We start from the raw sequence: 576,716 nt of genomic DNA on the forward strand, positions 1-576,716 counted from the left end.
GATAATATAGAAATATGTCTGGATAATGTAACACATGCAAACAAACATCAGATTTAATGAACATCAAAATATCACTCATAATAATACCGTAGGAAATTATATTTTCCACAACATTAAAAAGATTCAAATTATTAACTGCAAACCAAACAAGACTCTTTGACAAAATCATGAGGTAATTGAGCGAAATGTCTAAAATGCTTATCCAAATTCTTTCTAAGTTGAATGGGGCTGGTAATTAGCCAGAACTCGAAGAGAGACTTTCTCTAAATATATTAATATTGTGATTTAAATGTACACGACGTGTTTTTCAACATAATGACTCACCAGGAACAATAACAAGGTAGAATCCAGAACTGTCTCCTCCTCTTAAACGCTGGATCATCAGATTGTATTCTCCAGAGTCTGTGACTGTGGTGTTTGTGAGGGTCAGAGATCCATCTCGATTCAGTCTGTCTTTGAGTCTCTTATTATGGTCTTTACACAGGATATCTTTACAGATATCTCTGAAATGTGCATCCCTATATCCCATGCGTTCAGCTACGAAATCTTTCGTTCTCCAAAGAACCCCATCTTCATCGAATGGAGGCCAAATGCCATATTGTAGAGTGACTGAATCTCCATCCATCACAAACATCGTTTTTGTTTCCATATCAGACACAACTGGAGAAAAGATAAATATAGTCTTACCATACACGAGTATACACATGAGCAATAAGAGACAATTGAGCAACTTTGAGACGAACTTCATTTTCACAATTATTGCCTAAAAATGTACAGATTCAGTAAATTAAGAGCGCTCTGTTCTTCCTAGCTGTTTCGCTGAACAAAGTAAAAGTAATTATGGGAGGTTCCTTACCCAGCTAACACAGTTACGTCGTGACGACGTAACTGGACCAGATCATATTCGTCGCAGCGACGTCCCAAATAACGTTCCAGTGACGTAACTTTGTGATTCCCATATCCGTCGTGGCGACGTTATAGTGGAATGTCGCTGGGACGCGAGTAGGCTATGTCCTAACGACCAAACTGGTCACAGTGTGAGGATGTGACATTACCGGATCATATTTGTCGCAGCAATGAATAAATCAATCAACGTATTTTCACCTCACCATTACCTTGAAATACATAAAGAACTAATAAACTCAATCCATCTCCTATTGTAATAAATAAACCTTATGAAATCTAATTGTAATCTAATTATAGGGGATTCATAGTAAATACATTCATTACATACATGAAATGCAAACCAATACAAAAACATTCAATTCGAATATAAAATTGACAAAAGCACACTGCATTCATTCACAAATCAACATTTATTCAGCACTTCTTTCTACAAATACTAAGCCAAAACATTTTGAACATTGGACCTGTTCTTTAACCATGCAAAGTGTTTCTAAGTCATGAGCACAGAAAACTAAACACATCAATTCATAGATTACACAATATAAAGAATAGAAAATGTTTGTCTTATTAAGGATGGGGATAGTTAATTATGTTATCAGTGAAAATTATAAATAATTATCATTACACTTATTGATACAACTCTACATAATTTGGTGCAACAAATAAATAAATGATAAGTAAATATGAAACAATTCAGCAGATACTGAACTTTTTTTCCTGAAACAAAGTAAAACTGTTTCCTAAGCGTCGTGTCTGAGGCTCCTGGTATAAATGTCCGGTGGTGATGTGCTTTAATTACACGCCATGCAGGAAAAAATGTAGGCTAATTCATGCGCACGATTTTCTATTTCATTCCCTCGATTTGATAAATCGTGTACACTACTTATACATCAAGAGAACGAATTAGTAAATTGTGCATACGATTTAGCAAATCGATGGAATGTAAAAGTAATCGTGCACATGATGTCTTTTTTTTTCTTGCATGTCATGAGCGGGGCTATGTGCTCACTATCAGAAGATAAACCTAAACAATAAAGCAATTACCAAAGAACCATAATTCTTGAGCTTCTCAGAAGAAAAACAAAAAAAAAACCATTCATAAAGAGTAAAGAAATTAAAAATTAACAATATAGAAATTTCTAGCATCTCCCCTGTATTATTTGGTAATCAATTTTATGCATCCTTGCTATTATACCCCCCCCCCCCCAAAAAAAAAATTAACTGTAGTGTAGACAAAAATATTGGGCAGCACAACTGTTTTCAACACTGAAAACACAACTTGTAATAAACAATGCACACATTCTCAAAGAACTTACATTCTGGTGATTACTTCCTTCCCTCACTGCTGTCTTCTTCAGTCGTTCCCAGACCTTCTTTCCTTCAAATCTACAGAAACAAACAAATCATTTTATAGACGATTTGGATAAGTCACGAATTGCAATAGCTATATAATCACAATACTCAATTATATATATATATATATATATATATAATTATAAATATATATTGAATCGGCACACAAGTATCGAGTATTGAATCGGCAGATTAGCGTATCATCCCAACATAGTTACTATAGTCAAAACAATGAAACTCTCTTCAAGAGCGCACAATAACTGAGATTTAAAACTGTTAAAAGAAAAGGCTCAAAATATTGCACACATATAATAAACAACATCAATATCTCTTCCCTTGGTGTTTTGAACATTTCTATGAGTAATGCTACACGCTGTGGACTCTGTGTTGCGCATTAATCTGCACACTGGTTGTGTTTACGCGCTGCACGCTGTATAGGAGCCATACCCTTTCGTATTATAATACATTAGTAGCACAATGAAAGATTATTAAGTCTTTCTTGTTCTGTCCCATCTACCACATGTTGTTGCCTTCATTACTGAGCTATACATTTAAAAGAAATGTATTTTACACACACACACACACTAGGGCTGTGACGGTGGCTGATTTTTACCACCGCGGTATGGACCAACAACCGCCGGTGGCGCGGTGTTGAAAAAAATAAATAATTATATATATATATCTTAACGTATAAATATATTAGTGTCAAAATATGCTCTTTAACGAAGGCAATAATTTTTTGAAATATGAAGAACATATTTCACTTTTCTTTTTGCAAATATGTGTTCATTTGAATTTCTGTTGTAATTTTCGTTTGATTTTTTTTGTTTGTTTCACTGCTGATTAGGGGTGTGCCGGTACTAGTACCGGTACCGAACGGTTCCTGGGCAAATTCCAAATGTAAGTGATCATCCCTATCCCCTTGGAGTGGGGACTTTGGAGTGAGTAGGGCATGTGCGTGCCATTAAGTAGTCGTTAGGAATGCACTTTGCTAGGGCTGGGCGATATATCGAACGATATGATCATGCGCATCTAATCAGTAAAACTGCTTCCGTGATCACCGCTAAAATCTCCATCACCTGCTTATAATTGGAGTGGCATTTAATAGACAGAGCCGTAGATCGCTGACAAGCCACGCCATATCGCGTTCATTATCGCAGATGAATCGCCTTCGATAATGAACCCGATATGGCGTGGCTTGTCAGCGATCTACGGCTCTGTCTTTTAGAGGTGGGACTTTCAAGTCACAAGCAAGTCTTCAAGTCATATTCAAGTCCTCAAAGGGTTAAAGCTAAAGAGATAATTAAGTGACTAATTAAATGATGATTGTGCATTAGTGATGAACATCTGCTGTTAACAATGAACATCACTGAAGTAAAGAGAAACACAAGAACTACAACTGAATTTAGCCACAGCCTTCAACTGGAAAAAAAAAAAAAAAAAACCCTATGCCACCATAATTGTGGTCAAGGTTTGCTTTAAGTAGTGTCTTGACCCTTTTACTAATTCAAACCAATTTGATTCAAAACAATTGCAATATTGTTTTCGCAACAAACATGTATGCATTGCTGAGTCGAACCTTGCAATAACAGATGTCCTTATGCTTTTTCTGCTTATAACTCATGATGACTGAACATCATGAAATTGTGTTGATCTTTGGATAGTAGACTGACACTCAGCTATTACTGAACTGAAGTAAATAAAAATCACAATGCTTCAATGTTGAAAGACACAAAAGGAGACAATCAGTTCAGGTTTTTAGACAACCACACTTATCACACGATCCTCAACAGTGGTGACAATTTTTCATACTGCAGTGCATGACGGCATGACATGCATGAGTTTTTACTAAGGTTTTACCCAGCATGCAACATTTTGTTGATTGTCACCACTGTTGAGAGTCATATGCTGGTTCTTGATGTCTGTGTGTGTCTACAAAGTGTAGTTATTCAAATTTTGTATGCACTTAGTAGATTTAAACTTCACTTAATTTTTTTTTTCCATAGTGTACCTTTACTGGGTTGATTATGCCAAACTTAATTAGAGCTAATGTTAATTTGATTGTAATCTGACCACCTATCACATACAGAATAATTTCTTCTCTCTGCTTTACAGCACCTCATGCAATGCCACATGAAGAGATCTAACACGACAGTCAAGGGTCAAGAGCCCCACTAAAGTAAACGCTGATCTCCATTATGGTTGCATCACTTTAACCAATAAAACATCAACATCTGATCCTCTGTAATTCTCAAGAACAGCAGGTGTTCATCATTAATGCACAATCATCACTTAATCACTTAATTATCTCATTAACTTTAACCCTTTGAGGACTTGGGATATGACTTGAAGACTTGCTTGTGACTTGAAAGTCCCAACTCTGGTAAAAGCTGAATGTCAGTCAACAATCCAAAGAAGACTATCTCACGATGTTCTAGTCAACATGAGTTATAAGCAGAAAAAGCATAAGATCATCTGTTACTACAAAGGTTTGATTCAGCAATGCATATATGTTTGTTACGAAAACAATATTGAAATTGTTTTGAATCAAATTGCTTTGAATTAGTAAAAGGGTCAAGACACTACCTAAAGCAAACCCTGACCACAATTATGGTGGCATAGTGTTTTTTTTTTTTTTTTTTTTTCAGTTGAAGGCTGTGGCTAAATTCAGTTGTAGTTCTTGTGTTTCTCTTTACTTCAGTGATGTTGATTGTTAACAGCAGATGTTCATCACTAATGCATAATCATCATTTAATTAGTCACTTAATTATCTCATTAACTTTAACCCTTTGAGGACTTGGATATGACTTGAAGACTTGCTTGTGACTTGAAAGTCCCACCTCTGCTGTCTATTAAATGCCACTCCAATTATGTGATGGCGATTTTAGTGGTGATCACGGAAGCAGCTTTACTGATTAGATTAGATACGCACGATCATATCGTTCGATATATCGCCCAGCCCTACACTTTGCTAAAGGAGCGACATCATTTCCTCATTATCTTTAGCTGGGATGTTCCTGTGACAGCGCAGCATGTGTCCGTCAGCAGATGTCGCTGTTTTACTGTTATAAATGTTTTTTTTTTTTTTTATTGTTGTTGTTAGCATAACCGTTGCAAATAAACATACATTTTATATTTAAATACGTTTTAAAAATATGCTACACTGTAAAACCCGACCAGTAAACTTAACTCAAACCGTTTGAGTAAACAGATTGCCTTGATTTAAACCATGTAAGTTTTTAAACTTTGCATTCAAGTAATTAAGTGATTAACTGAGTGATAATTGTGAATTAGTGATGAACAGCTGCTGTTAACAAACAGAATTACTGAAGAAAAGAGAAACACAAGAACTACTACAACTGACTTCAGACACAGTCTTAGATTAAATCAACTGAATTAAAATACATGAAATCTCTCAAGATCTGATTAAACAACCCCACAAACAGCATCACCAGCTCCACTTATTAATAACCAGACTGACTTTATTTCTGTCAGACGTCTACAGAAGATCTTATTGAGAATGAACTAAGGTTTAGATGTTGATTTATTGTTTCATTTGAAGTAACCATGTTAGAGATCTGTGTTTGTATTACTTGGTCGCTTGACCCGTGACTTCAGTTTTTGTGTTTTCTGTGGCTGTTGTAACCACATGTTTCTGAAATATGTTAGTTCCATCTCAAAAGCCAGAAGAAATGCCATTAACCTTTTTTACTCAACCCGTTGACGATAATCATCAAACATTGACCTGTTTGTACTGTGACCTTTGATGAAAAGGCTGTTGTGTAATTAGTTATATAATATAGTAAAAGTGACTTTAAGCAGTGATTCTGTGATAATCAGTTAATATGACGAACTTTCCAAACACTTTGGTCTTCTGTGTCAATCAGTCACCACAGACATTGACAATCAGCATTTGAACCTCAACAATGGTGACCATAATAAAAATGAAATGCAGCAGAGCATGCTGGGAGCCATACCCAGCAAGCATTGCATGCAGCATGTGTTTTTTTTTTTTTTTTTTTTTGTCACCATTGTTGAGGTTCATATTCTGATTATTGATGTCTGTGTGTGACTAATTGCTACCATTGAAGAGAGATGTATGTGCATAAAGTGTTTCGATAATGTTATGTAAACTGATAACGACAAAGTCATCAGAGACTTCTATTTTAATAAACTAAATTAATTACGCAGCACTCTTTAGTCAAATTTTGAAATATGAATAGCTCCATGATTGATGAATGTCATCACCAGCAAGCTGCATAACAACCAACAACTGTTAGTATTTTTTCTGGGTTTTTGAGTTATAACAAACATGTTTTAGAAACACACGGTTATAACAGCCAGAGAAAAGACTAAGCCAAATGTCAAGGGTCAAGAGCCCAACTAAAGCAAACACTGATCTCTAACATGGTTACTTCAAATGAAACAATAAATCAACATCTAAACCTTAGTTCATTCTCAATAAGATCTTCTGTAGACGTCTGACAGAAATAAAGTAAGTCTGGTTATTAATAAGTGGAGCTGGTGATGCTGTTTGTGGGGTTGTTTAATCAGATCTTGAGAGATTTCATGTATTTTATTTCAGTTGATTTCATCTAAGACTGTGTCTGAAGTCAGTTGTAGTAGTTCTTGTGTTTCTCTTTTCTTCAGTGATTCTGTTTGTTAACAGCAGCTGTTCATCACTAATTCACAATTATCACTCAGTTAATCACTTAATTAATCGCAAAGTTTTAAAACTTACATGGTGTAAATCAAGGCAATCTGTTTACTCAAACGGTTTGAGTTAAGTTTACTTGTCGGGTTTTACAGTGTAGCATATTTTTAAAACGTATTTAAATATAAAATGTATGTTTATTTGCAACGGTTATGCTAACAACAATAAAAAAAACATTTATAACAGTAAAACAGCGACATCTGCTGACTGACACATGCTGCGCTGTCACAGGAACATCCCAGCTGAAGATAATGAGGAAATTATATTGCTCCTTTAGCAAAGTGCATTCCTAACGACTACTTAATGTCACGCACATGTCCTACTCACTCCAAAGTCCCCACTCCAAGTGGATAGGGATGATCACTTACATTTGGAATTTGCCCAGGAACCGTTCGGTACCGGTACTAGTACCGGCACACCCCTACTGCTGATCGATCAAACGGGTGTTCGTGTAGGCTGTTAATTGTAAGACTTGCTTTGTGAAGTCTTCATGTTATTTATGAGAGGCAGTATTGTCATTTTCACTTTCACTTTCACATGTTTCTTCCATCTGCCGACGATGTCGCCATTTCTCATTTCACCCGTTTTTGTGCGTACGCCAGGGTCAGAGCTTGCGTGAAGGACCGCACATTTTCCCGTCAAGTTTGCTTTTTATAAATATCAATTATTGCGTAGAGAGTGGCGTACGCCTTCTTTTGTGCGTACGCAACGTTTATAAATGAGGCCCCAGGAAGTTCATTTTATCACTAGACAAATTCAATTGCACGTGTAACCCGGCGGGCTGGGAGTGACTGCTGTTCTACTGCGCGGTAGGTCTACTGCATGTATATGCGGGCGTGGGATTGGGGTTGCATATGGATGACACGTGAATTCCTCTTTGTGTAGTAAAGGGAAGGAAGGGATGGTTTGCTCTATTTGATGGGAAGTCCTGCTGATTGGTATGTAAACCCACTCATGTTCCCATGTTTATTTTTAAGTAGAAAGGTGTGTGTGGGGGGGGGGGTGCGTAATTCTGTGTTTTGTGTATTTCAGGCCAAAAAAAGTGGGTGCTTCGCCTTGACGCTGCTGTTTTGTTTTGCTTTGTTTTGAGTGATTTGTTTGTGTGTTTCTATAAGTTTGTTTTATTGTTGTGCTTGATCACGGTTCCGGATGGTTGCCTTGGTTACCGCGGGGCCGTGTGTGGCTGTTGTTTGTGGGTTTGTGTTGGGTGTTGGAGATGATTAATGTATTAGTGCGTTTTTATTTTGGGTTTTGTCAATCCACCACCGTATAAGGTGGTTGGATATTTCTTTTGGGGGTAAATTGCGTATCGTAATGTGGTTTGTTTATAGACTGTATGTATTTTCTTGTGTTAATTAGTTTTCTTTCTGTCTTTTGCAGAAGCGGGGGTGGTCCAAAAGTGGGCAGGCTGGGCGCCCTGCGCCTAGATCTTAGCGTTGTTCTTTATAGGGGTGCTGTGGAGGTTTTCTTGTAGTGGTTAGCACTAGGGTGGGTGTGCTTTGAAAGGTTGGGGCACGGGGTACTTTTTTGCTAGCTGACTTAAGGTCTACTGTTAGCCTGTCCCGCTATTGGTACACCCCCCCCCCCCTTTGTCATGAAGGGTTGTATGTCTGTTAATTGACAGAAGTTCATTATTCAGATACCATTTAGCACCTCTGTGATTTAGTTTTATGGTGCTATTGACTTTAGTCGCCTTTTAACATTTATTTATGATTATGGAATAAAGGATTGTATTTTTCTATAAGGACTCACGTCTCAGTGTCTTGTGATTTGGGGGAGGGGGAAACAAAGAATTGTGTGCCCCATTCTTTTAGGGGTATTTCCCCAGCGCTGTTAAGGCTGGGGTGGCGTAGTCGTGATTTATTAAGGGGCTGCGTTCGAGCATTAACTCAAACGCCGCCAGTTCTACACCAAATCGCCACAATTTGGCGTAGTCGGCAGGGTCTCCTTTTCCCTATACACTGACCTGAGACGTGGATATTTGTTTTGTTTTTTAAAAAGCAAAACAGCAGCGTTCTTGTGGGCTTGGAGGGTGTGCTTTGTAGTAATCTGAGGTTCCTCTGGAGGTGTGATTTATTTGAAATTGTGATAAGAATTTTTTTTTCTTGTGGGAATTAACCATGGAAGAGGAACTGCAGGAACTACGAGAATTAGTAGCTCAATTAAGAGCTGACAATCTGAAGTTGCGTCAAGATCAGGCCCTGGCCAGTTTCCCTGGTCTTAGTAGTGATCTTCCGAGAATATCTGGGCCATCAGTGGGTGCATCTCAATCTGTAAATACCAGTGTGATGCCTGAGCGTTTCGTATTAATACAGAGGGACCGAAAGTGTCCAAAGTTTAATGGCAGGTCGGGCATAGGGATCAATGAGTGGGTTGAAGAGATACAGGCTTGCATGAGAGCACGACATTTAGCCGTGGCAGACCAGTCCTTTTTCTTATTTGACCATTTGGAGGGGGAGGCACGGGAAGAAATTAAATACCGACCCGTTTGTGAGCGGGAAGATCCCAGTAAGATCATCTCTGCTCTAAAGGAGCTTTATGGGTGTACACAATCATATGTGGCCTTACAGGAGTCTTTCTTCTCCAGAAGGCAGCAGGAGGGCGAGACTCTGTTGGAGTTTTCCCTTGCCCTCATGGGTCTGCTGGAGAAAGTAAAGCAGCAGTCCCCAGTCGTGTTGCCAAATGCGGAAATACTTTTGCGTGACCAATTTGTCGAGCATGTCTTGGACAGTGCTCTTCGTCGTGAATTAAAACAATTGGTTCGGCGGCAGCCCGCGACTACACTGCTGGATGTTCGTAGCGATGCTCTTAGGTGGGAGAATGAGGGTATGCCTGGAGGGGCAAGGAGTCGGAGCCATTCTGTTCCGTTAGCTCATGGTTTTCAATATGGGGTGCAGGGAAGTGTGCGGCCACGAACCGATTCCCGTTCCCCATCCTCGGAGATGAGTGAGCTTAGGGAAATGTTAAAATTGCAGCAGGGACAGCTAACGCAGCTCGCCCAGAGCGATGCTAAGTTGCAGAATGTACATGGTAACTTCCGGCCGGCGCAAACTGGGTCTGTTATATGTAGGAGATGTCAACAACCAGGCCATTTTGCAAGAGATTGCCATGGAGAACGTATTCCTCCTCGCTCGCCATTACCTGATCGAATAAACACTAATACGTTGGGAGATAGGCAGCCACAACCAAGTGCGACCTCGGGAAAGTAGTGCCCGCCGAGCTGTTGAGCCATAGCTCGGTTGGGGAAAGCGTAGGCTCGGGAGGTGGGACCAGAGAGGGTCATGATTCAGGGTCATACTTGATGTCGTCCTGTCCACATTTGGTGGTGGTTATGGGAGGAATAGCAGTGTCTTGTCTGATAGACACTGGATCCATGGTTTCTACTGTTACGGAGAGTTGTTTTCGAGAACACTTTGAGCCGTGGGATCCGGACCGTCTTAAGACTTGTCAGTGGTTGCAGCTTAGGGCTGCGAATGGGCTGTCCATACCCTATATAGGGTATATGGCGTTGGACGTATAGCTCTGTGGGAAGTTGTTCTCCAAATGTGGAGTGCTGGTAGTCCGGGATCCTCCTGGCAGCACCAGTGTTCAGGCCCCTGGGGTGTTGGGGATGAATGTATTGGGCCGGTGCTACCAAGAGCTCTTTGTACAGCATGGGCCCTCTCTTTTTGAGTCCTTACCAGTTTTGGCTGTGCCCAATGTAATTGTCCAAGCATTGCAACCCTGCCATCAGGCCAACATTCTACCTTCTCCGGAGAGCACCGGTAGGGTGAAGGTACGTGGTCCTCGGGCTGATCGGATTCCAGGGGGCACGATCAAATTCATAGCTGCCACCTGCTCCGAACGGTATTTCAGTGGCATTGCCCTTTTTGAACTGCCGGAATTTGGCCTGCCTGTTGGGCTTTTAATTTCCCCTTCTCTAGTGCAAGTAGTCAAGGGTACAGTTTATGTCCCGATTGTGAATGTGGGAACCACCGATGTGGTATTATTCCCTCGTCGGGTGATTGGATCTCTGACTAACGTGTCTGTGGTTAGTTTACCTCCTGGCCAGGAACTGTTTGTTCGGTCTCTGCTCAAATGGGCGTCTCGTTTGGACCAGGACTTCTGGATACAGTGGATCTATCTCACTTACCGAAAGGAGCTCAGGGGGAGATTGAGGCCCTTCTCTCTAAGTATCAGTCGGTGTTTTCTACTTTTGAGGGAGATGTGGGGTGTACAGATTTGATTTCCCATGACATTCCCCTTCTTGATGATGTCCCCATTCGGCAGAGATATCGGCGTATACCTCCATCTGATTATGAAGCCGTGAGGGTACATATTAACCAGCTATTAGAGACTCAGGTGATACGTGAAAGCTGTAGTCCATATGCCTCGCCAATTGTGCTCGTCAAGAAGAGGGATGGCAGTATGCCAGTATGTGTGTAGATTATCGACATCTGAACTCCAAGACGAGGAAGGATGCATTCCCCTTGCCTCGTATTGAGGAGTCCCTGGATTTATTAACGGGCGCCCATTGGTTTTCTACCTTAGATTTAACCAGCGGGTATAACCATGTGCCCGTTACCGAGCGGGACAAGCATAAGACTGCTTTTTGCACCCCCTTTGGTTTATTTGAGTGGAACAGAATGCCGTTTGGGCTCTGCAACGCTCCTAGTACATTTCAGCGACTCATGGAGTGTTTGTTTGGAGATCAACAGTGTCATTCTTTGCTTTTTTATTTGGATGACATTATTGTATTTTCGTCTTCTGTTGAGCAGCATTTGGAACGACTAGAGGTTGTGCTAGGACGACTAGAGCGGGAGGGTCTTAAAGCCAAGTTGGAAAAGTGTGTATTCCTTCAGTCAGAGGTGAAGTATTTGGGTCATGTAATTTCCTCCGATGGGGTGTCCACCGATCCTAGTAAAATCCAGGCAGTGGCCCAATGGAGGCGCCCCTGTAATGCTATGGAGTTGCGCTCATTCCTTGGCTTTGCTAGCTATTATCGCTGTTTTGTGGAGGGGTTTGCTAAGATTGCAGCCCCTCTGCATAGGTTGGCTGCAGAGTTTTCGGGTGGCAAACCGAGGCCCAAGAAGTTGGTAGGAGCAGGGTTTATGACTAGTTTTGATGAGTTTAAGTTGAAACTCACTACTGCCCCAGTGCTCGCATATGCTGATTTTTCACAGCCATTTATCCTGGAGGTGGATGCGAGTCACGGTGGGTTGGGAGCAGTCATTTCCCAGGAACATGACAGGAAGGATCGTCCAACCGCATACGCCAGTCGCAGTCTTAGGCCCACTGAGCGCAACATGTCCAACTATAGCTCCATGAAGTTGGAGTTTTTTGCGCTCAAGTGGGCCATGACTGAAAAATTCAGAGAATACCTGTTGGGCAGTCAATGTGTGGTCTACACGGACAATATTCCATTATTACGTTATGTGGGAGAGGATCTTGGGCAACTGCAGTTAGCAGACCCAGTCATCTTGGAGATTTTGCCTTTTTGGAAACGAAAGGCCCGTCCGGGGGTGGATGAACGTCAGCAGATGTCGATGGAGGCCCGAAAGTTACTCCATCAGTGGGATCGCCTGGTGGAGCAAGACCAGGTACTATATCGTAGAGTCTATTGCTCTAATGGAGGGGAAGAGGTTTTGCAGTTATTATTGCCTGCCGTGTTGAAGTCAGAGGTGTTGACACAATTACATCAGTGTCATGGACACCAGGGCATTGGGCGAACTACGGATCTGGTCCGACAGAGGTGTTACTGGCCTGGGTTGGCCTCGGATGTTGTCCGTTGGTGCCGGGAGCGTGAAAGGTGCCAAGTGGCTAAAGACACACAGCCAGTACCTCAGAGCTTTATGGGTCACCTTTTGGCATTGCGGCCTAATGAAATTCTGGCCATTGACTTTACTTTACTGGAGCCAGCTAGGTCAGGAGTAGAAAACGTGCTGGTCATGACTGACGTTTTTAGTAAATACACTCTGGCGATTCCTACTCGGGACCAACGGGCCGAAACTGTGGCCCAGGTTCTAGTTAACGAATTGTTTTATAAATTTGGTATCCCAGGGCGTGTGCATTCAGACCAGGGACGTAATTTTGAGTCCCTACTGATTCACCAGCTTTGCGGATTGTATGGTGTGGAAAGATCACGCACGACTCCTTACCATCCAGCTGGAAACGGTCAGTGCGAGCGTTTTAATCGGACCCTGCATGATTTGCTGCGCACTCTGCCGGTATCTAGAAAGAGAGACTGGGTTGCATGTTTGCCCCAAGTTCTCTTCTATTATAACACCACCTAGGGCTGGGCGATATATCGAACGATATGATCATAAGCATCTAATCAGTAAAGCTGCTTCCGTGATCACCGCTAAAATCGCCATCACATAATTGGAGTGGCATTTAATAGACAGCAGAGGTGGGACTTTCAAGTCACAAGCAAGTCTTCAAGTCATATCCAAGTCCTCAAAGGGTTAACGTTAATAAGATAATTAAGTGACTAATTAAATGATGATTTTACATTAGTGATGAACTTCTGCTGTTAACAATCAACATCACTGAAGTAAAGCGAAACACAAGAACTACAACTGAATTTAGCCACAGCCTTCAACTGAAAAAAAAAAAAAACACTATGCCACCATAATTGTGGTCAGGGTTTGCTTTAGGTAGTGTCTTGACCCTTTTACTAATTCAAAGCAATTTGATTCAAAACAATTGCAATATTGTTTTCGCAACAAACATGTATGCATTGCTAAATCAAACCTTGTAGTGACAGATGGTCTTATGCTTTTTCTGCTTATAACTCATGTTGACTTGGACATCGTGAGATAGTCTTCTTTGGATTGTTGACTGACATTCAGCTTTTACCAGAGTTGGGACTTTAAAGTCACAAGCAAGTCTTCAAGTCATATCACAAGTCCTCAAAGGGTTAAAGTTAATGAGATAATTAAGTGATTAAGTGATGATTGTGCATTAATGATAAACACCTGCTGTTCTTGAGAATTACAGAGGATCAGATGTTGATGTTTTATTGGTTAAAGTGATGCAACCATAATGGAGATCAGTGTTTGCTTTAGTGGGGCTCTTGACCCTTGACCAGCATGTTAGATCTCTTTATGTAGCATTGCGTGAGGTGCTGTAAAGCAGAGAGAAGACATCTGTATGTGATAGGTGGTCAGATTACAATCAAATTAACATTAGCTCTATTTAAGTTTGGCATAATCAACCCAGTAAAACTACACTATGGAAAAAAAAAATTAAGTGGATTTAAAATCTACTGAGTGCATACAAAATTTGAAAAACTATACTCTGTAGACACACACAAACATTAAGAACCAGCATATGACTCTCAACAGTGGTGACAATCAACAAAATGTTGCATGCTGGGTAAAACCTTAGTAAAAACTCATGCACGTCATCCCGTCATGCACTGCAGTATGAAAAATTGTCACCACTGTTGAGGATCGTGTGATAAGTGTGGTTGTCTAAAAACCTGAACCGATTGTCTCTTTTTGTGTCTTTCAACATTGAAGCATTGTGATTTTTTTTTACTTCAGTTCAGTAATAGCTGAGTGTCAGTCTACTATCCAAAGATAAACACAATTTCATGATGTTCAGTCATCATGAGTTATAAGCAGAAAAGCAGAAAAAGCATAAGGTCATCTGTTACTGCAAGGTTCGACTCAGCAATGCATACATGTTTGTTGCGAAAACAATATTGCAATTGTTTTGAATCAAATTGGTTTGAATTAGTAAAAGGGTCAAGACACTACTTAAAGCAAACCTTGACCACAAATATTGTGGCATAGTGTTTTTTTCTTTTACCTTTTTTTTTTCATTTGAAGGCTGTGGTTAATTTCAGTTGTAGTTCTTGTGTTTCTCTTTACTTCAGTGATGTTGATTGTTAACAGCAGATGTTCATCACTAATGCACAATCATCATTTAATTATCTCTTTAGCTTTAACCCTTTGAGGACTTGAATATCACTTGAAGACTTTCTTGTGACTTGAAAGTCCCACCTCTGATAGACAGAGCCGTAGATCGCTGACAAGCCACGCCATATCGCATTCATTATCGAAGGCGATTCATCTGCGATAATGAACGCGATATGGCGTGGCTTGTCAGCGATCTACGGCTCTGTCTATTCAATGCCACTCCAATTATAAGCAGGTGATGGAGATTTTAGCGGTGATCACGGAAGCAGCTTTACTGATTAGATGCGCATGATCATATCGTTCGATATATCGCCCAGCCCTAACACCACCCCACACCAAGCCACGGGGGAGACACCTTATTTGTTGATGTTTGGACAGGAACTACGATTGCCTGTGGACTTTCTGTTGGGTAGGATACAGGAACCAGTGGCGGGCAATGTGCACGAGTGGGTTCGGGAACACCAAGCCAGGTTACAAGTGGCTTTTGAGAGTGCACGAGAGCGTTTAAAAGTAGTAACAGGGAGACGTAAAGAGCGACATGACCAGCGGGTCCGACATGTACCCTTGGTGGAGGGGCAGAGGGTTTACCTAAGAGAACAGAGCCATAAGGGCCGCCATAAGATTCAGGATCGGTGGAGCCCGATTGAGTATCAGGTAGTGCGGGCCCCCAAGGATGGCGGCGGGGTCTATTCTATTGCACCGAGGGGTGATTTGAGTAAGGTGAAGAATGTACATTGTGCATTGCTTAAAGGGCGACTCCATGGGGGTGCTTTGGCAGAAACCTCGTTAGGGGAACAGGTAGAGCCCCTAGTGTTAGGACCGGAAGAGGAAGAAGAGGAAGTGGACTTGGTCAGCGTGATACCTGGAGACCCAGTTACATGGAGTGGAGAGCTGGTGGGAGTAGGCCAGCTCATGCAAACTGGGGTTCAGCCCCTAGGGCGCGTTTTAGAAGGGGGCCTGTCTGGACCAGTAAGCTCTTTGGGTGAGCCAGGGAGGGTAGCAGCCGGTTTTATACCAAACGCGGCTCCGTTGGTAGAGGAACAGTTGGAGGACCGAGACCCTCCAGTACGATGAACAGGGCGAGTAACGGCTGGTTATCATTCCAATCGTCATCATCTCCCATGCACTTTGAGGGTTGTACCTCCCGTTGACCCGGTATCTAATTTGATAGTTGCCATTTTTAGACCTTGGACTTGAGGTGGGGAGGAGTTTATCCATCATCGGGTCGGCGATGCAAAAGCGGGGGGGTAGATTGTGGTGAAGTGCTCCTTTTTGTCTCTAATGACCCCGCCCCCATTAGTATTTAGCGAGCTGTGTTTGGACTATATAAATGGTATCCCCAGAGCGTCAGCAGAGCGTGCACCTGAGCGTCATTGTGGTTGGGGTTTGTGTGCTTCAGCGTGTGAGCTGGTGTCAGTTTGAAGGTGCAGAGCGTACTGCTTGGCTTTTGTTTTCCCTTTTACATGATCAGGAAGTTCATTTTATCACTAGACAAATTCAATTGCACGTGTAACCCGGCGGGCTGGGAGTGACTGCTTTTCTACTGTGCGGTAGGTCTACTGCATTATGTATATGCGGGCGTGGGATTGTGTTTGCATATGGATGACGCGTGAATTCCTCTTTGTGTAGTAAAGGGAAGGAAGGGATGGTTTGCTCTATTTGATGGGAAGTCCTGCTGATTGGTATGTAAACCCACTCATGTTCCTATGTTTATTTTTAAGTAGAAAGGTGTGTGTGTGTGTGTGTGTGTGTGTGTGTGTGTGTGTGTGTGTGTGGGTGGGTGCGTAATTCTGTGTTTTGTGTATTTCAGGCCAAAAAAATTGGGTGCTTGATAGTGACGAGACTTCGCCTTGACGCTGCTGTTTTGTTTTGCTTTGTTTTGAGTGATTTGTTTGTGTAAAAAAACTCAGCTCTCAGATTCTGTCAATTTTATTACGAAATTCAAACAATAAATACTCCTCCGCTCGACCAGGAACTCTGTGTAATCCGTATGGCCATAAACATGTGCAGTCAATGTGCAACAAAGGCTTGTGAATTTCGTTTTTATTCCAGGCCTGTAGTTTTGTGCTGTTGTTAAAACAGCCAACCACACAACACGCTCTTCCAGGCATCACTGGGCAGCATACGTACTAAACAAAATAATAAATAAATAACTTTCTGACAGCTTGAGCTAACATCTGCTACAGCTGCCTACGGGACCAACATGCTACTTCTGCTACTTCCTTAGCAGCAAAGGCACGCAGTAATGGTGGCGCTGCTTTACTTCCATGTTTTGCCGGATTTGTCTATAGACACTAGACAGACTAAATCTGTCACAACGCGGTTGTGTTGCGTCCGGTTTACTTTTCCGCCACCAAGCAAGCTCAGTAACTCCTCATCTGCACGCGCTCTCTTTGAAATAGGAATCATTGCCATATTTCTTGTTACCATCTTTTATTTATCGCTGTCTCGTTTGTATTTGGCCAGTTTGGAGAAAGCCTCACCAAACCTGACCAGCCAGCATTTGCGATCACGAGAACTTGTGTAAACGCTGATGGGTGACATGAATGCAGATGACTCCAGATCGGCAATGATTTGCTTTCCCAACAAGATCCATTGCCCAACACTAAATTAATATGCTGAATGCATAAACTGTATTTTCCTGCTCTCAAATCTGCCAATCTAAAGGAAACGCTGTGTTTGAGGTAATTTAATTACCATAGACTTAGAATTTGCAACTATTACAGTTATTACAAAACTTTGTATTATGCTTGGTATAGAGTTTGTGACGTCACATGCACTACCGCCGGTGGCAGTAGACAACAGCGGTAGCAACCGACCACCGCAGTGACGCGGTTGTCATGGCAACCGTCACAGCCCTAACACACACACACAAATATATATATATATATATATACACTTTTGCACATCCTGTCATACTGGTGACTGGATGTTGCTGTAATAGACGCATTTTGCAGCATTAAGGTTAACGATTAATTGATCGTTAATTTAAACGTTGATCTATCATGGAAATGATCGAAAATTGACATCCCTACAAAGAAGTAGAAAGAAATTCTACATTGATTTAAAAAAAATTCAAAAAACGACACTGATATCGGATTGAAATTGGCAGATACTGTCTCTTCTCATAGTGAAAGCCAATGACATTAGTTTTCTGGTAATGAATGCACTTGATTGGCTTGCGTCTGCGCTTGGGTATTTGCATAAGACGTTCTGACTGGAGGACGGCTGCATTGGTGCTTGAAAAGTTTTCAACTTTCAACTGCCACAAGCAACGGACCCACAAATAATTTTTCCATGCTTAAATTTTCCTGCTGCCCAGACTGTCTCTTCCCCTGATGATAAATATATGTGTTCATTTTAAAGCAATAAATAATACATTTAAACTACTACACTGTAAAACCCGACAAGTTAACTTAACTCAAACCGTTTGAGTAAACCGATTGCCTTGATTTAAACCACACTGTAATACTCGACAAGTAAACTTAACTCAAACGGTTTGAGTAAACAGATATCCTTAAGTTATGTTAACTCAAACCGTTTGAGGAAACCGATTGCCTTAAACCAGTTAAGTTGAAAAAACAACAGTTATGAGTACTCTGAACTTAATTCAGTTGAGTTCACTGAAAGAAGATATACATTGCAATTAAGTCATTAAGTGATTAACTGAGAGATAATTGTGAATTAATGATGAACAGCTGCTGTTAACAAACAGAATCACTGAAGAAAAGAGAAACACAAGAACTACTACAACTGACTTCAGACACAGCCTTAGATGAAATCAACTGAAATAAAATACATGAAATCTCTCAAGATCTGATTAAACAACCCCACAAACAGCATCACCAGCTGCACTTATTAATAACCAGACTGACTTTATTTCTGTCAGACATCTACAGAAGATCTTATTGAGAATGAACTAAGGTTTAGATGTTGATTTATTGTTTCATTTGAAGTAACCATGTTAGAGATCAGGGTTTGCTTTAGTTGGGCTCTTGACCCTTGACTTCTGTCTTAGTGTTTTCTCTGGCTGTTATAACCGTGTGTTTCTAAAACACATTTGTTGTAATTCAAAAGCCCAGAAGAAATGCCATCAGGTGTTAACCTGTACCTAAGTGTAGGTTTTTATACTTTATATAGGTCATGATAATCACCAATTATTGAACTGCTAGGAGCCTAATCTCTGATGAAATAGGTGTTGTGTAACTCCATTGATTATAGTAAAAGTGATTCTAAGAGCCAATGGTTCTGTAATAATCAGTAAATACAAAGACTTTCCAAACAGTTTGGACTTCTTTGTTGTCAATTGGTCACACACAGACATCAATAATCAGAATATGAACCTCAACAATGGTGACCATAAAAAAAAAAGGTTCCAGAGCATGCTGGGAGCCATGGATGAGTTTTGTACAACAATAGTGCCCAGCATGCATTGCAGCGTGTTTTTTGTCACCATTGTAGAGGTTCGTATTCTGATTATTGATGTCTGTGTTTGACCAATTACTGGCATACAAGAGAAATGTATGTGTACAAAATGTTTATGAAGTAATTTTTATATTAACTGAATATCACAGAACCACTGACTGTTAGTGCCATTTATACTAGGTCCACTTCTACAAATTACACTACACCTACTTCATCAGAGATTAGACTGCATATGTATCAATAACTGTGAATAATAATGAATAATTATCATTACCAATATAAAGTATAACAACCTACACCTAGATACAGGTTAACACCTGATGGCATTTCTTCTGGGCTTTTGAATTACAACAAATGTGTTTTATAAACACACGGTTATAACAGCCAGAGAAAAGACTAAGACAGAAGTCAAGGGTCAAGAGCACAACTAAAGCAAACACTGATCTCTAACATGGTTACTTCAAATGAAACAATAAATCAACATCTAAACCTTAGTTCATTCTCAATAAGATCTTCTGTAGACGTCTCACAGAAATAAAGTCAGTCTGGTTATTAATAAGTGGAGCTGCTGGGTGAATATCATCATCATATTCAGAATTTTAAAATTCAATTGACTGTGGAAGGAGAAACAAAATATATTAGCTTCTGAACTCATTTACTGAATTTATCCTGAGATGTTGAAAAAAGCTATCCATACAGTATAAGACCAGCATAGCTTTAAATAACATTAAATGTTTTAAGAATAAATTTCAACCAGATTTTGAGATGTTGTGCTATTCACCATTTAGGCCAACAGATGGCTAAATCGTGAACAGTCTTTAAAAAAAAAAGGAAAAAATAAACTCAACTAATATGAACTTTGTTACAGTTGTTTCTTTCGTTTCATACCTCTGCATGATCATACATGTGCTTCTAGAAAACACATGGCCAGTATTGAGTGTTTTAAAACAATCAGGTTACAATCCTGCAAACACAATTCTTGTTACATGTGTTTAACTTGTAAGAAAAGAAGTTACTTAACAACAATGGCTTTACTAAAATAGTTAAAAGCTTATTTGTTAACCGAACAGTTCTATATGTAAAGAAGATCAACTGTGATGTCATATAGCAGGACAGGATGAACCCCTTCACCTACAAACTGAACATACATCAAACAAATAACCACACAAACACTCATGCACAAGCTGTCTGTCCATCAGCAGCTCAAACCCCATTTCTGAAGAAACCCAACCGCAGCAGCTTTCCTTTTGACTCAGCAGACGAGCTGCTAGTCCTACACATCAGTAAGACTTGTGAGTTGTGTGAGCAGTGCACTGTATTGCACTGTATGCAATATACTGCATGCCATATGCAAAAAGTGAATGATTGCAAAACATTTTTAAAACCCATAAGCTTTATTTTACCATGGATTTTAAGTTGACTGTCCAATGTTCACACAATACTCTCTCTACAACTACATAATAAACACAGACAGATCTGTAAAAATGATCAATGTTAAATTATCAACAGTTGAAGTCTTAAAGGAATATATATATATATATATATATATATATATATATATATATATATAGGTTCTCAGGGGAGCGCTTTGAAGAACAAGACAATCCAAGATAATGCTATGTCAACAACAATCAAATCCAGCTAACTGAGTTAGACATGTGCCTTCATTGGTTGAATCTTGTCATGTGACCCCTTAGTGTTTTGTATTAGCAGCCCTCATGTTGCCATGAGTATTGTCCCAGTAACCTCTGTTGGTGAGCTTGTGGTTTTGTTTATGTCAAGTCTGCTCATGCTATGTCTGTTCATGCCAAGCCTAGCCAAGCCTAGGTGTCAAGTCTTTGTTTATTGTTTGGATTATGGTTTTATGTTGGGATCACTTTGCATAAACTGCACTTGGGTTCTCACTACGCTTGCCTCAGTGTACTATTCATTACATAAAGCTCTTTCTGATTCTGAATAAGGATTATAAATAAATGGGCACAAGTAGAGAAAAAGAAGTCATATCACTGATAAGTAACTGTTTTTACATATGGTGTACAACATTACTTATCTTTTTTTTTTCAATACAAAGAATGAGGCCACTGAAATGTTGAAATCAAGATTTAAAATCTTAGAATAAAAAAAAATGCATTAAATTACAGACTTTCTATAGATTTAAAAAGGGACATTACTATTAGTAAAACATATTTAAAAAATCTCAAATGGTGTACATATTGTCCGATATAGGGTGGTAAAATTAAGGCACTCTTTCCTGCATAAAAAGGGCAATTTTAAGGTGGTGGGAAAATGTGTTTTTGAACTTGATAATTCACTGGTCTTATAACAGTTTACTCTAAGAACTACGCCCACTGAAGGAAAATGTAACCAGCGACAAGAAACATTAATTATTTTTACTCATGTCAAAGGATTATTTAATCACCCTATGTAATTTTATTGGTCTATGTAATTGCCCATTTTCCTAACCTTCCTTTTGTTGGAGAAATTATCCAACTGAATGGCCCAACATGAAATACACTGACATCTACAGCTAACAGCATAATTCAATCTATCTAACAAACATCAAAACACATGGCTTAGATGGCTTCAACCCTTAACTTATGTAATAATAATCACAGCACATAGCCTTAGCTTTATGAAAGTTTGAGGAAGCGGTGCAGCTGGTTACTAAAATGATGGGACAAGTGAGCTATTAGAAAGCTTATGTGTTAGCAAGCTGTAGCTTCCCACATAGCAACATTGTGTCGGCCCAGATCCGGCCCACATCTGGCACCCGTGGAAAGATGATCTGGCCCACATGCAGCGTGGAATGATGGCACTTGGGCGGACCGCTCCTCTTTGCCAGATTTGAGCCACAAGCAGGCCATAGCAATGCCACATGTCAGCCAAGTAAAGAGTAAAGAAATTAACCAGAACTGGACCTTATCTGAGCCACAAAATCTGTTTATATATTAAATATGAATTTCAGCCTTAATAAGCCTGTTAACAAGCAGAATCACTGAAGTAAAGAAAATAACAGAGAAAGAGATAAGCAGAAACACAAGAACTACAACTGACTTCAGCCACAACCTTATATGAAATCAATTGAAGATAAAAGAAGACATTAAATCTCTGGAGATCTCACCAGAGGAGGATTAAACAACTCCACAAACTGCATTAACAGTTTCACTTATTACTAACCAGACAGACTTTATTTCTGTTGGACATCTACAAAAGTTTTATTGAGAATTAAGAAAGGTTTAACTCTAATGTGTGTCACCATAACAGTGATTAGCGTTTCCATTAGTTGGACTCTTAACTCTTATTTTATCTTTAGTCTTTTTTAGCTGCTTCGATGGTGTGTTTGTTAAACGCATTTGCAGCATCAAAGAAAGCTAAAGAGAATTGAGGTCAGGTGATGGAGGTTATCTGTTGATTATTTTATAATCCTCATGAAACAGGCTGATTTGCTAATTTTTATTTAAGTCTAACAACTGTTTCATTAATATATTCACATCACAAACCATCTGTTTCTCCAGCATGAGGTCAAGCAATATTACAACAATCAGTTGGAAGTTTTTAACGATTATAAAGAATTCAATCTATGATGCCACACACAGACATCAACAATCAGCACATGAATCTCAACAATGGTGACAATCAAATGTACATTGCTGCAATGCATGCTGGGTATTAGCATAGTACAAAACTCCCAGCATGCATTGCAACATGAATAAATTATGAAGCTGAATTGTCCTATTATTTTGTTTAATTCTAAATATTTGCTTATATTTTGCTGTTGTTTTTGTTGTGACAGTAGCTTTTCAGTGAAGTTTCTGAATTGATCAGTTTATCTAAATATTTTTGGCTGTAACCATTATTGAGATTCATGTGTTGATTGTTTATATCTGTGTGTGTCAGCATAGGTTAAGTTTTTTAAACTCATGTTTGTTAAAAGATCTTAACTGATTGTTATAATACTGCTGGATCTCATGCTGCAGAAACACAGGGTTTGTAATATGAATGTATTACTGGAACAACATAATTGTTCGATTAAAAAAAAAACATCAATGAACCAGTGTACTTCATGATGATTAAAAAACCATCAACAGATAACCGTTGACACCTGATATCATGTCACTAGCTTTTTTTGAAGCTGCAAATGCGTTTAACAAACACACCCGTCACAGCAGCCAAAAAAAACTAACTATATAATAAGAGCCCAATTAAGAGCACAACTAATGGAAACACTAATCACTGTTATGGTGAAACACATTAGAGTTAAACCTCTGTTAATTCTCAATAAAAAAAACTTTTGTAGATGTCTAACATAAATAAAGTCAATCTGGTTAGTAATAAGAGAAGCTGGTAAAGCTGTTTGTGGAGTTTAATCCTCCTATGCTGAGATCTTGAGAGATTTAATGTTTCTTTTATCTTCAGTGGATTTCATCTAAGGTTGTGGCTGAAGTCAGTTGTAGTTCTTGTGTTTCTGCTCTTCTGTTTTTCTGTTCTCTTCTTTCCTTCAGTGATTCTGCTTGTTAACAGGCTTATTAAGGCTGAAATTACTTCATATTTAATACACACAGATTTTGTGGCTCAGATAAGGTCCAGTTCTGGTTAATTTCTTTACTCTTGGCTGACATATGGCATTGCTATGGCCTGCTTGTGGCTCAGTTCTGGCAAACAGGAGCGGTCCGCCCAAGTGCCATCATTCCACGCTACATGTGGGCCAGATCATCTTTCCATGGGTGCCAGATGTGGGCCAGATCTGGGCCGACCCAATGTTGCTATCTGGGTTGGGCCAACTGGTGTTCCTCCTCTTTGATATTTACTACTTAATATAAACTATTGGATAAGAAATGTTGATATTTACAAGTATTTGTTTCTAATCACCTGCTAGGATCATCATTTAACGCAACAAAGATCAAAACCAGGCCTTGCATAGTTTAGTTAGCTTAGCTGTAGCCTCATAGCTTATTTATCAAGTTACATAGCCATTAAAAGATCTACTAAAAGTTTGGGGTGGTGACATAATCCTTTGACAATGTTTCCTGGCGCCAATTACATCACGCTCCAGTGGGCAGTTCTCAGAGTTCAATTCAATTCAATCCAAGTTTATTTGTATAGTGCTTTTTACAATACAAATCGTTACAAAGCAACTTTACAGAAAATTTGTTTCTACAATATTTAGTAGTAGCTAGTAGTTTGTGCACGTTTGACAGGATTTTAGAAAAATAAAAATAATAATAATAATAATACAAGACGTAGTCAGCTAGATGATGAACTATCAATATTATTAATTAATAGTAATTATAGGATGCAATCACACATGTAGCAATAATTGTTAGTTCTGTTTGTTGATTCAAGGTTAGCATCATCTGGGGTCCTCTGAGGGTCAGCATCATCTCTTCTCAGGTGTTCTGGATCCAGACTGGAGCTTGTGTAAATCCTAGTTACCACTAGGGCTGGGCGATATATCGAACGATATGATCGTGCGTATCTAATCTAATCAGTAAAGCTGCTTCCGTAACCACTAAAATCGCCATCACATAATTGGAGTGGCATTTAATAGACAGCAGAGGTGGGACTTTCAAGTCACAAGCAAGTCTTCAAGTCATATCCAAGTCCTCAAAGGGTTAAAGTTAATGAGATAATTAAGTGACTAATTAAATGATGATTATGCATTAGTGATGAACATCTGCTGTTAACAATCAACATCACTGAAGTAAAGAGAAACACAAGAACTACAACTGAATTTAGCCACAGCCTTCAACTGAAAAAAAAAAAAAAAAAAAAAACACTATGCCACCATATTTGTGGTCAGGGTTTGCTTTAGGTAGTGTCTTGACCCTTTTACTAATTCAAAACAATTTGATTCAAAACAATTTCAATATTGTTTTTGCAACAAACATATATGCATTGCTGAATCAAACCTTTGTAGTAACAGATGATCTTATGCTTTTTCTGCTTATAACTCATGTTGACTAGGACATCGTGAGATAGTCTTCTTTGGATTGTTGACTGACATTCAGCTTTTACCAGAGTTGGGACTTTCAAGTCACAAGCAAGTCTTCAAGTCATATCCCAAGTCCTCAAAGGGTTAAAGTTAATGAGATAATTAAGTGATTAAGTGATGATTGTGCATTAATGATGAACACCTGCTGTTCTTGAGAATTACAGAGGATCAGATGTTGATGTTTTATTGGTTAAAGTGATGCAACCATAATGGAGATCAGCGTTTACTTTAGTGGGGCTCTTGACCCTTGACTGTCGTGTTAGATCTCTTCATGTAGCATTGCATGAGGTGCTGTAAAGCAGAGAGAAGAAATTATTCTGTATGTGATAGGTGGTCAGATTACAATCAAATTAACATTAGCTCTATTTAAGTTTGGCATAATCAACCCAGTAAAGGTACACTATGGAAAAAAAAATTAAGTGAAGTTTAAATTTACTAAGTGCATACAAAATTTGAATAACTATACTTTGTAGACACACACAGACATCAAGAACCAGCATATGACTCTCAACAGTGGTGACAATCAACAAAATGTTGCATGCTGGGTAAAACCTTAGTAAAAACTCATGCATGTCATGCCGTCATGCACTGCAGTATGAAAAATTGTCACCACTGTTGAGGATCGTGTGATAAGTGTGGTTGTCTAAAAACCTGAACCGATTGTCTCCTTTTGTGTCTTTCAACATTGAAGCATTGTGATTTTTTTTTACTTCAGTTCAGTAATAGCTGAGTGTCAGTCTACTATCCAAAGATCAACACAATTTCATGATGTTCAGTCATCATGAGTTATAAGCAGAAAAAGCATAAGTACATCTGTTATTGCAAGGTTCGACTCAGCAATGCATACATGTTTGTTGCGAAAACAATATTGCAATTGTTTTGAATCAAATTGTTTTGAATTAGTAAAAGGGTCAAGACACTACTTAAAGCAAACCTTGACCACAATTATGGTGGCATAGGGGTTTTTTTTTTTTTTTTTTCAGTTGAAGGCTGTGGCTAAATTCAGTTGTAGTTCTTGTGTTTCTCTTTACTTCAGTGATGTTGATTGTTAACAGCAGATGTTCATCACTAATGCACAATCATCATTTAATTAGTCACTTAATTATCTCTTTAGCTTTAACCCTTTGAGGACTTGAATATGACTTGAAGACTTGCTTGTGACTTGAAAGTCCCACCTCTAAAAGACAGAGCCGTAGATCGCTGACAAGCCACGCCATATCGCGTTCATTATCGAAGGCGATTCATCTGCGATAATGAACGCGATATGGCGTGGCTTGTCAGCGATCTACGGCTCTGTCTATTAAATGCCACTCCAATTATAAGCAGGTGATGGAGATTTTAGCGGTGATCACGGAAGCAGTTTTACTGATTAGATGCGCATGATCATATCGTTCGATATATCGCCCAGCCCTAGTTACCACGGGATGTAAATCCCGTGGCAAAATATAGAAACAAAATAGAGACATCATTAGCATAGCTGCTGATCCAACAAAGTAAAATTAGTTTAACCCAAGCTAAAGAATAAAAATGCAGATGCAACTACACTCACAATTTAAGAGATACATTATTCAAATGCTTGGCGAAAGAGATGCGTTTTTAATCTAGATTTAAACAGAGAGAGTGTGTCTGAACCCCGAACATTATCAGGAAGGCTATTCCAGAGTTTGGGAGCCAAATGTGAAAAAGCTCTACCTCCTTTAGTGGACTTTGCTATCCTAGGAACTACCAAAAGTCCAGCGTTTTGTGACCTTAGGGTGCGTGATGGGTTGTAGCGTGGTAGAAGGCTAGTTAGGTACGCAGGAGCTAAACCATTTAGGGCCTTATAGGTAAGTAATGATAATTTGTAACTGATACGGAACTTAATAGGTAGCCAGTGCAGAGACTGTAAAATTGGGGTAATATGATCATATTTTCTTGACCTGGTAAGGACTCTAGCTGCTGCATTTTGGACTACCTGTAGCTTGTTTATTGACGAAGCAGGACAACCACCTAGAAGTCCATTACAATAGTCCAGTCTAGAGGTCATGAAAGCATGAACTAGCTTTTCTGCATCAGAAACAGATAACATGTTTCGTAGCTTGGCAATGTTTCTAAGATGGAAGAATGCGGTTTTTGTAACATTGGAAATATGATTTTCAAAAGACAAATTGCTGTCCAATATAACACCCAGATTTCTGACTGTAGAGGAAGTAACAGTACATCCGTCTAGTTGCAGATTGTAATCTACAAGATTCTGTGTGGTGTTTTTTGGTCCAATAATTAATATCTCTGTCTTATCCGAATTTAATTGGAGAAAATTATTTGTCATCCAATCTTTTACATTTTTAACACACTCTGTTAGCTTAGATAATTGGGAAGTTTCATCTGGTCTCGTTGAAATATATAGCTGAGTATCATCAGCATAACAGTGGAAGCTAATTCCGTATTTTCTAATAATATTACCAAGGGGCAACATGTATATTGAAAATAGAAGGGGACCTAGGACGGATCCTTGTGGCACTCCATATTTTACTGATGATAAATGAGATGACACCCCATTTAAGTAAACAAAATGGTAGCGATCGGACAGGTAGGATCTAAACCATCTTAGAGCCTGCCCTTGAATACCTGTATAGTTTTGTAATCGATCTATGAGTATGTCATGATCTATGGTGTCGAACGCAGCACTAAGATCAAGTAAGACTAGAAATGAGATGCAGCCTTGATCTGACGCAAGAAGCAGGTCATTTGTAATTTTAACAAGTGCAGTTTCTGTGCTATGGTGGGGCCTAAAACCTGACTGAAATTCTTCATACAGATCATTTTTATGCAGGAAGGTGCTCAATTGAGCAGACACAACTTTTTCTAAAATTTTAGACATAAATGGAAGATTTGAAATAGGCCTATAATTTGCCAGTACACTAGGATCTAGTTTTGGTTTCTTAATAAGAGGCTTGATAACCGCCAGCTTGAATGGTTTTGGGACGTGACCTAAAGATAACGACGAGTTAATGATATTGAGAAGCAGTTCTTCGGCTACAGGTAACAGCTCTTTTAGTAATTTAGTGGGTACAGGATCTAATAAACATGTTGTTGGTTTAGATACAGTGATAAGTTTATTTAGCTCTTCCTGTCCTATATTTGTAAAGCACTGCAGTTTATCTTTGGGTGCGATGGATGAAACTGAAGTGTTAGACGCTGTAGAATCTACATTCGCTATTGTATTTCTATCTATTTTATCAGTGAAGAAATTCATAAAGTCATTACTATTTAACGTTGGTGGAATATTTGAATCAGGTGGCGTCTGGTAATTTGTTAATTTAGCCACTGTGCTAAATAAAAACCTTGGATTGTTTTGGTTATTTTCAATGAGTTTGTGGATATGCTCTGCCCTAGCAGTTTTTAGAGCCTGTCTATACCTGGACATACTGTTTTTCCATGCAATTTTAAAAACTTCCAAGTTAGTTTTTCTCCATTTGCGTTCAAGACTACGAGTTACTTTCTTGAGAGAGTGAGTATTACTGTTATACCATGGCACAGTACGTTTTTCTCTAACCTTTTTCAATTTGATGGGGGCAACAGCTTCTAATGTATTAGAGAAAATAGTGCCCATGTTGTCAGTAATTTCGTCTAATTCATGTGTATTTTTGGGTACAAATAGCAGTTGAGATATATCAGGCAGGTTATTTGCGAATCTTTCTTTGGTGGCTGGAACAATAGTTCTGCCCAGACGGTAACGCTGAGACATATAGTTAATATCAGTTATACGCAGCATGCACGATACAAGGAAATGGTCTGTAATATCATCACATTGGGGTACAATATCTATAGCAGTAAGATCGATTCCATGCGATATAATTAGATCTAGTGTATGATTAAAACGATGAGTGGGCCCGGTGACATTTTGCTTGACTCCAAAGGAGTTTATTAGGTCAGTAAACGCAAGTCCTAATGTATCATTTGCATTATCAACGTGAATATTACAATCTCCCATGATTAGCGCCTTATCAACTGTAACTAGAAGGTCTGAGAGGAAATCTGCAAATTCTTTTAGGAATTCTGTATACGGCCCTGGTGGTCTATACACAGTAGCCAGAGCAAGAGATACATTAGATTTCTTTTGCATGTCTGACAGTGTAACATTTAGCAGAAGTATTTCAAAAGAGTTAAACCTGTATCCTGTTTTCTGGGTAACATTGAGAATATCACTATATATTGTTGCAACACCTCCTCCACGACCAGTCTGACGGGGCTCATGCTTATAACAGTAGTTTGGTGGAGTAGACTCATTTAGACCAAAATAATCATTTGGTTTTAGCCAGGTTTCAGTCAAGCAGAGTACATCAAAACTATTTTCTGTGATCATTTCATTTACAATAACTGCTTTGGGTGTGAGTGATCTAATATTTATGAGCCTAAACTTTAAAAATTGTTTTCGTTCATTTACTTTACATTTTTCTGGTTTAATTACGATAAGATTTTTTCTAGATCCTACATTATATTTTGACCTCACTATTCGGGGAACAGACACAGTCTTAATAGTTTTTACAGCACAAGTACTTTTATCATTTAAGCGGGTGGAACAAAACTCATCATAATAGTTATTAGAGAATTGTCTTACTAGTCACATGGAGCGAAGTGTCCTGGAGATGTTGTCAGAGAGCAGCTCCGCTCCGATTCTGCTGGGGTGTAATCCATCAGCGCGAAACAGCCTAGGACGCTCCCAGAAAAGATTCCAGTTATTAACAAATAGCAGTTTCTGTTCTTTACACCATGACAACAGCCATTCATTTAAAGCAAAAAGTCTACTGAACCTTTCGTGTCCTCGTCGATACGTGGGCAGTGGTCCTGACACGACGATCGTCGCCGCGGGCGTCGTGCTGCGAACCGTCTCGATCAGGCTGCTGAACTCCCTCTTCAGCGTCTCCGTCTGCCGCAGCGTGGTGTCGTTAACCCCGGCGTGAAGCACGACCGCTCTGGGGCTCTCGTCGGCCTTCAGGATCGCGGGTATCTGCGCAGAAACATCGAGAACACGAGCACCAGGCAAACAATGAGTGTGCACTTTACCTTCGGCTAACGTAGCACTTACGTGTCGGACGATGGAGTCTCCGATGATCACAGCGTCGCGTCCTGTCTCGCGGAGGGGAGCGAAGCGGTTCCGGATGGAGATGTCGAAGGCAGGAGGGGGAGAAGTCGTCGCCCGGGCCCGGCTCGCGTCCTCCGCTGTGGATGCACCCAGGGTCCGTGGTGTCCCGGCGTCGCAGTGAAGGACATCTGGGAAGATCGCGTCCTGGGTGCACCGGGCCTGTGCAGAGAAACACACAGAGTAGACGTGGTGGGACTGTTAGCAGATCGCTGTATACTTACCCCGGACTTGTGAGCGTCAGCCCGGGATGATTCCAGCGCGGTTCTCCGCTCTCTCAGCTGGGCCTGCCTCACCTCCAGGTCGCGAATCTGCTTTCCCACGGCCTCGAGCTCGAGCTGCACAGAGTGGAGACATTCATCCGCCATTAAAGCAAGTAACAGTGAGTACATTAGTGGTAATGTGTGTGAATAGAGTATTAGCAATGTAAGCACAGTTAGCTGCAACCACGCCGCTGATGCTAACGGGCTAAAAGCTAATAGCGGACCCGGGAGATCAAAATAAAACTAGTGATAGCGAGGCGCTCTGATTGTTTTTGTTGTAGAATACAATAGAGGATATATTCACACGTTATATAAATGGAAACGATGATGTATAAAATTGATTTTTGAGTTAAAAATAGTCAATGAAAAGAATATAGTGACGGAGCTCAAACGCAGTACAGCCGCGTAATAATTAGAGTAATAAAACACGTTACGTTCTATTGTGTCCTTACTTCCTTCTTTATTTCCTTCCTTCTTATTCTTGTTGTCAGTGCAGGCTTGTTTTAGTTTGTATCTTATATATTGTAGCTTATATTGACTATTATGAAAAGCGATTAGCGGCCTGCATAGAAAAGGCCTTAATTAAACATAAAACAACAGGACAAAAATATAATTGATGACTAGACATAAATATTTCATGACTCTAGAAACCTCTTTGTGAAGACAGTGGCATAATACAGTGAAATATGTTCTTTAGCCATATAAATACAGTCATGTGCGTGGGTAAAATGTACCTGCTGGCGCTTTTACATCAACCCCTGGCGGTTCTAGTGTTAAAAACTTAAAAGTACATTAGTAGTGCCTAAATGATGCAGTACCTTTATCTTAGAGTAGAGAAGGGGTAAAGGAGGTACAAAAGTGTCCCATTGAGTGTATTGCCCCGCAGTGGCAAGCTGTTGTACCCCTAAAGGTCATTTTTTTTTCTCTTTTTCTTTTTTTTCTTTTTCTGAGTGTTCTTCCAACAGCTCAGATATGCATACTTTTCCCCCATTCCACTGTTGATATTTGAGCTGAGGTTTGTTTCACTGTCAAAAGCTGGTAAGCCAGGTTTATTCTTAAGTGAAATCACACATTTTCATGTATTGTTTTTGTTTTGTTTACTTCATCTGATGAGTTTAAAATCACAAACACATATTCATAATATACATCAGTACTAAAATATACATCAGTAAAAAGGGAGTTCTAATAATTATGTTCCTATGAATAAATTGAAATCTTTCAGGCTTATTATGAGACAAATCTGGCATTGAAAGTGTTAATAAAGTTAGCATTTTGAGACTCATTTGTTGTTCTGTAATGCAGGGCCCCACCCCCATCTGTCTATTTTGCCTCCTTCCTTGGTTTATATCTCTCTTGCTTTATTGGTCTCACTTCCTCTTCAGTTTCTAACTCCATCAGCGTGGACATAACTATGCAAAAATAATGCTGCTCCGTCAGAATTTTATCATCATTCTTGTGTTCTTTGGGATGGTATTGTGTGGGTATGTAATTACTCTTCAACAATATTAGAAGGTTTGCTTTGTGTTTGAGTTGTTAATTGATGTGATAATAATGCAGTTTTATTTCTCAAGTTGATAAAACATTACCACTTCTAGACATGTGGCCAGGAGGAGTACGTGATGTATTTAACATAGTGTTGCAACTCTATTCTGCTTATGCAACTTTTATTAATTACAAAAAGCTTTATAAACTAACCTTGACAAACATATTATACATTTCCGAAACTGCATTTTATGACCCCTTACATTTTTTTTATTCTCGAGATGTATTATATTAAGAGTGGTTTAGTGGTTCAGGTTTTAGGATTTCTAAATGATAGGTTTGGGACAGGAAACTCTATAATATAAAGCAATTATTTACTCTGAATTGTCTGTGTACATGACAAGCAAATAATCTCATGCGGATCTATGTCTTTCTTTACAGGCTCATTTACCTGAACAATAACCAGTGCAGGTGAGTCTAGTGAAGTAAGAAAAACATGGTGCACATGTAGTGCATGTGTTTTTCCCATTCAGAGAACTCGAGCTGCATCAAAAATGTCTCAGGTTACTTATGTAGCCATGGTTGCCTGAGTAGGGAATGAGACATTGCGTCCTCTAGGGTTGCTATGGGGAATGCCTTGTGTGACTCATATCTGAAGCATATATTCAAAAACACCAACAACACGTTGATCCTGCAATAGCCCATAACGTCACTACCAAAGCGACTATAGTATAAATAGGCACCGGGAGAACACATCATTAACTTCTTTGTCTGAAACTTGCATCCGCAGCATGGCAGGAAACCATGGTTACATAAGTAACCTGAGACGTTCCCTTTCAACTGCGTTTCCATTGTTGGGCCAAAAGCGGGCATGCTAGTGCGTCCCAGGGCCAGTCGCGTTTCCACTGTCACTTCCGGTGCTTGATAGTGCCTCAACATTGTGTGTGTGTGTCGTGTTAATCAGATATCACCTTATAGGCTATTTCATTTATTCTATTTTCTAACTCAAAAGGCCTATCTCTCATTGTAGAATCGCTGCTGTCTCTTTATGAATGAATTGAATATTCATGTCAGACAATGGGAATAATATATATCACTGGCGATTCAGACTAGGGGTGTCCTGTCCTTTTTTTTCTCAAAATAAAATAAGAGGACAGTTAAAAAGGGCTTTTAAAAAAAAAAAAAAAAATAGTTATTCCTAAAGGTACCATAAAATAACCAGGTAACTGCAGGATTTTTTAAATAAAATTTAAGAGCTTTAAAGACCTTTTAAGACTTGCACTTCACATTTCAGCCTTTAACCATTTATTTTTTAAATTGAAGAGTCAGAAGTACAGATTATTATATTAAAGCAATTAGGCTATTATTAATCAATTTCTATGTTAAATTACATAAATATATCTTAGTGTCTTAATTGTTTAGATTTTTATAATGTATTAGCTTTTTGTCAATCACTGTAAAAAAAAAAAGTTGCGTCAACAGCGTGGATTTAGGAGCTTCCCAAGCATTTGTTCAAAGAGACCCGGAAATACCAGTACTGAGGACCTACCATAGAAAAGGACAGAAACACACAGGTCCAAAGAAACAGTGCAAAGAAAGCTTGCAGATGGATTATATACACAACCACCAGTGCATTAAATACATATATATATTCAGAAATGGATCGTACTCACCCACCATGGTTACAGCGCAGGAGCCCCGTTCAAGACTTTTTGTGACCCAAAGAAGCCTCTAGTCCGGACCATCAGTAAGGTGGTTACTATGAAGCCATAGAGTCAACCGAAAAATGATAGGTCCAGATAGGAGACTGTAATATAGAAAGTTCCTACCTAACCTCGGTCAGGTGGAGATTCTGGTTATAGTGTAATTATGAAGGGGAAGATAAGGGCATATGTAAAACTCCCAAAGGAAATGAATAGATACTCAAGTATCACTCTGATCTGGATGAAAGCACTGACGCCTTGTCTGGATCACATCCCTTAGGTCTTGCCTACCTTCCTTTGACCAGTGATTCCTCCTACCCCTCAGCCTCAGCTTCCTTGCCCTCCTCTGACAACTGTCTTCCTGGGCTAAATCCAGCAGAGCACTGGCCTTTAGATCAGATAAGTTAATGAATTAACATCATACTCCAACATTTACAGCCGATGAGTGTGAGAGGGAAAGCCCCTCATCATCCAGATCCAACTGCGATCCCCACAAGCTCTTTCTCCTCAGTGCCTCAGCAGTGGTGGGTCCTGAACCTTGGTGAGCAGATGGTTCCCCCTCTTTCCTCGAAAAGAGAGACAAACGAGAGCGGAGCTTCTTCATTGGAAAAAGCTTGCAGTGAATGAGATTTCCCCCTCAAGGTCATTGCGTGCATGCTCTTCGCCCAAACAAAAACACAGAGATCATGTGTGTCATCAAATGTCAAATAAGGATGACATGGATTCACACATACTCTAAATACCTTGCTAGTACACGCCATAATTTGGGAATAGAGATCGCTCTTACCACTGAAATGCACGCTTCAAACAAAACAGTCAAGGTCAAATTCAAGGTCAAATTTATTTGTATAGCACAATTAAAACAACAAGAATGTTGACCAAAGTGCTTTACAAGCAGAGCACGTACACACAAATAAAACAGGGCTGGAAGGTATTCAGTCCAATCATAACAACATAATTTAAACACAATTTTAAAATAAAATAATAATAATAATAATAATAATTACAACCCCTAGCATTTAAGAGATACATAAGATAAACCCAAATTAAGAATAAGCCTGAGAAAAGAGGTATGTTTTAATTGATACTTTAAAAAGGCTTAATGTAGGAGAAGCTCTGATAATTAAGGGTAGTGTTTTCCAAAGTTTTGGAGCATAGACTGAAAAAGACCTGTCGCCTTTTGTTTTCAACCAAGATTTTGGGACATTTAAAAACAGCTGAAGATCTAACTTAGTGATCTCTGAGGGGAATAGAAACTTAAAAGTTCTGATGTATAGTTAGGGGCAAGTCCATGTAGAGCTTTAAACACGTATGTTAAAACCTTGAAATCAATTCTTTGTTTCATGGGAAGCCAATGAAGAGAGGCCTGTATAGGTGATATATGTTCTCTCTTTTTTGTCCCAGTCAAGAAATGAGCTGCAGGATTTTGGACTTACTGTAATCGTGAAAGTGATGACTGGCTAATTCCAGCATACAAGGCATTGCAATAATCAAGCCTTGAGGAAATAAAAGCGTGAATTAAAGTCTCCAAATCCTGAAAGGTGAGGAGGAGCTTTAACTTTCGCAGTCGCTTTAGCTGGAAAAAGCTAGCCCTGACCACTGAATTTGTCGATTTCTCGATAATTCTTTAATATCCTTTAAACATGCTAGTAGAGAAATGACAGATTCACTACCAGAATCTAATGGTAAGTAGAGCTGGGTATAATCTGCATAGATGTGATAGGAGATGTTATGGCGCTCAAAATTAAACACTCAATGGAAGCATATAAAGAGAAAATAAAAACTGGACCCAGAATAGAACCCTGTGGCACCCCACAGGTGATTGGCCTAGGGAATGATGAAAATTCTCCAATTTCTACAGATATGCTCCTATTTGATAGATAAGACTCAAACCAATCTAAAGCAGCTGTCAGTGAATATGAAGAAAAAGATGACGTATTCTCCCGGCACCTATTTATACTATAGTCAGACCAGTAGTGATGTTAGGGGTGTGCCGGTACTAGTACCGGTACCGAACGGTTCCTGGGCAAAATCCAAATGGAAGTGATCATCCCTATCCCCTTGGAGTGGGGACTTTGGAGTGAGTAGGGCATGTGCGTGACATTAAGTAGTCGTTAGGAATGCACTTTGCTAAAGGAGCAATATAATTTCCTCATTATCTTCAGCTGGGATGTTCCTGTGACAGCGCAGCATGTGTCCGTCAGCAGATGTCGCTGTTTTACTGTTATAAATGTTTTTTTGTTTTTTTTTTATTGTTGTTAGCATAACCGTTGCAAATAAACATACATTTTATATTTAAATACGTTTTTAAAATATGCTACACTGTAAAACCCGACCAGTAAACTTAACTCAAACCGTTTGAGTAAACAGATTGCCTTGATTTAAACCATGTAAGTTTTTAAACTTTGCATTCAAGTAATTAAGTGATTAACTGAGTGATAATTGTGAATTAGTGATGAACAGCTGCTGCTAACAAACAGAATCACTGAAGAAAAGAGAAACACAAGAACTACTACAACTGACTTCAGACACAGCCTAAGATGAAATCAACTGAAATAAAATACATGAAATCTCTCAAGATCTGATTAAACAACCCCACAAACAGCATCACCAGCTGCACTTATTAATAACCAGACTGACTTTATTTCTGTCAGACGTCTACAGAAGATCTTATTGAGAATGAACTAAGGTTTAGATGTTGATTTATTGTTTCATTTGAAGTAACCATGTTAGAGATCAGTGTTTGTATTACTTGGTCTCTTGACCCGTGACTTCAGTTTTTGTGTTTTCTCTGGCTGTTGTAACCACATGTTTCTGAAACATGTTAGTTGACACTCATAAGCCCAGAAGAAATGCCATTAACCTTTTTTACTTAACCCGTTGATGATAATCATCAAACATTGACCTGTTTGCACTGTGACCTTTGATGAAAAGGCTGATGTGTAATTAGTTATATAATATAGCTACTACTTCAAATGAAACAATAAATCAACATCTAAACCTTAGTTCATTCTCAATAAGATCTTCTGTAGACGTCTGACAGAAATAAAGTCAGTCTGGTTATTAATAAGTGGAGCTGGTGATGCCGTTTGTGGGGTTGTTTAATCAGATCTTGAGAGATTTCATGTATTTTATTTCAGTTGATTTCATCTAAGACTGTTTTCTGAAGTCAGTTGTAGTAGTTCTTGTGTTTCTCTTTTCTTCTGTGATTCTGTTTGTTAGCAGCAGCTGTTCATCACTAATTCACAATTATCACTCAATTAATCACTTAATTACTTGAATGCAAAGTTTTAAAACTTTCATGGTATAAATCAAGGCAATCTGTTTACTCAAACGGTTTGAGTTAAGTTTACTTGTCGGGTTTTACAGTGTAGCATATTTTTAAAACGTATTTAAATATAAAATGTATGTTTATTTGCAACGGTTATGCTAACAACAATAAAAAAAAAACATTTATAACAGTAAAACAGCGACATCTGCTGACGGACACATGCTGCGCTGTCACAGGAACATCCCAGCTGAAGATAATGAGGAAATTATATTGCTCCTTTAGCAAAGTGCATTCCTAACGACTACTTAATGTCACGCACATGCCCTACTCACTCCAAAGTCCCCACTCCAAGGGGATAGGGATGATCACTTACATTTGGAATTTGCCCAGGAACCGTTCGGTACCGGTACTAGTACCGGCACACCCCTAAGTGATGTCATGGGCTGCTGCCGGCCAACATGTTGTTGCTGTTTTTGAGCGTATGCTTCAGACAAGGGTCACAAGCCGTTCCATATAGTGACCCCTAGAGGATGCAGTTCGAAGTTCCCTTGAAATGGAAATGTTGATTTGAGAAGTTTGTATTACTGAATTATTTATTTCTACTGTTTTAAGATGCAATCAGAAGATAAAAGAACAAGGCATCATTAAGTATGAGGAGCAACTGCGTACACACACATGCTAGTATTTATGTACATGCTCATGTTCAAAAACACAAGCACACCCTGTTTTAGTTTTCATTTTGTTTTCATGTTTTATTGATATTTTGAGTGTACACATAAAAGTAGACCCTTTTCAGATTTAAATGCTGTATTGCTCTTATATGTACGATCAAGTCTGAAGGAGCATTTTAAGTTCTTTTCACTGTTATCATTAAAATCTGCAAGTGGTGGCACCGACGAAACCATCCACCCAAGGAAGTCAAGATGCAATCAGCAGATATCAGAACAAGGCATCACCAAGTACGTAATGATGTAGTACAAACATACACACACACGCTAGTATTTATGAAACATGTTCATGTTCAAAATCACAAACACACACAACATAATCTAATTCATATGTAAGGGTTTGACTTTGTTATTATCAGCCTAGAATGGAAGCAAAATACCTTTGGATTGCGCTCATCACCAGGGTAAGTAAAACTTCATCTTCTTAAAAGTGACTTTATTTATTTATTTATTTATTTTTTATTTTATTTTTTATTTATTTATTAAGTTGATCCATAGTTAAAAAGGACGGATGCTTAGGACAAAAATATTATTGGTTTATGGTTGTTTTTGTTGATCTGATCAGATGACCAGTGAGAACGAGTTAAATGATGATTCTTCAGGTCATAGTTGGAAATAAAAATAAAAAAAAATAGGAAACCCATGTTTTAAATGTGTATCGACTCTTTGAACAAATCAAATGTCTGTTGTTCTTTCTGCTCATTAATTTTTATAACAGGTTGTTGTACAAACAGCAGAGTGCATTGGTAGGGTGAGTATTATGTTATAGTATCAACCTGTTATAGCCCATTTCCACTCCTGAATGGAATGATTTACAGTGTTGTATGTGTGTTTTTAAAGAAGTCGGACAGATGTTGCTTCTGTGACTTCATGGTCAGCTCCAATCATTTGGGAGGGAACATTTGACTCCACACTGATCGACTCTATCTACAAACAACAGAATCTCACCATAGCAACCACTGCCTTCGCTTTGGGAAAGTAAGCCTTCATGATACTTCTTTTCTTGTATTGTATTGTACATTTTGTTTCCCCTCCTCTGTTTTCTTTGTTTCTGGAAATATTAATGAGTAAAGGATAAATTAACCATACACAAAAAAATGCAGAGTTAAATACAACCCTGTGTTGGGTAAAATATAGACAAAACCTGCAATTGGGTCGTTTTGACCCAGCGGTTGGGTTGCTGGGTAAAATATGGACAAACCCTGCAATTGTCTAAACTAGCCGGTTGCCCATTTGTCCATATTTCAACCAGCACTGGGTTGTATTTAACCTAACATTTTTTTAGAGAGTAATATATCTCCCTGTATTTGTTTTCTCTGTTTGTTAGATACGTACGTTTTGTCAAAGATTTTCTGGAGTCAGCTGAGCAGCATTACTTTGTTGGATTTCGAGTGAATTACTACTTGTTTACAGATCAACCAGAATTAGTTCCTGAAGTGAAGATGGGTGAAAACCATAGTTTGACAGTTCTTAAGGTTCAGAGTTTGAACAGATGGCAGGACATCAGTATGAGCAGGATGGAAAAACTGGAGAAACTAATAGAGAGTGAACTGGCCAGTGAGGCCAACTATATTTTCTGCCTTGACATAGATACAAAGTTCTATGGCCATTGGGGTGTGGAGTCTTTGGGTCGTCTGGTAGGTGTGATACATCCTTGGCTCTATGATACTTCAAGGGATCGATTCACATATGAGCGTAGTCCAAAGTCTCAAGCATACATTCCAGCAGGGGAAGGTGATTATTATTATGCTGGTGCTGCATTTGGTGGCTCATTGGAAGATGTACATCATCTCACAAAAACCTGCAGGGAGCAGATGAGCATTGATGCTGCAAACTCCATTGAGGCGGTATGGCAAGAGGAGTCCCACTTGAACAAGTATTTCCTTTTGAACAAACCTAGTAAACTGCTCTCTCCTGAATATATGTGGCGGGACATCAACGCAAGTGCAGCCCAAATAAAAATAGTTCGCTTCACTAATGTACCTAAAAACTATGCTGAAGTTCGTCCAAACCCATAGCAACTGTTAGCTGAGGTCTTCATTTAAGTTGTAACTGTTTATTGGATGTTCTTGTACAAAACAGAAATGAAATAAAGTTTGGTAATAAAAAAAAAAAAAAACTTTTTTTTTTTCCTTCTACTTTAAAACTAAATTTAAAATTAAAAGTGATTAAAGGCAGTACAATAATAAAACAGAGCAAACCATTACAGAATAAACATGGAGGGTGATTTACAAATGTACATATAAATCTAAACACATTAAAGTAATATCTACTCAAGAACTTCTAATTTTTAATAGGCAGGAAAGCCTATTAGAATAAGAGTTTTTTTTAAGTCACAACTCGAACTTCTATTCAACCTACAGTCAGCCAGCTTCTTACAGAAGACATATTTAGGAGATGGGTCGATTTAGTGTGCAGCTTTTCATCTGAAAACACACTGCAAACATTTCCATTAGAGTCAGGCATTGTCTTTTTTTTCAACTGGGGGCACAAGAGTGGCCATAATAAATACAGAGGGGAAAATTTTACGCTTTGTATTTATATGTAGAACTGTAAATATCCAAATCATAGTTCAGTAAGCTTTACATCAGTGGTGGAAAGAGTACTGAAAATTTGTACTTAAGTACAAGTACTGTTACATTGATGAAAAAATACACAAATACAAGTAAAAGTACTGCTGTCAAAACAGTACTTATGTTAAAGTTCTCCTCTCAAAAACTACTCAGAGTTCTAGTTTCTAGTTACTTTTTAGCTGGCGATATTTAATGAATTAAAAGATATATATATTAATTCTTATCAAAGATCTATGTGACAGTCGAGGTTCACAATTATTGAATTTATTCTCACTTGTGAGGTGATGCAGGGCTGCCGGGTTTTAGCAACAAAACCTGCCCAATTGCTGCTTAAAAATAGTACAAAACTAGCTTAATCACGTTTCTAGGAGTAAATTAAATGTCATGTTTTCCCCGGTAAAAATTGCATTCAAGAGGGACACACAGCAAAATCTCATGTACAGTTGTGCATGTACAGTTCTCTCTCCACCCTCAATACCACGACTTAGATGCCCTTGAGCAAGGCACCGAAACCCCAACTGCTCCCCGGGCACTGCAGCATAAATGGCTGCCCACTGCTCCGGGTGTGTGCTCACAGTGTGTGTGTGCACTTCGGATGGGTTAAATGCAGAGCACAAATTCTGAGTATGGGTCACCATACTTGGCCGAATGTCACTTCACTTTCACTTTCAGACATCAAGATTCAGCGTGAGCATCACAACAATGGTGACAATCAAAAATTTTATGTTTGCTGTGTTTATGTGAATTTTTAGTATCTAGTTTTGTGATGTTCAGAGTAGATCTGTTTATCTGGATATGCTGTTTGTCACCGTTGTTGAGATTCATACGCTGATTCTTGTTATCTGTGTGTGCCTAAAATAACGACCCTTTAATTTAAAAAAAAAATTAATTAAAATCAGAGTCACTTGCAAGAGATGGCTTACAAAATGAATAGAAAATGCAGACGCTTTCATTGTGGAATCAAAGCTGTTATAATCAATAATGGAAGCTTATTTAGAGAAAACACTGTAAATTAGTTCAGTAACTCAGGTCAAACAACAATTACATTAAAACATAATCATCACCACCCGATCAAATTAGCTCTTGGCTTGCCAAACAAATATTTTTTTTTTTTTTTTTTTTTTTTTTCATTTTTAATTTCAATTTCTTTATTGTTTTTTTTTTTGCTGGGAACATCAAGTCAACGTATAATAACAATGATTTTACAAAATAATCGTTCCACACAGTAATACCCCAATAAAACCCTCCCTCAAGTAAACAACCCACAGCCTCCAAAAAAAAACAACAGCAAATTACATAAATAATAATAATTAAAAAAATAGTAATAACCAAAAAAATAATGAAAAAAAATAATAATATTGATATCTTAAAGCATTTTAAAAAATAAAATAAATTATCAGGAGATGCTCAGCTTGAGTGTCTTGAGAATTAGCTAGTAAATACTCTAAAAAGGGGCGCCACAGTTTATTAAAGGTCCTTAAAGATCCAGTCTGTGACAGTCTGATCTTTTCCAATTTAATGCAGGTGAACACTTCTTTCAGCCATGAATCAAAAGAAGGGGGTGAGGCATGTTTCCACTTCAGGAGTATAAGACGTCTTGCTAGCAAAGTGGTAAAGGCTAGAGCCTTTTGAACCGTTACAGAAAGGTTAAGTTCAATGGCCATCCCAAAGATGGCTAGAAGAGGATTTAGGTCAAGATCTATGGCAAAGGCTTCTCTCAGAATTTTGAATATTTTAGTCCAATAATCATATAATTTAGGGCATCCCCACAGCATATGAATGAGATCTGCTGGTGATTGCTTGCACCTATTACATGCATCACTGACAGACGGGTATATTTTAGCAAGTTTAGCATTTGTGTAGTAAACCCTATGTAAAATCTTACACTGTATCAGGCCATGTCTTGCACTTATAGATGACGTGTGTATGAGAGCAAGAATGCGCTCCCAATGTTCATCAGAGATTCCAAATCCCAAGTCTCCCTCCCATGCCGCTCTGGTCCTACTTGTAGTGTCTGGATTATTATTGTGAATCAAATTATAAATTACAGAAATACAGTGTTTTGAATGTGGTTCAAGCTTTAAGAAGTCATCCAATGGCGATTCAGGAGGGCGACTCGGAAAGTGAGGGAATAGTTTTTGCACAAAATGCCTGACTTGAAAGAAACGAAATAAGTGGGAATTAGGTAAGTCAAATCTTTTGGAAAGGTTATTAAAGGACGAGAAAACTCCACACTCATAGAGATCATCAATGGTCCTTATGCCTTTATCGGACCATATTCGAAACGCCTCATCCATATTAGAGGGTGCAAAACTGTGGTTTTTAATTATCGGAGAGAGTGTAGAAGACCTATGCAACCCAGTCTGTTTTCTAAATTGAGTCCATATCTTAACTGAGTGAGACACTACTAAATTTGAACTAATGTTGGTAGGCAATGGTAGTTGAGAGTAGGGCTGGGCGATATATCGAACGATATGATCATGCGCATCTAATCAGTAAAGCTGCTTCCGTGATCACCGCTAAAATCGCCATCACATAATTGGAGTGGCATTTAATAGACAGCAGAGGTGGGACTTTCAAGTCACAAGCAAGTCTTTAAGTCATATCCAAGTCCTCAAAGGGTTAAAGTTAATAAGATAATTAAGTGACTAATTAAATGATGATTGTACATTAGTGATGAACTTCTGCTGTTAACAATCAACATCACTGAAGTAAAGCGAAACACAAGAACTACAACTGAATTTAGCCACAGCCTTCAACTGGAAAAAAAAAAAAAAACCACTATGCCACCTAATTGTGGTCATGGTTTGCTTTAGGTAGTGTCTTGACCCTTTTACTAATTCAAAGTAATTTGATTCAAAACAATTTCAATATTGTTTTCGCAACAAACATGTATGCATTGCTGAATCAAACCTTGTAGTAACAGATGATCTTATGCTTTTTCTGCTTATAGCTCATGTTGACTTGGACATCGTGAGATAGTCTTCTTTGGATTGTTGACTGACATTCAGCTTTTACCAGAGTTGGGACTTTAAAGTCACAAGCAAGTCTTCAAGTCATATCACAAGTGAAGTGACATTCAGCCAAGTATGGTGACCCATACTCAGAATTTGTGCTCTGCATTTAACCCATCCGAAATGCACACACACACACTGTGAGCACACACCCGGAGCAGTGGGCAGCCATTTATGCTGCGGCGCCCGGGGAGCAGTTGGGGGTTCGATGCCTTGCTCAAGGGCACCTAAGTCGTGGTATTGAAGGTGGAGAGAGAACTGTACATGCACTCCCCCCACCCACAATTCCTGCCGGCCCAGGACTCGAACCCACAACCTTTCAATTGGGAGTCCGACTCTCTAACCATTAGGCCACGACTTCCCTAAAGGGTTAAAGTTAATGAGATAATCAAGTCCTCAAAGGGTTAAAGTTAATGAGATAATTAAGTGATTAAGTGATGATTGTGCATTAATTATGAAAACCTGCTGTTCTTGAGAATTACAGAGGATCAGATGTTGATGTTTTATTGGTTAAAGTGATGCAACCATAATGGAGATCAGTGTTTGCTTTAGTGGGGCTCTTGACCCTTGACTGTCACGTTAGATCTCTTTATGTAGCATTGCATGAGGTGCTGTAAAGCAGAGAGAAGACATTAATCAGTATGAGATAGGTGGTCAGATTACAATCAAATTAACATTAGCTCTATTTAAGTTTGGCATAATCAACCCAGTAAAACTACACTATGGAAAAAAAATTAAGTGAATTTTAAATCTACTAAGTGCATACAAAATTTGAAAAACTATACTTTGTAGACACACACAGAGATTAAGAACCAGCATATGACTCTCAACAGTGGTGACAATCAACAAAATGTTGCATGCTGGGTAAAACCTTAGTAAAAACGCCCGTCACGCACTGCAGTATGAAAAATTGTCACCACTGTTGAGGATCGTGTGATAAGTGTGGTTGTCTAAAAACCTGAACCGATTGTCTCCTTTTGTGTCTTTCAACATTGAAGCATTGTGATTTTTTTTTTTTTTACTTCAGTTAAGTAATAGCTGAGTGTCAGTCTACTATCCAAAGATAAACACAATCTCATGATGTTCAGTCATCATGAGTTATAAGCAGAAAAAGCATAAGGTCATCTGTTACTGCAAGGTTCGACTCAGCAATGCATACATGTTTGATGCGAAAACAATATTGCAATTGTTTTGAATCAAATTGGTTTGAATTAGTAAAAGGGTCAAGACACTACTTAAAGCAAACCTTGACCACAAATATGGTGGCATAGTGTTTTTTTCTTTTACTTTTTTTTTTCAGTTGAAGGCTGTGGCTAAATTCAGTTGTAGTTCTTGTGTTTCTCTTTACTTCAGTGATGTTGATTGTTAACAGCAGATGTTCATCACTAATGCACAATCATCATTTAATTATCTCTTTAGCTTTAACCCTTTGAGGACTTGAATATCACTTGAAGACTTTCTTGTGACTTGAAAGTCCCACCTCTGATAGACAGAGCCGTAAATCGCTGACAAGCCACGCCATATCGCGTTCATTATCGAAGGTGATTAATCTGCGATAATGAACGCGATATGGCGTGGCTTGTCAGCGATCTACGGCTCTGTCTATTAAATGCCACTCCAATTATAAGCAGGTGATGGAGATTTTAGCGGTGATCACGGAAGCAGCTTTACTGATTAGATGCGCATGATCATATCGTTCGATATATCGCCCAGCCCTATTGAAATCATCATTAGCCAAAAAGAGAGAGGGGAAGCGCCACTGTTTGGGAGAATGTGTGATCTGAGAAATATTAACGTCAACAGAGGTGCGTGCATGATCCGAGATGACAATGCTGTGATATTCACAGCTCGATAAATTTGAAAGTAGTCTATTGTCTAATAGGAAAAAATCTATTCGTGAGTATGACTGATGAATGTGGGAGAAAAACGAATAGGCCCTATTAGTGGGAAATTTTAATCTCCAGGGATCGGACAGGCCCAATGGCCCAGCAAAGGTATTCAAAGTTTTGGCCGAGTTAGTTGATACACAAGGTCTGCTCGAGGATCGATCTAAAACAGTGTCTTGAACAAAGTTAAAATCACCCCCTATTATAATATGTCTTCTGTCAATATCAGGAATGGATGAAAAGAAATTGGATATAACTTGTCATCATCCCAGTTAGGGGCATAAATACTTGCCATAACGATAGGCACAACTCTGAGTTTGCCAGTAATTAGGACATAACGCCCATTAGGATCAGACATAACATTAGCCAACTCGAAAGGGATACTTCTGTGAATAAGAATAGCAGCACCTCTTGCTCGAGCACTAAAATTTGAGTGATATAAATGGCCCACCCATGCTCTTTTAAGCCGTTGAATATCACTTGTCTTAAGATGGGTTTCCTGAAGAAAGAACACATCCCCCCTAAGATGTTGGAGATGAGACATAATGCGGCTAATTTTAATATTATTGTTCACCCCTTTAACATTCCATGATAAGAAACGAATACTGGAACTCTCTTTAGTCTTAGCCATTATCAATCGGCCACATGACAGTTTCAAATCTGAGCCAAGCGCAAGAAAATAAAGGAGAAAAGAAACATTTCAAGGAAAATAAAATAAAATACAATAAAGCAATTTGGAAAGCCATAGCATTCAAAAAAGAAAAAGAAACAAAAACCCATTTCAAAATCCTAAATCCCATTCCCAACATATCAACCCAGAACCACGCAGAGAACCTGCTAACCATCAGCATCTCATGCAATTTTTCAAAATTACAAAATTTACTATCAAATTGCACAAAGGACCCCGGCTCCACAAAAATATGCATTTTAGCCCATGAATGAAAAACAAAATCAAAATCAGACTACCAGTAAACACAAAACAACGTTGTATATGACCCTTAACAGTCAGCATAAAAGTTCTCCTGGGCAGCAGATGTACAAAAATTACGGTCTTGTCAGTCTTATGATCATCCAGGAGCAAGATGAGCGAAAAGAGCGAAAACTACGAATCTTGTATATCATAACAAATAGCTACGAACTTGTAGCGGTGTCCAGATATTGTATACTAGACAATAATATGAATGAAAAAAAAAATACAAATTAAATCCGAAACTCAGCATCGTGTGAGTAGTCGCGAGTAGCGTTAGTCAGAAAAGTTCACGTAGCTTCTGTCGACTTGCGCCGGTGGGTTTTGATAAACTCACCAGCCTCATGAACTGACGATAAACGCCTCTTCTTACCATCGGACGTCGTGATGAAAAGTTTAGATGGGAAATGAAGAGACGGTCTCAGACCAAGCTGGTACAGCTCCTTCATCACTGCTCGGTATTCAGCACGCATCTCCAAAACTTCGGGACTGTAGTCCTCATTGATGAAGACCGGGTTGCCGCGATATTGAAGCTTTCCTCTTAGCTTGCGGGCTTCGCGAATCACCAAATCCTTGGTCTGGAACTTATGGAAACGAATTATCACAGACCTAGGTCTCTCCCCCGACTTTGGCTTCGCTGTGAGGGCGCGATGGGCACGATCCAATTCAGGAGGAGAGGTAAATAGGCTTGAACCAAAAATTTCCACTAAGAGCTCCGAAAAGAAAGTAGTCGGACGAGGGCCCTCAATCGTCTCAGGTAAGCCAAAGATTCGTATGTTATTTCTGCGGCTCCTCCCTTCTAGATCCATAACCTTGGCTTTGAGTTTAGCGTGTTCGTCAGTTAAAGCCGCAAACTTTGACTCTAGGGCTCCGACGCTCAGGCTGCTCGTGTCCGCATTTGCTTCAAGTGAGCAAAGTCTCTGCTCGTGGTCGTTTACCGTTGTATGTAAAATGTCGAGTCTCGATTCCAAGGTGGAAAATGCTGATTTAAATTCCGAAGACAATGCCGCCCGGTGTTCTTCCAACAGCGTCGTCAGGGTAGCAATATCTGCTAAATTCCCGCTAGTCTGTGTTTCGTCTTTCTTAACTTCGTCTTTCTTGGTGTTTTGTCTAGATTTCGAAGCCATTTTCGCCCCGAAAGTTTCAAAGTAGTAAGCTGACTGATTAAATGGATAATAAAGTCGATGATGGGCCAAAAAAATAAACTTTAAATTGTAAACTGTGGGAGCACGGGCGAAATGCTGCTACTCCCCACCCAAGTCAGCCGGAAGTCCCACCAAACAAATTTTAAAAGTAAAAAGCCATAAGCCAAGATCCCAACTAAAGCAAACACTGACCACTATAATGGTGACACACAAATTGTGATTTTCTTGTTTGGTGAGTCTGCTTGTAACATCAGGTGTCTTCAATAATGGTCAATCATAACTCAATTAACTTCTTAATTATCTCATTAACTTCAACTCTGCTTCAGTGTTACTTTTAACACTGCTTCAGTCTTTATACGAGTCCACACTCAGAGTGTTAAATTAACACTGGGGATTTTGCTGTGCATGCACATTTTTTTGTGGGGTTCCTCTGGTAAAAATTTGCTTTCACGTTATTGGGGTTGCTTCAACCCGCAGCAACAGTGTTAAGTAGCCAAGCTCCGCAGGAAGACCACGAACACTGAGGTGATGTAAAAGAGGAAAGCAGGCATTTAGACCAAAGCACTGTGAGTCAAGGGAGGGGGAGACCCAAAATGTTTCTATACTTAAAATGCATTTTTGCCAACTTTATGTAATTTTACTACTCACACAATTATTAAAGTATAATTATATAAGTATTTATAAGTATAAACCATTGTTATTAACAATGAGCAGTGTGGTTTATAATCATATAATCATTTAGAGGGGGGCTTCAGGTGGGGCCTGTTTGCACCTCCACTTTAATCGACAGGAGGCAGATGTGTGTCAAACTCACTGTCAGAGAGGAAAGGGAGACGCAGTTTGTCTCTGTGTATATACGGTAGATACTGTGGAAAATGAGCAATGGAACCATGCCAGATATGTCAGTATCTTTATCAAAATATAGATGATAACACTACCAAGTTTATTTCTCCCAACTTTCAGTCCATAAATTACTCTGAGCTCCCTCACTGTAAGATCAGGGGCAAGTTCAAGCTCAAACCGGTGCAACAACGTTTTGCTACGGTTTTCATAGCAATTTTAAAGTTGGAAGAACCACTTCCAGACCACTTCTGGAAAAGCATTCTTTGGACGGCTGAAATTAAGTTCAACCTGTACCAGAATGATGGGAAGAAAAAAGTATGGAGAAGGCTTGGAACAGCTCATGATCAAAAGCATACAACATCATCTGTGACACATGGTGGAGCAGTGTGATGCATGAGTGTGCATTGCTTCCAGTGGCACTGGGTTACTGGTGTTTATTGATGACATGACTGAAGACAAAAGCAGCCGCAAGAGTTCTGAAGTGTTAGGGATATACTGTCTGCTCAGATTCAGTCAGTTGATTGGGCGGCGCTTTATAATGGACGATGACCCAAAACATACAGTAAAAACAACCCAGGAGTTTTATTTTTGAAATGAAATTTTAAAAATGAAATGAACACTACTGAACTGAAAATAAGTACAGATTATTTTATCTATATAAATTATTAGATTTAATCTGTAAAGTTTAAACTGCTCCATCTTAATTTACATTTTAGAACTGGTGGCGCAGCCATTTTAGAAAAAAAATAGAAAAAATGTTGATGTTTAAAAGTAAAAGAATAGGAGAAAATATGTGTCTGACATTAATTATAGTTCTACATGATATAATATGAAAAATAAGTATGATAGTATAATATGAAGAAAAAAACAGGACAATGTATAGTTTGGTGTTAATAAAGTTACTGCTGAGGCTGTGGAGGCTAGAAAATTTTGTCTGTTAAAAAAAGAAAGATACTCACACCAGGCTAGCTAATATATGATTTATTAGGCCATAAATGCATTTGAATGAAAAAAAATATATATAATAATTATTTGGATGAATTAAATTTTTTTTTTCATTGTAGATGTTTGTTTCAGGCATTGTTGAATACATACTGCAGTAATAGTCAGACTAGGTAGACTAATCAAAGTAATGAAAGCCCCACAAATTAAGTATACAAAGAGCAAAACGCATCAAAGAGTTAAAAAAATATAGGTTAGCATACGTTGTTAGCTTCTTTTTTGTTTTGCTCTGTGCCTGTAATCAATCAGGCAAAGCAGCTAATAGATGATTTATCATACAAACTGTGCATTGTTTTGACACTGTTGCAGTTAATGCTTAAATGCTTCGAAACTTCATTATTTTTCATTTTAATAATCCATTATACAAGTAGCATAGAGGAGATGAGGAGATTTGAGGAGCGTGCACTAATATTTTCAGTTCCATTCGTTTGCACGTTGTCTTAAGGACAAGCCCACAATAGGGGAACTCAGGCATCACCCATTGGAAACAAATATTTCAGGAACCGACTTAAGTGTTCATTTAACGCTGATGGGTTAAAGATGAATAGAAATAAGATGAAAAACCACAAGGCAAAATGTATTTTAACAGTAATTAAATGTTAATTAAATATCATGTTTCCTTTTACATTTTTATTTATGTGACAAAAGCTTTTTTCCAAAATGATTCTGGAAATAATCGGGTGTCTCACTGATTAAAGTATTCCCAATATGATGCCATGTTACTTTTACATGATGATTTTATATTACCTGAGCATTTACAGGGACCACTTAAAATATTTTGCAATCATTTAAGTCAGTGGTTCCCAATCCTGGTCCTGGAGAACCCCCAACACTCCACGTTTTTGGTCTGTCTTATCTGACACACACATATCCGAGGTCTTGGAGTCTTCACTAATGAGAGTTCTTCAGGACCAGGATTGGGAACCACTGATTTATGCCAATAAAATTGATTTGATCTTTGCAGAATTTGAAACCTCTTCGACAGATGTGCTCTTGTCTCATTTGCTCTCAAATCAGCCACCTCCAAGATTAAAGATGGATATATTGTGCATCACAACTGAATAATACTCACTGTTGACAGTAACACTAAAACTCCTCATGATGCTGAATCTGCTGCTGCTGATCTGTAGTGTATAAAGTCCAGAGTCTGTGGTTCTGGTGTTTGTGATGGTCAGAGATCCAGTCTGATGATCCAGCTTCAGTCTGTCTCTGAATCTCTCATTACCTTTATTACACTGAACATCAGTACAGCTTAAACAGGGATATTCACAGATTTTCGCAATGTGAGTGCTATTAAAATACCACTCAATGCTTCTCTCCTGGTTCATTTGTTCACCAGTGTGAAGAGTGACTGAATCTCCCTCCATCACTGACACTCCGTCTGTATCAAAACTGAAAAAACCTGAAAGAGAAACGAACAGTTAATTATAAGCCAAACAACACTGTACAACGAGTGCAAGTGATACAGATAATATAGAAATATGTCTGGATAATGTAACACATGCAAACAAACATCAGATTTAATGAACATCAAAATATCACTCATAATAATACCGTAGGAAATTATATTTTCCACAACATTAAAAAGATTCAAATTCTTAACTGCAAACCAAACAAGACTCTTTGACAAAATCATGAGGTAATTGAGCGAAATGTTTAAAATGCTTTTTAAAATGTTTAAAAAGTTGAATGGGGCTGGTAATTAGCCAGAACTCGAAGAGAGACTTTCTCTAAATATATTAATATTGTGATTTAAATGTACACGACGTGTTTTTCAACATAATGACTCACCAGGAACAATAACTGTCTCCTCCTCTTAAACGCTGGATCATCAGATTGTATTCTCCAGAGTCTGTGACTGTGGTGTTTGTGAGGGTCAGAGATCCATCTCGATTCAGTTTCAGTCTGTCTTTGAGTCTCTTATTATGGTCTTTACACAGGATATCTTTACAGATATCTCTGAAATGTGCATCCCTATATCCCATGCGTTCAGCTACGAAATCTTTCGTTCTCCAAAGAACCCCATCTTCATCGAATGGAGGCCAAATGCCATATTGTAGAGTGACTGAATCTCCATCCATCACAAACATCGTTTTTGTTTCCATATCAGACACAACTGGAGAAAAGATAAATATAGTCTTACCATACACGAGTAGCCTATATACATGAGCACTAAGAGACAAATGAGCAACTTTGAGACGAACTTCATTTTCACAATTATTGCCTAAAAATGTACGGATTCAGTAAATTAAGAGCGCTCTGTTCTTCCTAGCTGTTTCGCTGAACAAAGTAAAAGTAATTAGGCTATGGGAGGCTCCTTACGCACTGGAACGCAATGATGTATGCCTCGCGCCGTTATTTCATATATATACATAGCTATATATATAATATATATAATATTTGTAATAAATCTGGATATGCATTATTATTATTTTTTATTATAATTTTTTTGTTTTTTATTATTATTATTATTATTATTATTATAACTTTAAGATGTGAATGCTTGAAACGGCAAACACAATTTTACTCAAATTAATCAAAATGGATTTATAGCGTTTTGGAACCAAACTCTTCAAATATGAATCCCACCCTGTGCTCTCTTGCTTACTGCTTGTTTTGTTGAACAGAATTTCGAGAGCATGTATTAGACTTACTGTATCACATACATCACGTACAATACGGTATGTTCTGTTGAATATGTTGGCAAGTCATCGCTCTAGTGTCCCAAGGAGAAAATCACAGTTCTAATAATAGCGCTATACTTTTCCCCTGATAGAGAGCGCTATAAAAGGCAAGATACTGCTGTTCTCATAGAGGGAAAGCTAAGGAACCAATAATTATAAACATGGCCGTAGCCAGGCTTTGAAAATTAGTGAGGTCCAGGTGGTTTCTACAATAACCCCCTTATTATAGAATTGTGCTATAATAACCCCTATAAATACAACTAATTATATACACTAACACTTGAAAAGAGACAGATATGTAGATGTTTTTTGAGGTACGCTCATTTTTTAATCATACCCTATTTACTGCATCAAAGTTTGTTAATAATATATTTATGGAGTTCACGCTTCTATATAATTAGCTAAGGTATGGTATGCATATTTGGCGTGCTGTCCGGGGAAGGGCTCCGAGCTCGGGAATGGCCCGAACCTAGAGTACCCCCCCCCCCCTCTATTTATAAAGTGAACTTTTGAAGTGAGGAGATGGGGTGGAGGAGGGATGCTGATTAACCGTCAATAGATAGAGGTAAGTCAGCGATATTTATACTATGGGATTGATTGCTTGATTATGGTCCACCTGTGTTGATTAGGCTAAGTATCTGACATGCTCCTCCCGAATCTTGTTAATAAAACATCATTTATTATTCGTGCAAACGTATTGTCCACCAAACATGTTATTGTCGGATAGTCAAAACTACAAAAGACAACATGTGACAATTAGCTCCAGTGGCGCAGAAGACAAATCATGTGCATTTTTACATGATTGATCCAGGATCGAATCCTCCTATTGGTGAAATTTTTTCTCACTTTTCAAATTTCAAATCACATCAGAAAAGCATTTTTTCAATGAAAATTAAGTAAATAATAAGTAAAGGGTAGGTGTAGGGAGGGCTTTATTGTCCCAGTAATGTGGCATCCAAATAAGTTATTATTGCATACTGATTTATAATGTACTACAATAGTGAGGTGCAGATAATTGCCACTATTTGCAGTAAGTAGTATAAATAGCAGAAAATCCTGCTATATAAACATAGAATAAATATAATCTATAGATATGTGCACTTACTGTAAACAGCTGCTGCCTTTTTTGATTACTGCCAGACTAATGCCGGCAATGCAATGTTGCCAGATGTTATTATTACAATAAACAAAACCTATAAATACATTTTCAAATTTCAAGTATTTTGGAAATTAGATAAGATAAAGTTATCGCTTACCCTAAACCGCAACTTCCTGCTATGAAGGCATCTCGCGCTCTCGCTCACAACACTCTGAAGACTCGTTCACTTCGGAAGCATCTTGTAGCGATCATTTTCATAGCACGGACGCTAAACATTATGAATTATACATGCAGATATTCATATGAGGAGTCTAGCAGCAAACTAGTCAACCAGAGAACAAATTTTTATTTTCGAACATGAAAAATTTACAGAGGGCCGGCCCTCGGTGACCTCATAGCTGGCTACGGCCATGATTATAAATAAAGCGCACAGGCTTAAAAATAAATAAATAACCCACCTGACCTTTCAAACTTGAATTATGAGGAAAAAAGTGCAAGTTTAAATGATGAATGGACCTGACATGAATCTAACATTAAATCAAAACAATACAATAATGCAATGGACAATTTCCTTTAATATTTAACTTACATATAAGATCTGTTCTGCAGTGCAAGGTAAGTCCAGTTTGCAAACATTAGCAATTTAAATGCTCCATTTTGTGTTATGTAAGGAGCTGCTTGCTCTCAAAGAAAAGGTTGAAGGACGAACCCCTGAAATGTTAAAGGTTACATGCGTCGGAGAGTTTTGGAAAGTAAAGGTCACATTCCATCTGTGTGTTAGAGACACACTAGAATCCAAATCTTAACTTTGTCTTCAGTCATTTCTACAATCACTAATGATTTCGCAAACAAACTTATGGAACAAAATCTATTTTTAACGGTCTATCAACAAAGAAACTGTTTTACAGAAAGTAAATGCTTTTGAGGCACTTAGTCATTGGCTGAAAATTACAGAATAGGAAATTTAAAAAAATACTTTAATAAAGGACAACTTTAATAATAAGACTTTAATACAGGACAAGCTTCCTTTACAACGCATTTTATCCTAAATAAATCTTATGTACTGTTAATTTACAACATTTAGACATCGTTCATAATGTGTTAATGAAAAAACAACTAAAACAGCCATAATGATGTTTACATGTGCTCTGGATGGGTCTTTAGGCAGGCGGTGAACTCGTTGACCGGATGACCATGGTAACAGATCTGATAAACTGCATTAAACAGAGGGAACCTGAAGAGAAACAGAGAAAGTTTTACATAATAGAGTTTCCTGCATGTCATGTGACCATTAACTGAAAACTGGAAGACTTTCTGAATATATAGCGGTAGGCTTCCTTAAAAAGGAGAATTTAATAGATAAAAAAGAAGAATTAAGGAGGATCAAGAAATTATGTATAATCTATTCCTACTGTCTGCATAATAATCATGTAATAAATAAAAAAAATGTAGTTGTAGTCTTATTACAAGTATTTTAAACTGTAATATAATCTGATTATAAGTACTTGATTTTTGGAATCGGATTACACAATCCAGATTACATGTTATCAGTTACCACCCAGCACTGATTGCGAAGAACTCAAAAGGTAATTACTTTTCCAGCTGGTTTTTTTGTTTGAGGAGCTGATGAACTTCTGCTGCAGTTGCCGGACCTTGAAGTTTCTGGCCATTCAGCAGTTCCTTCTCAAGCTCCTCGATAGACTGACAACAAACCGAAATATTTAACGCTGCACAAGAACACTGAGAGAAAATGAAGAAACGTTTAAACCTGAGGCCCAGACATACCTTCCCCGTTCTAGCGAACGCTTCTCCGATTTTGCGGTTGCGTCCACTATAGCAGGTGGTGATGAGGTCGGCGACACCGCAGCTCTCCAGAAACGTGGCGGTAGAAACCGGACCGGTCGTGCAGAATATCCGAGTGAAGGCAATCATCTCCATCAAACCCAGACGGATCACGGCAGCCTTGGTGTTGTTACCATAGTCCAGACCATCACAGAAACCAGTGCCCACTGCGACAATATTCTACATTAAAAAAACATCAGTTCTTGACTTTAATGCCACTAAATATGCTTCAGAAATCGAATGAAAATAAATAGATTGTGTGACGCCCAGTGGCCGTTTTCTGCTTTGTGTGTGTTTGTGTTTTGATTGCTTGCAGGTGGAAGTTCATTGGCCCTGTCCCAAATCGCGCACTTCATGTGGACTTTCGGTCTCGTGGACTTGAAATGCGCGTGCTCGCCGAGTCTACGAGTCCGTAGGCCGTCCCATTCAGCATTTTAACGCTCCGAAGTGTGCTCAGCAGCGCCCCCTTTGTACCCTTGAAGCGGTCTTCCGCGAAGCCCGCATAGAAGCAGGCTCCACGCACTTCAACTACCCAGGAATCCTTGCGAAAGACCAATCAGACAACAGATGGGAGGATATTTCGCTCACGGACTGTAAACATGGCTGAGAAGAGAATATTTAAGTGTAAAAGTATCAATGTTTTTTATGACATAGGCGTACATTTTACCAGTTGTTACTTACAGTTATACAAACATTATCGACCAGTTGATATCTCAAACATAATAATAGCACGTTAAATAATACGATCGCATTATGATTCATTACATAAATAGAACCGAATGTCATGGCTTTATGAGTCATATAAACGTAGTATGAATATTGAAACCTATACATTTTTCTTAAACTCATTTTAATTTTGTGTTAAAATTTAACATTATGTATTATTATGTACAAATGTATTTATCATTTAAATAACCATGACATCTATTCTAATGCCCAGGTGGCATTTACAATTATAGAACTGTAAAAGCAGGCTGTGTATTTCACATGGACATATTATTTGGGAAATTAAAATTAATCCTGTTCTCTATGCTAAAGACTGTAATTTGTTTAATGATATTTGTGATATTTTTCTAATAAAGGGACTGTTGAGATGACCTTTAAGTTTATTCAGCTCCGTATGGAGAGGGATAAGTCAACCAGACCTTCTTCCTGTTTCCGGCGTGACGATCGAGTCTGTCCCAAAATACCTCTCAATGCACCCTCGCGGACTCGCGCTAAGGGCCCTATAGGTCTGCACTACATGACGTCACCGAAGTGTGGACTCTGAGGAAGTCCACAAGGCCGGAGTGTGCCATTTGGGACAGGGCCATTGTGGTGTAATTAGAGGCACCGGTTTCTGGGTGTTCGCTCCTGATAAAGACTCTTTCCTGTTGGTGGCAGAGGAGACTGGATTTGGTGGCAGACTGGCAGTTTTAGCACCTTGTCTTAATGTTGGTTAACGGTATGATTGTAAAATAAATTGAGAGGTTTTGGCAATGAATGTATTTCGTCTTCTCCTTATTTGTTGTGATCCTTGGTGTTCGCAACAAATGGGGGCTCGTCCGTAAACGTTTAGTTTTGATTTGGAATTGGGTGTTATCGGAATTGTGTGTTATCGGCTTATTTGTTAGGTTTTTTCAACTGCTCACAGCTGTAGCTTATTTAGTGGGAACCCTTGAGTTTTGGCTTCACTGTTAGGATTTAGCGGCATGTCCTTTTCGGGCATGTTGAATTTTTTTGTTTTAGTTTATTATTTTTGAGCAGATCGGTGGTTAGAGCTAAGTCTCGGGAGCACGCCGAGGTTTGAGGGAATCGCCAATTTAATTGGTTGTTCTTTTCGACTTGCGGTATCAGGTGCATAAAAACCCGCCACTGTATGCTTGAAGATTAGGGTCTACTTAGTTTACTTAGGAAGGGTGTGAAGTTGAATCTCTAGGGTATCCTTTAGTGATGATTTTGCAGTTAGTGAGTATGTAGTAGATGTTAAGTGTATGTTTTTATGGAATTGTGGAGGTATATATATTTTTTTTAAGTATGACATCGATTGAAGTTAGTGAATTCTTTGCAAATCCGTCTGAGCAGGTTCTTAATTTATTAACGAAAGATCAATTGATTGAAGTCGCAGCACATTACGATGTTAACCTTTCTACGAATGATAAAAAGTTAAAAGAGAATATTCGTACCATTGTAAAAATTGCTCTGATAAATCAACATATTATGTCATCTGTAGCAGAGTCAGATTTACAGATACCTGTGTCCCCTTCGGTAACACTGTCATTTGAACAACAAAAAGAGTTAGTTCTTCTTCAAATGGAACAGCGTAAAATGGAGTTTAAAATGGAGATAGAAAAACGAAAGTTAGAGCAGGAGACCGTATTTGCGCAGCAGGATTTGGAAAAAAGGAAATTAGATTTGGAACAACAGCGGCTTAACCTCATGAAAGAAGGTAGGATGCAAATGTTTGGTGACAGTGTTGTGGGGGAAAGTGACCTGTTTTCTGCTAAGTTTAATGTAGCAGCAAATTTGCGATTGATGCCTTCATTTAATGAGGAAGATGTGGATACGTTTTTTGTGTTATTTGAACGGGTTGCTAATAAACAAAAATGGCCTGAATCTGAGCGCACCTTAATGTTGTAATGTGTTTTGACAGGTAAGGCGCAAAGAGTTTATTCTGCATTGAGCGGGGCTGAGAGTCAGAATTATGAGAAGGTTAAAGATGCTGTTCTTAAGGCATATGAAATGATTCCAGAGGCATATCGCCAGAAGTTTCGTGGGCTTAAAAAAACGTTTTACTCAAACACACGTAGAATTCGTGCGTGAAATAGAGTTGTGTTTCACACGTTGGTGTACTGCTTCGTCTGTTGAATCATTCGAGGATTTGATCAATTTACTAGTTTTAGAACAGTTTAAGAATATGCTTCCTAGTCAAACGGCTATGTATATTGCAGAGCGTAAGGTGTTTATCGCAGCTGAGGCAGCAGTTTTGGCTGACGAATATGAGTTAATTCATAAAACCTGTTTTGATGCTGGCCGGTTGGAAAATGAACACGCAGGGCGATTATGGGGGTAAACTTTGAACTTAATTCTTAAAGTTTATTTTATGGGGGAGGGTGTGACGCCCAGTGGCCGTTTTCTGCTTTGTGTGTGTTTGTGTTTTGATTGCTTGCAGGTGGAAGTTCATTGTGGTGTAATTGGAGGCACCGGTTTCTGGGTGTTCGCTCCTGATAAAGACTCTTTCCTGTTGGTGGCAGAGGAGACTGGATTTGGTGGCAGACTGGCAGTTTTAGCACCTTGTCTTAATGTTGGTTAACAGCATGATTGTAAAATAAATTGAGAGGTTTTGGCAATGAATGTATTTCGTCTTCTCCTTATTTGTTGTGATCCTTGGTGTTCGCAACAATTGATATTTACCTTTAACGCCCCACAGATCTCCACAACGTCAGCCTCTTCCACAACGGTCACACGGAAGTTTTTGGTTTGCACCAGTTCCTTTAACATGGCTCCGTGAGCTTTGCTTTTACACCCTGAACACAAAATTATTACTTACATGAAGAAACAGTGGCTGTATATAGCTGTACATAGTGGCACATATAGGCACATTTTTCTTCTCCATCTCTGCTAACCAATTGTAGTTTCACAGAATTTCTCATCAGCGACCTCATTGGCCAGATTGGCTCCCATCAGCACGGTCATGGTGATGCCGAGTTTTTCCCTAATGACATCAGTGATCAGTTTCACTCCATCAGGACCCTTATTCACACCCTTATGGAACACACACAGCGGTATAACAGTGCTGCGGGGCCACATATAAAACCGAAATGCAACTACATATAATAAGACACTCACCTTAATGAGAGACATTCCCAAAGCGTCCGTTTTGATGTGTCCCTTAATGGTGTCACAGACTCGGGACACAAATTGGTGAGGGATAACGAAAATGAGGATATCTGCACCCTTTACTGCATCCAACAGATCCGGAACTGCCACCTGAAGAAAAACTGCCATTTAACCCTGTTTATTTATTTTATCAAACACCACTTTAATGCTCCTTTCCATGAGTTTCTTTACTAACTTTGGTTAAGATAACTTTACTATTTAATATCCAAATTTCCATTGAAGTACTACATTTATCATTGATAACATGTGAAAAGCAATAAAGCTTAAAGAGTTCAAGGATTCTGGAGATGCTATGTGTTCTCACCACATTGGGCGGCAGCTTGTGTCCAGGCAAGTATTTTACATTCTCGTGATCGGTGTTGATGATTTCACTGAGTTTGCGTCCGTTAACCATCTCCTCGAACACCCACATGCTCACAGTGTTTTCAAACGTGATGTATTTTGCTGCATTGGTGCCCACTATCTTGGCAATAGCAGAACCCCTGAGGAAAAGAAAGAACTTTGACAATCTGCAATGGAAAAACAAAAGCCAATACTTCTGCTGTAATGACATAAATGCACATACTGAGGGCTTAGTTAACAAAAGAACCAAATTCATCACTGGGACACGCTCTCTTAAGTACAGCTTGAGTCCTGACTTTGTTAAAACTAGAAACCAGTTATTGCATGTCCAATGGGTATTTTTCAAGATTCAAGAACTTTATTGTCAAATGTACTACAGTACAATGAAATTCTTACTTTGCATACTCCTCTCGAGAATGACAGGGTATAATGGGAACAAATCTAACTTACACAGGCAATATAAGATGTATGTAAAAATATATAGAAAATATACAGATATAAATATACAGATGCGTTATGAGCATATGACGGTCCAGCAGGTAAAGTGCAGAGTGCCATTAAACAGGCTGAGTTTATCCTGATTATTCAGGTGGAAGTGGCAGTGGATTTTGACTATTTATCAGTCTAATGGCTTTGGGGTATAAACTGTTCTGGAGTCTGGATGTTCTGGCCGCAGTGCTCCGGTACCGCTTGCCAGACTTCTTGAGAGTGAAGCAATCGTGGATGGGATGGGTGGTGTCCTTGATGATGTCGCTAGCCCATTTGCAGATCATTTTTGTATATGTCCTCTAGCGAGGGGAGATCAGTCCCTGTGATTTTCTGTGCCAGATTCATCACCCTCTGTAAAGCCTTTCTATCCTGTGTTGTGCTGTTGCCAAACCACACAGCAATGCAGCAAGTTAACACACTCTCCAAAGTGCTTCTGTAGAAATTATAGAGAATCTGTGATGACATGCCAAATTGACAGCCTCTTCAGGAAGTGCATTCTGTGATTGGCCTTACTAACTAGTTTCTTTGTATTTACTGTCCATTTGAGGTCCCCTCAGATGTGTGCACCCAGGAACTTATAGCTGCCAACTCTCTCAGCCTCAGCATCCCCGATCAACAGAGGCTGATAGATACGCTCACTCCTCCTCATGTCCACAACCATCTCCTTGGTCTTGCTGATGTTCAGTGTGAGATTGTTAGCCTCAGACCATGTGACCAGTTCAGACACTTCTTTCCTTTATCCGGTCTCATCACTGTTAGTGATAAGGCCAATGACTGTGCTGCAAATTTTATGATGATGTTGTTAGAATGGCTAGCAAAGTCATGAGTGAAAAGAGTGTACAGCAACGGGCTGAGTACACAGCCTTGAGGACTGCCTGTGTTCATTATGACGGTGCTGGAGGAGTGTTTTCCGAGGCGGACGTGCTGAAGTCTGCTGGTGAGAAACCTCAGTATCCAGTTACACAGTGCACAAAGCAGGCCCTTGGTTATATAACTTGTTTATGAGTTTTGAGGGGATGATAGTGTTGAATGCTGAACTGTAATCCATGAAAAGAAGTCTGGCATAGCTGTCTTTATTTATTTGATAACTATTATGGAATACAATAATTACATTGTAAAACTTTTAAAATTGTGTCTGCAATCATAAATGAATCCTTCTAAATATAAACTTGATAATCCTCGAACACTGGAAGCAAGATTAGGATACTAATTGTGGACGATAATAAAAATTCAGTTCATATCATATTACAGCTTTGCTTCAGTAGGCTATCTGCAAGGCCATAGAAAAAACTTAAGTTTATGGGTCAGAAAGAAAAGACTGCAGCCTATTATTTTTGTTTAATAAGGACCAGTGGACATCTGGGTCAATCATTACTCAGCAAATATTACCCAAGCCACTCCAGCAAGCAAAACAATGCACATATGAACATTAAATGCAATTCATGAATGTAATAAATTATAAATAAAAATAGGCAAATTATTTTAATTAAAAAACTCTGTAATCTATTCTAATGTTATCTGTAATATTCAAAGAGCAGAGAAGTTAGGTATTCCTGGTTCACACCTGAGATCCACAGAGGGAAGCCGTTCAACATACTAGGGTGACAAGACAGCCCCTTTTTCCGGGGACAGTCCCAGTTTTTGGAGTTGTCCCTGGAAATGTCCCCGTTTTACACCACGTTCAAAACAACCCGCAAATACACTGAAAAAGCCCAACCAATTTAGCCAGCTGGCTATAATATGATTGTGATTATTTTCACCATTAGAGGACCCGCCAGCTGATTACTTGGTCGTAACTCGCAAGCCTTTATTGTTGCCATGGAAAGCTTGGACGAGAGCAGAGCACTATTATCATCAGTTATCAAAAGAGATCACGTTATATACATATTAAAACAAAGTAAAACTGTTTGTGTGCAGTGTATAACAAGACATGAAGGTTGCGGGATTGTTTTGCACACAATAGTCCTATGAAACTTTCCTGAAACTCTGCGTCACAAAAAAAAATATATATATATATTTAAAAAAATAAACTTATCAATTACACTTGCACAATAACATTTGCAGAAAGCAGATACTTTCTAGTCAATAAGAGCCTAAAATCTAAAATATTAACCCTGATTTGGGATAGAAAAGATCAATTTCCAGAAGCATATTTTTATAAACAAAATTTGACGATATGTATCGGAATTAAAAGTCTATCATTTCATATAATGCTCTATCGTTTATTTTGTGGTGCTTCAAAAAACATTGTTTACAGTAATACATTTTCATAATTTGAATGACGTTTGTCTTACATGCATTACACGGGGATGCAGACAGAAGCGTGAATAATAGCATGTGTGCGCTTACGTCACGTGGCAGTGGGCGTGGTCACGCAACTTAAAGAGTAACTAAACCCTAAACCAACTTTTTTTAGTTAATGATCTATAAGAATGGGGCTTTATTAGTGCTGTTCATTGATTCGAGTAACTTTTTTGACATTTGAGTATAAAGTGTTTTAATTCTACAATATATGGTGTAAAAACGTCTGAGTGCTGCCCTCTTTAGGTTGAACGGTGGCTACTGCAGTTGATTTTTCCTATTGGATGTTGCAGTGGCAAGTGACGTAAGTGGTGGCAGGTGACATAAGCAGTTTCCAGCTCACCACGCCCTTGGCAGTATAAAATCATCTTGTTCCGTCAAAATCACTGTAGTGAGTCAGGAGCTGGAATTGCGAGTATTGAAGCGATCAGGATAGACTATTATAGCATCTATTTAGCATAGCAATTATATAGTTATTTAGATCTTCAAGTTAGCGTAGATTTATCTGTATTTAGTACAGTGGTCAGGATGGTACGGAGGTGTGTTGCTAGTTGCGACAGCACTTCTGGACTGCATAGTTTACCAGCAGACTTTAAAATTAGGCGCCAGTGATTGCATGCACTTGGCCTGGAAGACCGCAAGTTCCCGCCTAGAGCTGGAGTGTGCAATCTGCATTTTACACGGGATTGCTTCTCCAATGCAATGGGGGTGGAAATGGGCTTCTCCACACAGCTCGCGCTGAAAAGCGACGCGGTGCCGGAGTTAAGACCGCATTTTGAGCCAGCGGCTCGAATTGATATGAACAGACACCTCGACACCCTCCACTTCAGGTGAAAGTGGGGGAGAAAAGTCCTCTACTTCAAATGATCGCTCTGTTGCAAAGCTACTTGCGTCATTACAGTCACTCTCCATTTTAGCGTCTCTGACAGCAGCTGTCAATCAATCCGTCACTGCGGGTCTCAGGTTCACGCCCCACGCACTCAGCCCCACCCTCGGTTCGTCCCCTCTATCTCCGCTGTGATCTGCCCACTTCAGCATTTTTCAAATATTGTCAGTGGGTGGAGTCAGGCTCTGACCAGGGGTTTAGTTACCCTTTAATGTTTGCACACATTTTTATGCACTGCAGTTTAAAACAACTGATTTTAGGCCGTTGAAACACAAACAACATAGCTATATATGCTCACTGTCTCTGTTTCTGTGTCTGTAAGGAGTGCTTAAGACACGGATCAGTTGCTAATAGAGCTTGTGAGCATTTTTTCTTTCGTTTTATTGGCTTTGCACGATTGCATAAACAGTTATATGTGTCCTAATGCCCGGTTTTGCAAGTATCCTCATATAAACACAGTCATTTAGGTCTTAAGGGAATGTAAACAGTTGCGAGAGAAAGCTAGCTACGTCAGACTTCGTACTTCCGCTCAGTTTCAGTTCACTTCTGTTTAAGAAGCAAAAGGAAATAGAGTTTGGTATTACCAGGCTAAGAGAACGCGCATATGTAACAGTATATTGGATCCGAACCTCGGTCTTAAAGGGGAAGCTGTCCAATATTCGTCCTGTCTGCCATTCATGAAAACCTCTCACTGCTCTTGACTAAATCACTTTTGTAACTAGAATGAGAAGAAAATAAATAAATAATGGTAATACTATATATATGGATATAACTTACACAGTGAAGACTAACACAAGGGATTTTTTATGGTAGTTTTTTGTTATAAATAAGTATAAGTATAATTAGTTTCTTGTTCTTATTTCATCACTGACTGTTTATTTATCTCCAGTGAGCTGGAGTTATTTTTTAGTTTTGTTTGTATTATTTTCATGTATTAGTTTGATATCGACTGGACACTGGTGTCAAGGATCATTATTTTTTAAATAATCTTAATATTAAAAAAAAAACGTATTAAAATAAAAATAACTATATCAAGATATCGTTATCGTGATATTTGTTTATATCGTGATTTATGATTTTGGTCATATCGCCCACCCCTAGGTAGTACGTATGTAGCCAACACACAGTTGTACATTTATAAATACAGGTAGAAAATAAAATATTTTTTGTTTTATTTCCGTGTTTTTATAAAGCCATAATTTTGTTAAAATACCAGCCTGTTTTGAGATCTTTGCTATTTGCAGGGGTTAGAAATATTCTACTTGAATAACTTTACTTGATTACGGTACTTAAGAATTATTGTTGGGGTATTTGTACTTTATTCATGTAAAATGTAAACAACTGATTTCTGAAGAAAAAACTGTACTTTTTACTCCATAACATTTTACTTCAACTTAAGAAGTGCTTTTTATTTTATCTCATGCATATTAAATATGGAAAACTGAAACTCAAAAGTGCTTATGATGTGCAAGAACCAATAAGGTTTATTTTCACGCATTAAGCACACACATTTCAGCTTCAGTTATACCTTAACTTTAACCAGGTACATTTCTGGCATCAAAAGTTTGCTGTCAAATCTGAGGAAGCATTTTGAGGTAGCAAAGTTTTTTTTTTTTCATCTAAAAAATATTATATTTATTCTATCTATCTATCTATCTATCTATATTAATGTATATTAATGTATGGAACCCACAATAATAATAATAATAATAATAATAATAATAATAATAATAATAATAATAATAATAATATGGAACTAGGAAATGCCCCCGGTTTTCATTTTAGAAATCTTGTCACCTTAACGTATGCATCATTATTCAATTTCCTAAGATAGAAATAAGTTATATTTCTGTTTGTGCTGTTTCCAAATACCCTACACTTAAGCCAGTAGCTTTGCATTAATAAACATAACCCTGCAAAAACAGTGTAAAACAATCACGCAGTGTAAATGTCACGAACCAGTTGCCAGAGCCGATGATGCAGACTTGCTTAGCCGCCATACTGCGTCTGTCAGCCGGCTGTAAGACTTCCGTGTGCTTCAGACCCGCTGATGGTCCGGAGACAAACCTGTGGACGTGGTTTTAAAGAGCCCTTGGACGCGCCTCACTACCCTGAACGCGCATTGGCTGATTTCTGAATGGTTTGTTTTCCCCCACGGCATAATCCGTTATGACGTTTTTGTGGGCGTTCCAACCAATGCCGAACAAGAGAAAAGCACCCGGATGCAGCCTGACGATCGTGGCGGGGCTGCATCTTGGGCGGAGCTGCACGTGTCGCTCCGCCCCATACCTACTCTGATTGGTTCGATAGGTCATGAATATTAGGTTCAGAGAAATATGATAGGACCTGTGTGCGTAGTTGGTGTAGGACGGAGTATGTTGTTTTAAAAAGCTAAAAACGCTGAGTATTTTTAAAAAGCCTTCATTATAATGCACAGAAGAAAGAAAAAAACACATAAGTCTGTAACTCGCCATGTCCCTGAAATGATTGTCTTACTTAACCAAGCTGATCTTTAGGCTAACAGACGAACAAGCCACTACATTTAATAAATGTCTTCAGATAGAAGAATGAATTATGGATTAAATATTTTTTGAAAATGTGATTATTTCTTATGAGAAAGGAAATGAAAAGGATGGATCAGTATTTTTTTCATTTCTATAGCTTGAAAAGACAATTGTTGTTACATATAGGCTAATTATCTGTCATATAGTTGACAAATGACACCGCATTAGGCTAATGTGTCGGCTGTGTGCCATTTTAATTTGTATTGATTTATTAAGCTTGATAGCACATTAATTTATTTTTGATTAAAAGGTCCTTAAAATAAGTTTGCATCTGGTGAAGTACAGCCAACTTCTAAGTTGAAGCAAGTGGGGTTTAGCTGGGGGTATTTTTACATTTATTTATTCACTTAAGTACTATTGTTGCTACTATTGTACACAAGGTGTACATTTTCAATAATCTTGTTACAAAAATCCAAACGGATCAAACTCAAGCTATGAAAACCAGTTATAGGCCAACACATCTGGAGTCAAAATAATAATTGTTTCCAGGCACACTATTATTGTAATTTGTACTGAGAACATTTGGTTCAATCACTAGAAAGAAAAAACAAAACAAAACAAAAAACAGAACATGCAGAATCAAACGAATTCATTCAAAGAAAAAAATGCAAGGTACTTGTTTCAAATCACCCTTGCTGCTGGAATAGAATATAGTAATAGGGCTAAAGATGATACATTAGAAAATCGACTTACATTATCTAAGGTAATTGACTGTTTTTGTGTGGGTGTGGGTATGTAATTGTTTGTAATAGCATCTATTGTGACGTCAAAAGTTATAAAGCATGACACAGCCTTGAGGTTTTGTACTAGAACATGTAATTAACTGTTGCAGTGCTACAAACCTAATAACGTCTCACCACAAGGACAGCAGTGGAAAGGGAGAGAATTACTTTCACGGATAATAAAAAATTAAACTCAAAATTCTAATATTTTCCTAATAATATTATCAATGCGTAATGCATATAGGCAATATTTTTTCTCCCATCCATTGCTACAGTTATCATTACTCCATTGCAATTTCGAAAGTGAATTGGAACTCAATAGAACACAAGGGCCATTCAGAGGTGTTTACGAAATAATCAGATGTCTGCAGTTAGCTAAATGCTACAAAAACATGCTGTCAATATAAACTTTTGATGCTCTCCAGAGTGCAAACACTATTACGCACTGGAGAGGCTGCCAAATCGGTTTCATCAATATCTTAGAGTTTAAAATAAGACTGCTTAGCTTTTATCTGAGGGTACTTTTCAATGCGTGAGAAAATGGATGTTTGACTTGGCATTTTAATATTAGCATTCATATATTGCATCTGTCGCTTTTGCTTCTATTGAGCAGTTTTGGAAAAAGATTAAAAGATGCATTGATTACACTTTACACCGGCTTCAGCATCGATACAAGATGATCTTTATTATAACACAAGGGCTATCAGAGAAAAACAACATTTGGTCCATTAAAGAAAATAAAGGAAAACAAGTTTGTAAGACATAAAAATCAAAGCAAATGCATGACTTTAGGAAAACAACAAAATATAGGTAAAACTTAAACTACCCAGAATGTTAAAGTCTTTAGCACTTGACTTTGAAACGCTTTGAATTACTTGAGTGGAAGAACCCATGGCCTCTCTGCAGCGCATCTATAAAATATTAAAACACTTGTCTGTCTTCCCAGACATTTTGTGTGTAGCCATGGCTGGTTAGTACTCGCCTTGGCAGGTTTTTCACATTGTCCTCCTTTCAGAGTTACAAGTTGACTTTAATGACAATAATTAATCAAATAATAATCAAGGCGATTCTCTAAATGTATCAATACATATCACAGCAAGGTTAGATTGGAATTACTTTACAGTCGAGGGCGAAGCTTGTGACCAAAAGATCTATAATCAAACAGGTCGATCGGCAATACATCTAATCTTGTGGATCTAAAACCACTATTGAACGGAGGACGTCGGAAAAAAATCTTATTTACTGATAGTTGCAGAAAACGTTAACCAGTAAGCTTGCTTTAAACGCCAACAGACTTGTCTGAGGAACTTCCTCCAAATAATTCATCTTCACAGAGCTGAGGTACTAAACTACGTCATTATCCGCCATCTATGCTTAACTAGACTAGATCTTCATCAAATTCATATTATGAGAACATTAAAATATCAAAGACAATATCAATAACTTTAAAAATAAACAATGACCCCTCCAACTGATTGGTTAATATGGAAAGCAGTGAATGGGCTCAAACATTAGCACGTCCAAGAGCATTCTTGCGACTTGGAATTAAATTATCCAACAAAGCCTGTCAGTTTGGTCGAAAAAAAAAACATTTTCCAAAGAGAGCATAGCAAAATGTTCAGTCACACGGGAACCATGAAATGTGTCAAAATAAGGATGACAGCAGACAATGGGTTGTTTTTCTGGGCAGCTACAGCAGGACAGCACAAGATTAACTGTAATATGACTGTAGTGATCAGCGTCTGGAGCACAAAGCAGTAGGACATTTGCTGCCCAGAGCACCAACTGGTTCTGTGTCGTAACGGCCGGGAGTTTGCTTATGTGTTTCGAATGCCAAGAGCCTGTTCCAGCTCCTGTCTCCTTTGCTGAACCTGAGAGAACGAGATTGAGAGAACCGTCAATAGAAAGACGAGTGATTTTCCATGCAAGCTTAGAGATTTCAAATATTTCACCATGGCTCAATAAGTGTAAAGTATTACCTTTGAATAGAAATATCGGCACACGGCCTCCTGAGCCCAGGGCTGGTAGTAGAACTCGGCTCTCCTCTCCTCCTCCGGGTTTCCAACCACATCGGTCATGGTCTGCAAGGACGCAAAATTCAGACGCCAAAAGAACAAGATGTAACAGTTACTGATTAATGGCTTTTGTCTGGAGCAACACTTTCTCTGCAGCGTGCAATCCCAAGGAAATACATGCAACTGCTTCGCAACAGAAGCTATATTTTTAGCCTGATAAATTCTGAGTGAGCAAATAGTTGCAAGCTTTATTTCCCTAGCGGTTTACAAATTCAGCATCCTATACAACTGCCTGTGAAACATCCTCCCAAACCCTGAAAGTCATTACAAGTCCACTCAGTAACACTCAAACAGACAGATGGAGAAAGACTACAGCTCTGAGCGAAGGTTAAACGACCTCTTCCGACAAGTGAACTAAGAGCTTAGCAGTAGAATTTAGCATTTACCAGCCCAAAAGGTTGTGGGTTCGATTCCCAGCGAACACATGCTAGGTAAAAATGTTAGCCTGAATGCATTGTAAGTTGCTTTGGATAAAATCGTCTGCTAAATGCATAAATTTAATTTGGACTCACCTTCAAGTCTCGGCACTGAGACTGGAGCCAGTCGTTGATGAAGCCCTGCGGGTCTCGTGCGAAGCTCAACATGAACTCCCTTTGAGTCTTCAGGTGGTTAATGGTTTCGATGGTCTCATGAATCTACAAGGATTATACAACATGTTTACTATACAACAGTTAGTTCTGGTTCACTAGTTTGGATGTGTGCTCAATATAAAGTTCTCTATTAAACCGTTGTATAAGAGCAAATCACACTCCATCTTGCTTTACATCATAACAGTTTTAACTGTACTCTGATATTTTATAAACACAAACTGAGACTAAATACAATGGTCAACCACTGACAGTGAAGGACATATTTTGACAGTTGCAAACTGACTAGTGGTTCAACTGGGTCAAAGGGGAACAGAAAAAAATAATCTCAAAATTATGTGAACTGAAAACCATGATTACATCAAGCATGGAGTAACTGTGGCAACAATATATCCACGGTCCGGTTGCCATCCCTGAAGTGGCTACTAGACTACTAAAATTTCTAAGCAGACAGAGAAGGACAAAATTAAACATGTCCAGAGCTGACAGAAAGCAGGATGCTTTTTCCTGGACCACTCTCTGGCTTGGCTTCTATTTGCAAGAAAACCGTTTGAAAACATTCAGACCAGCGTGTTGCCAAGAGCCACTTTGATATGCAGCAGACAAGCACAGGCTGTGCAACAAAACACCAGTCCAAAGGCAAAGGCAGAGCTCTCCCCTGCAGAGATGTGCTGAGCACTTTGAAAGACTTTTTGTCCAGCCAGAACAAGGAGGCTTTTGGCCATATGCAAAACTTTCATACCTTGTTGTCGAGGCCTGCAATCTCTTGCTGACTGGCTGTGGAAAGCAGGAAAGAGTTCATCTGAGTCTTCAGGGTGTCATCTACCTCCACGTCTATATCATAGCATGCAGTCTTCTTCTGGTCATTGGGGTCCACGCTGAGATACAAAAGGATGTTTAGGTGTTTGAATCATATATGGGGCAGAAACAGCAATTCTAAGTGACATCATGTGGGTGATGGTTACCTTATGACATGGTTGATGATGATTGGCTCGGGGGGCATCAGTAGTGCATGCAGCCGTTGAGGAATCTCAGAAAACTTCATCCTCTGGGTTTCAAAAATCTAAAACAATGAGAATCTAATTATTGGGTTTCAAATAGTCTCAGCCTCAGACGTCACACCTACAGACGCTAAACATCAGATGCATATGGGACACAAAAGTGGGACACATCATCAGATTCGTTGAATTATACATTTCATGGGAGACGTGTGTGTCGCGTTCATAAACGTTCTGCATGGAATGAAAGACTTAGTGTTTATAATTGTTACGATAAGTGCTTATCAGGATCAACTAAACGCTGGATATTCAAATGTCAAAATATTAAGTTTGCGGCATATAATCTTTAAAATATGTCCAAGAGTTTTACTCCGCTTTCCAGACCCGAAACATGACACTGAACAAAACAAACTGTGTTTGTTTGTTTAGCCCCTTTCACACTGCGATTCCGACAAATACACGGGTAAAGTGTTCCGGCAATTGCTCCCAGGTCGCTAGATTTTGCACTTTCACACTGCCAGGAAAGTGAGGAACTAACTGATCTCTGCTTCATTACAGTTTGCACAGATTTTTTTGTCACGAACGTTGATCTTTCTTCAAAACAGCCGGTAAAAGAGACACTGCATTAGATCTGGCTTTTTTCTTCACACAGCGCTCGTCCCGGATTGAACCCGGCAATGTTACTAGGTCCCCGACCCGGGTTCAATGCTGGAATCAATCCCGGGACGTGTTTGCTTTCACACAGAAGGCGACCCGGCAATGTTCCGACAATTTGCCAGGTCCGATGTGCAGTGTAGGACTGACAATTGTGGCTTTTAATTACCTCAAAGAAGGCAAACCTAAAATGAACAGGTTTCAGAGGAACAGGTTTCAGAGATCTTGAGCGAGGAGAACCAACAATTACTGTTTTCCAACAATTACTGTTTTCCAAAGATCTTGAATCAGAACAAATCATCATTGCATTTCAAATATATAGAATGAAAAGAACTGGTCCAACTGGTTAATTTTATCCTTGAAAAAATATATATTAATAAGGAGGGCTTACAAGGTCTTGAACGAGGAGAAACGGCAACTAATGGGTTCCAAACATCTTGGAGGCAAATTGTAGATTTTTGGGTTTCATTGATTTAGGACGAGCAAAAATGATTGGCTTTCAAGATCTTAAACGAGGAGAACCATCAATTAATGAGTTTCAAAGATTTAGAAACAAGAACCACCAACAGTTATTGGTTTTCAAACATCAAGAACTAGAAAAAACATCAATTTCTTTAACGGATCTGAAGCCATTAGCATTACAAATACTGTCCTGTATGGCTGGTAGATAAATCTATTTTATCGATTAACTCGAATGTGTAGTTACATCAATTTGTTTGAATGAAATTCAGTTTTTTTTTTTACTTACATCATGTCTACACCGGACATGAGTGGCACAATCCAACAAAAGACAAGAGAACCCATTGATGTTGTCTACACTGGACATGATCCCCATCAGTAAACTGATGCCTCGTTCTATTTATGATGAAATGTACTGACACTACGTTCAGATGATTTGACACTGTAGTGTGGTGACATCAAGTTTAGACAGACATATAGAACAGCGGTGCGCTGCACGGCAACTCTCACGTCCGGTGTAGACACTTACACAGTGTCTGCTCTATTTACAAATAATTTATATAAAAATAAAAAAAATCCCTAAACCAGTGGCATTACAAAATGGAAATATAGAATAGAAAATGATTTACACTTGCTCTGTCCTACATCCATGATACTAATTCACTGCGCAGTTGCCAGTTTTAATCTGAACAGCTCTTAATGCCAAATGTGCACTTGGATGGTTAGATGCATGACTAGTACATATACATATATAAATAAAATAAAAACTTACGATCTTTCCAGCATTACGGTACCACTGCTCTTTTTTTTTTATAAATCATCTTGTATCAGTTATAAATTTGACTGGTAAAGGATAAAGAATGACAGCCCCCTTTGTATTTGCCCCCATTGCATATCAGGGATGACAGATTGATAAAAAGACATGCTATATATATATATATATATATGACTAGATGTAACTTTATACTTTGTGGTAAAAGTGGCTCTCTGATTGACTCTGCCCTTTCAGTGCGGCTCCCATGAAAAACTAAAATAATGAAGACCTCTGACAGTCTAACCAACATTTAGAAACTGTATCCAGTATAAGAATGGTAGATTTTGTTATGTAACATTTTCACTGTTTACAATGGCAGGGCCGGCCATCTTGTATTTTTGGCTTGTTGTTTCGGATTGCCCTTTAACCCCAAGGGAGAAATCCAGATCAAATCCCAGAAGGTAAAATCAAAACAAGATCAAATTAAAACTTGTTTTGAACAATTTCTTTGTTATCTGAATATTGATTTTAAGTGTTACCTGCTGGAGGTATTTATCACAGTTAATGAACTCTCGTTCATGAGGGTCCTGGAGTTTGTGGGTCTTGACGTACTGCCACAGAGCCTGGATGATCACGGGCCGCGTTTGAGTGTGGATCCCCAGCAACCGGGCAAGTCTGGAGTCCAACTTAAACTGAGGAGGCTAGAAAGAGAACAGTTTGTCCCATTAGTCACAGTTCCTCACATTTACTAATAACGTTGAGCGGTGCCACCTGCTGGTAGTTTCTGAAGAACAACAAGGGCTACATTTGGAATAGCATACTTCATGCATTATGTAAACAATGTATATTGGTTCTTTGTCATGTTCATCTTCACCTGGTAGTCCAGCATGAGGAGTACAGTACAGCGGACGCCAACATCTCCAGGCCTCTTCACCTGAAATCCATCAGTCTCCTGAGTCGTGGCTGTTCGGTGCCACTGGAAACAACACAAAGACACTTTAATTAGTGAAAAATGGCACAAAAGTGGCAATACAAGAGATCTAGAGGACAGTACATCAGTGAACTAAGTTTAAAGCACTACAGTTGAGAAATGCACTTTTCTGACCTCCACCAAATGATTGTCAGGTCCATATAAGTCTTTGTCCAACTCGATCACTAAAGACTTGAAAAAAGAAGAAAACTTCCTCTTCTGCTTGGTGGCTTCATACTTGGACACAGCAGTCTGAAACAGAGAAACACAGCTTTCAGAAATAATAAACAATAAAGAGTTTGCCTTTAAGATGACAGAATCTCGTTTACGTCTTCAAGAAGTCGTCCCTCCACACGCAACTCCCAAGATGCAACGGTTCCTTCGCCATCCTCTGCATCTGGTTTGGCAGGGTTGAAGGTGTTGGAGATAAATATCCGTAGTTTTCGTTTTTGCTGCACACAACAAAGTTACATCTTTTGAACTACTGTAGTTCAAGACGGAAACTCAAGACACTTTTTCTTCTAAAGGAGGCAGGACGAGGTTGGTAAAGAATCTGCATGTACCTTGATGGGTCTTTTGAGAGCTTCCTGAATATCGAGTCTTTTACGCATGATGGTCTGGTCCAGCTTTCTCTCAAACGCTAGCAGGTCCATGTACGCCTGAGACTCGGGAACAAGCTCTCGGATCTGAAATAAAGCCATGGAGAAAATCAAGATCTACAGCTTTTTGAACCATATCTGCTGAGCAGTTTTCAATCCAATCCAACATTTTTAGTGTCTATTTGACATCCATTTCTTTTTGAATAATGCATTCAGCAAATATGATTGATGGATGAATCAAGGTTTTTCTTTCTTACATGGATTGAAAAGTATACAGGAAAAAAAAAATCATACCAATTATATTAACATTGAAGAGCTTTAGCAAAAAAGAAAAAAAAAAAAAGAAAAAATTGGGTATAAATAAACCATCAAGGCTATCTATTTGTACTGTACAAATAACACCACCAATTACTCATCTTGAACAATTAAAACTCTTCAGACACATTTGGGGATTTACAGTCTAATAAATTTCATGGCCACTTACTCTCTGAGGTAGTATTTTATCTGCCATTTTCTTCTTCTTGGCACTGAAACGAAAAAGAGCATTGCGTGAGAGAGTGATTCAGGTAAATTCTGTTCCTTAATCGTCAAACGAAGTGTGAACTGGACTTACTGTTGGGTGCGATTCTGTTGCTGGACCTGTTGGATTTGATTTGGCGGCGGTCGCTTGCGGGACGGGTCCATGACTGGCATACCGGGGCGGGATACTGGACTGGCTCCGTAACCTGGGGGTCCCATGGGGGGTCCCTGAGGGGTCATACGATTGGCTGGAGGCATTCCTGGTCTCTGCAAAGGCAGCAATGAAGGACAGTTATCCAACTGGACATAAAGCAGGAGACCAGCTGTTGTGATGTGAATTCTTCTTTTGGCTTTGTATTTATGGAGCAATATGAGATGGCAAAAAGACATCTCATATAGGACAATACAAATCAATATTTGACCAAATAATAATACGTGTAATTTAAATATTTACATATAATAAAGGATTTAATGATAGAAAATTAGATACTTGTTGTTGAAATTAAACATTGTGTTTAGAAAATTATTGGATTTTATATTGCAGTCATAAAATGGGTGACCATTATAACAACCAAAGCATTTGGTGGTTTGTTTTCAGTAATAAGATTGTGTTAAACAGCACAATTCCTCTGGCTGATGGTTCCCTGCTCATTGCAAATGTCAAGAGCCAAATACTGGAGTCTATTCATGCTTGAAAAGGAAAATTAAAAGTGGACAAGTTGTTTTAATTACTTTATCTGAATCATAAATAACAACTGGTCTCAACAACTGGAGAATGCAAATGCGAAGTTGGACGAAAATGCACTGAGAGAAAACTATTGCCTTTCTCCTAAACAAAAGAGTAAATGTGTTCAAGGTTACACTAAGGTTCACGCACTTTTGAGCGCAAAAAAAATAATACATCCTTGAATGCAAGACGTGGCCAGCACAAATTCTCAATTTTTCTATTTTCCTGACACAATAGCCTTTTAGAGGCCCTAAAAGTAACCTTGAATGCTGAGTTCACAAAAAAAAAACGGTTGGTTTCTGAGTCAATAAAAAAATAAATATATAATAATAATAAAAAGCATTGCTGATCATCTGATTCTTGACTAAAGTTCAAGATGCCATTAAGAACATCTTAAATCACGCTGAAGAACACAATCCTTCCCAAATCTCTACTGGTGTTCTGAAGCAGAATTATAACATCTATACAAACACACTGGCCATCAGTGCAACCAAACCCATCCGGATGATGCTCTCGTAGGCCCCAGTATCACACAAATCTCTGTTTTTCTGCTGAAGCACACTTAATTATCATCAACATTAACGGGGGATTATAGTTTTCTTTTATGCAAATTTTAAGTGGAATTCACAGAAATCATCTGTTCGAGATTATTATTTGTAACGTGAATCATCTGGAGTTTGATGCTTTGCAGTGACCGAAGTTCGTCGAGCAGCAGCACTGGAGGCGCGTAAAATAAAGCCAGATATTCTCATCTTAACACTTTTTATTCATTTCAAAACAACCTGAATGTTTGCTGCATTGAATAAACCATAATTCCTGTATGCAGATATTAAAACCAATTCTCTCGGTTTAGGTTAGGCTGCTTCTTTGTTCTCCTCGCGCCTTACCGGGTATCCGGGCATCGGGGATCGATACATATGGTTCTGCGGGCCGCCGGGCCCCATCCTTCCTGATGGCGTACCGGGAACCATTCCGGGCCCTGCACCGGCTACCGGCGGGCCGGGTCCCATCGGTGCTCCGCCGCCTCCGGGTGTCGCAGGCTGAAAACCACCACGCGCCGCCATCTTCTCCGCGAGCCGCAAACAAGACGGAGCGCCACCGGTTAGATGTGAAAGAGTATCGCGAGAGCTGAAGCGCACCAAAGACGAGTTGTTATGGAGTCTCGCGAGATGTGAGGAGATCCCGCTTGCGCAAGTGAAGAATATTTATACGGTATTTTTTTTATTTTTGGAACATGCTTTCTCGGGGGAAATAAATCAGGATACGAACGATATAATAACTTTCAACATGATTCTTGTATTTTATTATATATATATATATATATATATATATATATATATATATATATATATATATATATATATATATATATATATATATATATATATATATATATATATATATATATACACACACACACACGAACACACATCTATTTACATAGTATTTACTAATTTTATGTAATTCATACGTATAATACAAATAAATTAATTATTGAATTATATATTGGTTGTTCTATAATATTGTGTCATTATAAATGTAGATAAAGATGAAAATAAAAAGTTATTTATTCATATAACGGTTATATTTATAAATAATAAGCATGTTGTATTGTATTAATATAGTTGCAATCACTATGGAAAGGCATTAATGTAAATGTACATTTATGGTAAAAAAAAAAAAAAAGTTACAATCACAATTTCTTTAGAAAAAAAATAATAAATCAATTTATGAGTCAATGCACACTATATCCAAAAGAGGGAGACAAACACCCATAAATAGTTATCAGTCTCCTATTTAAGATGGTCTAATATTTCTGATATGAATAAGTATTAACATTACTGAATCACAGTCATTTTTCTTTTTCTCTTTTTGCAAATAAAAACACACTAACATAACATAGGAGAGGACTATAAGAAAAGGTCAAAGGCCATCTATGAGTTAATGGTTAAAATGACTTTCAAAGCTCTGTCCACTGCCTCAGAATCACATCAGATCAATTGGAAGTCAAACATCTCTCTCTGTGTCCTTTATTTCGACATCTGGGTGTGCATCCTAATGCATAGATTTATATGCACACAAAGTGGTTTAAATAAGCACTCTCTGCGGTTGATTAAAAGGGACGATCAGCTTCCTGCCGACTGCGCCAGCGTCCATAAGTCACACTTCAGCGGTCACAAACACTCTGATGCTATCATTAAACTCTTTCCCATTAGCATACTCTAAAATCAATCCCTTAATTCACTGCACAAATAAATGTGTTTGATGTAATCATGGTAAAAAAAAATTCCATTGAGGCTATAGAGAAATAATTAACTTTCAGGCCACAAAAAAACTGTTTTCTATCCACTAATACTTCCAGTTTCTGGCAATCTACAGATTGGTTGAAGTACTGACACTTCTGAAAGTACAGCTCTCAAACACTAATAACATGTTTTCTCAATTGCATTGTGCTGACAGGAATTAACTTTTACTCATTTCGAGCAATTAGTCGCAGCACATTCATTTAAAGCATCATGAAACAAGAACGAGATGATCAGACCCCCTTCCTGCTTCTTCTCATTAGAAAACAAAGAGCTGATTTTAATTTCAGTCCCCTCCATTTATGTTGCAGAAGGCCTCTTCTCCCTTCACTTGTGATTACTTTGATAAAAGATGATGCTTTGTTATCGAGACTTCATAAAAAAGATTTGAAAGAATATGATATTAGAAAACAGCAGGCTTCGCTGGATTTCATTTGTACTATATAACAGGTGGCCTACTTTCCACCCACACTTCTGATCAATAAACACAAATATGAGCATCAGATATACCTTCATATATCCCTTTTCTTGTCAAGACTAAAGTCAAGGTAAAGATTTCCTGCTAAAGCTCAGGGGTTTCATAAGATGATAGGTCGAAGATATCAACACACAAAGAAGACATCCCACAGATATTCATATACTAAATTGTTACAGGTTAAAAAAGTGCTAAAGGTCAAACTATATCAGTTCTGAGTCATTTGAATGTATTCATATCATATACAACTCCTAAACAATGCTGTGTCCAAGATATTGCCCTAGCATGTAAAAAAAATAACAACAAAATATCGTTAGCAGCTGATATAAGATGTTTATAATTTTCTGCATAATAATGACCATAAATCAGACAATGCACTTTAATAAAAATACAGTGACAGATCTATAAACATGTTGTTTAGCCAGGTAATTTACCTGTGCAAATCCTATATGATTATTCATAAATTCAAAATTGACGTAAATGTAACCTGACAAAACTCAATCTCATAGTTGAACATTAGAACGATTAAAAGTGAACAAACTTTAATTTTAATATATATGCACATGTATAATACAATTTATAGTAGAATATTATAATGATCAATTTAACAGTAAAAAGGCGGTATGCGTGACGTCACATTTTCCTCATTTCGCACCCTTTCGAAGCTGCTTTCAGCTGCGTCAGAATTTATTTAGCCATTTAATTTAACCGATTATGTGGATAACATATTAGCCTAGCATTTAAGTTAAAGTATTCATCATGATATCTAGACATGATATGAGATTAACGTGAGTTACATCGAGTTTGTCTCATATTCATATGATTATGACTAAAGGCTAATCATACGCTCTTAACAGATGTTAGTGTGAACAAGCGCGAGCATTTATGTCAAATATTTTATAATCATTGACAGCTGTTGTTCCATCAGTGTTTTCCTTTTAATCTCCATTATTTTAAGCAGTTAATGCTGGCCAGTTTTGCTGGACTGACCTGTTTTTATTTATTGATCTATTTATTTATTTATTTTATTGTTTTTCACATTCACGTGCTTAATCTATAAGAGAGCAAGATTATTATATGCCAGGTTAGTACAAGGTGCTTAAAGTAGGCTTCTTGAATTTGACTATTTATTAGAATTTGAAAGATAATTACAATATAGTTTGACAAGTGAGATCTCTGATTTTAAGCCTTGAAAACCAAAAAAGTAGGCTATAGTGCTTGAAAAGTCCTGAAATTTCATTTAGCCGTTTCTGTACAAACCCTGTTGTTGATTTTTTTCCCCCCGTTAGCCAAATCTGACATGCTACGGTTTTCTTTCTTTCATTTGTTTGCTGCCAGAGACTTATTCTTAGCTTTACAGGCTTGTTGCCAATCATTTCAGTGTCCTCCTGCAAAAAAAATAAGATTATTGATGAACCAAGAGGGCGACTGATGACACAGAGACAGATGCTGGACTTTCTAGATATGATGGATGTATGCAAAACTGGCATGAAAGCAAATTAAGGTCTCTCCAGTCGACCCGGTTAAAAAGCGCCAGTCTCCGGAGTTCTTATTAATCCTCTCAAAGAGCACGACGACACTCTTATCAGTGACAAACGGCTGCAGCTTCTAATTGTGCCACGAGATCTGACAGGATAAATTGGCACAAGGGCAGAAACTCCTGACAGTTGCATTATGGGAAATGAATAGAAACTCATTTTCAATGAGCGAGTACCAGTATGATGAACTCAGAGAGGCTTGTTGGGTACTTCCATTTTCACAGTTTCAGATTATCTGAAAAATTAAGTGACACAGCTAATGGGATAATACTTTATAGGAACGTAACACACATCAGGTGACACGGATGTTCAATTATTTAGATCTGTCTTTTACAAACTATAAAACATGCTTTTACTGTTGTTCAATGTTAGAGAACTCCCATCTTTTTACTCTCATTAGTTCTAAGTAGCTGCACAAGTAAGCACACAAGAATAGGTTTTATTAGCTGAAATAAGTAAATGACAAAAGTAAGTATATCCATTAAGTACACCAGTACAGTACACCATCCAGGTTCCTTTTGCATTGTATTTTTTTTACTATGATTGTAGATGCACAACATCTTTTCATATACTATTTAGGATGGATAGTTTGCAAATTGGGAGAGTCTTATAAGGGTATTGGTTCTAAACCCTAAACAAATTGTGGATTCACTAGAGCAGCAGCTATGCCGAATCAAGACTAAATGCATCTTTCCAAATGCGTTTGGAGGACAAGGGATGTCTCAAAGGCACTAGTGTTGCACTACAAGATCCTCATCAGAATGCACTGACGGTTGGGTTTTGCTGCCTGAAGTGGTTGGCAGTTTTCCCTGCATCTGCCAGAGACGCTCCCACATCAGCACAGAGACGAGAGAAGGAAATGACATTCATCAGTCATTTGTGATGTCCCTTCACTTTCTTTAAACGTGCTGGACCACCCCAAGGCCAGATGCGGTCCAGTTAGATGTGAACTGCTGTTCGTATTTAATCGTGGTTCTGATGCCAGTAAGATACTTTAATATACATTTTCCTGAGGAGAGTCGGGTCGGATGTCATCCTACTATCTTGATGGATGTCTCATGCTTGAATTTTCTCAAATTCCTCTTGGGTTTGATCTTTCAGCTCATGCACTCATGTCCTGTATCCTGATACCGTCTGATGGCCATGAACATCCCCTTCCATCTTTGATCTCCCTCTTCCTACTTTCCATAATGTGGGTTCAAAATAAATTCTACCTGCTGTCTGAATTCATGAATAGTTCTGAGGTAAGCATAGGGATGGGAACCGAGAACCGGTATTTTTTTTTTTTTTAATCTCCATATACTTCAATGTAAATGGCAATTAAGAAGCTGCTGCTTCTCATTTTCCTTCACTGAATGATGTGTCTGACTTTTGCTCAAAGTGTGTCTGATATCCATGCGCTTGTGCGGTGTGAGTTTACATGCAATTAGTAATCGCGGAAAGAGTGAAACGTGCGGGGATCACATTACAAAACTAAGCGACACCAGTGTCAGATGCAATATATGCAATAGTGTAACAGTGAACGAAGGAGGCAACACTAGTAATATAATGAAAAATTGACAAACAAAACACAACATATACCTCAAGCAATGTTTCCTGGCTCCAGCTCCAACTTGTAAGACACATTCACACTTATTCGCAATCACAAAAGTACATTATTTGCATGTGCTTTAAAGCCTTGCTGGATAAAACATTTAATTTGTGTTCTGTTCTGACATTGCTAATTCAGAGCGCGTTTACACTAAAATTTATTTTTTTATGCGTTTAGCAGACTCTTTCATCCAAAGCGACTTACAGTGCATTCAGGCTATCATTTATTTACCTAATGTGTTCCTTGGGAATCGAATCCACAACCTTGTGCTGCTAACGCAATTCTCTACAAATTGAGCCCACAGGAACACTGCCAAACAGCACCTGATTGCTTAGTTATCCTAATCCTGTCTGATTGCGCTAATACTGTCAAAAACACACAAGGTTTACATATAGAAGCAGTTATGTCTAATGTGAAAGTTAACATTTGAGAGAGAAATGGATGCATGCAGCTCTTAAAGGGACAGTACTAAACATGCCCCCGACTGTCATTAAAGGGATCATATACACACAAATCTTCCTTTCTCTTTGGAGTGTTACAAGCTGTTGGTGAATAGATACGATTCCTAAAGTTGCAAAGGCTAAAGTCTCAAAAAAAAAAATTTTTTTTTTAATGGAACATATTGTGACATGCAACAATGCCTAAAAAGACAGTATAAGTCATTATAATCAGTAATTATGTCCCCACTGGATGCAACAAATGACATGTTTGTAATGGGTTTTATTAGTTTTGTTTTGTTTCGTTGTGCGGATGACACGGCCTCACAGTATGGTAAAAAGCATAACATTTCCATAAAAATCAATGCTTTTCAGAAAGCCGGGACACAAAGGAAAAAAAAAAATCTAAATTCTTTGGAAAATAATGTTTTTTAACCTTAAACCGCATAAACACATTGCATTAGAACATAATGTTGTTTTTTTAACAGTCATATGACCCCTTTAAAGAGATAGTACACCCAATATTTTTTATTTAATTAATTTTTATGTCATTATTTACTAAATATCATATTGTACCAAACCTGTAATAACGAAGAACTTTAATACAGTTGTTAAAATTCAGCAATATTTAAATTACTTTTCACATCATATCTTTTTGTACCAAATAGTATTGATAGCGGTATCGGTAAGTATCGGTATCGATAAAATGTAAACAATAACCATTAAGTGAAACTGGAAATCGGGAGCCACTTCTAATTCAGAAGCATTTTTGTCCATTTCTTTAAAGAATACTGCAGCTGAATAATTTCCATGTTGTCCAGTTCTGTTAACAGTTCTTTTGTTGATGGAAATGGAAAATTATACTAAAACACTCGGAAAGTGGTTTTCTGTTTGTGAATCTATAGTGTCATGGCTAAAGAAATCTAATGCAAGCATGCAGTCTAGAATAACTCAATGTAGATAAATCCAGAAGAATTATTATTCCAATCTCTGAAGTTAAACATGAAAGATCTCCTGATGTCCACCGTAAACCTTAATGAAATAACGAGACATTTGTAAAATTATGAACGATATTTATTATACCTTCATAGATAAATAGAACAGCCTATTATCTGCTGACTGCACTATCAGGCAATGATTGTAGTAAAAAAAACAAAGGATAGAAGAGTACTAATGAATCTGTTGATTATTATGATAACACTGATAAGAACATTTTATCATTCTTTAACGTGACCTTTACATATTGGTGTTCTTGTTTGTGCTTTGATATGAAATTCGCGCGATTAAAAGATACATCTCGGCAAGTACAGAATTCAAATAAACAGTAAGCCGTTAAATGCACAGTTCAGTTTTCATTAAGAGAATGGAAATAAAGACAGAATAATAACAGTCTCACACAAACAAACACACATAAGTACGTACAACTACAACAGTTTGCAGTTATGACTGGTGTGCTGTACGGGTGATCGGTCTGGTCCACCCAATAATACAAACTCTTTGGTTTGTTGCATTCCTGATCCTGGAAACACTCTCGTTCAGAAACAGACCAGCAACACCATGCAATTGATGAAAAAACCATCACACACATTCATGTCCAGTCACACTTTCATGCACACATAAACAATCATGTATTCACATATTAGCTAGGGCTTTGATACAAATTTCATGATTCGATTCAATTCTCATTCACAAGCTTTTGATTTGATTCGATGACCAATTTAATTCAATATCGATTCTTTTGAATACATTATAATGTATAGTACATGCCAAATTTTCTCAAGGAAAGAAAAGTCAGTTTGTACTATATTACTATAATGTCGAAAGTTAAAATTGACTGATTTGTTAAGATGACACAATGCTTAAAAGTTTTTAAAATAGATTAAAATAATATTTCTACTTCAATTTATTTATTTTTTTAAATAAAACCTAAACATAGTGGTGGACGTCATTCAAATTTGATGGATTTATTCGCACATAAATGAAACATTGAAGAACAGTAAAATTTATAATGAATATGTTATTTGGTGCATATATTTAGAAAAAAAAATGCTCCTCTCTACAGTTTATTTTTCTCTCTGATTAATATGTTTATGGTCACCAAAATGGAATTTATTGTTTGAATATTATAATACAATAGAAAGAATTTGAAATCTGAGACTTTGTTTCATATTAAAAGTACCAACGCACAACGCATTAATACAATGAACAATCAGATGTGTTTAAGAATCCACTCAACAGTGCTCAAATGTTAGTGGGAAATGGATGTTTTTTTTTTATTTCAGTACCGACTGATATCGTGGTTGGAACTGTGGACAACACTAAGTGGTTTTAAAAACCAGATGCATTTACTCTTGTTTAGCCTTGTCTGGAATGTGGCCCAGAGCACCTCCTGTGGTTTGAGCAATCAGATTTAAATCCATCTCGAAAGCATTTCGGAGGGCAAATTACACCTAGTCTTTTCGAGAAAATGCAGTGACCAGGTGGAAACAGGCCGTTAATGTCACAAAATATCAAATAAAGTGACAAAACATTTAACAAAAAGTTGCAGTAGTCTTATAAATGAAAAACAGATCTCATAGATCCATTAAAACTCCAAAACAACCCTGCAGCATTCTTGATGTGCAATCTAATGCATCAACTTTTGACATATTTGAAAGTGTCCAAATATCTTTTGGGGCCACTGTATACTTTTGGGGACTTCCCATTCACATTTGTGGTTTGCCGGATATGCTAATTATACAACAGACTAATCCTAAATCTTTTTGGCATTTTTAGATATGAATTTATACATTGTTTAGTTTCATTTTGAATCATTGTATCCTTGTAAACAGGTTCTCACAAGGTGCTTTTGTCAGCTTCTTGTTCTTCTGGAGTCACTAAGAAACTTCATCCCCACAAGAACAGCAAAACCTGTGCACGCACACTTATACAGACAAAAAAACTAACTTTACACCGTCTCCCAACACTAGTATATAATTGAGGCAAACTTGGCGAGATTAATAATGAAATCTAAATAAAACTAAAAACATGCACAGAACAACCAGCATGCATTTACAAGATGAGACCTGTAACACAATGCCATATGATGGGACCTGAACCCTACAGTGCCCCGAAACCCCCTTTGATGCTTGTAATGGTCACCTTTGTTTGGGAAGTTACATTCACGTGATATACACTGAGGCTGAATAGATCAAACAGATGGGACTAATGAGGCTACATACAATGAATAAGCGCTATATTTATCTACAGACCTACGTAAGCCACTGATCTTAAGACAGTTTAAAGCCATCACTATGTACATAAAAGGCATCAGGGTCCAGCTGCAGAAAGCTATTCGATGTCCAAGTCACGTAATTCCCTAGGCTTCAAGGAGTTTCGTTTTTGAGGCAGTATTTCCTTGAAATATTCAATAAAACATCAAAAGTTTTCCCATGGAACGTGTCAATACCATTCCTCCGGTCTGGATATATCTCAAGATATGGTTGTTTTCCGGTGTGTGGCAGATCCAGAAGGTTGTTCGGTAATGTCCGGTTATGAACGGGGTCCGTACTGATGTGGTCAGCTTTGGTTGTTCTCTGTCAGACAGGCTGCTCTTGCTTTACGCTCAACAGGTGAAGTCTTCAAAGTTGCCCTGGCCGGGATGGTGAGGTAGCATGTTGGCGGGATAGGTCGATGGGGTACGAAGGTTTTCACAGGGAGCCTGGGAGGAAAGATGGACAATCAGAAACCGCACGGTGGAAAATGAATACTGCCTACAATTAGGCAAAAAGTAGCATGCCAAACATTACACACAGTATGAATCAATATCTATTTCAAACAACATTTTGTGCAATTTTGTGTAAAAATGATTGAACGTTTTTCAGTCTAATCAAATAATAACTCAAGATGATGCTACTAAAAAGGACAGCTGATATAACTACTATTTCTGGCAATGGAAGGTCAAGTTGAGCATATTGCATTGTGGGATACAGCATCTCATGCATCATTCTTTGTTGTATTGGCTTATAATATAGTTGGTCTTCCAGTTAAAACTTTAAAACAGACTTAGAATGAGTATGAGTATTGTGACAATATACTATTCTGAACGCAGTATTTCTTGTCTGTAAGAATAAGTTTCAGCCAGCACAGATACTGGTGTGATAGTTACTGACGTGACGCTTCACATCGTCCAGGCTGAGAACGGCTCCTCGTTCGTTGTTGTTGCTGCGCTGGTGTTTCTTCTTGGCGCAATGGCACAGTTTGTACTTAATCACCTTTGAAGAAAGAAAACATACCCACGCATAAAACCTGCTGCTCAGATGAAACTATGGATGGTCATGGTTTTAATCGAGGAAATTGTACTTAAACATCTGAAGGAAATGAGAAAAAGGAAAAGGATGCATTTCAAATGCATTTGATGGTGGATTAGACTCGATGAAATCCAAATGTGATAACACAAAGCTACCCAAAGAAAACACCCGTTGTGAGATTAGAATGGCAGACATGGATGAACTGAAATCTAGGGGGTTTGTTGAAGTCCTATTTGCCTCTTGGCTCCCAAGTGAAGCCGACATTCAAAACATTTCAAGGAACTCTAAATTTTCTTCTGTCCCCAAACGCTGTTTTACCAGAGATTGACAGAAACAATATGAAGTACTAGATCTGAACTCGTAACTGGGGCATTTCCCCCAATTCCCGTTTGGGCATCCTGACACACAAAACAACATGATGGATGGATGATGTATTGTTTGTTATTGGCTCTCGGCTGTCATGTACCAGAAGTCAGTTTAAACCAGCCAGATTACGCAAACACGAGTCCTGGAACTGACAGTATTCGTGTCTCATTTCCTGCAAATGACTCCAGCTTCCACCTGCCATATCAGACAGTCTGTCTTCCATCTGTGTCCTAATGTCACGGGCGGTGAGTCAGAACCAGACTCTAGAGACTTTTCACGTGGAAAGTCAATTGAACAAAATTGGTGCACGGCTAGATTTACTTATATTTTCAAAAGGAATTGGTTTGGGTATAGAATCCCAAAATGAAAGCATTATTTTGGAAAGATAAATCACTAAAAATGGCTAAATGAACTGTTGGCTTGCCCAGGCCTTGTTCCCTACCTTCAAGTTCTCCTACAAGGTTTGTACAGTACATACAAATTTGAATATCAAGTTTACTACATAATGTGTGATTTTGGTCAGAATAAAACAAGCATACTGGGTGGTTTCATATTCTCTCTTTCTCTTTCTGATAAAGGCCACAAAACTAATCATTTCTAAATTGGGAATGATGAGATTGTGCTGTGCACATCATACATGCAATCATTTTGACAAGGATGCAGAAACTCATTTCATAAACCAGCATGAACATTCTGCTAAACATCTCTTTTGGCATTCTACAAAAAGAAAAGAAAAAATAAATGTCATACGGGTTTTGGAATGACATTAAGTCAGTTATGAACGATTTTTAATTCTTTCACATATCATTATTCGTCTTTTTTTTATCTTTCAGCAGAAATACTTTGAATGCTAGTTTCGAATGCTTTAGTTTTCCAAAGACTCATGTGAGTCTGTTGAGCAGAGGTGCAAGTCAGCACTTCCTGTGAAAGATCATGTGATCTGTTATCAATCACCACCATACAGAGATAGCCAAGGAGCATCCGAGAGAACAGACAAGAAATAAAGCTCTCCTGGCATCGCTCCCCTAATTTTAAAGTCATATGTTTTAATGTAGGATTGGGTGTTTGGCAATATAACATTAAGCAAAATCTCGAGTATTGTGGTGAGTATTTTCTATATTTACAACATTTTCAATCATATACGGTCAAAAGATATATACTGAAAATCATAAAAAAGGGAATAATACTGCAATACTTTCTACACCGAAGTGCGTAATACTTCTGCAGATGAGGCCAATTGTTATCACTCATATTCATCATAAGATCTGAGGACAATATTCTTAGCAGAAGTTATGTTGATTATGATGCTAATGACGGAGTGTGTGCATGCATACCGAAATTATTTCTTCATAATGCCTGAAGCACTGCATCTGCCAACAACATTGAGTCCTCGGCTTGCTTTGAATAAGATTCTAGTAGTTTGTCTCTGCCTTCTGGATTGCCTATTATCACATCCGATGACAATTTTCCCAATCATAAGACAATTCCACCCTTCGCCTTCAGGTATTGATATCTTGAAAGCAATCGCATCCTGAGCCAAGGCTTGAAAAGTAATAATATATTTACACTCTATTCAGAAGCTGAGCGTGGCGAAGGGTCCCATGTGGAAGAAAACTCCAACGTGAAGAGAGCACAGACTTAGTGAAGGTCACACCAAACACAATTACGGGGGAAAGGAGAAATGTGTGCTATTTTGAGTGATAGAAACGTCCACTGCTGCCGAGTTTCAAGGCAATTATCTCTGAAATGTCTTTAATACATTGAGAAAAGAAGAAATAATAAGTGCAGGTTTGGATTTGAAACATGGAGGTCTTACCTCGTACAAGTAGTCAAAGAGCTCCAGGATGGTTAAGATACTGGCCCCGATGAACAGCCCCATCTGTCCCCCAATGTCACCTGAAATAGTTTATCTCAGTTATTAGCCACATGAACAAAAGCAAGCTTTGCAACATTTCATGCATTAATGGATTGTAAAATTGCAAGCTGCTGTAAGTCACTTTTCTGTTCAATATCTTTATGGTCTTTGTGTTCTCAGTTTAGAGTCACTTTGAGTTAGACTTTCTAAAAAATGAAACACTTTGACTTTTTTGGGGAAAAGCTATTAATGGAGTGTCTACAGTTAAAGAGCACCTGGAAATATCAAAGGATAAAATCATTTCAAGGCTTGTGAATTCATCCCGACGTCTCTGAAAATATCAGCGCTCACCTAAGAGTCCAGCTATCTCGTAGGCTTTCTTCTGCTCTATGGTCTCGTAGTTCAGGGCCTCGAAGAAGATGTCCAGCACCAGGATGTTTTCTCTGAAGAGCAGAACAGAAGGGAAAGGTGAGGACACCCCGAGTGCGTTTACTTCCACAAGCCTCCCCATCTTTTGCACCGTCCTCCAAGCATCGATCCACAATCTCTGCCAATTTCACAGCATTTTAGTCTCTAATCTTCCACTGCTGTAAGCAGATGGTTGGAGTCGATCCAGCAGAGTCCTCAGGCCATTTTAGACACAGCTGGAGTTGATTCGGAGACTATCTGTTACGTTTTTCTTATCAAGTAGTGGCACTTTACACTTTATATCATAGTGCTATAATTTACTCAACTTCTTAAAAAAATTGAGTTTTTATTAAGAACTTTCTTACACATTCTACACATGGTGTGAAAGTTAAATTTTTTTGGTCCCCTCTGAATACATATTAAATGTTTAATTAAGCTACAGGCGACAGCTGCAGTTATTTTATGAATTATGTTTGCCAAAGCTATTTCGAAGCCAAAAACAGTTAATGGTTCTTTCGCTGCAGGTTTATCGAAGATTGGTGATGGGGCACTACTTTAAAACCAAGAATTAAAAAAAACAAACACTCTTTCTCCTTTGAAATCTAGACATTACATCATCTGGGTTTAAAACACAAGTATCTCTGCTTTAGATGAATACATAACCCTGTTACTGTCAAAGATGAGGGTTGGGGTCAGTAGATGATGGCAGATTTAAGAATAAATACGATTAATTTCCTAAATATAAGAGACCATGGCAGAGATCTAATTTTGGGCCTTTGCACCGGATAGTCATCAATATCTTTGTGAACAAGCAGAAAGCTAAACAGAGACATTCATCCGTTGCATTCAGAAGATTAAATTCTCTCATGTTCTCCAGTAACTTCTCTTTTCCTGTCCTGAATGTAAAATACCACAAATCATTTACAATTGTTCCACTTGACTTCTTTTCATTTTCTGAATGCAAAATCCTGCAAATAATAGTTCTTCTCCATTTAGTTCATGCAAATATAAGAAAATGCTTTCATGAAATTTTGGTTGTTGCTGTTTTGTGCTTCTAGGCTGCCGCTGTAATTTCACAAATTAAAGTTCAGGTCAACATGGAACGGCACAACCCAGTTCCACTGAAGTAATAGTTAACACCTCTGCTGAAAAGAAGATTTTGTTTTATTTTAATAAATTTAGGAACAATTTTTTTACAGTGTGTGCGTAATAATTAGGCAGGTTGATATTCTGATCATATTTTTTGTTCCAAGCACATATAACCACTTCCAAATCACATCAATCTTAATAACTACTATTCATTTTGCATATAATCCTTTATAAGTGATATATAATTCCCTAAAATGCTTAAAGTGAAAAAAAAAATCCTTATATTCAGGTGTTGAGAATCATTAGGCAGATTTTCTTTTACAGGTAAAATGAGCCAAAAACGAGATTTCACTTGGTTCCACCTTAATTCTTATGCAGTTAACGTGTCTTTTCTTCTCTACCTGACTGTGCTGATCAATGAGCATTTCGCTGTCCAATGGCCAATGTCTTAACGCTGCAAATTCTAGTATTGCATTAGTATTGCAGTCTTCTCTTGGGCATTTAATAATTTTTAAGAATTCTCTTTATCTGTAAAAGAAAACCTGCCTATTAATTATGCACACCTGTATTTCTTACTTTCAGCTTTTATAAACAAGAGTAAATAGATTAAAACATGCTGACTTTAATATTTACCTCTAATTATGTAAATTAACACCCAAGTTAGTGTAAGTGGCTGTAGAATACACAGCAAACTAAGAACAGCTACTTTGTTTTGACCTCCCTCTGTAAACTTAATCAGGATGCATGTTGTTCCAGATGGCTGCGGATGTGGAGACATTTCCTGACATTTCTTAGCGTGTTTGTCAAAGCTGTGATGTGTTACATGTCTCTCATGCTGCTGTCTGGTCTTTAAGCTGTTTAGATGATTGGCTGTCTGGATCTTGCATGAGGGAAGACAAAGATCCTGGTTAATTACTGATGAGGCACTCAACAGCTGCCAATCTGGACAATTAAACAAGTATAGGGCATAACAAACAACCATAAATGACAGTTCTTCAAATTGGAAAACACAATTTTTAGATTCACTGAGGTTTATGCTTCAAAACATAACCTCAAAAAATGCTGCATGAAATATCCTTTGAAAATAAATAATTTTCTCAATTATGTGACCGCACACACTTCAACTTGTTAAGATTCAGTTGCACAGTGTCAGATTAGCAACGGTGTTCAGTGTTTTGGTTTACAGAGATCTCTGATTTAGAGAGATATCGAATGCAACGTGACAGAATTAGAAACCAACAAATGTCTCGTCATGGCCAAAACTCAAGACGACAACATTTAAGTGAAACTCACGCAATGTACTGCTCCGTCTTGTTGAACTTCTTGGCCAGGTATTTAGCAGAGGCTTTGCTGGGGATCTTGACGAAGGACAGCTCTTTGCCGTAGCGCGTCATGTTGCAGGGCGTGTCACAAACGCAGTAGTCATTGTCTCTTTCCACCAGGAAATCTAGAGCCAGAGAAAAAAAGGCAGGATATTTCTCTTAATCTAATAAATCCTGGCTGGAAAACAACGGGACAGATGATGAAGTATAAAAGGCCTGGGGAACTGGGTGGTGAGGTTAGAAGGGGTCGTAAATCGTGCCGTCCCATCATGGCCTGGGGGTCAGACATCAGTAATGAGGAGCGGATGGGTTCAGTGAGGAGAACTGGCCTCTAGACTGAAACCAATTTCTCACCTAGAGCCGGATCTGCACATTCCTTATACTGCTCCGGAGTGCAATATGGAGCATCTCCTAAAGACAGAGAAATACAGCCTATATAAGCAAAGATGACTCCCAGAAACATCTACAGCACAGGGCAATTATATATATATATATACTATGCAAAATAACTGCTTTCTATTTGAATATTTTTAAAATGTAATTTTATTCAATTTATTCAATTGAACATACATTTTCAGAATTATATAACTCGAGTCTTCAGTTACATCATCCTTTAGTAATCATTCTAAAATGCAAGAAACATTTGTTGTTATTATTATTAATATCATCTATATTCAAAAACTGTTTATATATATATATACATATATATATATATATATATTTTTTTTTTTCAGGGTTCTTTGATAAAGATCATTAAAAAGTACATTAAGTACATTACAATCATTATATAGGTTTTTTATGATAGAAATCAATACTTTTTTTAGTTATCAAGGATGTATTACATTGATCAAAAGTGATGATAAAGTCATTTATAATGTTACAAGAGATTTATATTTCAGATAAACGCTGTTCTTCTGAATTGTCTATTCATCAAAGAAACCTAAAAACAAATGATATTCATTTAGCTCTTTAGGATCTAACTTATTTAGGATCATGTGACTGGAGTAATGAAATCACCGGAATAAATTACATTTGAAAATATATTCAAACATAAGCACTTATTTTACATTTATTTTCATTTATGCTAAAGTCAATAAAAATAGACAAAAGAGGATTCTGTGACTTTATTACAGTAATGAGAATCTAATGAGAAACATCATTAAGAATAATGTGAATTACAAACAAACCCTAAGGTGAAATGCCCACAATCATTAAAGTGATGAGAAATGTGCTTAATTGTGATGCAAATAATAGTTTTACTATACAAAACAGGCTCCATTATCTTCATGCATAATGCATTTTATTATGATCTGCTTTTGATTTTGCGGTGGAATAAGAGCTGGATGTATTTCTGTGCGAGTTACCCTTTAAGAAACATGAGGATAAAGAACAAAAGATGTGCGGCGGAGAGACAAGAACACAATGTTTTAGCTAAAGGTGAAATGAAATAGCCCCTGTCTGTCTGTTAATTAAAACGTGTCGCAGTCCATCACGCTGTTGTTATCAGCGCTGAGCATCTCAAAAATCTGATTTCCTCTTTTAATTACTTGGATCTATTCAGGTCTTGAAGTTTCCTCTAATAGCTCAAGGACTCTTGCGGTGAGAGAAAGAGCGCATACAATCAACGAGACACTGAATGGAGAAACATGTCTAGACCGCGAAAGCCAGTGATAATCCAAAATTAGAGAACTTTTGTAATAAAGATGTAGTTTGCTTATCAACAAATCTCTGTTCAAATCAATAAAAGTGGTTACAATTAGTTATAATGAAGAAAAGATGCTGTCTGTGATGTTCCTGTTGGTCACAATGTTGTTTGCATGCAGTGCAGAGCGGTCCAGTTTTGTCCCGGAGTAGAAGATGCAGCAGATCCAAAGTCTTTCCAGATGATCAGAGGGCCGTATTTCAAACAGAACGTACACGACTCAGCGGGGCGCTGGATCCAAACAGGGCTGCGTTCAATCATGCCTTTCTACTCGCTCAGGTTAAAATCCTTTTACTTTCACTAACCCGAAAACGGACAACTAAAATGTAAGCAATACAACATGCCGAACAGATTTTAGGGCTTTAAAATAATCACAGGTTTAAAAAGCAACAGCTTGAAAGCGTTGTTCTGAAAACAAACCACAAGAATGAGCGCTTCATTTGTTCATTTATTAAATAGCGGCTGGCTAGAAGACACATTAGTAGAGACACTGGAAATGTTTAGGGTGTTGTCGGTGCCAATAGCCTCTTGGTTAGTTCATCAAGTACAACTGTGCTCTGTGACCCGAGTTCGAATCCCACCTTAAGGTCCTTTTCTGATCCACCCCAATGCATCCTGTCATCTCTACACTGTCCTCTCAAAATAAAAATCACAAAAAGCTCATAAATATATGTTTCATTGCAAATTAGGCTATAGAATAAAACCCCAAACTATGAACTATAGGAGAAAGATTGCTGCTTCGTCTGTTGGTGTTCAGAACAGAATAGCATAGAGAGATTTTTAACATTGCAGACATCATATAACTGGTTCTATTGATACTTTACTGTGTGTGTGTGTGTGTGTGTTTACCGGGCATGTGCACCATGCGGCAGTTGCAATTCTCCACCAGATATCTCGTCTCGCAGTCGATGCGGCAGGCCGTGATACTGTATGTGCTGAAGAAATCAGAGTCCATGGGGGTTGCCTTACAGTCGCCCCATGGAGGAGGGAGATACGTCAGCTACAAGAGAAAAAGAAATACCAATAGTATCTTGTTTAATCACTTACGTGAATTCATTGCAAATATAATTGTTTAAAACTTATTGCAAAAACAGCTCCTGGCATGGAGTGTATAGGAGACACAAATCACAATGGCTTCCGACAGAGTTTGACATTAACGTGCAAGTGTGGTCTCAAATAAAGAATAAAGAAAAAAATAAGCCACAGTATTTTGAAAAGACCCGGAGACCTGGTTTTGCGTGACTTCTAGTCGTCTTTTTATTTCCTGGAGCAAATCAAAAACAACATGGCCTGGGAAACGATATGTTTGGATAATGTGTTCTTCTGGCGTTCCAAATAAATTAATGTGTGTGGAAAAAACATTAACACCGGTTCTCTGCGGTGCTTCCTCTAGCAACAATAATTGCAGGCATTTCAAGCGTAAAAAAGTATAATACATGCTTTCTAGAGGGCTGAATAACATGGGGAGAATACCAGTAATTTGGCGAGCGCAATATTGTTGTGTGGTTCATTTTAATACTCTCCTCCCATGAATTTTGTGTCCGAAAGGGAAACTCTTACAAATGCAAGGTCAACTGTGTCCATGCCTTTTCAGCGCTAATTCGTCACTGCGCAATTTTGATAAAACCTGACGGTAATATTTGAATGCCAAAAGCTTTTAGTAAAACTGGCCCATAATCTAATAAGCCGAGTTATTTAGTATACATGCAATGCTGCAATCGACCAAACAAAGTATCTTAAAAGACTGCATAATGTTTCTGCATCCAATTTGCAACAGCATTTTAAAAAATGCTATTTGGCACAACGCTAGGTTTTGGACCACGCTATATAATCCCTGAAGACACCTCACTATCAGCTTGAGAAATGCATACACACGTACACCATAAACAAATGCAAAACATGCACTAAAAATACACACACGAGCTAGAAACACAAAAGCTAAAGCAAGCTCATGCTTTACTCAACCTAAATCCACTATCTACAAATGTCCATCATGGAACCTTAGAGGAACGTTCCAGGTTCAAAACACTGCAAGCTTTACCGACAGCATCTGACATGTTGACTTTGCCCTGAAACCTAGCGAGCTGGCAACATGAAGGCTTTTTAAACGGGTCCTTGATGATAAAACTGTTCTGAAAGGCGGACGGCATTATTACGCTGCCTCCTAAGATACTTTGTTTTGGCATGTACCCAATCCCAGAATGCACTGCTACCAGCCCAGTAGGGAAAATAATCATTAAAAAAAGTTCAGCCTAATTAAAAATAGATTTTTTTTTTGCCTAAAATCTGAGCATGGTCCTTGTTTTTCCGCTTGTTAGGCTATTGCCTTTTTAGCTTGGCAGCATGCTAATGTCAAACTCTGGACTGTGTAGCATTACTAATACTCCTTTCCACAAGTGCTAATGCAGCATTAATTACGTGAGGCGGATGTCAGTGACTAATGAATCTGGCATATTCCATAGAAAACCTCATTTACTCAAAGTTGTGTTTGCATTTAAAAGAACAGCGACTTCATTTTAAGAAAATAGCATTGCTCTGTGGCCGTAAAGCATTATTGATAGGCGGATATTCTAAATAATTAATACCTACTGGTATGGTATTACGACTTGTTGTCACATATAAACATTATTCTATCTTCCACACTAGTAGTAAATACAGTTGTCAATCTCGAAAGCTTGCTGTGTGTGAACCATGCTGAGAGCACAGACAGAGATGGATGCTAATCATGTAAAAGCCAGTGACATTGAATCTCGGTGACGCACTTAGAGACAGGGGCTTGATCTTTGTGTAAGAGGAAAATAAATGAGGGGAAATGTTACTGAAATCAATCCACTGCACATGGGAGATGCACTGACCTCCAATTACACGAGCAGAGAGCCGTCTGTGCATATCAACCAGCTTTCTGTCTGTCTTCATCCACTCAGATCATCTGCCTGTCTCTTTGACTCTTATTTATCGATCACACACACCTTGATTTCGCTTGTTTCTTTCTCTCACAGAAAGAAGCTGCTGTTTTTATTTCATGATGCGGCCTTCGTGGAAATTAAACATGGATTCGGAGAATCCTATAAATAAATAATTTTCATTCCAGACAGCAGGGTCGACCTTAGTGTCGGCCGTTCGCTCTCATTTAAAAACCAAATCATGTTTGTGGTTGTGGGAGACCAAGTTTCTTCTTGGGTGAATCCACATGATATCTCAGCCCAAGATCAAACAAAAAACAGGAAATTATATTTCGAGTAGTGAAAATGAAGTCTATCTTGTGACAAAGAGAATTTACTGTTTTTTTTGACATTGTTCATTACTATTAAGCACATTTTCACCACACGTTCTCAATGCTTAAGTGTGAAAGCCCATTTATTCCCAATTATTTACGATTTAAATATTAAAGGCAGTTACTTCTACCATGATGAATGAATATTATATATAAACCCTCTTTTGTGCAGAACTACTTTCTGCCACGGATTCAAATCTTCAAATCTGTTTGACAGTTTTAACAGCGGAGCCCAAGCCTCCGTTAATAATTTGAAAACGTCAATTTAGAATTAGTGACGAAGGAACATTGAGTTGCTTCAATGAAAACTTATTATATTACTGTACTAAAAGCTCACTGTATTATGTAGAGTTTCCTGAGAGAGTCTTATTACCCGCATAACAGCATTCATTCTTCAGCTCATTCTCATATTCACAATAAAACCCAATTTGACTTTGTCATCCTTTCATCTGTTAAGGGTGATTTCCGATGACAGCGGTGCTCAGTGCATTTGTTGGCTGTCTTAGAGGGTGTTGTTGAAAGTAACAATAACTTCCTTGTTTAAAACCCTGTTTCAATCTCTTTCAATATAAAAGTATTTACTGCTGACTCACTCATAAAACACAAATCACCATTACTTACACTTCAATACTAAACACTATTATTAAATACTACTATTATTTATATAAAAATTATTTATTGAATAATAATATTTAATAAACAACAGCGATCATAAAAGTTGTTAGGCCAAGTAAAGGCAGCATTAATGTTACATTAAATATAATGTGATGTGATTTTGCCCCCAAGCCAAAATTCTTTGCTCGCAACAAATATATTTATGAGACCAAAGACCGTCCGTTAGATTTACCCCAAATAAATTAAATCTCATGTTTAATTTCTGTTATTACTGCAATATCACACTCTTATCAGCCAATCAGATTCAAGGACCTGAAAGAACTGTTATAAAAATTACATTACAATGTGATTTTTCTGCATTACACTGATGAGAATTCATGTTGAAAATGTGCTTGATTAGCATCAAAATAATGTTACAGTATTTCAGAAATGTAGTTGTGTTACATCAAATAAAAGCATTTGAAACAATCAAAACCTAGCACTTAGCCTAGCCAACAGACTGACACAATGGCAGTCCTGTACATTTTGAGATGAGTCCAGCACCAAGAAATTGACAAAAAGAACAATGATTTGGTACCCGCTGTTCTTGGCAGGAGACGAACGTCTGGAAGCCCGGAGCCACTCCGAATCCCAGCTGATCGATGAAAGGAGGTTCATCCTGCGTGTGGATCTGGACTTTGATTCCCGCCTCGAAAGACGTCTCATCTGTGAGAGATAAAAAGAGACGTGAAGACTGGGACATGTACTTAATGCAGGAGTCTCAGAGGAACAGATGATATCAGAACATATGGGCTGTGCTTTCAGCTTATATCACAGTATCAACAGTCTCAAGTTGAACCCAAGAGTCTTTTCCAATGACAAAGTAAAAAAAAAGAGCATTACAGTGGATGAAGAAAAAATTTGCTTTTTTACAATGAGTGAACCCCAAAACTAAAAATACTCAACTTGAAATGACTAAGAATAAATCAATGCAATAATGCTACACACAAGGTCAACTTTAAAGAAGAGATGACTAAATATTAGTTTTTCAAATATAACCAAGTCCAAAATAAATTCAACAGTAAAAGTTTCTCCCCCATGACGATAAGATTTGAAGTAAATGTAAATCTTTTGTTGATAATTGTACACCTACTCAAATTCAAGCCTATACCATCACCATATTTTTTTTATGTTACCTTCCTATTTGGCCCCCAAGTCTCAGATAGGAATTAAGAATGTCCCTCCTCGAATATAAATTACAAACGGTGCATTAGAATATGAATACAAATGGTGCATAACCATTAAAACAAGTAACAATTTGTGAATAATGCAACAAATGAGGTCAAGTTCAAACATTTGGTTTTTAACAAGAGACATCTGCAGACGTATTATATGCACAACAGGAAATCAACAATATTCAAAACGAAAAGACATCAGACAATATGAAAACAGAACAGAGCAGAAGCAAACATTAAAACAGTGACACTGACAGGAAGCGAGACCTTCATATACTAGTCCCGAGGCATTTCAAACAGCTTCACGTCTGTAAACAGGAATAATCCTCAGGTTTTGAGACGTGTCTCTATGGACAGCTGAGCAAACATCAGCGTTAGCGCAGATTATAGACTGCGTTTGACGCTACCCAGTGACATTTAAATACTTGAAATCAGTATATTACGGTCTTAAAACTGGCCGTCTTCCACAGCCCGCTGGATTTTCATGTAGTCCACAGAGCGGTCCAAATGTGACACTACTAATGACTATTGTTACAAATGCAGTCCCCAAACACATCCTCTATGAGCACACAGAGGCATTACGGATGTCTCCCATCTGCTTAATCTCCATTTTCACTTTTAAAACATCTGCTTAATGATAATTAACACACAAACAGAACAACATGAGGGAAATGATACAGTAAACGCAAAGATGCCAGTTTCCAGGATTGTATATTGGCAGGTCATCTAGGGCATCATCCAGCACTCAGACTAACTGAAATAACCTTGGCTTATTTGGTAAACTTGTTTTATGACACAAGCCCCAGGTTTATCATTTAATCCCGACTAGTCAGGCTTCTGGATTTTATAGAAAACTCTGGACTATTGTTCTTATTTGCATTGGTACAGAGATGAAAATCTGAGAACATGTTGAAAATGTTGATTTATTTGCCTTTATACCTTTCTTTTAAAGTCTTGCTAAAAATTCCAGCACTCTAGATTCATGTTCTATCACTTTGGTATGTAATTCAGGGTAAGCGGGGTTTATAACCCAGGGTCAAAAGTAACGCTAACCCTCTTTCAAAAGTGTGACACATGGGTTAAAAAGATGTTAACCCAGGGTTAAGCACAGTGTGAAAAGCCTTAGAGAGAAACAGTGCAGAGTTTCTGGAGGAGTCTGGCGTTGTCAAGACTTTGAGACAGCTGCTCTGTAATTACAGCGAAATCCAGTCAGCTGTGGAAGAGATTTAAGGGCCGCGTTCACCCGTGTAACCGGAGCGCAGCTCGGAGGATGTGATTAGATATCAGAGGCCTACGAGAGCACCTGGCGGTTGGAGACATTTGAAGGAGCGTGAGCAGAGCTCTTCTGGAAATCACAGCATTATGAAAACAATCTCGGTAAATGTCGGGCGGTGACACAGGCATGTGCGCAGGGTTTCCCATCCATCCCCTTCTCTCTGTTCAATTACGGAGGCAGAGAGAGGTTAAACTGGTCCCGCTGAGAGACAGTGAGGCGAGTGAGGTTCACTTTCTATTCTGGACGTATCACATCACTTGTAATTGGGATGCAGCTGTGACGTGCGTTTGTGTATTTGTCGTTTTCTGATCAATGGGGGATATGGCCTGATGCCACCTTTCTGCATTTTGAGTGCTAAAAACAGATTGAACTTTACTGGAAAGGTCACAGACGTTTTCTCCTCGCAGCATTGTGACCTTCTGCTGGCAAACATGACCAATGGCTGCTGTTGTTGTTTACTGCAGTGATGTGCTTGTTCAGTTTTTTTGGCTCGGTCTGATAAACTGTTGTGGTGAGTGTTGACCTGCTTTTTATGGTGGTCTACAGCTATGCTCCAAAACCAAGTGAGCTCCCTATTTAGCATTTTAATGCATCGTAGACATAATTGTTGCCTTCTAAAATACCTAATTTTGGCGTATCATGGTTGCAATTCCAGAATAAACTACAATAAGACCGGAGAAAAACCTTCAATGTGGTGGATGAATCAAGACAAAGGGTTTAATCTAATCAAAACATCTTAGTAGCCTATATGTGTGCCAACATCAAATTGTATTAGAATAGATCGAGAGTTGAATTGAGCAGTTGCTATTTCAGTTAAGATGCTACTAAAAAGTGTCTATGCCCGCTAGCCATATTTTTTATGGATTTGAATTCATTCTGTCCGTTGCATTGAGCTTTGTGACATGAATGTTCATTTTACAATTAATTCACAGTCCATTCTGTTTAACCTGTTGATTAATATAAGAGCCAGTCTAGAAAAACTCAGAATAATCCTGAAATAAACCCTCATGAGCAGATTACTGACATTTAGACGACTCGGGTCATTGGTGGAATCCCAAGAGTTTCTGCTGGAATCATTTTAGTGTTGATTCATTTAAGGAACAAGGAGAGTAAAACTAGAGATCTGCTGGATCAGGATCTGAAAAAGATGTGTCATTCCCCAGGAGAGTGAACGAATCCAGCTAAATGCAATGCAAGTATCAGTTCTTTAGGAGAAATAAAAACAGACACAAAGGAACTGTTCATATTCAGGCTGGTTAATAATGTGGGATCTCATCTAAAACTGAGAAGACACATGAGATTACTCGGGTTAATGAGACGTACCAGTCTCTCCCCACACAGGCAGATACTCGTCCTGCTGGATATCCAGCATCAGCTCCAGCCCATTTCCCATCCCTCCCTTCATGGTGATCAGCAGCGGCCGGCCATCCTGTCCAGAGTTGAAGGTGTAGCATTTTCCATAGCGTGTGAAGATCTGGAAAAAAAGAAAAGAAAAAGGGACTTTGAACACTAAATAAAATGTTTTTTTTTTCTGTGGCTCAGTGGTAAAGCATTGCGTTAGCAGTGCAAAAGGTTGTGGGTTCGATTCCCAGGAAACACTTTAGGTAAAACAAAATTATATTCTGAATGCACTGTAAGTCGCTTTGGATAAAAGCGTCTGCTAAATGTATAGAAATTTAAAAACTAAATTAAATCTTAAAATTAAGATAGCTTAAGCAGGTGATAAACATTTAAATAAGGCATGTTTAAAGCTTTTCTATTTATAACAGTAACATTAATACATCAAGTGATTATCTAAGAAATATCTCCTTGTATAAACACAAGCATTTTCCTTAAAGTTCAAAGGTCCTTGAACAGGAATGACCCAGGTGCGCTTCTGGCTGAAATCGAAGTCTTTCAAATCAGGTTTCAGGAAATGGTTTGATTAATTACAGTGCATGACGTGATCTAGACTGGGGCAGGAGGGGCTCATCCAGCCGGTCTTAATTGAAACTGAACTAATGGATGTCTAATCAGATCACAGTCAGCAGGATATGGAGAGCACGGCGCCTCAGAAACACAACTGCTCCTCGCTGCAGGAGAGCCTTATTACCATCATGGACAAATGAGAAAAAATTCAATGTAAAGGAAATGAAAAGGCCACGTCTTTAGAGAGCTTAGTGACGTTATAAAAATGACAGCGCGCTCTCCAGGGAATGGCATCGCGGGAATAAATGCAACATGTGTCTGGATACAGAAAGCCATCTTTACCTCTTTCTCTTTGAGAGAGAAACCTTTCAAAGCCAATGAAGGAGGTGTCAGATATCAGATGGCGTGTGATGAAAGTCTGCAGACAGACAGACGAATGGCTGATTCAGCCAATGCACATGCACTGATTCACAGATGGAGCGCTTGTATATACACACATCCTGGCAAAGACAGCAAAAAAATACAAATAAAAGAGATACAGATTCTGTTCTGAGACTGAGTTTCTTTACGATTCTAGACGTCCATTAGTCAACAACTTCCATTTTTTTAACACTGACGCATTTCAATGAATCACACAGTAAAAGAGTCAAGTCACACGACAGGATCATTATTAATAAGACCTCGTTGTTGTCCATGCCTCAAAACCTTGTTTATTGCTAACCTAAACCACAATTCTGGGGCATTAACGAGTCATTTGCAAAAAGGAACATGCGCTATATTGTTTTTAAAAGCTCTTGCCTCTTCCAGACAAACATTTTTAAAAGCATCAGAATAATTGTTCCCTCTTGCCATTACCAACAATAAGTGCTCCGGCGCTTCTTCTACATCTGAACTGCTCCTGATGAGATAACAGCGTCTAAAGCGTTTAGCAAAGCGAAGCGAGGCTGTTGTCAAGACGAGAGAGTTGCTGTGGTAACACGGCATCGTTGGCTAGGGCTGCGTTGACCTTGGGACACAAGAGAGTCGATGCTAGTAGAGTATTTCTGAGAAACTTCACAAAGACGTCTCCTCAGTGAGGCCATCGGTCCATTGAGCACAGATAACTGCGTGTTATTTTGAAAGAATGGCCCTTCCCGAGAACCTTTGTATGCTAACGGTGCTTTAGAAAGGATTTACAATAGCCAAAAGGCTTTACACGCCGGAAAATTAGCCGGGAACACACTGTACGTGTCTGACTGGAGTATTTTTACAGTTCTTTTGAGGACAGAAATACATGTGTTTATTTGTCTGAATTTATAAAAAGGTGTGCTTGTCTTGAAATACCTTGTGTTTAGGGTTTGAACAGATTACTAACTCATAAATGAGAGACAAATGTCCAAACAACATGTCTAATAATGCATTCAAAAAGAGCACTATGCTGTGTCAAAGCTGGGCCACTGCGTGTCATCAGGCATCTTATGTGAGCCTCTGCTGCTTTAATAGAGAGCTGTCTCCTCTGGGGCTGAAGACATCAATAATACATGATCATTTCTGCCCTTTGAAACAGGACTTTATGAAAAATGAAACGCCTTTAAAACTTTGTGGCCGCTGAGGGTGAGTTTGAAGGAGCGAGGCGCTCTGATCTCCCAGGACGCTGTCAGACTGGGTTCAGAGACGGGATAAGAATCACAGGGGAGGAGCGGAGAACTTACAGCCAACAGCCTTAATCAGTGACTTCTTTAAAAATAAAGCCAGACACGAGAAATGGTCACATCTGATTAAGAACTAGATAAATATTATGCGCACAGCATTAAATTCAAAATATGCATCCAGGGCTTACAATTAACTGATTTCCATATATGCCAACATCAATTGAGAATATCTATTAAATAGCATTTTATGATAACGAAAGAGTATTATTTGTGCAAATGCAATTGATATAAAGGAACAATGAATAATGCAATGTAATAATGTAGATTAAAGTTACTATTACACAGGTTTATATTAAACATTAGTATTTGAATGAATGAATGAAGATGACAAATGCTGCAATAGCTTTCTTCTTCATTAATAGTTTTCTGTTAGTGCATGCATTGTAATGTTTACATACTGATCCTCTTTAAGGATAATTGTCTGGACAGACACATATATCAAAGCTAAGTTTTAAGGGATAAATTATTTGACTACGGGGGACTTTAAGGGAATGAGAACAGATATTAAAAGTGTATGTCATCATATTGGACCTGTGCATCTGGTCTTAAAGGGACAGCAGCCTATAAATACTTGCTGCTGTCACTAATGTTAATCGAACAACAAAACACAGCTTTGACAAAGATTAATCTAGATTTAATTGATTCATTTTATTTGTACCATTGTTCTGTTGTATTCATCTATGCCTGCAATTTGTAATTTTGTTCTTATTTTTTATTGGCAGTTCACTTGTCTTTAATCACATTTGAACTTTCTTAGTCAGGCTAGTAGATTTTCCTGTGGTAGCGCAGAAGTACTTAGCTTTAAGTAATAAATGGAAAACAAAGTTAAATCGAAATCCAACAATGATCTGTAACGAACTGTGATCCATTGAACCACTACTAACCAATTTGTTTACCCTCCAAAATATATATTTGGTACTTGGTGAATTTTGGACATTGGGTGGACCTGCAGTCGGGAAATATCGCTAAAACACTTAATATATATTAGCTCGTCAAACAAAATACATAAGCAATTATTGTAAATAATGAAACATGATCTGTCCCGTTACAGGTGCCAGTTTTTTAATATCTCTTTTTTTTTTACACAGAATGGGGGTATAAATAGATGGATGCGAAAGTCTATCATGAAATATGAAGAGTGCGAAAATGCTGACGGATGATATTGAATTCCACATTGTTCTTTAGTGTGCGATCTGAGACATAAAAAAGCTATTATTTATTTATTTAATGCTTTCTCCTGCATGCCTGCAACTCCACAAAGCAATTTCGCAATCCACCTTACGCAGCAGGGCTAGAAATAGAAGACGATACGTCACTATTAGCTTCCACTCCAGCGTGATAGGATGAAGACTGCTGAAGAAGATGTGGCTCCGGTGTCTCGCAAGCGTGACAGATATACCCATCACTACCGATCAAGATCAGCACACTGACAGTAGCGCCTTCGGAAATGAATAATTTACTGAGACCCAAATGGCACCGTGCCGCCCGCTCGAGGGCTCTCTGCGCACCATGTCCAACTCCTAGCAAGCTGAAGCCCTTTGTCAGAGTTGTCAAAGGACTCTGATTGCAAAGCTTGCGTGTCTAATAAGCTGCACAACTCAGGCCGTTTTGCCGTGACTCCAGATGTATGTAGCTTCGCGCTGTCTTGACGGATCAGATCAAAGCCGCTGAACTGGAAGACGATGAAATTATAGAAGAACACTGAAGCCAAAGTCGAGTCGAACATGTCGCCTGCTTTCATGATCCACATGTGGCTTAATTCGTGAAAATGCATTCTGCTCATGTTGCATAAATGATAGTTGACAGACAGAAATTTAAGCGTAAATGGAATTAAATAATCATTTATGGTTATCATATGGCACAAAACCCCATCTGATGACTTTAAAAGACTAGGAATATAGTGGAAAAGACGTATTGTATGGTGTACATCATTCTGGGGTTTTGGAACCACATGAGAGTCAGTAAACGAAAACAGAATTTTGATTTATGGATGAAATTTTCCTTAAAGCATCCAGACATAAAAAGTTAAGGCTTCAGTAAGAAGAGCCTGTGCTCTCCCGGTAGCTGTGTTTGTGTGTGTGTGTGTGTGTGTGTGTGTGTGTGTGTGTGTGTGTGTGGTTGATCTCAGAGGATAAACCGAGAAATCCACTGGATTTTGTGAGTGAGTGTTTGTCATGTTTGAAAGGTCGTGTTCCCGGTCTGACAGCGATCAATACTGGCACAAAGATGGCCACAGGGTGTGCCTCAACTTGATTCGGTCACAAAAATCAATACCGCTTCCTCTATTGACAGCAAGCCGCACACATCGACAGCAGACTCAGTGATGTAATGGAGAGGTAATGGGGCCAATTTAAGACCACCAGGCCTGCTAAAGGGGTTCATCTGTCAGTGGCCTGCCTGTGGACAGGAACACAGGCTCCAATCTCTCAATGTCGTCTCTGCTCAATCTCTCAAATCGCTCTCCACACTTTTGCTTTGGAGCAAGTAAAGGCTCATTGATTCTCAATATGATCTTATCTACATGCAGCAGACAAGTAACTTTTTCCTTGAGATTTCCATCCTCATTCAAATTCTCTCTCATTTGAGAACACCGTTTTTATATTAAATATTCAACTGAAAACATGTCAGAAATTATAAGGAAGAACAAACACTATAAATGATTCAAGAAATGGACTGTAATAATTTACCATTTCTGTACCATGTTTCATCTCAAGGTAGATACACCAATAAAGGGACAATGAGTAATATTAAATAATACATTGTGCTTTTACTTTGAGAAGAGATGCAGAGTGGTTGAGAACTGGGATAGGATAATTACAGTTTACTTCAAGCTTGACTTACTCTTCTATTTCAAACTCAAGCTGTGTGCTGATAGTACAAGATAGATGTTATTTCAATAAAAGCGGATCTGTATAGACCCTTGAGACTGACTTGGCTTCTTTCCGCTCATGCAAAGCTGCCGCAATTGAATTCGACAAAGTGACTCTGCTCATGTGTGAACGGGGGGATAGAAAAAGTGGAATTACAGAGAAAGAGTTGGGTGTCTAAATGGTAGATGTTTGAAGCGAGGTGTGTGTATTGACTAAACAGAAACAAGCCCACAGGGAAAGTGACCTTCCACCACAGTAGCTGCATTGATGCTAAACTACAAATCAAGTCAAAGTGCTTCGAGCCCAACAGCCAAATGATTCATGCTGAACACCGGCAATTTCCCTAAAAAAATAAATAATGCAAGCCGAAGTGTTAAAAAGAAACGAGTCACATAAATCCAGTCAGAATTTCCCCAACACACACCTTGACGGTCCTCATCGTTTGTTCTTCTAAACTCCCATACCAGCAATGCGATTATTATGCAGAATGAAGAATAAAGACATTCACGGGGCATTGCCTTCGACAAAATGACAGATCATAATTTCTACAGGCAAATGCAACGCAGTGCATACATTTAGTTAAATTACGTGAGACCTGGATGCGGGGAGATTGCAGATAAGGCTCTTGGGATGCCGAGCAACTCCTGATGCAATATATCAAGCTCAATATCCCAGGAGTCACATTGCTGAATCTGTTCAACATGACATTAAACTGTTTGTTTACTGACATAAATGTAATTACACAAAGCATTTGTCATTCTAGATAAATGGGGTCAAGACTAAGGCCATGTTAGTGCAGTAGCATGATAAAGAGTGCAATGATAAATAGATCACATATTGTCACGTGACCTGTTTATTTTATGTAAAATCCAGGCAATGGTTTAAAAAAAGAAAAAGACAAGCAGAAATAGTTCTTTTTGGATTTTGAATCCCTCTGGAGATGTTTAGAATGCAGTCAATGGAGCTTTCCTGTTCATTTGTCTCACTGGAAATTAAAAGGTCAAGTGCATTACAGTGTGTGATCCATTATTCAGTACAGTTTGCTCTTGCATACGGCACATTCTGGACAAATGTAAATTTCACATTTTGTATGAAGTACATATGTCAGCCTAAATACAGCAACAGTTGTAACAACAGTATTAGCGGAACAATCCCAAAGGCTACACTTACTATTTTTAAAAGTAGTGGGCAATATTCAGTGTATACTGTACATAACTGAAGTCAAAAAGAGTCAAAAAGAGAGATTGGTATTGCAGCTGAAATCAATTGCATTTAATTAAGTCCAATTGGAAATGGGTGGTGAAGAAGCAGTGCGTTGTGGGAAATACTGTATAGTAGGGCCTATTCCACACAGTATCAGCATACAAATGCACGTACTTTTAAAGTTGGCTTCAAATTAGACAAAACTCGTTCAAATGTGTGCATGGTGCACCAAGGACACATCTGCATCCTGCAGTAGTGTGGCAGCATGCTGTTGCAAACAAAGAGTAATTAATCATTAAAGAAGTGCAAAAGAGAGATTGTCATCTCGTTCACTGTAACAATTGCTGAATCCTCTGTTAAAGTGCAATTAAATGCACACAAACTTACAGTGCTAAAGTTGCGGGGTCCGCACATCTGGCCTTGAAATCGACAGTAAAGCAGCATCTCCTCGAGCTGATGCCCCAGACGGTCCAGTAACTGCCTCATGGAGGGCTCAGAGTCTCGAGGAGGGGGCAGAAAGTGGTTGAATTCCAGTATGCGAGAGAAAGGGGACCAGGGAGGCTCATTATGCGATGTAAGTGCTTCTCGGACCGCGGGGGACACCTGCCAGTTCTTCCCGAAGAGCCCAAGCCACCGTCCCGCGCTGAAGATGTCCGGTTTCTTCATGCGACGCGGCAGTAAGATGTTCTGGTTGCAAATCGTCACGGCGGGGAATACGAGGCGTTTCGCGTAAACCATCTGCGCCCTGGTGTACACCGGCGACGAGAGCAGGTACCGGACCCGGTTAGAGGACCAGGTGAAGAGCAGCGCTAACGCCGTCAGGAACGCCAGCAGCCACGCGACTCTGCGCGGGTACGAGCCGCTCAGAAAGACGTGTCTCAATCCGTGAAAGGTCGTGTGCTTCAAGAAAAGCTTTCCAGCTTCCTTCAGCGATCCTTCAGCGCGTTGTTTCGGTACGGTGTCGCTTTGGCACATCTTTGAGTAGGTTTGAGTCCTTTAACGCGCAGGTTTATCTCGGAAGAGAACCGTTAAACGCGCCAAAGCTGCCCAGAACGAACAAACATCGCGCGTTTCTGTTCCTGAGGCGTTCTACATGGGGAAACAAATCCGCAGTCTGGCCAAAACAGGTTGAAGTACAGTACTATAGTAAATTAGGACGGTAAAATATTATTTCAAATGCAGGTTTCCCTCAGGGAAGCGAAATATAGCCGGTGTAACAGTCTCAGCTGTTGCCAGAAACGCACGCCTCGCCACATTTTCTTCTCGTCACGCACTCGTTCGCTTCTATGTCATACAGTAAATCTGTTGAGCACCTCAAATTGAATTTCTTAAATTCAGTCGAATTAATTCACAGCTCGTTTCGGCAACCTCATAGCCTCTGCGCGCTCACAGCTCTCTGTTCAGCTCTGTGAGCGCGCTCGTCCTCTGCTGCCTGTTACTTCACTCAACTTTCCTGTTGCTGTGGTTAAAATGTTCTTTTTATTTTACGCCTTGCTGTTATAAACTATTTGATAATCTATAACAGTAGTGATCTAAATTTAGTTTATGCATTCATATAGGCTAGATAAAATGTTATATGAAATATATATATTTCAAATTTATGACTAAGTCATTCTGAAAATTAACATGCATTCAAAATCTGAAATAGCAGCTGGCCATTTTTTTCCCTTTAAATGAGGTTTGTATGTACAGCTTGTCTCTGTTTATGCAAGCAGCAGCCAATCATCAAAAATAGCATCTATCACACAAACACTCCTGTTGATGTCAGCATATTCACACTGCTACAGTGCTTTTTTACATAAATATAAGGTGCAGTTTTTAATTGCTGGTTGTATAATGCATCATTCAGACCAGTAATTACCCTCTCCATCCCTGTTAGTCTCTAAGTGGGCATATCGTGAAGATCGGGCTGTTAGTCAAGCAGGAAAATGGGCATGGTGCCCACAGGTCATGGCCCACTTACCTTAACAATGTGTTCAATGTCAATAACACTTTGCGGGCTCTGAGAAGCCTCACAAAGGCTCTTGTCCAAATGTGTACATAACAGAGGACAGTACTGACCAGAATGCTGTGCCAAAATAAACCTGTAAACACCTGGATGTGTTCAGTCTTATCTGGAGCTAACGCTGGTGGGTGGATCTGTGGACGTTCACTGTGTGTGTGTGTGTGTGTCCTTGTCCTCATCTGTTTTATTGAGAAAAAGATACGCAAGGACCTATGAATGTCACAAATAAATTACAGTGGAGGTGTTACGATTCCCATTTGCCATTTCATTTCAAAGTCGCATCAAATACTTGCCAAGAGCAGCTATTTAATGTTCAAGAGGAATTGAGCCTCACGATACAATTAAAACATAATTTCAGAGGGAAAACAGATCGTGATGTATGCATGCTATCTTGAAAGCTATTTTAACTGTAGTGGCACACAAACTACGGGTACGTTTGATTGGACAAAAAGATTAGTTTTGGCTGCTATATTAAGCATTCAATGGCATTAAAGTAATATTTCTGAATTGTATGTGTACCAATTTGTATTAATTATTTGAATTAGATTCGGAATATACGGTTTTATAATTGAAAATTCTATTTATTGGTTTAAAATTTAGAATTGGTTTTTATAAACACAGGGAAAATACATGTGATGAAGCAAGTATTTTTGTGGCTTTCAGGGCTCAGGCAGAAGGAATAGCAATGATTTTTCAATCTTTTTATATTTTGGAGGAGCGTGATGTTGGCATGGGACCCCAGTGGCTGTTCGTCACTGCACACCCACATGTTCAACAGTCACAGACGCTTTTTTACAAGCGTCTTCATCAAAGCGGATGTGGCTCTGCTGTGGGGACAATCACACGCTGAGCTACATCAACACCCAGATGAAGACGCAAATTAGTCTTTGGCTCAACTTGGTCTGCAGCTCGCTGCCAAAGACCAATTTATTACGAACTCAGAATGAATTCAAGCAATTTTTATTATTATTATTTCTTCTGGAAAATAACTCCAGGTGGTTTGCTGCTGTGGAGGAACAATGTATTATTTTTGATGCTGAAGGAGGCTAAAAGATTGGAAAACATTCCATCATATTGGTGAGGATTGAAAAATATCTTAAAGGGTTGGTGCAATTTTCTAAAGATAAATAAAAAGCAGTGCTTTCAATTGTGTATAAAATGGTTCAGTGCTGTAAGAGGAAAAGTGAACCTTCTATAACGGTTAAAAGGCACCAAATGACCCATAAGAGTTGCATTCTTTACATAACATTACACTGGGATGCAAAGAAAAAAAAATATTTTAACAGTAAAAAACAATAAGAGAAGGTTTGCCTTGGTACTAAACAGAACAGATGTGTTAAAAACTCTACCCCACATTGCAGAAATTGTATGATCAAAGTAAAGCCAATCAAGTTATTAATCTGCTAGCTGAGTCATAGTCAACTCTAGCAGATGGCCAGTTGGTTTAGGAAGAGACTCAAAGAGCAGAACCATGACAGAGCCACAACTGAGATTGCATTTTATGGGGAAAATCGTTTGCAGCCTAAATTACTGTAGTCTTGATGGGGTCTAGAGTGGTTTATTTCACGGTGAACAAAGGGAAAGCAGAAAGCACAACAGCAATACAGCTCCTTCCAATTTGGAATGAAATGGCAAACATTACAACGATAGCTCATTGATTTCTCTGGCGAAAGTACAGTAAGGCACTTCTTGCCTAAATGAAAGACACTCTACTTCTTGAGGGAAATTGAATTTGATGAAGTTTGATTTCTTGGTCTTTTCAAATGCGACTTAAATTTTCCATCCCGCAAAGGAGTCCGTTCAAGTTAGTTTTTGACTGACTACAATCTTTTATTCCTAACAAATACACACAAATGTTTTGAAAGTTGTCGTGCTGCAAGAATAGAGACCTAGAATTTTTTTTGAATGATTGCAGTTTGATTGGAAATAAGAGTTCCTATTGAAATCATTGTTAAATTTTGGCGGAATAGTTGGTCAATCTGATCTCAAATTCAGATGTCTATGAAATCTCATCCTAAACTCTACTTATCCATTATATATTAAATTAAAATGTAAAAATTTTATTTATGCATTTAGCAAACACTTTTATCCAAAGCAACTTACAGTGCATTCAATCTAACATTTTTTACCTAACGTGTTCCCTGGGAATCGAACCCACAACCTTGCACTGCTAAACATATGCTCTACCACTTGAGCCACAGGATCATATATATTGTAAAAACTAGTTTTCATGGAAGTAAGTGCTATGATAAATAATGTGATTTTAAAGAAATCCCATTTACAAATTTCTTTTTTATTTAACCTTTATTTAACCAGGGGATCTCATTGAGATTTAAAACCTCTTTTCCAAGAGAGACCTGGCCAAGATGACAGTGTATTGACAGCGCACAATAACAAATATGAACAACCAACACACATACATAAAAATAAACAGTGTGCATTACACTACTTAAAAATTAGACAACATTAGACTACTTAAAAATACATATTAAAAGCAGTGACAACGATTTATAGCATCTATTTCCAAAGATTTCATGTAGTGTTTAAATTGCCAAAAAAAAGAAAGCAGATTTTGCAACTTCAAATCAATCTGCAATGTGTTCCATGTGGAAGGGACCAAATTAACCAAGTAAATTACATATTTAAATAACAGTTTCTGCCAAACACTGTAAACTAGTATCACAGCTGGCTTGACGGTGCAGCTCTTATTTAACGCTCTGCATACTAAACCCAGTCCTCAGTACCCTACTAGTGTATGCTTTAGTGATCTGGAAAGCTGCCGATATCAGCACCCAGGCCGATGCCAAGTGTCCTCTGCGGAGACTCTGCAGCTGTGGACGGAGACGTCTCTCACATCCAAAAAACAGACAATTTAGTTCAGAGGATGGCAGAGGAGCTTCACTTTTACGGAGAGAACGGTGAACGAGAGGAGAAAGAGAATGAAGGAAAATAAATAAAATGCTAGACAATGCGGCAGTGGATGAGAGGACAGAATAAATCATGGGCAAAGCCAGCAAGAGAGAGAGAGAGAGAGAGTCACTGTTTCTCTAAACGTAATGAGCTGCGCTGTAACGTTAATCAGGAAACCAAAAAATGTGATTCATATCTATATTTATTTAATCAGAGGAAAGGATGGTTATGACATTTGAATCAAGAGAATAAATACAAGAGAAGTGATCGAAACATGCCAGTTCAGATACTGTAAATAAATGTTCAAGATGTTTGATTCAAAAGAGAGCACATTCAAATCAGGAGAAACAATATTTTAAGATGTTAAAATAGAAAAAGATATTGAAAGGAACATTAAAAAAATTTTAAGAAAAAATTATGTTCATGATATTGGAAATAGTAGGTAGTAAACATTCAAAATGAGATCCATTTTTGCTTATTGTTCAGATTGAAAAAAAAAATTTGGAAAAGGCTTTAATAAACCTAGATAATGATCAAATGGCTGAATATAACTTTCAAAACTGCTGAAGAAAGATCTGGAGACTCAAATTATTAGACTAAAGAATGCAAAATTTGAGACACTGAAAATTTTCTAATTGAGGCGAAAGGATCTTACGACTTGAATTCAGAGAAACATTTTTTTTAAGTGCTTGAAACAGGAGAAAAAAAGAGAATGATCAAAACCTTTGTAATGAAAAAGGCAGAATATTCCAATTCTATAACTGAAAGGACATTCAAAACGTCTGATTTACAGAGAAAGGATTTAAAAAAAAACACATTTGAACAGAGAAAGATGAATGTTCAAAACAATGACAGAAATTGCTCGAAACAAGAGAAATAATGTTCAAGAAGAGAATAAAAACTGCACAATGGTGCCTAACTAGGCTGGAACGATTATGGTGATTGCAATATCAAAAAAGAATATCTGGTGAAGTATCCGATTAACTTCTGAAGCAATCTAACATTGTGAAACGAACCCAACCTTAGGGTTGCATTTATGATCCCCAAAACTCATAAAAGCCAGAGTTGGAAAGAAACAAAGATAAAGCATCACTGGGCAAATCCAGTGTTTGTGATGAATTACTCTCAAGACGGCTTGAACTGATTCGCATGGGTCAGCTGCTCTGATATGAATCTTGTTCACATGACCAACCTTAAAAACAAGCAACAATAACTCATGCATGACTATAGAAACATCTCCAGAAACAATCTCTGCAATAAATAACACTGTCACTCTCCCAGAATTCTCCTGAGAGCCTCTTAAAGATAAACAGCTGCTTCTAAGGCACAGATCTGCATCAACCTCGCTACAGGTCAGAATTCCCAGCAGTCTGTGTTGTCAGTTTTTCAGAGCAGCGGGACATCAAAGTCTTGCCCCCAGATGCAATAATCTCTGTCGGTGCCATGCTAACATTTAAACTCCATTTCATTTTCAGTTTTTCACCTCAGGTGACCGCGAACACAAGCAATTTTTGCAGTCTTCTCTTGTGCCCCATGAGGAGTTATTTAAGTTTGTTTGATCTCAAAATTGTCTTTGAATTAAGACTGTGTAATGGGGCCTGATTCATTTCCAAAGTCACGCCGAAGGTTGCTCAGGTCTAACCTCTGTTACAGCGAGGCAAACACTAATAGAAATGAAGCTCAAGTCAGACTTGAAGTTAAAACAAAAAAACATATTCCATCAAAAATGAATGACTAAACGAGAAGGTTCTGTAGACGTCGCTTTATATTATTCACAGTAGATGAACTTGCACGTTGTAATGTCAAATAACGTTAAACTTTAAACGAGCATCAAACACAACACGAATGATCATATTAAAAGGGAATCGTTCACTGTTGTTGCCCACATGGACACAGATGAGCTTTACAAGCGTTATCTCATGACCAATTCGTACGTAATTTACGAGGTGACTAATTCGTACGAATTTGTATGAACGTACTCATACAATTTTATATGATTTGTCTAAACCCCAGTGTTGGGTTGGTTTAGGGGCGGGGTTAGGTGTAGGTCATTCGTACAAATTCATACCAATTGTGCAGTTCGTAAAATACGTACGATTTGTCAAAAATTGTATTAATTTGTACGAGTGTGGCCAGCTAGGTAATTATGTACAAATTGCTGTGAGATCGGGCTGGATTTACAGACGCAGATTCAAAATATAATGGTGAATTAAATAACGTTTTAAGGTTATATTTTAGCACACACACACACACACACACACACACACACAAAAACGAAACAAAAAAAAAACGATATTTTGCATCAAGATTACATTTATTTAGTATTCATATATAGATTAAGTGTTACCTATATAAAATATAATTTCTTGCTTTCCTCTTGATTTTAGGAGAAATATGAGCCAGAAACATTCTGGACAGAGTTTGTGGGATTCACCCATCATCACAAGCCGCCTGAACTCATCTAGGAAGCTGTACTTCTCTTTCCACCTGTCTGCATCACGGACAATCTGTCCAAGGTCTATTAATATGGCTCCAGGTACTATGTGTGTGTGTTTGTGTGTGTGGGCAGGGAAGGCGGATAACAGCAGTTGTCAGACACATACAGAGTCAGAGTAATGAGGCAGGACGTGTCGACTTCACCCTGCAGGAAACACACACTTGTGTGTATTTGTTTGTGTGTGGCTGATAGACTTCAACACCTGCTTGACCTCATATCTGAATCACTCCTGTCACTCATCCTGTTCATTTCCAACCAACATCCACCCTTTGAATATAATTTCACACTAGCATTTTACTGAAACTTTTTTTTCCCTCTAAAATATCGGCTACACTGCTGAGATCAATAAATAGAATCATGGTAACACTTCTGTATAGAGACCAGTTCTCTCTATTAACTATCTGTGTATCATGCCTATTATTAACATGCTGGCTCTGCTTTCGTCACTAATCACGCTACACAACGTCTTGTGTCATCCGCTAGAACGCCTTTTACTTATGACAATTAGATGAAGAGAGAGAGAAGTGCTAATTACATTTGAAATATGAATATTTTTCTTACAAAAACACATTAATTCACTACAGGAGGCCTTTATTCATGCCTGTGTGAGGCACATATTATTAAGGATGTGCAGGCTTTATTTGACGTGTTTTGGACTGTTGAACAGAAACAGCCGCCCACTGCAATGATAACACTTGGAAAAGCCAGAACAATTTTTAATATGACTCTGATTGGATTTTTCTGAGAAAAGAAAGTCATATACACCTAGGATGCTTCAAGGGTGAGTTAAACACTTTTTGGGTGAATTAACCCTTTAACAAATACCTTACTAACTACACTATTAATAAGCAATATAATAAGAAGTTTATTGAGACTTCAGTCGTAGTTAATGGAGAGAACTGGACCTTAAAATAAAGTGTGATCAGAATCATTTTAATACAGTGTTACAAACAGATCAGCCAGTGGTTAATGAGTCAGGCTTGAACTTCTTAAACTACATGTAGTAAAATAAAATAAATAAATAAAATATGAAATGTATATAATTATTCAAGGCCCTTCACAGAGTAAATTACAACAGAGTACATAAAATGAAAAAATAAGTACACAACATAAATGAATAAACATATTACATGAATAATAATAATAATAAACAGCTCAAGTGGTAGAGCATTGCATTAGCAAGCACAATGTTGTAGGTTCGAATCCCAGGGAACAGATGTTAGGTAAAAATGTTAACCTGAATGCACTGTAAGTCGCTTTGGATAAAAACATCTGCTAAATGCGAAAATGTAAAAAATAAATTTTCAAATCAACATACACTCTCTAATAAATGATACACTAGTTCTTAAAAGTCTAATTCAGCACAAAAAAAGTACATTTCAATGAGAAAAAGTGACAAGCTCCAGTTATTTCACAGACACAGAATAAAGTTTCTTTAGTACTCAAAAAAACACCTGCAAAAATGTCTCAAAAGAGCTATAAAAACTATAAAATCAATAAACTTTGTCAAATGACTTGTTGTTCTTCAAGTGCTTATTACATCGCTTTGGTTCCTCTCAAGTCTCCTAGCGGATTCATATCTTGTAACTTGTGCACTGAGATCTCAGAACGGCAATCTTGTGAGTGCTTTCCATTTCTGTGGAAAGCAATACACATCAGAAAACATTACTTAAACACACCCCTTAAGCAAGTATATAAATAAAAACAAGCTAGAAAAACATGTCTATACATGAACACACACTCCTCTGGCCTTTAACATATAATCAGACTCCTGCAACCACTATGATACTACAATTCAAGCCTCTCTGGCTCTCTACAATTGATGTGAGCTGCAGATCTTAGTTTATCCGTCTCAGTTAGAAGCGGCTGAACTGTCTGTCACACAGCCAAGTGTGAATCTCTTTAAAAGTGAGTCTACAAACATGAAAGCTTTCACATCCTCAAACCAAACCAACGCAAATCCTACCTTTTCAGACGGCTGCTGGATATTCTTTACTCAATATGAGGAATGAAAACATCAAGAAGCCATTAGTGATTAAGTAACAGGCCAATTAGCCATGATAAGTGCTTACTGGGGTGTCAGTTCTGGACCATGTGTCACGCTCCTCCTAATTAAAGACATTTATGGGATATTCATCCTCTTTACCCCATTTCCATTTTTTATTTTTAGAGCCCATTTTTTACATTTCCATATTTTCTCCCACATTTAACCTCTATGATGACATACAGGTTCCAATTAAGGCAAAAACAATGTTTTTCTGGTCCATCTTGAGATGTTGGACTATTTTGCTCACATAACATGTCATCCGTCAGACTAATGGAAAAAAAAACAACAAAAATAGACATTTAAGTGTTTGTTTTGTTCAACTTTGTCCGTTTGCATCATTGGGTTTCATATACAACACAAATCACCATCTTCACACTATTTCACTTCTCATTTTTAGAGCCCATTTTCAACTGTTTTTACTACTTTTTAATTTTGGGGATTATCAGTTATCAATGCTCTTTAAATATTGTTCACAGAAAGATTTGTGTTCTGAAAATGTATGCAAATTAGGGCATATTTAATTAGACATTGGGTCATTTGCATATTTCAATCTTGGGGGTTACAAATTACAAGTAACGCAAGTTACGCAATCAGATTAGCTTTTTTTTTAAGTAACCCATTACTTTTTAATTTAGAGGAAATATTTGAGTTACTTTTTCAAATATTTAACTCCAGTTACCTTTTATATTTTTTCAGCCTGAGGCGTATTCACTCACTTTTGGTGATAAAAGGGCTTTTACATTTGTAAAATAACTTTTTTATATTAAAAACAAACAAGCGAGTCCTGCCCAGATGTAAAAAGTAACTAAAAAGTAACATACTGTAACACATTACTTTCCATAAAAAGTAACTAAGTAACGTAATAAGTAACGTTTTTTAGAGAGTAACGCAATATTGTAATGCATTACTTTTAACACTGGCATAATTACACATAATATTTTAGAAGCCTTATAAGATTTATAACAGTTGTAAAAGGCAAAACATCATATAAAAAGTGAAAGTGACATGACATTCAGCAGAGTATGGTGACCCATACTCAGAAATCATGCACTACATTTAACCCATCCAAAGTGTAAACACACACACTGTGAACACACACCCGGAGCAGTGGGCAGCCATCCATGCTGCAGCACCCGGGGAGCAGTTGGGGGTTCGGTGCCTTGCTCAAGGGCACCTAAGTCATGTGATTGCCAGCCCAAGACTCGAACTCACAACCCAACTTGCAGGGCTTTACACTTACATTTCTTTTTAGGAGTAATTTTTTTATTTATTTAACCTTAATAAAAATTAAATAAAAAATAAAGTAAAACCCTGCCCTCTATTTAATATTCCGTTTCACGTGGAAATATTTCACAACACTGGAGAAAAGTTGTTTGCAACTTTCTGTTCACTGGGACTTTAATGAGGCTCAGAAGGGGCATGAATGCATTCAAATTCATGATAACAATATGTTATGAGATTAATGTTTTAAATAGAAGGTTTTGAATATAGAAATATTAAATGATTTAAATAACTGAAAAAATACTTTAAAAATTAAACTAAAACTGCCAGTAGGGGACAGCAAGTCACTGTCTTTGTCACTGAATGATTCATTCAGTCAGTTCGTTCAAACGGCAGATTTATTCAGGAACAAAGCAAGCCACTGTCTTTTTGAATGGGTCATTGACTCACTAGATTTGAATCTTTTTCGAGACATTTCGTTCATTTCAGAATAATATAAATAAAATGGCATGTTAAATATCCCAACACATCTAGAACTTACGAAAATGTTGATTACATTTGTAAAAAAGAATAAAAATAAACTATGGGGTAATGCAGCCAAAGCCAAATTATAAGAAACCAAAATGTTTTATTAATTGATTAGTTGTTGGGTCTTAAGTTCAGGCTATTGCAGTCTGACTCTGTTAGTTCACCTCACCTCCTGATCCGAGACGTTCTTTCCTTTGCAACTTCATATTTATCAGGTTTGTTCTAGTTTGTTTAGTTGTCTGCTCGTCAGTGTCTGACTCTGATCTGTCTGCTGGGCTGTGCCGTGTGTGATACAGCAGGGCCAGAAACAGAAACGATTAGTTAATCTTTCGAGTCTCGAGTTCGGGTTCGGGTCCGAGTCTCGAGTTCTTCCTCAGTCCCATAGAGGATTTTGGGTGGTTCTTTGCCTCCATGTCATTAAAATCGATAAATGCACAGAGCCGCTTTTAAAGTTGACTACTGTATGTGTTAATATGAACATTTAAGACCTGTGTTTGTTTTTAGATTCTTTGTCAGGATCAATCCTGAAGAGGGCACAAAGGGCACTGCAAAATTCGGTAAAAGCCGAAAGACAGGTGGAACTGTACAGAGAAAAGTTGCAGCCATCAACTCCCGGGTAGCAACATTCCTGCAGAGGCTTACGGAATTTGAATGGAAGACTGCAAATTAGGTAAGTTTCTAATGCAGGGCTGGTCTGGGACAAAAAATTGGCCCAGACAGGCCACCACAATCAGTCAAACACCAAACACCAGTCCACAATCTTTGCAGTTCCATTAAATATTTGTCTGTACTCAGGGTGTCCGTGGATCCTTTAAAAGTCTTAATGTCTTAAATTTGTTCATGAAAAGATAAGGCCTTAATCAGCGTCAAAATGTCTTAAATCCAGGTTTCAAAGGTCTTAAAATGCAACCACAGAGAAGATTAACATTTTATTTGCACTTGTTGCTTACTGAAATGTTAAATCCATGTCAATGCATTCATTGCGTGTTATGACTGCTTAAAGTTACTGATGCATTTGAGCGATAAAGAAATGTGGGTAAATGAGAAAAAGGCAAAATGCCAAAATGTAAGTTATTAAAATTGCAATAAACCATGCAAAATATCTGAATTTAGCACTCGCATACTGACAGGCAGCACTTTGTGCACACTCATTCGAAGAGTGAGCACACAGTCTGTCAACATTCGAGCACCCATTTCAGTTCTGTGCTTTTACCGATCAAATACACATACGTATGTGTCAAAATACAGTATACTGATGCTGTTTGCCATTGCAATCAAACAACAAAAGACAAAGAGAATCACTCACTGCTCTTGACCCGATAGCTTTACTATCCCCTTAAACCTCTACAAAGCTGAGTAGTAAGTGCTCTGGACAAGTGGACTTGTTGATTCGACTGGCACTCTTGGGATAATAGGTGGCAGTGGACTACTAAATCTCCATAAGTAGAAGTACACGTAATATTTAAAGAAAAAGCTCTGTTAAGAAATTAAATCAAGGTAAAAAGATAACTGTGAACTACACACCAATAGAAAAGCAAATAATATAACCTTTTAGAGTGAAAGGTGGAGACCGATTGAGAAAGGTGAGAATGATAATTAGGTGAAAGGATCACAGTTCTGCTATTTTTAATATAGGAAAATGTAAAGCGATAGTTGCATAGTGTACACTTACTTACTGTCTATTATGTGCATTTAAAAAACTCGACAATCTTTCCAAATTTTTACGAGAATCGTGTAATTCCTTTGCCCAAAAGAAGAGAAATCTTTAAAGAAATAAAAAATATGTAATTTACTCACTCTTATGTTGTTCCAAACCTGAATGAATTTATTTATTCTGTTGAACATAAAAGATTATATTTTGAACAATGTTGGTAACCAAATAGTCCTTTGAATTCTATGGTATGAAAAAATTAAATACTATGGAAGTCAATGGGGACCGGTGCATTTCTTACAGACAAAACATGTAAAATGTATATCACATGTGCGGTAGAGGTCTTCACGGGTCCAAAAATTCGTGCCCGAAACCGAAAGAGACCCGTAAATGTACTACACCGAACCGACCCGGGCCCGTCTAATATTTCAAAAGCTGGACCCGGACCCGTGTAGATTCGAGAAATGCCTACCCGGACCCGACCCGGACCCGTATATTATTTGAAAGCTGGACCCGAACCCGTCGGGAAGACACAGACCCGATCATCACATATTCCACCTTAAATTGCCATTACAAGTCAATAAACATCTTAATTTAAGGAGCCGTAGTCTCTCGTCCTTGTACCTGACTGCCTGTGATGCATTATAATCCTCAGACAAGAAAGTTATCCATGTTATTCCTCTCGTTATTCCAAGTCCAAGCTGAATCCACTCATTATTTCAGATTCAAAGTTGACGGATGACAAATGCAACTGTGCACATGTACATTCTGACTCGAGTTAACTCGCATAATAACTTCGACTGTTTGCCCTTTTGAACTATAATAACGAACGCTCCTTCAGTGCCATGGCCGCTTACGCTATCATCTCTGTGCTCTCTGCTCTGCGTCGAGTCTGAATCTGACCACTAAAACTTTAAGATTAAACGCTTTATTTATATTAGTATAAAAATGGGAGAAAATGTAAAGCGCGGTTTGTACCTCACTGGTTGCCATAGAAACATGACACGCGCTCGAGACTGCACATGCGTGTTAGCTGGATCATCCTAAAATATGATTTAATGCAATTTGAGCGTCATAGAAAACATTCATGTGACAGTTCACCTCCGATTTTGTTGCTGATTTGAAATATATCAAATATGAGTGTGTCAAGTCTGCAATTATTACCGTGCGGGCACTTGCATTCTGCATGCTCTGCTTCTAACGGCAGAGAGAGAGAGAGATCGCTGTTTTTTTTTTTTTGTTGCTTTTTTTTTGCTCACTCTGTTCTTTTCCTAATTTTACAAGTTGCAAGTTACAAAAAACACAAGCAGTGTCTGATCACGGCCAGGTGTTCTCCGAGTCCGATGACTCTGTACGGGTCCCGGGTCGACGGGTCTCGGGTGCACTGTGAAGACCTCTAATGTGCGGTGCTGCCAAATCTGGTGCTGGTGCTACAATCTGTAGAACTTGCTGTGTGAGTGTGTTACTCCAAGGATGTATTTGTTTTGTTTTCTTTATTTATTTATTTTCCCCTTTCTCCCTGTTTCTCTCTCTACTTCCCATATGCAGAAAGGAATTGATGCCACCTGACACCAGTGATCTGCTGTGATTGGAGGAGTGGAAGTTTGGAACTGTTTTGAAGTGTATTTTTATTGTGAATTTTTATTTTATTTGTTTTGTTTTGTAACTTAGTTTTGCTTTAATTAGATGATTTGTTTAAAATAAAATATTTAGTTTGACAAAAAAGCACAATAAACAATATGTTGATGTCATTGGACTCAAGTCACTTTTTTTGGAATTTGTTAAATTCAATAGCATTAATGTAAAATATAAATATTAAAATATTGTAAAATAAATTACAATAAAATGACTAATATACTGTAAAATGAAATCGCGGTAAGGGAATCATACTGTAAAATTAAATCACGGTAAGGGCATCTTACTTTAAAATTAAATCACGGTAAGAGTATCTTACTGTAAAATTAAATTGCAGTAAAGGGCATCTTACCGTAAAACACATTTACAGGCAAGCTACTGTAAAGGGGAACTTACAGTAACTTACTGGCAATAGTGCTGCCAGTAAGTTACCGCAAAAATACGATAAAAAGTCTAACAGTGTAGGTTTAGGAGTCAAACTCTCTAACCACTAGGCCACGACTTATACATATAGTGAATGATCAACTGAGAAAATTCTTAAATTGAAAGAAAAAAATTCCCATCTTTGCACCTGTTGTGTCTTACTTTGAATTACTCTAACTATTTCTAACCAACTCTAATTTATAATCTGACTATTTATAACCTCTTAATTGAGATATGAATGTGAATACAATCTCTGATGAAGATCTGGAAGCATCTGATTGTCACTGGAGAACGATCTCACACATTTACATCCCCCTGAAGGACGTGATAGCAGGCTGTGTGTAGGTTAATTGTTGATAGTCTTGGAGATAATGCGGCACATCCATCTCTGAAATAAGTCACCCGGTGTCTCTGCTTTCCCTCGCGGCAGGTATGAAAACACGCAGTAAATCAAAGCTCTCAGTAACATCTGCACACACACACACACACGTGGGAGTGCCGTCATCAGTTTTCTAAGATCCACATCTCACTCAAGACCCTGAAAACACAATGACGTGCTTTCAGTGCATTGCTGTTAGCGATGGAGATCATCTGTACACCTCTGGCTTTACTGCGGTAAACAAAGCCGAGGTGCATTCATCACAGCACTATTCTGAACAAGAGAAGCGTGGGCATTAAACTCACAGAAAGGTACTTCATACAGATTGTTTTTGTGCTGCAGACTGACTGTATGATTTCTCGACTCATCTGAACCACGTTTTGTTGCACTTGAACTTTCAAACATCTCGTGAAAATATCAAGGAAGAGCACCTGAGAGGACCGAAATCTCTCTTCTATAAACCACGGAGCAGACTTAATTTTCTTTGCCGGTTTTGTCATTTAAAAATGGAAACCATTTTTATTGTACAGTATTTTGGACGGTATAAAGATATTTAAGACGTAACATGGGTGTGATGATATATTCAGGAGGAATTGACTGGATGGTGATATATGTAATATAGAAATATCAATATGTATATTAAACTTACAAGGCATGAACTAGACGTATAAAAATGAAAGTTGTTTTAGAGAGTTACTACAAATTACAGCATATTTTTACAACCAGTATTTTTTTCTTTACAATACAATGCAGTTGGGAATCAGGCAAAATAAAACCAGAAAAAATATTAAGTAAGTAAATAGAGTCATTTCATGTTGTCTTCAATGTGCTGCCAAATTCAAGCACCATCCAAAAATAAAATGTTTTTTTTCTGTGGCAGTCTTGAGCCAATGTGCTGCTTTAAATCCATTTTATTGGGCTGCACAAGCTTATATTCATAAAAAAGTGTACTTGATTCTTTAATTTGTAATGTAACTGTAATGCATGCATTGTTGTGATGAAGTTCAGCACTCAATGGACTGAAAGTCTTTTAGCCTGTTGAGAAAGTGTATTATAATTTTTTTGTGTGTTCTGGCTCCCTCTAGTGTTCAGACAGCCACAGTGAGCTCATGTGCATTGAGAAAAACTCACAGTGAGATCATGTGCATTCAGAAAAACTCACAGTGAGCTCATGTGCATTCAGAAAAACTCACAGTGAGCTCATGTGCATTCAGAAAAACTCACAGTGAGATCATGTGCATTCAGAAAAACTCACAGTGAGCTCACGTGCATTGAGAAAAACTCTCAGTGAGCTCATGTGCATTGAGAAAAACTCACAGTGAGATCATGTGCATTGAGAAAAACTCACAGTGAGCTCACGTGCATTGAGAAAAACTCACAGTGAGCTCACGTGCATTCAGAAAAACTCACAGTGAGCTCATGTGCATTCAGAAAAACTCTGTGAGCTCATGTGCATTCAGAAAAACTCACAGTGAGCTCACGTGCATTCAGAAAAACTCACAGTGAGATCATGTGCATTCAAAAAAAACTCACAGTGAGATCATGTGCATTCAGAAAAACTCACAGTGAGCTCACGTGCATTCAGAAAAACTCACAGTGAGCTCATGTGCATTCAGAAAAACTCACAGTGAGATCATGTGCATTCAGAAAAACTCACAGTGAGCTCATGTGCATTCAGAAAAACTCACAGTGAGCTCATGTGCATTCAGAAAAACTCACACAAATGAACAGAGACTGATGATCATTACATTGTACAATTACAGAAGTCATTTGTGGTTCTCTTAGTCATCAGCGCTGTTTACCGAAGCATCACTATCACTATTGCTCACATAAGGAGAGTGATTTAAAACAAACCAATAATCCTAAATATAAAGGTTTGACATGTAACTTGTCTTACACCTAGCAACCATCTAGAACACCATAGAAATGCATAGCAAAAATCCACCCTAAACACCCGCACCTGGAAACCACCCAGAACATCTCAGCAACCACAAAGCAACAATTGGGAGACACTCTAATAGCTGCATAGCAACATTATAGGCAATACCCTTGCAACCCCTAAATATGATGTATTAAATATGTATAAAAAATGTTTTTCGGCTGCACACAACCTTTTTAAATAATAAAGATGATAAAAAAATGTCTTATTCTAGACATACACACCAACAAAGCCTTCGGTCAAATGCTGTAACCTTTCAGTGCAATCATAGTCACTTGTGTTTAAATGGCTGTGCAGTGAATTAGCATTTCACAGAGCGCTGCGTAAGCGTTTCTGAGGGTTATGAAGGGAAAGGAGCCAGCGTTGGAGAGAAGCTGGTGTGTTATGTGTTTTCTGCCCTTGTTAATATTAGATGAGCTGCTGTCATCAGCACCTATCCTCTGATAAACTATGAAGATCAAGCTGAGATTATACAGTCAAGGTCAAATTAAACACTAGCACACACTTCTAAGACAGCAAATACAGCATTAGATAAAGTCTGGACCCCGCAATGCTTTTTGTCTGCAAGAGTCTTAAATAACAACCCACTTATATTGATTCCACATCTATAATTAACTATATTTCACTCAATAGTGGCCAGGATTTTTTTTTTTTACTAGCCTAATTAAGAAGATTAGACCAGTCAAGATAAGTCTGAAAAAAAATGTTTTCATGCATTTTACTGTTCGTCAGGTGAAAATATTACATCTGATTGCTAAGATAAGATTGCTAAGTGTTGGCACAGCTATTGAGGCCTCTTCACAGCAGGAATGATAACTGTAATGATAACTATATTGACATCCACATCAAAAGACATTGTTGCACAGCATGCATTCTGCTGTTTTAAATGCACAAACTCTTATCTCAGGTGGATTCTGATTGGCATGTTTTCTAGCATCATTCATCAGCTGGACAAATCGTTCTGAGAGTGGTTCTAATGATAATGATATCACTCTTCTGTCTCGTTATAATGTGGTCTTCCCTACTGTCAGAAAATTATGATGATTGTTAAAGGGGTCATATGGACGTTGGTAAAAAGAACATTATGTTGTGTATTTGGTGTAATGAAATGTGTTTAAGGTTAAAAAACACACTATTTTCCACATACTGTACATTATTGTTGCTTCTCTATGCCCTGCCTTTCTGAAACTTCTTGATTTTTACAAAGCTCATCATTCTGAAAAGCGAGGTGTGCTCTGATTGGCCAGCTATCCAGTGCGTTGTGATTGGCTGAATACCTCAAGTGTGTGATGGAAATTTTACACCCCTTACAATACTGTGATACCTTGTGTCTGTGTGGTGAAATGAGACAAATTTAATAAAACAAGGCATTTGTCATATCCAGTGTGGACATAATTACTGATCATAACGACTTATACTGTATTTTTATGCATTGCGTATCACACTGCATAAACATAAAACCATGTTTGCATTTGTGATCTGAGAAATGACAAACAACAAGTGCTACTCTACACTGCTCAAAACTCGTGTTTGAATCATCAGTGGAAAATTATTTAAATATGAAAACTTGTTTACAGGCTGTCCTTGCAAAGTTGGAAACAGACAGCGGCATTGTAGGCTCTACTCTCACAAGAAACAGTCCTCCGCAAAATGCACTGCACACATCTGAATATTTGGTTTGAACTGTTCTGGAACAGTGTTGAAAATACAACTTAATCACTGATTAATCACCGTTTTTGACCACAGACTCAGTCCCAAACACACACTTATAGCCAATCAGCAGTAAGGGGGCGTGTCTTGTTATGATAAAGAGAGAAGAGTACTCAATTTGAGTGCTCATGATGGACCTTAGCAGATCGATAATAAATAGAGAGAGATGGCAGAAATATCAGAGAAACAAAACATTAAAAAGAAGGGTTACAATCAGGCAAGAGGTAGACAAAATCACTTGGATCTCCTTTAAGTAAATATGAAAAGATGATCAGGACTTGAACTGAGGAAATACAGTGATATGTCATCACACAATAAAGAGCCCCAAAACTGTATTTACTGTTTGAATTTCTTAAGAAAAATGACTAAATTTGAAAGCTGAGCCCTTGTTTAGTAACAGAAGTAACCTGCACTGTCTAGTCTGTTGGCATGTTGTCAATTTCCTCTTTCCTCTGTGATGTATTTTTCACTGCATGAGAACGTGTAGTGTGAGAGAAGCATGACTTGTCAGACATAGCAACAGTAACTAAGCAGGGAGGGTTTTTGCAAAGGGTCATTTGGGAATGAAAGGTGACAAACCTTAAATTGTAAGCTGCTGATGTTTTAAGAGAATTTTAGTTGGATTGCAATGCTTTTTAATTCAGACAGACTCTGCGATCTCTGACCTCGTTCATTTACTGACTTCCAATGCTGCAAGTAATCAAGTATGTGTATCTTTATTCTAGGTATTATTCATGTCTTGAACACAAACAATTCAAGCTCAAGTATAAGCAATAACACAGAAAGGAGAATCTTGAAACGTCACAAACACAGTCTACTCCACTATCGGACCCTACAATAGATAGCTGAGGGCAAGGCTGGGCGTGCAGAAGGGCAAAGTGTGAGCTTGTGCTCTGCTGGTGAAAAAAGACCCATGTCTAATGGAGCCGGAGGAAGTGGGACTCGAATTCTGCCCCGAGAAGGAAAGATGAGCATCCTGTCTGCTTGGCACAGGACCGCCCTCCCATCGACCCACTCCAGCAGTCTTCTAAATATCTGTCAATCGATGGAGACTCGCACACAGTGAACTCACATTCTTAGTGTCGCAAGAATGATTAGCAAATGAGCACTAACGGTGAGGTCGAGACTAGCAAAGAACGCTAGCATTGACTGGCAGAGCTAGCTGATATGAACTGATTTACTAGCTGAACCCATAAATTTGGATTATATAATACAGCATTTATGGTCGAATGCTTTGTTTGTGTGCATTTGGAAGATTATCCATGCTGCACCTTTTAAGTAGGACTTCCCATCGGAGGCATCGGATTATAAATATCCATTATCAAAATGTGCAACCAGTGGTGTTTAAAACCCCATATGCACTTACCAGGCAAGAGGCTAAATATACTTAAGTGCTCTAAACTGATTCTTCGGTGAGAGCTACCAGATATATTCATGGCCTTTACGGCGAAGCACCACATAATTCACTCAGCTCAATAAGAGCTTGACTCACGGGAGATCTCGACCGGCATGAGCACTGGCTAAGAAACCTTGAGTTCAGCAACAATGACAAACAAAATGCCTATTTCATAGACAGGCAGCCCTCTTTTCATCAGCGTAAAGGGATTAGCTGCAAACTCAGACTTCCTCTTGGGGGAAGAACGCGAGAGCGATACTCTCTGCACAGAAAACTCGCATCCTATATCAGTGGTTTTCAAATGCTTTGATGACAAGCAGCACCAAATATGATGATCACACTGCAAGGGACCTTCCTATAGTAAAATATAATGCAGCTGTATATTTCAATGCATGAAAACCAATACATTAATACATACGTAGGACCTTTTAAGAAAAAAAGTAAGTTAAAGCAGTTAATTCTGAAGAAACCAGCTGCAAACATAGCAATTGTATTGTTACAATTACACTATCCACAAAGCATGAAGAACAAGGCACAACAACCTTGTCATCATATCTAACAAATCTAGGCAAACACTTGCCAGAGACCAATTTCCACACTGTCAAAACTTCAGCAGCATGCCTAGAGAAAGAGATCCCTCAAGTGGCCTTGAAAGAGGCCAATGTGTTACACCAAAGCAAGCTACACCGTATAATTATCAATCACAAGCAGTCAAAGGGTAATAATGGGGGTCTGAAATGCCATTTTCATTTGCAACGCTGAACACGCAGAATAAATGGCTTCTGATTCCTGTTAGATACAGTGAGAACACCTATTCATCTTCCCTAATGCCTCAAGTGCGCCGAGTTCATTTCTCTTCTCACAAATAAAGTCAGCCAGCCAGCCTCCCTCACAATAACACGCTGAGAATGGATTGAGCGCCTGAGGGGCAAAACTCGACTCCTACTTACCATTCGGATGCCAGTCCTACCTCTCTCCAGTGTTCCGGGCCGCACTCCTTCCCTGCAAATTTGCACTCCAGAAGCATGTCCTCCATGCTGTGACGGGTGCGATTGAAGAACTCGGCGAGGCTGAATCGAGACCCTTGTCTGTCCGGCTCTGGCGCCAGAGGGATTCCCGGCGCCATGTTGTCCTCGTATCCCAACAGTGGCCCCATGAAAAGCAAGTCGCTGTAGCTCAGCTGTGAGCGCCGGAACTTGTTGTAGTTGCAGAGTGTGATGGTGGGGAACGTCATGTTCCTGGCGTTACGCTCGTCCAGCGTGGTGATGTAGTCATACTGCAGGTAGTAGATGACACGGTCCACCACCTGCATGAGGAACATGGAAATCGCCAACAGGAAGACCACCGCCCACAAGCCCCGGCGGATGCTGAACTTTTTGTCCTCCACGAAGACGTGGTTGGCGCCATGGAGGGAGCAGCCACCAAAAAATGTGGCAAGGCTGGTATCGGGCACTTCTTCTTCTTCGGTCTCGTATGTGTCCAGATCGTCACCCTCTTCCTGGTACTTTCCGTATTCGCCGTCTCTTGACCACACTACGCGCTTGTAGTGATCATCGAAGCTGTCTTGGCGCGACCGACCAACTGGCTCGTCGTCGGTGCTGAAGGAGATGGTGCATGTGATCCGTACCATGACGTTAAATCAAAAACTGGTCAAAAGTGAAATGAAGAACTCACTTCTCAGCTTGCTTGATTACATTAAGATGCAATTTTGAAGTATTGTAGATGCCTCCAACCACCCTCAAAAAATGAATGGCCCCAAATAAGCCAACCCAGACTTGATCTTCTGGTTACTAGAGATGGAAAAGCATCAACGGTCTCTTCAGAAATGGTGTGGAGCACTATGACATCCCCAGTAACCTGTCTCTCCATTCATATCGGGACATCTGAAGAGCAATGGCGCTGTTGGGATGTTATGCACTTCCCGGCCCAAAACTCCCTCCCTCGGACAAGGGATAGTCCCAGTGCAACCTGCATCTGATGTCAGCACCAGATCGCCTTTCATTGCACTTTTCAGCACTTAGGATAATAATCCGGGCAGTTTAGATGCACACACTCATGGGATTTTTCAATAGGTGATAAAAGGCATAGCAGCCATTATGCTTTGATAAACACTACATACCGAATGCGTCACTGTTGTTGGTTTATCAGCTCATGATTAAACACTGAAAAGTTTCGAGCAAAGCCAGGATATCAAACATGCATGCTTGTGTGTGGCTGTGCAGTGAAGCGATACTCTAAAGTATCATGCATGAAATACTAAAGTACACAAACGTAAAACCAACATCTTCGTGATATATCTGTGCTTATCTAGCATGCAATTGCTTTACTAAACTCCTGTTGAATGCAGCTCATAAACGGAAAGGAATTTCAGCACTTCATCAAAATTTGATCACCTCAATTCATAGAACACGAGCAGAATCCATTTCGGGAGTAAATTACATGTAAAACCTTCTTGTATAAAGTATTGTGTTCATTTCAAAGGGACTATTTGCAATAAGAATGGATTTATCAATTCAAATTAAGTCATTTTCATAGTATTTTCATGAATAAGACCCGTTGAAGGTGATTCGCTGCACGTTTTCTGTGTGATTGATTCTGGCAAGATCAAAGATTCAAGGATTTATTATCAAAGCACTGTGATTGGAAGCAAGCCTTGGGCATTGATTTTAAGACAAGCTGTCTGTCTTTAAAATATTTACAATTTATAGTTTCTCATTGCACAGCTGCTCTATCGATTGATCTCTATTGACGACTATGACAGCCAGAGTTTTTATTTCTTTTCTTTGACAGGATGGAAATGACAGAAATTGAGCAGAGTTAAGCTGAACTATGTAGGGGTGAAATGAACAGAGGTTTGGATGCAGTAGAGGAAGAAAAACTCTAGTTGGCAATAGTTAATACTTAAATACATTTCACAGAAGCATGACACTGAAATGTTACATTTCTAATGACAAGGTATTTGTTCCAGCAAGAATGTTTAGCATGACAGAGCACTTTTTCATTAGCCATTCCTACCGAGATCCAGATAAAACTGATTTGAATAAAAATAAGTTTAATAGCAACATTAATCTAATAATCTTCCACAAACTACCTACTCAAAGTAGTTAAACTACAGTAAACTGCCACTTTAGAAATTTTCTTAGTTTTCAAAAAAAGATGAAGAAAAATTGTAAGTAGCTAGCAGTGTAATCTTTGCTGTAGTTAGCTACTTTAAATCATGAACAGCTTCTAGCATGAGAAAATAAATGTTAAAAGTAGCTTCAACACTGGATGGTTATAGGGCGTCAATCCATTTAAATGCCCTCGTAAAATGACCATTTCAAAATTGGAGATTGTTTTAACCAACATGCAATAAAACGAAAAGCTGGCAAATGTAAGCAGTGCCCAACAGATGGCGGCAGAACTCAGCGTGTGAACCGTCCAGACCTCCTGCAAAATCCTTTCCCGTGTCGACCCACAACACTTGAAAACGCAATCAGTCTGATTGCCTGAAGCTGCCAGGGAAAATGAATTCTCAACACGCTGGGATGTATTTCCCAGGTCTGCTCCAGTGCTCCTCAACAGGTTTCTCCGTGTTCCATTCAATCTCCCTTCACTCTTGAGGGAGAGTTCGGAATCCTTAAAGGAACAGTACACTAAAAAACCAAACCAAAACAGTGAATACTTTTTTTACTTTACTTTCTTGCTATTTACCAAGTTGTTCTGGCTAAGTCAAGCGTCACTATTGTTATTTCTCATACTTGTGGTCATCCACATATTTCGTCAAGCAGGTGATGTCATCTATAGACACTAGGGGGCAGTAGATGCGCTGCTGTGTGGTGGCTCTGTGCCTTGAGGGCGGGTGTCATTTGAAGCACATGGAGATGGTCCATCATTTCCACTCAAGACCCTCTCAACCGACAGCGATGATAGACCTGTCGTTACCATGGATACTGGCAGCCAGGGAAAACACATAAAGACCCATTACCATGGAAGTGTGGACATGCACACACACACACACACACTGACACATATGTAATTTGATTCAATGACTGCTGTGAGAAAAATGACGTCCACTCTGTGGCTAACATCTGAATTGGCCTACTGGGCACTAATCGCATTATTTAACACCAGGAAACCTGGGAATGTTTACGGAAACTGAATTAATGAGACCGGCTGGTCTCGAGTGGCACAGATCCAGAATAAAACATGAAACCAGCTGGCACAAGCACAAGTGCTGGAATTAACGAGCACTAAATTACAAGAACCACAAACAAAACGACGAACCTGTTGGTTGTTGCAGCCTGATACCTGAGAAATTGTAGCATATTAATAAATGTCATTCTCTAGTTTACATCATAATGTTGTTATTTAAAAGCATTTACATATATATTAAGCCAAAGTCTAAAATCATCGTGAAAGAACAAATTCATTTTAAAATGTGTTTTTTGGAAAGATCGATTAGATAGAAAATGGAAAATTAAACAACTTACTGTATATATGTTACAGACATTATAGCATAATTTATATATTAAGTAAATTGTTACTTTCAAGATGAATAAACATTTGTAAAAAATATTTTATAATATATTTGTATTACAAATCATCTTTAAAACTGAATGAAAGAACAATGAATAAATAAGTTATATATATATATATATATATATATATATATATATATATATATATATAATTTTTTCATTTAATTAATAAAATTAATATTTCAATATCTTAATATTGTTATTCATCTTTACATTAAACTTTTTTTTTTACATAAAATCTTATTTATTCTTTGATTATTGCTTGAGGGTTGTTTTCATTTCTCTGTTTCTGTATATTGTATAAAGCACTTTAAATAATCACTGTAAATAAAATGCACTTTATAAATAAACATGATCTCAGTCCGCTGCATTTACAGAAACACCACAGGACATAAGAGGCATTATTACACGCCGCAAAAACAATACCAACACAAACAAGTGTGGACAAGGGACAAGAGGAGCGATATGATAACTAAGACAGCAGCCGTGGGGCCGAAGGGTCCCGCGCTGCAGTAAATGAGTTGTTTTGCTCGTGCATCACGTTCTTCATATGAACCCATGCACTTAGGTAAGACACACAAGACCTCACCTGACTCCACTGCCTCAGAGCCCAGAACGACTCTACTGCGCTGCAAAAACACTGAAATTGAAATGATAAACAGCATGACTCATCCGCCAACCGTTCACCTTCATAACATTTATGAAAACATTATGCTGTTTTTATTATTACAAAATGCTAAATTATTGGAATCGGAGCATTAATTAGTTATATTTTCATACCCGCAATATACACTTGACGCGGTATATTGCTAACATGTATAATTTATTTGTTGTTTGTCCACGAATGCTGAAATTCAAATGACATATTTAAAAATTCATCTGAATCGTCCTCCTCGTCTTTCTAGAAGCAGAGATCCAGAGGATCCGCAGCGCTGACGGCATTTTCAACAGTTAAATTATAGCCTGCATTTACAGATCTATTTATCAAACTCAAGCGGCTGTTGAAGCGCTCACAAACATTTGGAATAAACAGTGCGCTCGTCTAGATCAATAATGCTGGCGTTTGTGTGCGCTGTCTTTAAAGAGCACATGGAGCAATTTCAGCTGACACATACGACAGAGTCATGATGGATTAACAGAAATACCATTCGGCTACCCAGAATCCCGCTGTAGGCACGTCTTGGTCTTCTTGTAAGGTGTGGGATCGATCGCTTCAGAGTTCTGCAGGATCAGTAGGATCTGAATGGAGTTTGCTCGTCGCCATGATGTCACGGTGTTGTGAGTGGTTGCCAGGGTGTTGCGTTGCAGTTGCTAAGGTGTTGTTTTAAGTGGTTACTCACTGTGTTGTGTGAAAAGACTATAGACCTCCTATGTACCTCATTCACTGGAAGTCTAAAGAATTTTTCTGCTTGTTTTTTCGCAAACACCATTAATTACATTACCATTAATTTTTTTTTTTTTTTTTTTACATATAATGGCAATAACGATATGTTCCTAAGCAATTAGCAATAAGAACAGAATAGATGTGTTAAAAGTGTACACTATAGAGACTGTGTCTGTTCCCCGAACTAGAAAATACAAAAAACGTCCAAACCAAGTTAAGATTAACAATTTAATTGAGGTTCAACAAATAAAAAACAGAAGCAATATGGATAAACAAATGATAAAGCTTGGCTTATTAAATATCAGATCCCTTTCTACGAAAACACTTTTTGTAAATAATATGATCACTGATCATAATATAGATGTACTCTGTTTGACAGAAACCTGGCTAAAACCTGATGATTACATTATTTTAAATGAGTCCACCCCCCAAGATTACGGTTATAAACATGAGCCACGTCTAAAAGGCAAAGGTGGAGGTGTTGCTTCAATTTATAACAACGTTTTCAGGATTTCTCAGAGGGCAGGCTACAAGTATAACTCGTTTGAAGAAATGGTACTTCATATAACATTATCCAAAGAAACAAATGTTAATGATAAATCCCCTGTTATGTTTGTACTGGCTACTGTATACAGGCCACCAGGGCACCATACAGACTTTATTAAAGAGTTTGGTGATTTTACATCCGAGTTAGTTCTGGCTGCAGATAAAGTTTTAATAGTTGGTGATTTTAATATCCATGTTGATAATGAAAACGATGCATTGGGATCAGCATTTATAGACATTCTGAACTCTATTGGTGTTAGACAACACGTTTCAGGACCTACTCATTGTCGAAATCATACTCTAGATTTAATACTGTCTCATGGAATTGATGGTGATGGTGTTGAAATTATTCAGCCAAGTGATGATATCTCAGATCATTATTTAGTTCTTTGCAAAATTCATATAGCCAAAATTGTAAATTCTACTTCTTGTTACAAGTATGGAAGAACCATCACTTCTAACACAAAAGACTGCTTTTTAAGTTATCTTCCTGATGTATCCAAATTCCTTAGCATATCCAAAACCTCAGAACAACTTGATGATGTAACAGAAACTATGGACTCTCTCTTTTCTAGCACTTTAAATAAAGTTGCTCCTTTACGCTTAAGGAAGGTTAAGGAAAACAGTTTGACACCATGGTATAATGAGCATACTCGCACCCTAAAGAGAGCAGCCCGAAAAATGGAGCGCAGCTGGAGGAAAACAAAACTAGAGGTATTTCGTATTGCTTGGCGGGAAAGTAACATATCCTACAGAAAAGCATTAAAAACTGCTAGATCCGATTACTTTTCTTCTCTTTTAGAAGAAAACAAACATAACCCCAGGTATTTATTCAATACAGTGGCTAAATTAACGAAAAATAAAGCCTCAACAAGTGTTGACATTTCCCAACACCACAGCAGTAATGACTTTATGAACTACTTTACTTCTAAAATCGATACTATTAGAGATAAAATTGCAACCATTCAGCCGTCAGCTACAGTATCACATCAGACAGTGCACTATAGACCCCCTGAGGAACAGTTCCACTCATTCTCTACCATAGGAGAGGAAGAATTGTATAAACTTGTTAAATCATCTAAACCAACAACATGTATGTTAGACCCTATACCATCTAAGCTCCTGAAAGAGGTGCTTCCAGAAGTCATAGATCCTCTTCTGACTATTATTAATTCCTCATTGTCATTAGGACATGTCCCCAAAACCTTCAAACTGGCTGTTATTAAGCCTCTCATCAAAAAACCACAACTTGACCCCAAAGAACTAGTTAATTATAGACCAATCTCGAATCTCCCTTTTCTGTCCAAGATACTAGAAAAGGTGGTATCCACACAATTATATTCCTTCTTAGAGAAAAATGGTATATGTGAGGATTTCCAGTCAGGATTTAGACCGTATCATAGTACTGAGACTGCTCTTCTTAGAGTTACAAATGATCTGCTCTTATCATCTGATCGTGGGTGTATCTCTCTATTAGTTTTATTGGATCTTAGTGCTGCGTTTGACACAATTGACCACAACATTCTTTTGCATAGACTTGAATACTTTGTTGGCATCAGTGGAAGTGCATTAGCATGGTTTAAATCGTACTTATATGACCGCCATCAGTTCGTAGCAGTGAATGAAGATGTATCCTATCGATCACAAGTGCAGCATGGAGTACCTCAAGGCTCAGTACTAGGGCCGCTACTCTTCACGATTTATATGTTACCCTTGGGAGATATCATCAGGAAACATGGTGTTAGCTTTCACTGTTATGCTGATGATACTCCGCTCTATATTTCTTCGCAGCCCGGTTTAACACACCAATTTGAAAAACTAATGGATTGCATAGTCGATATAAAAAACTGGATGACGAGTAATTTCTTACTGCTAAATTCTGAAAAAACAGAGGTGTTAATTATAGGACCTAAAAACTCTGCTTGTAATAACCTAGAACACTGTCTAAGACTTGATGGTTGCTGTCAATTCTTTTTCATCAGTTAGGAATCTAGGTGTGCTATTTGATCGCAATCTTTCCTTAGAAAGCCACGTTTCTAGCATTTGTAAAACTGCATTTTTCCATCTCAAAAATATATCTAAATTACGGCCTATGCTCTCAATGTCAAATGCAGAAATGTTAATCCATGCATTTATGACCTCAAGGTTAGATTATTGTAATGCTTTATTGGGTGGTTGTTCTGCACGCTTAGTAAACAAACTACAGCTAGTCCAAAATGCAGCAGCAAGAGTTCTTACTAGAACCAGGAAGTATGACCATATTAGCCCGGTCCTGTCAACACTGCACTGGCTCCCTATCAAGCATCGCATAGATTTTAAAATATTGCTTATTACTTATAAAGCCCTGAATGGTTTAGCACCTCAGTATTTGAAAGAGCTCCTTTTACATTATAATCCTCTACGTCCGCTACGTTCTCAAAACTCAGGCAATTTGATAATACCTAGAATATCAAAATCAACTGCAGGCGGCAGATCCTTTTCCTATTTGGCGCCCAAACTCTGGAATAACCTACCTAACATTGTTTGGGAGGCAGACACACTCTTGCAGTTTAAATCTAGATTAAAGACCCATCTCTTTAACCTGGCATACACATAACATACTAATATGCTTTTATTATCCAAATCCGTTAAAGGATTTTTAGGCTGCATTAATTAGGTAAACCGGAACCGGAAACACTTCCCATAACAACCTATGTACTTGCTACATCATGAGAAGAATGGCATCTACGCTAATATTTGTCTGTTTCTCTCTTGTTCCGAGGTCACTGTGGCCACCAGATCCAGTCTGTGTCCAGATCAGAGGGTCACTGCAGTCACCCGGATCCAGTACGTATCCAGACCAGATGGTGGATCAGCACCTAGAAAGGACCTCTACATCCCTGAAAGACAGCGGAGACCAGGACAACTAGAGCCCCAGATACAGATCCCCTGTAAAGACCTTGTCTCAGAGGAGCACCAGGACAAGACCACAGGAAACAGATGATTCTTCTGCACAATCTGACTTTGCTGCAGCTTGGAATTGAACTACTGGTTTCGTCTGGTCAGAGGAGAACTGGCCCCCCAACTGAGCCTGGTTTCTCCCAAGGTTTTTTTCTCCATTCTGTCACCGATGGAGTTTCGGTTCCTTGCCGCTGTCGCCTCTGGCTTGCTTAGTTGGGGACACTTCATCTAGAGCGATATCGTTGACTTGATTGCAAATAAATGCACAGACACTATTTAACTGAACAGAGATGACATAACTGAATCCAATGATGAACTGCCTTTATCATTTTTGCATTATTGACACTGTTTTCCTAATGAATGTTGTTCAGTTGCTTTGACGCAATGTATTTTGTTTAAAGCGCTATATAAATAAAGGTGACATTGACATTGACATTAAAAGCTTTCTGATTCTCTAATATGGAGAAGGTACAATTCTTTCTTGCATCTAATGACAGACTCAGCGACAAGATGAATAGCCTGATGTGAAGAGCCCCATTAAGACTCTTTCTTATCGGGAGAGTTAGCGCTGATGTTTTGAGCTGAGAAGCTGTGACGCAGGAGGAAATGGAGCTGATGATGGGGTTGCGTCCTGCTCAGCGGAGGTTTTGTTGGATTCGACGTCAATGAGGGTTTCATGAAAGTGCTCTATGATAATGTACAAGTTTTGGCATGCAGATAGCTTGAGTTGAGTTTCATGAAAGCAGCTAAAACCTCAAGACTGACAGATGGAAAATTGGTGTGCCAAAGTGTTTTCGTTAGCGCCGGAAGCTAAAAGTAGACTTCATTGATCTGATTGGAGTATATAATATATAAACTAACAGGCTACATCAAATGTTTAAACATGAAGATGAAAAAATAATACAAAAATACAAGGCCCCTGGACAAAATGAGAGAAAAGTCAGTTATTAATAGAGTTTCTGTTTCAAAAGATTTATCCAGTATAAGTGTTTGCCATGTATCTTAATGCAAAATAATCATATTTTGTCTTCATTTCATCTTCCACCAACATTTGAAGTTCTAACAACATGGTACTTGGTACTGAAACATCAATCAAAGTATCAGTGGACGAGATACATGAGGCTAATTCAAATATCTTGCAGCCAATTAGAAACTCTTGAGAATAACATGAGAATGAAAACATGAAACAAGTATGGAACAAGTATGACTGGATGTGGGAATCCCAGTTTTCCCAGAGGCGTGCGCGCATTGATCTCTGCGAACGAGCCATTAGTCTTTCAAACAAATTAGCTGTAGGCGATTCGCTAACTAGCGCTTGATGTGCAGACAGCAGACAGTGAGGCAGCTAACTGCAGCATGTCGCGTTTGATGGCCAAGTGTTTTTGAAGTATAGACTTGGTTCTCAAGTGGGTTCTGTGTGGCACTACTAGTGAGAGAACATGTTCACAAAGGTTTCACATTAGCGCAGATGTCAAGTAGCTCATGGCTATAGTCTATTTGCACACACACATACACAAATCCACACAAACATTAGGTTGTGAACTTAAAATAATGCTCAATGATTTCCAATAGGGCATCTCAAAAGGGCAGTTCGCACGGAGCGACATGAGGGGAAAAAGCAAGAAGGACTAGACACAAAGCGCTCTGGGAAGGGGAGCTAGTTCGATTAGCCTCGCTAAGCACAGCTTAAACTTACTTTCTGCCTGCCTTCGGCTGTGTGGACAAGGATGAAGCCTATTTAACATGGCAGAATGATGGCGATGGTTATTATGCCAAAGTCTGGACGCTTCAAAAGGCTGTTATCTCGTTTGCTAAAGACGATAACCAAGCTGCACCTGAATGTCTTGCTCTTACTTTTATCCTTTATCAGCAAAATGACCCCAATCCAATCCACTTTTTAATATCCATGCTGAGGGGGACACATTCTACAGGTATGTATCATCTTATTTTACCCCTCAAGTCTACTTTCCATCCTTTAGCCCCATAACAGTCATAATTCAATTTTACTCTGCAAAATTCAACCTTAAACTGTACCTCCAGTTTTTCCATAGAGCACTATAAGCCTGATTGTGATCCAGTTTATTTTGTCATGTAACTGCAAAAAACGCACAATAAAGTAGAAATAAAATAAATAAATAAAAATAAACAGACTTCTATTATTTTCCTCCCATGTATTACTAATGTAATCTAGTGTCATTTATAACATGGTAAATGCAAAAAAAAAAAAATCCATGAAATTCTTGAAGTTAAAAAAAATTGGACTCCCACAAAATAAGACATTTTGATCACAGAAAAAAAGAAAAAAAAAGAAAACCCAGCTTAAAAGAAGTACAAAGGCTCATTTTGCTGCTGTGCCTAAGAATGCAAATTACTCTTTTTGCATATCAAATTTGCCCTCCAAATTGCAGAATAGCTGTTTAGATAAATATGGGCGAATAATATGTAGACGTGCTAAAAATGTATGACATCACATCTGTAATGCACTATGCAGTTATGTACATGTTGAAGTTTTTGCGATGAAATGTATCTCAAAAGGACATTGCCTAAAATTTCACACAAAATGACAATTGACTATTGTTGAAGCAATATATGAAACCACCACAAAGAAACCACTTTTAAACAAAACAGGCTAGAGTATCTTGAAAATGATTACAATTTGTGTGTGGAAATCTTTCGCTCTCATGCAAAACTTGCATACTGGAATTTTGAGATTTTGCATGCAATTTTTCGAAAGCTAAGTAAATTTACACCAAAGTTACTGCCATATAAGACGCTTTTACATGGCAACTCAAAGGCCACCTGGTAGAAACTAGTGTTACAAAATCCAGTAATGTGGACGAAAAGAACTTGAACTTTATTTTTTACAAAAAAAAAGGGGGAATTCTGTCATTTACTCATTCTCATGTCTTTTCAAACCTTTATGACTGTCTTTCTTCTTTGGAACACAAAAAGATGATATTTTGCAGTTTTGTCCACACAATAAAAGTCAATGGAGCCCAAAACAACATTGATTGAACCCCACTGATTTTCATTGTATGGCCCAAACAAAAACAGATGCTCAACATTCACACAGTCGTAAGAGATTTAAATGAAGGGCGCCGCACTTGTGGTTAATGCTACACCTCTTCCCCTTCACATCGTCTCAGCAGCGGGGCTGCCAAAACTATGATTATGTCCTGTGTGACTCCATTATATCCTCCTGTCATGTCAAATGCCCCCTGATGGAGGTGTGTTTGCCTATGAGACCTTCACCCACCAGCACACGTCTTCTGAAGGAAGAGGATCTCTCTGGGAGATTTGCTCAGCGCCACATGCTCCAGAAAGGCTGTTTGTCAAAGTCATTTGTCAGTGTTCAGCTGCGCCGCTAATGTCTGCGACTCCACGGGAAGTCGGGGGAGCACATGAAAGCGCCGAATCTTGACTGATAGCTTATATGATGACACTTGGAAAAGAGATGAATGCTACGGACAATAATATCATTTGGAAAATCTTTGAAAGATACTTATTTATACATTACGATTATGCATACACATTATGATCATTTCTGCAGATATGAAAACAATTTAGTGGAATTGCAATAAAATAGTAGTATAAGTAGTATTTCTTTTTCCTACATAATTTGCATATTTACTGAAATTAAATGGGTAATGTCACAGTTCAAAACTCGTAAATAAAAAGAAAGCCTACACTGAGTTCATCCTGCAAACACTTAAGTCTTCATACCCCAAACTTTAGTCTGTTGCGTGTCCTATCAGGAGTCTGCACCTGTTTGGCTGTTTAGGTATTCTGCTGGTGTCTCCGCCTCCTCTGTGACCGCCACTCCTCAGCTCCAGGGACAGTCTGAGTCTAATCTATTTGTCTTGTCTCATAATATGACAAGCGCTTTAGGCGAGAGTTTGGTAACTACATTAGCGCAAGCGGCTAGATTTATCCCGCCGAATGCCAGCCGAGGGACTCCATTCACATGCAGCAAATTAATTTGCTCTCATTTGCTAATGTGTTCCGCCTACTGACATCAGACGGATCATGCTGAATGTGGAGAGCGTTTGATCCCGGTGGTAAATAAAGCCCATTATGGGTTCACGTACATTGTGTGTTGAAATAACCCTTTAGACGGTGTGAATTAGACAGTGACTTTCAGGGGTGGGAAATTTTGTTGATAGCTTTTACGTCTGCAAGACTTTTTTTATGACTAAAAATAAGTAAACTAGATAGTAAAATAAGACTAATTTAAAAAGTAGCTGAAGCAAGTTAATAATGTACTGCATATCAGCTGCTATGGTTATCTCCTCAAACGGACATAATTTGTTCACTAATGTCTATTTATCAACAAGTTAAAAAAAATTCACACCAATCAACCACCAATGAACAATTTAGCAACAACTCATATATATTTATATATACACACACATCATTTAACAGCCACCCAGATTCCCTATAAACAGTCAAAACCAACCACAACCCTCTGGCAGCCAACCAAAACACCCCAACAACCACAAAGCAACCATATACAGCCACCCAGAATACCATACCAACACAGCAACCCCCTAGAACACCATATAGACACTGAAGAACCCCACCCCAAATACCTTATAAACAGCAGAAACACCCCGAAAACCCAAAGAGACCACCGAGAACAGCCCAGCAACTGCGCAGCAACCATCTACAACAACCCAGAATAATCTTTAAACAGAAAAAAACACCCAGGATACCAGAACAACCACCCAGAACACCACATCAACATTATAATGACCCAGAACACCCTAGCAATTGCATAACAACTACTTATTAACCATTAAGAAAAACAAACAAACAAAAAACCCCACACAGAACAGCCCTCAACCACATAGCAGACACCCAGACAACTATATTAACACATCAACCACTCGAATAGCATAAATACAGAATCACCCCACTCAGAACACTCACCCTTACAATGACCCAGATCACCCCATCAACCAAGCAACCAAGCAGAATACCAAACAGAAGAACCCTAGAACAACAACCCAGAGCACTGCAGAATATGCCAGCAACCACATAAGAACCACCCTACAGCCATCCAGAGTACCCTATCAACTTACCGCCAGAACACCCTAGCTGTATCCCAGAAGTCCCAACCCAGTGAGTTTCATAATAGTTCTGCCGAATGTTTATGGGAAACGAGGTGTCATTTTAAAGTACATATCATATTTTTGAATTAGGGGAGACAGGAAATGTGTCGCATCATAAACGGTGGCTAATTTGAACTCATTTTAGCATACCTGGGCTTATTACACAGTCTAATCTATCCTGCAGTGATGGCCGTCTGGCCTGTGCATCCGAGTCTCACGCCATTAAAATCTGTCATTGCACACTAATTTTTACAGCCGATAATCAAATTCTTCTCCACAAACTTTTCCCTCCTTTTCTTTCTCCACCTGGGTCTTTAAAGCAAATCAATTCTCACCATAAGGTGCTCACAGAGGAAAGTGAGGCTTTAATTTACACCTCTGCTGTGTAATGATGAGGTCTCAATGGAACACACTGTAAATACAAATAACAGTGAAGCTCAGGTCAGACAAGTGCAACACTGCTTTACATTACAAGACATACAACGTAAAGTATATAAACAGTTTGGTAGCTTATGAGCTCCTCAGTTCTCAGGTACAGTGATATGAATCACTGAATCAAGGTTCTGAATTGATTCAATCAAACGAATCAAACTGAGTCACTTGTTCTTGAACTGATAAACTCTTACTGAATTCCAACTACAAGATGCTGTTAGTGTTAAACAGCTTAAAATATTATTTTTGTAATATGAAAACTGCATTAAAATCAGTGTGATATTCAGGGTGTGGCTCAAAATAATTTATAATAGCACAAGATGAAAGTGTGTGATGGATTTCACTAATGACTTCCACCTGCTTCTCGTTGTCCCTGTAGATGTGTCCCTTTCTTACAACTCTAAATGAGACTAAATTAATGGCACAGTTGTAATTTACAAAACTGAACAAAAATGATTCTCCATAATCAGAAATAACACCACATGACTCTTCAGAGAGCAGAATGGTTCGCCTCTCTGTCTCTGCTGCCAGAACATCCAGAAACACACAAGAGATGAACAGTGTAAACAATCATGTGCCCCTTAAATGATTAAATAAACTGCAAAACTAGCAATTAGAAGAATCTGGACGGACTCCCACATCTCTCACCACTGACTCAATCTGGACTAGTTCATTCAGAGGCCTACAGCACACGCTGAAGAGTTTGAGCTGTCGGTCAACATCCAGGATACAACAATCTGTAAAGAAGAGATTAGCAGAGATGTGAGCTAGCTTCGGAAAACATCAGTGGACGGGGGAGATCCCATTCAAAAATCAGTTTCCCAGGATCTTGAGAGAGAGAACATACAGGAAACAAGGTCAACACGAGAACATAAAGACAGATGAGAGCAGAAAATGATCACTGATAGAGAATCAAGGCTGCGTAGAAGTTGTTCTGAGGTTATTTGCGCAGGAAACCTCAATGGAAGTCTCACTAATTGGACGTTGATTTGTTTGATGTACACTGAAGAGGTCGTATGACGTTGGTAAAAAGAACATTATGTTGTGTATTTGGTGTAATGAAATACGTTTATGCGGTTTAAGGTTAAAAAAAAATATTTTCCACATAATGTACATTATTGTTGCTTCTCTGTGCCCCGCCTTTCTGAAACTTGTTGATTTTTACAAAGCTCATTGTTCTGAAAAGCGAGGTGTGCTCTGATTGGCCAGCTATCCAGTGCTTGTGATTGGCTGAATACCTCAAGCGTGTGATGGAAAATGTTACAGCCCTTAACATAATGTGTTGCCGTCCAGACAAAACCAATAACACTCATTAAATACGAGGCATTTGTTTCATCCAGTGGGGACATGATAACCGATCATAATGACTTATACTGTTTTTACATGTTGCATATCGTGTCGCGTAAACCTAAAACCATGTCTGCATTTGTGATCGGAGAAATGACAAACAACAAGCCCTACTCTACATTGCTCAAAACTCGTGTTTGAATCATCAGTGGCAAATTCTTTAAATATAAAACATGCACTTGCATGGGTCAGAAGCACCAGACTGTCGTTGCAAAGTTGGAACTGCCCCACTTTATACACTGTGGGTTTGAGTGAGGAACGGCACGGCTGGTGGATTCAATGCAGGACGCGTGACGACCCCGGGCTGGACTCCACTTGGTCCACGTTGAAAGCTGATCCGGTGATCCACAGCACAGATCAGCTCTAGGCATGATGAAGCGGATATTATTCCCTTTTGGAAGGCCAGACAAAGTAGTTTCGCTTAAATATCCTGTTTTTAAATTGCACATTATCTTAGCATTTGAAATAATTGATTTACATTTTTGCATTTATTTAGACAAAACATAGGCCAATTCTTGTTATTTTCCATGAGAATTATGCAACAGATTTTCTATTTATGGATCTCTAGAGAGCACTTCAGTTTTACTCTTAGCAAAAAGCACAATTAACTTAGCCAAACTATTTACTAAACAAACATGCATTGGCTTGCATACATTTTATGAACAAAGTGCATATATATCCTCAATCCAGACACTTGCTGTTCGACTATAGCGTGGACCGTTAAACGCAGACTGTACTGTTAAGTGCGCATCAACATAAAGCAGCTGATGAAATGATAAAGGTGAGCAAATCTCCCCATCAGAAAGTGAGCAGAGAACAATGCTGCCATAAACATATGCCAGTCATTAAACCATGTCCCGGGGAGATCTTTTGACAGATCCAAGTGGAGTCGTGTTTTACTGCCATGCCCAATTTAGGAGAGATGTGACACGACCATGTCATCTCCCCGCGGCCTAAACACAGTTGACACCCCAAACCTTCCCGCTCAGGTAAAAAGTGGTTCACTGATTAAAACAAATCACATGTTCCTCTCATTTAAAGATCATGTACTGACCTGACGAGTTAATGGTCCGATTAGCATGTTAAAATATTGGTATGCAAAGCCTACGAGCACGAATACATCCATTTCACGTAGATAGCATAAAATACACTGCACAAACCACATTTCGTATGATTTATGGCAGTCGCTTTCCATTAAACCAGGAAATGAATCTTTAATGTATAGTTTAAGGCGAAGGTACTAAACACAAGATACTCATGACACTGCCTATTTATAAATGTTCCTTAAGTAAAAAAAAAAAAAAAAAACAGCAGTACACATGTATTTTTGCATCTAATGTGACAGCCCCACAATAGATGATAGGGAAATTTGTGATTTACCACCCAGAACAGAACATTATTTAAATATAGATTTTGGACCAGTTATATTTCACTTTGGCCGAAGCCATGCAACGTGTCTTAGTATGTCACTCAGTTAATATTTAAAGCACATATAATTTGACAACACTATTAAATAATATTTAGCAAACTTCAAAGTGAATATCCATTTTTAAAATGTAATTTTTTTGTGATGCCTAAATTCTTTTAGCATTTTAAATAATTATTGACCATTTACACCATTAACATAAATTAAAGGGGTCATCAGATGCCAATTTTCCACAAGTTGATATGATTATTTAAGGCTGTCCAAAACTGGCCCGCCAGCAATAATATCTGGCAGTCAGATTCTTTTGATTACAGCTGGTTCTGAAATACATCTGTCATGACAGCAACTATTACAATCAAAGTATCTGAATGGAGCATTTTGACTGGAGCGGGGAGCAGATTTTTTATAAGTTAGAGGAGGGTGGTTGTCACTCCACCACTGCTCCATCACGAGTACAATTCATGCCAGTGGCCACTAATATAACTGCAAATTTAGCAACAATTCACATTACACATATTTTAGAAATGCATCTATCCATAGGTAATATAACTGACGAAAAAGTACTGTTATTTTCACCACAAACAAAATTTGCACAGCAAAAAGCAGCAATTATACCTTTTAATGCTGACAACCATGTTATAACCTTGTCAAGTGGGAGAAAAAGTTTGCACACTAGTGTTTGAATAAACCACTTTATATATATATATATATATATATATATATATATATATATATATATATATATATATATATATATATACACACGTTATGAACAGAGATATTTAAAAAAATATATTTAGATGCTGAAGGCACAGTCTGTCACAGGCAATTCACAGGCCAGTCCAGTCTGTGCTGAAGTGCTACTGTCAATCAAACTATCGTGGGAGGAGCTCTGTGACATCACACAGACAGTCATTTAAGATCAGCTCAATCTGAGAAAGAGGAATATCATATCATTATAGGGTGGTTGTGTACACTCACTGCCAACACTCATTTAATTTCAAACAGCTGTAAAAGTGCATGTCGCATCCAATGACCCCTTTAAATACTCATTTACTGCCTTGAAATAATTTTAATTATCCGATTACAATGTTAAAATATTAATTGCTAAGCATACGAGTGCTTATATATCTTATTTTCCCAAACAAACACCATAATATACAATGAACAAATCACATTTTCCATGTTTCATGGCAGGTGTTTTCCATTAAACCTGAAAAAGAATCTAAGTTTAACACAAATGTACTCAGCATATCACACTTGTGGCCAATTAGCCATTACTTTGAGACACTGCCTATTTATATAAATGTATTTTTTGCCTATTAAGTCCAAAATTCAGAAATGCACATTTAATTTTGCATTTAATGTAATAGCACTACAGCAGACGATGATAAAATTAGCAATTCACCACAAATTGTCTCTCACATTTTACGTAATACACTTGCACCCTTCAAAGATGACTAGCTTACTTTTTAATAACCAATTAATCAAATATCTGAGTCTAAGACTTTTAATTATCCTGGCTAAACATCGGCACAAATCACTAGATACTTTCATGCCGTTGCTGACATCTGTTAGTTTTGGTCATTCCTCTGTGAGGGCTCGGAAAACCACGAGTTAAAAGGAACCGGGTAATTGATATTCCTCGGGGAGCGACGTGACACTGCCAGGAGAGCAAGCACAGGAAAAAAACAAAATGGATTACTCAACGTCAGTAATGGCCATAAACACATAAATCACCCACGGCTGGCGAAGGAGCCCGGGAAATAATTCAGGGGAGGCTGAGGGAGGGGAAATGAGCGAAAAAACCAACTGTGTTGTGCCACTGCTAGCCGTGGAGTGCCGTTGGAGGTAGCGGCAGGCAATTAGCGGCTTTAACGGCAAAAACGAACCCTCACTGCTCTTCAGATCCACAGGGACACGCAGCATTAACCCGGTTTAACCCTGTTCTTATATAACGGTTTATTGCCGGGTTATTATAATGGTTTAAAACAGTCCCCTAAAATGTGCACTCATCCCATCAAGCCAACGACGTGCATTGCAAAATACTTCAAATTAGCTAATGCAGTCTGGAGCCATGTGGTAGGGACTTTCGTGTATACAACTGTTCACAAAAAGCTAAGTTTCTTCTTAATTCCCTTTCACATCAGCTTTTTCTAATGTATTGAACACTAAGTGTCAAGCAACTGACGGCATTCAGATGATTTTAGTTTCCTTTCAAAGCGCAGTTGATGACCGGACAGTTAGCAGAAGTAATCTTCATGTGAGTGGATGGACAGCAAATCACAAAGAGAGGGAAGACAGATTGATGATATGCCTATCTTGATTGGATTTTAAAAATGGCATTATCAGAATGAAAAAAGTATGCCATAAAATGACAGACAATATTAAACGTTACAGAAATGTTACTTATTACATGGCTACTTGCCACATAAGTAAATAATTAGACCCAAAATATTGATTTGAGTTGAAATATTTGAACGCAAAGCTTCCGTGAAGACAGCAGTTGCGAGCAAGCGGCAAATTCAAACTAAACTGACATTTAAGGCAAACGGTGCAGGCAAACGACATAATAAACAACATTTCACCACAAAATAATTAAGGCAATAAAAGAATCAAGACGAAAATGTTTTAAAACCTTACCAGTTTGTTAGTTCTCTATCCATTACAGCGTCCAAAACAATCGTAGCAAAATGGCAGCAGTTGGGTTTATATGAAACGAGAGTGAGTCTGTGATACCAGGATGACATAATTAAACAATTTTACACCATTTTGAATCAAGTTTTAATATCTTATTAGCTAAACAAATGAAAAGCTTCCACCAAGAAAAAAAATAGTTCAAGCGAGAGTACAGCGCCGACTGCTGTTACCCGGATGAGCCTGAGTTATTAGCTTTTACAGGTTGTTATCCAGGGATAACATACCTCGGAATGTCATGACTGACCAATCAGAATCAAGTATTCCACAGAGCCATGTAATAAAGAATGTTATCATGACCAATAAACTTGTAATGTTCGTAACGCGTACCAATACTTTTTGCCATTTTTGTAGAGTTCAGGTGTTGACCATAGAGAGTGTAGATGTTCTTTACCAGGATGAACACAGATGTTTCCACTGGGACCAAACAGTGTGATGTTAGTGTATGAGGAAAGAAATATTCCTTAATGTTTCCAAGGGAATTTCATATTTCTACAAAGGGGCAAAAAGCAGAAAGAAGATAATGGAACAAAAAGCAGAAAGAAACAAAATAAAAGAAACAAGTGATATCAGCAGGAAATTATCTGGATTAACACCAGCTGTCTAAACAAAACAGCTTTGAGAAACTGAGGAACTGTAATTGTTCAAATGACCAGAAAGTGTAATACAAAATACTTAAATCCTTCAGTTGATCCATAAATTAAACCACAAATGCTTTCTGCGTTCCGAATCAATTATTTATTTAAAATGCTGTTATCATATTTAAATAAAGTAAAGCTACTTGCGAGTTTCAAGCTAATCAAGTTTCCCTTAAGCGGCATATTCTGAATAACAACAGGCTGCTTATTAAACAAAAGATGGAGACTCTACAATTGTACATTTACAAATTCGTCTGGGATTTGTGCTTCAGGGCTGGACCGGAGACCGTCTGGTTTGAACGCCCACCTCTGTTTCTCGAGCCCCGAGTTCAAGTCTCTCTCCGGACGCGAGTTTCTGTTTCTCTGAATCACAGCTCAATCTTCACAGACAGAATAAAATACATTCTCCAGCTGCAGCTGTGTATTTCTTATCCATGCGTTCAGATCAAAAACAAAACATCGATACCAAGGGCCCCTGGGTACAAAACGACGTGTCAGTTCACCGGAGCAGTCGCATCCATAATCTCTCCCAACCATCAATACAGTTCCCCGAGTGTTTTTGATGGAGATCCCCGCTGCCAGATTGATGAGAATGGAGTCTTATCGGCGTAAACAGACAGGCCCGAGGTAAGGAAAAACAGGATAATGAGCCGATCCCGCTCTCCGACAATGAGGGGAACGTTTGGGCTTATCGGGGCCTGACATCTCTAATGCTTCAAATCTACGGAAAATCAACTTTTATCTTTAAGTCGATTCGACTTCGCACTCGCTCTTCACAGTCACGTCTGGACTGTCAGAGAGCAAGACGCTGCCCCAGGGATGCCCGAGTGAGGAATGATGGGAAGGCAGGTGTCTGTTTACCTCAACCTGCAAAATGCCTTTTTGATTGGATTGCGAGTTTAAATGTGAGAGCGCGTGTCTTACAGCTGTTGTTTCTTAAGCGAACGGCCCCTGTGGAAGCTCATTATTTAACTTAACAGCCTTGATGTTTCTCCATTTGCTTCTCACAGCCACCAGGATTCTCTCGTCAACAACTAGTTGCATATTCACACGGCTTCAAACACACGCAGAGTCACTTCTAGGAAGGAAAACTTGTAAATTAAATCGCCGTTGTTTCTCTATGTCAGAGATAAGATGGAAAACAACACAAAACAACACAATCTGCAAAAGTCAGAGATCTTAATATAAGCTCAAATATTTCTCACAAACTATTCTAAAAGTATTTCAAGGATGGAAATCCACTGTAGGATATGAAGCTAAAATTAAGAACATATAAAGCAATTACGACTAATTAAAGTTGCAATTATATAAGGTGTAATTGTGATTGCTACAAATGCGATAAAGTAAAATTAAGACAAAATTAGCAATTGTGTGATGTAAAATCACAATGAAAAAGCAATTTAATAGCAAATATCGCATTGTGAGCCATAAAGTCAGAATTACTAGAAATAAAGTACCAATTACGAGATAAAGTCGCATTGTGAAATAGTCACAAATCCAAAAAAAAGTAATCTTTTGTAACATATAACCTCATTATGAGTCTTACATCTGAGAAATAAAGTAATAATTATGTAAAAAAGTAACAATTTCAAACTAAAATGTAATTGTTAAATATAGTCAAATGCAAAAAAGTAACAGTTTTTAGAAATTATACAGCAATTAAAATGACATCTGATTCTGAGACTCGCATACAAGAAATTAAGTAGCAATGGTAAGAAAAATATAATTGCCAGATATAGTAAGAAAAGAAAAGGGAACAACTGAGAAATAAAGTAAAGTCGTAATGTAAGATATCAAGTCAAACATTTATTAAAAATATCAATGGTAAGAAATAAAAAAGTAATTGGGAGATATAAAGTAATGGTGAGATATACCGTAAAAAGTCTCACTGCAAGCCAAGTTACATATCTGAGAAGATATGCAAGTAGCAATGAAAAATAAATTAGCCATTGCAAGATAAACTTTCACTGCAAAGTGACAAATCTGAGAAATAAAGAAGCAATTTTTAACATATGAAACCCTTATTGTCAAAATGATAACGAAGTAGCAGTTGGGAGATTCACCGATGCATGGGAAAATGTTCAGATATGAGAAATATAATAGCAATTGTGAGGTACAATATACTGTAACATCTCATGGGAGATATAAAGTTATGAGAAATTATGAGAATTTAATGTAGCAATCCTATAGCAAAACTATCTTCCAATTGTATTACTCCTAGAGAAGTTTAGGAGAAACATCTGAGACTGAGAGTTGATACTTAACTAGCTCTGTTGAGTTATAAAAGATCCACACCTGGATACTTATCTTCCAAGCCTCACCTAACAGTTCAAGCAAAGTGTTATAAAATAAAGGCAGAACATTCTGGGAACGTGGCTGACAGCCGGACTCTGATGATAGCATCAATCTATCTGCGCTCACGGCATGACTTCAGCTATCAAATAATAACAGTGACGAATGGGCTTTCATCACATTTGACGAGATAAACACCAGCATACAGAAAAAAAGAAGAAACTCAATGCATCTGCTAAACGTCCCATGGGAATGATTCTGCATGTTTTGTTTGTTTTGTGTGAGTGGGTGATATTACACAGCCATTAAATCTCTCCTCCAGCTTCTATTGGGCACCGATGAAGCCATCAGTAAACATATTTGTGCGCTTACACCTTTCAGCTTCTCTATAATTCATTACAGTACAGAATTGATTGCCTCCTTCAAGAGAATTCAGATGGGATGTGTAACGTGCCCAAAATATATACTATGACTGTTAAAAATTCAGCAGGGACTGGTCAGGATGGTCAGCGGGTTCAATTTAGAGAAGTGTCGACGGCGTACTGTGCTTTGCCGTGCTTCCTATCAATCTGACAGTTACTCCGAGACGTTATGTGCCTATATTCATTTGCTGTAAACCACAGCCATCAGAAACATTTACTGTTGGACTTCAAATTGGAGTGGCACAAGTTATTTAGCCTGTCAGTAGTGTGATTACGGGACTGCATTTCCGAGGTGAATCAGAAAAACAGCAACACTAAAAACAGATGACAGAAATCAGTATTAAAAACTACAACAAAAATGTGAAATGTAATAAAATAAAAAAAGCTAATTGCAGCACACAACTTCCCAGTATTAGATATATAAAATGCCCTATAAATAAAAGTATTTCAATTTTTTCATGCCACAAGTTCAGGCTCTTTCAAAAGAGTTAGGAAAGGTCTTGTACCAAAAGGGCATTAACACAAGTTGTTACCGCTTGATCTAAACAAGGTCTGATGTTAGTGTGCGAGAAAAAGAAACAGTCCTTCATGTTTCCAAGGAAATTTCGTATTTCAGAGGGGCAAAAAGCAAAACGATGTTCCTGATAATGGAAGCTGAGAAGCTGCATAATGTCTTATCGAGCAGAAACATAAGCAAACAGAGGGGGGAAAAGGTGAAAATGGATGATATCTGCAGGAAATTAAGATGAACACTGACTGTCTGAAACTACACACTTGTAAGAAACCGTGGAATTTTTATATTAGCAGTTTATTTGTCTTTTATTCCATACTTATAAAAACAATTCACTACAGTGGCTCATTAATGTATAATGTTTCTATTGTTTTTTGAAAACCTTTTGAATATCTTGGCAAATTGTTTTTTGGACACAAAACAATTTTTTTTAATGATTAAAAAAAAAAAAAAATCTGTCATAAATTATAAAATTAATTAATCATAAAGCTCAGTTGGTAGAGCAATGCGCTAACAAGCGCAAGGTTGGGGGTTTGATTCCCGGGAACAAATGATTGGTTAAAATTGAAAGCCTGAATGCACTGTAAGTCGCTTTGGATAAAAGTGTCTGCTAAATGCATAAATTTAATTTAATTTGAATTTAAATTATTCACCCACATGTCATTGCAAACCAACCAAGACTTCGTTCATCTTTTAAACATAAAATAAGATATTTTTGATGAAATCCGAGAGCTTTCTGAGCCTCCAAAGACAGTAATGCAACTAAAACCTTTTCAGGGCCAGAAACAGCAAGGATATTGTTAAAATAGTGACATCGTGTAGCTCTCTTGAATGACAGTGGACGGTGACGAGAAAGAGAAAAAATTGTTGAATAAACTAATTATTTTTGTTTTCTTTGCACACAAAAAGAATTCACGTAGGGTCATCAAATTTCTGTTAAGCACTGATTTCACATGGACTATATTAACGATGTCTCTACTACCTTTTTGGGCCTTGACCATGTCAGTTACATTCCTGTCTATGCAGGGTCAGAAAGCAGATTTATCAAACATTTATTTTGTGTTTCAAAGATGAATAAAGGTCTTATGGGTTTGGAACGACAGGAGGGTGAGCAAGTAATGAAATAATTTTTATTTTTGGGTGAACCATCTGTTAGAATAACAGAACTTCAGACACTTTGATCTTCTGAGACAGACAATACACACATTGCATTAACATACAGACATCTGTTTTAATATCTCACTAAGAGAAAATGTGGGAAAACGTCTCTTACATATGCACTGGATCCTTCCTTCCTCTCACCCATCCTATCCTTGCCCCATTTCACTCAGAATTGTCAATAGTAGAATATAATGTTCTATATGAATACTAGTGATATTAACAGTCATGTTTGGGGTCATATGAATTGTCTCAATTGTCGACTGCTACAATGGTATCAATTTTATAAGTCGACTAAAAGGTAACCCAGATCCTTAGAGTTAAGAAATATTTTGTATATTGTAGAGGGTGTGCCATTTCCCAGTGTCTTTCATGCCAAAATGCGTTTTGAGGTGATATCTCTACATAATCAATGCAAATTCCAATTGTTCCTGTCTCCATCTCAGGGGATGTTTGTCTTGGTCAAAAGTACTTAAGAAAATATTGCAAGAGGATCAGGGAGCTTCTGTAGCCAGATGAGCCTATAGTGTGTGGTGTGTGTCTCTGCACTTCATGCTACTCTATGTATTTTCCTGGAGTCAAGTATGCATCCTTTACTCTTAGATTCCTCTTTGAGAATTTGATGTCTTTTATTGATATTGATGTCTCTGAATTGGCTATATAATTGGCATAATACACATTTACCTGACTGGTAATACATTTTTACATTTGATTGTATTCCGCTTTACTCTGTAATTATTGACTAGATTACGTTGTATCCTTGTTACTGCATTTCTTGTGACAGGTTAGTAACGGGCTAAAATTCATTTGAGATGGAGCATTGGGCACACCAACTGTATCTTTAGAGATCCGGCTAACACGTGGTATTAGTTCACGTGTACTTCGATTGTAAGGGCTTATAGGGAATTTCCGTTTAGGTCAACTGGATGTTGTTTGACCAAACTAAACAGGGTGAAATAGGGTTTCCCCTGAAAACTTGAAATTTAGGGGAGTCTCAAAAATTATTGACAATGTGATATTTTCACGTTTAATTTCACAAATATAATTAATGCAAGATGGCGATTTAAACCTAATTCACTGCAATAAAGATAACTATGCATCTTATTCTTGTCATGAGCATCAACATGTGGGTGCGCTGTGGGACAAATTCCACTCATGTTTATTACATGTTAAGTCAAAGATTTGTAGAAAAAATTAAAATGTTGGAGGCATTGATCTGCACATCCACTTCTTGGATTTTTGGACGAACAGCAAAGAAAGCTGACCCCAGGCCTCTGTGGTCGACTCGGTGTTAAGGTACTGTATTTATGGGAGGATGTTTGTTGTTTCACCTATCAATTCGTGTTGTTTAATTACACGTTCATACGGGACACGTCCCAGCCAGGATATAAATATTGCCTAAAATATCCAGGTTTTGGCTATTTGCACTCTGCACACAGCAAAAAAAATCTGAGTGGAATTCACTCTGCTGGGAGTACATTTGAGACCACGCTCAAGAGTGTGAAAGTGTTAAAATAGGAGTGTTAAATTAACACTGAAGCAGAGTTAACGTTAATGAGAAAATTAAGTGATTCATTGAGTGATGATTGACCATTATTGACGAGACCTGATGTTAACATGAAGAATCAACAAAGACGAAAATCACTATTTTAATGGTGTCACCATTATAGTGGTCAGTGTTTGCTTTAGTTGGGCTCTTGACCCCTAAAATGTTATCGCCAGGTTTAAATTGGCTGTTATGACTGAGTTATAAAAACTGATGGACAAGCAAAGTCTATTGTTATCCCTGAATTACTGAGTTAAAGTTACATTGTTGATTATTGCTGCCCTATGATTCTTCAACAATGTATTTCCAGCATTTTAAATACAATCTGAGGAAAGTTCTTAAAAGTTGTTCGCTCAAAAATCTTTCAAAAGAGTCTTTTAGTTAGACATGCAAACATCAAGAATCAACCTGTGAATCTCAACAATGGTGAAAATCCAAAAAGCATGTTGCAGTGCATTCTGGGTGCCACCTATCAAAATTCATCCATGCCTCCCATGATGCATTGCAGCATGGATGAATTATTAGCTGAATTGTTTCAGTAATTTCCTTTATTCTTACTAATCTATTTTTTTTTTTTTTTTTTTTAATGTTACTTTTAGTAGTTTGTTTTCTAATGTTTAGAGTTGTTCTGTTTTTCTGTATATGCTGTTTGTCACCGTTGTTGAGATTCCTACACTAATTTTTGATGTATGTGTGTGTCTAATAAGCTTTTTTTATTATCAGAACAACTTTCAAGAAATCCTTTTAATTAGCGGGTACAGTACAATCACAGGATTGTTATAATCAATGATGTCAATCAAATCTGTTTAGGCTTTAATTGAGTTGGGTGATTAAGGTCACACGCCCATATTTTGATTTTTTTTTCTTGTCTGTTCATTACTATTTGTAACAGCCAAACCAAATCTGACTTTAAAAACGTAAGGTGCAAGAACCCAACTAAAGCAAACACTGACCACTATAATGGTGACATAAAAATAGTGATTTTCATCTTTGTTGATTCTTCATGTTAACATCAGGTCTCGTCAATAGTGGTCAATCATCCCTCAATTAATCACTTAATTATCTCATTAACTTTAACTCACCTTCAGTGTTAATTTAACACTCCTATTTTAACTCTTTCACACTCTTGAGTGTGGTCTCACATGTACTCCCAGCAGAGTTAATTTCACTCTGGATTTTTTGCTGTGCAGGTTGATCGTTGTGTAACAGTCATGAGAGCTATAAAGAGCAGAGCAGACGGCTGCTTATGCTTTCGAATCACTTTCACGTGTTTGTTCGTTCGTTTGACTTGAAGCATTGTGGCGCACTTTGGTTTTTTTTTTGGATTTGTGCGCAGTGACGCTTCAAGTCAATCGAACAAACACGTGCACATATTTGCATCGCTTTGATCGTTCCCTCTAGATCTCACCTTCTCGCACGCAGCCCCACGATTGGTCGATTATGTCCAATACCTGCATGTTATTGGTCAAACTGCTCTGAATGTTCCAGGCATTATTAAAATCCTGCCTGGGACGTGTCCCATATGAACGGCTCATATGGTCACCCTAATGATAGGGTAAATCCTGTATATGGATTTATCCTATATAGTGCTTGCATAAAGCAAGTAGTGCATAGACTTGTAGCTGTTACATATCTTTGTTAGCCTTTGTAAGTCTTCTTTTGAGGCACGTGCAAGTGAACGGTGAGCCTAACCTCTGTTTACTGTAATATTACTCTAGCTAAGTGTACATGGGGAAAACAACAAACATGGCATGACCATATGTGTATAGTATATATCTCATATCTACAGTAGTGGTCATGACCTCTGACTAGAAACAATGTTACTTTATTCAAGTGTGTACAAATCCATGGGGGCTAATTAAAAGTACTTTTAGGATGAGTAAGCATAAGAGCGGCCGTCTAAAGTCTTAGCCAATTACCTCTAATAATAACCAAGACTGACGAGAATGTGACCATAAGGTACGCAATATCTTTGAGGGACATGAGCACCCAAATGAACAAATAGAATAAATAGAATAATCAAATGTCAGAAAAATAATAATGATAAAACAACCAATTTGCAAGGCAAACAAGGCAAGTCAAAACAAGGCAAGTAATAATTTAAATGAATGTTTTCAGCAATGTTTACTACAACCTTGTCTGCCAACACCTTGGTTTATTCCTTAAAAAACAAGAGTCTATCAAAGATTGGGACTGGATTGCTATGTAGACCAAGAGGATTCAAACCTGATCCGTAGTGAAAGCCTTTTTCAAAGATCATTCACATGCTGGCAGGGCTGTAAGGCAGCGTTCGGCCTGAGCGTGAAGGGGCTTATGCCCGCCGAGGATGGAGGCTATGCAAATGAGAGCATAGTGCGAAAGACGGAAGAATTCATTACCTTTACCGTCACGTCTTGTTAGGATGACTTCACAACTCATTTGTGTGTTCAGTCATGCAGAGACGGAGTGGTGCAGAAACTGCAGAAAGTTTTCGGCAGGACGACGGGGGAAACAGGAAGCGGGCAGCATCTGCAGCTCAAGACAAGTGTTTTTTCCAAACAGATGGCTTGCCAGGCAGGTAAAGCAGGAGGTTTCTGAGGAAAATGTCCAACTCCCGCAACATGTCGCACTTCCAGCCCTCCAAGTGCCTGAGGGAATAATGTGACTGTCAAATCCAAAATTGCATTTGTCAGGACGGCAAGCCAGAGAACGTCCTCTTAGCTCACCTTCTGCATCAATAATGCTTTCTTTTCCATCAAAATTTTCCACCACATTTATTTACTAAACCCTCTTTTCTGACACACACAGGGCTCTGGGGATGAATCAGGCTCCCAGGGGACCACCGGAGGGCCGGGTATCTGCTCAGGTGGTAGACAATACATCCCCATGACGGTTTAAAATTGGGACACACCTCGGCGGGCTACTGCCAAGAAAGCACATGGTAGGAGTAAGAACATCAGATGTGAAATAACAAGTGAAAGGTGGAATCTGTAGGGACGGAAGTTTATAAGTAACACATGAAAGAAGTGAGAGACAATGAGGAAGCACTTTAAATAACATCTGAGGTTTTCCTCGGCTCAGGTGGAATCTTGTGTGTTATGACCTCATCAGCTGCTGTGATCACATGACCAGGCGGTGAGAGCAGGTGCAGTGCACTGAATCTGTGCCTGATCTGCTCATCATCCTAATCGGCCAACCGTAGTCCAAAGAACACATCGATCATTCGCCCTCGTACTTTCAACACCTCTCATCCTCTGTAACAGCAGCTGATTTGTAAGTTATATTCTTCCAAGTCCTCTGAAGTTATGGGAGAGCTTAATGGGAGAAACAGACTAAATTGTATAAGGATATCACTGAAAATTCACATTTATGGTCCCATTTTTGTCATTTCAGAAATTGACACCATTTACTTTTATTTTATACATCAAAACAGTTGTTTAAAAAACATTAAAATATTTGTTAACTGAAAAAAATCCAACTAACTAAAAATAAAAAGAGCTACAAATTATGTTTTAGCTTTTATACATGCACATGCACATACAGTGCGATAAAAATAATATTATATATATATATAATATTATATATATATATATATATATATATATATATATATATATATATATATATATATATATATATATATATATATATATATATATATATATATATATATATATATATATGTATATGTTTGTTTTATTTATCACCCTGAACAGAAACTAAAACTAAACTAAGTGGGCAAATTCAATAATTTTTTCTATATAAAATACAAATTTCTAATAAATTAGAAAATAATTATATAAATACAATTAAATAGTAAATAAATTAAAATGACATTAAAACCATAATAACCAATCAAAAACTGTGAAAAGGCATAGTGAAAGTACCTTTAGTTGTCCATATTAGTCATCAACTACATTTCAATTATTATAAAATCATATGATATTTTGAGACAAACTAACCATTCTGACAGTCTACTTTCATACTATGGAAAAAAACAGTGTGATCATTCTGTTAAACATCATCTTGAGTGTTCCACAGGTAAACATAAGCCATACAGAAGTGTACCTTTTAGGTGTACTATTGCTTTACCTCAACAATATGCACCCAGCATCCATGAGCAAACAGGAACATTAGTGTCTGTTAGATTCCAGGCATCCAGCCAGATGTCAGTGTGAGAAAGAGAGAGAGAGTGTGTGTGTGTGTGTGTGTGTGTGTTTGCACCCAGAGGCCTCATTGTGTTTTACCTAAGCGAGACACCATTAAGAAACAAGCTCTTATTGAAGGTTACGTGCTGTATGTTTGTGCGCTGATTTTAGCCAGTGTTTGGAAACATGTCCTGATGGCTGCAGGAGAGCGAGGAATGCTGGAGATCAGGCAGCTGGGTGCAGCATGTGGCCATTGCTACAGGGGAGCTTCGAGGAAAGTGTGTGTGTGTGCTTCATGCCTGAGCATCTCCAACAGCTTGTCCCCTTGACGGAACTGACATTTCTCTCACTTTCTCCATCTTTCCTGCCACGGTTAGTCTCGCTGTGAGTGGGATGTTGGTTTGGTGGGGCTCCCGGAGCCGACCGCTGTGCTCCCGCGGCTGTCAGAGCTCATTATGCAAGTGCCTGTGTGCTTTGGCCCTGAGGGGCCACTGCGGTAATTCTGCGCAGAGAATGTCCACCACTGCTGCTGGTCTCACTGGTGCTACGGGATGTTTGACAACACTGCGAATCGCAGGTCAAGATAAGCCAAATTGGACCAGACACCTTGGCAAACATACACAGAAGCAGTGAGCATATTAACTCTGCTTCAAAACCTAGTGAGCTGCCAACACAGACCGCATTTTTAGATGCAACATCATGCTGCCATCTAAGATGGCTCAGTTTGGTCAGCATAGAAGGCAACAACGCATGTGATCTTTTGTAGAAAGGCAATCCAAGAATGCATTGTGACAACTGCAGTGAAAAAAATAATCCATGATGGCAGACACGTTGACAGAAACGATTTAATTAAATATGAACAAAAATAATAGTTTCAAATGATGCAATTAATAATTACTTATTAAGATTTTATTATTTTATTAAATAAAAGTATATTAAGATTAGCTTTTAATTAACACTTGCAGCCCTAAAATACTAACTGAAATGTAAAATAAATACACAAAAATGAAAAAAACCTCCAAATAAATAATGAACATAAATTGTAACTAAACTGCTCAGCGACTAAACGAATCCAAGTTGGTGGGTAAGAAACTTTCATTCAGTACTAACAAAAAATTAACAATTTCAACTGATCCAATTATCACTAATTAGAATTAACATTATGTATTAATATTGAAAAAATAGAAAATATTTTAAAATGAACTTCGGTGGCCCAAAAATGCTAAAACCTTAATAAAAATTTAACTGAAGCTGCAGCTAAACTGAATTGTAGACTAAATGAAAAATAAAATAAAATAAAATAAAATAAAATAAAATAAAATAAAATAAAATAAAATAAAATAAAATAAATCCAAGTTGGTGGGCAGGCTGAAAGCAGCTTTCATTCAAAAGCAATTAAAAATGGACCACTGCATGTTACTATTTTTTAATTCATTATTTATATAATACACTTTTAAATATACAATAATTACAACTGTATTTTAGAAATGTATACATTATAACAAATTATTTAATTATGAGCTTTGTGTTATGTTGTAATTTATTATTCTATAGAAAACTTTGAGTCAAGTCATTAGCTGGCCAGGTGCATGCAACCACCTCAACTGGGATCAAATGATAGTTTAGTCATTACAGGCAATACGCTAACCTCATAGGTTTTGGAAGTGCTAAAGAGTGGCATATGAACCGACAACAGCACTATAACCTTTTAGTTTACAGTGACATGCTAACCGATTAGAGTAATCATTAAGACACAGGTTATTCATTACACTCCACTGCTAATAAAGTGTTGCTAATTAACTCCAGAGATTATAATGCTATGCTTAGTGACTTAAAAAATTACCAAGCTAAACAGTTCTTTAGCAAACTGTAAATCCTGTGTCTGAACCCACACACATAAACAGTCCTGTAACCTACCTCTTCAAGTAAAGCACAAGCTAAAGGTTAGGTTTGAAAATAAGTTTGTTGCCAACATCAAAGAGCTCATGCATGCAGCTCTCGGGTGAAGATGACTTTCTAAGTGAAAGATACCTTCAACCCAAAACCTCAAATGGCAGTGCAACAGTGTCATTAAAGAGACTTGTGGCTGTTTACGCTAACCCGCTCGCCTTCATTAACTGTCTGCAGGGGATGAATGCTGACATGCTAGCAGAGACATTTGTTTTTCCTGAGATCAGGGTCATAGCCACCTTTATAACACTGTTAGAAATGGCTAGATTTCCCAAAACAGTCCCATTCCAAACTCACTCCATCGACTGTGCCATTTCTAGTAGGATACTAACCCTCACCAATGAGTTATTGCTGGTCTGTCTTTTGGCAAAGGTTTTTTTTTTTTAATCTTCTAAATTATACAATTACGAAAACAATTTTGACAAAAATATGAAGAGAAATAAATAATGTTAAATATTTTTAGAAAAATTTATATACAACTCTTTCTGCATATTACAGGATGCAGTAAGTCATTCGGAGTCATTCGATATGATTATATGAATGAGTCACTGAATCATTTATTCAAAGATTGATTCATTTCAGGAACAAACAAGTCATTGCTTTTATGACTGAATTACTTTAAATTCCACCACACTGATTCATTTTAGAAACAAAACATGACTCACTGAGTTGTTTTATATCCTAAGAATCTCTAAAACAAGGACAATTATTTCTAAAGCTTAAAAAACAGAAGTTAATACTTCATTTCTACATTTTGTAGAGCTAATTGGATTAAAAACTTTACATATGATGAAGTACTGACTACATTTATTTAAACACACTAATTCATTCAGGAACAAACCAGGTGACTTTCTATATGAGTGAATCAATGAATCATTCACTCAACTAATTTGATTATACACCCCAATTAATTCAAAACCAAAATTAGTGGCTTTTTTATGAGACACACAAATAATCAGTCACTTAAATTCATTCAAACATAGGGATTCATTCAAGAACAAAATAAGTGAATGTCTTTATGAGAGAGACAAATAATATGTTCATTCAGTCCAATCGATTCAGTCAAATGATTCATTCAGCAACAAAAGCTACCGTCGTTCAGCATGGTTGACAGGCCACTGTTGTGGTCGTCACAACAGATTATAAATTGCACATGCTTTTAAGCCAATTTAAACAATCAACATTTTTTAGTTTAAAGCATTCAAGGACAAAATGCGAAAAATGACTCAACTAAGTACTCACACGTCATGTCTCAAACGCACAAAAACCGGACCTGAACAAACAAATACTCCATGCCAGTTTAAGTATGCAAACACAAAAAAATACCCACGCAATGTGTTCTTTCTCTTACAGCGACAAATACATACAAAATTGTATTGAAATACCCATATTGCCGAGTATCCTTGAAAAAATCTGTCGGTTTTGAGAAGTGAATGTAAACAGCTGAAGAGACCCAAGAAATCGAATGTGTAATATAATATTGGATGCATTGTGTTTTAAAGTGACCGTGGCTAATTTACTAGCTGCTACCGGTTTACCTAATGTGAATCAATACAATTTTTACTAAATTACTTTGTAGTTTTAACAAGAATTAATAAATACTTCATTTATTCAGTAAAGACACGTCTGTACATGTATGTTTCTGGACACCTACAAACTTGAAAAAATTGGTATCTTGGTTCTATTTATTACTTGTTCCACTTACACAATTTCTAACAGGGCCCATGGCTACAACATGCACTGGGGCCCCGCAAACCCTGCACACTAATAAATGTGACTCGGTTACGACAGTATTATTTCACATTGTGTTATAACCTGAACACAGGTTGAATAACAGAAGAGATGGACGAGACATATGGCGCGGGTCATATTGGAGAGTCTCTAGGATGATAGCGCTCCGAGTTGAGCCAGTATTCATCAAACACAGCCAGCGGGCAGCCAGCTTTGATTGGGTTATTTTCTGCTAACTAATGACCATTAGTCTCCGTGACTGGAATCTGCTGCTCCGCATCCGTCTCTGCAAATATCCGCGGGCCGTCAGAAGTAAAACAAATGACATAATCTGCTGAGTTCAGAGAACGAGAGGGGAATAAAAGCAGCGTGTGGAGATTATGAGAGCGATGCGTGAGAGGCAGTTTATGAGTCGTGTCGCGTGAGAATAATTGGGGCCAAACTGGGTAAAATGGTCAGTGTGCACGGACACCTTCACCTTTCTGAGAAGCGCTCATTACTGAAGCACAGCTAAGCGGGGTCACCTTCTGGAAGAAATTGCTTTCCTTTAGTTTCTTATTAGCGAGTCGCTCCATCTGAGGGCGTTTTATATTCCGCTGAAGTCCCAGTCAGAACACGCGCTAATAATCAGTGCAGCTGCAGATTAAATCACTTCTTGTGTTACAGTGAGGCTGATGACACTTTTTGTAGCTGGTTTATTTAAATGAGCAGTGAGGTGTGATTAGACATTGTGGACAACTCCAATTAAGAGTAAACAACTCAGTGAAACTGGATGATAATTAACTGGATATACGTGTTGGAAGTTTCTGTTTGATCTGAGTAGAACTTGGCACCCATTGAGTCCACCATTCATCCATAAATGGATATCGTTTTAGTTAAAGGAGTACATAGTAAATAAACAAGAAATCTGAAATATATATATATATATATATATTTCATCATCTTAAAACCTAAAACCAAAATGTATTCTCTAATCTTGTCTTTTGACAACTTTTTTTGATCCACTTTAAATTTTGATTATTATATTTATGATTCCAATTATTTTAACTTTTTGCTTAATTTGAGGAATTTTTTTTTTTTTCATATATTACACCAAACCTTTAAACCGAATTACATTTCATGATTTGGTTTTGTTTTATATGCCAACAAATGCAGACATAAGCATTTAAAATGATAAGAATTGAATGAACGAATGAATGAAGAAATAAATAAATAGATATTAAATTAGATATTTAATGGAAAGTGTGAAAATAAATGTTATTTTAATGTCATTTATTCCTTTGATAAAAGCTGAATTTTCGGCATCATTACTGCAGTCTTCAGTGTCACATGATTGTCAGAAATCAGTCTAATATGCTGATTTGCTGACATTTCTGATTATTATCGATGTTTTTTTTAAGGATTCGTTGATGACTAGAAAATTCAAAGGGACAGCATTAACTTGAAACAGAATTTTTTTGCAACATTATAAATGTCGTTACTGTCACTTCTGATCAAATGAATGTGTCCTTGCTGAAAAAAATAAAATAAGAACTTTCTTAAAAGTACATAATATAATGATCACTAGTTACAATAGAGCTGAATTTAAATGTCTTAGTGCAGGTTTACCAGTGATCTATTGCAACTTTCTTCCAATTTAGACTTGATATGTGAAAAACTGCATGTGCATCTTGCTAAAATAATTTGAAATAATTTAAAAAGAAAATTGAGAAGCTTTGCCATGTCATGTTTAAACGAATATACACACACAGAGAGTAATGACAGTAATGCTAAGACTAGAGTTCTGCATCATTTATGAATGTGCACTGAGCACACTGTACACAGTACAAATATGGATTTCCATCCGTCCTGTAATATGCATCTACAGCATCATCTTGTTCTAGCTGCTAACAGGACGAGTCCCTGCAGCTTACCCGTCCCAGCTGCTGCGTCATCTTTCAAACAGACAAACCCTTTCACCCACTAGCTCTCTAAGCACTGAGATATTCACATGGACGCCAGCGACTCGTGGAGATTGTGAGAGAAAGGTCTGGTTTTTGAAGTTGTTTATCGTGTTGCTCTTCTGCTTCTCAAACAGACAAAAAAAAAAAAAAACAGGCACTGCTTAAAAAAAGAGCCAGTGATTCAAAATATCAAGTGGTGTGCCAACACAGTTCAAAATATTATTCAAAACGGTTTAAATTTAACATTAAAATGTTTTAATAATGACATAATTATCATAATTACTATTATTAATTCACACAACAATTATTAATACATGATTCAAAAAAAGTTTCCATTGCCAATAAAATTCAGTTATTAATAAATAATAAATGCATTAATATTTATATAATTAATTAAATTAAAATACGAGAACATTAATTTTTATCTATAAATTCAATGATATTTTAATAAATATATTTTACAGATAAATTGTTCAAATAATTACCATTATAACGAATAAAAAATACAAAGTAGTAAAAAAGTAATAAACAATTCAGATAATAGTACTATTTAAACATTTGTTTATCAATATTTTCTCAATTAAATATGTAATAGATACCTTTTATATATAAATTATTCTTTAATAAATAAAGTTTTTATTTTTCAATGTTCATGACTGGTCAAAAAAAAAAAAAAAAAAAAAAAAAAACTAATCTAATTAAATGCATTATATACTGCATCTATTCAAACTTCCATAATTAAGAATATCATATTATTTTTAATGATAACGTGCAACGTGACAAATGTAGTCAGATTCACTACTAAATGACACTAATAACTGAATCTTTTCAGTGAATCTATCAGAAAGACAATCTTTGACTACCTTGATATACCTACTATGCACATTCTTTAATCCTACTGTTCAAAAGAGAAAGCAAAATTGTGTACTATTAATTTGGTTAAAGTTATGAAGGTTTTTATTTTCATAGGAGATAGAGAGGTAATGATAATGAAAACTACCCCGTTTCACAAATAAATGACTCTTCTGAACTGAATATTTTCAAAGAATCTGTCAAAAAGACTCCCAGTCCTTTAATGCAGCTAATAAAACCAATTATATCATTAGATGCAATTTACCTTACTAAATTCAGTAAACTCTACTCCATAATCAAAACCTAACCGATATTAAAGTCTATAAAGAAAGTTTTCTCTCGGTATCTTCCGTCCTTCATGTTGAGAGTATAACACAAAAATGAAGCCAATGACCTTGTGTCAAGAAAGGGAATCGTCTATTTAAAGTCACATCTCAAAACACAAACTCATATGTACCCTTGAGTAAACGCGCTGTTTGCTTTAAACATCACTATGTTCTGTTCCCAATGGCCGATTGTTTAACAAACCCTGGTAAACACGATTTCTCCTGCAGCGTGTGCTGAAAATAGAGGCGAGCGTGTTTGTGAAATGTGCTTTAGCGTCCTTGACCCATCTAATACTCACAGGCTAATACAAACGACACGGGACCGGATTCCTGTTGACCTTTCAGAAAGAAGAACTTGTAAACAGCTCCTACTTTACTGTGGTCAAAGCGTTTTTCTTCCAGGTTAACATTATCACTGAGTCAGCCACTTGTGTTGGCTAGTTATCTGGCGGTTTGGTTTGTGGAAATAAATCTTCCTCTGTCTCAGGATCACGGGGTGCTTGATGGCAAATGCCGTTTTATCATCCTGAAGAGTGTGGATATTAAACGGACCAACGCTAAATTATTTAGTCTGTTTATCTCCCACTTATTCCATCATTGATTTTTCATTACTTTCTATTGTTCGGCGTACATCAGCCTCTCCGGACCGGCCTGCGAGAGATCTGAGATTTCATTACCATCACTGTTAAAGGGCAGCGTGCGCATACGCAGCTGCTTGATGGCAGATGATCGCAGCAGTGGGAATTGAGAACAAGATTTTAGTCTGTTTCATGAAAGCAAATTAATTGTGACTTTCGGTTTTATTTAATTATAACTGAACATCTGGATTCATCCACTTATTCAAACACTGAAATAATTCAGTACTTCAAAACAATGCAAGAACTGAAATACTCCAATATCGGTTCCTACACCGCTGTTTTGAAAAATGTAAATGAAAAATAATAAATCATTGTAAATATTTATTAAATTATTAATACTTATTTTAAAATATTTTTGATTAAAAAAAATAAAAGTTTTAAATAAGTATATATCTGCGTTACATGAGGCTATCCAAAAAGTGAAATTGGGCAAACTGTTTGGCTGTAGAAACAAAGAAAATGCCATAAGAAATAAAAACCTATAATAAAAACCTATATATATATATATATATATATATATATATATATATATATATATATGTGTGTGTGTGTGTGTGTGTGCGTGTGTGTGTATGTGTATGTGTATGTGTATGTGTATGTGTATGTGTATGTGTATGTGAGAGAGAATCAATAGGCTCAAAATTTTTATTTTTGGCTGTTTTGCAAATCGTAGTTTCATAAAACTGGGTAAATTAATCAAAATTATGAATATTATGATATTGCCTACTAATTTAGGATATATTTTGACGCCCAAAACCAAAAAGTCTGATTTACCCGGCAATTTATATCACGAGCCAGTTCATTAAAATGAATCAGTCAAAAGACTCCCTTATAAGTTATTGGTTTGAATGAAAAAGGGGTTGTCGATTCACCTGAATTTAAATAGTTAGATTTCGTTACATTTGCTCAATATTAATTTAGAAACTGACATTTGATTTTTTTTCGAACACAGTTTCATAAAATTATGTACAATTGCGTAGATCTTTGTGAACAAACAGAGTGCAACAAGTCTGATTCACCAATAAATGTCTCTTATAAGCTGGTCCAGATACTGTAGGTGAAGCAAAAGACTCACATATGAGTTATTGGTTTGAATCACAGCATAGTCCTTGATTTGATTCATCTGAAGCGATAAGCGAATATGAAGAGATATTCTTTATTAAAGGTAAGACTATTACACCCTCCTAAAACGTCTCATTTAAACACGCCCCACATGTCTACTTCCACTGGCGCCATGTCATCGTGACGACGATGTGTGTTTTATTGTGAAAGCGAAACTACTTTGTTTGGTCTTCCAAAAGAGAATGATATCTGCTTCGTCATTCCCAGAGCTGATCCTTGATGGTCACTGAGGTATCACATCAACTTCGCAATATGGATCGCCAAATCGGCTTTCACCGTGGACGAAGCAGAGTTCAGCCCAGGGTCATTACATGTGGTTACCGCAAGCCCCTGGCCACTCCTTCGTCGAATCCGCTGGCCGTTCCTCACTCTAGCCCACAGCTGTTCCTCATTCTAGCCAATTACAAATGCATAAAATACAAATGCAAATGCATAATGGTTTTATTTTTATGCAGTGTAATATGCAATTGGTTTTGTCCTGTGCGCTGAGATTCTGACTGGGACATGCCATAACAAAATGATGAGGGGCGTAACATTTCTGTCACATACTTGAGGCATTCGGCCAATCACAATGCACTGGATAGCTGGCCAATCAGAGCACACATCGCTTTTTAGATCGATGAGCTTTGTAAAAAAAAAAAAAAGGCGTTTCAGAAGGCGGGGCATAGAGGAGAAACAATAAATGTACAGTGTGTAGAAATTTAGTTTTTTGAACCTTAAACCACAAACACATTTCATTACACAAAATAATGTTCTTTTAAGCAACGTCATAAATTGCGAATGCATTTAACACGCGACTGAATTACAGTTACCGCCGCACGTAATCCCCATTTAGGTTGTTCACCTACTGTATGACCCCTTGAAGCACAATTACTAAACATCTTTTCTTGTAAAATAAAAAAAAAAACAGCAAAACATGAACCAAAAATAGTTGACTTTTTATTTAGTATATTATTAGACACCAATGCTTCTAGAAAAAAGACAGAATTGTTAACGAGTCAGAATCATGAGGCGAATCAGATCCAAAGTGCACTACTGTACTCGACTGATGTGTCAATTCACGGACTATAAATCTGCAAGCGCGGCACTAGCAAGGCCTGCTCAGATTAGCATACAGTGCAGTACTTGAGTTTCTGTCACCCAGAGACGTGCGAGTGGTTTCTCTCCTACAGCAGGGACGTGAATGCGGTTCACATCCAGCTCAGGTGTGTCGCAGCAGATGCTCACGAGTCGCTCGAGATTTGACTCCCGCATAACAGCAATCAACATCTGCTGCTCTCATATTGTTCACATTCACAGTTTGCTCTCTAATTGAGAAGTCGTTGTAAATCATGCCGCAGTAATTCACCTCCACGTTCATGCTCAGACGGATGGTAAGTGGCTGTTGGACGTATGTAAATGAGATGGCTGCGTTTGGCGGATGTGACAGGAGACGGTCTGCATTGTCAGATAGAAACTAGAATCTGTTTCGGCGGTTGTGCAGATGTAAGGAGACCGGCGGCCATTAACTGCGCTGACTGATGCCTACCAGAAAACAGATTGACGGATCCGGCGCTCGCGGAGTTCAGCGGCTCTCTGGGGGAAAGTGGGACAGTCAAACACACCGGGAGGATCTTTACTGGTCCTTTTGAAAGCTCACTGCGAAAGAGCTGTATTAATGTGACGGGCTGCTTATTTTAGACTTGTTACTCTCTCGGATTCAATTTTTCAAGAACTACATTGGCATGACTGTTTTGCGACCACATTGTTGGATAAACCTTATTGGGGTGGGGGGGGATCCTAATAAAAATAGTTGGTACTAAATTTACAGGCAATTAAAAGTAAAAAAAAAAATTCTATATAAAAAAAAGATCTATAAATGGAAAGTAATCTAAATATAATAATAATAATAATAATAATAATAATAATAATACAAAAAACAGTTAATTATAAAAAAAATACAAATTATTGAAATGACTATTTAAATGTTAATAAATGTAATAAATGAATCTGTAATATAATAACTTAAATAGAACATTAACAATTAAATATTCAAATATTAAAAAAAGGATTAAAAAGTTAGGGGGGGGGGGCAAAACACAAATGATGAAAATAAACAGTAGTTTTCAGGTACAGAAATTTTATTAAGTCTTAAATAATACTACATTGTGTTCACTGTATGAATTAAATTTAGATTAATCTTTGTTATAGCTGTTTTGTTGTTTGAATAATATTAGTGACATTCAGCAGCATCATATATAATGAAAACAGGGAAAAGATGATGATGATGAAGAAAATAAGAACGCTATCAAAAACTAAATGAAGAGTTACTGCAAACTAGCACTTACATTTACTATCCATAATCGTCTATACACTTTTGACTACAGTTTATCAGTTTTTTCACAGTTTACAATGGTCCACTAATATTCCAACAGCACACTAGACATTTAGTATTTTGACTAGTTTACTCGCTGTTAGACAATGGTTAAAATACCTAACCATCTCAGAAAAGTTTACGTTTAAACACATCTTATGCTATATGTTTGACCGTTCCACCACAAGCATTGTGATTTTAAGGCCACAAGTGAAATTAAAAAGTTACAAACCATTGCTCTGTGCCTCTATTTTTGCAGAAGAATCTGTCAGCACATCCCTAGTCTATTTTCATTTCCAACTCTTCAAGGCACAAATATGCCCACACATACACTTTTCCTTTTCATCTCGACTCTCACATCTTCTTTCACACAATTAGTCTCGCGGGGCTCACTGGAATATCCAGGTTTAGGAGGTTTTGGCTGGTTTCCTCTCGGTGCTGCACATGAAGAATGAAAGTGTGGCTCAAACCTTGTCTGTAGTGAAAGTGACCCGTCTACCGCCTGTTTGTGAACCAATATTAGCATATTAAAATGTATTTTACACACTTCCTGTCTGCATTGGCAGTGGCTATTTGCTCTGTAGCTATAGCCATCAATTAGATGCTATTCACACTAAGTGCAAATATCGAAGGATTCTATTTACACAAGGTAAAAGTAACAGGATTTTTAGTGATATATTCTATTCACACTAGGTGCAAATACATTAGCTATAGACTCCATTTACACTATGTTAAAATAGCATGATTTCCTGCTATTTATACTACTTACTGCAAATGGTGGCTATTATCTGCACCTTGGTATTGTAGTACATTATAAAACAGTATGCAATAATAACATATTGAGTGTAAATGATAATGTTAATACAAATTATTTAATGTATGCCACCTTATTGGGCCAACAAAGCCCTCCCTACACCTACCCTTACTCTACCTGATACTTTATATTCAACTTTTTGATTATTTACTCCATTCTTCTTGAAAATAAATGCCATTGCAATGTGATATGAGCTTTGAAAATGGAGAAAAAGGTGGATTCAAACTCAAAGTGATCGCGCCAAAAAGTCTATGGTACACACTTTAACACCTACACCACTGGAGCTGATGACTGACGGTCGTCTTTTATAGTGTTGACTACACCAATCACATGTTAGTGGGCGGAGTTAGGGTAACAGCCTCAGCCAACCAGGCAGGCTATTCGGACTTAGTGTAAATAGACACTCAGAAAAAAACTCGCTGTCACAGTGGAGCTGATTAAAAATCTAATATAAAACATGATTTTAAAAATAAAAATAAAATCTGACAACAGTTTGCACATTTGCACATTCACTATGAAAATTCAATTACGATGTTGGTGTTAATGGACACATGGCTTACAGGTAAACAAAAAAAAGCCTAGTTAAGTTGTAATTTTTGTGATTTAATTATTTGCTTTTCATTAAACTCACTAATTCCCTGCAGTTGCTTCATAACCCTCAGTTTAAGAAACCTTAATGTAATATTTAATACACTTTATGCTGTTAAAAACAAAAACAAATTAGATATTTTCATTCTCATTTCTGTTTACATCAATATGGTACAGTATTATCTGATTTAAATCAAAGCAACAAACATGTCTTTCTGAACAAATCGAGTCAGATGAGTAAACAAATCAGTGACGTACTTCTAAAGCAGTCAGTTTTTTCCTGAATAAATTTGTGCACATCAGATGAATGAATCAAGAGCAAATTACTCACTGACTCACTCAAAGACTTGTGTATATAAATAATAAAACATATAATATTATAAACCAAATGTTATATTAACTTTTGTTCATATGGCAGTACTTTTAAATGATAAAAGTGCACAAAACACTACTTTTGAATGCATTGTAGAATTTTATGCGTAACGTGATAAATCACGATTAATTACAGAAAATCATGCGATTAATCGGGATTAAAAAAAAATAATTAATCGTTGCCCAGCTCTAATTATTATACTTTCATTCAAATTTTGCATCTGTTCAAGAGTGAGTTTAGCATTAGCATCTTTCCATACGGTCCAGATCGCGAGTCAGTCCTGATTAGCCACGACACAAGCTACTACACTTCTAGAGAGGTTTTAACAACATTCCCTGCTGGTTTACTAAAGGAACAGCTTTCCTCCTTGCTCTGCATTCTCCACTTAATACCTGCGGTTTCTGTTTTCAAACAGACTTGTTTCTAGTGTAACAGTGCTTGAGTGAAAGTTTACTATGTATAGATGTGAGGAGGCGTTTGGGGCAGGAAACTCCAGTATTAGAAAGGCCAGCACATCCTAAATGTTAAGGATCCATGTAATTGACATTTAGTGCTTTAAATACCACATGGGTTTCTCCGCCTCCATTCCACAAATTAAGTGGGTCTTTCATTGGACTTTTTATGCAAACTTCCTGCTGTGATCGCGGTTGTTATGTCTTTATAATTATAAGTGCTTTCCTGGGAGCTCTGAGGATATTTCTTGTTTCAGAAAGTGAGTCAGTCAAATTATTTCAAACATTTGCAGTCATGTTAAACGCTTTGTCACAGATCAGCGATGACGAATTATGCGTGTGCGTCTGAGATGTGTTAATTTCAGCCTCGATATGATGGGAAATTTGTTCCCGAGCGCTTGAGCAGTTTCTCAAACACTTTCGAGGTGTTTGAGCACCTGAATAGAGTGAAATATGTCTTTCCAAACATGTATGACTGATTTTATTCTGTCGAACACAAAAGGAGACATTTTGAAGAATTCTATCGTGACCATATAGCACACAGTGACCGCAATGCACCATCACATTAGACAGGACAGGGGAATAGGGAGTTCATTATAGGCTCCATTAATGGAAAACATCTGGAAAAAATGCAATTCCATTGGTTTCTATTGCTCTCCCTACCTATGAATAAATGAATAATAATTACTGTATATGTAAATGTAATCTGTTGTTAATTTCCATTATATAAGAAATAAATGATGATAATAATAATAATAATAATAATAATAACTTTATTCAAAAGCAAGAAAATGTACAAATAATTTTTACTTTATGTATAAATGTATAAAATGTATAATCTAACTGAAAAAATATTCCAAATTATCTAAAAATAAAATAAAACATTTAAATGTTTTTAAGTATATACATTTTAATAAAAGGCATGATCTAATATAACTTCATTTAATATTAATAATAAAAATAAGCGAAATAGCCATTACACTGCCAAATGAGATTTAAAGGAATGTAATAAATAATAACTAAATAAAATTATTATTTAAATTAATTAATTATTAAATACAATATATTTATTATTTTAATATTTAAAATTAACAAATTGATACTGACAAATCTTTAACTACATGTGGTCATTAACAACCAGTCAGTCATCGAATGTTGGTGCAAAAAATAAAATAATATAATAATAATAATCATATAAATGTATAGATAGATAATGATAGATAGATAATTATTCTTAACTGTATAACAAGAGTAATGTTGATAAATTGGTTCAATTTAAGTTCATATGAATGGTTTGTTGTTTCCATAGCATCTGATGTCATAGGATGCTGTGTGGTAGTCATGTGACTTCATGCTATGCAGCACTACTGACGTCAAAACTGATTCTTGAAGACTTGATACATGGTGCTTGTTTCACACTTTCGCTCTGTGTTTCTGACTAAAGAAAAGGTTAGGGCCAACCTGAGTACCATGAATAAAGAATGAGGGGAAGGGTGGGGTGATGGGGGTAGGGGGTATTCTTTTGAATAACGAGCCTAACGAGCTCTTCCTTTTAATGTGGAAAAAAGAATGCGGTTAATTTCACCTCAAAGCATTAAGGGAAAATCTATGAGGTAAAGGGACAGAGACAAGTGACTGTTTAATCACAAGGTCTTCATGTTCTCTTAATGGTTTGTAGTTGGACGGGGCAGCGAGCAATTAAATCCTAGATTGAGGCTAATCAAGGTCTTGGTGTGGAAACCTCTGGTGAATTCATACGGTGCTCTCCTTAATCTAACTTTGTTTCGCTCGATGGGCGGTTAAAGAATTCGGACATTGACGGAGACTGGAGATAGTGTTAGCAATGGAAGCCGTGACTCTCAGACAAGAGCTGAAGCCGTCCAGTCTCAGGGGTCATTATCCACGGCATGGCACTGTCCAGCATCCCGGGATATCTGATGGGGTTCTGGAGAACGGAGCAAAGCGGCAGCGGAGCGTGAGAGCCTCAGATAAGCTGGCGACACATGCTCTGGGTGGCTGATGGTAATTACTAGACATTTTATCAGGCTGCCTGCCGCCTGCAGATTAAAATGGACCTGACGGACAAATGCGCCACATGAGGGTCTTAAGAGACGGATGGAGAAAAACACGAGAAACATTGAGATGAACTGGATCTTATGAAAGAGCAACAGTTTGGCTGTGGTTGCTAGCTTGCATGTTTATGTCTGATGTGCTACGGTCTAAAACAGGGGCATAATGTGCACCTGTTGAAATTAATATGCACAAATGTCTCTCCAAGACAGCAGTGTGATTAAATGGAGACTTTGTTTACTTTAAGACAAACAAACAAACAAAACCTCACAGGTGGTTCTTTGCAGTTGCTAGGGTGTTCAAGTAATTGTTTGTTTGCGGTGTCGCAGTCTCAGTCTGGGAATGGCATGACCTTGTTAAGACAAAAAAGTCTCAGATGAGATCTCTATGGTCTCAAATGTTTCCCACAAACAGCAGTGAGATTACACGGAGACTAAATAAAGCTTTATTAAAGGTCTTTAAACTTTTACAATACAAACAAAACTGTAATATGTATTCCAGACCATTAGTTGGTGATTTCTTTCATGCGCAAGTCCGAACTCGCACATGCCTCTAGACGGAATTTGCAGGGCTCCAAAAAAAAAATAAATTCAAGTAAGGAGACATTGGCTCCTATAAAAAAATAAAAACTTAGGCACCAAATTATTTTTTTAGGTGCCACAGAATAAACGTGTTTATTTATTTATTCATTTTTACATTTTACCATTTCAATCATACTGTCATGTTTGTGTCCCATCTTTTCTTGACTTTATCAGCATTTTAATCCATCTTGTAGATGACCTGGGGACTAAGGTACACTTAAAGTGGGAACTAAATGTATTTTCTAACTTGAAATATACAGTCATAAAGAATTGTTTATTATCTGTACCAATATCATGGACCATAAGCATCACCACTGAGTGTATTTTGGGCTCCTCCTCAATGTATCCTGTAAATGTTGTCATACATGCTTGAAAATAAAAGGTGCTTCATGATGCCATAGAAGAACCTTGTTTGTCTAAATGGGTCATGAACCTTTAACATCTGAAAAACCTTTACGTTTCACAAAAGGTTCTTTGTGGTGGTGAAAGAAGGTTCTTCAGATTATAAAAGGTTGAGAAAGAGATGATTCTTTATGATGAAGTACTTATGAATGAATGGTTCTGTGAAGAACCTTTTAACCACCTTTATTTTTAAGAGTTTATGTCTTTCACACTTTCAGTCTGTTTTTCTTAATTAGTAAAATGCAATTTTAAAGGCGTTTCAGTAAGTTGCACTGTACGTAGGCTCTCTTATAAAATAGCCTACCGTCTGATGTTAATTCATTTTTATTATGTACTATAGTAGTAAAGAGAAAGATTAAATGGTTTACTTGCTGCTTGAACTGAGACACTAAAGTGACCGTGTCTGCCACATTAAATAATACCAAAACTGATTTTATTGTTTGTATTTCGTTATTAATTTTGAATAATTTTAAAGCTGATATTTTGTTCATTAAAAACTAACAAAGCACAAAGCTATTTGTGATTACTGGATGGCAAGTGCGCTTCAAATAATGACATTCATGCATTAACAGAACACAGCATAGACCTAGGATATTGTTAAGAAGAAACTATATTATTAATGATTAGAAACAGGGATTGTTAATGATATTGCCAATATCCACACAGCTGACAGCTTTACCTGTTGTAGTTTGTGCAAGTTGTTTGAGATGCAGTTTTTTTCTGCACTTTCACTTCACATTTCTCTGTTATTTCGATCTCTCTCTCAGCTGTGTGTCAACGCTACTGCGCGGCAGAAATCAGGTCTGTTTGAAACTCAGTTTTTTATGTGAACATCACAAATGATGCGATCGTGAAACAATCAGGAAAAAAACACATTACATGCAAATTTTTAAGTTATAACATGTAAACACATAGGCCTAGTCGCCAGTGGTGACCTCAGCAAAAACCTAACTCACAATTTATTATTCTTGGTCACAAATGCTACCGTAGTTGCAGTTTGGAGCCCTAATACATAATGTGCATGCACGACATCACCTATTTCACACATTCACATAGTTTACACAGGGATGATAACAATTTCGTACAATAAATTTGCACTTTGAACCCCGTTTACCAAAGTCTGTGTTTTCAGGCTGCCAAAATGTAGCGGTCATGTAAATGAAAGCCAATTTTTTGTTGAAAATTGTGTCCATAAACCCCCTATTTCTGAGTGATCCCATCAGAAAGACAGAAATATCCTGAATGAATGAAACAGAGACTATTAAAAGTTCTCTAATATTTAAAGAATAAAGTCTCGTATGTAGCTCTATCTAGTGATCTAAGCAGATGCTATGCAGTTACTAGGGTGATCTGAAGAGTTTCTATGCAGATATTATGGAGTGCAGGGTAGTTGCTAAGGTTTTCTAATGGCTAGTTTAGTGCTAAAGGTTTGATTGTGAGAACATTTATTTAACCAAACTACCGGTTACATAAACTTACTGTAGAAGTTATTATTTGGTAACAAAACTGTGAGTTTCCCTAAGGGATGAACGAGAAAGAGCTGAGCAATAAAAGTTTCTTGTTGACCTCAGGAGGCAAACACATGCATGTTTGGAAAACGGAATATTAACCATCATCAAAACAGGGAATATTAGCCATCATCTAACCTAACAAGTGCGTCATGAGGCAAATGAGCCACCGTTCAATTCAGACGCTCTACTTTCATCGCCCTGCTGAGCTGTAAGAACTAGACAACACTCACACGCTCATTTCCTGTGATGTTATTGTCATCGACTGCTGTGTTTCCCAGAGCGCATTGATCGGGTAAGCTGGACACCGTTATGTTTTCTTCAAGGTAATACGCTTTCAAGATAGTAGGGAGGTGTTAGTGCTGACGGGACCATTAGATTGTCCTGCCTCGTGGCTTTAATCAGATCTTCGGTAATTTCAACCAATGATCCCGTCCATGTAATCCCGATTGCGAATAAATGAGTTAATTTTATTTGCTGTAGTGCGTTAGCCGCTATGAACTCCTTCCCGAGGGCCAAACAAGAGATATGGAGCAAAACAGTAAAGTGTGGAAAGAGAGTTTGACACAACGTCAGGAAAACCATTAGAACGAAGAACTGAAGATAAACAAGTTTGTCAATTAAATTCTGCCCAAACAGACATAAGCTCTAAATCAACAGTTGTCTGGCAGCTTGATTCGTCAATCCATCAATGCTCCATCACCAGCCCGCCTGACAATGAGGATGGAAAATCTCTTAGATTAGAAACATTGCCGTTTTTTCAAGCAGCCAAGGTAATGACTCGCCATCCCTCTCCCATGTATAATTATAGCTACATGTTCCACTTCTTTATTTGAGGAGCTGCATAATGAGCAAATTTCCAATCGTTTGCCGAGCAGCAGATAAAAGCTGCTTCGCGTCTCGCACTTTCCTTTTTTTAACTCTCATTAGGAGTTGAGCTTAGCAGAGCAATAAAGTCAAATCTCCACCAGCGCTGCATTCTAATACCAATAAAAAACTTTATATCTACCGAACAAGATGTTTGATTTGTAATTTTTTGTTGTCACTTTAGCTGCCTTAAAACCATGATTATAAATAAGCTGGAAAAGTGCACTAAAAATGGACAAGAAGCTTTAAATAACGAAAATGAAAAATGCATTCTCAGTTTAACTGTGAATAACACACAGGGTGTTCTGTGTCAAGAGAGTCAGGATGAGTTCTCACTGCCGATTAACACTCAGATGTTTAATCAACTCACGGTGAACAACAGTACAACCGATGATGGACTTAAACGGATCTAATGACTGATGCTAATTGGATGACCTGATGGAATCCCACAGATGCTGAAGTGCACTTGTGTTTGCATGTGTACTGTAGTGATCTTCAGCCTGTTGAAGTGAATCAGGTAAAAGCAGCATCCATCAGCCGCAACAGCACTGTGCCGCGAGGCGTGATCGCAGGAAAGCTGCGCTTAAACACCGTGGCTCACACACATACACACCTATTCCTTTTATCAAGTTAGTTTCCGGACTCGTTTCCCTCTGCTGTTGTTGTTGTTATTTATCGTGATGATTGTGGGCTGTGCCACTGGCCATCTCGCTCTCCTCGCTGTCATCTGTACACGTTAGGAAACTTAGCCTGTTTTAAACGAGTTTTGCACTGGCCTGCTGGCACTTCTCTCCCCTTCATCTTCCTCTTTTGCTTTCTTTTCACTCCCTCGCTATCTGGAAGAGGATGAGTCAGCAAAGGGCAAATGAACAGAGCGAGCCAAACATGATGAGATGTTTGTTCTTCTATTGACTGACACTATTGTTACTGTAAAGAAGGAATGCAAGAAAAATAAAGAAGGAACTAACAAAAGATGAAAATAATGTGTGGCAGTAGAGATAAAGGAAATAGAGAAAAGGGAATAAAAGAAAGTAGAATAAATGAACAAGCAACTGAAAAAGGAGAGCAAATAAAATAAGCAAAAGTAAGTGCAAAAGAAACAACAAAAACTAATTCAGAAAAAAGTAACAAAAGAAAAAGAAAAGTAGAATTAGAAAAGACAAAGTAAATTAACAGGAATGAAAGGAGCAAAGTAAAACAAAAAGATGAAAGAACTAATTAAAACAAAATAACAAATAAAAAGTACTAAGAATAAAGACAAAACTTAATTAAAATGAAAAAAAATAACAATAAGCTAAATAAGAACTAAAATAAAACATAGATGACCGATCAAAAGAAAGAAAGAAATTAAAGGATGATTGAACAAAGAATGAATGAAAGAAACAAGGATGAATGAACAGAAGCACAAGTGAAAGTAACAGAATAAAACTATGAACACATTTTTACTTGAAGCGTCTTCAAAATGCAGCAACTGTGGCAGAAGAAGCTTAAAAGTAGACAAGGTTCAAAACCATCGGTGTGATGCACAAATTCAGAGCAGCATCTGACGATCTGCTCAGCTGTGTGTGCGTGTTGACTGATGTCTCCAGCTCTGTTTCTCTCACACACTCACTCACTGCTGCAGCTAATGCTATTATGAACGCTAATGAATGAACTCATCTGTCTTCAGAATGACAGCTGGGGCGACGAAGCAATTAGCGTTATTAGCCACGCTGGCATTTCCTGCCTACAAATCCTCCTCTCTGCCCTCTCATCACTGGGCATCCAATTCACTGGTTTGGATCCTCAAACTCACTGTAACATCTTTCAGGATGACCTGGGAAGGGAAGGTATCCAAAGCACATCAGCTGGTCACTGGGGTTCCACAGGGATCAGTTCTTGGACCTCTCCTCTTCTCCATATACACTACTACACTGGGTCCCAGCATACTGGTACATGGCTTCTTCTACCATTGCTATGCTGTTGATCTTTCATTTCAACCAGATGATCCAACGGTAGCTGCACAGATCTCATGCATGATAATATTATTAATAATATCACTTTTTGTCTCAAGCACATTTGATATTAGCTTGAGTTAGGATGCAGAGGTACATTTTTGTTCATTATCAAAATCAGTAAGATCTGTAAAAGAATTTAGCAACCTCAGTTTTATATGGTTAAATTTATTCTGACCAAGGTACTATTTTATACATAGTAGCATACATTTAAGAAGTGAAGTGAAGAAGTGAAGAAGAAGTGAAGTGACATTCAGCCAAGTATGGTGACCCATACTCAGAATTTGTGCTCTGCATTTAACCCATCCGAAATGCACACACACAGAGCAGTGAACACACACACACACATTGTGAGCACACACCCGGAGCAGCGGGCAGCCATTTATGCTGCGGCACCCGGGGAGCAGTTGGGGGTTCGATGCCTTGCTCAAGGGCACCTAAGTCGTGGTATTGAAGGTGGAGAGAGAACTGTACATGCACTCCCCCCACCCACAATTCCTGCCGGCCCGGGACTCGAACTCACAACCTTTCGATTGGGAGTCCGACTCTCTAACCATTAGGCCACGACTTCCCCTAAATAATGAGAAAAAGTTACAACTGCACATATAGCACCCCAATATACCACATTAAAAATATAAATATATGGTTTTTAGGTAGCCTATTTGTATGAAGAACAGTAATCTAAAAACATTTAGTATAAATGCACACATGCTATAGCTTAATCACAAATACCTACTATAATTACCATTACTTCTGTAATAAAATTCAGTATGAATATCCCACATTTCTGCCAGTAAATGTTACTAAAGTTACTACATGTCGATGGTAAATGATGATGATGTGTAGATTGAAAAGCCCTCTGACTGTATCGTTGCACACAGTGCTTCTCCTGTTTGGCTTTAAACTAGTTTTAATCACAGAGTGATTTGTGTTCATTGCTGAATTCAAGCACTGGGTCTCACAGCCCTGCTTAATGCTCAGGTGACAGAGTAAACACATATGATATAGACACTACGCAGCAGTTTGAACTTTGATTCAAGTCTGTGTGGTGCGATTCAAATGAGTTGTGCAAATTTGTTCCAGTTTTGGCGCATAAACATTATATTAAACATTTAACAAACTCTTTATATCATTTTATCGAGGAAAATTATATTGCGATAATTATTGTTACTGAATTATCGCCCAGCCCTACATACAACTCAGCCTGGCAAAGACTGAGCTTCTTGTCTTCCCTGCCACTCCAACTCTACAGCACGATTACACCATCTAGCTGGGATCTTCTACAATCTTCCCCATCGACTTTGGTCAGAAATCTTGTTTTAATCTTTGACGACAAGCTGACCTCCAAAGACTATATTACAAAGACTGCTCAATCTTGCAGGTTTGCACTGCATAACATCAGAAAGATCAGGCTCTGTCTGATGGAACATGCTGTACAACGTCTTGTCCAGGCCCTTGTCATTTCTAGACAGGACTACTGCAATGCTCTTTTAGCTGGACTTCCTTCAACACAAACAAACCTCTACAAATGAGTCAACAAGCCCAAAAGAGCCCACATCTCTTTACCTCCGCGCACTGGCTACAGGTTACAGCTCACATCAAGTTCAAGACATTGATGCTTGCATATAGAACTGCCGCAGGCTCAACATCCACCTCCTTCGACTAACTACTACGAATCTACATCCCCTCCAGAAGTCTGAGGTCCGCTATTGTGGGACGCCTTGTGCTACCATCACAGAGAGGATCAAAATAACTTTCCAGAACATTCTCGTTCACCATTTCTGGCTTGACAATTTGGCAACTTAATGAAAACTCATCTCTTTCGACGCTACTGTACTTCATCCTAAATGTACAAAAACATATTAATTTGTCTTTCTCTTTACTTATTCCTTCCCTTTCTAGCTTGTACTTATTTGAACATTGCCTAAAACTTGCTATTACGAGCACTTTCTGTGTCTGTTTGCCTCTTTAAGAAGGATTGCTTTATGTATTCCCCAATTGTAATAAGCTCTGGATAAAAGCATCTGCAAAATGACTAAATGTTAATGTCTTGTCCTCAGTCTCTCTTTCAGGGTCTCTGGGAATTACTGGACTGGGTTAGATGGACTATGTTGGGGTCAGCATCCCGTTATCGCTTTAACACAGCTGCACGCACTGTCCTGCTAAGACTCCATTAAACACCGGCCTAGCCGCACAGGTCTGTGTGTGTGCGAGTGTGTTAGCACTCTTTCCAGGTGTGATAAGGAAAGGCTGGTGAAGTTGAAAATTAAGGAGCATCTGGACTATTCATCCCACCTTCCCAGCAGTTCATAAAGTTCCCCTCTCTTGGCTGAAAGCAGCAGATCATCAGAGGAGCGCTGAGGTGCAGTGGGCGTGAGAAACTGGTTACAGTCACTGCGCCGCTCTGAAATATGTCCATCTGCAACCATCAAATTAAATTAAAAATACTTCTCTCAGTCATGTGTGTGTGTGTCCCTAACTCTAGCAGCTCAAGCAAGACAGATATGTCACATTAAGGTTGTACACACTGGGACGATTATCATACATGATTATCGTCAACGTTTAATGCCTTGTGACTGAACAAAGGGTGCCAATGTGAGTGTGCAGACCGACGCACACAAAATGCCAGGTGTAAAAGTGTCATTTTTAATTATTTTTGATATATTTTTTGGTTTGACGTGCCGCATATAAAACTGACCCACCAATGAGAATGGCACTTTTGTTCAAGCACACATTGATACTTAAGATGAAAAAGATCCTTTGAGTGACTAAAACTGCAATTCACTGACTAGCTGCTCGAGGCTGGCTCCAAAAGAGAGTCAAAATGCCCAACTTTACAGCAGAAATAACATGTTTACAGCCTGGTACAAAAAAGTTATTATGCTCTATATAGCTAACTTTGCCATTCTGTGAAGTGGTGAATTTCTTTTTTTAGAACTCATCCGTTTAAATTATATTAAGCCTTAAAGTTTTGCATGATTAAGGGCGTAGCCACTTGAGTGACAGGTGGATTGCCGCTGCTGACACAGCCGTCAAACTAAGTGGGTGTGGTTTCAGCAAACAGCTTTTCCCTTTTAGCCCGTTTTTGATTATCTGGGGAGTTGATGATGGCCCGTTCCAAAAAAAAAAAGACACGTCGAAAAGCGCTGGCAATAAATGGGAGGAATAATTGTCCCAGTGTGCACAGGCATTTATGCGTGAAATACTGCATGTATATGAGTTCTGCATGAAAATGGCAACTCCAGTTCATGTTAATTATGAAAAGATTAAAAGTAACAAATGTTTATTAATATTAAAAAATGTGAAACGTAATTTTTAATTAGGAAAATATTATGGGTTCTTAAATATTCCCTATTTTAATTTCATTGGTCTAATGTCCAGTACAGTTATACTGTATTTTAAGCTGGATTTTAGACAGTGAAATCTACATTTTCAAGCTGATCAGAAGAGAAAAACTTTTCATTCATTTTCAAAGAATGTAAAAAGGCTGGAGGGAATAAAGCAGATGATTAGGAAGAAAGGAGAAAGTTTTCTCAAGACACTTGACATCATCTTCAAAGTTTCCCGCACGGAGCAGCGCTCATCCATGTCAAACTGCCTTAAGTGGAAAATGAAGTGGCCGGTTTTTCATCGCATTTCATCAGCCATCTGGTTAAAAATGTACATGACCTGAGCAAGAGATTTTCCAGCGGTCGCTCTGAATTCGATTTTGACAGATATGAAGTCGAAACCTTTTTTCAGTTTCATACAAGTGTTTGTTAAATCAAACATCTCTTCTACTAGCGCTCATTACAGTAGGTGTTTGGTCAGCTCACTATGAACAGCAGTACTAGTGATGCTGACGTTCAGTGTGTAACTTGTCCTGCCGGTTTCATACACTTTAGTTCAACCACAAAAACTAAAACCCTCTGCAACACCCAAGCAACCACCAGAACACTACAGCAACAATACCTTGCAACTACAAAGTAATCATAAAAATGTAAAAAAGCTGTACAACAAAAAACACTCAATTAGTATATACAGCATTTAAAACACATTCAATAATATGTAATTCATATGATACTATTAATATTAAAATATATTATATTAGTTAATTTTACATAATTTATAGTCTATATACAGTATTGTCTTATAGTTATTAGCACAGCATTTAATAATAATAATAATAATGTTCTTCATTTTATTATTATTCATGGTAATAATATGATAGCTTTAATTGTTATATTAAATTAAATAATATCTCCAATTTTATCAGTAATTTTATTAATATTTTATGTTTATGTATTATTATTATTATTTTATATTAGTACATTTTATTATGAATTGGTATTTATAACAGATATCATTTTTTATAAAAGTATATTACATTAAACATGAGTTTTATATGTATAGTATTTCAAAAAGTAAAAATATTATTATAATTTATTATTATTATTATTATTATTATTATTATTATTATTATTATTATTATTATGATTATTATTATTATGATTATTATTATTATGATTATTATTATTATTACTTCAGCAATTAAATATAATAGTTCTTACATTTTTAATTTATATAATAGTTACAAGTTTCTGTAATAATAATAACAACAATTATAAATATATTAGTATATTACATTCCATTTAAGTTATGATCATACAATAATAATATTGATAATGGAGCTTTATTAGATTATATTCAATTTAATAGTTCATAGAATTTTTACTCAATAGAATACATTTATTATAAGTGTATGTGTTAATAACAATAATAATTTATTTGTATATTAGTAAATTTTATTGCATTTATAATAGATATAATAGTTGTATTAGTATATTACATTCTACATTGGTTTATTCATATTGTATTTAATAATATTAATAATAATAACAACAACAATAATATTAAATCTAATAGATCATTTATTTTTTAACTATATAATACAGTTATTATACATTTGTATTATTATCATTAATAATAATAATTAACAATAATACATTATTTTCACATATTAGTACATTTTATGGTATTTATAATATATATAGTAATTATATTAGTTTATATTATAGATATATAATATAATATAATATAATATAATATAATATAATATAATATAATATAATATAATATAATGTGATAAATATCTCAAAACTGTAATATAATATTTAACAGTGTATTTAGAGTGTGAAACATCAGACAGGGTCACTGGATCGTTCAGGTCAACTAAACGATGGCGGATTCAGTTGTTTTCTTCTTCCTGGTTTCTGTAGATGTGAGATGAGCGCTCTGTCAGATCTGTGAAGTTGATGGAGGGAAGCTATGAGAAATAGAGCAAGAAAGAGATTGCATCCATTTTTCTCCAGCGGCCTTGATGGATGAATGGAGCGCGAGAGACACGGAGGCCAGCAGAAGACAAACTGAAAGAGAAAACATCCTGTCATCCACAGCCTCTCTTCCTGCTCACTTCCATTTGTTCAGGCCACAATGTGTTTCCCTGGCCCTCGTCCATCTCTTCAGCGCTCCAGAGGAACTGGAGATAAAGCTGGCAAGAAGCACGGATGGCAAGGATGGAGAGATCTGGCGCATCACTCGTCGAGAGCATCCACCAGGATTCACAGCAGCTCTGTCTGAGGGCTCTTGGGAACAGAAACGTACCTCTCGTTTTCAGCCCTGAGCTGCGAAAGTAGCTAATTAAAACACATCTTCATTCATTAGTGTGCACCTCCTCTTCTCCTTAACGACCCTCTTAAAGTCCTCCAGGCGTCACGTCACTGAGGATTCGAGCCGTTTGAGCACAAACCTGTACTGGGAAGTGCTCAGAGTCTCTTGTTTACTGAGCTCTAAGCTACTCCTAAATTAAAGTAGTTAAAGCACCATCACGATTTTAGAACAGAGAGGACACACTTAGCTGCACTAGAAGACAGTCATATATACACGAGTCAGATGTATTTAGAAAAAAAATATGTAAATATGAATGAAAAAATGTATGATATTAGGAAATTTGTATAGAATAATATTACATAATACTGCAAAATATTTATTAAAATATTTGTATATTAGTAAAATATTTGACATGATATTCAAATATTTTTGTCATATAAAATATTACATATTAAATTATTAAAATTTACAGCATAAAATACTATTTTATACAGCTTCAATGTTACTACCTTGTAGTGCACCCAAAGAAAATGCTAAAGGCTGAAATTTACACCAAATATATATATATATATATATATATATATATATATATATATATATATATATATATATATATATATATATATATATATATAAATTCTTAATGATGACTAATTTTCATTCGCAAGTTGTCTGTATCAACTTAAAAGATCAGAAAATCAATTAAGTGATTCAAGAATCAAGTAATTGAAATTATTTCTATATACAACTTACAAAATGAATGAACGGATTCCCTAAAATGATTCAGATTTCCCACATCTAGTCAACACAAACGTTTTTTTTTTTTTAAGTGTAAATGAGTAACAAAATAATGTAGAAAATAAAACAAATGAACAAATCAGTGCACCATTTATTTGATTTGAAAAGCATTCCTTTGAATCTTGAACCATTCGCTTAAATTGCAAACCATTAACTTGATTCAAATCATTCAAACTGAACGAACCGATTCCCTAAAACGATTCAGATTTTCCAGATCTAGTCAACCCAAACCTTTTAGAAAAGATTGTTTTATTAACAGAAAATACATTTAGAAAAGGAAACCAAATTTGAAATGTATTTATTTGATCCTCAAACCACACATTTAATTTGCAAACCATTCAGTTGTATTAAGTCATTCGAATCATTTATTCAAACGACCTACAAACTGAATGAACTGTTTCCCGAAAATGAACTAGACTTCCCAACAGGAACATTTTAGGAAAATAATACCCAAGTAGTAAACAACAAGTACCATAACAAAATGCTGCAAAATGAGGCAGCTTAAGGGCTCTAGGGTAACTTTATTTTCACATTTGCCCATTACCTTTGTCCATTATAGGAAGAAAAATATTTAGAACTACAGTCATGTGCAGTCACTATTATGATTTCAACTGGTCCTTAAAATAGTCCAGCATATTGAACGAACTACACTTCCGTCCCTCCGCGGTCCTGTTTTCATCTCCTCAAATTAAATACGCTGTCTACTTCCTCTCAGGTCGCTGAAGTCTTTCTTGTTGGCGTTTGATAACGCGAGGCACTGATGACAATATAAGTATGCAATATGAGAGGTGAGGCCTCCGTCTAGACCTCTATTCCCGCACGAAGCCTCATCCCTGCACATTCCTCAATGCTTAAAAAGCAATAAGCCACGGCCACAATCCTTCAGACGAGAGTAATTGCACAGGGATCCAACGGTGAGTGCATAAGCGAGAGCCGAGGACGGGTGAAACTAGCTGGAAGCTGGAAATGAAGATGTATCTGTAGCGGGGAAAGAAGCCGCTGCCGCGTGTAATCCGCTTGTTTGGAGAATATGAGGTTATTGAACAGAGCTTTGACTTCTCGGGGCTCTGAACGAGGACTGTGGTATTGCTCTTGTTGGGAAATGAAAAAGGACCTTGCGAGGTTTTAGATGAGCTCTTGAACAGATCGCTGCGCTCCGGGATATCAGACGCAAAATACAGAGCCATTGTTCGTGGGAAAAACCAAATCCAGATACACTACGGGCCAAATGTCTGAAAAACTACTTTTGATTTTTTTCTTCATGTCTATTATGCTCACCCTGTCTGCATTTACTTGAGTAAAAAAATACTGTCAAATTAAATAATATTACTACAATTTAAAATATCTGTTTTCAGATACTGCAAAATGTAATTTATTATTGTGATGTGAAATCTGAACTTTCAGCATCATTACTTCAGTCTTTAGTGTCACATGATCCTTCAGAAATCAGTCTAATATGATGATTCGCTCCTCAAGAAACATTTATGATTATCGTCAATGATAAAAACAGCTGTGCTTCATGTTTTTTGCATAGACTTTTATTTACGAATTCTGATGAATAGATCTCAAATGAACAGCATTTATTTGAAATAGGAAAAAAATACTGCTCTTCAATGATGCATTAAATCGATCAAAAGGTTTGTATATTTATTCATTTATTTCTTTGTTTGCTTATGTATTTGTTTGTTTAAACAATGATCATTTTTTAGCAGAAAATGAGCATATTAGAAACATTTCTGTTCATATGACACTAAAGACTGTAGCTAAATATTACAACAGAAATTATTAATACTACTGTTTAATAGTAATATTTTATTCTAAATTGTAATATTTTATAGTGATAAAACATTAATTCGTTTGTTCGTTTCAATTTTGATAAAAAATGTTTCTTGAGCTGCAAATCATCATATTAGAATATTGTTTACAATAGAAGATTATAATATAATAGTGATATTTTAATTAAAATTGTAATTGTAAAATAGTTTGAACTGTATTTATCAAATAAATGCAGCCTTGGCAAGCACAAGCTTTTCTTAAAAACACTGAAAATATGAATTACTGATGCTAGATATTTAAAGAAAGATAAAATTATGTATTTATTTAAATAATAATCTTACTCCCACTTGAATATAAGGTATGTCTAATGTGCATTTAGTTTTATACAATATTTCGTTCAGTGGAAGGATTTGAAGAGGAAACGTAAAATGTAACATATGCCACTTTTCCAGGAGTAAAATGTGTCAGAGTCACTGTTTTGTACTTCTTTTAGTTTCACCTCGTCTTGGATCCAGTTTATAATTTCTGGATTTCTGTGTGTAGAAAAGTATTTTGATTTGCAGGTTAGAAGGGCCGGATGTCAGTCTGGACACAATTATCAAGGCTGACCATAATTACAGGCATTCAGGTGGTGATGAGAGTCTGAGACACACAGTGTCTCGATAGAAACAAGTGAAAAGAACAGTTTAGACGTGAACGAGTGATTTCAGGACACTCAGGGACAATTTCGCTTCATAGAGAGGAGAGGCACCTCGCTCGTCCGCTGGTGAATCCTGCCTTCTTGCGTTCCTTGCACGTCTGTATGATTTCTGCTGTTCCGTTTTCTCAGTTTCGTACAGAAATACACGAAAACCAAGCATAATGTTAAAATAAATGTCATCAGAGCGCTTTTACATCCCACTCTGTGAACTTTGACCTCTCTAAAAGGGATTTTGTTGTCACTTCAGGCTGAACAAGCAATTCCAGGTTTAAACACTGACAGTATTCGGATCTCGGGAGGGAATCTGGCGTTTTGTTGAACCGCGGTACTCTCTGATGCTAAACATTTCAAGAGGCCTGAAGCAAAGCAGAGCCATTCTAGGATAATTAAACCAGGAGCCAGTTGCATAAACAACTGCCATAAAATAATACTACTACTAATAATAATAATAAAATATTATAGATTTTTTTATATTATAATTATGTTATTTTTTTACAATTCTGTTTTCATTTGTATACAAATAATATAGTAAGTGCTATTAATAAAAGTAATTTTCTTTTGTTTATTATTATTATTATTATTATTATTATTATTAATGTCTGTACAGATTTTTTTTTTCATTTTTTCAGAACATCAGGTTAATCTGTTGCCTGAAATAAATGTTTATGACTTTATTATTATTCCGCTAACATTTATTTTTATTTCAAGTAACTAAAATGAAAATAAAATAAATAAAATAAAACATTGTAGAGATGAGTAACTTTAAAAACTAATCTTAAGTCATTTCAAGACCAGCCAGAAGTTTATTACCATTGAATAAAACGATTAAAAAAATGTCTTGCTAAATGAAATATAGCTGAAATAAAAGTAAAATAAGCTTCAAATTTGTACCTAGACAAAACTGAGCAAATGTTGCCATTAATGTAGCGTCTAAATAAAATAAGTTTAGGTTGAAGCACCAAAATGACTAAATTAATGTATGTGTATTAAATTATGTTTAGATAATACTAAAATAACACTGAATCAAATGAATCACCTGCCAGGGCTGGATGAATCATGTCTATTTAAAACATTTTTGTCCCTATACCAATTTTTAGCAGCTTTTTTTAGCATATTTGTTAAATATGAGTATTTCACATGTGTTTCTCTGAATGAAGTTCTCAAGATGATCAGTCTAGCCCGGCTGTGAAATTCATTCCAGAATTCAGCGCTTCCCCTCTGTTTCATTTCCCTTTCATGTTTTAATATAATAACTTCTACTATTTCTTTCTCCAGCACAACCTTATTTTTTTCTCAATTATTTCCTCACTCTGTTTAATCTTTCTTTTCTTTTCCCCGTGGGACACTGCGTTTTGACAGGAAGGAGCCAAGGCAAGAAATAGATGATGCAGGGGTGTGCGTGCAGCGGGCTGCTGCAATCTACCGTACTTTAATGTAAAATGCCCACAAGGATTCATCCCAAAGGACACATGCTGAAACACACACACACACACAAGGACTATAGGGAAAGATGATGGAAGCAATGACCAAACCCACACAGCCCCAACAGACCCTCAGAGAACGGAAATACAGATCCAGACTGCTGATCTAGAACCTTCTGCAGATCACTGACCCCCACACTGCAAACAAGCAGACGCTTCAGCGTCATCGATCACTGACAAACACACACCACATGTCCAGAGAGACTGAACAGAACAAAAAAAGAATAGAATAGAACAGAATAGAAGATTAGAAAAGAGGCATAAGACACACCTGTGCAATAATCATGCTGTCTAATCTGCATCTTGATATGCCACACCTGTGAGGTGGATGGATTATCTGGCCAAAGGAGAAGTGCTCACTAACACAGATTTAGACAGATTTGTGAACAATATTTGACAGAAACAGGCCTTTTGTGTACTTAGAAAAAGTCTTAGATCTTTTGAGTTTAGCTCATGAAAAATGGGGGCAAAAACAAGTGTGTTGCGTTTATATTTTTGTTAAGTATGTTTGTAGCTCATAAATGCTGTCTTACATTAAATCAGTTGATTTGTCATCAATAACTAATACATTTATAATGCAATTATAATGAATTTGCAATGCAGTTATAATGCACAAATGTCATTTAACAAAAGAAACTATATAAAATAAAAAAATATTAAATAAAAATCCCATAATGCAAAAGTAATTATAAACATTTAATTATATATTATATTTATTTAATTTTGTATTTTTTTGTGTTAATGCTATTTTTATGATTAATTATAACGGTGACATATTTACAATTAATACAAGTATGAATTAATAACAGTATTTCCTTAATTATTTAATTATTTAAATATAACACACTGTGCAGCAGCTAATATATAATTGATGAATTTGAGCAATGCTAAAATTAACAATTGATTCACAGTGAGTTTTATTTCATAGTTTTTACTTATCCTTCATTATGAATATGACCTTCACTTACAGTCAGAACACCACTAACAACATAGAGGTGTTTGCTTAACAAGTGTGCTGAAACCACCGCGCCATCACTCAGCTGTGGTGTAACGATTATTGCTAGTAAAGGTCAAGCTGACAACTTTCCTTCCCATGGAGAGTCAAACTGCACAAGGATCACAATTAAATCAGAGACAAAGAGCCAGTGCTGCGTTCTGTGCATTGTGTCATCCACACTGGACTTTAGCACTATTGTTCTGCGTCGAGTGTCTCTTCTTGTTTGTAAAGTGTAAATAACATCTGACGGACGGAGAGTGATTGTTCACATCTAATCTGTGGTTTCTAAAGCTCCTCCACTAAAGGGAAGAGTCCTGCGCATGCTAACGAAATCAGCGCACTGTAAAGATGATCGTAAATCTAGTTTAAAGTGCTGTGGTCAGCGCTTAGCGCTCCCACAGGTTATGCCAACTCTGTCCCAGTTGAATCCACCAAACAGACATGGTTTCCTAACCGGTCTGAGCAGAACAGCCACTCTGTCAAATTTCAATATATTAAATATCTGTAAGATCGATATCACTTTAATATGCCTGTGAATAAAAGCACTTACGGTCAGTGTGTCTCAGCAACATGACACTGCACTTCCACAGCCATTTGCGGGTCATTAGCGGCTGATGTCACTTCCTGAAAGGCCTATGATATCATTGGCCTGTGGTCCTGACAGATCAGAGACACACAGGACATATGAGTTTACAGTAAACAAAGACTAATTAAACTAAAATGTTTAGTTCCTGCTACAGGGGAAACTTAACGGCACATACCACCACATAGAAGCCTGACAACCACACAAAACACTCCTAACTAACACCTAGTAACAACAAAAAACACACTGGAAACCACATAACAGCCTGACAACCACCCACAATACCCTAACAACCACCTAGTAACAACACCCTAAAAACCACATAGCAGCCTGATAAACACCCACAATACCCTAACAACCACCTAGTAACAACACCCTAAAGACCACATAGCAGCCTGATAAACACCCACAATACCCTAACAACCAACTAGTAACAACACCCTAAAAACCACATAGCAGCCTGACAACCACCCACAATACCCTAACAACCACCAAGTAACAACACCACAACACCCTAGAAACCACATAGCAGCCTGACAAACACCCACAATACCCTAACAACCACCTAGTAACAACAACACAACACCCTAGAAACCACATAGCAGCCTGACAAACACCCACAATACCCTAACAACCACCTAGTAACAACAACACAACACCCTAAAAACCACATAGCAGCCTGACAAACACCCACAATACCCTAACAACCACCTAGTAACAACAACACAACACCCTAGAAACCACATAGCAGCCTGACAAACACCCACAATACCCTAACAACCACCTAGTAACAACAACACAACACCCTAGAAACCACATAGCAGCCTGACAAACACCCACAATACCCTAACAACCACCTAGTAACAACAACACCCTAAAAACCACATAGCAGCCTGACAACCACCCACAATACCCTAACAACCACCAAGTAACAACACCCACAATACCCTAACAACCACCTAGTAACAACAACACAACACCCTAGAAACCACATAGCAGCCTGACAAACACCCACAATACCCTAACAACCACCTAGTAACAACAACACAACACCCTAAAAACCACATAGCAGCCTGACAACCACCCACAATACCCTAACAACCACCAAGTAACAACACCACAACACCCTAGAAACCACATAGCAGCCTGACAAACACCCACAATACCCTAACAACCACCTAGTAACAACAACACAACACCCTAGAAACCACATAGCAGCCTGACAAACACCCACAATACCCTAACAACCACCTAGTAACAACAACACAACACCCTAGAAACCACATGGCAGCTACTGACTACAAAACAGTCTAGCAAACACATAGTAAACGTAATTAACAGTTTAATATTTAGAGTTGAATAATAAAAATAATAATCAAATATTCAAAATATTTAATTCAATGTTTAGTATTTTAACACTTATAGTTTAGTATATATTTATTAATTTTTAAATTTAAAATGTTTTAAATTAAACTCCATTAAGTTACTAAATATCTGTTGTGAATGAGCAACGGTGAGCACCTACAAGTTGTCATGAACAAACCTCACGTGCCATGTGTTCACTACATGGTAACAGCTGTCGGTTTGACATACTGAATTGAAGACTGATGCTTGTGAGTCATTTATTGTGTCCATATTAAAACCTAATAAAACAAACACATCCATCTGTTCTGGCCGAGCAACAAACCGCCATAAATAAAAACAAAGCTTGGGTAGCAAATCTCTTTGAGGTCCTATAAACACATACATCCAAATTGAAACTTCATATGAGTATTTTATTTATTTATTTTTTAGTCAATTTGGATATGCACAAATGGTCTTGTTCTTCTACAATCATCATCTAGGCAAGTAAAATACAGATGCTATTATGGCAAAGATGGGGGAGTAACTGAAATATTACAGCAGAAATAAGAGCCTGTAGTTATGCGGTCCACCCTCCAGACTAGCACTCGAGAAGATATAACAACAATCTCATCTACACAAACCCTCAGTGAAGAGAGTGCTATCTACATGCCATCATAGGTCACTTCAATTACGGTCAGCAGAGACGAGGAGCTGAACGAGTCGTTATTGTGTTTCTTGAAGACCCTCTGTGATGCCATCATCATCCCGCTCTCTCATTTTAATGAGCCTTTGTGCTCAGATGATAATGACCAATGTTTTTTAGGGCCATTATGAAGATAATATCTTCGCTGATATCAGGGCACTGAAAGTATGGGACAATAAACATAAAACGCACTCTTTATGGTACCATTGAGATGAAATACACCTTTGTTTACTGTACCAGACTTCTGGTTATGAATTTGATTGTCTCAGAGCAAACATTAAAGAATAGCAAAGTGCTAAAATCACCTTAGCAAATTCCTAGAAACCTGGTAACCACCTGGTTTTTAGGAACCAAAAAACAACATGCTAAAAAACACTTTGGAAACATCCAATTTCAGACTGGCAATCACCCAGAAGACCCCAGCAACCATATATTAGCATACTATAAAACCCTTATCAGGCCCATAGCATACCTGCTAACTTCTAAAATCCATTTTAAAACACATTAGCAAACAATTAGAAGCCTGCGACTAGGGCTGTGACAGTAGCAGATGTGTATATATATATATATATATATATATATATATATATATATATATATATATATATACACTGAACAAAATTATAAACGCAACACTTTTGTTTTTGCCCCCATTTTTCATGAGCTAAACTATGTACTATGTACAAAAAAGGCCTGTTTCTCTCAAATATTGTTCACAAATGTGTCTAAATCTGTGTTAGTGAGCACTTCTACTTTGCAGAGATAATCCATCCACAGGTGTGGCATATCAAGATGCTGATTAGACAGCATGATTGTTGCACAGGTGGGGGATCTGGGGGGTCAGTCAGTATCTGGTGTAAACACCATTTGGCTCACGCAGAGCATCACATCTTCTTCGCATTAAGTTGATCAGGTTGTTGATTGTGGCCTGTGGAATGTTTGCCCACTCAAGTCGGTTACAACAATGAACTGCAGTCCGGTTTGAGACCCCGTTGAGGACGACGAGCACGCAGATGAGCTTCCATGAGATGGTTTCTAAGTTTGTGCAATTCTTTGGTTATGCAAACCGATTGTTGCAGCAACTGTCCAGGTGGCTGGTCGCAGACGATCTTGGAGGGGAAGATACTGGATGTGGAGGTCCTGGGCTGGTGTACTGCCAAATTCTCTGTAACACCTTTGGAGGCGGCTTATCAAGAACACAAGAAAACATCAAGAACACCCCATACAGCCTGCTAACAAACGCAATAGCAGCTACATTATATACAAACTTGCTAAAAACACAATGTTAAAAACAACAAGTTGGCCCTGATAGCCTTGTGGGTAGCGTGCCAACATACATCACCACTGTGCTATGGGCATCCTGAGTTTGAGTCCTGGCTTGAGAACCTTTCCCAATCCTGCCCCCCAATTCCTCTCCCACTCCACTCCCTGTCACGTCTACACTGTCCTATACTAAAGTAAAAAAAAAATGCTTAAAACTAATATATATATATATAAACACCACCAACACCTTAGCAACCCCATAGCAGCCTTGCAGCCACACAAAACACCCCAGGCAACTGGATATCAACATGTAAAAAAAAAAAAACACTCACACATATTTGCACAGTGGTGGTGATTTTAAACATAGATATATTTTTTTGCTAAATCTGGCTAACAGTATTGACAATATCGGTCTATCAAAAGATCTCAATTTAAAAAAAAAAATTGTTCTGCCTCCTTTAGAAACGATCAAGAAAATGTGTCGGGACTGGCCATCTGATTGACACATTCAGTCTGATTATGGGTTTGGAAGGATATGAAGCTTTTTACAACTCCCTGAGACGCCGAATCCCCATTTCAGCTGAGCATGTCCTCAGCCAACACACTTTCTCTGGAAATAAGGACTTCAGCCAAACTGAAGCCATCTTCACCCTTCTGTATGTATAACTCATTTTCTCTCACACACACTAGTTACCAGTGTGTATTTCACCAGCGTCCTCTGGGACGGTAGCAATGGCATGTTCACCACATTTTCAGTCGTTTGCAGTTTTTCCTGCTACCGTTTTTCACGTTCACAGGCGATTAGGTGAGTAATTACGCCCCGTGTGCCCCAGTAAAGTCATGTGTGAAATTCAATTCAGTCTCTGCAACATAAATCACACAAGCAGTCTGCAAAACTATCGCACACACACAAAAAAAAGAAAGTGTATTTTTTTAATTAAACCACCCTGGTTTCCCATTGTGAGCTGGAACTACAACACCCATAATGCTTTACTCAATATTTATACAGTCAGTAGTACTCATTCACTCAGAAATATGTCTAATTATGGAAGCTAAAAGTGTTAATGCTAATGATCTAGTGCTATTTTTTGGTGTAATACATTTTTAATTGTATCTCCATATGTCTTTAAACCAGCGCCCCGAGGCTGTAAGACAGAGACAGGCCATCTTCATTTCCTCCTGCAGAGGTCGGCTGTATGGTTTATGAACACAGACTCTCCCGTGATGTTAAGCAGGGCAGAAACCTCTCACATCCACATGACTAGCATGCACTTCAGCAGCCAAGTGGAGTAAATCAGGAACTTTGGGTGACAACGGCCCAGGACTTGGGCATAGAAAAAAAAGAAGAAAAAAAAGAAATGTTTCCTTGGAACAAAAATGCTCCCCTTCTAAACCTAATGCATAAATGCAATTAAAACGACTGATTTCTAAACACCCTAAAGCATACCACAATACTTTGAACACATTAAACCCGGCAACCACCCAAAATATATTAGCAACAACAAGGGGCGCCCTAGCGAAATGCTAAAATATACATTTTATAGCACCATTGTAACCACAAAAAATACCCAATCAACCATCCAAAAGACAAAAGGACACTCTAAAGTAAAACTTGCAGAGCAGCAAAGCAACTAACCCAAATACCCAAGCAACAACAAGTGACATTATGGCAATGTTAAAAAAAAGAAGACGTTGTTATCAGGAATCTCCATATGGCTTTCAGAGCAGGATCCTCCCTGCATTTACAAGGCATGTGCCTACATCGCCAGCATTTCAAACTGAGACAAAAGCTCTCATTGGCCACTAAAAGGCTGACTAAAATGGGAGGAATGCCAGTCGCTTGTGCAAGACACTTGTGCAGATGAAAGTAGAAAGCCAAGCACCTTCTTCTCAACAGGTCGACATGAAAGGAATAAATCATTAGTCTCGCCACCCCGTCCAAGAGGTACCAAGGTGGATGAAGGAGGTTAGCAGTGTCGGCTCGAGCTAAATGAGAAACGAAGGATCTCAACCTGGCGCCGTCCGCCGCATGCCAATCGCGTCCCGATGCATGAATATCAAAGTGCCCGCTTGACGGACAACTAAGATATCAGAGGGCCCTTTGGCAATAATGAGGTCGGCAGTACAAGACTGATAGGCCGGATATTATCACGGATGCATCTCGCGCATGATCAAGCGCCGAAGGTCCTCAGCTGCTCTCTGATTTAGGAGGGGCAAAGCCAGAGGCTTAGCAGGGAGTCAGTGACTCTAATTTATGTACCGCCACACGTTTTATCTCCTTGCGAGCACTCATCAACTCGAGGGCCGTGAAACTTTCTCTAAATCCCTCTATCCATATTAAACAGGGAATTGGGGTGGAGTGAATATGAATGTCGTAAATACATGTGCCACTTTCGGTCATCTCGTTGCTCTGATTAATTAACACCGGGGCAGCAGAGTCTCTATCTCTACGCCCGTCTGGCCCGAGTGACACGAAAGGACATTGTAAGGCCGGTGATGTGCATGCGGAGAGCCGTAGATAGTATCACGCTGGGGGGAAAGAAAGTTGGGTCGGTCTCCGGTTCTTGACGTCTCGGCTGCGTATAATTATAATTCGGAAGTGATAAAAGAAGTCGTAAGGAGGAAAACCAGCATGTTAATTCTCACCTCATCATGACATAGAGTGCTGCGAAGCTAACTGTATTAATACCGCACACTTATGAGCAAGTGCCTGGTATAAAGTCTAAAGTCTTTTTAGTTTAAATATAGCTTGACCTTTAATCGGGACGCTTGAAGAGTAGCACTGCAATGTACACCGTAAAAACCAAAGGATTCAGTCTCCCTGAAATCCATCACACTTAAAGTGGAATGAACTACAGCTCATTGTGAAGAAACCTACTGCTTTGATTGATTAAAAAGAAAAGCTGGCCGCTAACTGAATGTGCTCGGCGTGGTCCTCACAACAGGTGCAGAACGAGTACAAAGAGACTCTGAATGCAAGAGACGAGAGTGCAGATCTGCCGTGATTACACGTCGACCCAGTTTCTCGGGTCTTGTGAATGAAGATTATTAACATCAAAAGCCTTCAGAACAAACAGAGCCGCCCACGTGGGAAATGGTCATACAGAGAAGATGTCATGTAATTTTGCAGTAATGATACACTCTGGTTGATGGAAGCTGCACCTTCTCATCTGGGAGTTCATGGTGCCGGATGGGCTTCAGATACAGTGGTGGAGCTCATTACTAGGAAAAGCAAACCAAAGTGAAGCATGAACCAACTAAACTCAAGCCAACCCTCCATCTACGAGTCCTACTATAGATGGGAGCACCTGAGGCTAGGAAAAACTCTGTAGATATGTTCAGAAATAATTCCATATTATGTAATATAAATAATAGTATTATGCAACAAACACCTAAAGCAGTAGGATGAAACTGCTTAGATTTTTACATATATAGTAAACATATCAGGCTTATACAACCATAGTGTGCATTAGTTTTTGTTTTGTTAATGGAAACTATGATGAAAATTGATCGATGACTAGATTTTTTCCCCTTGACTCAAACGAGACGAAGACAAAATGACACCAAGGTCAATAAATGATAACCGACTTAATCAAAACTCAATTTAGTTGACGAAATAAGACTAGACTTAAATGTATTTAAGAAATTAAAACTTTACCAAAAACCTCAATTTATTTTCGTCAAAAAAGACAAAATGTTACTGCGCACTGCTGTACACCCCTACTACGTGAGCTTTGAAGTGTTCAGTTGCCAGATATGAAGAGTTCAAACCCCTGAACCAGAACTTCACTCGCTGCTACAAGAATACATTTTCTGGATAGTGTTTTGCTTATTTTAAGCAATCTGGCAACCATGCGCACACGCTCGCTCCTCACTGTGGAAGAACCGCTGTCCATGATCTGAAAACAGCAACAAACATGTTGGATTTTAGCGACCAAAATGAAAGTGTCTATCAGCCCACACATCATTTCACTGTTAGAATTTGTTTGTTTTACCAATTTTCATAATCTAGAAAGAGAATAATTCTTTGATAATTTATTTACAAAAAAAGCTATAATTAAATCAGTACACTAGATGAGGTAAAATAGGCCATTATGAGTCTTAATTTCTCAAATGACAACAATCATTACAATTATAATTTTACATTATACAGCATGTTAAAAATCTGATTTCATTGACTAAAATCTGATTAATATGCTCAAACATTTCATTGACTCGACTAAACAAAAACAGGACAAGGTTGACAAATGTACATTCGAGTAAGACCAAGATTACATAAAAAATGGCTGCCAAAATTAATACTGCTGCATGGTTAATTAATAATAATCTTATTGCTAAAACCACAAGTTTTCTTCAACGAAAACTAGACCAGATATTTTGAGTGTCTTAGTTGACAAAAATTTTACTGAAACTAAATAAGATAAGGTTGACTAAATATGATTAAAACTAACAAGGACATTTAACTAAAACTAAAGCCAGTGATCCAACACAACCAAGGGAAAAGAAAATGTTTTAATCTACATGCAAAAGAGAAAACGCCCTCCATCACTAATTATTCACAAACTCTAATGTCAGTGAAGCTTCAGCAGGTGAATGGCTAATCCCTAAGGCTGAGGTTTCGATAATATTATATTTAGCCACAAGACAAGGAGCGGAGAGCAATCTAACAGAAACAGCACCGTAAGCAGTGGATTTGCAGAGCGGCCATTAAGTCATTCATTCTTAAAGAGGGATACCATGATTCCTCTAGCCATCCCCAATCAATAATCAAATGTGTCATGGTAGATCGGTGCGGGTGGCTCTCATAGTGTAACCGCAGTCGACTCCTCACGTGGCCGATCATTAACAGCTACATTCATTGGAAATGCTCTTGTTTTGCCAGCACTATCCAAGGTGTTTAATTGCCTACCATAGCGCGTCTGCCACAAGGAAGGAGTCATGTGTCCCGCGAGTGCTTTCAGGATGTGCTATCGACTCGGGTATTGGGTGCATGATGCTGGCTAGATCGTTCTTTCACTCGATATCTTCAGCAGCTGGCTGTATATTAATGAAACCCTGGTCTGGAGGCTTTTAATAACCACGTCCCATCACTGCTAGAAACAAGACAGTAATATTCCCACTAACTCATCTGCTAAAAATGGGTGAACTGTAGATGAGACTAGTCAACATCAAAGTCAAATATATATGACTGGTTCAGGTGTTTTGGGGTAAATTTCACAAGGATATGGCGCCCAATGTGGGGCGTTTTCCATCATCACTAATTTGACATTTACAGCTTTTAAATGTCTTTTGCCATTGAGCATTAAAAACGTGATTTGGATGCGAGACCGCACAACTTCTCCGCTTCTGGCCTCACTTTTGATGGCCTTTTATTACGCCGTCAAACTTTTATCGCTGTGTCATTTGGCAGGGCTTGAAGAGATGAAGGGAAAAAGGAACACTGACAGAATTTTTAAAAAAGGACTGGAGGCATTGGAAGTAAATAAGCATGAAAAAATGACATTTGGGCTGCCACATTATACAAAACTCTGAATTAACAAATTTTTTTTTAAATTAGCTTAAGGTCAACTTTAACCCAGGTTTGTCAGTTAGAATGCTGGTTAATAACTTAATAATTGTAAAACGTATATATATATATATTGTGTTACAGTGATTTTACCATGGACTTTAAATGCTTACATGTACATACTTTTTTTGGATTATAAACAAATAGGGAAAATTCATCAATGCTCATAAAATAAAGAAAACAGTCTAAATAAATAAGGTTTAAATGACATTGAATAATTGCAAAAATGTGAAAATGAATTATATGAATTAAATGTAAATATGAATTATAACAAATAAATAAAAATGTATCATACAGAAATGGAAACACACAAATAAATAATAATAACAATAATAAAAATACAATAAAAAACCAAAACCAAACAACATTTACTCTCAGAAGTACAACCAAACATTACAATGGCTTAATGCTAAGTGAAGCTAACCACCATTCCAAGTGAAAAACTACAAATGTCACATAAACCTGGATTAAAGTTGGCCTTTGTCTGAAGTTAAAGACATTAATTCCATAACGTTAAGCAATCCCAAAATCATAAGACAAAATGTAAACAAGATTTAATCTCGTTTCATCTTAGTTAGCATCTTGTTGTGTCCTGCAGCATCTCAACCGCTACAGTAGTTTGTCTAAATAATTTTTCACCTGGTATAAATAGAAAAACAAAACAGCATTCTAATTTCCTTGGGGAGCTACTAAATGAAGTTAGCCCAAACAAACTGCAGGCCGTTTATCACGGGTCAGTTCGCCGTTACTGCACTCAGTCAGGCTGTTTCAGTCGCACTACTCTCACGTTTCACTTCAGGCCTTTATGCCTTCACTGCATTTACAGTCATGACATGCACAGAACATTTTTATAACCTCAGCCAGTTAAACCCTCAGATCCCTGCGATATCCATCCAACAACAGCAGTGCTTAATTGCAAACCTTCCCCATCAGTTTAGTGAATTAGTGGCTGATTCAGACCTTGATTCTGATCAAAGACTCCTGTGCTTGATAAATCACCAATCATTTCAACTGATTAATCAAAAAAAAAAACTATTTGGACCACATTTTGTGCTACCTTCATTTTTATGTAACAATATAAAAGTAATGTTGATAAAAAATTGTCATGGTGCCCTTTTCTCTTCAAATACAATTCACAAGCTCACAATTTAAACAGTTTTTCTTTCATAATTCCATCTTGGTTATAAAATAGCAAGTTTATCTGGTTATCTGTGCTCTGTTGTCGGTTTCTCTACAGACGGCTGAATGGCTGATAGGTTGTATATTTCATGCTTGAACCAGAGCAGCAGTAGCTCTGACATGTGTGTGTGCGCGAGAGTTTTTCTAATATAGGAAAGTAATGCTGTATTAAAGTTGGCCTGACAGTCACAATAGATGTTCCTCGGTGAGGTTACAAATCACTGCGAGAGAGTGGGCGGCACAGACCCACGCTCTCAAATAAAATGACTTCTACTTCTCGTTGGTTTCTCACATATCGTTCCGACACCACGTCTAATGACAATATGTGTATTTGTTTATCTATGGAAAGCAGATGATGATGGTCTGACAGGTTTATTTCGGTACGAGCTAATCTCAGAAGTGAGAAATCTGTATTGTTGGCGGGAATTTTTTTTTAAGAAACAAAAGGGGTGGAAATGGAGACGATAGTTAATTTAAGGGAGAAGCAGTGCAGAGTCAGTTTTTGTATCTGTATTACTCTAGAATCAGAATATTTTATGCAAATAAACAGTTTTATTTTATTATGCACTATATATACATACATACACACACACATGCATGCATGGATATTTTTCCAATTTTAGAAAACACTACTGTCATGGCCGAATGATGAGTTTGTCGAGAATCTTGCTGAGCACATTAGTTAACGTTACTTCAGCTGTGTTTTTAGCATACGTTTCTGCTGTAAGCACAAATGTAATTGTCAGTTATGACAACAAGAGTCTGCTCATCATCTCTCGGATGCTCCGTGCTGGAATATAGCCTCTCTGAGAGCAGATCTAAAGCATGTCCTGCAGTGAATGTGTCCCATGGGAGGTGTTAGCGCTTCTGATGCAGAGGGATTGTGGCGAGCTCACTTTATCTGTGTTTACAAAAGTACGACGCCTCAGGAGCGAGTCAGAGTGCCGCAGGAACAGCCTGGATCTGCTCTCTGTGATATTTTCGGATTGAGATGGGGGAAGAAATGGTTTGGTTCAGTTTCACGCAACACATAAGGCTTGCAAATTCTTGTTGACATTACAACTTACTTTTGAGGAACAATGAGTAACGAACCTGAGGAGGAACACAAGGTACACCTCAGTGTTAATCTTAAAATGCAAGTCTTGTCCGCAGGGTTTCTGCTTCTTAAAGTCTTCAATTAGCCTTAAATAGTATAATGAACGTCTTTTAAATGCTTTCCCTGCCAGCATTTTGAAAAAAAGCCAGCCAGCCAGCGCCAGTATTTTTGATGATTTACACAAAAATTTCATGGCACCTGGAATATTTTGTAGTATGAATATCTGAACATGCAATACATCAAAATAAAGAAAGTCTCGTAACCTTAAACAATAAAATGTGTTTAATTCTAGATTCAAAAGTAATTTTCAATCAACACTTGAATGTAGATAAGTTTTTATAAAAAAAAAGCAAAATTCTGAGTAAAACGCTGAGAAAACAGTGTTTTTATCAAATACTGTACTAGTCAAGTAACCTTTATTTATATAGTGCTTTTAAAAATAGATTGTGTAAAGCACTTTACAGTATTAAATAGGAGAATGGTGTTATAGTGGATCATATTCAGTATGATAATCAAAGCAAAGATGCAGTAGATAGCATCCATACCCCCAAAGCTTGGGGTGTCCATTGCCACTTCCTGGATTGAGATTTCACTCAGTAACATTAGACAGTTTTCATTTATATGATGTTCATTTTTGATGGTTGCAAACTTCCAGCACTTAAAGTCAAAAAAGCATATATAGGCAAGACAAAATTAATACCCATTGCTCCTATAAATTGATATAGAGGTCTTATGAAGTGAAATGATTGATCTGTGCAGGAAACTGAACATTATTTAAAGATTATTACCTGTAGTCCAGAGCTTCAGGCAAACATGGTAATCTAATTATTTTACGCAAACTGGTTCTTTCAGTCATTTTGTTTCAATGAACTGGTTCAAATGGTCCGATTCACCAGTTAATTTGCGTAATCATGCAATGATGTAACATACTGTATACACAACTGCATTATCAAAGTACCCAATAATGATATGAAACTTGGCAGTTTTACACGTCTGAAGCATATTAAGCGAATAAACTATCTTCTACTATCAACTATTTTCGTTTTCATCAGCTCAACTTTTTGCAAGAACCATAAAAACTTTTATTTGGCCCGTTCATATACAGTATGTGCATACCAGCGGCTCATCAGAGTTGATCTGAGTTCGAACGGTTTTCTCAGTTCAGTGACTGTTTGAGGAACTGGAGCGCTGGATGAGTTTGTTTATCATAGGATCATATAGGCCGGTATTTTGGCTCCTTTTGAGTCAGAGGGACTGTCAGGCTTCCAAAAGTTTTGTCAGGCATCCAAGAGTTTTCATTGAGTAACTTGTAGATCTGTGCTGTTTGAGCCATGAACTGTTTCACACAGTTCAGTTCAATTTAGTGAACAGATTCAACTAGTTCACCAAAAAGAACCGGTTCAAAAAAACGATTAATTCATAAACTTCTCACCGTTTGGCTGAGGCTCTGGATTACAGGTAATAATGTTGTAAACAATGTTCAGTTTCTTGCACAGACTGATTGTTTCACTTCATAAGAACGCAATATATCGTCAGATGTCACATTAATTAATTTTGTTAATTTTGCTTTGCCTTATATGCCGTTTTTGACTCTAAAAGTGACGGACTTGCATTTTATGAATAAACAAGAACCACACTTTCAGCTTCCTAACTTTTCTACTAAAGAAATAAAAGTCCCCTACATCTTTTTCTGCCTCAAGGTCAGTAAATTAACCGTTCATTTTCAGTTTTTGATTGAACATTCCCTTTAAAATGGTCTTTAAAAGACTTCAATTTGATTTGAAAAACCTGAAGAAAACCTGTGCCAGAGAACACAGATCTGTCATCAATGTGCCCTTGCCTGTCCATTCAAATAGGCCTCATTTCCATCTTTATGCTTGTCATGCAACCCGTCATCCTGCCCCATAAAAACTCTAAACGGCTGCATGACGTGCATATTTAATCTATAAATCCAAGTATTCACTCTGACATCAACGTTCGCATAATATCAAATCAATGTATATTCCTCAACTATGGAGGTTCATTTATCAGATCGTTGTTGGATTTATTAGCCACGTTCGATATATGCAGCTGGATTCTGACTCCTCCAAATGATCATGACTGACTGATTCTGATCATGATCATGATCATGACTGATTCTGATGATCTGAATGTCATATGCAAATATATTCATGATCTTCAAATGAGTCCATGACGCGTTTCCATTATTGCTACTGCAGATAAAGGTCTTGAAAGGCCATGACTCTGATTGTTTGATATACTGTGTGTAAAAACACAGGCGTGTTGGTGAAATTGACTAAATATGTGTCTTGGCATCATTTCGTCTCGTCTTATATGCAGTCTGGGTTCTTATTCTGCTCTGCTGAGGTCAGAGTGCAAATCAACAGTCACGGATGAAGGATATCAATGCAGATTGCTTTGAGGCGAGACGAAATAGAGACGTTCCCTGTAGATCGGAAACTGGATGTTTTGGCCATATTTTGAATCATTTATGGCATGTCACTCAAGTTAGCTCCACCCACAGTGACATTTCATTGGTCCAAGCTCCACTCAACATGTGTTTCTTTACCATTTAAATACATTATATGATTTCTTGCATTGCAGTAATGAGAATTTGAAGGACAAATGTGCTTAATTATGAAAAATAAACCATAAAAGCCTTAGAATATATATTTTATATGACCCAGACATGTTTGTGAATGTTTTTTTTGTCAATTTTACCCTTTAAAACATAAAATACACCCTGTATTTTTTCTGGTTTCATTGCTAATCAAACCTCTAACCCCGTTTCAGTTTTTTTTAAAGTAATATGTTTGAATTACCAATACTCTGGAGCAGCACAAATCCTTTTTCTTTGAGAGTTTTACCAGCAGCGTCCTTCACCTTTAAAAGCAGCTCTTTATAGAATGAGGATGAACTGACAGGGTTTAAAACCTTTGTATGGTTTTAAACAAGAAGCCGCATATTTACTGAACAAACAGCCGCAAGCTTCCCTCAATAGACTCAGAGCTTCGTCCTTGGCTACGGTTGAGTAGTCAGTCCCTCACCGTGAGACGGCCGCCCGCGACCAATTTCACATGTTCGTTTCCGGCTGAAATGCAAATGACGTCGACTGCACCCGCTGTGGAGAGTCAACACTCGTCCTCCTCTCGCAGAGCTGCTGAGAGCACCGAAAGATCAAATATCCGGCATCCATCGCAAACACACAGGGGATGTTCGGTACAACATCTAGGAGTTATGAATAAAAGCCATGTTCAGTCGTGTTTTATTTAGATAAAATGATGAGAAATCAAACTGACTGACATCAATGACTAATAGATTTGATTAAAACTTTTAAAGCACAGCTGTTCAACTAAATATATGTCAGCTATGACTAAATCATCACTCTCTAAATCAAGCAACATTTAGATTAGATTGAACATTATTGCCTTTTTAAAGCAGAAAACAAAATGTCCAAATGCAAGTATTCTTTTAGCCTAAATTTTATTCAGTACAACATACTACAATGATGTATTAACTCGAATATGTTATAATAAATTAATAAATAATAATAATAATAATTTTGCATTATTATTATTACTATCATACAATTCACTACAAAATATTTAGTATAGAATATAATATATGGTTAAAGTAAAAAATATATTTAATATATTTAGAATTATTTTCAGCTTAAAATAATACAACAGACTAAAATGTATAAACTAATTTTATATAAATATAATGTAAACTATAATATATATATACACAATTATATTAAACTATATCTTTATTTATGATTATGTTTGTATTATATTAAATTTAAGCTGGAAATATTACAGTGATGTAAACACTTTTACACGATTATCAAAAAATGATTTATTTATTAATTTATTAATTTATCTATTTACAACCCGAATTCCGGAAAAGTTGGGACGTTTTTTAAATTTTAATAAAATGAAAACTAAAAGACTTTCAAATCACATGAGCCAATATTTTATTCACAATAGAACATAGATAACATAGCAAATGTTTAAACTGAGAAAGTTTACAATTTTATGCACAAAATGAGCTCATTTCAATTTTGATTTCTGCTACAGGTCTCAAAATAGTTGGGACGGGGCATGTTTACCATGGTGTAGCATCTCCTTTTCTTTTCAAAACAGTTTGAAGACGTCTGGGCATTGAGGCTATGAGTTGCTGGAGTTTTGCTGTTGGAATTTGGTCCCTTTCTTGCCTTATATAGATTTCCAGCTGCTGAAGAGTTCGTGGTCGTCTTTGACGTATTTTTCGTTTAATGATGCGCCAAATGTTCTCTATAGGTGAAAGATCTGGACTGCAGGCAGGCCAGGTTAGCACCCGGACTCTTCTACGACGAAGCCATGCTGTTGTTATAGCTGCAGTATGTGGTTTTGCATTGTCCTGCTGAAATAAACAAGGCCTTCCCTGAAATAGACGTTGTTTGGAGGGAAGCATATGTTGCTCTAAAACCTTTATATACCTTTCAGCATTCACAGAGCCTTCCAAAACATGCAAGCTGCCCATACCGTATGCACTTATGCACCCCATACCATCAGAGATGCTGGCTTTTGAACTGAACGCTGATAACATGCTGGAAGGTCTCCCTCCTCTTTAGCCCGGAGGACACGGCGTCCGTGATTTCCAACAAGAATGTCAAATTTGGACTCGTCTGACCATAAAACACTATTCCACTTTGAAATAGTCCATTTTAAATGAGCCTTGGCCCACAGGACACGACGGCGCTTCTGGACCATGTTCACATATGGCTTCCTTTTTGCATGATAGAGCTTTAGTTGGCATCTGCTGATGGCACGGCGGATTGTGTTTACCGACAGTGGTTTCTGAAAGTATTCCTGGGCCCATTTAGTAATGTCATTGACACAATCATGCCGATGAGTGATGCAGTGTCGTCTGAGAGCCCGAAGACCACGGGCATCCAATAAAGGTCTCCGGCCTTGTCCCTTACGCACAGAGATTTCTCCAGTTTCTCTGAATCTTGTGATGATGTTATGCACTGTAGATGATGAGATTTGCAAAGCCTTTGCAATTTGACGTTGAGGAACATTGTTTTTAAAGTTTTCCACAATTTTTTACGCAGTCTTTCACAGATTGGAGAGCCTCTGCCCATCTTTACTTCTGAGAGACTCTGCTTCTCTAAGACAAAGCTTTTATAGCTAATCATGTTACAGACCTGATATCAATTAACTTAATTAATCACTAGATGTTCTCCCAGCTGAATCTTTTCAAAACTGCTTGCTTTTTTAGCCATTTGTTGCCCCCGTGCCAACTTTTTTGAGACCTGTAGCAGGCATTAAATTTTAAATGAGCTAATTAAGTGGATAAAAGTGTAAAATTTCTCAGTTTAAACATTTGCTACGTTATCTATGTTCTATTGTGAATAAAATATTGGCTCATGTGATTTGAAATTCCTTTAGTTTTCATTTTATTAAAATTTAAAAAACGTCCCAACTTTTCCGGAATTCGGGTTGTATTTATTTATTTATCTATTACTTTGTACAACAATAATTTATGACGTATTTTACACTATTAAATTTAATTATAAATAAAACTGTGTTTACTTTTCGAAAACAGTGTAACAAACACCAGGTTACAACAAATAAGGTCAATTATTGTCTGGCTGTTTAGGAATTAAAAATACACAAAGTTTATTAGTTTATTATTATTATTATTATTATTATTATTATTAAAAAGAAAATTTAGAAAAGTTACTATTGTTTTGTTTTTTTGGTGGATAAGCTTACATAATTATATTGAAATATGCATTACTATAAACAACACACTGTGAAATCAGTGTTAGAAATGCTCATTTACATCTTTAATCTGTTTCACTACTTTCTGGTTGTTCATGAGTTAAAGATATGCATACACAGTCTACGAGTTTTACTGCACTACACAGTAGTTTTAATTAAAAAGAAAAACAAGAAAAAGTGAAGTATTGTTTGGTGCAGGCATCTGGACATTTTCCCCCTGCTAATAAAAACAAATGTTTTGCTTCGCTCTACAAACACCATGTGTTCACAACGGAGCACTTCAGGGATGAGAACACACGAAACAACTTATTAGCCGCTCTGAAATTGCTAATTTAGCCTGAACTGAACAGACTAAAAAGGCTATTTACCCTCACAGGCTAGTAAACCTAGAAACCTAGAGAGATAGCAGAAAATGGAGCTTCAGTCCTGGGTTAGCAGCGAGTCAGCGTTTTTCCTCCGGCCCTGCATATTACGCTTTCATTTCTGTCGCCCACAATTGTGCAGACGGTAAATAAAGTCATTTATGTGACTCCAGGACCTGCAAACCGTGTCCCCAAATTAAGAGCGGCTGGTATGAAAGCATGCGCTTAAGTGATTTCTGGGGCCTTTACATTTATGTTCTCGCTCTGTGCTCACAAATATCCGTGGAGAGCAGAGATAAGAGCAGAAGAAAGCCGAAAAGATGCAGACGCTAAGCTTCATGGGGTGAGAGAGTCGAAAAGTAGAGGAGGTTGAATAAAAGACACTTTATCACTACAAACATTAATTTGATTAGCCAGAAATGTGACTTCTGAGAGGACAAAAGAGTGTGGACTGGAGGAGAACAAGTTAGAACCATGTTAGCTGTATAACTCAGGTCATGTACGACAAAATACTGGTTTGCGACTTTTGTTGCCATAATGCAACGTTTTCAATGAAACAATTGAGAAACTACATTTACAAGAAGTTTCAATTTGATGGTTACCATAAAACAAATAAATTGTATGTTTTAAAATAAAAGCTTCAGGTGATTAGCTTTTAGTCTTTGGCTATTTATGTTGTTTATTGGAAGTGTGACACTTAATGTATGGATGTAACGCATCTCATTTATTTAAATTAGTCAAGCAGAAAAGCAATTTTACCACTAGTGGAGTGGGTGACAGGCATCAGAGATGCAATGATGCGGGGATCATTTGTTTAAGGCCACTGTCATTTGTTTCAGGTCTCAAGCACTAGATTGAGTAGCATAACAGGACCGGGATTATGTGGAGGGATCATGGGGCAAAAGAGAAACACAAAAGACAATGCTGACAACTAAGTAAATATAAATAAATAAATTGTTTTTGTAAAATAAAATAAAACAAAATAAATAAATAATAATAAGTAAATAAATAAAAACAATAAAAAAATATATATAAAATACACCTTATTAATTTCCTATACAGAGTACTAAAATTATAAACATTACTAAAACTATTTAACTTGCGATAGTAAAAAAAGAACACATTATACGACCCACCTATAAGCTATAATAATAATAATAATAATAAAATAATACAATACAAAATTTATGAACTTCCTAAGTAGATTAAGTTGAATCAAATAAAATGTACAGCGCTGAGTAAGTAAAAAGTGTTTATTTTCTGAACTTGCAAAGCAAAAAAAAATGATTAATGATTAATGATGTTATCATGTAAAATCTATAGTGTTATCATGTTAAGTCTCGCACTTAAGAAACAATGTTTTGCTACAACTTTGATGTCAAATATAGCTAAAAGTGAAAATACAATATGATGCAAAAAATAGTAGAGTGCATTAAGGTAAATTGGGACACTTATTGCCATTGCGATGACTTATTGTGTGTGTGTGTGTGGGGGGGGGGGGGGGGTTGGGGGGGTTGTCTAATAGCCCAAATTCACTGTTCAGCAAAATTCACAAAAAAATAATGCATGCAAATGAATTTGCGGTCCAACCGCTAATGAAGTTGTACTTCAGAATTGCAATAACTTTAATAACAACAAAAACAAAAGTAGAAGTTGATACAGGAAAGCAGAAAGCACTATTTGCCAGGCTTCCCCATCCTGCGGGACAAAGCAGATCCAGAGCTTCAAAAGGCGACTGCATGAGCTTAATAACTGCCTCTAGTGTCCGCCTCAAGAGCCAATTAGCAGCCGTTTCTTTTATCGGGTGGCACGCAGCTTTTAAGCGGCTGTTTGGTTCAGATCCATTTTGATATTTCCATTGCATCACGGAGCCCTACATCAGAAAGCACTGTCATTACAGAGCCATCCCTCCGTGCCTCCATGGCAACGAGGTGCTATGGCAACTATGTTCGGGCCCTAATTAGTAGCCTGGTGTCTGTTCGGAGCGGAGCCGCTTCAGCGATCCACGAGAGTAAAGCTCCAAGCGCTTTTAACTGCAGGTGCATGGAGTAAAGAGCTAATGTGGAGCGCTAGTGGTGGATTTGAGTTCTAACAAGGCTGCAGAGCTGCACTGTCATACTGACACTACCTACTGAGCTGACTCTCAGACGAGTTAGCTAGCGCCTCTCTTCTGCTTTAGATTTTTTTGTGCGCTTTTTTGACAGAACAGTGGAAAAAAGCTAAAAAATAGACACAGGAAACTGAATTTGAAAACAATCTTAAATATTATAAGAGTAAAAAACATAATAAAAATGTCTATAGCAGATATAAAATATACATATGTATATTATATAAATATAGTGACTTCATTTATTTTGTTAAATACAAATCTGCTTATCTGCAAAATCACTTATATATTAGATGCAATGGGGGTAAGTAGATAAACATTATATTTAAATACAAATATTTTTTGTTGTGCTCAAAATGTTCCAATATACTTATTAAATATGTGTTATTGAATATTTAATAAGCATGGAATTGTTCTTTGAAACTGTAAAGTGTAAAAACAAATCTATAAAATAAAACTTATGCAATTCATATATTGATAAATGTGATTTGATACAAAGATATCAGGGAACGAATTTACTACATTTATATTTGTTTCCGCTGCTAACCCAAGTGTTTTCAGCCTGTAAACTTCAGTTCTACAGCGGTGTGTAATGTAGTTGAGTACAAGTCGAGACTGAATCAAATCCTGCCTGACGTCAGTCATATTCTGTCAGCAGTGGTCGTGCGGTTCTGGATGAGCGAGCACCGTTTCCTCAGACTGAATTCAGAAATCTCTAGCGGCGGCCTGAGCGCTGCAGGCGGTCCGGGGTCACACCACTGGATCAAGGTGTGCAGGACGGATGGGGGGCGATCTATTAGCAGCACTGTCAGCCAGAACCACCACACTGTATCCAGCACAAGCAGCGGCCTGTAGCCGAGAGAAATGTGAGAATACCACTGTGGATGTGAACGTATCATACAGAATCATCCGGCAGAATCATGAAAGTGTTTCAAGCACTGCATCCACTGACCAAACCGACACAACATTACAGCCTTTGCCCTCTGTGACATGTTCAAGGCTGAATTCAATACATTTAATTCTGCTCCATTAGTTTAATATTTCAGAAATATAACGAGGAGACTGTTGTTCACAGACTTTGAGAGAAAACACAATAAAGGTGTTGCACGCTAAATGTACAGCCTTGAGATGTCTTTTCACGGTTGCCAAAAACCGTTCTGGCACAGAGTACTTGAGCAAAGGTTATTCAAACCACCCACCGAGTGCGACGCGTAAAGTTTGCTTTGAGAACAAGAGGAAACGACTGAAAGACATGAGTGTTTTAGATCGGAGGACAGGAAAAATAGAGATGCGAGCCAAACAAACTGAGAGAACAAACTATCACCATCATTAGGAGCAAAGCCAGACTCTTCATGAATCTGTGCAGAACTGAACAACTTGAGATTATATCACTGACTTAAAGAAGATGATAAACGATAAAACACTTAAGAGAAAGATCACTAGATGAGGTTTTTAAAGAATTAAATAGAAATAAAGATCAATTTGGATAGTCACATGATCCTTCTGAAATCATTCTAATATGCTGGTTTGCTGCTCAAAATACATTTATTATTATTATTATTATTATTGAAACAGTTGTGATGCTTCATAGGTTTGTGGAAATCAAAAGTTCAAAATAGAAAGTTTGAAAGAACATTTTAAAATGTCTGTCTTGTCCGTTTTTATCAATTTATTGCACCCTTGCTGAATGAAATTATTACATTTAAAAACTACTGTAACTGCAGTAATAAAATTAAGAAACTATAAAAATAAGAGATTACACACCAATTTTTTAAAAGTATGTTCTAACTAAAAGCATGTTTACTTTAACAAATTACATAAATACATTATAATATTAATTATCATCATTAATAATAGTAAATTATATTCAATAATTGTAATTTATATTAGTGCTGGGCAATGATTATTCACATCCAAAATAAAAGTTTTGTGTTTATTATGTGTGTGTGTGTGTGTGTGTGTGTGTGTGTGTGTGTGTGTGTGTGTGTGTGTGTGTGTGTGTGTGTAGTGTGTATATTCATTATTAGGGCTGTGAATCTTTGGCAAGGCAGCGATTCGATTCGATTACGATTCATAGGTTTTCAATTCGATTCAAGAACGATTTTTGCAAATTTAGAACGATTCAATTCGATTCGATTCACAATTAAATTCGATTATAACGATAAGATTATAACGATTCGATTCTGCATTCTTTAAGTGCATTCACGGGATTATTTAAATGCTTCTACTAAATTCTTTAAATGCTTAGTCAGGGGCAAATTACAGTAGCATTTATGGTTAGAGAACCATAGGTTAGAAAAAAAAAAAAAAAACTTTTGTCCATTGTTAAATGCTAGTTTAATGATGCGACATGGCATACGTAAAAATGTAAAAGTTTTTAAAAAAGAGCTCAAAGAGTATTATGTATAAGCTAACATTTTGTCACACCAGGGGCGTAGCCATAATTTCAGATTCGGTTCATCCGCATTGTTTAAAAACATTTATCATTCAATGGATCTGTGCGTATGATTTAGACACTTACATTTCTGCTCCGTCCATGCAATAAATACAGCTGTCGACGGCTCCGGTAACTCCGTCGGTAAGATGCAGAGAGCCATTGACAAACTACAGAAAAGTTAGCATTACTGGCCACGAGTCCTATAGATCACACGTCAGCTGCTTCAGAGATGAACGGAGCACGAGCGCAATCCTGTGACAGTATCAGGCGGTAAACAGTGGAGCGCGTGAAGGACAGATAAGAGGCACGATTCACGAACACTCTTCAAGGTCTCCATTAATTCGTGCGTGTAGTAATTTAATGTGTATACATTTTGAAAGCATTGAATCGCTATAGAAATCGCGATTCATTCAATTCTTAGCATTTTTAATCGATTACTGTCCAAGATCGGTGATTCACGATTCAAAAATCATGTTTCAAGATCGATGCATATGAATCGTCAGGGTTTGTAATCGATGCATCGAGAAAACAAGTGAATCGTATATACAAATACACACATATGCATATATATTTATGAAACATTTTGAGAATATATTAAATATACCTATACATAATATAAACAATGAATATAAATATATACATATAAATATTTAAAATATATATAGTGTATGTGTGTGGCTTTATATATACATAATAAATACACATAGTACACACACAAATATTATATAAACAGAAACTTATTTTGGATGTGATTAATTGTAATTAATCATTGCCCAGCAGTAATTTAAATATAAATAATTAAGGTGTAATAATATTAAATAACAATAAAAGTAACAATTAGTGAATAACATATATATACACATATATACATATACATATATATATATATATATTTTTTTTTTTTTTTTTTTTTTTTTTTTATATATGTAAAAAAAATCTATCAAAAGCAAATCTTTGAAAGAAATGTCAAATTCAAAGAATATATTGTAGTAAAATCCACCCTTACAAAGTCACTTTTAAAACAACATTTGCAAAATCCTCAAGACAATGTCAAAACCATTCACTTGGAAGCACTTCCCTCAAAGCATCACTTCAGCGTGAACAATAAATGTCAAGAGTTTTCCAGACTTCAGAAATCAGCTGATGTGTCACTGTCTAATCATGAAGACAACCCACTGACTAATCGCTTTTGCACATCACTAATAGATGCAAATATTGTCCAGACTAACGGATAACGCTGGATAATCATCTTCTCGAATGGAAAACAAAAACACCTCTGACCGTCAGACCAGGACGTGAGCGTCTCATCAGAGGAGACCTGGAGTTTTCTAAAAGATTTTGGGTTTGGATGGTGAAGATTATTACTGTTTATCATGCAAGGGATGTTCTGCATAGCTCTCTCCCGACTTCCCCTCTCTTTCTATCTCTCCCTCTCTCTCCTCAAAGCAATGATGATAAGTTCCTGGCACACACATCAGCTTCCTTATTTGAAGCGCACACTTCCTGTCTCTGAAAAGCCGGGCAAGCGCTTCTGATCTTCTCCAAAGCGTTCATAATTGATTATTTAAGGGATAAGCTGCTCACGATCATTTCATATTCTCAAACCCTCTTCGTTTTCATTGAAAAACCAAGAGTTTCGAGGGCCAGCGGGAACTGAAGTCGTTATTTATGGCTTTAATCTGATTCCTAAGATCGAATTTGTCTTTGAATCGGCTGTTTTTTGCTGTATTTAAAAATGTCAGAGAGTTGTAAGTAACACGGGAGGGATCTGGCAACATTTAAAAGGCGAGCGTAGACTGGGTTTATCTCCTTCCCACTGGGGAAAATCATCTAGGAAAAATCGGTCTGACCATATGGATCGTATCAGGGCCTGATACAGGTGGCATCTGGTGATGGCAGATGTACGCTTTATATTGTTTGTTGGTGTGCCAGAAATATGTGAACCATCAGCCTACGAATCACCTCCTACCACAAGCGTGATGGGCGGCCTGAAGAAAATAGGTGTAAATGTGACGCTTTTTTTCTTGATTAGCACTATACAGTTACTAAACTAAATGTTGAAAATAGTTCTTTATTATAGATTATTAAAAAAATAGAGGGATTGATGATTTCAGCTGAGAAAAAAAACTATTTCAGTGGCTGAAATATCTTAATGTTATGCGCTAAACTCTTCATTTTGATTAATTCCTGAATGAGCTGGTTTTTGAACATATTTGAATGACTGATTCAAGGAGTGACTCATAATGACTAATGTTTTAACAAATCAGCTGAACAAAATAAATGAATAATTTATAAAAGACAGTCACTTGCCCCTGAATGAACCAGTGTGTTTGAACAAATCATTTGAATGAATGACTCAATGTCTCACTCATACTGAACCAATTAATAACTTTTTTATTAAAGTACCTGTAAAGGCAATATTTAATATGTGTTCTGAGTTTGTCACACCACAGAAAAATGTATTATTAATCACAAATTTGAATGATGAAATCCGGCAAGTAACTCAAATAAGTGATCAAAATCTTGAAAAAATGGGTGGCATGCTCTGCTCTCAAATGCTGGGGCTATGTCCGCTTTTCGCGCTAAAACCACACATATATACTTGCAGGAAAGCTGTCGCCTCTTAACTGTCAAATGCAGCTTCAGCCTGAATGTATGCTCCTAGTGCAGTGGTTCTCAATCACAGTCCTTGTGCCCCATGCTCTGCTCATTTTGTATGTTTCTCTTATCGCTTCAGATGTTTGTTCTATTCGAACATAAGTGCACTGTGAAGTGGACATCACAGGATATTCCGCCATGACTCCAGTTCAAAGTGAACAAATATGTTCCATTCAAAGAGCATTGAAGTGTGCGAGACATGAAATTACATTTATTTCCTCAAAAGTGAAGCCATAGGGTTCCGATTGCCCCCAGGTGGCTGTTCCCAGTATGGGTCATAAACCCTATCCTCTCCATGTAATCTAATGAGACGTGAAACACATTAAATAATTTGATTTCACTTCAAGTATTTGGTTTTTCAGACATAGTTTTTGTCATTTGATGTAGATTTTATCATGCTGATGTAAGTTAGGGTGTTTGATTTTTAAATAAGTTTGGTTTGAGTTAGTTATTTGATGCTATAAAAATGGGAGAGTGACGTCATAACTGACAACTGAGACTGACAGCTTCTCGGAGCGAAATGAGGTGCTGACAGACTTTTTTGGGATCTTTAGGAAGAGATTGGAGTTGTATTTAGCCTATTTTAACACAAGCCTCTTATAAGGCAATCAGCAGAGAACAATTTGACCATTCAGGCTCATTTTAAAAGGGTCAGGAGTGTGTGTTTGCGATTGACTCTGCGGGAGTGTAAGCGGGACGCGGCTCCACTTTGCTCTCTACTGTGCAGACTCGGGTCCCGAGCTCACTATTGCACAGACTCTAGTCCAAAATTAGTGCAATATGGCCATGCCCTATTGGGAAAATGGTGGCTTAACTTTTTTTAAAATGGAAGTGAATGAAGGTCCGTCGTCCATCTTTTTTACAGTCTATGGTAGAGACCATGTCAATCAGAACACAGTTCATGAACAGACCTCACTTCTAATGAGCTGAGTATCATTCAAATAGACAGTCATTTGATTCGTTTTTGAATGAATCAGTGTTTCTGAACAAACTGAAAGAGTCACTTAGTCAAAGATAATCACTTGATTCATCCCAGAAAGAAACTGAACAAACCAGTTTAATGGTTTATTTAATGACTCACAACTCATAACATATATTAATTTTATTCACTTGATTAATTCCAAAATAAATCATTTTGTTGTCAAATTTCTGAAAACGTTTTTTACTGAGCATAAAATTTGAATAAATACTTCAAAAACTCAGTCACCAAACTTGTTCCTGATTTTTTTTTTACTCAAAGCTGAATGTCTTAGAGTCAGTTGAATTAGTCAGTCACTTTATTTGTCATTAAATTAAAACACTTTTTGAACTAATTAAGTGGATGAATCAAATGACTTATACAGTATACTTTTGCCAGTATGATGCAACCTGCAGAAAGAGTCATGAAATGCATAATTATTTCATCATGATTCAAATGATTCTCATTTTTTTCAACCAATAACTGAGTCATAGTACTTTTAGACTGATTATAAAAATAAAAACTGTATTTTAATGTGGAAAACAGAAAAACGCCTTCTATACAGACCCTTTTTAATCGTACTAATTTACATTCTTGTGACATTTAATTCAGATTGCAATCCCGCTAATTGAGTAAAACATAATATAAATTCAGTGGTGGTACTTCATGCGCCAACAAATCACAGTCTATTAAAAGCGATTACAAAAAGTCAATCAAGCTTCAAGTCATGACAGAACTGCACAGGCTGTAGAGAAAATCTGAAATCACACAGAATATATAATTCAGTCAATATCCCATGGACCTTTGCGTTGACAATTTATCTCTGTTAAGTTGGATCTATTAAGTGATCATGACACATAATTAGATGCTAATAAAATGTTTTGCATCCAGTGGATCTCCAATGCCTTCATAGAGAAATATTGAATCTGCTCCACTCGTTACTTAGCAGATCAATCTCTCAAACCTAACAAGACGCAGCCACTATTAAGAACGAAAAGCCATACATGAGATGGCTTTAATATCTCAATGGTTTTTCTAAAACAGTACATGGAGAAGTTTCTTCTTAGGATAAATCTGTTCAGATTTACACCAAAGTCTCCATTAGAAGTTAAAAATCTCAGTACAAAACTAATTTCTCAATTCCTCATTCAAGCCACTCTCCACTTTTAATTATACATTTCTAAAAGATTTTAAGATCTCAAACTAAAGTGAAACCATTGAACTGGCATATTGTCACAGCGGTCACTCCAGGCTTAGACCCCACAGAGGACCCATATGTAAAACATTAGACCATATTATCCCCTAATGACCCTGTTCTTCATTAGCCCTGCATTTATAATTCACCAGCTGGGATCTAATTGATCACTACAGTAATGGAGAATTGATTGATCTGGCCTGGAAAGGGGTTGTGGGAATCATAACTCCGAGGTCTCGGATGAGCCCTGAATGAGAATGAAGACAACGGAGGGGTTTAAAGACACAGAACACCACGGAGCTTGTAAACTGCAGCTAAAGCGCTTATAGCGACACGGGCCTAAAGCGTGCAAATGTTTCTGGTGCATTCTGGATCCAGTTTCAAGCAGTTAGACAGCCAGACACAATCTGAAGCCCATGTGACAGCAGGTGTCTAGCCAATAGATTTCATTGATTCAAGCCCCATTATCAATGTTCCTGGAGTCCTGTGGAGACAGACATTGAGAAACGATTGGCTGGCTCGATAACAGTAACCTCAGGTGGGAAGTATGAGTGGGCGGGGCCACAAACTGTGAGGGGAGAGCTTAACCAATTAGATGCGTCAAAATGCCTGGTTGTAAAGTAACATTTGAGAACAAATTAGTTGCCGTCCCAGGAGTGCGTTTCCCAAAAGCAACTATGGTCGCAAATTCCATCATTACCAATAGAGTTCACCAGAAATAACATTCATGGTTAGCTAACGATGGTTTTAGGAAATGCACCTCAGCACAGCTCTGTATTATACTTGCTATTTTCAGTCATGTGATTTCCTGCACAAGTCCGATTCTAAAACTGATCTTATAACGTACGTATTTTCTTTGATTTTCAAGCAAACTACTGATCGATTTTAAACCTTATATATTTACAAAGTATATTTCAAAAGGTTTGGACTAAAATCAACTATTTTGATTATTTTGGTGTATAATTAGGGGAATCACATTCATTTCGACAAAACTTAATTTCGACAAAAAATATAAAGCTACAGAACTGTACTTTTTATTATATTATGAAAAAACTAAACTTAAAAAAAATGAAGTATTGTGCATGCGTAATCATAAGAATGTATTTATTAAAAAACACAAAATTACTAAAACTGAAAATAGCTCATTCAAAATTAATACTAAGACAATAGCTAAATATTAAAATACCACTGCTCACTAGGTTTTGAAATGGACCTGATGTCTTCCTATTGGAATAATTAAATTTCACTTAAAGCTAAACGTACGGTACAAATGAACACAAATTATTCACTATAGAAATGGATCTTAATTACAGGCCTCGCTTATAACGTTCAAACATATTGAGTGGTACGAGTCTCAGCGGCTCTAATACATCTGAACTGTTTGCCAATATACATTCATTAATTATAACTGCATATAATTGCGTTCTGATTGAATCTGCTTTGCCCGAAGGAGATCATTATCATAAAAACACAAATTAGCCACAGACTGGCCACTGATATCAATCCTTACCTGCTCAAATCTGTGGTTCAGCCGTGTGTGATGAGTAAAAGCGTGTGTGTGTGTGTGTGTGTGTGTGTGTGTGTGTGTGTTAGCTGCAGGTTATGGGTTTGATGAGCAGCAGGGGTCATGTCTGCACAACATGCACGATCACCATCTGACCTCTTGGACGAGACTCCAGTGTTACCATTCCCCTCTGACATAGTGAAGATGAAATATCACCTCCCATCTACCGCCGCATACAAATGAGAGAAAGAGAGACGCGGCACGATTCTGTGAAATTATAGTCCGATCATTATGAAAAAACATGCCCACCAAGCATGTTGATCCAATGTGCTTTACATGATTTTAAATAGTTTTTTTAATAGATTTTTAAAAAATACCATCAAAAGTAACAAAAACATTCACAAAATATTAGAATAATACAAAATAATTATTTATTATTAAACATGCTATTTGTTTAAAGAAGGGTATATACTGCACGCTATGCCATAAAATGTGGTTTTATTTCCTTTCTGATTTCGTAAAGCAGACAAACGGTCTAAGAACTGCATTCATTGCATTGAATAACAATAAACAAGAATAACTGTGGATCTTTTTTATAACATTACGAGATTATTTAGTGGATCAGGAAATCCAAGAATCTGTGGGATGGTTATGAAAATGCATTGTACTTGAGAGTGGCTCTGATAATACGATGGAATAGGCGACTATGCAAAGCAGGGAATCTTTTAACTCGGTCGTGCATAAAAATGCAAATTTAGGCCGGTCTCAAATGCTGTTTATTTGGAAGTGAAAGTAATCGGCTTTGACTTAAACTCACAAAGGGCCTCCAATTTCCCATCCTACATTTCTGTTTGTGAGGGAGAGTAATCTTTAAAAAAAAAAAAAACACAACTTCCTTAAACTTGAATTACAAAAAAAAGAGTTAATATGGTCAGAGCTGTTTCGTATATTTTCTGTGTGTGGTAGCAGTAACAGAACAATGGAGTTCACATCAAAGTGCTTCGAGAGAGGGAGAGACAAAAGACAAATCAGAGGCCTGAAGAAAGACGGCCCGGTTTGATCGAATGGGAACACACACATATGCATGAAGTGCTGAGCCCTGATGAATTGTCCATCAAACCCATCTCGTATTCATAAGACCAGCATACATCAGTCGGAATGCAACATCTGTAGGGGCGAGAGGAAGCAGAGTCTCTCTATCTAAATTAATCTGCATGTCGATTTTATGAATTCTAAAGAAAACAGAGATTTCGCATGTCAAAAGACCCCACAACGATGCTATGGTGGGAAGTTACACATTGTATACATTCGCTATGGTGTTCCAGGAGGTATAATGCACTCTTATTCAGTTGCTAGTGTGTTTTAGATGTTACTATGCTGCCAGGGGGTTGTGTGATTTAACTAGTGCTTTCAAACTAATTTAATCGCAAATCTTTTTGAGATTATTCGCAATTAATCATGATTAATCCCACCTAACATTAAAGTTTTTAAATATACCTTTAGATCGCAATAATTTCACCTTGAATCTTCATATTTATGTAGAAACAACATAAATACAGTATATTTTTGTATATTTAATGGAATCTTTTTTATGACTGAAGGCGAGTGTCACTGATGCCAAAACTACAGATGTCTCCAGGAAATTGTTATTTTTTTCCCTAATATTTAAAATTTGACTATATGTAATGTTGACTACTAACATTACAGTATAATTGAGAGCTATCAATTTTAACATTTAAAATTAAAAACGAATTTAAGCGAGCTTAAAACAATCTCCACATTAACCCTTTATAATAAATATCACATTTACTTGTGCCCTTCTGCAAGAATTAAATATACAGAATTTTTTTATAAAAGTTATCAAACACTAAATTCTAAATTAAATACAGATGAAGTAACAAAAGGTATTGATTTCCTCTTTTTTCTTTTGTTTCTTTGACATCACAGACAGCTGGGATATTAGGTTATGTGGATGCTGTTACTTTAAGAGCTGCTGCTGCTGAATGTAACGTAGTTCTGACATGCACGCTTGTAGTTTCACTCCTGCAAAAATATGTAATTATACAGTCTACAGTGTGTGCTGCCGTATTTGTGCATGCAATTGAAGAGTGCATGCTACGAGCACAGTATAACGGGCTGACATGACCAGGAGATTCGTTTTTATTGACACATGGCCTGACATCCCATCTGACTGCAGTTCACTGTTGTTATACTGAAGCTGCCTCGTCACCTGTAGCATTTCTGCTATGATATATAACGATAAACTATGGATGACTCATGACAAACACAGCTAAATATGAGATCTTACCCTACAGAAGAAATACTAAAGGTGTTGAGGAGCAGAAAAGACCTCAGTGAATCTACATGACCTAATAATAAACACTGAATTCATGAACACCAAGTTGAAATTCTCTAAAGGGACCGGCACAACATGTCACCTTTACAGCAACACCCACATGAAGTACTCACATTGGGCTGAATACCAAAAAATGAGATCTATTGTGTGTACGAGCAGTAGTGGAATCTATGGTTTAAAGCCATAACGCCGTGAGCCAATACACCCACTCACTCATTCACACATCCTCCTTTCCAAAAAGACGATATAAAAAAAGGAGGATAGTAGCAGACAGCAGCACATTCAAGACCCTCGTAAACACTTCACTCGCGGTGGGAGGAAATTCAAAACAGAAATGCTAATTTCCAGCCTAGACTCGCATTGCAAATGTTCTCGTTATTTTTTTCTGAGCACCACCAACATCTAATACACTCATTACCAGAAAGGAAATTAACCTGTCATATGTAACAATTAAAAAAATAACATGTAATTTGACACAATGTTAATATATTGCACAGGGCTGTCTGTTTTCCATGTTGTGCAATTAATTATATACATGAAAAAAAAGCAATTAATCATGCCTCTGATTCATACTTAAGCTGTGTAAAACTAACAATTACAATATATTGTCATTTGTTAATGTCACTTAATATTTTCTAGTCAGCAGCAACAATGTTGTTAAGTCTTCATTTGGCAGCTTCTCTCAGCACATATTCATATACGTAATTAATCTGAGTAAATAACTGGAATATTAAGTCATTCATTTGATTTGAAAAATGGACAGCCCTTGTAATGCATTAAAAATAACAATCATGCAGTGGACTGTAAAAACCAAGGCTTTTTCAGAAACCCACAACATGAGGTTAAAACACCCACAAGAGACGTTTTAGTGGTGCATTAGAAATCGCTAGAGTAACATTGTAAAACTGCTGGAATCTGTTAATCTAGGATAAAGGTAATGTGTAGCAAAAATACTAAGTATGCACAGGGTGAATATATCCTAGTCAATGAAATGTGTCCTCCTGGGGGACTTTAGCATTAAGTAAAGTTTGTTTTCATGGCAACTACTAGTTTGAAAAGACTTTCCGCTGACGTTCCGCAGGGAATTCTCTCCTCTGGAAGTTCAAACCCTTCATCACAGGAGCAGAGGACTGAGGCATCGGGATGAGACGGATGGATTTATGTGCACAATCATCAACAGACGCTTGAACTCCGACTGAACTCGGGGCTGTTTTTAGGTCGCAGTGTTCTTTTGCTAAAGGAACCTACACTAAACGACCCTTCTGGTGATGTGTGGCCTGATATAATGAGAGTGTAATTAAAGTACACTGGCCATTTTATCCACAAAGGTGCAACATCTACCAAGAGATGCATGACTCGACGGTTTTCGACCGATGCAAAATAAAAGCCAATCTTGCAGACAGAAACAGCTAAATAATAACAGTGATTAATAATAACAGTGGCTTAATGATAATAATAATAACAGAACAGCAATAAAAAAAAAAAACAGATCACAGAACGAATGACGGACAGCTTGAACAAACTAACGGCAGATGGACCGATTGATCAACAGACAAATAGAGAATTAACTAATAAAAGATAAACAACAGACAGAATGCTAGACGGAACAGTAGAACAAACAATAGCTAGAATGCATTAACTTTAGAACAAACAGAGGATAGAAAGAAATGACCGAGGGAATACATTTGTCAAAATGAAATGAACAAAAGAGCACTAGAACAAATGAATGATAGCTAAAAATTAATGACCGGTAGAATGAGAGCTAAATGACCAATTCACACAGAAAAACAGACAACGCTAAAAAAAAAAAACTCACAGAAAGATTGTCAAACAACAGATAATGCTAGATAGAACAAATAGCTAGAACGAACGACTGATCGCAACGATGAGTGCTAGAACAAACAACAATCGATGGACAGCACTAAAAAGGACAACACTAAAAGACAGAAAAACATAGCAGATAGCTAGAATGCTAGCTAAAATCAATGACCAATACCTAGCACAAACGACTAATAGCTAAACACACAACTGATCTTTAGAACAACAAAAACATGGAAAGAAAGAACAAACTAAAATTACAGCTTTCTATCTATCGATAATGATCGACCAACCAAAGAAAGATAAAACAGATAGTAGATAGCTTCAGTGAGATACAGAACAAACAACCGATAGCTAGACAGCTAAAACGACCAAGAGCTTTAACGATTGACAGCTAGATGAGAGCTAGAATGAACAGCCAATGCTAGAATGAACAAGAATGAAGAGCAGATGACAGAATGAGCTAGAACGAACAGCCAGTAGTTAGAATAAGAGCTAGAACAAATGACTTCTCTAAAGAAAGATGGAGCAAACGACAGACAGAGAGAGTGATATATAGCCACAGCAGGCCTCACACGTGTGTCATGTAAAGCTGGTTGAGGTGCTTCACTGCTCACGTGCGTCTCATCATACAGCGCGATTGCTCTCTGCTGAGCTGTTCAACATCAGCACAAACACACACTCAGATCAGCACAATGCCCCTCGTACACGCGTGCGCTCCACCACAGGGAGCTCACAGCAGCTGAGGCTTATGGGTCCACCAGGACACTGAAGGAAATGGCACAGATGCTTGCTTACATCTCAGCATATGCTTTTAAAACTGGGCTTTATACTGTATGCATGACAATGAGCTGATTATTCACGAGCATGAGGTCAGCAGATTAGGTTTAGGTTCCAATAATGACCCCAAAGTTTTCAGACAGTGCACTCTATTGAAAAAGAGTCATTTAAAGGAAGTGTTTTTAATTAGAACATATTTAAATACATTGAAAAAAGCAGTTTTTTTTACAAATATCTCTAGTGCCTAAAACGTGAGATTTTGGCTTGGAATGAAAACGGGTTTCTCAAAGCATTTAATTATGAATGACTGTAAAAGCTGAGTTGGCAAATTTCAGATGTCGAGAGCTGAAATAAATCGAACACAAACTCAGACTTTGCACTGGGAGTAGTTTTAAATCAATCGTAATATCGTTCAGGTCTTCCGCAGCACCAAAAGACGTCAGTGTTCATCTCTCATAAGAGTAACGCTAATTAATCGCATATTATTAATAATCAATATGGTCCTCTCAAACAGCTCTTTAAACTAATCAATGGAGACAGCACACTTTAAAAAGCCTTTCCATCAGAGCCATTTATGTTAACCAGGATGATAATGTCTTAAAGCTTCAATCAAACTAGCAATCTCAGTGCTTGAGCATTCATTGAAATAACTAGTTCAATTAGCTAACTGTCGATTAAAAGTTACTGCAGTTTTGCCAAATACACTCCAGATGTAACCAACTGTACTTGTTTGGAAACAAACATTTGTGCTTTCCAAAAAAAATAAATTTATACAGTATCTATATGGAAAAAAACCTTTGATTCTACAGATGCCATTAAAGATGACGAATAAACCCATTTCATAACCCTTATCCGTGGATCAGCAGGGGAATAAAGGAATCTTTTAAGTGTGGCCTCTTCACGGTATTATCAGAGGATAAGATCGATATGACTCTATGGGTAAAAATAATCTCATACTATCTCACTCGGCAGCAATGCTCGCTTCACTGTACCATCTCAAAACATGACCTAAAGATGACAAGACCACTTCGCTCAGAAACCTTGAGAGTAAAGTCTCTGGTGCACCTATGAATTACATTTGAAAACTTAAAAAAAATAAAAAATAAAATAATAAAAATCTAGTTCCTGAAAAACACAAACCCAATTACCCCATCATTCCAGTCTCCATCGATCAGATGCCGTCCTTCTGCACCTGAAACAAAGTTTGCATTCACGCTCACCACTGAGAAGTCTTCGGGGCTGCATTCGACTCCTCTGAAGTAGCAGGACAGCAGCATTTCCTTGATGTCGTGGCCTGTTCGGTCGTAGAACTCGCGCATGTTGAAGGGACGGGGCTTGAAGGAAGAGAAGTCCGCCTTATCCTTCAGGACCATCATAACGCTCTCCTCTACCAAGTGTGTATCCCGGATCTCATACCTGACAAGATAAGATGTTTGCAATCAGGAAAGCATGTTGAGTCCAGCACACTGAATCTCTTTAAGAAAAAAAAAAGAAAACTGTATTTTATTACCATGGTAAAGCCATCATTGACAATGGACATACACCCATGATTTCCTGACTACCCTCAACAGTAACAATTAAAGGCTAAAAAATGAAAAAGTCCAAACTGCTGACAGACTTATTCTTAAAAACTTGCAGAACTGACAGAACGTGATGTGAATCACAATTAATATACAAGTTTTCCCTCTAGTGCAACATATCTTAAAGTTAACAAATATACAAGCTTTTCTTTTCTTTTCTTTTTTATTGTGGGTTACTAATAAATTATTTCAGTGCTTGACAATGAATATTTACTGCATGCATCAAAGTTTAAATAACACAAATATGAAGACGTTCAGCAAAATACTATATAAATAGCCAAATATTCATTATAAACTGGTTTTAAATCTTGATAATATTGTAACATTCTTTAAATACAATGGTAGTGTTTTAAGTAACCGACAGCACTAAAAATCACCTAATAACTTAACATCAAATCGTTCATACGCAACAAGAATGTTTGTTAATTTAAAGAGCTCTACAAATGTCATAAGAAGCAAATGGACACCGATATGTCACTTCACAGTAGAGTAATGGTCAGAAAAGAAGTCTTTTCTTCAGAGTAAATAGAATATGTAGACAAAGAAACCTGCCAAAAGACTTGATGAAGTTTGGCTGAAACTGGTGGCTGCAGAGTTTTCAAATTTACCTCAGGAGTTGCTTGGCAGCATATGTATAAGTATAATAAAAGTGCATATACCAGACGTGACCGTTATTTAACAGTAATAAAGGCAAATACAAAAGCCTGCCAAATCACAAACTCCGGTGCAAGTTTCTTCTCCATTTTTTTTCATTGTTTTCTGAATGAACGCAAAAGATTTCTAAAAGACGAAGAATGAAAGAAAGCCACACATGTTGCGTCCACAACAACATGAACCAATCGTTCTGAGGCAACCACAACCAATTTTGCTCTTTTATTCTTTCTTTAATAAGTCTAATGCTAACAATCAAGGATGAGGAGGAAAATACTCTTAAATCTTCACTAAAACAACAGCCAAAGATCCCACGGGGCTTTAATACACCCAAGCCATGACTTTCAGTAATTAACATCACAATTAAGACAGTTTGTCAGGCTTCCTTAGCGGCATGACCACAGCGTTACAATAAAATCCACTAGCAGATACAAAGATAGACCTGGGGTTCCATAAATCTCGTCCTGAAAATCACTCTTTCAGGTAACTGACTTACAAGATTGGAAATATCTTGTCATATTTTGAGGAATAGTTCATCAATATTGTATAGTATTACACAATTGGCCAGATTTTTTTATTTTTAGTCTCTGAAACACAGTGTTTTAGCGAGCAAACGGGTGTGAATACGTCCGTTTGAAAGAGCTGGTTTCATTTCCGCCAGACCGTCCGCGTCCTTCTGTTGCTCTTTCCTCGAACCTCTCGCCGCACAGACGAGCTGTCAGGCAGGTTTCCTCTCGCTGCTGCAGCACAAAGTAAAAGATTAATGGAGGTGGTGAGACAGAAGGACGGACGGGCTCGAGAGAGACAGCGAAACGCAGGCATGACAGCACACACACAGAGCGCTGTCCCTGTCTCGCTCACGACCCATTATCCTCTTAGTCTGCGCCGCTGTCAGTTCAGGGAAGTTCGGAGTCCACACTGACCACAACAAGAGCACTTGACAGGCTCCTACTGCAAGCCAGCCCTACTCACAGACCCTATATATATATATATATATATATATATATATTCCTCCAAAGAAATTTAAGGAAAAACATCTGAGATGACGTTTATATAAATCAATATAAAGGCAACATCTTAAATAGAACATTTCTTGTGATTGGTTTAAAAATGCATGCCATTTCCGCAGTGCTCGACCGATGTGGAGTTTGATAATCTGAGGTAGTTGACATATCTCATCTTCAGTGGCGATTAAGCTGGCTAATCTCTACAACAAACAGTCTCATGTGGAGCTGCTGGCAGTCTGAATTAAACACACTGCAGACGGGAACATCTTGAAGTACAACACTAACATTGCCATCTGATTCAACATGGCTCTGTTATTGCCTTGATTTCTTACATTCATCATCTCTATGAAAACTAATTTCACATTAGAAAACCCATTCAGATGTTTACCTTGTCTTTTCTTCTCCTCATCACAGAATCACAGTTTCACATGCTATCGGTTGTGTTTATTGTAGGGAGGGGCATCACATGACAGGGGGAACTTCCTGTTTGAGGCCCCTCACTGTTAATCATCACAAGTCTGAAAAAATAACTTCAATTAGCTGTGGAATCCATCGAGCGTGAAGTAGATCTCATTAGCTGGGATTTCATAAGTGGTTTGTTAATCTTCTCCTTCAGACTAAATCATTTTAATTCAAATCTGACAGACATATTTCAAATCAGCTTGAAACTCCATTCACGTGCCGTTTCACTTCACAACTACCGCAGCTAGAGTTTAGCAAAACAAAAAGGGACTAGGCTTGATTTTTTTATTTTCAGAATTCGGAAAAAGGAGTCCTACATGACATCGTCTGAAAAAGTTGTTTCATTCTGATGAAGACATTACAAAAACAAACTATTTATTTTATGAACTTATTGTTATAAAACCAGAAACCAAGTAAACAGTCAATTGTGATGTTGACTATTATTATACTTATACTACTTTGCATCTTGATATTGCGGTTTAATTTTGATAAAGTGTACATGAAAAATAGAAATCAGCATCATGGTGCCAACCTCTCCAAGCCGGATTGGAGAGGTTTGGATTTGTCAACTCAAAACTAATCCTGTAACTCTGAATTTGTTTAGCTACCATCACGGTACAGGCTCCTGGCGAAACGTACATTTATTTAATAACAAATAAATCGCAATGGATTATGTATAGTAATTGATCATGGTTTCTGCGCTGATGACACCTAATTTATTTACTTCATATCTTCAAGACATAAATCCTTGAATGCACATTATTGCGGTTACTGTATTTGGGTGCGTTGTTGCAAAACTTAATTGTAAACTTTTCATCATTATGAGGTTTTCAACTGACTAAAGTTATGATTACTGACTTTATACATTTCAATCTGTTTTTATACAGTGTATGATTTGAATGTTTGATAGACTTGACGTCATTACGTCGAGCGCAAAAGAACCGGTGAACCACTTTTCCCACCGGTTTATTGAATCAAACTATCTGAAAGAACCGGTTCGCGGAAAAGAACCGAACTTCCCATCACTAATGCTCATATAAGGAGTTTCACTATCATCTACGTCATTAGATCCACAATCGAAAAAAAACAGCCGAAACTTGTACCAACCCGGAAGTAAAATATTCAGCACAGAAATTCTGTCATTCGTCCAAGCTTTATTTTTTTTATTCAAATTAACATTTAAAATAATGTGTTTATGTCTTTCTGTTTGTTAGTTTTACATTTACATTTGTTAGTAACAAATATTAGGTAATTGGTCAATATTGTTTTTAACAATAAAGTTTTGACTTAAATCTTGATTTTGTTCATTTAAAGATTACAAGACTTTTTTTCTTTCACGTTTAATTTTTTCTTCTTCTTTAAAATAAGTGAAACATGAAAAATAAGATTTTGACTATATTAATATAATTTGTGTATATTTTCTAAAAAAGCGTAAGAAAGATGAAGAAAACGGGTAGATAAAACATTTACCAGAAGACCAGAAACATATATTAATTTAACCAAGTAAATGGTCATTTTAATCATGTTTTTTTTTTTAATATGAGAATACACATAATAAGAACAGAAACAGATTATTTTAACCAAGTATATGGTCTTTTTTTTTTGAATAATGTGTTTTGTCTTTAAAATATGAGAATAAACAAGTAAATAGTCAATTATGACTATTTCTATCATGCTATTTTGACTTAAGTCTGGTTATTTCGATTTAATTGCAAAACATTTTTTTAAATAAAAATCTTTAAAACAACTATTATTTTCTTTTAAATAACAGATAAAACACACAATAAGACCAAGGAAATGGTTCATTTAGATTTTGTCTTGATGTAAAAGCCAAAACCGTGACCAGCTCACAATAGTTTCTCGTCCTCTCTCTACTGTCAGAAAAAAAGGAGGCAAATGGCCAGAACTAAATTGAAAAAGCTCCAACTGTTCCTCGGACATGATCCTGTGAGGATTTCTTCCCAAGTACTCCCAGAAACACTGTTAGCACCTCACAAAACCAGGAGGATTTATGTGAGAACAGGTGCTCTGCTTCAGTTAAAGTCCATATCACTATTATTTGTGGCAATATCCTTTCTTTGCCCATCCGGCGAGTGTAGGAGTGACTAACCACTGCTTACCGGAGAACCTGCTAACCTCACCTTTTATATCTCGCTTTGCTAATAATAGCCACACAGAAGAACAACCGTTCTGTGAGGCTGACCACAGCACAAGGTTAACTCAATTTAAGACCACTGGCTTCACCATCTCACCTCCGACGGGTGGATATTTTCAGACTCTAAAGTAAGCCCACATAGAGATCTGGCACGGATTTGCGATTCGTGATTTATTCACCTTTAGAGAATATTGAATTTCGACCGGTGGCCTGTTACGGCTCTCTTATTAAATGCCTGCTGGGAGCAGTTGGCTTAGCGCTTGTACGAGCGAGGTCTACCTGTGAGCGTGAGTGGAGCGCCATTTCTCTCTGTTAGACTGAGAATATGATTATTTACAATAAAATTTACAGCTCAAAGCGAGACTATACGCGTCAATAATGAGAGTTTAGCATTTAAACTGCTTTATTAGATGGTCTTAAAGTGATCCTCAGAGTTTATGTCTTTATTTTCCAGGTCAACTAATGAAAGAGTTCATGCTTCATTGTACTCTTATTTGAGCATTATGGGACTCTGGAGGATTATTGATATTCGTATACCTAAACAAATTTTAAAGTGAGATTTGAACACAAAAGATGTTTCGTCTAAACTAAAAAAGGGAACCTTCATAAAAAGCTAAATAAAAATATTGTAAAGTAGTTAATACGAATTTTGCACTATATTTCAAGCCGTACAATTAGTAATTGATCCAAATATATGTCAGTAACCTCTAAAAATGTAAGATTCAGTACATTCAAACATGATCTGACACAAAACACGAGAACTTACCAGTTTTATACAAAAACAATTACAAATGCTTGCTGTTTTACCAGCTCTAGTGTTCATTTCTGTTGGAAACTTCATTGATATGCACTTATTGGTCACGTACTTCGCATTCTGCGAAAAAGTCCTCACAGGTAGGCCTACGTTTTTGTCATGAGACCGGGTAGGTTTTCACAGAGGAATGTTTAAAAAAAACAGCAAAAAAATTTCATTATTTACCCGCCCTCATGTTGTTTCAAATCCCTCTGTAAAATCCTTCAGAATAAAGCCATGAATAAAACTGCAAAATTTAGTGTGTGAAAGTGCTGCTAACATTTTTTTGAGATACTGCTTTTAATTAAAATACGTATAGTAATTGATATCTGCACATGCAAATAGATAGTCTTAAACACTTAAATTAGTATTTTAAAAGAAAATCTCAAAACTGACACCTGAAAAACTATTGTTTTTTCTTCAGTGTCTTGCCTTTGTGACATGGTTGTTTAAGGCCCCTGCACCTTCTTCTGCTCTTATGAGTCTCTAACTTCGTTCAGACTAACGGTTTGATGATGCCAACAGGAAGCAGATGCTGCCAGGAACTCCACCAACCGAGTTATGATGTTTCTGTATCTACTCCTTCTGCGGTTGCTCTGCTTGTGTATGTGTGTGCAAAGTTTTAATATTGCCCTGCCAGAACTCCCTAAAGTAATCAGTGTGAAGCTCAGTAAGCGGGGTTGGGAAAGGCACAATTGGATTATGGGCCATAAGCACTTTAATTTTCCAAAGATGGAATAACAAACGACAGAGCATCTGCCTCATCGCTCTCTCAGCGCAGAAAAAAAATGGTGGCTTTCCTCGAACAGCCATTTTCAGATTACAGGAGAGGTGACGCGGCTTGATTAAATGCCACGCCGCAACAAATTCTCCGTTATTGCGCATTAACTCCAAGAATGAACTGTTTGGGAAGTCTCAAAAGTCTTCCAAGAGATTTAAAGTTAATCGCAATGTTGCCAATTCTGGAAGCAAACAACTTGTTTTAAATAAAGCAGATAAGGGATTTCTCCCATTATGCAGTTTGGCTGTGCATTAACATAGTAAACACATGCAGAGCATTAAACCTTGTATATTAAAGTGCTTTCCGACCAAACAAATGTACATAATTAGGATCTGCATTTACATAAAAGCCATTTTGAAACCTGAATTTCCATGCAAGTCCTGCATGATTTACGCTTATGATTTTCTTCCCTCCAAACAGGAAAAGCCAAAGGGGTCCAGTGTTTTCCACTGTGGGGCCAGTGCGAGCCAGTGGTTTAAATGGGCCGGGAAAGGCTAATAGCCTCAGAAATGTAGCACCTGATGTGTTTCCACCATCGAGCCAGAAGCTCCACTGGGCTTCACTAAAACCCACCCTTTACACGTCTTTCAGGAACAACATCATGCAACCCCATCATTTCACCAAAGAGAAGTTATCAGAAAACTAATAAGAAATAATTCAATGGAACTAATGTGATCACAAAATGAATATGATAAAAGCAGCCATTAGTTTGCATGTTTGGTTCAAGATTTGAATCCAAAAGTATCTATGTTTTACAATAATAAGTGATGCATTTAAATTGATGCATTATATTAGTCAAACAGAAATAAAGCCATATGAACCATTATTTCACAAACGAAAGATTACACAGACTACTTTCAGTCGAGTCTGTTTCTGTTTATCTGTAGTCACAGTATACATCACATTTAGAAAGAAGGATCATTTATATTTTTTTTCCTTCAAAAATATGACCCGAGTAGCAGTGGGAGCTCCCGAACAAACGCCATTAAATTTTTATGACATATGCACAGCTTAAGTCTTGAGACGAGACTTATGACAGATAAAATAAATATGCGATTGTGATCAGAAACTGATGTCTTATTTCAAGCAGTCGTTTTTTTTTACCATGTTTATTGTGCTAAAGGCTAGTGTGCATAGTCTTTTGTATCGCTCATCAATATTTAAGTCTTTAATACTGGTGTTAAAGCTGTTAGCTTTATGAAATGATCCAAAGCGCTGATGCTCTCCAGACACGGAGAAACTCTGGCTTTGTTCATAAACACTCCTCTAGCCCCATCTGGTCCGCTTTGGCCCAAGATTTTCGTTGGGCCAAAAACACTGGCTGCTGGCCCCGAGGAAGCAGCAATGAGGCATGAACAAGCCCTGGAAGTGACAGTGGAAGTGCAACTGGCCCTCACATGCAATAGCACACTCGCTTTTGGACAACAGTGGAAATGCGGCAATTGACTTTCCCTGATATTCCTCAAAATATCTTCTTTTATGTTTTGTATTAGAAAATGAGTCACAAACAGGTTATAAACTACACAAAAAAAGATTGTTGATCCAAGCTTATTTTGGTGTGAACAATACATTTAAATACTGTTTTGGTGCTGGTAGACCAATTACATCTGGTTTAACCAGGTTAGAAGCTCAAGTTAGTTTAGCTAGTTAAAGTCTGTTTGGAAACCAGCACACCATCATAAAGAAGACTAGCCACCAAAACAAAACCCGGTTAGTTTTTATTTGACTTTATAAGGGATAGTTCACCCCAAAATTCTGTCATTTACTCATCCTCAAGATGTTCCTTATGTGACTTTCTTCTTCTAAACATGAAGATATTTTGAAGAATGTTGAAACTCTTTGATTAGAAACATTTATTCAAATACCTTCTTGTAGTTGGGAAAAACAACTTGTGTGTGTAAACAATGACAGAATTTAGTTTTTTGGGTGAACTGTGCCTTTAACTGCTCTTACCCTCTGATACCATACATTTTCAACAAACTAGAATTGTATTTACAAGTCCATCCTGTTCTGCTCTTCCATCGACTCTGTTAAACTCTTGCAACAATAATGCTACAATTTCCAAGCTGTGAAGTGGCACAAAGAATCACGGAAGCATTTCCCAGACGCAAAGGCGCGAAATGACAGAGCCGGTGAGCACAGCGGGGCCTGTATATCAACACACAACCGGTGCGGTTTCACAAACAGTGCTAATTACATGGGGATAAATCCTTGTTTATCACATGGCTTATGAGACACAAGTTAATTGCTTCCGCTTGTCAGCCCTCCAATCCCTTTGAAGCCCCCTCGGCTCCCGGTCGCCATGCCTCGTGTCTTACCGCAACAGCAACACCTTATGGCAACAGGAAGTTACATTGCGGAGAATTGTGTCACATGTTTGCAAACAAATGGCATGGATATCTGAAATGCCAGGAGTCGGCAACCAATCAAAATAGAGGTATTTGCTAATTAAAAATAATAGAAAAATACTTCTGACTATTTGCATTCTAAGAGAAAAAAATATTTCTGCATAATGAATTAAGTGCGCAGCATCCATATTCGCATTGATTTTTGCAAAAAATAAATACATAAATAAATAAAACTATCTTAAATGTAAAAAATGAAATGACCTGAACATGGCATTCCATTTACAGTGTGACAAACAAATTGGAAGTAGCAGTTTGCATCATCTTGCCTTATTTTCCAAAAGTGAATTATTTTTAATTACAATTTTAAGTCAATTAAAATTTGTTAAATAAAACGGGAATAAAATGGCACAATAAACATTGATGAAATGATAACAACATCCACAACACATTTAACTTATTAATTCAATGCACTTTTGAGTTATTATTTGATGTTAGTTAAATATTTAATGTGAAATAATGGAGGGCGGGACTTGATTTTGGATCTGGAATTTGATTGGATCGAGAAAAGTGGCTGGTTAATATTATTTGTCCTACCTGCATGGCCTTGATTTTATGTTAAATGTAGAAGATGGGAAAGAAATAGCGTACAAAAGCAAATTTTCTGTTAAGCAAACTTTTGATCACTGAGAATAATAACTATATTAGTGTCTATATCATCGATAATATTTTGTTTATTAAAAGTGCTGTTATGTCACCTGCCCCTTTAAATGCTCAAGCTCTTTAAAGCAGGCAAAATTCTGACTGTCAATATTTTCATCGTTGAACAGCTTTAGGAAATCATTCTGAGAGTGATTCTAATGATATCGTTCATCTGTCCTGTTATTGTTATAGTTGTGTTGTGACTGCTATTCTTCAGAGCGATTGTTAAAACAACATCTTTATCATTATAGTTGAATCCTCAGTGGGAACGAACTTTCAGAAATTTGCATATCATATACAATACAGTAAGCTTTATGGAATTAAATAGATTTAATAGTATTTGAATGCAATCTTTAAAACATTGATTCATTCATTCATCAACAGAGCCAGAAAAAAAAATGGTGTAGTATGTTAAAAACAGCAAGGCCACATGTCGACGAGAACATCTCAGGCTATGTTCTTGAAAGCCCCCAGCTGTGTGTAATCGAGAACATGCTGACGGGTCGCGCTTGCGATTCTTGTGCTGGAAAATTGAGATTGTTCTAGTGACATTCTAATATATTGTGCAGCGGTTCTCTCTTACTGAGCTTCAGGCAAAACAGAACACTGGATCGATAGGCCAAAAATATCCCGTCGGAGCAGAATGGGGAATTGCTTTTTTTCTCTGGTGAAGTCAAATTCTGTGTATAGATGGGTTTGTGGGAATGTGTTCAGGTGAATGTGTTCTCGTCACGCAGATCTTTGGCAACACTGATTCACAACTGCAAAGTCATTCTGTAACAGCTCGGACTGCGGGAGGGAATCGATATGCGTCCGGCTGTTGTCCATCAGGTTTTAGACCTGCATCGAAGTACAACTGAGAAACAAATGTTGATGGTATAAAACACTTTTTTTTTTATCCAAATCACACACACACACACAAAGTAATGCATTAGATGCTGCCAAATCAATAAGTGTGCCACATCACAAATTGTTGATACCTATTATTCATAGCATTGCTTTCCCAATGAGATTCTCAGCAGAAGAAACTGTTCCTCTTTCATGACAATAATTGAGCTGAAAGAGAAAACGGACTGTAGAAGACGACAGTTTATGTTAATGTTGCGTACTTCATGGCGGCTCTGACAACACACTTGAGTTGAATTACAAATTGCATTCTAATACATTTCAAAACAAAACATCATGCGCATTTTGAGCTAGCGTAGCTAAAAGCATTCGCGCACTGAAACTGTTTGAGGTCTTAGAGACCACAGACCATCTCTGAAGCTTGAACACGCAATCTGTCCCGTTTCTGCCTCTACACGCTCTAGTCATTTCATATTTTCTCTTTGCCTTTTATTCTCTGAACTTTTCAATATTCAGAGCCGCTCCTTCGAGGCTGCCAGCATTAATCGTTCACCTGTTAAATATTGGCCCAGTGGAAAGAACAGAACTGATTACGCAATGAAATAGGCAGAAGTTAACTTAGGTGCTAGTTGACAGTTTTTCAGCAAACAAATAAATGAATAGACCGAACGCTCCAGGTGTTTAACCTCAACACAAAGACAAATCTGAAATAGAGACAAAATCTGAAAGAAACTCGGCTCAACTGATCTCATTTCACACAGATCCAACGATCTTTGTAGAAGAAGAGCGAAGCTCTTTAAAAGATCTTAACGTGAGATGAGAAGAGAACTGATGATAATCAGATGATCTAAAATGTCAATCACTGACATCCAGACTCTTTCAGGTCACGTCATCTGTGATACTGCACTGCACAGTAGAGAAAGTGTACAATTCCTCCCATTTTAAAAAAAGCAGTATGTAGTATTTAATGACGAGTGTTTCCGAATTGCTGCAATTAGAAGATAATCACAGTAATCACATGACCTCACACTACACTGCTTGATAAATACAGCATCACTACTAGTAGTACCCACATTTACTGCTGTGGCTGTTAAAAACTTATTACACCAAAAAGAAAACTACCATATCTTGAGGGCAGTAAGCATCCAAAAAACATGTAGTGTTGTCAGTCTAATAATGAGTCAAGAAATAGATCTGAAACTAAAGTACTTCATTTTCCGTTGCACATATTCACACAATTCTTATGTAAACTGTATATGGGATCATTAACATATAAAGCTGCTCTGATGTGACAGACTAAAGCGCGGTGGACTGAGGGCATATTAAATTTAAGAGCATCACTTTTGCTTAGCTTATGAATGTGATCGTCAGTGAAGCTTCTTTAATAGACTCAATAGAGCCGTGATGACATCTGCTGATGAATCCCAGAGAGAATAAAGCAGGAAAGGTCTGCCTGTCACGCCACAGTAACTATCGGCCTGAGCTGTCACTGCATCTTACTCAAGGCCATATCACGGGTAGTGTATGATCTTCAAACAGTAACATGAATACTGCAAATTCCTAAGCTGGTTGCATCCCAAACTGCACACTTAACTTCACTATGAACAAAAATGAATGAGAAGCACAAGCACTGCAATGACATTACAATCATATACTTCACATTCCTCACCAAATGTACTGCACTTGCACTAGTTTACGCGACTTTTAATGTGTTTTGTCCATGTATTTATAAGACAACAGCGTTTTGGAGGCCTAGAAACAAAATTTTCAAAATCTGGAAGTTATCGTCTACATGTAAAAAAAAAAAAAAAAAAAAAAAAATCTAATTTGTGGAAATTGAGACATGGATGCGTATTACGTGTTCGTTCTGTAGGTATGTGCGCAGGTGCATAGTGTTTCTTTACAAAATGACATTGCAAACTACTGTTCTGCAATTAATGTTAGTGTTTTTAGTTGTTTTCGCAGTTTTACGTGAACAATATTTTGTTCACATTTGGACCATTTTGACAATATTGTTCTGTATTTAATACATAGTTGTCGTGTAAACAGTAACACTTTAGTATAGCGACCCATTCTCACTATTAAAGTAGCTTTTTAGCATGTTAACATACTGGCTGTTTCTTAGTACTTATAAAGCACATGACATCTTTGCATGACCACATACTAAATCCCTTATCCTACCCAATACCTAACCTTAATAACTGCCTTACCTAACTATTAAAAAGCATCAAATTAGGAGTTTATTAAGGCAAGAGTTAATGGTTTGTTAATAGTGAACTAGAACTGGACTTCTAAATAAAGTGTGACTGTGTAAACCTCAAAAACCAAGGTTTTTTACTATCATCAGTGGTTTTGTGAAGAACATATGACATCTATGGAATCTTTCCATTCCATTTAATTGTCTTCACTTAAAGAAATTGTTTTTTTGTTTTTTTTAAGAACTGTAAAAGGTCATTTTGAACCCAAAAGGGTTCTTCTATGGCAGGGCTTGACAACTTCGGTCCTAGAGGGTCACTGTCATGCAGAGTTTAGCTCCAACCCTAATCAAACACACTTCCCTGTAGCGTTTCTAGTGATCTTGAAGACATCGATTAGCTTGTTTAGGTGTGTTTGATTATGCTTGGAGCTAAACTCTTAAATAGGACTGTAATATTATCCCAAAAATTTACATTTTTAAAATCCAGCAAAAGTACATTAAATTTTGTATTTGACCTACTAACATTTGGATTGCATTAACCCTAATCTTGTGTACTATTCATGAAAGATAGTATGCAAACTGGTTATCTGTTTGGTCATTAAGTAAGATAGTTGGCTGTGTTTGCAAGTGTGGAAACTTTGACTAGATGCTCTTCCAGTTCCCATGGTGACTGGGTTCCAATTGGTTGCTATGTTCTATCTGTAGTCACGTTTCCTTAGCGATGCCTTTATAGAGGAAATGATGTGAATGACTGACTAATGCACTTCTAACTAGAAGTTGTTATATGCTTGATAAGTTACCCAATGAACACTGTAGTTATTTCAGGATGGAAAAAATAACAGATCTAAAATGTTTCTCCTACACAACAGTTAGTCTAAATGGGGAGTAAGTGGAGACGTTGTCCTCTTCCTTTCAGGTGTTTCTTCTAAGAAAAAGATCTCAATGTTTCTCCACAAGACACCCGAATCTAAACTTCTCATTTCAGACCCCTTAATACTTATAATAACAAACCAAAATGTCAGAGAACAGGCATGTAGCTTCGATCTGGAACTGACATATGAGCTGTTAAGAATAAAAAGCACACCAGAAAGCCTTCGAATGCAATAAATGTCTAAAAAGTAATCCAGCAAAGCGTGACTTCTCAACAAAGATTTAAACCCAGCATCAATTATTCGTTCCTGCCAAATGTGTTGTTATTGAAAAGCGATGAGACAGATTGTACTGCCAACAGAGACACTGATGTGTTCGATGAGTTCTGCAGCGTCTCTGACCACAGAGTGACAGTCACACGTCTGAGAGAAGAATCCAAACTCAGAGCTAAGTTTCTGCTTCTCTAATGGCTGTGCTTTCGCCAAGAGCACAACACATGGTGTGATCAGTTACATCGAATCAATGATAATTCACTTCAGCCCTCACCGGGGCTTTCAACACCTGAGGGGATGAAATCATTTTTCATTTACAGACAGGCTAGTCAACACTTTAACTCTCCTCTCATTTTCAACGAGGCAGAATGTTTACAGCTTACGTTTTCAACTCCCATTAAAGCTAAAATACAGATTCGGATTGAATTACAAAGAGTGTCTGATGACAGTCCAATTCTGACAAACAACAGACAGACTCGAGAATCATACAGACATAAACCTTGAGATAAAACTGATGTTATTTACCTCTGTGTCAACAACTAAATATCATTTCTGTTTCATGTGTTCACTAGAAGACAGCTTTACAAAACAATATTTGTAGGCTTATATTAAATTTTGTATTACTCAAAATATAAGCTTTAATCGAATGAATCTTTCACAATGCCATCAACCTCATGAATTAACTAAAATAAAAATCCAGCTCAAATATGGAATGAAACAAATGTAAACAAGAGTAAATAAAAAGTGCTTTATCAGACAGTTATGAAATAATCTTTATTAAAATTTAACAGAACCACAAAGCTAATTCACAAATATAAAATATGTGCTTCCCTAAATGTTGTGTGATGGTAAGTGTGTATAATAATTCAGAATATATATGTATATATTATTCAAATTATAACCTTTTACATCACCAAACAATTGTAATTCAGACTTTGAGCATGCTGTATCTTGGTCTTTATCAAATAATAATAATAATTATAATAATAAAATAAAAAATACATTAACAAAGGAACTGGTGTCAACAAAAATGTATACAGATATGTTCATGGTGCAATAGCATGACAGAATTTAACGAAAGAAAAAGATTAGGATTAGTAAAAATTGTTTACATGTTCCTTGAATTTAATTTACAAACTTTAATTATTAAGTAATTAAAGTAAGGCATTCTAGCACTCCACAGATTTAGCATCGCAAAAAAAAAAAAAAAAAAATGGTGGTCAACCATTAAAAGTGGACAGTGAATTTCTGTTGAAAGTCACCTTTCATTCAAACCAATTAATGTTGCTTGGTGCTCTTTTTGAGTTCCTCAAAGACATAAAAAAGAAATAATAATTAGAAGAAGAAGAATATAATGTAGCTAGTCGTTAAGTAGCCTATTGTTCCGCCATCAACCGATCCAATTTGGCGTCAGGAGCACAAAACAAATGATTTTATAATGCATTTTCAAAGAGGTGAGCAATGTAGCCAATCACAGACATGTTTGATGATTTATAAAACGCAATGGCCAATCAGAGGTGTTTAGGTTGGAGTCCTCACCGCTGCAGTCACCGTGTTTTGTCCAGTGCTAAGTTCTATGCTCTTAACTTCTTTTAACGAAAAGTTTCATCGTTTAATTTGTGTGTGTGTGTGTGTGTGTGTGTGTGTGTTTGGAACCTTGCTAGATTGTGATGAATGAGTGACATGCTTTTAATAAATTTAAAGGGAGCGGCCACATATTACACAGACAAACTACTGCAATAAACAGAAAAATATGATAATTTCAGAAGCACATATGTGGTTCTGCAACCGAGATGTGTCAAAACGCAGGATTTAGGTAAGGAAATAATGCAAATTATTTGCATTGGCTGCACGCTAAATCATGCACATTAGATTGCTTTTCTGTTTAATTTAACATATTTAATTTGTTTTTGTGTAACGCTTTACAATAATGTTCGTTTAGTTAATGTATTAAAGTGTATTCACGTGCTGCAAAGTATCCTAGCTAAATAATGTATTTCGAGCTTTTCACTTGAAAAGTATTAACACAGTCCAGTAACACGTTTGTACTGTTCTTTAAAAAAAAACGTTGTCACTGTCCTTGTCATTTTAAAATGTGTTTTACAGGTTTGCACACAACTCACCTGCCGTTCAACAGCGCGAGCAGCTCTCCCGCGTGGTACAGGTCATTGCGCGTCACGCGGCTGAAGCGGAAAGCGTTCAGGTTGCAGAAGGTGATGGCCGGAAACGCCATCATCGGCGCGCTTACCTCGTCCAGGCTGGTGACATGGGGGTACTGAAAGTAAAACTTGACGCGGTCCACGCAAACGAGCACCAAGAACGAGAACGAGCCCAGGAAAAACATGATCCAGAGACATCGCTTGATGCACTGGCGCTCATAACTGAACATGTGAGAGATGCCATGGAGCGTGGACCTGCTGGCGAACACTTCAATGGACACGGGCCGATCACAGTCCAGGTTATCTTCAGACTCGGTTTTAATATCCATGCTTCTTTAAGTTGAAATGCTCTTTGAATTAAGTAGAAGCTGATATTTGGAAGACTGAAAGAACTTCACGCCCTTAGATGGTCAGCTGATTTTGATGAGGAGGTGCATGGACCTAATGACACGATGTAGACACCAGAAAGCAGTTACAACAATTCATGCAACATCTTCTTGACGCTCCTCCAGCGTTTAAGCAAGTTTCTGAATTTTTCTAACCCTTAATATGATCGATTCAGAATTCAGAACACTGACTTGAATAAAACCTGTTAAGTTATATATGTCCACACGAAACACAATTTGGCTAGTCAAATTAGCATAAAAAAGGACAGTCTGAAGAACTCTATTACAAAAATCGAAATGGTTACTGGCGATATTTGATCTCTTATTCCTCTTTAAGTCCTCAGGATCTCCAGTAAAATAAGTCCGTGGTTGCAAACGCGAGTATCATCAATTCATCTCCGTCTCCTGCAGTCTAATACGCTAAATGTGCATAGAAACAATCAGTGATGATTTATTTACATGCATCCCCTTACAGTGTCAGAGACAACAGAAACGCATCGCTCGATGTAAAGAGAACGTCTTCACATCCAAACACATCGGATTCTGTTCCAAGCTTGTTACAATAAGCGATCCGCAATCCAACTTCACCACGCGCGCTTGAAACGACAACACAGATGCTCTCTGGATGTTGGCATCACTAAAATGTCCCCCTCTTCATTAATGCAGCACGGCACGCGCATCCATCTCAGATAAAGTCGTCGGTCGCAAGTTCTATAGTCCCGCTTGTCCGGTCCTGAGGTGGGTTCAGATGTAGACTGACGCGTCAGGAATGAACGCTGCACACTGCGACGAAGCCTCTGAGTGCTCCACTGTCTGTCTGAGCATCACTGACCCGATCACTTCTTAAAAGAGAGGGAGAGACAGTGAGCCATAGTATTATAATATTGCATATCTTTATGTTGACTTTACTGTCATTTATCGTTATGCATCATACTTTTATTAAGAATTTTATTAGTTTTATTTATTAATAAAATACATTTTTACATTTTTTTCTTTAATGTCAAAATTCTCATTTAATTTTCCTTTTATATAATTTCTGCACTTAATCATTTGCATTAAAACAAAGTTTTTGTTTGGTGTTATTAAAATTAGCCTGCTTTTGTATATTTTATGTAAGTTATTAGCCTATTAGAACAATTTATGTTTTATTTTGTTTTGATATTATTCTTTAGCATTTCTTTGTAAATTACTCTATATTTCATTTTTGGTAGATAATGCAATAATATCATTGAAGGGACCATATACAGTATATGTATGTATGTATGTATGTATGTGTATATATATATACTACAGCTACTAATGTCAGAACAAACTACTTAATGAACATGATGCACAGTTATTATATATAACATAACTGTGCATCCATCACGTTCATTTTGTTGTTTTTTATATATTGTCTATTCATATATATATATATATATGTGTGTGTGTGTGTGTGTGTATATATAATATGAATGGACAGTTCTGCTGACCAGAAGATGCTTACGTGATAAATGAGTATGTACAGAAAGACTGATCAGTATTATTTGAGAAACTCGCAGCCGAGGGGTGAAAGGGAACCCACCCATGAAATTACACCGAGTGCATCTTAAACCAGGTTTGTGACAGTATTGGCTAACGCTGGGTGTCGCTGTCACTGGCTGAATCGATAGCGTTGATGATGTGGCCCACAGCTGATTATCAACTTTCAGAGACACACTTAAAGTGTCAGTCCGTTAATGGACTCGGGCGAACTCCACAAACTGAAGCAGAACCCCTCACAGCTTAACACTCTGGCCAGGTTTGTCCAGGTTTCGCATTGGAGTCTATAAAAGAGGTTTGAATATGATCTGGATGTTTATTGATCCATTATGAAGATGCGGAAAATGAAACCAGACGCCTGAAGTGAGTTGTTCCCATGAGTCACTGAATAATACTGTGGCATATAGGACTGTATATCATATGTGTGCCTAAGGCCGGAAACTTAGGCAAGTATGCATTAAGCTCGATTTTATGACATTCAATTCTATGTCGGGTCACTGGCACATTCCCTATTGACAAAACATGTGTTGTATCCACAAGGCCACTTCTGTGAAGGAAAATCAGAAAGCTAGTAAAGCCTAAAAACGATTCAGTATCATAAAAGAGCATTCTTTCTGAGCAGGTTTTGGTTTATGAGGCAAACCTGCATCTCAAATCGTCAAATCATCTATTTGTTGCGGCTCCCGTCGTGTTTTGCTTGTTCCATAATGCACGTCTACAGATGCTCTGCATGACAAATTAAATGATTCGTGCACCGAAGTGAAGATAGGCAAGTAATGAAGGTGACATAATGCTGATAGCAAAAGGAAAGAGTTTATCAACAGCATCCTGGGAGATTTTACAGGACATCTGCACCGAGAAATGAAGCGGCAGCGACATGAGGAAAGAAGAGCGCCATGGAAGATAGACTCCAGAAATCAACTGAATCATCAGGGGGCAGGAAATGGATTATTAAAAGCATAGTTACTTAGAAATTGTGATCTTTTGCCGCAGGGATGTTATAGAGCATAATCTTCAAGGGGAAAAAAATGTCAGTATGCAAAATAAGCTCAAGCACTTGAACTAAAGTGGAAAAACTAGCAGAGCAGATTAAAGTTGAAGCGAACTTCCAGTAAAGTAGATGTTGGAGCAGCGGCCTAGCACTTAGAATTCGTTAATTGATCAATCAAATATTTATTAGCAGTTATTTATTTAATGAATTACTTTTTTACAGTGTAGGGTTTAATGAAGCAGCTTATAAGAATACAAGCTATAGTTCCCAAAGAGAAAAGTAACTTTTAAAAGGAAATCAGAACACTTCACATTCCGATTGGACCTAATGATGTTGATCTAATGCACAACATTAATATCATAGCATCCGTCTATTATTTACATGTGAAATGGTTCATAACTGAGAAATTATGGTTTCCCACCAAAGCATTGGAAGTTTGTGCAGTTTGGCAGGCTTCCTCATAAAGTGCTATATCAATGCATACCAACTTTTGTGAAGTCTGATTTCATTGCTTTCACAAGATACAGAATGACCAGTCATTATGGACCCCAAGAGATTCAGCCCATATCTGCTAAACAATTATGAATCAAACATTTTTTAAAACAGTTTTTGCAAGGGCACCTGGCAAATTTCATCAAATTTCTGTGTTGAACCATTCCTTTATGTTGACCTAGTAACTAGACTTCTCATCCATTAGTGAGTATTTTATTTACATTGGAACCAGACCTAAAAAACAAAAGCATACACGATTGCTTCTTACCATGCTGAGAATTCAAGCAGATGTGGCCTTTTCACAGCTTGCCAAATCTCAGGGAATGGGATCTGAGATGAATAAACTCGCGTCTGCTCGACCCCCATGTGGCGATTTCAGGAGTCCAAGAAGCAAAAAGGCTGTTGACCTCGCTGTGTTGTAACCTCATGCTCTGACAAACCACAAGCCAGCGAGCATTTCCAAAAAACTGTCTTCTTGGCATTCCGATCAGCCGTAGTTGAGGGAATGTTGGCCGGCCCTTGAGGGATGGACAGATGGACGATTAGCTATAATGAGGTCCTGCAGGGTTCAGCGTGACACGGAGCAAAAACAAGAGGCACATGCAGGAACGTCCAAGGACATACATGTCTCCAGGAAAGTGGAAGTCGTTAGATATCTTTTATTTTGGGGGAAAAGGTTCAAACCGGGGATGTTCTGGATCAACGCTATCAAATTCTTTAAAGGGGCCATATGATGTTACTAAAAAGAACATTATTTGGTCTATTTGGTGTAATGAAATGTTTATGCAGTTTAATGTTAAAAATAATATATTTTCCACATTCTGTACATTATTGTTGCTCCTCTAAGCCCCGCCTTTCAGAAACGCATTGTTCTTTACAAAGCTCATCGTTCTGAAAAGTGAGGTGTGCTCTGATTGGCCAGCTATCCAGTGCTTTGTCAGAAAACCGGTGAGACAACAAAAACAATAAATCCCATTACAAACGAGCCATTGGTTGCATCCAGTAGGGACATAATTACTGATTATAATGACTTGTAATCTCTTTTTACACATTGCGTTGCATTGTGCCGCATAAACATAAAACCATGTCTGCACGTGAGATCAAGAGAAATGACAAGCAACAAGCTCTACTCTGTGGTTCTCAATTCCAGTTCTTGCACCTCCAGCTCTGGACATTTTGCATGTCTTTCTTTGTTAACACACCTGATTCAGATGTCAATGGTCATTGTGTAGGGGAAATCTGTTGAAGTTTATTTTGGAACATTCATTCACGGATTTGCACTGTGCAATGTCTTCAAACACAGACAAGTGTGACATCATATACGTCTGTAAATAATTTAAATTCACAACTAGCACACTTCAATACATTTTGAATAGAACATATATGTTCTCTTCAAAATGGAATCAAGGAGGAATATCCTCCGATGTCCACTTAGCAGGGTACTTATTTTCAAATAGAACACACGTCTGAAGCCATAAGAGAAACATACAAAATGTGCAGAGAAAGGGGTGTGATGACTGGAATTGTGATCTGCTGCACTGCTCGAAATTTGCGTTTGAATCATCAGTGGCAAACCCTTTACATGTGTAAACGTACTTACAGACTGATTCAGAAGCACTGGCACTATAATCTTCTCTCCCAGGATCAGGAAACAGTCCTCCATAAAATGCATTGCATACATCTAAATATATGTTTTGAAATGTTCACGAGTAAATTGTGTTGTAAATTCATCTTAACCACTGATTTCTAGTTTGTTTCCTTTTCACATCAAAGTTACGCTTTCTTTCTTTGAGTGAACATTTGGGCAGTGTTAATCAAATCTTTCCACATCGTGACATAGACATGTGGGGGCGTGTTTAAACGAGGTATTTCTGGAAGGTGTGGACAAGTCTTAAGTTTTATAAAGAATATCTTTTTGGGTTTGAGACTTTAGTCTTTGCAACTTTAGGGATCTTATCTATTCACGAACAGTTTGTAACACTCTGAAATGAAAGGAAACTTGAAATCGCATCATATGAACTGTTTAACGCTACAGCTTTGTTCTGCATACAACTATACTATTCATACAATTTTGGCAGCTGTGCGAAAGAAATAACTGCTTATTGCTTAACTGAAATTAATAATGGCACTATTGTCTTGAATTTTGGATTTGCCTCCTGTTTGCCCTCCTGTATTTTGCATCAGTTCGATTTAGTAACATTACTGTACTGGAAACAATCTCCACTAAATACCGTAAAGTACTATACAAATAAAGGTGATTTGACTTGACAGTATCTGAGAAAGTTTTCTGTATACATCGACCAGAGTTCTTCAACCCTGTTCCTGGGGACCCTGAATGTCCTTGAGTTTAGCTACAACTCTAATCAAACACACCCAAAGCTAATCAGGCTCCTCAGGATTGCTTGAAAGTAGGCAGATGTGCTGAAGCAGGTTGAAAATAAACTGCAAGTCAGTGGGTCCCCAGGAGCAGGGTTAAAAACTCTGGCAAAGATTACCCTGATGTCTGACTACATCTGCCCAAAAGTGATGTATCCAGCAAATAACATTGTGTGAGAGTCTGTATAGGTTTAAAATATCATACTTGTAATAAGAAACTTTCAAAGAAAAAAAAATCACATTAAAACTAGTTTGTCTTGGTAAGTGAACAAAACTGGCTGAAAACTTAAGTAATAAAATGCATTCAGTCCAAACATAGACCAATCAGTCCATAATCTCTAAAGTAAACATCTCGACTTGATTAATAGCTAGATAGGTGATTAATTCTTGAAATGTAGTTTTTAGAATTGATTTTATATATCAGAACATATAAGATCTAATGAAAAACAAAAATACAAACCTTAAATGTTACTTGAATGAATTGAACAATGAACAAAAAGCAATGAACTGAACTTTTGTTTGGTGAGGTTGAACATGTATCGGATGTCCAAAATTATTCGCAAAGACATTTTCCATGTTCAGCTTTTTGACAACTGCATGCTCTGTTCATGCCAGATAAATGAGAGTCATGACAGAGGAATGTTCATCTGGAGGTCATGGAACTTTGTGGGTTTGTTCTGAGGTCACTTTTTGTTTAATGCTGAAACATACCCGATCATTCAACTATTGCTGGTTTTTTTTTTACAGTTGGTTGGGCAGCAATTCAAATTGCCCTGCCACGTGAGTCTGATCAGAGTAATCTAGGGCTTTACCCTATGCCATTTCCAACATCACTTTGAAAAAAAACTTCATATTAGTTTTTCATTAAAGCTGTAGTACAACTTAACAGTCAGAAGTTCACTCACCTTTTCTTTTTCATTATTACTTCATGCTTGTCTTGAGTTTGAAGTGTGGAGAGATGACTTATGAAGGTATTTTAATGAAATTCAGTGCACAACACATTCTGTCCTCTTGAACTGAGCTATCACTTTTTCTTTCAGGTGCAGCTCCATTTCAATTTGCTCTTCAAGGGAGTAATTCCTAACAAATATAATTAAAAGAATATTGTTTTATGTTCTACTAATAAATTAAATGAAATTAAATGTATGCATTTAGCAGATGCTTTTATCCAAAGCGACTTACAGTGCATTCAGTCTATCAATTTTTGCCTATCATGTGTTCCCGGGGAATCGAAACCCCCAACCTTGCGCTTGCTTGCTTACTAACGTAATGCTCTACCACTTGAGCTACAGGAACACAATAATAAAACAAGATGCCTGGTTGCTAAATTATAGCACTTTGGCATGATGTTTGTGTGCAAGACATTTAAAATGTAGGACTCATTTGTTAATCTAATGCAAGGTAAACATGACACCAGGAATATTCAAAAGATTGGTGGTTGTGTAACTCCTGTGAATCATAATTGCTTTTTTTTTGCCAATTGAGGGTGAAATTGTTTAAAATGAGCAACTTCAGCAAAGTGGAGTAGCCTACATGAAGAAACTAAAGACACCACTTAAAAGTACAATAGGTCAAACAAAGAACAGTTGCTTCATTTTATTTAAACCTATTTAGGCTATAGTTATGTCAAGGAAAATCTGAAAATTTCACAACCTAAAATGTATACTCTCCTATAACTATGTTTTTGCCTCGTAAGTATTAAATAGTTAATGAATTATTCAGAGTTATAGCCACTGTTTATTCAAGATGTGATCTTTCTTAAAATGTCTGTGAAATATTACACAACAGTCAGTGAAGGGTTTTCTTCTCTGATTCGAGCTACTTTACCTCTCTTACCCATGCTTCAAATGGAATCAATATGCGGCACAGGCCTCATTCAGTCCAAGTTCACCTTTACTAGAAGCGTTCAATACTCGAAATAATAACAGCCTCTGAAATCATCCACGGGTTTAGCTCAGCGCCAGTCCCCTCAGCTGTGAGCGCGAACGTGAACGCGCTGGCTTAACTTACTCCACCTTCAGTCAAATGCATGTTGATTCCTGGAGACCACGCGGACGAGGCGCTCGCGCCCAAAATGCCAGTGTTTCAATTTGATTGACATAATTCACAGTGGATTCAGAGAACAAAGGTTCCCTAAATGTCAAGATTATGGCGAGGAATACACAAGCCTTTCTCATCTCGGGCCGGACGGGTGAGAAACGTCCTCTATTACAGGATTTAAGCTGCCTGTATTAATTGGTTTTCTTAAATAGCACAGCATGGGTGGGCATTAATATTCTCATTAATATGCTCCTCATTCAGTGCTAAATTATTTAGCTGTACACAGAGCAGAAATGAAAATGGGACATTTTATACGATCTGCTGACATAAAAACAGCAATTAGGGGATGTGTTTGTGTTTTTTAATGATTAAAAATGCTGCTGTTCTGCTGTCGTTCATTTAATGATATGTATAACGACAATAAATAGGATGCTAATAATGTAAAAAAAAAAAACATCTCCGAACATGACAGAATATATGCAAATAGCTAAACAGCGATTAACTCGATGTGCAAACACTTTCTGTGTGGTTTAAATTGTAAACAAGGGGAAATAATTCGAGTTTAAAATGATTTATTATCCCTATCTGCCAGTTTGACAACTTATTCAATTTGACATGTCACGAGTGTCAACCAGCACTGAATAATTACCTCATTTCTACCTCATTGTCAGTATGCCATTAATTTACTTTTGACAGGTTTGGGGCTGAAGAAGAGCAAGAGGATAGGACCTACCAGTCAGAAAGAAAAAAATGCAAATTATTACATCAAATGAAAAGCATTTCTTCTCAGTGTTGACATACAGTACTTCCCCTTGAAACAGGAAGTTGGAGCAGGCCTGTTAAAAGTCAAATCCACTTTCTTCACAAATACCGAACAAAAAATGAATAAATAAAGCAACCAATCAGTGGTAATTTTGGCAGCAAATTTTGATTTAGTTTTAGTCAGTCATTCGACTAAAATATCATTTAATTTAACATTTAACAGACTGAATTGTTTTTAGAGTAAATTTAGTCCGCTAAAATCTAATGGGTTTAGTTAAAGTGTAATGCATTTATTAAGCATTTCTCTAAATTTTCCAAACAGAAGGTTTGATAAAGGTTTTATCATGATGGACAAAGATTTAACTGCGGTGACACAACATGCCTGTATGTTCAAATGAAATAAAACCACTTTTCATAAAGAACAAGAATATAGTCTTCTTTTTAATGAAAAACCAATGGTTATACAGGCTAATTATACATTCTTTATATCAACTTGTTTGCCATATTCCTCATTCTTTCAACCAGACATTTATTTTATAAATAAATTTAGATAAATCTTTAGAGCTACAAGTTTTCCTTTCAAGAACAGTGTGTGATTTTCTGTCTTTTGTTTCTTGATTAAAATCAATGACTAGGACAATAGCAACTAAATTAGACTGCTTTCCCTTTAACAACGAATGCTCAGCTGCAATGGATGCAATGAACTGATACAGTTTTCCATACTGTTTATGTTCACTTAAGACTTAATCAACTGGTTTCGTCAACTGTTAATGTGACATGCGTGCTCTCTTTCACGTCCTCATTCCCAACCCAGCACTGCTGGGGTGTAATCAAGATCAATTTTCAACCCAAAGTGGGATAAATCAACACAGCGTCCTTACCCAGCAGGTTCAACCCAGGACGTGGGTTGAAAAAAAGTTTAGAAAAAGAGTTTAGTATTTAACATATAGTTAAATCACAGCCACAAAACTCTTTGCCATCTCAATAGATAAAAGTAAGAGATAAAAGTAAGCAAATGGGGAATTTGCTTCTTAGATGTTTTTCTGCTGAAAAACCACTAGTTTCAGAAGAGATCTCAGTGATGTTTCAAACTGTGTTCAGATTTGCCAGAAAACCTGTAAAGAAGAGGCAAATATCTCAATGTGAACTTACACATTTATCATTCTATACTTTTACTGTATGGCAACAACTGACTTAATTAATTAATGTATTTATTTTTTTAAAGTTGATACTTGAATTAAACAAAACTGAAAACTTCAGTGAGCTATTAAAGAGCAACCAATGAGCAACAAAACTGTCCTGACACACAGGAAACATCAGCACGAAGCAGGTCGTCACATCAGCAGTGCCTGAATAAATGATGATGTAAAATATCGCCGGTGCTGTTGAGGGTGTGACAACAAATCAGGCCGCAGTCCTCCACGGCCGCTGACACATTCTGACACTGATAGATCCGCATGGAGGGACGCTTTTAATTACCTCTTAGCTTAGCACTGGAGAGAGAGAGTGTGGTTTAGAGGCGGCCATCGGCCGAACGGCAGCGACAGAGATGAATGCACAAGACTTCCCACGATCAATCAGCCACTCCGGCCTCCTCTGGCTCATCTGTCACGTCCCGGAGGAAAAGACTGAAAGAGAAAGCTCTCATTCTCACCCATTTCAAAGAGAAAAGTCACAGAACGAGAAAGACAAGAGATAATAAAGAGAAAGACAGTTTGGAGGTGTTTAACAGGAGACTGTGATGATGAAAATGCTCAAAGTGTGCAAACACAAACAGCTGATATAGTTAGCAGGCTCTCATTGATCGCTTCTGTTGTGGTTTAATTGCAATTAAAGGTTGCAAAATGGCATGTAGATCATTTTCACCAGCTTCAGGATGCATTAAGACATTGATATCACACACACACAAACACACACACACACACACACACAAACACTTAACTTTACTTAACTAATTAAATTAGGAGAAACAAAGCAATGCAAAGTCTAAGACAACAAATTAAACCATACTCCAAACAGACAGACACATCAATAGAAAGATTGAAGGAGAGTAAGACAGATATATAGAAAGACAGACAAAGAGATAGAGGGAGAGGCATACAGGCGACCGACAGATGGATGCAAAAAAAGACAGACAGATGAACTGATAGATGGATGGATGGATGGATAGAAAGAGAGACAGGCTGACAGAAATAGATAGATAGATAGATAGATAGATAGATAGATAGATAGATAGATAGATAGATAGATAGATAGATAGATAGATAGATAGATAGATAGATAGATAGATAGATAGATAGATATACCTCTCAGTTCTTCTGCGTGTGATGCTCTATTTGGTTTTGACGCCTGATCAGTTTCACGGTCACTGATTGCTGCTTGGCCCTGCTCTCGGTCTTGCGTTGGCTGTCAACATGGTCATGTGACCCTGACCTGTGACATCACTCAAGACCACCCGCAGATAGAAGAGGAATGATGAAGTCAATACACTGCGCGTCTGAATATCAGCCAGGGCCAATCAATCAAAACATCATCCAGCGCTTCGCTCAGATCATTTATGGAAATGCAGAGCTGTCTAGCTCACATTTTAAAATCCAAACTGCCGATACACAATCTTCTGATGAAGGGCTGCCTCAAATCCGTGTGATTTTCAGGCTCTGTGCTACAAATAAATTGAATGCGAGTTGAAATCTTGAATATTTGTATGTATAAATAAGTTTTTATGTTTACAAACTCTTACTAAGATAGTAAGTGATTGCTAGAGCATCCCTATGCAGTTGCTAAGCTGTTTTAGTGTGTTGCTATTTGATTGGGAATTCTAATGGTTTACACATACTGGCCCAAGTTTAATACTTGTTTGGGACTGATCAAATCACCCTAAACAAAAAATAAATGCTTTTAAATCAATAACATGCATAGGTGTACCAATAGATAAGGGTTATTATGGTTGTAGGGGATCTGACCCGAATCAGACAAATTAAAGAGTCGATCAGAACTGTGGTTGAAACACGAGCCAAATTCCTCAGAAAGGCAACAGGAAGTCATAAAACATTCTGTTTTATGGGGGGGGGGGCTTTGAACCTCTGGTCTCCACAGAAATCTTTGTCAGTTAATGGCACAGAAAACTGTCTTTTCTACATATATATGGACCAAAATGAACTCAAAAAGACTTATAAATGAATATCAGTCCATCGCTTCACTCCATATTCATTTATATGTAACACACACATTTGACTATCATGTTATAATCACTTATTGTGTATGTCTTTTAATAACTATTGGATAGCTTAAGGATACATATTCATGTTTAATGTGTATGTGTTTGAATCTGTTAGCTTGAAACAGTTCTGACCATCATTTATTTGTCAAACGTATCATATTCTTGTTATAGGAATCATGTCCAAAATTATACCCTTCAAGAGCAGGAAAATTCGGACCACGTGCTTGGTAAGATAACATATGATTTATGATACCCCGAGCAAAGACAATATCTGATTGGTCAAGACAACATTTGAGGTGTGGCCAACAGGCCAGTTTACATACTTAGGACACCATAAAATCTTGCTTTTAGTTTTTTAGCTATGCTCTTAGCTTTTAGCTTTGCTACTAGCCTGCTTTTAGTCATCACTGTTCTTTGAGCGTGGTTCCAGCGTGCTTCAGCCTGCACGCCTGCTGCTACTTAGCCACGATGAGAAGAAACACCACCTAGTCTCGTCAAACTTTACTTCTTTTCTTTTCCGTTTGAGAGTTTTGTGTTCTGAGTTAAGTTTTGTAACGTCGAGTCTCCGACGTCTGACCTCAAGTGCCCTTTCAACTTCAACCAGCCACACAACTCTGCGTCTTCTGCCAACGCCCAACCAAGGCCTTCCCAAGATGTCACTTCAGCGACTACTGAACTTCCAGCCAATCAGCGACATCGGGAAACCCCCTTTCAATGACAACAAAGGAAACTCCCTTTACACAGGAGACACAAGTAACTTTACCTCCAGACTCTGACCTTTACTGGTGTATCTAATATAATTTTAACCTCATTGAGGAACTCAGTGCGAGGGTTAATTAAGTGATTGATGGCTGTTCGTGTCTATGCAATTTAATGTATTGCTGTAAACTTGGGATTCCACATTTCCACTCTCTTAAACTCATCTTTCCCTAACTTTCGATCTTCCTGCAACTTGTGTGAATGTGTGAGTGTGTGCGTTTATATGTTAGATTAGTTTATATGTCTTAGATTTATCTAATAAAGCCTTATTCATATTGAAAAGAGAAGTATCTTGTGTTTTGTGCTTACAAGTTAATGTCTTAAACTGCCGATCTTGTTACTATGCTAATTGATAGTGTTTTCACTATAGTTTGGATATTAATATCCAGCGGAGATTTGATGTTAAACGGCTCGTTCAGTGAATCGCAGGGCATCTCAGTGATCAGCCGTGAAACAGTGATTCTGTTCAAATTCCCTTGAAAAATCTTAAATGATTCCCTTTGAGCTAAATTGACCTGTTTCCCTTACATGGTTAACCAAAACTAAAAGTAAAACCATTAAAAAATAATAATAATAATTAAAAAAATTAAATTAAATAAATGTTAACTGAAATAAAATATAAAAACATTTCTTATTTTAATTTTGATGTACAAAAATAACAAAACCAAAAAGCTAAATAGACGTATAAACAAAAACTATTAAAATAAAAAAAATGACTAAAATAATATAAATTAAATATATAATTAAAATCACATGACATGTTGCATTAAAAATAAAAATGGAAAATAAAAATGGCTTATTCTGGCAAAAAATCTGGCATTAAATAATTATGTTAGACACATATATGCTTGTGGTATGATATTATGATCTACAAAGTTTTACATATTGTATATACTATTTCTAAATAATATCTTTAAATTTCAAATGTGTGCCCTTACCATATTTGATACGGCATTACTATACCTGATTCAAAATTTAAACTTCTTGTATCCCAATATAATGTAAAATTATTATTACAGCCTTAATAACATATGAAGCAATATATTCTAAGGCGGACTATCAAGTATGTATGAATAAAATAAAGCAGCATGAAGTGTGTTTGACCTCTGTGAATGTGACGTGTCTCTGGGGAACACGCGGTTGTTGACAATGACGAGCTCTGAGAGCTTTCACCTGCCCGTGACGTCATGAACCTGCATCAACGCAGCGCGCGCAGGGAGCGTCTGTCCGCGGGGGTCACGGCCAGTGTGTGTGAGATGGAGCGTTCAGAGCGTGTACTCGAACCCCACGGGATCTGCAGCAGTCTTTGCAGACTGCGAGGCGCTCTCCGAAATGGAATAAAATCTCCCGATATGGCGTCGAGTTTCCCGTTATCTGATGGAGTGCTGCTGGATGATGAGCTGGGACACAGCAGCCTCTGCTGACACCCTCATGACGACAGGACACAGCGGAAGAGAGACCTGCAGTGAGTGAGAGAGAGAGAGAGAGGTCACTCATGTATTTCATTCTCTTGCAATGAGAATGAGAAAAGGTGCTAAAATTATTGAAATGTATAGAAATAGAAAAAAATAGAAACTACAACTTAATTTTATATTTAAAAATAAAGCATTTAATTTTAGAAATTTAGAAAAAAATAAGAAGCTTTCATTCTTATTAAAATGCATTATATGTATAGCCTATACATATATGTAAATATCGTTATCAGATATAATTACTGTTTAGTAAGTAAAATATATCAATTATATTTACAAATAATCCATGCATTTATATATACATATCATTTTATAAATAAAAATGATCAGAGGTAAAATACATAAAGAAAGAAATATTATAAAACATATTCATCTTTATATAGTTTTTAAAGAACGCAAATTGAATTATAACTCAAATGTTAAACCACATTTTTACAGCTGGTTTGAGGGTGTTTACAAAGAGGAATTCATTATGTTTATACTGTTGTACTTAACTATTTCTTTCCATCTGAAATTCTGAAACATCTACTGCAATTCAAGTCATCTAAAAAGAGACCTAGCTTTAAAAATGTATCGGCAGATGAACCAGAGAGATTCTAAAAATGCACTTTCACATAGCGTACATGGAAAGTATTATATAGGGTGTGTTTTCTTGTAGACAAGAACATTTACTCCAACTTTTTGGGGTTATCTAACCGTTTTAAAGTTCTGACTTAATGCAGTCTCGTTCCGTGAGAAAAATCTCGGAAATGTTCTGAATGCCCCCCATGAATTTCATCAGCACAAGTCATTAACTTTTAAACCTCACATACTCATTTGTGGGAGCTCAAATCCTCCCTTCATTAAGTGATGACATTCTATCATGAACAAACATCTTTAATTAAAACATCCTCCCCGTCTGATCCACACGTTTGATTCAGATGTGATTCTCAGAGGTGCTGTGAGAGTAAAGGATGAAGCGACTGAAGCCTGTGTGAAGTGGTAGAGCCACAGACGGGCCACTTCTGCTCTCAGCCCAAAGGCCCCGATGTTGGTGTCAGCGCCGGCTCAATTACCAGTCAGGAATACTATCTTTCTAATGGACTCTGATAAGAAAATAATCCAAACGCAGGCGCTTTAATGACTTCCGCTTTAATTAGTGATGGTATTAAAGGTGATTTGGTCTTCCTATTGTGCTCAGATCTTTTGTGCGAGCGATCACAAGTTTTGGATGGCCGCTATTTGCATCGTGAAGCTGTGTGAAAGAAGTTTTTATGAGCTCAGGACTGAAGACTGAGCTGGGAATGAGCCAAATGAAGCTAAAACCAAAGTCAAGGCCAATGTCAAAGAGTTAGACGTGCAAGATACGATTAAAGATGCTCACATGTAGAGTCAGTCTGGTAAATGTGCCACTGCTTAGTATTTTGAGTTATGAGAATCAAACTCATAACCTGTACAGCTATAGAAGGCCTGAAGTTGTTTTTTTTGTTTGTTTTTTTACTTTTCTGAGCAGCAATGCAGAAAAAGGTAAATTATGCAGGGGGGAAACTATGTCAAAGAAAAGTCAATATAATTAAGTCAGGATTTTTTTCACATCATAGTACAGAATCTTCTGCTGTCAGAATCACTAATTACCTACTGATGGCAGAAGATTCTGGTCTTCTGATTCTGGCTCAATCTGAGTGCAGCTTCTAATAAAATTAAATCAAAGATCAATCAAAGCAATCTCAAGTTACCTCTGGTGTTCCTCAAGGTTCAGTTTAGGGCCCGCTTCTGTTCATTATTACTTACTGCCCTTTAGTAATATTTTTTTTTGTAAATGTGGAATTAAAATGTAAATAGTCGTATTTATTCACATTTAAGTATTATAATAACATAATATAGAATATCTATTTGTCAACAGAATTTTTTTTTTTTTTAAAATAGGATAGGATTAAACATTTTGAATATATTACATTTAAAAAATTTAATTAAATGTATGCATTTAGCAGATGCAGACTTACAGTGCATTCAGGCTATCAATTTTCACCTATCATGTGTTCCCGGGGAATCAAACCCCCAACCATGGGCTTGTTAATGCAATGCTTTACCACTTGGGCTACAGGAACACTAATATATTAATAATAGATGAAAAAATGCTACAAAATCCATTGACATTCATCTTGCAAAATCTACAAAAATACGGCAAGAGAAAAATGTGTTCGAGTTAAGACAAATAATTCAGTCAGACCTGCTCAGATTTCCCCCTGATTTAAATGGGATGTGATTTCTTTGAAGGAACCTCAGTGACCAGCATGTGACCTTTGAAAAGATGTGTGAAGAATAAATATTTTTAGTCAAGAGTGAAAGGTCACGTTATCACATTGAGGTCAGCAACTCCTCAAAACACAGTATCAGAGTGTAGCGAATAAATTACCTGTGTACCATAATGATGTTCGCGTCAACAGTGGAAAAGAACAGAAGGTAAAGGAAGGCTGTGAGGAAGTTTCCAGAAGAGAATAAGTTTAGTATGCAGGTTTCAGTATGCTGTGCACTGCCTCCCTCTAGTGTTCAGCTAAAAAACTGTCATTGAAACCCAGTCAAGCAGTTAAAGTTACTTTGACAGTAGTAGTTTAGTCAAAGTAAGAGTTACTCACAGTATCTGTGTTGTCACAGTATAGTAAACATATTTATAGTGGTCTTGTAACATCTTGTAAGATCTCTGTGCTCTGATTCAAATATTAAAGTTTAGGCTTATTTAAATAGTCCATTGCTCTTCAACAGTTGACATTTGTGACTCCTGGAAATGACAAAAATAAGTCTTATCATGCAGAGGCCACCACTTCCTTATCAATATTGGCAGAGAACCTGCAATCACATGCCCTAAAATTCACACAACAAAACCGTCAGCATAAATGGAAACTATAGTAGTTAAGTAATAAAAAGTAATTCACTTAAGCAGGTTATTTAGATTTTATTATTCATATATTTTGAACTGTTCCATGCTACAAAATTACACAATTATGCTATATAACTATTTAGTATATACTATATAGTATACCATTTTAGAATTTTTGTAATCATTTGTAACAAAACTTTTGTTGAAACTTAAAAATATGACATCAAAATGTGCACTTTCAATTATACTTTACAGGAGCTTTATATAAGAAGCAAAAGAGTAATACTGAAAGTTAATACAGGTCAAGTGTTTGTGTCAAGCTGGATAAACAAGTTTATTCCACAAACACAACTGGCACATTGGCCTTGGCAGTGGTGAAATGTGTGAGGTTCACACACCTGTGGGCATCAGCCTTGAGAAAACACCTGTTCTGTCCACTTCTGCGACCACATATATATGGATGACAGAAGTGTTCAGAGTGCAGGAAGTTCAGACAGACTGCAAACATGCTGAGGATCCTGTTGTTGAGCGTGCTGGCCGCCCTGGGTAAGACATCTGTCTGTTTCTATTGAGATTAACAAATGCATGCAATACTCAGAACTTTAAAAATGAAGTCTATATAAACTTAAACTACAATAATACTGTAGTGCTAGCATTTCTAAGTGTGTATTTTGTATCCAGCGCTGGCTGAGCCCAGATATCTGGAGGAGGCCCCCGAGGAGAGGGTCGTTGGTGGAGAGGTAGCACAACCCAACTCTTGGCCCTGGCAGGTAAAACACCTCAACAATAACTCAATAAATATGCAGTTTTGGTGTTTTTTCCATCTCTTAATGGACATGGTGGTATAAGGTGGTCAGTATATTTTTCTTCATATGGTTGAAGGTCTTGACAAAGATGGTCTACAAGGCGGGCTGGCAACAGCTCCACCATAATGATCATTAAAACCCAGCTTGATATTAAGTAAAACCACTTCAAGCTGCATTTTCAGCATGAATTAAGTCCGGTCTATACTTGTTGGGTTATTTTAATCAAGTTTCAAAGAACACTCATATTGAAATCAGGGTGTTTCTATTGCTTTCCCCCTCAGATCTTCTGATTCTCACACATCCATTGCCTCTCTTTCCCAGATCTCTCTCCAGTACCTGTCTGGCGGCAGCTACTATCACACCTGCGGTGGGAGTCTGATCAGAGCTAACTGGGTGATGACTGCCGCCCACTGCGTTGACACGTAATGAAAGCTTTCTGTATCTAGATGGTTGAAAAAATAACAAACACATCTGAGACATCTGTGAGAGATCACACACAGTATAAATGTTGCAGTCTGCCCTCTGGTGGCAGCGATAACTCACTTTCAGTGTTTTCGAAACACTTAAAACATAATCGTGATACACAATTTTGACTTGTTTTCTCACAGTTATAAAGTCAGAATTGCGGGATATAAATGCTATTTTAGAAGTTAATTGATATTCAATTGATGTTGATATTTTTGCAATAACTCGCCATTTGGTTTACACTGTTTGGTGTAAAATGTCACAATTATCCCATTTCATTTATTTATATATTTTTTTTAAATCAGTGGTGGAAGTAAGCTTACATACTGAATTTAAATAGTTTAATAATGAATTAACTTTACATATATTTTTAACTAAATATATTTTCATAACTATAGTTACTGAAATGAACAAAAGTAGACAAAATTAAACAATCTCTATTGTATAAAGCACCATAAAAAAATATATTTTCCTTTCAGGAAAGCGTCAATGCAGACTAAACGTAATAAATCCAGAAGTGTATGCTTGTTTCCTGACTTTACCTTTGTTCACGTGAATGTGTTTCCTGTGCAGCTCGAGAACTTGGCGAGTTGTCCTGGGTGACCACAACTTAAACACCAACGAGGGTCGCGAGCAGTACATGAGCGTCAGCAATGTCTACATCCACCCCAACTGGAACAGCAACAATGTGGCTTCTGGGTGTGTAAAGAATAAACATGATATACACAACATACATGACAGTTATACACAATATATAATTACATGTATAACTTTAACTCAACACACTCAACTATATCAACTATTATACGTAACTTTAACGAACACAAATTTTATTTTATTGGAGTCTTGGTAAATATGTGGCCTATGTGAATGTATTTTCTTGGATTTAAATACATAGACCTAAATATATTTAAAAATGCTTTAAAATGTAATTATTTATATTTATATGCTTTAAAAATTTAATTATATAAAAAAAATGTATTTTCAAAAAGATACAAAATAATATACTGATAGTAAATATATATAAAATAAATTAACATATATTTTTGGACATTTTTGTATAATTTGAAAAATATAAAAAAAAAATGCTGCATGGGAACAATGACCAGCTGAGTAAGTATTCCTAACACATAAAATACAGTAATTTCAACATATCAATCAGAGCAACAATCATGCAATATAACTTTGACCCAGCGTATACAATATATCTACAATTTCAATTTTTCCACTTAATTGACTGTATCAACTTTTAGACCTAATGTTAATGCAACATATCTATCACATCAGCACAACAAACATGATTGTTTCAAAGGTTTTCTAATGTTATTGCGCCCCCTAGCATCATAGCTGTGTGAAATCTAACTTGTAGCCTGTTCATTCTGTGTATTTCAGATATGACATCGCCCTTCTGCGCCTGTCCTCCAGCGCCACTCTGAACTCATATGTGAAGCTGGCCACCCTGCCACCTTCTGGACAGGTTCTGCCCCACAACAACCCCTGCTACATCACCGGCTGGGGCCGCACGTCCAGTCAGTCTAGCTTCAAGTACAACACATCAGCCACGATGATTCCTAAAATCATTTCTGACTCGATCCTGTTTCATTTCATGCAGCTGGTGGGTCACTGTCAGCTCAGCTGAAACAGGCCTATCTGCCCGTGGTGGACTACAGCACCTGCACTCGTAGTGACTGGTGGGGAAGCACCGTGAAGAACACCATGGTCTGCGCTGGTGGCGGAGTTGACTCTGGATGTAATGTAAGAACGCCTCTCAAACAGATCATGAACTATCTCATGAGAGAAGTTATATGATAATGCAGTAAAATGATTTATTTTGGCCTGTTTTTAGGGTGACTCTGGCGGTCCTCTGAACTGTCAGGTCAGCGGTCAGTACGTCGTCCACGGTGTGACCAGCTTTGTGTCTTCATTGGGTTGTAACACCACCAAGAAGCCAACAGTCTTCACCCGTGTGTCTGCCTACTCCAGCTGGATCAGTGGCGTAAGTGCAAGTCATGAGATCTCATCATCATTATTATTATTATAAACACTATATATGTAATTAACAAGCAATAAAGAACTGCATCTTATTATACTATTAAAATATCATGTTTCTTTGCCATTTTTTTTTCAGATCATTGGATAAGCAGGAAAAACTGAGATGATGAGAGAGAAACATCCTCCATTTAGCAAGTTTTAACATCTGCAGTGGATAAAAGTACAATAAAGGTTTCATCTAATATTGAGCTGCTTTGGAATCTTTTTCAAGATTTTGTCCATGTTTAATCCAGTTTGATCAAAAAACATTTAAAAAAAATTCAGTGGTGCACTTAAGTATCCAATGTTTCATTATTTCTTTATCTCACATGAACATGTATTCAACAAGCTGTAACACTTGTTTTACAACCCGAATTCCGGAAAAGTTGGGACGTTTTTTAAATTTTAATAAAATGAAAACTAAAGGAATTTCAAATCACATGAGCCAATATTTTATTCACAATAGAACATAGATAACATAGCAAATGTTTAAACTGAGAAATTTTACACTTTTATCCACTTAATTAGCTCATTTAAAATTTAATGCCTGCTACAGGTCTCAAAAAAGTTGGCACGGGGGCAACAAATGGCTAAAAAAGCAAGCAGTTTTGAAAAGATTCAGCTGGGAGAACATCTAGTGATTAATTAAGTTAATTGATATCAGGTCTGTAACATGATTAGCTATAAAAGCTTTGTCTTAGAGAAGCAGGGTCTCTCAGAAGTAAAGATGGGCAGAGGCTCTCCAATCTGTGAAAGACTGCGTAAAAAAATTGTGGAAAACTTTAAAAACAATGTTCCTCAACGTCAAATTGCAAAGGCTTTGCAGATCTCACCATCTACAGTGCATAACATCATCACAAGATTCAGAGAAACTGGAGGAATCTCTGTGCGTAAGGGACAAGGCCGGAGACCTTTATTGGATGCCCGTGGTCTTCGGGCTCTCAGACGACACTGCATCACTCATCGGCATGATTGTGTCAATGACATTACTAAATGGGCCCAGGAATACTTTCAGAAACCACTGTCGGTAAACACAATCCGCCGTGCCATCAGCAGATGCCAACTAAAGCTCTATCATGCAAAAAGGAAGCCATATGTGAACATGGTCCAGAAGCGCCGTCGTGTCCTGTGGGCCAAGGCTCATTTAAAATGGACTATTTCAAAGTGGAATAGTGTTTTATGGTCAGACGAGTCCAAATTTGACATTCTTGTTGGAAATCACGGACGCCGTGTCCTCCGGGATAAAGAGGAGGGAGACCTTCCAGCATGTTATCAGCGTTCAGTTCAAAAGCCAGCATCTCTGATGGTATGGGGGTGCATAAGTGCATACGGTATGGGCAGCTTGCATGTTTTGGAAGGCTCTGTGAATGCTGAAAGGTATATAAAGGTTTTAGAGCAACATATGCTTCCCTCCAAACAACGTCTATTTCAGGGAAGGCCTTGTTTATTTCAGCAGGACAATGCAAAACCACATACTGCAGCTATAACAACAGCATGGCTTCGTCGTAGAAGAGTCCGGGTGCTAACCTGGCCTGCCTGCAGTCCAGATCTTTCACCTATAGAGAACATTTGGCGCATCATTAAACGAAAAATACGTCAAAGACGACCACGAACTCTTCAGCAGCTGGAAATCTATATAAGGCAAGAACAGTGTTGGGGAGTAACTAGTTACATGTAACGGCGTTACGTAATTTAATTACAAAATAAATGTAACAGTAATCAGTTACAGTTACTAAGAAAAAAATGAGTAATTAAATTACAGTTACTTATGAAAATTGTAACGATTACAAAGAGGATTACATTTGAATATTTACACACATCCACATACAGCTTATTTCTTTCCCAAATTGCACTAAGACATATGGCCCATAATCTCCGAGACGCGGAAAACACATTCGTAGAATCCAGTCATAAAAATGGAATTCAGCCTATAACGCGGACGCAATATGCCACATTTTGGACGAATAAATCAAAAGTAGGTCAGTACACTTGAATCAAAACCCGATATGGACTGATGTCTGTGAATATTAAGCCGCAAAAAGACTGAATATGAATCCTGCACGTTCTGCGTGTCTGTGGAAACCAGGCGCTGACTGGACATCGGGAGAACCGGGACTATTCCCGGTGGCCTGGCAGACGATTTGGCCTTCTACTTTAATATTGTTATTGTATAATTGCAGGCCGAATATACTAAAGCTATTATTTCCGAATCCGCCATTCGATAATTAAATCTCTAATAAATCATGAATCGGTTAGTCGTGACTGGCAATGGTTGGGCTCGCGCGCTCTCCGCGCCTCCGCCGAACGGTTTGGATCAGACTCCGAGTAATCAATGCGAGAGAGAGACCGGAGTGAACTGTAGCGCACAGCTGGAGCAGAGAAGCGACACTTCTGTTCAGGGTTTCAGGTGCAGGTCAGTTTCATCTGTAAATATGCTAATGTAGTTTTGTCTTTGTTTACTTAGTCAAGCAGCAGCAGCACATTGCTAACAATCACTCAAAATACTGTATAAACGACGTCATTATTATCTTTTGTAATGTTACAGTAGTAAGTTAGCAGACAAATCATCATATTTTATCATAGGTTTAGGGGGAGCTAGTGGATACAAAAACACAACCCTTAGGAAAATTAATATAGCCTATGGTATGGCACTAACCGTGGTTTAATTATGGAATTTGTAGTAAAAATAAATACAAGTGGTAATTCATTTGCCAAAAAAACAAAATTGTACTTACAAAACATGGTAAAAGTCAAATAAAAATCTTCAGTATTAAAGTCATGAGAGAGATGTATAATGGAAGTGAAGGTGCAGTTCAGGAGAGAACTCTTAATTACGTTTTAAGTCCCCAACCTAAGGATTCAAATCTTTTTGATTTCAGGTCCAAAAAAAAAATAGGGTTGTCCATGCTTCAGAATGGGTTGTGGGTGTATGAGTGTGAGATTTCCCAGCCTATTTTTTTCCCCAGTCCGCCCCTCATGGAAATTAATCTCTAGAACAGTCACTTCATGAGCATTTTTTACTTATTTTGAGAAACTATCATCATATCATATACAAAGAGACAGCAGTGTTTCAAAAAGACACCAATGTTTCAGGAGTTTCAATAGTTCACGCTTACATATAATTAGCTGAGGTATGGAATGCGTATTTGGCGTGCTGTCCGGGGAAGGGCTCCGAGCTCGGGAATGGCCCGAACCTAGAGTACCCCCCCCTTCCCCGTCTATTTATAAAGTGAACTTGAAGTGAGGAGATGGGGTGGAGGAGGGATGCTGATAAACCGTCAGTGGATAGAGGTAAGTCAGCGATATTTATACTATGGGAATGATTACTTGATTATGGTCCACCTGTGTTGATTAGGCTAAGTATCTGACGCGCTCCTCCCGAATCTTATTAATAAAATTACATTTAGTACACAAAATAGGACACATGCTTATTAGATAACCGTATTTGAGTTGATGTATATGCTTTTATTAAACCATTGTTAGATGCAGTTAAATGCCGGTAGTTATGCAAAGATTTGGATTCAAAAACAGTATCTATAAACTATTTCTTTTGATTTTAAATCTGCTTTGAACTTCAGATCAATCTCTAAGTAAAAGGCAGTACTAAAGTCTGATTGTGTGGTGGATGTGTTCAAATGTGATCATCTTAATTCAGGTGATGAAGAATGATGAAAGTCTGACAGTATTGAGCACTACTGTAAGGTTAAACCTGCATGGTGTAAAATGGTTGAAGATGATTAACAGTTGCAAATTAACATTCATTAGAAATTTATAAAAGTAATCAAAAAGTACTCAAAAGTAATTAGTTACATTACTTTATTAAAGTAATTAAAAAAGTTACACTACTATTACATTTTAAATAGGGTAACTTGTAATCTGTAACCTATTACATTTCCAAAGTAACCTTCCCAACACTGGGCAAGAATGGGACCAAATTCCAACAGCAAAACTCCAGCAACTCATAGCCTCAATGCCCAGACGTCTTCAAACTGTTTTGAAAAGAAAAGGAGATGCTACACCATGGTAAACATGCCCCGTCCCAACTATTTTGAGACCTGTAGCAGAAATCAAAATTGAAATGAGCTCATTTTGTGCATAAAATTGTAAACTTTCTCAGTTTAAACATTTGCTATGTTATCTATGTTCTATTGTGAATAAAATATTGGCTCATGTGATTTGAAAGTCTTTTAGTTTTCATTTTATTAAAATTTAAAAAACGTCCCAACTTTTCCAGAATTCGGGTTGTATTTAAACTGGTCAAATATTGCAAGAGAAAAATAAAACTAAAATAAAGGTACAATCTCTTTTAAAGAAGTTATTACTGAAAACAGAGAATCATTTAAAAGGGAGCATCAACAGCATGAGACATACAATGCTCTCACCATAAACATTTGTACCCTCAATGTACAGCCACTTTCAAAAGAAGACATAAGAAATGTTTAGTTACGATTAATATATTTGCTGTAGTATCAGAATTCATACAGAGGTATTGGTATTGGTACTGACTTTTTTGTAACAAGACAACCCTATTATAGCTATTAAACAAAAAGTGTTCCTGTAGCTCAAATGGTATAGCATTGCCTTTTCAAGCGTTGTTCAAGGTTGTGGGTTCGATTCCCTGGGAACACATGATAGATAAAAAAAATTGATAGCTTGAATGCACTGTAAGTCGCTTTGGATAAAAAAAGCTTACGATGACAGAAAAAAACAAGATATTTGAAAGAAAACAAAAGAAACAACAAAACCTGAAGCAGCCTCATTAGCATATCACTTATAGTGATGATGGAAAATTCCACTTAAATATAGTGTTTTCAAGAAATATACTGTAGTATTTATTGTATAAGGTACATTTGCAAGCAAATTGAGGACTGTAGTTATTTTCTACAAAAATTCATCCATTCACACACATGCATATGTATATTTGTGTGATATACTGTATATAACACTTATGTGTACGTACCATCATACAAAATGTGCAATGCTCTCTAAAACCGTTCAGTTATTCTCAGCTACTATTTCTGTTGCGAGTTTCACTTCTGTACCAGGGGGATCCCTTTCTGCTCAGGCCTAAAGTCTGGGTTTCTTTCACTCTCTGCAAGAAAACAAAGAAATCACAGAAGGTTACAGCTACATTGAAGGCTAGCATGAACAGATAAGTAACACCGATGATAGTGTTTGAAACCCGATAAGGGGTTAAGTGTCACTGAAGCGACACAACCAAACCTGGTGATATTAACAATATGGTGTATGTATGCCTCGATTATATTCATACTAAGTGTTTATACTATTAACTTTGCAAACTCTTAAGATCAATTTGCTTGTACACAGAGGCCAAATAACTTCGATCACCATGTTACTCACCACGGATTGTAAGTCTGAATGCCTTGTATTTGGTCTCTCGGCTGCAGATGACCTGTAGTTTATAAACTCCAGAGTGTTCAGTTCTGGTTTTTGTGATGGTCAGAGATCCAGACTCATAATTCAGACTCAGTTTGCCTCTGAATCTCCCGTCAGCATCATCATATGTGGAGATCTTTTCCTTTGTTTCCCCCTTAGCAATTGGGCAGTCTTCAGGTCCAAACATCCACAGCACAAGGTCATCTTCTTGTATTTCAATATCAGCGTTCAGCGTGACTGAATCTCCCTCCAACCCTGACACGGTCTTCTCTTTATTTTGTCCCAGCACCACATAAAAGAGAAAAACATGGACGGTATAACAGAGAATCTTACTGCTACGGTTAAAAAGCTCATTTTCATTCATTCACTTCCTCACCCAAAACCATTGTGATTGTTAGCATTCATCAAAACATATTAGCTAAACATTTAATTGTTACGGCATCACATAACTCACCATGAGCAATAACCATGAATCTCTTGCATGTGCTCTTTTTGCCGCTGGTGATTTGAAGTGTATAAACGTCTGAATGAGCTCTGCTGATGTTCCTGATGGTCAGATCTCCAGTTCTCTGGTTTAACTGCAGTCGGTCTCTGAATCGACCATCAGGACCTTCATAGAATAAGGTCTGATTGGTGGCTTGATTGTTTCCAGCTATGAAAATGTCTTTTTCGCTAAATTTCCACAGTATCCTGTCTTTATTCCTCAGCTCAGAAACATCAGTTTGTAGAGTGACAGAATCTCCCACTGTATGTTTCAGCATATTCACTGCACAAAGTCACAGAGCAACATAGGACTGTTAATGTCCAGCTGAGTGATACAGTGTATTGAATACTGATTATAATTGTTTTTTTGTTTTGTTTTTTTGTCAATAGTGCAGAACTCATTCACAGTGATCTTAACCTGAAGGGGTTTGAATGACAGCTCAAGTATTAATAAAATAAGCGCTCTTTGGATAATTTGCAGATTGAAGTTTCATTATGCTGCTAGACGCACTGCAAACCGGGATTGAGTTTAAAAAATCAGCGACTGTAATATAACTGTATTATAATTTGTACTTTATAAGATATACATTTTTAGCTATATGGTACAATCAAGCTTATTGGTTATTGTTTGAAAATATATTATTTTGAGTTACTCACGCCAAGCAAGAACGTTGAACTTCTTGTAGGAGACTTTATTTCTGCTCTTGATCTACAGTTCATAAACTCCAGAGTCAGTGCTTTTAGTGTTCATGATGGTGAGATCTCCAGTTCGATCGTCCAGCTCCAATCTGCCTTTGAATTTCTCGTTGTTAACATTGTAGGCACTGTTCTCACTGCTCTTTCTATTAACTGTGGCTATGATGGCATCTTCAAACATCCACTGTATCTCTTCATCTTCCTGTAGTTCAGTGACACCGGTCTGCAGATGGACAGGTTCTCCCTCCGTGATTTTTTGTGTGTCCTCTTCATGTAACAGAAACATGAAAATGATGAACAACTTAACATCTACTAAAGAGCTTAAAAGGAATAAAGTAATATTTGTAGTATAATGGATATTATAATAAAAAAATACTTAGAAAAACATCACCTCGTACAATTTAGTCAGTCTCTTAATTTTATTCAGTTTACTGCTGGTGATCTTCATCTGATAATCTCCAGAGATTGGGATCCTGATGTCGCTGATGGTCAGATCTCCAGTCTGATGGTCCAGCTGTAGCTTGTCTCTGAATCGCTCATCGTCAGCATATGAGATGTTACCAGCCTTTCTGTAGATTTGAGCGATGAATGTATTTTGAGGTCCAAACATCCAGAGCACTTCATCGTCTCTTTGGGTCTCGACTGCACCAGGTTCTAGCGTGACAGAATTTCCCTCCGACACTGACACGGTCTTCTTTTCTGTCTCAACATCAAGTGAATGGAGATGTAAAACGTTTTAACATAGAAGAACTTGAAAAAGTGTTCCTGTAGCTCAATTGGTAGAGCATTGTGCTATCAAGGTTGGGGGTTCGATTCCCCGGGAACACATGATAGGCAAAAATAGTCAGCCTGAATGCACTGTAAGTCGCTTTGGATAAAAGTGTCTGCTAAATGCATAAATTTAATTTTAATTTAATTTTAATTTAAAAAGCTTGTACATAAATGTCCAAAGATAAAAGTGTTAACCATTTAGCAATCCTGTAAAATTTAACTAAACACACTGCAACGCTAACAAGTTCATTTACAACCTATTTTGGCAGTAATGCTGCAGGAGGAAAAACTGCAGTAATGTTAATTTATTTGGAATAGCAGTGGACAGGGATGGATGATGACACAGCGGTGCCCTGGGCACAGACCGACTGAAGGCCCCCCTCAGTTGAAATTTTGTTCCTTTTTTATTTGAAATTTTCCCAACTTGTTTACTATATCATAAAATGTCATGATTCTTAAATAGAAGTAAATACATTTTGCACCATTATAGATCATGTTAGTTTATCTTTAATTGGCTATGGGAAAAGTAGCCTAATATTAGTGTCATTTATTAACTAGGTGAAGTCAGCTAAAATGGGTCATCAGGTAAAATGGGACAAAAAAAGATTGTAGCCTCATATCTCTTTAAATTGTTACAGCCAATCATAATAACCGATCTTGCATCATAGCGTCAACACTTTCACACTAAACGTTCTAATCGTATCAAATATATATGTAAAAAAAATATTATTCAGCCATTTTTGGTCTTTTGGAAGCTGCATCCAAAATCCACTTTGCTTAAAATCCTGAGGTGGCACGGTTGAAATCGCGTTCCTGAAGGAGCAGTATTTTGACTGGGCCCCCCTCTGTTTTTTAATGTGCACATTGTTGCACTTTGCACTCTCATCAGTGCTTTTTGCTCTGTTTAGTAAATATGCCCCTAAGACCATTATATGCCCACCCCTATTGCCATATTAGCTATTGATAACACTTACCTTTCTGTTTAGAGTATCTGAACAGATAAATCACACCCAGAGATACAACACCAAACAGCAGGACACAAATGAACACGATATTACCAGTGGACAGACCCGTTTCTGGAACGGCTGAAGAGAGACGATCATTAGAGTAAGTAAAAAAAACATGTAGGATTCTAGTATGAGGGAAACACTCTTTAAATGTGAACTACGTACCGACAAAAACATTGAATCTCTTGTAGAGTGTTTCTTTACTGTTGGAGATCTGCAGCTGATAAACTCCAGCGTCTGAGGTTCTGATGTCTCTGATGGTGAGAGATCCTGTCTGGTTTTCCAGATGTAGTCTCCCTCTGAATATATCATCCGAATTCAGTGTGATCTCATGAACCTTCATTTTCATTTCAGCTACAAACCTGTCTGGATTTGTAGGTCCAAATGTCCATTGTATTAGATCCTGTTTCTGTGAATCAGTAACACCAGCGTTTAGAGTAACAGAATCTCCTTCTTTCTTGTTTTCTAACCCGGCAAAAATCACATCTGGAAAACAAACAAGAGCAAGAAGTAAGGAATAAAAAACATAAAAAATAGTGTACAAATATCTGAGTTTCTCACCATGGACAGTAACACTGAAAGTCTTGAGGAAAGTCTCGTTGCTGATAATCTTTAGATGATAATCTCCAGAGTGTTTGGTTCTGATGTCACTGATGTTCAGAGATCCAGTCTTATTGTCCAGTTGCAGTCTGTCTTCAAACCTCCCATCATCAACATCGTATAATGAGACTGTCTGCGTTTTCCCATCAATTTTAGCGATAATAGTGTTTTGAGATCCGTACATCCACATCAAGAAAAATATCCTCTGTATTTCAGTGATATCAGTGTGTAGAGTTAGAGAATCTCCCTCCTTCACTGACACTTTTTCCATGTCCCCAAACACACCTGAAAAACAGAAACAACTATATTATTACTGCAATCAATCATTTAGTATGATGCCAACTGATGTTAATACAGCCCACAAAATAATACAGAATAATATGAAATATGCCAGAATTATTACCATCATTTAATGCGTAAGACCTCATGGAACAACCATTTAAATAACGTGCAGAATCAGCTACTTCCGAAAAAGGAATCAAAGGAGTCTTCTTTCTCCCATCTACAATCTTAACATTGACTAATGATCAACTAGTGATCACACACAGTACCCAACTCTCTCAAACGGGCCCAGTCCCTATCAGCCAGCTGCAGGGACCCAGGAAGAGAGTCATTTAAAGAACACCCTTTAAATCTACAAGCTCTGAGGATGTGATAACGTGACTCATGAACAAAGAATGCCTTTTCTGTAATACTCCAGGTCACCACGAGGACTAAACAACTTAACTAATCAGCACTTGCATGTGACGTCAATATCCTGATTTCCTGTCAGCCTGTGTTGTTATCCACTCAAGAGGAGTGATCAAATTAAATTGATCAGTAATAACAAATATCTTTTGTATTAAAAAGCACACAGGATCTATACAAGCATCCCATGACTTGTTGACCCTCTTGCCTGCGTCTGCAACTCTTTCCTTACAGACAAGAGAATACGCAAACTTGCATAAGAAGATTTCAATACATTTTCTAAAAGACAACCCTTCAAGACTTAGAAGTAGCGAAAACTATACTCCCCAAATAATGTGTTGTGTCGTATATATGCTTTATGTGTTTTATGTAATCGATGGAGTTCAATCAATGCTTGATAACCCCTTTTAATAGATAAGGTTATTTACATGTACAGTCGTTGCCAAAAGTTTTGAGAATTACATAAATATTACTTTTCAAAAAGTTTGCTGCTAAACTGCTTTTAGATCTTTGTTTCAGTTGTTTCTGTGATGTACTGAAATATAATTACAAGCACTTCATACGTTTCGAAGGCTTTTATCAACAATTACATGACATTTCTGCAAAGAGTCAGTATTTGCAGTGTTGGCCCTTCTTTTTCAGGACCTCTGCAATTCGACTGGGCATGCTCTCAATCAACTTCTGAGCCAAATCCTGACTGATAGCAACCCATTCTTTCATAATCACTTCTTGGAGTTTGTCAGAATTAGTGGGTTTTTGTTTGTCCACCCGCCTCTTGAGGATTGACCACAAGTTCTCAATGGGATTAAGATTAAGATTAAGTTTCCAGGCCATGGACCCAAAATTTCAACATTCTGGTCACCGAGCCACTTAGTTATCACTTTTGGAAAATGCAAAAAGTGCATTTTTTGGAAAATGCATTGTTCTTCATTGTTCATTGTTCATTGTTCTTCACCAAACTTCAAAAATCTTCAAAGTCTGAAGCCAAGCAAAGAAACTCCTTTCAAGCGCCTCACCATCCATAGTCAAGGCAACTGACTTCTGCAGTCCACAAGGAAATTATCAACATGGGAATCCCAAAGACGTCGTCAAAACGACAAATCGACAGCTCCAGGACTCCTTCAGCCAGGAAAGGAACCCCCGCTTTCAGCACAAAAGCAAATAAACAAGCAAATCTTCTATCAGCTGAAAGCTGGTGCTGAACTGATTTTAAGACATAAAAATAAGACAAGTCTCTGCTTTTGTGATTTTCTTGGTGCAATCTAAGAACTAGTAAAAGAAACTAGTCGGGACTTCAAAGCTCTGTTAATCCTCCGTGTGTGTGTGTATGTGTGTGTGTGTTTTATTAGTTTTTAGATCCATGTAATCTTAGAAGTAGCTCAATAAATTATCGTTTGATTATAAAGGAGTATTGTCTTGTGTTGTGTATTTTAAAGTCAAACTTTGCCCTGATCACGTTACCTTGCCCATAATTAACTAAATACCAGATCCTTTGCTACCTAGCTCGTAGCTTATAAATTATCATTTTGTTTGTATTCTCCTTGGCCACGAGATAATGTAAACTTAATTATTAAGATATACTGATTTGAATGTTCACTGGACGAACCATTGATGAAGCATAAGCTAATCAAATTTGGAATCATTTCAATCAATTTTAATCTTTAGATTCAAGTCCACTCTTAAAGAGCTCAAATTCTTGACAAATGTCAAACACATTTAAGTATACTCCTTTTCATGTCACAGAAATTGTGATGTGCTCAGGGAACAGAGTTTTAACAAATAGCAGAGAATAAATAAAATGGATATAAATGTTTATTTGACGTTTTCAAAATGAGTACATATGACCAAATATGAGAGCCATTCCACTGAATGGGTGCCATTTCTGTCCCCAGGACATTATATGTACAAATATGCATAAAAAAATTAACTATAAATATTATTATTAAGCAAAGTGTCCTGCATATCCCTTTCATGCATGAATTATGATAACCTCAGTCAGGATATTTTTCCTATGTGTTTTTATTGCTCTTAGGGCATGAAAAACAAGAATTGATTTTTATTTTATTTTTTTACAAATTTTTCAACAAGATCTTCAGATGTCCACTTGAGTGGACAGCATGCGGTTGGTTTAAACTGAAGATATACTGTATTAAATATAAGACAATAATCAAACAGATAAAGTATGTGAATTTAACAAACTGATCAATGCAATTATATCAAATAATGTGAAAACTATAAAATATATACAAAAAATATAAATGCAAAATATTGCAATGGCTTCATACAACTTCATACAAGTTGCACTTCGCATATCTATGATATCAGAACATGAGGACGTGATTCCATCAGAATTTTCTACATCCTGTCAAGGTACAACTGTGGAAACCACTCAGATGCTCCTTCCAGTGCACCAGAGTATGGAGATTTACCCCTATTAGCTGATAATTATGATTATGTTCAAGATGGACATGCACATTTCTATCATATCCCTCCTCTGAGAAAACCTAGCGATACGTTTTTTCAATCTCATCTGAAATGATCAATGTTGGGGGTAACGCATTACAAGTAACATGCATAACCCATTCAGATTACTTTTTGATGTTACAAGTAAAGTAATGTGTTACAAGTAACATGCATTACCTAATCAGATTACTTTTTGATCTAACAAGTAATTAACTACAAATAATGTGCATTACCTAATCAGATTACTTTTTGATCTAACAAGTAATTAACTACAAATAATGTGCATTACCTAATCAGATTACTTTTTGATCTAACAAGTAATTAAATACAAGTAATGTGCATTACCTAATCAGATTACTTTTTGATGTAACGAGTAAAGAAACGCATTACAAGTAACATGCATTACGGAATCAGATTACTTTTTGATGTTATGAGTAAAAAAACACATTACAATAACGCACATTACATAATCAGATTACTTTTTGATGTTATTAGTAAAAAAACGCATTACAATAACATGCATTATAAAATCTGATTACTTTTTGATCTAACAAGTAAAGTAATGCATTACAAGTGTCATACATTATGTAATCACATGACTTTTTTTCGATGTCATTGAAAATTACATTCTAATAATACAAATACATTTATTTACAGTAGAAAAAGTCTGCATATTAAGTTTTTAAGTTTTAAATTTCAAAAACAATATTCACATTATAATTATGAATTGTAGAAATATAGCCATTGCATGCATGATGTCCACTACAGTGGACATGTGATTAATCAGAGTTTTCTCTCAATCTAAAATCAAAACTTGGAAAATTTTACTGTGATATGACTCATTAGATATTGTTTTATGCTGCAATATTTTTTTACCTACAAGAGTCTCCTAGGATAGAAGGAATGGGTGGATATTCTGGAGCAACTTGGCATGTCTGACTGACCCTTGGCCATCTTGGTTTGGAGGGGGAAAAAATTTAAACACAAAAGCTTGCCACTTGGTTGCAATTTATAGGGTGATGCACCAGGGTCCAATGAAGAGGCTGATGTGCAACTTTGCCATAAAAACCCGTGCAAATTCAAGAAAATGCTTTTTTAATAGCTGTCCACTGTAGTGACCACTATGCGTGAAAGGGATATTAACCTATAGTAACTGCAAATTTAAAATATATAATTTTAAAAATGTATTAAATTATTGAAAGCCACCTAAAACACCGAAAGTATAGCATTTGTACGTGTCCCCAGGGTCGAACGCTACATTTTAACATGAAATATAATGTTTAAAATAATATTTATTTTGCATTTTTGTGTACCTCCATATCCCACCTGTGCTTTAAATGCATTCATTTCAAAATAAATCTATAATATTTTTGATAAAATACACATTTTAATCGTACCCCCATGTTTTCACTCAGTCCTGTAGTGGTATGCAGAGGAATCACTAAATTAAATATAAATTAAAGTTAAAACACAGCACATTTTAATTTCATTTAATACATTTTTTTTATTGACCTGTTTGTAAGCACAGTGCAGTGTTAATGTTCAAACTGTATTTACAAAGTTAAAGTGGCTGACAACAATGAATATTCTTATTTGGAATAAAACTGCCTCATTTTTAACTGTGCAGAGCTGTATCTGAATAGCTAGGCCTACTACACTACTGTATTTTAATGTTGATAATTATGGTGTTACTTGGAGATCCAAATATTTTCTGAAGTGGTACTCGATGTAAAATTTTGAGAACCACTGACTTAAGGCATGTGGTCTTTTTTTTCTGTATATTTGATGATATTGTAAAAGTGGCTGGGTGCGTCATTATGATATACTGTCCTGTTACCTAAATTATTTCTTAGACGTTACTTGTTTATTTAAAAAAAAAAAAAATTTTGTGAATGACTGTAATTTGCTGAGTATCCTCATAATATCAGCTTGCACTCCATGTATATCATATGTATTTGCTCAATCTTGTTACTTCCAGTCCTGTTACTCAGTTACTCATGTATCCTATAATCATATATAGTAAAAGTAACAGTAATGATTAGTGTCATCTGATTTATTTATGTAAATATTATTACATCTATATTAATCTAGATACATTTGAAAATACATCTTTTTCTCAAAGTTTTGGCCTTCTATCTACAGAGATTTTTTTTTTTTTTTGGAAGAGTTTTGAAGCAAATGGCACCCATTCGGTGGAATGGCCCATGCACTGTCACCTATGCAAATTATGTGATGTGAAACTTCTGTCCCTGGATGTAGGATATATAATAGGTGAATGAGGGGTGATTGGGAGCAAACAATGTTATCTTTTCTGTAAACAGAGCCAAAAAATAAATAAAATAATAATAATTATAATTATTGGGATACAATATTTGGCGAATTGGGACAGCACATTTTTATGGTATTGTAAGAATATTCACTGTATTGCACAAGTTAGTTCATACTTTAATATAATTTTATATGCAATATATAATTTTCTGTTTATCATTATTAAGAGCCCATTTTTATTTATCAATTCATAAACCCATCCAAAAGTTGCACAATACAACACATGAACCTGACCCCCAATTTCCACCAAATGCGTAACGGCTGCGTTACGGCTCCGTCACGGCGGCGGAGTCAATAGGTTCCCTTTCATAGGTCACTTCGATGCTGCGGTGACGTCACCACGTATGGGAACACCTTCGGTGTGACGAATGTCTGAAGCCCTATACCATCCCGCCAATCCTATTGGCCAAATAGCGCGTGGCACCGCCCAGCATGCGTAGGCATATATATACCTGGTGCCGCGCGCCATTTCCTCAGATTTTCATTCCTTCAGTACGAAGCGAATCTTCTGTGCCCTATTATCTCGCGTTCTCAGCGATCATCTACGAGCAGTATACTCCTCTCCGCGGACGCGATGAGTCAACGAAAGGTAGGAGCCGTATGATGGGTTATCACGAGGAGGCACTTATGAGAGGTTCGTTGCAGCCTCTCTACAGGTTCTCTCCTTGATAGCCTATGGCTACAGTAAAATATGCATACACTTCCCCTGTGCACTAACGCCATTAGGAAGTATCCGCGCTCTGGAGTGTATTTCTTAAGTCGCCTCGCATCTAACCCCCACCGTTTCGCTTCTGCGGTCGCCGAGGCCCCGCACGAGGTGTTGGTTAGGGGCGATATGTGCGGCTTGAATATGAATACAGTGATGCACTGGAGTTCCATGTGCTCGCTCTCCCCCACTCGAGCGCGTTAATCAACAGTTTTTGCTCTTCAAATGGTGGATTACGGCTCACACAGCCGCCGCATTTTCGCTAGCGGCTTGGCCCGATGTTATCTTGTTGGATTGAATCCTGCCGTGGATACGCTTCAGGATTATATACAACGAAACGCAGCGAGTTTGACGCACACGCTTTTCTTCATGTTAATATGCCAGGGACTATGCCCTTCACTGAGAGTGCTGTTAGACTGCTAATGCACATCTACCCTCTCACTGCAGTCCCCATACTCTAACTTTGACTGTCTCGCAGCAAGGGCACCTCGAGCGTCATTGAACTGAGCTATCATTCGCGCGCCCCTTCAGACACTCTGCACAATCCAGTCTTCAGAGTTTGAGGGACGGCGCGGAGGCTGGCAAAGATGGCCAGCGTATGACGGTTCACACAGCCACCGCGTTCTCGCTAGCGGCGTGGCCCGATGTTTATCTTGTTGGATTAAATCCTGCCGTGGATACGCTTCAGGATTATACACAACGAAACGCAGCGAATGTGACGCATGCATTTTTCCTTCATGTTTGCTTAGGACTGTGCCCGCCTCCAGAGAGCGCTGTTGGACTGCTAATGCACATCTAAGCCTCTCACTGCAGTTTCCACACTCTAACATTTGACTGTCTCGCAGCAAAGGCTCCTCGAGCGTCATTTAACTGAGCTATCATTCGCGCGCCCCCTCAGACACTCTGCACAATCCAGTCTTCAGAGTTTGAGGGACGGCGCGGAGGCTGGCAAAGATGGCCAGTGTATACGGTTCACACAGCCGCCGCGTTCTCGCTAGCGGCGTGGCCCGATGTTCATCTTGTTGGATTAAATCCTGCCGTGGATACGCTTCAGGATTATACACAACGAAACGCAGCGAGTTTGATGCATGCATTTCCTTCATGTTCTCTAACATTGACTGTCTCGCAGCAAAGGCACCTCGAGCGTCATTGAACGGAGCTATCATTCGCGCGCCCCCTCAGACACTCTGCACAATCCAGCCTTCAGAGTTTGAGGGACGGCGCGGAGGCTGGCAAAGATGGCCAGTGTATGACGGCTCGCACAGCTGCCGCGTTCTCGCTAGCAGCGTGGCCCAATGTTTATCTTGTTGGATTACATCCTGCCGTGGATACGCTTCAGGATTATACACAACGAAACGCAGCGAGTTTGATGCATGCGTTTTCCTTCATGTTCTCTAACATTGACTGTCTCGCAGCAAAGGCACCTCGAGCGTCATTGAACTGAGCTCTCATTCGCGCGCCCCCTCAGACACTCTGCACAATCCAGCCTTCAGAGTTTGAGGGACGGCGCGGAGGCTGGCAAAGATGGCCAGTGTATGACGGCTCACACAGCTGCCGCGTTCTCGCTAGCAGCGTGGCCCAATGTTTATCTTGTTGGATTAAATCCTGCCGTGGATACGCTTCAGGATTATACACAAAAAAAAAAAAAAAAAACGCTAATATTGTTTCGGGCCGCGTGGGAACGCTTGCCCGGCATTTCTCAATGGGTGTTACGCACAATTTGTCACGGATACACCATTCAGTTTCGGAAAGGCCCGCCCCCTTTCCGCGGAATTCTCTCCACGGTGATGAAACCGATGGACATGGCGGTGCTGAGACAGGAAATGTTAGCTCTACTGAGCAAAGGGGCTATAGAAGAAGTACACCCCTCTCAGATGGAGTCAGGGTTTTACAGCCGTTATTTTGTGGTACCAAAAAAGGACGGCGGATTACGACCCATTCTGGATTTACGCCGTCTAAATCTTGCACTCAGGTCGAGCAAATTCAAGATGTTGACGGTAAAATCTATTTTGTCTCAGATTCAACCAAACGACTGGTTTGTCACGATCGATCTGAAGGATGCTTATTTTCATATTCAGATCATCGAGAGACACCGGAAGTTCCTCAGATTCGCTTTGGAGGGCAAAGCGTATCAGTACCGCGTTCTTCCCTTTGGCTTAGCGCTAGCTCCCCGTACATTCTCAAAATGCATGGACGCAGCTCTGGCCCCGTTGCGGCTCCGGGGCGTCCGTGTGTTAAACTATCTGGACGACTGGCTGGTGTTAGCGCAATCTCAGACTCAAGCACACTCTCATCGAGATATTGTGCTAAATCATTTACACAGCCTGGGTTTACGCACAAACTTCCAGAAAAGTGTATTAATCCCCTCTCAACGGATTACCTTTCTGGGAGTAGATTTGGACTCTCGCGCGATGACAGCAAAGCTTTCTGTCCCGCGCGCTCAGTCGATTACGTCATGCGTTCAGCACTTCAGGGCGGGTCACACAGTGACAGTGAGACTGTGCCTCAGACTACTAGGTCTAATGGCGGCGGCGCTTCCCGTGATTCATCTGGGTTTGCTTTACATGCGCCCGTTTCAGTGGTGGACGAAACGACAGAATATTTCACCCCGTTGTTCTCCGCATCGAACGATCTCGGTGACGCGGAGGTGTGTGATGTCGTTAAAACAATGGACATCAGCCGAATTTCTCCTCACCGGGGTTCGGCTGGGAATTTGTGCTTCCCGAGAGACTGTCACGACAGACGCGTCTTTGACCGGGTGGGGAGCTGTTTGTCAGGGGCGCCCAGCCCACGGAGTGTGGACAGCGGCACAACGCAGCTGGCACATAAACAAATTGGAATTACTGGCGGTTTTTCTGGCTCTCCAGTATTTTTCGAGTCTACTGACCGGCCGTCATGTGCTTCTCAGAACGGACAACACTGCGGTCGTGGCTTATCTGAACCATCAGGGAGGATTACGTTCTCGCCCTCTGTGCAGACTGGCGAGGCGGATCCTTCTTTGGTCTCACGACAAATTTCTGTCGATCCGGGCTGTTCACATCCCCGGACGACTGAACTTCGGAGCGGATTTATTATCCAGGCAGACTCTGGAACAAGGGGAATGGAGATTACACCCCCAAACGGTGAATCACCTATGGCATATTTTCGGGGAAGCGGAAGTGGTTTTATTCGCGTCGAGCACGACTACGCATTGCCCGCTATGGTTCTCCCTAAGCCCTCCATCACCCCTGGGTCTGGATGCGCTAGCTCACAGCTGGCCCAGGACCAGCTTGTATGCGTTTCCTCCGATTCGGCTGGTCCCAGCGGTATTATGCAGAATACGGCGGGACAGAGTGGGACAGCTGTTGCTGGTGGCTCCGCGATGGCACACACAGCCGTGGTTTGCGGATCTCATCAATCTGTTAGCGGGCTCTCCGGTGGAGATTCCCCTCAGACGGGATTTATTATCGCAAGCACAGGGACGGATCTGGCATCCCAGGCCAGATCTGTGGAACCTGTGGGCGTGGCCTCTGAGCGGAGTGAGTTGATATGTCCCGGTCTTTCTGCTGAAACTACCGAGACTATACTGAACTCTAGAGCAGTTTCTACGAGACGCTTATATGCTTTCAAGTGGAAACTGTTTATGACATGGTGTGAAACTCATGATGTGGATCCAGTTTACTGCCCTGTGGCTTCAGTACTGGAGTTTCTTCAAGACCGTTTTTCGGAGGGATTGACACCAGCCACCCTGAAGGTTTATGTGGCAGCTATCTCAGCTCACCATGAGCATATAGGTGGTGTTTCAGTGGGTCGTCATCCACTGGTTTCTCGCTTTATACAGGGTGCGCGACGGTTGAGGCCTTTCCGCCCTGTGCGAGTTCCTTCATGGGATTTATCCATTGTGTTACTGGGTTTGTCAGGGCATCCATTTGAGCCCCTGGAAACGGTATCGGATAAGCTCCTGTCTCTGAAGACACTTCTTCTCATGGCTTTATCCTCCCTTAAAAGAGTTGGGGATTTACAGGCTCTCTCTGTCTCACCCTCGTGCATGGAGTTTGCACCAGGCTCTGTGAAAGTGTTGTTGCGACCTAGGCCTAATTATGTTCCTAAGGTCGCGTCTAATCCTTTTCATTTTCAGCAGGTGGTCCTGGAGGCCTTTTCTCCTGCTGCGACAGAGTCTGGAGATCTAAGTCTTTGCCCTGTGAGGGCGTTGAAGACTTATGTGGATCGCACTGCCCCATGGCGTGAGTCTGACCAGCTGTTTGTCTGTTTGGACATAAGAATAAGGGCCATGCAGTTACGAAACAGCGCATGTCCCATTGGCTGGTGGAGGCTATTTCCTTGGCCTATGAGGCGCGCGGGCTCGCTTCGCCCTTAGGAGTAAAAGGTCATTCCACGAGAGCAGTGGCTTCTTCTCAAGCCTTTCTCAGTGGATCTTCTATGGATGATATCTGTGCTGCGGCAGGCTGGTCCTCACCGAGCACTTTTATCAGGTCTTACAGTCTGGATGTGAGGATGGCTCCTGGCTCCCGGGTTCTCTCCGCTTGAGCAGATGCTTCCTTGGATCCAAGCTATCAGGTACGTCAGGCGTGATGGTATAGCGTTCCCATACGTGGTGACGTCACCGCAGCATCGAAGTGACCTATGAAAGGGAACATCTCGGTTACGTATGTAACCTTGGTTCCCTGAATAGGGAACGAGATGCTGCGGTTCTGGCCGTGCCGTACCTTGATAGCTTTCTTCTCTTCTCGTCATGAAATCTGAGGTAAATGGCGCGCGGCACCAGGTATATATATGCCTACGCATGCTGGGCGGTGCCACGCGCTATTTGGCCAATAGGATTGGCGGGATGGTATAGGGCTTCAGACATTCGTCACACCGAAGGTGTTCCCATACGTGGTGACGTCACCGCAGCATCTCGTTCCCTATTCAGGGAACCAAGGTTACATACGTAACCGAGATGTTTCCATTAAAGTCAATGAGTGTATTTCCACTGAATGCGTTACAGCTGCGTTCCGACTCCGGCGATCCGCAGCCCTCCGGACCAGATACGCAGAGCTTCTATTTTTGCTGGATGCCGGAGCGCTCCGCAGCACTACAGAGCAGAGTACGCAGGACAGGAAGTCGAGTGACAAAACAGAACAGCCAGAAACAAAATAAAAGATCCGTTTAATTTTCAAAATAAAATACACCGCGCTCATATTTCCCTACACTACACCTTGAAAGCGTCATAATGGGCGGAGACAGGCTTGTTGAAGTTTTAACCCCGTTGACACGATGGACACTATGCCAAATTAACCTATGGGCGGCAGTGTAGGGAGAAGGATAAAGCCATGCAAGCCAATCAGAATCCTCAAAATCGAGCAACTTCCTGTTCCTTTCAAAACAACACAGACATGGCGCGAGGTTCGTTTGTGTTTGCAAATGCAAGCATAGCAAAAGCGTTTGCACAAACGTAAAAATGAGTACAACCTTAAAGGCCATGGTGCAGGTTAAACACCACTGTCGATTAATGGGTACATAAAGCAGTCAAGATATGTATATAAAGTTAGAAATGTCTCCAAAATGGTGTTAAAGTCCAGTTTTTGTAGTTTTTGGTTAGTAACGGTTATTTTTTACGCAATTCGGCGATGACGTCACATGAGGCAGCCGTGGTGGAACGTAGCCTCCTCAGCCTTGCTCAGCTACTAGAACTAGTTCTAACACTGACTATGGCGTCTAACTGGGATGAGGAAGAGGTGGCAAGACCCACAGTTAACATTTATGATGGCCCACAGCCATATAATTTCGAACCGTTTAGACGTGAGAGGGCGAATGAGGAAATACCGAGAGCCGATGGCCGTCAAAGACAAATAAATGCATGGTTAGAGGAGAATGACTGGAGAGTTGCTACCATTTAGAAACCCAGCAATGACTGCTGGAGATAGTAGTCTATGAACAGCAGTGCATACAACAAACTTCTTTTTGCGTTCAGTGAATAGCATCGAGTGAAAGTCAACGTTCTCTTTATATCTAGTGAGAGTGATTATGTCGTTGGCTCAGATAAGTAAACTTAGTCAGACGATCTATAAATAGAAGGCATATTACATTTAATAATTACATTGAATAATCACCTAGTGTTTATTTATAAGCTTTTACCTCTTTCTCCGGTGAAAATGTTGTTTGCAAACGTATCTGACGCCGAGTAGGCTGGTCATGTCTTCAGTGTGATTATTGTTGATAGTGCTAAGCAGATGTAACGTGCCTTACGCAGCATCCTGGATTTGAGGCATGCTGCCTGAATCCGTTTGTGCTACACATAGCATACTCACACTTCAGGCAGGATCATGGTCCCCTTCAAGCCAGCACGCACGAGTATGTTCATGGTTTATGTTTACTTTACCAATCTTTTTACACTGAGTCCTTTGAACAACAGCTAATTGGTGTCAGGAGATGTGTTGCATACACAATAAACATGCATAAGAGACAGGCTTAAAATGACGTTTACAACTTACTTACAGAGTTTTAAACTTAAAAATCTTTCCTACTTATTCCTAGGCAATACCGGTACACTGCGTACAGACAGGCTATACGCTGGGCTTATGGAGTTTTAGGCAGGAGTATAAGGAAGCCTATACCCTCTTGTGTGGTTTCAACCATCAGACAAAAATTCCAAAGTGGTGACCAGACCTATCAGGGCGTTCAATGGCCTCGTTTGGATGAAAATGAATAAAAATAATTGCTTATTCTGTTGTGATCACCCAATTACCCTTAAAATGTTATAAAGTACACAGAACACACGGATTTTGATAAGAAAAAACTGTTTATTTGGCATTTCTTGTAATGGTTACTGAACATTTAAACATTTACTGAACAAAGACACAGGTTGGAAGTAAACAAATCTATATAAAAAAAAATGGTTAGGCACAAAACCTACAAGGAACACTGATGAAGGGCTAGAACTGAAACGTTTGCACATTGTTTCTTTTGCCTGCAATATTGTGGTCTTACCTGAGGGTCAACTGATCTTTCTCTTTCACACACACACACACACACACACACACACACACACACACACACAGTGATGCATGCAAAAGCACATCAAGCAGACACACAGTGAGCCCCCCACCCCACACACACACACACGCACACACAGTGACGCATGCAAAAGCACATGAAGCAGACACACAGTGAGCCCAGACAACACCGCACACAGAGGTTGACAAGGCACAGGTAAAATGATTGGTAAATTATTTTTAATTACATACAACAAATTCCATGCAAATAACAGACAGAGAAGCAGACATGCAGCATGCAGGACCCCTTGAATGGGGTACAGCGACAATTATTGCCACAAAGACGAAAAAAAGTAATTTTGTGCAAAGTAAAACCAAAGCAACAGCACACAAAGAAAAAACAAAACATGCAGCATGCAGGAAACCACCACCAAATGAGAGGACAGGGACAGAAGGAAAAAAAGATAAATACTTACAGCTAAATCATTGGACTTGTCTGTGAAAAAAAGAAAAGAAAAAAAAAGTGAAATTAGTTTTTTTTTGTAGCGTGACTGCCGGGCTAGGTAGAGGCTGACGACCTCCTCCTTAGGAACCTGTTCGAAGGATTTGGCGATGGGGGCGGGTGCATCGGAGGACAAATTGGCACTAACCTCTCGAAGAGCTGCAGGTGATTTGGTGTAGCTTTCCCGAAGGGCCTTCATCAATGATGTTGCATAACCTGTAGACATAATAATAATAATAATGCTGTATAAAGATCATTGCCACTGTCATTCAAACTACAGTACACACAAAAAAAAAGAGCATTCAAAATGGTATATATTGGTTTTAAATTATCTCACTTGTGGTGGGGGTCACAAGTGTAAGGTGGCTCCTCATCAAACAAGTCCTCCTCATCCTCCTCATGCATCGGCTCTTCGGGCGCCCATGATAATTCACTGATGACAGAGGCATTATCATCTTCATCTGTCTGTTCTGGACTAGCGAGGGGAGTGGAGGTTTGTGGGCTAAATGACGTCTGTGTGCCCACACTGACCATCTTGGGCTTCAGGTTAACCTGCACAGCTGTGGAGAGGCAGTAAACATACCCAGACATGTGACAATTATGGCAAATCTAAGTGGCTATGTTTTAATTTAATCAATGTGTATGGAAATGTCCTGCTTGCATAGATACTGGCAATGTTTTAGACAGAATATCTACCCCTTAAAATACCCAAGATTTATCGTGAGACCATCGGGGGGGCTTCAGATAACACTGTGTCTCAGCGTCAGAAGTGGAGGAGGGCAAGGGCTGATCCCCAGTATCGACACTCTCCACAGTGTCTACACTGTCCACGGTCTCCTGCTGTGAGACGTCTGTCAACATCTTGCGAAAACAAATATAAAAAAAGGGTCAGCGAAATGCAAGGGTGTAGTGGTGAAATAAGAGGTGGGTACACTATGAATACTTAGATCAGTGATTAGCAACCAAGGGTACACAAGCACATTGCAGGGGTACATGGAAACATTTAATCATTTATTTTCAACTTGGAAGTACTAAGAATTATTTACTTATCATCTTTGAAATGCCAAGACGATAAGTAAATATTCCCAGTCATTGCATAAGTTCATCAATAAATTGGGACGTGTGTGCTACAACTAGTTTCCCAGTGGAAACAATAACCTATGGCACAGCTGTACCAAAATCAAAACAGTGTGAGTGGGTGAGAAAAAGGCTAAGAGGGTACACAAGAGAAAAAACTTAGATTACAGTACAGTGGACCCTGATATGCGCTACTCAATGTTTTAAAAAATACATAAAAGACATTCAGAACATATTTGATGATGTTGAAGGTTACTGTTAAATGTTTACACCAATACTAGTGGTAATAGATGTCTAGAGTACATGTGGTCCATAAACTCTATGAGGTAGTGAATTTACTGAGAGGTAGCTAAACTCTGAAGTGAGAAGTGGATAAACTGTTTCTGACATTTCAGCGGTGGGTAAACTGCGTTTACTTGCGTTTAGTCTCCACTACAGCCCTGTCGACACGGTCACGGTCAAATATATGTGAAAGAGAACCGTAGCAGACTAACACAAAACGCAAACACACTATTGTGAAAGCCGCTTGATGATCATCACCACTGATCCAAACACTAGCCATGAAGCTTTCATGACGATATGGACATTTACTACAGGGCAATTTGGTTTTGGCTCATATTCGTGAATCACAAAATATGCTCTTCTAACGTCTGAGTGATCTTGTTTGTAGTGGAGGCTGTGTCAAAGGGAACATACACACAGAGCTAGCTAACACGCAACTTGTAAACATTAACGTTAGCATGATGCTTACCGTGGCAATAGCTCGCTTGCGGCAGACGGTGGTGTCTCTTGACCTCGGGACAGGGCAAGCAGAGAGGTTTGGATTCACAGACGGCACGGCGGTAGGAATTTTCTCATTCTTTAAACCAAGTGCGACCATCTTGGCGTCCCCTGAGTGGTAATCCTCCTCGTTGAAATGCGCGCTGCATATTCTCGAGTAGGCGGTGACAGAGCTAGCTGAAAAATCTGCCCGCCTAATCTTGACAAATTGCACCCAGCTTCGGAAGATCCCTTTGTCCTTAGGGAAACAATGGACCCCATGTCCAGTTTTGCTGGAGTTCTTGCACCCGGCACAAACACAGCGATACACCATTTTATCTATTTATTATCTACTCTTTCTCTAAGCTATCTGTTATGCTATGCTATGCTATCTCTCACTATCTATCTATGTTATGTTATTCTATCTATCTATCTATCTATCTGTCTGTCTGTCTATCTATCTATCTCTATATCTGTCTATTTACTTATATATCTGACACTGTCACTCTTTCACTAGCTGCTACTCTCACTACTCGTCTCACTCTCTCTCAATGGCGGGCTTTCGTCTGCTAGCTAGTGCCTCATGTGACGTCATGGAATGCATGCGGGAGAAATAAGAATCATCGCTAACCGCTAAAATATCACCTACTTTTCCTTATTATATTTCTTTTTTGTAATACTTTACAACATCAAATACAATGGATAACTGTTTAAATGTTTATTACCAACTAGAAAAGTGTAAAAAAAAAAAAAAAAAAAAACCTGCACCATGGCCTTTAACAGCATCCATGATCAAACAGTAACGTTACCCAAACAAACTCTAAACATAGGGCGCTCACGTGACGTTAAGCATTTTCTGGCGCATAATGTGACGTTTGAGAACCTAAAACCCCGTTTCTCCCAGTTGACACGGCAACACATAACCGGCGTTTTCAGAAATCTCCACTTTGGCCGGAGTTTTTAGAAATAACCGTTTTCAGGGATAAAAATGGCGTTTTCGTGTAAATGACAGGCCAAAACGCAGGGAAATATCTGCGTTTTCCCATCGTGTAAACGGGGCCTAAGTTTAAGTAAATAGTTTTCTTCCTCATTTGAATATTTCAGGATCAGTAGCCTATCACAAAGAGGGGCAGCACACATTCCTTCGCGTTCACGCATCTGTTTTGAATCACAGACTTTGCGCTTTTGGTTGAACTTTTTCTGACTTTATAAATACACGATTTGAACTAATATTCGAAATTGTACTTCGCTTCTTCTGCTGGTTATATTCATGCGCAAGATATAAAAACATGAAACCGAAAGGACTGAAGAAATAAACCAAAATCAACTTACCGTCCGAAATGAATACGAAAGAAACAAATAAAAACACTTTCTTCATATTGTTGCAGGGTTCAAGATAACGATCCTGACTCGAGTTCCCGTGCTGTCAGTCTGTCTATTCTTACCAATACTCCCAAACAGTCTGATGTGGGGCCCGAGAGGGATTTTTTTGTCTCATTTTCGGCTCTGGGATTTTATGCCTTAGACCGGCCCAGCTTTGTTTATTGTTTTGTTTTTCAGTATGCATTACTTGCTTTTTAGTTATATTTTTTTTTTAGCAAGATGCCCGTTTCAAGGGAGTCAAACGATAATGACGTCATCTTTAGTGTTGCCAATTAACTTCAGAAATTGAATATAAGGGACAATTGTGATTCTGGTCCTTGAAGAAAAGTGTTTATTCTTGTATAGGCTACGTGTAGAAAATAAGTGTTTATAAAGGGACAGAATAAGAATAATGTTGGCCTACATCTGCCTGCAGTTTAAAAGTTCTCAGAAATAATCACATTTGTTTTGCTTATTACTGCCACCCACTGTAAGCACTGCAGAAACTATCCCTCGAAAATACACAGCTAGGAGTCACTGTGGTCCTGCTAAAACAGAAGTTTGCTGGTTTATGCAAATCTGTCTTTAGTCTAATTTCAGTCTTTGTCATTGTGCAAGGAGTGATAAACAGGTAAAACTTGTTAAAGGACAAAACCTTATCACACACTATTAAGAAAAATGTCTCTTAACGAGATTAGGATTCTGGTAACAACATCAGAGCCTTTTTAAAAATATGAATACTTCTTATTGTTTTACTACTCTCCCTGTCTGGTATTATAATAACTTGTAGCTTCTATTATTAAAAATGCAAGACGTGTTTTATTTTTATTAACATGGCTGTAGCAAAAATGACAGTGCTCTAACAACAGTAGCTTAATACATTAACACATGATAACTGATAACTGAACGAGAATAAACACACAAAATAGAAACACAAAATGAAGATGATGCAATCAAGCTTCAGTGAAATACTATGTTCACAATGTTTTATGATTCCTGTATGATTCTAAAAAAACAAACTAAAGGAAAAAACTATTGCAAAGCATCAGCATCTCTTAGAGATACTTTAGAGTAAAATAATCTTAAAATTAAAATTTAGAAATATATTTATACATTTAGAATTTTATTAGCAAATGAAATGTTCAGAGAAAGTACATTATAAACCTTAACATAATATATTTTACAATGTTAGAAACAATCTCATTATGGCTGCGGGTGTTTCTGCTTAAAAACACACTGTCAATCAGTTCTAGAAAGAAACTGAGTGTGTAATAAGTTGGGGAAAAAACAACAACACTGACCACAATCATGCTCATGTTCATCAAAATAGCTTTTTCTTCAGTTTATATTCCATATGGCTATTAGTTCGATCATTATAACATATAATGGAGGGCAGGAGGGATTGTGGGAAATGTAGTGCAGTGGTGATCATGGGAGTACATTCAAATCTGTTATGCATTACTTGCGAACTGCTTTTGAGCAAAATCAGTGTTTGTCGACTAGAGGACTGACATTATCAGATACTAATACCAGCAGCAGTGTATCTGTATGTGACCGTTTATTTATTGAGCAGATCATTTTATCTTAATGACTTAAGGATGAGAATACAACAATCAAACACAATTCTTCCAAGGCACAATACATTAAAAGTAGTGGAATACCAAAATCATGATGATTTAAAGAGAACAGTCACTCAGGGCTCATTCAGCCAATACTAAATATAGCATTCTCTTATAAAGGACATGCAGTAACAAATAACACAGTACCTCCATATACAATGGTGTAAAGTTAAATCTAGTTAAAAAACAATCACTCTCATTGGGTATGAATTCATAGTGTCTATTACTGTTATGGTGTTGTTATTTGCATTAAGGGGATCCCCTCCTGCACAGGCCCCTCATCTGGACTTCTTTCAATCCCTGAAAGAAAACAAAGAAAACACAAAAGTTGATATTTATGTGCAAAGATAATCACATTTTGAAAAAATCTAAATATTCTGGAAATGAAAATTAAAACCCAATTGAATATTTGAAAATTATTTTAATTGAAGCGGAATAATGTGATTTCCAAATAAAGGCACACTAAATAAGATCACCATGTTACTCACCATGTATTGTAACTTTGAATCTCTTGTATATGGTCTCTCGGCTGCTGATGATCAATAGTTTATAAACTCCAGAGTGTTCAGTTGTGCTGCTTGTGATGGTCAGAGATCCAGACTGATCCAGGTTCAGTCGGTTTCTGAAGTTCCCTTCAGTGCCATCATATGTACAGAAAAGTGCTTTATTTATTTCTCCTCTAGCGATGAGACTGTCTTCAGGTCCAAACATCCACAGCACCAGATCATCTTTTTGTATTTCAATATCATTGTCAAGCGTGACTGAATCTCCCTCCATCCCAGACACAGTCTTCTCTTTAATTTTATCCCATCACCACATAAAAGAGTAAACACATGAATGTTATAACAAAATTAAATCCCGTCTGATAAATTAGAGGGCAAGATAGTGGATTTTTATTTTGCACATAAGAATGAACTGTGTTGCTGTACACATTTTAAAATGTCCCTAATTTCTGGGCACCAATGAAGATTTGACTAACATAATATAATTTGTTTCTGTCTTCTCAAGTTGTTTGCATCTTTATCTTTTAAAGACAGTCATAAATACGATTGAGTTACTCACCATGAGCAATAACCATGAATCTCTTGCATGTGCTCTTTTTGCCGCTGGTGATTTGAAGTGTATAAACGTCTGAATGAGCTCTGCTGATGTTCCTGATGGTCAGATCTCCAGTTCTTTGGTTTAACTGCAGTCGGTCTCTGAATCGACCATCAGGACCTTTGTATAATTTGGTCTGATTGGTGGCTCGGTTGATTTCAGCTATGAAAATATCTTTATCACTAAACTTCCACAGTATCCGGTCATCTTTGTTCAGTGCAGTGACACCAGTTTGTAGAGTGACAGAATCTCCCACTGTATATTTCAGTGTGTTCACTGCCAAAGCAAGAAACATGTAGAAGAAACATGTGACTGTGAACATGAACACGGTTATCGATATTATTTTTGAGTTACTCACGCCAAACAAGAACGTTGAACTTCTTGTAGGAGACTTTATTTCTGCTCTTGATCTGCAGTTCGTAAACTCCAGAGTCACTGCTTTTAGTGTTCATGATGGTAAGATCTCCAGTTCGATCGTCCAGCACCAATCTGTCTCTGAATCCGTCATCATCATCGTAGACACTGCTCTCATTGGTCTGTCCATCGATTTTGGCGATAAGGGCATTTTTAGGTTCAAACTTCCAAAGTATCAGATCATCTTTCTGTATTTCAGTAACACCGGTCTGCAGACGGACAGATTCTCCTTCTGTGAATTTCCGTGTGTCCTCTTCATTTCATAAAGAAACAGACACATAAAACATGTTGATATGAATGTGGAGGTAAACAATTCAAAACCCACTAAGGAGCCCTATATAGGTTAAAAACAAATAAGTATAATATACATATTGTAAAATAACATATTGACAGACAATACTGTAGGATATTTGAAGTATTTCAGTTGTGCACCTCGTACAATAACTCTGAATCTCTTCAGTTTTGTTTCTTTACTGCCGGTGATCTTCATCTGATAATCTCCAGAGATTGGGATCCTGATGTCGCTGATGGTCAGATCTCCAGTCTGATGGTCCAGCTGTAGCTTGTCTCTAAATCGCTCATCGTCAGCATATGAGATGTTACAAGCCTTTTTGTAGATTTGTGCAATAACCATTTCTTGAGGTCCAAACATCCAGAGCACTTCATCGTCTCTCTGGATCTCGACTGCACCACTTTTTAGTGTTATAGAATTTCCCTCCTTCACTGACACAGTCTTCTTTTCTGTCTCAACATCAAGTGAATGGAGAAAATATTAAATATTTCAAAATATGTTTCATTGTTCAACTATTCAAAAATATATGTTTTGGGTGAATTAATACACTAATGTAAAGTGAGTCCCATTAGAAACAGTTGAACTGCTCCAAAACTTTCAATTTGATTCATAAGTGATTTAGTGTTGAGTTTGATTCAATTTACTGAACAGTGATCTGATTGGTTTTTAAGTCACTTTTTAAAATGCATTTCTAGGGTGTTAGAACTTTCTTTATTCTTTCTTCAGTAAGAACAAGAAAAATTCCAAAACTTTTTATCACACAAAAAGCTGATTTTCTTCTGCTAAATTGTTGGCTTCTTAAACAATCCTAGGCTTTGAATTAAACAATCTGTGGTTAAGTCTAGAAGAAAATATGGTAACTAATTACTCTTTTAAACAATTCTACGCGTATATTCCAGGGATTAAATTTCTCCAGCACCATGCTGGATTTCGGCGAGCAGCATTTGGCTGCAGAAAGCATAATCCTGCATAAAAAATAAAAAAAAATCTTGTTTCTCTTTCATCGTTAACATCAATGCTGGAGTGATGTCACCGCATGGGAACGCCTCTTGGTGTGACGAATGTCTGAAGCCCTGTACCATCCCACCAATTTCACTGGCCAAATAGTGCTTGGCACCACCCTACGCATGTGTACGCATAGTATACCTGTGTGCCGCACGCTATTTCACTCAGATTTCGGAACCAGCGGACAATCAAAATGAAACTTTAATGACAAAATAATCAAAAAATAAATCCCAGGCCTGGTCCTCTCTCGTCCTTCACTGTCGTCACTCCTGTTTTATATCCTTCCATCTCCTCTGTGGGACTCGAGACCGGTGGGTCGAGCAGGTATCGCTCATTTCTCAATCACTCCACCGGCCTCGCCCCGTTCCCATGGCTCTTGGCCCCGCCCCACTCGTCACATACCCCCATCGCCCCTTGCAGGCCGGGGGGTGCTCATGAGACTGCGCTCTTTCCCCCCCCTCCCTCCAGGGGGGACTGATCACGGTGACCTGCGGGAACCTGGGGATAGGACAGATGAGGCGAGAGAAAAGGAGATGGAAGGATGAGGAGTGACAGAGACGAGAGATGGGAAAAAAAAAAATTCAGGTTCCCAGACGCACTGCCACTCGGCCCTCCACCAGCTTGGTGATCTCCTCAGCGATGCTTGGCGGTGGCACTGGACAGCTCTCGGCGGACGGCACGACACTCCTCCGCCGCCAGGTGGATGGCGACGGCTCCTCCAGTTTTGGGCAGCCAGCAGGAGTCCCCCGTTCCCTGCTCCTCCCCAACATGGCGGACGGCAGCAGGCTCTGGCTCTCTGGCAAACAGCAGCGACTCCTCCGCTCCCTCACGGACGGCAGCTGCCCATCCACATCACGGGCGGCCAGCAGCGAGCTCGCCCATCCCCGGCAACTCACTCCAGCCCACCGCCTCAAGCGTCCATGGCGGCACACTTCCTTGCCTGCTCGATGGCACCGCGGATTCACCACAGCGGTGAGGGATCTTCAGCAGCGCATCCCTCCTTCTCCCGGGTTTCGGCACCACTGTAACAATAAAAACTCCATGATCACAGGAAGAAGGAGGCGGGAACCGGCGGACAATCAAAATGAAACTTTAATGACAAAATAAACACAAAATAAATCCCAGGCCTGGTCCTCTCTCGTCCTTCACTGTCGTAGCTCCTGTTTTATATCCTTCCATCTCCTCCATGGGACTCGAGACTGGTGGGTCAAGCAGGTGTCGCTCATTTCTCAATCACTCCACCGGCCTCGCCCCGTTCTCACGGCTCTTGCCCCGCCCCACTCGTCACATACCCCCATCGCCCCTCGCAGGCCAACCTTCATCTATGCTGGACAACCATTTTTTAACTAGTCTTACACCTGCAAAGCCCCGTAGGCCTTTGCCTTTTTTCCCAGACCTCCACCAGGAGGTTTTGAGGTCCTGGAAACAGCCATACTCGGTGTGCATTACAAACGCTGTGGCTGCAGATTTCACCAACATTTCTGACATGGTGGACCGTGGCTATATTGCGATTCTGCCAGTAGAAGAGACTCTTGCCGAACATCTCGCGCCTAATTCTTGGACGGCTTGGAAATCTCTCCCCCTTCTTCCTTCAAAGGAAGCTTCTTCACTTCCTGTTTGTTGCTGCCATGTGTATTGCACTTGAGCTCAGTCAAGTTATTTTTTTATCGACTATTTTTATACACCATAATTTTCATTTATATAACGTGTTAATATATCCTCTATCGTATTCTACAACAAAAACAATCAGAGCACCTTGTTATCACTAGTTTTATTTTGATTTCAGCAGCAGCATGGTAGCCCATAATCCTGCTTGCATTGCTACTATTCTATTCACAGACATTACCATTGCTTTACTCACTGTTACTTGCTTTAATGGCTGATGTATGTCTACCTTTGATTGCAGGTGAGGACACTTGCAAGCTGCATTCGGTGCAGTTCGAGCTGGAGGCCATGAAGAGGCAGATTCGTGACCTGGAGGTGAGGCAGGCCCAGCTAGAGTGCGGAGAGCCATGCTGGAAACTTCCCAGATTGATGCTCACAAGTCCGGGGTAAGTATACAGCGTGCTGCTTACAGTCCCACCACATCTACTCCATGTGTTTCTCTGCACAGGCACGATGCACCCAGGACGTGATCCTCCCAGATGTTCTTCACTCCGGCGCCAGGACACCACGGACCCTGGGTGCATCCACAGCGGAGGACGCAAGCCAGGCCCCTGGTGACGACTTCTTCCCCTCTGGTCTTCACCGGGAACCGCTGCGCTCTCCTCCGCGAGACGGAACACGACGCTGTGATTGTCGGAGACTCCATCGTCAGACACGTCCTCGTGCTATGTTAGCCAATGGTAAAATGCACACTCACTGTTTCCCTGGTGCTCGTGGCAGATCTTTTTATCTTCATTGTTTGTTCACTTCACTGGTTTGCACTCTATCTGCCATGTGCCTTGTGCTGCTTTATTTAACTTGATTTTTATTTTTATTATATGTCTTTTTTACATGCCCTTATTGTATAGTTGCATCTTATATTTTATATTTGATCTAGATTTTTAGGCTCTACTGTTAGTGTTTTCTGTATGCACCAAGGGTCTGAGAGTAACATATTTTCGATTCTCTGTATGTATGTACTGTACATGTGGAAGAATTGACAATAAAGCAGATTTGTGTTGACTTTAATTTTTCACACTCATGGCCTGCACCCCAGCAGAGTCGGAGGGGAACTTATTTTGGACAACATCTCCAGGACACTTCGCTCCATATAACTAGTAAGCCAATTCTCAAAAAACTATGATGATGAATTTTGTTCTACCTGCTTCAATGATAAAAGTACTTGCGCTGTCCAATCTATTAAGACTGTGTCTGTTGCCTGAATAGTGGGGTCAAAATATAAATTTAATGTAGGATCTAGAAAAAACTCTTATGATTAAACCAGAAAGATTTAAAATAAATAAACAAAAAAAACATTTTTAAAGTTTGGGCTCATAAACCCACTCTTTCTCTCACACCCAAAGCAGTTATTGTAAATTAAATGATCACAGATAATAGTTTTGATGTACTCTGCTTGACTGAAACCTGGCTAAAACCAAATGATTATATTGGTCTAAATGAGTCTACTCCACCGAATTACTGTCATAAGCATAAGCCCCGTCAGACTGGTCGTGGAGGAGGTGTTGCAACAATATATAGTGATATCCTCAATGCTACCTAGAAAACAGGATGCAGATTTATCTCATTCAAAATACTTCTGCTTAATGTTACACCGTCAGATATGCAAAAGAGTTCTATTGTTTCTATTGAAATCTATCGCTAGCCCTTGCTACTGTGTATAGACCACCAGGGCCGTAAACAGAATTCCTAAAATAATTTGCAGATTTCCTCTCAGAACTTTTGATTATAGTTGATAAAGTGCTAATCATCTGAAATTTTAATATTCACATTCAGGGTGCGATTTGTGGGAAAAAAAAACAGGGGGGGGGGGTGTATTGAAACATTTTAATTCATAAAAATAAATCATGAGAACATGAACTTCATCACTGCATTTGCAGGAATTGTAAAATCTTTTCTCTTATTAACTCATGAAGCAGGCTAACACAATATTCTTACTCTAATAGCTTATCTTTCCCGACACATATGAACTGTGATCATGCCCAATGAAAAAACATGCAAGAATTAAATCCCCCACTCAGTAACATGGATAGTGCCACTTGGCTAGACATGTCAAAACACTTTTATGAATGGTAAAACTAAATGGCACAACGTAGTGTCAACTTAAACATAAATAGGCTATAGTGTAGGCCTATGCATCATACTAGGGAAACAGTCTGCCTTGATGATGAAATTCTGTTGTCTTTTTCTGCTTTCCTGTGGGAGGGTCATCTGTGGCATGCCATCCCTCTTTTACCCACATTTCTGCAAATCTCCGGGCAGGGAAGTAGTCAACCCTGGCCCATTTATGGAAATGAACAGTAGGTTGTTCAGTGTGGAGATGTTTAGTCGGTTTCTTTTGTCTGTGAGAATATGGTTCATGGTGCTGAATCCCCTTTAACACTCAGCTGTTGACACTGGGAGTGTGGAGACAGTGATGAGCAGTGAAACGCAGATTGTCTCCTGTGATGCCATGACGCTTGAATTGGTGGAATTCCTTGAGGAGTACGCTACTGGTTGCAGCAAGAGTCTTCTGAATGGTCAGAAGTTTGTTGTCTCCATATAGCATGCGCTGGTCTAAATCAGATGGCCAATTTGATGGTTTTAGAGGGGCTGCATCATAAATAATTCAGTTGTCATCCAGCCTGCGCTCAATGTTGTCGGCCAGGGAAGAAAGACCTCTGCCTACTGATGATCACTGTCACTTGGCTGAGACACATTTAATCCCTCGAAAGAGTGAAAACTTTCAAATTCCTCCTTCAGGCCACTTGCATTCACACCATCTGCTTGCCGCATAGACCTCAGTGTTCTCAGTGCAACATCAACCTCAGCACTGGCACTGACAGCTGTGGCATCTCTCCTTTGCAGAAACAGGGACAAGGCTTGCAGGGTTTCCAGTGCATCTTTTACCAATGCCATCTCCACCAAAAAAAGTAAGTACTAATATAAAGAAAGGCACATTTACTACAAAAAAATCACGAAACCTCAAATCAGACATTTGGCAGTCTTTTTCGGTTGTGCACGATGGAGAGGGGAATCAACTACCTTTTGCCTGCTGCGATAAATGCCAAAAGGTGTTAACATACAACGGACACAAATGTATCATGTATGCGTCATGTATGTACAGTCTTGAAAGGACAAAGATTGTTGGAGTTTAGAGGAAACACGCCGAAAGTGTCAAGTGCTCTAAAGGCGAAGACAATAGACAAATGTGTGGACTTTGTTTCTGCTGACCTCCGTCCATATGACAGCATTGCTGGTGAGGGATTCATTCAGTTGACACAACATTTGGTAGACACGGCAACCACAATAGGCAGATATGATGTGAGAGATATTCTGCCTCATCCAACAACTGTGTCACGCCATGTAGATGACAGGGCACACAGATTTAGAAGGGCTGTTGTCGATGACATGACTGAGACAATTATTAAATATGGATGTGCTGTGACAACTGATATTTGGACAGAGACATACCGCAAAACCTCTTTCCTGTCAGCCACCATACATTACGTTGATTCAGACTACAATTTAGAATCTCGAGTGCTATTTTCTGCCCCATTTGATGAATGCACTCCAAAGACAGGTGAAAATATTCGTGCTTTATTATTTCAGAACTTAAGAGTCTTTGGAATTGATTGTTCGCTTTTGGGAAAAAAAATTGTTTTTGTCACGGATAGAGGAGCTAACATGGTGGCCTCCTTACGTGGGTTCACTAGACTGAATTGTAGTGCCCATGTACTGAATTCAGTTCTCGCACATGCTCTCTCACCTGCTGTGATGAGCCAAGTCCCCGAAGCGGCCCAGCTTATCACCAACGTGAAGAAACTGGTCAGCTATTTTAAACATTCTGGCCTGCAAGTCAAGCTGGGGAAGTCTCTCAAACAGTCAGTGGAGACACGATGGAATTCGACTGTGGACATGCTGGATTCTGTCTCACAGCAGTATGATGAGGTCACAACAATACTGCTGGAAAATAAGCAGTATGACAAAGTAGGCTGCATCAATAAACACACTCTTGAATCCCTGGTGGCGTTTCTCAAACCCTTCAAAGACGCAACGAATGACCTGGAGTCGAATCACACCAACCCAAAGATATCCTCCCGTGGTGGAAGAAACATTGCTTTGAATTTCCCAAACTTTCCAAACTGGCACGCCATGTACTATGTGTCCCAGCCTCCAACGGGCTTTCAGCATTTGTGGTCGCATACTGGAGCAAAGACGCAGTGTGCTGAAGCCCTCATCAGTAAACAACCTACTTTTCCTTCATGGTTATTCAAAGAACCCGATAGCCTAAGCAGCAGCTGATTCTTTTACCTTTATTTTTATCATTTTCATTTATGCTGGTAGCGACCTGCTGAGTTTTTATTTTTATTATTATTATTAAAAGGTAAGCCCAGGCTATTTTCAGTTTAACACCTGTACTCAAAGCCCAAATAGTTTTTTAGTCTCAATGTTTTTCGAATGTTCATGGCTAGCCTATATTGTGACCAGAACGTTATCTAATATAATTATATATATTAGATAGATAATAATATTTCCTAATCGAACAGATTTTATATTTTTGTTTTTGGTTACGGTTCGCCTAGGCTACTATTGTGAATATTATGCTGTTCGTAATACGGGACCGTTTCGTGTTTTGTATGTTTTTAAATGTTTTTATGTTTAAATGTTTTAAATGTTATTTTGTTTTTCAAATGTTCGTGTAGGCCATGCCTGTTTTTAAGTTAGACTACATAATTAAGCCTATTGGAATCTGGGCCGATTGTGTATCTTTGTTGGCGTTGGTTACTGAGGCCTATTTAATGTTTTGTATGGTCATATGCAGGCTTACCAATAAATATGTTACCAAGGAATTATGTGTGCACGCATTTTTTTTTTTTTTACAAGACCTTTCGTGAGACAGAAAGTGAACATCCATCCTGCCCAGGGGCAGCTCTAAGGTCATTGGATATTCGGGTCTTCAGCCCAAACTAAAATTGGGTATTTTTATTTAAAGGAATTAATTAATATAAACGCGATTTTAAGGGAATTAAGAAAAAGAAAGGCTTAAGTTGTGTTAGTGAAATAATTGTAACTATTTGCAAATAATATTTTATTTTTAATTATAAATGAATCAAGGAAATTATAGCATATTTTCAATTAAAAAAAGCAAAATTTAATAAATAAATTAAAAAGTTGAGTAATTTGCGTCACCGGATAGGCTACTGTCGGTAGTTGATCATTTCTATTGTAAAACAGTCAAATATTACATTTTTATCTACTTGCATTTTACCAGGCATTCGTTCGCTTCTTTAATCATTTTGACATTGATGAGCTAGACCGCTGAACTTTTAGTCATCCTAACAACAAACAGAGCATTGCGTAATGTAGTGCATCAGAGCAGCATCAAGAATATCAAGTGCGCAACGCTGCTCAACGCTGCAAAAAAGCACATCGCTTTAATGCAAAATGGAAAAATATAAATAAAACTGTAATATGCACACAATTTAACAAAATTATTCGGGGCTAAAAACGTCCTAGCGCCGCCCCTGATCCTGCCTGCCGTCTTGCGGGCATTTGCGGGCGGGAGCGGGACATAATATCACAGATGCGAGCGGGAGCGGGACTAAAAATGACAAATCTTTGCGGGAGCGGGACTGAAAATTGTGTCCCGCGCAGGTCTCTACTTCAATCACAGGTAATCAGGCAAATACAAAAGCGGTAAGTTTCACCGTGGCAGCGGTCGTGGCAGCCCTCGTGTGAATCCTCCTCGTGTGAAGACGGGCGAGGGTAAAGACCATCGACTCTACCTGCGCGACTGCACCGAGCAAGAACACCGACAGGGCACTTGAGTATTGCATTTGCCCCTTTCTTTACTTTTTGTATAGCTTGTTCTCAAATATTTCTTACACTTGTAGTCACTATGTGCTGTCTCAATCTCATGGCACTGACTGAGACTTTGATCAAACCTGAAGACAGTGCCACCCCTGCAGCCCTCTCCACTAATTTTACTTGTTCTCACACTCCTCGTACCACTGGGAGGGGTGGAGGTACTGGTCTCCTTATATCAAAAGAATGGAAATTTGATCTTCAGCCATCACCTACAGGTAATGGTTAATTTGAATCACATGCCATTACTGTAACCCACCCTGTTAAAATCCACTTTGTGGTCATTTATCGTCCCCCAGGTCAATTGGGATACTTCTCGGAGGAGTTGGATGTGCTGCTATCAAACTTTCCTGAAGATGGTACTCCTCTGGTACTGCTTGGTGACTTCAACATCCACCTAGATAAACCCCAGGCTGCTGACTTCAAAACTCTGCTCGCCTCATTTGATCTCAAGCAAGTGTCTACTACAGCGACTCACAAATCAGGCAACCAACTGGACCTCATCTACACGCACTGTTGCTCTGTGGACAACTCTTCAGTTGCTCCACTGCACACCTCAGACTACTTCCTCATTACTGCTAACCTAGCACTTACTCTTGAAGCGGCTCACACTCCAACACAGGTCACCTTTTGACGGAACCTACGCTCACTCTCTCCATCTCGCCTATCTTCTGTGGTTTCATCCTTGCTTCCTGCACTCTCTTAGTTTTCAGCTCTGGACACAAACAGCGCTACGGACACTCTTTGCTCCACTTTACCATCTTGCTTGGACAACTTTTGCTCACTGTTGTCTAGACCAGCACGCACCGCCCCATCTGCCCCCTGGCTGCCCGAGGTTCTCCGTGAACATCGCTCTAAACTCAGGGCTGCAGAGAGGAAATGGCAGAAATCAAGAAACTCTACCGACCTCAGTGTGCATCAGTCTCTCCTCTCTTCCTTCTCTGCAAATGTCTTCACGGCTAAAACATCTTACTACCACAACAAAATTAACAGCTGTTGTGACGCTCGGACACTCTTCAAGACTTTCTCTTCTCTTCTTAATCCGCCGCCACCACCTCCTCCATCGACTCTTACAGTGGATGACTTTGCAGTTTTCTTTACAAATAAGACAAGAACCATCAGTGACCAATTCTCCACACCGCAGACTGAGGACAACTTTACAATGACCGATGCACACTCTTTCTCCTCCTTCTCCCCACTCTCAGAGATGGACATTTCCAAACTTCTCCTGTCCAACCATCCTACACTTGATCCGATCCCCACTCACCTCCTTCAAGCGATCTCTTCTTCAGTCATACCTTCGCTTACTCACGTTATCAACTCCTCTCTTCACTCTGGAACATTTCCCTCAGCATTCAAGCAGGCTCGGGTAAGCCCACTGCTCAAGAAACCATCTCTAAATCCGGCGCTTCTTGAAAACTACAGACTTTCTTCCATTCATTGCAAAGACACTTGAGCGAGCTGTGTTCAACCTGCTTTCTAAATTCCTTGTACAGAACAACCTCCTGGACAGCAACCAATCTGGCTTCAAAAGTTGCCACTCAACTGAGACTGCTCTGCTCTCGGTTACTGAAGCCCTACGACTAGCAAGAGCAGCTTCAAAATCCTCAGTACTCATCTTACTGGACCTGTCTGCTGCTTTTGACACTGTTAATCACCAGATTCTCCTGTCCACCCTCAGAAAGATGGGCATCTCTGGAACCGCACTCCTGTGGGTTAAGTCCTACCTCTCTGACAGATCCTTCAGTGTGTCTTGGAGGGGTGATGTTTCTAAGTCACAACACCTTGCTACTGCGGTTCCTCAAGGCTCAGTACTTGGACCACTTCTCTTCTCCATCTACATGACGTCATTAGGATCATGTCATTCAGAAGCATGGCTTTTCTTACCACTGCTACGCTGATGACACCCAACTTTACTTCTCTTTCCAACCAGATGACCCGATGGTAGCTGCTCGCATTTCAGCCTGTCTGAGTGACATTTCTAACTGGATGAATGACCATCACCTTCAGCTTCACCTTCACCTTGTGAAGACAGAACTCCTGGTGATTCCAGCTAACCCATTGCTTCATCACAACTTCTCTATACAGCTGGGTTCGTCAACCATTACTCCTTCGAGGACAGCCAGAAACCTAGGAGTTGTGATGGATCATCAGTTAAGCTTCACAGACCACATTGCTACAACGACCCGGTCCTGCAGGTTTGCCTTATACAACATTAGGAAGATTAGATCCTTCCTGTCAGAGCAAGCCACCCAAGATCTTGTCCAAGCTCTTGTTCCCTCCAGACAGGACTATTGTAATGCTCTCCTGGTGGGCCTTCCTGCATGTACTGTCAAGCCTCTGCAATTGATCCAGAATGCAGCAGCAAGGGTTGTCTTCAATGAGCCAAAAAAAGCTCACGTTACTCCTCTCCTCATCAGGTTACACTTGCTTCCAGTAGCCGCTAGCATCAAATTCAAGGGACTGATGCTAACCTACAAGACGACCACTGGCACGGCACAAAAATACCTAAACTCACTGGTTAAATCTTATGTGCCCTCCAGAAGTTTGCTCTCTGCAAGTGAACAACGCCTTGTGGTGCCATCCCAAAGAAGTTCAAAATCACTCTCACGGACCTTTTCCTGGACTGTGCCCAGCTGGTGGAATGACCTCCCAATCTCAATTCGTACAGCTGAGTCTTTACTCATTTTCAAGAAACATCTAAAGACTCAACTTTTTCGACAGCACTTAACCAACTAATACTAGCACTTTTCCTTTTCTTGTCTTTTCATTTATAAAAAAAAAACCTGGCTATGCGTTCTATACTAGACTAACCAAGACTTGTCATGGCACTTGTATACGGTTGTTGTTCTCTTGTTGACCTGACTGCTTCTATTGTTCTCATTTGTAAGTCGCTTTGGATAAAAGCGTCTGCTAAATGATTAAATGTAATGTAAATCTTCCTATTCTGCGAGTGTGCATGCCCAGATCGGAAGTTGCAGACTCAAACTCTCTCATATGTTTTGGGCTTTGAGAGAAAAATGGATACAGAGAGTCAATGAACATCTAAAAATGGATCGCCTCTGTAATGTGTTTCACAGCATCATGGATTGCAAGTTCTAACTTGTGGTTCATACAGTGATTGTTCACGTTGATAATACTAATGATGCATTAGTACTTGCGTTTACTGACCTAATAAACTCTTTTGGAGTCAAGCAAAATGTCACCGGGCCCACTCATCGTTTTAATCATACACAAGATTTAATAATATCGCATGGAATCGATCTTACTGATATAGATATCGTACTTCAAAGCGTTGATGTTACAAACCATTTCCTTGTATTGTGCATGCTGCGTATCACTGATGTTAACTATATGGCTCAGCGTTTTTGTCTGGGCAGAAATATTGTTCCAGCCACCAAATACAGATTCACAAATAACCTGCCTGATCTATCTCAACTGCTATTTGTACCCATTAATACACATGAACTAGATGAAATGACTGGCAACATGGGCACTATTTTCTCTAATACATTAGAAGCAGTTGCCCCCATCAAATTGAAAAGGGTTGGAGAAAAATTTACTGTGCCATGGTATAACAGTAATACTCACTCTCTCAAGAAAGAAACTTGTAGTCTTGAACGCAAATGGAGAAAAACTAACTTGGAAGTTTTTAGAATTGCATGGAAAAACAGTATGTCCAGCTATAAACAGGCAATAAAAACTGCCAAGGCCGAGCATATCCACAAAATCATTGAAAATAACCAAAACAATCCACGGTTTTTATTAACACAGGGACTGAATTAACAAACAACCAGACGTTATTTACTCGTCGTTATCACTAGGTCACGTCCCAAAACCATTCAAGCTGGCGGTTATTAAGCCTCTTATTAAGAAACCAAAACTAGATCCTCGTGACCTGGCAAATTATAGACCCATTTCAAATCTTTCATTTATGTCTAAAAAAAAAATTGAAAAGTGGTGTCTGCTCCTTCCTGCAAAAGATATTATCTGTATGAAGAATTTCAGTCAGGATTCAGGCCCCACCATAGCACAGAAACTGCACTTGTTAAAATTACAAATGACTTGCTTCTTGCGCAAGATCAAGGCTGCATCTCATTGCTAGTTTTACTTGATCTTAGTGCTGCGTTCGACACCATAGATCATGACATACTCATAGATCGATTACAAAACTATACATGTATTCAAGGGCAGGCTCAAAGATGGTTTAGATCATACCTGTTCGATCACTACCATTTTGTTTATTTAAATGGGGAGTCATGTAATTTATCACCACTAGAATATGGAGTGCCACAAGGATCTGTCCTAGGTCCTCTTCTATTTTCAATATACATATTGCCCCTTGGTAATATTATTAGAAAATACAGGATAAGTTTCCACTGTTATGCTGATGATACTCAACTATATATCTCAACGAGACCAGATGAAACTTCTAAATTATCTAAACTAACAGAGTGTATTAAAAATGTAAAAGATTGGATGACCATTATTTTTTTCCTATTCAATTTGGATAAGACAGAGATAGTACTTATTGGACCAAAAAAAACAGTACACAGAATCTAGTAGACTACAGTTTGCAACTAGACGGATGTACTGTTACTTCCTCTACAGTCAAAAATCTGGGTGCTATATTATACAGTAATGTGTCTTTTGAAACCATATTTTGCATGTTACAAAAACAGCATTTATCCATCTTAGAAACATTACCAAGCTACGAAATATGCTACCCGTTGCTGATGCAGAAAAGCTAGTTCATGCATTCATGACCTCTAGACTGGACTACTGTAATACACTTTTAGGTGGTTGTCCAGCATCTTCAATAAACATGCTACAGTTAGTCCAAAATGCAGTGTGTAGCGTATCTGACCTGAATCAGACAAATTAAAGAGTCGATCAGGACTGTGGTTGAAACGTGAGCCAAATTCCTCAGGAAGGCAACAGGAGGTAATAAATCAGTCCTAGTGCCACAAGTAAGAAACAAGTTAACCAATCAACCAACTCTTTCACAGAACAGCTTTCGACATTAACACCATTAGAACAATTATTAACAATTTCAATTCGGAGAAGAGATTGTCAAATTTGGGGCAAGTAATTGAGATGCAACACCGGACATCACATGTAAAACCATGAGACACAAGATCCTTGGATTGACTTCCCCCCACCAAGCAGAACCAGACTGAAATTCCTAAGGGGGCCTTTTAACCTCTGGTCTTCACAGAAATCTTTATGTCAGAGAATGGCACAGAAACTGTCTTTTCTAGATATAAATGGACCAAAATTAACTAAAAATGACTTATAAATTAATATCAGTCCATCGCTTAACTCCATATTCATTTATATGTAACCCACACATTTGACTATCATGTTATAATCACTTATTGTGTATGTCTTTTGAAGTGACATTCAGCCAAGTATGGTGACCCATACTCAGAATTTGTGCTCTGCATTTAACCCATCCGAAATGCACACACACAGAGCAGTGAACACACACACACACACACACACACACACTGTGAGCACACACCCGGAGCAGTGGGCAGCCATTTATGCTGCGGCGCCCGGGGAGCAGTTGGGGGTTCGATGCCTTGCTCAAGGACACCTAAGTCGTGGTATTGAGGGAGGCATCGTTGTCTTGGTCAAGACAACATTTTAATAACGTATCATATTCTTGTTATAGGAATCATGTCCAAAATTATACCCTGCAAGAGCGGGAAAATTCGGACCACATGCTTGATAAGATAACATATGATTTATGATACCCTGAGCAAAGACAATATCTGATTGGTCAAGACAACATTTGAGGTGTGGCCAACAGGCCAGTTCACATACTTAGGACACCATCAAATTTTGCTTTTAGCTACTAGCTTTGCTTCTGCTATTAGTCATGTTTGCTTTTAGTTTGCTTTTGGCTTTTAGCTTTTAGCATTGCTTCTGCTATTAGTCATGCCTGTTTTTTAGTTTGCTTTTAGATTGTAGCTTTGCTTCCTAGCTTTTGCTTTTAGCCATGCTTTTAGTCATCACTGTTCGTTGAGCGCGGTTCCAGCGTGCTTCGGCCTGCATGCCTGCTGCTACTTAGGCACGATGAGAATAAACACCACCTAGTCTCGTCAAACTTTACTTCTCCGTTTGAGAGTTTCGTGTTCTGAGTTAAGTTTTGTAACGCCGTGTCTCCAAGTCTGACCTCAAGTGCCCGTTCAATTTCAACCAGCCACACAACTCCGCATCGTCAGCCAATGCCCAACCACGGGCTTCCCAAGATGTCACTTCAGCGACTACTGAACTTCCAGCCAATCAGCGACATCGGGAAACCCCCTTTCAACGACAACAAAGGAAACTCCCTTTACACAGGAGACACAAGTAACTTTACCTCCAGACTCTGACCTTTACTGATGTATCTAATATAATTTTAACCTCATTGAGGAACTCAATGCGAGGGCTAATTAAGTGATTGATGGTTGTTCATGTCTATGTAATTTAACGTCTTGCTGTGTAGGATTATCCCTGAACAGTCCTATTTTTTAAAAGAGCCCAACACCGCATTCCACAGTTCAGAACGATTACCCATCGAACCATTAGTGCATCATAAAACACAGTCATGGTGCCAAGATGGCTAAAGGAGATGTCACCCCCTCCTTTCCCTTCTGTGCCTGTCTAATCTCATACCAGCGACGCCAGCACAGCAGGAAAAGATTTCTCTTTGTTCCCCAAACTTAAGACCAAATGGCCAAGACACCCTGTGGTGACCCCAATGCATAAATCCCCAGCCTTATGAAAGGAAGGATGCGAAGGCATTCCTTTAGCCCAGGATCACCAAAAACCTTAAACCAGGGAACACCTCCTTGCTGCAGCTGTAAATTCCAGAGACTTTGTCTTCCAAAACCAATAGAATGAAATTTAACCCACATGTGGTTTAATACAAACAACGGTCTCAAAATTGCTGCCAATAAGTTGAACTGATTACAAGTAGTTTCCTCACATATATCTTAAGTATCATGTATGTTTTATATAACCTGTGGAATTATTTCTGTGTGTTTAACTTTCATTACAGCCTATTCGTAGGGTTTTGTACCTCAGAACTAATCACCAGAAGTTGCCTCATACATGTGTATTCTCTGTATTATGCATGCTTTATATATATTACTCAAGTTAATTTTGTGTGTTAAACACTTATCACGGTTAAATCCTTATTTACTTCCACCTCAACTATGGGAAGTATAGGTATTTTGGTACCTACTTGATGGGTAAATGATTTCTAGAATTTTGATATAAAGTAGATGTGTGTAGGATGCACCATATTTAAAATATCAAGTTTGCTTATTAAAGTGTTTAAACTAAACTCTCAGAAGTTTGGACACACGCGATCATGTGGACATTACGCTAATTACATGCAAGAACAAGAGAACGGGGCATAGGTTCCGCCCAAGACAATATCTGATTGGCTGTCGCACTAAGAAGGACTGGTCAGATGGACACGCTTATAACCCAATGACAAGCTTTTTTTGCCTAGCTTTTTGCCCTGCTCGGAGTGACTTGGGCTCTTGCCTATGGTTTGTGCTGACCTTTCCATCGTCCAGCGTGTACTCTTCAAACCACCAAGAGCTCACTCAAAACTCATCAACTCTTCCGTAAGATCCTTCGTTGAACTTCGTTAAAGAAAAACCCTCTCAGAGAAACTCCGTTGCATAGCAACCCGCAATCCAGGAAGTCTCGCGAACGAAGCGCCACCCGGCAAAGCCAACCAACCACTCACCATCGATCACAAACGCGTCATCGACCGACTGCCAGCCAATCAGCGCCAGAGATTCCCTCTCCAGCAACTTCCAGCAACACGCGACCACGTAATGACGTCACTGGCGATGACGTAATGGCGTCACGTCTATCAAACATTCAAATATATAAAGTCAGTAATCATAACTTTAGTCAGTTAAAAACCTCATAATCATGAAAAGTTTACAAAGTTTTGCAACAACGCACCCAAATACAGTAACAGCAATAATGTGCATATGAGGATTTAAGTCTTGAAGATATAAAGTAAATAAATTAGGTGTCATCAGCGCAGAAACCACTATACATAAACCATTGTGATGTATTTGTTATTAAATGAACTTACGTTTCGCCAGATTGCCCCTTCATTCAAGCCCTCGGTTTACCCGCGCTCATAACATTAGCACAGAATCAGTTCAGAATCAAATACCAAAAGAATCAGTTCGGTTCAGACGCGCTGTGAGTCAGTCGGCTTCACGCTGAATCACGCATGCGCAGTATCATCAGCTCCTCTGTTCTCAAAACGGGCACGTCCGAAAGAAACGGTTTTGGTTCAGTGTACTGATGATCGGAAAAACGATGCAACCGGTTCTTGACTCGAGAACGAGAATCACTCTAACCGGCACGTGCCGCAGTTCAGTATAATCAGCGGCTCTACTCGTGTTCATGTTCCGTTTACTACAAACTCAATTTGTGAATGTGTCATCATTAACTATAAATACAGTAGCCTACACATATTTCATAAATCGTCCCTTATTCCTATTAAACATAGAGTCTTTAGAGTTCTTAATTATTGTCCAACTTCCCTGAAACCCCCTCTGGCCTATACATAATCTACAATATACAGATTAGAAACATTCATCTTAAAAAAAAAATAATAATAATAATAAAAATGTATATAGATCTTTTATCACACTTTCCGAAATACTTTACACGCATGCGCAGTAGCATCAGTTCATCGGTTCTCAAATCAGACGCGTCCGAAAGAAACGGTTTTCGGTTCAGTGTACTGGTGATCCGAAACCGATGCAACCGGTTCTTGACTCGAGAACGAGAAGCGCTCCAGCAGTGGGCGTGTTCGTTCGTCATCTGGCTCGGCTCAGTGTTCATCTTCAGTTCGGTCTACACAGCAGTTCAGTCAGTGTACTGTTTGAGTAAATGAATTACTCCGGGATATTGGTTTATTCTGACTCAGAGGGAGTGTCAGTCACGTTAAAAAAGTTAACATCTTAAGTAATTTGTGGATTAATGCTTATTGGAGACGTGAACCGTTTCAAACGATTCAGTTCGATTTGGTGAACTGGATCAACCGGTTCACTAAGAAGAGCCGGTTAAATTGAACGATTCGTTCACGAATCGGACATCACTACACAGGAGCATCCAAACGCAAGTACACAATATCTCTTAATTCTGACTGAAACTGGTGCAAATCTTATTAAGAAAACGAACTAAGATTAAAGTGATTCTCTCAGGTTGCGGTCAAGAAATAGTGTCTAACGCTAGACACTTGGGACTCCATTCACCCTCCGTTAATAACATCACTTTTCTCTGTCACTGTTTGAATGAATGTTTGTGTGTTTTCGTTAGTTTAGTTTGTGTGTATTAGAGTAGTTCAATAAAGCCTTTTTACATACCAGTGTCTTGTGCTGTGTGCTTACAAGTTACTGCCTTAAACTGTAGAATCTGTTACCTTACTCATAATCATTTATCATAATTTCATGATATTATTACCGTAAGCCACGGGATAATATTTTCTCCAGAATTGATAAAATACCCTAACTTCAACTTATCGGTGGACGAATAGTTGATAAAGTGTTAAATATTAATTCTGAATAATTTGCATACTAATTCGGTTCTTATTTACTGTAATTCAATCCCCTTTGAGTTATAATGATCTTAATTCCCTTATTAATCTTACAGCTGTAAACTTGGGATTCCACATTTCCATTCTCTTAAACTCATCTTTCCCTAACTTTCGATTTTCTTGCAACTTGTGTGAATGTGTGAGTGCGTGCGTTTATGTGTTAGATTAGTTTATATGTCTTAGATTTATCTAATAAAGCCTTATTCATATTGAAAAGAGAAGTATCTTGTGTTTTGTGCTCACAAGTTAATGTCTTAAACTGCCGATCTTTTACTGTGCTTTACTGTGATTCTGTTCAAATTCCCTTGAAAAATCTTAAATGATTCCCTTTGAGCTAAATTGACCTGTTTCTCTTACAAGTGGCTAGAGTCCTTACCAGGTCAAGAAAATATGATCATATTACCCTAATTTTACAGTCTCTGCACTGGCTACCTATTAAGTTCCGTATCAGTTACAAATTATTATTACGTACCTATAAGGCCCATAATGGTTTCACTCCTGCGTACCTAACTAGTCTTATACCACGTTACAATCCATCACGCTCCCTAAGGTCACTAAATGCTGGACTTTTGGTAGTTCCTAGGATAGCAAAGTCCACTAAAGGAGGTAGAGCTTTCTCACATTTGGCTCCCAAACTCTGGAATAGCCTTCCTGATAATGTTCGGTGTTCAGACACACTCTTTCTGTTTAAATCTAGATTAAAAACATCTCTTTCGCCAAGCATTCAAATAACGCATCTCATAATTTGTGACTGCAGTTGTATCTGATCAAATGCGCATTCTTATTCTTTAGCTTTGGTTTAATTAATTTTACTTTGTTGGAACAGCAGCTACGCTAATTATGTCTCTATTTGTTTCTCTGTTTTGCCATGGGATTTACATCCCGTGGTAACTAGGATTTACACAAGCTCCAGTCTGGATCCAGAACACCTCAGATGATGCTAACCCTTAAACAACATACAGAACTAACAAATATTGCTACTTCCTATGCAGTCACATAACAATTGTTGTTAATAATGTTCATCGTCTGGCTGACTATTTCTTGTTTACATTTTTCTGAAAATTTCTGCCATATGCACATAAACTGACAGTCACCACTTTTAAGCTACTACTAAATATTGTAGAAACGTAATTTTCTGTAAAGTTTCTTTGCAATGATTTGAATCATAAAAAGCGCTATACAAATAAACTTGAATTTGTTGGACCGCTAATGCGCATCCAACCCTCTCTCTGCAGTCCCCACGCTCTAACATTGACTGTCTCGCCGCATTATGTACAGTACAGTACAGTAACAGTGTTGTCTAATAAAATCATGTAATTTCTTGGTTCTGTTTTTTTTTTTTGAGCCAATTATAATTGCCTCATCATTAGTTTATATATAAATAGTTTTACCAAAGCCTGGTTATCACTTTGATCTGTTGGTGTTGCTTAAAAATAATCAGATTACCTTATTACCAAAATAATCATTAGTTACAGGCCCTAAATTAGTTAAAATATTTCTAAATACAACTGAAAATTTCTTTAAAAAAGTATTCAATCAAGTATCTATATCTTATTTCATCTCAGCTAAGTGTATTGTCATACCCCTAGTGTCGATCAGCAGTGATATAGCACATAATTTAAAAGTGTATTATATTGTGTATAGCTCTCATTCTTCAAGTCAACCATGTATTCGTGTAAAAGAAAATCAGTTTGAATTAAGAAAGCAATAAGCGATAATTTTTTTTTTTGCTTTGACCCCTGATATTCGCTGTAGATAACACTCACCTTTTCGTTTTTTTGAGTATTTTATGAAGCAAAACACACCCAAAGCTGAAGCCACTAACAGAAGGACACAAAGGCAAATCAGCACAATATAACCAGTGGACAGACCCGGATCTGGAACAGCTGAAGAAAGACAGTCAAACACACAAACAATTTCATTATGAGGGAACATCTAAAGCACACTCTTTTAATGTGATTTGGCATGAACTACGTACCAACAAAAACACTGAATCTCTTGTAGAGTGTTTCTTTACTGTTGGAGATCTGTAGCTGATAAACTCCAGCGTCTGAGGTTCTGATGTCTCTGATGGTGAGAGATCCCGTCTGATTTTCCAGATGTAGTCTCCCTCTGAATATATCATCTGAATTCAGTGTGATCTCATGAATCTTAATGTTCATTTCAGCTATAAGATTGTCTGGATTTGTAGCTCCAAATGTCCATTGTATTAGATCCTGTTTCTGTGAATCAGTAACACCAGCGTTTAGAGTAACAGAATCTCCTTCTTTCTTGTTTTCTAACCCGGCAAAAATCACATCTGGAAAACAAACAGGAACAGGAATGTGACTTATATTCCCATGTAAACATTGTGCAAATAGTGTACAAATATCTGAGCTTCTCACCATGGACAGTAACACTGAAAGTCTTGAGGAAAGTCTCGTTGCTGATAATCTTTAGATGATAATCTCCAGAGTGTTTGGTTCTGATGTCACTGATGTTCAGAGATCCAGTCTTATTGTCCAGTTGCAGTCTGTCTTCAAACCTCCCATCATCAACATCGTATAATGAGACTGCCTGAGTTTTCCCATCAATTTTAGCGATAATATTGTTTTGAGATCCGTACATCCACATCAAGAAAAATATCCTCTGTATTTCAGTGATATCAGTGTGTAGAGTGAGAGAATCTCCCTCCTTCACTGACACTTTTTCCATGTCCCCAAACACACCTGCAGAACAAACCGAAACAGCTACTTTGTTTGTTTATATATATATATATATATATATATATATATATATATATATATATATATATATATATATATATATATATATATATATATCAGTAAACTACATTATTACTGCAATAAATAGTTTAGGATGATGCCAACTGATGTTAATACAGCCCACAAAATAATACAGAATAAATTTCACATGTTTGTTCCGGTTTTCCTTATTTGGTCATGTTTCCTTTTCCTGTCTTCAGTTCTATTAGTTCCTTGTTTAATTAATTTGGTTCCAGCTGTGCATCATTAATTAGTTCATTTGTTCCCAGGTATGTCTCATTGTGTCGTGTGTTTAAATAGTGTTCCCTGTGTTTAGTTCTCTGTCTGTTTTTAAATATCTTTTAGTTCCTTTGTATGTTAATGATTAAAGGCTAATTCTTGAAGAATTCCCTGCGTCTCCTCATTCCTTCCTGAGTGTATGGTGACCGAACAGTAGACTAGGGAATGTAAGCGGCACCCCTTTTCCCCTGTGTTTTTTATTAAGTATTTAGCTTGTTTTCCCCCCCTGTGTGTTCTGCCATGCTTAAATGGAAGAACTGGCGACGTTCATTACACTGGCTCTAGCAAGCCCAGACCCTATCGACTTCATGAGGGTGTTCGTGTCACCAGCTCCCTCGGGGGGAAACCCTCATGATGCGGTTCAGTATCAAGATAACTTCCCATCATCCCATTGAGCTCCCAGACCCCACCAACCTCTACTGGAAGGAGGCAGTCATCCGGCGTCTGGGGCATCTCCGAACCAGTCAGCCGGTAGTTCCAGTTCCCGAGTCAAGCCCCAGGAGAGGCTCCGGCCCTCAGAGCTCACCCCAGTGTCAGCAAGAAATGTTTTGCAGTTTTCTTCACAAATAAGACAAGAACCATCAGTGACCAATTCTCCACACTGCAGACTGAGGACAACTTCACAATGACCGACGCACACTCTTTCTCCTCCTTCTCCCCACTCTCAGAGATGGACGTTTTCCAAACTTCTCCTGTCCAATCATCCTACTACTTGTCCACTTGATCCGATCCCCACTCACCTCCTTTAAGCGATCTCTTCTTTAGTCATACCATCGCTTACTCACTTTATCAACTCCTCTCTTCAATCCCTTCTTCCATTCATTGCAAAGACACTTGACCGAGCTGTGATCAACCAGCTTTCTATGTTCCTTGTTCAGAACAACCTCCTGGACAGCAACCAATCTGGCTTCAAAAGTGGTCACTCAACTGAGACTGCTCTGCTCTCGGTTACCGAAGCCCTGCGACTAGCAAGAGCAGCTTCAAAATCCTCAGTACTCATCTTAATGGACCTGTCTGCTGCTTTTGACACCGTTAATCACCAGATTCTCCTGTTCACCCTTAGAAAGATGGGCATCTCTGGAACCGCACTCCTGTGGGTTAAGTCCTACCTCTCCGACAGATCCTTCAGTGTGTCTTGGAGGGGTGATGTTTCTAAGTCACAACACCTTGCTTCTGGGGTTCCTCAAGGCTCAGTACTTGGACCACTTCTCTTCTCAATCTACATCAGGGATAGGCAACTCCAGTCCTGGAGGGCCACTATCCAGCAGAGTTTAGCTTCAGCCCTCATAAAAACTCACCTGCCTGTATCTATCTAGTAATCCGCAAAACACTGATTCCCTTGTTCAGGTGTGTTTTATTAGGCTTGGAACTAAACTCTGCAGGACAGTGGCCCTCCAGGACCGGAGTTGCCTATCCCTGATCTACATGACGTCATTAGGATCTGTCATTCAGAAGCCTGGCTTTTCTTATCACTGCTATGCTGATGACACCCAACTCTACTTCTCATTCCAACCAGATGACCCGACGGTAACTGCTCGCATTTCAGCCTGTCTGAGTGACATTTCTAGCCGGATGAATGACCATCACCTTCAGCTAAACCTTACAGCTGGGTTCGTCAACCATTACTCCTTCGAGGACTGCCAGAAACCTAGGAGTTGTGATGGATCATCAGTTAAGCTTCACAGACCACATTGCTACAACGACCCGGTCCTGCAGATTTGCCTTATACAACATTAGGAAGATTAGAACTTTCTTGACAGAGCAAGCCACCCAACTTCTTGTCCAAGCTCTTGTTCTTTCCAGACTGGACTATTGTAATGCTCTCCTGTCAGGCCTTCCTGCATGTACTGTCAAGCCTCTGTAATTGATCCAGAATGCAGCAGCGAGGGTTGTCTTCAATGAGCCAAATAAAGCTCACGTTACTCTTCTCCTCATCAGGTTACACTGGCTACCAGTAGCCGCTCGCATCAAATTCAAGGTACTGATGCTTGCCTACAAGATGACCACTAGCACGGCACCAACATACCTAAACTCACTGGTTAAATCTTATGTGCGTGCACTCCAGAAGTTTGTGCTCTGCAAGTGAACAACACTTTGTGGTGCCATCCCAAAGAAGTTCAAAATCACTCTCACAGACCTTTTCCTGGACTGTGCCTAGCTGGTGGAATGACCCCCCAATCTTAATTCGTACAGCTGAGTCTTTACTTATTTTCAAGAAACATCTAAACACTCATCTTTTTCGCCAGCACTTAACCAACTAATACACATAGCACTTTTCCTTCTTTTCTTGTCTTTTCATTTATAAAAAAAAAAAAAAATAACCTGGCAATGGGTTCTGTACTAGACTAACTGAGACTTGTCACGGCACTTGTATACTGTTGTAGTCCCTTGTTGACCTGACTGCTTCTATTGTTCTCATTTGTAAATCGCTTTGGATAAAAGCATCTGCTAAATGATTAAATGTAAATTAAATGTTAATGTAAATATGCTTTTGTCTGAGTAACAGCGAGAATATGGAAGAGTGTGAACCATAGACTTAAAAACATGGACATAGCGTCCATGACGTCACCCATAGGTTCCTGAAGAGCGTTTTTGAAGCTCAAAGTAGCTGGAATAGTTCCTGTATCAAATGAAAGCCCGCCTTCTGAAATACAAAATGTGTTGTGACTGGTTAGCTGGGCCAGTCTGTGTTGTGATTGACAGAACTCTGCACCTGGTCGGGAAATGTCATGCCCCTTACCATAGTCGCTTGCTGTGAGCTTCAGTGTAAATATTGTGTCAAAATCAAATCAACCTGAGTGTTTTTTGCTTTTTTTTTTTTTAAACCCGGATGAATGTAACCACTCTAAGTTCGTCTGTCTTGGGAAAGCTAGCGCGCCTCCAACATGGTGATAACACTCACTGCCTTTTCTAGTGAAGCTCAACCAGGTCTCACCCCATTTGTTGATATTTATGATATCACAAATCCCGGAAAATATGCATTGTAGTCCAAACAAGTTGTTTGTTGTAGTTTTAAAAAAAAAAAAGATTTCTGTTAAATAAAATATCTCCTTTTGAATTTGGCTTTGTAACTTTGCAGATCTTTTTTCTTATGCTCAAACAGCAACATTATACAAACTAACTAAAGTTAAAAAGGTAAACGGATGAGTTGTACAAATAAATAAATACGCTCCCCTCAATGTCATGAAGGGCCAAATCAGCTATATCCAAAACATATTTTGTAAACTTTTTTTCCTGCTGTAAAGTTAGGCATTTTAATATGGGGAGAAATGAGTCCCTTTAGCCGCCAGCCTCAAGTGGCCAGTCAATGAATTATAGTTTTAGTCACTTCCTTGTTGGCTTCACGAGAGAGAGCGCGAGGTTGCCTTGCCCAGGGAGCTGCTGCTTCATCAGATCGCATAAATCAGTGGAAAATGAATATAAATGTTGATTTTATCTGAAGAAATATTAAGTAAACAAGAGTAAATATATCAATCTATCCATGTGTATGCATTTTTAGACTATAATCCCTTATTGACACTGTTCAGTGAATGTAAACACAAACCGCTGCTGACATGCGTGGTGAATTTCTATTCTAAACTAAACATAATACAGAATCATTATTTTGCACTCCTGACGTAAATTACTGTAACTGCAACGATGTTTTATTGAAACAGTGGTCAAATATCGAAGCTAGGGTTTCTAATATTTCTACTGACTGTCAAAATTAAACCAAAGTAATATTGGGCCGTTGTAGCAGTCGATTCTGTTCCCCTCGGAATGTTGCCGAGTTACTATACGTACGATCAGAACTAGCGTGTGCAAGAAGCTCGACTGGATGTATGGCAAGTCAAATAGTTCAAAATACCATCCTAAATATATTTCCTTTTTTTTTTTTTCAATACCGATTTCAATTACTGATTTCAATGTGATGCTTGAGCCTTTGGCTATTCTGTTCTATACTGTCGTATACTTATTAATTTATGCTCATTTATGTTTACTTTTTTATTATATGCTTTGCTGTTGTTGTATTTATGTATGCACTGAAAGCTTAAAAAATACTTGTGTGTGGTGTGTGCAAAACATGCATTAGAATAAGTATACAATGAACCATAAATGTTGTGTACAAATCAGAACCCTATGCACACATGAACATTTTAATTCATAGTGATCTTTTTCCCCTTTATTCAATAAACTACAAACCTGGTTAACCGACTCTGTGCCTTGGTCAGAAAGAATGATCTTTGTTGCCCCAAACCTGTGAAATAAAGTACTGCAGTACACAACTGCTTCATATTTAGTCAGAATAGCATAGGCTATTTTGTGTAATGGTCAATAAATGTACTTATTTACATTGTTGGTCCTGGTGGTGACTTTCCCCACTAAATTCATCCTTGCTGTTAACATAATCAGTTTATGTCTCACAGCAATGTTGAAAAGGAAAATATTTAGTAGCCTTTTTAACCATTTATCAATGTCCACCCCATTCCAGGCCAGTAGAATCTAGCTGAAATGGCAAGCTTGCTTTTTTCTAATTCTAAAATAAAAATTGTCAGGTCTCTTTTTGTCCAGCAACCACTTTTCTTCTAAACTTTACATTGTTTTTTTGAGGAGATGTGATCAAGTTTGCCATCTATTGAAATCGCTTTATTGTTAAAATCTAAACAAATAACCTGCAATGAGGTTCTTAAGGCCCAGTTGAAGGAATACACCATTTAAACTGAAATTAGAAAACAGGTCATTGTCAATGTGCTAGTTGCTTTAAGTCAGTTAAGTATAGTGTCTTGACAAGAACTGACTTTTTGTTATTATCAAGACTTGGTCTATGGTCTATGTTTTTAAGACAAATGGATAAACACCTTAAGTTTTGTAATTTAGAATTTGCTCATATAGGCTTGACATATATGAGGAACTATATTCCACTGTTATCAGTAAGAAGGTAAACAGATTAATCAAATAGAATATTAGTTCAAATGTACTGTTGCTCTATATGGAAACAGTAATATAATACCCTGAGTTTGAACGTCAGCATGGACAGATTACACTAATTTGCAATGGAAAAATTAAACTGCAAAAACTCGGACATAAGACAAAAATAGAGGAACAATTGCAAGATGAATAAAAAAAAATAATAGAACATAAACGTGGGTGTGAGAATCATTTTACTATATGCTACAGTGTTTGTCCATTTTTGCTTTCCTTACATCCAGGAATGTTTGGTGTATTTGCATGCGGCAGTGTTGCCAAATCCGCGGAATTTAGGCTACTTTGGGAAAATGTTTGATTAACTATTTGGTTGGGGTAATTACATGGACCTGGCAACCCGAGGGGAAACAGACATTCCGAGGGGAACAGAATCGACTGCTACACCGTCGTCAATCTTTGACCGCAAAGCCTTGAAGCATTGTTCCAATCAACCAAGATGATGCTGCCCCATCCACCCAAACTTTGTTTCTCGCAGTTATATTCAAATGCGCAAGAAAATCCGTTTTATCAGTTTTATCAATAGCCTATTAAAAAGAGAGGGAGCACTCCTTCGCGTTCAGGCATCTTTCGGTTGAACATTTTCTGACTTTATAAATACACGATTTGAACTAATATTCGAGACTCGTTGTATTTCGCTTCTTCTGCTGGTTCCATTCATGTACAAGATATAAAAACATGAAACCGAAAGTACTGAAGAAATAAACCAAAATCAACTTACCGTCCATAATGAATACGAAAGAAACGAATAAAAACACTTTCTTCATATTGCTGCAAGATCAGGATCCTGATTCCAGTTCGAGTTCCGGGTAGTGATGTGTCGTTCTTGAACGATTCGTTCATTTTGAACGAATCTTTAATGTGACTCGGGAAGAACGAGTCGTCTCGGGGAGTGATTCGTTCAGTCGCGCATGCGCATTATTCTATAGGTTCTGTTCTAGTAGTAGTGATTCACCTGTCAGTCAATGGCCCTGTCCCAAATCGCGCACTTCATGTGGACTTTCGGTCTCGTGGACTTGAAATGCGCGTGCTCGCCGAGTCTACGAGTCCGTAGGCCGTCCCATTCAGCATTTTAACGCTCCGAAGTGTGCTCAGCAGCGCCCCCTTTGGCCCTGTCCCAAATGGCACACTCCGGACTTGTGGACTTCCTCAGAGTCCACACGTCGGTGACGTCATGTAGTGCAGACCTATAGGGCCCTTAGCGCGAGTCCGCGAGGGTGCATTGAGAGGTATTTTGGGACAGACTCGATCGTCACGCCGGAAACAGGAAGAAGGTCTGGTTGACTTATCCCTCTCCATATGGAGCTGAATAAACTTAAAGGTCATCTCATCAGTCCCCTTATTAGAAAAATATCACAAATATCATTAAACAAATTACAGTCTTTAGCATAGAGAACAGGATTAATTTTAATTTCCCAAATAATATGTCCATGTGAAATACACAGCCTGCTTTTACAGTTCTATAATTGTAAATGCCACCTGGGCATTAGAATAGATGTCATGGTTATTTAAATGATAAATACATTTGTACATAATAATACATAATGTTAAATTTTAACACAAAATTAAAATGAGTTTAAGAAAAATGTATAGGTTTCAATATTCATACTACGTTTATATGACTCATAAAGCCATGACATTCGGTTCTATTTATGTAATGAATCATAATGCGATCGTATTATTTAACGCGCTATTATTATGTTTGAGATATCAACTGGTCGATAATGTTTGTATAACTGTAAGTAACAACTGGTAAAATGTACGCCTATTTCATAAAAAACATTGATACTTTTACACTTAAATATTCTCTTCTCAGCCATGTTTACAGTCCGTGAGCGAAATATCCTCCCATCTGTTGTCTGATTGGTCTTTCGCAAGGATTCCTGGGTAGTTGAAGTGCGTGGAGCCTGCTTCTATGCGGGCTTCGCGGAAGACCGCTTCAAGGGTACAAAGGCGCTCAAAGGGTTCAAGGGCGCTGCTGAGCACACTTCGGAGCGTTAAAATGCTGAATGGGACGGCCTACGGACTCGTAGACTCGGCGAGCACGCGCATTTCAAGTCCACGAGACCGAAAGTCCACATGAAGTGCGCGATTTGGGACAGGGCTTTGTACCCTAGAAGCGGTCTTCCGCGAAGCCCGCATAGAAGCAGGCTCCACGCACTTCAACTACCCAGGAATCCTTGCGAAAGACCAATCAGACAACAGATGGGAGGATATTTCGCTCACGGACTGTAAACATGGCTGAGAAGAGAATATTTAAGTGTAAAAGTATCAATGTTTTTTATGAAATAGGCGTACATTTTACCAGTTGTTACTTACAGTTATACAAACATTATCGACCAGTTGATATCTCAAACATAATAATAGCGCGTTAAATAATACGATCGCATTATGATTCATTACATAAATAGAACCGAATGTCATGGCTTTATGAGTCATATAAACGTAGTATGAATATTGAAACCTATACATTTTTCTTAAACTCATTTTAATTTTGTGTTAAAATTTAACATTATGTATTATTATGTACAAATGTATTTATCATTTAAATAACCATGACATCTATTCTAATGCCCAGGTGGCATTTACAATTATAGAACTGTAAAAGCAGGCTGTGTATTTCACATGGACATATTATTTGGGAAATTAAAATTAATCCTGTTCTCTATGCTAAAGACTGTAATTTGTTTAATGATATTTGTGATATTTTTCTAATAAAGGGACTGATGAGATGACCTTTAAGTTTATTCAGCTCCGTATGGAGAGGGATAAGTCAACCAGACCTTCTTCCTGTTTCCGGCGTGAAGATCGAGTCTGTCCCAAAATACCTCTCAATGCACCCTCGCGGACTCGCGCTAAGGGCCCTATAGGTCTGCACTACATGACGTCACCGAAGTGTGGACTCTGAGGAAGTCCACAAGTCCGGAGTGTGCCATTTGGGACAGGGCCAATGCAGTCTTGAGCCGGAAAGAGAATTGATTAGTTCATAGTTCGGGTCTATCGGGTTTTTGACTCGTTCCTTAATCACGTGACAGCCCCATACGCTAAAACCAATGCAATATGAGCCGGAAAGAGAATTGATTAGTTCATAGTTCGGGTCTATCGGGTTTTTGACTCGTTCCTTAATCACGTGACAGCCACATACGCAAAACCAATGCAATATGAGCCAGAAAGAGAATTGATTAGTTCATCTCATGAGTCTTCGGGTCGGGTCGAGTCATTCCTTAATCACGTGACAGCCCCATAAGCTAAAACCATAGACAGTAAAAGAATGCAGTATTGAGCCGGAAAGAGAATTGATTAATTCATCTTTCGGTTCTTCGGGTTGTTCGTTCTTTTGTCCCGTAATGTGACAACATTGGCTAGAGTAATTATTAAATCAGATAAACCATACTTTTGTAACATATGACACTTTATAAACATTAAAAAACACTGTGTACATACTTTTGAATTGTTGTTTATTGTTTATTTTTGTGCCAGAAAAGCTTTGTAACAAAGAGGACAACAATTCCAAAATAAATCAAAATAATAAAAAAGTAAATAATTAAAATTAAAAGATAATAAAGCCACAGGGTCTAATAACCTTAACAAATGAACTTTAAAAGTACAATATAAAAAAAAGAAAAACTAAATATTGCACAACAAGCTTTGCTTTTTTTATATAATAATTTAAAATGAATACATTTTAAAATAAATAACACTTTTGTGCCAAAAAAAAAACTTTTTATCAAAGAGGATAACTATTCCCCAAATAATTTTAAACCATTTAAATAAAAATAAATGAAAATTAAGAGATACTAAAGCTACGGAGCCTTATAACAATAACAAATTACCTTTAAAATCACAACAACAACAACAACAAAAATATTGCACAACAAGCTAGTCTTTTTCTAAATAAATAAAAATAAATAAGCTTTAAAATAAATAACACACTGTGGCTATATTTTTAGGACTTGCTTTAAGGCATGTTTGCATAAAAAAAAAACAAGCTCCCTGACCTTGGATGGGCTGAGTCTGTTTCTTCTATCTGAGATAATCTGCCCAGTTTTAGAAAAAAATTCTTTCAGATGGCACAGATGTGGCCACAATGCAAAGTCTTGTCTTTGTGACTTCAGAAAGGCTTTTGTATACTGGTGAACATCTCCTCCACCAGGCCAGAGGGTCTGATGTGCGGGGTAAGAGTGGCTCTGCAAGGTAGGCCTGCACCTTTATAGCATCTGAGGTCTTAGAAGAGGTAGCAGAAGGCCTCAAGCTTGCTACCCTCTCGTCAAAGTCTTCCCAAAACATGGCCCCTGCACTGGCAGTCGCACCGGGATCTGAAGTATCCTCCTCACTCTTAGCTGGGTTAAAACTGTTAAAGCTGAAGTTATCATAACCTTAATGTTTTAAACTAACATTAATAATTCAAATTCAAAATTTTATTTGCTTTTAATGTATATGTCATTATGTCCTTTTTTGAGCAATCTTCTTATACATATATTACACCAATATGTCAAGTCTGCCTATATAGGAAAAGCAATTATTATACCAGCAAACTCAAAATTGGAGTAAAAATGAACAAACTAGTATAAATACTTTTTATTGTAAGCTTGAATTATTATATTATTATATAGCCTAGTGTTTATTTACCGATAGACAGTCAAAAAGACAAATTAATCAATATTTTATTTATAACAGGCTTTTATTTATTTATAAAATAAACCACAGATACTCAACAAACAGTAACAAAAACACAGTGACAGAAAATGTCAGAAATAGCGTATGGGTCTGTCACGTGATTAAGGAACGAGTCAAACTCGACCCGAGACCCGAAAGACTCATGAGATGAACTAATCAATTCTCTTTCCGGCTCAAGACTGCGTTAGTTTTGCCTATGGGCCTACCACGTGATTAAGGAATGACTTAAACCCGAGGACTTCTTGTCAGATAAGAGGTGAGGTGAGCTAATCACAGACTAAAGACCCAGGTAGACAATTTTTTTTTCTGTATCTTATAGCATTTTAGTTTTGTATTGTTTTTAGTGTGATCAACGTTTGCGTAAGTACTAGCTGTGTTGGGGAAGTAACACATAACATTTTCATTACATTTTGCTAAAATGAACGAAATGACTCGAAAAAAGATTCGTTCATTTTGCTGAACGAGACTCAAAAGTCCGAGTCGGTAAAATGATCCGAACTTCCCATCACTAGTTCCGGGTCATGTCAGTCTGTCTTTTCTTAGCAACACTGCCAAAATGTATGACGCAGGGCTGGAGAGGGACTCGTAATCAGCCCTGGAATTTCATGACTTAGACCGGCCCACCTTCTTTTTTATCTATTATTCGCACGCATATCTCCAACAGCTGAGGCTGTTGTTGTTGTTTTTAGCAAGTTACCGCTATCCGGAGTCAAAAGATAATTATGTCATCTACTGCCAGTTAACTTCAGAAATGGAAATAAGTGAAAATTCTGATTATTTAAAAAACGATTGTTTATACTTGTATATTTTATACTAGAATTGTGACTCCACAACAAGTGTAGTAGGCTAATTTAAGGATGTAAAAATACTGTAAAATTAGAAATGGCATGGAATTTGAATGCATAACAGAAGGTCTATGAAACGTCAGCCTATAAATTATTCATGAATTCATGATTTTTCAGCCATTTCAATTAAAATTATTCTAAAATTGCTTGTATTACTCATTGTTGCATTTGGTCTGATGCTGGAGTACTTGGCCCCATTATTGCTGCTTGCAGCTATATTTTATTGTTTTACTGCTTTCCCTGTCTGGTATTATAATCACTTGTAGCTTCTATTATTAAAAATGCAAGACGTGTTTCATTTTTATTGACATGGAAGCTGTAGCAAAACTGACAGTGCTCTAACAACAGTAGCTTAATACATTAACACATGATAACTGACACTGAACGAGAATAAACACAAAATAGAAACAAAATAAAGATGATGCAATCAAGCTTCAGTGAAATATCTTCACAATCTTCTATGATGGCTGAATCTTCTATGATGTAAAAAAAAAAAAAAACATGATATTTGGTATTAAGGGACAAACTATTGCAATGCATCAGCATCTCTTAGAGATACTTTAGAGTAAAATAATCTAATAAAATAAAAAAAATCAATACATGTATTTAGTAATATATTTATAAATTTAGAATTTTATTAGCAAATGAGATGTTCAGAGAAAGTACATTATAAACCTTAAAATATATTTGACAATGTTAGAATCATTAATCTCGATATGGCTGTGGGGTTTCTGCTCGAAAACACACTGTCAATCAGTTCTAGAAAGAAACACCACTAGAGTGAGGGAGAAAAATCAAACACACTGACCACAATCAAGCTCTTGGTCATAAAAATAAATGTGAACATTAGTCTGTTCTTCAGTTTATATTCCATATGGCTATTAGTTTGATCGTTATAACATATAATGTAGGGCATGTGGATAAGAGTCAGGAGGGATTGTGGGAAATGTAGTGCAGTGGTGATCATGACAGTACATTAAAAACTGTTATGCATTACTTGTGAACAGCTTTTAAGCAAAATCAGTGTTTGTCCACTAGAGGACTGACATGATCAGATACTAATACCAGCGGTGGCCGTGATTTTGCCAAGTATGACATGCTCCTGGATCAACATCTTCTGATGATCCGGGATCAACATTATTGTCCAAAAATATAGACAACCCGATCCCTACCCCTAAACCTAACCCTACCCATAATTTGTTCCTAAAATCAGAGGGAAAGGATAGCTGATTAACAAGGGTGTAGAAGCACCTAACTCTGGTTGTAAGCCAAAAACAAATATTTCCCGAAAAGTTATATCTCAGTTCTGATTGGCTGATTGGAATGTTGTTCCAGGATCAACAAGGATGTTGATCCAGAAACATGTTGTACTTGGTGAAATCACACTCCCGTAATACCAGCAGCAGTGTATCTGTATGTGACCGTTTATTTATCGAGCAGACAGTTTTATCTAAATGACTTATAGGTGAGAATACACCAATCAAACGCAATTATTCCAAGGCACAATACAATAAAAGTAGTGGAATACCAAAATCAAGATGATTTAAAGAGAACAGTCACTCAGGGCTCATTCAGCCAATACTAAATATAGCATTCTCTTATAAAGGACATGCAGTAACAGATAACAACACAGTACCTCTGTATACCAGTTGTATGAAGTTAATTTACTCATGTAAATTCATGTATAACAAAATATATAAGTTAAACCAAATACTGTTATATGTCGCCTTTTTTTCCACAGACACCAAAGTTAAATAGTTACGAAAACAATCACTCTCACTGGGTATGTAATATCATCTAAAATGTGCAATACTATCTGAATTCATGTTTTCGATTACTGTTATGGTGTTGTAATTTGCATTGATGGGGTTCCCACCTGCTCAGGATACGCATCTGGACTTCTTTCACTCCCTGAATGCAAAAATGCAAAAAGTTAAAAAGTTTATATGTACTAAGATAAATCGCATTTAATAAATCTAAGTATTCTGGAAATGGAAATTAAAATCAAAGTATAGATCCCAATTGAATATTTTGAAATATACCACGGATTGTAACTTTGAATCTCTTGTATTTGGTCTCTCGGCTGCTGATGATCAATAGTTTATAAACTCCAGAGTGTTCAGTTGTGCTGTTTGTGATGGTCAGAGATCCAGACTGATCCAGGTTCAGTTGGTTTCTGTAGTTCCCTTCATTGCCATCATATGTACACTGTGGAGGTCCAATTTGACAAAAACAGTGGCTTTTCAGACTTGTACTGAAACTACTGTGATGAGAGGAAGTGGGTATCGAAACTTCACAGTAATCTTGTTGAGGGTAAATTAATTGCAGTAGCCTCCATCGCTCTTTGCCACGAAGGAGAAGCTCCAAGCAGAAGGGGAAGTCAAAAGACAGACGTAGCCTTGTTTTAATGCCTCCTCATTGTACTCCTCCATGGCTTTCTACTCACGAAGTGAAAGAGGGTAAATGTTTGTGTCAGGTTGATAGCCTTTTTGGGCAGCGCCAACATACAGAACTGTTCCAATACAGGTGTCTTGAGTTTAAATCCTGGCTCAAGGGCCTTTCCTGATCCTGCTGCTCTCACACTCTCCCACTTCACTTCCTGTCAACTCTTCATTGTCCTATCATAATAAAGGCAAAGGCACATCTTGAAAAATAATTATCATTCCAAGATGAACGCCTCAGCTGCTGGAAAGCCATTCAAATATTTAGAATTAAACCACAGAGTGAGAAAAATAAAAATCATTTTCATGAGGAAGTGGTTAAAAGTTTTTTTTCTCAGTGTTGTACTCTACATAAGCTTATTTTGCAGCTTTATAGGCCTTGTGCAAAACTGCAACTTTATTTCTGACTTCAGTTTTTAAAATTGTGACTTCATCTGTGGGGTTATAAACTGACAGATTATAACAAAGTAGCTTGTTTACTTAATTTTCTGACTTTATTTTTGTCTCTTTATTTTCTTTTGTTGTTCAGCTCTTCTGCCTGTTCCTGTCAGAAAAAGGCCACAGAATCCTTAATCATCATCAGTGTATGATTGTACACTGGTGTGTTCAGTGGTGAATGTGGGTCATGTGACTCTCTCCTGGTACAAAGGAAACAGTTTATTGTCCAGCATCAGTGTGTCTGATCTCAGCATCAGTCTCTCTCTACCTCTGGAGGTGGAGTATCAGGAGAAAAACAGCAACAGCTGTGTGATCAACAATCCCATCAGAAACCAGACCACACATCTGGACATCAGCAAACTCTGTCATCCATGTCTGGGTATGTTTTTTTGTTTGTTTTTTGTACTGCACAAAGTGAAAATGTATGTTAATTAAGTTAAGGAAATCTGACTGTAAGGTATTACTAGCTAGCAAACTAACCCAGATAGGTAAAATGAATAAGGGGCTATTCTGTGTAAAGACCACCCATTGGCCCAAGTAATGAAATAACTGAGATGTGTGAAGGTTCACTGTGTAGAGCTTTTACTTGTGCTTCTGTTAAGTTCACTTTATTAGATTTTTTGTTTCAGTTTGATTCTAGCACTGTGCTTAATCTGACTACAATTAAAAAATAATACAAAATGTAGACCGATATATTTATCAGTTTAATTTGGACATTCATTGATTTCTATTATTCACTAAGTCTAATTAACTATTGAACTATATTCATTCTTTATCGACTTGATGCATTCATTGCTAAAATTACATTTCATATTAGTGTGCACATGTATTTTTGAACATCAGTAGGATGCGAGTAATTTATAGATGTATATGCACGTGTTTTATGTATGTATTCATAAGGGAAGTTTGATTTAAATCCCACTTGGCGCCTCATAGATGTTGCACAGAGCCTCATGTCAGTCAGGTCATGGATCTCACACTCACAGACTCTCAGCTCTGATCTTTATCAGAGAATGCAGGGCTAACTATAACTATCTGACCTCCACTGCTTGCAGTTTGCTTAGTCATGTTTGCACAACTTGGTAAGTCAATGAATGAATTTTTAAGATATTCTTTAGTATGATTATGCTATTATTGTGATAACAGTTCAGACCCATGAAGAAGAGATTAAAAAAAAACATTTGCACCTTTTTGTTTTAAGCGCAAATTAGGTAAGTTTATCAGTCAAGTGCCCCATAGGCCCTTTAAATTTAGGTCATAAAATTTAAATTACAAAAATAATAGGTAAGACTTTACTTTATTAAAAAAAAAAAAAAAAAAAAAAAAAAAAAACGACATTTAGTCATTGTTTATTCCTGATTTCATGTTCTCTTCAATTCTCTGAAAATGAACAAGTAACATTTAAAAAACGTTAGATGGATTGAATATTCAACTTACCATTCCAAAAAAAAAATAAGTGTAATGAATATTTTTGTGCTAATCTTTTAAGAAAACTTGTCAAGTCCTACTCTTGTTCAGGTTCCAAAGGACACATGGACGACTCATTTCCAGCTCAATCAGTTTTTTTTTTTTTTTTTTTGTTTTTTTTTTGGCTTTGCCAGTTGACTGGTCTGTTCGTTAAATTAGGTTGTAAACTTTTAAAAACAGAACAAATGTTACCATTTCAATTAAACATTTATAATGAATTTTAATAGTTTAAACATTTAATTAAACATTTTATATGAATTTTATGATTAATTACCCATTTAAGCCTTTACATGGAATAAAGAACCCATTTAACAAGTCAATGCTGCAATGTGTTTCAACCAATCTACACATCAATTAAACATTTCTTCAACATGTTATACAGCATTCCAAACACCATGAAAGTAAATAAAACATTTCACTGACCACTGGCGTCTTTGGACTGAACCTACAAGTGAACTTGAAGTGCCTTCTCAGTGAAGTTTGTTTGTCTGAATGACTGAGGAACTCCAGGTTTTTAAACAGGTGCTCCAAATCAGTGAAAATGACAAAACAGGTGATAAGCAGCCAGATTGCTGCTGCTGGTGCACTCTGGGAAGTGTAGTTCTTGGACTCATTCCTGAGATTCAACTCAACAATTTTTAAACACCATAAACTATTATTATCAGAAGAAAGTTTGTTCGTAACTTTAAGAGAACCTTGCCAGAATGTTAGCTAACGTTTTTATAGCATTCACTGACAATAAGGCATGAAGACATTTTAAACATCATGATTTTCTGTAACAATGTGTACTGTGAAAAGCACTATACCAAAAACAAATTGACAAATAAAAAGTAAAGTTTATTTGTATAGCACCTTTCACAGACAAGAAAGGGTAACAAAGTGCTGCACTCTAATATAAAAATAGACAATAAAATAAAATAACAACTGTACAAGTACCTAGTAAAACACTACAACTATAAATTCCAAAAAACTTCAATAACAAACAAATCATATTGTTAATTAAAAGCTTGTCCAAAAAAGATGAGTCTTTAAGTGTTTTTAAAAAGATTCCACAGAACTCATAGTTCTCAGAGCTAAAGGGAGCGAGTCCCAGAGCCTTGGAGCCACAACACAGAAAGCACGGTCACCTCTTGTCTTAAGACTTGTTCTGGGAACAATTAAAAGATCTTGGCCTGAAGACCTCAAAGACCGACATGGAGTATGTATATGTCATAGATCCTGGATGTATGAGGGTGCTTGACCATGCAAAGCTCTGAAAGTATAACCAGAATTTTTAAAATGCACTCTATAATCAAAAGGAAGCCAATGAAGGGCCTTCAGCACAGGAGTAATATGTGATCTCCTGCTGGTTCTAGTCAAAAGCCTAGCAGCTGCATTTTGTACAACTTGCAGTCGATCTATAGATGATTTAATCAAACAAGTGTACAAGAAATAAAAGAAGAAATGAGAAATAAAAGAAGAATAAAAGCATGAACAAGCATCTCCATCTCTTTTTTTCTTAAACCATAGATCTAACCTTAGCAATGTTCCTGAGGTTGAAAAAACAGGTACGAACCACAGACTTAAACGTGCAGTATGGAATTTTTGGCCACCAGGGGTCACTCAATCAAAATAATAACATGAGACATACTTTGATGACGTCGGGAAAGAGCGTAGGCTCATGGGAGTTGTTGTTCATTGGAACACGCGCTCTGTCGCTCCCCACATTCCTCACTCATTTTAACTGAGGCCGGCGACACACTGGATGCGTGGCGCAAGCGTCTCAGCTGCGTGGCATGTCAGTTTTTAATTCCCATGTTCTCCCATGTTAATAGGTTAGAGCTTGCAGACTGCCTGTGTGAGCCGCGCGGAAAACGTGTGCATGCTAGAAATAGAACCGACGCCTATTTTTCACGCGACACACACGCGTGTTGGAAGCGTTTCCAGGCAAAATATAATAGGAAAATATGTTTATATGTAATTTTTTACACAAATACATATTAATTCGTGACATTTTGATGTTTGAAAGTCTATAGGTTTACATAAATTCAGATACAAATGTAATTTAAAAAATAAATAAATAATTATCGATTTTCAAATATTGCACCTGTCAAACATAGTCTATTTTGCCGTCAATACTGTTGACGGTGTCCTTTATCAGTAGGCTTTATATTTATGTTCAACATGAAGTATAGATATTGTTGTCATGAAGACAAGAGCCTGGTCTGTCGGCGGTCTCCCTCTATGTCACCTACAGCAGCAGCAGCAGCGCGCCACGCTTCTGGCACGCAGCAGAGACGCCACGCAGCCAGTGTGTCACCGGCCTTAGTATTTTGACAATCACGTATTTTCGAACGGAGAGATATATGAATTATCAGACCCCTATCAAATCAATATTCCATCTAGCTAGTAATAATATATGTTAAAAAAAAACACGGTTGCCTTTCGTTAATAATTATAATTAGACTACGTTTATACTATGATATCGAATAAGATAAGCTACTTTATCCAGCTAGATATAGAACACATGTAGATTTACATTATACTCTACATGAGAGCTAGTCCGTCTGCGTTTTACACAAGACATCATCGTTTCACAAAATATACGGATAGATATAGTTAGCTGAATGGATGCATACCTGTTTATTAGAATGCAAGCATCTCTCTGTAGTTTCAGCTTGTCACGAAGCTCTCTCTATCTTGGAAATGCAACTCCAATATTTACCCGTGTCTCGTTTCTTCTTCGTCCCAAAACCTTCTCAGGTCATTTATTTCACCCGTACGTTTACGCTTCACAGAACGTGCAGGCAAAGCATAATCATGATCCATAACTAAGTTATTGATTGAGGTATAAATACGAATATAAACAATATAAATATAAAATATAATAGTCTCGATCAAGGCTAGCTACTACTTTTTCTTCTTCGTCTCGTCTTTGCTTCTGTTCACCTTTGTATTTGCCGGTTCCGCAGGAAGTTAGATAAACTAGAGGGGTCAAAGTTTATATGGCGCCATAGACGGGCGACAAAACGGAAATAAAGAAACGTGCCGTGTCTTCTAATTAAACTATAATTTTCTCAGGATTTGAAAGTTCGTGGAAACTGTCGGGATAATGTAAGTACACAACAAAAAAATATATATATAACATAGATATAGTGATATCTGCTATTTTTAAAGCAGAAAAATTACATATTGCGCCTTTAACATGACTGTTAAAACACATCGATCTGTGAAAAATGACACCTAGATTTCTCATGTCACTGCAGTCAGACGATGATAAACCCCCAAGGGCCAGCCTAATCTTAAGGGTAATGTTGTCTGAGGCAAAGATCATCACCTCTGTTTTATCCGTATTAAGTTGCAGACAGTTCTCAGGCATCCATTTATTAATGGAGACTAAACAGTTCAGCAAAAGGGACAGTTGGTCTAGTCTATCTGGGCTAAAGGAAATAAATAACTGGATGTCATCTGCATAACAATGGTAAGATATTGATTTAAAACTACTTATAATCTTTCCAAGCAGGGGCGGACTGGCCATCTGTGTGATCTGAAGAATCACAGAACGGCCGGTACTCCAGGACGGCCGGCGGGCCGGCCCACCACCCGCCACACAAGCAGTCATCACTAATCTGTTCCCCACTAATGTTTCACACTCCAGTACTGTAGGTGGCAGCAATGCACCTTTAAGTTGGATGCCAGCTGCACTGGCCGTGGCTGCCAAGTAAGGAGAAGAAGAAGTGAAAGAGTAGGAAGAAACCAACAGCAAATACATTAACGTTAGAAAGAAGAAGCATAGAAACAAACAAACAAACAATATGCATAACGCGGCATTGGATAAAAAACAGAAAGAAAAGGGTAAGAGCAAAAAAAAATGCGGAATTTAGATACTGAAGCCGATAAATGTCCCAAACTAACTGAAATCTATAGCAATATTTTCCAGCAGCAGCACCTCGCAGTTAAATATTAGCAGCAGTAAAGTGAGCCAGACAGCTATGCAGCAACATGCCACCAGTGATGATGATGAGGGACAGAAAGATGAGCTGGTTCCACAGGCAGATCCAGCTCCCAAGTATGGAACATGAGAGGAGAAAGACAGTTACTTGCTAGGGATGATGTTAGGAAGTGTTATTCATGTCGCTACATTTTAAATGATTACAGTAGTTAAAACAGCTAAATTTCAACATTTTAGCTGTAAAATGCCACATGCTGTAGCTAATATTAAGAAATATGTTGTGCTTTTTCTTTTAAAAATATTGGTAACATTACAGTTAATACTGACAAACTTGAAGATTTTGAATACAGAAGTTACATTTGTAATGGTGTATTTTCATTTAGATGTGGTATTATCTCTGCAGTAAGATTAATTACTGCAGAAATTAAGATTATTAAGTATATATTCATTTTAAGACAGCATGGAATAAAACCTGTTTTTTTTTTAAATGCATCGTTTGTTTATTCAGGTTGAGCTTAGACCAAGAGCAGAGAAAGACACCCACTCCAGCTCAACATCTAGTCAACATCAATGCTATTGCAATAATTTGAACGATATAGTATCATGAGCCACAATTAAAGTCTTGTGACACTCACGCCAGTCGTTATTGTTGTTGTTGTTGAGTTTATGTGCGCCGATTGCTTTGGGCCGGGCCTAGTCAAAGTCCAGGGCTGTTTTTTTAGTCCCAGTCCTTCCCCGTTTCCAAGGGGAAGCATGTACAGACTAAACAGCAGGGGGCCAAGCACAGAACCTTGCGGCACACCACAGGACAAAGGAACAGAATCTGCCATGAAAGATCCTGAGGACACTGAAAAACTCAGAAAGATAGGAGGTAAACCAATCCAGAGCATATCCAGAAATACCCACTAACAACACAGTACCTGAGCCTGAATACTGTGGTATAAAGTTAATACTAACAAATAGATTTACTAATGAAAGTAATTACATTTATAACAATTAAATGGACCAAGTTCTGTTAAATTAATGTTTTATAAGCACCAAGTCAAATGGTTAATAATAAATTCCCTCTCATTGGGTATGTAATGTCATACAAACGTGCAATACTGCCTGAAATTAGACTTAAGAACAGCTTCTATCTTCAAGCCATAAGACTACTTGACAATCAGCTGTCCTCCATCTAAAAAATAAAAAAAAAAAACACCGGAATACATGCTGCTCTTATGTTTACTTTCATTGTACTTGCACTGCCACTTTTTTTTTTTTTTATATTCCTTCATGTTACTCTGTGACACTCCACAATGACTTTTGGACATTGCTCTACTCAGGAATACATCTGAATGATTGCTGCTCTTAAGTTTATTTATTGCATCTGCACTGCCAATTTAATTTTCCTCCATGTAGCTCTACGTCACTCTACAAAGACATTTTAGACACCGTTCTACCCCAGTAATCATAATATTACCTCAGGACTTCTTATGTACACTATAACTCTAAACACTGATTACCTTTATTGTACATGTTACTTCCACTTATTTGTATATAATGCTCTGTCCATGTCTTTCTGTCTATTAGCACTGTAGTCACTCAAGAGCCTCAGTGGTCTCCATGTACGTCTATGTCTTATGTCTTGTTATTGTCACTGTATGTCTGAGCCTCGTCACAAGCATTTCAATGCCCAGTTTTCCCCAGTGCTAACTATGCAAATGACAAATAAATGCCTCTTGAATCTTGTCTCTTGACCTCTTGAAATAGTCTGAATTCTCAGATACAATACTATATTACTGTTGTGAGTTTGATATTTGCATTAAGGGGATCCCTTCCTGCTCAGCCCCAAAGTCTGGGTTTCTTTCACTCCCTGTAAGAAAACAAAGAACCACAGGAGGTTAAAAAGTTGATGTCTCAGCATTATGCAGAGATACTGCTGTTTAAAAATCTAATCAGATTCATCACACTCAAAGTATCTGAATTGTTGAGTTTAAAACCATGAAGAATCCACATTATTAGGAATATGTGACTACTGAGAATTTTTTTTTAATTGGAGACATTACAATTCAGAAATTTAAATAAATAATTAATATTTTGACATGTAATTATTTTAATTAAAGCTGAAGTATGTGATTTCCAGATGAAGCCTAAATATATAAGATCACTATGTTACTCACCACGTATTGTAACTTTGAATCTCTTGTATTTGGTCTCTTGGCTGCTGATGATCAATAGTTTATAAACTCCAGAGTGTTCAGTTGTGCTGCTTGTGATGGTCAGAGATCCAGACTGATCCTGGTTCAGTCGGTTTCTGAATTTCCCTTCAGTGGAGTAAATTGTACTGAAACTTGTACTGAAAATTGCTTTATTTCTTTCTCCTCTAGCGATGAGACTGTCTTCAGGTCCAAACATCCAAAATATATGAAATGCAAAATGTGTGTCTGTTGATCTTATTCTAGTTCATTTATAATTTCTCATGTTCATTGCCAAAATATAATAAAACTAACATTTACCTTTACTTCCATTATGAAAACTGCATTTCTCTTCCTTCATTACTGATGCACCAATGACAATTTGTGAACATAATTTTTAAGTCTTCTTCAGTTTTTTTGCATCTTTAACTATTAATAGTAGCATTAATTATCAAAACAGTCATAAATCCGATTGAGTTACTCACCATGAGCAATAACCATGAATCTCTTGCATGTGCTCTTTTTGCCGCTGGTGATTTGAAGTGTATAAACGTCTGAATGAGCTCTGCTGATGTTCCTGATGGTCAGATCTCCAGTTCTCTGGTTTAACTGCAGTCGGTCTCTGAATCGACCATCAGGACCTTTGTATAATTTGGTCTGATTGGTGGCTCGGTTGATTTCAGCTATGAAAATATCTTTATCACTAAACATCCACAGTATCCGGTCATCTTTGTTCAGTGCAGTGACACCAGTTTGTAGAGTGACAGAATCTCCCACTGTATATTTCAGTGTGTTTACTGCCAAAGCAAGAAACACGTAGAAGAAACATGTGAGTGTGAACATGAACACGGTTATCGATATTATTTTTGAGTTACTCACGCCAAACAAGAATGTTGAATTTCTTGTAGGAGACTTTATTTCTGCTCTTGATCTGCAGTTCGTAAACTCCAGAGTCACTGCTTTTAGTGTTCATGATGGTGAGATCTCCAGTTCGATTGTCCAGCTCCAATCGGTCTCTAAATCCGTAATCATCATCGTAGACACTGCTCTCATTGGTCTGTCCATCGATTTTGGCGATAAGGGCATTTTTAGGTTCAAACTTCCAAAGTATCAGATCATCTTTCAGCATTTCAGTAACACCGGTCTGCAGATGGACAGATTCTCCTTCTGTGAATTTCCATGTATCCTCTTCATTTCATAAAGAAACAGAAATACATAAAACTAGTTGATGTGAATGTGGAGGTCAACAACTCAAAACCCACTAAAGAGCCCAACAAAGGTCAAAAACAAATAAAGTAACATATTGACAGACAATACAGTAGGATATTTGATGTATTTCAGTTGTGTACCTCTTACAATAACTTTGAATGTCTTTGTTTTTGTCGCTTTACTGCCAGTGATCTTCATCTGATAATCTCCAGAGATTGGGATCCTGATGTCGCTGATGGTCAGATCTCCAGTCTGATGGTCCAGCTGTAGCTTGTCTCTGAATTCCTCATCATCTGTGTATGAGATGTTACTGCCATTTTTGTCGACTTGAGCTATGACTATTTCTTGAGGTCCAAACATCCAAAGCACTTCGTCTCTCTGGATCTCGACTGCACCAGTTTCTAGCGTGACAGAATATCCCTCCTTCACGGACACAGTCTTCTTTTCTGTCATCACAGAAAACATCAAGCAAATGGAGAAGATGTAAAATATTTCAAAAGATGTTTCATTGTTCAGCAAGTCAATTTTTTGTGAAAAATTGGTTATGTAAAAATTAATTACTCTTATAAAAAATTCTACTCCTATATTTACTGTATATAACTCTCACCTTTTTGTTTTTTTGATTTTTTTTTGTAGCACATCACACACAAAACTGCAGTCACCAGCAGAAGGACACAAAGACAAATCAGCACAATATAACCAGTGGACAGAGCCGGATCTGGAACAGCTGAAGAGAGACAGTCAAACACACAAACCATTTCATTATGAGGGAACATCTAAAGCACACTCTTTTAATGTGATTTGGCATGAACTACATACCAACAAAAACATTGAATCTCTTGTAGAGTGTTTCTTTACTGTTGGAGATCTGCAGCTGATAAACTCCAGCGTCTGAGGTTCTGATGTCTCTGATGGTGAGAGATCCCGTCTGATTTTCCAGATGTAGTCTCCCTCTGAATATATCATCTGAATTCAGTGTGATCTCATGAACCTTCATTTTCATTTCAGCTATAAGACTGTCTGGATTTGTAGGTCCAAATGTCCATTGTATTAGATCATGTTTCTGTGAATCAATAAAACCAGTGTGTAGAGTAACAGAATCTCCTTCTTTCTTGTTTTCTAACCCGGCAAAAATCACATCTGGAAAACAAACAGGAACAGGTATGTGACTTATATTCCCATGTAAACATTGTGCAAATAATTGTACAAATATCTGAGCTTCTCACCATGGACAGTAACACTGAAAGTCTTGAGGAAAGTCTCGTTGCTGATGATCTTTAGATGATAATCTCCAGAGTGTTTGGTTCTGATGTCACTGATGTTCAGAGATCCAGTCTTATTGTCCAGTTGCAGTCTGTCTTCAAACCTCCCATCATCAACATCGTATAATGAGACTGTCTGCGTTTTCCCATCAATTTTAGCAATTATAGTGTTTTGAAATCCGTACATCCACATCAAGAAAAATGTTCTCTGTATTTCAGTGACATCAGTGTGTAGAGTTAGAGAATCTCCCTCCTTCACAGACACTTTTTCCATGTCCCCAAACAGACCTGAAGAACAAACCGAAACAGCTAGTTTATTTTTTGAAAAGGTGGTTGATTGCAAATGTACTTTTTAAACATTAGTTAGTGTGTAATGTTGCTATTTGAACATAAATGTAATGATCAGTCCACTGAAGGTGAGCATAGATGAACAAAAGTGCAATTTATTTACAAGGTGCAATCTAAAATCCAAATATAATCCAAACAATAAACAAAGACTTGATGAGGTATGAACAGACTTGACTAAAACAGATTTGACTGAAGCAGACTAGACTCACCAACAGCAGGAACATACGTTAATACACAACAAGGCACAATGGCAAAAACATGACTGCTTATAACAAACAATACAGGTCACATGACAAGAACAAACCAATGGGAAAGACACATGAATAAGACAACCAATCAGAACATGACACAATAACCAAGAGGAACCAATTGCATAAAGACAAGAGGGCAAGAGAAGCATGACACTCACAGCATGAAACACACTACACAATAAAGGACAATGAACAAGAAACAAATCCCAAAACAGACTTTGCGTATTCCACCCTCTCATGGCGGCTCCTGACGCCCAAACAAATAAAAACCAAGAAATTCAGAAGAGAGGTGGGGTGGAGGCAGAACAGGGTGAGGGATGGAGGACCAGGCCCGTGAAAAGGAACAGGACCTGGAGCATGGAGCAATGGCGGGCCTGGAGCTAGGAGCAGTGGTCGATCTGGATCAAGAGCAGTATGGAGCCATGGCGGAGCAGGCCTAGCGGGATTGTAGAGAGGCACTGGGAGAGCAGGAAATCAAGGTGGAGCAGAGACATGGACAGACCACTTGTCTGTGGCAGAACAGGTAGAGAGTTTTTGAATGGCCTCCGTGGCCATGACAGGACAGACTGTGGGTTCATGGATGGCCTGCTTGGCTGTGAAAGGACAGACAGAGGGATCATGGATGGACTCATTGGCGTGACAGGACAGGCAGAGATATCGTGGACGGCCTCCTTGTCCATGACAGGGCAGGCAGAGATATCATGGAAGGACTCCTTGGCCATGATAGGATAGGCAGGGAGTTTGTGGAGGGCCTCCGTGGCTGTGACAGGACAGGCGACTCATGCGTGGGACTCTGGAAGATCAGCTGAGACGTGATGAGACTCTGGAAGATCAGCTGAGATGTGATGAGACTCTGGATGTACAGCTGAGATGTGATGAGACTCTGGATGTACAGCTGAGATGTGATGAGACTCTGGAAGATCAGCTGAGATGTGATGAGACTCTGGAAGATCAGCTGAGATGTGATGAGACTGGAAGATCAGCTGAGATGTGATGAGACTCTGGATGTACAGCTGAGATGTGATGAGACTCTGGATGTACAGCTGAGATGTGATGAGACTCTGGATGTACAGCTGAGATGTGATGAGACTCTGGAAGATCAGCTGAGATGTGATGAGACTCTGGAAGATCAGCTGAGATGTGATGAGACTCTGGAAGATCAGCTGAGATGTGATGAGACTCTGGAAGATCAGCTGAGATGTGATGAGACTCTGGATGTACAGCTGAGATGTGATGAGACTCTGGATGTACAGCTGAGATGTGATGAGACTCTGGAAGATCAGCTGAGATGTGATGAGACTCTGGAAGATCAGCTGAGATGTGATGAGACTGGAAGATCAGCTGAGATGTGATGAGACTCTGGATGTACAGCTGAGATGTGATGAGACTCTGGAAGATCAGCTGAGATGTGATGAGACTCTGGAAGATCAGCTGAGATGTGATGAGACTCTGGAAGATCAGCTGAGATGTGATGAGACTCTGGAAGATCAGCTGAGATGTGATGAGACTCTGGAAGATCAGCTGAGATGTGATGAGACTCTGGAAGATCAGCTGAGATGTGATGAGACTCTGGATGTACAGCTGAGATGTGATGAGACTCTGGAAGATCAGCTGAGATGTGATGAGACTCTGGAAGATCAGCTGAGATGTGATGAGACTCTGGATGTACAGCTGAGATGTGATGAGACTCTGGATGTACAGCTGAGATGTGATGAGACTCTGGAAGATCAGCTGAGATGTGATGAGACTCTGGAAGATCAGCTGAGATGTGTTGAGACTCTGGAAGATCAGCTGAGATGTGATTAGACTCTGGAAGATCAGCTGAGATGTGATGAGACTCTGGATGTACAGCTGAGATGTGATGAGACTCTGGATGTACAGCTGAGATGTGATGAGACTCTGGAAGATCAGCTGAGATGTGATGAGACTCTGGAAGATCAGCTGAGATGTGATGAGACTCTGGATGTACAGCTGAGATGTAATGAGACTCTGGAAGATCAGCTGAGATGTGATGAGACTCTGGAAGATCAGCTGAGATGTGATGAGACTCTGGATGTACAGCTGAGATGTGATGAGACTCTGGAAGATCAGCTGAGATGTGATGAGACTCTGGAAGATCAGCTGAGATGTGATGAGACTCTGGATGTACAGCTGAGATGTGATGAGACTCTGGAAGATCAGCTGAGATGTGATGAGACTCTGGAAGATCAGCTGAGATGTGATTAGACTCTGGAAGATCAGCTGAGATGTGATGAGACTCTGGATGTACAGCTGAGATGTGATGAGACTCTGGATGTACAGCTGAGATGTGATGAGACTCTGGAAGATCAGCTGAGATGTGATGAGACTCTGGAAGATCAGCTGAGATGTGATGAGACTCTGGATGTACAGCTGAGATGTGATGAGACTCTGGAAGATCAGCTGAGATGTGATGAGACTCTGGAAGATCAGCTGAGATGTGATGAGACTCTGGAAGATCAGCTGAGATGTGATGAGACTCTGGAAGATCAGCTGAGATGTGATGAGACTCTGGATGTACAGCTGAGATGTGATGAGACTCTGGAAGATCAGCTGAGATGTGATGAGACTCTGGAAGATCAGCTGAGATGTGATGAGACTCTGGAAGATCAGCTGAGATGTGATGAGACTCTGGAAGATCAGCTGAGATGTGATGAGACTCTGGAAGATCAGCTGAGATGTGATGAGACTCTGGAAGATCAGCTGAGATGTGATGAGACTCTGGATGTACAGCTGAGGCATGACAAGATGCTGTAAGTTCAGCTGAGATGTAACAAGTCTCTGGAAGGCCCACGGGGACTTGACGGTGGAACGTCAACAGTGACCTGACTTGACACTGGAAGGTCAATGATGACTTGACTTGACTTGACACTGGTATGTCAACGATGACTTGACTTGCTTGAGGAAGATTGACAGAGACTTTACTGTACTCAGGAAGGTCAGCTGTGGCTGCCATTTCTTGAGGAAGTGGCATGACCCAACCTCCCTCTAGAGGGTGCATGCAAGCATGTTCTGGACTGTGCTTGCGAGGAGCGGGCTCTGGATTGGCGGCCATTTTGTGCAGTGGCTCTGGGCTGGTGGCCATTTTGTGCAGTGGGTCTGGGCTGGCAGCCATTTTGTGCACTGGCTCTGGGCTGGTGGAAACTCTAGGATTACTGGGCTCCTCATCCACAACTCCCACAGTAAGAGGTAAACTAGTCATACGGAGTGTGGATAATAAAGAGAATCATTAAGTCCATGTTGAAAAATGTCCTTTAAAGCCACCTCATTAAAATCCACCAAATAGCTCAGTCCACAAAAGTCAGCAACATAGTCCTCTATGGCCCTGTCGCCTTGACAAAAGCAGAGGAGGCTAACTGCTGGGTTTATGATTAGTTGTGTATTCTGTAATGATCAGTCCAATGAAGGTGAGCATAGATGAATTCAAGTGCAGTTTATTTAAAAGGTGCAATCCAAAATCCAAACAATAAACAAAGATTTGACTTGTCTAAAGCAGACTAAACTCACCAACAGCAGGAACATATGTTAATAAACGACAAGGCACAATGGCAAAAACATGACTACTTATAAAAAAAACAATTCTGGTAACATGACAAGAACAAACCAATGGGAAACAAGACATATGACAAACAACCAATCAGAACATGACACAATAACCAAGAGGAACCAATAGCATGAAGACAAGAGGGCAAGGGAAGCATGACACTAACAGCATGAAACAAACTACAAAATAAAGGACATGAAAACAATGAACAAGAAACAAAACCCAAAACAGAGCTTACAATAAACCGTATCTGCAAAGTTATGACATCAGCTTTAAAAATTCTGTCAGTTCAATGCCTTCAAAAATGGCTGGTAGGGACTACAACAAGTTGCTTCCCGGGTTTGTGACGTAACAAACCCAGATTAACCCTGCCCTCTGGACACTGAACTGAGAACCATTTCTGTCGGACACGTCCGATTTGAGAACCGATTACCTGATTCTCGTTCTCGAGTCAAGAACCGGTTGCATTGGTTTTCGCATAACCAGTACACTGAACCGGAAACAGTTTCTTTCAGACGCGTCCGATTTGAGAACCGATGAACTGATGATACTGCGCATGCGTGTAATCTTTCAAGAAAAACAAAATGCATATTGAAGTATTTTGTTACACATCAGAATTTGTGATAAAATATATTTTATTAAGCTTTTTTCCAAAGATGAAGGTATCTAATCTGTGTATTTTGTTAAATTGTAGATTATGTTAGATTATATGCCAAAGGGGTTTTCAGGGAAGTTGGACAATAATTAAGACTCTAAAGATGTTTAAGAAATGATTTATGAAATGCCTGTTCTGTATTTATATTTAACGATGACACATTCACAAATTGAGTTTGTCGTAAATAGAACATGAACACGAGTAGAGCAGTTTATGATACTGTGCATGTGATTCAGCGTGAAGCCGACTGACTCACAGAGCATCTGAACCGAACTGGTTCTTTTGGTGATTGATTCTGAACTGACTCTGTGCTAATGTTATGAGCACGGGTAAACCGAAGGCTTGAATGAAGGGCAATCTGGCGAAATTTACGTTTATTTAATAACAAATGAATTGCAAAGAATTATGTAGCTATAGTAAGTGGACCATGGTTTCTGCGCTGATGACACCTAATATATTTACTTTATATCTTCAAGACTTAAATCCTCGTATGCACATTATTGCTGTTACTGTATTTGGGTGCATTGTTGCAAAATCATCAGCACGCTTCCCAGAGAAGAGACAGAGCGGTGTGGTAATTAACTGGTGAGGTAAATCATGTGAGAAATAATTTATTTATTTATTTATTTTAACAAAACATTAACACATGTTAGACTGCACCACATAAACACAATCAAGTCTAAAAAAAAAAAAACAGTGATCCACCCCTTTAACATCAGTAAACTATATAAACATATTATTACTGCACTCAGTCATTTAGGATAAATGATTAATAAAATAATACAGAATAATAAATATGACGGAATATATAAACTCTATAAGCAAACAAGTAGGCCTTTATTTTCATTCCATTGTGATGTGCTCACACAACAGAGTTTTAACAAATAGCAGAGAATATTTAATAAAATAGATATAAATTATTCTTTGATGTTTTAATTCCAATGCCAATTTAATTTATAAAGCACCTAATAGTGCACGATTTGTACTAATGATCGAGACTCACTGTATTTCACTTCTTCTGCTGCTTCCATTCATGTACAAGAAATAAAAACATAAAAACCAAACTAAAAGAGATCAACCAAAATCAACTTACCATCCAAAATAAATATGAAAGAAAAAAACAAAAACACTCTCTTCATATTTCTCATGACCTTGACTCTTGTTCCCGTCCCGTCAGTTAGTCTTTTCTTACCAAACAGTCTGAGTCTGACAGAAAACTTTCACTTTTGAAACGTCTGTTTGCCAAATGCATTACTGTGCCACCCACTGAAGGCACTGCAGAAACTATCGAAAATACACAGCAAGAAGTAACTGTGGTCCTGCCATCCTAAATTTGCTGGTTTATGCAAATCTGGCTTCAGTCTAATTTCAACTAGCAATTGAATCTTTGTCATTGTGCTCATGGGGGCAGAAATGAGTTGAAAAGGTTCATTGAAAAACCAAGGAGTGATAAACAGGCATTACTTATTAAAGTCCAAACTTTAACACGCACTCTTAAGAATAATAGCTCTTAACGATAGCAGACTAGGATTCTTGTAACAACAGCAGAACCAATTTTATAAGGTTCGGTAAAAAACATCCTTTTAATTTAAAGTGAAATATATAGTACTATTATGGTGTTATGAATAAGATTAAACCTTCTTAATAACAGTTTTATTAATATTGCTTTCTTAATATCATTTATTATGATTGTTTTACCACTGACAATGACCGCTGTCGCCTCTGGCTTGCTTAGTTGGGGACACTTCATTAACAGCGATATCGTTGACTTGATTGCAAATAAATGCACAGACACTATTTAACTGAACAGAGATGACATCACTGAATTCAATGATGAACTGCCTTTAACTCTCATTTTTGCATTATTGACACTGTTTTCCTAATGAATGTTGTTCAGTTGCTTTGACGCAATGTATTTTGTTTAAAGTGCTATATATATAAAGGTGACTTTGGTATTATAATAACTTGCAGCTTTTATTATTAAAAATGGCAAGCCATGTAAATTATAGTTTTATTTATTTTTTATTGACATGGTAAGCTGTAGCAAAAATGACAGTGCTGTATCAAAAGTTATAGCTGAATAATACATAATAACTGAACATGAATAAATACACAAAATAGAAACACAAAAGGAAAAATTGCAATCAAGTTTCAGTGCAATATCTTCTCAATCCTCTTTGAAGCCTTTATGTCCTTCATTATGTGTGTATTTGGAGTTGTAATTTCTCTCTGCAGATGATCAGAATTGTGGGGTGTGATCTGAGCATGTGTCTGGATATAAAAAAAAGTTATGGTGCTTCTCTTCCATTTGGTTAAAGTTATTTAATTGCTTTTTTTATTTATTTTTTGTTTGTAAAGGCCAAAGCCCTTTAAAAAAAAATCTATAGACATTTTAAGAATGAAATAATTTACCTGCAGAGAAAGTAGCTGGATGGTTGAGCTACAAAAATCTATTATGAGGTGGCTTTGAAAGTTACAGGATTAGGAAAATAAAGGGTGTCCAAGTCTATGGTGAGCACAGCATATGCATATTTATTGCCTCTTTTCATATTCTTATTTTAAATATAGTTAGAAAATTATTATAAGTATTATTTTTAGTTTATATATATATATATATATATATATATATATATATATATATAATTGAGTCATTTTCATTTTTTATTGGTTTATTCAATTCATTTACATGAGCTATCTGCTTTCCCAAGAATGCATTACCTTACATTGGTTGTAAAATCTGTCGTACCTAGGCATTAAACTGTCAACTCAGTCAGTATAAGTGTGTCTGGTAATAAACAACTGAGACACAAGTCATTTGTCTCAGTGGCAGAAGCTTATAGTGCACACAATAATTCACAGAGTATCTAAAATGATAATTTTCATCACTTTAGAGATGAACAGATGTTTATTCCAATTGGCAGACATATGCATGAATGGTGTTTTTTTTTTTTTTTTTGTATTAATTAAGTATGCTCACACTGAAAGTTCCAGGAGGAAAACAATAAGCAAACAATAGGTTTTAAACTGACCTAAAATATATACAGTTTGTAATTAGGACAATAATAATTAGTTCAAAAAATGTAGCAAAAGCAAGTAATCATTTGGGTTTATTGAACAAAACTGTTAAAATACATAATGTATTATAAACAATAGAGCTCATGTACATTACGCATTATAGAAACTGCCTGCAGAGGGCGCCAAAGACCAGACGATTGTTTTACACTTTACTGCGCATCTAATCCTTGTTGACCAAACAACATTTAATTCTTAATGTCAACTTAATCTTTAATATTTGGCCATTTCTTTTTACGACAAAATGCTAGGCCACTGTAATTTGAATATGTGGACATAAAAACGCGTTTCAGGATTTGAGCTTTTATTTTGAAATCACGGTAAACAGTTAACGTTAGCATTGCACTCCTTCCTCAAATCTTGCCCTGGAGGTCACTGCAGTTTAGCTCCGTGTCATGTTCATGCGAACTTTAATGTTGTAGAACAGATTATAATACATTCAACAAATGTTGAGTCCATGAATAATTGCATAACGTTTACACAAATGTGTCATTTGCATCAATGCAGGTCAGTAAACACAAGAAAGTAAACGTAAGTAATGGTCATATCGGAATAGACCCGTATGAACGACATGCAACAACTGAGGCGTGCACACACTAGAGTATTCACTGTCTGCAGAGTTTTACAAACCACAGATGATCATATCACATGCATTTTTCAGCATATGAAATAATGCATGATTTTTCTATATAATAACATAATAATAATGTTTTATTTCAGTAGCACATAGATTAGTCTTGCTGTTTTTTGGAGTGTTTTTATCTCATAATGTTCTTAAAACTCTTGAAGACAATGGCTTATGCATTCATTTTGATATTTTTGTGGCATCTGATTGGTAAGTTATACATTTGTTCTTGTACATAGTCTAAACATTTAAACGTACACTATTCAGTATTATAATTATAGTATTATATAATAGTCTAAACATAGTATTATCACCTGACAACAAATCTTTGTGTAACTGAATCAGTTTTTCTAGACAAGCACCTTTATTTTTCCAGCATTCATGCACATTTTGATTCTCAGAATGCTTCCAGAAACAGTTGTAATTATTTCTTGACAAGGAAATAGTGTGTTGTGGTTGTAGTTTGTGTGTGATGGCTAAGACAACATTCTCTTTAACTCATATTTCTGGAAACAATTCTGCACATAATCTATTTTAACAATGTGCTTTGTTTTGTTTAACTTTCAGTAGTTTACTGATAAACATTAACATTTAATGAAAAGTTGTTGTTGTTTTTTTTAAGTTTTTACAATGTTTATTTTATTTTATTTTTTTACACAGCTATCACAACAATACAAATTTCTTACCACTGAATGTTGTCCTCTCTATTCCTAATAAAATGTCTGTGCAGATATCAGTTTAGGATTAAAGTTAAGCAATGGTATTTTACTACTAGAAAATGTTCAGTATAAGGCTATTAGTTTATCATACAAAAACCTCCCTGCCATATTCTTAGGATATTAGTTCTGAAATAATTAAAAAATAAAGAAAAAAGAAACAGGGATCATACACTAACCTCAGAGAAACTTTCTATAGTTTGCTGGGGTTATGCATCATTTATTAACATGAAGGTCAAATTGCCACAGTTTTCCACTTGAATCAAATTATAATTTATATTAAAACTATATATTTAATACATTTAATTATTTTATTAAGAGCTTGATGTAACCAACCAAATAAGAATTTACAATTCTTAGTTTTAAATTGCTTAAAAATTACAATATGTTGTATTAAGAGCTTTGTTTTAAGCAACCAAATAAGAGTTGAATCTGTGATTGAGTAACAGTGTGTGTTGTTCTGCAGGTGTGTTTGGTGATGAAGTGAAGATTGTGTCTGTGAAGGAGGGAGATTCGGTCACTCTACACACTGATGTCAATCAAATACAGAAATATACTGACATAGAGTGGACATTTGGAGGAGACGTTATAGCTAAAGTCAATATAAAAACTCAACCGATCTTATATAATGATAGTCCTGAGAGATTGAGAGACAGACTGAAGCTGGATCAGACTGGATCTCTGACAATCACAAACACCAGAACCACAGACTCTGGAAATTATATATTACAGATGTATGGAACCCCATATATGAAGAAGACCTTTGGAGTTACTATCTATGGTGAGTAGAGAATTATGTGCAATTAGTTATGTCTGCTTTATATTTGTGTTTACATATTGAATTGTGGTTAAATTTGTTTAGTTTATTTTTTGATATATAAAGATTCATTTATTTACTGAATTTTATCAGCTTATACTTAATTTTTTTATATTTTTTCATATTTTCCAGCTCCTCTGTCCCTACCTGTCATCACCAGTTACTGTCCTTCATCATCATCATCAGTGTATGGATGTGCACTGGTGTGTTCAGTGGTGAATGTGAGTCCTGTGACTCTCTCCTGGTACAAAGGAAACAGTTTATTGTCCAGCATCAGTACATCTAATGTCAGGATCAGTCTCTCTCTACCTCTGGAGGTGAAACATCAGGATAAAAACAGCTACAGCTGTGTGATCAACAATCCCATCAGAAACCAGACCACACATCTGAACATCAGCAAACTCTGTCACACATGTTCAGGTAAAGTAGTGCTGATTTTCACTTTGCTGAGCTGGAAAGCATTTCCTGTATAGTGTCAGCTGATTTCCACCATTACTACAAGAGCGTGATGCATCATTGTAGAAACTAACTAGCTGTCCATGACTGTTAAAAAAAAGTAAAACATAGGACACTGCAAATCAGGACATCTTTTAAGTTTTAGACCAGTGTGATGTAATGGTCTCAAAAGAATACAAAAACTGTTCATTAAATGGGTTTTGATTCAACTTTTGTGTTTAATTAAATGTTTGAAGTAGGGCTGGGACAACGCGTCGAGGTCATCGATGACGTCGACGCAAAAAAATACGTCGACGCAAAATATGCACATCGATTCGTCGACCTGTTTTTATTTCTCCTTCTACCTTATGTGCGCTGAATATACGCGATGGCCGGATCAACATTCTGTCCAACGTTATATAACCAATCCAGGGGTTTTTCTGCATTGATCTTTTTTTTTTGGCGGCTGTCAAGGCCTTATTTGATCGGTGAGTGAAAGTGACAGGGCGCGTACGAGAGAGAGCCCCGGCTGCGCGCGCACTCACAGTCTTCAAACAACACGAGCGCTTCTTGCTCTCTCTCTCCCTTGTGCAAAATCAAAATCATAAACACGATAGAAAAAGGACGAAACACCAAAGTTTCACGCGCAGTTTCACTCACAGTCTTCAAACTACACGAGCGCTCTCTCTCTCTCTTCCCCACCCCCCTCCCCTCGTGAATATTAACCAAAATCATTAGACACGATATGAAAAAGGGCGGAACGCCAAAGTTTCACGTGGAGCATTCGGATATTTTTTTTTCTCCATGACCATGACAGGCTGCTGGCTCCCACTGTTAGATTTTTTATTTTTATTTTTATTTTGGAAAAGCACTCTCTGTATTAGCTTAAAGCCCTAAAGTTTACATTGGTTACTGTATTCTTTCAATTGCTCTAAACAAGTATTTTGGGTGAACTTTTTTATTGAATGCTAGACATCAAGTTGTTGTTATTTTCATCTGAAAGAAGAACTTTTTTTCAGTAAGCTAGGCCCTATGTGTTCAGTAAGCTTGTTTCAGTAAGCTATGTGTTTTCAAGGCTTCAAGGTTTTATTGAATGCTATGCTCTATACAATTGCAAAGTAATGCATTCTTAGTCAGTCTTTTATTTTGTAATTTTAAGAGCAATAAACATATATTGCAATGTTAAGGAATTCATGTTTTTTTCATTCAGATATGTAAATCAACATGTATAAATTGTTAGTAGTCAATTAATGGGGAGATAATCGAAATCGAATCGGCCTGGAAAAATTAATCGTTAGATTAATCGATGCATCGGAAAAAATAATCGCTAGATTAATCGTTTAAAAAATAATCGTTTATCCCAGCCCTAGTTTGAAGTGCATGTTTTTGTAGTTCCCACAGACATTTCCTGCCCCAGAATCTCCTGTTGTGACACTGAAGCTGTGATCCGATTGGTCGTCTCTGTTTTGATGGGTGTGGCTGCTGCTGCTGCTGTGGTTGTGCTCATTTATGACATCAGATCCAGAAAAGTAGAACACAGGAGGAGAGAACAGACAAAATAACCAGACCACGATAAATCATTTTTTGTGCCGTTGTTCTGTTTGCTAAAGTGATGATAGAAAATTCTACCCCATGTAAGAACCACAGTTTATATTTAGTTTTCTGTGATTATTAAAAACATGTTGCTAAAATTAAATGTGTGCTGAGGCCAGTGAAAATAATGTCTGGGCAAGAATGAGAACAAATCTGAACTACGGCCCTAATGGCTTTTTTGTCTTTAAAACTGATTTTCTTTAAGTGTTGAATTTCAGAAAAATAAACTGAAATTGTCTTTAATCCAGTTGCTGTTGCAAGTCATGTTGTAATGTTGCAATCAATACCCATTAAAGATTCCATTAGTGGAAGTCTGGGCCTCTCAAACGTATTTCTTAATGATACTATGATCTAATTTATTTTTATAGTAAACATTATTGCAAAAATGGTAATTAAGAATATAATAATGTACAGTGAATTCTTCTAAATACTGTTTTAGTATGTTACTCACTAAACAGTCATGCTAGTGTTAAGGTCATCTGTGTGTGATGGACATAGCAGTGATGGACGAAGTACAAAAAAATCAAGTTCTTGAGTAAAAGTACAGATATGTATAAAATATATTTACTCCAGTAAAATTCAAAGTACTCCTTTTTCCATTTTAATCGTCGCTCACCTTTCAAGACCAAGGCCATTAGCATACTGATAACCAAAACACAACAAATAAAGCCTCTTTATACACATACACACACACACACACACTTTCAAAATTGGGAAACCAACCTGAAAAAAGGCCTAACTGCTAATACACAACAGGAAGATGCACCCAGCCCTATCCTTTGTTCATAATAATATACTTTCGCAAAAGTCTAGTACCAATGAGGATGCATCCTGAGTAATCTAACCCTTCCCTTTTTATAGTATAAATCCCAACACTGATAGGTTCATGGGATTTAACCAGCCTGTGAAATAGGTTCACAGGTTGGCATGACATCAGCAATCAAACCTGGGCTATACCTTACCCGGCTACATTAGCAATAATCTATGAATATGAATTGGATGATTAACTTATTTGACCTACAGTTTATGATTAAATAGATTGTTCGTATATAGTCTGCATAATTATGGAATTACCATATAATAACTGAAATTAATTTGAATAATTATTTAAAAACAGATTAAAAATCCTGGTTTAAGTCTGTTGTGACAGATGTGAAGGGGAAATGAATTTAATATATAGCACCAGGTGTTTCGATTGCGAATTGTCTTTAAAAATCTACAGACTCTAAATAAAAGCTGCATCAGCATTAAATCCTGTTAAATTATTAAAGGAGCCATTAGAGGAACTGCAGCCAGTCTCATGCTCGTTCTCAGTGCGCACAAGCGTGTACATCTGCAGACTGCAAGACGGGGGCGTAACTTGAAGTGGGCATAACTTGAAGTAGGGGGCGTTACTTGAAGTTGTCCAAATCACACAGAACCACGCGAGACCTAAAAACGATAAGTTGTTGGCGGCACAGAGTACAATATTGATTACGTTTTAAGGGAGGCAGGGGTTTTAGGCAGGTTTTGATGCATGATGTGTGGGTAGATATTAAAGTTAGGGGACAATATGAGAGTGTACGTTTTAGTAGGAAGCCGTATTATCTGACCCACACTCCGGAACAGAAGAGGGCGCTATTGCACCAATAAGCTGGATGCCAACCGCCCTCAAACTGGAAAGAAGACGAAAATGATAGCTTGCTGTGAAAGACAACGGTGAGAATCTTATTTTTTTCCGAGATAATTATTTAAATTGAAGTGTATAAGTCATTTTCATACAGTGGTATTGTTTTTGGAGTTAATAATTTATTAAAACTAAGGCGTAATTTTTTGTGCCTTTGTGATTTTGCTGTAAACATGTTTTATAATGCATAACTAACAGGGGAGCTCCATTAAGTACACGACTCAATAGTGGATTCACATAAACCATATATACTTCTTGAAGACTATTACTAAAATGTCTATTTATCATCTGACTGGATAATGTTTGATAAGTATTGTAGATGAGCACATGAAACAGGCGTCTGAGTGATGTGTGTGTGATATTGTGTAGAATTCACTTTTGTCAACACTGCTTTAGATGAGTGGGAGTCATGTAAACAAACAAATCTACATAAAGTTACTAAACATAAGTTATCTATTTTATTTGTCCATTTGCAATATTGATAATTTAAAGAACATTTGTTTTGGATAAAAAGTGAGTTACATCAGTTATTAACTCAACATGTAAATGCAGTATATCACAGATACATGACAGAGGAGACTGACTCTTGTCTGGATGTTACAGGGACAGATGAGACACATGTGTGTTTATCTGCTGTAGAGTAACTGATGAAGAAATGCTGCCATCAAAAAGGATTTGTGTAAGTACACTACAAAAATAAATTAAACATTTTAAATCTTAATTTTAACTTAATTTTTATTTAAGTTGTATTTTATTTTAATTAATGTAATTTTAAACAACTATTACACCTCCTTTCTTATTCTGGATTTCTGTGCATTTGCTGCAGATCTTTTTTGGTGCAGCAGGACCTGCAAGGAAAGGTGAAAAAGAAGGAAAACCTGAAACAAAAGAATAATGTAATGACTTTTTGTATTGTGTATGTGTATTTTTGTAGGGCATGTAAATGTCTGTAGACTGGTGTGTGCACTGAGGATGGAGAAGACCACAGCATCATCCTGGAAATGATCGAGAGTCACAGATGAGACGCTCCCTCACTCCACCTGCCCTTTACTGTCTCATCAGGACCAGATGCTGCTGTGGTGTCTTCATCCTCAGTGACCCCAGAGCCAGTGAGAGCACTGTAAGTCACTTTGGATAAATGTATAATTTATTTATAAATTTGAACCACTTCAGTGGTTTAGCCCACTACAAAAGTAATAAATCAATGCATGTACTTGTAAACTCTGTGTAAATGTTTTTCAGGTAGTCGTGCTCATGGAGAGCAGGCACACGAAAGTTTGGAGCAGACACAGCAGTCAGATTGTCCGGCACGTGTTCTTCTGCTCTAGCTTCAAGGTTGTGTGGTTCAGAGAGCCGTCATCAAGGTCTTCTTCATCCTGTTGCTCAACGACATCCCCGTTGAGAAGAGTGAGATTGTGAAGTGCAGAAGCAGAACTGTATCAGCTGCGTTCAGATGGCAGGAGGATGTTGGGTTCACCATCTGTAAATACATGTTTGTTAGAACAATAAGTTTGAATGAAGCTTTGTATCATGTGTTGTTGACTTGTACATGTATGCATTTATTGTGATGCTAACTTTTATACATTGTTTTAATCATTTAGACAAGTTTTTTGTTGTCAGTAAATGACATATAAATATTTTATCCATTTATGTATTAATTGCTTGACTGAAAATGGATGTATTCACATCGACTGCATTTATTTAACTAGTATATATTCATGTATAGCGGTGTCACAAAAGAAAATACCGTACATTTGGCTTCTTTTACTAAAATGTCATTTTAAGAAAAAAAATTATATAATTATTGGTTGGCATTTATCGTTATTATTGCATGGTAAGTGTTGGGGTGGGCAAAAGATGCAATTCATTATGGGGTAATGATAATTTTCGAATAGTAATACTTACATTTTTAGAGTGTCAAATCAACAGTCTTCTCCAAAGGTGAGATCTTCGAGCAGCTGATCGAAGTACCCTTTGTGCAGATATATTGAGTCGCTGTGAGGTGTTAGTGCACCTGACCCTGTTTTTTATTATTATTGCCAAATTATTTCATAAAAGATCATGGTAAGACGGTTGTATCTAACAATAAACAATCATAATGCCATAAAACAGTAAAAAAAAAAAATCATGTTTTCATTATAGTATGAGATGCTATAAAAGAAAAACATTTTTCATGTAAAATAATTGAAAAAATATTCAAGAGATGATGAGAAATGATTTGGGGTTTTCAAATTATAAAAAAAATGCTTTAAGGATAACACTTGGTCACATTAGTGGAGTTAAAAATATAAAAAATTAAATCAACAGTATTGGCTACTACAATCACAAAATAAAAAGGCAGCTGTTTCTGAAACGTTCTTCATTATCAAGATAATTACAAATACATTAATTAAACCTGTCACTTATGTCTTTTACGTTTTTGTGCTTGTTTTAACTTTGTAGGTCACATGATCAACATAGCGGATGATGATGTACAATTTGCATTCATACGTCATACATACGCATTTAGGCTGTAGAGTATGTATTCTTTTAGCGCTCGTTAAGTTAGTACTTATTGAAATTAAGTGCCTAATTAAAGGGTATGCGGTTTCGAGCGCATCCCGACAAAGTCTCGTTTTGAGGTCTCGCGTGGTTCTGTGTGATTTGAACAACTTCAAGTTACGCCTCCTACTTCAAGTTACACCCACTTCAAGTTACTCCCCCGTCTTGCAGTCTGCAGACAGACCCTTCTCAGTGCGCACGCTTTTGTTTTTTTTTTAACTTACGAGAAGTGTCCGTGGGTGTCTGAATTGTGCTGGAGGCTGGTCGCTTCTTTCCATCCGCAGAGTCCATTTGAAAACACTATTGCAGCTGCTTACTATAATGGCTGGCGTGCCGTACGGTTGTAAGCCCAAGCAGACGAGAACGCACATGACGTCACATTTTGTGAATTTTCGTGCCAATTCGGGCCCGACTCCTCCACACACAATTGAGCCTACAGGCTGATAGAGGCAACCGTGGTGGACAGTCGAGGTGTCATTCTTTTTTTTTACATCATGGTTGGCTCATACATGTACAAATGAAAAATCTTATCTTAAAGATTTTTTTAAGTAAAAACCTCCACATAGCTCCTTTAAGTATTAAAATGGTCCCTTTCTACATCGCTGCCACCACAAGTTTTCTCAGTCCTCCTGAAGTGTTCATGGCCGTGGGAAGAAAAGGCACAGCAGACACAAAATCTGAATATACCTTCACTTCAAATATTTTATTGTTTTACACTGAGTTTATATAGGATAAAATAAGGGTGGTACAATCTTTTTAACCAATAGGAAATAGATTACATATGTGTTGAGTATAAGGCTAAACAACGCTTTAGCTGAGGTAAGCATATATTCAGCAAACGCTGGTCATTTAAGGAATAATATTGGCACTGAGCATTTCAACGATCTGTAAAGGACAAACTGAACTCAACAACCTGGGCCCAAAAGGATCCTCCACCAATCTTCACCTCTAGGTATCATCTGCACATGCGGTTATACATTTAGTTAAAGAGACATAAGACTAAAGAATAGAGAGAGAAAGCACAGATGGGAGAAGGGAGAAAAACAAGGAAAAAGGAAAGGGAGGGCAGGAGTAAGAGAGAAGACAAAAACACTCACACCCAACAATAACAGGAAACATCTGGAGCGAGTAAGAAGGAAGGAGGATTGCAAAGAGGCAAACTCACAGTAATATCTGACAGAGAACATGATATAATGTAACAGATCCTCGTTTCAAGAACCTTCCTTTCTCATCTGTGGACGACCAGATGTGAAGACGCATTCTTGAGATTGCTACTTGAAGCCTCTCGTCTGGAGAAAACTAAAACATTTAACATAAGTCGTTGATATACAGGGTGACATTTACTGAAAGCTCTATTAGATGCAGCAGAATATTATTATTTAAAATAAAAGTCAGTTGTGCTCCCAGGATCTAATGGTGCTTGAGCTGAAGGCATTTGACCTAAAAATGATGACCTGCTTGCCCCTGGTGATCTGGATGATGCATTTAATCCACCTAAGAGGTATTTATTAAAACATACTAAAACTAAAGGCTCTTAAAATAATGTACTCACACACATACACAACTGCTCTTGTGAAGCAGCAAGGAAGCTGACACAATTTTGCCAAATCTTTTCTTCTTTTTTGTAATGAATATAAAGCATTTCAGTTTTTATTTTAAAATAATAATAATAATAATAAGCTTGAATTAAATAATAGTGTGTTAGTGTGTATTTACATACAGGCAAACCAAAAATTATTCAGACTTATTTTTAATTGCTAATGCAAACTTTTTCCACCACAGACTGAAAAAAAAAGCATTGCTTGGTAATTGGTTGACCTAAATTGGTATTATGTAACTGTGTACTTAAATTTAGCAGTTAACTAATTATGCATATGCACTGTATATGCATTTAAACCTTTATTCAGTGCCTGCATTATTATTTGAAATTTTTGCCTCATAATCACTGCCTGCTACTGTATGACTAACTAACTAAATAACTAACTAATTGATATATTTGTTTGTTTATGGTTGTAACACTTGGTTGATCTGTATTATGGGGAAGTATTTTATATTATATGTTTTAAAAGAAAAACAACAACAACAACAATAAATGTTAAAAGATTACATTAAAAGATGTTCTTTCAGTTCCACGCACATCTTTCAGTTGTTCTAGATCCCAACAGAAAAACTTGAATCAAAACAGACAGCATTTAAATCGTCATTCAAATAAAAATGTTTTATAATGGTTTAGTTTTAAATTGTTTAAAAATTACGACATGTTTTATTAAGACCTTTGTGTAACCAATCAAATAAGAGTTGAATCTGTGATTGAGTAACAGTGTGTGTTGTTCTGCAGGTGTGTTTGGTGATGAAGTGAAGATAGTGTCTGTGAAGGAGGGAGATTCTGTCACTCTACACCCTGATGTCAATCAAATACAGAAATATGATGAGATACGGTGGTCGTTTGGAGATAAAGTTATAACTAGATTCAATGTAACAACTCAACAGATCTCATATAGTGATAGTCCTGAGAGATTGAGAGACAGACTGAAGCTGGATCATCAGACTGGATCTCTGATCGTCACAGACACCAGAACCACAGACTCTGGACGTTATATATTAGAGATGTATGACAAAACATATTTGATGAAGACCTTTGAAGTTACTATCTATGGTGAGTAGAGCATTATGTGTTATTTGTCCTGTCTGCTTTATATTTGGGTTTAAATCAGCCATATTTATACGTATACAACCATATTTATAATTACCCTGTTCACTGGAAAAAAGATAAATGGTTTAAGATAAGTGGTTGAAAACAATTTATTTTAGCTACATTTAAAACAAACAAACAAAAAACATGTTGAAAGTTAGTCAAATCGGGACTTCCGGTTTGGTAATGTGGTGTTGAGACGCACGGTATCGAAGCTCTGCATTATTTCATGTAATCTCTTCAGTATACACCCTATTTTATCAGCACTTCGTATTCATTTAATCTCTTTTGTATGTTTGAAAGATTCCGCCTTCGGAATATTACACTTAAAATGAGCAAGTCTACGAGGACGGGAGGTAAACAACAGTCTCAAGTTCAATATGCACAGGCCTCTCAAGAAAGCAGCAAAATGGCGGAAAACGAGTCCGTATCTGCACAGCTCACAATCGAATCTCTAGTCAAAGAGCTCGAAAGATTCAGAAAAGACATGACCGGGGAGTTCGTTGCACTTCTAAATAGTTCTCTGGAACCAATTCGATCTTCAATTGAATCGATCGGCACGACCCTGACAACACAGGCAGTAACCATAAGCGAGATGGAATCGGGTGTCTCAGACCATACCGACCGAATAGCTCAGCTCGAGCATGATGTAAGCGCCGTTCAATCAAAACTGACGACAATGGAAAAGGAAAACACAGCGCTTAAAGCAAGCGTAGAAGATCTGATTTCTCGCTCGCCATAACATACGAGTGGTGGGCCTTCCTGAGGGCCTTGAGGGAAAAAACCCAAGAGAGTTCATGACCAACTTGCTTTCTGAACTCCTCGGTGACTCCCTTACAGAATCACCTGAGCTGGATCGTGCCCACCGTAGCCTGAGGCCCAGACCTCGCGCAGAGGAATCTCCACGTCCGTTGATTATCAGATTTCACCGATACATCGTGAAGGAAACTATGATGAGTTGGGCTAAATCCCACAAAGACATGTCTTACAAGGGCCACAAAATCAAGATTTACGAGGACTTCAGCATCGAGGTGGCGAAGAAACGAGCGGCTTTCAACAGGGTCAAGAGCCTACTCTATCAGAAAGGAGTGCGTTTTGGAATGCTGTACCCTGCTCGCCTTCGAGTGAGTCGTAACGGCGTGGAACGGATCTTTGATTCCCCTGAGGCAGCGGAGTCGTTTTACCACCAAAACTTTCCTAATTAGGTCGTGGACTAATACCCGTGTCCGAATTGGTTAATACCCGTGCCACTCAGTTATCCCCCTTATTATTAGATCTGTACAACCACTCCCTAGATCAAGGCTTCCTATCATCATCCTTAAACCAAGCTTTGATTTCCTTAATATTAAAGAAAGACAAAGATGCAAAATTTTGTGGCAGTTACAGACCTATTAGCCTAATTAATAATGACATTAAATTACTAGCTAAAATATTGGCCAAACGTTTGGAAGCTCATCTCCATTCAATTATATCAGATGACCAAACTGGTTTTATACTTGGTCGTCAGTTGTCTTCTAATATACGTAGACTCCTAAATGTTGTCTTTACTCCATCTAAGTCATCAAAGCCAGAAATGGTTATTTCGCTAGATGCGGAGAAGGCTTTTGACCGGGTGGAGTGGGATTATTTATTCATGGTTTTACAAAAATTTGGGTTTGGACCTAAAATAATTTCATGGATTCGTCTATTATATTCCACTCCATCAGCTTGTGTGAAAACTAATTCTGAAACGTCCCCTTATTTCTCTCTTTCTCGTGGCACCCGTCAGGGTTACCCACTTTCGCCTCTCCTCTTTGCCTTAGCTATAGTGCCTCTTTCTATAGCATTAAAATCATCTTCAGTGTTTTCAGGTATTTATAGAGGAGGAAGGGAGCATCGTGTATCACTGTATGCAGACGACCTCCTGTTATATGTCTCAGACCCTCTTAACAGCATAGATAGTATAATGCACCTGCTGAATGAGTTCGGTTTAATTTCAGGTTATAAGTTGAATTATGCTAAAAGTGAGTGTTTTCCCATAGGTGATTTGGCGAAACAAATTCATCCAGCTATGCTCCCTTTTCACATGTCCTCTACAGGTTTCCGTTATCTAGGGGTTCATATTTCAAACTCATTCAAGTCATTGCGCAAAGAAAATTTTACTAAATTAGTGGACCGTATTAAAGTAGATCTTCAGCGTTGGAACAATCTTCCACTTTCTTTAGTAGGCAGGATTGAATCAATTAAAATGAATATTCTACCAAGAATACTTTTTTTTATTTCAGACTATTCCTGTTTTTCTTCCTAAATCTTTTTTTAAATCATTCGACTCCATTATATCCTCATATATTTGGGCTGGTAAGCCTCCGCATGTACACAAGTCAACTCTTCAAAGAACTAAACAGGATGGCGGTCTCGCTCTTCCAAATTTTCTTTTCTATTATTGGGCAGCTAATATTCAGAAATTATATGCATGGTGTAATTCTCCGAATATTGATTGGTGTATAATAGAAGCTAACTCCTGCTTATCATCCTCATTATCGGCATTAGTTTTTGACCCCAATTTGAAACGCCCTTCTAAATACACCACCAACCCAATTGTGCTCTCATCACTCAAAATTTGGAAACAATTTTGTCGTCACTTTAAATTAAACTCATTGTCCACCTTAATGCCTATTTGCGGTAACCCTCTTTTTGTTCCTTCTACTTTAGATTCAACTTTTGCACAGCTCAGAGAGAAGGGCCTAGTTCTATTTCATGATTTGTTTCTTGATGATCATGTATTTGCGTCATTCAATGATTTGATGAGTAGATTCAAAATATCTAGATCCAATTTGTTCCGCTACTTTCAATTGTGTGACTTTGCTAAAGCACACTTTAATACCTTCCCTCACCAGCCAATGAAAACTTTAATAGAAGATATAATGTCTCTCCCGAAATCGCATAGTCATATCTCCTCAATTTATGTCTTGTTACGATCTTCGCAATTCCCTCCTCTCTTTGCACTCAAGGGAACCTGGGAGAGAGAGCTGGGACTGGAGCTTGACGAGGGACTGTGGAATAAGGCTCTAGCTAAAATTAACTCTGTCTGCATTTGTGCTAGCTTGAATCTTATTCAGTTTAAAGTTGTTCACAGAATTCACTTCACCAAAGCTAAATTGAAGAAACTTTCTTTAATAGCAGACGATAGGTGCAATAGATGTTCGCTCTCCCCAGCAGATCACACTCATACATTTTATACCTGTCTTAAATTGTATTCATTCTGGTCCTCTGGTCCTCATTCTGGTTTTTTTGATACACTATCAAAGGCTCTCAATGTCTCTGTGAAACCCTGCCCAATAATTGCAATTTTTGGAATAACACCTGTTAATGGCTTGTACAACGAGCGTCAAGCTGATATTATTGCTTTTGCCTCATTGGTAGCCAGAAGACGAATACTGTTGCATTGGAAATCCTCATGCCCCCCTTCTAATTTTTCTTGGCTGAAAGACTTAATGTCCTTCCTACACCTGGAAAAAATTAAACACTCCATCAGGGACTCTGTTAACTCATTTTATAAAGTGTGGAATCCTATTATCTCCTTTGTTGAGACAACACCTTCACTGGAGATTTGAATTATTATTATTATTATTTATTTTTTTTCCTCTTTTTTTATTTTTTATTTTTTTCATTATTATTATTATTATTATTATTATTTATTTTATGTTATTTTATTTTATTTTTTTTGTGTGTTTGGGATGTTTTGGGTTGGGTAGTGTTAAGAGTGTTCTGTATATTTGTATAATTTTTCTTTATTCATTTCTATTGATGTTAAAAAAGCAGATTGTGGTGTTTTTAATTTATGTCATGCACATTGTCATTTAAAATTCTGCTTAATAAAAATATATTATAAAAAGAAAGTTAGTCAACTCAATTTTTTTCTTTAAATGTAGCTAAAAATAAATTGATTGCAACCACTTACCTTCAATGATTTTTAGTAAATTTAATGAATAATTTTTTTTATTATTGTCAATTTGTATAAAGTTATCATGTCACTGCAGCTGCTGCTGAAAGCTTTGGTTGCTGTAGAAACAGTCAGTGTCTCAGGACGTGAGCTTAGTTATGAACATGTGGATTGGCATCGATTCAGATCATCAAACTAATTTTAATATTACACAAAGATAACCCGAGTAAATACAAAATGCAGTTTTTACATAATGATTTCACTTATTTAGGGAAAAAAAGCTGTCCAAACCTGCCTGGACCTCGAATCTAATAATTGTTTGTGCCACCCTTTGCAGCAACAACTGCAATCAAGCGTTTGTGATAACTGGTGATGAGTCTTTCACATCGCTGTGGAGGAATTTTGGCCCACTCTTGTTTGCAGAATTGTTTTAATTCAACCACATTGGAGGGTTTTTGGGCAAGAAAGTACTCTTTAAATGTTAAAGTTACGTTCGAGTTAATATTGTGCACGACTTCTGGAGTGCAACAATAGATTATGTTGATATTAAAATAATTTGTTTGGCCACAGCCCTATAGTGCCTTGTTAGTCTAATTACATTTAAAAAATAAATAAATAATAATAATAATTATATATATATATATAAATATATATTTACATGAAAGATTATGAATACATCTAATAAGGTCAGCAATTTATAATAATCATTATTCATTATAAAGGTTAAACAATTTAAAAAAATTAATTAACCCTCTGGTTGTGTTCGGGTCAAACTGACCTGGAGAAGATTTGCTTTTTCCCAAAAATACTATTTAACTTCATCGCACTGGGCTCAAACTCACTGACATTATTCACACAGGGTTTAAGTCAGAATTTGCGTAATTGTTTTGTGGGTTTTATTTGACCTATTCACACTTGTGGTGTTCCCGGTCTCCAAACAATTGCCTATAAATCTCTCATTATGCTATATTATCACCAAATATTGAATTCATTATTTTTGTCAACTTGTTTCTTTCATTTAGGACTGGTTTTGTGTTTCTTTTGAAGTCAATGCAGGCTAAAGACAAGGCAGTTTGAGCGTGTGTTTGTGTGTGTGTGTGTGTGTGAGAGAGAGAGAGAGAGAGAGAGACTGTAATACGTGTATTTGTGTAATACGCACAATAGTTTGTGTGCATGTGTGTGTCTGTGTGTGTGTTTTATTTGTGTGTGATAGCTTGAGTATACATGCATCCACACACACATGTCTGAGGCCTTTATGTTTGCAAGCACAACATGCTCCTGAACACATTATTTCACTTACCTTTAATCTTCCCCATTCACTTTTAATGGCCGACCATTTTTACAAAATAAAAGCATTTAAAAGCAAAGCACAAAATTTGTATAATGTTTTGTTTAATATTGGGAAAATTAATCATTTTTTTCACTCAATAAATGAGATACCTACCTTCAGATAAATGAGACCTATGATTAATCAGCTGCAAATATAAACACTGGGGACACCACAAGTGTGACAGGAATCTGAACACAACTGTTAAATTAAAATATCTGGAAATCAATATTTTAGGGGTATTGTCCTTTAATGGAAATGTTTATTTTTTTGTCACTGGTTTTTTTGTCACTATCTTCATCCTGTGATAATCAACAATTCAGCCGTGGCTAGTATAGTGTTCATTCATTTCAATTTACTTGCTAATATTTTCCAGCTCCTCTGTCTCCTCCGGTCATCACCAGTTACTGTCCTTCATCATCATCATCATCATCATCAGTGTATGGATGTGCACTGGTGTGTTCAGCGGTGAATGTGAGTCCTGTGACTCTCTCCTGGTACAAAGGAAACAGTTTATTGTCCAGCATCAGTACATCTAATATCAGCATCAGTCTCTCTCTACCTCTGGAGGTGAAACATCAGGATAAAAACAGCTACAGCTGTGTGATCAACAATCCCACCAGCAACCAGACCACACATCTCAACATCACTCAACTCTGTCACACATGTCCAGGTAAAGTAGTGCTGATTTTAGTGATTATTCGCTCAACTATGCCTGAGATTGTCTCCCTCCTTAATGGTCTCAGTAACCAAATATATACAGAAGGTGGATCCCAGTATCAGTACCAGTACCACCGACCCACAGAACAACTGATGTTTAGTTCTCTATTTGACGTGTGTTATTTGAGCAGCAGTTGCTCTTATTGTGCTTGTGCTGAAAATCAAAACAATTTAACTCTGTTTCTGTATTAGCAAAAAAGGTAATGTTCACACAGTATAATGGGAAGTACTGACCAAATCTCACATGCAACTTAAGAACATAAAAAAATGAATGAATAAAAATATTTGCATATAGTAGTTCAAAGTGAATGATTGTGTGACTGTAGCTGCAAAATGTATTGATAACTGTCTATCTATACACCAAACACCCGCTATTTAAACTGTTTAAACAAATGTGTATCTGTATACACCATCTGCTGCTTCATGCTGATGTTTGTTATAGATTAGACTAAAACATTCTTTAACATTAATATCTGTCTGTCTTTATCATTTCAGCACCGAGCTCTGGAACTGAGTCTTGCCAACAACCTCAGAATGTTCGATGGCTGATCATTTCTGGTGCTACTCTAATCTTCCTGATCGTGGCTGCTAATGTGATTTTCTGTATTTACAGGAAACATCAAAAAAGAAGGACAACAAGGCAAGTTCTACACAAGTGTTACATGTTTGACAATTGTTGGTTTGTTAAAAATTGCTGTTCCCTCTCGAAAGTCTGTGTGACTCAGATGTTTGGTAAAGACCAATCACAATGCAGTATGCAAATATATGACATCATTGCTATTTTAGATGTAGGAAATTGTAAAACTCCTAAATATATAGAATTTTTGTAACGATATTAAAGATTAAGTTGTGCCTTCTAATGTGATTATTTTTTAAACAGTTCCGATCCTTGAAGAAGAAATAACTTATGCTGATCCAACATTCATCAAACAAAAAGTCTGCAAAGCGGTAAGTTCATTGTGTGTCCTTTCAGCTAAATCCACAATATTAAATACACTAATACAGCTCTGCAAATAAATAGTTTATTTCTAAGAGGAATAAGCTGTGCGAAGAAAGATGAGTGACGTGACATACAGCCAAGTATGGTGACACATACTCGGAATTCATGCTCTGCTTGTAACCCATCCAAAAATAAATACATATATATATATACATACACACACACACCAGTGTTCATCATTTATGCTACATCGCCCGGGGAGCAGTTGGGGGTTCGGTGCTTTGCTCAACGGCACCTAAGTCGTGGTATTGAAGGTGTGGAGTGAGCACTGTTCATGCACTCCCCCCACCCACAATTCCTGTCGGCCCGAGACTCGAACTCACAACCTTTCAATTGTGAGTCCAACTCTCTAACCATTAGGTCACGACTTCCCCCAGATAATTATTAATTAGATCAACAAAAGACCACAGGCCCCTCAGCCAATAAACATACTAGGACTCAACAAATGACTCCAGACCCCTGGTTACCATGGCCACCACGACACCTCAGCCAGATCAGAAAACTTTTATGGCCCGAGAGTATGTGGTCTCTCTGAAACATACTGCTATAAAAATGGACTCTTCTCTAATTAATTCATAGAAAAACCTTTCTTTGAATGAACACATATACTTAAGGTCATTGTGTATGTTATAAATGTTCTTGTATCCTGTTTTAAAAGCTTTGGAGAATTTTATGATTGCCCATTCAAAGAGAAAGTTTCAGATGGCTGCCGAGTGAAATGACTTGCCTTAAAAGAACTTTGATTCAGATCAGTCCCCAAAATCTACAAGCTATTGGTCGTTCTTTTACACGACAACAGCATTTTGAGGACCTGAACGCATCAAGTGTTTGAAAATTATACTGTTGTCCTCTCTGAGTAAACTACAAACTTGTTAAAATGGTGACATCATGCACATGTGTATTACGTGTTCAATTTATATGAATGTGTGAGTGTCTTAACAAAGTGACATCATCAACTGCTGGTCTGGCACGCATAATACAGAATTTTATACTTAAAAAAAAAAAAACAGCAAAACAACCAAAGTTGAGTTCAAAACAATAATCTGTAGGGTTTTCTGATGATTTTAATTTTTATATAAACAAAACATCTATTTTAGTGCAAACAGAAACAAGTGATCTATTGAGACCAGATGAGAAAAGAAAAACACTTTAGACACTGTGGAGACACGTACTTTAACCGTAAATATCTGCGGTCTAATGTGCTTCTGCTTTATAAATGCTGATAAGAGTCCAAAGTGTTAAAAAAGCTGCAGTTACTTGTTTTTTTTTTTTTTTTTTGCATGCAAATGAGTGTGAGGAAGATAAAGTGTAAAAAACAGAGCAGAAACTGACAAGTGCATCGGAAAGTTTGCTTTTAATACTGAACAATGATATTCAGTTTGGAGATTATAGAACAGATAGATTTAGTTTTTACTTTGTTAATCTTCAGATTCAGTCATTTTAACTCAGTGGTTCTTATCCCGGTCCTGGGAACCCTGCTCTGCACATTTTAGATGTGTCCCTTATTTGATACACCTGAGTCAGATCATCAGTTCATTATAAGAGAGCTCCATGAACTTAACTGAGTGTGTCAGATAATAGAGAAGTAGGAAATGTCCAAAACAGTGGGATTAAGGTTTAATAACCACTGTTTTAACTTGATGTACAGAGAACATGTCTCCTAAAGACCCTGCTGGAGCGCCAACTAGTGACTGAACTAGTGACTGAACATGAAAAAACAAGGCCTTAAGACTTAACTTTGTAAATAATGTCATCATTTTTGTGAACTGTATATTAACTTTTTTTCTAAATTACATATAAACCACAGTTTGATCCTTTTTTTTTACTCAGATTTGATCTGATCATCATCACCTGAAGCTCCTGTGAAAAAAACTTTCAATATATTGTTCATTGATTTGTGTGTTATTGATTTGTGTGTTATTGATTTGTGTGTTTCATCACCAAACTATGATTAAATGTCTTTGTTGCCTTTCATAGTGAAGGGGATTGAATTCATCTTTGTTTCCAGAGACAGTTTTATCATATATGACCCTGACCACAAAACCAGTCAGATGTTGCACGGATACATGTGTACCAATAGCCAAAAACAAACTGTATAGCCTAGGTCAAAATTATAGATTTTTCTTTTATGCCAAAACTCATTAGGATATTAAGTAAAAATCATGTTCCATGAAGATACTTTATACATTTCCCACTGTACATATTTGTGATTTGGACAGAAGAACTTTATTTGGACAACTTTAAAGGCAATTTTCTTAATATTCAGATTTATTATTTATTTTTTTCTAGATTTTCAAATAGATTTATGTCGGCAAAATGTTGTCCTCTCCTAGAAAACCATACATAAATGGAAAGCTTATTATTTAAAATAAATGGGCATTCATAATACTTGCATTTTTGAGCATTTTTCTTGTATATGTATTTTCAGTGGCTCATGTTGTGTGTTGTTTTCTCTCTTCTCTTCTGGTTAGTGTAACCTGTTACCCCTGCTGGTAGATGATATAACTACACTCTGGGGAAAGGAGGCAACCTTCTCATCTCAAAAAGTATTAGTATATTCCGGTAAAATAAAAGAATTTGCAAGCAACATAAGAATCGAAAATGTTTTATTTTGTAATATATGTTGTTTCTTTATTTGGATGTTTTTTGCTGATGATTCACAGCAACATATGACTCTCCAGATGCAGATGATTCTGCTTTAGCTCCCTCTTGTGACCGAATATGAAACACATTCTGTTCAGTACACAGTCCATGTGTAGATTTATTGTCATTTATTTTCACCAGTAGGTGGCGAAAACTGTTTGTATGGGATTAGAAATCCCACCAAATGTATTGCAGGCACAGATCGAAAAATAATAAGCATAAATAAAATATTTTAAAATACGCGTATTTTTTTAAATAACAAACAGCGCAGTGATGGATTACACAAAACTGAAACATGAATTCAAAACTTTCCACATCGCAAACAAAATCAGGTTTCCTGCTAATGTTATTTTTTGTGTGCTTGTGGTCTTTTCCCCTTTGCTCTTTTTTCCACTTTGTGCGCTTGGGTTTCTAAAAGTTGCAGTTTGAGTTTCATGTAAATCAGGGCAGGCTTCAGCGTCACCATTGGCCCACAAGTTCTAGATTGACAGCTGCGCCTCTAGTCAATCAGTCCAAGGGGGAGTTGACGTCACTCCAATGCGACTGTATTAATGTATAATTATTTTATACTATATTTAAAATAAGATTATGAAAAGAGGCAGAAATCTGACGTCACTTCCTGTTTGTTGTTGGCGGCTGTACTGCGTTTGAGCTCCGTCACTATATTCTTTTCATTGACTATTTTTAACTCAAAAATCAATTTTATACATCATCGTTTCCGTTTATATAACGTGTGAATATATCCTCTATTGTATTCTGCAACAAAAACAATCAGAGCGCCTCGCTATCACTAGTTTTATTTTGATCTCCCGGGTCCGCTATTAGCTTTTAGCCCGTTAGCATCAGCAAGCGTGGTTGCTGCTAACTGCGCTTACATTGCTAATACTCTATTCACACACATTACCACTGCTGTACTCACTGTTACTTGCTTTAATGGCGGATGAATGTCTCCACTCTGTGCAGCTCGAGCTCGAGGCCGTGGGAAAGCAGATTCGCGACCTGGAGGTGAGGCAGGCCCAGCTGAGAGAGCGGAGAGCCGCGCTGGAATCATCCCGGGCTGACGCTCACAAGTCCGGGGTAAGTATACAGCGTGCTGCTAACAGTCCCACCACGTCTACTCTGTGTGTTTCTCTGCACAGGCCCGGTGCACCCAGGACGCGATCTTCCCAGATGTCCTTCACTGCGACGCCGGGACACCACGGACCCTGGGTGCATCCACAGCAGAGGACGAGAGCCGGGTCCCGGGCGACGACTTCTCCCCCTCCTGCCTTCGACATCTCCATCCGGAACCGCTTCGCTCCCCTCCGCGAGACAGGACGCGACGCTGTGATCATCGGAGACTCCATCGTCCGACACGTAAGTGCTAAGTTAGCCGAAGGTAAAGTGCACACTCATTGTTTGCCTGGTGCTCGTGTTCTCGATGTTTCTGCGCAGATACCCGCGATCCTGAAGGCCGAGGAGAGCCCCAGAGCGGTCGTGCTTCACGCCGGGGTTAACGACACCACGCTGCGGCAGACGGAGACGCTGAAGAGGGACTTCAGGAGCCTGATCGAGACGGTTCGCAGCACAACGCCCGCGGCGACGATCGTCGTGTCAGGACCACTGCCCACGTATCGACGAGGACACGAAAGGTTCAGTAGACATTTTCCTTTAAATGAATGGTTGTTGTCATGGTGTAAAGAACAGAAACTGCTATTTGTTAATAACTGGAATCTTTTCTGGGAGCGTCCTAGGCTGTTTCGCACTGATGGATTACACCCCAGCAGAATCGGAGCGGAGCTGCTCTCAGACAACATCTCCAGGACACTTCGCTCCATGTGACTAGTAAGACAATTCTCTAATAACTATTATGATGAGTTTTGTTCCACCCGCTTAAATGATAAAAGTACTTGCGCTGTAAAAACTATTAAGACTGTGTCTGTTCCCTGAATAGTGAGGTCAAAATATAATGTAGGATCTAGAAAAAATCTTATCGTAATTAAACCAGAAAAATGTAAAGTAAACGAACAAAAACAATTTTTAAAGTTTGGGCTCATAAATATTAGATCACTCACACCCAAAGCAGTTATTGTAAATGAAATGATCACAGAAAATAGTTTTGATGTACTCTGCTTGACTGAAACCAGGTTAAAACCAAATTATTATTTTGGTCTAAATGAGTCTACTCCACCAAACTACTGTTATAAGCATGAGCCCCGTCAGACTGGTCGTGGCGGAGGTGTTGCAACAATATATAGTGATATTCTCAATGTTACCCAGAAAACAGGATACAGGTTTAACTCTTTTGAAATACTTCTGCTAAATGTTACACTGTCAGACATGCAAAAGAAATCTAATGTATCTCTTGCTCTGGCTACTGTGTATAGACCACCAGGGCCGTATACAGAATTCCTAAAAGAATTTGCAGATTTCCTCTCAGACCTTCTAGTTACAGTTGATAAGGCGCTAATCATGGGAGATTTTAATATTCACGTTGATAATGCAAATGATACATTAGGACTTGCGTTTACTGACCTAATAAACTCCTTTGGAGTCAAGCAAAATGTCACCGGGCCCACTCATCGTTTTAATCATACACTAGATCTAATTATATCGCATGGAATCGATCTTACTGCTATAGATATTGTACCCCAAAGTGATGATATTACAGACCATTTCCTTGTATCGTGCATGCTGCGTATAACTGATATTAACTATATGTCTCAGCGATACCGTCTGGGCAGAACTATTGTTCCAGCCACCAAAGACAGATTCGCAAATAGCCTGCCTGATCTATCTCAACTGCTATTTGTACCCAAAAATACACATGAATTAGACGAAATTACTGACAACATGGGCACTATTTTCTCTAATACATTAGAAGATGTTGCCCCCATCAAATTGAAAAAGGTTAGAGAAAAACGTACTGTGCCATGGTATAACAGTAATACTCACTCTCTCAAGAAAGTAACTCGTAGTCTTGAACACAAATGGAGAAAAACTAACTTGGAAGTTTTTAGAATTGCATGGACAAACAGTATGTCCAGCCATAGACAGGCTCTAAAAACTGCTAGGGGAGTAACAGGGGACTTCCGGTTAGGTGAGCATGTGAACAGTAGGGTGCTCTCGCCTTCCCACACATTTACGCTAAAAGTTTACTTTTACGTTAACCCCAATAGTCTAAAACAACATAGTGTGCTATATTAAGTTAATACAAGCTGGCACGATGTCAAAATCGGGAAAGAATGTTAAAAAGAGCACCGAAGGAGAAGCCTCAGCCGCATGCAACAACACCTGCGTTACTAGCATCGCGAGCTTACTGGAGGACCACAGAGCTAGCTTATCCGCTGATTTCAAAACTGCTTTTGCGGCTTTAGAGGCTAAACTGGACTCTACACAGGCTGTGGTGACGGAGCACGGTCAACGAATTGACTCTTTGGAGTCTGGAGCTGAACTACAGAACCAGAGAATTTAGGCTCTGGAGGACAGGTGTGCAGAATTAGCCGAGAGTAATGCTAGGCTAAGGATGAAGACGTCAGATCTCGAAAGCCGCAGCCGCAGAAATAACATTAGGATAATCGGACTCCCGGAATCTATTGAAGGTCCGCGGCCTACAACCTTTTTTGCAGAACTCCTCGTCGAATTGCTCGGTCAACAGACCCTCTCATCACCGCCTGAACTGGACCGAGCTCACCGGGCGCTCACTGCTAAGCCACAACCGGGGTCGCGGCCGCGGCCGGTAATTATTCGTCTCCATCGGTACCAGATAAAGGAGATGATTGTACGGGAGGCACGCAAGAGAAGGGGCGATCTCCAATATCGAGGGTCGCCGGTACACATCTATGAAGATTACACGCCGGAGGTCCTCGAGCAACGTGCTAAGTACCGTGACGCCATGTCAACGTTATACAACCTGGGCCTCAGACCATCTCTTTTATTCCCGGCCCGCTTGCAGATTACGTTGCCCAATGGAGCTAAGAAGAAGCTAGCTTCATCTGAGGAAGCCGCGACCTTTGTGTCAAACTACCAGCAGAGACCAGACACGGAGGCTAACTAACTGACTCCAGCGGGACTATCAGCTGGCTGCAATAACGTTAACTGTGTTGACTAGCCTTTTTTTGTGACAGATCTACTCCGCCTTAATGCGGGTTATAGACCCCGAGCCTGGACTGACAATGTTGAGCAGGTGAGCTCCCAGTTAGTTTTTGAGTTAAACAGCAGTTATTTAGCAGGCTAAAGGTCTGTGGCCCAGTGGATGACATTCCATAACTCTGGAAGGGTAACGTAAACTCTGAAGATGCTGGACCAGAGGCACAGTAAACTGAGTTTATATTTAATTCGGACACTTTATATGGTCGAGTTTGACTTTTTTTTTTTTTTTTTTTTTTTTTTTTTTTTTTCTTTAAATTATTAATTGAGTTATATAATTATTATTGTTGAGTTGATCTTGTTTGGCGATTATTTATTTATTTACTTTTTTAATTTTTTTAATTTTTAATTTTTTTTTTTTTTTTTTTTTTTTTCAGTTAATAAATCCAATTCAGGCACCTCTTAATTTTTATGACTTAGTCTTATAATCATATTGTATATATTCGTTTACACAGTTATAGGATATTCTTGGAGCAAACTCTGCTGCTTGCTGATATAGTATAAAGTACACAATGGCTGCCATTTTATTTGTATCTTCGATTTTGGTTATTGGGGTTTCAATTAGTAATTAGAGATGTGGGTTTGAGAGGAAAAGAAAAGAAGATCTGATATGGATAGGGAAGTGCCTACGGGTAGAGTAAGTATGGAAGGGACGAGGTGGGTGGGGAGAAGTTTTGGGGTGGGTCAAGGGGGGGACCTAGATTTTTCTTGCACATCGATCTGGGTAAAAGGAATGAAACAATGTAGGATAGCCAGTGTTTTTCATTTTGGGGAACTTTTATTTATATGCTTATTATTTTTGAGGACTGTTTTAATTATTTGTTTTACTCTGAAGTTTGTTTTTGCACAGATAATTATTTGTTTTTTCTCTATTTGTTGCTCACATCCTAGGGTGTCTCTGATACGTTGCAATTGTTCGCTACGCCATGGCTGGAGTGACTAAAAAGGGGGCAAATGGTGGGCAGGCAGTGAGGATTATTTCATTAAATACCGGTGGGTTGAATGCTCCGACGAAACGTACTAAGATCATGACGCATGTTAAAGATTTGAACGCCGATATAATATTTCTGCAGGAAACACACTTGTGTGATTCTGACCACCGAAAATTAAAAAGGCCCTGGATCGGACAGATCTTTCACTCCAAATTTAATCTGAAAACAAGGGGTACAGCAATATTGTTAAGATCTAGGATTGACTTTGTACCCGATACTACAATTACAGATTCGAATGGCCGTTATGTTATCGTCTCGGGCACACTCTACCAAAAACCAATTATCTTAGCATCTGTTTATGCCCCTAATTGGGATGATGACTCTTTCATGAAATCATTTTTGTCTTGTATTCCAAACTTGAATTCTCACTTACTGGTGCTAGGAGGGGATATGAACTGCGTTATAGATCCGGTACTAGACAGATCTAATCCGAAACCTGTCCCGCTCTCAAAAATGGCAGCAACTCTCTCCACCTTCATGGACCGGTATGGCTATGTTGACCCCTGGAGGCTCTCACACCCCTCTACCAGACAATACTCTTTTTTCTCCCATGTGCACCGTACATATTCACGTATAGATTACCTAATAGTAGACAGGACATTTATCCCATCAATTTCCTCCACCCAATATTCACCAATAACGGTTTCTGATCACTCAACTGTTATTTTGGACCTCCTTTTTGACCACAAACCAAAGAGATTCAAATTTTGGTGCCTGGATCCTCTTTTGTTAGCTGAGGCGGACTTTGGCAAGTATATGTTAGAGACTATTAAACTTTTCCTAGACACCAATCAAAATGACGAGACCTCACCTTCCCTTCTCTGGGAAACCCTGAAGGCTTTTGTTAGAGGCAAAATTATATCATTTACTTCTCATACAAATAGAGCTCGTAAGGCTCGACGAGTGGAGCTGGAGAAAGCTATCGCAGACTTGGACATCTCACTCTCTACCAACCAATCACTTGAATTGTATAAAGAGAGGATGGTACTTCATACTGAGCTCGACCTCCTCTTGACAAAGGAAGCTGAACAAAATCTCCTTCGAGCGCGGGGATACATGTATGAGCATGGGGATAAAGCCAGTCGCCTCTTGGCCCATCAACTAAAGGCCAAAATGGCCTCAAATCAAATTTCACAGATAAAAGACGAAGCGGGCTTTCTTACATCTGACCCAGAAACGATCAATGGTATTTTTAGGAAGTTCTACGCCCAGTTATATAAGTCAGAATGTTCTTATGACGAAGCCCAGTTGTCTCAGTTTTTTGAAAAATTTACCATGCCCAAAATATCTGATTGCGATCGTGAGATTTTAAACGCTCCTTTGCATCTTTCAGAAATCAAAGAGGCAATACAGTTAATGAATAATGGTAAATCCCCCGGACCCGATGGGTACCCGGTCGAATTTTATAAGAAATTTTCAGACCAACTAGCTCCATTATTATTAGAAATGTTCAATCACTCATTCAGCCTGGGCTCTCTGACGCCCACCCTTACACAGGCTGCTATTTCTTTGATTTATAAAAAAGGCAAAGACCCCCTGAATTGTACATCATACCGCCCAATCTCGCTCTTATCCGTAGACGTTAAAATACTCGCAAAAGCTCTGGCTCGCAGAATGGAGTCGGTTATGCCCTCGGTTATAGCGGAGGACCAGACGGGATTTATAAGGGGGAGGCACTCGTTCTCTAATGTCAGAAGATTTCTCAGTATCATTCATACACCGCATTCTCCTTCAGAACCGGAGGTTGTTGTATCTCTTGACGCTGAGAAGGCTTTTGATAGGGTGGAGTGGCCCTACCTGTTTTCCACCCTTCAACAGTTTGGTTTTGGGGAAAGTCTTATCTCTTGGATTAGGTTACTCTACTCCTCCCCCTGTGCATCAGTTTGTACTAATACCCAGCGCTCGGGGTACTTTCCTCTCTTCCGTGGGACTCGACAGGGATGTCCGCTTTCTCCACTCCTATTTGCAGCCGCTATTGAGCCACTTTCAATTGCCTTGAAGGCAGAGGAGGGAATTAAGGCGATTCAGAGATGGGGCACAGACCACAAGGTATCGTTATACGCCGACGACCTTCTATTGTATATCCGCGACCCTCAGTCCAGCATCCCATGTGCTCTCTCAGTCCTGAAGTCCTTTAGCGAGTTCTCCGGTTATAAATTAAACATCTCAAAAAGCGAGTGCTATGCTATTAACCAATTAGCTATGGAATTACCCTCGTCTTCAGTCCCTTTTAGAAAATCCAATTCAGGATTCAAATATTTAGGCATTGAAATAACAAGGTCCGTCCGAGCATTGCGAGAACAGAACTTCACTGCCTTAACGGCAACAGTCAAGTCCGATCTTCAGAGGTGGAACCGTCTACCACTATCCCTGGCCGGAAGAGTACAGTCTGTTAAGATGAATATACTTCCCAGATACCTATATTTTTTCCAATGTCTGCCTATCTTCTTACCTAAGTCATTTTTTACTGCCATAGAAAGCATTATCTCCTCATTTATTTGGGCTGGCAAACACGCCAGAGCCAGTAGATTACTATTGCAGAGGAGTAGATCCCTTGGGGGTCTTGGCCTGCCTAGTCTTATTGGGTATTACTGGGCTGCAAATGCTCATAAGATTATGCTTTGGTTTACCTCGGCTCAGAGCAATTGGTGTCAAATCGAGGCCAAGTCATGCTCCTCTTCTTCGCTCCAGGCTCTAGCTTGCAGTAGCCTTCCTTTTTCCCCATCACTTTATACATCTAATCCTGTAGTAACTGGCACTCTGAAAATCTGGGCACAAATTAGACGTAACTCTGGCTGGCTCACCCTCCCTCAGACAACACCTATTTGCAATAACCATCTATTCCTTCCTGCTAAAATTGACCCTAGATTCAAGTTTTTTGTTAGCAGTGGCCTCCGATATTTTAGCGATATGTATGTGAACAATTGTTTTGCTAGCTTTGAGCAATTGCGCATAACTTTTAATTTCAGCGGTTCTGACTTTTTAAGATACTTCCAGTTACGGGATTTCGCTAGGACCCACTCCCCTCAGTTCCCTCAAATCCCACCTCCAAGTGGCATTGATCTAATCATTAAGGCTGAGAAGTTGTCAAAAGGCCATATATCTTACTTCTATAATCTACTTACTCCATCTTTTGATTCTGTTGTAAACAAAATTAAGACCAGCTGGGAGAACGAACTGCAGATTTCCCTGTCTGATGACTTTTGGGGAAAAGCCCTTCGAGCAGTTAATTTCTCCTCCAGTTGTGCTAGGTTCAGTCTCATTCAATTTAAAGTGGTGCATAGGATTCACTTTAGCAAGGCCAGGCTTGCCCAGATTTATCCGGGGGGCTCGGATGAGGGATGTAATAGATGTTCTCAGACCCCTTGTGACTTGACCCATATGTTCTGGTCATGCCCCAAATTATTCAACTTTTGGCAGTCATATTTTGATGCAATCTCAAAGATTCTGGCTTTGAAGATCTGTCCTTCCCCCCATATAGCGATTTTTGGCAGACCTCCGGACGAACTTAATTTGACAACAATTCAAATAAATGTAATAGCTTTTACCTCTCTAATTGCTCGTCGTAAAATTTTGACTCTATGGAAGTCACCCTTACCACCGTCGTTCAAAGCCTGGCTATGTGACACGTTGTTCTTCTTAAAACTTGAGAAGATAAAGTTTACACTCAGAGGCGCTACTGACAAATTTTATTCTCATTGGAAACCACTATTAAATTATGTAAACCAGATTTCCGTTAAGGAAATGTCACTGTAGTGGCATATTTAGTACGTGTCAGCATTGGTTCCTACCTCGTTATGACTCACTGTCTGCCCGCCACACCATAAGCTACACTATATGGGAAATCGATTAATAACCCTCATGATTCCTGCTAATCCATGAACCCTAGCAGCCTGGCACAGCGTCCTAGGTATCGGCAACTAACCTCTAACTTTAATTTTTTTTTTTTTTTTTTTTTTTTATCATTTAATTATTTTAAGTTTACTTAGTCTTTCTATCCTACTTATTTGGTTTTGTTTGTATGTCTGACTGGCTATGATGAGGGTGGGTGCTAGGGAGGGATATGGGATAAAACCATAAAAGGACTGTTATTCTGAACTGTTTATTCTTGAAAATATGGCATGGAGACTTGTGTTGTGTCATGTTGCAGATGTTGTTTAAATGCTTTTTCCAATAAAATATATGGGGAAAAAAAATAAATAAAAAAAAATAAAAAAAAAAATAAAAAAATAAAAACTGCTAGGGCAGAGCATATCCACAAACTCATAGAAAATAACCAAAACAATCCAAGGTTTTTATTTAGCACAGTGGCTAAGTTAACAAATTACCATACGCCACCTGATTCAAATATTCCATCAATGTTAAATAGTAATGACTTTATGAATTTCTTCACTGATAAAATAGATAACATTAGAAATACAATAGCGAATGTAGATTCTACAGTGTCTAACACTTCAGTTTCATCCATCGCACCCAAAGATAAACTGCAGTGCTTTACAAATATAGGACAGGAAGAGCTAAATAAACTTATCACTGTATCTAAACCAACAACATGTTTATTAGATCCTGTACCCACTAAATTACTAAAAGAGCTGTTACCTGTAGCCGAAGAACCGCTTCTCAACATCATTAACTCGTCGTTATCTTTAGGTCACGTCCCAAAACCATTCAAGCTGGCGGTTATCAAGCCTCTTATTAAGAAACCAAAACTAGATCCTAGTGTACTGGCAAATTATAGGCCTATTTCAAATCTTCCATTTATGTCTAAAATTTTAGAAAAAGTTGTGTCTGCTCAATTGAGCACCTTCCTGCATAAAAATGATCTGTATGAAGAATTTCAGTCAGGTTTTAGGCCCCACCATAGCACAGAAACTGCACTTGTTAAAATTACAAATGACCTGCTTCTTGCGTCAGATCAAGGCTGCATCTCATTTCTAGTCTTACTTGATCTTAGTGCTGCGTTCGACACCATAGATCATGACATACTCATAGATCTATTACAAAATTATACAGGTATTCAAGGGCAGGCTCTAAGATGGTTTAGATCCTACCTGTCCGATCGCTACCATTTTTTTTACTTAAATGGGGTGTCATCTCATTTATCATCAGTAAAATATGGAGTGCCACAAGGATCCGTCCTAGGTCCCCTTCTATTTTCAATATACATGTTGCCCCTTGGTAATATTATTAGAAAATACGGAATTAGCTTCCACTGTTATGCTGATGATACTCAGCTATATATCTCAACGAGACCAGATGAAACCTCTAAATTATCTAAGCTAACAGAGTGTGTTAAAAATGTAAAAGATTGGATGACAAATAATTTTCTTCAATTAAATTCGGATAAGACAGAGATATTAATTATTGGACCAAAAAACACCACACAGAATCTTGTAGATTACAATCTGCAGCTAGACGGATGTACTGTTACTTCCTCTACAGTCAGAAATCTGGGTGTTATATTGGACAGCAATTTGTCTTTTGAAAATCATATTTCCAATGTTACAAAAACTGCATTCTTCCATCTTAGAAACATTGCCAAGCTAGGAAACATGTTATCTGTTTCTGATGCAGAAAAGCTAGTTCATGCTTTCATGACCTCTAGACTGGACTATTGTAATGCACTTCTAGGTGGTTATCCTGCTTCGTCAATAAACAAGCTACAGGTCGTCCAAAATGCAGCAGCTAGAGTCCTTACCAGGTCAAGAAAATATGATCATATTACCCCAATTTTACAGTCTCTGCACTGGCTACCTATTAAGTTCCGTATCAGTTACAAATTATCATTACTTACCTATAAGGCCCTAAATGGTTTAGCTCCTGTGTACCTAACTAGCCTTCTACCACGCTACAACCCATCACGCACCCTAAGGTCACAAAACGCTGGACTTTTGGTAGTTCCTAGGATAGCAAAGTCCACTAAAGGAGGTAGAGCTTTTTCACATTTGGCTCCCAAACTCTGCAATAGCCTTCCTGATAATGTTCGGGGTTCAGACACACTCTCTCTGTTTAAATCTAGATTAAAAACGCATCTCTTTCGCCAAGCATTCGAATAATGTATCTCTTAAATTGTGAGTGTAGTTGCATCTGCATTTTTATTCTTTAGCTTGGGTTAAACTAATTTTACTTTGTTGGAACATCAGCTATGCTAATGATGTCTCTATTTTGTTTCTATGTTTTGCCACGGGATTTACATCCCGTGGTAACTAGGATTTACACAAGCTCCAGTCTTGATCCAGAACACCTGAGAAGAGATGATGCTGACCCTCAGAGGACCCCAGATGATCCTAACCTTGAATCAACAACAGAACTAAATAATTATTGCTACATGTGTGACTGCATCATATAATTACTATTAATTCATAATATTGATAGTTCATCGTCTAGCTGACTACGTCTTGTATTATTATTATTATTTTTTTTTTCTAAAATCCTGTCAAACGTGCACAAACTACTAGCTACTACTAAATATTGTAGAAACATAATTTTCTGTAAAGTTGCTTTGTAACGATTTGTATTGTAAAAAGCGCTATACAAATAAACTTGAATTGAATTGAATTGAATTGAAATATGTATAATAAAAACGCTCTGCTTATGAGACCCTATTTTCAATGATGATTTCTACTTTAGTCCCCTGTGTTCTGTGCTAATGGGTGTGATGATAAGAGATACAGTTCAGCTTGAGTCTGTCTCTGAAACTCTCATCAGCACCATTCTGAAACCTCTCATTGTGGACTCTTTCCCAGCAAACATGCCCGCGCGGGCCCACTGCGGGTTTTCTGTGGGACAGTGTGGGCAGAGCAAACCCACACTAAACCCACGTGGGCCCCATGTGGGTTAGCCCATGCGGGGCCCACAGCAGTTTTGCCCACAGGGGGCCCCAAGCGGGTTTGCCCTTTTGGGCCCCCATGATGGTTTTCTGTGGGCAAGCCCACAGTGGGTTGGCCCACACGAAACCCACTTGGGGCCCCCTGTGGGTTAGCCCATGCGGGGCCCATAGCAGTTTGGTCATTTGGGGCCCTATGGGGATTTTCTGTGGGCACCCTGTTTTTTTTTTTTTTTTTTTTTTTAATATATGTGTGTGTTAAGTGTATATTTATTATGTATATATAAATATACACACAAGCATGTATTTAATTTTTTTTTAATGTTTTTATATTAAATATATTTATATATAAATAAATGTTTGTATTTATATACATAATAAATGTAAAAACATTATGTAAACAAAAACATTTAGTTTGGATGTGATTAATAGCGATTAATTGTTTGACAGCACTAATAGCCATTAATTGTATTATTATTATTTTTAATTATATAAATTTTTGTTTATATAATATATGTTTGTGCAGTGTGTATTTTAAATATGTATATATAAATGCACACATATACAATATATATTTATATATTTTTTACTGTAGGCCTATATATTTCCATGTGTATATATGTTTTTATATTTACATTCTTATATTTTATATATAAATATTTAATATATAAACATAACAAAGCGATGTACATATGAGGACAATGGAAGCAATCAAATCTAACAAAACAGCAATGATATATAAGTGCTATAACAAGTCTCAGCTTAAAAGCAGTACTTTTTAGCAGTTTTTTTTTTAATATAATAAAAAGAAAACCGGTAGAATAGAGCAACTGGAATGGGGAGGTCATTCAACCAGGAGGGAACATTTAATTTAAAAGGGTGTAAAAGTGACTATGTGCTTCTTTGGTATGAACAATCAAGCAACGTTCACGTAAGCTTCTATAGGCACATAAGTCTGAAATAATGAATTTAGGTAAAGGGGTGCAGAGCCAGTGTTGGATTTGTATGCAAACATCAATGCCTTGAATTTTATGTGAGCAGCAATTTGTAGCCAGTGCAAATTGATAAACATGTATACTAAATAAATATACACAGTACACACATATTATGTTAAAAAAAAAATATATATATATTTATTATTATTATTATTATTTTTAACATAATATGTGTGTACTGTGTATATTTATTTAGTATACATGTATATATATATATTTTGGATACGATTCATGATCGATCGTTTGATTATTAAATATTTCTGAAAGGAAAAAAAGGAAAAAGTAATATTTAATAATATACCGGTAATACATTAAATTTGCGTTAGCTCTTCAGCACGTGATTAATTCTAACCAATGAGAGCAGGAACTGCCGGAACTCTGCATAGTTAATGAGCTGTCATTCCACCCAGCTCCGCTCAACCAGGTAAGATTTTTAAATTTCCTAGTTAATTTCTTAATTTTTCATTACAATTTGTAAAATTCGTCAAAATAGTTGTGAATTAATTATTTAATAGGAATGAAATTACACATTTTAATTTTGATTAACAATGTTGATAGTGGCGTTTTTAAATGACCAACGGTTTTAACGGCAGACTTCCGATCGTTTTCTGAGGTAACGTAATCTCTGGTAATATATCCTTTCAAATTGCACATGAATTCATTAGATTAAAATTTTTTACGTCCATAGCGGTGTTAATTAGGTTTAATTTCCTTTTCTGTCTTGTTGTTTTACAGCGAGCAGTAACGTTAGGCCTAACGTACATAACGTAACGTTAGTCTAATGGAGTTACGTTAAGTCCGTATAATGTATCTTATAAGTCCTAAATAGCAACATAAACGAAGATTAATATAGCATAATACAAAACCTCAGCTACACACGCTTATCAAATCTCGTTATCATTAATGTATGGCTGTTCATAACTGATAGATTTCGGTAAACTCCACGCTGTCAGGTAACCTTACGTTACGACCGCTTCGCAAACAATATACATTCGCTTAAATATTATTACAAAGATACAGTCATTTTTCTGTCATGTTAATGTTACTTAAAAATAATAGATTATAAATATATTTAGGAAGAGTTGCGCGTCTCACACACGAGCTGCACGACCAAACAGAGAGAGAGAAAGAGAGAGAGAGAGAGAGTAGCGTAGCGTAGCCTACTCTGTATCCATAAAGATGATGACGTGACACTGTCAGATGTAATGAGACATCAATAGTTTAGCAATCAACTATGAAAATTTATAGTGAATGTAGCAATATAGCCTAGAAAATATTAAGGTAACTTATTTGTGTAATTATGTTTTCTCTTGACTGTATAGTTAATTTGTATTTACATTCATTCATACAAAACCTATGTAATATTTAAGTGATAATTTCTTTTTTCTCCCTTTTCCATTCTCAGATATTAAACCATATAACGTACTATTTTTTTATTTTTTACTTTAGTTTTAATCCATTAACATAATGTTTGTCTTCTCTCTTTTGAGTATTGATTGCCATCTAGTCCTGATCGCAGAGTTAAGCTCAAGTCTCAATCCTGTACTGCTGAAGCAGCTGATCGAGGTCTTCAGGATCACCACACACTTCAGACAGGTGTGTGGACAGACCGGAGATAAACTCTTCAGAGTTAAGCTCAAGTCTCAATCCTGTACTGCTGAAGCAGCTGATCGAGGTCTTCAGGATCACCACACACTTCAGACAGGTGTGTGGACAGACCGGAGATAAACTCTTCAGAGTTAAGCTCAAGTCTCAATCCTGTACTGCTGAAGCAGCTGATCGAGGTCTTCAGGATCACCACACACTTCAGACAGGTGTGTGGACAGACCGGAGATAAACTCTGCAGAGTTAAGCTCAAGTCTCAATCCTGTACTGCTGAAGCAGCTGATCGAGGTCTTCAGGATCACCACACACTTCAGACAGGTGTGTGGACAGACTGGAGATAAACTCTGCAGGATGCTGGTCCTCCAGGACATCACTGTTGTAAGTGATCAACCTAGCAGTCATCCTGCGTCTCTTCTCAATGGTGTCAAAATAAAAATACATTTTAATTTGTATTGATATATGCAATATTTCACTGATATTCATTGATGTTTCCTCTTTTTCTCCATTTAGTTTGTGTCAGATGCAGATAAAGAGTCACTAGGAACAGGTCACTGCATCTTTTGTCATGTAAGTACACTTCAATTTATTTAAAGCTGCATATTCATGCATCAAGTTAAAGTCATTAGTTAATTTTTAAAGCGCTCATTTTTCCAAAAATGAAAAGTCTGTCATTTACTTAGACCTGTATTACTTACTGTATTACAATAATAAGCTACACTGTTAGACCTTACCGGGTTTTTTTTTACAGTAAAATACTGTTCCCAGATGATACAGCAAAACACTGGCTATTTTAGAGTTATTTAACCTAGAAAACACAGCAAGGGTTAACAGTGTATTTTTATCTGTGACTCAGACATCCTCTTGGGATAAAGTCTCAAACCCAGCGAACACCGTAACGTTAGTTTATAAAAGTGGTAATATTTAGGGGTGTCCTCGACTTAGGATTTTCATAGTCGAATTGGAATTTTCTAATCTTGCCGATAATCGATACGATACTTTTTTTTAAATAATTGCGCTCTCATTATAACGTTATGTATATGACAGTAGGTATTAATGTTCTGCATGTTTTAATGTTTACTGCAGCGCGACTCAACCGAATGCATCTTATACGAGATAAATAATATATACACTATATATTTAACTGGCTGAAATGTTTTGAAATCACTTGTACCCTACCCGAGTGTAAGAAATCCAGTCTTTTACTCCGTCTGTGTCAATTTGAGTCTTGTTAAAGTTTTAAATCCCTGCCGCCAAGATGCTTCTCTTTTGGTCTCAGATTATAAAAAGTGAAACTGAAATCTATAGGAGTGGTTGGATTTGATCATGCACGTTAAAATATTTAAAGCTTCTTTTTCAGATTTGTATTTACAGCATTATCTTAATAGGCTGAATATAAACTTATTGGGTGAACACCGGTAGTTTTGTGTGAAATCAGACATTTGAGCATTTATAGCCAAAATGGCATGATCATAACAGCCGTGAATATTCAACTGTTAGATTGGTGGTCAAATCGGGCTCCTCCTTGCGAATCATTGAATCGTCGACTATTCAGGGTCACCCCAGTAATATCGCAGTATTTTGCCAGAATATAATTCAACCTTGTGTTAAAACAATTTTTAATTATGTACTCAATAATGCCTTCTGTTGTTTAAGTGGGAAAAAAATTTACATAACACATGCATATTGGATATGGATATGTATGTGAGTCAACGTCTTCAGAACTGAAATTTGAAAATGTTGTAAATTAATTATTTTAGTCTTTCATTGAGTTTTCCCTTAATCTCACTCTCAATCTCAATCAACCACTGCTCTCTCATTGTATCATTTAGTCATTCACACTCTGTCACTCTCTGTGTATCTCTGCTTTCAGTAAAGCATACATTTATTTATTATTAACATTAAAAAATGTTCCACAAAAAAATATAAGTGCCCTGGGAGACTTCCTGAGGAGGAAACTTTGACTTTGTTTGGGGTTATTTATATATATATATATAAAAGCAGCCAGGCTACAGCATCAAAGATGGAGACTTCTATTAAAGTGGCCCTGTAACATAAGAGACTTGGGACGGTGGAAGGAGCAGAAGATCAGAGATCAGGCAGAGCTCTACTGGTGCTCCTTAGGGGATTGATTCATCTATAATTATCTATAATATCTACTTAATGTTCTAATGAAGTTATAATTGGTCATTATTCTGTTTTATAAATCTATTCAATATATTCTAGTGTTCAAAAGTTTGGGGTCTGAAAGTTTTTTTTTTCTTTAAGATATTACTTGTATTCAGCAAGGGCGCGTTAAACTGATAAAAAGCAACAGTAAAAACTTTTACATTGTTGGGCAAAAATCCTATTAAAAAAATGCTGCTCTTTTAAAACCTCTATTCAAAGTAACCTGAAAAAAAGATATTACTGTTTCCAAAAATGAAGCAGCACAACTGTTTTTGAGATGCTAAAAAAAAAAGTTTATTGAGCACCAAAACAGAATATTTTAATAATTTCTTTTGGATTGTATGACACAAAAGACTAGTAATGGCTGCTGAAAATTAAACATCATAGTAAAACAGTATTTTTTTTAGCGGTTATTTAAAATTGTAATGTTTCATAATGTTACTGCTTTAACTGTATTTCTTATCACATAAATGTAGTTTTGGTGAGCATAAGAGACTTGTTTTAAAAACATTTACAAATCTTACCTATCCTAAACTTTTGAACAGTGTTTTTCTGCATTTATTACATGGCCGTGAATAAATCAAAGTATGTGAAATTTATGACTCTAATTTATTACTTCTACTTTCATCTTATAATTATTCTGCATGTGATTTAATAGTAATATTGCAGCATTCTGCCGGTAAAAAGTTTTATTTTTTAAGGCCACAAAGGCCCTACACAGGTTTATGTCCACATTTCCCTCCAAAGTGTGGGCATACTGTGAGGATTGCTGGGGCCCTAGGTCCACATTTTCAGCTAGGATGCTACTTTGGACGAATAGAGGGCATACTCTTGGCCCACAGTATTCCCACACTCTCCCCACTGTGCCCACACCCAGCCCACACTGTACCCACACTCTCCCCACTGTGCCCACATCCAGCCCACACTGTACCCGCACTCTCCCCACTGTGCCCACATCCAGCCCACACTGTCCCCACACTCTCCCCACTGTGCCCACACCCAGCCCACACTGTACCCGCACTCTCCCCACTGTGCCCACACCCAGCCCACACTGTACCCACACTCTCCCCACTGTGCCCACACCCAGCCCACACTGTACCCACACTCTCCCCACTGTGCCCACACCCAGGCCACACTGTCCCCACACTCTCCCCACTGTGTCCACACCCAGCCCACACTGTCCCGACACTCTCCCCACTGTCCCCACACTGTGCCCACACTGTACCCACACTCTTCCCACTGTGCCCACACCCAGCCCACACTGTGCCCACACCCAGCCCACACTGTACCCACACTGTGCCCACACCCAGCCCACACTGTGCCCACACCCAGCCCACACTGTACCCACACTCTTCCCACTGTGCCCACACCCAGCCTACACTGTCCCCACACTGTGCCCACACCCAGCCCACACTGTCCCCACACTCTACACACCGTGCCCACACCCAGCCCACACTGTACCCACACTCTTCCCACTGTGCCCACACCCAGCCCACACTGTCCCCACACTCTCCACACTGTGCCCACACCCAGCCCACACTTTACCCACACTCTCCCCACTGTGTCCACACCCAGCCCACACTGTCCCCACACTCTCCCCACTGTGTCCACACCCAGCCCACACTGTCCCCACACTCTCCCCACTGTGCCCACACCCAGCCCACACTGTCCCCACACTGTGCCCACACCCAGCCCACACTGTCCCCACACTCTTCCCACTGTGCCCACACCCAGCCCACACTGTCCCCACACTCTCCACACTGTGCCCACACCCAGCCCACACTTTACCCACACTCTCCCCACTGTGCCCACACTGTGCCCACACCCAGGCCACACTGTCCTCACACTCTCCCCACTGTGTCCTCACCCAGCCCACACTGTCCCCACACTCTCCCCACTGTGCCCACACCCAGCCCACACTGTCCCCACACTGTGCCCACACCCAGCCCACACTGTACCCACACTCTTCCCACTGTGCCCACACCCAGCCCACACTTTACCCACACTCTCCCCACTGTGCCCACACCCAGCCCACACTTTACCCACACTCTCCCCACTGTGCCCACACTGTCCCTACACTCTTCCCACTGTGCCCACACCCAGCCCACACTTTACCCACACTCTCCCCACTGTGCCCACACCCAGCCCACACTTTACCCACACTCTCCCCACTGTGCCCACACCCAGCCCACACTGTACCCGCACTCTTCCCACTGTGCCCACACCCAGCCCACACTGTACCCACACTCTCCCCACTGTGCCCACACCCAGCCCACACTTTACCCACACTCTCCCCACTGTGCCCACACCCAGCCCACACTGTACCCACATTCTTCCCACTGTGCCCACACCCAGCCCACACTGTACCCACACTCTTCCCACTGTGCCCACACTGTACCCACACTCTTCCCACTGTGCTCACACCTAGCCCACACTGTGTACATACCTGTGGTCATGTTATGGGCACACAATTGGTCCTTATTGGGGGCCCACTCAGATTTGTGTGGGCCAGCCCACACTCAACCCACACTTTTGGGCTGTCCCACTCGGGCCCCACACGGGCCCCGCAGTGTGGGGCCCACACGTGCCCCGCATTTCACGCCGGTATTGGGGCGCACAGTGGGCTGCCCACACGGGCAAGATTTTTTTGCCCACAGTGGGCCCACGCGGGCCCCAAAGGGGCATGTTTGCTGGGTTGTGGTTGATTTTAGTGATATGAGTGTTTTGAGGTCCAAATATCCACATAAACACATTATATCTCTGCAGTTCAGTAACATGAGTGTGTAGAGTGACATAATCTCCCTCCATCACTGATATGGTGTGTATTTCATTGATCTCAACACTAGAGTTGAGCCGGATACTCGGCTGAAACGAGTATCCGGTACGGATAAAGCACTTTTGCCGAGTACAAGTATTATACGAGTAATACGAGTCAATATCTGTGCTCGGATTAAATACAAATTCTCATTGTGTTGCTGACCGTGTCTGCGTGTTATTGTGTTGCTGTGTCACGCTCTGCTCACTCACACACAGAACACTGAGAAGAGAACAGCGCTCGCTCTCTCTCTCTCTCTCTCTCTCTCTCTCCATCAGTCACTCAGGTTCGCGGGTCTTTTCCGTTAACGTTTAGGTGTTCTTCAGCTTCAGGTTTGTTTTTTACTTTGGTTTGTAGCACTTACTTAATAACCAGTAGAGTTTTGGTAAACGTGGGGTTTGTTTAGACGTGGCGCTTGTTAGAATGCGACTCGCGTTGCGTCTCTGCCTGTCGGAGATTTTTTTTTCTTTTTTAAACGTCAGCTGGCTCTAACCAGTGTTTTGACTTCACGCACTGAGTGACACTTATTTCTTGCTGTATTTCATAAAAAATAAATAAAGGTAGTTGTGGTATATAAAACTATATTACAAATTAATTAGCTACACACACACACACAGTCTCTTTCTCCCTCTCTCTGCCGGTCATCTGATTTTTTTTTTTTAAACTGTCTGCTGGCTCTAACCAGTTTTTTGACTTCATGCACTGTGACACTTTCTTGCTCTATTTCATAAAAAAATAAAGGTAGTTGTGGTATAAATAATATTACAAATTAACACACACACACACATACCTGGTGTGGAAATAAAAAAATCACACTGATTATAAAAAAATTACAAGTTAAAAAAAGAAAGTTATGTTGAGATGAAAACTCTTACATAAACTCAATTACATTTAACTTCATAATTGCAACCGCATGTGTTGTATTCATTGTTGCAAAACTTGTTCTGTATATAGTTCGTTTGTTATCGTGATCAAAACCATTGATCTGCAGCTCAATGCTGATGATGTCATGTAAATAGTTTTCTAATCAGCAATAAATATAACAATTTCTGATCAACCCCTATCAATTGCATGCTTAAAATAACATACCGGTTAAAGCCCCGCCCGTTTTAAGTCAACCAGACCCACTTCCGGGTTAAATCCCGCCCACTTCTGGGTTAGGCCCCGCCCAGTCCGAGTACAGATACAGATACAGATACAGATAATTCATATGGTTAACAGATACAGATAATGCTGTACTCGCTCAACACCAAACACAACTGTGGAACAAATATTGAAACTGTTTCAGTCACAACTGAAGCTGGTTTACTAAAACTGTAACTGAAACACATTTGGAACCAGTCAGAGATAATAAAGACAGGCAGGAAAAACGTTACACATTTTGTTTAAGAGGTCACAGACTGCTCAAATAACCCTCCACAAGTCAAAAACAGCAAAGACTTATTTGTATATGAACTCTGAATCTGATTTTTCTGTAGATAGCGCTTATTGTTGTCAAATATCTCTCTTCAGTTCGGCTTATATAATATAATATTTCATTGTTAAAATCTATGGTAAGCAGAGTGTTTTTATTATACATATTTCTGCCTCTTTTCATAATCTTATTTTAAATATAGTATAAAAAAATTACAGTGAATATTCATAATAGCATAACAGTAATTTAAGATATGGTAATATGATTTTTACTAAAGCTGCTTTGGATAAAATGAAAATAAAAATGATTTAATTATAAGATGGTCACTTGTTTTTTTTTTTAAATATGGAGTATTATTTTATTTTTAAATATGGTGTGTTATTTTGAATATTTCCTCATCCTTGACATATCATCTATGGCAAAGTTTCCACTTTGTTATTGTGGTATAATCTACATTCCCAAATGTCATTTAAAAACAAAACCATTTGTGGTTGGTTGCTTTTCATGTTGGTCAGGGTCTTTGGCATATATAAATTCTCAGCCCAGAATGAAGACTTCAACTAAAATACTTTTAGTAGATTGAAACCACCAATGTAACTGAAATGAAATACTTTCGATGATGAAGTAAAGGATGCAAAAGTCATCGCTTCTCTGTTCAGTCAAATGGTGATTCAAATATGGGAACTACCAAACACTGTATCCTATTTCTGTTTCACAAAACTGCAACTTTTTAGTGTATCTCACAAGTGCAATTTTATTTGCATTTGCATCTTTATTTTTTTTTGCATATTTCTGGGTTTATAAACTGTTGTAATAAACCACTGGCATGTTTTCCCTGTATTTATTGTGTTTTTCAGCTCATCTCCCCGTTCCTGTGATCACCTGTCCACAGAATCCTTCATCATCATCATTATAAGATGAAACAAACAAATCATTTTCCTTATGAAAAAAAAAAAACGCGTTAAATGTGTTGTTTTTGACAAAGGTCATAGTTTTGGTGTTGAACTTGAAATCATTATAGACAAAAGTAACACACAAGCTGCTTTCAAAATCTAGCCACAAACGTCACTGTATGTGTTATGGAAATAAATGATAATATACACATTCTAAACTACAATTTAGGGGATTCAGTCACACATTGTCCCACCTTTTTGGCTGAAAACAAACACTCACAAGAGAACTAGTTGTGCATTTGCCTTGTTAAAGCCAATTTTATTACTCATTAGCCTGTCTTAAAATAATTCACAAATTATTTTCCTCTCAATCCTTAGACTATATCCACTCCTATGGGTTTACTGAAGCTGTGATCCGATTGGCTCGCTCTGCTCTGGTGGGCGTGGCTGCTGTTGCTGTGCTGGTTTATGATGTCAGATCCAGACGGGTTTGACAGCGAGGATAGAAAGACATTTTTTTTTCTTCTTCTTCTATTGCAATCAAAACTACTGTAAATGCTGCTTGCACATTTGTTCATTTTGTCAATGACAGAATTTCCTGTGTCTATTTTGTTCACAATATTAAACCTAAAGATGTTTCTAATCATGTAAATAATTATAAGGACAAAAGAGTTGGGCCACTGGCCCTGTGTTGATTTCATCATGCAGACATTTGAGTAAATGTGATTTCACCAAGAAGAACATGTCCCTGGATCGTGATGTTGATGTTCTTGTTAATCCTGGAACATCATTTTTAGTCAACCAATCAATGTCAAGTTTAGGCTTAAAACAAGGGTTAGGGCTTCTATACCATTCTTATTCACTTCTTATTTACTTCTGATTAAGGGATCACTAATGGATAGGGTTAGGTTTAGGAATAAGATCAGGACTATGTTTTTGTACAGGAATGTTATTCAAACAATAAGAAAAGTGAGTTTGTGCTTAGCTGAAAAGTATCTATATCTGAAAGTTTTAAAACAGTTTTACCAGAATAAATCTGAAAGCCAGTAAAAATGTCTGCAATAACTCTCAGAGTGAAACACTGTCAGAATAATTTGATGTTAGAAAGCTTTAACTAGTTATTCAACAGACATTCACAGCATAAAGAGTTATTTTTTGACAATTATGGTAACAAACGTGATTGAATTTCTTTTTCAAAAACCTTTAAACTCACGTAATGACCTGTCACCATTCACAGCAGGAACAGAGATGTTCTCATTTTTACTGAACGTGCACTTTACAGCTGTTATAGGCGTAAAAAAATATAAGATGATCCGTTTTTAAATGAGTCAGAAAAGCTGCAGGTTTCTGTAATGTGTAAAGGGCTTCTTTTCCATTCACTGGTCATATGAAACTTGTAAACCTTACAATTTATAAGCCTCTTTTGTAGAGACCTAAAGGTGCAGTAAGGCTAGTTTTTGAACATGAAATACTGGAGAACATTCAGCTTTTTACATTTAGTTTTCTTTGTGTGGGGCCAAAAGTTCACGTTTAGATGCCTTACTGGTCTTTATGCATTATGCAAATTCACTAGTTATAATTCATAAAATTTGAACTTAGTCCACTGCTGCCATCATGTAGTCGAAAAGTTGAGGTGCATCTACAAAGCTTTATTTAATTTATTTATTTATTTATTTATTTTTTGCAGAGGGGAGAAAACTCCAGCATTTGAATCATGATAAAAAATGGATTCTATAGAGGGCCGCTGTTGGACAAATGGGTGCCCTGTGCAGGATTGTACCCCCCTCCTTAAATATGATGAAAAACAAACAAACAAAAAAACAAACAAACATAAAAAACCCAATGGAGTGAAAACAGAACTTTAACAGAACTTTAATAAAATAAAAATTAATTAATTAATTAATTAACAAATAAATTGTACTATTTACAAATTACAATTGTTACTCTTGACATTTATGGCTATAACTTTATTATGAATCTTGTTTATTTTATAATCTCAAGCATTCAGAAATCATGCAAAAGTAAATGAAGCAGTTTTACTGTGATACAACCATGATTTATTTTTGTAAGGGTTGTGATATGCACGTTTTTTGTTGAAGAAATTATAAAGGCTGTGTCATCTATAGCAAAAAGGGGGCCAAAAATTAAAGATGAATATTTGAATGAAATTTTTGGCCAGTAGCCTAAACAAGGATTTGATTTTCCTGTAAGTGTAACAGCAGCAATTACATGGCATTTGGCTCCATTTGCAGGCATTTGTAATAACATGTTATGTACATAAATAGTTTATTTTGTATTTGCCTACATTATTTACTGTATTTTAACAGTGTTATTATTAACCAATCATTATTACCTCATTGTTTATATATATGTATGTAATGCATTTTATGTCATTTAAAGACCATGGCTAATTTTGTAAGGGAACCTGAAAAGTCAGAGAGAATATTATGTAGAAGATTCATTGGTGTTGGTTAAATTATTTCTGACAATAAAACATTAACTTCAACAGCCAAAAAAAAAAAAAAACACTTCACATGAATGTGCCTGAAAGTGATTCAAGGGTATTGTATTTACCTAAATGATTTACAATTTATTTTAATAAATATTTAAAATGTATATGGTGTGCATTATAGCTGACACCTGAATGAACACATTACAATTGTTTTTATGACTGTAAGTCTTTCTCCTCAAATGCTATTGAGCTTCAAATTTGCGTTTGGCCCAATCGGGTGTGAAAAAGTAGAATAATTTACATATGATTTACAGTTTATTTGAATGAATATCAAAAAATGTAAAAGTTGTGCATTATTGACACCTAGATGAACAATTATGTTTTATGGCTGTAATGCATACACTTTTATGCCCTACACAAACAGCGTATTCTGAATATAGGGTGCAGCAGTACTGAATACAGACCCTGGTCTACAAGAAGTGAGACACTAGACATCATCATCAGACCCAGGGACTGAAATCAGACCAACATTTTGAGTTTACAGTAAGGTTGAGCTCCAGCTCTAAATGTGTGAATCAAGTCTGTTTTATGGTTTATATTCTACTCTGCTCTTAAGCTGCTCTTCATCTCTCTTCATGACTATTTTAGCATATTTTCATACATGTCTGTTGAACTCCATGATCTAGCAAAATAGCAAGATATGAGCTCAGCACAATAATCTGATTGATTGACATTAACAAAATATTTATTTTGTTTGAATATAGTAGCAAGTGATCAGTTGAGAGCAAATGATTGAGAAAAACTTCAAATTTAAATACATTTTATCCGTAAACAGACTGCAGTTTTAAAATAATGATATTTAATGTATTTTATGAGGGGTTTATAATCTGTTTAATGGTGTTCAGACAGTATCTCTCTATAAAGGCCCTGCTAGAGCGCCTCCTAGTGACTGAATATAGAAAAACAAGGCCTTAAAAACATTTTCATTTATTTTAATAATCTGTACTTTAGTTATTAAATATTTCCATAATCTCCTAAAATCTATATTTTCCTAAATTAGTTATGTGAAATAATTATCTTTTTATATTTTTTTTTATACTGATGATGATTGAAAATCTTTTTGTTCATAAAAAGATGGTTCATGACACTTTCAAGAACATTCATGACACTTTATTGTTAAGAATTTACAGTGCATGTATTCTGTAGGTCATTCTGTAGGTGTACTTGGATTTCTCTCTTCTCGTGGTCTGTTAGCTTCCGCTGGTTAGACATAACTACACAGACATCTTTCATTGAAGGCCATTCAAAACAGATGTGTGTATTCTAATTAAATAAAGCCATATACAAAAAACATATAAATTGCTAATATTTTACTATAATATTTTACCAATTGTTACGGCTCAGTTTTGTTTTGGGTTTGTTCTGTTGTTTTCTCGTTTTCCTATAGGTTGCCAGATAAGGATCCACACCTGTGTTGAATTTGGAAAGCAGTATTTAAGATGGCTGTCCTTTGTGAGAAGGAGTTCTGTCCCCTGTCCTGCAGTTGTGCTCAGGAGCTGGACCTTCATATTGATTTTTTCTTTATTGTTTGTTTGTTTGTTTTTTGTCGAACATCTTTTTTTCTTTTTCATATAACCCCTAGATGTAAAATAAATATTTTGTTTAATTTAATTTTTGGACTCTGATCCCTTTATTTTGTTACTTCCTTGAGCCGGAACGTAACAATTGGGGGCTCGTCCTCAAATGTTTGGTAGAATTTGGAAGGTCCAGCTTCTATTTGGTAAGAAAACGGAATGAACAGCGCTAATGAACCGAGGATGTTTTGTTTGTTTCTGGGAAATGTGCGCGAGAGGTTTTTGGTGTCTTTTAAAAAGGTGGAGTTTCTTCATTGTTTTCAACTGAAGAGAAAATAAGTGGTAACCGAAAAAGACCGTATGGTGAGTGTATTGATTTATTGTAAGAGTTTCCCTTGTAAGAACTTTTTTTCTCTCTAGGCTATACAGTGTAACGTTAGCTCTGGCAGGATTTTGTTATGTATGTGTACTCTACTCGGTAAGCTAATATTGTTGAAAGGTAATTTGTCAGCTAACTCTGTCTTTTGTTACACTAATGGTGATGTTCCCCGTTAGGTTTAGCAGCGCATTGCGTTGATTTTTTTTTATTTTAGTTTGTTGTTTTTGTGCTGACGCTGAGTTGAGAGCGCTGCCGCTATTGTATGTCTCACTGGTTTGTCCGTGAGTTTATACATTTGACGTTATTTGAGTGCTTAAAAATACTCTACTCTTGGTGGAGGCATGAAGACTAGGGTTGAGTTATTTTAGGGGGGAGGAGAGAGAGTAGGGTGAATAATCACTTGTTGGTGCTTGTAAATTAAATCACTCGATTGAGTTCTGCTGAATAGAAAAATAGATAATGGCTACTGTTTTAGATGGATTTGAGTCTCCTAGTGAGGGATTGTTTGATCAACTAAAGAAAGAACAGTTGTTGGAGGTGGCCGCTAAGTATGAGATCTGTTTAACCACCAAAGAAAAAAAGTTAAAGGGGTCTGTTGCACTAATTGTTAAAGCTGCTCTAGTTAAGTTATAGGTCTTTGTTCCTGATAAGCCTGTTGGTTTTGATGATACTGCTGCACAATCTTCAGTTATTGCTTCCACATTCTCTTTTGAGCAACGAAAAGAACCAATGCTTTTAGGGATAGAAAAGGCGAAATTGAATCGTGAAATTGAAATTCGCAAATTGGAGTTTGAGGCTTTGCGGTTTCAGTTAATTGGTGAGTGTAAAATGGGGGACAGTACAAGTGGTCTAACCAGTTCGGTCAGAAAAGGGTTGGATGTAGCCAATAATATTAAGCTGATACCCAAATTTAGTGAAACTGATGTAGACCCGTTCTTCAGTTTGTTTGAACGTTTGGCAGATGTTATGAAATGGCCAGATTCTAAACAGTCTTTGTTGCAGTGTGTGTTAACCGGTAAGGCACAAAAAGCTTATTCTTCTTTAAATGCTCGTGATTAGGGGTGTGCCGGTACTAGTACCGGTACCGAACGGTTCCTGGGCAAATTCCAAATGTAAGTGATCATCCCTATCCCCTTGGAGTGGGGACTTTGGAGTGAGTAGGGCATGTGCGTGACATTAAGTAGTCGTTAGGAATGCACTTTGCTAAAGGAGCAATATAATTTCCTCATTATCTTCAGCTGGGATGTTCCTGTGACATCGCAGCATGTGTCCGTCAGCAGATGTCGCTGTTTTACTGTTATAAATGTTTTTTTTTTATTGTTGTTAGCATAACCGTTGCAAATAAACATACATTTTATATTTAAATACGTTTTAAAAATATGCTACACTGTAAAACCCGACCAGTAAACAACTCAAACCATTTGAGTAAACAGATTGCCTTGATTTTAAACCATGTAAGTTTTAAAACTCTGCGATTAAGTAATGAAATGATTAATTGAGTGATAATTGTGAATTAGTGATGAACACGTGATAACCAGACTGACTTTATTTCTGTCAGACGTCTACAGAAGATCTTATTGAGAATGAACTAAGGTTTAGATGTTGATTTATTGTTTCATTTGAAGTAACCATGTTAGAGATCAGTGTTTGCTTTAGTTGTGCTCTGGACCCTTGACTTTAGTCTTTGTTTTTTCTGGCTGTTATAACCACATGTTTCTGAAACATGTTTGTTGTATCTCAAAAGTCCAGTAGAAAAGCCATTGGCATTTTGTACTTAACCTGTTGATGATGATCATCAATTATGGAGCTGATCGGGAAAATAATCCCTGATGTAAATATTCTGTAATTAGTTTAATAACAGTCTAAGAAGCAGTGATTTTGTGATAATCAGATAATATAAAGTATTTTCTAAACTGTTCTGCCTCCTACGGTGTTAAACAGTCAGACACAGACATCAATAATCAGCATATGAACCTCAACAATGGTTACCATAATAAAAATAAATGCAGCAGAGCATGCTGGGAGCCATAGATTAGTTTTGTACTATAATAATACCCAGCATGCATTGCAGCAATTTTTTTTTGTCACCATTGTAGAGGTTCATATTCTGATTATTGATGTGTGTGACGAATTCCTGCCATGAAAGATGTATGTGCATAAAGTGTTCAGTAATTTTATTTAAACAGATTACGATGAAACCACTGGCTCTTTGAATGGTTTCCATTATACTGAGTTGAAGTAATCATGACTCGCGTATTTAGTCAGTTTTTGATTTCTAAACATCTCCATAATTGACATTTGTCATCACCAGGAAGCTACATAACTAAAAATCCCAGAGAAAATATTAACAGGTATTATTTGTTCTAACAAACATATTTTAGAAAAGCATGGTTATAACAGCCAGAGAATACACAAAGACTGAAGTCAAGGGGCAAGAGCACAACTAAAGCAAACACTGATCTCTAACATGGTTTAATTCAAATGAAACAATAAATCAACCTCTAAACCTTAGTTCATTCTCAATAAGATCTTCTGTAGACGTCTGACAGAAATAAAGTCAATCAGGTTATCACGTGTTCATCACTAATTCACAATTACTTAATCGCAAAGTTTTAAAACTTACACGGTTTAAATCAAGGCAATACTGAAAGCTTATGAGCTGGTACTAGAGGCCTATAGGCAGAAATTTAGAAATATGCGAAAACCTGCAGAACAGACGTATTGTGAATTTGTGAGAGATTTAAAAATCCAGTTAGATTGCTGGCGTGCTGCTTCAGGTGTAACCAGTCGTGAAGATCTTCATGAGTTGTTCCTGTTAGAACAGTTTAAAAGCACTTTGTCTGAGCATGTTTCCATCTTTTTGACTGATCGAAATGTTACATCTACAGAAGAGGCTGCTATTCTTACTGATGAGCATGCACTCACTCATAAATGTGAAGTTAAGAAAAGTAGGCTTAAGTTCAGTGATAGTCCAACAGAGAGTGTAACTGCCCGTCATGCCTTGTCTGATAAGAGTGAGAGGAATTTTAAGTTACGCTGATAAAAATGACCGGTGTGCTTATTGTCATTTAAAGGGACACTGGAAAAAGGATTGTTTAGCACTTAAAGGAAAACTGATGCATGTTAAATCTGAACCCAAGCCTGCTCTTGCCATTTCATCTGTTCAGACAGATAATAATTCTGACTGTTTTGATATTTTACAGAGTCTGGAGAAACCAGTGGTACCTTGCAATGTTGGGTATGCTCCCTTCATTACAGAAGGCTATGTGTCATTGCTTGGAAGTACTGAGAAGGTTCCTATTAAGATTCTCAGAGACACGGGTGCATCAGAATCATTCATTTTGCAAACTGTCCTTCCTTTTACTCAGGAGTCCAATACAGGAAACAGTGTGCTGATTCGCGGCATAGGATTGCAAACATTGTCTGTACCCCTACGTAACATGTTTCTCCAATCTGATTTAGTAAATGGAGCAGTGGTGATTGGAGTCCGTCCTTCATTACCAATGGAAGGAGTTTCAGTGATTTTGGGGAATAATCTGGTGGGTGACCGTGTATGGCGTGATGTTCCACCTCCACCTGTGGTTGCTACTTGTCCTGCTCCATTGGGTGACACTGATATCTCCCAGCAGTATCCAGAGGTATTTGTGTCTTGTGCACTTACGCGTGCAATGCATAAACAATCAGCCGAAGCAAAACTAAGTGATGTGAAGGACTTGTTTACCTCTAAGAGGGTAGTGCCTGGTCTCCTTGCTTTGCCTTCTATTCCCCATCAGGTCTGGGTGTCTGCTCAGAAAGCGGATTCATCTCTGAACTCGCTGTTTGATGCTGCTTTATCTCTTAATGTAGCAGAGAGTTCCGTTAATGGGTACTTCGTTGAAAATGGGGTACTATTGCGGAATTGGACTTCTAACACAGAGGGAGGTTTGACCGAACCAATTGTACAAGTCCCAGCCAGCAATGACATGTGGGGCCCAGATGGGTTAACTACGGGTTCCATGGGTACTGTGTGGGCATGGGCTTTAGCTGGGTGAAATCAGCGGGTCCCATGTAGGTTTTGTAGTACGAGTCCCACATAGGAAGCCCATATGAGCTGATTACATGGGCCCCATAAGGGACAAGCATGGGCCAAGTGGGCATGGGTTTGATCTGGGAACACATATATGGGTCTTGAATGGCATATTTATGGGCCAAGTGGGCATGGGTTTGAACTGGGAATGCACATATGGGTCCTGCATATAATTTTTATGGGCCAAGTGGGCATGGGTTTGAACTGGGAACACATATATGGGTCTTGAATGGCATATTTATGGGCCAAGTGGGCATGGGTTTGAACTGGGAATGCACATATGGGTCCTGCATATAATTTTTATGGGCCAAGTGGGCATGGGTTTGATCTGGGAACACATATATGGGTCTTGAATGGCATATTTATGGGCCAAGTGGGCATGGGTTTGATCTGGGAACACCTATATGGGTCTTGAATGGCATATTTATGGGCCAAGTGGGCATGGGTTTGAACTGGGAATGCACATATGGGTCCTGCATAGAAACTTTATGGGCCAAGTGGGCATGGGTTTGAACTGGGAACACATATATGGGTCTTGCATGACATATTTATGGGCCAAGTGGGCATGGGTTTGATCTGGGAACACATATATGGGTCTTGCATGATATATTTATGGGCCAAGTTGGCACGGGTTTGAACTGGGAACACATATATGGGTCTTGAATGGCATATTTATTGGCCATGGGTTTGGGTGATTGGTTCAGGTCCAGCAATATTATGTAATGCTCATCTACAAACAAGCATCAAAAATAAAATAAGCTTAACTTAGGATATCAAGGGGAGCCTTATCATTCAAGCTCCTCTTGGCAAAGCAAAATCTGCTCGTCACAACATGGCAGACAGAGCATCATTCTGCTTGCTTCGATGCTGGACAGGACAAGAGGAAAAAAGAAAAGAAAAAAAAAGGACTTGCAGGAGGCCTCATCATCAGTCTGTCTGCCACTTCTGTGTTGTTAGATGTCCTTGGACCAAGGATTAGCATGTGTTTCTATCAAGGTGTAGCTCATACACCAACAATGACTGTGTTGGCTGTAAAAGGTACAGTAGATCTGTTTGGTTAGGCTATCTGAAGATCTTCAGGATGCATTGACATATACATGGTTTATGGTTTAAGATGGTAAAGGGAGGGGCTGAGGTAGTTAAAGAAGTAGGCCTATAAGGCCAGAGTCCCTTTCAATTTAAGTAAAAGAATGAAGCTGCAGAAAGCCTTCCGACAGTGCATGAAGCATTCACATAAACACTTTCATTGGTGCAGTGACCCAGATTGGGACAGATTCATGGGGATAAGTGTAAAGGAGACAGCATTGCTACTGCTGGCATTTGAATATTTACAATATTTATATTGTATGAATATTTTGCTAACTTAACATAAGTTGCTTATAACATATAGTTGCCTGTAGAATGTTGGGTAAATCCCTCCCTGATGCCTCATAGGACCCATTTAGCTACCCAATTGGCTTTTGGTCAGTTTGCACATTCATCTACCACGCTGGATATCCAGATTCAAGACCCGCCTGGGGAGTGGTTTCTGGTATCAGAGGTGGAAGTCATTAATTACAAATACTCAGATTACTGTAATTAAGTAGTTTTTTGGGGTACTTGTACTTTTATGAGTAGATTTTCAAGCCTGTACTTTTACTTGTAATATTCATTAATCCATGTAATCTACTAAATTACTTTTAAAATTATAGTTGAGTACTGAGTAAAATTTTAATTCATATCCAAACCTTTTATCTGCATTTTTGTAGCCAGTAAGGTGATTTGATAGCAAACAAGCCGATGAAAACCGGGTCATGAGGATGGAAAACGAAACAAAACAAAAAAAGGACGTTAATGATTGATCTTTCATTGATTCTGAAGGAAGAATTTAACCAGTTAAAAATGTATTCATGGATATTTAATCAATAGTCATGGCTCCTCCTCATGTAATTTAGTTTTTTGTCTGCCGGAGGCATTTGCTTAAGGAAATCAATACTTAAATGAGAAAAAAATTAGGTAAAAACACTTTTTTTTGCATCTTATCAGTTATTAATGATTAATAGATTGTTGGCATGTTAACTTCTGGTAAAGGAAAACACAATTTCCAGCCCTTGTCTGGAGAAGTGATGGTGACATCAGTGGTTAAAAGTAACTAATACTCTGAATATTTTCTTTTAATTTTTTAATTTTTATTATTTTAATTTATTTTTACAAACTGTACTTTTATTTGAGTATTTCGCTAACACCGGTTTTACTCGTAATTGAGTAATATTTTAGCAACGCACTTAATTGGACTTGACTACAGATTTTCAGTACTCTCCACAACTGCCTGTTATGCACAACAACACCTAATTAGGGTCATTCATAAGAAGCCAGCGAAGCAGTGAAGTTGTTTGTTAATTCTCTCACATATCCTTTAATTTACGAATTTTACTGTATTAAATTGTTATTTAGTCAGGCAGTTCGGACATCTCTGGGGCCTGAATGCAAAGGCCCTGTTTCGCGCTCAAAACGTTAACAGTCCATTCGGAATCGGAAAGCAAGCTGGCTGTGACTTGGAGGTGAAGTGCATATTTCTTCCGACCAACGCCGAATTTCCATAAAATTAAGGTAAGTTGAAATATTATATTGCCATAAAAATAACACTGCCGATTGTACAGTAGGCTGTATTTTTGGTTTGTGCTGTTTAATCTGATGTAGAATCTAACCAAAAGGAAAAACAGCGGGTTTGGTTTAGCTATAGGGCTGGGCAATAGTTCAGTATATATCACAATATACTTTTATTCAATAACGGTGATATGATATAAAATATATTCATCATTATTTCACTTCAAATTCATCTAATCAATATCAGATTCAGAGTTTGGTTCCGTCCCGAACCCTTCCTCATGCTTTAAACATAAAAACATATTGCACATATTGCATAATAACACATACTTCAACATATTGCACTGTCCCCACCTTTTGCTCTAAGAATAAATTGGAACAAATCAAATCAAACTAAATGTGTAAGCAGACAGTCTCAAAAGTTTTGGGCTTGTAAACATCATAATGTCGGTCTCCCTGTGCATCTTGCTGGCTTCTATCGTTAGTTGTAGTGTTGCAGTTACAACTGCACTAGCAGCTAATACAAAATGAAGGATAAATATTGACTAAGGTTGAATTTTGTTTGCTTGCATAACCCAAAGAGCAAATGTAGCTGCAGATATCTTATAAAAATATAAGAATTATTAAAACTCGTAAAATTCTGACAAAGGAGCTAAATAAATGATAATTGTATAATAATAATATAATTACCTACATTTTAAGTATATGAAAGTAAAACAAGCACAGCCAATTTGATGGAGCTGAATTAATATCAGCCTTATGACTCGGAACATCTGAGTGGTTTGGCATCATGAGCATCAACCGTGATGTTCCTGGGATAAGGCTGATATTAATTCATATACTTAAGTATTCATATACTTAAAATGTAGGTAATTATATTATTATTATACAATTATCATTTATTTAGCTCCTTTGTCAGAATATTTTATGAGTTTTAATAATTATATTTTTATAATAAGATATATATTTGCTCTTTGGGTTATGCAAGCAAACAAAATTCAACCTTAGTCAATATTTATCCTTCATTTTGTATTAGTGCAGTTGTAACTGCAACACTACAACTAATGATAGAAGCCAGCAAGATGCACAGGGAGACCGGGGCTCATACCCCTTTTTATGTAGGTAAAACATGGCCGAGAGGGGAGAGAAGGGAGAGAGAGGCCGATTCATACAAAAAGTAAATAAAAATGTCAATCTAAAACCAATTAGGCACAGTGTTCAGTCAGTATAGACATAAATCCATAAACAAATAAACATCCATTTTTTAAGGACAGGCAAATGTGTTTTATAAAAAAATAAATAATAAATTAAAATCAAGTGAACAACATGTTTCCTGTAAACCAAGGGCAGGCACACAGCAGCAGTTAAACAGTGAACACAACAAATATTAAGTGAATTTTGTGAAGTACATTCAGTGGACAACTGCACAGTCTGTTGCAAAAAAACTTTACAATTCTCGCCAGTCTGAAATTATTTGCTGTATCCAGGCTAAAAAGCTCCCAGACTTTAGCTGCTGTATAGGACACCGCCATTACTGTATGCTACCGCTCGGCAGAGATGCTATTGTGCATGTGCAACTCACGGCAGAGATTATAGTGAGATGCCTCACTCCGTTGGAAAAACATGTCTATCGACAATTGTCCACAATGGAATTCATTGTCGACTATTTCTATTATCGATTTTTGTCGAAAACATTGACGAATCGTTGCAGCCATAATACGCATATTGCTGAGTGACACGTAAGCCTTGCTTATCGTGGACGCTTGCACACACTAATGTCCCTGTGTGCTCTGCACGCATACACATGCACACAGACACACGCACACACACACTTAGTGTCATGTAAGCTGGTTATTTGATGTTAAATGGTTACTTATCTTTTTATTGAAAGCTCCTGTTGAACACTGATTTGCTCAATTTTTGTCTAATTTCATTAAGGTCTTGCCAGCCAGAAGACAGGAGCCTGCCAGACAGGAGGAGGTGTACCCTGTTCATAAATATGGCATAAGTTTCCATACATCGACCTTAAAGTTTCCTTTAAATGCTCCTGATATGTTACAAGACGTTGACAAATTGTTAATTTCAAATGCTTATGACTTATATCACAGTAGTTTAACCAGGATATTCTCATTTCAAAAGCAGAGGTGCAGTCCACAACTGATACTGTTTACATTTGATATTTGATGAAAGTTCCCAATCAGGGAGAGGAGGGCTCTAAAGTATTCAGAATTTGGGTGGATATGTTATTTAACCCATTTTGCCCATTTTTATCAATTTCTTTCATGAAGGGTTTTTCCTCCATAGAGATTTCCGTTATTTCTTAGCCGCCACCGCCTCACGATGAGGAAATCCAAAAATAAATACTTCAAGCGCTGTCTGTCGGGTGCGCTGGTTTTTCTTATTCTGCATGACCCATGCTATTTCTGGATCTTACAGTTACACTAGCACACCCCACCCCCCACCGTCGTAGCTATGATCGCACCATGCCGTGTGCTCCGCGAAGGGTTACCACCACTGTCCTTTTTTGGCCAAGGAAAAACCCTGATATTGCTCAATTAAACATGATTGTAGTATCAGTTCTGGCCACAATCTTACATATGACTCCTTTAAAACAGACCATCACAGATTAGGGATGTGTCACGATCTTTGGATATTGGAATATATTATCTCTGAGCCACAATTAATTTCACACACACATGTGTGTGACAGTCAGCAGGTCTTTAACTTAAACACCTCAATATGTCTGTCGGTTTTATATAGTACAAAAGCTTTGTCTGTTACAGATCAAAAAGAAAAATGGATTATGATGACAGTCGTTGGACTAAACGAAGACGTGTTAAAATGAAAGTACAGGAGCACTTGACGTTTTTGGAAGACTGCCATAATGACGAGGACATTGTGCCAACAAATATGGATTTAACTGCATCAGAGGAAGAGTTGGAGTCTCATGGAAGTAACAATTCAAATGACCGACAGATCTGTGGACATCATAGTGAAGATTTGGGGTCTCAAAGTGATGAATCACATTCTGAAGTTGTTTCCAAACACAGTTTTGAAGCCACAAATGATCAGACTGATTCGGAAAGCACAGGTGACAAGTCAGACCCTTGTAGGAAATTGGGAGACTGGGCAGTAAATCACAATATTTCACATAGTGCGCTGTCAGAGTTGTTGCACTTATTAGTGCAGTGTGGCTTAGAGTTACCAAAAGATCCAAGAACACTTTTGTCAACCTCAACAACCTACGAAATCAAAGACATCGGAGCTGGATGCTACTGCCATATTGGAGTGTCTAACTTAATCATTTCAGCGCTGTCAAAAGAAGCACATTCCTCAGTAGACACTATAACACTGCGCATTAACATTGATGGTATACCCCTCTCAGGCAGCTCTAAACAGGAGTTATGGCCTATTCTGGCTAAGATCAAGGAACTTCCCAGAGCTAATGTTGGTGTCATTGGTCTGTTTGCAGGCCCAACAAAGCCTCAATCGGTTCATGAATACCTGAAGGATTTCATTGAGGAGTTGAAGCTATTAATGCGTGATGGTCTAGAATACAATGAAAGACATTACAATGTTGCTCTTCCAGATGCATTTATTTGTGATGCACCTGCTCGTGCCTACTTGAAATGCATCAAAGGTCACACTGGCTACAGCTCCTGTGAGCGATGTACTGAGTATGGGGTTCATTTAGGTACAGTTGTGTTTCCAGAATTGACTGCACCGCTTCGGACAGACTTGACCTTTGATCAGCAGCTTGATAGTGAACATCACCATAATGATATAGTCTCACCGCTACAGGAGCTTGGCATTACAATGGTCTCAAGCTTTGTCCTTGACTATATGCATTTGGTATGCTTAGGACATGTTAGAAGAATTGTACATCTTTGGACCAAGGGACCTTTAAGTAGTCGTCTTTCTGCTTCCACAATCAACATGATTTCTGATCACTTGGAATCAATCAGAGCAAATCTCCCACAGAATTTTTCACGTAAGCCAAGGTCACTTCGAGAATACAGAAATTGGAAGGCCACTGAATATCGACAGTTTCTGTTGTACACAGGTCCTGTGGTACTGAAAGGACGCCTACCAACAAGGCTGTACAAAAACTTTATGCTACTTTCAGTTGCAATGAGGATACTTCTCAGTCCAGCCTTGTGCTCTAAGCACTGTGAATATGCAGAGAAGCTACTGAAATGTTATGTGACAAATTTTGGACAGATATATGGATCAGAGCAGCTAGTGTATAAGACTCACTCACTCATCCATCTTGCTGATGATGCCAGAAACTTTGGTGCCCTAAACAACGTGTCATGTTTCCCTTTCGAAAACCATCTGGGGACTATGAAGCGGCTAGTGAGACGGCCCCAAGGCGCAGTTCAACAACTCGTAAGACGTCTCAGTGAAAAGCAGCGTTCACTCTCCCTTAAAAGTAGAAAAGAGAGGGCAAATAAGCCTCTACAACCACATTTCTCAGGTCCGACTCTCCCTGATGTTCCTGTCCGCATGCAGTACATAAAGTACAGACATGAGGGCAATATCATTTCTCGTCGTGAAGGCAGCAATTGTTTTAATGTTAAGGGCAAAGTTGCTGTGGTGCGGAACATTGTTGAGTTGGTATCAGGGGGTATGTATGCAGTCTGTCAGTTTTATGAAAAAGGCAGCTTTTACAACTACCCTATTGAGTCAATGTGTGTGGGGATTAGAACAGTGACACGGCTGTCTCACGAGCTGCACGGTGTGTCAGTCACAGATTTAACTGAGAGACTAATACTTCTGCCATTGCAGGATGGAGCTGTTGCATTTGTCCAATTACACAATCAGTAACCATTATGAACTTTGCAGCATGCCCCTGTTCTGTGTTGTCGAGTTTATTGACGAAACCTACGATGGCCAATCTGTGGTGGATATAATTCCAACATGTTGGATGACCGAAGAACAAATGAGTGTTTCTGGCCATCAGGCCGTAATGTAACCAAGGCTGTGAAGGACCGACAGAAGCCAGAGAAATTGTGGCCGAAATACTCCATTAGGGTACTTGGATGGGCAGGTAAGAGGTTCTTTTCTGAATTTTACAAATACTCTGTCATCTATCTAGCTCGATGTCAATAAGGCATCAATTTCTATAAGTGCCAATAATGTACTTTTCAAATTTAGGCTGTAAAATTGTGATTTCTATATTCAATTGCCTTTTTCTGAACCAACATCAGTCATCATAAATGGTAAACAATATTTTTTCATGTTTACTCAACTCCAGGCATTTGAGATTATTTATAGGTGCAAATACCAAAATGATTATTTTTATCACGGTCAGTATAGATTGCATACTAATACCCTTTTTCCTTTTGTTATTAAGACACTTTTGAGGCTGCTCGCAAAAAATGTAAAAAAGCGGAGGCAACGTCTGACTTACAGACAGATGGTGATGATTTGCCTGCAAGGCGAAAAAGGAGGTAATATAATACACAGAATATATAATGTTATATAATTAACGTTGCAGAATTTCTGGCATTAAAGGAAAAGTACTGTTTTTTTTAACCTGTACTGTTTTTTTAAACCTTGTTTCTAGCATGTTTCTTTCATAAACTTACCCGGGGAAGTTTGGAGTGACTTTTTGTCCTTCTGGAGATATTTAGATCCATGTCATTCCTGCAAAACGGTAGAGGTTGGGGCCAGTAAGCCTAAATAAAACATTACCAGTGACAAAACATCTTCTTTTCACCAGTATGTTGTTATGAATTGCTAGTATCCCTCGATGACTTCAGAACAGCTTGTTTGTCATCCAGGCATTTTAAAAAATATTTGTCAATACGAGCCGATGACGTCATTGCCGTTTGCCAACACATGATTATTTTATTTCAGCCTTGTACACTACATCCAATGGCCTGCTAACTTGCTACTGCTAGTACAATATAGCAGAATATCCGATTTTGAGGATATGTTGGACATCTTCATTGTGCACAATTTTGTGGAAGTAACGTCATCGACGTCTTCTGTCAACCCAAAGCTATCAAGAAATAACCTTAGGCTTGTTTGCTGAATTTTTTAAAAAGCCCTGGAAGACAACCAAGCTGCTCCAAAAGTCAACGAGGGATAGCACTAGCAATGTATAACTACATATTGGTGAAAAGAAGACGTGTTGTTACCAATAATGTTTTATTTAGGCTGTAATGTTACTGGCCCTGACCTCTACGGTTTTGCTGGAATAGCACTCACTGAGATGGATGTAAATTTCTCGCGAACAACATCAGGTTACTCCAAACTTCTCTGGCTGAGTTTATGAACTTATTTCGTGCTAGAAATAAGGTCCAGGTTCAAAAAAACTTTTCCTTTCCCTTTAATTTCCATTTTTCATTTACGTCAAATATGGAAGTTGTTAGAAAAATTCCTTGAGCCACATACAGTATAAAAAAACTCCATTCGGTGGGAATATATCATAAAAAGCAATATTGATGCCAATATTTTAGAGTCCAAAACTAGATCAGTATGCTTTTCCACTGCAGCACGGTACAGCGCGGTATGGCATGGTACAGCACCACACGCTTTGGACAACCAGGACGGTTTTTGTTTCCATACAGAAGGTAGTGTCGTTACGACCTGGAAGTGGGTGTAGTTGGCATGGCGACACTGCTGTGACGTTTTTATTAGATGGCATATGTACTGTCACGCCATGGTCAGTAAAGTAAACACAACAATGGAGGCATTAGAGGTGTTACTGCTGCTGTTGTTTGCTCTGTGGCTTGTAGTCAGCGAAAACGGCAAAAGACAGAGCCAGGAATATTTAGAAGAGGCGAGGCTGTTGTTTGTGTGTTTTGTTTTACACACATGGCGCGCTCTCTATAATCACCCTCGATCTGCTGCCCCCCTGTTTACACCATACACGTATTTCTCCGCGACAGTCGACAAGCGCTTCTGATCAGCTGTTGTCCTTGTAGAACATGTGCTGGGGATCATACAACTCCCTGTACTTCTCCACTTCTAAGATTAATTTTACACCGCTCATCTGGACTTGTCATCAACTCCTCTGCCTCTCTCTCACTTCCTTGTTTGTGTGTTTCGTCGCGCTTATTTTCTCTAACCAATCAGTGGACAGCAGCCTGTTACGTCACGTTTTGTGTTGGTTCAGCACGATAGAGCCACCTCTGAAACGGGTGCGAAAAATCGTAACGGGTCCTGGGTCTCCCAGTGAAAACACAAATAAAGCGTGCCGTGCGGAGCCGTTACGAAAATGGGGAAAAGGGGCATAACAAACACCTATAACTGCTTTTTTCAGTGTATTCTATTGTAAAAGTTTAAATGTTTGCTTTTAACTGAATATAGAGCACCAAAACCACTGCTGGCTTCCAGTGAGGAGGAAACGGACATTGAGGGAGATGTCTTGCCACCTACTCCTCCCGAGGCGTTTGTCTAAGAAAATGTTGGGTGCAGGTGAAGCCCGGACAAAAAACAGGGTTAGTGATTAAGTGTGTGAAGTGATTAAGTGTAACAAGACCTACAATAGGTATATTGGTCTACAAAAGGAGAAGTGAAAATGTCCCTCCTTCAATGAGAAATGTAGATAGGCTATATGGTCAGGATTTAATTTATTTTTAATTTAATTGATGCACTGACCCATCCATTGACTTTCGAGTGATTGCCCGCATATCGCCTAGCCAGTGGTTCTTAAAACTTTTTTGTCAGAGAATAGCTTATCCATTCACAAATTAAGGTGAATCTGCAGCATTCTGTCACAGAGGGGAAATATCACATGCTGAAAACGTCGCCTATGATAAGATAAATTCTCTCTTTGCATTCGATTGTTTATAGTGTCAGACAGAAAATTCTGAAATGCCGTTTCATTCATTCAGTAGGCTATATTGTAAGACATTAATATTTTAAGAGACCTTATTCAAATCTTTATTTTCTCTTGCTCTTTTCTCAAAAAATAAACATGGACAGCATCTCGCGACCCATCGGAAACGTCTTGCAACCCCCTTGGGGGTCGCAATCCCTTGGATAAAAACCATTGGCCTAGGCTACGTTTTGTCGCCCAATGATAAAGATCCTTAGCTCTGGTAAAAGGCAAACTCGATTTCAGTAGCCTAATCTTCCAATGAAATCTGATAGTTATTGAAATGTGAATCTGCAGACTTGTATGATTTAATTACAAGCAACCTACATGATGGCTAAATTTCCGCAATTTGTATTTTGACAATGTAGCCTATATTTCTGCAGAATCATAAAGCTCCTTAACTTCTAAAGCGCTGCAACAGCCTTTGGTGACATGTAAAAAAGTAGGCTAGTCTAAGTATCCTAGACGGAACAATGCTCCCTGCAGCACAGAAGTCAGCATCAGTCCGATTAAGCCAATCTAGTCGCAAACCGTGCAAATCACCATTAACCACTGACATTGCGCTACAAGACCACGGTCTTTGACCTATGATGTGTTGGTCTAGTTATTTAATGTTTTAGTGTTGTGTTTTTAATTTGCTGCAGTGTTACTGGTATTTCTTCCTCTTAGGATATTGAAATGGTGTTAATGCTGTACTTCTGCTTTCATATTGTACAGAGGACAAGCCGCAGCCCTCATGTGCCCCAGAGGGCACTCAGCAGCCCTCATGTGTCTCATTGGGGAAGCCGCAGCCCTTGTATGTCCCAGAGGGGAAGCCGCAGCCCTTGTGTGTCCCAGAGAGGACTCAGCAGCCCTCATGTGTCCCAGAGGGGAAGCCGCAGCCCTTGTGTGTCCCAGAGGGGAAGCCGCAGCCCTTGTGTGTCCCAGAGGGGAAGCCGCAGCCCTTGTGTGTCCCAGAGGGGAAGCCGCAGCCCTTGTGTGTCCCAGAGGGGAAGCCGCAGCCCTTGTGTGTCCCAGAGAAGAAGCTGCAGCCCTCGTGTGTCCCAGAGAAGAAGCCGCAGCCCTCGTGTGTCCCAGAGGGGAAGCCGCAGCCCTCGTGTGTCCCAGAGGGGACTCAGCAGCCCTCATGTGTCCCAGAGGGGAAGCCGCAGCCCTTGTGTGTCCCAGAGGGGAAGCCGCAGCCCTTGTGTGTCCCAGAGGGGAAGCCGCAGCCCTTGTGTGTCCCAGAGGGGAAGCCGCAGCCCTTGTGTGTCCCAGAGGGGAAGCCGCAGCCCTCGTGTGTCCCAGAGAAGAAGCCGCAGCCCTCGTGTGTCCCAGAGAAGAAGCCGCAGCCCTCGTGTGTCCCAGAGGGGAAGCCGCAGCCCTCGTGTGTCCCAGAAGGGAAGCCGCAGCCCTCGTGTGTCCCAGAGGGGACTCAGCAGCCCTTGTGTGTCTCATAGGGGAAGCCGTAGCCCTCGTGTATCCCAGAGGGGAAGCCGCAGCCCTCGTGTGTCCCAGAGAAGAAGCCGCAGCCCTCGTGTGTCCCAGAGGGGACTAAGCAGCCCTCACGTTTCCGGGTGGCGGAGCAGGTCCCAGGGATCCCGCAGCCCCAACGTTTCTGGGAGGGTGGGCGAGTTCACAACGCCTTGTTACAATGCATTATGAGCTTGTAGATCTGCCATTTCAGTATTTGTATTAGTTTTTTTGTTTTCGTTTAGAGGTATTGAAATGTTCCTTAAAGTCAAAGTTTCTGCTTCCAAATTGTATAGGTAACCAGGGTCAGCCCAGCAAGACAGAGTCTGACCCCGAGAAACCCCTGTGGGTCTCCCACAAGTGGCCTCAGCATGAGCCTACTTGGCGGCAGCCCCACCCTGTCTCCTGGCCACAGAGCAGCCCAGTTACTGCGTGGCCAAAGTTTAGCCCCCAAAAAAATTGATGGAGCAATGTTCATCACACTAGTGACATTGCTAGAAGAAGTGAAGGACACACTGAAGTTGCATGGGCAGATGCTAAACACACTGCTCAAAAAAGATTCCATGCCAGTCATGGCGATACCAGATGGTGCCGTTTTCCCCCTGGCCAACGTTGAGGACGTTATCGCCATGAATGAGAAGCCCTCAGACCCTGAATTCATGTCTGCAGTGGTAAGTTTTTGGGGGCCAGATCCTATTGTTTTCCTGTGTTTTCTTTTTCTTTCTTCTGACAAAATCCTTCCCATGCATAATGAATCACTAAACTTTGCAGAGTTCAAGACCCATGCCAGGTTGCTTCAAATCAACCATGTCTGCTACAACTTAACATTTTTCGCCTTCATGTAGTCCAAATACGGAAGAGACTTAAGTATACTTGAAAATCAGTTCACTGCTGCATTGACTAATCTTAATTTCAAATCTGATGGTAATTGTCTTCAGCAAAACAGTCCTTAGCTAAATATACAAGTTATTAAGACCATTACACTTGTATAGCTACAGTCGGCAAATTGGATACGCCCCAACAGCCTTGCTCCCGCCCCCGCCACATGCACCATATTGGGGAAAACAATGCTGATTTGCCCATTGACTCCCGTGTTATAATAGGCATTTTTCCGAACGCAGGATTGAGGACCCACGGTTATATTTTCACTCAACAACCCACCCCCTCAATAACCGGATAACCCCAACAACAATATTGTTGTTGCTGACTGGTAATCCTCAGATTTTCACCAATTTGACTGGTGTAAAAGAAGTGTGGTAGGCACTAGGTAGGGATCACAAACAATATAGTCATACAAGACTTCAACATTACATGACTACTGATTGAAATCGCCATAGCGTTTGGCGGGGTGCACAATTTTGACCTAATTGCAGTTTTTCTGACAAATATTGCGATGCAATTTTCATATTCAATACTTTTAAGTGCATAAAACTACAATTATGAATGAAATATTATATCATTACTTACAAAACACAGTCTTGTACAACTTGACACACATGAGAACAATATACAATAACCTAAAAAATATTTGTGGCCAGCACCCTCTTCTGGCTTTTGTCTGCTGTTGAACCTGAAAAATCTCTAATATAAACAACGTAGTGATTGAGGTAATGAGATTGTTGGTTCCACCTGTTATTTTTGCTCTGCGTGTTTGTCATATAGGCTATTCATGGTCGATTATCCAGAGTTTAAGAATCTTAATCGAATTGTCACGTGTCGTATCAAGATCTTTATCGACTTTTTGGCACACCCCTTCTAGAAAGTGCCAAAATAACTTCCAGTCAAAAATATTGAGGGTGGACTTCTACACAAAATTATGCTTGATGGAAAATGTCTTCATTTCCCCATGGACATAATCTTGGTCATTCTGTAGTAGATCACCCCCTTGAGGCAGTTTGGCTGTGAAGCTCTATGCTGAAAAGGGAAGACTGGCATTGTGAATATGGCCTATAGACTACGGTCTACAGGCCATATTCACAATGCCAGTCTTGTAGGTTTTAGGGAACTGGTATTTTATGCTATCAAGCACATAATTGGTTTAACACTTTATTATTATTATTATTATTATTATTATTATTAACATTGACATGCCAAAAATAAGGATGCCAGGTTTAAAGCGGGGTGTTTGGCTATGTAATGGGGACAGAGAATATATTATGATATTTACTGTCTTAATATGGTGTTTTCTGATCCTGTGACTTTAAATGTACTTTGCTCTATTACTGTATACTCTTAAGGTTGCCATGGTTGCAGACATAGGGGGTTCCTAACTTGAAGATGCCACTAGGAGGATGATGAAGTTCCTGATGTTGCCAGAACTGCAATGGCAGTACAACGTGACCGGACGGATGGGCAAGCTGTGCTTCAAAGATCTGCGTCTTTTTGAAGTTTTCTATGGTAAATTCAGTTTTTTCAATGAAATTCAGTTTTTTCTCAATGAAACTTGTCTTTGGCCTTTCTTTTATTTATCCAAAGTTAAATGATACAGTAGTTTGTCAAAACACAATTTAGTTGGAGATTATCAACATTTTAACATAACATTAAGGACAATTTCAGCCTTATAACCACTGGTCTGTTCCACATGCAACTCTCTAACCACTCGCCCAGTCGATCTCAAATTTGGTAGATTTCGTTCTACTGGCATGAATGTAGTGCCCATTTTCGTGTCTTGTCAAAATATGCCAAATTTATGACTTGAATTCTTACATTAATTTGCCTTAATGGCCAAAAAAGCAACTTCAAGAATTGTTCTCCGCAGAACTCCGCAGGATTCTTCTCTGCAAAATCCACACTTTAACAGTTAGTCTTATCTTTGAAGTATACTACAACTTTTCTCCAATACACTGTTTAAAAATTTCAAAAGTGTGTAAGTGAACTGAACTAGTCCAGTGATACTTTAATTGTTTCTAAGGGGGGCCCGTCAACACTTTAGCAACATTGTGTAGGCCTATACTGTGTGCAGGTCTCCTACCTAAATCAATGGCAAATAAAATGTAGGCCTATAGACCCATTTTGGACCTACGTCATTGTGACGTTCCGATGACATTTAGTAATGGAAGTAAGAGCCCCTCCATAGACTCTCGATAAGATTAGTTTAAGACTAAGGCAGTCAAAATCAAAAATGTTAACTTTTTAAAACAACATTCATGGTCTTGGAGAGATAAGATAAGAAAAACTTTATTGTCTGTCACAAGTGACAGAAATTTGTCTTCGACAGGCTCAACAATATATAGATTTGAAAAAAGAGAAAACAAATACACTCACTAAAATAGCCACACAGTGGTACACAGTAACAAACAACAATAACCAGACAACAACAACAATGAACACAGGTCGGAGTTAAGGTGCTGGTTTCAGAATATTCAACTTAGTGATGGCCGTGGGAATGAAGGACTTCTTATAAACATTTTTACGGGCTAGTGGGACCTTGTAACGGCGACCTGATGGCAGTAACTGAAAGGACTGGTGAAGAGGGTGGATGGGGTCTTGTGTGATGGTGGTGGCTTTCCTAAGTACTGAGTGAGTGTAAATATCTGATAGTGGGGTTTAGGGGGAGCCAATTATTTTGCCAGCCTGTGTTATTATTCGTGTGAGGTTTGTTTTGTATTTAGTGGTGAGTGCATTGTACCAAGAAGAGATGTTAAATGTGAGAGTGGATTCTATCAGTGATGTGTAGACTGTGGTTAAAATGTCCTTGCTGACATTAAAAGTCCTGAGCTTTCTCGGGTGGAGGCGCTGCTGGGCCTTCTTGTACACATATTCTGTCTGTTCGGAGAAAGAGAGGGATCCGTCTATTTCTGTTCCGAGTTATCTAAAAGATTTGACCTGTTCTACATGTTGGCCATAAATGCTGATCGGCTGGAAAAGCTGTGTTTGTGTCGTGGTAAGTGTTCCTCTGCTACCACAACACATTTCCTTGGTCTTTCCAATGTTGAGCTCGAGGAAACTTGCCTTAAAAGTCCTGGCCAGATTGCTAATTGCCTGATGGTAGTCAGACAGCGCATTGGCACCTTTCAGATGGGCTATTAAGGCCATGTCGTCTGCATATTTAAAGAGTCATTCCTTCACTGCTGCAAGAGATGGCCAAGAAGAGATTGGGAGATAAAACACAACCTTGTGGGAGTCCTGAGTTTAAAAACAGCTTACTGGATTTAAAACCATTTACTAAAACCTACTATTCTGTAAAAAAACCTTAATCCATAAAATCAGTGCTGGATGGACCTGAAGCTCCACCAGACGGTGCAATAGTGTGTCTGTGTGTACAGTATTAAAAGCAGAGAAAAAGTCCATAAATAAAATCCTGGTGTGAGGGTGCACTGAATCTAGCTGCCTGGTCACCCTGTCCAAAAGAGTACTGAAGAGTAAGAGTACTCACAATCACAGGTCTACTAAAATCTGCGTTTTTGTGAAGTTTCAAAAACCTGAAGTTGTCACCAAATATGAATGTCAAGCAGAATATTTGAAAATATTTCATTTTCAACTGCTACCTATTATGCCTGAACACAGTGGGATTGCATTTAGCCTACACAACAGTGTAATTCTCACATTTGAAACAGTTTCCCTGTATTTGAAATAGCCTAGTCAAGTGTAGGAATGTAAATGCAATAAAGTAACGAGCATTCTATCTTGCGCCGCAGCAGTTTGGAATTTCTTGTGACACATCCGATGAAAAAATGGCTGCAACACGTCCTTTTCTCCCTCGTTGTCATGGTGAATCGCTGTTTCCGAGCTCCATTGATTCTAGCTTTCCTTAGGCTGCGGACACAAGAACAACCTAGGGTTTTTGTTTGCAGGGTAAATCAGCTCAGAGATCAAGGTTGGTTTTACAATTTGTTAAACCTTCTACTTGGAATGGGGCCCAGGACTTTTGACTGATTATGTGTAAGGTTTATATAGATAGTATGTTATTCATTCTGTTTTATTGTTGTGATTCTACAGCAAGGGAATAATAGAATTTAATCAGAACATCAAACGATTTATAACACACAGGAGCCCAACATATGTAAATGGTGAGTTTTACTCGCACACAGACATCAAGAATCAGCATATGAATCTCAACGTGACATGCTTCAATGGTGCAGTGCATTCTGGGAGCCATGGATAAGTTTCGTATGATGCACTCAGAATGCATTGCACCAAGAAGCATGTCACCATTGTTGAGATTCATATACACTCGCAAACAGACATCAAGAATCAGCATATGATCTCTGCTGGTGTTGAACATCTGACAGTGCTTCGCATTTCACTGGCAGCTGTCGTGTCTGTGAATCGACTGGAAGTTATGTGATATGACATCATATATTCATGGAAAACTGTTTCTAATGTCGCTCAAATCTGGTGTGCATTTGAGGCTAAATTTCAACATGTAATGTAAAAAGGGTTATAGGTTGGCATAAAATTACATGGTAAATGTCACCCTAGGGGTAACATTTTAGCTTACCACATGTGGAAATGTGTAACTTGAATGAATGATTTGAAGAGTTGCAAGTTGGAGCAAAAAAGAACCTTGCTAAATTGACTTATGCTCCCTTGTTTTTAGGTGCACTGAAGAGTAACGCTTTAACTCAGAATGTGAACCGAAAGGATGTGGAAATGGCACTGGGGAAATGGTTCACAGGCGCACGTGATCGTGGCGGGGAGAGGGCTGCAAGAGCCCTAAGAGAAAAAAGAACATCGACAACACAAACGCCATGACTGTTTTGGATGTATTTTTTGGAGATGTTTTGTTTTCTTTTTTTCAGACATTTTTGAAAAAAAAAATTATTTATTTATTTACCAGTACGTTGTAAAATTTAAATTGTTAAAGATCATGTTTGTTGTTCAATGTATTATATAATGAGTGTATTTTGTATTGTATTTTTGGAGGGTTTTTTTCAGAGATTTTTTTTTTATATATATTTTTTAGTTTACCGTATGTTGGGACATTGTTTTTTAAAGATAATTTTTGTTGTTCCATTTAATATATTTCTTGCAGTTCAAAGCATCAAGTGTCTTGTATTTATCTTGTACTTGCATTCATTCTTAATTTTTTCTTAGATTGTTTCCTTAAATAAATGGTTGGGCTTACCTTGCATGAATTGCCCAGTTAGGACCAACATAAGATCCTTACAGAGCCCACTTTAAGCCCATATGGGCATTCACGGTTGAATCCTGGTGCAAGCCCACTTTAAACCCCTTTGGGCAGGTGGGGCCAAAATGGGTCTGTCATGAATTGCCCGGTTAAGACCCACATAAGACCCTTACAGATCCCACTTAAAACCCACCTGGGCATCCATGGCTGGCCCCCAAGTGGATCCCGGGTGCAAACCCACTTTAAACCCCTTTGGGCAGGTGGGGCCCAAATAGGTCTGTCATGAATTGCCCGGTTAAGACCCACATAAGACCCTTACAGATCCCACTTAAAACCCACCTGGGCATCCACGGCTGGCCCCCATGTGGATCCCGGGTGCAAGCCCACTTTAAACCCCTTCAGACTGGTGGGGCCCAAATGGGTTTGACATGAATTGCCCAGTTAGGACCCACATAAGACTCTTACAGATCCCATTTAAAGCCCATCTGTGTAGCCATGTTGCAAAGCCCACTTTGGACCCCTTTGGGAAGGTGGGGCCCAAATGGATCTGACATGAATTGCCCAATTAAGACCCATGCGGTACCCTTACAGGTCCCACTTTTAGTACTTCTGGGCTTCCACGGCTTGCCCCAATGTGGATCCCGGGTGCAAGCCCATAATGGGGCCCATGAAGCCCTCATCTGGGCCCCACATGTCATTGCTGGCTGGGGTAGTTGTGCCTGTTTCTTTGCGAAATGCAGTGTTGGATTCTGCTCATGGCGGGGTGTCTGGTCATTTGGGCGTAAATAAGACCTACCAACATTTGCTGCAGTATTTTTACTGGCCTCGTATTAAGAGTGACGTAAGGCAGTATATTAAGACTTGTTCGATCTGTCAGCTGACTGGAAAACCAAACCATAAAATCTGTGCCTTTGTATCCCATACCTGTTATGGAACAGCCTTTTCAGCATCTTCTGGTGGATTGTGTTGGTCCTTTACCACCTTCAAAGTCTGGTAGCATTTACTTATTGACAGTGTGTCAGAGCACTCGATATCCTGCTGCATTTCCTTTGCGTTCAATCACCACACGATCGGTTGTAAAAGCCTTGTCCCAGTTCATTTCTATTTTTGGAATTCCAAAAGTTGTTCAGAGTGATCAGGGGACAAACTTTACATCTAACATGTTTCAAGAGGTTCTGCGGCAGCTTGGTATTAGACACAACAAATCCAGTGCGTACCATCCGGAAAGTCAGGGTGCCCTAGAACGTTTTCACCATACGTTAAAATCTTTGTTGAGGGCATATTGCACTGAGTTAAAAGGTGATTGGGAGGAAGGTCTACCTTGGTTATTGTTGGCTACACGTGAAGTTATTCAGGAGAGTTTGGGATTTAGTCCCAATCAGTTAGTCTTTGGACATTGTGTACGGGGACCCCTGGCGGTACTAAATAATGCTGCTTTACCGGAGGAGCCACCACAGAGTCTGATTCAGTATATACAGGGTTTTCGTCGACGTTTATTTTTGGCTGGGGAATTGGCAAAAGAAAAGTTCGGACAAACTCAGGAAAAGATGAAAAGCTGGTTTGATCGCAAGTCTGAGATTCGCATATTTAGTCCAGGAGATCAGGTGTTAGCATTATTTCCTCTACCAGATTCTCCTTTTGCTGCAAAGTTTTTTGGACCTTACACTGTGCTTCGAAAAGTGTCTGATCAAAATTATATTCTTTCTACCCCTGAGCGCAGGAAACCTACCCAGTTGTGTCATGTGTATTTGTTAAAGCCCTTCTATTCTCGTAATGCTGCTCCTGAATTCATTCCTTCCCCAATTGCCCTAGCTAGTTTGAGTCAAGTAGGTGACGTGCAACAGGATGTGAAATCACCTGATGATGTCATTTCACAACCTCGCCTAAAAAACTCGGAGACCTTGGCTAACTTAGAAGGATGGGTAAAACATTTGTCTTGCAAACAACGCTTTGAGTTAAATTCTATGCTGACTGAATTTTCTGTTCTTTTTTCAGATACTCCTTCTCGTACACACTTGATTAAACACGATATTGATGTAGGCGATGTTAAACCTGTCCGACAATGATTTTATCGTGTATCATTTGACAAACGTCAGAAATTGGAGGCTGAAGTCAATTACATGCTTGAAAACAACATAGCAAAGCCTTCCTTTTCAGATTGGGCTTCGCCTTGTTTGTTAGTAGGAAAATCAGACGGCACTCAGCGTTTTTGCACAGATTATAGACTAGTAAATATCCTAACTAGACCTGACTCATATCCTTTGCCTAGGATGGAAGACTGCGTTGACCAAGTTGGATCGGCTAACTATGTCAGTAAATTTGATTTTGCAAGTGCCTTTGACCGCCCGAGCACAGGAAATTTCCTCTCTTATTACACCATTTGGATTATATTCTTACACCGTAATGAGCTTTGGTCTCAGAAATGCCCCAGTGACATTTCAGCGTTTAATGAACAGAGTGACCGCTGGTTTAGAGGGTTGTGCTATATACCTGGATGACATTGTTGTCTTTAGTGACACATGGGATCAACACCTCATCCGAATTCGTGCGTTGTTTGAGCGTTTGTCTGATGCCAAACTCAGTCAACCTGGCAAAGTGTGAGTTTGCCAGGGTGACTGTGATTTATCTGGGGAAGGTTGTCGGAATGGGCAAAGTGCGACCTGTACGTGCTAAAGTCATAGCGATTGACAAATTTCCTAGCCCTCAGACTAAATGTGAATTGATGAGATTTTTAGGAATGGCTGGGTATTACAGAAGTTTTTGTCCCAACTTTTCTTCTGTTGTTGCCCCACTTACAGATTTGTTGCAAGCTAAGGCAAAATTTGAGTGGACTCCAAAATGTGAAGGCGCCTTTGAGAATGTTAAACGATTGCTCACATCGTCCCCGGTCCTGACGGCTCCTCGACTTGATAAACCATTCAAACTTCAGGTGGATGCTAGTCCGGTTGGAGCGGGAGCTGTTCTGCTGCAGGCTAATGAGAGTGGCATAAATCGCCCTGTTAACTATTTCTCACGAAAATTCAATTCGTATCAGACCAATTATTCTACCATCGAGAAAGAAGCGTTAGCATTGATTTGGTCCCTGCAACATTTTGAGGTGTATTTGTCTTGTGGGACTATGCCAACTGTGGTGTACACAGACCATAACCCCCTTACGTTTCTTCACTCTCTGCGGAATCTGAATCGGCGTCTTATTAGGTGGTCTCTTTTCTTACAGCCTTATGCCTTGGAGATTCGTCATGTGAAAGGCGTAGATAACATCTTAGCTGACGCTTTGTCCCGTGCCCCATGTGGGGGAGAATAAGTTTCTTGACTATTGCTACTTCTCTTCTCTTCCCGTTTGTTTTTTTAATTCCTTAATTTTGCTTTTTCCAGGTGCCTGGAGATTGCTGGTTTTGAAACGAAGAGATGGGTAGAGTTTGGGGAGTTGTAATGGTTAATGATTGATACTAACTTCACCCTAACTCCGGGTAGGTTGTTCTTTTGTACGCATGTTTTGGGGTTGGAACTTGTATAAGGTAGAGTTTCTAATGAGAATCTCTCCCTTTTTAAGGGGGGAGGTGTTACGGCTCAGTTTTGTTTTGGGTTTGTTCTGTTGTTTTCTCGTTTTCCTATAGGTTGCCAGATAAGGATCCACACCTGTGTTGAATTTGGAAAGCAGTATTTAAGATGGCTGTCCTTTGTGGGAAGGAGTTCTGTCCCCTGTCCTGCAGTTGTGCTCAGGAGCTGGACCTTCATATTGATTTTCTTTTTTGTTTGTTTATTTTTTGTCGAACATCTTTTTTTCTTTTTCATATAACCCCTAGATGTAAAATAAATATTTTATTTAATTTTTGGACTCTGATCCCTTTTTGTTACTTCCTTGAGCCGGAGCATAACACAATGAATCATTCTTTCTTGGATGCTTTCAGGATGATGTCGTACAGAAACACGTGACTCTCATAATGCGCCCTCTTCTGACCGAATATGAAAATTGCTCTCTCACTATAATATGTGAAAACTTTAAACTTTTGTATATTAATTGACAGTCATGTTATTAAATTGTTTTTGTTCATTTATTTGCAACAATTCTTCGATGAAAACAGGTGTGCTGCTTATTGAAATATGGTAGGTGTTATTTTTCATCGATTGTTTGAGCAGAAAGATTAAAATAGAAATTCGAAATAGAAAATATAAATGTGATTATTTGAAATTACTTAAAATGGGAATTTGTCTTGCTCGAGAATTCCCAATAAAAGCCTGTCTAGATGATACATTTAAACAACTGAAAAATAATACAATAATAATTTATTAAGTGCGGTTTCATTTGGTAAAATTGTTTCTGGTCATAATCAGTTTACTCTACATGTAGATCTGATTTTGTACATCAATACTAGAACATACAGTCTGCAGCAATACGTTTCACACAATTTTTCTTTTTATTATATTTAGTACATACAAATGTATATATAGGCACATTGTTTGTGTTGCATTCAAAGACAGCTGTTAGGAAACAAATGCTCTATCAGTGTTTGTCCACCAAAGGACTGACATTATCCAACATTAAGATCAGAGATATATCAATAACATGAACATTATTCATCAAACACATGCAGTCGTCAAACTTAATAAAGCAAAACACATGTGGTATTACATCGCTACTAGAATGGAACAAAGCGTTTTATTTTAATTATTTTCATGTTTCTGCTATGAGGCTCATTTCAAGTGCTCAAGCTTTGGAAACAGGCTGCAATCATCAATACTGAACATCAACATTAATCTGGTACTGGTGTTAATGATATAAAACTGAGAATACAATGGTTCGAGAAACACTGCAGTGTTAAAATGTCTTAATAAAAGCACATTTGATACATTCTGACAGTGTCTACAATCACACAAAATCAAACTAATCCAACTAGGATTATGTGTAGCTAAGTGTAACATTAATAAAATGACAAAGAAGCTTTTTACATGCGAGTTTAACATTTCTCACTTTCACTGGACGGATTCTAGAGGCTCTTTTTTTTTTTTTTGAAAATGATAAAAAGAAAAGATATAAGCAAGAATAACTGTATACATAAGGAAAACTAAAACAATAAAAGGGTAGGTAGATTACAATAAGGGGAAACATAAGAAGAAAGAGCAATGAAAGAGTTGTCTGAACTTAGTTACTAGAGTCAATAGAAATTAATTTTTCATATAGTTTAAAACACCTGACACACTTTGAGCATTGAGTCAACCTCAATCAGAAAATGTGAACGAGTACGATTTTTGTTTACGGATAAAAAATTTGCCAAACAAAATAAAGATGAAAATATATTCTTTATATCTGTTGGTAGAGTCAGAGTAATAAGAAATAGCAATGAGCATAAAAATGATTTGTTGTAGATGAATGTTGATGATGTCAGAGTGATTGACACTTGTGGGTGGGTCTTGTTTTATTAAAGTGAACTTGTCCCCTCCTCATTCACTACATTCACATAATCTCCATCCAACAGAGGTATCTCTACAGTCGCTGATTCATTCACTCGGTTTCCTCTGGAATCTGAAGGAAAGTACAGAGACAACGACGTATTAAAAACAGAGATGCAGCACTGACATGGATTTCTTCATATGAGACATCAAAACTAAATTGAAGCTTTTACAATGTACAAACTCATTTAACAGATTGTTGATTAATTAAATCCAAGCACTTTTCTGACAAATAAACATTATATTTGTGTACTTGTTCATCTACTAGAATATGCAAAGTGGAATGTAAAAGTTTACTTGGTTCATTTGGACTTCTACATCTACATCAAGTACCAGTCCTTGTACACAAGCATACTTGGCAATAAAGCGCTTTCTGATTCTGAGGATGTTTGTAGCATTAAAAGATTCAGCAGGTGATTTCTCTGTTTCTTTAACTCACAGTCATTTGTTTGAAATCTGAATAAACTGCATGAAACCAAATCACACAAATCAGATCATGATCCCACTTAACTGTCACCATCCCACCGGTGGGACCCTTGGCACTCTGTTGACCTTTTTCTCTGTCACATCTTTTAGTAATCATCATAAATTATATATCATTTGAAAGCTTAAAACCCCAAGATTCATCCTGTGAAAATGTTTCGCAATTTTAAAAATCAGATATTGCGTTACTATGGAAATGGTACTTTAAAAAAGTATTTCTTTTCACATCAACTGGAACAACTTATTTAGAAATAAGGCTTTGATTTTATACCAATTTTAGAGTTAAACCTGTTATGTAAAACATTTATAATAAAATATAGTGTATTTTATTTACGGTATATTTAAACTTCTATAAAAAAAAATTATACTTTTTTTATTAAATAAATCCACATTTCCAATAATCTGCTGATTTTCTTCTTTTTTAAAAAGAGACCAATCTTAGGTCTATTAAAAAGTGTTCATAAATGACAACCATTTAAGTTTGGATAGTGCACTTTAATGCCCATTTAAAAAAATGGGGGGTGACAGTTAAGGGGTAGGTGTTCAGCACAAACAGCAGATTCTCACCAGTGTTTTCCTTCATCGATGATTTCTCCCTCGCTTCATTTGTGGCAAGAGCATCTAGAACCAGAGAAATACAAAGATATCCATTAGATCAAATGTGTTCAAGTGAACAACAGAGATCAAAATGATCCAGAAACATCATTCAGATGCTGTTTCATCAGATTGAAACAAAGACAGTTTGCTGTGTTTCAGAGGAGAAGAATCTAATACACATTTCTGTGTTATTTACAGAGGGCTGATAGAAATAAAAGCTTAATCATTTTAAATCTTTCAAATCTTTAATATATTTTTAAAGAATTAAATGATCTACAGAACAAACTCTGAATGAAGTCTGAACATTAATCAGTTTGATCTGAATTACCTGCAGAAATAAATCTGAATCTATGAGGAAGACTGTGATCATTATTACACTGACTGGAGAGACTCACCTCTGACAATAACAATGAATGTCTTGTTTATTTTCCCTTTACTGCTGCTGATCTTCAGTTTATAACGTCCAGCATGTTCATCTGAAGAGTTCTTGATGATCAGATCTCCAGTCTTCACGTCCAGCTTCAGTCTGTCTCTGAATCTCTCATCAGGACCATCATGTGTCACTACAGTTCCTCCTTTGATTTCAGCGATGAGAGAGTCTTTATCTCCAAACATCCACTCTATCTCACCTCCTCTCTGTATTTTATTAAGACCAGTGTTTAGATGCACAGATTCTCCCAGATTCACTGTCACATTCCTCGCTTCATGTCACAGCAGCACATAGAAACAGAGAAACACAAAGATATCCATTAGATCAAGTGTGTTCATGTGAACAACAAAGATCAGAATTATATAGAAACATGATTCAGATGCTGTTTCATCAGTTCAAAACAAAGACAGTTGGCAGTGTTTCAAAGAAGAAGAATCTAATACACATTTCTGTGTTATTTACAGAGGGCTGATTGAAATAAAAGCTGAATGAAATACTCACTGATGTGAAGCAGCAACTTAAATCATTTTTAATCTTTAATAATATATATATTAAGAATGAATTTATCTACAGAACAAACTCTGAATGAAGTCTGAACATTAATCAGTTTGATCTGAATTACCTGCAGAAATAAATCTGAATCTATGAGGAAGACTGTGATCATTATTACACTGAATGGAGAGACTCACCTCTGACAATAACAATGTATGTCCTGTTTGTGTTTCCTTCACTGCTGCTGATCTTCAGTTTATAATGTCCAGCATGTTCATATGTAGAGTTCTTGATGGTCAGATTTCCAGTCTTCACGTCCAGCTCCAGTCTGTCTCTGAATCTCTCATCAGGACCATCATGTGTCACTACAGTTCCTCCTTTGATTTCAGCGATGAGAGACTTTTCGTCTCCAAACAGCCACTGTATCTCTTTAAATGTCTGATTTTTAGGATGCTCAGTGTATAGACGGACAGATTCTCCCACAGTCACGGTATCATACCTCACTTCATGTCACAGCACAAAGCACATAGAAAGAGAAATTAGGAGATAATAACAAGTCAGCAAGTTTCAAGGATGTTTGTGTGTGTGTTTTTATGTGTTTGTATATACATGCACATGGAGTAGCGGCTCTGGCTTATTTAGTGCTCTAGTCAAGTAACCTTTATTTATATAGCACTTTTAACAATACAGATTGTGTCAGCAACTGAACAGCATTAATTAGAAAATATTGTGTAAATAATGACATGTCGCCCCCAAAAAGGTATAAAGATGCAACATCACATTCCCTGATACACTTTTATTGTAGAACTATGTAGGCACTCAAATAACTATTAAATAAATTAAAAAATACCCAGAAAACTGTCTGACTAAAATTTAAGATGCAACATCATAAGGATTGGGTACCGAAACCCTGTACCAATATGGCACCGGTACCTATGGAACCGGTATGCACCGAACCGAATCAGAACGCAGATTTCTGTGCCTCTTAAATGCCTGAGCGATCAATTGAAATATTTGTCCCAGTTCTCCAAAATGTACACAAGAAGCATTTAGCTCCATAAACTGTACACAAATTCGCGATCGCCGCAGAGTCAGTCCCCTTAAATTTCATATGAAACCAGCGTCAGATTGGTCTCCTCCTCGTCTTTCAGTGCGCTCTTCAATCCGCAGACTGCGGCGGAGCAGCGCGAGCGGACTCAAACAGAGACAGAGGACACATGGTGTGTGTTTATTGACCGATTAGTACAATATATGTATCTGTGCAGTTCTTTGTCATAAATACAGTTAACAAAAGGTCACGACGGACCAGTTTTCACTCCTTTCACTGCTCATCACAAATTCTGAGTTTGGGTCACCATACTTGGCTGTATGTCACGTCACTTTCTGTACTAATTATGTGACATTAATAACTAATATTATAGAACAAAATTATACATTTTAACGCACATTTAATAATTATAAAAGCAGGTAAATTATTTATTCTTAATTGGTGTATTAATTTCTTGAGTCATCACTTTGAACAAATTGAGAAAAATACTATGAATGTCACATTACTGTTTCACACTTTAATGTGCACCTTTGATTATTAAAATTCAGTTCAGTGTAAAACTGTTCATTCAATGCGTCATCACTCTTACACTTGTGTACATTAAAAAAAAATAATAATAATAATACAATAAAAAACATGTACTTACATTTTATTAAAACCATGAATCTCTTGTACAAGGTCTCTCCTCTGCTGCTGCTGATCTGTAGTTTATAGAGTCCAGTGTGTTCAGCTTCAATCTCTGTGATGGTCAGTGATCCAGTCTCGTCCAGCTTCAGTCTGCCTCTGAATCTCTCATTAACATCATCATCATATATCTCTGGAGTTCCTCCTCTGATCTGAGCGATGAGCTTGTCTTGATCTCCAAACATCCACAGGATCTGATCATCTCTCTGTATTTCAGTATCAGGCTTTAGAGTGACAGAATCTTCTCCTTCAAGAAATTTCTCCTCCACTTTATCGGTCACAGCAGCACACAGAAACAGAAACAGAGAAAAACAAAGAAAAATTTGTCTTTAGATCAAGTGTGTTCATGTGAATATCAGATGTTTTATTAGTTTGAAATGAAGACAGTTTGCTGTTTTCTTAAACAGAAACTTTATATTACTGTCTCGGATTTATAGTTTTGTCTTTGAGTTATCAAATCTGAAGAAATCAAAGTGAACTTTATACACAGTGCTGATATACATAAAAGCTTAAGGAAGGGGGAACATGGGGCAGCAACAGAACAGTGTTTATTTCAGTGTAGTTCAATGGGAAATTTTAAAACATTAATCATAGATTTCCAAAGAATGAAAATCTACCGAACAGACTGAATGGGGTCTGAACTTTAATCAGTTTGAGCTGAATTATCTGCAGAAGAACAGAATTATGTAGAATGAACTGCCAATGGAGATCTGTGATCATTATTATACTGATTGAGCTACTCACCTTTGACAGTGACAATAAATGTCTGTTCTGATAAACCACTGCTGGAGATGATCTGTAGTTTATAGTGTCCAGAGTGTTCAGTTCTGGTGTTCTTGATGGTCAGAGATCCAGTCATCTCGTCCAGCTCCAGTCTGTCTCTGAATATCCCACCAGCAACATAATCATATGGTATGATATCTCCAGTCTTTCCATTGAATTCAGCTATGCCAGTCTTTTGATCTTTATCTCCAAACAGCCAATAAATCCTATCATCTGTCTTTATTTCATAAGCAGGTTTTAGCGTGACAGATTTTCCCTCCATCACTGCAATCTTCATCTCTTCATGTGTGAGAACAGTTCATAGAAGGATAGAAACACACAGATATTATTAGATCAAGTGTGTGTGCATGTGAACATCAGAGTTTGACATTTCTACACACAGATCATGCAGACGCTGTTTTATCGGTGATGATCTTTACACTGCTGTGTGAAAAGTTTGTGCTGAAAATTTAATTCTTTATAAAAATTATTATTCAATACAGCTCTCACTGACATTGGCCTCTAGTGTTAGAGACGATCTGGTATGTGCACAGCAAAGGCACAAGAAAAAAAGCACAGGTCTTGATCTCTGTCTCCTCAATAAGCACTTTATAGAAACATTTATGATGTAATTTCATTTTGGGGGGCTTTTATCACTTTGTCACAAAATGTAGTCATATGACAACACAGGCTAGTGGAGTGATTGTTTTAAAACAATGTTTATAATAACCTAAGACAGAAACACTGAAGACAACTAAAAGGAGTCGAAACATTAAGCAGTTTGAGCTGAATTCTCCTCAGAAAAAATGAATGAATGAGGATGAATGAGATCATTATTACACTGACTGGAGCGACTCACCTTCAACAGAAACCATGAATTTGTTTTTTAAGGTTTTTCTGCCTCTTGTGATCTTCAGAGTGTAGAGTCCAGTGTGTTCAGTCAAGATGTTCTTGATGGTCAGTGAACCTGTCTCGTTCAGCTCCAGTCTGTCTCTGAATCTCTCATCAGGACCGTCATGTGTCTTCATCTCTCTGTTCTCTCCTCTGATTTCAGCGATGAGAGTGTCTTCAAACAGCCACTGTATCTTATCTCCTCTCTGTATTTCAGTTTCAGGGTTTAGAGTGACATCATCTCCCTCAGTCACTCTCCCTGACAGCAGCACACAGAAACACAGAAAAGAAGAGATTATTATTGAGTTTTCAGTGAACATGTCAGAAACATTTATTGACTGAGAGGATACTGCTTGATTCTTCAGATGTGCTTCTAATAATCACTTCATCTCATGAATGACTTTTACTAAAGATCTGTAACAATTTGTAATAACGTTGCATGTGTTAACATGAATTAACTGGTTATTAAATATTTTCCACTCAAAAAAAAACATCAGGTTTTAGTCAAAGGAACAAACTTGTTTTTAAAACAAGTTCATTCAGGTAAATATTAATCTTTTTCATCATTATATAACTAAATATAACAATCTGTTATTTACTCGCCCTCGTTCATCTAATGAATGAGCAGATATTGAAGAATCTTCAAGCAGCTCTTTTCCATGTAATGAGAGTTTATAATGACCTTCACAAATGACATTAAAGACACCAGAAAATGATTTCATATTTTGTAAGTTTTCTGAACTCATACAACAGCTTTGTGCAGTTTAAGTGTTTGTCTGCTGAAACTCTTTGCTGTAATTCTCAAATATTATTATTCATACTCAAACATGTATCAAGTTCATCTATGAAACTAATTCTCTCTGTCATGTTTGTAGCCCAAATACCTTTTGTGTTTAATTTCAGAGCTTCATTGAGAGCTCAAGATGATCAGTGAATAATTACTCATATTTCTGTCTGATCACACACAAACATCACAAGACCTGAGAAGACTCTGAATATAGTAAACAAGTCACATGACACTTTTATGACGGATGACATTTAATAATACTTAAAATAGTTTGACAGACATGATCTCTAAAAACTACTGTTATACAGAAAAGAGCTCCATAATGTTTATCCAAATATCTTATTTTGTATTTGACAGAAGAAATAAAGTCATATGCGTTTGCAATGACATAGAAGTGGGTAAAACATGAATTTATATTTTAGAGTAAACGATCCCTTTATTTTTCTTGGTTTTCAGTTGAGTGTTTCTGTATAAATAGTCTGTGATGTTTAAATGAATAAAGTGAATGAAGCCAAACACGATACAAACACAAACACATCTGTGAGGTGCTATGAAAGACTCATGCAGCCCTGATATAACTCAAAATGAAAGAATAAAGGACAGCAGGACTATACATTTAGGACAGTTTCTACTAAATATCTCAACCCTCAATAGAAGAACAAAACTAAATAAACACAAACATCAAAAACCATCTTAAATTCAGCATTTTAAACAGACAGAGATTTAGTAATTAGTGTATTTATGTAATTCAGCTCAAAACTAGACAATAACACAATTTAATACCGAATCAATTACAGAACTTGTGGTTAAAATAGTAATGCTGACTGAAAAATCATATTATATATTTAAACTCTACTGAAACACAATAAAGCTCAGTGTTTTTCTCTTGCTGTATCAACTGTAATACTTACGTGTTTGGCTTGGTACATTACTGGGGCGAAGGTAGTACATCACACCAACAGCAGCTGCAGCCAGCAGCAGAACACCAACAACAATCCCTGCTACAGCACCTGCAGAGAAACCTGGATCTGGAACAGCTAAAGAGAGACAGTCATTAGTGTGAATGTGTGTCTGATATATAACTAACACTACAAACATCAGCACTAGCAGAGTGTAAATTTGGTAAGTAGATCTCAATGTTAATGATTGTGATAATTACATATAAACATTCAAACAATGCTGAATATAAAACTAATTAAATGTTAACAATGTCATTATAAGCCTGACAATAATCATATTTATTACAGATATATTCAGGTGTCAGTAATGTAAGAGAGAAACAGTTTTAGCTAATAAAATTATTCACAGACAGCTGATAAATAATCATTAAAACCAGTCTTGAGTTACTCACCACTGACAGTAACAGTGAATCTCTTGTATGAAGTCTGATTGTTGCTGCTGATCTTCACTTTATATTCTCCAGAGTCTGTGTTTCTGGTGTTTGTGATGATCAGAGATCCAGTCTGATCCAGCTTTAGTCTGTCTCTGAATCTCTCATCAGTTTTATCATATAATGATGAGCTCTTGGTCTCTATATCAGCTTTAGCTATGAGTTTTCCTTCATCTCCAAACCTCCACACTATCAGCTCATCTCCGGTTAGTTGAGGAACATCAAGAGTGACAGAATCTCCCTCCGTCACTGACATGAGCTTCATTTCAGTTACACCAGCAACAATAACAGATGGAGACTCTACAAGAAACAGATTCACAGATAGAGATTAAACTTGAAACACTGGTACTGTGTTTTACCAAGTTTTGCAGTCAGTTCGTTTATCTTATGGTTACTACATAGGGCATGCAGGAGCTGTACATTTATTTGTTATGGTATTTAATTTAACTTAAGTATTCTATTTAACTTTCAATAAATTAATTTATTTTAATGTATATTCTTTATTTCAAATTTATATTTGTGTTGATTGAGTCGGCTCCCTCTATAGGTAAAAGGGGCGCAAATAATCCACAGGGACATAATAAAGCTAATGAAGGAGCACAGACCAATGAGGTTGAAAGCAGCAAGTGGAAACGCTAACTGACCTGACCGTGCTCACACACGATGCAAACAAACTGATATAATGACTTTATTTTCACACATTATTTTTCCACATTTGCATGTTTTTTGTTGTAAGTAAACTCAAGAGGACCATTAACATTCAGTGATTACATGTGTTGACTGAACACGAGTAAGACAAAGCTCCTGTCTGTCTTCACGGTGGACAAAGGTTTGCCAAAACAAGGCATTTGTAGATTAATAAAAGTACTCCGTTTGAGATATACAACAGTTAATAAAACAGCACAGGAACATTTCACTTTTTCAATCAATGCACTTTTCAGTGTTCCACAGTTAGAATAACTATTCCTAATTTTATGCAATAATTGATGCTGCTTTGAATTTTCAATACTACTGATATCTGGCCACATTTTTCATAGTAATGGGTATTCTGTGTTTGCTTTTCAATTGGTTTTCACTTTTTCTAGATTTTCTTTGTGTTCATTGGTTCCTATGGTTTTGCATCAATTATTTGAGTTGTGTGACCTGTCTCTCATTTCAATTATTGGTTTGGTTGTGGACTTAAGCTCTGTTTGTTCCATGAGCTCTATGTTTAATAAAAACGTTATACTGCTGCGTTTATAACCTTTACCTCATCCCGGCTTCAACCAGTATGTGACATTTATGTGTAAAATATAAGTCACTTAATATGAATTTATTTATAAAACTGTAGTATATAAGCAATATCACACTCCACATCATGCATTTGTTCTGAATATCACTCATGTGATTACATTCGGCCCAATCATAGCTGTGATGATATTCTGTAAGACTGCTGAAAACTTTCAAAATACATTTGCTGGCTGCACTTAAAATCTCAGTTTAATTCAATTTAATTCATAAAACAAGAAAATACATCAAAATGTCTAATTATTCAAATATGTGTATCCTCACCATAGACAGTAACACTGAACTTCTGATCTGAGGCCCCAGTGTCGTGGTCGATCTTTAGTTTGTAAAGTCCAGAGTGATTGGTTCTCATGTTCTTAATGGTCAGAGATCCAGTCTGATTCAGCTGCAGTCTGTCTTTGAATTTCCCATCATACGAGATCCCATTTTTAAATCGGGCAATGGTCAAACCTGGCTCTCCAAACCTCCACATTATCTGAATAATTCCCTGTATTTGAGTGAGATCAGGGTTCAGAGTGACAGAATCTCCCTCCATCACTGACTTCACTTCTTCTGTTTCAGCATAAAACACTCCTGCAGAACAAACAGAAACAGTTTCTCAGAGATTAAACTCATCCAACACTGCTCCTAACCTAAATGAACAGAATTATAGTAGAGATCAGCCTGAGTCTTTCATAGCACCTCACACGTGTTTGTGTTTTTTATCATTATGTGTGGCTTCATACACCTCGTTTATTTAAACATCATAGGTTATTAATACAGAATGAGATCAGTCTCATCTTATAAACACAACTAGACTTATTTCAAGGCCCCTATTATGCTCATTTACAGGTTCATACTTTTGTTTATTGGGTCCACAAGAATAGGTTTACATGATTGTGGCGAGTGGGGCGGGGCAGAGGGACGTGGGAACAAGGAGTGAGGCCGGCAATGATTGGGAAATCAGCGACACCTGCGACCCACCGCCGTTCTCGAGTCCCACGTAGGAGATGGAAGGATATAAAACTGGAGCGACAACAGTGAAGGACGAGAGAGGACCAGGCCTGGGCTTTTAGTTGTGTTTTGGTTTTTATTTTGTGCGCATCAGTCGTCCGTGAGGGGCTGGTGCGCTGTTTAGTGTTTATTTTGTCATTAAAGCTTCGTTTGATTGTCCGCCGGTTCCCACCTCCTTCTTCCCGATGAATACTAAGATTTTATCGTTACAATGATATGTGTAAAAAAAAAAAAAAAATTATATATATATATATATATATATATATATATATATATATATATATACACATATACACATATATATATATATATACATACACACACACAGTTTGTAACTTTGCCGACTGTTTGCATGCACAAACATCTATATTTCACACTGAAGGAAAGGAAAGGTAAAATAAAAAAAGGTCAACTTGATGGCCTTTAAGGTTTAAATAAAGGAAGTAAAGAAACAACATTCTCTGTTAGTGGTTCTAAATCTAAGAATGTGTTACTTTTTCATTCATTAATTTAGCAGATGTTTTTATACAAAGAAGTGACTTGTAATGAGAAATACAACAAACATCATAAGAGGCAGTGACACGAGACGAATCTTAAGTGTACTGACTGGACATTCATTTTTGACATGTTCTTGCATCCTGCATTAACTTCTACAATGAAACTAATGCATTTTATTAAAGGATTAGTTCACGTTCAGAATAAAAATGTCCTGATAATTTACTCTTAATTATCTAGTAATTTACTTATGTCCTTATGTAAGATGTTCATGTCAAAGAAATGTAGGTTTTTGAAGAAAAAATGAGCAGTTTCAATGCTGCTTTAAAGGGCTCTACATGATCCCAGCTGAGGAATAAGGGTGATGATTAGTTCTTTTCTTAAAAAAAAAAAAAAAAAAAGACTTTTTACCCACAAATGTTGGTCTTACACTAGCTCTGTGATGCATATGCGCGACTTAATGTTAAAGCTCATAATCTAAACTTTCTGAATACATGCATACATTTTGCATTTATGTTACATAAAGATAATAAGGTCTGAATTCGACCCCCTCCCACAAACCAGCCACCCCTGTGAAGATCAACGTAATATTCAAAATGCTCAGACACACATAGATGAGTCAAATATCAAACGAAAAATCGTACAAAAATTTTTTTTAGTTAATTTCATTGATCTAACACATTATAGAGAATTATGATCAAAGCATCCGATGATGGAAATTACTTCTGTAAAGAAACATCTACGTCACATTCCTGCTCTGTGTGCTAAAGGTGGCCACAAACACAAACTAGGGAAGTCAAGGCCTAATGGTTAGAGACTTGGACTCGCAATCCAAAGGTTGTGAGTTTGAGTCTCGGACCGGCAGGAATTGTGGGTGGGGGGAGTGAATGTACAGTGCTCTCTCCACCCTCAATACCACCATGACTGAGGTGCCCTTGAGCAAGGCACTGAACCCCCAACTGCTCCCCGGGTGCCGCAGCATAAATGGCTGCCCACTGCTCCGGGTGTGTGTTCACAGTGTGTGTGTGTGTTCACTGCTCTGTGTGTGTGCACTTCAGATGGGTTAATAGCAGAGCACAAATTCCGAGTATGGGTCCCCATACTTGGCTGTATGTCACTTCACTTTCACTTTATGTGAGACTATGCTCACTTTTCTGTGAGCTTGCACAGCTACAAGGCACCTAGGGCTGCAACAACTAATCAATACAATCTCATTATCGATTAGTCGGGTCTGCCCACAGTGCATGTGCATGTCCAACTTGATCCGGTCGCAACAAATTACAGCACTGACTATGGACAAAAATGCATCTAAAAGTAGTGGAGGAAACAGAATGAGCTCCTGCAGGAAAAGTACGTGATCCAGACTGCCCAAAACATGATAAATCTTTATTTTAAGCTTCTGCATTAGTGTAATGGCTTGCCCTGTCAGTCACTTTGACAGATACATGTGTGCATCCTCTGCACAAAAAAAATAAAAATAAAAAATAAACAAAACTTTCAGTTAATAGTCATATCCTTTTTGCATGAAGGCCCATCCTGACCGTCTGCATTAAGTTGAAATCTTAAGTGAAGGAGCGCTGGCGCGGCAGGCGCTCGCGTTAAACAGATGGAACACAGTAGAGAGGGAGACACTATTCAACGCAAAAACATTCACTGTGCTGAAATATTGGTTGTTGAACATTAAATTTATGTCTAAAAGTCAACATGCGGTGCAAGTAATTTATGAGAGTACTAGAAACCGTGAAGGGAAAGCAGCGTGTAATTGTCTAAATATAAATGTCAGATGCTTTTACAGGATAAAGAAATGACAGTAAGAGGCTGACAGTGATGTGCATGTGCATGAAAGTGCATGTGACGCGTGTCCCTGCAAAACATTACTGTGATTTTATTCGTATTATCTTTATTTTAATTTTTGACCTAGAAATTTAAACTACTGCCTAAAGTGATTAACAAATTTATTCAAACAAATGTATGTAAGGTTTTTAACCAATTTTGTAAGATTTGTGCCACTGCTACACTTAACTAACAGTATTGCTAATTACCAAAATCATTTTTTAGCTTTCTGTATTGGTTATAGTTTTTTTATTCAGATACCCAATTAGTCAAAAGTACATAAACAATATATATATATATATATATATATATATTATATATATATATATATATATGACACTCCTATATACTCCTGACACTCCCTCGGAGTTAAAACAAACCAATATCCCGGAGTAATTCAATAGAGATGAACACCGAGCCGAGCCAGATAACAAACAAAAGACTGACTTGTTCTCGAGTCAAAAACCGTTTCTGTCGTAGTTTTTGCTATTTTAACACCAAAATGTATTTCCGATGCTTCAGAAAATTCTAACTGACCCTCTGATGTTACATGGACTACTTTGATGATGTTTTTCTTACCTTTCTGGACATGGACAGTAGACCATACACACAGTTTCAATGGAGGGACTGAGAGCTCTCGGACTAAATCTAAAATATCTTAAACTGACCTCTGTGAAGTTGGCACCCCATAAAAAGAAATAATCACCAGAACTAAATAGTGACGTCACACGGTCAAAAAAAGAATGTTTAATATCCCAAAACACCAAACCAGCACAAATGTTCGTTTCTTCGGCACAAATCAGCACAAACGTAGCACAAACGAATGGCATAGTTTTGGTGATTATTTCTTTTCATGGGGTGCCAACTTCACGGAGGTCTTAAACTGTGTTCCGAAGATGAACTGAGGTCTTACGGGTTTGGAACGACATGAGGGTGAATCATTAAAGACATTATTTTAATATTTGGATGGACTAACCCTTTAAATCTACATCAGTTACGAAAGCTTCCAGACAAGTGGATTCTCTGCAGCTATCTCACCTCCACTCTGTTGCTATGACTCTGTGGTTTGCTGGGATGCAGCTGATTTCATGCACAAGGTAAGCGGTCCACGAAGTGCTCACCCACTCAGAAAAATGTGCTGTTGGTGCCAGGGGCCACATGTATAAAGCCACTCAGAGTAAAATTTTAGTCTTAAGTGTGTCAAAATTCGAAGAATTACATAATTTTACTCTTATTCCTAGACTTAGACAAGATTAAGAGTGATTCATATAGGCTCCTAAGTGTTATTTTGAATGTTCGCCGGTTCCCGCCTCCTTCTTCCTGCCTTTTTCCCTGAGTTTTTGAGAGTGCCTGAACTCTGGCTAGACTGAATGAAAATGTTCTTTGATAATGTAAATGTTCTTTACTCTCTGTAAAATGAAAGTGTTAAAATAAGTAACTTACAATATTGTTATTAAAATTGACATTAAATGCAAATTCAGTTGTATTAAAAATATTTTAAGGCATTACACCCATATATGGCACTTAAGTAAAATGTCCGGTTTTTATGTGTAGTTAATAGATTAGACTACTTTGCCCATCAACATTTATTGATGAAATAACCTATAAAGGTGCAAAACACGTTTACTTACACATATTTGAGAATCAAGATATTTTCTGATATATTAAGCATGTTTGGAATTGTTGTGAATAAAAAGGAAAAATAAATAAAACAAAAGCCTATAACAGTTATACTTTGCTATCATAGCTGCTGTGTCACATGACAATTGAGTCAATTATTAAAGTGTTACATAGGATGATTTATTATTGGAATCCTTTAGGATTTTTTGACAATTATTACTATACTATAAATCATAGGTCTTCAACCCTGCTCCTGGGGACCCACTGTCCTGCAAGTTTACTTCCAACCTGCTTCAGCACACCTGGCCTGTGACTTTACAAGTGATCCTGAAGACCTTGATTATCTGGTTCAGGTGTGTTTGATTAGGGTTGGAGCTGATCTCTGCAGGACAGTGGGTCCCCAGGAGCTGGGTTGAAGACCTATACTATAAATGTTAACTGAGCCAGTTCATTTGACACGTATGTTTGGGTCCGGTGAATGAAAGTTGAACTCATGGTGTGTACACACAGCTACATAATGTATTTTTCCCTTACCAATCATGTAAATGTACAAATTACTTATGTCTCGAAAATGTTTGTTTGTATTACATTGATTTTTTTATTTATTAAATATTTACCTTGTGAGACATGCTGCGATTTATTTAAATATCCATTGTCAAAAAATCCTACAGGATTCCAATAAGAAAACTGTACAGGATTCTAATTGGAATTTCTATCATATTTTGGAACCGTTGGATTCTGATAGGAATAGTCTTACAGGATAAGACATAAATATCCTGTAGGATCATTCCTATAGGATTTTAAATGGGATCTATACTATGCTACTAATTAACTATGCTTCTAAAAATACTAACTACACTAACAACTATGCTAATTAACTACATAGGCTACACGAAATAATCTAAATAACTATATAAATGCTATGCTAAATAGATGCTATAATACTCTATCCTAGTCATTTTCAATACTCACAATTCCAGCTCCTGACTCACTACAGTGATTTTGACGGAACAAGATGATTTTATACTGCCAAGGGCGTGGTAGCTCGTACCAAGGGGCGTGGTGAGCTGGAAACTGCTTACGTCACCTGCCACCCAAAACATCCAACTGCAGTAGCAACTGTTCAACCTGAAGAGGGCAGCACTCAGACGTTTTTACACCATATATTGTAGAATTAAACCACTTTATACTCAAATGTCAAAAAGGTTACTCGAATCAATGAACAGCACTAATAAAGCCCCACTCTTATAGATCATTAACTAAAAAAAGTTGGTTTAGGGTTTAGTTACTCTTTAAACTCACCCTGATGTAGACATTGTTTATTGTATGTTGCACAATCTTCAGTAACATTGTAAACAACATGAGAGGTGATTTGTGCAGCACACAGCATTAGGGCAAAAATTTCTAAGGCACTGATAATGGATTGATCAGACACACACACACACACACACAGTATGTAGCACTTGTGTCCTCCAATGTAAATATCGACTGGACCAGCTCTAGACTCGAAAGGAGTGAGGAGGAACATATAAAGCGTATATAGGAGACCAGAAGTTGAATATAAAAATAACACTTTACTAACAATAATAATAATAATAATACCAAATACAATCACATCACAGAACAATAAAACATCAAACAATATGTAGAATTTGATATTGTAACTCCGTTTAAATTCCCTTTGAGGTGTATAATACTGTTCATAAATGTAATAAAGTTCAGTTTGTGTGTAATGTAAAAAATTATATATATATATAATTGTACCAAATATATTCCAAAGCAATCACTAATGCTCTATCAATTGAACAAATGCACGATTACTTCCTGGCTTTAGATAAGCCAGCTCAGTCATTTCCAGTCAATTGTACTGTGCTTTAAGGGGAGTGCCCTTTGCTCAGTTTCTCTTCAAAATCCTTTCACAATTTGAAGAAAATGTTATATGAATGACAAACTAAATATTAAAGGGACAATAAGTAACTTTTTAGGTATTTTTTATCTAAAATCAATATTTTTATTTATAAATATGCCCTCAATGGTGTACAAATACCTATGCCAATGTTTAAACTAATCCTCGTAAATGAAGAATTTATTATCTTTATATACATGGGACGGGTAGGTCGACGGAGGCTTCCATGTAGTTCCGCCATCTTGCAAAACTATAATAGCAGAGAGGGACAAAAAGTACTAAGCCAACGCGTTTCCACAACGCTTTTTCGGTCAGAGCCAGAAACGCAGGTGCAGAGCAAGCAGCAACATTCTGATCTGAAAAATGAAGCCTACCCGGAAGTGCGAGAAACTGCAATACAATGAAAATCCGCCAGGGGAAGGTCCCAAAAGGGAGCAAATGTCCATAGCCCCCATGTTAAAATGTCCGTTTTCACAGCATAAATTCATGTCTTTACAAGTTGGTCCCATGGACTTTTATTGTATTTTTCGATAGCTTCCGAGTGCCTGACAACTGTGAGGGGGGTGATTTTTTTTCTAACTCGTTAGTTTAGATCGTATTTAGATATAAAATATATGACAATAAGGGTGTGGTTAACTTTGAGTGACAGCGTGATTGACAGCTGACAAGGCAGCGCCACGGAGAATGACAACAAGAAGCGCCATTTTTTAATACAGCTGACATAAAATACTACTGTTTCTGTATCATGAAATGTAGTTTTAAGAGGTTTTCAGGCGAGAATGTAGTTGTTTAAAGCTCAAATCTGTGGTTTATTTAAAGATTTATGAAAATTTTATCCAGTTGATCCAGCGATGACCGGGCGCTCGGCGTTCATGTGCCCCGCCTGAAGCAGTCTTTCCTCGGCTAGACCTTCTAAAGTTTGCCGCCAATGCCGCGGACTCTGGCGTCTCTGTAGTGGTTAAACCTGAGATATAATTCATCTTGTGTATATCTAATGGGCGATTTTTGGTCTCGTAAATCTATAATTTTTTCCCTGGGCAATCGTTTTGGCTGAGGGGAACTTTCATAACTTTATAAGCTATTTAACTTTACCGATGTATGGTTAGACTAGAGCGCTGACTTTGTATGTTTAACTGAATTGTTTGCTTTATTCGTATAGCTTCTTATACCTTTTACTTATACTTTTATAATGGCTAATATTGATAAAACTGAAATTTAACAAAAAGAGACTGGGTTGAGTTTTGTCATTTTAAATTTTAATACAACGAAGATGATCTGTAATGTTGTTTACTGCAAAATCTGTTGTTTAGTACAAATGCACATATTGCCTTGACCATAAAATGTTTAATATTTTTATATTATATTTAAAATGAAAAGAGGCAGGTTTGTGTTTTATATTTTGTTTTGTCATAAATAGGCAAACGTTATGTGTAGTTGAATATAATCAATATGCGTTGCCTGAACCACATTTGTGTGGCTATAATGTTTAAGATTTCTTTTAATGAAAACGAAAATAGTTAGTATGGTTTTTTATAACATATTTCGTTGCCTAAAATATACACAGAGATAACAAAATTTGCAGAGCGAGCTGAGTGAAGCGCGCTGCGTCAGAAGGTGGGCGGGGTTAGGATTTCTCAAGATTTTCCAAGATGGCGCAGCGCATACCCCCCATAAACGGCTTCAAACCCGTTCTTCAGAAAGTCTATGGGCGACGTCACAGACACTTTGTCCATATTTTTTACAGTCTATGGTGCAGAGCAGTGAGAGGCGCTTGAAACTGCACCGGCAAGTTTATTGGATTGCATTCTTATTATGGACCATACATATGCCGCGCCACAGGAGAAGAAAACATCGTCGCCAAAACAAAGTGCTATTAGAAGACATCCTGTCAAAGCTTTTTGGTACATATCGCCTACCGTAGATGCAATACGCATTTGAAAAAGCGAGGCGCTGGAGAGCAAAATTAGTTTGAATGCAAAATACAATTTCACCACTAGATGGGAGTAATTCCTACTTACAGTCCCTTTAAAACTAAATGTTAAATAATACGCAGGTAAATCTGCTAAATTGTTCTGGACTCTTACTACGATTGACAGTAATAACGTAAGACAAGCAAATGTCAAAATAGAGCGGTCCATTAAAGCCCCTTTCACACTGCACATCGGACCCGGCAAATTGACGGAACATTGCTGGGTCACCTTCAAAAGTTGCCTTATCTTCTCTTACAACATGTGACAAGCATTCCACACATGCAGCTGACATATACATAGTTATATAACTTTTAAATAAACAAAAAAAAAAAAACTATTCAGTTATGAAGTGTTTTGTGTGTGTGTTGACAAATCTTTTGTGATGTCCTTACAGCCAGGATTCCCACACAACATGTCCGCGAAGTCCGATTCATGACCTAATGACTCCTTTGAGCCGATTCATTATAATTAATGGTTAAAGGGGTCATATAATGCTACATGCACTCTTACAAGTTGTTTGAACTGAAATGTGTGTTGGCAGTGTGTGTATACAACCACCCTATAATGATAAAAATACACCAAGTGTTTTTTCTGTAATCTCGTTTAATGTTTTCCCCTTTCTCAAATCGAGCCATCTGACCTTGTGACGTCACACGGTCGGAGGTCCCTCCCATGATTGTTTGATTGACAGCAGCGCTTCAGGACAGACTGGACTTGTGTCTTACCTCAGACCCGCCCTGAGTGAGCCATCGTCAGTCAGAGATGCAGACGAGCATGACTCCTAAGTGATTGAGGTGTTTTGTTGTTGGATGTAATAATGAACATAGCAGTAGTCATTTACTCCCGAAATCTGAGCGACTGAAATCACAGAGGATTAACTTACGTTTGGAGAAATGAAAGAAATGCGCCCTACATCTACTGAAATGCATTTATGTTCGCGCGAATCATTCATGATCCAGCCTCACCTACAGAAACAGTGAGTATAATGTATTTTAATGAATCATTGCAAATCGCCTTTCCTAATAAATGTGCTAATAGGGCTTGGGCGCCGCGTTGCATTCTGCATTCTGGGACTTGGCCGCCATGTTGATGGCCTCGCGAATGTAAACATACAGCAAGTCGAACGAGAAGAAGCAGAGTTGGGAGAAAGAAAATTATTATGTTAAAATCGCGAAAAGGTTGTGGGATTTACTGGGATACGCTAAATAGGGATGCCAGGGACCGGTATGTGCACAAAATCTGCACTATTAACGGTTTGGATACATATGAAATTCCCAACAAATAGTGAAGCACCAACGACGACCTGCTGCCGCACTTTTGCATTACAGATATTTTCGGCTACCTTGTTTGTTTCATGAGCGCCTACACTTCAGAACAGTTCCGAAGCTACAAGTCATTGGAGTCTCATGTGCAGTTCACAAATGGATATGTTCAGGATCTGCAGATCATAGAACCAGAACAGTGGCAAACAGTATACAGTAATCCGGTAAGCTGCGCTCCACCTAGCTGCTAGTTTAGTAACCGTTAGTGCTAACAACCATTTACACATGGACTTTTAACTATGTGTTTCAAATGTGTAGTTAGTAGCGGTCAACCCAACCATTTTTTTCCGGGGTTCTCGCGTATTTGAGCGCTTTTCCCGCTGTCTTCCCGTTTTAGTATTTTCCTGTAAAATATCCCGTTAGCCCTTCAATCGGACCTGTCAGTCTCTGTACTGTTGTCCTGTTGCTACCCCTTGCCCTTCCAGCGAAAACAGATGTTTTCAAAGCATCGTTTTGCTTACTTGAAAACAACCTTAGCGTGATGTTGGGGTTTTTAAGATAACAGCATGGTTGTTGTGAGAGCACGATTTCACGTCAATTTGTAAGCAAAGTCACTAATTTTTGCTGTCAGCAGAGGGATAGCAACAGAAAGTTTCCCTTATTTTGTGGACTTAAGCTATATAAATTAATATTCAGATTTTATACTTTACTTGGTCTCCATGGTCGCGCCTCCAAACAGGAAAGCGGTGGAAAGTGAATCCATTAAATAAAAAAAATTCCCCATGGCGATTATGTGTTGCGCTATTACACCCCACAATACAGCAACCATTTACCATGGTTGAAATAGATTTTTAAGTAATCAAATTAAGACACACGGCTGAGAGGGTGTACGTCTAAACTAGGGTTGTAACGGTATGAGATTTTCACAGTATGATAACCGTCTCAGAAAATACCTCAGTTTCATGTTATACGGTATTAAACAAGAAAATGTTACCATTGATTATTTATTAGTTTAATAACTTATATTTATCATTAATAATTCATACAAATTAATAAATTTTGGTTTGACTTAATTTTTCTGGATTCTGTACTTATATGATTTAATACAAATATACTATACAAAATGGTGGTAATGAAAAGCATACAAATTTAACAAATTTAATTGATGTTTTAAAACCTTTATTCTTTTATGTTTTCGCAAAGGGCTGCACAACAGAGATTTACTAAATTAAAATGAGGGAAAAAAATGTATTCCCTAATGTTTATGTAAATTATTATTATTGTTGTTTTAGAAGTAGGCTACATTATAGTACAATCGTAATTTCTGTCAATTTCTTGGAGTTAAAAAGCAGACTTTTATTTGGACAGGTTGTTTTGAAGAGCTTTGAGTGTCAATGTGTTTGTTTTTGATTGGTTTGCTCAAATAAAATGCTGAAATGATTATTAATTGTCCTCTCAGTGAGGTTCTCATTGTTTGTGTTCACGTCCTCAGATAGTGAGACAGCAGGCACTGTTAAACCTGCCACTTTAAGCCGATTAAATCTTTGAAACTCTAAAGAATTAATAAAACGTCCTCATGATTAAACTCAAGTTCTCTCATTATAATCAACAACATTCACACGATGTAAAAAAAAAAAGCATTAGTAATTGACAACTTAAGTGATTTTAGAGGGAACCTTCTTTACTTGCTTTTAAAGTAGGGTAATATCATATGGTCTAAAAAAATCCCATTTTTTTTTATTTTAGAACAAAAAAAAACTCATCTATGATTTAAACCGATTTTTAAATCAATATTCAAATGACTAAGAAATTTTACAAAACAAGTTTTAATATAGTTCTTTATTATTCATTTAGCAGTCTAAAACTGCCAGCTCCGCAGTGAGTCAGTGTCATGGACGGAGGACCTGTTAATATATTTTCTAGTTTATATTAGGGCTGTGCAAAAAATCGAATGCGACTTTCATGCGCATGTCATCAGTAAAGATGCTCCTGTGATTGTAAGTATATCTCCAGCACGTGCGTTCAGATCAGGGTTGCCAGGTTTTCACAACAAATCCTGCCCAGTTGCTTCATAAAACTAGTCCAAAGCTAGCCCAATCGCGTTTCCAGGAGGTTCCCCGATAAAAATTGCTTCCCGGGGTTAACATATACATTTTTTGGAAGGGTTGCCTTGGTAAAATTTGCCTTTTAGGGGCTAAATATCACGTTATTTGTATTGGGGTTGCTTCAAACCATGGACATGGACATCATAAACAGAACGAGCATCAGTTCACTGATGGGGATCGAGTCCAGTGTGTCCATCACTGTGTTCTGTTGTCTTTTGTTGGATCGTTCCACTTGTGTGCGGTGTAGACCTGGCATGCGTTTTTTATTGTTTTATTTTACAGCCCTGCTTGTTTTAATGTTTTTATTAAATATCTGTATTGACTGCATGGTCATATTATTGATTTATTTACTGCCATGCGACCTACAAAAGTAAAGCTTGGCGAGTCGATGAACGAGCATTGCTGCAGGTTGATTTTTGGCGGATGTGTGGTGCTTGTGTTCCCGCGGTCGTCTTCGTTTCATCAGGTGAAACATCTCTCTCACTCGCAGCAGAGTCTGTGAGAAGCAACAACTTCCCCTCCATGCGCTCTGATACCAGAAACACGCTTCACCTTCACTCCGTGAATAAAGGATTTCAGTATGTTTGAAATGTTATGTTCATAACATAGCATATAAAATAATAATAATAATTAAAAAAAATAACAGGAGAGTTTCAAAGTGGCTTAAGGTATGTGTAAACTTTTTTCCCTTTTTTCCGGACGCAGAAAGTTTGACAGAGGCTTTAGGATGCAGGCTTGCATGACCTGACGCGCAACATTTCAGAAAATGTGCGTTCCAAAATGTAGCCTATTTTGATCCAAATATGGAAAGCACTTTTGAATTTAATAATATGAGGTTCTCTTCAGCGATGTTTTGCCACATTTCTTCAGTTAAGGATTGCTAGTGTATGGTGTTTCTATTTGCCTGAACTTCTTCAAGTGAGTTGCGAGGCAAAAAAAAAAACGAAAATCCAGCACTTCTCCTTCAATACTGATAATGTGACTATTCACGGTTTGTAAATGTTAATTCGCTGGCATTTTTTGAATTTCTTTTTTTTCTCCCTTAAAAAACAAATGTGTCCATTCTGATGCGCAATTTTACCATAAAGGCAATTTACCTAATGGCTGTTGATGACTATTTGAATTGAATTCTGCCAAAGTGCACGCTTGTATGTGTTCGTTAAATGCTTATGCCAGTGCTCATGTCTGAAAATAATATATGGAGAAAAAAAATCACATAAAAACATTAGGATATAGCTTATATTTCATTAGTAGCATTTTTTTTTAATTCATGTAAAAAAAAATACAAATTTACAAACTGATAAAGTTTTTTTTTTTTTTTTTTTTTAATTCAGCATGTGGTGCGGGCTGCATTTGAATTCGTGACGGGCCACGGGTTGAGAACCACTGCTTTATATCAAACATTTTTAAATCGTCCACAGCTGAGCATCGAGGGAGGCTGATCTGCACGAGAGCGCGTGAAGTGAATGTAATGAACAAAGTCATTTTCAGATGCAATAAAAAAAAAAAAAAAAACACCCTGGATAGCCTAGATTAGTCCCAGGCTCTGTTCTGAAGTAAAATAATTATAATTACTCTTAACCAAGAGTAACACATTTTAACGGATTAATCGCCTATTTTCATTTGCTGAATGTTTTCTTTATTTTTTAAACACGCTAAAAAATAAATTAAGTTTGTCAGAGGAAAAAAATATATGAGTCTTGTATACGTTTCATTTTAAGGGATTAATCACCTATTTCGGTTTACTGCATGTTTTTTTCTTTTTTAAACACGCTAAAAAATAAATCAGAGTTTGTGAGAGGAAGAAAATAGGCTATAAGAAAATATTTTACAACAAATCCTTTAAATTTTACAAATTTATCAGAACAAAACAATAATTAAAAATATATAATTCTAATGGATAAATATAATTGCAGTATATAATAATATAAGCTTAGTAATAAAAAAAAATAATAATAATAATAATTTAAAGCTAAGCATAAGGTAAGCTTGGGCTCTCAATTGGGAGAAATCCAAACGTTTCCATATTCGTGATGTTGCCCATTTGAAGCTTAACTATTATTCATGAGGTAAATAGGCTGTGTGCGTTTCAGTATCGATGGGAAAAAAATCATAATTAACAATGTCAAAGTGCTCACGCCGAATGTCTGGTGAACGACTGCTGTTTCCAGTGAATATGTGCGCGAGACACCAGCGCGAATAAACAGCTGAAACAAATAATACTTAATTTTTGCTCACACATAAGGCATAATTCAAAAATGCAAAGTGTTGGTAGATTGAAAAATCAAGAATAATAACAGAGTTAATACTTATTATTGCTAAATGCTGGACCGTTCCCATTTCGACCTGAAGATTTTTTTTAAACCAAGAACCGAAATGAAAATGAAATTAAAACATTTAGCTTATATATATATATATATATATATATATATATATATATATATATATATATATACATAGGCCTTATATTTATTTACTGTTTAATAAAAATAGCATGCATATGATCCTTTGTGTTAAGGTCTTCTTTTAATTTTAACAAATTGTAAAAAAATTTATGTTTTTTTTTTTAAATGTTACAATGTTATATCATGATGTTATTGTTGTTTTACTTCCTTCTTTTATCTCATTTTAAAATTACATTCATTTCGCAATCCGTCCCTTTGCGCCACCTGGCGGTAGTTTTGCGAATGATTTTAACATGCGACTGAATTACAGTTACTCCCGCGGCACCGCGTCGGTGGTACGCGCGGCGGTAAGGCCCAGATAGGCTGGCCACCTACTGTAGCTACTGTAAATTCATTGTCATGACTGGATTCACTCCGCATCACAGAAATCATAATGCATTAACCTTAAATAATAAATGGGACATAGCTGTATCTGCACGGGATGATGATGTTCTGCATAGGTAAACATGTTCGATTCGTTTCCTCGTTTTGCGGCCGCTTTCCGACCACAGTTTTTGCAAACTGTGTCTACCTCAAGGACAAATAAGCATTCGTCTTTTCTATACAAAAAGTATTCCCATACCAATGCCAATTTTAACTCATATTTTGACGTGGGATAGAGATTAGAGATAACGGCCTCTGTCTCTGATGTTGTCTCCGCTGTACTTTTGGGTGGAGCAAGAGAACAGTTAGGGGCCATTCACATATCGCATCTATTGCGCGCTCTAGTGCGTTATTTCAAATGTAGGCGCGTGCTCATAATGGAAGCGACGCGCACGCGGTGCGACGCGTTCATTTTTTCAAGGCGCGTCCGCACCGCATCGAGTAAAAAACATCTCAACTTTCAAAATGCCGCAATTGCACCGCGGCTCATGTAGCTTCCTCATCTTTTCCGTAACAATGTTGAAAGCTCAGCCAAGATGAAGGAACAGCTGATCATAAATGGATTGCCATTTTTAAATTAATTTTTTGGCAGAGCTGCTGCAAATCCATTTATCCATTGCTGAAATTTCCACGTCTTCATGGAGAGAGCAGGTCATGGTTGCTTAGCAACGGCAGATGCCTCAGGAGCGCAAGTGCCCGAAGGCTTTGGGAAAAAATCTGAAAGCGGCGCGCCTAGCATTTTCCACACGTTTTTAGGCGCCATATGTGAACGGCCCCTTGGAAAGGTGGAAAGTTGTTGCCTAGGCGCAGGTGAGATTCTGTGTCTGTTATTTTCTCTCAATACCGTAAATAAGCAAATGTACATGGTATGATAATCATACATGTTTATATCACGGTATATCGTTACAACCCTAGTCTAAACACTGCGCAGTAGTCCAAGTAGCAGTAAAGGAGGTCATCAACATGGCGGCCATGCCAGGTAATGACGTCACGACGCTCAAGCCCTATTAGCAAGTTTCACTATGAATGTGGCTAGTGTTGTCACGGTACCAAAATTTCAGTATTCGGTACCGATACCAGTGAAAATCCATGGTTCTCGGTACCAATTTTGGTACCAAAGCAAAACACAAAAATATGCTAATTAAAAAAAAACTTTTTAGCACTAAAAATAAAACCAATGCCATTCTTTATACTTATTTACAATTGTGTTTAAAGTTTTTCTACAAGTTATATAATTATGAAAAACAGTAAACAAATTTCACCCAAATTTAATTTGTCTTTTAATTTATGAAATTTAAACATTTTATTTTTGGTAAATAAAGGGGATATGCTATTAAAATTAAAACATGGAAGAAATATTGTAGTTTATTTCTAAAATAAAGTTTTATAATTTTTTTCAACAGTAGTAGCAGTATCACATACATTTTACTAAATAATAGTAATATTTCTAGCACAATGCCTTTATGTAAAAATTAACTTTTAGGCCTAATGAATGCATATTTGTCATTTTTACTGAACTTAAGACTGGTGGTGATGCTTAAGATATTTTTGGTCAAAGAGGGTTTCTGTAAAAAAAATAGTAATAGATCATATTAATTATTATTAAAAGCTAATACTACTACTAATTCTACTATCATACTAATGTATATACAATGCACTATGAATTGATGAGCTGCTGGGTTCATGAATATTAATCACGTTGTCTGCGTTCAGTCAGAGCCAGCCAATGAAATTGCCATTTGCGCATTAGCTCTGCCCATTACCGGAGAAACCGGTATGTCTTCTGCTTGTTCGAAAATGAATATGAATAATTCTAAATGAACTCCATTATTTTGACAGGAAAAGACAACAAAGAATAGTTTACATATAGCGTGTTGATTCAGCGTGGTAAGACTCTCGCTCTCTCTCTCTTTGCATGTGTGAGAAACAGCGCTATCAGTAAAGCGACGGTGAGTCGTGCGCCTTCACAAAGAGTTTACAGAGCATCAAATACATCCATTGAGATGAACTGAAAAGTTCATATCGCTTGATGGAGAGAGAACTCTGAAGCTCAGATGCTGAAATTAATGCAAGCGTCACGCGCTTCAGTCTATGTAGTAAACAAACCCGCTCGTTTCTGCCATGCATTAATTCACACAGAGACACGCAGAACGGACAGCGCACTCCATCTGCCGGACTTTCAGCTGTTAAGAGCGGATCGCGACGCAGAATCAACGGGGAAATCGCGCGGCGGCGGGACATGCTTTTACATCAATGAACGGTGGTGTACAGATGTAACTGTGTTAAAGAAGATGTGCTGTCCTGATCTAGAAACACAGTTTATCAACTGCAAGCCGTTCTATTCGCCGCGGGAGTTTCACTCGTTCATTCTGGTTAGTGTTTACATCCCTCCTCAAGCGCAAGTAAGTCTGGCTTTACAGAAACTCGCTGATCAGATCACAGACACAGAACAACAACACCCGGACTCTGTTTTAATCATTCTTGGGGACTTTAATAAAGCCAATCTCTCCCGTGAACTGCCAAAATACAGACAGCATGTTACCTGTCCCACCAGAGACAGTAATATACTGGATCACTGTTACACCACAATAAAGGATGCATATCACTCTGTTCCACGAGCAGCTTTGGGACGTTCTGATCACTGTCTGGTTCATCTTATACCGACCTACAAGCAGAAACTTAAATCTGCTAAACCTGTAGTAAAGACTGTGAAGAGATGGACCAGCGAAACAGAGCAGGATTTACAATCTTGTTTTGACATCACAGACTGGAGCGTTTTTGAAGCTGCTACCACCGATCTGGACGAACTCACAGAGACTGTAACATCCTATATTAGTTTCTGTGAGGATATATGCATTCCTACCAGGACTTATTTAACATTCAACAATGATAAGCCATGGTTTACAGTAAAACTCAGACACCTTCGTCAGGCCAAAGAGGATGCCTACAGAAATGGGGACAGGGTCTTGTACAATCAGGCCAGGAACACACTGAACAAAGAGATTAGAGCGGCTAAAAAGACCTATGCTAAAAAGTTGGAAGACCAGTTTACTTCCAACGACTCTACTTCAGTTTGGAGAGGACTGAGAGCCATCACAAACTACAAGACACCATCCCCTTGCACTGAGGCTAATCAACGACTTGCTAACGACCTGAATGAGTTTTATTGTAGATTTGAAACCCCCAACACCCACTCTGACCATCTCCCTACACAACCATTAACACCTCCTGCAATCCCCCTCTCCATACCTCCTGCTCTTCAAATCTGTGAAGATGATGTGCGCCAGGTCTTCAAGAAAAACAAAAGAAGAAAAGCACCAGGCCCAGATGGCGTTACACCAGCCTGTCTGAAAATCTGTGCTGACCAGCTGGCCCCCATCTTTTCACAGATCTTCAACAGATCTCTGGAGTTGTGTGAAGTGCCTTCCTGCTTCAAACGCTCCACCATAATCCCCATTCCAAAGAAACCCAAGATAACAGGACTTGAAAAACTGGTTCTGGCTTATCTGAAGGACATCACTGGACCCTTACTGGACCCCCTGCAGTTTGCGTACCGAGCAAACAGGTCCGTGGATGATGCAATCAACATGGCATTGCACTTCATCCTGCAACATCTGGACAAAACAGGGACTTATGTGAGGATCCTGTTTGTGGACTTTAGTTCGGCTTTCAACACCATCATCCCAACAACCCTCCAGACCAAACTGACCCAGCTCTCTGTTCCTAGCTCTATCTGTCAGTGGATCACCAGCTTTCTGACAGATAGGCAACAGTTAGTGAGACTGGGGAAATTCATGTCAAACAGCTGCTCCACCAACACTGGTGCCCCTCAGGGATGTGTTCTCTCCCCTCTGCTCTTCTCCCTGTACACCAACGACTGCACCTCTAAAGACCCCTCTGTCAAGCTCCTGAAGTTTGCAGACGACACTACAGTCATCGGCCTCATCCAGGACGGTGACGAGTCTGCTTACAGACAGGAGGTTGAGCAGCTGGCTGTCTGGTGCAGTCTTAACAACCTGGAGCTGAACACGCTCAAAACAGTGGAGATGACTGTGGACTTTAGGAGAAACCCCCCTGCACTTTCCCCACTCACCATCATGAACAGCACTGTGGCTGCAGTGGAGTCATTCAGATTCCTGGGAACCACCATCTCTCAGGACCTGAAGTGGGACAATCACATTGGCTCCATTGTGAAAAAAGCCCAACAAAGGTTGTACTTCCTTCGCCAGCTGAGGAAGTTTAACCTGCCACAGGAGCTGCTGAAACAGTTCTACTCAACCGTCATTGAGTCAGTCCTGTGTACTTCAATTACTGTCTGGTTTGGTTCAGCTACAAAATCAAATATCAGAAGACTACAGAGAACTGTTCGGACTGCTGAAAGGATTATTGGTGCTCCCCTGCCCACCCTCCAAGAACTGTACACATCCAGAGTGAGGAAAAGGACTCAGAAAATCACTCTGGATCCCTCACATCCAAGTCACCCCATCTTTGAACTTTTGCCATCTGGCCGGCGCCTCAGAGCCGCAAATACAAGAACAGCAAGGCACAAGAATAGTTTCTTCCCCCAGGCAATCTACCTCATGAACAGTTAAATGTTTCCCACTTAAACTTATGCAAAAATGTGCAATATCCTTATATTTATTTGTTACCCCTCCATCCTAGAACATTCCTGCATCTCACTCAATCCTATTCCATTATCATTTATAGCACAATTGTTTATACACTTATTTATTTGCCAATTTGTAATTCTCCCGTATTTTTTTTTTTTTTTTCTGTGTGTTGTTGTGTGTCTGTTTACTGGAAGCTTATGTCACTAAAACAAATTCCTTGTATGCGCAAGCATACTTGGCAATAAAGCTCTTTCTGATTCTGATTCTGATTCTGAACACGGATTCATATTTCAAACAACTTTTGCGGCTTAAAGGATCACTTCACCCATTTGCATTTAGCTTTGTATTGTTAGAAACATGACTGGATTTTGAGATTCCGTCCTCGTTTTCTGCTTCGCGGAAATCATAGCGCTGAACCGGGTTTGAACGGGACCTCGGTACTACCGGTACTTAAAGAAACCTGGTACCGTCACGTTTACATTTTTTTTAGTACCGACTTGGTACCGAAGTATCGGGTCTTTTGACAACACTAAATGTGGCTAAAGTAAACAGTCTCTCAGAGAGGAGATGGAAGAGAGGGGCAGAGTTCATTAGCATTAAAGGAGAATTCCACAAACCAGCGTGTTTTGAAAAGAGCTGTTTTTGACAGGGTAAAACGTGTTTTTTACACTAACATTGAGAAATTTTAAACAAACTATGTTACAGAATTTTCATTAAGACCCTAAAGAATCATATCAACTTGTGTAAAATGGGCATTATATGACCCATTTAAAGCAAGTGGTCTGCCTGTCAGTGTCTGAATCGGTGTATAACAAATAATTACTTCTTAGAAGAACATACACATCTGAAATGAGAAAGTAAGTGTGCTTACCCCATTAGCAATAGTGTTTAGTCAAATTTAGCCTTAATAATCCACAGTATGTATAGGCCTATGACAATGTCTAGTAAATTACCTATAAAATCATTTAGTTTAAAGTTAGACTGGAGTGAGATGAAACTAGATCAAAGCACAAAGCAAGCTGTTGCTAGCTAGCTGCTAATTTTATTGAATTTTATATGGTAAAAAATTACACCATTACATCTTTTAATGTTTAACATTTTTAATTGATATGATTATACTAAAATAATTATCAGGTCTATCAAAAAAGGATTTTATCTTTCTAAACTATGAAAGCCAGTCATGGAAAAATCACAGCTTTTTTGCAAAGAGGGCAAGAAAGGATGACAGTGATCGTTTCTTCATTAACAAATAGGATAAAAAAAACTGTTTCTTTGTATTTATTTTAAATGTAAAATTTTATTGTCAATATTGGGCTTGCGGATCGTGTGGGTATAAGGTACTCTTTGCTGTGTGTGGATGACCATGTCGGTCAGCCATCACCGAAGACCCAGGAAAAACCCTGTATTGGTATAATAATTTGAGAGCCACTGGCCTATAAACAGTTACTATAGTGTTTAGTTGTCAGCATTTGAATGTAGTTAAGTGTCTTGGTAATCACAGGGATTACCAGGCTTGGCATATAAAATTATTCGTTGTTAAATAACATAAAACTGTATGTTTCCATCATCTATCATTATGGGCTAGGTGCACAAGATGGCGCCGGTGAGCTTCAGCGACGCGAGTGTGTGCATACTTATTTCCGGTCCTGCGACGCTCGCATTTACTATAAGGGAAACTTACGTACGAAACTTGGCTAGATGAGTATAATTAATGTTTTTCAAATTTAACAGCGAATAGTGTTATATCAAAGACACGAGGAAACATCCTCCCTAAATTTTTGCGTACCTCTGTGTGGAAATTAATCAAGAGACAATGCGGAGATTGCTTTATTCTTCTGTTGATTATGAGGATCAGCGTCAGCATCAGGTTAATCAGTCCACAGGGATTTCTTCTTTCAAACACAAACCACTCAAATATGCAATACTTATGGAGAGCTGATTTTGTTCTGATTGTTAAATATAAGATCATAAGGTTTCTGACTGTCAAAACGAGACAGATATTTCTGATAAAGTATGTATGTTTTATTAACTTTATTTGATAACAGTTTATAACTGTGTACAACCTAACGTAATGCTATTATGGTAGGTTTGCATTAATTAAAAGATCGCTGTTTGCATTCATGTGTTTTTATCAATGTTCATCTGTTTTGTAAAATATCTGCAGCATGAATAATTTTGTCTATAAGCAGCGCATGTATTTTGTTACGAATTCTTCAGATAAAACAAATATTAAAATTAGTCATGTGTTAGTTGTATTATTTTACAGCCCGTTTTTTTTTTTCATTTCAAAATGTTTGATGCAAAGTTGACTATGTCAAATAATAAAATATTTTGTGAAAATGATGATGAAACAAACTAATGTATGTGCACAATTGAGAAATGTGAAGATAAATCACAACCCATATCTCACAAGGTGAACATTTCATTAAACAAAAAAATAATAATCAATGTAATACAAACATTTTTGAGAAATAAGTAATTTTTACATTTATGTAATTGGTAAGGTAAAAACAAATTATGTATCTGTGTGTACACACCATGAGTTCAATTTTCATTTCGTGAACAGTAGGGAAGATTAGTGTATTTAATTCATTCACCAGACCCAAACATACACGGTTTCAAATCCACTGGCTCAGTTAACATTTATAGAATAGTAATAATAGCAGTGTAGATCTTATTTGCACTTGAAGTGATATTATAAATCCTTTAAACATATATAGAAGGTAATATTTGGATTTCTCCGGGTTCTCCGCACTGGCGTTTAGCACAACCGGAAATATCTACGCACACACTCGCAAGACCGGAAATCCAAGATGGCAGAGATACGCAACTAGCCCATTGTTATGCTATCATTATTTATCATGTTGCATTTTTTTTTCTCCAATTTCTGACAAGAACTAGGCAGGAGATGTTTCTGTACCTACATAAAGCACAACATTAAATCAGCTTTACCGGAAGTTTACGAGCTGGCTTATTTTTATGCTTAAGTTAAAAAGAGCGCTCCGTGCATATGGTCAATGCGTTACCAGGCAACGTAACAGGTCCTCTCGCTAACAAAGGCTCGTCATCTTATTATCTCGTCGCGTGCGCGCACACACACACACACACACACATATATATCACGGGAGAACTGTTGTCCCATGTCAAACTTTTTAACTGGAACATAAGACCTGACCTGGACAACAGAACATATTACTCCAATACAAATAATTAAAGTAACTTATAGCGCTACACAAAACCGTAAAGCACAATTCAAAACAGCTCAAAGTGGTAGAACAGGCATTTTGTACTCGCTGCTCCAGTGTTTTATACAATTAAATGTTTTTATAAACAGCATACATTAATATTTCATTAATATCAGTTGTTAAACAATTTAGCTTTTGCTATGTAATGGCAGACTCCAGTACTAATCAGAAGACGAGATCAACAACTCACCAACATATATAGTTAATTAACTCAAAATTGTTTGTTTATGATGCAGCTCAGATAAGCATCGTTATTTTTTTTTCCTTTTTAGCATCTTTAAATAAACTTTTAATGAATATAATTAATGTATGAATGCATCGTCACAAATCAAAGAAAGTGGGTTTCATGGGGCTAATCAACGTAAATATAGAATTTATAATTATAAAATAATTATTTCTGCCATAACTATTCTAAAGCACAATTTCACAGAAATTGTGTTTAAAGAATAATGTTAAAGTGAACAACATATAGGTAATTTTGACCTTGCGACGATAGTTTTGGTTAGAATACATCACATCCGGTCGGGCGGTCACATATGGTCTGGCCGCAGAAGTTCAAATATGTGAACGCATCCGAAGCTCAAATCGGATCTAAAATTTCCGCATACGCATATAATCAGAACTCCACGCAGCTCCCGCACTACTTTCCATTGGAAATGAATGACTCCCGGTGTCGCTTGTCGGAGACAGTGGAAAGGCGGCTTTACTGTTCAAAATATGCGCGCAAAAGTTGCATGCGCACTATTTTCTAGGGCTGTCAACTTTAGTCGTTTAGTCGACTAATTGGTCGATGACGTCTTGGTTGACTGACATTCATACTGGTCGACCTGTTGCATATTTTATTTTTATTTTTTTACACCAATGAAGAAATTTTCATTGATTTACTCCTTGATATTTAATCCTTTTATTACCAGTTATATATTACTGCATTCTAAATATAATTAGCCTATGTTTTATCCCAAACTTTAAATGCTTTAATTTAGTTTAATTTAAGTTTAGCGCACCACGTGAACACTCGGGAACCGTACCCTATGGCTGGCTGCACTGCTGCTTCGCGCTCAGTAAGGAATATAGGTAGGTTTGCTGTATTCATTCAGTTAGAACGCTACTTGTTTTGGCTTTTGTCGACAAAATGTCCAAGGAACTTAAATCTTTTGTCTGAAAAAAAAAAAAAAAAAAAAACGACAAGACCGTTACTCCAATCCTCCCTGGCTGTAGGTCTCGCATCTGATTTGTGATCTTCGCTTAGAATGGAGGCATACATGACAGTTAAAGCCCATTTTATCGATGCGGACTGTAAAATGAATAGCGCTGTGTTAGAAACAAAGCAGCGCACACGGGAGAAAATGTCACTCAAGTCGCGGACGCTTACCACATTCCACCAGAGAAGCGGGTGTCAGTGGTAACGGACAACGCTGTCAACATGCTCTCGGTGGAATTACTGAAGGGATCCGGTCAGTGGCCAGATGTGAGCTCCTCACTTTGCAGTTAAAAAAAAATCACTTAATTTTCAAAGAATTGTATTATTATTATTATAGTTTTATGTATTATTGATGTTTTTTCGTTGTTGTTTTATAAATTCTCTATGACAATTGTTTAATAAATGTTCAATCAAAATGCAAAACATTGCGTCTTTTTTTTTTTTAGTCGACTGATCGTTGTGCAGGACAGGACTTTGGTCGACTAAGCATTTCTTTGGTTGACTACAGCCCTACTATTTTCACACACACACACACACACACACACACACACACACACACACACACACACACACAGTGTTACTCTAAAAATGTAAAATTACTCTTAAAAAGTAATTAACAGAATCAAATAAGATCCTAAAGGACAAAGTACATTTCCATTTGAAAATCACAATGTCCAATATGATACAAATCAAAAAACTTTTAATCCAATAGGGCTTGGGCGGCGAGTTGCATTCTGGGACGTGGCGGCCATGTTGCTAGCCTAGCGAATGTAAACATACAGCAAGTTGAACTAGAAGAAGCAGAGTTGGGAGAAAGAAAAAAGATGTTAAAATCACGAAAAGGTTGTGGGATTTACTGGGATACGCTAAATAGGGATGCCAGGGACTGGTATGTGGACAAAATCTGCACTATTAACGGTTTGGATCCATATGAAAATCCCAACAAATAGTGAAGCACCGACGACGACCTGCTGCCGCACTTTTGCATTACAGATATTTTCGGCTACCTTGTTTGTTTCATGAGCGCCTACACTTCAGAACAGTTCCGAAGCTACAAGTCATTGGAGTCTCATGTGCAGTTCACAAATGGATATGTTCAGGATCTGCAGATCATAGAACCAGAACAGTGGCAAACAGTATACAGTAATCCGGTAAGCTGCGCTCCACCTAGCTGCTAGTTTAGTAACCGTTAGTGCTAACAACCATTCACATATGGACTTTTAACTATGTGTTTCAAATGTGTAGTTAGTAGCGATCAACCCTCCCAATTTTTCCGGGGTTCTCACGTATTTGAGCGCTTTTGTCTTCCCGTTTTAGTATTTTCCTGTAAAATATCCCGTTAGCCCTTCAATCGGACCTGTCAGTCTCTGTACTGTTGTCCTGTTGCTACCCCTTGCCCTTCCAGCGAAACATATGTTTTCAAAGCCTCGTTTTGCTTACTTAACCTTAGCGTGATGTTGGGCTTTTTAAGATAGCGTGGTTGTTGTGAGAGCACGATTTCATGTCAATTTGTAACTAAAGTCACGTTGGACTAGGGCTGGGCGATATATCTAATGATATGATCATGCACATCTAATAAGTAAAGCTGCTTCCATGATCACCGCTAAAATCTCCATCACATAATTGGAGTGGCATTTAATAGACAGCAGAGGTGGGACTTTCAAGTCACAAGCAAGTCTTCAAGTCATATCCAAGTCCTCAAAGGGTTAAAGTTAATGAGATAATTAAGTGACTAATTAAGTGATGATTGTGCATTAATGATGAACACCTGCTGTTCTTGAGAATTACAGAGGATCAGATGTTGATGTTTTATTGGTTAAAGTGATGCAACCATAATGGAGATCAGTGTTTGCTTTAGTGGGGCTCTTGACCCTTGACTGTCGTGTTAGATCTCTTTATGTAGCATTGCATGAGGTGCTGTAAAGCAGAGAGAAGAAATTAATCTGTATGTGATAGGTGGTCAGATTACAATCAAATTAACATTAGCTCTATTTAAATTTATCATAATCAACCCAGTAAAACAACACTATGGAAAAAAAATTAAAGTAAGTGAATTTTAAATCTACTAAGTGCATACAAAATTTGAAAAACTATACTCTGTAGACACACACAGAGATCAAGAACCAGCATATGACTCTCATCAGAGGTGACAATCAACAAAATGTTGCATGCTGGGTAAAACCTTAGTAAAAACTCCCATCATGCACTGCAGTACGAAAAATTGTCACCACTGTTGAGGATCGTGTGATAAATGTGTTTGTCTAAAAACCTGAACTGATTGTCTCCTTTTGTGTCTTTCAACATTGAAGCATTGTGATTCTTTTTTTACTTCAGTTCAGTAATAGCTGAGTGTCAGTCTACTATCCAAAGATAATCACAATTTCATGATTTTCAGTCATCATGGGTTATAAGCAGAAAAGGCATAAGATCATCTGTTACTGCAAGGTTCGACTCAGCAATGCATACATGTTTGTTGTGAAAACAATATTGCGATTGTTTTGAATCAAATTGGTTTGAATTAGTAAAAGGGTCAAGACACTACTTAAAGCAAACCTTGACCACAATTATGGTGGCATAGTGTTTTTTTTTTCTTTTACTTTTTTGTTCATTTGAAGGCTGTGGCTAAATTCAGTTGTAGTTCTTGTGTTTCTCTTTACTTCAGTGATGTTGATTGTTAACAGCAGATGTTCATCACTAATGCACAATCATCATTTAATTAGTCACTTAATTATCTCTTTAGCTTTAACCCTTTGAGGACTTGAATATGACTTGAAGACTTGCTTGTGACTTGAAAGTCCCACCTCTAAAAGGCAGAGCCGTAGATCGCTGACAAGCCACGCCATATCGCGTTCATATCGAAGGCGATTCATCTGCGATAATGAACGCGATATGGCGTGGCTTGTCAGCGATTTACGGCTCTGTCTATTAAATGCCACTCCAATTATAAGCAGGTGATGAAGATTTTAGCGGTGATCACGGAAGCAGCTTTACTGATTAGATGCGCATGATCATATCGTTCGATATATCGCCCAGCCCTACGTTGGACCTAGCTTCACAAATCGCTTAATGTTAGATAATGCAGCAGTTTTGTAGTAAGAATTTTTGCTGTCAGCAGAGGGATAGCAACAAAAAGATGAATGTTGAAATTTCCCGTATTTTGGATGAGTAACCCGAGAAATTTCCCTTATTTTCAATGTTGACTTAAGCTATATAAATTAATATTCAGATGTTATGGTCTCCGTGGTCGCGCCTCCAAGCAGGAAAGCAGTGTAAAGTTAATCCATTCTCATTTTATTTTCCCCATGGCGATTATGTTATTATGCTATTACACCCCACAATACAGCAACGGTTTACCATGGTTGAAATAGATTTTTAATTAATCAAATTAAAACACACGGATGAGAGGGAGTATGTCTAAACACTGCGCAGTAGTCCGAGTAGCAGTAAAGGAGGCATTCAACGTGTTCGTGACGCCAAGTAATGACGTCACGACGCCCAAGCCCTATTAAATTAAACACAATGTCCAATCAGATTCTTCTAACCATCAAATTAAATCCTACAGGACACAGTTAAATCCCATTAAAATCAATCAGAATGTCCAATAGGATTCTAAGAATCCAGTAAGATCCAAAAAGATATACTGAAATTCCAATAGGATTTTTTTGACATTGTGCACATAGTTTGTTCCATCATTTTCACCAAATTTTATTATTTTACAGTTAACTTTGCATCAGACATTTTTAAATGAATAAAACGAGCTGTAAAATGATACAACTAATACATGAATAATTTTAATATTTGTTTATCTGATCATTAATGCAAAATAATTCGTAACAATATGCATGAGCTGTTTTAGGGCTGGGCGATATATCTAACGATATGATCATGCGCATCTAATCAGTAAAGCTGCTTCCGTGATCACCGCTAAAATCTCCATCACCTGCTTATAATTGGAGTGGCATTTAATAGACAGAGCCGTAGATCGCTGACAAGCCACGCCATATCGCGTTCATTATCGCAGATGAATCGCCTTCGATAATGAACGCGATATGGCGTGGCCTGTCAGCGATCTACGGCTCTGTCTTTTAGAGGTGGGACTTTCAAGTCACAAGCAAGTCTTCATGTCATATTCAAGCCCTCAAAGGGTTAAAGCTAAAGAGATAATTAAGTGACTACAACCCGAATTCCGGAAAAGTTGGGACGTTTTTTAAATTTTAATAAAATGAAAACTAAAAGACTTTCAAATCACATGAGCCAATATTTTATTCACAATAGAACATAGATAACATAGCAAATGTTTAAACTGAGAAAGTTTACAATTTTATGCACAAAATGAGCTCATTTCAATTTTGATTTCTGCTACAGGTTTCAAAATAGTTGGGACGGGGCATGTTTACCATGGTGTAGCATCTCCTTTTCTTTTCAAAACAGTTTGAAGACGTCTGGGCATTGAGGCTATGAGTTGCTGGAGTTTTGCTGTTGGAATTTGGTCCCATTCTTGCCTTATATAGATTTCCAGCTGCAGAAGAGTTCGTGGTCGTCTTTGACGTATTTTTCGTTTAATGATGCGCCAAATGTTCTCTATAGGTGAAAGATCTGGACTGCAGGCAGGCCAGGTTAGCACCCGGACTCTTCTACGACGAAGCCATGCTGTTGTTATAGCTGCAGTATGTGGTTTTGCATTGTCCTGCTGAAATAAACAAGGCCTTCCCTGAAATAGACGTTGTTTGGAGGGAAGCATATGTTGCTCTAAAACCTTTATATACCTTTCAGCATTCACAGAGCCTTCCAAAACATGCAAGCTGCCCATACCGTATGCACTTATGCACCCCCATACCATCAGAGATGCTGCCTTTTGAACTGAACGCTGATAACATGCTGGAAGGTCTCCCTCCTCTTTATCCCGGAGGACACGGCGTCCGTGATTTCCAACAAGAATGTCAAATTTGGACTCGTCTGACCATAAAACAATATTCCACTTTGAAATAGTCCATTTTAAATGAGCCTTGGCCCACAGGACACGACGGCGCTTCTGGACCATGTTCACATATGGCTTCCTTTTTGCATGATGGAGCTTTAGTTGGCATCTGCTGATGGCACGGCGGATTGTGTTTACCGACAGTGGTTTCTGAAAGTATTCCTGGGCCCATTTAGTAATGTCATTGACACAATCATGCCGATGAGTGATGAAGTGTCGCCTGAGAGCCCGAAGACCACGGGCATCCAATAAAGGTCTCCGGCCTTGTCCCTTACGCACAGAGATTTCTCCAGTTTCTCTGAATCTTTTGATGATGTTATGCACTGTAGATGATGAGATTTGCAAAGCCTTTGCAATTTGACGTTGAGGAACATTGTTTTTAAAGTTTTCCACAATTTTTTTACGCAGTCTTTCACAGATTGGAGAGCCTCTGCCCATATTTACTTCTGAGAGACTCTGCTTCTCTAAGACAAAGCTTTTATAGCTAATCATGTTACAGACCTGATATCAATTAACTTAATCACTAGATGTTCTCCCAGCTGAATCTTTTCAAAACTGCTTGCTTTTTTAGCCATTTGTTGCCCCCGTGCCAACTTTTTTGAGACCTGTAGCAGGCATTAAATTTTAAATGAGCTAATTAAGTGGATAAAAGTGTAAAATGTTGTAAAACATTTGCTACGTTATCTATGTTCTATTGTGAATAAAATATTGGCTCATGTGATTTGAAATTCCTTTAGTTTTCATTTTATTAAAATTTAAAAAACGTCACATCTTTTCCGGAATTCGGGTTGTAATTAAATGATGATTGTGCATTAGTGATGAACATCTGCTGTTAACAATCAACATCACTGAAGTAAAGAGAAACATAAGAACTACAACTGAATTTAGCCACAGCCTTCAACTGAAAAAAAAGTAAAAAAAAAAAAAAACACTATGCCACCATAATTGTGGTCAAGGTTTGCTTTAAGTAGTGTCTTGACCCTTTTACTAATTCAAACAAATTTAAAAATTTGATTCAAAACAATTGCAATATTGTTTTCGCAACAAACATGTATGCATTGCTGAGTCGAACCTTGCAGTAACAGATGACCTTATGCTTTTTCTGCTTATAACTCATGATGACTGAACATCATGAAATTGTGTTTATCTTTGGATAGTAGACTGACACTCAGCTATTACTGAACTGAAGTAAAAAAAAAAGAATCACAATGCTTCAATGTTGAAAGACACAAAAGGAGACAATCAGTTCAGGTTTTTAGACAAACACACTTATCACACGATCCTCAACAGTGGTGACAATTTTTCATACTGCAGTGCATGATGGGAGTTTTTACTAAGGTTTTACCCAGCATGCAACATTTTGTTGATTGTCACCTCGGTTGAGAGTCATATGCTGGTTCTTGATGTCTGTGTGTGTCTACAGAGTATAGTTTTTCACTTACTAAAATTCACTTACTTTAATTTTTTTTCCATACTGTAGTTTTACTGGGTTGATTATGATAAATTTAAATAGAGCTAATGTTAATTTGATTGTAATCTGACCACCTATCACATACTGATTAATGTCTTCTCTCTGCTGTACAGCACCTCATGCAATGCTACATAAAGAGATCTAACATGACAGTCAAGGGTCAAGAGCCCCACTAAAGCAAACACTGATCTCCATTATGGTTGCATCACTTTAACCAATAAAACATAACATCTGATCCTCTGTAATTCTCAAGAACAGCAGGTGTTCATCATTAATGCACAATCATCACTTAATTATCTCATTAACTTTAACCCTTTGAGGACTTGGATATGACTTGAAGACTTGCTTGTGACTTGAAAGTCCCAACTCTGCTGTCTATTAAATGCCACTCCAATTATGTGATGGAGATTTTAGCGGTGATCACGGAAGCAGCTTTACTGATTAGATGCGCATGATCATATCATTAGATATATCGCCCAGCCCTAAGCTGTTTAGACAGATGATTTATGCTGCAGATTTTTTCACAAAACGTCGATAACAACACACATGAACGCAAACACCGATATTTTAATGCAAACCTACCAAAATTACATTACGTTAAATTGTACAGTTACAGTTTATAATTATGTTATCAAATTAAGTTAATAAAACATACATGCTTTATCAGAAATCTCATAGCGTCTCGTTTAACAGGTTTTTTCTGTTTCTTACTAGAAAAAAATCAGAACAAAATCAGCTCTCCGACAATGTAAACCACATTTGAGTGGTTTGTTTCTGAATAAAAAGAGCCCTGTTGACTGATAAACCGCTAACGCTGATCCGCATAACATTAAAATAAAGCAATCTCTGCGCTGTATCTTGATGCTGTATCATTTCCACACAGAGATACGCAAAAATGTAGGGAGTATGTTTCCTCGTGTCTTTGATGTACAACTACCCGTTGTTAAATTTGAAAAACATTACTTGTATACATCTAGCCAATGTTCGTGTGTAAATTTCCCTTACAGTAAATGCGAGCGCAAGACCGGAAGTAAGTAGCCACACCCGCGTCGCCCAAGCTCAACGGCGCCATCTTGAGTAAAGAGATGATAAAACATTGGTCACTGAACACCGCTTTTTCCAGCGTCGACAAAGTGAAACAGAAAGCGTTTACAAATACACAGAAATCGCGCACTTACCGCACATCAGTAGTAAGATCTCAAAGAATGTGAAAGTTTTCTTCATATTGTTTAAGATTCTCGCGAAGTCAGAGTCTAATGATAATAGGAAACTCGTTTTTTGTTTCTGAACCGCACCCACCCCAACGGTCAAGCACGATAATGTTAACAAAACCCACGAAATGCTAAAAAAAAACGATTTTATACCGACGGTGACTGGTTCATTAACATGACGTTTTATGCTGTACTAAAGAATAATTAAGTTTACGTTTTAAAATATGAAATACTGTAACAAAGCGCATAAGACACTAATGGCGGTGACTCATCCTCATCGTCGTATTCTTCTTCTTGGTGTTTAATGGCGGATGGCATTCAATTTTTAGATGCATTACCGCCATCTACCGATTAGGAGTGTGAATCAGGAGCATAGCTTCACTAAGTTGTATCATATATTTATGTGTCCTTTAAATAACGCATTAAGTATTGAAAGTTTTTATCCCGATATGTTCTGTAAAATGTTAATCAAATTAAGTTTTTTTTCCCTTGAGGCCATCAATCAGTGTCTTTCTTTCCTTTCATTTTCCTCCATATTACAATACTAACATTTTCCAGTTTTGTGTCTCCCCATTTTCTTAAAACTGCTATTAAAGCATGTTGAACAAATCTTTTTATTCCCTGATTAAATGACCAATCTAAGTATGACCAAATCTAAGCTTCTAGAAGTCATCGTCTTCTTCTTCTTCTTCTTTGATGTTTAATGGCGGTGGCCAAGCTATGGCGCATATTCAAGTTCAAGTTCATTTTATTTATATAGCACATTTTATAGTAAAAAAAAAAAAAAGAAAACAGAAAATGGCAGAACAGTATCAGTCTCATCAAAAAAAAAAAAAACAGAAATGGCAGTATCAGACTTAGATAAAAGGAAGAACAGCATCAGACTCAATAGATAAATAGTAAAACTAACCATCCTTAATTATAAACCAAGGCAAACAGGTGCGTTTTTAAAAGTGACGTAAAAGAAAACACGGAAGGGGCTATCCTAAATTCTAGGGGCAAATTGTTCCACAGATGAGGCACAACCACAGCATATTCCGCCACCTACTGGGATGGAGTGTGAGGTATTGCTATCAGAAGAGAAACAAAGAGACAAAAAATAATTAATACCACCTACCCTACCTTTATCACTCACAGAAATATTTCACCCAAAGTTTAAGATTTATGTAATTTTATTACATAACAAATTCCCATTTAAATTTTTTTCATAATTTTAACACAAATCTACCAAATAAACTTTATACGATTTATTTCCATTAGGATAATAAAACCTATTTATTTTAAATGCATAATCCTCAGGTTTATGTAATTAGTTTAAAGTGTAATTATTCTTAATTAATAATACAATGTTTATTTATTTAAAATACATATAGTTTATTGTATAAATTGCATAATAATTAAGAGAACTAAATCAGGATAATTAAAAAAGTTAAATAACATTTATTTGAATCATGTTTAATGTATGCTTATATACTAAACCAAATTACATTTATTCACTTAGCTAACGCTTTTATCCAAAGCGACTTACAATTGCCACATATATCAGAGGTCACACACCTCTGGAGCAACTAGGGGTTAAGTGTCTTGCTCAGGGACACATTGGTGTCTCACAGTGGATTCGAACCCGGGTCTCTCACACCAAAGACATGTGTCTTATCCACTGCACTAGCACCACCCCATCTCCAAATTAAACAGTGCATCACATTTATGCAATTGTTTCCCCATCTTATAAAAAAAATAGAATTAGACAAACACAAAAACAACTCTATTAGGTTATTTGTGAACTTACCCACTGTGCAAAGTTACGTCCAGTGGACGTCTTTTTATGTCTTTGCAGACGTTGAAAAGACGTCCACTGAGGAGCCAGAATGAAAGTTTTTATGACGTCTTTTTTTGACGTCTTCTGTATGTCCGATTTAGACGTTCACAGAACCTCCTTACAAGGTTAAAAACTAGTTCAAAAGTGGTCAGTGGAAATATTTCAACATCATTTAAGGTTCATTTAGACATCATTTATACTGTTTCTGGACCAAATCAACACTCTCAGAATGCATTAGATTTAGACTCGTGTTATTTCAATGTAATTTCCAGACACTGTGTTTGTCCTAAAATCAAGAAAATAAAATAATCTTCATGAAATAATGAAATAACTGATGATTGAGCATGTGGTAAAATCAACTGCAAATCAAAGACATTAAATCTCTGAAGATCTCAGCAGAGGAGGATCAAACATCTCCACAAACAGCTTCACTCATTAGATTGACTTTATTTCTGTCAGACATCTAGAGAAGCTCTTATTGAGAATTAACAGGGGTTTAAATGTTGATATTTGATTCATTTGAAGTCACCATTGTGGTGGACAGTGTTTGGTTTAGTTGGGATCTTGGTCCTCATTCTTCTCAAGTGCTAACATCTTTCCTTTAAATTGTGCCATCTGCTGGCGGTTTAATGTTATGACATCATGATTTAGATAAAGATATCTAGATAAACTCATTCTTATTTTCCAGCCTTTTTAGTTTTAATTGTCACCATTGATGTGATGCATATCCACAATCTTGATGTCTGTGTGTGACTACCTGATATGTTTTTTAAAAATAAGTACATTATTTCTACAAAGGGTCTGTCCATGAAAATAAATACATAGTTGCAACAAAACATTAATAACTTATTGTGCTATAGTTTAATCACCATTAAAAGAAAGATGTTAGCACTTGAGCTCACTTCTCTCTACCACAATAAGAGTGTTATATAACACACAGTTATAACAGCCAGAGACAAGCTAACACAAGAAGTATGAGGACCAAGATCCCAACTAAACCAAACACTGTCCACCACAATGGTGACTTCAAATGATGTTGATGTAAATGATGTAAATTGATCCTCCTCTGCTGAGATCTTCAGAGATTTAATGTCTCAATCATCAGTTATTTTATTATTTCATGAAGATTATTTTATTTTCTTGATTTTAGGACAAACACAGTGTCTGGAAATTACATTGAAATAACACGAGTCTAAATCTAATGCATCCTGAGAGTGTTGATTTGGTCCAGAAACAGTATAAATGATGTCTAAATGAACCTTAAATGATGTTGAAATATTTCCACTGACCACTTTTGAACTAGTTTTTAACCTTGTAAGGAGGTTCTGTGAACGTCTAAATCGGACATACAGAAGACGTCAAAAAAACTTTCATTCTGGCTCCTCAGTGGACGTCTTTTCAACGTCTGTAAAAGACATAAAAAGACGTCCACTGGACGTAACTTTGCACAGTGGGTAAGTTCACAAATAACCTAATAGAGTTGTTTTTGTGTTTGTCTGCACAGCTTGCACTTACGGTTCAGAAATTACGATGCATTTAAAAGTCATGTTTACCGTAATCATCAGCAGTTATCTTCTGTGTCACAGGCAGGGACCTTTTCATGTCATTTTACTAGCTGTCAGAAAAATAATTGTGTGTGGTATGTTTTAATATATTTAAAGGAAAACAATTTAATATTTGCAGTAAGTTTATCACAGTGTAACTGATCTCTTCTTTTTCTTATGCATGACAACAGGAAGTTCCCCCTTTGACTGCAGAGAACTTTGTTTTCTGTTGACCAAGTCATAGTTAACGGCCACATCACGATCTTCTACGACGCTCTGAAGCTGATGTTTGCTTCATACTACTGCTCGAACATTTCATACCCAGAAAACCAAGAAGAAACGCAAGAGATTGTGCAAAGGTAAAAAACACACACTCATAAACTCACTCTCACACGTATCACATTCACACGCGTGTCCTCACACACAGTCACTCACTTTTTCAACACACACTGACTTACGCATCCTTACATACACTCACTCTAACACACACTCTCACACACAGTCACACACGCACCCACACACTCACACACAGTCACACATGCATACTCACACACTCTCACACACACAGACACTCACATACATGCAGTCACACACACATCCTCACACTCACATAGACAGACTCACAAAAGCATCCTCAAACTCACACACTATCACATACACATTCTCTCACATGCATTCTCACACACACTCACAGTCACACATGCATCCTCACACTCTCATATACACACTGTCACACACACATACTCAAACTCACACACTCACATACACATACTCAGAAATGCATCCTCACACACACACACACACCTTCACACACACAGTTACACACTTTCACATACTCTTACAAATGCATTCTTACACTCACACACTCTCACATACACATTCTCACACACATCCTCACACACACACACACACATACACACACACAGTTACACACTTTCACATACTCTTATAAATGCATCCTTACACTCACACAATCTCACATACACATTCTCACACACATCCTCACACACACACACACACACACACACACACACACACAGTTACACACTTTCACATACTCTTATAAATGCATCCTTACACTCACACAATCTCACATACACATTCTCACACACGCATTCTCACACACACACACACACACACACACACACACACACACACACACACACACACACACACTCTAATACAAACATCCACATACTCTAACATAGACAGTTACACATGCATCCACACACACACACACACACACACACTCTTACACGCATCTTCACACACAGTTACACACTTTCACATACTCTTAAAAATGCATCCTTACACTCACACACTCTCACATATACATTCTCTCTCACAAGCACACTCTCACATAGACAGTCACACATGCATCCTCACACACACTAACACACTAACACACTCTCACGCGCAATCCTCACACATGCTTCTAAGGCTGCATGATTAATCACATGCGTTTTTCAGGCGTGTCTAAAAAAAAAAAAGTAAAGCCGGTCCTGTGATTAGTAGTAAATATCCATCACCTGTCTTCAAATCAGCAACATTTAATACACAGAGCTGTAGTTCACTGACAAGCTACACAATATCCTGTTCATAATAGAATGTGATTCATCTGCAAACGCATCTGACAACCGCATGTGATTAATCGTGCAGCCCTACATGCATCCTCACACTCTCATCCTCACACAACACACTCTCTTACATTGTCACAACCTTCTCAGTCTGCCTCACACACAACCTCTCACATACTTCTTTATAGCAAACATCCACCACAAGCATGCCCTTTACAAGTTCTTATTGTTCTGCTTTTATTTTAAATATATTCACAGCATATGTTACAGTCCATTTTTTATTACTAAGGATTTTTTTTTTCATTCAACAGATGCCTTTTTAAGATGAACCCCGAGAAGGGACCGGAAGTGGATAAGACCACATCGAGAAAGAAATCGTCAGTCAGTCCAAAGGTTCTTTCACTGATTAACAAGATTGCGGACTATGAAAGGATGGAGTAAAACTTTGAGTGTCAGATCTTCCTACATTGCCTAGCAGAAATTCTTGACAGTGTCACAGACTTAAAATACTTGCTGATTATTTGATTTCATGGTTGAATTATTTTTTTTCATGCATCATCTGTTGTCAAGATAAATTAATCTGTTCACAGGTGGTTCAGTTTTAAGGACAATTTTAATTATAAATTTTTATTTGTTTACCAAACTGCGATATTGTTTCAGTTTTGAACAATTATTTTATTGTGTGTTGTTGCAGTTATGATATTTATATATATATATATATATATATATATATATATATACTTTTTCTTTGTATACTGTTGCAGTTATGAACAAACTGAATTGGTATGTTGTTGCAGTTGTGATCTACAGTAATTTAAACCTTTGGGCTTATTTTTTCCTGGAATATTGTTGCAGTTATGATCGTTTGTAATAATATTTTCTATACTATTGCAGTTATGGACAAATTATTGGAATATTGTTGCAGCTGTGCTATAATCTTTATACTGGTAGCTATAGTGTTCCAGTTTTGAACAAAGAATATTAGTAAATTGCAGTTCTTAAACTATTGGTATATTCTTGCAGCTAGGTCAATAAATTATTAAAACACATTTTCACACTCATGGCTGATTATTTGAAGTTAAAGTGTTCAAACTTTATGATAATTTAATGTTTTTTTTTCTCAACTTTCCACAATATTTATGTAAAACATCTTATTAAACATTAAAAGCTGAAGAAAATACAGAAAATCAAAATCAAAAAACAAAAAACTATATTTTTGAATTACGGAAAATTACCGTTACTTAATGTACGTTAATACCCGTTATTTAACGGTATTTTTCCTGAATTTTACCGTTTTTTTACTGCAGTTTAAGAGTTTTAAGAGCGTGCATCAGTTGCATTTAGGGTCTGTAAGGTCATGAAAATGCCATGCGATTTTAAACCAACAATTTCCAGGCCTAGAAACGTTTTGAAAAAGTTGTGGAATTTTATTTTTCAACTCTCCGTGTAATAGTTATATATTTAATCAGGTCCTACATTTCTGTGGTTTAATAATTCTCGCAGCTTTCAAGTTTATAATGAGGTAAATCCCTGCATTTATGCAATATAGCTTGTAGGTTTGAATAATAAAATAAATCCACAGAAACAAGATTCAATCAGTCATTCGAAACCATAAACTCTCTCGGAGCGCGCTTCACATCAGCGCATCTTGTCTGCACTTCAGCGACCTGCTGCAAGCTGCGATACAAGACTCACTCGCATTTCGATCGGGACAGCTGACAGAACTGTCACTTGACTTGACTAATCGGTTAATTGTTGCATTGTCACAAAAATGTATAATTTGCACACATTTTAAGTATTTTAAGCCATTTGGTACTCGCACGCTCCACAGGCTATGTGCTCGCAGTCCAAAGCTCGCGCGTAAAAAGCCGCCTCGCGAGTATTTTCGTAGTTTGTTGAATTTAAGCAACCAAATACACACAATATGATGTCTGATGGTTGTTGACAATTAAAACCGTTTCACGGCACACTCTACTAAAATACAGGGGGGAAAAGAAAGAAAAGGCGGAAAAATCAATAATTAAAAAACACTGCGTCGTCTGTGTTGTATCAGACACGTGCAATTAACATTAGGCTATGTAAAAAACAAGCTCAAATGGAGTTAACAAGGTCTTTGGCCGGCGAATGATGAGATCTGTTTTTTATCCGCATCTGAGGCAAGTGCTTATGCTATTATCTCCTTTTACAGGCTATATAACGTTTATTGTTGCTATATGGGCGCTTAGTTGTTCTTGTTGTTTAGTAAACTTGGCCAATGTCTCATGATATAAATGATAAAGTGCTTATGCACAAGATATTCAAAACGTACAAAAGTATATTGGCTAGATGGCAAAAAAAGTACTTCTCCAGTCTTCAAACACACAAAAACATTAGCCTTTACAGACATCGTGTTTGAGTAAAGAAAATGCTGTACTATTCAAACAGTTATTTGTTTACCTCTGCTTTGCGAATAAGCAGAGATCTGTCTCCTCCAGGCTGTGCTCGCACGTCATTCTGAGTGGAGGCGCGTGAAGTGACGAGGTTTCGCGAGAGCTTGAGGATCCAATGGCGTAATTAAGTTTTACTGACAAGCTCTTTTAAATTTTTGTGTTTGTGCACCTGACCCACTTTTTTATTATTATTGCCAAATTATTACATGAAAGATCATGGTAAGAGGTTGTATCTAACAATAAACAATCATAATGCCATAAAACAGTAAATAAAAAAATTCATGTGTTCATCATAGTATGAGATACTATACAAGAAAAACATTTTTTCACGTAAAATAATATAAAAAAAATATTCAAGAGATAACGATTTTGGGTTTTCTAATAATAAAAAAAATGCTTTAAGGATAACACTTGATCACATTAGTGGAGTTTAAAATATAAAAAATTAAAATCAACAGTATATACTACAATCACAAAATAAAAAGGCAGCCGTTTCTGCAACAAGACCACAACATGGGCAATGTTCTTCATTATCAAGAGACTAACAAATACTTTAATTAAACCTGTCATATATATCTTTTAAGTTTTTGTGTTTGTTTTAACTTTGTAGGTCACATGATCAACATAGCGGATGATGATATTCAAAATGGATTCATACTTCATACATACGCATTTATGCTGTAGAGTATATGTACTCTTTTTAGCGCTCGTTAAGTTAGTACTTATTGAAATTAAGTGCCTTATTAAAGGGTATGCGGTTTCGAATGCATCCCGACAAAATCTCGTTTTGAGATCTCGCGTGGTTCTGTGTGATTTGAACAACTTCAAAGTTAAGCCTCCTACTTCAAGTTACGCCCACTTCAAGTTACGCCCCCGTCTTGCAGTCTGCAGACAGACCCTTCTCCATAGCAAACGGACTTGGCCCACATGTGGCCTCAAGGTGGCACTGCTGGCCTCCTGTCGGCAATGGCATATACCCTTTCAGCCAGAGCTGGGCCATGTGTGGCAATGACGGCACGGCGGGGATCCGGCAAACAACATGAGGGCCGATTGTTGATGGGAGGAGTGTGGCCCAGATCAGTCAGGTGATATGTGGCCCAAATCAGGCTAAGATCTGGCAGCATATTATGTGACCCATGATAAACAAGATAAATACAATATTGCATGATAATGGTTAAATGATCACATACATTTTAAAGAAGTGTAATATTGTTAAAATGTAGTCTTTGAAATGGCAAGTCAAAACAGAATGATACATTATCATTTAAAAATTAAGCAAATCAGTTAAGTGCATTAAACTGCACTTAATTATAATTTTATTAAATTTTATATTATTATTCTTGGTACAAATAAGAGAGAGAGTATTTAACCGTTATCATGTAATATTTATTTGGTTTACTATGGGACACACACTGATCTATAATAGAGAGTGGGGCACATCATTTTTATTAGTATGCTGTCATGCACAAGCATTAAATAAAATGATCATGAAAGTATTTAATTTTTATTTAAATCCTTTATCCATTTGATACTTGCTGTGAAGAACAGATCCAAATTCAAACCGCATTCATTGGCAATCTGTATCTCCTTCCTCTGTAGCTATAGTAACTATTTAAAAATGTGCTGTTAAGAAGTTTTACAACAAGTTTTACGGCAGCGATATCAAACTCTCGTCGGTTTCGTCAGAGATGGCGACATGCCGTGTTTCCGGTGATGCGTGTTTTGTATGAGAAACACGCGCCTTGAGGGAGTGGATCGGGATAGTATTTTCAGCGTTTAATAACTTAAATTATGCACTGCTCCTCGCACTACTATTATATTCTGCCAGAGTGGACTGCAGCTGCAATGCATCGTCATTTGGACTACTGTGGTACTGCTCTTTGTCACATCTGTAATAAATTATTATGATTAAGTTACATGTGTATATCTGATATGTTTCTCTTATTGACTGTATACTTTATACACTCACTCTTTATTGGTTGATTTGTTCTTTATAAAAATAAATAGAAAAACCAATGCAATACGTTTTTTTTATTGCACAGTTACATGATTTGTGGGTTTTAAGTCTGATTTTCTATTCAGTTTAATGTACTTTATTGGCATACACTGAAAAAAACAATAAGTAAACACTTTAATTTAAGCATTTTTCAAGTAAATTTCACACATTTCGAAATTATAAATCTACTTAACTAAGTTAAGTAAAAATAAAAAAAAACTAATAAGTACATGTAACTTGACCTGTTAAATTTTATTGAGTAAATTTAAATTAAATTATATTAAATTAATGCATTTAGCAGACACTTTTATCCAAAGCGACTTACAGTGCATTCAGGCTAACAATTTTCACCTATCATGTGTTCCCGTTGAATCAAACCCCCAACCTTGGGCTTATTAAAGCAATGCTCTTCACTTGAGCTACAGGAACACTTCAAGATTTTGTGAAAGAAATAAGTGAAAATTTCACTTACAAATCTGATATAATTAAGTAAAATCAGTTGTTCTTGTAAATACATTTTACTTGTTTTATGCATTGCTGGTAATTAATTTTAATTTAATTTAATTTTACTGTTATAATGTCACAATAATACAATGTGTAGTTAACAGTCTTTTATTAGGAGCAAATAATGCAAGAAATAGCCAGCACACAGAAACCTATGATGCTTAAGATCACTTTAAAATAGTTTAAACAGCACTGTAAAAAATGTACTGTAGAATTTACAGGATTTTACTGGGAAAAAAGTTGCCAATAAAATCCTGTAAATACCCCTAAATACAATATGATGTTGTAATAATTTAACAATGAAACTGCTTTAAAGAATAATTTTAACAGTAAACTATAAAATATGTATATAAATGCATTATCATGAGCTCTATCTTAATACATTTACAAATGAATAAAAATGAATAAAGTCAATGATATTGCAAATAAGTATTTATTAAAACTGGCAGAAAGACATTGCAAGGCTTTTACTGGTAAAATAAAAATGTCAGTCTTTCAACAGTTAAAATCTTATCTTAAAAATAACATAGCATTAGGGATGGGCGATATATCGAACGATATGATCATGCGCATCTAATCAGTAAAGCTGCTTCCGTGATCACCGCTAAAATCTCCATCACCTGCTTATAATTGGAGTGGCATTTAATAGACAGAGCCGTAGATCGCTGACAAGCCACGCCATATCGCGTTCATTATCGCAGATGAATCGCCTTCGATAATGAACGCAATATGGAGTGGCTTGTCAGCGATCTACGGCTCTGTCTATCAGAGGTGGGACTTTCAAGTCACAAGCAAGTCTTCAAGTCATATTCAAGTCCTCAAAGGGTTAAAGCTAAAGAGATAATTAAGTGACTAATTAAATGATGATTGTGCATTAGTGATGAACATCTGCTGTTAACAATCAACATCACTGAAGTAAAGAGAAACACAAGAACTACAACTGAATTTAGCCACAGCCTTCAAATGAAAAAAAAAAAAGTAAAAGAAAAAAAAACAAACACTATGCCACCATAATTGTGGTCAAGGTTTGCTTTAAGTAGTGTCTTGACTCTTTTACTAATTCAAACCAATTTGATTCAAAACAATTGCAATATTGTGTTCACAACAAACATGTATGCATTGCTGAGTCAAACCTTGCAGTAACAGATGATCTTATGCCTTTTCTGCTTATAACTCATGATGACTGAACATCATGAAATTGTGTTTATCTTTGGATAGTAGACTGACACTCAGCTATTACTGAACTGAAGTAAAAAAAGAATCACAATGCTTCAATGTTGAAAGACACAAAAGGAGACAATCAGTTCAGGTTTTTAGACAAACACACTTATCACACGATCCTCAACAGTGGTGACAGTTTTTCATACTGCAGTGCATGACGGGAGTTTTTACTAAGGTTTTACCCAGCATGCAACATTTTGTTTATTGTCACCACTGTTGAGAGTCATATGCTGGTTCTTGATGTGTGTGTGTGTGTCTACAGAATACAGTTTTTCTAATTTTGTATGCATTTAGTAGATTTAAAATTCACTTATTTTTTTTTCTATAGTGTAGTTTTACTGGGTTGATTATGCCAAACTTAAATAGAGCTAATGTTAATTTCATTGTAATCTGACCACCTATCACATACAGATTAATGTCTTCTCTCTGCTTTACAGCACCTCATGCAATACTACATAAAGAGATCTAACATGACAGTCAAGGGTCAAGAGCCCCACTAAAGCAAACACTGATCTCCATTATGGTTGCATCACTTTAACCAATAAAACATCAACATCTGATCCTCTGTAATTCTCAAGAACATCAGGTGTTCATCATTAATGCACAATCATCACTTAATCATCTCATTAACTTTAACCCTTTGAGGACTTGGGATATGACTTGAAGACTTGCTTGTGACTTGAAAGTCCTAACTCTGGTAAAAGCTGAATGTCAGTCAACAATCCAAAGAAGACTATCTCACGATGTCTAAGTCAACATGAGTTGTAAGCAGAAAAAGCATAAGATCATCTGTTACTACAAGGTTTGATTCAGCAATGCATACATGTTTGTTGCGAAAACAACATTGAAATTGTTTTGAATCAAATTGCTTTGAATTAGTGAAAGGGTCAAGACACTACCTAAAGCAAACCCTGACCACAATTATGGTGGCATAGTGTTTTTTTTTTTTTTTTTTCAGTTGAAGGCTGTGGCTAAATTCAGTTGTAGTTCTTGTGTTTCTCTTTACTTCAGTGATGTTGATTGTTAACAGCAGATGTTCATCACTAATGCACAATCATCATTTAATCAGTCACTTAATTATCTTATTAACTTTAACCCTTTGAGGACTTGGATATGACTTGAAGACTTGCTTGTGACTTGAAAGTCCCACCTCTGCTGTCTATTAAATGCCACTCCAATTATGTGATGGCGATTTTAGCGGTGATCACGGAAGCAGCTTTACTGATTAGATGCGCATGATCATATCGTTCGATATATCGCCCAGCCCTACATAGCATCACAAATAACTACAAATACATGTAAAAAAAATTAGCCATACTCGGAGCAGAACATTAACTTTCTATAAAAATGAAGGTCAATCAACAGAATTTGTATAATTTTTGTAAAAAAAAATGTTTTAAAGAAAATTATTAAAATAAAATGCTGGAATCAACATTAAATCACAAATTCTGTTGTTTGAGCTTATGTTCTATTAAATTAAGAATATTCCTGCAAAAGACAATTTAATAAATAAATACTGAAAGTCCATCAAACAGGCAAACAGGGGAACTTCCGGGGTGTGAGAGGACGCTGGCTCAGCTGGATGCCACTTCTCAACCCATGTGTTTTAGTTATTTGTTATTTTAAAATTTGTTTTATTTTATTTTGCTACCAACTTTTTAAATGATTTAATAGCCTATTAGGCCTACCTCTCGTCTCGGCATTTGGTTGTGGGGTTCCTGTTGGGCTTGGATTGCTGGTCGCTTCTGGGGTGGTTCCTCGGCGTTCTTCTTGTTTCAGGTGGCGGGTGCCGGGTGCGGCGCCTGGACGGGGCTGGAGGCTGTGTCGTCTCTGGTCTGGGGTCGGTGTGTGTCTGCGTGTGTGGATTCGCCGGCGGTCTGTTGCTCCTGCAGCCTCTGCGTTCTGGTTGCCGGGCAGCTCCCGCGACTCAGAGTGTTGCGATCTTCACAATTTTATCAGGATTGCATTGGATGTGGGCATGCTGTTTCCTTTTGCTGCATTCTTCTCACTGATGGTCTGTGCTGTGACTGGATCCTGTGGAGCACTAGAGTCAGGATTGTGGAGCTCCAACATGATAAGGTACTCACATTCTGAGAATTTTTTTCATTGGATCATCATCTGCCTCCCAGCGCCTGTATTATTAAAACTTTGCGATCATTCAAACTTTTGCATCGGCCAAGATATTTGCATCGTGGCTCCCGCCGATGTCTCTATCCTTCACCTGCTGGAATAAATGTACTTCACTCCTCATTTAGGCGTTCAAGTCTTCTGAACTCTCGTGGCATCTGTTCATCTAACTTACATTTTCCTTAGAAAACGTTGCAGAATCGCGTAAAGAACGCAAGGTCTAAAATTAGACTCGCTCAATTAAATGTGCGTTCAATGAACAAGAAAGCCGCACTGCTTCACGATATAATATTGGACAGAAAACTTGATTTTCTCTGTCTCTGTGAGACATGGCAGCAACCAAATGACTTTTACAATCTTAATTTAGCCAAACCACCTGGATTCACCTACATTGACAGACCTAGACTCACTGGTAAAGGTGGTGGTCTTGCTATTCTATACAGATCTGATTTGTCTATTGCAGAAGTAACGGTTGCACTTTAGTTTACAGTACGTGTACTAACATGTACTTATAGTGTACTTACAGTGTATTTATCTAAGAAAGTTCTGGTAATACAAGGTAACTACATGGGGTAGGGTTAGGTTTAGGGGTAGGTTCAGGGTTAGTACCTAGTTATTACATAGTTATTGTAATTACTATAATAAGTACATAGTATGTACATGAGGAACAGGACTGTAAAATAAAGTGCTACCGAAGTAACAATACCTGCTGTGTCATCTTTTGAATGTTTGACTATCAAAGTTAACTGCACTTCACCAGTACTAGTTGTTTTAATCTATCGCCCACCTAAGGCTGATGCGAGGTTCTTTTCTGAACTTGCAGAATTATTGACTCTGCTAAGTCCTATTTGTCCAGACATGCTGCTAATAGGGGACATGAATATTCATGTTGACAATCCAAACTGTTCCTCTGCAGCGGCCTTCCTGCATGTGTTAGAGTGTTTTAACTTCATTCAACATGTTGACTTTTCAACTCATAAATCGGGACATACATTGGACCTATTATGTTCTGTGGGTGTTGGTAGGGCTGGGCGATATATCGAACGATATGATCATGCGCATCTAATCAGTAAAGCTGCTTCCGTGATCACCGCTAAAATCTCCATCACCTGCTTATAATTGGAGTGGCATTGAATAGACAGAGCCGTAGATCGCTGACAAGCCACGCCATATCGCGTTCATTATCGCAGATGAATCACCTTCTATAATGAACGCGATATGGCGTGGCTTGTCAGCGATTTACGGCTCTGTCTATCAGAGGTGGGACTTTCAAGTCACAAGAAAGTAGGGCTGGGCGATATATCGAACGATATGATCATGCGCATCTAATCAGTAAAGCTGCTTCCGTGATCACCGCTAAAATCGCCATCACATAATTGGAGTGGCATTTAATAGACAGCAGAGGTGGTACTTTCAAGTCACAAGCAAGTCTTCAAGTCATATCCAAGTCCTCAAAGGGTTAAAGTTAATAAGATAATTAAGTGACTAATCAAATGATGATTGTACATTAGTGATGAACTTCTGCTGTTAACAATCAACATCACTGAAGTAAAGCGAAACACAAGAACTACAACTGAATTTAGCCACAGCATTCAACTGAAAAAAAAAACAAAAAAAAAACACTATGCCACCATATTTGTGGTCAGGGTTTGCTTTAGGTAGTGTCTTGACCCTTTTACTAATTCAAAGCAATTTGATTCAAAACAATTTCAATATTGTTTTCGCAACAAACATGTATGCATTGCTGAATCAAACCTTGTAGTAACAGATGATCTTATGCTTTTTCTGCTTACAACTCATGTTGACTTATACATCGTGAGATAGTCTTCTTTGGATTGTTGACTGACATTCAGCTTTTACCAGAGTTAGGACTTTCAAGTCACAAGCAAGTCTTCAAGTCATATCCCAAGTCCTCAAAGGGTTAAAGTTAATGAGATAATTAAGTGATTAAGTGATGATTGTGCATTAATGATGAACACCTGATGTTCTTGAGAATTACAGAGGATCAGATGTTGATGTTTTATTGGTTAAAGTGATGCAACCATAATGGAGATCAGTGTTTGCTTTAGTGGGGCTCTTGACCCTTGACTGTCGTGTTAGATCTCTTTATGTAGCATTGCATGAGGTGCTGTAAAGCAGAGAGAAGACATTAATCTGTATGTGATAGGTGGTCAGATTACAATGAAATTAACATTAGCTCTTAGAGTTGTGACGTTCGCGAACGAACCGATTCTTTTGAACGGCTCATAAACATGAACGATGGGAGCCGAGTCGCGGCTGGAGGGGAGCCGTTCTTTCTGTCGTTCTTTTTTCCTATGCGTGTTTCACACATATGCACACAAATGAGCTCCTCCGCGAGACAGAACAGTTATGGGGGAGGGGCGCACCCAGCGCATGCAAACCCTTTATAGCGTGATGATATTAGTTATTAGTTGTGCACGCATCCTTCACGTGACTACTCCAGTGGAAAAAAAACCCTGCGTGCCTCTGTCATTGTCAGCTGTCACAGACATTCATTGCAGCCCACTTTGTTATTGTTCATTGACTTGAAGGGGCTGATGTCCTATTTGCAAAGTTTACAGTAGTATGTAGACATTTCCATTTTATTTATTAGAATTTTATCTACTTTAAATATTTTTAGTTTTCTATCAAAATGTTCTTGTGTGATAACAATGTTCTTGTGTGGAAGTGTTTGTAGTAAAAGCTGTTTTGCACAGAAATTCATTGCAGCTGGCTTTGTTTTTGATGTTTATTTGTGAGTAGGTATTGTATGAATAACATAAGTCAACGTAGCTTTACACACACACACACACACACACACACTTTGTACTAAAGGTAAATCCAAAATAGTGATGTCACTGTCCAAGCAGAGGGATTTGTGCAAACCTATGGAATATAGTCCACACATGACAAATGAGGTAATAATCAATATTTCAGAATAATTCAAACTCAGATATTGTTGTGTGATATCTGAGTTTTAATTATTTGACTACAAATCTCACCTCATCATTCCTCCCAGTGATTATTTCCAGGATAAACTGAGATGCCCCCAAGCTGGCTTCTTAAAACTGACTAAATATTTAAAAAGAGCCAAAAGAGCCGTTCTTTTGAACGGCTCTTTGAAAGGAACGGATCGCGAAGATCCGGATCCCCTCAAAGAGCCATAAATCCCATCACTATTAGCTCTATTTAAGTTTGGCATAATCAACCCAGTAAAACTACACTATAGAAAAAAAAATTAAGTGAATTTTAAATCTACTAAATGCATACAAAATTAGAAAAACTGTATTCTATAGACACACACAGACATCAAGAACCAGCATATGACTCTCAACAGTGGTGACAATAAACAAAATGTTGCATGCTGGGTAAAACCTTAGTAAAAACTCCCGTCATGCACTGCAGTATGAAAAATTGTCACCACTGTTGAGGATCGTGTGATAAGTGTGTTTGTCTAAAAACCTGAACTGATTCAGGTTTATTAACAACTCCTTAGCCACTGGCCAGGTTCCTCCGGCCCTTAAGGTGGCCGCTATCACACCTGTTCTAAAAAAAACGGGCTGTGATGTTCTAAATTTAGCTAACTACAGGCCTATTGCGAACCTGCCCTTTGTGGCAAAGGTTCTTGAATGAGTTGTTGTTGGTCATTTACGGCAATATCTGTCCAATAACAACTTATTGGAACCATTTCAGTCTGGTTTCAGATCTGGACACAGCACTGAGACTGCACTTGTAAGGGTCACCAACGACCTACTTGTTTCTGCTGACACTCGTGCTTGCAGCATTCTAGTCCTGCTAGACATTAGTGCAGCTTTTTGACACTATATGTCATATTATCCTTCTTAACAGGTTGTGTGTGTTGTTAGGCATCTCTGGTGTTGTGTTCAAATGGTTTGAGTCCTATTTAGCAGGCCGTTTTCAGTATGTTTGCATGGGGAAACATAAATCTGAGGCCACATTAGTTCAGCAGGGTGTCCCGCAGGGGTCAGTGCTTGGGCCGACTTTGTTTCAGCATTTATATGCTCCCACTTGGTGACATTATCAGAAAATACGGTCTGAGGTTTCATTGTTATGCTGATGACACGCAGATCTATGTTAACACTCTCCCTGATCCTAATCTTGCAATCACAGCTCTGAGCGCATGTATGGAAGAAATTAAGTTATGGATGCATGCCAATTATCTTAAACTTAATGAATCAAAAACAGAATTTCTACTTGTTGGTATGCCGGCAGCCTTGCACAAGTTTAACTGTCAAAATCTGATCACTGATTCTGAATTACTGGCCCCAGCATCACAGGTGCGAAATTTAGGTGTTATTTTTGATTCACATTTGTCTTTTGATGCCCATATCAAATTGGTTTTAAAATCAGCTTTTTTTCCATCTAAAAAATATTGCAAGAATTCAACCTTTTATATCCCTGCCAGATGCAGAAAAGCTCATCCATGCATTTATCACGTCGAGACTAGATTACTGCAATGCACTATACTCTGGTCTCCCTGATAAACATATTAAGAAATTACAGTATATCCAAAACTCGGCCGCACGTGTACTAACACACACAACTGTTCAGCAGCATATTTCCCGTTCTTTATGAACTCCATTGGCTTCCAGTAACGGCACGTATCGATTTTAAAATCTTGATTTTAACATATAAAGCCATTCATGGGATAGCACCGGAATACCTTTGTGATCTAGTTGTTCCTTACATTCCAAATCGTTCTCTCCGCTCATCTGACTCTTATGCTCTACAGCAGACCACATTCAAATTTAAGTCGATGGGTGGTCGCTCCTTTACGGTTACCGCTCCGTGGTTGTGGAATAAACTTCCATTTGCGATAAAAAAATTCTACAACTCTGGACTGCTTTAAGAGGTCTCTAAAGACCCATCTTTTAAAAAATGCTTATTGTCTTTGAAGTGTATCTTATTTAGATTTTTTTTTGTCTGATTTTCCTGTTTTTAATGTATTGTTTAATTATCTTATATTATGTTTACTATACTGTGTAGCGCTTTGGGTTGGAGAAAAGCGCATTATAAATAAAATGCATCATCATCATCATCATCAACTTTCTGAGATGAGCACACACATGAGGGTTGTCCCTCTTCTCTGAGACTTTTCCACTTGTTTTGTGTCCGTCTTGTATCCAGTGAGTGTTGTGATTCCAAGAAAACATCTGCACATAAAAACAAGCAAAAGCATCAGGATAAAGTTATGTATCAAATGAAACTAGCTCAATAAAATAAATGTCAAAATGCCACTTATACAATACAATCAGCATTTACCAGTACTTAAAAGGTTACTCCACCCCAAAATGAAAATTTTGCCTTTAGTGACTTACCTCCATGTCGTTCCAAACCCGTAAAAGCTTTGTTCGTCTTCGGAACACAATTTAAGATATTCTGGATGAAAACCGTGAGTTTATGTGTTACGTTAAGCTTGTTTTGATGTTGAATGAAACAATATAATCAGAATCAGTCTCGCGTTTCGATGCTTCCTCAGTCTTTTTTTTCTGTGTTTTTTCTTTCTTTTTTTTAAATCTTTTTTTAAACTTGTCCAGTCGGGGATATAAAGATGTCTTTCACTTATTATAGTAAGGCGTCACGTCAATATGGGACAGCTGAACACATATAAACAAATGAACACATATAAACAAATGAAATTTCACATATTTTGCTGTTCGTCAGTTATTTCGACAGATAGTAGTTACTATGACAATCGTTCGCATTGGGCTTTATGATACAAGTTAGGTAAACACTACTTTAAATCCTCTCAATAAGAAATTGTAACTTCCAAAAATCGAAAATTTAACACTCTGAGTGTGGACTCATATAAACTCTGAAGCAGAGTTGAAGTTAATGAGATAATTAAGAAGTTAATTGAGTTATGATTGACCATTATTGAAGACACCTGATGTTAACAAGCAGACTCACCAAACGAGAAAATCACAATTTGTGTCACCATTATAGTGGTCAGTGTTTGCTTTAGTTGGGATCTTGACCCTTCAGTTATTAACTTTAGATTTTGTGGGGCAAAGTAACAGAATTATAACATACAGACCAGAGCAAAGGCAATCATGTGTGCTATTGATTGTAGTTTGGACTAATTGTCATTGAGATTCATTGTTGTTGAGATTCATATGCTGATTTTTGTTATCTGTGTGTGCCTAAAATTAAAACTCTTCAATAAAAAGAAAACAAAAATCAAAATCACAGTATCACAAGAAATGCTTACAAAATGTATAGAAAATACAGACTCTTGAATCAAATCTGTTACAATCAATAATGAGCGATAGTAAGAGAAGAGCCTGTAAATGAGTTCAGTGATTAAGGTCAAGCAACAATTACATTAAAACATAATTATCACCACCCCATGATTTTTGCTCTTGGCTTGACACACAAATCTGAAAATTAAGAAGTTACAAGCCAAGATCCCAACTAAAGCAAACACCGACCACTATAATGGTGATACACAAATTGTGATTTTCTCGTTTGGTGAGTCTGCTTGTTAACATCAGGTGTCTTCAATAATGGTCAATCATAACTCAATTAACTTCTTAATTATCTCATTAACTTCAACTCTGCTTCAGTGTTACTTTTAACATTGCTTCAGTGTTTATATGAGTTCACACTCAGAGTGTTAAATTAACACTGGGGATTTTGCTGTTTAACTATGCTATGATGGCAATTCCCAGTTTACTGCACAGAAGTTAACAAGGCCACTTGTCTAAATGTCAGGATAGGAGGCTATTGTGACATGATATCCCTTACATTATAAGTATATACTCAAATAAATATAACAAGGATATATTTCTCAAGTATAATTAAGTGAATTTACCAGGAATTATGAATAAAGCCTCTAATCTTCAATCGTTCTCACGCTGCTCCAGTCAGCTGGGTTTCAGATTTGAATGATGCGCGCGCAATCCCATAATGCCACACTACAGTAAGTTAGTGTAAAAAGCAGGAACTACAGTGACAATACCTGCTTCTTGTAAATGAATTACAGTTGATGTGGAAATATACTGTTAACAACTGTAAAACCTTATTTGACCCATAATGCACTGCGAATTACAGCTGCATCTTGTAAAATATTTATACAGTAAAATTCTGTAGAAATTTGCTGTAGAAACTACAGCAATTTTTTACAGTGAGCTTAAGCAATAGTAAAGATCCATGTTCAATGACATATTAAACACATTACAATTCCAACATTAGCAGTTCTGTGCATAGATATGACAGCTTCTTAATCTCACTATCAAAACATGACTAACAGACTGCAGTTACAAATAAAACCTGTTAACCAACCCCCCAAAAACTCCTTGGCCAAGGGAATTTGGAAAGGTTTTTACACTAATAAAAAACCTGAAACAGAGATTCTAGAAATTTCTAAATGTAAAATTATTTTTTCAAAACAGTTTTATCAAATGAGGGTAAATAAGTCTCTCACTTCTGTCCCTTTTAACCAGTTTACAGCAAAGACAGCACGAAGGACTGGATGCACGTGATAAATATTCTGCAATTAAGAAAACAGACAAAATAAATTGCACTGTAAAACCCGACAAGTAACTTAACTCAAACCGTTTGAGTAAACAGATTGCCTTGATTTAAACCATCTAAGTTTTTAAAACTTTGTATTTAAGTAATTAAGTGATTAACTAAGTGCTGATTGAGAATTAGTGATGAACAGATGCTGTTAACAAACAGAATCACTGAAGAAAAGAGAAACACAAGAACTACTACAACTGACTTCAGACACAGCCTTAGATGAAATCAACTGAAATAAAATACATGAAATCTCTCAAGATCTGATTAAACAACCCCACAAACAGCATCACCAGCTCCACTTATTAATAACCAGACTGACTTTATTTCTGTCAGACGTCTACAGAAGATCTTATTGAGAATGAACTAAGGTTTAGATGTTGATTTATTGTTTCATTTGAAGTAACCATGTTAGAGATCAGTGTTTGCTTTAGTTGGGCTCTTAACCCTTTACTTCTGTCTTTGTGTTTTCTCTGGCTGTTATAACCGTGTGTTTCTAAAACACATTTGTTATAATTGAAAAGCCCAGAAGGAATATCATCAGGTGTTAACCTATCAAGGGAAAAGTCATGTGTGGCACGGATCTGGGCCAGAAGACATTTGCTATGTGGGTTGACCCGCGCATCACAAGCCCCCACTCTCTATTATAGATCAGTTTGTGTCCCATAGTAAACCAAATAAATGTTACATGATAACGGTTAAATACTCTCTCTCTTATTTGTACCAAGTTATTAAATTATAATTAAGTGCAGTTTAATGCACTTAACTGATTTGCTTAATTTTTAAATGATAATGTATCATTCTGTTTTGACTTGCCATTTCAAAGACTACATTTTAACAATATTACACTTCTTTAAAATGTATGTGATCATTTAACCATTATCATGCAATATTGTATTTATCTTGTTTATCATGGGTCACATAATATGCTGCCAGATCTTAGCCTGATTTGGGCCACATATCACCTGACTGATCTGGGCCACACTCCTCCCATCAACAATCGGCCCTCATGTTGTTTGCCGGATCCCCGCCGTGCCGTCATTGCCACACATGCTGAAAAAAACAGCTAAAACCAGCCTAAGCTGGTCAGGCTGGTCTCCCAGCCTGGTCATAGCTGGTTTATCAGGCTTGTTTTAGAGGGGTTTTGTCCACTTTTTTAGCTGGTCTTAGCTGGTCAGGCTGGTTTAAGCTGGTTTTAGCTGGTCTTAGCTGGTCAGGCTGGACTTAGCTGGTTTTACATGGTCAGACTGGCTGGTATTAGCTGGTTTTAGCTGGTCAGACTGGCTGGTCTTAGCTGGTCGGGCTGGTCTTAGCTGGTTTTACATGGTCAGACTGGCTGGTATTAGCTGGTTTTAGCTGGTCAGACTGGCTGGTCTTAGCTGGTCGGGCTGGTCTTAGCTGGTTTAAGATGGTTTTAGGCTGGGAGACCACCCAGATAGCAAACTGACATAGAAACAACATAGAATCGATGTTTCTCGTGGCACTGAAACAATGTTGATTTTCTGCTTGTTTTAAAAATTTCACATACTTAATAATAGATATAGTATTAGTCACCGGACCTGAACCCAATCGAGATGGTTTAGGGGTAAGCTGGACCGCAGACGTAGGGCAAAAGGGCCAACAAGTGCTAAGCATCTCTCGGGGAACTCCTTCAAGACTGTTGGAAGACCATTTCAGGTGACTAACTCTTGAAGCTCATCAAGAGAATGCCAAGAGTGTGCAAAGCAGTAATCAAAGCAAAAGGTGGCTACTTTGAAGAACCTACAATATGACATATTTTCAGTTGTTTCACACTTTTTTGTTATGTATATAATTCCACATGTGTTCATTCATAGTTTTGATGCCTTCAGTGTGAATCTACAATTTTCATAGTCATGAAAATAAAGAAAACTCTTTGAATGAGAAGGTGTGTCCAAACTTTTGGTCTGTACTGTATATATATATATATTAGAAAGCTTTAAATTACTGTGTAACAAAATAAAACAAATCAAAAACCAAACAAATGATATCAAACAAATCATTATAATCATAATCATTCTGGCCCGAAGCCCAGGCCGAGGGGCGTAAAAAAGGTCGGGCTGAAATGCAGGGCTCTAGACCAGCCTAAAAGTTTAACTTTTAAAAATGTTGTCATCCTAACAACAAACAGCTTTACTAATTCTTGTACACAGAGTCTTATACTGTCTATCAGCTATGACTATTTTAGTCTGTTAAAGGAAAAAATGGGTGAAAAAACAGTAATAAAAATTAGACATAAAATGCAGGCCAGGAGCGAGGCCCTTTAGAAGCGCGAGGCCCTGTGTGGTCGCACACTTGGCACAGCTCTTGTGACGTTACGGAGTGAGAGAGCAGCATGGCTTCCGGACACAGCAACAGTAACTAAGGAGGGTGGGGTCAATAATAGCAATTTAGGAAGTTACTCAGAACATTTGATCAGATTCACTCCTGTAATTGGGTAAATTTGGTTGTCACTGTTCTCCTAATTGTGAATGGATTATACAGTGAGTGCATAATAGTCGATAGTCAGTGAATATTCTGATCATGTTTTTGTTTTTCCCAAGCACATTTTACGAATTTCAAGCAACAAATATACGCACAGGAGCGTTTGAAAGTAGTCATTTTCAGCAGGTACCAAAATTAAACTACACACATTTTCAAAAACTTTGGATTTACATAAATCATGCAAATGATCTATTTTAGATTCAAAATGACAATTTTCACTTAAAGATGATAAGTTTGCATCCCTGAATATTCGGTTGTTTATGTCCCTTTGTTGTATTTGCATACAGAACATATATTGTATCTAGAATTATTGTAGCAAAAGTGAGCACCTGACAGTAGAATTTGTAGAGAATATTTCAATTATTTTATATATCATCAAGAAAATGTTTTAGGAGTTGCAATCTTGTATTTTGTTTCCTTCTCTCTCTCTCACACAAAAACAACAAAACAGTTACACCTTCTCAAAATATTTATTGCAGGAGTATAAATCCTATTCTACAAATTACAAATTAAAAACTTCACAGGCTGTTATACCAGATTTATGCAGGGATATATTTCATTTTTATCCAGAATAATCTGTAAAATTATATTTCATTTTTATATATTGTAATTTAAATTTTTTCCACATTTTTACAGACTTTCTTAAAATGTAACTTGTGGTATTTGTGGATTCGATCATGGACAGGCAAAACCCATCATCACTATGGCCATATCCTTCTAAAAAAAAATAAAATAAATTATGAAGTTTGTAAAGAAATATCCATAAAAGTTACCTATATCCCTTTAATTTAGCCTAGAATATTGAATATGAAATAGTAGCACTTATTAAAAAATATTTTGCCACTGTACATATCTTGCCAAAACCATATTTCTATAGTGCAAATTAATTCCAGAGTAATGTTGTGTCGACTGATTAATAATGACATGATCATGTCATTATTCTGTGTCAAATAAAATGGGTCAAGAACCACATGCTGTGTTTATCACTAGATAGAGTGCAAGAATGCATTTGTGGTCTCACATATCAGTTCTCATTCTTACAGTCAGGGTCAGAATCATTGGCACCCTTAGCAAATATGATCAAAGAAGCCTGTAAAACATAAATCTGTCTTGTTTACATTTTTATATTTTAATAATAATAATAAATAAATAATAATAATCACAAAAATCAAACTTGTCAATAAATAAAAAAATGAAACAGGTATGTGATCAGCTAGAGAAAAAAAAGCAGGAAAATATGACCACTCCCTGCGCCAGGCACCCTGCCACTTATTTTAACATAAATAAATTATATATATATATATATCTGGCCCGGTTTGCCCCATTCTTCCACAGCACTCACACACACTCAGATTGTGGATGATATTGAAATTTATTTCCCTGCACACAGAGCAGTGGAAAGAAGAGAATTGTGAGTCACGCTAATACAGCTCCATCCACAGCAGTTCTCTCTAGCTCTGCTGTTCTCAGTATAACAGTTTACTCACATTGTTGTACTTAAAACAACAAACAAAAGTAAAGCAATTTTTGAAATGTAATTCCTCCAGGAAATTATACAAACTTTTACCAATACTCTTTCTAAATTTAATGTTTTGTGATCATATAATATACAGAGTACAAAATCATAATCATCCATTTTATGGTAACCGTAGAATAAAATTAAATTGAAAACATTAAGTAAAACAACAAATTGAGAGCTCAACAAAATACAGTTTGCAATAAACATTCTAAATAGGGCTGCAACTAACGATTATTTTGATAATCGATTAATCTGTCGATTATTTTTACGATTAATCGATTAATCGGTTTATGTACTTATACTTTAGTTTTTTTCCATTTTCCCCCCAAGTAAATTATTAATAAAGGGTCTTTATCATTCAGCATAGATTTTTAAGAGATTTTAACCATTGTGCATTGTCATATCCTCATCAAAAATATACCTGGAGTTGTTTTATTATGTGTTAGTGATCCTTTGTCGAACTCTTCTGCAATCAAAACACTGACCCATACTCTAGCAAATTTCACAAGGAGATTTCAAATAATGTTTTCACCATGGCAGTCCTTAGAGCTCCTAAAGTAGTTTAACATCCTGAACAAAGCTTAAGGAATCTTTCAGAACATATTTTCACGAAGAATAAGGATAAAACAAAATAAGATTGCAGTGCGTTGTATTTTATTATTTACTGGGAAACAGCTTTATAGCTTATGCTGTGAAATTGTAAACAATCCTTCGAATAAAGTGCCAATGGCATGAAACATGAATGGAACTCACAATTTAAAGTAAAATCCATCAGAAGGTTGTCCAGAAAAAGAAAAAAAAACCGGACACACAAAAAAACCTGCTGTGTGAAAAAGAGCAGTGAATACTTAGAAAAAAAAGTGCATTTCAAATATCTTTAAACATTTACCTCTCTCGTTCAGTCATAATTAGGCTGCACGACTGAATTATGAACTCGTAAACGACAAACTGATCAAAGAACATGTTTGTAAAGCTTTAAATGTTAACTGTTAAAAAGCAATGTTATCAGCTTTTACAACTAAACATTTGCAAACAACATTGTACTGGAGAATCTGCACAAAAGAAAGTCTTAGGGGCCGTTCACATATCGCGCCTAAAAATGCGTGGAAAACGCTAGGCGCACCGCTTTCTCCTCCTCTCCAAAGCGCTCGTGCAGAATCTAAGCAACCATGACGTGCTCTCGCCTTGAAGACGCGGAAATTTCAGCAAAGGATAAATGGATTTGCAGCTCTAAAAATCGCTTGCAGTAGCTCTGCTACTAAATTTATTTCAAAATGGAAATCCATATACAGCTATGATCAGCTGTTCCTTCATCTTGGCTGAGCTTTTAACGTTGTTACGGGAAAGGATGAAGCTGATTATTTAGTTCTTGTCACATGACCCGCGGTGGGCTTGCCGCATTCTGAAAAGTTGAAATGTTTTTAACTCGATGCTGTGTAGACGCACCTGGAAAAACGGGTGCGTCGCGAACGCGTCGCTTCCATTATGAGCGCGCATACTGCGCGCCTACATAGGAAATAACGAACATGAGCGCGCAAAAGACGCGATATGAAGTGCAGAGTTTACAGGTTAATCTTCTTTTTTGAAGGCTCAAAATAAAGGACTCCCACATCCTGCTGAATGCTGCAGAGACGCTGTTCGGGAAGCACGTGACATAAAACGAGGCCAGCTATTGGCTATTCGCTACTTCTCCTGCTGTACTGGATGAGTACAACTTCCGGTGGCTCATTACTGCCACACTTTGGTCACCGCAGATTTGAAATATGCACGAAATGAGCCGCTTATGGCAAATAAGTTATTTAGCAACGAATCGATGACTAAATTAGTTGACAACTATTTTAATAATCGATTTTAATCGATTAAATCGATTCGTTGTTTCAGCTCTAATTCTAAACAAAATGTAAATTCTTAAATGCCTTATGAAAACAATTACCTGCACACAGAGCAGTGGAAAGAAGAGAAATCTCCATCTGTTCGAGAAATGATTTCAGTTGTTTAGAGAGCACATGGAAAAATGGCGCACATTAAAAGATTGAGTTTGTGCAAACAGAAATAAAACTATCAAACTACCCAGAAATACGAAAAGAAAACACACTCTAAAATCAATTAATGTCCACTGTGTGCAATCCCTGACATACATCTTCTAACATTCGATATGAAAGCAATATTTTTTACTTTTAATGTGGAGCTGCAACAGAAACGACTCACCCACAGCAGTTCTCTCTAGCTCTGCTGCAGTTCATTCGAACTCCGTGCGCTATAGCGCCACCAGCGCAACCAATAGGAAGCGCGATCACATTACAGCAGGGTTTACTCAAGTACACCCGGCTGCAGCCTGCAGATCGGGGCGGGGCTGCACCTTCAATAAATATGTCTGATTCACACACCTACTCTGATTGGTTCAATCGTCTTTCATTGACTTACATGATAGGAAATGTGTGCGTAGTTGGTGTAGGACGGAGAACGCTGTTTAAAAAGCTAAAAACGCTGTACAGTTTTACAAAGCCTTTACTATAATGCAGTTTTTTATTGTTAACTTGACTCACTATGTCTGATTTATTGAATCAAGAGATGTTAGCTGCTGCAAGTTTACTCCTCTTGACCAGATTAATTCACAAATTAATAATTGGGACATTCTAAAAGCACGCTTAACGTGAAAGTACGTGGCTTTATGCATTAAAACAGTGTTTTAAAAAGACCAAACTCAGTAAAAAAATTATTAATAAAGCATTATATTCACAGACAAGCAGATATGAGCACAGAATACGAACACAAAGCGTTTAATTTCCACTCATAACCTGCTTGTCTGTAAATAAAATGTGTTATTAAAAATGTTTACTGAGTTTGGTCTTTTTAAAACACGTTTTAATGCATTACACCACGTTACGCGTTTTCCTTTTAGTCTAATGGTTTTCTATGGGAGGAAAACGCTTAACACGTAATTAAACACATTGTATTCTTATTCTAGACTCATCTGCCTGTCAGTGAATAGAATGCTTTATTATTAATTTGTTTACTGAGTTTGGTCTTTTAAAAACACTGTTTTAATGCATTAAGCCACATTAAACGTATGCTACAATATCCCGAATCATTCCTGCTGATTGAAAAGAATCGGCTCAATGGTCACAAAATGGATATCGGAGAAGATACCAATTTAATATAAATAGATGATACTTTATAAAGTTTATCTCAATATTTGACAGTGGCTGTGAGACTGCACTAAGATAAGAGCACAATTATCATGAAATTGTGTTCGTTACTATAGCAACGGTTTACAGGTAGCCTATGTCCTTTCAGAATCATCACTGGCCGATAGAAATAAAAGTTTATTGATTTCTTCACTTTCAAATAACGAGGAGCAGCATATTTTCCTGAAATAAAGGGGAGAAAAAGTCTATGTTTTGCAATGTAGTAAAGAAAATGTAAAGTTTCATAGAAATTGAATTGACAGACACATTAGAATATTGCAGTCATTTATCAACTGCATGACGGATAATTATATGTAACAATAATTGTCTTTTCATGCTATATAAATTAAAACAGTAATGATATACCCCTTTCATTTTCCTTTCTCATACTCTGATGATATGAAATAATACAATTTTCTAAAATTATTTAATTCATAATTCATTCTTCTATCTGAAGACCTGATCGTCTTACTGTGGATAATCAAGCCAATTAATTTACTATATTCGTATGTTAGCCTAAAGATCAGCTTAATTTAACAAAACAATCATTTCAGGGACATGGCGAGTTATAGGCTAATGTTTTATTTTTCTTCTTTTGTTCATTATGAAGGCTTTGTAGAACTGTACAACGTTTTTAGCTTTTTAAACAGCGTTCTCCGTCCTACACCAACTACGCACACATTTCCTATCATGTAAGTCTATGAAAGACGATCGAACCAATCAGAGTAGGTGTGGGGCGGGGCTGCACGTGCAACCCCACCCCAGGTGCAGCCCCGCCTCGATCTGCAGGTTGCAGCCTAACTAAACCCCTGCTCAGAGCCTGACTCCACCCACTGACAATATTTGAAAAATGCTGAAAAGTGGGCAGATCACAGCGGAGATAGAGGGGATGAACCTAGGGCGGGGCTGAGCGAGTGCAGCGTGAACCTGAGACCCGCAGTGACGGATTGATTGACAGCTGCTGTCAGAGACGCTAAAATGGAGAGTGACTGTAATGACGCAAGTAGCTTTGCAACAGAGCGATCATTTGAAGTAGAGGACTTTTCTCCCCCACTTTCACCTGAAGTGGAGGGTGTCGAGGTGTCTGTTCATATCAATTCGAGCCGCTGGCTCAAACTGCGGTCTTAACTCCCGCACCGCGTCGCTTTTCAGCGCGAGCTGTGTGGAGAAGCCCATTTGGAGAAGCAATCCCGTGTTTGCACACTCGAGCTCTAGGCGGGAACTTGCGGTCTTCCAGGCCAAATGCATCCAACCACTGGCGCTTAATTTTAAAGTCTGCTGGTAAACTATGCAGTCCAGCAGTGCTGTCGCAACCAGCAACACACCACCGTACCATCCTGACCACTGTACTAAATACAGATAAATCTACTCTAACTTGAAGATCTAAATAACTATATAATTGCTATGCTAAATAGATGCTATATTAGTCTATCCTGGTCTTTACCAATATTGAATACTCGCAATTCCAGCTCCTGACTCACTACAGTGATTTTGACGGAACAAGATGATTTTATACTGCCAAGGGCGTGGTAGCTCGTACCAAGGGGCGTGGTGAGCTGGAAACTGCTTACGTCACCTGCCACCCAAAACATCCAACTGCAGTAGCAACTGTTCAACCTGAAGAGGGCAGCACTCAGACGTTTTTACACCATATATTGTAGAATTAAACCACTTTATACTCAAATGTCAAAAAAGTTACTCGAATCAATGAACAGCACTAATAAAGCCCCACTCTTATAGATCATTAACTAAAAAAAGTTGGTTTAGGGTTTAGTTACTCTTTAAAGAACCCTCATCTATAATATTTATCCCGTTATATATATATATATATATATATATATATATATATATATATATATATATATATATATATATATATATATATTAGCACATTAAAATATACATCTTATGCTGTAATAATACATAATATTATCGTGTAAAATAAAAAAACAGCATTTCATAATCATGAAAATAATATAATATAGCAATAATAAAATATAAATGAATTATTATTATAGTACTTGCCAAAAGTTTGGAAACAATTCAATTATTAATGATTTTGAAATAAATCTCTTCTGCTCATCAAGGCTGCATTTATTTGATCAAAATATTGTAAAATATTATACAAATAAAAATAAAAAAGTGGAAATGTGTTAAAGTTTTCTATTTTATTATATTATAAAATGTTATGTTATTCCTGTGATTCAAAGCAGAGTTTTCTGCATCATTAAGCCAGTTTTCAGTGTCACATGGTCCTTTAGAAGCCATTACAATTTAATTTCATGCTCAAGAAATATTTCTGATAATTATCAATGTTTAAAACAGTTCCCTTTCAATAGTTCACTCGTACTGCGTCTAAGATGCTATATATATTGGCCGCTTCGCCACAGGAATTCAGGTTACTTCGACTGAAGCGACGACTGAGTTGTGAAGCCTTTTAGCACGGCAAGGAACGCAGTGCTCCTTCCGTATTTCAGGGAACCGAGGTTACGTTAGTAACCGAGTAGTTTTGCTGCTTCATATTTTGTGTGGAAATGCTGATACATTGTATTTTTAAGGATTCTTTGATAAATAGAAAGTTCATTGAACAGTATTTATTTGCATGTATCAAATATATTTATTAAATTTGTTAAAGCATTTATTAAATATAAATCTTTTGAAACATTTTAAATGTCTTCACTCACTTTTCAGCACTTTAATGTATGATGAATTAAATTATTAATTTCTCTCTTTTTTAAATCTTTCGGTGGTATCATTTAGAGGGGTTTTGTCCACTTTTTTAGCTGGTTTTAGCTGGTCTTAGCTGGTTTTAGCTGGTCTTAGAGTGGTATCATTGTAAAGTTAAGCAGCAAAACTGTTTTTAATATTGCTAATAAATAGTTAATGCTTCTTGAGCAGCAAATCAGCAATTAGAATGATTTCTGAATGATCATGTGACACTGAAACTTCTCTCTGTAAACAACAACAGATTTATAAACGATTCTAATGACGAATGTTGAATTCCCAAATGCAAATTAAAGTGACACTAACACAGCATTTACAGTAAATCGAAACTGAAAACAGTACTTTCAGTAGTTTCAGTAGACATGTAGCGCGTCAGACTATAGCATGTATTTATATAATTACATCACAACGGTTGCAAATTTTCTAATAGTATTAAGCAATCTCAAATTCTCCCCACCATTCATAAAAGTTAACGGGTGAGTAACACGCCTCAGTGGCACTGCGAGTTTGTACAGTGCTCTCAGGAATATTCTGTCCATGATGTTTTAGAAAACAATATTTTTACAGTCTATTTATTTGCTTATTAACAACCTACACCTAGGTACAGGTTAACACCTGATGATATTTCTTCTGGGCTTTTGAGTTACAACAAATGTGTTTTAGAAACACACGGTTATAACAGCCAGAGAAAAGACTAATACAGGAGTCAAGGGTCAAGAGCCCAACTAAAGCAAACACTGATCTCTAACATGGTTACTTCAAATGAAACAATAAATCAACATCTAAACCTTAGTTCATTCTCAATAAGATCTTCTGTAGACGTCTGACAGAAATAAAGTCAGTCTGGTTATTAATAAGTGGAGCTGGTGATGCTTATTGTTTGTGGGGTTGTTTAATCAGATCTTGAGAGATTTCATGTATTTTATTTCAGTTGATTTCATCTAAGGCTGTGTCTGAAGTCAGTTGTAGTAGTTCTTGTGTTTCTCTTTTCTTCAGTGATTCTGTTTGTTAACAGCATCTGTTCATCACTAATTCTCAATCAGCACTTAGTTAATCACTTAATTACTTGAATGCAAAGTTTTAAAACTTACATGGTTTAAATCAAGGCAATCTGTTTACTCAAACGGTTTGAGTTAAGTTACTTGTCGGGTTTTACAGTGTGATTTTAATCATCATGCAGTAACCAGCATCACCTTGACTCTTTTTTCATATTTATCAAGGTAGCCAGTTATTCTGACCACAAGTGTATATACAAATGTGCAAAATATTTTCATGATTTCACATTTTTGATTTCGATGTATAAGTGAGTCTTGCCCCACATTCACTACAGCAGTTCTGTCCAAAATGTGAGCATATGGGTTTCTTTATTTTGTGATTTGTAGAATAGCATTTGTGCACCTCAGAATTTGAAATGGTGTTACTGTTGTTTTGTGTTTATGAGAAAGAACGAGTAAATAAAACATTTGCAACTCCTAAAAAAAACTTTTGTGACTTCAGTTTACTGATATGCATGTGCTACTATTTTTACACCTGCAGATTCCACTGTCCCAGGTGATCAGTTTAGCTATAATAATACCTTCACAGAACATGGTAGTAGTCAGCTATCCATGCAAAAGCAGAGGGGTCAGTGTGATGTACTGTAGGTACAGCTGTCCAGACCAACATCTGATGTTCTGATGTCTTCAACTGGGATCCAAGAAAACCTGCAATAAATATAGTACAGTTCAAAATCAATCATACATAACCAATATAACATGGCTGCCCATTCCTGTTCCTGGAGATCTTCCTTCCTGCAGAATTCAGAGCTGAAATTTGCAGAAAGGTAGAACTCCAGGAACCGGACCCCTGTTTTATGAAGTATCACATCTGGTATTATAAAGTATCAATCCAGGTTTAATTTAAGATTAGCTAAATAGAAAATATTTGTGTTATAATACTGGGATTCTGTGAGAAGTCCAGTGACCTTGTCATGTTTTTTTTTTCATATAATTTTCATACAATATTAATGATGCAAAATACAGTATAAACCCCCCATACATTTAAAAACCTGATATGGATAAACACAAGACTGGAAAACCGTGTTTGTTACATAGGAAAGCCTTCCATTGATGCGCTGTGAAGTGAATTTGTTGAGAAATTCCTCCCTAAAGTAGAGAAAAAGACATCGACAACACAGTAAAACTGTATTTTCATAGTGGGTCATTTAATAAAGTTACTATTATACTTTTTTTTTTTTAGGTAAACATGGTAAAAAGATGCCCCAACTGATTAATAATTAAATAGTTCAGCACGCACGCCCATTTAAACACGTCACAGTCACGCAGAATTTACATGAATAAACATTTAAAATTAGAACATAACTTAAATAACTTAATTAAATAATTATTAAATCATCTATTCTTTTTTACTAATTTATCACATTATGGGGACCAAATGTAAATATAGTAAGTATAATATAGTAAGCCTAATACCTGTTTTTATACAGTCTATGCCTAATACCAGTACATTTTGACCTTGTAGTGACATTTTTTTAGGTCCCCATGAGGAAACAAGCTTATAAATCACATAGAATGGAGTGTATTGAAAATCTGAAATAGCAGAATATTTCCTGTAAGGGTTAGGTTTAGTTGTAGGGCGATAGAAAATATGGTACAAATTAGAGACCAGCTAAAACCAGCTTGACCAGCTAAAACCAGGCTGGCCAAGCTGGGAGACCAGCTAAAACCAGCTATTTCCAGCTAAAACCAGCCAACCAGCTTAGGCTGGTTCAAGCTGGTTTTTTCAGCAGGGATGGCCCAGCTCTGGCTGAATGGTTACATGCCATTGCCGACAGGAGGCCAGCAGTGCCACCTTGAGGCCTCATGTGGGCCAAGTCCGTTTGCTATGTGGGATGGAGCTGGGAATCCAAAGGGTCTGGAGAGATTCTGGATGAAGGAATGGTCTCTGATCTCTTGTCAGGTGTTCTCTAACCTCATCAGGCATTATAGGAGAAAATGTAGAGCTGTTAAACTGGCCAATGTAGGATTAAAAAAAGAATTCCATAAAAGGGTGTCCTTAATTGTGGCCAATGTGTTTTAGAGAAAAACATTTCATAATGATATTTCATTTTAAATTCTTATTATCCAATGAAAGGTTAGATTTTTGTACATTTTTTTTAAATAAAAGATCAAAAGGATTAACTATGCAGATTAATTTTCAAAGCCTTCTTTGATCATATTTTTATCACATTTTTGAGCATGACACTGAATGTTTTTACATTCATGTTCAGTAAAGGACACACTGGTGCTGCAAACACTAAATGGTTTTACATTAATATTCTGTACAAGGCACCCGAAATCCAAACCTTTTGGTTTTCAGACAAACATTTTCTTTATTTGAAAAGAAGGCCGAAACTTGTAGGGCTGCACAATTTGGCCCAATGTTTATATATATATATAGTTACGACTAACTCAGAGCCATAACAAGCAATAGGAGACCATGCCACAAACAAACGGTACAAAACATAAATTTATTATATATCCAACACAGTTTAAACAACAAAATCCAAATATGTGGTGTGTGAATGTCAATATCATTAGTGTAAGGCAAATGCATGGATGTATGATGTGTATGAGTGCAAGTGTTGAGTGTAACAAAAGATAAAAACTTAAACTCAAATGTGCATCAGTGAAGATTGCTGGCGTCCCGAGCGAGGCATGGACCTGAACAGGTCAACCGAGCAGCGTTCAAGCTTTGAGCCACCGGAACCGAGCAGGAAGAGAGAGAGCTGAATCCAGCAGTGAATCTCCTATTTAAACACCATTCTCATGTGACAGCAATCAAGTCTGAAATAGAGGAGGAGGAGCAAGAGAACAAGCAAAAACAGGCCAAGGGCCGTAACACCCCCCCCAACAAGACAGGGACCCATAAAGGTACCCTCGAGCTACCAGTATCTCATGATACAGTTTTCTAGGGTAGGCATATCTTACCTAACACATTGGTGACTGGGACAATGCGTCTGCCACCACATTGTCCCGCCCCTTGATATGCCGAATGTCTAAGGTGTAAGACTGGAGATGAAGAGCCCAGCGCATCAACTGTTTGTTAGGAGTCTGTAAAGTGCTAAGAAAAGTTAGTGGATTATGGTCAGAGAAAACTACCACTGGACCAGAGCCCAGATACACACTAAAATGCTGCAACGCCCAAATAAGCGCAAGCGTTTCTTTTTCTATGACAGAGTAGTTTAACTGATGACGATTAAATTTCTTTGAAAAGAAACATACAGGTTTGTTAATCGCCCCCCCCATCATCCTTCTGCAGTAACACTGCACCAGCCCCCACCATGCTGGCATCCACCTCCCGATGAAATTCACGATCCAATCGAGAAGCCAGTAGAACCGGAGCATTTGAGATTAGAGCTTAAACCCTCTCAAAAGACTGCTGGCATACCAGAGACCACACATACTTGGCTTTTCCTCTCAGAAGATCAGTTAAAGGTGCGACCACTGTAGAGAAATTCCTACAGAAACACCTATAGTAGCCCACCATACTGAGAAATCTCATAAGCTCCTTCTTTGTCATTGGTGATGGAAAGTCATCAATTGCACACACTTTAGCACGCACCGGTCTCACCGAACCCTGACCTACAACACAACCCAAATAGACCACCTTGGCCTTAGCAAATTCACATTTTGCCAAATTCACCGTTAACCTAGCTTGAGCTAGACACACAAACAAAGCTTTAAGACGCTCCAGATGCTGTTCCCAGCAATCTGCATATACCACAACATCATCCAAATACACTGCACATCCTTCCAGGTCACGCACCACCAAGTTCATTAGGCGCTGGAAAGTTGCTGGCGCATTTCTCAAACCAAAAGGCATGACATTATAAGAGTACAGCCCACCTGGTGTAATAAAAGACGCAATCTCCCTTGCCCTTTCTGTCAGTGGCACCTGCCAGTAACCTTTAAGTAAATCCAGCTTAGTCACGAACTTTGCCCCCCCCCCCCCCCCCCCCACTTGATCAACACAATCCTCCATACGAGGTAAAGGAAAGGAGTCCGGCTTAGTGACCGCATTCACTTTACGAAAATCTGTACAAAACCAAGATGTATTGTCTGACTTTGGGACCAAGAGACAGGGTGACGCCCAACTAGAGTCAGAGGGAACTGCCATCTTATTCCGAATCATGTACTTAATCTCAGCCTCCAAAGTTTTTACGCCTCTCTGGGTGAACACGATAAAATCTTTGCCTAATTGGCTTTGCCTCCCCCACATCTATATCATGCTTTAATAGTGTTGTACGTGATGGCGTATCTCCAAATAGGCAAGGAAAACTTCTTATCAGCCTAACTAACTGTGTCTGCTGACATGACTCTAGATTACTCAAAACGCTGTCAAATTTATCCAAGGCTTCCTTATTTTTCAGCTGACCAGACATCATGACCTCATCAGGCTCTGCTAAATCCTCCACCTCCGCTACAACTGAAGAAGAGGACCTAGCCAAACAAACAGGATGAGTTTTGGACAACTTTAACTCCCCCCGATTTCCAAACAACTCACGCGAAACATAAGGCTTCAAAAGATTAACATGACAGAGCCGAGCCTTTGTCCTACGAGCTGGAGTAGAAACTAAATAGTTTTGTTCAGAGAGCTTCTTTAATAAAGAAAATGGTCCCGAAAATTTTGCTTGCTATGGAGAATTATAGGCAAAAGAGCTAAAACCTGGTCACCTGAGAGAAACTCTCTGTGCTCAGTCTGACCATCATAACGTTTCTTCATCTTAGTTTGTGTCCTAGCCAAGTTTTTCCTAGCCACCTCCTGGAACATATAGAGCCTATACCTGAACCCATTCACAAAGTCCAGTAGGTTAGTTGGTGGTTGAGCTTCCTTCCAGTTGTCCTGAAAAAGAGCCAGGTGACCCCGCAGTTTATGACTAAAAATCAAATCATTAGGGCCAAAACCTGTACTTTATTGGATTACCTCTTTAGCAGCCAGCAACATCCACGGTAAAGCCTCTTCCCAATCAACCTGCATCTGAACACACAATGAACGCAACATGGACTTAAGTGTTTGGTGAAACCTCTTCAAAACACCTTGGCTTTGAGCATGATAGGCTGATAGTAGTACTTATTCTACACCTTCTCTCAAGATGATTGACCTTTGACCTTTTGACAGGTTGAACTTCCGGTGACCTTATGATGGATGGGTTGAACTTTCTGAATGAGTTCATGGGTTAACCTATGACCCCTTCCCATGCATCGATCATGTGGTTTTGACAGAAGCTTTTACCCTATTGACCTAGTTAGTGCTAAATCATAGTTTTTGACGGGTAGTTTTACGGTATACGAACCCTCCCCACGCATCGATCATGTGGTTTTGACAGATGTTTTTTGCCGGTTGTTTGAACTTTGTCCCAGTTATATAGTTATGTGTGTGTGTGTGTGTGTGTGGTTATGTGTATGCCTGTGCGGTTATATGGCTTGTCCCACACCCATTACATTCCTGAGCAGTATATAAATGGGGTCGGTGTCAGTTATTTCACATTAATATATAAAACATTATATAATTTATATAATCTAAAACAATTAAAGGTTGAAAAAACATTTTAGTTATTTCACATTTATATATATATAAAACATCCTATCCTTTATATAATCTAAAACAATTAAAGGTTGAAAAAAACATTTAAGTTATTTCATATATAAAACATTCTATAATTTATATAATATAATAATTATCATGCTAAAGTTGAAAAAAAAACATTTTAGTTATTTCACATTTATATATATAAAACATTCTATAATTTATATAAATTATATAATATAATTAATTATCATGCTAAAGTTGAAAAAACATTCTGTTCTTTATATTCTATCCTTTATATAATATACATAATCTAAAGCAATTTAACTAAGGTTGAAAAAACATTCTATTCTTTTAAAAGGTTATAAATGAAACTGTTATAAAAAAAAATATACTGAAACCGACTGTTTCAGATAAACAAAATCCATTCTACATTTTTTTAGAGAGCAGAAAGGAATTGTTTTAAGAGAGCTGAAGGTCCCTGTGTCAGTGTTTGCACGCCACAGTTCACTCTCGTCTGAATTTACTACACAATCATAATATCTTTAAAAGATGTTGTTAATTAAAACCATCGTATCTCATGCAGGAGTAGCATGTTTTTCACAGTTTTCTGACGGTTCCATCTATGAATTACGGTTGGTCAGAGCCTTGCATCTCTCGTGCCCACGAATTTATGATGACACGGGGCGACCCTGCTCACCTTTCCACGTATTGAACAGGTTCATTCGTAGAACAAGGATGACACCTAGCGGTCACTCAACACTGATTTCTTTCACACTGTCACCATTATAAATCCAATTTGACGTGTTTCAAAGCATCACTTGAACCAAAAACTTTCTCGGGCGAGTCTCCAAGACAATTGCTTTCCAAGACAATGGATAAAAGTGAGTATTTTCTTCATGTTATGCTGTTTTATTTTATCTGATGGTAGTGATATTTAAATACTAAATACTAATTAATAATAAAAAGTTTATTTATTTAAAATACATAAAGTTTATTGTATAAATTGCATAATAATTAAGAGCACTAAATCAGGCTAATTAAAAAAGTTAAATAACATTTATTTGAATCATGTTTAATGTATGCTTATATACTAAACCAAATTAAACAAATGCATCACATTTATGCAATTGTTTCCCCATCTTATAAAAAAATTTGAATTAGACAAACACAAAAACAACTCTATTAGGTTATTTGTGAACTTACCCACTGTGCAAAGTTACGTCCAGTGGACGTCTTTTTATGTCTTTGCAGACGTTGAAAAGACGTCCACTGAGGAGCCAGAATGAAAGTTTTTATGACGTCTTTTTTTGACGTCTTCTGTACGTCCGATTTAGACGTTCACAGAACCTCCTTACAAGGTTAAAAACTAGTTCAAAAGTGGTCAGTGGAAATATTTCAACATCATTTAAGGTTCATTTAGACATCATTTATACTGTTTCTGGACCAAATCAACACTCTCAGGATGCATTCGATTTAGACTCATGTTATTTCAATGTAATTTCCAGACACTGTGTTTGTCCTAAAATCAAGAAAATAAATAAAATCTTTATGTTACTATTCTGTTCCCCGAATAGTGAGGTCAAAATATAATGTAGGATCTAGAAAAAATCTTATCGTAATTAAACCAGAAAAATGTAAAGTAAATGAACAAAAACAATTTTTAAAGTTTGGGCTCATAAATATTAGATCACTCACACCCAAAGCAGTTATTGTAAATGAAATGATCACAGAAAATAGTTTTGATGTACTCTGCTTGACTGAAACCTGGCTAAAACCAAATGATTATTTTGGTCTAAATGAGTCTACTCCACCAAACTACTGTTATAAGCATGAGCCCCGTCAGACTGGTCGTGGAGGAGGTGTTGCAACAATATATAGTGATATTCTCAATGTTACCCAGAAAACAGGATACAGGTTTAACTCTTTTGAAATACTTCTGCTAAATGTTACACTGTCAGACATGCAAAAGAAATCTAATGTATCTCTTGCTCTGGCTACTGTGTATAGACCACCAGGGCCGTATACAGAATTCCTAAAAGAATTTGCAGATTTCCTCTCAGACCTTCTAGTTACAGTTGATAAGGCGCTAATCATGGGAGATTTTAATATTCACGTTGAAAATGCAAATGATACATTAGGACTTGCGTTTACTGACCTAATAAACGTCTCTGGAGTCAAGCAAAATGTCACCGGGCCCACTCATCGTTTTAATCATACACTAGATCTAATTATATCGCATGGGATCGATCTTACTGCTATAGATATTGTACCCCAAAGTGATGATATTACAGACCATTTCCTTGTATCGTGCATGCTGCGTATAACTGATATTAACTATATGTCTCAGCGATACCGTCTGGGCAGAACTATTGTTCCAGCCACCAAAGACAGATTCGCAAATAACCTGCCTGATCTATCTCAACTGCTATTTGTACCCAAAAATACACATGAATTAGACGAAATTACTGACAACATGGGCACTATTTTCTCTAATACATTAGAAGCTGTTGCCCCCATCAAATTGAAAAAGGTTAGAGAAAAACGTACTGTGCCATGGTATAACAGTAATACTCACTCTCTCAAGAAAGTAACTCATAGTCTTGAACGCAAATGGAGAAAAACTAACTTGGAAGTTTTTAAAATTGCATGGAAAAACAGTATGTCCAGCTATAGACAGGCTCTAAAAACTGCTAGGGCAGAGCATATCCACAAACTCATCGAAAATAACCAAAACAATCCAAGGTTTTTATTTAGCACAGTGGCTAAGTTAACAAATTACCAGACGCCACCTGATTCAAATATTCCACCAACGTTAAATAGTAATGACTTTATGAATTTCTTCACTGATAAAATAGATAACATTAGAAATACAATAGCGAATGTAGATTCTACAGCGTCTAACACTTCAGTTTCATCCATCGCACCCAAAGATAAACTGCAGTGCTTTACAAATATAGGACAGGAAGAGCTAAATAAACTTATCACTGTATCTAAACCAACAACATGTTTATTAGATCCTGTACCCACTAAATTACTAAAAGAGCTGTTACCTGTAGCCGAAGAACCACTTCTCAATATCATTAACTCGTCGTTATCTTTAGGTCACGTCCCAAAACCATTCAAGCTGGCGGTTATCAAGCCTCTTATTAAGAAACCAAAACTAGATCCTAGTGTACTGGCAAATTATAGGCCTATTTCAAATCTTCCATTTATGTCTAAAATTTTAGAAAAAGTTGTGTCTGCTCAAGTGAGCACCTTCCTGCATAAAAATGATCTGTATGAAGAATTTCAGTCAGGTTTTAGGCCCCACCATAGCACAGAAACTGCACTTGTTAAAATTACAAATGACCTGCTTCTTGCGTCAGATCAAGGCTGCATCTCATTTCTAGTCTTACTTGATCTTAGTGCTGCTTTCGACACCATAGATCATGACATACTCATAGATCGATTACAAAACTATACAGGTATTCAAGGGCAGGCTCTAAGATGGTTTAGATCCTACCTGTCCGATCGCTACCATTTTGTTTACTTAAATGGGGTGTCATCTCATTTATCATCAGTAAAATATGGAGTGCCACAAGGATCCGTCCTAGGTCCCCTTCTATTTTCAATATACATGTTGCCCCTTGGTAATATTATTAGAAAATACGTAATTAGCTTCCACTGTTATGCTGATGATACTCAGCTATATATCTCCACGAGACCAGATGAAACTTCCCAATTATCTAAGCTTACAGAATGTGTTAAAAATGTAAAATATTGGATGACAAATAATTTTCTCCAATTAAATTCGGATAAGACAGAGATATTAATTATTGGACCAAAAAACACCACACAGAATCTTGTAGATTACAATCTGCAACTAGACGGATGTACTGTTACTTCTACCTCTACAGTCAGAAATCTGGGTGTTATATTGGACAGCAATTTGTCTTTTGAAAATCATATTTCCAATGTTACAAAAACCGCATTCTTCCATCTTAGAAACATTGCCAAGCTACGAAACATGTTATCTGTTTCTGATGCAGAAAAGCTAGTTCATGCTTTCATGACCTCTAGACTGGACTATTGTAATGCACTTCTAGGTGGTTGTCCTGCTTCGTCAATAAACAAGCTACAGGTAGTCCAAAATGCAGCAGCTAGAGTCCTTACCAGGTCAAGAAAATATGATCATATTACCCCAATTTTACAGTCTCTGCACTGGCTACCTATTAAGTTCCGTATCAGTTACAAATTATCATTACTTACCTATAAGGCCCCAAATGGTTTAGCTCCTGCGTACCTAACTAGCCTTCTACCACGCTACAACCCATCACGCACCCTAAGGTCACAAAACACTGGACTTTTGGTAGTTCCTAGGATAGCAAAGTCCACTAAAGGAGGTAGAGCTTTTTCACATTTGGCTCCCAAACTCTGGAATAGCCTTCCTGATAATGTTCGGGGTTCAGACACACTCTCTCTGTTTAAATCTAGATTAAAAACGCATCTCTTTCGCCAAGCATTCGAATAATGTATCTCTTAAATTGTGAGTGTAGTTGCATCTGCATTTTTATTCTTTAGCTTGGGTTAAACTAATTTTACTTTGTTGGATCAGCAGCTATGCTAATGATGTCTCTATTTTGTTTCTATGTTTTGCCACGGGATTTACATCCCGTGGTAACTAGGATTTACACAAGCTCCAGTCTGGATCCAGAACACCTGAGAAGAGATGATGCTGACCCTCAGAGGACCCCAGATGATCCTAGCCTTGAATCAACAAACAGAACTAACAATTATTGCTACATGTGTGACTGCATCATATAATTACTATTAATTAATAATATTGATAGTTCATCATCTAGCTGACTACGTCTTGTATTATTATTATTATTTTTATTTTTCTAAAATCCTGTCAAACGTGCACAAACTACTAGCTACTACTAAATATTGTAGAAACATAATTTTCTGTAAAGTTGCTTTGTAACGATTTGTATTGTAAAAAGCGCTATACAAATAAACTTGAATTGAATTGAATTGAATTAGCCGTAAATCCAAATATGAATTTGTTTGATCCTCCGCTAAGCCTAGACAATGATCCCGTTGTACAACACTGCAGTGTTTTAAACAGCCCACCAGCAGCGTGTACCGAGGCTGATCCTGCCAACACAGAGCACCCCGCCGGTAATGATACTTCGCAACCGTCCGCATCAGGTAATGTCGACCCTACTACACAGACTCGATTGAGCCGTACAGACGTTGATAGGTTGATTCGCGAGGGTGGAGACGTTAACGGATATCATGTTTTACCACAACCTCGTTTCAATAGCGTGACATTGAGAATGACTACGAATCTGAGAGAGATTAACTCTACAGATCTGGCCTCTTACCACACCCGCTTACACGACATGCTTACTGGAATTGTGAATTTCGCTAGGGAATTTGACCAAAATTCTCCGGTGATCAATATCACATTGACGGCTCCCAGTTTACAGACGCCCGTTAGTGGGATTTTAACCCACGGTAATAATTACGACGTGGATGGGTTTATGGACCAAATTGAAAAAGTTTTACAGAGCAACGACCTGTTACTATCTCACCAAACCGTAGAATTTGAAGCTTCCGTAGCCATGAACAGACAAGGCGGGGGTCGTCGGAAACTCGCGGACTTGGCTGTTGATGAGGTGATTAAAAGGAAAAAGACGAGTTTATTTTCCCCAACCAATATTTCAAATAATTTGTGCCTCTCCATCTGTCTCGCCCGTTTTCTTAACCCCCAACACCCCGAGAGTGAGTTAGAAAAACTGGCTACCGTCATCCAAAACAGCGTTGGCTTCTCAATCCAAGACCGAATCGGTCTCGGCGACATAGGTATTAAAATCGTCGTATTTCACAGATCTAACGCCATGGTCTTAGAAACCTACAAAAATTCTGACGAACCCCATCCAAAAATGGTCTTCCTGTATCTCCACGACGACCACTACTACATGATAACGAGTTTGAAGGCGTTCCTCGGTTCAGCATATGTGTGTCCATTTTGCTACAAATCTTACACCAACCGCAGACACCATCGATGTAAGCACGCCTGCAACATCTGTTTCGATGCGGAATGTTACAGGTTCCCTGTAAGAATCATACATTGCCCCAATTGTTTGCGTTACTGTAAATCGGCTTATTGTTTCGAAATGCATTAAAAAAACCCTCCCGGTCAGGAATACCCGCCTGTGACATGATCAAATACTGCAAAATGTGTAACAGACGTTACAGCGTTAAACCGGGCAACGAGAAAACCAAACACATATGCGCCCCAGACAAATGTGTGCATTGTCGAGAGCGTCTGATGGACGATGGGGCACATCAATGCTTCATACAACCTCTAAAGCCTAAGGAACCGTGTGAAAAATACATCTTTTACGATTTTGAAACGCGTTACGAAAATGGCCGCCACGTGGCTAATTTTGTCTGTGCCCTGACATTCAAATGCCAGAAATTTACCACCTACGGTACAGACTGCATCGCTAAGCTAATCAAGCACTTCAGGCAACCCCGATACAAAGGCTACTGCTTCATTGCTCATTACGCCTCCAGATTTGACGCCTTTCTAATTCGGGAGTATTTTTGCAAAGCAGGGATCGAGCTTGAGGTCATAATGCAAGGGTGCAAACTACTCCTGATGTACGACAACGCATTTGCCCAACGATACATCGATAGCTACTAATTTTTCGCTCTCGCCAAAATGCCCGCGGCGTTAGACTTGATGACGACTGAAAAAGGCTACTTTCCCCATCTTTTCAACAGGCTGGAAAATGAGAACTATGTCAGACCGTACCCTGACAAAAAGTTCTACAACTACGAGAAAATGTCGGATAAAGACCGAGAAAAGTTTGATGCGTGGTACAGCACGGTGAAGGGCGAGTTCTTTAACTTCAAGAAAGAACTTTACGACTACGGCGTTAACGACGTTGTGTTATTGCGTGAAGGATGCGTGAAGTACAGGACATCATTCCTACACTGCACCCAACCTCGACCCTTTTGGGTTCACGACGATCGCCAGCTGCACAACGGGGGTCTTCAAAACATTATCTCGCCAGAAACACGCTCGCCCTGACGCATAACAAAGCGTACATCCATCAGAATAAGTCTTACTCAAGTGGTTCGATCCAATGCCTCGAGTATATAAAAAAGACTCGAAACGTGGACGTTCATCACGCCGGAAACCACGGCGAAGTATCAATCGGTAAATACTTTTTAGACGGCTACTACGAGCAGGATGGCGTCAGGCACGGCTTAGAATACGGGGAGTGCGTCTTCCATGGGCACTGCTGTCGCTTTGAACCCAATCAGATGCACCCCCTGTCCGGAGTGCCCTACGAGGTTCTCAGGAACCAGTTTGACGATAAGGTTGAAATTCCCCGGAGCGCGTACGGTTTTCAAATCGAGGTTCTGTGGGAATGCGAATGGAATCGGATGAAAAAGACAGATCCCTCCATGATAGAATTTATGGCCGATTATTCCGCCCCAGAGAGATTGAATCCACGTGATGCGCTTTACGGAGGCCGAACCAATGCATATAAACTATACCACAAAGTGAGCGGCGATGAGAAAATAAGATATCTGGATTTCACCAGTCTGTACCCTTTCTGTCAGGCCAGGAAAAGCTAACCGATCAAACACCCCGAAATCATTTTTGCAGATTTCGAACCGATTGAAAATTATTACGGACTTATCAAAGCCACCGTGTACCCTCCCCGCAACTTACTGCACCCCGTCCTCCCTTTCAGATCCCGAGGAAAACTCACGTTTCCGCTATGTAGAACCTGCGCTCAAGACCAAAACCAGACCTCGAGCTGTACCCACACGGACCAGGAAAGATCGCTCTCGGGCTGTTGGGTCAGTATCAAGCTTTTAAAAGCCATCGAGAAGGACTATGTGGTAGCCAAGATAGACGAGATTTGGCATTTTCCACAACGGTCAGACACGTTGTTTGCCGAATATGTAAAACCTTCTTGCGTTTGAAACAACAAGCGTCGGGCTACCCTCGAACGTCGTCACGGATGCGGAGAAAGAAGCTTACATTCGTGACTATTTTGAAAAAGAGGGTATTCAACTTGACCCGGAAAAAACAAGTACAATGCCGCCCAAAGGGCAATCACTAAATTAATTCTGAATAGTTTGTGGGGACGCTTCTCTTTAAGACCGAACTTACATCAAACAATTCTGGTGCGCGAGCCCGAAGATTTCATCGTTTTTGGCAACACCGACACCGGCCTATTTCTCATTCGTCTCAGACGACGTAGCTCTAGTCAGCATAAACCCGACAAAGACGATGTTTGCAAGGTGCACGACGTGAATGTTTTTGTAAGCGCTTTCACTACAGCACACGCCTGACTGGAATTGTACGAGTTGATGGACAGACTAGGTGACCGACTGCTATACTCTGACACAGACTTCGTTGTATTCGTGTCTAGGGACGGCGACTGGGAGCCTCCTCTGGGAAGCTGACGAGCGAATTAGACCCCGATTACCATATAATGACCTTCTGTACCAGCGGTCCCAAATCGTATGCTTGCGAGACGGTCAAAGGTAAAGTTTCCATGAAAGCTAAGGGCATAACTCTGAATGCTAAAAATTCATGAGCTATCTGTCTCGAATCCCTGATTGGTCTGGTAGACAGCTATGTGACGTCTCATGATAGATCCAAATACATCCTGGCTCAGACGGAAAACATTGTGAGAGACAAAAAGACTCTCACATTACAAAACAAATCAGTCGTTAAAAGGTTTAAGGTCGTCTACGATAAACGTCGGCTTTTAAGCGATTGTACCACGCTTCCTTACGGCTACTGATCAGATGACGATGCACAGAGGGTCTCAGGATGTGTCCGATTTTGATTTCAGACTTCAACACCCTTTCAGCTGCGTTGTATCTGGACAGCCAATTCCGGAAAGTCTTATTTTGTAAAACTTTTGTTGGAAAAAGGTTTGAATATCATTTCAAAGAAAATTGAAAACATTGTTTGGTTGTATGATTGCTGGCAAACTTTGTACGATGATTTATTTCAATTGTATGACATTAAATTTATACAAGGAATACCCCAGAGTCTGAATGATGATGATTTACTGCCTGTTACCACCGCTAACCTTCTCGTGGTCGACGATCTCATGGAGCAAGCTAGCGCTAACGTTGAACTGCAGCGCGTGTTCACTCAATACTGCCACCATCGTAATCAGTTCTATTTACATAGTGCAAAATTTATTTGCGCAGGGAAAGTCGAGCCGAACCATCAGTTTAAACGCCAATTATATGATCCTGTTTGAAAATCCTCAGGACGTCCATCAAGTGGCGATGCTAGGTCGTCAAATGTACCCCGGAAACACAAAATACTTTATGGAGTGTTATCACGACATGGTCGACCGACCTTTCGGCTATCTAATTGTCATGTTATGTAAGAATACTTTGCATTTAGTTTGTTTCTTTCTCCCCCTAGTGGTCATCTAGGAGTAATTCATTGTGTTCATATGTAATTCTTACATTGCTTTCATTGGTTGATTTTATCACATGATGCAGTCAGATCAGGAAATACATCAGTAGTTATATTCCATGCGGTCCACTGGCAGCTCTAGTCATCTAATCCTGTCTTCATTTTGTGTTTGTGTCTTGAGAAAGCATCGCTTGTAAGTTGTATTTGAGTTTATAGTTAATTACGTTGATACATATGTCATGTAAAACTTTCTGGAATGTTCTTGAATATTTATTTGTTTACACATGAAAACTGCTATTGTATAGCCTTTCAGTGAAGAGGTCATCAAAAGTTTGTTAGTTTAGCTGTTGAGCTGCACATCCTATATTTACTATAAGTTATAAGCATATTAGCGGAATGTAATATATGTGTTACAACATTGAAGCTTAAAAGTATATTATTTCATGTCTGTTAATGTATGACATGTTTGGATAGCATTCAGTGATTGGTGCTATCTTTCTGTATCATTTCAGTTTTACAAAGATTCCTTCATGAGAATTAAGACAACAGTAAAGAGCCTTGAACTTTACTCCAGCCTCTGACTTTCTCTTGAAGCCTGTTAGCTATCTGTCGATTTGTGTACAGTCACACACACTGAGGACAGAATAGTAAAAAAGCGGCTTCATGGCGGGCAAAACAGCAATAAGAAGATAAAGAACTGAGCCAGGACACCGCCTCAAACATACTAAGGCCTCTTTATACTTCCCGTCTAATACATCTTGGATGATCGTTAAACATAATGTCGCATATCAGTGAGAGAGTGTGAGAGAGAGTGAAGTGACATTCGGCCAAGTATGGTGACCCATACTCAGAATTTGTGCTCTGCATTTAACCCATCCGAAGTGCACACACACAGAGCAGTGAACACACACACACACTGTGAACACACACCCGGAGCAGTGGGCAGCCATTTTTTATGCTGCGGCGCCCGGGGAGCAGTTGGGGGTTCGGTGCCTTGCTCAAGGGCACCTCAGTCGTGGTATTGAGGGTGGTGAGAGAACTGTACATGCACTCCCCCCACCCACAATTCCTGCCGGCCCGGGACTCGAACCCACAACCCTTCGATTGGGAGCCCGATTCTCTAACCACCAGGCCACGACTTCCCTTCTGGAGTGGAAAAAGCGTCCATCACTGACGGCAGTGTTAAAGATCAAGAGACGGCACGTGAAGCAAGATCACAATGTTCCAACTTATCAAGCACATCTAAAGTGTCCTCAGCTAGCAGGGCCGCTGCTAAGGCCCGTGCTAAAGTTGAAGCTGCACTTGCACGTGCCACCTTCGTTCAGAGAGAAGCTGAATTGAAGATAAAAGAGGCACATCTTGCAGCTGATTTGAAGGTCAAGGAGGCACGTATAGCCGTTGAGTTAGCAGTTTTGGAGCAAGAGAAGGAGATTGCAGTAGCTTTAGCTGAAGCTGAAGTTTTTGAGGCAGCAGCAGAGATCGAAGGTACTCAGGGCAGTAGGAGTCTTCATGAGTCAGTTCAAGCCGCCATTCAGCGCACCCATGAATACGTCGAACAACACTCCCAGCTACGTCTCAGTGATGAAAAACCCCCAGTACTTGAACCATACACGCCATCACTGTTGCCGCTTATCAAACTCGAGGTCCAATCAGACAGAAAGGAGCATTTCCCTGGTCCCAGCAGTGCTTCTCATTTCTTACCCAAGAATGAAGGTGCAATTCAGGCTGCAGCACAACAGCTAGAAAGAGCGACGTCGGTGGTTCATCAACTCACCACAAGGGACGATAGTAATAAAGCGCAGCAGCCTGATAAGCCAACGCCAGCAGTTCATCACCACTCCTTTGATCACCTTTTCTCTACTCGTCCAAACCCTTCCTCTGTCAGTAGAGCCTCATTACAGTCACATTTAGGCTATGCAGACGACAGAGCAGGTATGAGTGATATTGCGAGGTACTTGGTACGTCGAGAGCTGGTGAATTCTGGCCTGTTCAAATTTAATGATCGTCCAGAAAATTACTGGGCGTGGAAATCTTCATTCTGCAACGCTATTGGAGGACTGAACTTAAGTGCTAGCGAAGAGCTTGACCTCTTAACAAAATGGTTAGGAAATCAGTCTTCAGAACACGTCATACGGATTCGTTCTGTACATGTTGTCAGGCCTGATATAGGTTTAAGAATGGCTTGGGAGCGCCTAGAGGAGTGCTATGGCTCCCCCGAAGTAATTGAAAGAGCTTTCTTTGAGAGGATAGAGAACTTTCCTAAAATCAGTCATAAGGACTCCATAAAGCTCAGGGAGCTGGGAGGCCTGCTAAGGGAGTTAGTGTCTGCGAAATCTGAGGGTTACCTGCCAGGGCTCTCATACTTGGACACCGCAAGGGGTGTCAACCCTATCGTTGAGAAGTTGCCAATTGGTCTGCAAGAGAGGTGGTTAGCTCAAGGCTCACAATACAAGGAGCAGCAAAATGTATGTTTTCCTCCATTTACTTACTTTACAGAGTTCATATGCAGTGAAGCACGCCGAAGAAACGACCCAAGTTTCACTCTCTTGACAGCCCCTGTAACCCCGTTGAATAATTCCCACAGGTATACTACAGGACCATCAAAGTTTGATTGAGTGGAAAAGAAATCAGCATATGGCAAAAGCTATGTTTCTGCTCACAAGACTGGAATTGCTTCGCTACAAACAGCTTCCCAGACGGACAGTTCAAGCAGCAGGCGAGGAGAAATAGACAAACAATGCCCGATCCACAAGAAGCCACATCCTCTGAAAAAGTGTAGAGGTTTTCGAAGTAAGTCACTAGAGGAACGCAAAGCTTTTCTTAAAGAAAATGGGATCTGTTTCAGATGTTGCTCTTCTACCATTCACCAGGCTAAGAACTGTGAAGTAGCTTTGAAGTGCACAGAATGTGAGAGCGACAACCATATTGCAGCATTGCATCCTGGACCCCCACCATGGGACAGGAAAAGTCCCTCCTCAGAGCATGGCGGGGAGGGTGAAAGAGACACACTTCAGATGGCAGTCACCTCTAGGTGCACGGAGGTCTGTGATAACAGTAAGGAACCTAGATCCTGTTCGAAGATTTGCCTAGTGAAAGTTTATCCTAAAGCACGCCCTGACAAAGTTGTGAAAATGTATGTCATTCTGGACGACCAGAGCAACAGGTCCTTGGCCAGGTCTGAATTCTTTGACCTCTTTCAAATTGAAGGGTCAAACTCACCATACATTCTGCGCACATGTTCAGGGGTCACTGAAGCGTTTGGGAGAAGAGCCATAGGGTTCATGGTGGAGTCACTGGATGAAACAACAAGCGTAATGCTTCCTACACTCATTGAATGCAATCACGTGCCGAATGACCGCACAGAGATTCCAACTCCAGCAGCTGCACAGCACCACACACACCTGAAGTCCATAGCTCACAAGATACCACACCTAGATCAAGAGGCCCAGATACTCCTTCTTCTGGGACGCGACATCCTCCAGGTTCACAAAGTCAGAGAACAACATAATGGGCCACCTAGAGCACCCTACGCTCAAAGACTAGACCTTGGCTGGGTAGTTATAGGTAACGTCTGCTTGGGCTCAGCCCAAAAGACAGAGTCTGTAAATTCTTTTCGAACTAACGTGCTTGAAAATGGACGTCCATCTCACCTTACTCCATGTCCCAATCATATTCAAGTCAAGGAGCGGTTTGGTAATGAAGGACTACACTGCACATCTCTTCACGGCCTTACAAACCACACCCCAGTCCTCCATGACTGCAGCCTCGGCAGAATGATTTTTGAGAGAACCAAAGATGATGACAAAGTGGGTCTCTCCATCGATGATGATCTTTTCCTGGAGCTTATGGATAAAGAAATGTTTATAGATGAGTCTAATAGCTGGGTGGCGCCTCTTCCATTTCGATCACCACGGCGACAGCTGCCAAACAATCGAGAACAAGCTCTTAGTCGCCTTGCCTCTTTGTGCCACACATTTAAAAGAAAGCCTGAGATGAAAACTCACTTTGTGAACTTCATGCAAAAGATCTTCGATCACGACCAGGCAGAGTTAGCTCCACCGCTGCAAGAGGGAAAGGAACAATGGTACTTACCAATCTTCGGTGTGTATCACCCTCAGAAGCCGAACCAGATTAGAGTCGTGTTTGATTCCAGTGCTCAGCATCATGGGATTTCTCTCAATGATGTGTTACTTAAAGGCCCAGATCTGAATAACAGCTTACTTGGAGTCTTACTACGCTTCCGCAGAGAGTCGATAGCAGTGGTAGCAGACATTGAGCAGATGTTTTACAGTTTCACTGTCAGAGAAGACCATCGAGACTTCCTTAGGTTCCTTTGGTTCAAGGACAACGAACCTGGAAAGGAGATTGTTGAGTACAGGATGAAAGTCCATGTGTTCGGCAATAGCCCGTCGCCAGCAGTAGCTATCTATGGTCTTCATCACGCGGCACAATATGGAGCAAGTGAGTATGGCTCAGAGGCACAACACTTTGTGGAGCGCGACTTCTACGTCGACGACGGCCTCAAGTCTCTACAATCAGCTGCTAAAGCCATAGATCTGCTGAAAAAGGCGCAAGAGATGCTTGCCGACTCAAACTTACGCCTCCATAAGATAGCGTCGAACCACTCTGATGTTTTGGATGCCTTCCCACTAGAAGACCACGCAAAGGGTTTGCAGAACCTGGACTTCAATGACAATTCAGCCCTTATTCAACGCAGCTTAGGGCTCAGCTGGGATCTTAAACATGACGTTTTCACCTTCAGAGTAGCATCTACCGAGAAGCCTTTTACCCGTAGAGGTGTTCTAGCCACCGTGAACAGTCTGTTTGATCCTCTCGGATTTGTGGCGCCAATCATTATACAAGGGAAGTTCCTGTTACGAGAGTTTACTAGCATTGAAGCCCTCGACTGGGATACGCCTCTCCCACATGAGAAGGAAACTGAATGGAGAATGTGGAAAGACTCCTTGCAAGACTTGAGTGAGTTCAAGATTCCAAGAGCCTACACACCTACTACCCTTACCACCACCCAAAAGAAAGAGCTCCACATCTTCTCAGATGCCTCGGTGAAGGCCATTGCCGCTGTAGCTTACCTCAAGGTGATCAGCGATGATAGAAAGTGTTACGTGGGATTTGTTTTGGGAAAGGCAAAACTGGTGCCCTTATCTGCTCACACTATCCCAAGGTTGGAACTGGGAGAAGCTGTGTTGGCAGTAGAAATGGCAGAGTTGATAGAAAGTGAGTTGGACATCAGTGTAGACACATTGCGGTTTTATACAGACAGCAAGGTCGTCTTGGGGTACATATACAATCAGACCAGGCGGTTTTATGTGTACGTTTCCAACAGAATCCAGCGAATCAGGAAGTCCACCAAACCTGAGCAGTGGCACTACGTCTGCACCACACAGAATCCAGCAGATCATGCTACACGTTCTGTACCTGCGGCTGAATTAGCAAGCACAACCTGGCTCACGGGGCCTTCGTTTTTGTCCCTTCCTGAAGGAGAAGCCACTTCAGGAGAGGAGTCATATGAGCTCATTGATCCAGATGCAGACGTTGATGTGCGTTCTCATGCCACCACTCTCTCTACTCCATCATGTAATCTGGGATCTCATCGTTTTGAACGGTTCTCATCTTGGAAGTCTCTGGTACGAGCCACAACATTTCTGACACACATCATTCAGTCTCAAAGAAATGAAGTAAAAACCAAGAATGACAGCTGTAGTGGTTGGCATCTGTGCGGCAAACCTCACACGGCAGAAGAACTGTCTAAGGCAGGAACTCTTATTGTCAAGTGTGTGCAAAGGGAAACTTACAGCAAAGAGTTCGCCTGCTTGGTTGCTGGGAGAGATATCTCAAAAGATAGTTCACTGAGAAAGCTTAACCCCTATGTGGACGAAGAGGGTCTTCTGAGAAGGCAGGCTCAACCATGCGTTACTCGACACTAAAGAAAAGTTCCCTCTCATCATTCCAGGCCGCAGCCACATTGCAACATTGCTCGTGCGCCATTACCATGACAAGGTTAAGCACCAAGGTCGTGTTTTTACAGAAGGCTCGGTCCGTGAAGCTGGATTCTGGATCATTGGCGCTAAGAAATGTATCAGCAGTATCCTTCACAAATGTGTGACATGTAACAAACTTCGGGGGAAAAGCGCTGAACAAAAGATGGCAGACCTACCTTCACCTACGTGGGTCTTGACATTTTCGGCCCATGGGCTGTCACCACAAGACGAACCCGCGGTGGACAGGCTAACAGCAAAAGGTGGGCTTTACTTTTCACCTGCATGAGCACACGGGCCGTGCACATAGAGCTGATAGAGGCGATGGACACATCAAGCTTCATCAATGCATTGCGCAGATTCTTTGCTTTGCGGGGACCTGCTAAGCAAATCCGTTCAGACTGTGGAACCAACTTTACAGGTGCCTGCAAGGAGCTGCACATACTCCTTACCGATCCCAAAGAGCCCAATGTGAGGAGGTACTTGGGTGAAGAGGGTTGCTCTTGGGTTTTTAACTCTCCGCATTCCTCCCATATGGGAGGAGCTTGGGAGCGAATGATTGGTTTCGCCAGACGGATACTCAACTCCATGCTTATGCAAACCAACCCTTCATGCCTCACTCATGAGGTGTTGTCTACTTTGATGGCAGAGATCACAGCAATTATTAATGCTAGGCCACTCGCACCTATTTCTCCAGACCCGGAGGCACCCTTTCTTCTTACTCCTGCTACACTTCTGACTCAGAAGATGTCTACTTACCCTCCTCCTCCGGGAACCTTTGACAGCACAGATCTTCATCGCCAGCAGTGGAGACGGGTACAGCATCTGGCCAACACATTTTGGAGCAGATGGAGACGTGAGTACCTTCCTACGCTGCAAAGTCGAAGCAAGTGGTAGGATGTACGACCTAATATTGAGCAAGGTGACCTGGTTCTGCTTAAGGATAACCAGGAGAAAAGGAATGAATGGCCCATGGCTCTGGTTACAAGGACATTCCCTGATGAAGATGGTAAGGTCAGGAAGATTGAACTCAAGGTCACAAGATCTGGGTCAGCGAGGACCTTCTTGAGACCTGTTTCTGAGATGATCCTTCTCAAGAGTGCTGAGGAATTAAACTGATTTAGTTTTCCCTTTTTATTCAGACTTAATAAGGTTATTCAGAGAGTGGTATTTTATTAATACCAGGCGGGGAGTGTCATGTTATGTAAGAATACTTTGCATTTAGTTTGTTTCTTTCTCCCCCTAGTGGTCATCTAGGAGTAATTCATTGTGTTCATATGTAATTCTTACATTGCTTTCATTGGTTGATTTTATCACATGATGCAGTCAGATCAGGAAATACATCAGTAGTTATATTCCATGCGGTCCACTGGCAGCTCTAGTCATCTAATCCTGTCTTCATTTTGTGTTTGTGCCTTGAGAAAGCATCGCTTGTAAGTTGTATTTGAGTTTATAGTTAATTACGTTGATACATATGTCATGTAAAACTTTCTGGAATGTTCTTGAATATTTATTTGTTTACACATGAAAACTGCTATTGTATAGCCTTTCAGTGAAGAGGTCATCAAAAGTTTGTTAGTTTAGCTGTTGAGCTGCACATCCTATATTTACTATAAGTTATAAGCACATTAGCGGAATGTAATATATGTGTTACAACTTTGAAGCTTAAAAGTACATTATTTCATGTCTGTTAATGTATGACATGTTTGGATAGCATTCAGTGATTGGTGCTATCTTTCTGTATCATTTCAGTTTTACAAAGATTCCTTCATGAGAATTAAGACAACAGTAAAGAGCCTTGAACTTTACTCCAGTCTCTGACTTTCTCTTGAAGCCTGTTAGCTATCTGTCGATTTGTGTACAGTCACACACACTGAGGACAGAATACTAATGATAGACTATAAAGCAAAAACTCCGGAGCAGTACCGTCTCAGAACAGGATTGTTTTCAGACCGTCAAGTGGTTTATATCCCGAAAAAAAGAAGAGCGTGATAACCATGTCCGCCAGACTTTGTAAGAATCTGCCGTTGTTAAAACTGCTACATTAAGCCACTCCTAAACAACGACGTCTTATTTTATAATTGGCGTCCGACGAATTCATTTTAGCGCTCTTGCGAAGTGGCTCTAAACATCCTCTATGGCGTTATTCCGGTCAACAGGCAACAGTACCAAAAACTGAAAAAGAGAAAAGCGGATATTAAATTTGTAGCCGATAAAAAGTTGGCATAGCGGCCAAGAAACGAGTCTTCAACCAGAAGGGAGGGTTCCTGTTACCGCTCCTAAGTGTCGCCGTGCCGTTTCTCACGAGCTTGATAGCGAATCGTTAGGATGGAGTATGCCGAAAAGATGTATTTAGTCCCTCACCATCAACTGGATAAGCTCAAGAGTGAAAATGCTCGCGAGAACATTCAACAGACCGTGGAGAGCGATTTGGACGTCGCCATAAGAAATATTTTACGCCGCACCGATTTGAATCCTTACGAAAAAGTCAAACTTTACAGCAATACCCTGAGCAGGTTTTTGACCATCGTTAAACAAGGGGATCGTGAGAGCGGTGTTTTAACGCTTTTGTTACCCGATCTTGATCCCGGTCATAAAGACGAATCGCAGACTGCCGCTAACGTTGAAGACGGTAAAGCTGAGGAGGCTGTCGTCGCCGAAGTTCTGAAGAATGTGCCATCGAGAAGCGTGAAAAACAGCAGATACATATTAGACAAGATGTCTAAAGCTAAAGGACTACGCTCGTGGAACGAATCTGGGGAGTTTGTGTTCAGGGGTAAAGCCGTACAAGGTCCTCCAGGATGGTCAGAGTTTCTACGCGCCTTTGCCGCATTAAACATCCCTTTTTCTACGGTGCCGAATCAACAGGTCAGACGCAAGATTAACTCTCTAAAGAGTAAACCTGTAGAACCCCCATCACCGCCTGTTAGACCTTATAAAAAAAAGGCGAGGAGATATTCGCCTCGCTTGGCTCCAGATTTTGAAGACTCTGCGTTTAAATTGCCGGCTATCGTCCGAGGGCAATGGCTGGAAATGTAACGACTCCTTAGATTTTGTGTGAGCATTAATATGTATCTTATGATTAAATAAATAAAAGACGATAAGAAATATAATGGTTTAAGCTTTTTATTTATACGTCAAACATGTCTGCACACAATGAATGCATGATAACATTTTATCATTACAAACATGCGGTCTCAATCTCTTCACAAAGAGGGACACCATTTTATAATTTTTAATATAATCATTGGTGTATAGTTTCATCACGTGGTTATAGTCGTGATCTCTGGCTAAATGATATAGAAAAAACACACAGTGCTGTCCGCAGGTATCCGATGAATAATCCTGGACGCGTCTGTCGGAATATAATACGTTGACGTCGTTGACGTCTAGAAAGTTATTGATGCTGATTGGAAAGCAGGGGCTGTTGGGCGGATTGCCGAAGCTGTCGAAAAAACAAGCGGTCCCCTCTCGGGCTAAATAAACGGTGACCCAATGTTCGTCCGCCAATCGAGCAGGGTGGGTATTAACAACGCAGAAGGACGGTAAGATCCTCAACGGTTTTTTGGGTAGTTGATCGCTTGGTAGAACCCAGAGAAAATGAGTCCTGCATGCTATTTTATCCATGATAGCTGTGAGTTGTAGCGTGTTCATCTCTCAGTAGTGATCGATCAGTACCTGTCTGCGGTTAGACACTTCAATGAGGCTGTCGAATATGGCATAAATTATTAAATTAACAGTATTCGGCAGCGCTTGGCTGAAACGAGCTTCGACTCTGGTGTTCCCGGACTTGATGAGGGAAATGTGCTGACCGCAGTCCTCGTCCGGCGTCAGGTTAAATGCGTAGAGCGTGTATCCGTTCAGGAAATCATTCCTGCTGATACAGAGCGGTCGATCATTAAGGTGTCTTCCGGTCGTCATCACCAGCTGATAATATTCGCGCACCGCCAAACCGGCATCGAAATTAGGTTGTAGAGGCTTGGCGGAAAATTGTTGACCATCCACGTAGACTGCTAGGAATTCCAGATTGTAATGTTTGAACGCGAATGGATTTTTCTCGTAGGAACCAGTGAATGCGTCGTTATCGGCCATACCGATAACGATAGACTTTGGCAGCGTTCCTAAAAACAGATTTTTCTTGATTGGAAACGCGAGAGCCGGCGGGTATGGAGAACAATCGGGGTCATGTACATCCATGTGACCGGCTGTGTCTTTGTGAAACAGCCCGACGGTGAAAATAGTTTCCAGTTTATCTTTACCGTAGTTGAGCAGACTTTCGATGATGCAGCGATACGGATGAGTTCCGGAGCTCTGAGATATCAGGCGGTCACAGAGGGTTCATCGACCTGTGAAAACATGGTAGCCGCCAGGTAATTTATCGGCCCCACCTTTGCTGGGTGGGCAATAACTGCTCTATCAGGCCCCGTGATTTTCACCCGTAGATAGAGCATAGTGTTATTGAGATCCAAATAATCATCGCCGTTGCCGGCGATAAAGAACTCCAACGCTGCAACGAGTCCGATATGGCCGATAATGGGACTACTTCTAAATAGCCGTTTTTCTCAATAACGGTCTGCGTCAGCGGGACCGTAAATAGGTCCAACTCGTACTTGATGCACTCCCCCGACATGCGGTGCAATAACGCCATGTTAGAAAATGGTTTTTGCGACTCTCTTGATCGACGCCTTTCGACTAACAGACGTCTTACGCTTTCTGCGTACGACTGAGCGTTTTTTTGGTCCAAGTGTTGTTTTCTTCTTTCCCCAATGACCACGCCTCCTCACACCCGGTGGTTTAGACATCCTCTTATGTGCCATGACCATCAGACCGGATCCGTCTTGAGCTTTATCATTATGAGATCGCGTCAATACGTTTGAGACGACGTCGGATACTATATTTTTAGCGCCGATTTTAGATGGGGTTTCGTGATGCTAAATCCTCTTTTTAACAGAGGTATAGCCATCCTGAACGGGCCTCTGAAAAGACCCCCTAAGCCTGCTCCGTACATAACCCCTCCCCCGGCATAGCCCGGCAAATCCCCGCCAGCCTGATTTTGGTAGTAGCTGACATAGTCAGCGGTCTCTCCGGGTCTATAATAAACCATTTTTTTGGTTTAAAGTGTAGTTTTACGATGATTTTCCCGTAAGGAAATGGTACTCGGCGGTGATGTGATCCTTGGTGATCGATGCGTAATGCGAGGTGTCGTATCTAGCAATGACCGAGTCGTTGCTTTTACTCGATATATGTACGCATCTCAAAAGAGGGACGTAAGAATCACCGACCGCTTGATATTGGATAATGTCCGTTTAGACGTACATCGTGTAGAACCCCCCATTGAAATCGCATTGATGAGGGGTGTACATGATGGTGTTTACGGTAAAATCTGTTTTTTATGATAGTTTAAACCTCCAAGAGGTTTTAGCGTCATTCCTAAAATAGTGGCTAGTCTCCCGCGAAAACTCACTGAAATGTTGGGTTTCGCGGTCAGAATCACCTTTTTTTTTAATTCGTCGTGACTCAATACGGCCGCTGGTGCGATAAGTTGATTTATAGCATGCAGGATTGCACGAATGTTTGCGTAGTACCCACCGCTTATGTGTAATTTCATAATTACAGAAAAAACGATATACGAGTCTTTGGAGGTCTTGCTATCCGGGGGTTCCGGGGCCGTATGTAGGATGAAATGACCATCTTCGTCATCAAAGTTGTACCAACTTCTAGGATATTCGATTTCGGCGAGTCTGACTTCCCATTGTCCTTTCAAGTATATAGCTTTTGCTAACCTGGTCGTATAGGAGGATATGTGATTTTCAGGATAAACCGACGACGATGCATTGCACGGCAACGTGACGTAGAACCCGTGATCGTCCATGGCGGTCCTTTGCTGAGTTTTTTTTATCTATGTAACTATTACATTTTGAAGGCCACCCTAGCCATTTCACTAAAACAAGCATAGATTTCCCTTGTTTTTTCTGACCTAAAATCTTTTTCTACGTTAAAAGATTTGTTTTTCCACACATTTATTTTTTGCAGCTCTTTTTCGTAAAAAAACCCCTCGATGACATCGCCGTCAAAATCGGTGAGTCTGTAGACCGGGGGTTGACGCGGAATACGCGAGGATACGGTGAAAAATTTCACCATGTAGTTCTGCTCATAACCTTTGGCGAACGGACCTCTCACTTTAGAAATCCTGACGACGACGCCGACTTTGAAATTAAATACGGGTCTCTCGGTCTTCTTTATATCGCCGTACAAGTTTTGAAACACTTGACCCTTGTTTACTTTGACGACGTCCACGGGTCTCATTCTGATACTTCGATGATAACTGGTGTTGTACCCCTGCATGATGTCTTGTAAAACATCTATGTATCGACGGGAATTTGTAGCCGTTAAAAATCTCCACATACGACTTTTTAACGTTCTGTTAAATCGTTCCACGACGCTGGCTTTCAAATCGGTAGCGGTAGCGAAATGATTAATGTCGTGCTTTTTCATCACATCTTGAAATTGTTTGTTAAAAAATTCCTTTCCCTGATCCGTCTGCAATTTCTGAGGCACACGGCCCTCTTCGAGGATAGACTCGAACGCTCTAGTGACCTTGAGACCTCTCTTAAATCTTAAATCCTTAAATCAGATCACCAACAAAACCCTCAAACTGCGGCGTCCATTTTCTTATCAAGATATTATCATGCAAAAAATAACAACAAGAAAGATTTCTGACCTCGACAGTAGAAAAAACCCCATCCATACAAGGCTTCAAAGTGTTGTCAGCTCTCTGCTCCTGCATCAGCTCATCATGGGAAACAGACCAAGGAACAATGGGTAACAGTAGAGGAGGACTAGAGGCCACACCTTCAGAGTAATCATTATCCAAACAGTTTGAACGAGTTACTGCACAGGCACTGAACACATCAGGGAAATTGTACCTCACTCTCATCAGGCTTACTACACACCTGAGGAGTCAACGTCACTTTGGCAGGTGGAGATACATCAGCCCAAACTTTATCACCAGCTATGTCATTACCCAGGATCATAGCAACGCCATCCACAGGCAGTGCTGGTCGCACACCAACAGACACCTCCCCCTGGAAGAGATCACAATGCAGCATTATTTTGTGTTGTGGTACTTTCAAAACATTTAAACCCATTCCAACTACAGGAATGTCAGAGCCCATAAAGGTGTCATTTAAAAAATGGCAATGTTGCAGCTATAATAAACGAGTCAAATGCACCAGTGTCACGCAAAATTTTTATGCGCACTTGCTCTTTGCTTCCCATTAATGAAACAAATCCCTCTGTAATAAAAGGCAAATACGATTTCAACTCCAGATCGCCTTCTCCAGTGATTCCAGTTAACTCATTGTCAGTGATAGATGCAGAACACACAGGATTAGTCCTAGGAAACTCTTGCGTCGGACAAGACTTAAGAGCATAACAATCATTTTTCCAATGTCCTCGCTTATTACAGTAATTACAAATTTTTTCTGAGTCCCCTGGAACACGACGTCTCTTATCTTCGAATGGCCTATTTGCCCTTGTTTCATAAGGGCCAACACCACCTCTTGAAGTATGAATCAAGAAATAATCGTCAGCCAGTGCAGCAGCTTCCCCAACAGACTTAACTCCACGCTCACCAATATAAGTGGCAATGCACTCCGGTACAGAGTTTTTAAACTGCTCCAAAATAATTAACTCACGCAGGCTTTCAAAAGAGTCAACCCCGGCCGCGGAGCACCAATAGTCAAAATGCATAGCCAAATCACGCATAAACTCTAGATGTGACTTGTCTCCACGTCTCCAACCTCGAAAACGCAGTCGGTATGCTTCTGGGACAAGTTCATAAGCTTTTAGAACAGTAATTTTGACCACAGAGTACGTACCACAACACTGTAAAAAAAAAAAAAAGTTGTGCCAACTTAAAAAAATAAGGCAACTTATTGCAAGCGCTTTTTTGAGTAAACTTAACAAACGGGTACTAAAGTCCACTCAACTTAAAATAACTTAATATCACAAGTTGTCATAACATAAATAGTCATGTTAACCTAGAAAATATCAGAACAAAATATTTTTTTGTTCACTGAACACAAGGCCTATTTTCTATAAGCATACGCAATTTTAAAGTGAAAAAAAAGCAACATGACATTCAGCCAAGTATGGTGACTTAGACTCAGAAGTCATGCTCTACATTTAACCCATCATGCACACACACACAGAGCAGTGTTCATCATTTATGCTGCAGCAACAAGGGAGAAGTTGGGGGTTCGGTGCCCTGCTCAAGAGCACCTAGGTGGTGGTATTGCCGGCCCGAGTTTCGAACCCACAACCCTAGGGTTAGGAATCAAACTCTCTTAACCACTAGGCCACGACTTCATATTATTCAAGTCGTCTAAATAAATAAAAGACCATAACACGGGTCAAATACATTTACATTACATTTATTCAGTTAGCTGACGCTTTTATCCAAAGCAACTTACAATTGCCACATATGTCAGAGGTCGCACACCTCTGGAGAAACTAGGGGTTAAGTGTCTTGCTCAGGGACACACTGGTGTCTCACAGTGGATTCGAACCCGGGTCTCACACCAAAGACATGTGTCTTATCCACTGCGCTAGCACCACCCCAAATAACTATATTATATATAGTATATTAACTTCTTTACTCAATGCATTTTACACTGAACTCAACACATGGTACATAATGCATGTTAAATAAATCCAGTGTTAATTATACCTTCATACGTTAGCAGTCTTGTGGCATGAAGTCACATGTATTTAACATGTTTGTTTGTTTTTAAAGGAACTATTACGTGAAAATTACTATATTGCATATTTTAACATCAACCTAATCCACTGGGCAAAGTTACGTCCAGTGGACGTCTTTTTATGTCTTTGCAGATGTTGAAAAGACGTCCACTGAGGAGACAGAATGTTTTTATGACGTCTTTTTTTAAAATGTTTTTTATGTCTTCTGTACGTCCGATATAGACGTTCACAGATCCTCCTTACAAGTTTCTGTGACTTTCTGTCAGACATCTAGAGAAGCTCTTATTGAGAATGAACAGAGGTTTAAATGTTGATACACTGTAAAAAATCCAACTTACATTTTGTATTACAAACTCAGTTTTTAAAGTTAATTCAACAATTTAACATTAAAAAAGTTAAGATAACACAGAAATGTAAGTTAAATAGAAATTTAGATCAATTTGTTACACCAAATTATTATTTCAAGTTAGAACCACTAACAACTTTAAGTTGGTTATTAGTATTGCCCACAAAGGCTGATGAGCATGCGCAGTTTGATCACAATTCCATTTTAATTTCTACTGTCACTCTCATTTTCGAGTTTCCTTAAGCGGCTAATGTTTATTCCCTCATTGTGGTCGCTCTGGTAAGTGTAGTTATATGTGTATCAATTCACGATATGATTTAAATGAAGTTTATTCACAATATGCGCTTTTGTACAACATAGGTGGCTGCAAGTTAGTCAGTTAAATTTTCCCGCCTGGTCTTATTGTTGCCTCAGGTCAGACGTCGCCTATATTTTCTGCCTGACAGTGTAAGTTAATCTCTCCGGTAGGTGTTGTTCTCTATGTAATATTTACCATAAGAGTTGAAATATGTTTGTTCAAAACATGTGCTTTTGTACGCCGTTTTAGAGTTGCCTCAGGCGGCACCCAGTTAACGTTGGTCTGTCATTGTTATCACTCCGGTAAGCGGTGGTTCTTTGTGTATCAATTTAAGCCATGATTTAAATGAAATTTTTTCACAATATGCCCATCTTTACAACGGTGTAGGTGGCTGCAAGTTAGTCATTTCAGTTTTCCTGCTTCGTCTTCGAGTTGCCTGAGAATGGTCAGACGAGCGCGAGGTTTTTTTTTTCTTGACAGTACAATCGCTCTGGCAGGTGAGAATAATTAACAATAAGGTCTGAATGGTATTTGTTCACAATATGTGCTTCTGTACAGCTGCTTAGGTGGCTCCAAACTGGTCAGTTCAACCTCTCCTGCTTCGTCTTCGAGAAGTCTTTAAGTCATTCGGTGGCTTTTTTTTCCCGACAGTATCATGACTTAGGTAAGCACTGTTTTATATATATTAAGTAAAAGGATTTAATTATTGTTAAGGATATAGAGTTTTCTTTATTTGTTTATAATATGTTCATTTTGTACAGTTGTGTGGGTGCCTTTGAGTTTTGAATAAGGTTATTTAAGTTATAAGTGTATTAATAAAAAAAAGTTACAACAAATGTAACTGTATAAGATAAGCTTGTGTTTTCGTCTCAAATATGTATTTTCTTCATTTAACTTATTTTAAATTTATGTGCTTATGTTTGCTAGGTGTACTATAAATCTGTATGTTTTAAAAATGCAAATAACTTAAGAGCTATTTTAAAGCTTAAATTCAGTTTTTTTTTTTTTTTTTATATTCGTTTAACCAACTTGCTTGCTTTTAGATAGTACTTTAAAGCGAAAGTTCACCCAAAAATCATAATTATGTCATTAATAACTCGCCCTCATGTCGTTCCAAACCCGTGAGACCTCCATTTATCTTGGAAACACGGTTTCAATATATTTTAGATTTAGTCCGAGAGCTCTCAGTCCTATGGAAGCATATGGGTAGCATTATTCAATTTGGAATGTAATATGCAAAATGACAATGCAATATGTAAAATGACAATGCATTTCTGTATTTACATTTTCCAATACATTTGTGCAACGTTTGGTGCAAAATGAAAATGAAAATTAAATTACATAATTTTCATTTGCCATTTCATACACCAGTTTTAATATGTAAAATGAATACTAATTTTAACGCTTTATAAGTTTCAAAATTAAAATGAAAATGTATTACAGAAATGATTAGATATGTATAACATGTTCAAGCAAAAACGGTGGCAAAATTATAATTTAAATGCTATTTTTCTTAAATGCATTAACACTCACAGTCAAGACACTTACGATTGCATTTTCATTCAGTGTCCCGCAATGAATGTAGCAAAATTCAATGTGCACATTGAAAATGCATTCCGAGCCGATCACGTGTGTCCCCCCCCCCACCCCCCCACCATGTCAATCACTGCGTGAACAAGGCGGGGCTTGCAGAAGGTCAAGAGACTCTCAAAAAGAGGATTCAAGTGAGAGAACATGGACAAGACAGTTGGTCCGTCTACGGTTTGATCATTTAGGTTTATGGCTTCAATATAGAGCATCACAGTCCCGCCCACAGCCCGAGAGAGCTTTGGTGCTGGAAGTAAATTTCCCATTCATTTCTCCCATTGACTTTCGGAAAAATCCGTATCTAAAGAGTTTTAGAGCATGTGTGAGGATAACCAGCTACGGCTGAACTCATAAGCATACAACATATCATTTTTGAGTGAAAAAAGTAAGAGAAAATCCAAAAAAAGTCAAAGGTACAAGACTGTGTACATATTTTCATTTAGAGCGAAGGAACTACTCATCTCGTAAACCACCGCGCCCCACTGAATTTGACTTAAAGGTGCCATCTGTCATATCTGGCAAAAAAATCAAGTCATACTCCACATTCCATACCAGATGGGGGCAGTATGCCTCAATAAAGTGAATTGGTCTACTCTAGAGTAACAAACGAGAAACGGCAGTCTCTATGCTCCGCCCCTACCTTCACAACAACCCTAGAGCATAGCTGAAGCCTAGAAGACAGCGGTTCTCAATTGCAGTCCTCGCGCCCCACTGCTCTGCACATTTTGAACGTTTCTCTTAGCGCTTCAGACATTTGTTCTATTCGAACATAAGTGCCCTGCGAAGTGGACATCACAGGATATTCAGCCATGATTCCAGTTCGAAGTGAACGTAGCTATATGTTCCAATAAAAGTGCATTGAAGTGTGCAAGACGTGAATTTAAATTGTATTGATTTACAGAGGTATATGATGTCACAGTTGTCCATGTTTAAAGACGCTGCACAGCACAAATCAGTGAATGAATGTTTCGATGTGAGGTAAACTTCAACAGATTTCCCCTGCTCAGAGAGTAGGGAGCAATGAACATTTGAAAAACAGTTCATGCACGGAGTTCATTTCTAACGAGCTGATTATCTGAATCAGGTGTGTTAAAGAGAAACGTGCAAAATATGCAGAGCAGTGGGGCGCGAGGACTGGAAATGAGAACCGCTGCTATAAGAGGACGTTTTGCCTCCAGAGGAACGTTGGGTGATGTCAAGTGATTTTGAAACATGACATCTTCAAGCTACTCCCCTTCACCTTTACCAGTGAATATGTTCATATTCGTTTTGTTCATATTACATTGAGTTGTATATACACATTATTTGAATTAAATTAATTTGACAGACAGCATTCTGTCAACATCATTGGTCAACATCAGACAGCTGATGTTGACCAAGCTAGCGCCAACCAACGTAACCAGAGCTGCCAACTCTCAAGCATTCACCGTGAGACACACGCAATTGATGTGTGGCGTGAAAGCGTGTGAAAAGAGTCAATTTTCTCACGTACAGAAAAACCACGAAGCAAAGAGGACACGGAGACCAACAGACTAGTTAGAGCAGGTTACTTATGATATAAAAAAATGGGTAAGTTATAGCTAGCTAATTATCAAACGCAGCTACGGTTAGCCATCGCTAACATTAGCACGTTTATAGAACAGCCTTTGATACATTTCTATGTTATAACTTCCCGAAAAAAAAATACACAAACTTATAAAACACACTTCAAGCGAAATACTAACAGCATCTAACTCACCAATCCAAAAGAAATGTTGCAAGTTCGGTGTCGAACCTCATTTCGTTCAGGTCCATCAGTTGTCTCCAGCGATTGAAAGCAGTGCCGATGTTTACTCTGGTTCGGCTCCTTTTCTTATCGGATTTGATTTGTGATTCTGAGCGCGGTTGTTTCCCTGTAGCGGGTGGTGGTCTCTTGCCAAGGGCTTAAGTCATCCTTCCGCTCTCTTCCCTGAACTGAAATGAATTAGTGGGTGGGCTGTACTTTCCACATGATTGACATCAGGTTCAGGTACGCCCACAAGCCGTGCGAGTTATTCGTGTGTTTTGCAGGTTGGCTGGTGGTTATGTTGCCCGCATACCGCCTCCCATGGCCAAAACTGGTATTACGACACCTGTCGGGCCCGGGCTAATAATGCTACTGCTAATTAAGGTTGATATCTCTGCATCACTATAACTTGACATTTTTTTTATGACATCATCGCCCTTATTTCTTCTCATACTTTTGATGCGTGTAGGTCATTTTGTGGATATTTTTACCTCAATTTTGGCGCATGGCACCTTTAAGCCCACAGCCGCGAATGAGCCTTTTGAGCGACTTCCAAATCTGACGACGGTCGCGCAAAAATGCAACACAGGTTTTTATTTTATTTTATTTTATTTTTTTATTAATGATCTTCAGTCTTCACGGACCTTCGCGGGGATTAACCAAACAGTTACACGAGTTCCACCAATCAGATGCATCACTGTGGAATTGTGGGATTGTTCAGGATTGTGGGTAATGAAGTACTTATCCAAGACATCGTGAATAAAAGGCATTTATCTCAAAACAAGGTTAGTGCCCCATGAACTTTTGGCGTTTATATGAGCATATACTATCGCTTAGTACAGCCGTAGCTGGTTTTAAGTCTACCATGTATGGTTACGTTTTTATGGCTTATTTCCCAAATGTCAATGCAGAAATTGTATTGAATTTTTACTTCCGGCACCGGCTGTGGGCGGGACTGTGATGCTCCATTTCATTCGCACTTGTGGGCGGAGCTGAAACGCTGCTTTCATCTGATTGGTCGAATCGCTCCAGCTTCAGCTTGGTCTTTTCATTCTTTCAGGCAGAATAAGAGTCAGTGCGAGTGAAGCACTGTAATGTATGAAACTACACTCACTGTTAATTAGCATAATATTTGAATCAGATGTAGCTGGGCACATAATTCGTGCTGCTGCGACTTGCAAGAGACCCCGTTAAATTATTTCTAGGTTGTATACTGTATTGTATAAATATTGTCCCACTGATAAAAACAGTGCAAATAGTTCTGTCTCCTTGGATAACAGTGAAGTGGAAATAAATATAGTTAAATTTATGAAATAAAATTAAATAGGATTTTTTTGGGAAGGTAAGTCTGGCCAGTTATACAGCAACACGAGTCAGACGAGTCTGAAGATCTAAACTGAATTTGGTGAAACATTAAAGTTCTAGTCTTTGTCAATTACTCTCATAATAAATAATAATGTTACCCGTATTTTTCGGTATAAGTTGCATCAGTCCAAAAACATGTCATGACGAGGAAAAAAACATATATAAGTCACACTGGACTATTAAGTCGTGTTCTGGATCCAGACTGGAGCTTGTGTAAATCCTAGTTACACTAGGCAAAACATAGAAACAAAATAGAGACATCATTAGCATAGCTGCTGATCCAACAAAGTAAAATTAGTTTAACCCAAGCTAAAGAATAAGAATGCACATTTGATCAGATGCAACTACACTCACAATTTAAAAGATACATTATTCGTATGCTTGGCGAAAGAGATGTGTTTTTAATCTAGATTTAAACAGAGAGCGTGTGTCTGAACCCCGAACATTATCAGGAAGGCTATTCCAGAGTTTGGGAGCCAAATGTGAGAAAGCCTTACCTCCTTTAGTGGACTTTGCTATCCTAGGAACTACCAAAAGTCCAGCGTTTTGTGACCTTAGGGTGCGTGATGGGTTGTAGCGTGGTAGAAGGCTAGTTAGGTACGCAGGAGCTAAACCATTTAGGGCCTTATAGGTAAGTAATGATAATTTGTAACTGATACAGAACTTAATAGGTAGCCAGTGCAGAGACTGTAAAATTGGGGTAATATGATCATATTTTCTTGACCTCGTAAGGACTCTAGCTGCTGCATTTTGGACTACCTGTAGGTTGTTTATTGACGAAGCAGGACAACCACCTAGAAGTGCATTACAATAGTCCAGTCTAGAGGTCATGAATGCATGAACTAGCTTTTCTGCATCAGAAACAGATAACATGTTTCGTAGCTTGGCAATGTTTCTAAGATGGAAGAATGCAGTTTTTGTAACATTGGAAATATGATTTTCAAAAGACAAATTGCTGTCTAATATAACACCCAGATTTCTGACTGTAGAGGAAGTAATAGTACATCCGTCTAGCTGCAGATTGTAATCTACAAGATTCTGTGTGGTGTTTTTTGGTCCAATAATTAATATCTCTGTCTTATCCGAATTTAATTGGAGAAAATTATTTGTCATCCAATCTTTTACATTTTTAACACACTCTGTTAGCTTAGATAATTGGGAGGTTTCATCTGGTCTCGTTGAGATATATAGCTGAGTATCATCAGCATAACAGTGGAAGCTAATTCCGTATTTTCTAATAATATTACCAAGGGGCAACATGTATATTGAAAATAGAAGGGGACCTAGGACGGATCCTTGTGGCACTCCATATTTTACTGATGATAAATGAGATGACACCCCATTTAAGTAAACAAAATGGTAGCGATCGGACAGGTAGGATCTAAACCATCTTAGAGCCTGCCCTTGAATACCTGTATAGTTTTGTAATCGATCTATGAGTATGTCATGATCTATGGTGTCGAACGCAGCACTAAGATCAAGTAAGACTAGAAATGAGATGCAGCCTTGATCTGACGCAAGGAGCAGGTCATTTGTAAAGTGCAGTTTCTGTGCTATGGTGGGGCCTAAAACCTGACTGAAATTCTTCATACAGATCATTTTTATGCAGGAAGGTGCTCAATTGAGCAGACACAACTTTTTCTAAAATTTTAGACATAAATGGAAGATTTGAAATAGGCCTATAATTTGCCAGTACACTAGGATCTAGTTTTGGTTTCTTAATAAGAGGCTTGATAACCGCCAGCTTGAATGGTTTTGGGACGTGACCTAAAGATAACGACGAGTTAATAATGTTGAGAAGCGGTTCTTCGGCTACAGGTAACAGCTCTTTTAGTAATTAAGTGGGTACAGGATCTAATAAACATGTTGTTGGTTTAGATACAGTGATAAGTTTATTTAGCTCTTCCTGTCCTATATTTGTAAAGCACTGCAGTTTATCTTTGGGTGCGATGGATGAAACTGAAGTGTTAGACACTGTAGAATCTACATTCGCTATTGTATTTCTAATGTTATCTATTTTATCAGTGAAGAAATTCATAAAGTCATTACTATTTAACGTTGGTGGAATATTTGAATCAGGTGGCTTCTGGTAATTTGTTAATTTAGCCACTGTGCTAAATAAAAACCTTGGATTGTTTTGGTTATTTTCAATGAGTTTGTGGATATGCTCTGCCCTAGCAGTTTTTAGAGCCTGTCTATAGCTGGACATACTGTTTTTCCATGCAATTCTAAAAACTTCCAAGTTAGTTTTTCTCCATTTGCGTTCAAGACTACGAGTTACTTTCTTGAGAGAGTGAGTATTACGGTTATACCATGGCACGGTACGTTTTTCTCTAACCTTTTTCAATTTGATGGGGGCAACAGCTTCTAATGTATTAGAGAAAATAGTGCCCATGTTGTCAGTAATTTCATCTAATTCATGTGTATTTTTGGGTACAAATAGCAGTTAAGATAGATCAGGCAGGTTATTTGCGAATCTTTCTTTGGTGGCTGGAACAATAGTTCTGCCCAGACGGTATCGCTGAGACATATAGTTAATATCAGTTATACGCAGCATGCACGATACAAGGAAATGGTCTGTAATATCATCACTTTGGGGTACAATATCTATAGCAGTAAGATCGATTCCATGCGATATAATTAAATCTAGTGTATGATTAAAACGATGAGTGGGCCCGGTGACATTTTGCTTGACTCCAAAGGAGTTTATTAGGTCAGTAAACACAAGTCCTAATGTATCATTTGCATTATCAACGTGAATATTAAAGTCTCCCATGATTAGCGCCTTATCAACTGTAACTAGAAGGTCTGAGAGGAAATCTGCAAATTCTTTTAGGAATTCTGTATACGGCCCTGGTGGTCTATACACAGTAGCCAGAGCAAGAGATACATTAGATTTCTTTTGCATGTCTGACAGTGTAACATTTAGCAGAAGTATTTCAAAAGAGTTAAACCTGTATCCTGTTTTCTGGGTAACATTGAGAATATCACTATATACCGTTGCAACACCTCCGCCACGACCAGTCTGACGGGGCTCATGCTTATAACAGTAGTTCGGTGGAGCAGACTCATTTAGACCAAAATAATCATTTGGTTTTAGCCAGGTTTCAGTCAAGCAGAGTACATCAAAACTATTTTCTGTGATCATTTAATTTACAATAACTGCTTTGGGTGTGAGTGATCTAATATTTATGAGCCCAAACTTTAAAAATTGTTTTTGTTCATTTACTTTACATTTTTCTGGTTTAATTACGATAAGATTTTTTCTAGATCCTACATTATATTTTGACCTCACTATTCGGGGAACAGACACAGTCTTAATAGTTTTTACAGCGCAAGTACTTTTATCATTTAAGCGGGTGGAACAAAACTCATCATAATAGTTATTAGAGAATTGTCTTATTAGTCACATGGAGCGAAGTGTCCTGGAGATGTTGTCTGAGAGCAGCTCCGCTCCGACTCTGCTGGGGTGTAATCCATCAGCGCGAAACAGCCTAGGACGCTCCCAGAAAAGATTCCAGTTATTAACAAATAGCAGTTTCTGTTCTTTACACCATGACAACAACCATTCATTTAAAGCAAAAAGTCTACTGAACCTTTCGTGTCCTCGTCGATACGTGGGCAGTGGTCCTGACACGACGATCGTCGCCGCGGGCGTCGTGCTGCGAACCGTCTCGATCAGGCTGCTGAAGTCCCTCTTCAGCGTCTCCGTCTGCCGCAGCGTGGTGTCGTTAACCCCGACGTGAAGCACGAACGCTCTGGGGCTCTCGTCTGCCTTCAGGATCGCGGGTATCTGCGCAGAAACATCGAGAACACGAGCACCAGGCAAACAATGAGTGTGCACTTTACCTTCGGCTAACGTAGCACTTACATGTCGGACGATGGAGTCTCCGATGATCACAGCGTCGCGTCCTGTCTCGCGGAGGGGAGCGAAGCGGTTCCGGATGGAGATGTCGAAGGCAGGAGGGGGAGAAGTCGTCGCCCGGGACCCGGCTCGCGTCCTCCGCTGTGGATGCACCCAGGGTCCGTGGTGTCGGAGTCGCAGTGAAGGACATCTGGGAAGATCGCTTCCTGGGTGCACCGGGCCTGTGCAGAGAAACACACGGAGTAGACGTGGTGGGACTGTTAGCAGCACGCTGTATACTTACCCCGGACTTGTGAGCGTCAGCCCGGGATGATTCCAGCTCGGCTCTCCGCTCTCTCAGCTGGGCCTGCCTCACCTCCAGGTGGCGAATCTGCTTCCCCACGGCCTCGAGCTCGAGCTGCACAGAGTGGAGACATTCATCCGCCATTAAAGCAAGTAACAGTGAGTACAGCAGTGGTAATGTGTGTGAATAGAGTATTAGCAATGTAATGTGGTAATGTGTGTGAATAGAGTATAAGCAATGTAAGCACAGTTAGCAGCAACCACGCTTGCTGATGCTAACGGGCTAAAAGCTAATAGCGGACCCGGGAGATCAAAATAAAACTAGTGATAGCGAGGCGCTCTGATTGTTTTTGTTGTAGAATACAATAGAGGATATATTCACACGTTATATAAACGGAAACGATAATGTATAAAATTGATTTTTAAGTTAAAAATAGTCAATGAAAAGAATATAGTGACGGAGCTCAAACGCAGTACAGCCGCCAACAACAAACAGGAAGTATTAATTTTTACAATTATTTATAAATGTCACACACACACACATACCTGTCACGTTTATGAACTTGTTTCCTTATTTGGTCCTCTTCCTTTTCTTGTTTTAGTTAATTGATTGATCCTCACCTGTCTCCTGTTCCTTCATTACCTTCTGTGTGTATTAATACCCGTTCTGTTCAGTTCCTCCTCGTCCGTAATTGTTGAATATCGTTGTTGATGTATCGTTGTTCAATGTATGCTAAATGTAATCTTGTTAATATAGTCTGTACCCCCTTTGTCATCAGTAAACTCCTTATTTGTTCCAGATCCTCGTCTCTCCCTTTGTTTTACGTTTAGCACTACCTCAATCTGTAATAGAATCACGGACCTAAACAGTATAGTTTAGCAGCGTTTTTTCTTTCATTTATTTTTTGCTTTTTTTTCCTCCTCTCCCGGAATGGCCATCCCAGCAGTCCATCTCCTGTGCCTGGAGCAACTGGACCGTTCGCTGGAGGACCACACCAGGGACTTTTTAGATCTGGCGTGCCTTACTCACTTCCCCGACCGAGGAGTAAGGCACGCCTACTAGCGAACGGTCCGCAGAGCTCGAGCCAAAGCAGGACCTCGAGAGCGCGACTGACCAGGTGTGTGAGCCGGCAACACCGTGCATCATGGGAGTCCTCGTGGAGATCGAGGGCGTGGAGGAAAGCCCTGCCCACACTCCTGCGACTGAGGGTGAGCTGTATCCGGTCTCGGGAAATATGGAGCAAATTATGGATCTAATGGACTGGTCTATGGAGGTAATCCCTAATCTTCCTGTTTCTCCGCTGGTTCCGTCCAGCCCTGATCCCCCTGTATACCCTCTCAGTCTCTCACTCCTACCTTCTCCAGTCAGTTCCTATGCTCCATTTCTGCTGGTTCTGCCCAGCTATGAATTTTCTGTTTCTCCGCTGGTTCCGCCCAGCCCTGAATTTTTCTGTTTCTCCGCTGGTTCCGCCCAGCTATGAATTTTCTGTTTCTCCGCTGGTTCCGCCCAGCTATGAATTTTCTGTTTCTCCGCTGGTTCCGCCCAGCCCTGAATTTTATGTTTTTCCGCTGGTTCCGCCAGCCCTGAGTTTTCTGTTTCTCCGCTGGTTCCGCCCAGCCCTGAATTTTCTGTTTCTCCGCTGGTTCCGTCCAGCCCTGAATTTTCTGTTTCTCCGCTGGTTCCGTCCAGCCCTGAATTTTCTGTTTCTCCCCTGGTTCCGCCCAGCTATGAATTTTCTGTCTCTCCGCTGGTTCCGCCCAGCTCTGAATTTCCTGTGTCTCCGCTGGTTCCGCCCAGCTCTGAATTTCCTGTGTCTCCGCTGGTTCCGCCCAGCTCTGAATTTTCTGTGTCTCCGCTGGTTCCACCCAGCTCTGAATCTTCTGTGTCTCCGCTGGTTCCGCCCAGCTCTGAATCTTCTGTGTCTCCGCTGGTTCCGCCCAGCTCTGAATCTTCTGTGTCTCCGCTGGTTCCACCCAGCTCTGAATCTTCTGTGTCTCCGCTGGTTCCGCCCAGCTCTGAATCTTCTGTGTCTCCGCTGGTTCCGCCCAGCTCTGAATCTTCTGTGTCTCCTGTATTCCCTCCCAGCCTCCCTCTCCCACCTCCTCCTAGACCTGCCTGTCCCTCTGCTCCACTTCCGCTTGTTCCGTCCAGCCCTGATCCTCCTGTGTTTCCTCCCATCCTTCCTCTCTCTCCTCCTCCTAGACCAGCTAGTTCCTCGTCATCCCTGCTGGTGCCAGTCAGTCCCGCAGCTCACCCTCAGTCCGCGCCATCTGGGCGCGATGGTTTGCAGCTGGACTGCCAGTCTCCAGCTCCGCCTTGGCGGGTTAAGGCCCTGTCTCTGCCTCCAGCCTCCGAGCCCTAGACTCCTCCTCGGTCCTTCGACCCAGCGGCTCCGCCTTGGCTCTTAGCTCCCTCGTCTCCACCGTGGCCTGTCATCCCACCTGACAAACTGCTTTATTTTGAACTCTCTCTCACAACAGAAACGGAAGAGAAGATAATGCTGAATAAAGTCGTAGTTTTTGCTATTTTTGGACCAAAATGTATTTTCGATGCTTCAACAAATTCTAACTGACCCTCTGATGTCACATGGACTACTTTTGAAGATGTTTTTCTTACCTTTCTGGACATGGGCAGTATACCGTACACACAGCTTCAATGGAGGGACTGAGAGCTCTTGGACTAAATCTAAAATATCTTAAACTGTGTTCCAAAGATAAATGGAGGTCTTACGGGTTTGGAATGACATGAGGGTGAGTTATTAATAACATAATTATGATTTTTGGGTGAACTATCCCTTTAAGTTGTTATTTTATATTGTTCTCAGCAATGAATTAATGTATCCCTGGTGGTAAAAAATAAAATAAAATCTTTTGTTGCCAAAAGAATTAGTTCTAACGTTACCGCTGTATTTTTTTTTCTTCTGATTAGGGTGATGCAGTGCAAGATATCCAGATTTGAACACCCTGCCCAGGAGGTCCTTTTGAAACATGACCAATTGTGCCACTACCAGGGAAGATACTGCCATCTACCCTGCCTCTACACAGATTGCATCTGCTCCTTTAAAACCACTGGTTGAAGTCTCACCTTTTAAGATCACACAAGTGCTTCTCTTCACGTGAGAGTCACTTAACATTGAATGGTGAATTGTGTGACTAAGGAAATTTGTAAAACACCCTATTACTCCAAACATAGCCATTTAAAAAAAATGAAACTTTAAGGTGCCCTTTTAGCCAGTGTGGTTTTTAAAACACATCTGATTTCATCATCCAGTGGTCACAGAAGTCAAAAACATTGCAGCTTTCCCATTACAGGCTTTAAAGCAAATATCATTATTCAAAATGCAGAACCAAAAGACAGTGAGCCACAAACTCTGTTGCTATGCACACACTTTTATCACCATTGCAGTTAATTTTATATTGCTTGTGATAGATATGAAGGACAGATATGAAAGCCAATACATTTTTGACTGGACCCGTTGTTATTTTTGCACATTATTTTGGACTTGAATTTTGTAATAGTTTTTATTTGATGCTTTCCCTTTTTAATTAACTGTGTAGAAGTTTTTAATTTTGCAAAACAAATGTAACAAATAAGCTCTTAACTTGAAAAAACTTTCTATTGTAATAAATAATAATATTGATGAAATAAAAAGAAATTATGATTCTGTCCATTTAAAGATTTTTTTGAGGACCAATGTTGTACTGAGTAGCATTTAATAAATTAATTCACTCATATTGGATTGACCGATTTGTGCTGAACTTTAAACTGCTTGAGTAAAACCTTCGGAAGCTGGTTGCCTTAAACTTAAGTTTTGTCAACTTTTTTTTTTTAAAGCAACTTCAACTATCAGGTTTTGTAAACTTATGGAGTTTTTATCATTTAAGAATATATTTCTAGTCAACTAAACAAAATTGAAAGTTTAACTAAAAGTTCACTCAACTTAATATATTATGTTGATTGAACATGCACAAAAGTTTGTACAACTAATTGACCTTTAAGTTGAGTAAACATAAGTTTGTTGCCTTAAAATTTTAAGTTGGCCCAACTATTTATTATTTATTTATTTATTATTATACAACTATTATTTTTTACAGTGTACTTGGATTCATTTGAAGTTTGAAATTTTCATGTAATGTGTGTGTGTGTGTGTTTAAATGTAGAGCATGAATTCTGAGTATAAGTCTCCATACTTGGCTGAATGTAATGTCGCTTTTTTCACTTAAAAATTGTGTATGCTTATAGATAATAGGCCTTGTGTTCAGTAAACAAAAAATATTTTGTTCTGATATTTTTTAGGTTAACATGACTATTTATGTTGTGACAACTTGGTGATATTAAGTTATTATTTTAAGTTGGATGGACTTTAGTCCCATTTGTTAAGCTTACTCAAAAAAGCACTTGCAATAAGTTGCCTTATTTTTTCAAGTTGACGCAACTTTTTTTTTTTTTTTTACAGTGAATCAGTGCTGCTTAAAGCTGAAAAAGCCTGTTGTGCTTTTCCTGTTAATACACACTGTAACATTAACATACGCGTGGAGTCAGACCAACCTCGAGCCTCTGCTAAACGCTCAAACAAGGAGAAGAATGTCTCTGGGTCCTCCTCATTAAACCTGGGAACTAACCTCAAATCACTCAAGTCATCTTGCTTCATGCGGCTTACCTGTGCCCCCATGGGTCGATCCGCCCAGAGTGCCTCGCCCTCCAACTTACCATCTCTAATCAGGGCCAATTTTTGTCTCTCCAAATCTAACTTCTCTCGCTCCAAATCCTGTCTCATAAGTTCCATCACCTGCTCCTTCTCCTGCTCAACTTTAACACGTAACAAAAGCAATTCTTTATGCTGTTCAAATGATAAGCCAACTGGACTTACACTTTCTGACAGAGATGCTTCAACCAAATTGTCAACTTTAACTGGCATTAAAACACCAATTTCACTTTCAAATTACTTTTAACACAATCTTTGTTTTCCGGGCATCTCCTATATCAACCTTATAATATTCTGCAATCCTGATCAATTGTTTCTTAGTGCAAATATCTAAACCACATTCGACTGGTGATTCAATAAAATCTTCCACTACTTCATCCATGGCTAACAAATTCACAAAATAAAGACAAAGAAGCTTAAATGACAATTTATCAGTGTACACAGTTTTTAAACCACAAACCAAGGACGGTGTTTCCCCGCTAACTACCTAGCCAAAAAAGCTAACTTACTGAACCCTAGTCTTCGTGAGGCGTAGCGGTGGGTTTTTATGCATTTTTAACCCATGGTTTGGTAAAGGCGACCAACGAGCTGGCGACTCTTCTAAAACCTCGGAAATGCTCCCGAGCCGACATAAGGAATAGGGAAATGGGAAGCTCTAACCGCCGTCCCAGCTAACAAAAAAAGGTCCCCAGGACGTCCCCGTCGCCTGTGTGAACGTCCCCCGGACGTCAGCGTGTAGGGTCCGCTTGACGTCGAGCGGACGTTCGCAAGGACGTCCTCCGGACGTTCACGGGGACGTTCACAGGACGTGCAGTGGACATTCGGGACGTTTGGGGGACTTTCGCTTTAAGTCTTCAAATGTTATTTTATTTTAATTTTAGGCTAACCAAAGAAAATAGACACATGCAAATAGTTTGGAACATAGGGTACATTTTTTTTCTTACTATTTTTATTAAATGTTAAGAAATAAAAGATATATATATATATATATATATATATATATATATATATATATATATATATATATATATATATATATATATATATATATATATATACAACTGTAACAAAGCAAAAGCAAAGCAAGCTGTGTCACTCCGATAGTAGCTACTGTTGGCCTCTAACCTAAAACAACGAAAGGAACACATTCATGTCATAAAACATACCTAAAATGTTTTCTTGCAATAAAACAACAGCAAAATTATGCGAATATACTGAAAATCATCTACACAAATGTTTTCTAACTTATTCATTTAATTTGTAAAGGTCATCATCAAGTAAAATAAAATTACATTTCAAGGACTTAAAGCGAACGTCCCTAGTGGCCGCTTCACGTCCTGTGAACGTCCAGTGAACGTCCGGAGGACGTCCTGGTGACCTTTATTTGTTTGCTAGGATACTGGCGTGAACAGTCACTTAAACATTAAAGTGGTAAAACTTTTTTTAAAGTTGTGTATCCTAGCTTATGTGTAAATGCAAACGTCATCCTCGATGTCTGCACGTGAGCTCATTAAGCTTAATTTCCACAACGACTTTGTCACACGTGCTTACATCTAAAGCATCATGAAAGCCGTACGAAAAAAGGCTAAGGTAAGTTGTCTTATGACATGGGCTGCTTGTTTTTTTATGTGCTTCAATATTCTTATGCGTCTGCAGTATACATTTTTAAGTGTGGATTTTGCGTATCGACTTTATCACATGCGCTTATGCATAAGCCTCATGAAAGCCGTACGGAAAAATACCAAATTTAAAAAAAGTAAAATGTTTTAAATGATTATAGGTTAAAAATAACTAATGTTGCTTGTGTTAAGGCACATACCATCTTCTTTCGAAATTCAGCATCTTTCAGTTTCACACACAACTCCTCTAATTAGTCTACAATCTTGCATGGTTTCTCTAGCACCTCTGTGAGATCAGAGACAGAGGTGCTTGGCTGGCTCACTGATTGCTGCATTGTTTCAACCGCTGATGTAATGTTGTTTTGAATTTGGTCCAGTTTCAACATGATTCTTCTTTCTAAATTCTCAAATAACTTGTAGATTTCTGAGCAGAATTTATTTTAAAACATAAATGAAATTACAAACTACAGCAATAAATAAATAAAAATTATAACAAAAATAACGCTAAGACAACATAATAATTGAAGAATTATGATGAAATAAATTGTTACCATCCCGAAGAGATTGTCGATTAATCACACTTCCTAAACAAGTCACAAATGCATTTCGTCAGATAATGAATACATTATGTGTGTGTGTGTGTGTGTGTGTGTATGTGTCAGTGTGTGTTTTGGTGTACCTTGATTCTGCCAATAGGCTGAAACTGACTGTTGTGGCTGCAGTCGTGGTGTTGAAAGACATGGAACTGTAAACAAATTACAAGAAAATAAAAAATCATTAGATTAAACATTTCATGACCTATTGGTAGTCCAACAGTCACACTCTTGAGCTGTACAGTGTTCAGCTGTACAGTCATAAAGACAGTATTATTAGCATGTTTAAATCATGACATAATATCTTTAAAAATATTTTTATGTAACAATAATTATTAGAGTTTTGCATGTTTTGAATGCATTTTTTTTTAAAAATTTAGTAATCAACATTATAACACAAACATGGTAGACTGACTTTAACCTTGATTGCATTGAGATTTTACTCACAGGAAGGTGCCTCAGGCAAAATCACATTAGATCTTTTTTTTTTACTGGGTGCTCCTCATCTAACTCCGAAAATAAAACAAAAATATATATATCAGTAAAATTTCAGACTATAGCAAACAAATGAAAATAAATCCTAGTGACTTTACCTTCACCAGGCTCCCCAGCTGAAAACAAAATATTAGCAAGGACCTTTTGACATTTCTTAAGACAAAAATTAAAATTCTGTCATCATACGCACCCTTGAGTTGTTCCAAAGGGTTACAGACATTCTTCAAAATATCTTCCTTTGTGTTCAGCAGAACAAATATATTTATACAGGATTGGAACAACTCAAGGGTGAGGATGATGACAGAATTTTCATTTTTGGGTGATATCCCTTTAATGTTCTGGTCTTTGTGAATCATTTTTTCACAACATATAACGACTATTCCATTTTATATTCTCATCAACAGTTTTTGTAAACTTTCTACTTACACTTAGATGCATTTGCTGTTGATCTTGGCCGTTTGTTTTTCTTTGCTCTCATACTGGAAATCTCATCTTCAGGGCCAAACGCAACAGGAAAATAAACAGTATTTTATGTCATTTAGAAAAATATGCTAGATCATTGGTTCTCAAAGTGCGGCCCGAAACATTTCTGGCGGCCCGCGATAACATCTGATAACATTTGTAAAACTGTTAAAACTGTACATTGCTTTGAAAAAAATAATCTCCGTTTAGTGGTGTTTAGCGGCATCTATAGGCATAAGCGGTAATTACAGGTGTGGTCCGACCGATCGCACTTGACCTCACTCCCAGAAGGCCTCAACGGAATGGTTGTCTGTAACGTTAGATGGAGATGATGGAGCAAGAGCCAGGCCCTTCGAGAAAAAAACGTCATGTTAGCGAGGAGAAAAGGCAGTTTCAAGATAAATGGACAAACAATTACTTTGTCGAAAGTAAAATTGAAATTTACTAATTTATGAAAATTAGAATTGATTGCTGAATTTTAAACTGGACTGAAATGATTCCAGTGATCCTTGCAAAGGAATCCCAGGCTTGTATTTTTGAATTCATGTCTTCACACGGGTGCCTGTGCTGATAAGAAGCAAGGCACACTGTAAAAAATAAGTTTGTACTTGAAATGAACTGCACACAGGACTGTTATATCCCAAATTTGTCTGTTGAGGGTAGAAAACGCCAGGGATTTTGTTTGAATTACAATTTTTCAAGATTTTCACAAGTTTTGCCAGGTTTAGCCTCAGTTATAAATTAAAATGTGTTTATTGCAATAAATTTAAACTGTAGAGATGCAACCTGGTCATTAAAATTATTTCAAATGGGATTTTCTCTTCAGTTTTTTTTTTCTTTTTCTCCCCCACCCCTTTGGCGGCCCTCAGTTCAATGTTGGGTTCCTAAATTGGCCCTCACCTATCAAAACTTTGAGAACCCCTGTGCTAGATGGTACTGTTCTGAAGAATTGATTCCCTCTGTTTAATCTTGCATTAAATAAAGAATACAGTAACTTAATGATGATTTCACCTTGGGATGATTCACTTTCCTCAAGAACTGTAAAACAAAATTAGCATTAAAATATATATATATATCTTAGGAATGGTTACTAGTAGTTGATGAGATAAAAAATAATATTGGTATTATACTAAACCTGTGTCAGAAAATACTCTGACAGCATATTTTGTCCAGAGTAGTTTGTCTGGAATGACACATTTTAGGACTTTGGTCCCAACATTTTAATTTGGCCAATAGTAGAACAGTACCTTTCAGACAGAGACAAGGATGCTTGCTTAATGTTGCATAGTTGATTAATAAATCATAAATGATTAATGTATATCATTTATGTTTTATAAAAACATATTTGGACTAAATCCTACCCCATTGATCCTTTCAAGCCATGAAGATGGTGCCACCTCAACCTCATTTTGCTCAATGAAATTGAGTACTACATAGCGAAGATAAACCTGCAAATGAAGTTTAGATAAATCTGTAAGTTCAGCTTGTAATACACAAATGAAACATACACAATTACCTATTAATAGACAATCATTGGTTACTTTCTCTAACCTTATACTTAATTTATGTTTACCAATGTTGGTTCTCATTGTACTGGAAACTAGGTTTTCAAAAAAGAATTGCACTGGAGAGCAAATCACTAGAAGACAGAAAGGAAGCTGTAGGAGGCAGAAACAGATGGGACAAATCTTCACAAGAGAGATCCCCAGGGGGGTGAAGCTGTAGAAGGCAGAGACTCCAGGGCAAAGCTTCAGGACCAAGAATCTCAGAGGTACAGGCGAAGCAGTTAGACTCACAGGGGACAAAGCTTAAAGAGGTGGAGACACAGGGGTGAAGCTGAAGCATGTAGAGCCTCAGTGTGCAAAGAAATGCTTCAAGTATGTAATTTCACCCAAATTGTCATTCTCTTGTTATTTTATTAACTTTTTTTTTATTTTGGTGATTTTATATTTTGTCACATTCTAGAAAGTATGAAGAATGGACACCACAATTTTGATCCCGTAGTTTTCCTCCACGGTGAATGCCCTCCTCTGAAGGGACTTTCTTTCTACATAAAGCATTTGAGAATGCCTGATGTTAGCCATGCATGTTCCATAGAGGCGTGAATCACATGGTGTTGTCAGATATGGCTGTAGATTTGTGTACACCCTGCATAACACTGTATTGTCCGCTTTTTCAGACACCACCTCACAAAATTGTTCAGGGCCTAACACAAAGGCATTGTTTGGGCACTTGAATGACATCAAGTTTTCCTTGATTTCTGTCTTGGACTTAGATGTTTCCTCAAGACGATTTGCAGCTTGTGCCAAAACATTTTTTCTAGATCGGACCAATTTTTTGATTTGATGAAGATAGCTCTCAAACTTGAAAGCACTGCAGCTGTCAAGGCTGCCAAAGTTTTGGGCATCTTCTGCAAGGTGCAGCAAGGAATGGACATTGTATACCAAAAATGTCACTCCATACAGCTCCCATCCTCTCTCTACAAAATACTTAAGCAGCTGGTTTGCATAAGCTCCTTGTGACTTTGTGATATCAGGATTCACTAAAATGCAAAGAGCCGTGCTGAAGCTCAAGAAGTGTTCATAGAGATGGTCTTGGAGAATTCCCTTTAGAACAATCTTCCCAGTGTAGATAGCAAACTGTCTAAACTCTGTTGCTTTCCAGCGATCTATTTCCTGCAAGGCCCTTGGCTTCCTGGCAAAGCAATCTGGAATGGACTTCTTTAGTGACACCAGCCTCTCGCTTACACTGGTCACGTCTCCTGATGACATCCGGAAATCTGTTCTCCCTCTTGTCCCCAAGAGCAGCAGCTTTTTCATTACCCCGAGACAGCTCTGGTGCATATAATCAATGGGGAATGATTTGATCATGTCAATCGGGAGGACAGAGAAGGGTGAGATCCCCTCTTCTTGATGGTGTTCAGGTTGCCAGCATTCCCTGAATGATTGATCTGTTCTCATGGTCAGGTTACTTGTTTCGGGATATGTCATCCAACCTTCCCAAGATCCCCTCTGGTCGCATTTATCACAACCATAGTATCCAAAACTGCTTTACACACTTTACCATAGCTTTAGCTGGAGCATCGCAGATAACACATCGTAATTGGATGTTTAAGTGTCTCCCTTCCCAAATAAGACCATCCTGGATTAGTTCTGCCAATTGCTGAATAGTGTCAGAGGCAAAGTTTGGTGTTTGGGGTTTGGAAGCAGCAGTGGATATGCACAGGGGGGAAATACATTCTGGAGACAAGTTTATGGAACAGAGAACTGGCCAGAGGGATACATTTGAGCTTTTGAACAGTGGCAGGCCATCGATGTTCAAGGAGAGATCAAGTGACTGCAGATGGTCTGTCACAGCTGCAGGATACCTGCTAAGATGTTTTGGGAGCTGATCTGCCACATTAAACTGTACACTCTCGACACCATATTTGGTAGTATGTTCATAATGTTTTGTGTGTCCAAAGACCGTCCTTGCAGTATGGGGAAGGTCTTCATGCCCATGTCTTTTAAGGATGTTTTATAGAGCATTCACAGCATTATGTTTAACTTGAAACATACATGCCTATTCTGAAAGTTTTCCCTGAGTGTGGGTGTAATCTCTTGTTCCCTCTCAGAACTAGACAGGGCTGGATCCGAAAGCATGTCAAGATTTTCTTCCTCAATGTGCTGGTTGTGATTTAGGCTTTCACTTTCAGCAATGCTGCCCATCTCAACTAAACTGATAGTTTCTCTGTTGCCTGCTGCCTTTTGTGCCCTTGACACTCTAGCCCAGATTTTGTTGTACTGCCTCCTACGCTCTTTGAATGTCATCAAGCTACTGTACTGGTGTCTCTGTCAATAATTCAATAAATTACATTTTTCAGTACACTTACAGATTTGATCTGTTTTCGCAATCTACCAGTATCAACCATATAATTTAATGAACTAACCTTTGTTGAGGACATATTTGCCAGAAGCATAAAGGCTGAGAAAACATAAATAAACATAAATGACACACACACACACACACATACATACATACATATATATATATATATATATATATATATATATATATATATATATATATATATATATATATATATATATATATATATATATATATATATATATACATACATACATACATATATATATATATATATATATATATATATATATATATATATATATATATATATATATATATATATATAAAATATAGTATCAGTCAAAAGTTTGGAAGCATTACTATTTTTAGTGCTTTTGAAAGAAGTGTCTTATTCTCATCTAACCTGCATTTATTTGTTGAGAAATACAGAAAAATAATTGTGAATATTATTTAAATATATAAATTTAAAATAATGTTTTTATATTTTATTTTAATATGCTTTAAAACATAATGTTGATTAAAAAATGAATTATATTTTAAATAAATTCTGTTCTTTTAAACTTTTTTCAAAAAATCCTTAAAAAATGATCACAGTAGTCAAAAAAACATTATATACCTTTTTCTGATGTAAAATTGGGCGCCGCCATTTGTAAATCCTATGGGTAAAGCTATCATTATCCAATATCATTAGCATCCAGCTATTTTTAGCTGTACAAAACAGTTTGTTTTGCTGCTTGATATTAACAAATTGACAATTATGTTCATGCGACGAACAACCGTATAAGTCAAAAAAAAAAAAAAATTGAGATAACCATGTGACTTCAATGTATGTGTGACATTTTGTATACAGAGTCACTTTGGGGGGTGTTTGCGCGACCAAAACTCTGAATTAAAATTTTTTAAATAGTCTCACGCGGAAAAACCGTTTATGTCCACTAACGAAAAATGGAGACGCCGGTTGCTTTCATGTCCGCTGCGGACATTTAATAGACAAAACGTCGGCAAAAAAGGAGAGCAAACATGAATGAATGGAAGGACAGAGCAAGGAAGTCTTTGAGGGATGCTGGGAAACCATATGTGAACGGGAGAGGAGAGCAAAAACGAGGAAAAAGTCCACCAAAAGAGGTGAGTGAAAAACCGCATACAAAGTATCTACATAAAGATCTTGTTTACATCAAAACTGAAACCAAGCCGTTCACACAGAACGCATATTTCGCGCATCTCATGTTTTTAAACGAAAAAATGTATCCTGTGGGTCCGTGTATATTTTGGTCATTTGATTGGTTTATTAATCCGCAGGATTAATAATACTCTGCTGTCTGCCGCTTCTCTCCTGGTGAAAATGAACTGAGCTTGCGGTTGCCGCTTGTCAGTGCAGTACAGAAGGGAGGAAAGGGGCGTTTCAGCGCCGCCCACACATTCAAACAAATATTAAAGCATAATCTCATTTTTTACCCACAAACAAAAATACGAAAAATGCAGCTAAATTTTCGTTTTGCGTTTCTTAAACAAAACGAAAAAACGAAAATCAAACCGTTTCTCATTTATCTTTATTTATTTTTAAATAGAAAATCAAATGACCAAAAGATACACGGACCCGGAAGATACCCTGATTCGGAAGATACCCTGATTGTTCAAACACTCTCTTCATTCAAAAAGGAATAACGATAAAAATGATCGCCAAAAAAGAAAAACGGGCCGTTTTTAATTGGTTTTTCATTTTTTGATTCTGACACCAAAAACGGTTATTTGGTTTTTCGTTTTGAAACAAGAAAACAGAAAAACGGTATTTTCGTTTTATAATTCCAAACGAATTACGGATTATCCAGAGATCCCCTGACCAGAACAGAATGCAATTGTTTAGACCAATGCTGTTAAGCTGTGTCATCAGTGGCTTTCTTACTAGGAGGAGCTAATTCACACTGCAGTTTCACTTCACTAAGCCACTTCAAAACTGACCAGCAGGTCTGTCACTTACGGCTGTTCTGATGCTTTATATTACATATAATTATTACATTTATGTTGTTCTTTTTTATTTAAATGTAGCATTTACAAAATTAGTAACTTTTGTTATTTGAAACGTAAAGCAAAATATATATGTATAGATATATATATGACATGATTCTATTATTTTGCTTGACCTTGTGGAGTCTGATGGGTAAGTATTTTTATGGCTTAATTTCTGTGTATGTTATTATTTGTCCACATACAAACCACTCTGTTGTAAACTCAAATATTTTTGATCATTATGTTATTGATGACATCGAATGTTTTAAAGGTCATTTTCTCAGTCTTTAGATTTTTTTGCACCCTCAGATTCCAGATTTTCAAATAGTTGTATCTTGGCCAAATATTTACCTATAATAACAAACCATATATCAATGGAAAGCTTATTTATACAGCTTTCAGATTATATACATACACAGAACAGACATTTTACCACAGTTTTTTGTTAAAAATTATGTAGGAAATGTAATAGATGAATTTATGACGAGTGCACCTCACAAATTTACATCATAACAGGAGTTCTGACCTTTGTCACAAAAAGTATTTTTCATGCCTTTTCTATCACACTGTACAAATTATATATCAGTTGAAAACTTAAAATCTCAAAATTCATCCTTTGAAAACCATTTTAAAATCAGACATTGGATTACCATGAAAATGGTACCTCAAACTCATGTTACAAAATGTATTCGTTCATGAATTATAAAAATCGAAGTTTGGACCGTGCACTTTCACATCTATGTTCAAAAATGTGAGTGACAGTTAAGGGGTTTAAAGTTGTCCAAAATAAGTATTTAAGAATGCATATTACTAACCAAAAGTTAGGTTTTGATATATTTACAGGTAGGAAAATTGCTAAATATCTTCATGGAACATGACCTTAACTTAATATCCTAATGATATTTGGCATAAAAGAAAGCATTTTGGCATTTTGACCCATACAATGTATTTTTGGCTATTGCTACAAATATACCACTGCTACTTAAGACTGGTTTTGTGCTCCAGGGTCACAAATATCTATTTAGGAGTCTTAGACCTTTCCAATGATATATAGTTTGTCATGATTAGATTAATATTTAATAGTAATATAGTGAAGTAAACGTAGGCGTCACACTGAGGGGACAGGTGGCAGTTAAGTTTTAATTTATTACACATTATTGGATTATACATTATAATTAAAGAGTTGTTTTGCAATGCAAACTATTTAAAATGTTTCCTAATGACAAAAACTCCAAATATTGTAAATCTCCAAATTTTGAGTAAATATTGCTGTTTGTTCACCAGGTGTGTTTGGTGTTGATGTAGTGAAGTCAGAGTCCGAGTCAGTGATGGAGGGAGATCTGGTCACTCTCAGGACTGATGTTACTGAAATAATGAAACATGAAGAGATCGAGTGGAGGTTTGGAAATATTCTCATAGCTAACATCAACATGAAGGAGAATAAGAGCACGCTTTCTAATACCAGTGCTACTGAGAGATTCAGAAACAGACTGAAGCTGGATCAGACTGGATCTCTGATCATCACAGACACCAGAACCACAGACTCTGGACTTTATACAGTAACCAGCACCAAAAAAGAGACACCGCTCATCACATTCAGTCTGACTGTCTATGGTGAGTAGAGAATTTTATATTCATCTTTAACAAAATTCACTGTCATACTTATTGAGAATATTATAAAATTACAGAATTCTTTTTTGATAGTTTAATTTCTGCATTATAATACAATATTTGAATAAACATTCTATAACATATTTCTCTGTTACTTTAGTTCAGTTTTAAGCATACATTAACTGACATATTACAGCACTTTAAACTGAATTATTTATTCTGTCAAATGTCTTCCAGCTCGTCTGCCTGTTCCTGTCATCAGCAGTAACACTTCACAAAATTCATCATCATCAGGATCATTGGTGTCCAGTTGTGTGTTTCTGTGTTCAGTGGTGAATGTGAGTGATGTGACTCTCTCCTGGTACAAAGGAAACAGTTTAATGTCCAGCATCAGTGTGTCTGATCTCAGCAGAAGTCTTTCTTTACATCTGGAGTGTCTGGATGATCTGTACAGCTGTGTGGTGAACAATCCCATCAGAAACCAGACCACACATCTCAACACTGAACTCTGTCAGCCATGTTCAGGTACTTCAGTGCTGTAAGGTCACTGTAACACATTCAAGTATGTCAGTGGCACTACATTTTCTTCTACAAAGTAACTCAATCATATTTCTCTTTTATATTGCTCATTTCTTCTCTCAGATCACTGTATCTGCTGTTGCGGTTCTATTGAAGCTGTGATCCGATTGGCTCTCTCTGCTCTGGTGGGCGTGGTTACTGTTGCTATGCTGATTTATGACATCAGATCCAGAAGTCTTCAACAGAAGAGAGAGCAGACTTCACCATCAGACACTGATTAAGCAGATACTCAGAAATGTGGAGATGTTCTTAAATTACTAGACATTGTTACAGGAATATAATAAAAAAAAAATGTTTTTTTTGTTTAGTTTTCTTAATTCATGTCGGTTGTGTGTGCATATCACATTTCATAATACAAATTTTGAAATTCTGAAATAATGTTTTTCTAAATACTGTTGTATTATTGTAAGCTGACTGCAGACCTAAGACTCCATCTAAGTTAGAAAATGATCTCTTCTTTAGGAAGCTTTTATTTTAAAAGCTTGTTTGCTGACATATTGTTGAGTGTTGTAAGACTGTACTTTGTTTTATTATTTTACTAGAATATGAAAGAATAGTGATATTACTATCCCCATTTCATCACTCGTTATTTTTAGACAACACAGAATAATGTGATATTAATAAAACAATTGCCATAAGCCATGATTAATATTCAGCTAATACAATTTGTGTGCTTTCTAGTATAGGTAGCCTAAATATATGCAATTGTGAATTTTGTCATGTTGGTTTCTTTTTTTCTTTTAATGCTTTCTCAGACTTAATATTGATTCTGTGTTCTTAGTGTGAACAGACAGGCTTTAATAAGTGGGAATATTTTCCTTTAAATAGACAAACTATTATTTGTTAAAATTTTCATTTCTTTTTAAGTGAATATACATTTTCAATAATTGCTATTTTGGGTCAAGCTTACATTTTAAATATGGTAGTGTTTCCTTCTTATTAAATAATAAATAAATAGTTCAAAGGTGTTCCAGGACTTGACGTGTACTAAATTTATCAATAACTACATGAAAGGTGGAGGGATGATGAAAGAAATGATGCCCGGAGAGATGTATTGTATTACCCAAACAAGTTCAGCGCAACTCCATGTAAGGGATTTAGTATTAAAAGCCTACACAAAACTTGCCTTTGAAAAGTGTGCCATGGTTAAAACATTTTTTTTTCTCTTTTCTACTTTCTGTTGGTATAACATACCTTATTTAATTTTTTCCAGCAGTGTGAACCAGGGATCTTGGTGCGCTATGGTAAAGCTAACCACATGAGCACAACGCGTTAACTCCTAGTTGCATGTCAGTAGCCTAATATATGACAATTTCATTATATGAAATATTTATAATTTTTTTTATATAAATGTAAATGTTTATAAACACTTAGAAGCAACCTGTTAAGTATTGAATTGAGAGGAATGGGAACTGCAATTCTTCTACATAGCCTACACCATATCTATATCGGACGAGAGAAAAAAAAGTCTCATCGAACCCATTACAATCAGTGATAAACGACATACGACGCGACACAAATTCTCTACTTGTGCTACACGAAGAATGAATACATTTTGTAACGTCCAGTTAAGACAGCTTTAATCTGTTGCAGCACGGTAGACACGTTTTTAGTTATTACTTCGTAAAAGTAATTTAGTTACTAAAGGAGTATGTATGTGAAAAACATGTGACAGTACTAGGCCTATACAGTCTGTGAGGGAGGTGCCATCTGGAGGAGTCTAATCACGCTGACTGTAGAGTTTTAGTAAACCGCTTCAGTTCAGCAGCACTATCTGCATTTTCAAGATTAGGAACTAGACTTTTATTATTATTATTATTATTATTTTTTTTTTATAACCGTTCAGTAAAACAGAAATATTTGCCATGTTTATATTATTATTTTTATGCCTATGGCGACTAAGTGGTAAGTATGGTTTCGTTTCTGTTCTTTCCTTTGTCCACTTGCATCTTTATTATTATTATTATTCTATCATTAATTTTCATATTTTATTAGACTAATATAGCCAAATGTCATTAGTGTTTATGTTATTTGTGACCCTGGACACCAAAACCAGTCATAAGGGTAAATGTTTTTAAATTGAGATTCATTAATCATCTGAAAGCTTAATAAGTAAGCTTTAAATTGATGTATGATTTGTTAGAGCAATGTAGGAGAATAATTGGCCGAGATACATCTGTTTGAAAATCTGGCATCTGCGAGTGCAAAAAACAAAAGAAAAAACAAAATACAGACAATTTAAAATACTGAGAAAATTGCCTTTAAAGTTGTCTAAATGAAGTTCTTAGCAATGCATATTACAAATCAAAAATTAAGTTTTGATATATTTACATTATAAAATGTACTAAATATCTTTATTTAATATCCTAATAATTTTTGGCAATTTTTTATTGCTGTTTTTTCACCAGGTGTGTTTGGTGTTGATGTAGTGAAGTCAGAGTCCGAGTCAGTGATGGAGGGAGATCTGGTCACTCTCAGGACTGATGTTACTGAAATAATGAAACATGAAGAGATCGAGTGGAGGTTTGGAAATATTCTCATAGCTAACATCAACATGAAGGAGAATAAGAGCACGCTTTCTAATACCAGTGCTACTGAGAGATTCAGAAACAGACTGAAGCTGGATCAGACTGGATCTCTGATCATCACAGACACCAGAACCACAGACTCTGGACTTTATAAAATAACCAGCACCAAAAAAGAGACACCGCTCATCACATTCAGTCTGACTGTCCATGGTGAGTAGATAATTTTTATCCTCTTTGATGCTGTGGATGTTTCTTCAATGGCCAATTTTGGCTATAGACCTCATCATAAATAATTTCTTAATCATTTTAAACCTGGAATAACATCGCCCTTTTTTGTATGGCCAAAAATAAATACACAGTATTGTGGCATCATAAAAACCTGATAGCTTTTTTCTCAATTTTCCTGTAGATAATTTATTCAGTCACAGCTTGTAAATGAGGCATAACAGGAATATTTTGTGTAATTTAGCTTAAAATTTCCATGATTTATTCACACATCACGTCTCATATTTAATTTCAGACTCTTCAGTGAGTGTTGTCTTCTTGTTGTTAAATGTGTACACTATTATTTCAATATAAAATAATTTGAATATAGGATTGTTTGTAATGCTATTAATTGATCAGTCTTGCTTCCTCATCTTATTCTCTTTTATCTTTATTTTCTCATGTCTTCCAGCTAATCTCTCTGTTCCTGTTATCAAACAAAACTGTACATCATCATCATCTTCATCACAGCAGAATTGTTCATTGTTGTGTTCAATAGTGAATGTGAGTGCTGTGACTCTCTCCTGGTACAAAGGAAACAGTTTATTGTCCAGCATCAGTGTGTCTGATCTCAGCATCAGTCTCTCTCTATCTCTGGAGGTGGAGTATCAGGAGAACAACAGCTACAGCTGTGTGATCAACAATCCCATCAGAAACCAGACCACACATCTGGACATCAGCAAACTCTGTCACACATGTGCAGGTACATCAGTGATTATACATCTGTTTATTTACTGAACTATGAAGTTATATAGTGCTGATATATCATATAGGCTAGTGGTTGTTGTGGATCTGGGTGTCATCTTCGTTCAAATTAATGATTCACGTTGTCCATTATAGATCAGGGCATATCCTGGTTTTACATATTGATCATTTCTGCTGCTGCTGGAACTCTGTTGATTTTAGCAGTCGGGATCTTCTGCATCTGCAGGAAAACAGACCAAGAGGGCAAGTATTACCCACAGCTGAGATACCTGTAAACCCCAGAATAAATTATTTCTTTGTCTACAGTTACCATACCTCAAGACATTATCATTATAGAGCTTGCAACAGAGATTTGAGCCATTGATAATGAAGTTATTAAAGAGATCTATAAATTGCTTAAGCGTGTGTCTTAACTGAGTATGTGCTTTCAACAGGTCTAGAGTATAATAATAAAATGTAAAACAGTGTTGCAAAGAGTTTTGTTGTTTTTACATGTTTGTCATTATTGTTGAAACAGTTCAGAGAGATGAAGAAGTCACTTATGCTGATCCAACATTCTCCAAAAGAAAAGCACAGAAATCGGTAAGAAATGTTTATTTTGTTCATGATGTGTGCATTATTTCAGCGGTATGTATGAGTTCAAATATGTGAGCCTCTGGTTCTATGATCTATCACACAACAGCACCACATCTAAATGTGTTTTTAATATTCCTCATTAATGGCCAGGGATATTTCTGATTTCTACATGTGAACGTGTTGGTGTTTTCTTTCAGAGAGTTCAAGAGGACGAGGATGTGGTATATTCAGGAGTCACCATGAGACACTGATGCAGCTATGAGATACTAACTTTCTAGAACCCAAATACCCAAAAATGGAAAAGGAGGTGGTTAACTGTACAAGTGCAGATATATTATGCGAATATAATTATATTTGCATATTTTATGGCACTGGAATCACAAACAGTCCTGTGAATATTGAGGATCTCATGCTAATGGTGTTCAGTCATAATGACATTTCTTAAACCTAACACCCACACGGACTTTTGTGCCGTGTTTTGGTTTAGTGCATGTTTTTATTGTTTTCAGATACAGTCATATTTTAATGTATGGAATTAATTATATAAAAAAATGAATGTTACTTTATAAAACTGAAAGTAACTTTTTCAGAAACTATCAAAAAAACTCAGACGCACAAATTTAACAGGCTCTTCAAATATGCTTCATTCGTTGTTAATGTTTTTCAAAGATTTGTTTTCGCTAATCGTGGATTCTGAATGCATTGCCACAGATTTCACTTACGCTTCACAGTTTTTCGTTTGGTGTTTTGACACAAACCTCTCGTGGGGGTGGGCTTAACAGTGATCTAGTCTGATTGGATAGTGAGCTTTTGATGGACAGGTGCTCTCTGACCTGGAAGTACAGACGTCACTCAGTGGCACGCATATTGGAAAGCTCTCTGTGTGATTTGAATGCAATACGTCATGCTTTGTATTACTAAATATGTAAATAATACTTGACCTTCGATTGTCTGTAAAGATGAGCTCTCAGGAGAGACACGGAGCGGCATCATCTTCCTCCTCCGCTTGTCCTTCAAGGCAGCTTGAAGTAAGCTTGTGTTACTGAAGTAACCAATAACATCGATACAAGTTTTATTCATGTTACAGTGTGCAACAGTTCGTTGTGTTTTATTATTGTCATTCACAAGCAGAAGGATGATACCTCTACGTATCTCTCCTGAGAGCTCATCTTTTCAATATGCACGCCACTGAGTGACGTCTGTACTTCCAGGTCAGAGAGCACCTGTCCATCAAAGCAGGGGGGCAGGGTTTCATATTTTATTGAAGCATCCCTGGGCGCCACCATTGGCTAGCGGACCCCCACCTGCTGTTTGCATTCCATTGACTCCCATTCATTTTGGCATCACATTGACAGCGAATAACTTACATCTGAGGCGTTTAAAGACTCCATTTGTCCATTGATTATTTCTAAAGAAACAAGAAAATGTATAAAAGGCTGCATTACCTTGTATCTGACGTTGTGGCCCCGTAGACGCAGTTTTTGTAAAAGTAGGCTAACGATTGTGTCATAACCTGCAACTCTCTGTAGCACAGTAGAGAAATTACCGTATGGACAGGAGGAGAAGCTCGCAGGAAATCTTTTACTGTCTATGAGGCTATCGGGGGACGTGGAGACATGAAGTCATGGGAGAAGCCCATACAGAGTCCATAAAAGAAACGGGACATAATTGTTCAACAATGTTTTGATGAATTCGTTGGGTGATTCAGATTTCTCTTGGCACAGCGATTAGAAACCTTACAATTGTCAGACTGGTTGCTCACATCACATCTACGTCATCAAGCTCAGTTTGAGTCAAGTACACCCGGCTGCAGCCTGCAGATCGAGGCGGGGCTGCACGTGCAACCCCGCCCCAAGTGCAGCCCCGCCTCGATCTGCAGATCCCCACACCTACTCTGATTGGTTCAATCGTCTTTCATAGACTTACATGATAGGAAATGTGTGCGTAGTTAGTGTAGGATGGAGAATGCTGTTTAAAAAGCTAAAAACACTGTACAGTTTTACAAAGCCTTTACTATAATGCAGTTTTTTATTGTTAACTTGACTCACTATGTCTGATTTATTGAATCAAGAGATGTTAGCTGCTGCAAGTTTACTCTTCTTGACCAGATTAATTCACAAATTAATAATTGGGACATTCTAAAAGCACGCTTAACGTGAAAGTACGTGGCTTTATGCATTAAAACTGTGTTTTGAAAAGACCAAACTCAGTAAACAAATTATTAATAAAGCATTATATTCACAGACAAGCAGATATGAGCACAGAATACGAACACAAAGCGTTTAATTTCCACTCATAACCTGCTTGTCTGTAAATAAAATGTGTTATTAAAAATGTTTACTGAGTTTGGTCTTTTTAAAACACGTTTTAATGCATTACACCACGTTACGCGTTTTCCTTTTAGTCTAATGGTTTTCTATGGGAGGAAAACGCTTAACACGTAATTAAACACATTGTATTCTTATTCTAGACTCATCTGCCTGTCAGTGAATAGAATGCTTTATTATTAATTTGTTTACTGAGTTTGGTCTTTTAAAAACACTGTTTTAATGCATTAAGCCACATTAAACGTAGAATGTCCTGAATCACTCCTGCTGATTGAAAAGAATCGGCTCAATGGTCACAAAATGGATATCGGAGAAGATACCAATTTAATATAAATAGATGATACTTTATAAAGTTTATCTCAATATTTGACAGTGGCTGTGAGACTGCACTAAGATAAGAGCACAATTATCATGAAATTGTGTTCGTTACTATAGCAACGGTTTACAGGTAGCCTATGTCCTTTCAGAATCATCACTGGCCGATAGAAATAAAAGTTTATCGATTTCTTCACTTTCAAATAACGAGGAGCAGCATATTTTCCTGAAATAAAGGGGAGAAAAAGTCTATGTTTTGCAATGTAGTAAAGAAAATGTAAAGTTTCATAGAAATTGAATTGACAGACACATTAGACTATTGCAGTCATTTATCAACTGCATGACGGATAATTATATGTAACAATAATTGTCTTGTCATGCTATATAAATTAAAACAGTAATGATACACCCCTTTCATTTTCCTTTCTCATACTCTGATGATATGAAATAATCATATTTTCTAAAATAATTTAATTCATAATTCATTCTTCTATCTGAAGACCTGGTCGTCTTACTGTGGATAATCAAGCCAATTAATTTACTATATTCGTATGATAGCCTAAAGATCAGCTTAATTTAACAAAACAATCATTTCAGGGACATGGCGAGTTACAGGCTAATGTTTTTTTTTCTTCTTTTGTGCATTATGAAGGCTTTATAAAACTGTACAGTGTTTTTAGCTTTTTAAACAGCATTATGCGTCCTACACCAACTACGCACACATTTCCTATCATGTAAGTCTATGAAAGACGATTGAACCAATCAGAGTAGGTGTGGGGCGGGGCTGCACGTGCAACCCCGCCCCAGGTGCAGCCCCGCCTCGATCTGCAGGCTGCAGCCGGGTGCTTCTCGTTTGAGTCGCAGTACGCTCGACTCCCAGGAAGTGCTGTGCTTTCTAATCGACTTCACTTGTCTCCGTTGAATCCAATGGGGTCACTGTGTCCATTTCTTTTACTGTCTATGATCAAAAGCTCACCATCACTATGGTGTATCTATGTGTCTCTTCTGGTACAGATTAATGTGTTGGAGCTCCACCTAGTTGATCACATGTTATTTCACTAACAGCTCTTTCTAACCAAGAGGTTCTCAACTCAACTTTCCTGTTTTGCTCCAGCTTGATTAAATTTAATGATGTTTTATTAACAAGGTTCGGGAGGAGCTCGTCAGATACATAGTCTAATTAATGCTCCTTATTAAATTAATCAACACCATGGTATAAATACAGCTGACTTACCTCTATCCATTGATGGTTTATCAGCATCCCTCTTCTGCCCCATCTGCTCACTTCGATTTCATAATACACTTATACGGGGGGTACTCTAGGTTTGGGTCATTCCAAAGTTCGGAGTCCTTCCCCGGACAGCACGCCAATTACACATTTCCATACTTTAGCTAATTATATGTAAGCATGAACTCATGAAAGTTAGTAATCCTCAGGGTTAGAGCTAAACTCTGCTGGAAATTGGACCTCGAACCCCAGAGTTGAGAACCACTGATCTATCCCCTTTCTGAAAAATTCTGTAAAATAAAATGGATAATTTGTCCCATGATCATATGAATTTGGTTCATTCACACTACCAAGGATTTTCTGGAACCTGACCCTTTGTAACTCAAGCTCATTCATATTAATATATAACAACTTGAATAAAGCTAAGAGAATAACCTGAGGTTATGGCTAGTACTATAAAGTATGCAACCTCATGTTTGCTAATACTTCAATAGTATTTTTGTCTAGCCCCCCATAGTTAGTGCAACTGCATAACAACTAAAATCAAGCAGTTAGATGTACCGCCAAAAAAAAAAAAAGAAGAAAAAAAAAAAACCTGAGGAAAATAAATGAAGAACATTTTCAAAGGCCTATTTATGCAGCTATATGCATGAAACCATTCAGAAAAGTTTAGGCACAAATGTGATACAATTATTGTTTTGTTCAGTTAGTGTCCCAGCTTCCTACAAACTATAATCAAACTTCACAGACTTGATGAGCTCAATACAACATGTGGCTAATGCACTTCTGCTAAAATGAACACTGATAAGTTATCCTTCAAAAGACTGAAGATGCGAGGAGCTAAAAGTGCCAAAAAGATGCAGTTACTTCTGCTTTTATGCATCTAAATGTGTGTGAGAAAGATGAAGTGTCTAAAACAGAACAGAAACTGACCAGCGCATTGGAAAGTTTGCCTTTAATGCTGAGCAATTATGTTTCAACTTGCTTCTTTAGAACCTTATAGGGCTCTTTTTTATTAAATAAATAAATGTAATTCTATAGGGCCTAAACCATTATCTTTGTTTGTTTTCTGCAGTAATTTGAGATTCTGAAAGTCACAGTGACTGATTTAGACTGATGGTCAAAAGGTCAAACATACAGAAAGATCATTTGAAATTGATTTTTATCAAGGGCGTTAATATAAACCTACATGTCAGAATCTCTGTAAAATTGTTAATTCAGTTTTATGATATACAGAGACAGTACATTTCTATCTTAAAGACCCCGCTGGAGTGCCAACTAGTGACAGAACATGGAAAAAACACAAGTTCCAGTCAAGTGCCTTGAAAACAGATATGTGGAAACTTTTTTTTTGTTTGTTTAATCGGTTTATTAATTATTCATATTAATTATTCAATAATTCCATAATCCATTTAAAACATATTTCCTCCTCATTATTTATGTGAACATGATATGATCCTGTTCCCCTTCTAGGGAACTTAATGCTGTGACCCCTTGGGGTCTGAAGCATGTATGAAACAATCTATTGGGCCAGCTGGCCCATGATGTCATAGGCGGGATGCTCAGAAGTATAAAAGGGCCCCTGCTGAATACGTCATTGTCTTTGCTGGCTCATTGTGAGTGTTATTCAATGAGAAGCTCCATTCGTGTTTGTCCCTCTTCTCAAGAGATTAGTGACAAGTGTTTGCATCTCGCAGTTTGGGTCCCGTTGTTGCCGAGGCACGGGGGATAGCGCTAGAGTCAAGCAGTGCCTTAGGGAATGTGTGCCTCTGTGTTTGGATTCTAACACTCGAGGGCATGTTCTGCTTTCGCATTTGTCTCGGCTGTGCCTCTCTAATATGCATGTTTTTGTGTGTGGATAACCTTGCTGGGCATTAATATATTTAAATATTCTGTGGAGAGAGGCTTGCAAGTTTTCTCTCCCAGGGTTTCCAGCACCTAGAGTGGTTATAGGGAATATCTTTTGCTCTGGAATATGGCTGTTTGTGAAGTGAGGGGGACAGAAATCACACACACACAGACATATATATATATATATATATATATATATATATATATATATATATATATATATATATATAACATTACGATATAACATTTCTGTAATCTATATAGCCTACTAGTCAACAGTTTTTTAACAGTAAGATTTTTAATGTTTTGAAAGAAGTCTTTTCTGCTCACCAAGCCTGCCTTTATTTGATCCAAAGTATAGCAAAAGCAGTAATATTGTGAAATATTTATACTATTTAAAATAACTGTTTTCTATTTGAATATATTTTAAATGTAATGTATTCCTGTGATCAAAGGTGGATTTTCAGCATCACTCCTCCAGTCTTCAGTGTCACATTAATCGGAAATCATTCTTAATATGCTGATTTGCTGATTATCAATATTTAAAATAGATGAGAACATTTTTTTCAGCATTCTTTGATGAATAGAAGGATCCACAGATCAGCATTTATATATATATATATATATATATATATATATATATATATATATATATATATATATATATATATATATATATATATATATATATAATTTTATTTTTTGTTAAATAAATGATAGACATTTATACTTTTATTTAGCAAGGTTTCTTTAAATTGATTAAAAGTCATGATAAAGACATCATTTTACAAGAGATTTCTATTTAAGATAAATGCTGTTCTTCTGAACTGTCTATTCATCAAAGAAACCTGAAAAAATTTTACTCAGCCGTTTCAACATTATCATAATAAGAGTTCTTTGTTTTCTTCTTTTCTTTTTTTTATCAGCAAATCAGTATATCAAAATTATTTCTGAAGGATTGTGTGACTGGAGTAATGATGCAAAAAAATAAAAAATCAGCTTTGAATTCTCAATAAATTACATTTTGAAATATATTCAAATAGAAAACAGCTATTTTAAATAGGCTAGTAAAAATATTTCAAAATTTCACTGATTTGCAGTACTTTGGATCAAATAAATGCAGGCTTGGTGAACAGAAAAGACTTCTTTAAAAAACATTAACAAGCTCATTGTTCAAAAATTTTTGGTAGTGGATACTAAAGGCAACTTTCATTTTTCTCTAATTTATAGCTTTTAATTGGCTTAGAAATCTGTAACTGCTGGACAATAACAAATAATAATGATTTGTTTATATACTACAAACACTTTTTATCACATAAGGCAAAAGAGTTTCTATACTGTAATATACTTCTATACTTTTTTATGTAAAATCATTTTCTAACTGTTTTTAAATTCATTTTAAGTAAATGTTTTAATCATTTTAAAAGTTTTAAAAATGCTTGGTTTATTTTTGTTATTATTTTTCTTCATGATTATTTTACTTATGTAAAGCACTTTGAATTACCATTGTGTACGAAATGTGCTATATAAATAAACTTGCCTTGCCTTGCCTAATAAATGTTAGCACTGCATTGTTCATATACTTTATCACCTGCTGATGATTTTTTTGGACTTGAAAAATAAATAAATAAATAAATAAAACAACTGTTTGCATCCAGCAGGCAGGACGCTGTTTTCCATATTAGGAGTTTCCTGGTATGACTTTCTGCAGCAAAAGAGCGCCCTCCGGCTTCGAGTATGAATGAAACACACACTGCAAGAGTGTTTAGTGCTCCGTGATGTTTATTTCGCCTTCCAAGTCTGAATAAAACATCATGTCATGCGCAGACTATCCTGTCTCTTTAAGTTTAAATCTTTATTTATTCACACCAGCTCTTGAAAACCTCTATACGAACACACTTGCCCGAAAAAGTGCGGGGGACAAATTTCCATGATGATAAAAGTGGTAGGGGAACACGTCCCCCGCGTAATCTACGCCCCTGTGTCTGATGGAGCTTTGTTCTGGCCTAGATTCTAATAACTAGGTTGGGTTCCTCTTGGCACAAGTTCTCATTTAATTGCTGAAGTCTTTGTTTAGGAAACTGCTATTTGAGGATAGCTGTGGAGACCACTTCCCTTTAAGGGTTTTTAGATTTTGGCATCTTTGAGCCCCTTGCCTGGACTGTGCTGTCTTCACTTCGGGGTTTTAAAAAAATGGCCCACTTCCATGGCCTTGGCAATCTTCAGTCTTATCTGAGAGAACTAATAATTAAAAGATAGCTGCGTCCAGCCCTCTAGTGCTATGGCTACTGATTACATCAGACTTGATTTCAGACTTTTATGTTTGTGTTCGCTCTTTAGCGAATCCTTTACTGATGGTCTGGATCTCCCTCTTGTGAGATCTTGGTCAATAGCATGGTGCTTTGCTAGCCTACTCTGGGACTGACATGGATTGGGGACCTCCTCAATATAGCCTTCTGAGGGTAGTTATAATCCAGCCATTTTTTTTTTGGCAGGACAGGCTAACTTGAATACAGCTATCTGTGGATAGGTTTTTTCCTGCAACTGCAAAAAAGCTATTTTAGAGCCTAGCTATCTGAGGATTGTTATGTGCTAGTACAGTGATCGCTCCCCTGCTTAGGGTTTTAAGTGGTGGTCACTTGAGCCTTTACCTAGACAGTGCTGTCTCACCTTTTCGGGTTGTAAAAGTAGACAGCCCATTTTTTGTGGTCTAGTTAGTTTCAATCTGTCCCCTTCTGGTAGCCCTTCCCAGATCCATAGCTATCTGAGGATTTACATGTGAAGTGAAGTGAAGTGACATTCAGCCAAGTATGGTGACCCATACTCAGAATTTGTGCTCTGCATTTAACCCATCCGAAATGCACACACACACAGAGCAGTGAACACACACACACACACTGTGAGCATACACCTGGAGCATACACCATTTATGCTGCGGCGCCCGGGGAGCAGTTGGGGGTTCGATGCCTTGCTCAAGGGCACGCACCTAAGTCGTGGTATTGAAGGTGGAGAGAGAACTGTACATGCACTCCCCCCACCCACAATTCCTGCCGGCCCGGGACTCGAACTCACAACCTTTCGATTGGGAGTCCAACTCTCTAACCGTTAGGCCACGACTTCCCCTTACATGGACCCTAATAGGACTACAAGTACAATCAAAATAAAGTCACATGTAAACACGTCAATCGGATTGAATTGGCCAGATCCGACTAAAAATTTGATTGGATTGTAAGGGGTGGTTTATTCCTTTTGTAATCCGAGCGAGAGGACATGTAAGCACTTTGAAAATTGAAACTGGAAAGTACTGTGCATGCACAGTGACGTAGAAATAGCGTAATGATGTATGACGCGCAGAATGAGGGGTTCTTCCAGGCAAATACAGTGTCATAAATAAGTATCCTGTCATTATAAAACTCCCCTTTCACTCAGTGTATGTGAAGAGGAACACATCCCAACAGTCCTTGTTTAAGACTCTCATCAACAGATGACTAGTTTTGGGAGTGGGAAGGGGCACTTTTACTACTATTTTTTTTTTTTTTAAGTAACTTTAAGCAGCACAACGGTTCATGTGCTGGTTGTTGCCTAATTAGGGCCTGAATTAGACAAATATCCAGTTTACCTAATTAATGCAGCCTAAAAATCCTTTAATGGATTTGGATATTAGAATTGTATTAATGTGTATGTGTAAGCCAGGTTAAAGAGATAGGTCTTTAGTCTGATTTAAACTGCCTCACAAACAATGTTAGGTAGTTTATTCCAGAGTTTAGGCGCTATCAGGAAAATGATCTGCTGCCCGCAGTTGATTTTGATATTCTAGGTATTATCAAATTGGTTTTGAGAATGCAGCAGATGTGGAGGACTATAATGTAACAACAGCTCGTTCAAATGCTGAGGTGCTAAACCATTCAGGGCTTTATAAGTAATACGCAGGATTTTAAAAATCTATATGATACCTAGTAACTGCTCCCCTTCCTAATGTTTTTAAGTAGCGGTCTCTTTGAGCAACTTGCCTGGACAGTGCTATCTCCCCTTGTTAGGGCAGTAAGTAGATAGCCCACTCTCTTTTTTCTGGGCCGCTCCATAGAAAGGCTATCTTGGCTATGTAATTCTAGTCCACAAGCCTTCATAAGACCTTAGAGACATAACTATCTGAGGATAGATTTGTTCTAGTTCAGCAGCTACTCTCTTTACCTGGTATTTAAGTAGCATCTCTTGAGCTCTTTTAGAGGCATTCTAGTTAGCCTCTTCAGTGGCCTTGTGTATCCAGGCTAGTTCTGCACACATAGCATAGCTCTCTGAGGATAGCTGTGCTCTTAACTTGGATAGGATGTTCCCCTTGATCAATTCGGGTTCCCCCATTTCTGCTGAGTAGTGGCATGGCCATTTTCTGAGGAACGGCTTGGTGTATGTCTGTCGCTTCCTTGGTGCTCTCCCACCAGGTGGACAGACATGCACCTCATCATCGTGTGGTTGGATTTCGTTCCCCAAAATACCCCCTAGGGGGTGCAGCACTGAGTTCCCTAGAAGAGGAACGTCTCCGGTTATGTATGTAACCATGGTTCCCCAAGAGGGAATGAGATGCCGCACCCCAATATGCTCATGCTTATAATGGGGAGGGAGGGAGGGTTGCGAGCCGTTTGAGCATGCTTACCGAGCAGTGGTGCCACGTGTATATGTCTCGTGTCTAATAGGAGAATGGTTGTGATTGGAGTGATTTGACAGCTGACCGGATCCTATGCCTCCATGGCCTGACTGAACTAATGCTGTGCTCGATTTCAGACAGGACCATTTCGGCAAGTTTACTTGAGTTTATTGAACACAATTTATCTTTGGCGGTATGGTTCCTTATTAGGGTTTTTGCTCCCAAAATAATTTAACATACAAGAGCTTTAAACATTAACCCCCCAAACATAATGAGAGCTGTTACTGCCTGAAGAAGAATCCCCAAAAACCATCCTTGTTCCATTCCTGCAAAAGAGAAAATACAATGTTATTGAGATATTCTTAATATAGCCTACTGGCTAGAAAAGGGGTATTCTCCCCTCTAATGAGGCAGAGAATAGCAGGCCTCTCTTTAATTAAAGTAGAGAGTAATACCAGCGAAGGGTATTCTCTCCAGCGGGAGAACCGCAGGAACGAGCAGCATGTCCCTGAGCTTGGTATGAGGGGAAGGAGAGTAGCGTGAAGACCCCCCGAAATTGTACTTGCTCCAATCCTGCAAAAGAGAAAGATAAACGTTATTAAGATGTCCTTAATGCAGCCTATTGGCTAGGAGAGGGGCTTTCTCCCCTCTAAACAGGAGGGAATAGCAGGCCCCTCTTTAATTTAAGTATCAGGGGTGTTCATCCCGTGCTGAGGGATGAACAGCAGGCCCCTACAGTTATAGCAGCAAAGGGTGTTCTCTCCAGCGGGAGAAAACATCATCCCATTTTCTTTTTTGAGGGGTGTTCGTCCCTCGCTGAGGGATAGAACAGCAGGCCCCTACAGTTAAAGCAGCAAAGGGTGTTCTCTCCAGCGGGAGAAAACAGCAGTCCCTTTTTCTTTTTTGAGGGGTGTTCGTCCCTCGCTGAGGGATAGAACAGCAGACCCCTACAGTTATAGCGCTGTTTATGATGACGATATTCGAGAGAGTCCAGTCCACTGAGCGCATGATCTTAACACAACTGTAGCATTCAACGCCATGTGTGATTAGTTATAATGCCAATAATACCTGCCCTGATGCTGGGGAAACCTGCATAAAGATTGTATGGATTGCAAGTCGATCTTAAATGTATACCACAATAACACTTTCCTTCATTTTCATTTTTCTCTTTACTCGCGAAAGTCTTAAGATGTAGTTTAACTGAGCAGGGAACTATTTCATTCTCAGTTTACCATAATTTGTCATTTCGAGCCATCACTGACTGAAGCAGCAACCTCAGGCAAGGTGTTTTTTCTTTCTTTTTTCTCTCTCCTCTATCGGAGGGCATGCGTTAATAAAGAGCAGACTACAGCCACATGCGCAGACTCGAGTGGAGCTGCTTATTTTATGAAGCCATGATTAACCATTCAGTAAGAAGCAAATTATTATGTCCCAAATGTACTGCATTTTCAAGCAATTATCTAAATCTAAGCATTTTTAATAAAACCTTGAAAACACTGCATTAAATTTTGAGCATTTTTGAGGAATTCAAGCATCCGTATGACCCTGTACTATGGTGAACCCGACAGGTATAAAGCCTTGACCATTTGGTCAGGTGCGCGCGCAGTCAGCTGAGGCTCGCAAGTGGAGCCAGCGAAAGCATAATCCCGCTTATGCAATGGTAGGACTAGCACATGATACTGGACACTAGATGAGCCTCAACAAGCAAGCAGTCCCAATACCCTGAGAGCTTTAAGCAAAGACCTTCTTAAGTGCATAGAGTGGGGCAGGATCCCCTTACAGAAGAATAGAAGTAGCAATTGGTGCTCTTTTAAGACAGCTAAAAAGACCAGCATGCACCTTTAAAGCAATACACCATGGTCCGTACTTGAATTTAGGCAACAGCATTAGCCCTTGTTCGGATAACATTTTAGCATTGATACAAGCAAAATTTACGATCTGTACATTTAGTATCAAGCACTTAATCAATACACAACTCTTGCCAACTCTCAAGCATCTGGCATGACACTCATGCTTGGAATTCAGTGTGAGATTGATGCTGAAAGCGTGAGTGTCACGCCAGATGCATGAGAGTTGGCAACCCTGTTAATGAAAGCGTCGCCAATAGATGTGCCTACAACATGTTTATTAGATCCTGTACCCACTAAATTACTAAAAGAGTTGTTACCTGTAGCCAAAGAACAGCTTCTCAATAAAATTAAATTAACGTTATTTTTAGGTCACGTCCCAAAACCATTTAAGCTGGCAGTTAATAAGCCTCTTATTAAGAAACAAAAACTAGTTCCAAGTGAACTGGCAAATTATAGGCCTATTTCAAATCTTACATTTATGTCTAAAATTTTAGAAAAAGTTGTGTCTGCTCCATTGAGCTCCTTCCTGCAAAAAAAATATTTTTTTTGTACAAATATACACCAAAACTACCTATATTTAGCTGTAGATCATGCTGTATACCATTACTCAGCCTCAGAAGTGTAAGAGCAACAGATCAATTTAGCTCGGCAGTTTAAGACATTAACATGCAAGCACAAAACACAAGATACTTCTCTTTTCAATATGAATAAGGCTTTATTAGATAAATCGAAGACATATAAACCAATCTAACACATAAGCACACGCACTTAGACATTCATACAAGTTGCAGGAAGATAGAAAGTTAGGCAAGAATGAGTTTAAAAGAGAATGAAAATGTGAAATCCCAAGTTTACAGCAATACGTGAAGTTGCATAGACATGGACAGCCATCAATCACTTAATTAACCCTCGCATTGAGTTCCTCAATGAGGTTAAAATTATATTAGATACACCAGTATAGATCAGTCTGGAGGTACTTGCTTTGCCTGTGTAAAGGGGTTCCCTTTGTTGTCGTTGAAAGGGGGTTTCCCGATGTTGCTGTTTGGCTGGAAGTTCAGCAGTCGCTGAAGTGACGTCTTGGGAAGCCCGTGGTTGGGCGTTGGCTGAAGATGCAGAGATGTGTGGGCTGGTTGAAGTTGAACGGGCACTCGAGGTCAGACTCGGAGACACGGCGTTACAAAACTTAACTCAGAACACGAAACTCTCAAACGGAAAAGAAAAGAAACTAAAGTAAAAGAACAGAAATCAAGTTTGATGAGACTAGGTAATGTTTCTTCTCATCATGGCTAAGTAGCAGCAGACGCTCAAAGAACGCTAACAGTGATGACTAAAAAAGCAAACGCAAAAAGCAGGCTAAAAGCAAGATTTGATGGTGTCCTAAGTATTTAAACTGGCCCTTTGGCCACTCCTCAAATGTTGACTTGACCAATTAGATATGGTCTTTGCTAGGGGTATCATAAATCATGTTATCTTATCAAGCACATGGTCCGAATTTTCCCGCTCTTGCAGGGTCTGATTTTGGACATCATTCCTATAACAAGAATATGATACATTTGACAAATAACTGATGTTCAGAAACATTTCAAGCAAGCAGAATGAAGCACAAACATACTAAACATGAATATGAATCCTTAAGCTATCCAATAGTTATTAAAAGACATACACAATAAGTGATTATAACATGATAGTCAAATATGTGGGTTACATATAAATGAACATGGAGCTAAGCGATGGACTGATATTCATTTATAAGTCATTTTGAGTTAATTTTGGTCCATATATATCTAGAAAAGACAGTTTCTGTGCCATTCTCTGACAAAAGATGTTCTGTGGGGACCAGAGGTTAAGAGGTCCCCTTAGGAATTTCAGTCTGGTTCTGCTAGGTGAGGGGGGGAATCAATCCAAGGATCTTGTTTATTATTCTCATGGGTTTACATGTGCTGGCCGGCGTTGCATCTTGATTACTTGCGCCAAATTTGACAATCTCTTCTCCGAATTGAAATTGTCTATAATTGTTCTAGTGGTGTTAATGTTGAAAGCTGTTCTGTGAGTTGGTTGGTTATCTTGCTTTGGACTTGTGGCACTAGGAATGATTTATGACCTCCTGTTGCCTTTCTGAGGAATTCGGCTCGTGTTTCAACCACAGTCCTGATCGACTCTTTAATTTGTCTGGTTCGGTTCTGATACGCTATAGAAGCCTGTCCAAAATCAGTTCATGAGGTGCCTTCTTGCAAAAAAAGTCATTGCCTGATACACAGCGAGTCAGCTGCCTAAAGTTCCGGATGCAGCCAATGACTTCTCACTAGTGATTCCAATGGTTTTAGAGGATGATTACTCCTCGTCGCCCCCTTTACAAAACTATACAGGTTTAATGAATATTAAATATTGTAGGTCTCCTTCGATTTTCGATATACATGTTGCCCCTTGGTAATATTATTAGAAAATACGGAATTAGCTTCCACTGTTATGCTGATGATACTCAGCTATATATCTCAACGAGACCAGATAAAACTTCTAAGTTATCTAATCTCACAGAGTGTGTTAAAAATTTAAAAGATTGGATGACCAATAATGTTCTCCTATTAAATTCGGATAAGACAGAGATATTAATTATTAAAAAAAAAAAAAAAAAAAACAGTACACAGAATCTTGTAGATTACAATTTGAAACTGTTTCTTCCTCTGCAGTCAAAAATCTGAGTGTTATATTAGACAGCAACCTGTCTTTTGTAAATCATATTTCCCATGTTACAAAAACTGCATTCTTCCATCTTAGAAACATTGCCAAGCTAGGAAACATGTTATCTGTTTCTGATGCAGAAAAGCTAGTTCATGCTTTCATGACCTCTAGACTGGACTATTGTAATGCACTGCTAGGTGGTTGTCCTGCTTCGTCAATAAACAAGCTACAGGTAGTCCAAAATGCAGCAGCTAGAGTCCTTACGAGGTCAAGAAAATATGATCATATTACCCCAATTTTACAGTCTCTGCACTGGCTACCTATTAAGTTCCGTATCAGTTATCATTACTTACCTATAAGGCACTAAATGGTTTAGCTCCTGCGTACCTAACTAGCCTTCTACCACGCTACAACCCATCACGCACCCTAAGGTCACAAAACGCTGGACTTTTGGTAGTTCCTAGGATAGCAAAGTCCACTAAAGGAGGTAGAGCTTTTTCACATTTGGCTCCCAAACTCTGGAATAGCCTTCCTGATAATGTTCGGGGTTCAGACACTCTCTCTCTGTTTAAATCTAGATTAAAAACGCATCTCTTTCACCAAGCATTCAAATAATGCATCTCTTAAATTGTGACTGCAGTTGCATCTGACCAAATGCGCATTCTTATTCTTTAGCTTGGGTTAAACTAATTAATTTTACTTTGTTGGAACAGCAGCTATGCTAATGTTGTCTCTATTTGTTTCTATGTTTTGTATCTAGGATTTCCACAAGCTCCAGTCTGGATCCAGAACACCTGAGAAGAGATGATGCTGACCCTCAGAGGACCTCAGAAGATGCTACCCTGAATCAACAAACAGAACTAACAAATATTGCTACAAGTGTGACTGCATGTTCATCGTCTGGCTGACTACGTCTTGTATACATTTTCTGAAAAATCCTGTCATATGCGAACAAACTGACAGTCACCACTTATAAGCTACTGTAATTTTCTGTAAAGTTGCTTTGTAATGATTTGTATCGTAAAAAGCGATATACAAATAAACTTGAATTGAATTGAATGTGCCTGAAGCAGCACCCCGTTCATATCGACAGCTTTGACAACAGATTAACAAGGCTTGTGGGTTTATTTAACTGCTAGTGTTACCGGTGTGGTAATATGATAGCATGCTTCACAAACATAACTGAACAATTAGCCTTGGACAATGAGCAATATCTGAAGCATATTTGCCAACATAGTCCAGTACAGTCTATCAGCGACTCTGCAATGTCTGCACACGTCGAACAGTTGCTCGAAGATCTCACCTTTGGAGAAGACTTATGATTTTATACTCTAAAAATGTAAGTATTACTACTCAGAAATGAAGATTACCCCATAATGAACTGCATCCTTTGCCCACACCAACACTTACATGCAATAATAATGATAAATGCCAACCAATAATTATATACATTTTTTTCCCTTAAAATTACATTTTAATAAAAGAAGCAAAATGTATTTTCTTTAATGACATAGGCTAGCTATACATGAATATACACTAATGCAGTTGATGTGAATGCATCAGTTTTCAGTCAAGCAATTAATACACGAATAGATAAAATATTTATATTTTATTTACTGACAACAAGAAACATGTTTAAATGATTAAAAGAATGTATAAATGTTAGCATCACAATAAATGCATACATGTACAAGTCAACAACACATGAAACAAAGCTTCATTCAAACTTACTGTTCTAACAATCATGTATTTACAGATGGTGAACCCCACATCTTACTATCATCTCAACACAGCTGTTCTGATTCTGCTGCTGCACTGTGCTTCACAATCTCACTCTTCTCAACGGGGCTGTGGTTGAGCAACAGGATGAGGAAGACCATGATGATGGCTCTCTGAACCACACAACCTTGAAGCGAGAGCAGAAGAACACGTGCAGGACAATCTGACTGCTGCTGTGTCTGCTCCAAACAATCGTGTGCCTGCTCTCCACGCGCACCACTACCTTTAAAACATTTACACATAGTTTACAAGTACATGCATTAATTTATTATTTTTGTAGTGGGCTAAACCACTGAACTGGTTCAAAACCAGCAGTATGTCTGTGAGCACGGCTCTTTTCTCCAGGTGGATCAGAGGATTGTAGGCCCCTGTAATGAGAGCACTGTCAATGACTTCAGATAAAAGCTCCATCACATTTTTTGATGATGCTTTTTGAAGCTTCTGAAAGTCAGCCTTCATTGTATAAACAGAAACCAGCACAACAAACTTTACCAAAAATCAAACCCTCAGTGTCTTTTGGTCTTTCTCTAGATGCTCTCGCTGCTCGGGCCACCGATGAGGAAGAGACCACAGCAGCATCTGGTCCTGATGAGACAGTGAGAGCTGGAGTGATGGAGCATCTCATCCATATCTCTGGACCATTTCCGGATGCTGCAGTGGACTTCTCCATCCTCAGTGCACACACCAGTCTGCAGACATTTTCATAACCTACACAAATACACACACACACACAATAAAAAAAGTCATTACTTTATTTTTTTGTTTCAGGTATTTCCTTTTTTCCCCTTTCCTTGCAGGTCCTGCTCCACCACAAAAGATCTGCAGCAAATGCACAGAAATCCAGAATAAGAAAAGTGCTGTTATAACTCTTTGAAATTACACTAATTAAAATGTTTCATTTATTTTTGCAGTGTACTAACATAAATCCTTTGATGGCAGCATTCCTTCATCAGTCACTCTACAGCAGATAAACATAATCTGTTCCTGTAACATCCAGATGAGAGTCAGTCTCCTCTGTGATTTATCTGTGATATACTGCATCTGCACACTGTAAAAAAAAATCCCGTAAAAAAACGGTAAAATTCCGGCAGCTGGGGTGCTGGAAAAATACCGTTAAATAACGGGCACATTAAGTAACGGTAATTTTCCGTAATTCAAAAATACAGTTTTTTGCTGTAATTTTACATAAGATTTTCTGTATTTTCTTCAGCTTTTAATGTTTAATAATATGTTTTACATAAATATTGTGGAAAGTTGAGAAAAAAAAACATTAAATTATCAAAGTTTGAACACTTTAACTTCAAATAATCAGCCATGAGTGCGAAAATGTGTTTTAATAATTTATTGACCTAGCTGCAAGAATATACCAATAGTTTGTTAAGAACTGCAATTTACTAATATTCTTTGTTCAAAACTGCAACACTATAGCTACCAGTATAAAGATTATAGCACAGCTGCAACAATATTCCAATAATTTGTCCATAACTGCAATAGTATAGAAAATATTATTACAAACGATCATAACTGCAACAATATTCCAGGAAAAAATAAGCCCAAAGGTTTAAATTACTGTAGATCACAACTGCAACAACGTACCAATTCAGTTTGTTCATAACTGCAACAGTATATAATATATATATATATATATATATATATATAAATATCATAACTGCAACAACACACAATAAAATAATTGTTCAAAACTGCAACAATGTAGCAGTTTGGTAAACAAATAAAAATGTATAATTAAAATTGTCCTTAAAACTGAACCACCTGTGAACAGATTAATTTATCTTGATAACAGATGATGCATGGAAAAAAAATAATTCAACCATGAGATCAAATAATCAGCAAGTATTTTAAGTCTGTGACACTGTCAAGAATTTCTGCTAGGCAATGTAGGAAGATCTGACACTCAAAGTTTTACTCCATCCTTTCATAGTCCGCAATCTTGTTAATCAGTGAAAGAACCTTTGGACTGACTGACGATTTCTTTCTCGATGGGTTCTTATCCACTTCCGGTCCCTTCTCAGGGTTCATCTTAAAAAGGCATCGGTTGAATGAAAAAAAATCCTTAGTAATAAAACATGGACTGTAACATATGCTGTGAATATATTTAAAATAAAAGCAGAACAATAAGAACTTGTAAAGGGCATGCTTGTGGTGGATGTTTGCTATAAAGAAGTATGTGAGAGGTTGTGTGTGAGGCAGACTGAGAAGGTTGTGACAATGTAAGAGAGTGTGTTGTGTGAGGATGAGAGTGTGAGGATGCATGTAGGGCTGCACGATTAATCACATGCGGTTGTCAGATGCGTTTGCAGATGAATCACATTCTATTATGAACAGGATATTGTGTAGCTTGTCAGTGAACTACAGCTCTGTGTATTAAATGTTGCTGATTTGAAGACAGGTGATGGATATTTACTACTAATCACAGGACCGGCTTTACTGACGAGACACGCCTGAAAAACGCATGTGATTAATCATGTGTAACGGATGTGGAAGGACACACTCACAAATGGGGTTCAGCTCGAATTTATCTTTTTTTTGGAAACAACAAGAAGAAAGACAATTTACATTGGCTGTTGACAGACTGCAGACATCCATATGAACCACAGCTGCCGTACCACTAACTCGTATTATTCACATTAAACACATAGTAATGATATACAATGTGAAAAACATAATACTTATAATAAGTACACCAATGTAAATGTACAGGATTGGATAATTGCAGACAACATCAGTAATTCTTCATTAATTGTCAAATAACATTTGTTAACAATTATAACAGAATAAACATGAAAGCAACATACCTTTTTTTTGGAAACAACAAGAAGAAAGACAATTTACATTGGCTGTTGACAGAATGCAGACATCCATATGAACTAGAAAGATAGAAATTTCACATTCACCCAACTCATAATACAAATAATCGTCAGATAGTTAAGACAGACGCAATCGTCACGAGAAATGAATCCGTGCTCGCACGTGTGACGCACATGGAAATTCAATACATCTTATAATACTCTCAACAACCGTGTTAAAGTGCTAAATGCATTATCTATATGTTCACATATATGTATGAAATATATTGCGTCGAAAAGATTCACTTGAAACGTATAATTTTCACAATTAATTTGTTAATGCGTCAGAGCATGAAAAACCATACATACCCACAGCGTCGACACTTGAATCTGCTGCGGTACGGCAAGCGAAGAGCGACAAAATTCAATATCTGCAGTACCATTAATAGCCACAGGAGGGGAGCCTTCTAACACCAATAAATATAACCAAATGCCCTATTTTATGAAATTCACACAATACTCTTTAAATCAAATGTTCTTTTTAACCCTGTTACATCCACCCCCACTGAATTACATAAAATATATGCATGACCAGGGGAATATCAACAACGAAACACTTTTCCTTCACAATAATAAATTTCACAATACGAAAGTAACTCCTATAGGAGAACAGTCAAAACCCAATCATCCCTTAAGGACGAAGTGATGAGAGAGTAGCGCTAAGCTCTCTCACCAGCTACTGACAGCAGAACATCTACATACATTCCGCAATATCCTTCCATACTCTATTCACCATTACAATACCAAAACAAAAAAAACAAAAAAAAACAAAAAAAAACAATTTAGTTGTGAAGGCAACCCATTTCTTCAGGTATGTGCATAATCTGAACTACTGCTTTTAGACTATAAAACAGCTTTAACACTATTTTAGACAATATACCAACAGGCACGAAACCAAAAGTCTTGTTCTAAGCAGAGAAAGCCCTAAGCAATGACTTGCAAACAGCTTGAACATTGTGTTTTGTATCTTGAACCACAGCCTGTGTAGACATTACATGTATTAATCTTTCAACAGGTCTAACGACTCGACCAAAACGTGTCCTAACCTGTGTGACTGAGCTAGAACTTTGCGGTACATTATCAGTGTCAGCTACATGTGTGTTGGTAGTTTGAGAGGGTGGCTGGGCAGACAGGACTATCTCAGAATCGGATTCATGTGAATCTGAACCGCCGCTTGTGTCTCCATCAGAAACAGATGTTCTTACATCTCTTGACATGTCAGATACATGGCTTTTTGGTGCAGAAAGGAAGGCCTCAGCTACCGGATCTACCAGAACTCCACTTGGGGTTTGATCAGACTCATGATGTGATCCTTCAGGCAGCTCCGAAACCCAACTTATCGTTCTGTTTCTGATATCAGATTCCTGAACTGACATAGAACCATCCTCACAATTAACATCAGCATCATCACATGAGGCTATCACCTTGCCTCTCGTCATCACCGAGTCATCCATTGTAACACTGCTGTAGCTATCCTCTGTGTGCTCAGATACTACCGCATCTCCTCCCAAAGACTCATCCTCCACTGCACACAATGACAGGACTGAAGATGACCTCTGGCAAGAAGTGGAAACACCAGAAAGTTGATCAGACTGAGGGTGCTCTACGTTCACTGGTAAGAAATTCACCAACATCAATAGGTTTCGATGAACCACTTTTTCCTGACCTGTGGCTGGGTTACGGATCTTGTAAGTATGAGTGTCTGGTTTACGATCCACAACAGTGTAAACTGTTGACTCCCACCTGTCAGCAACTTTCTTCTTACCCCTTTCGGTTTTATTGGCTAAGAGCACCTGGTCACCTGTTTCGATGAGTAGTCCTTTTACCCTTCGGTTGTACAACTCTGCATGTCTGTTCTGTTCTTTTGTTGCATGTTCTTGTGCGATCTGTAACGCTTCTTTCAGATCTTTGACCAGAGTGGATACGAACTTGTCACAGCAGGTCACATCTGGATCATTCAATACAGAGCGAAACAGAATGTCAATGGGCAGACGGGGTACACGCCCGAACATCAAATAAAAAGGAGCATATCCTGTTGTCTCATGGATTGTGCAATTATACAGAAATGTCAGTGTCTGCAACCGTCTCGGCCAATCTCGCTTCACATCTGGTGACAAAGCCCGAATCATATTTCCAAGGGTTCTATTAAAGCGCTCCACACTTTCATTACCCATTGGGTGATACGGTGTTGTGCGCGACTTGTTCACTCCAGAGACCCTTAGAAGCTCTCGGATCAATTTACTTTCAAAACTCGGACCCTGGTCGCTATGTATGCATTCTGACAGGCCATAGATGCAAAAATACCTGTCCCATATTATCCTGGCAACCTGTTTGGCAGATTGATCTCTACACACAAAGGCTTGTGCTAGCCTCGTAAAGTGATCGGTTATCACCAAAACGTCAACAGACTTGTTAGTAGAGTCTTCAGCTGACCAGAAGTCTATGCAGACAAGCTCTAACGGTCTACTTGTTAAAATGTTCTCCAGGGGTGCTCTACCAGAAGGATCAATCGTTTTGCTCACAGTGCAACGATGACACAGGCGCACATAGTCCCTCGCATTTCGCTCCATGTTCAGCCAAAAGAAGCGCTGCCTTGCAAGGCTAACACTCCGCGACTGACCTTGGTGACCACAGTCGTCATGGATTCCTTTCAAGATCACACTCACTAAAGACTCTGGAACCACAAACTGAAAGCGTTTTTTCCTTGATAGTCGGTCACAGGACACTCTGTACAAGATACCACTTCTGACAACAAGTTTCTCCCAGTGCCTCAGGTATCGAAGAACACTCGTTGATTCCTTTGACCTCTCTCTTCTTGAAGGCCTACGCTGACGCTCAACATAATACAAGACTCTTGACAGAATTTTGTCTGAGAGCTGTTTTTCACGCAGCTCCTGTTCTGAATATGTTGGCAACATGTCCTGCCCTTCTGACATCAACTGAGGTAAGTGATCAATGACAGACATTGCTCGTGCTCTGGCACCGATGTTCCACTCAACATGTGAGTTCAATATAGCAGAGACATCTGCATTCGAGACAGTTAGAAGGTCTTTGGTATGCTTTATGTCTGGTCTGCATGACTGGCCTAGATTAATGACACCCAGCCTCCTATCTGAATCACAGGAACGCCTGAATGCATCCTGCACAGAATCTGTGGACATCCCTCTGGATCCAGCCAGTAGTGGTCCATATGGCTCTTTGAGCAGTCTCTGCGTGACATCAGTTTTGACAAATGGAACCCTGCTCAGGGCATCAGCGACTATGTTCTGGGGACCAGGCACATACTTTATGTCAAAGTTGTAGCTAGCCAACTTAGCCACCCAACGTTGTTCGCAGCAATCAAGTTTGGGTTTTGTAAGTATATGAGCCAAAGGATTATTGTCAGTCAAGACAGTAAATTCATGTCCTTTGAGCCAATGACTGAATTTATCACATACTGACCATTTTAAGGCCAAAAACTCCAAACGATGTGCTGGATAATTTTGCTGCGACCGAGAAAGGGACTTGCTGGCGAAGGCTACTGGCCTGGCTTTTGTCTCCCCCTCTGTGACCTGAGAGAGCACAGCTCCAATACCATCTAAGGAGGCATCCGTTGCCAGTATGAAAGGGCGATCAAAATCTGGATGGGCAAGGACAACGCTCTTGACCAATGATGTTTTAAGCCGCTCAACTGCCTGGTCCTGCTCTTGTGTCCAGTCACTAGATTTCAGCTTCCTATTCTGATGAGCATGACCCAGCCTCCTCAGATTCCTTGCTGTCGTCTTTTGACCCTTCAGAAGATTAAAAAGTGGCTTGGCTACTGCAGAATAGTTTGGAACAAAGTGCTGGTAATAATTCACCATTCCCAAGAATGATCTTATCTTCTTCTGAGAAGGAGTTGTTCCATCAAGCTCCATCAAATCTAAACTGGTTATCTTAGAGATGCTTTCAACTTTACTTGGGTCCGTAGAAACACCCGTCTGATCAATCATGTGCCCAATGAACTTCACTGATTTTCTCATCAGGTGACACTTCTTTGGAGCCAGCTTAAGATTGTGTGTGCGAAGCCTGCCAAACACCATTTCCAAGCGATCAATAGCGATTTTCTCATCTGGGCCGAAGACAATCAGATCATCCAGATAACACAGGAGACTGAGAAAGTTTTCATCCCCGAATATGTTGGTCATCATACGCATGAAGCTGCCAGGACTGTTGCAGAGACCTTGGGGTAATCGCTTGTACTCGAAAAGGCCCATGGGTGTAGTAAAGGCGGTAAACTTGCGGTCCTCCTCATGCAGCGGCATATTATAGAATCCGGACGTCAAATCCATTGTGCTAAAGAGGGCGTTACCGCCAAGTGCTGCCAAGCAATCCGCCTGGTGAGGAAGAGGGTGCGCATCCTTCAGCGTTCTCCTGTTCAGCCAACGGAAGTCAGTGCACACATGCAGGTCTCCATTCTTCTTCCAGACCAAAACGAGAGGAGAAGCATACTCACTGGTAGATCGCCTAATAATCTCCTTCTCCTCCATTTCAGTCAGCACCTGACGCAGTTTTTGATATTGACCGGGTGCTACCCGTCTGAAAGGAAGCCTGAATGGTCTGGTGTCTGAGAGGTGTATTCTGTGCACGAAACCCTTTGCTTCCCCACAATCAAGATGGCCACGTGAAAAGATTTCTTCATAACTCAGAATCAGGTTCAGCAACCGTTGCTTGCATGCATCTGAGATATCACACGACTATCCCAACTGACTTCAGTCGCTCGCTCACAGGTGACACTTCGGCCTCATCATCAGACAACCTTGTGGGGCAGTTTACCAGGAAAGGATCGACAGTATTGGCGTCATCAATATCTTCAAGCGCAATAAACGGATAAAGATCTGCAATTTTTGCATTCAGTCTCAATAACACTGGACTCCCTGATGTGTTGATAAGTTTCAAGGGGACCCATCCATCTCGCCACAGAGACGTGATTAGCCTAGCCACCATAACACCTCTGGGAGCTGAGTGAGAAGATGTAGGTTCAGTCATGACTGCACTTCCCGGGGGCACAACAGCAGATTTGGGCAGCTTCCCCCATACTAAATACTCACGGCCCGGCTCGAGCTGGACAGCTGAATTGCATCTGACTGTTCCTATCTTCCCAGGAATCTCTTCTCCTCTCCAGCGGTCCAATCCAGCAAGCATCGACAAGAAACTTTCACACTCAGGGTCTGCTGAAGTTGGATTAGACAGAGCTTGCCAAAATCCATCGCATAGTTTGAAGTATCTGAGAATGTGTTTAATGACATTAGTCCCAATTATCAGCTCATCATGTTGTCCAGGAACCACTAAGGTGGGTACTGCCATCTTTATACCATACACTTCCATGGTAAGATTGAATGATGATTTAGGTTTCACACGCAGCCCTCCGCAGCCTACAAGGGTGACATCAGTTTTGAACTCACTGGATTCATCCACTGCACCAGCTGATCTGTTTCATTTCAGCAGACTCATTTATAGTGCAGGCCATCGAACCACTGTCCAACATTGCATCTAATGTCACCGTGTCCCCAATCTTCACTGGCGTATAAAATAGACTGTCACGTCCCCCTACAATGTGCGTGTTCTGATAAATGACTTCTGAATGATCAAGACTTCCTTTGGCTAAAAGGTATGTATTCTCAGACTCACAATCATCAATGGCTTGGGAGTTACAATGAGGACCCGCACTGCCTCCCTCCAAATACGGGTCTGCTAGTTTCCCTCATGTTGTGTCTGGGCAGAGGAGTGTTTAGGACAATCCTTCTTTGTGTGCCCTGGGGAGAAGCATGCAAAACACAGTTTGTCTGTCATACAGTGTGTCACTGTGGTGTGTTTGCTGTCATTACAGACTCGACAGGCACTTCTGACAAAACTGCGCTGCTGTCTAGAGCCATGCCTTGGGTTGGAAACATCACGAAATTGCACCCTGCCCATGAGCTGCTCCATCATCTCCATCATTCGAGTGAGCAACTGACTCTCAGCCTGTTATGTGTGTTGAGACATCGCTGGGGCCGGAGTTGAGCAGGAGGAGGGCTGATGAGGTGCCAGATTGGGTGCTGGTGTAGGCTCTGGCTGACGACGTGCCTGACTATCAGGCATAGAACTGAATGATTGGGCTGGAACAGAAGGCGACTCAGTCTTGGGGCAATCGTACATAACATGTTCACTGTTGAACACTGCAGTTGTGTGGCTCCGTAGATTCGCTGTACTATTTCCCCGGCTTCTAAATTCCCTCTGGTAATCATCAATCCTGCTCTGTATTTCTTTTGCACTCCATTCTTGAACAGGCTTGCATCTGAACATACTCGCCAAATTGGGGTCAGGACAAAATTTAACAAACATCCGTGTTACCTCCTCTCCTATGTTGTCGAAACGTTTGCCTTGTCTTCGCAGTCCCTCATCTGCCAGATCAGCCGCTTTGTTAATTCGAATCCAGTAGTCCACAGGATTCTCTTTGGCTCTGGGGAGAGTGGCATAAAAATCTGCGAGTGGCAGGCAAGAGGTAGATTCACTGAAGTACTGCATAAGAATGCTATAAATTAACTCAGGTTCCTGCCTGACGTTGAGCATATCATCACTGCGAAGGCTGACTTTGACAACATCTCTTGCCTTTCCAGCTAGTCTACTCATTATCTCTTCGGCCTGCTCATGAACAGGGCACTTCTGCTTTCTTAAGTAAGCTTTTGTCTTGTCCACCCACTCCTCAATGCCATACTTATCAGAGCCATCGCCCCTAAATGAGTCATGTTCAGACTTCATGTGCACTGTAACATGTGGTGCCATCATTTGTGTATGTGTACACTGTTCTGTACGTGCTGGTGTCCGAGTGTAACTGAGCGAATTGGTTTGGCAATCAGCATTTGCATTAACTAAGCCAGCAGACACTAGTTTTGCAACTATCGACTCGCCAATTTGCGAACCTAACTGGCCTACCATGTCTGTGAGGTGGTCAAAAGCAACTCTATCAACACCAGGTGTCGAGGTGTATGGACCCTCACCAGGAACCCGACCAACAGGAGTACCGCCCGGGAACTGACTCAACCCAATACCCCTACCGTTGTCATCATATAACTGTGGTCGTCCAACCCCCCGACTAACGTCTTCACGAAAAGTACCACCTTCGGCACTACTCAGTAACCATGTACCCCTTCCTCTAGGGAAGCCCATGTTACCATAACATGATGCGTCTAGATCACCATCATATTCAGGTTTCTCAGACATAATGAAATCAAAAGTTGTGCATAAAAAAAATAATAATAATAATAATAAAACAAGAAAAATATCAACGAGATTGACTATGAGAAAGCTCACTACATGAAATTATATACAGTCAAATCAGAACTACATTCCATGTGTCCATGCGTTGTGTATGTAATAAACTAATGTACAGTCCCAATGACAGTGTGTGAGTATGTGTATACTGTCCGCATCCAAAGCATTGAAGACTTGATCCTTCTGACGAACTTGACCTGCTCACAGCAACGAAGATTCGAACCACCAATGAACTCGATCTGCACACAGCAATCACGTTCGATCTGCATCAAGCTGATCAAGGGATCCACGGAGTCACGGCACCAGTGTAACGGATGTGGAAGGACACACTCACAAATGGGGTTCAGCTCGAATTTATCTTTTTTTTGGAAACAACAAGAAGAAAGACAATTTACATTGGCTGTTGACAGACTGCAGACATCCATATGAACCACAGCTGCCGTACCACTAACTCGTATTATTCACATTAAACACATAGTAATGATATACAATGTGAAAAACATAATACTTATAATAAGTACACCAATGTAAATGTACAGGATTGGTTAATTGCAGACAACATCAGTAATTCTTCATTAATTGTCAAATAACATTTGTTAACAATTATAACAGAATAAACATGAAAGCAACATACCTTTTTTTGGAAACAACAAGAAGAAAGACAATTTACATTGGCTGTTGACAGACTGCAGACATCCATATGAACTAGAAAGATAGAAATTTCACATTCACCCAACTCATAATACAAATAATCGTCAGATAGTTAAGACAGACGCAATCGTCACGAGAAATGAATCCGTGCTCGCACGTGTGACGCACATGGAAATTCAATACATCTTATAATACTCTCAACAACCGTGTTAAAGTGCTAACTAAATGCATTATCTATATGTTCACATATATGTATGAAATATATTGCGTCGAAAAGATTCACTTGAAACGTATAATTTTCACAATTAATTTGTTAATGCGTCAGAGCATGAAAAACCATACATACCCACAGCATGTAACCCTGTTACACATGCAGCCTTAGAAGCGTGTGTGAGGATGCGCGTGAGAGTGTGTTAGTGTGTGTGAGGATGCATGTGTGACTGTCTATGTGAGAGTGTGTTTGTGTGTGAGAGAGAATGTGTATGTGAGAGTGTGTGAGTGTACGGATGCATTTGTAAGAGTATGTGAAAGTGTGTAACTGTGTGTGTGAAGATGCGTGTGAGAGTGTGTGTGTGTGTGTGGATGCATGTGTAACTGTCTATGTTTCAGTATGTGGATGTTTGTATTAGAATGTGTGTGTGTGTGTGTGTGTGTGTGTGAGGATGCGTGTGTGAGAATGTGTATGTGAGAGTGTGTGAGTGTAAGGATGCATTTGTAAGAGTATGTGAAAGTGTGTAACTGTGTGAAGATGTGTGTGTATGTGTGTGTGTGTGTGTGTGTGTGTGTGTGTGTGTGTGTGTGTGTGTGTGTGTGTGTGAGGATGCGTGTGTGAAAATGTGTATGTGAGAGTGTGTGAGTGTAAGGATGCATTTGTAAGCGTATGTGAAAGTGTGTAACTGTGTGAAGATGTGTGTGTGTGTGTGTGTATGTGTGAGGATACGTGTGTGAGAATGTGTATGTGAGAGTGTGTGAGTGTAAGGATGCATTTGTAAGAGTATGTGAAAGTGTGTAACTTTGTGTGCGAAGGTGTGTGTGTGTGTGTGTGTGTGAGGATGCATTTCTGAGTATGTGTATATGAGTGTTTGAGTTTGAGGATGTGTGTGTGACAGTGTGTATATGTGAGAGTGTGAGGATGCATGTGTGACTGTGAGTGTGTGTGTGAGAATGCATGTGAGAGAATGTGTATGTGATAGTGTGTGAGTTTGAGGATGCTTTTGTGAGTCTGTCTATGTGAGTGTGAGGATGTGTGTGACTGCATGTATGTGAGTGTCTGTGTGTGTGAGAGTGTGTGAGTATGCATGTGTGACTGTCGCTGAGTCCCAATTCGCCTACTTATACTACGACCTAAAAGTATGTACTTTTTTTGTGAGGAAAAAGTACATACTTTTGAGTGTGTAGCAAAAGAGTATGCACGTTCTGGGACATACTTCAATGACGTCATGCAACGTGACCGACAACGTGGTTGCCTAGTTACACACACCACAACTGTTAACGTTTCATTCATTCTTGTATGACCAATAAAATTTTATTTACTATTCCCATCTTTTTTTTTTCACAATACATTTTACAATGTGTTCTTCTACCAAGTTGAGGAGTGAAGAAGCAGGGCGGCGTC

The 576,716-nt window shown here is 38.2% G+C and overlaps 11 protein-coding genes and 6 long non-coding RNA genes across 25 annotated transcripts in view; 6 read left to right on the plus strand and 11 right to left on the minus strand.

The window, feature by feature from the left end:
• The window catches only part of LOC132159067 (uncharacterized), a 1,636-nt gene extending 833 nt beyond the window's left edge, over positions 1-803 (minus strand). The window contains exon 1 of the mRNA XM_059568670.1: positions 325-803. Within this exon, the coding sequence (XP_059424653.1) occupies positions 325-748 (424 nt within the window). The 5' untranslated portion in view covers positions 749-803. The remainder of the gene's footprint in view (positions 1-324) is intronic.
• A 31,281-nt stretch (positions 804-32,084) lies between these two features.
• Positions 32,085-39,982, plus strand: LOC132159545 (globoside alpha-1,3-N-acetylgalactosaminyltransferase 1-like). The gene is made up of 8 exons (XM_059569086.1): positions 32,085-32,160; positions 32,603-32,632; positions 37,748-37,783; positions 38,020-38,094; positions 38,223-38,267; positions 38,582-38,614; positions 38,704-38,841; positions 39,191-39,982. Exons 1-8 carry the CDS (start codon positions 32,102-32,104, stop codon positions 39,879-39,881), a joined length of 1,107 nt encoding a protein of 368 aa, XP_059425069.1. The 5' UTR covers positions 32,085-32,101; the 3' UTR covers positions 39,882-39,982.
• Positions 39,983-53,633: 13,651 nt separating this feature from the next.
• LOC132159546 (glycerol-3-phosphate dehydrogenase [NAD(+)], cytoplasmic-like) lies at positions 53,634-64,939 on the minus strand. Its single transcript, XM_059569087.1, has 8 exons — positions 64,775-64,939; positions 59,102-59,279; positions 58,747-58,887; positions 58,524-58,662; positions 58,312-58,424; positions 54,862-55,098; positions 54,671-54,777; positions 53,634-54,310 (listed from the first exon to the last, which is right to left on the minus strand). The coding sequence occupies exons 1-8, from the start codon at positions 64,813-64,815 to the stop codon at positions 54,214-54,216; spliced, it is 1,053 nt and encodes a 350-aa protein (XP_059425070.1). The 5' UTR covers positions 64,816-64,939; the 3' UTR covers positions 53,634-54,213.
• A 1,981-nt stretch (positions 64,940-66,920) lies between these two features.
• On the plus strand, positions 66,921-67,159 carry LOC132159548 (uncharacterized). The gene is made up of 2 exons (XR_009437869.1): positions 66,921-67,056; positions 67,092-67,159. It is a non-coding gene; the product is annotated as an uncharacterized LOC132159548 (long non-coding RNA).
• A 561-nt stretch (positions 67,160-67,720) lies between these two features.
• Positions 67,721-75,587, minus strand: LOC132159547 (SWI/SNF-related matrix-associated actin-dependent regulator of chromatin subfamily D member 1). The gene is made up of 13 exons (XM_059569088.1): positions 75,331-75,587; positions 73,811-73,983; positions 73,682-73,724; positions 73,162-73,284; positions 72,928-73,050; positions 72,734-72,850; positions 72,503-72,604; positions 72,168-72,329; positions 69,729-69,826; positions 69,506-69,641; positions 68,689-68,811; positions 68,081-68,182; positions 67,721-67,972 (listed from the first exon to the last, which is right to left on the minus strand). The coding sequence occupies exons 1-13, from the start codon at positions 75,505-75,507 to the stop codon at positions 67,919-67,921; spliced, it is 1,533 nt and encodes a 510-aa protein (XP_059425071.1). The 5' UTR covers positions 75,508-75,587; the 3' UTR covers positions 67,721-67,918.
• Positions 75,588-81,839: 6,252 nt separating this feature from the next.
• LOC132159549 (acid-sensing ion channel 1-like) lies at positions 81,840-247,498 on the minus strand. Of its 6 annotated transcripts, XM_059569092.1 has the most exons (14): positions 239,737-239,873; positions 226,579-226,708; positions 225,811-225,923; positions 224,173-224,368; positions 99,521-99,671; positions 96,285-96,412; positions 92,668-92,818; positions 90,471-90,527; positions 90,088-90,241; positions 87,649-87,740; positions 87,259-87,338; positions 84,939-85,040; positions 83,476-84,487; positions 81,840-83,413 (listed from the first exon to the last, which is right to left on the minus strand). In XM_059569092.1, the coding sequence occupies exons 2-13, from the start codon at positions 226,597-226,599 to the stop codon at positions 84,392-84,394; spliced, it is 1,341 nt and encodes a 446-aa protein (XP_059425075.1). In that variant the 5' UTR covers positions 226,600-226,708; positions 239,737-239,873; the 3' UTR covers positions 81,840-83,413; positions 83,476-84,391. The 6 variants fall into 6 exon arrangements, with proteins under 6 accessions (XP_059425075.1, XP_059425076.1, XP_059425073.1 ...); XM_059569093.1 differs by lacking the exons at positions 225,811-225,923; positions 226,579-226,708; positions 239,737-239,873 and adding exons at positions 246,444-246,618; positions 247,366-247,498; XM_059569090.1 differs by lacking the exons at positions 225,811-225,923; positions 226,579-226,708 and having other exon boundaries at positions 239,737-240,346.
• Positions 247,499-249,267: 1,769 nt separating this feature from the next.
• On the minus strand, positions 249,268-250,505 carry LOC132159068 (uncharacterized). The gene is made up of 2 exons (XR_009437759.1): positions 249,820-250,505; positions 249,268-249,455 (listed from the first exon to the last, which is right to left on the minus strand). It is a non-coding gene; the product is annotated as an uncharacterized LOC132159068 (long non-coding RNA).
• A 2,666-nt stretch (positions 250,506-253,171) lies between these two features.
• On the minus strand, positions 253,172-256,476 carry LOC132159069 (uncharacterized). Its single transcript, XR_009437760.1, has 4 exons — positions 256,407-256,476; positions 256,001-256,071; positions 254,287-254,335; positions 253,172-253,779 (listed from the first exon to the last, which is right to left on the minus strand). It is a non-coding gene; the product is annotated as an uncharacterized LOC132159069 (long non-coding RNA).
• A 612-nt stretch (positions 256,477-257,088) lies between these two features.
• On the plus strand, positions 257,089-260,159 carry LOC132159551 (elastase-1-like). The gene is made up of 8 exons (XM_059569095.1): positions 257,089-257,194; positions 257,330-257,418; positions 257,776-257,876; positions 258,493-258,618; positions 259,312-259,448; positions 259,532-259,674; positions 259,766-259,915; positions 260,048-260,159. Exons 1-8 carry the CDS (start codon positions 257,155-257,157, stop codon positions 260,057-260,059), a joined length of 798 nt encoding a protein of 265 aa, XP_059425078.1. The 5' UTR covers positions 257,089-257,154; the 3' UTR covers positions 260,060-260,159.
• Positions 260,160-264,657: 4,498 nt separating this feature from the next.
• Positions 264,658-339,785, minus strand: LOC132160257 (uncharacterized). Of its 3 annotated transcripts, none has more exons than XM_059569997.1 (9): positions 339,690-339,785; positions 309,712-310,035; positions 309,306-309,626; positions 309,094-309,213; positions 289,326-289,634; positions 288,838-289,146; positions 265,802-266,113; positions 265,312-265,617; positions 264,658-265,042 (listed from the first exon to the last, which is right to left on the minus strand). In XM_059569997.1, the coding sequence occupies exons 1-9, from the start codon at positions 339,742-339,744 to the stop codon at positions 264,981-264,983; spliced, it is 2,118 nt and encodes a 705-aa protein (XP_059425980.1). In that variant the 5' UTR covers positions 339,745-339,785; the 3' UTR covers positions 264,658-264,980. The 3 variants fall into 3 exon arrangements, with proteins under 3 accessions (XP_059425980.1, XP_059425978.1, XP_059425979.1); XM_059569995.1 differs by lacking the exons at positions 264,658-265,042; positions 265,312-265,617; positions 265,802-266,113 and adding exons at positions 286,935-287,681; positions 287,870-288,175; positions 288,444-288,755; XM_059569996.1 differs by lacking the exons at positions 264,658-265,042; positions 265,312-265,617; positions 265,802-266,113; positions 339,690-339,785 and adding exons at positions 286,936-287,681; positions 287,870-288,175; positions 288,444-288,755; positions 316,055-316,144.
• LOC132159257 (uncharacterized) lies at positions 266,540-285,854 on the minus strand. Its single transcript, XM_059568793.1, has 6 exons — positions 285,733-285,854; positions 268,866-269,189; positions 268,470-268,790; positions 268,272-268,382; positions 266,959-267,225; positions 266,540-266,793 (listed from the first exon to the last, which is right to left on the minus strand). The coding sequence occupies exons 1-6, from the start codon at positions 285,776-285,778 to the stop codon at positions 266,540-266,542; spliced, it is 1,323 nt and encodes a 440-aa protein (XP_059424776.1). The 5' UTR covers positions 285,779-285,854.
• Positions 339,786-342,222: 2,437 nt separating the features above from the next.
• LOC132160301 (SLAM family member 9-like) lies at positions 342,223-346,025 on the plus strand. The gene is made up of 4 exons (XM_059570065.1): positions 342,223-342,503; positions 343,476-343,790; positions 343,959-344,246; positions 345,654-346,025. Exons 1-4 carry the CDS (start codon positions 342,437-342,439, stop codon positions 345,821-345,823), a joined length of 840 nt encoding a protein of 279 aa, XP_059426048.1. The 5' UTR covers positions 342,223-342,436; the 3' UTR covers positions 345,824-346,025.
• A 1,987-nt stretch (positions 346,026-348,012) lies between these two features.
• LOC132159070 (uncharacterized) lies at positions 348,013-349,105 on the plus strand. Its single transcript, XR_009437761.1, has 3 exons — positions 348,013-348,197; positions 348,347-348,416; positions 348,763-349,105. It is a non-coding gene; the product is annotated as an uncharacterized LOC132159070 (long non-coding RNA).
• A 66,786-nt stretch (positions 349,106-415,891) lies between these two features.
• Positions 415,892-421,782, minus strand: LOC132160261 (uncharacterized). The gene is made up of 7 exons (XM_059570002.1): positions 421,416-421,782; positions 420,539-420,856; positions 419,757-420,062; positions 418,260-418,565; positions 417,536-417,841; positions 417,111-417,164; positions 415,892-416,133 (listed from the first exon to the last, which is right to left on the minus strand). Exons 1-7 carry the CDS (start codon positions 421,765-421,767, stop codon positions 416,030-416,032), a joined length of 1,746 nt encoding a protein of 581 aa, XP_059425985.1. The 5' UTR covers positions 421,768-421,782; the 3' UTR covers positions 415,892-416,029.
• Positions 421,783-423,113: 1,331 nt separating this feature from the next.
• The window catches only part of LOC132160252 (uncharacterized), an 849,275-nt gene continuing 695,672 nt past the window's right edge, over positions 423,114-576,716 (minus strand). The window contains exons 10-12 of one of the 2 annotated variants that reach the window (XM_059569989.1): positions 425,176-425,484; positions 423,586-423,924; positions 423,114-423,262 (exon numbers count right to left, since the gene is read on the minus strand). In XM_059569989.1, the coding sequence (XP_059425972.1) occupies positions 423,129-423,262; positions 423,586-423,924; positions 425,176-425,484 (782 nt within the window). In that variant the 3' untranslated portion in view covers positions 423,114-423,128. Of the gene's footprint in view, positions 423,272-423,585; positions 423,925-425,175; positions 425,485-576,716 lie in introns of both variants that reach the window. The other variant, XM_059569988.1, reaches the window with a different exon arrangement.
• On the plus strand, positions 518,723-530,771 carry LOC132159072 (uncharacterized). Its single transcript, XR_009437762.1, has 3 exons — positions 518,723-519,258; positions 519,320-519,425; positions 530,555-530,771. It is a non-coding gene; the product is annotated as an uncharacterized LOC132159072 (long non-coding RNA).
• Positions 565,046-576,716, minus strand: part of LOC132159073 (uncharacterized) — a 16,250-nt gene continuing 4,579 nt past the window's right edge. Inside the window, exons 2-3 of the long non-coding RNA XR_009437763.1 lie at positions 565,232-565,295; positions 565,046-565,130 (exon numbers count right to left, since the gene is read on the minus strand). This is a non-coding gene — a long non-coding RNA (uncharacterized LOC132159073). The remainder of the gene's footprint in view (positions 565,131-565,231; positions 565,296-576,716) is intronic.

This window comes from Carassius carassius, chromosome 16 (assembly GCF_963082965.1).
Source record: "Carassius carassius chromosome 16, fCarCar2.1, whole genome shotgun sequence".
NCBI lineage: Eukaryota > Metazoa > Chordata > Actinopteri > Cypriniformes > Cyprinidae > Carassius > Carassius carassius.

Coding starts and splice junctions, on each gene's coding strand:
- LOC132160257 (XM_059569995.1), bottom strand. CDS start 339,744: ATGAGAAATATGAAGAGAGTGTTTTTGTTTTTTTCTTTCATATTTATT. Junction 289,635..309,093: donor ATACTCAAAAAAACGAAAAG/GTGAGTGTTATC, acceptor ATGTTGAGACAG/AAAAGAAGACTGTGTCAGTG. Junction 287,682..287,869: donor ATTCAAAGTTACAATACATG/GTGAGTAACATG, acceptor GTTTTCTTTCAG/GGATTGAAAGAAGTCCAGAT.
- LOC132159545 (XM_059569086.1), top strand. CDS start 32,102: ATGCTGCTCCGTCAGAATTTTATCATCATTCTTGTGTTCTTTGGGATG. Junction 32,161..32,602: donor TTTGGGATGGTATTGTGTGG/GTATGTAATTAC, acceptor CTTTCTTTACAG/GCTCATTTACCTGAACAATA. Junction 32,633..37,747: donor CTGAACAATAACCAGTGCAG/GTGAGTCTAGTG, acceptor TACTGTTTTAAG/ATGCAATCAGAAGATAAAAG.
- LOC132159257 (XM_059568793.1), bottom strand. CDS start 285,778: ATGAAGAAAGTGTTTTTATTTGTTTCTTTCGTATTCATTTCGGACG. Junction 267,226..268,271: donor CAGATACTCTAAACAGAAAG/GTAAGTGTTATC, acceptor ATGTTGAGACAG/AAAAGAAGACCGTGTCAGTG. Junction 266,794..266,958: donor TCAGATGAAGATCACCAGCA/GTAAACTGAATA, acceptor TGTTACATGAAG/AGGACACACAAAAAATCACG.
- LOC132160301 (XM_059570065.1), top strand. CDS start 342,437: ATGTTCTTAAAACTCTTGAAGACAATGGCTTATGCATTCATTTTGATA. Junction 342,504..343,475: donor ATTTTTGTGGCATCTGATTG/GTAAGTTATACA, acceptor GTTGTTCTGCAG/GTGTGTTTGGTGATGAAGTG. Junction 344,247..345,653: donor ACTCTGTCACACATGTTCAG/GTAAAGTAGTGC, acceptor ATGTTTTTGTAG/TTCCCACAGACATTTCCTGC.
- LOC132159546 (XM_059569087.1), bottom strand. CDS start 64,815: ATGGCGGCTAAGCAAGTCTGCATCATCGGCTCTGGCAACTG. Junction 58,425..58,523: donor ATTCTGTGAAACTACAATTG/GTTAGCAGAGAT, acceptor TTTTGTGTTCAG/GGTGTAAAAGCAAAGCTCAC. Junction 54,778..54,861: donor CGTTCGCTAGAACGGGGAAG/GTATGTCTGGGC, acceptor GTTTGTTGTCAG/TCTATCGAGGAGCTTGAGAA.
- LOC132159549 (XM_059569089.1), bottom strand. CDS start 106,844: ATGTGCCAAAGCGACACCGTACCGAAACAACGCGCTGAAGGATCGCTG. Junction 90,242..90,470: donor ATGTGCAGATCCGGCTCTAG/GTGAGAAATTGG, acceptor CTCTGGCTCTAG/ATTTCCTGGTGGAAAGAGAC. Junction 87,339..87,648: donor CGAGATAGCTGGACTCTTAG/GTGAGCGCTGAT, acceptor AAACTATTTCAG/GTGACATTGGGGGACAGATG.
- LOC132159547 (XM_059569088.1), bottom strand. CDS start 75,507: ATGGCGGCGCGTGGTGGTTTTCAGCCTGCGACACCCGGAGGCGGCGGA. Junction 72,851..72,927: donor AGGGACGACTTCTTGAAGAC/GTAAACGAGATT, acceptor TCTCTGTTTCAG/ACTGCTGTGTCCAAGTATGA. Junction 68,812..69,505: donor TTGCAGGCCTCGACAACAAG/GTATGAAAGTTT, acceptor TAATCCTTGTAG/ATTCATGAGACCATCGAAAC.
- LOC132160261 (XM_059570002.1), bottom strand. CDS start 421,767: ATGTTCACTGAAAACTCAATAATAATCTCTTCTTTTCTGTGTTTCTGT. Junction 418,566..419,756: donor ATTCATGGTTTTAATAAAAT/GTAAGTACATGT, acceptor TGTGACATGAAG/TGAGGTATGATACCGTGACT. Junction 417,842..418,259: donor ATACATTGTTATTGTCAGAG/GTGAGTCTCTCC, acceptor TGTGACATGAAG/CGAGGAATGTGACAGTGAAT.
- LOC132159551 (XM_059569095.1), top strand. CDS start 257,155: ATGCTGAGGATCCTGTTGTTGAGCGTGCTGGCCGCCCTGG. Junction 258,619..259,311: donor AGCAACAATGTGGCTTCTGG/GTGTGTAAAGAA, acceptor TGTGTATTTCAG/ATATGACATCGCCCTTCTGC. Junction 259,449..259,531: donor CGGCTGGGGCCGCACGTCCA/GTCAGTCTAGCT, acceptor CATTTCATGCAG/CTGGTGGGTCACTGTCAGCT.